Genomic DNA, 485,670 nt, shown 5'->3' on the forward strand with positions numbered 1-485,670 from the left:
CTCCTTCCAAACAACCTTAGCTTTCTGTGGTTCATTCTTGAGCACATGCTCAGAAAAGAAGTAAGAAGGCAAAATCCGGGACCAGGAGCTTGAGGCTGCAGATGAGAGCCCCTGAGTCTGAACGGCGGTGTGGCTCTAAGTGAAGACCCACCAAATAGGAGGCAAACGCTGTGACGGAGAGCTTGCTACATACAGCGTGGCCGTCAGCCACCAGCACTGTGTGTTGGTAGAGGCTCAAAGACTGGCAGAGGAGTGGGAAGGCTTTGTAGTGAACAAAATGGAAATTCTCACGTTTGCCTAGAGTAGATGCTGTTGTCCTGAGGTGACTGGAGGCGGGCCAAGTGAAGGCAGGACATCCTATGTCATTGGTGAGGGGAGCATATTGGGCCTAAATCAGAAGCAGGAGCAAAAGTGAAGGAAGCTGCCAGTTATTAATCAAGTCCTGGCCATTTGGGGCTGATTGTTACAGGGGTTGCTATGTGGCTGCCTGGATTGTTACTAGAGATGGCAGCCTGACTTCCTACGAGTCTGACTTAGTGTAGTCTGGCCTCCTGGGCTGTTCTGTTGTACACGGCAGTCAGTTTCTGGAACATGTCACTGCAGGTCATAGGTCAGAGTTTTCTTTCTTATGCACAGTCTAGCTGTTGCCCACGCATACATGCAGTCTCTCAGCCGTGTTGCAAGGAGCTGAAGGTAGAGGTTGGCTCTAAAGCCAACAGCAGGGAGAGCTGAAAATTCTGAAAGCACAGCAATTCAGTCTGGATTATTTGCCAGTTGACATCGCCTCCCGTGTCAGCAACTGAAGCACCAACAAGGCTTGAGTATTGGAATCCAGCCCTCCCGCTGACTCTCCCAACCCAGTTGCTGCTGATGTTGGGCGGGGGCTGTTGTTTCCGAGCCCCACTGCCATGCTGTGGCCTGGGTCCCTTCTGAGTCACTGTGGCAGCAGCAGAGAGGGGACACTCCCCTCCCTTGGACTGTCATTGTTCTGTAACTTATTCAGGAAGAGGGCACTGTGTACTCACGATGCCAGACAGAAGCATCTGAAAAATCTGTGCAGACGGTGGGCGTGTTCACTGTGGTTCCCAACCGTTCCATCCATCTGCATGAGGTCGGCCTGGCAGTCCAGCTCCCTGAAAATGAGACAGGGAGCTGGAAAGCTCTTTATTTTTCTTCTTTTCTTCATTGATCTGGCCTACATCTTCTCCCTTCCATGTCAAAGTCTGGGAGTCCAAGGTTTTGAATAGTGAAAGCAAAGGTCCTCTTGGTGATGGAGACTGAGGGTCTGATGAGACGTCTCTGTAAGGAGCAGTTGTGATGCAGCTGAGGAGAGACTCATTCAGTAAATGACTGAATGGAGAATGGAGTAAGGAAGTGCTCAAGTTCAAACCCATCTTGAATGTCACTGCCTCTGGGAAGTTTGCCACACACCACTGGTCTGAGTTGTGCTCCATGGTCCCCCTCAGCCCCTGGGTCCTGTACCTCGTGTGAAAGAACTTGCCCAGCTAATGGTGATGATGTCCCTGTCACTCTCCTCCCTTACACTGTAAGCAGCCTGGGGGCAAGGACCGCCTTGTATCTCTGCTCCCCCAGCACCTGGCACTGAGCGAGGGCTTGCGTCACATTCACTGAAGAAATACAGTGTGAATGTGAGTATGCCACAAGGGGAGGCTCGCGGTTTGGGAACACTGGAGAGACTGTTCCAGGTATCATCATTCCTGTACTTTTTTCCTGTGATGATCAGCTAAATGTTTTTAAAAATTTTAGTCTAGTACACATGAGCCATTCATAAAAGGTTATCAAGCGATACATCATCTCATCTCTGTGAGGCATTTGGTTCTGAGCACAGGGTCAGGCTATGTTGATAGAGTCAGGTAAACAGAATTTGTGCCAGTAAAGTTCCCACATCATGATGTGGTTGTCAAGTAGTGAGATGTGTGGGTGACACAGTGTGGGTGACAGTGTGGGTGACAGGGAGAGTTTCTAGAGGAGCCGTCATGGTGACATCTGAGGGAATAGCGAACAAAGGTTATGTTATGGGGTTGGAGAATAAAGACAGCTTTGGACATGATGAACTAGAAGTACCTATCAGACATCTACGTGGGGCTCAGGAGAAAGGTTCATACTGAAAATATTGATTTGGAAGGAGTCAGTAGCACAGAAATGTAATCAAAATCTTGGAGTGAATCCTTCTGTCCAGATGCAGTGAACAGTAGTAGAAAGACTAGGACCATGCTCTGGGAAGCATACATATAAAGCACAAGAAAAGAAAACTTCCATGAATACAGGGAAGTATCTAGAAACGTGAGAGGAGGTAAGAGTAGAAACCAGGACAGAATGTGTAGAGATAGTGAAGGGAAAAGACTTGGAATCAGGATTCTAAAAATGTCGGAGGTTAATCTTGACACTTACGAAGAGTTACTTATACTGATAGTTGTTTTCTGTGGGAAAGAGAAGACATTAATGTCTTCCATTTTTAAGCCAGAGGACTTTTCTGAAAGCCCAGATGACTGAACAACAGAGACGATGGTTTTAAGAAGAGAGATATATACGAGTTTTCTTTGCTTGCAAAATATTAATAAGTAATAATAGTAGCAATCACCTGGTACGTCCAAGGTAACCTATCCGTGAAATCAGCTTCTCTTTCTTTTTAACCCAGAGACTATAGTGTGAAGTAACTGACGCCACTTCTGTAAACATGATTAATCCAGATGTTTCATAAGATCCCAATGGCTCATGACACCCACAGTGGCTATCAAGATGTGTTTCCTCCGTTCAGCTCAGAGACTAAATGATACTTGCATGGAAAAAAGCCTCGTCTAGAATAAAGCCCGACTGATGTTTCCTGTTCCACGGTGAGCTAGCCATCTAGGGGCAAGGTGGCAGACATCCTGGTGGAGACAGAAGTCGTCTTCCGTGTCAGGAGGCAAAGAGCAAAGTATGGAGGAGGGTGCAGCTAAGATTGTAGGGCCATAATAAGAAGTTCAGAGATTCTTTTCCAGAGAGCTTCTGTTTTCTCTGAAGTAGACGGGGAGGTAATTTGCTGAGACTGAGAATGGGGAGGAATGCCTGAAAAGAGTATTTGGTGGAGAACAGAAGAGAAAGTTGACTAGGGAATATAATACAGGTAGTTAGTTTGGAGTGGCACCCCTTTACATGTTCCTTTTCAAAACAAAACTATTCTACTTCCTTTTATCTGAAATATCTGACTTTTAGCTCCCCCCCTTTATTTGTAAATAGTTGTCACCTGTGCTTCCATAGAAGAATAGCTCTTCTGCCAAGGCACCTGTGGTTTCCTTCCGATGGTTCATGATGCTTTTCTCATTTTGAGCACCTGTCCAGACACATGGGCAGTCCATCATGCTACACAGCCTGTGGCCTCTCCTCTTGTAAGACCTCCCAAGAGATCATAATCTCAATGATTGCGCAGATAATCTGTACCCCCAAACAATACACACTTGTGTCTTCCATCTTTGGGGGTCATCACTAACTGCCGTGATTTCCCTTCCATGTACACAATAGTCTGCTACTTGTCTTGTGTGTGGCACCCCAAATGAACTGTGAATCCATCAAGAGAATTCCATCCTTAGCTATCATTTGCTAATCCAAAATCCTTGTCACTTTACCTTGAATCCTTTCTCAAAGATGCTCAATATCCCTGTGGCCTCACGGGCTGCTCTGCTGGCTTCCATCTGGAATCACCCTGCTGACATCTGTTATTGTGTGGTCCTCAGTAGCCCAGGAAACCATTCGAGTCTTGTCAAGGCAAGCCTTGTCCAGGTGGCCACACTTCCCTGTTTATTGTAAGGACTCTCTGTAGAGCTTACTTCCCATGGATTGTTGCTTGAATTAAAATCCATAATTATCACACTTCTTACCTCATTCAGTCCACTAAGCCCAAAAGCAGAGAAAATCTCTGTTATCACCAGAAGACATAATCCAGCTCCCCTCCATACTACCCCTCCTGTCAGCTACTGACCAGACTGACCAGACCCACTATAGATTTTGACCTACTATAGATTTTCCCTCAGTATCTTTGTTTTGCACTTGCTCAGAATAAACAGAGACATTCTTACAAGAAGTAGTATACTCCAGCCTTCAGTGACTGCCAGCAATGTCCCTCCATTGATCTCCAGGTTTCTCCTCCAATTAGAGAATGAGGTGTTTTGAGCAAATTTGGTACACGGGAAATAACAATAGCCACCACTGTCCCTACTATGTAGGTTACATGGGGTTACCTATGCTTAGTGCCTTGAACTTCATGTTAAGGAATTTAGTATTTTGTGTAAATAAATGGGTACTACTTAAGTATGTTTAAAACAGAAAGTGATGATATTTGACTTGTGTTAACAGCATTCTGGTTCTTTTATGTTTTCTTGGTGGTGTTTATGTTCCTAGTGCCGCCTGCATTAATCTTAAATCACTTGGCAGCCTGAGCTGGCTATGTGTGACTTCATTTATACAGGGCTTAGCAGAGCATCAAGCACTGATGTTTGCTTTATTTCAGTATCGTTTGATGATTACTTATGGACCTACATGATCTCTCAGGTTTCTTTCAGCTCTAAAATTCTGTACATCTAAGACATTAACTGTTCATTACTGTATTAGGGTCCTCCAGAACCAAGAAGAGATATATAATAAAGAGATACAGAGACAGAGATAGGTAAAGAGAGCAAGAGAGAGAGAGAGAGATAAAGGATTTATTTTAAAAAATTGGCTCATGGGATTATGAAAGCTAATGTGTCCAAAATCTGCAGTGTGGTCCAGCAGGCTGGAGACCAAAAAAAAAAAAAAAAAAAGAAAGAAAGAAAAAGAAAAATAAGAGAGATGATCCTGCAGCTTAAGTCCAGAGCTGCCAGCTGGCAGAATTGCTTCTTCATGGAGATCAGTCTTTTCTTCTATTTAAACCTTCAACTGATTGGGTGAGGCCCACACACATTATGGAGGGCAGTCTGCTTCACTCAGCCTACCTATCTAAATGTTAATCTCATCCCAAAATATCCTCCCCAAAATATTCAGAATAATGTTTGACCAAACATCTGGGCCCCGTGGCCTACCTAAATTGACATATAAAATCAACTATTATAACTACCTATGTGTTTAAGAACCATGATAGTATGTCAGTTTCATTTTATGTAAAAAATAAAACGTGCATTTTGAGAAATGCATTTTGAGAAATTTAATTGGAAATTTGGGGTAGTATATTGTTCATTTCTATTTAATATTGTAGATGTATGAAATATATAGTGTGACTACATTTCTATTGATGTCTTCCATCATGCTACATGCACTTAGGGAGCACAGAACCCTGAATGATGATAATAACAGTATTGTCCTCGCCATTTTGAAAATCATTCAAATAGTATCAACTGTGAATGTAGAGAACTTTCACTTTAAAAATGGCCCTTTGCAACCTCTCTCATAAGCACACTAGAGTGCTTGTAAAAAGAGAAAAAGAAACTTTTTAAAATAATCATGAAGTTTAACACCTATACTCAAGCTGTTGCCACTATGTTTGATGTAGAAATGAATGTATTCTTAAAAAGTGTGGATTAGCAAAATTGACTCAAAATAAAGCTGGAACTCTACACAGAGAAAACCTTTGAAAGATCTGGAGGAAAAGCTCAACAAATTTTTGTTTCTCTTCTGGTCTTTATAGTATTGAACTTTACCGTGTTTAATATTTTACATATATTATTGAATCACCATTATCACCATGGTTGGTTCAGCACATAGAATTCACAAGGTTAATTTGGTTTCAGGAAGCTGTGTTCATGAAACAATTTGGAAAATTTTGCTGTAGATAAAATTTTACTATGAATATAGATAGGGCAATCATAAGTAAATGCTAGAAAATTAGATTCATTGGTATATTATAAAGTAATTCAGGAGTGGTTTAATCTTAGGCAGTCTATGAAGTCATCACTTCAATGGGTCCAACAAAAAAATCATGTGATAATCTCAATATATTGTCTAAAGGTGAGTAAAGTTTAAAATTTATTCAAGATTTTTAAAAGTCTTTAGAAATTAGGAATGTAATAACATATTCCTCCTGTGATAAAGAGCTTTACCTTGACCCAATAATCCACATCAGACTTAATGAAATATTGGAGTCATTTCCATTACGATCAGAAGTAAGTCAAGAATACTTTCTAGGACCATCATTATTTAATACTGTTTGAGAGGTTCTCGCCAATGAAATTGTGTATGAAATAGAAATGAGTAACTTTGGGTGCACCTGAGTGTCCCCACTGGTTAAGGATCTGACTCCTGATTTCAGCTCAGGTCATGATCTCAGGGTCACGAGATTGAGCCCCACATCAGGCTCTGTGCTCAGTGGGGAGTCTGCTTGTCCCTCTCCCTCTGTTCCTCCCCCTCTTGTGCTTGCACTCTCTCTCTCTCTCAAATAAATAAAATCTTTAAAAAAAAGAGTACCCTTAAAAAAAAAAAAGAAATGAGTGCTCTGAAAAGAAAGAAAAAAATTAATTTTCTTACAGTTTATTTGATAATATATCTGAAAAGCAGAAAGTCCATTGACAATTGCTTATAAGAATTCAGTGAGTTAGCTGAATGGGCAAGACACTAGATAAATATACAAATATCAATAGTTTTTCTTTATATTAATAATAAATTATTAGATGGCATAATAGAAATCTATTTCTTTAATTGAAACAACAATGAAAAAATTCATCATATGTCTAGAAATGTTCTGCAAAAGAATAGTTTTTAAGAAAAAAATGTCTGTCTCACTTATAGGTAGAATCTTGAAGAAAAAAAAATCTCCTAGAACAGAGTGGGGGTTGCTAGAGGAAGGGGGTGGGGGAGTGGGTGAAATAAGCTCACAGGTGGAGGGAAATCGAAGATACAAACTTCCAGGTATAAAATAAGTAAGTCCTGGTGATCTACTGTACAGTATGGTAACCATAGTTAATAACACTGGATTGTATATTTGGAAGCTGACCAGAGAGTAGACTTTAAAAGCGCTCATCACGAGAAAAAGAAATTGTAACTCTGTACAGCGAGTGCCATCTACTAGACCTACTGTGGTGATCATGGCACAATGTATACAAATAGTGAATCATGTTGTACACATGAAACTAATATAATGTTATATATCAATTTAAGAAAAACTCCTGAAAACTTTAATAGACATTTTGAGTAATTACCCCCCTTTACATATAAAAAGTTATGTAAATAAATAAATCATATTTCAGTAGAAAAACTGGGAAAAACTATAAAAAATTTCACCAAAGAAACATGAATATTTAAGAAATGTGATAAAAATGTTCACCCTATTAGAAAAAAATTAAAATGAAAACAAGATGCCTCTCAAATTACTATAAATTTAGATAATTGAAAGAATAATACTTGATATTTGTGAAGATAAAGCAAGCGGAGCATTCTGTTATACTGCCAGTGGAATTACAAGTTGGGACTACTTCTCAGGAAGGAATTTGTCAATGCAGCTTAAGAACCTTGAAAATTTCCTAACCTTTGATCAGTCATAACCACTTCTAGCAATCTATCCTAACGAATAACTACTACTAGCAAAATATCCTAACTCTTTCATCCAAAGAGTTATGTACAAAGTTTTAACTGTAATATATATGATAAGGGAAACTGGAACTTCCTGGATGTACAACAAAGGAGAAATTATACGATAAATTGGGATACATGTAAAAATGTAGTACGGTACAGCCATTATAATTAGGTTCCTAGGGACTCTCAGTGGAAATGGAAATTAATATAATTAGAAATTGCTATATAAAACCACACATAAATAATGTATAAATTGAAACTTTGTTCAAGGGGCATATGTGCAATTAAAATATTATAAATGTTTAAAATATTGATATAGTCATACCTCATTTTATTGAGGTTCGTTTTACTGTGCTTCAGAGATAATTGTTTTTTACAAACTGAAGAAGGCTTGTAGCAACGCTGTGATGAGCAAGTCTACTTGGTACCATTTTTCCAACAGCATTTGCTCATTTTGTGTCTCTGTGTCATTACTAGTAATTCTTGTAATATTTCAAACTTTTTCATTATTATTATTATATTTGTTACAGTGATCTATGATCAGTGATTATGACTTGCTGAAAATAGATGTTAATATTTTTTAGAAATAAAGTATATTTTTTACAATAAAAGTATTTTAAAATTAAGGTATGTATATTATTTTTTAAGACATAATGCTATTACATACCTAATAGACACCATTATAATATAAACATAACTTTTATATGCACTGATAAACCAGAAAGTTCATTTGACTTGTTTCACTGCAAAGTTTACTTTATTGCAGTACCAGAATCAAGCCCACAGTATTTCTGAGGTATGTCTGTAATCTATCTAAAATGAGGTTGGGAATTATAAAGATGACTCTAATCTCTCAAAGAACTGAGAAGTAAATGCATATAAAATAAAAAGGCAGTAAGTTGGGAGAATTAGCTTTAAGTCTGTTAAGTGCTTATTGTGTATAAGAAATTAATGAAGAAATAGCAAACATGTTTCACTATAGTAAGTACAATTTAAAAATCTGATAAAAATGTGTAATAAATTTATTAAAGTCTTATGAAAGAATACCAAAATTATATTACATAAAAACCTTTGAAGTGTTAACATCTCACAGAGAATATAGTCATACTGTACTAAAAGCATGAGAAATTATCCATAATTAAAAATCCTTGTATAATGTAGTTCTGAAAGCTTCTATCTTTACAGATACATTCATGACCATTTTTTTTTAAGATTTTATTTATTTGACAGGGATCACAAGTAGGCAGAGAGGCAGGTGGTGGCAGGGGGGAAGCAGGCTCTCTGCTGAGCAGAGGACCCGATGCAGGATTCCATCCCAGGACCCCGAGATCATGACCTGAGCAAAAGGCAGAGGCTTAACCCACTGAGCAACCCAGGTGCCCCCATTCATGACCATTTCTATTGAGAGACAGAATTTCTCCATGCTACTCATACTGTTTCTCCACCCTATGGGATACAAGTACAGATATGGAAAAAGAAACAAAAAGACAACAAAAAACAGTGGAAAATATTTTATCAAAACATAGTATCGTAAAGATGTATTATTTCTGTATTTTTGCAGGAGGTATGTTGCTATGAGAGGTCTTTTCAGTAAGAGCCCAATTTTAAGTATGGTAACTATCTATTACATTTGTATATTATGTTTAAAGGGTAGGTATGTATAGAAAAGGGATTAGTTAAAGATACAACTTTTCCCTGCTTGTGGCCTCACAGTTTTACCATTTGCTGGTTTAGATCAGAATACAGAATGAATAATTCCACCTATAGGCAGACCAAAATTACTGAAATATTTCTCAATTCTATAAAAAATTTTATTCACATATACAAAATCACTTCAAATATTACAGACATTTAGCTCCACTGAACCTTATTTTAGGTGATGACTATTCTAATACCATTAGAAAGATGAGGCAAATTCAAGTAAATGACTTGCCCTGCCCTTAAACAAAACAGCAATAAGAAAAAAAAAAAAACAACATAAAGAACTTATAAACAGGAGCACCTGGGTAGCTAGTCAGTTATGCATCTGCCTTTGCTCCAGGTCATGATCCCAGAGTCCTGGGATCTAGCCCTGCATTGGGCTGCCTGCTCAGTGGGCAACCTGATTCTCTCTCTCCTCTTGGCTCGTTCTCTCTCTCACTATCTCTGTTCTCTCTCTCTCTCTCAAATAAATAAATAAAATCTTAAAAAAATATTTTCAGATGTCTACAACTATTTATAGTTAATGATAAAATGGCTGCCTACATCAGTATCTTTCCCTTTCTCCTTTTGTAAACCATGCAAAAACAACAAAGAGGGGGAAAAATTCTGCAAATTCGTATTTCCATGACACTGAAACAAGTGGTGTATAGATTCAAAATATGTTCAAGGATACAAATGGCTGACCTTGGGCGAAATCTGCAGACAGAAATAAAGAGAAGAATTATGAAAAGCAGCAGGGGAGTTCAGAGGGAAAACAGCACACTGCATACAAGAGATCAAAGATAAAACTAACAGCCGCATTCTCACCAGAAGCAAAAGAGGAGAGAAATGACTGAATGTTATCTTTAGTGTAAAAGTAAATAGCAGTCAATCTATAATTCTGTGTCCAATGAAAATATTTAATAAAAATGAAGGTGAAACAAAAAATTTTCAGTAAAATTTTCAGTGAGCAAAAAGCTGAGAGAATTCTTTTCCATCAGATCCACATTGAAGCAAATGCTAAAGGAAATACTACTTCAGACTAACAGAAAATGATGTCACATGGACTCTCAGATTTTTTAAAAGGCTCTAAAAACAAATAAAATTGCTGTATGTAGTAAATGCTATGTAGATAAATATGAAAAGCATTTCCCCCCTTTTCTTAATTTCTTCAAAAGACGCTTAATAAAAGCCAAAATAATATTGATGTATTTTAGGATAAATTTATATATAAAAGTAAAATATAACAATTGCATAAAGGACAGAAAGGGTTAAATAGAAACACTTTATATGAGGTTCTTACAATATATGTGAAGTGATTTAATATTCCAGGTTAGACTGTAGTAAGGTATGGGTAAAAATTGTAATCACTAGAGTAATCAATAAAAAAAAAAATACAAAGGGTTAACTAGCAAAAAACTAATAGGCAAGATAAAACTGAATACTAGGAGTGACTCAATTATGTACCCCACCCCAAAAAGGGCCTAACAAAAAAGAGGGGAGGGGAGGGCACGTTTTGCATGGAGCACTGGGTGTTGTGCAAAAAGAATGAATACTGTTACGCTGAAAAAATAAATAAAATGGAAAAAAAAAGAGGGGAAAAACAGAAAAAAAAAAAAAAACAACAGCAAGATGATAGATCTAAACAGCATATCCATAATTGGATTAAATATAAATGGGATAAATATTCCAGGTTAAAAGGAGGACTTGTGAATACAAATCCTTGGATTTGTTGCATAAAAAATGTGTGATGCAACTATATTCTGTCTATAAAGATACATTTTAAATATAAGGACAGAGGCAGATAGAAAGTAAAAGATGGAAAAAATAGACCAGCATCATCCAGAAGAAATCTGAGATGACCATACTCACAATCAAACAAAGTTGTCTTCAAGAAAAGGAGCATTAGCAGAGTAAAAATTTCATAATGGTGAAAGAATCAGTCAGTCAAGAGGATTAACAATTTAAAATTATAAAAAGTCCTAATGAACACAGAAAAACCCATTTGAGCTAATGCATGAATTCAGCAAAATTACAGGATACGAGATCAGTACACAAAAATCATGTATTTCTATGCACCAACACTGAACAATCTGAAAATGAAATGAAGAAATCAGCTCTATTCACAATAGCACCAGAAGAATAAAATAGTTAGGAGTAAATTTAACCAAGACGTGTAAGACTTGTACACTGAAAAGTACAAACTATCTGTGGAAGAAATTAGGAAGACCTAAATAGATGGGAAAAGATCCATGTTCAGGAATTGGAAGACTTCCTATTATTAAGAAAGGCAATACTATCCAAAGTGATCTACAGATTCAGTGTAATCCCAGTCAAAATGCCAGTGGCCTCTTTTGTATAAATATAAAAGCTGTTTCTAAAATTCATATGGGGGGTTCCTGGGTGGCTCAGTGGGTTAAAGCCTCTGCCTTCAGCTCAGGTCATGATCCCAGTGTCCTGGGATCGAGCCCCGCATCGGGCTCTCTGCTCAGTGGGGAGCTGCTTCCTCCTCTCTCTCTCTGCTTACTGTGATCTCTGTCTGTCAAATAAATAAATAAATAGAATCTTAAAAAAAATAAAATTCATATGGAACAGCCAAAACAACCTTGAAAAAGAGAAATAAAGTTAGAGGACTCTTAGATCCCAATATCAAAATCTACAGAGCTACAGTAATTATGATAGCATGACACTCATGTTAGGATAGATATAGATCAATGTAATAGACATGAAAGTCCAAAAATCAACCCATATGTCTGTGGTTAATTGATTTCCCACAAGGATGCCAAGACCATTCAAATTGGAGATAGAATAGTCTCTTCAACAAATAGATTGAGACAACTGAATGCCCACATACAAAAGAATGTTGGACCCCTACTTCACACCATATACAAAAATCACCTCAAAGTAGCTGAAAGACCTAAATATAAGAGGTGAAACCATAGAACTAGTAAAAGAAAACATATATGTAAATCTTCATGACCTTGAATTTGGCTATAGATTTTTAGAAATGATGCCAAAAGCACAAGCACAAAGGAAAAAATATAGATAAATTGGATTTCGTGCAAATTATAAATTTTTGTGTATCAAAGGACATTATTAAGAAAGTAAAAAAGTCTACAGAATGCATGGAAATATTTGTAAATCATATGTCTGATAAGGATCTGTTGTCCAGAATGTTCAAGAGCATAAAGACAAACCGCTTTATGCCCACTAGGATGGCTAAAATAAGTGTTGACAAGGGTGGGGAGGAACTGGAACCCTCGTACACTGCTGTATGATGTAAAATGGTATAGCCACAGATTAGAAGTTTCTTAGAGATCTAACCATAAATTTATCATACGAGCCAACAATCCTTAGGTATCAACTCCAGAGAAATGACAATAGCTATACACAATTTTGCACGCACGTGTTCTTAGCAGCTTCCTCAAAGACTTGGTGGAGAGAGTACATGCAAGACTGTGAGCCAGATGGAGGCTTCTGGAATAGAATGTCATTATGGGAGTGCTGTTCCATTCCCCATTCCATCAGGAGAAGCAAGCCGCAGGTTCCATTCACACTCAGAGGAAGAGGACTATGCAGGTGTGAACACGAGAGCACACGCAGTCTGGTGCAGTCACAGCAGGATCATTAGAGGGGACCTTAGTGTCTGTCTGTTTCCTTCCCAGAAAAGTATTCCCTGGTGATCCGATCATGACCCCTACCTACTCCCATTTATCAGACTCCATCCCCTCATCTGTTTGGTTTATTTATTTATTTTTTCCTGTAGTTCTTGAATCAGTCACTACCTGACATTGCACATGTTTATTTGCTCATTCTCTTTCTCCTCATGCTGGATGGTAAGCTCCGTGGGACAAGGGCCTTTTCAGTGTAATGTTATATTTCCAGCACCGATAAAAGTGCCTGACATGTGATAGGTGCTTCACAGCTGTGAATGAATGAATGAGTGATTGTAGGCAAAGGCAAAATATTTTTTAATTTTCTTTTTATTTATTTGAAGAGAGAAAGTGAGAGAGAGTGGATGCGTGCAAGCCGGGGAGAGGGAGAGAGAGAATCTTAAGCAGGCTCCATTTCCCTGCGAGGAGGCAGTTGTGGGGTTTGACCTCACAACGCTGAGATCATGACCTGAGCTGAATCAAGAGTCTGAGGCTTAACCTACTAAGCCACCCACATGCCCCAAGGCAAGATATTTTTTAAAGAATGGCCTTGTGTCAACTTTATCTGGGAACAGTGAATTTGGCTATGTGGGCAGGAAAGAGAAGAGGCTGAAGGCAGGGAGGTCAGTCGGGTGCTGTCACAGCGGGTCAGGTGCCCAAAGCTGAGTTCTGAAGTAAGCAGGATCCAGGGAAGGGCAGCAGAGCAGAGATGTGGCAGAGGAAACAGAGCGTCATGGGCAAGTTCACGAAGAGAGCTGGACAGACGTACCAGGAGGAGCGAGGTGGGCTCTGATTGCTCGGAGAGGGTCTCAGGATTTCTGTCTCGGCCCTCCACCCTTGGGCCCTCCTCTTCCCCATGTCCCGAGGCACAGCAGCTGGTTGGGCTGCCTGCCACACTGTTACAGTGAGAAGGAGACTGGCCATGGTAGGTGAGGGCCTCATGCCACACTGGAAAGTTCTGGACACATTCTGCCCCTCAGAAGACACTATGGGCCTGTGACGAGTGAAGGAAATGAATCCTTCTACAGGGACAGTGTCTCATACAGACAACCCTGGCTGGATGCCTGCAGCCACCTCGAGAGCACTGCAGCTTAATTAAAACTTAGGCCAGTGGCGGCAGTGAAGTCATGGTTCAGCAGGCCGTGTGCAGCCCCCAGTGAGCATTTGTCACAGTTAGAAGCGAGGGCCAGAAGCACCATCATTTCATTAGCAAGGCTTGATGGACACGTAGTGACTCCATGAGTCGAAACTGGGACGGTCACCAACACTCAGCAGCCTTAAAGCTTCTTGAGACTCCTTCTTCCTGAAGCTTAACCAGACCCGAGAAGTGGGTAAACATGCCCGAGGGTCCCGGCCTGGCAGAGAGAGAAGAGGTGCACGGGAGGGTGTTTCCGGGCCTGCTGTCGCTCCCAGCCTCTGCCATTCAAACGCCTAGGCTGCCCAGGACTCAGACCTCCGAGACCTGCGATCCTGCCACGTGGTGAATGTTGTGTCCCCACAAGATCCACCAATGGGACCACAGAACAAAGCGCACATTGGAATGGTTTTTCCTGTAGAAGATTCAGGGCACTTTGAGGGGGTGGGAGCCCATATCCAATGGTTTATTATACCTGCCTATTTACCTGAAGCTAAAGACGAGTGTATGAATGAGATGAGGGTCCTAGAAGACAATGGGATGCAGTGGTCAAAGACCAGATTTTGGAGTTGGCCCCCATGGATTTGTTTTTTTTTTTTTTTTAAGATTTTATTTATTTGTCAGAGAGAGAGACAGAGAGAGAAAGATCACAAGTAGGCAGAGAGGTAGGCAGAGGCAGAGGGAGAAGCAGGCTCCCTGCCGAGCAAGGAGCCCGATATGGGACTCGATCCCAGGACGCTAGGATCATGACCTGAGCTGAAGGCAGCTGCTTAACCAACTGAGCCACCCAGGCGTCCCGGCCCCCATGGATTTGAATCTCAGCTCTGCTGCTGATCGGTTGCCTGCACTCAGACAAATGCCTTAATTTCCCTCTACCTCAGTGGCTGGTTTTTAACTTTAAAATGGGAATGATTAATAATAACCCCAACTTCATGGAGTTGTCATGAGTACTGAGTGCTTACAAAGACTCTACATACCTTCTTAGGAACAGTTTGTAAGTGCTTTGAATTGGGCCTAGCACATGTAAAAACAACTGTTTAAAATGTTATTTTATGAAGGGTCTCATTTACTGTAAATATCCAGAACTGAAAAGGAGCTAAATTAGGTGCTATGTTAATTTCACAGCAATAACAAGAAATTGTAGGGCGCCTGGGTGGCTCAGTTGGTTGAGCGACTGCCTTCGGCTCAGGTCATGATCCTGGAGTCCCAGGATTGAGTCCCACATTGGGTTCCCAGCTCCATGGGGAGTCTGCTTTTCCCTCTGACCTTCTCCTCTCTCATACCCCCCACCTTTCAAATAAATAAATAAAATTTAAAAAAATAAGAAATTGAAGGGATAAGTCTATATATTGCCCATTCCTCCCTGGACCCTAAAATATAGAGCCAGGGACACCTGGATGGCTCAGTCAGTGAAACGTCTGCCTTTGGCTCAGGTCATGATCTCAGGGTCCTCAGATCGACTCCTGCATCGGGCTCCCTGCTCAGCGGGGAGTCTGCTTCTCTCTCTCTCTGCCCCTCCTCTTCATTCATGCTCTCTCTCTCAAATAAATAAACAAAATCTTAAAAAAATTAGATCCAGATCATAAACACAGAGGATCTAGGGGACCCCAAAACCAAGTTTTGTCTTGTTTCCTGACAAAGCCATCCTCACTGTTCCTTTTCTGTCTGCTGAGACCATCCTACACTTGGCTTTGCAATCTACCTCATGATGCCATCTTTGCTCTCATAATCTCTCTGGACATGTGCCTCTGATTTACTGGCCTTTCCTTCTTGAGAACTGACTTCTTGGCTTCTGCTGCTCAGTACATCATAATGCCAGGTGAGAGGTGCCTGAGCCCCATGGGAGAGAGAATGCAGCCAGTCTCCTTTTGATGTGGGAAGAATTGGACAGATAGAGGCTTGAGATATTTTTCACATTATGAAAAAATTAAAAGCCAACTTCCTAATGCCTTCCATTTTTAAGACATTGAAAGGCAACCAGTATATATCAGTAAAAGGGAGGGTGTATTAAACAGTTTTGTAAAAATTAGAGAAGGCATATACATTGTTTGTAAGCTTAAGTGATTGAAATTATGCATTGTTAATTATTTCAAATTCTCTGTTTTCTCATCTATTTTTTGAAATAGTATTGTCAAAGACTTATTGATGATAAGGCCTGCCTTAGGGTTTTGGAGCTGGGACTATAATGCTAGCTTGGACATGGCTCAAAGGCAAGGTCAGACCAGGACTCAAGACTATTTTATTTTATTTTTTTTTCCATTTTATTTATTTTTTCAGCGTAACAGTATTCATTCTTTTTCAAGACTATTTTAATGTCACAAATCAAGCAACAACTGTCATGTATGTTTTAAGCCTCTGTGTTGACAAATATACCTTTCTAATGACTTGAAAAGCCAAGTAGAACTCACAGAGTTCTGCACTGGAACATCGCCATGTTGAAAGTTCTGTGCCACATCCCTTCCCAGCTCTGTCTCCATCTTGTACCTCACCAGTGAACCTCATCAGAGAACCTCACCAACACATAGACCTTTAGGTGCCCCCTCCACATGCCAGCTCACCAAGGCAACTCCCCTTTGGCTACCTTTCAGTCCTGAGGTGCACATGCTGGCGTAAGGGGCTGTCCTTAGGAGGACAGACTTTGGAAGAGATCTATGCAGGTCTTGGATATATGCATGGGGCCAGTGGAGCAGGGAATTCCTGGGCCCTAAGTCCCAGAGTGTGACCTAGGTCTGAGCTCCAGACAGTCATGACCCCTTTGGTCTGGTCCTCTCTTCATCCCAAGACTGGAGGGGCAAAGGCAGGGAGACTCCAGATAATGGAAGACAAGAATAGAGAACACGAAAAGGAAGGTGCTGGGGCAGAAACCCCTCTAGGCCAGGTCTAAAAGAGTACTCACGTAGTACATTAACAATTCTGAAAGTTTCTCATTTTAATTTGTCCTTGTATTTCTAAAATACAATGGTTTCAAAGCTACAAGGACAAATTATGTTTTATGTATTTCACACTGTGGTTTTAATGCTTAAACAATTAGTACAGTTATGTCATGCTTGTAATCAACATGATAGGATTTTCCACTTCATAAAAAGAAAAACTGTGAGTATACAGATTTGATTTTGAAATCCCAAGTATGGATAGAAAATGCTGGATCTGATGATTGGATGGCCCATGTTGGAGATGATCTCTCAATCTATTCCATTTTTCTAGATGATGAAGATATAAAATTATTTTTCACTTGTCTGTATTAGTATTACTATTGATAAACTGATATTTGTATCTCCTGCACGAAATTAGAAGGCCAGCCTTCCGCCATCACCCACACACAAATTCTACGAGCTGTAGAGTTCAGAAACAACAAACCTCCACATGTGCAAGCAGTAATGAGGTGACACACCTCCTTTTTTAAATGGTTCCAATGAGAGCCACAGGCTCAGCAGAATACAAAGAAGTTGTGGTTTCAATAGAAAATCTCTCATTTTACCGAAAGCCAGTAAGATCTTAAACGAAATGAAAAAAGACACCAATTAGAAGACAGAGACTGATGGAGTGGGTTTAGAAAACACAACCCAATTACATGCTGTCTATAAGAAATTCACTTCAAATATATCAGTGCAGGCCTGTTGAAAGTGAAAGGAAAAAGATATATCACACAAACATGAACCAAGGCAAAGCAGGAATGGCTATATTAATAGGACATCAAGTTGACTTCAGAGCAAAGAAAATTGCTAGAGACAGTGGTACGTTATTTAACGGTAAAAGGGTCAGTCTATGGAACCGTAAAGAACCTAAATGTGTGCACACCACACCACCAAGCTGCAGTGTGTGCACAGTAAAAATTGGTAGAAACGGGTACCTGGGTGGCTTAGTGGGTTAAGCCTCTGCCTTCGGCTCAGGTCATCATCTCAGGGTCCTGGGATGCAGTCCCACATTGGTCTCTCTGCTTGGCAGGGAGCCTGCTTCCTCCTCTTTCTGCCTGCCTCTCTGCCTACTTGTGATCTCTGTCTGTCAAATAAACAAATAAAATATTTTTTAAATATTCGTAGAAACTTCAAGGAAATATAGAATCCATTATTATCTTTGCAGACCTCAACACCTCTCTGTCAGCAATTGACCGAACCACTGCAAGAAGGTCATCAGGGACATCAAAGAACTCAACAACAGCATCAACCAATAGGATCTAACTGACATTTATAGAACATTCCACCCAGATCCAACAGAACACACCCTCTTTCCAAGTGCTCTATTAGTAGATGAAAAGATAGGCTGTGGCCTCAGAGGAGATACTTAAAAACCATATGGTCAACAAAGGACTATGTCTAGAATATATAAAGAACCCTCAAAAAATCAAACAATCCTCAAACAATCCAGTTAGGAAATGGGAAAAATTCTCAAAAAGACATTTCACTGGGGAGATAGAAAATAAGCACATGATTTGTATTTCCCTGATGCCGAGTGACGTGGAGCACTTTTTCAAAAGGTGCTCTGTATCATTAGCCGTTAGGGTTAAAAGTGGTTAAAACCACATGAGAGCTCACTAATCACCTGTTCAAATGGGTAAATTGAAAAAAATAGTAGAAACACCAAATATTGGCAAGTATATGGAGAAACTGGATCCCTCCTAGATTATGGGTGGAAATGAAGTCCAATTCACACAATGGTCTGTACACAGTGTTTCTAGCACTTTTTTATTTGTGGTAACAACAGCAACATCAGAAACAACCTGGAAACAACCTGCATGTCCTTCAGTGAGTGAGTGACTAAATGAACTGTGGCGCATCCTTACCATGGAATTCCATTCAGCCATAAAAAGTAATGAGCCATTAATACGTACAGCGACCTGGATGAATCTCCAGAGAATTATACTGAATCAGAAATAAAAGGCCAATCCCCAAAGATGATGTAGTATGTGATTCCACTGATATAACCTTTAGGAGATGATAAAATTACAGAAATGAAGAACAGATTAGTCGTGCTGAGGTGGGAAGGAATTGCATATGCCCATAAAAGGGACAGCATGAAGAATCTTTTCGTCGATAGAAATGTTCTGTACTCTGACTGGGACGATGTCGGTGTCTTGGTGTGATAACATACTGTATGTCTGCAAGATGTCACCACGAGGGGAAACTGGGTAAGTTTCCAGAGATACATGGGATCCCTGTTTTAACTAATGCTGCGATGAACATGGAGGTGTTTATATCTTTTTGAGTCAGTGTTGTCATCTTTGAATAAATAGTGGAAGTGGAATTCCTGGGCCATTTGATAGTTCTATTTTTAATTTTTTGAGGAATTTCCATGCCATTTTCCACAGAGCCTTACCATTTTGCATTCCCACCAATGGTGCTACTAGTGTTCTCTTTTCTCCATATCCTTTCTAACACTTGTTATTTCTTGAACTTTTTATAATAGGCATCCTAACAGCTGTGAAGTGATATCTCATTGTAGTTTTAATTTGCATTTCCCTGATGATTAATGATGTTGAGCATCTTTTCATGTACCTGTCAGCTGTCTTCTTTGGAAAAATGTCGATTTGGGTCTTCTGCCCATTTTTTAATTGGATTTTTTTTTTTTTTTACTGTTGAGTTGTATGAATTCTGTATATACTTTGGACATTAACCCCTTACCTTATCCGATACTTAATTGCCAAATATTTTCTCCCATTCAGTAGGCTGCCTCTTCATTTGTTCGCTGGTTTCCTATGCTGTATGGGGCTTTTAGTTCGATGTAGTCCCATTTGTTTATTTATTTATTGCTTTTGCTTTGATATCACATTAAGAAGTCATTGCCAAGACCTGTGGCAAGGAGCTTATTCCTATGTTTTCTTCTACACGTTTTAGGGCTTCAGATTTTACACTCAAGTCTTTACTCCATTTTGAGTTGATTTCCGTGTACGGGGTAAGAAAGTGGTCCAGTTTCACTCTTTTGTATTGAGCAGTTTTCCCAGCACCATTTATTGAAGAGACTTTCCTTGTTGATATTATTGGCTCCTTTGTTGTAAATTAATTGACCATATATGTGTGGGTTTATTTCGGGCCTCTCTGTTCTTTTTGTTGTTGTTGTTCTTTTTTTTTTTTTTTTAAGATTTTACTTATTTATTTGTCAGAGAGAGCACAAGCAGGGGGACCAGCAGGCAGAGCAGGCAGAGCAGGCAGAGGGAGAAGCAGGCTCCTGGCTGAGCAAGGAGCCCGATGTGGGACTCGATCCCAGGATACTGGGATCATGACTGGAGCTGAAGGCAGACGCTTAACGAACTGAGCCACCCGGGCATCTCTCTGGCCTCTCGGTTCTGTCCCATTAACTTATGTGTCTGTTTTTATGCCAGTACCATAATACTGTTGTGATTACTATAGCTTTATAATATAATTTGAAATCAGGGCACACAATGCTTCCAGCTACATTCTTTTTTCTCAAGATTGCTTTGGCTCTTCAGGACTTTTTTGTGGTTCCATACAAATTTTAGTAATTCTTTTAAGTGGTTTTAGTGACGTTTTAAGTGATTTTTGCCCCCAGTGGAGCAAAAAAAGCCATTAATGATTTTAAATTAAAAGTCAGAACATCTTTATAAATACAGACACCTCATCCCAAGTCCCATGTTATAAAATCACCCTTGAAATCTTAGCTTTATATCTTAGGTAATATTTTGTATCTCATATGCTTTAGTCATCTAGAAATTTAAATGATGTGCAAATTATGCATGTATTTTTTTAAATCTTTATTTTTTTAATTTCTTTTCAGTGTTCCAGAATTCATTGTTTATGCACCACACCCAGTGCTCCATGCAGTATATGCCCTCCACAATACCCACCATCAGACTCACCCAACCTCTTCCCTCCAAAACCCTCAGTTTGTTCCTCAGAGTCCACAGTCTCTCATGGTTTGTCTCCCCCTCCAATATCCCCCAACTCCCTTCTCCTCTCCATCTCTCCATGTCCTCCATGTTATTCCTTATGCTCCACAAATAAGCAAAACCATAGGATAAATGACTCTCTCTGCTTGACTTATTTCACTCAGCATAATCTCTTCCAGTCCCATCCATGTTGATACAAAAGTTGGGTATTCATCCTTTCTGATGGAGGCATAATACTCCATAGTGTATATGGACCACATCTTCTTTATCCATTCGTCCGCTGAAGGGCATCTTGGTTCTTTCCACAGTTTGGCGACCATGGCCATTGCTGCTATGAACATTGGGGTACAGACAGCCCTTCTTTTCACTGCATCTGTATCTGTGGGGTAAATACCCAGTAGTGCAATTGCAGGGTCATAGGGAAGCTCTATTTTTAATTTCTTAAGGAATCTCCACACTGTTTTCCAAAGTGGCTGCACCAATTTGCATTCCCGCCAACAGTGTGAGAGGTTTCCCCTTTCTCCACATCCTCGCCAACACATATTGTTTACGGTCTTGTTAACTTTGGCCCTTCTAACTCGTGTAAGGTGGTATCTCAGTGTGGTTTTGATTTGAATCTCCCTGATGGCTAGTGATGATGAACATTTTTTCATGTGTCTGTTAGTCATTTGTATGTCTTCATTGGAGAAGTGTCTGTTCATATCTTCTGCCCATTTTTTGACATGATTATCTGTCTTGTGTGTGTTGAGTTTGAGGAGTTCTTTATAGATCTTGGATATCAGCCCTTTGTCTGTACTATTGTTTGTGAATATCTTCTCCCATTCCGTGGGTTGCCTCTTTGTTTTGTTGACTGTTTCCTTTGCTGCGCAGAAGCTTTTGATCTTGATGAAGTCCCAAAAGTTCATTGTCACTTTTGTTTCCTTTGCCTTTAGAGACATACCTTGAAAGAAGTCGCTGTGGCCAGTGTTGAAGAGGTTACTGCCTATGTTCTTCTCTAGGATTCTGATGGATTTCTGCCACAGGTTGAGGTCTTTTATCCATTTTGAGTTTATCTTTGTGTATTGTGTAAGAGAACGGTCAAGTTTCATTCTTCTACACATAGCCGTCCAATTTTCCCAGCACCATTTATTGAAGAGACTGTCTTTTTTCCACTGTATATTTTTTCCTGCTTTGTCAAAGATTAGTTGACCATAAAGTTGAAGGTCCTATCTGGGCTCTCTACTCTGTTCCACTGGTCTATATGTCTGTTTTTGTGCCAGTACCATGCTGTCTTGGTGATCACAGTTTTGTAGTAAAGCTTGAAATCAGGCAACGTGATGCCTCCAGTTTTGTTTTTCTTTTTCAACATTTTCTTAGCAATTCAGGGTCTCTTCTGATTCCATACAAATTTTAGGATCGTTTGCTTCACCTCTTTGAAAAATGCCGGTGGAATTTTGATCAGAATGGTATTGAAAGTATAGATTGCTCTAGGCAGTACAGACATTTTAACAATGTTTATCTTTCTGATCCATGAGCATGGAATGGTCTTCCATCTTTGTGTGTCTTCTTCAGTTTCTTTCATGAGTGTTCTGTAGTTCCTCGAGTACAGATCCTTTATCTCTTTGGTTAGGTTTATTCCCAGGTATCTTATGGTTCTTGGTACTATAGTAAATGGAATCGGTTTTCTAACTTCCCTTTCTGTATTTTCATTGTTAGTATATAAGAAAACAACTGATTTCTCTACATTGATTTTGTATCCTGCTGTATTGCTAAATTGCTGTATGAGTTCTAGTAGTTTGAGGGTGGAGTCTTTTGGGTTTTCCATATAAAGTATGATGTCAGCTGCGAAGAGAGAGAGTTTGACTTCTTCATTGCCAATTTGAATACCTTTTATTTCTCTTTGTTGTCTGATTGCTGTTGCTAGTATTTCTAATACTTTGTTGAACAAGAGTGGTGAGAGTGGAACTTTCTCCAGAGTAGACCACATACTGGGTCACAAATCAGGACTCAACCAATACCAAAAGATTGAGATTATTCCTTGCATTTTCTCAGATCACAATGCTTTGAAACTGGAACTCAACCACAAGAAAAAGTTCAGAAGGAATTCAAACACCTGGAAGCTAAAGACCACCTCACTTAAGAATGTTTGGATGAATACCCAACTTTTTTAGCAACATGGACGGGACTGGAAGAGATTATGCTGAGCGAAATAAGTCAAGCAGAGAGAGTCAAGTATCATATGGTCTCACTTATTTGTGGAGCATAACAAATAACATGGAGGACATGGGGAGATGGAGAGGAGAGGGAGTTGAGGGAAACTGGAAGGGGAGATGAACCATGAGAGACTATGGACTCTGAAAAACAACCAGAGGGTTTTGAAGGGGCGGGGGGGTGGGAGGTTGAGGAACCAGGTGGTGGGTAATAGGGAGGGCACGTACTGCATGGAGCACTGGGTGTGATGCCAAAACAATGAACACTGTTATGCTGTAAATAAACAAATAAACAAATTAAAAAAAAAAAAAGAATGTTTGGATCAACCAGGAAATTGAAGAACTTAAACAATTCATGGAAACCAAAGAGAATGAAGACACTTCAGTCCAAAACCTATGGATTATAGCAAAGGCAGTCCTAAGGGGGAAATACATAGCCGTTCAAGCCTCCCTCAAAAAAACTGAAAAATCCAGGATACACCAGCTGTCTTTACACTTTGAAGAACTGGAGAATCAACAACAAATTAAGCCAACCCCACACACAAGAAAGGAAATAAGATTAGAGCAGAGATCAATGAGATAGAAACTAGAGATACAGTAGAATGCATCAATGAAACTAAAAGCTAGTTTTTTGAAAGAATCAACAAGATCAATAAACCATTCGCCTAACTAATCCAAAAGAAAAGAAAAAAGACCCAAATTAATAAAATTATGAATGAAAAGGGAGAGATCACAACTAACACAAAGGAAATAGAAACAATCATCAGAAATTAGTATCAACAGTTATATGCCAATAAGTTAAGCAACGTAGATGAAATGGATGCATTCCTGGAAAACTATAAACTTCCAAAACAGAATCAGGAAGAAATTGACAACCTGAATAGACCAATATCTAGTAACAAGATTGAAGCAGTAATCAAAAACCTCCCCAAAAACAAGAGCCTGGGACCTGACGGATTCCCTGGGGGAATTCTTCCAAACTTTCAAAGAAGAAATAATACCTATTCTCCTGAAGCTGTTTCAAATAATTGAAGCAGAAGGAAAACTTCCAGACTCTTTTTATGAAGCCAGCGTTACCCTGATCCCCAAACCAGGCAAAGATCCCACCAAAAAGGAGAATTTGAGACCAATATCCCTAATGAATATGGATGCTAAGATTCTCAACAAGATCCTAGCTAATAGGATCCAACAGCACATGAAAAAGATTATCAACCATGACCAGGTGGGATTCATCCCTGGGTTCAACATTCACAAATCAATTAATGTGATAGAACAAATCAATAAGAGAAGAGAGAAGAATCACATGGTCTTCTCAATTGATGCAGAAAAAGCATTTGACAAGATAGAGCATCCGTTCCTGATGAAAATGCTTCAAAGTATAGGGATAGAGGGAACATTTCTCAACTTATAAAATCTATCTATGAAAAACCCACAGTGAATATCATCCTCAATGTGGGAAAGCTGACACCCTTCCCTTTGAGATCAGGAACACGACAAGGATGCCCACTCTCACCACTCTTATTCAAATTATGCATGTATTTTATAAAGAGATTAAAATACTAAAAGCTGGACATCTTTCTTCATCTGACATTAGTACTCTGCACATGAAAATAAACCCAGGTGTTCCTGGCAGATATTAAGTGATTCCTTGGGATATGGATTTTAAAAGTCTTGCTTTTCATCCTTCTACCATATTATGGTCATTTATAAATGAACATCAAAGGCAATATTCTCATTTATTGCTCATTGAACATTTTAATACCTACACTTGACTTTGTGCTGACTCGAATTGAATGATTTAGATTATTTCTTTTCCTCCCAGTTCAAAGTCCTCTGAAAATTGCCTGTAGATAATAAGCCTGTAATGGCAAAGAAATTGTCTCTGAATTCAAACACTGAGTAAAAGTGATCTCACCTTGTCTTGGTTCTTTCATACTTTTGATAACTAGTGCAGTTTTCTGGAATCTATGTCCTCATTTTATTGCCCAGTTTGTATTCATTAAACATGTCATCATATATAGAGAGAATAATGACACTCAGGAAGGAGTGACTCCTGGTCCATATCTCATGGTGACTTTGCAGACAGCTACTGAAAAAAAAAAAAAGACATTAAAATATTGATAAGCCATATATCTGCAGGAAAGAATGTTTGTCCTCTAGGGCTATGAGCTTCTTATAGGTGGTTTTTCAAGTTCTACCTGAAACTCAGAACAGGAAAGGGATATTGAAAAATCATATAGCCTATCACTAACTTAATACAAATTAGATTTTAAAAAAATCTTGTATCCTTTCCATCATCCTCAGAGTTAGAATGTTCCTTATTTCATGATTGATTGATAAGGCTCTGAATCATAAAGCAAAGGCAATTTTTAAGTTAGTATTCTCTTTGTTAAGTAATATAATCCATTATAAATAAGGAAATAGTAAGTGTGATTTCCTTCCCAAATACTTCAAAATTTTCCCCAAATTTATAATTCTTTTTTTTTAATTTAAAAAAGATTTAATTTATTTATTTGACAGAGAGAGATACAGTGAGAGAAGGAACACAAGTAGGGGGAATGGGAGAGGGAGAAGCAGACTTCCTGCTGAGCAGGGAGCCCTATGTGGGGCTTGACCCCAGGACCCTGGGACCATGACCTGAGCCGAAGGCAGACGCTTAATCGACTGAGCCAGCCCCCCCCCCAAATTTATGATTCTTAACATGACTTTGGACAAATGTATGTGTACACACACACACATACACACATGTAAGTGTGTAGTATTAAACAAAGCTCGCCATGTAATTCTGATCTTTGAACTTCCTTATTGACAAACACTATTATGAAATGTGTAACAAAAGAAATTCAGATGCGTTTTCTTGGAAAGTACTTGGAATGTTAAGGATCAGTGACACATGCCCTAAGTCCTTCAATGAATGGTTATTGATTAGGAGCACCTGGGTGGGTCAGTAAGTTAAAAATCGGCCTTTGGCTTAGGTCATGATCCCAGAGTCCAGAGATCGAGCCCCTCAGCGGGGAGCCTGCTTCTCTCTCTGCCACAACCCCTGCGTGTTTTCTCTCTCTCTCCCTCTCTCTGTCAAAATAAATAAATAAAATATTTAAAAAGTGGTTATTGATAAATTGCAGAGTAAAATCTAGCAACTGAAAAATAATTTCAGTGTTCATGAAGACATTCATTGTTTTATATATAGTTCCTCCTACCAGGAGTTCCCATTATGCTTATCACAAGTTTGTGAACTTTATGACAAAGGGACCAATTCTGTTGACAAATGAGTACCCAGACCTAGCCCTGTGTCTGGCATATAATGGACCCTTGGGAAAATTTGTGGAAAATGAATAAGGCAAATGACCAACATGACTCCCCGGTTTCTGGTTTGGAGACCTGATTGAATGTTGATGACATTAACTAATAGAAAATGTAGAGCAGGCACAGAAAGACTTGAGAGAGGAATTTAGCTTTGGGAATTTAGAGGAGGAGGGAGTGTCTGTGTTGAATGCTGCCAAGAGAGCAAATATAAAAGGGCTAAAAAGTCAGGGTAATCACTGGTGAGTAAAGACTGTTGGTTATTATGGCAAAAATAATTTTAGAAGAGAGATGGAACAGAACCAGTTCTACACTCTTCCACTAAATTTTGGCACAGCCTGTACAGCCTACTAGGATGTTCTCTTTTTTACAGCATTGACCACTTCTTATTTATTGTTTTGTCTCTCCCTTTATGGAGTGCACCAGAGCTGACCAGTGAATGGCTCTGTGACGTAGCTCTGAACTGCTTGTTAATAAGCCAGCTGGGACTAGGGCTGTTCCTTCCTCCAGTTAGAGGGGCTACCCATAAATTGAGCTTTCTAGGGAACTAGTAGTCTCAAGGTCTTGATGTACAGAGAAGCCGGTGGTTTCTAGTCCTCACCTAAATAGCTGGCATCTAAGCTCAGGTGATGTGGTGCCTGAACTATAGACGTTTATTCTCCTGTGCAAGGTTACTCTCATTTCTACCCGATAAAAAGGAGACCAATAGTGGTGATCTGTGCTAGAACACCATCCCATAGTGCAGCAGCTGTTATCTGCCCAAACATACTTGTCTGTAGGGCTGTGAAGATGAGGGACAGGTGGCTCCCCTGCCTGTGGGTTCCGGAGGGCACCAAGTGATGATGGCCCAAGTCACTTTATGACAGAGAGGCTGCTAAAGTAGGGAAGAAGCCATTTTTCCCCCAGAGCTTGGAGGAAGGCCACTTTGAGATAGAAGACATCCCACAGACAGCAAGAGGAGGTCACTGGGAAGGCCAGTTAGTGGAGATGGGGTCTCATTATTTATGTTTATAGGCTCTCCTGACTAAGCATGGTGATGCAGTCTCCATGGGCCACTTGAGCCTGGAGTGAAGAGGAGTGATGACTGGATCAAATGATGACCAGGAGTCTATGGTTACCTCGTCTCAAAGGGGATGCTCATGAAGGGAAGTGGCCACTATACAGGGGCCACTGAAGCCCCAGGCTGGGGGAGACCTGGCAGCTGGATTCATGGACCACCAAAGCCCGCAATCAGTTAGGTACTTCCTTCAGAAATGTCAGAGCAGCAGATCCTCCATGGAGAAGGAACCTGCGCTGACGAGTAGCCCGACTGATCAGGAGTGGCAGGTGTACCCAGCCTATTCTGATACTAGGTGCTGAGGAATTTGAGCTCACTGTGAACAAGGAAGGGAGACCTCCACAAAGTCATACTGTAAGGTGAAGTCCCCCACCCCAGAGCCCACACCAGGGGATGCCCCTGCTGTTCACTCTGAACCTGTTGTAAGACACTCAGGACATCAGATCCACGACAACAACAGCGGTCTAGAAGAGCTGCTGGCACAGGCAGCTGCCCAACAAATACTTGTTGAATAGAATGAATGAATGAATGAATGAGTTTCTGAGTTGAGGAACAAATGAGGATTAGGGAAGGGAAACCGAAGAGTGCGGTTTCTACACCAGGAGAGCAGCATAATTCCTTTGGATGGCTGCCTACTCGGGGTTTAGCAATGGGGTTGTGAAGCCATATAGTGTGTGTATCATATATTGTGATACCATCTGAGAACTCACCTTCTCCTTTTTAGCACCGTACCTTACAGAATTGTGTTGACTATGCCCCTTACTCCACACAAGGCCCTCACGTCTTCTTCATTACCTTTCAACTCTCATTCCCTCCCCAGTCAGACCCACTTGACTGCCCCATACACATGTGCTCACCATCCATGTTCTATGTGTTCATTGCTCTGTGCACCTGCACTGATGTGTGCCACAGTATGCGTGGGCATGGTCCCCCAGGGGAAGCCAGATTTGATGGGTTGGTGCCCGTGCCACATGAATTTTATCTGTTTTAAATATTGTCCCTGTAAATAGTCTTGGAAAATACATAATGCTCAGTTAAATATGCTTTTAATTTTTATTAATAATGTTGAAAAATGTGTCTCTTTGATTCCCTTTTCTCTTCTTTCTCCTTTTTTGTTCTTGTTTTTTACAAACGGTGCTTGATACCCTTACTTCTGACTGCTACAATATGTTTCATTGTACTAACATTTGACTTACCCATTTTTCTAAGCCCGGACACAAAGGTTACCCCCTTCTTGCTGCCATGAGCATCACCAGTGTGGTTAGGAATATCCTACTGTGTCTTTCTTTTTGGGGCTGTGTGCTAATTTTTACCAGGTGTATACCAGATTGAATCACTAGGTACAGTAGTATACATGTCTAATTCCATCATGTACTAATAATTACTCTCTTTTGAGGCCATCTTCATTTACATTTTCTCCAGGTATACATGAGGATTCCTGTGTCCTCTGATGATCTCCAGGACTTGGTATTATCTCCCTTTAAAAATATTGATTATAGTGATATTGCATTGTTGTTTTAATCACTGCATTTCTAAATTCTAGTGAATATGAACCTGGTTTTAAATAGCTTTTAGCTATTCAGCTTTTCAGTTCTGCGCTTATTCATATTCTTTGCCAGTATTCTAAAGGGCTTCCTGATTTCCTATTTATTTTCATGAGTTTTAAATGTGCCAGACATGAATCCCTCGTAAGTTTTTGGAGCCTGAAAAAAAAAGTCTTTCCCACCCATTAATATTGCTTTCTCAGTGTTTCTACAAAGTGGGCTCAGCTTTATGTCCTGGTTTTTGCAGAAATGTATGTCCAGGTTGATCCTGTAGATATTTGAAGGTCTACCTCTCTGAGAAGGTAGCATCTTAAAGAAGGGACCCAGAGAGTACTCATTCATTGAGCCTTCATGACATGCCAGACAATAAGGTGCTTTTGGCCAGCTGCTAGTCTAAAGGGAGAGAGACATAACAAAGACTTCATCCAGGCATGAAAATGTATGGAAAATAACCAGTGCAAAGTAATGTGATCACATAACACATCTCCCTCTCCAGAGGGCCCATAGATCTTTGAAATAAACACATCATTGACCAGCAGCATCCCTCCAATAAGTGCCTGCAGGTGCGGTGGTTCAGGATTAAGTGATACAGTGTCATGTTGCTCTAGAATGCAGCTTGGCTTGTGTCGTGTAGGGCCAGGTCCTACAGGCCTTCATACACAAAGGTGGAAATCATTCCTCTGGGCATGCTCTTACTTCCACCACCTAGAGGGTGCATCACTTTCTGGAAACAGTTGTGCTGTTCTTTGGTTTGTCATGCACAGTTCTTAATGGAAGGAACCTAGGAAGAGAGCGCAGAGTCCACCGGGTGCTGCCTAATTCCCAGCTCCTCCCAGCAGGAAGCCAGGTGCCAGGAACCATCGATTTGTTGTTTCTTCCATTAGTCTGGTTCTGAGTAGGTGCTCACAGAGGGTTATCTTGCTTCATCTTCTAACCTGACATGTAGTCAGAGCCCCCCCGGGGCTGAAATGAAGAACTAGAGTACCTTCTTCCTTGCTTATGTTGTAATATTCCGCCATTTCTTCTGTGCATATCAACACTTTCTGTTAAGTATAAATGAGGGCAGCAACTCAGAGAGATTTTCTATTCCTTTCTATAATTTCCTTCTTATACTGCCTTCTATCTTCTTCTCTTGTTGTGCTCCCTAAAGGCATACAGTCAGCTCTAATTTTTAAAGAAATAAACAGGAAAGATGTGAGTTATTAGGCCTCTGGTTTCAACACCCCTTCTCCGTCTTCCCCCCTGCCCACTGTTGGTCATGGGTGCACCCTGGATATACCAGAGGGGAAGGAGCAATAGGGAAACAGTTGAAATGGATCCCCTTTTGACCTTTTTGGATCTTTGGTTTAAAAATAGATGGGGAGGGGCGCCTGGGTGGCTCAGTAGGTTAAGCCTCTGCCTTCAGCTCAGGTCATGATCTCAGGGTCCTGGGATCAAGCCCCGCATGGGGCTCTCTGCTCAGCGGGGAGCCCGCTTCCCCTTCTCTCTCTGCCTGCCTCTCTGCCCACTTGTGATCTCTCTCTCTGTCAAATAAATAAATAAAATCTTAAAAAAAAAAATAGATGGGGAAAAGGGCATATTAAAACTATTGTGAAATAATGTTTAAGGCTGTTCATGGGTTACAAATAGGCATGGCCCCCATTATCTTATAAATAACATGGTTAATTTATCACCACCTCTTTTCTTCTTAGAGGTATGCCTTTCTAGATCCTTTTTATGAGGCTTTCCTGGGAATCCAGGCTGGAGCTAACTCAGAGTGATGCGTGTGTGTAGGTGGGTAAGCTGTGGTACGTGGGGCTGAGTTGGCCGGAGCCAAAATGGGTTGTGGGGTTTTTTTTTGTTTTTTTTTTTTTTCAGTCTTCATAGCTCTTGGCAAAGCTGAACTGAATCTGAATTCTTGATAATACTGTCAAGATTCTAAAGACATTCTGAGTTTCCAAAAGTGCCAAACAAAGGAGATTCACTTTCTCTATTCTGTAGCCTGAAACCTCTCTTTGCTTTCTTCATCTGGCCATTGTCATGGGATGATGGATTAGTAGGATAAAATAAGAATCTCCAACTGCCATTTGATTAACCTGAGGCTGGCAGCAAGTCATCATCTAAGGAAGAATCAGCCTTCAGTCGTGGAGTAAGGAGAGTAGAATGAATCGTATCTTAGCAAAAAATCACAAGTTTTAAAATTTACTTTTCATCCTTGAGAAGGTACATAGGCCTTAGGATTTTAGGGTCAAAAGAATGATATTTTGCTATACCCAAATATAACAGACTCATTCACTATTGGAATTTTTTTTCTTGTTTTATTTGCTCAAATTCCTTAAGGAGCTAGAACCTTGTTTCTTAATCTTGGATACATATTACCTACCATTGTTTGGTAGGTAGTATACAGTTTCTTTGACCAATGCTTGTTTAATTCTCTTTTTAATAACTCCCTTGCTATAGAATACAAAAGGAGTATTGAAAAGATTTTCACTTTCACTCAGTTAATCAGAAAAAGGAAGAATTATCAATGTCTCCTCCACATTAATTCCAGGTAGGGTTGACAGATAAAATATAGGATGCCTAGTTAAATTAGAAGTTCATATAAGCAAAGAATACATTTTTCAAGTATATATATGTCCCAAATACTGCAGGAGACATACCCACACTTAAAAAAAAATATTGTTTATCTTAAACTTGAATTTAACTAGGAATCTAAAATTTAAATTTAACTAAGCATCTTATATTTTCATTTGCTATCTCTGGAAACCTGACTCCAGGCCCATATTTAGTAAGCTGTAGATTAGATCCAAATTAGTTTTCTCTTTGTAGTTTTTGAAATATACTATTCTAGCCCATGAAGTATGAGTGTTTCCATGAAGGAGGAAGGTAGTTTGGGGCTGTGGAAGGCACAGGCACTAGGACCTGGGATTCCTGATGATGTGTTTGTTCTCTGCTTGGTTGTCCTTGGACAAGATATATGACCTATCTCAGTCCCCGTTTCTTCATCGACAAATGAGAGGCTTGTGCTCCAGGTTCTCTCTAGGGCCCTAGGTTTTCACCCTGTGCTTTCTTGAGCCTCAAGAGAGACAGGTGAGCTCAAAGGGCTGGGCTCCAGTATTCGCATTAGGAATTGCTCGGATATCACGTTTGAAGGCTTAAATTACAAAACAAAAGATCACATCAGTACAGGTATTACCAAGGATTCCCCCAGTCCTACATGTTACAGGAGTCCTTAAGGGACACTGCGGAGAAAAGAGGAGTAGGGATCAAGGGTCTGACAAAAACTCAGAGAGTTAAGTGTGTGTTGACTTTTGACCACCACATTCTGCCAAACAAAACCTCACTTGCTCCTGTTTTTCCGTGTGCTTTATTTTCCTCTTCTGGGTAGACTAGGTCCTGTCTCTCACACGGTGAACCACCCCTCCGGCAGAAAAAGCTTTGGCAGTGCTAATGAAGTTTTATGGGTAGCCGATTTGGGGGAGAAGCTGGACGGAGGGGAACACGTACAGGTATCCCAGGATAGATAGAGATTAACTGGAGATGGAGACATTTTTCTAAATAGCATTTCTGCGGCCAGGTTATTGAGTGGTTTCCAAAATAGGAAAATAGGAAAGACTGTGTCCACTTCTGAAATGATCCCTCTTCATTCACTACATTTTTAGGAGCTAAGAATCCTGTTTCTCAACCCTGCGTCAACATTACAATCTCCTGGGAAGCATTCATTCATTCATCTTTTTTTAAAAGCAATCTCTGCGCCCAGTGTGGAGCTCAAACCCATGACCCTGAGATCAAGAGTCCCATGCCTACCGACTGAGCCAGCGAGGCACCCCATTTCCTGGGGAGATTTTATTTTTTTAAAGATTTTTATTTATTTATTTATTTGAGCAAGAGAGAGAGAATGAGCAGGGAGAAGCAGGCTCCCCAATGAGCAGGGAGCCTGGTGCAGGGCTCAATCTCAGAACCCTGAGATCATGACCTGAGCCTAAGGCAGACACTTAACTGACTGAGCCACCCAGGTGCCCCCTGGGAAGCTTTTAAGCCATACTAATGCCAAGGCCTCTCCTAACTATGGTTGTGATTTGATTGGGGTGAAGCGGAGTCCAGGCATGAGGCACTCTAAAAAACTCCCATTTCCCTCTGTTGTGCAGTCACAGCTGAGAACCACTGAGGATGTATGCAGATCTATACTGGGTGCTGAGGGGGGACCCCCCCCACCTGTTCCGTGTGCCTCATCTGTGCTATGGACTCACCCTTCCCTGCTGAGACGAAGGAGGGACAAAGGCCTCTGCTTAGTGCTAACGCCAGTTTGAACAGTGAGCGTGTGTCCCATCCCTCCCTGCTTTGGCTTTGCCCACACCCCTAACTTTCTTCCTATCATACTCTCTCTCTTGACTCTTCCATTGACATGCAAGCTTGCTTTGATAATGGACCAGTCTTTACAATCTTCTCTCTTGACCCCACACCCTCCTGCAACCCTCGCCCAAGTTTCTGTTATCTCTTAGATTCGAGTTCAAGAGTTCTCAGCACTTGAGGTTTACACATCTTTCCCTCTCAGTCTCCTTTCATTTTGATGATATATTTTACACTAATAAAAGAACAGGCGCAACATATGTATAGTGGATGAGGCCTCACACTAAAGTATCTCACAAAAAAACAAGCATTTTTACTTTGTTGAATTATTTTGAAGTGGAATAGGTACAAAAGATGGTCTGTGATATCTGTGCCAGGCGAAAAGGTAGGAAGAGCAATAAGAAAGTGAACGTCCATGTACACATGCTTTTTCGTAATACAACGTTCCCAGAAAAGTCAGCTCTGGGACCCCCACTCTCACCTGCTTCCCCCGTCCCAACTAAATACTTTGCCGAATCTTCCATTCAGCATTCGCTTGCTTTCCCTGGTGATTTTATGAGTGTTGTATCCTTCAGCCATATTTAGTTTGGCCTATTTTTGCGCTTTTTCCGAGGGCCTTCTGGATTTCACTCTCCTCGGAGAAATAGGATGTACGCTCTCCTGGTCTGCCGCCCACCTCCCGTGTGCTCCTTTCTCACTTTGCTTTCTTAAATGCTTCTCTTCTTCCTACATGCCACGTACTGAAGTACCTGGAACTCACTCTTCACACCTCCTTCCTAGCTAAACTCACTCTCCAGGTGACCTCAACCAGTCCATTGCTTACGCGAGCCATATGTGTGCTGATAACCCTGAACCTCCTCTCTCCTGAGCCCCAGTATGTTTATCCAACAGCCTCCTTGACATTTCCACTTGGATGTCTAATTCCACATTCATATGTCAAAGATATGATACTTTGTTTTCCATACCTCACTACTTCTCTGCCAAGTCTTACCCATCTCAGTAAATGGCATTTGCATAGTCTGCCAGTTATTTGGGCCAAAATTCTTGGACTTATTCTCCAAACCTTCTTTTCTCTCAAATATCACATCGAAACTATAGCAAATCCTGTGAGGTCCATGTTTGGAACCCATCGTAAGTGTGCCCACTTCTCACTCCCCCCACCGCGTCCATCTTCGTGGGAGCGCCTGTTACGTCTTGCCTGGGTCCTGCAAGAGCAGCCGGACTGGTCTCTGCTCTTCCGTCTTGCTCGCCCCCTGCCCACTAACATTCTAGTCCATTCTCTACGCCCCAGGCAGAAAGGTCATCTTAAAGCGTTAATCAAACTGTTCTCTTTAAAGCTTCTTTAGTCAAGTTGATATAATAATAAATCATACTTTATTATAAAAACCACATGCATCAGACCATAACTGTCTTTCTCCAACCCCTCCAGAGACTTCCCACCACACGAATACCCACATCCAGCCTTTCCAATCCTGTTCCTACCTAACTTTTCCTTGCTCGGTCCCCCCGCCACCACCCTCTGCCACTCCAGCTTCTCTTCCTCAAATGCCAAACACATTCCCATCTCAGAGCCTTGGCCTTTATTATGGCTTTTGCTGTCTTATTGGTGTTTATTTCCTGATCTCTGTCAAGTTTCTGTTCACTTATCTTCTCCTCAGAGAGGCCTTCCCTGGCCATTCTATCCTAATATAAGTGTTTTCTGTATGTTGTTCACTATTGTCCTCTATGCTTCTGTACCGTTTGGTATCTAAATATTGGTGGAATGAATGAATGAGTGAAAAATGGCATGTTTCCTGCTCTCAAGATCTTAACGGGGAGTTGTACGCGCTCATGCCATGCATTCATTCTACTAATTAGGGGTTTGGTTTCAGAGTACATAAACAGACTGGAGTCAGTTTACACAGGAAAGGAGAATTCATCGTAGATGTAGGAATCTGTCATTGAAGCTAATAGTAAAAATGCAAATGAAGTTCCCAGAGAGAGAGAGAGAGAGAGAGAGAGAGAGAGACTGAGGCTAGAACTGGAGAGCTGTCTACTCTCCATCTCCCACCTCTGCTCCATGCTGTCCTGTCCCTGATGACCCATTCCTTCTGTTGGGTGGCCTCATGATGGGTGAGGGATGTCCAGTCTATAGTTTCCAGCAAGTCCCATCAACTATAGAGAGAATGATTCCTTTCTCAAACTCAAGCCTCTTCAGGAGAATCCCTTGCTCGGCCAGCTGGTGGAGGTGCCCCACTGTAGCCAGGAGAACAGCACCACTTTATACTGGAAAGCTGCCCTGGTCCATCTCAGTTAATGGCGGGAACGTGTAGGAGTTCCAGGGGACCTAGGCAGACATTTTTACAAGGTAACCATGACCTATTTAAACTATAATCCCAAACATCACATAACTTGGGTTGCATTTTCTTCTATCCCCTGAGTTGCATTGTCAAACATCTGTTGTCTTTGTAATTTGAGTCAAGAATTGAACACATAAAGGGGGTTTGCTCACGATTCCCACTGGTAGCTGCCAGTGTGAAGTGATTTCCTTCACTGGGGCTAAAGCAGAAAACCTTGATTCTGAGAATGTTTGATTGACATCAAGATAAGCAACCATTTTTCTTTCCTTTTCTTTTTATAAAAACCTTTGTGACAGCAAATTTTAAACATTATATTTAGAAGTGATGCATTAGAGCAACTATTAAAGTGATCTGTAGTTTAAAAGCCATTTGGGGGCTTTCTCTCTCATCTTTGATCTTATTTTCAGCTCTTCCTTGATCATTATGTTCTTCAAGTAAAATAAAGTGATTTTTCTGACTTTTCTTGGGAGCTAAGCTGATGATGGAATCAAGGGGATTGGCCAAGCAGGGGAGATAAAAGCTGTCCCAGGGCAAAGGGAGGCAGAGCTGCTGGACGAAACTGGGTCAGAGGGAAGGAAATGGGTTTGCTATGGTTGACATGGACCCAACCTGGTGAAGCCTGACCTAGAAGAAATCTTGGGGCTATATTAATAGGGATAATTTCCTCTTGCCTTTTACATTCATCACAAGTATTGCCCTGGTTTGTTGGTTACCTCTTAATTTATTTGTGATGCTTCTTTAATAATTGCCATTTCTTAGGCACTTCCTCTATGTTGTGCACACTGTTAAAAGCACCGTACATACATTATATATTACGTATCATGTTAACCACCCAGTTAAGCCTATGAGGAAAGTATTTTTACTGTTTTCCCATACAAAGGGTTTTAGGACTGTGTCTCTGATCATACCACAGGTAGTGGGAAGAGTGTTAAGACAGAAAGGGTTTGATCCAACTCCTCAGACCACCCTGTGCTCTCCGCTATGATACATCCAAATGGCTACACTCATGCCAGCAACCAAAGAAAATTGTTTATTCTTTATATAAATTAATTGCTGTCGATGCAATGCAGACTTCTGCTCTGTCTTTGCCTTTAATCTGTGCATGTGTATTTATCAAAAGAGGTTTTACATTTTTTAAAAGATTTGTTTATTGATTTGAGGGAGAGAAAGACAGAGAGAGAGCGAGCACGCATGAGCATGAGGGGAGGGGAAGAAAGGAAAGAGCATCTCAAGAAGACTCCCCACAGAGCACGGAGCCCTCTCCATCCCATGACCTTGAGATCAGGACCTGAGCCAAAACCAAGAGTCAGATGCTTAACCAACTGTGCCACCCAGGTGCCCCAAGTGTTTTTAATTTTTATCTGGTCTAATTGGTCATTGTGTTCCTTGGAAGCTTCAGATCCTTGTGCTTTGCTATAGTTACTAGGTTGTAGAATGAGTTAAGGGCTTTCCATCATTCCCATGCTGCCATTTCTATTTCTTTCTTGGCCCCTGCTTTCAGTTGTAGTAACCAAAGCTCTGATCCAAGTCTCAGCTTTCTCACTTCCCAATGAGGATAAAGCTTCTGGAGGTGAACCCTGGTTGTTGTTCTCCCACCCCACTGGGTCCCTTCCACCCTCCCTACCCTTCTGATTACCCTGGTGTGACTCTGTTGTGTGTGAGCTCTGGAATTCTCTAGATGTGCTTTATTTAGGGATAATTATTTGCATATCTTCTTTTTTTTCATTTTGTAATATATAGTCAATTTAGATTTTATACTGCTTCTTAATTCAAATTTTCGTTTGAATATAGTTGACGCACAGTGTTACATTAGCTTTACCTTAGATTCAGGTATACAACATAGTGATTGAACAGATCTGCATGTTATGCTCTGCCCACCCCAACTGTGGCTACCGTCTGTCACCATACAATGCTTTTACAGTAACACTGACTGTATTCCCTGTGCTGTTCCTTTTATTCCCATGACTTCCTCATTCCATAACTGGAAGGCTGTGTTTTGTGCTCCTTCACACCCATTTGCCCATTCCCCCACTCTCCTCCCTCTGGCAACCATCACTTTGTTCTTTGTATTTATAGGTGTGATTCTGCTTTTTTATTTGTTTGTTCTGTGTTTCGGATTCCACATATAGGTTAAATCATACTGTATTTGTCTTTGTCTGTCTGACTTATTTCACTTAGCATAATTCCCAATAGGTCCATCCATGTTGTGGCATATGACAAGATCTCATTCTTTCTTAATGGCTGAGTAATACTCCGTTGTGTATATAGACCACATCTTCTTTATCCATTCATCATCCATCACTGGACTCATAGGCTGCTTCCATATCTTGGCTGTTGTAGATAATGCTGCAGTGAATATAGGAGTGTAAATATCTTTTCAAATTAGTGTTTTCTTTTCTGTGAATAAATACTCAGTAGTAGAATTATTGGATTAAATGGTATTTCTATTTTTAATTTTTTGAGGAACCTCCATACTATTCTCCACATATCCATGATTTTGGTATTGTACCTACAAAGTCATCGTCATACCCAGCATCATGTATGTTTTCTCCTGTGTTATCTTCCAGAAGTTTCACAGTTTGTGTTCTACATGTAAGTCTAATTTCTTAGCCCAGTTTTTCTAATTTATAATCACTGAAAAAAATCACCTATATTGTCTAAATTTTCAAATATATACTTTATTTTACTTTAATGTGTAATTTACTGTCTTTCTAGGTATGCCCCATTTTTTGTACTTAGTAATATTTATTTATACCTTTTCCCTTATTTTTCTTGATTGGCTGTGCCAAAAATTATCTGTTTTATTGATCTTTTAGAGAATCAGTTTTTAGTCTTCCTGAATAATTCTATTTTTTGTTGTTTTTTCTTCAATTAACTTATTTTTAATCTTTAATAATTCTATACTTATACTCTTTTGGTTTATTTTTGTCATTTTTTCTTTATTTATTTATCTTTAAGATTAAAGATTTGATTACTTTATTTTTGATATATTCTTTTTTTTAATGAATGCTTATAAGACCAGAAAATTTCCTCTGTGTATCATTTTGGATTATACATTGTTTTGTCACATAGCGCTCTCATTTTCACTCATATTTGCTATAATTTCAGTTCTGATTTTTATCTTAGAACAAGATAAAAATAGGAAGACTATTTAGAATTTTTCACAGGGGTAGGTTGTTTTTGGTTATCCTTTCATTTTTAATTTATATTAGCGTATTAGGATCAGAGAATGTATCTTGTATTATCCAATTATTGCAATATGTAATTTTTTTCTTTATGTCTATATGTCTGTGCATGGACAGTTTTTGTTAATGACATATGATTATTTGGGAAATTGTATGATTTTTGGTTTTGGGGTAAGTGAAGTCAAATGTATTTGTATGTATGTTCATGTGTGTATGGGTGTGTATGTTTATAAGCCGATGGTTGTGGGAGTGTATTAAAACTTGTTTGAACTTAACAGAATTATGTTCATACTTATTTTTAAGCTCCTTAGTCTAATTTCTAAGACAGATATTTTAAAAAAACCTCAATATGATTGTGAATTTGCCAATTTTGTTTGCATTCCTATCCGTTTTGCTATATATAATGTATCTACTTTGTTGTTAAGTGATCAAGGATCATGACTGTTGAATCTCATTGAATGGAATTTCTTTCAAATGTAATTAATGTTTTGGTCTCATTTATTTTTAAACTCAGTTTTCTTTTATATTATAGATTTTTTTTTTTACAATTTTCATGGCATAGTTTTTTTTCTCATTCCTGTATTTCAACAATTCTGTCTTTATACTTTTAAAAAATATTTGTTTTTAAATATCTCTTATAAATTGGGTATACCTGGACTTTCTTTAATTTTTTTCCATCTTATTTATTTTTTTCAGCGTAACAGTATTCATTGTTTTTGCACAACACCCAGTGCTCCATGCAAAACGTGCCCTCCCTATTACCCACCACCTGTTCCCCCAACCTCCCACCCCTGACCCTTCAAAACCCTCAGGTTGTTTTTCAGAGTCCATAGTCTCTTATGGTTCGCTTCCCCTCCCCAATGTCCATAGCCCCCCCCCAATCCCACCTCCCCCCAGCAACCCCCAGTTTGTTTTGTGAGATTAAGAGTCATTTATGGTTTGTCTCCCTCCCAATCCCATCTTGTTTCATTTATTTTTGACCCAATTTTGAATCTGAAATTTTAACTTCTTCACGTATATTTTCATTACTGCTATGCTTTAACTTATTCCGTTCATTTTCTTTTTTCTTTCTTTTTTTAAATCTATTAACTCTTTTGTTTATTTCCCTTTTTTTGGGGTATGTTTTCATTTAATTTTGGTTTTATTGTTTCATCTCTTCTCCCTCACCCGCCATACTATGGAAGATACGTTTTCTGTTTCTAATCATCTTCCCATTTAAGCACACAGACTCTGATAGCTAAATAAATCATTATTCACATTCAGCCTGTTACTATGAAAAGAAAAGAACTTACCTCATCCCCTCTCCTGTGATGTCATCTGTGGATTTACTACCAGAATGTGATTAATTCGTTTTTACCTAATGACTGATACTTGTATTAACTCAACTTTGGTTGTTCAATACTGTCGTTTGTACGCCACAACTTCACCTTTCTCTAGAACATTCATTTGACTGGACTGTATTTTCCAGTAACTTTACGGGGGAGAATTACGGGTTAGTTCATTCTGTCAACACGCAGTGTAATCTTTACGTCAGCCTTGCATATGACAATAATTTAGACAATAAATTCAGAGTCTTTATCCTTAGACCTCTGACGTGATTTCTCCTGTCACACAGAGTTGCCAGTGAGGTCTGGCAACAGATTTCCTTTTGTGTATCCACCTCTCTCCCTCCTACTCCATGCGCTTTCTTCCCTTACCCTTCTCACCATTGCAGCTTTAGGGTCCTAAGTTGGTGTAAGCACAGGGCATTCCACAGGCCCCTTCACTGGTCCAGTGTGGGCATGTGTCTTACAGAGCTGCAGTACGGCCAATCTCGAGATTTTTGGTTAGCGTTTTGAGACAAGAGCTTGCTCTCTCTTCCTTTTCGGAAACAAAGAAGGATATAGTCTCATGGAGAATGGCAGTCAGTAGATAAGCTAGTCCTAGGAAAAAACCCAATTCTGTGTCCAGCAGAGCAGAGATGGAGAGAGAATGGCTGCTTGGTTTCATCATTGAGCTACCAAATCAACCAGCTCTTGAATGAGCCCTTGACAGTGGTTTCATTTTTTTTTTTAAAGATTTTTATTTATTTATTTGACAGACAAAGATCACAAGTAGGCAAGTAGAGAGAGAGAGGAGGAAGCAGGCTCCCCACCCAGCAGGAAGCCTGATGCGGGGCTTGATCCCAGGACCCTGGGATCATGACCTGAACCAAGGGCAGAGGCTTTAACCCACTCAGCCACCCAGGCGCCCTGGCAATGGTTTCATTATTAGACTTTCCTCGTAGGGCCAATGCATCCCCTTTATTCTGTAAGCCTGTTGGAGCTGTGTTTTCTATTATAGGTCAGTAGCTTCAGTGAACAGCCTATTACAAGAAAGTCACTTGTTTTCCTCTCCCTAGGAGTTTCAGAACGCCCCTATCTTCAGTGTTATGAAATACCTTTGCAAAATGAATAGACCTCTTTCTTGCATCCAGTGAAAACCTCATGAACCTTTTTATTCTCATGTTTCATTCATTCCTTTACCTATCAAACAGGTTTTTATTAAATACTGTGTACCAAGGAGTTTATTATAAAGCCCTAGAGATGCAGCAGTGACTATGACAATGTCCCCATCCTCATGGAAAGACAACACACAAATAAATATGTAGTAAAATCTACGTAACATAATATGATTTCAGATATTCGTGATGTTGTGAATTGAAATAGAGCAAGGTGGAAAAACAGATTGTGGCTTGGGGATGGTACTGCTCTGTGGGTGGTCAGAGAAGGCCACTTCGAGAGGTGACATTGGAGCAGAGACCAGGGTGACATGAGAATGAGTCGTTTCAGGTGCCTGACAAAGCGGTCTGAGGAGAGCAGTGAAGGAGATCCTCAGACTGCAATCAGTTTTATATGTTCAAGGAGGAAAAACAGAACTGCTGTGATCAGAGCAAAGGGGACGAGGAGAAATTGGTAGCAGAGGTCGATCAGGTATCCAGAGGTGAGATCATTAAAAGTTTCTAAGCCACAGTGAGGAGTTCAAACGTTAATAGGATCTTAATAGGAAGCCATGGAGGCAGAAGGGAGCAAGCGAGCAGAGAAAGGACATACTCTAGTTTTAACAAAACGAAACAAAAGAAAACAAAGCATTCTGTCATCTTTTTGGAGAATGGACTGCATTAGGTACCACTGAATGGGAAGAGTGGAAACCTGGAGTGGGTTACTGCAGGTGCGCTGGGATGACGAGGGCTTGGATTTGTGTGTTAGTGGCAGAGGTCACAGCGCACAGAGGCTGCATACATTTGAGGGAGAGCTCACAGGATTTGCTGTGCCTAGTAAACTCTGCAGGAGATGTGAGCATCTCAGTATTTCTGGGTTACCTGTTTTTTAAGAATCATCCCTCTTAAGGGATTTTATTTTCTTTTGATGTATCTGTTTTGTCATTTAAAAAAAATTTTAGGTGGTACAGGTGACATGTACCTTTCTCAGCCTTCCATTTTTTTCTAATAATAAGGTCTGTTTTCTTAAAAAAAAACAACGACAAATTATCTTTTTCTCAAGCGAACACTTAGAATATGATTTAGTAAGATAGCAACTATTTCATCGCAATCAACAAATATTTTAATGAAAAATTCCATCAGATTTCCATAATAGCAGTTCAGCTTTTTGCATACTAATTCCATTTTCTTTGATTTTCAACTCCCTCATTTCATGAATGGCTTTCAAGTCTCTGCTTTTGTCTCAACCCTGGCTTTGCAATGTTAAAATATGTATGTATTCTTCGCACAACGATTGGGGGTTTTATGGTGCAGTGGAAGCATTTTCCTAAGAGACACCAGTGAGCATTAATGCTCTACCCTCAGGAAGATCTCCCTAGTCAGAAAGAAAAGAAGGCATTTCCTCATCCTCACTGAGGAAAGGAATCAAACCCAAATCATCCCGTTATCTTCCTCTCTCAGGAAGTCGGCAGAAGGATGTTGGCTACTTGTTCTCTTACAGTTAACATCATGAACCTTAGCACTGTATCAGATCAACATTGGAACAGTGAGTTTGTCCAGCAAATGTGCTGAAAGCTGGTGAGGAGGTGTGGTGCTGCACGTCTGTGGTAATGCCAGCGGCACGGGAAAGAGATTGTCCTCACCTGATCGTTCACACCGCACTGAAAAGGTGTGCTGACCGGCGCCTGGGGGGCTCAGTCAGTGAAACACCTGCCTTTGGCTCAGGTCATGATCCAGTGTCCTGGAATTGAGTCCCGCGTTGGGGGTGGGGGGTGGCTCCCTGCTCAGTGGGGAGTCTCCTTCTCCCTCTCCCTCTGTTCCTCCCCTGTTCTCTCTCTCTGTCTCTCAAATAAATAAACAAAATCTAAAAGAAAGACGGAAAGGAAGGAAGGAAGGAAAAGTGTGGTGACACGGAAGTGGGGCACAGCGTTGTTCCTCTGTGTATCCTGTGCTCCTAAACCAAGGACAGCATGACGGAGCCTTCAGGTCCCCGATCCCCACCCACACTCTACCCTGTGCCTCTGGCCACATCAGGAGCTTTCTGCTCTCACGTACTTTTTTTCAGTAACCTATAAAATCAAAGAAACCTGTTCCACATCCGTGTACCAAATTGCAATGAGCCCTTCGGGTGAACGGTGCTTTTGTTGTCCTGGTAAACTGCTCTTACGGCAAGTGCTAGGCTAAAGCGCACAAGGATTTTCTCTTCTGCAAGCTGTCTGACAGGATTTGGTCAAATTTCAGTTGGGATCTTCCGTAACACCACATAGTCATCTGGGGTGGTGAGGGTGAGCCGGGGCGAGAAGGTAACCTACACATCATTGGCATCTGGACACCATCTTGGAAAAGAGGCACCCATTTTGATTGATATTATGCCAAGCAGGAGCCAGAGAGCCTAGAGAGCCACAACGAGGCATTTCTTGGGTGCCCGAAGCCAGTATCACTTTGTTTCCAAGCGAATCCCTTCTTAATGATGTTCCATCTAAATGCGTGGGATGCCTGGCGGCATTCATTCACAGCTAAGATCTGACCGGTGCTAAAGCAGACAAGACTGCACAGGTCTGGGTGCAAGGCTCTGGGCATCGGGAGGACTGCCATCCCTGAAGTGCCTTTCATGCATGGACTGAGGTCCCTGCCCCTTCAAAGGGGAGGGTCCTGGGCTGTTGATCAAATTTAATTCTGCAGGTATTTATTAAGTACATCCCTGTCCCAGGCATGGTAGCATGGTGCGGAACACACCATGAACACAACAGTGAACACACACACACAGTGAACACAACAGATAAAATCCCTGTTCTTTGGAGCTTACAATCCAGCGGCTGAACAAAGAGAATAAGAGGCCTTATCTCCAGAGGATGTCAAGAGTTTTCAAAGGGCAGCAAGGAGGCTGGTGTGGCTACAGACCAGTGGACCTCCATAAGGAGGGTAGATAATGAGGTCAGAGAGAACAGAACGCCTTTGCAGCTGCTGGAAAGTCTTTGGTTTTTACTTGACTGAGGCAGAAGCCATTGGAGATTTCCAAGCAGGGGAATAAGATAATTTGACTTGTGTTCTAATAATTACTCCAAATGCCGAGTTGGAAAGAGACTTTAAGGAACAGAGCATAAGGGTAAAATCAGGGAGGGTGATTAGTAACTTCATGCAATAATCCAGAAAAAAAGGCACTAGTGGCTTGGAGCGGGGTTGAGGGGGTGGGTGGTAGTAGATAGAAGTTGTAAGAAAGTAGAGCTAATATGTGCAGGGGTTAGAGAAAGAGGGGATTCAAGAATGACTTCAAGGGGCACCCGGGTGACTCAGTTAAGCATCTGACTCTTGGTTTCTCCTCAGGTGGTGATCTCAGGGTGGTGAGACTGAGCCCTGCTTCAGGCTCCATGCCCAGCAGGGAGTCTGCTTGAGTTTCTCTTTCTCTCTCTCCCTTTGCCCCTCCCCTACTTGGTCTCTCTCTTTTTCTAAAATTAAAAAAAATGTTAAAAACAAAACAAAACAAAAAACAAAGAATGACTTCTAGGATTTTGGCCCGAGCCACTTGGAAGAGCTGGAGTGGCTGTTAATTGAGAGGGAAAGACAATAGAAAGTAGGTTTCATGGTGGAAGGGGAAGATTGGAGTTTGATTGAGGGGGGGCATGCTAAGCTTGAGATGGCCAGCAGAGAGGTCTAGGGTGGAGATACACACATTAGAATGTTAGATAGGTGAGAAAGTTACCTCTACTCTTTGCCAGCTCCTTTCAGAAGGGAAATGATGGTTTTCCAATTCCCAAGTTCTTAAATCTACATACCGCATTCCCTGAATCCCACTGCAGGCTGACCCCATGCAGAAGGCTCAGCTTTGCTCTGATTGATGAGTTAGCAAGTTTTATGTTTAGGTATCATCTCTGCCCGTCCTAACTGTTGGATCTGCTCCATTTCCTGCACACAGGGTGAACATCTAATCGAGATCTTTCCAGGTGTGCACCATGGGATGAATCCATGAAAAGATCTTAGATTTGCATCAGCAAAAGTTTGCATCACAAACTTTTCCTTTGTGGCTTGGGAAGCAGAGGAGGAGGGGTAACAGAGACATATGGCAATATTTAATTTGCAGACTTCTGCTGATAAAAACGTTGACTGTGCAGCATGGGAAACAATACCCACTTTACAGTGAACTTTTAAGAGTTGAATGAGACACTGTATGAGAGCTTGTCTTTGTAGAGGACTGTGAGGGATAATAGATGTCTTAAGGTTCAACTCCTTTCACTAATATTCTGAGAAGTAAAAGCACTGGACCAAGGTCTTAAAGCTGTTTCATTGCAGTGAAATTCTCCAGTCAGCATCTCTTGACTTGCAGTTTAATGCTCCTTTTCCAATGCCAAATGGAAAATTTCAGCATGCACAACAGTACTCATGCTTTTAGTTAGGGCAAGCATGAGTGTATGGTGCTGTGTGTCAGGGTACACGTGAGTAACTGTTAATCAGAAAAAGGAATTCACATCAAATTTTGAATAAAGTTAAATCAATTTGCCAAGTAGACAGCTGGCACATTAAAATAAGCATATGAGTTAAAAAAATGTCAAATGAATATTTTTTGATTGTCACAAGGAGATTTGAAGACATTTGGAGTGATGCTGCTTGAAGTAACCAAGTCTTCATTTTTATACTGTACCAAGTGTCAAAACTGACTGGTTCAAATATCTCATGAACTGTAACAATGATGCCCAAAGCAAAAAAATAGAGACACAGACCCATTGCACAGGAAAATGTTACTGGTATAGAAAGTGTACTAGGATGGAGTTGTGAAAAGAATAGTACCCTGGGAATTCAAATACTTGGTCCCAGAACGTGCCTCTCCTTCTGAACAGCTGAGTGATTTGGGTCTTCTCTAGTACCACCTGCAAAAGAATGAATTGTATCATGTGAGTATTTGAAACTAGAATGTTCTGAAATACTCTAGGAGTGTATACCTGTAAATACTGTGTGCTTCTTTTGGGTAATGGTGAGAAAAATGGGAAGATAGAGCATTGCGATAGTCAATTTTACTTCAACATGACTGGTTGTGGGTTGCCCAGATATTTGGCCAAATGTTATTCTGGATTCTATGAGGGTTCTTTGGGTGAGTTTAACATTTACATTGGTTAGCCTGAGTAAAGCAGATTGCTCTCCATAATGTGGGTGGGTCTCATCCAATCGGTTGAAGGAAGGGAGACTTCTTCAGCCTGCTGGCCTTTGGACCCAAAGCAGGACATCAGCTCTCCAAAAATTGCATGAGTCAATTCCTTATTGTAAGTATCATTCACAGACTCTTGAGGAAATGCCCAGAGATGAAGCCAGAGGATTTTTGGGTTATTTTATTATTTTGAATATGATCTGAAAACAAAAACTAAATTAACAATAGAAAAATTACAATGTCTTAGAGATGCCAGAAAACGTACTTGGAAGAATTGTTAAATGATTTACTGTCCATTTATTTCTTTGACACAGTGCATTTTTTATACAGATTTCACCTTCTTCCATCAAATAGTGTAGGGGAGTTATTCTGTAAAGCTGCAGCCTCTGAGAGATCCTGTACAATGGAAGAAGGCTGCTGTGGCCCACTGATTTGCTTTTGTCTCCTGACAATTCCTCAAATGAGTGACTATCTGGCAAAAAGGGAGGTGGGGGGGAAGCACCAATTGATTTTTACCCAGCTTAATCAACCACATTTTAGCCAGAGTTTGCTCCAAATGACTTTTAACTGTTTTCCAAACCCAAAGCCACCCTCTGTGAATAAAGATTATCTCCACAGAAGCTACTGAAAAGTTTGTGCTATAGATTCTAAAAGTCATTTTAAAAGCAGCCTTCTGAAAACCTTTGAAGCAGTAGCAGTGAGATTGAATTGAGAGACTAACTCCCTCAAGATAGACGTTGGAGAAAGCAGTACTTACTTGGGTATATATGTTATGAATGCATATAGATTTTCATATATATATATACAGATACATAGAGCCTCTCTCTATATATAGCCTTAAGTCCCATATGCTTTCATTGTCGTGGTGGGTCTGTACCAAAATCACTGATACCTGAGGTCCTAGAGCAATGGATAGAAATAATGGAGATAAGATGTTTGTACAACGTTCATCCTTGTGGGCACGAAACTCACTGCCCTTGTGGGCAGTACGTGAAACTCAGTGCCAGTGTCCCATTGCCTGGGATGGCACATTAGCCTTGTAATGAGGATGTAAATGGCCTTTAAGTAATGGAAATATTTTTTTCAGGAGCCACCCAAATTATATGGTCTTCTCTTTCCACGAGAAGCCATGAGACTTCTGGTCAGCTTCCCATGGACAGTGAGAAAGCCTTGTTGCCGAAAACTGGGTCAGCTATAGGAACAGAAATATATGGGGATCTAAAAATGCAGTTAACAACCACAGTACATGGAAGTCTAAACTAAAGTGGCACAAAACTTCCTAGGAATCGCTGTAATTAGCATATCGGCATTGACCCGTGAGTGACCAGATAGAGGTGAACTAGTGTGGATGGATGGGAGCCATGGACTGGACTGGGCTTCAGAAAAGAGTTCTGGGACCAGCTACGGAAGGGAGGATGCTTGGGTAGGATCATCTCCCTGGACCATCTTGGCTGGGGGTTCCATCGTGCCTGGTAACACATGACACAGGGTTATAGCTTGTGATGTTTTCATTTGTGGCTCAGGTATAAATGGATATTGATGTGTATTGATATCCTTAAATTAGCTTGTGTAATCCTCAATCTTTTAAAGTCTGATCTTTATAAAGTCTGGAATAACAAGAACCGCTTTTGTGATTACTAAATGTTTCCGACCTACGGGGCCCCAGGTGGCATTGCCAAGAGGGCAGCGGTGGCTGAGTGAGCAGCGCCCAGTGGCAGAGTGCCCAAGCACCTGTTGAGGGCCACTTGCTCCAGTGTTATGCAGTCTTGTTTCACCTGCTGGGGCCCAGACACGAGGAATAAGTTGCCTTGCTTAACACTCACTTCTCTACTCATTTGTCAGAAGTCAGAGCTACGAATTACAAGACTTCATGGCTTTGAATAGACGATACCCTGCTTGGGTAACACTTCTGCTGGTGAAGCAACTTCACCAAAATTCTCCGGGACTCTCCTAACTGGTCATCTTTCTCAAGGTTTCCTTCCTTCTCAGAACCCGGTCCTTCCCACCTCTGGATAGTTGCACTCCAAGGATAAGATGGGCAGAGTGTTCTCTACACCTGCCCCTTGGATATAAAGACCTAGGTGTCTTTACTGCCCAGTTCTGTGCAGCCCACAGCAACTTAACCAAAGTGGCTCAGCCTTTTATGAAATCTGAAAACAAGACCTGCTTGCAGAGCCAGCTCTGTGGCCAAAAGGCCATGGCATCATTAGTAGAAAGCTGCTCTGAGAGACCATAGAGTGCTAAGCCCATGTTCCTGAGGGGCTGTGTGAGCTGAGTGACATGCGGGCCCATCACTGAGCTCTCCTATGTTCTGTTCTGCCTGATGCCAGTTCACATGATTCGCATCAGCTGATTTCTTACCTTTAGCCTTGCCATCCATCCTTCATGCCATGGGCATGAAGACGCAGTTAGAGTGGGGAGCCTGGGTGGCTCAGCTGGTTGAGCATCTGACTCTTGGTTTCAGCTCATGTCATGATCTCATGGGTGGTGGGATCAAGCCCCTCATCCAGCACCATGTCAGGCTCCAAGCTCAGCGGGGAGTCTGCTTAAAGAGTCTCTCCCTCCGTCCTCCCCCCCCACCACGGCTGAAGCTATTTAATGAGAATAAAGATTGGGTTCAGTGCCTGTGTACTCTACCTCTGGCCCGGCTGTGAAGGTGTGTCTGACCCCAGTCAAGTTTTTTACCCTCCAGAGGTGGGTCTTTGTAAGGATAATATGTTGTTCTGTTTATCAAAAAATCTTAACTATTCAGAGGCTAATTATTTTGCCTCTGCAATGTCTTGGTTATTCTTCCTCTTGGCTGACCATCTCCAGCAGTCTTTCCCCCCAAAGATTAGTAGAGTACGTCACAAATTTTCCACCCTGCCCTCTGTTGTGCAGAGAAAATTGGCTTCGGTAATTAGTTCCCCTCCTCTCCACCTCACTGGGTAGAGGGGAAGCTAAAACCTGCTTTTAACAATCTGTCTTTTCTGGCTTAAACAGTCTCTGTGTTAAAAAGATTGTTTCAGAACTCTATACCTTCTGCTTCTCTAGGCAAGTATCTTAGACAGTGTTGACAGTTAGTCGATAGTGTTCCTGATCGATGCAGGGTTCTCTGGATCCCTCTGGTCTCTGTTGCAGAATACCAGGCTGGGCCTGGACCACCATCTTCTGAGGGGCATTTGGCTCCATCGGGCCTTTTGAAGTGTGGTGGCATCTATTGCCCCTGACCATTGACCATGCCTCTAGTCATTGAGAGTCCCTTCCGCAGAGGGCTCTTCTTGTAGACCTTAGGACTCTGCCAATCCCAGGGGGCTTCAGTACTGAGGTTTGTGGCCAGCATTGGGCAAGAAGGGGCTAATGCTTGTGCTGTCTCTCCCTCTTTCTCAGGCTTCTTTATCTGGCAGTAGTTTGCAAGTCTAGAAGTAGCGCACATAACTTTTTTTTTCTTTTTTTTATGATTAAAGTATTTTATTTTATTTTATTTTTTTGCATTTTTTTATTTATTTATTTACAGCATAACAGTGTTCATTGTTTTGGCATCACACCCAGTGCTCCATGCAGTACGTGCCCTCCCTATTACCCACCACCTGGTTCCTCAACCTCCCACCCCCCTGCCCCTTTAAAACCCTCTGGTTGTTTTTCAGAGTCCATAGTCTCTCATGGTTCATCTCCCCTTCCAGTTTCCCTCAACTCCCTCTCCTCTCCATCTCCCCATTCATTCTTTCTGATGGAGGCATAATACTCCATTGTGTATATGTACCACATCTTCCTTATCCATTCATCCGTTGAAGGGCATCTTGGTTCTTTCCACAGTTTGACGACCGTGGCCATTGCTGCAATAAACATTGGGGTACAGATGGCCCTTCTTTTCACTACATCTGTATCTTTGGGGTAAATACCCAGCAGTGCTATTGCAAGGTCGTAGGGAAGCTCTATTCTTAATTTCTTCAGGAATCTCCACACTGTTCTCCAAAGTGGCTGCACTAACTTGCATTCCCACCAACAGTGTAAGAGGGTTCCCCTTTCTCCACATCCTCTCCAACACACGTTGTTTCCTGTCTTGCTAATTTTGGCCATTCTAACTGGTGTCAGGTGGTATCTCAATGTGGTTTTAATTTGAATCTCCCTGATGGCTAGTGATGATGAACATTTTTTCATGTGTCTGTAGCCATTTGTATGTCTTCATTGGAGAAGTGTCTGTTCAGATCTTCTGCCCATTTTTTGATATGATTATCTGTTTTGTGTGTACATAACTTTTACCTACATTCTCATCAGCTATCAGACGTATCAAAGGCATGTTGTCTTCTGTATTAGGAATTCATGTAGCCTTTCTTTCTCATGCCCAGGCAAACATGCCACAAGGCCAGATGTTCTTGGTGTCCCCTGTTCTTAACCAGGAAGTTTTTATAGCACCTTGAACACATCCTTGGAGATGTAGCCTGAAGTCTGGGGAGATATGGAAATCTTGACCTTCACGTTCTTTGCTCTACTCTTGTCCCTCTCTAGCATCCCACAGTGGAGATGGCAGGCTCCCTTCTTCTTTCTATTTAGACAAGACTTCTGTGATAGAATGCTGTCCTCCTTCCCACCATGACCTCAACCCTTGCCCATGCCCTAGAGCTCTAGCAGAATGACTGCTGGGGAATAGTCATTTACAGAGGAGAGGAACAGAATGCAAAACACGTTGGGTAAAATGATCAAAGGGAAATGTTTGATATTTCCAATCTTTATCAGATGGACAGAGAAGAAGAGCTAAGATCAAAACCATTAATTTGGGGCATCTGAGGGGCTCAGCTAGTTAAGCTCTGTCTTCAGAGCATGATCTCAGGAGTTGTGGGATCGAGCCCCATGTCACGTTCCCTGCTCAGCAAGGAGCCTGCATCTCCCTCTCCCTCTGCCGCTCCCTCTGCTTGTGTGCGTATGCTATTTCTCTGTCAAATAAATAATATCTTTTAAAAATCCCATTACTTTGGCTACTTACCACATTCTGTTGAATGGTTTGATGGGACATTAATTAAAATTGTTGGCTTAAATAACACTTTAAATAATGTGAGAATTCCCCTGTGCATACGCTGTCTCTTTCCTCTCCTCTGGATCAGTTGGTTATACCGGATCTGTACAGATAATGAAAATGGATTTTGAGCACCTTGTACTGGAAGACAACTCATCAATAATGGAAGCAGGGAAGGGAAAACAGCTGTGGACGAAGAGGAACGCTTATGCTGGTCCAGTCCCTGGGCTTTCATTGGATTCAGCTCTCGGAGAAGATGCTGCTGGGACACAGGAACACCCCATCTCCACGGTGCTCCTAATCCCTGTTATTCGCCCAGTTCTCTTCACTGGAAGCTCCACTTTGGCCCTCTTCTCTAACTCTGGCACCCAGAACGTTTTCTCTCTGGGCCGTGACTTTGCTTTCATCCACCTAAAACTCTGTACAAGCATAACAGTGTCCTCCCCGTGCCATGTTAGCTGGACCAGCCTGCCTGGCCTTCCGGTGGCTGCTAGAGTGGGAACAATTGCAGAGTCAGGAGCCCAGCAGCCCCTGCAGTGACAAATGGTCTCCAGTGAAAAAGACTCCAAACATTCTTGCCAGACTTCTGACTACCCAAAAACTCTGAATAAGCAATTTATGGAATTTATGTCCATAATTTGTCCACAATTTATGTCCATCAGTCGATGAATGGATAAAGAAGAAGTGATATTTAAGAAGTGAGATATATATATATATATATATATATATATGAATATTACTCAGCCATAAAAAAGAAAGAAACTCTGCCATTAGCAACATTAGGGATGGAGCTAGAGAGTATAATGCTAAGTGGAATAAAGAGAAAGAAAAATACTGTATGATTTCACTCATATGTGGAACTTAAGAAAAAAAAAGGAAAAATAGACCAAAAAGCCAACTCTAGACTATGAAACTAGAGAACAAACAGATGGTCACCAGAGGAGAGGTGTGTGTGTGGAGAGCTGGGAGAAACAGAAGACAGAGATTGAGGAGAGCACTCATCGTGATGAGCACTGAGTAATGTATAGAATCGTTGAATCACTCTATTCTACAGCTGGAACTAATCTAACACTAGGTTAAGAATACTGGAGTTAAAATAATAATAAAAGAAAAAAGGAGAAAAAAGTAGATAGAAAACATGGAAAATTCAAATATGTTCACGTAGGATCACAGACAGAAAATTGGGATAGATCCTAAATTCCTTTAGTGCAGCGTTCTTTTTTGTGTCAGAGGACACTGAGGCATTTTAGAGATTAGTGGAATCACCACCAGATTACGTAGCAGTTTATCACCAACGTTTCCAAGCCTACCGTGGAGGAATCTCATGAATTTCATGACAGGAAGGGTGGCAAGGGTGGGCCAATGAGAGATGGAATGTAATCGACTTCCTCTTGCAGCCAGTTGTCACACATTCTCCACAGCAGTCACAACTGAGCCTTTGAAGGTGCTACCCATCTTGTCTCACAACTGGCACTTTCCATCAGCGAAACTGTGAGACCCTGCTCTATTAAAACCAAGCATATGTCTATCTCCCCTCTAGGTAGTCTGTGTAGGGACTGTACTTTATTCATGTCTGACAAATGACCAGTGCCATGTTTGGCCAGAGTCAGTGCTCAATAAATTTGTTTGAATTAAAGTCACTCAGTTTTGCTGTGAGGCTTGGATTCTCAGCTTGAGGTTCATAGGGGCCATTCAGAGAGTCTGTGAATTTCTTTAAATGATGCTCCAAATTGTAAGCATGTGTGTTTGTGCACTTACACATGTCTCCTGCCACCCCTGGGGGAGAGACTTCAGTTTTCGGCAGAGGAATCACAAAGAGGTTAAAAGACCAGTGTAATGGGAAAAACCGTGCTGCGTGGAGTGTGTTTATAACCAGTGCCCCCGAAGTTCTGCCCTCCTTGGGGGTCCCGAGGGATGGTAGGGCCTGAGCAGACAAAAATTGGAAAGCCTCCAAACAGAACCCTCGGCATCACTAAGGAGAATGAAATGGTTCTGCGTGATCATGACGGAGTGGGTGGAACTCTCCAGGACCTAGTGGGTAGCAAAACTAATATAAATCACCAGTGAGGCCAAGAACAGGAGGCACTGGGGTCTGATGTCTGTATTTGTGAGCACAGGGGCTGTGGAGAGATATGGGCTACTGTCGTTCCTTTTTCCCTCCCTCTCTCTTTCATTTCTTTTCTTTCTTTGTTTTCTTCCCTTCCTTTCTTCCTTCCTTCCTTCTGAAGATTTATTTATTTATTTGAGAGAGAGAGAGAAAGAGAGCATGCACACACACCTGAAGGGGGAGGGGCAGCGGGAGTGGGAGAGAGAATCTCCAGCAGATTCCCCACTGAGACTGAGCTTGGACGCTGATGTGGGGCCTCCATCTCATGACCCTGAGATCACCACCTGAAGCTGAAATCAAGAGTCAGATGCTCAACTGACTGAGCCACCCAGGCACCCTCCTTTTTTTTTTTTTTCTATGTAGGTATTTATTTCTCTTAACTCTATAACAACACTTCCTCAATGAATCACTAAGGAATTTTTACCCCATAAAGGAAAAGAGTTGAATAGATTTCAAAATAAATGTGATTTATCTGCTGAAATTGATAAAAATGGAGCTAGGTTTTGAGTTTTCCATGATCAGAAAAGGCTTCTTTGGGAAGGCATGAGATTTTGGACACAGGGATATTTAAGAAGAGACTAGATTTCTCCTTTTCAGAGATGCCATGGAAGAAGTTTCTCACTGGAAAGAGAGCAGGAGTAGCTGCCCATTTAGGTCTTTCTAGAAAACCTAAATTTATTTAATTGTGAGGAATCTTACCTTGATTACCTGTGTGTATAGAGGCAAAGTCACAAAGTATGTAATAGTTAAGGAACTTATATTTGTGGGCTTTGTTTTTGAAATCATTTTTCTGCACCTACTATCTGTTTGTTAAAACTGAAACTGGTTTAATTCCCAGAGCCCATAAGTGGATCGGAGTTCACAGTATATGCTGGATGGTAGGCATGAATCAGCCTAGGATTTAAAATCTGAAGTAGATATTTCACAGAGCAGGTAAAGTACATGTCTGGGTGATAAGTGATCTATTAGGAATGGGAGGAGGGGCATATTAAATTTTTAAAAAATTAATTAGAGGCACAGGTTTATTTGTATTTAATTTGCCATGTGGGAAGTAATCACTTCCTCCTCCAGATTCTTACAGAGCTTTGTGCCTAACTTAAGTACCCTGCACTTTTTGTTTTTTATTTTGGTCATTTGTGTATGTATCTTGTGTTCTGCTTTGCAATTGCTTGGGGCATAGCTTTCAACTTTATGTCATGCAGAGTGCCTGAAATATAGAAAAGATACAAGTGGGGGAACCTGGGTGGTTCAGTCAGTTAAGCATCCAACTCTTGATCTTGGCTCAGGTCATGATCTCAGGGTCATGGGATTGAACCCCCTGTTGGGCTCCACACTCACTGGGGGTCTCCTTAAGATTCTCTCCCTCCCCTGCCCCTCCCCTACTTGTGGATACTCTCTCTCTCTCTAGATAAATCAATTTAAAAAAGTTAAAAAATCCAGTGAGTTACGGTTTTCCTGAAACTGACCTTTTTTTTGTTTTTGTTTTTTTAGGTGGTTTTTTTTTTTTTTTTTTTTAGTTTTTTATGATGAAACAAAGATACCAAATGCAGGAAGTATACAGCTAAGAGGAAATACAGAGGCAAGTGAAAGGTGAGAGGAGAATCATTGAAAATTTGTGCTAGTGCACTGTATTAGTCAAGGTAAGCAAGTCAAGACAGTGCTTCTCTGTTGTAGTTACAAAGAAACTTGGAAATGCTAACGGCTTAGTGTACCTAAAGAGTATATTTTTACTTTTTAATACAATTAAAGTTTTTCTTTTTGCTCATAAAATGTCCAAAAGGGATATTCCTGGTTGGGTGGCTCTCCAAGACAGCTGTCCTTCAAGTGAGAATCAGGGACCCATGATCCTTCTACCTAATGACATCATCATTCCCTAGCCCCAAAGCATTGGGAGAACATGTAAAGTATTTCTCAAGAAGTTTTAGGGGGCAAGTCTGGAAGTTGTGCACATAACTTCTACCCACATTCCATGGGCAAGAGTGTAACAGATGGCCTCACTTTTAAGCAGGGCTGAGTTATGAAACCCTTCGATATGCCCAGGTTAGGGCATCTAGAATAGATGAGGTAGGGTTGGCAAACACAAAGCACTGATTGCTGTGCTCCAACCCTGACCCCTTCAAATAAACCCAGGGACCAAGGAAAGCCCAGCTGAAGGAAATGAATCTTAATGTATCAAAGTGTATCTTGGATTGGTATGAGGGCATGGCTGCTTTAAAAAAGAAAAATAAATAGGAGTGCCTGGGTTGTGCAGTTGGTTAAACATCTGAATCTTGGTTTTAGCTCAGGTCGTGACCTGAAGGTCAGGAGATCGAGCCCCACATCAGGCTCCATGCTCAGTGGGGAGTCTGTTTCTGGACTCTCTCCCTCTCCCTCTACTCCTCCCACTTGTGTGTGCACATTCTCTCTTTCAAATAAATATTTTTTTAAAAAAGGAAAATAAATAAACATCTATAAAAACATGTATCAGGAAGACTGACATTTAGGTAGGATGTAGCAAGTCTTGGCAGAGCAACAGTTTCACTGCAGCAATTTACAAAGCCAGGTAAATAATATTTGTAAAGGTATCAGAGAGCTGTGGAAGGAACAATAATTAGGTGAATTTATATTCTTGAAGGGCAAAACTATTTTATGGTAAGCTGATGGTCACCAACTGTGTTCCCCCCAGGCATATTAGCCAGTTCTGGGTACAAGCTGAAGATTGAAAATGGCCTTGGGAAGAGAGTGTTTGCCAAAAATCAGTGAAATCAGCAAAGCTTTTAGTGATTGAAAAGAGCTGAAGGACAAACTGGAAACCTGAAGAACCCAAGTTTTTTTGTGAAATGTTTGCTGAGTTCTGAGTTGCATGGGAAGCTGGGGAGCTAGCTCAACAGCTTCTAAAAGCAGAAGGAGCCCTAACATAGTCTCTTGGAGATTAATCCACAAAGTTTCACCAGGAGAAGGGGCTTGCCTGAAGAACATCAACAATTTCTCTCTTAAGATATTTAGTAGTTTTAAAAACTGGCTGGTGGGAAGCTGGAGACCTGGGTTGAATCTAGGAAAGGAAGAGGTGGATTTCCTCCAGTCTTTTAGAACTCAGGAGATTAATTCTTGCCAAGCTTCCAGTCAAGAGTCTGGGAAGACTTTGTCCAAGGAAAAAGGGCAAAACAGTGGTGAAATCTTACTAATATTGCAACCTAATACCAAATTAGTTTAATTTCTGATTGAGTTATGGTGATTAATTCCTCACTCTCTACTTAAGAAGGAAAACTTTATCTAGTGGGAAATGTGTTCATCTGGAGGCTCTATAATGTTTCAAATAACAATGTCTGGAATACAGTAAAAATTACCAGATGTGCATAAGCAAGAAAATATGACTGACAATCAGGAGGAAAAATAGGCAATAGACACATATTCATAGAGTATTGGTATTAGTATTGGAACTAATCTAATATGTTAAAGAATCACCAGATAAACTGTCTAAAAAAATGTTTGAATGCTGTCCATACATAGGAGTTTCTTACTGAAGGATTTGGAGAGAAGCCTTGAAATTAGTATTCTTTTAAATGCTTCCACATTGTTTTGAGACATACCTGTTTTTAAAAAGTGTAGTTCACTGATCATCTATGTCAGCCTCATCAAGGATGTTCATTAAAATGCAGATTCCCAGGCTTACTGGGAGGAAAATACCTCACTATGAATAAAATATGAGAGTCTGCATTTTTTTTCTTCTAGGTTTATTGAGATGCAGTTGACATAAAACATTATAAAAGGTGCACAGTATAATAACATGATATATGTATATCTTGCAAAATTTAGATCATAATTTCATAGAATTACAAAAGAAAGTATTTCCTTGTGATGACAACCTTTAGGATTTACTCTCTTACCAAATTTCTAATATTCTATACAGCATTGTTACCTGTAGTCACGAGGCTGTAATTATATCCCCAGTTCTTATAACTGTAAGTTTGTGCCTTTTGACCATCTTCACCCAATTGCCACAACCCGTTCTCATCCCGCCACCTATGACAGCCACAGATCTGATCTCTTTTTCTATGAGTTTGTTTTTTTAAGTTTTTACATGTGAGAACATACAGATTTGTTTTTCTCTATTTGACTTATTTCACTTAGCATAATGTCCTCAAGTTTCAACCACATTGCTTAAATGGCAGGATCTCCTTCTTTTTATAGCTAAATAATATTTCTGTGTGTGTGTGTGTGTGTGTGTGTGTGTGTGTGTGTGTGTGTGACATTTTATTTATCCATTCATCTTGACAGACACTTAGGCAATTCTCATGTCTTGGACATTGTAAATATGCGGCAATGAACATGGGGGTACAGATATTTCTTTATCATGGTAATTTAATTTCCTTCAAACACATACCCAGAAGTGGAGTTGCTGGACCATATGGGAATTCTGGTTTTTAAAAAATTTTTGAGGTGGGGGCGCCTGGTGGCTCAATGGGTTAAGCCTCTGCCTTCAGCTCAGGTCATGATTTCAGGGTCCTGGGATTGAGCCCCGCATCAGGCTCTCTGCTCAGCAGGGAGCCTGCTTCCTTCCCCCGCTACTGCCTGCCTCTCTGCCTACTTGTGATCGCTCGCTCTCTGTCAAATAAATAAAATCTTTAAAAGAAATAAAAAAAAACTTTTGAGGAACCTCCATACTGTTTTTGATAGTGGTTACACCAGTTTCCCACTAACAGTGCACAGTTCCCTTTTCTCCACATCCAAGCCAGCATTTGTTATCTCTTGTCTTTTTTAGAATAGTCATTCTGACAGGTGTGAAGTCAGTGTGGTTTTGGTTTACATCTCTCTGATGAGTAGTGATATTGAGCATCTTCTCATGTATGTGTTATCCATTTGAATATCTTCTTCGGAAAAATGTCTACTCAGGTTCTTTGCCCATTTTTAACTGGATTTTTTTTTTTTTTTTTTTTTTTGCTGCTCAGTTGTATGCATTATTTATATATTTTGGATATTAACCCCTTATTGGAGATATGATTTGAAAATACCTTCTTCCATTCCGTAGGTTGTCTTTTTATTTTGTTGATTGTTTCTTTTACAGTGCAGAAGCTTTTTACTTTGATATCATTCCACTTGTTTATTTTTTTATTTTGCTGCTTGTCCTTTAGGTGTTGTATTCAAAAAATCATTGCCAGGATCCACGACAAGAAGCTTTTTCCTCTGTGTTTTCTCCTAAGAGTTTTATGGTTTTAAGTCTTACAGTTAAGTCTTTAAATCCATTAGCACCTGAAGACAATTCTGAAAAATTATACATTTTTGGAAACACCAGTATAGAGATTTTGAGGGGGAGGGGGGAATATTTTCACTGGTGGTTTTTGTGATTCTGGATGTTCTCAAATGTCCCAAACAGAACATTTATCAGGATCTCACTTGCATGCCTGGAGGAGCCAAAATTCCTTTATACACTGCTTTGTAAGTGATGTATGGCAAACTGACCTAAGCCAGTAAATTCACGCACAGTCCTTGGGCTCTTCAGGTGGCTGGTGTCAGCGAATGAATTTTTTACAAAAATAAATGGGAAAGTAGTAACCCATAACTTAACTGTCAGATTATGAAAAAAACAATTTACATCAGATTACAACATGCATGCACACAATTATTAAGCCAGTGACATTTGTTAGCATGTGTGCAGAAAAAAATGACATAGCCTGTTCTCCAAGTTGGACAGAGTTTGAAGCACTGGGCGGCTCAGTCCATTAAGCATCTGCATTCAGCTCAGGTCATGGTCTCAGGGTCCTGGGATTGAGCACCACGTGGGGCTCCTCGCTCAGCAGAAAGTCTGCCTCTCCCTCTTCCTCTCCCACTGCCCTTCCCCCAGCCCATGTGTTCTCTCTCTCTTTCTCTCCTCTCAAATAAATAAAATCTTTAAAAAAATAAGTTAGAGTTTCAGCATTCTCTCTCTCTCTTTTTTTTTTTTAGGTGCTTTGATCACACCTAACACTCCAGGGAGAAGGACAATATTCTAGAGCAGGATTCCATTACCCTTATAGTTACCATTGGGCAGGTCTAAATCCTTATACCCCTTGGCTGGAAGAAGCCTGGCAAACTTTGGATACCATCTCTAAGGATGAATGTTTATTGGTTCACAGCCTTGGGCGTTCCCTGGGTGAAATCTGAAACTGATCCCTGTATACAGAGAGCAATGAGAGACCGGAGAAAGAGGCAGACCGCTCCAGATTCGTAGTTGGCAAGTTTACTGAGCAAAGGAACTTACATAGGAGGCCTGTCTTGGGCGGCCACGAGATGAGTAAATCTCTGTGTCCGCCCCTCAGAATCTTAAAAGTTTATATGGAGGCCTTAACTGGATTCAGTAATACTGTCCACACGGTCTCAACACCCTACTCTCTCAGACTGCCTGGTTGGAACAGCTCCCACGGAAGAGCGCCAGTGGGTAGAACGTGTATTCGAGAACAGGGGAACTGCCTGCCTCAAGCTCACAGGTCCACTGGCGCTCACATCGTCTTAATGACCTCCGCCAGCAAGGTTCCAAATCCTGTGTAACATGGACCTTTGAAATACTCTATCTGATCCACCTGTCTTGAATTCCAAGCTTTCCCCCATGGGAGCCAATTCCTAACCCTTATCATGCCATCCAACAGGCAAGTCATTTCACAGTGATAACCCATTTGTGCTATTTACCATGCCCCAAAGCAGAGCTTCCGGCGTTGGGTGACATGGGCGATAGGAGGGCCTGTGGTAGCTGTCTCTGGCTGTGGCCTTCCCTGGGTAATGCTGGCGCAGCCCCACCCCTGACTGGAAGGGTAGGTTGCTGGCCCCAGCGTGGACAAGGGACTGCACCTGTAGTATCACACGGCCCCTGCAGAAGTCTAAATATCATTATCTTTATAATAACTATTTGAGGGTGATGTGAAAAAAAGGAAGCTTAGAGAAGTTAAGGAAGTTTCCCAAGACTGTCTAACTGATGAGTGGAAAATCAAGCAGTTAAGCCATTTTATCAGACTCCAAACCCCAGGCTCTTTATTTAAAAGTGGGGGGGGGGCGCCTGGGTGGCTCAGTGAGTTAAAGCCTCTGTCTTCAGCTCAGGTCATGGTCTCAGGGTCCTGGGATCGAGCCCGACATCGGGCTCTCTGCTCAGTGAGCAGCCTGCTTTCCTCTCTCTCTGCCTGAATAAACATTTTTTTAAGGGGGGGGAGGGGGCAGTGAGTGGCTTAGCAGCTGCACATGTGAGCATTATGTAGCGATTTTAGGCAGCAGGAACACAGATGTGAGTCAGCAGTTTGATGTGGCTGTCAAAAAAAAAAAAAAAAATTCAACCTGTAGCTCCATCACTAACAATAGCTCGAGTATATTAAGTGTTGGTCCTGGCCATGTGCGAGCCCCTGTTCTAAGTACTTTACATATATTGACTCCTTCTGCCTTCACAACAATCTCACAAGAGTCGTCTTTTTATACAGATACAGGAACGGAAACTCAGGAAGGTCAAAACTCTTGCCTAGAGCAGCCAGAATGTGATGATGACATGGAGGAGCGGCTTCTGTCCTCTCCTGACTCTGCCTAGACCTTCCCTCGGGTTCAGTAAATGTGTCTGGAAAAGCAAGGTGGGGGGATGCCGAGTTCACAAGACTCCAGGCATTGTTTACGTGATTGGTTCTCTGTGTGCAAAGAGTGTCCACCTGGAGATTTCAGTGACATGAGAGCGTTCCATGCCCACACTGAGAACTGATTCAGAATCAGCATTTTTAAACAACCGTCATGAGTGATTTTGACTTCCGGTGGCCCTCTGACGTTGCTCCAGAAACACCAGTTGAAGTGTTTTTCATGGCAGTCCAAGACTGTCTTAAGATATTTCAGGTACTTGGGGATAAAAGATTTGTCCCAGAATCTCCGAAGAAGGGATTAAGCAGAAAACTTACATACACATGCTCATGGAGAGAGGGAGAGGGAAAAGAGAGATATGTTTCTAATGCTCTCACAAAAGAAAGGTTGAAAATTAGGTACAGTTGTGGAGGATATTAATTTTTTATTTATACAACCTGGGTATTTCTTTTTACATTTTTTCTTACAGTGCCTTTATTGCTTTTATGATCTTAACAGCCATAAAAGTAATATGTAGTAAAAGTCATATTTTGGAGGAATATTACGACACTGGAAATCTGCATAATATAATTTTAGAGCAATTTTAGGTTCAGAGAAGCATACAGTTCCCAAATCCCACCCCCCACCAAAACACACAACTTCCCCACCAGCATCCACATCCCGAATGATCATAGTCTGCTCGTTAGGTCATTAACCACCAAAGCCCATAGTTTTTATTAGGGTTCACTCTTGGTGTTGTACAATCTGTGGATTTTGACAAATGTATAATGGCATGTACCCACCATTATCATACAGAATAGTTTCACTGACTTCAAAATGCCCCGTGCTCACTCATTCATCCTTCCCTCTCTACCACCCCTGCCCCCGTATGACCGGGAGCCCCTGAGGGCCACGATCTTTCTATTACCTCCATAGCTTTGCCTCTTCACAGTGTCATATACTTGGAATCGTATAGTATAACACCCTTCAGATTGCCTTCTTTCACTTGACAACATACATTTAAGTTTCCCCCATGTCTTTTCATGACTTCATAGTTGATTCATTTTTTACCACCGAATAAGCACCCTTGTGCAAATGTATCACAGTGTTTGCCTGTGGAAGGCCATCTTGGCTGTTTCCATGTTTGTGCAATTGTTAATAAAGATGTAAATATTTGTGTGCAGGTTTTGTGTGGACATATGTTTTCGACCTAATTTAGAAATACACCAAGGCATGAGATTGCTGGAGCATACTTGGTTTCCTAAGTTTCATAAGAAACCACCCAACTATTGCATTTCCACCCTCAGTGAATGGGAGTTCCCATTGCTCTACATTCTCATCAGTGTTTGCTCCTGTCAGGGTTCTGGATCGTGTCCACTCCAGCAGCTGTGCTGTGGTATCTCATTCATTGTCTTCAATCGTAATTGCATGGTGACGTATGTTGAGCGTCATCTCATAAGCTAATCGGCCATCTATATATCACCTTTAGTGATGTCTATTCAGATATTTTGCCATTTTAAAAGTTGGGTGGTTCTTTTTCTTCTTGTTGAGTTTTAAGTATGCTTATTTTGGACAATAGTCCTTTATCAGATATGGCTTTGCACAGATTCTCTGTCAGTCTGTGACTTGTCATCTCATTCTCTTGACCGTGTCTTTTGGAGAGCAATTTGTAATTTTAATGAAGTCTAAGTTCTCAGCATTTTTGTCATGGATCATGTTTTTGATTTTTTATTGAAAAAGTCATCACCAAACCCAGGGTTGTCTAGGTTTTCACTGAAGTAATCTAAGAATTTTATAATTTTTCAATTTATATTTAAGCTTGTGATCATTGTTTTTCATGTGGATGTCCAGTTGTTTCAGCATCATTTGTTGAAAACACTATCCTTTCTCCATTAAATTGACTTTGCTTTTTTGTCAAAGAGTACTTGACTGTATTTGTGAGTCTGTTTTTGAGTTCTGTATTTTGTTCTCTTTATCCCCTTGTCCATTCTTTCACCAATCCCCACACTATATCCTTTACTGTAGCTTTATAGTAAGTCTTGAAGTTGGGTAGAGTTCGCAGTCCAGCTTTGTTCTTCAGTGTTTTGTTGGCTCGTCTGGGTCTTTTGTCTCTCCATATAAAGTTCAGAATCAGTTTGCTGATAGCCACAAAATAACTTGCTGAGAGACTAGGATTACTTTGAATCTGTACATCAAGTTGGAAAGCATCTTAATATTGAGTATTCTTATCAATGAACATGGGATATTTTGCAGTTAGGTCTTCTTTGATTTCTTTCATCAGAGCTTTGCAATTTTTCCTCAAATAGATCTTGTACACATTGTATTGATACCTAAGTATTTCACTTTTTCTGTGTGCTAAGGTGGGTGGTATTATGTTTTAAATATCAAATTCCGGTTGTTCATTGCTGGTATATAGGAAGTTGATTGACTTTTATACATTAATCTTATATCATGCAAACTTGCTATAGCCCATATTTGTGCCAGGTTAATTTTTGGTGGGTTGCTTGAAGTTTTCTACATAGATGATCATGTCACCTGTGAACAAAGACAGTTTTATCTCCCCCTTCCCCAAAGGTAGACTTTTTCATTTCCTTTTCTTACGAACTGCATTAGCTAGGACTTGCAGTCCATCCTGAAAAGGAATGGTGTGAAGAGATCCTCCTTGCTCTTGATCTTAGCAAGTAAGTTTCTTTCCGTGAAATGCGGTCTTAGCTCTCAGTTTCTGTAGATGTCGTCTAATTTGGGGAAGTTCCCTTCTATTCCTACTTTGCTGAGACATAATTTTAATGTAAAACATTGTACAATTAGCGTGTACAACTGGGTCCTGGTTTTGTGAAAAGTATTTTACACCGGGGGGGAAGAGCGGAAAGGAATACACTTACAATTCAAGGTAGTCATCTTTGGCTGGATAACGAGTATGTTCTTTACACATTTCTGTATTTCCTAAATTTGCCTCAATGGACCTACGCTGTTTGCTGTAACAGGAAAATAAAAAGAGTATGAGAACGGATGAGGCGTCTGGAGAGAATGGCTTGCGGACAGGAGAGCGGAGAGAGGCTAAAACGGAAGCCCAAGGAGACGGACCTGATTTAGTAATTGCGTCATCACCGGGAAGGCAAGCTCTCTGAGGGCCAGGCCTGATGAGCTACCCCGAGGCGTGATAAGTTGTCCCACCTGGGCCTTGGCTTTGCCCAGGAAACGCTGTTTAATTATCCCGGCGCTCCGAGCCCGGTTCTGGTGACCACGGAACCAGGTTTTCGTCTTTCCAAGTACTTTTGCTGTTGTTTTAGTAGAAGGAGCTGGAGAGAGATTGATGGGAGTGAACCGAACCACGGAACCGGGGACGCAGCGACCCGACAAGTCACGGGGGTGGAGGGAGCGCGCCCCAAACCCCCGGCTCGCAGCGCGGGCGCGGGTTCCGAGCCCCAGGCACAGCCGGGCGGCGGGGAGGGGGCAGCAGCGCCCCCGCCTGGCTGCCGCGCTCCCGGCCGGTCTCACCCCGCCGCCCAGGTGCCTCGAGAGCGCACGCAGCTGCTGGCGTCTCTCCCGGGGGCGGCGGCTCCCGCGCCCGCCGTGTGCTGGGGCGACGGCGACAGGCGAGGGGCCCGGGCCCGCCCCCGCCCCACCCCGGCCGCCCGCTGCCTGCAGCGAGCGCCGCGGACCGGCTGGAGCCGGGTGAGCCGCCGCGCCCGTGTCTCTCCGCACGCCGCGGAGACGCTGGGGGACGGCGGGCGCGGGCGCGCACGGGAGGCACAGGGCGGTCGGCGCCGGGCGGACCCTCGGCGGGCAGCGCGCCCACTTCCCCCGGCCGCGGCTGCGGGCGGCTCCGGCCGGCGCGGCCCCTCCGCCTTCAAGTCTGGGAGCTCCCGGCCCCACGCTGCCGGTGCCCATGGGGATCCGAGAGTTTCCCGGCGGCGCACCGAGGAGCAAAAGCATCGCCGTGTGAGTAGCGCCGGGCTCGCGGGGCGCGGGGGCGCCGGGGGCGGCCCTCGGCAGCTGGGACGCCAGGCAGCCTGGAGCTCGGGTAGGGGCGGTGCGCGGCGGAGCTGCTCGGGAAGTTTCGGGCGTCCTCTCCGTCGCCGCTCGCCCGTATCTGCGCTGCCCCGAGGCGCCCGAGACCGGGCGCGGGAGACGGGACCCGACGCCCAGGTTGCCGGGGCCGTTGGTGTGGGGGACGGGCGAGCGGTTGGGGACCAGCGCGGCCCTGCGGCGGCACCTGCCCCTGCTGCGCCCTTGCTCGCCCTCGGACCTGCCCCTCACCTGCATTCCCCCTCCTTCTCTCCTCCCCGCCCACCTGCCCGCGCGCGGCCTCAGTAGCATGAGGAGGTCACCGGACGTCAGCCCCCGGAGACTGTCCGACATCAGCCCCCAGCTCCGGCAGCTCAAGTACCTGGTGGTGGACGAGGCTATTAAGGAGGACCTGAAATGGTCGCGCTCGGTGGAGGACCTCACTAGCGGGCCCGTGGGGCTCACGTCCATCGAGGAGCGGATCCTGCGCATCACAGGCTACTATGGCTACCAGCCCTGGGCAGCGAGCTACAAAAGTAAGACCCCCCCCGCACCCCCCATCCCGCGTCCGCCGGTCCGTCTCCCCTGCCCTTGTCCCTGGCAGCTGGGGAGCAATGGCAGCGACGCGACCAGCCGCCCCCCTGCTCACAGATACAGCCCCGGCTTTGCAACTTTCAGGAGAAACCCAGAGACGGAGCTTTCCAGGACCTTTGGGAATTTCTGATCCGTTCTCTTACACCCCCTCCCTTCCCACACACGCTTCTCTGTTCTCATCCCCTTGCTCTTGAGGTGTCGCAGTGGGGAGACAGATTGGAAACCCGGTGTACCCTGCGCCGTGTGGTTTCCCTGCGGATTCGAAAGTGTTACTCGTCCGGGTTCGGGTGCAGCTGACTCAGGGACCGACTGCAGACCTCGTGGGCCTGGAATTTGAACTCTTCCCTTGGTCTCCTGGGCCCTGGTGGATGGTGGAAGATTCCAGGGCCTTAACTTTAAACTCCTCGGCTCCTTTTGCTCCTTTCTCTATCTGTCCTCTGTGTAGAGGCTAATCTGGATCATTCTAGATACTGGCATTTGGTCCCTGAGAGATAGAGGGTTGGTGCCAGGTGGAGCAGCTGAAACTTTTCTTTGCCAGTGGGCCCCAGCTGATGGCTTTGGCAAAGCTGTGATCAGTTGTACAGATAGTACCTGTGTGAGCAGGACTGATTTGGGCATTTCTTCCTCTGGTTAGGAAGGGAAACGTCAGCCACAACCAGCTCCGGATACCTGTAACTCTAAATCGTAATTAGTGGCCCCATCACTGTCATTTGGCATAGCAAAAATGTTGCCCTTTACCATCCCAGTTAAGAAATGAGTCCTGCTTCATTTCATTTGTGATAAAGACTAACAGCTTAATGATTTTGAGATATGTTTTTCCCCTTCCTTGCTTGAAATTGGAACATACTTTATTGGTCCTTAGGAAAAAAAAATCAGGCTTTTGTAAATTAATCATATTGAGCTCTAAAAATAGGTCTCATTTTCTCCTAAAACCCTTGATTCCAAGCCAGAGGTCAGCAGTGTGCTGGCAGTTAGCTGGTTACTTTTAAGTTATTTGCAGGGAGAAATATGGAGTTTTAATGTTTTGTTTTCATGCCCTTACTTGTTTTTAAGGGACTGCGGTGATTGTTTTTAACTCTGTATAAACCTTTAAAAGGTTATCTGTGTCTCCTCCAGTCTCCAGCTTCTGCTGCTAAAATCCTAGCTGCTAAATTGGCTGTGGATGACACAGAAGGAACACAAGGGACCAAGTTCTCTTTCAAGCAGAATGCTGGGTGTAGAATGAAACAACGCAAAAGGAACGTAAACCCATAGGAAACCCATTTGTCTTATATGTAAAGATAAGACCTGTCCTGTTTCCGCTTGCTGGATTTCTATCGGAAGGTTCCCATGTCTTGGTTCCGTTCTCTGCTTTCTTAATAGCTAAAGACAGTGGTGTAAATCAGAGCCTTCCTGGAGTCCCCTAGTCCCCAAAGCCACGAGAGATCTGTCACTAGTTTTACTGGTGATGTGGCCCCACGTGCTTTGTGGAAATTTTCACGAGGGTTCGTGACTTGGCGGGGAGGCAGGGAGCCACAGCACAGATGACTGTGCTCGGTACAAACACACTTTATAATTAAGGTGCGGGACAGGCCGTGTGGAGATCGCGCTTCTCGTACCACTAGTGGATTCTTAAATGTCCTTTCTCTGAGGCTTCGCTGAAGGGGTAATATTGACACACAGGTCAGCCGCGATCACTGGGATTGACTGACGTCCGCTCACGCCAGTCTTTTTGTTTCCGTGAAGATTCGCCTTAATTCCAAGGGGAGTTCCTTTTTTCTAAAATGCTTTAGGTGACAGCTGACATTTTGATGAATTAATTAGATTTTAAGTTTAAATTTAGAGAAGCTAATGTTTTATTAATATAGACAAAGACATCTTATGGCAGTCCTTTGGCTGTTTGCTATTTCTATCAGAGTGGAAGGAAGAATAAAAAGGGTTATCTAGGGGCGCCTGGGTGGCTCAGTGGGTTAAAGCCTCTGCCTTCAGCTCGGGTCATGGTCCCAGGGTCCTGGGATCGAGCCCCGCATCGGGCTCTCTGCTTGGCGGGGAGCCTGCTTCCTCCTCTCTCTCTGCCAGCCTCTCTGCCTAGTTGTGATTTCTCTCTGTCAAAGAAATAAATTAAAAAAAAAAAGGGTTATCTATATGTTGGTATCAGTTCTTCTGTTTGTCGGGGAATCATCCTACTGAGCAAGCCGGGAGACACGATGATTACAAGATAAATGCGGAGCAGGCCGTGGGCTGCTGCATGCCATGTCCTTGGTATTGGTAGGTCACCTTTCGGCCGTCTTTCACAGTGGCTTGTTTGTGTCCCCACTGAAGGAGTCCCCAGTGAGCATTTCTGACTATTTGAGGGGTGTGGGTGAGCTCCCTTTGTAGCAGCAGACATTACTGAACTAAGCGAGTATTAATGCTTATCCTCTTGATTTTTGGTCTTTATTTTGGGTGGCTAAGCTAAGTGAGGTAACTTTCAATAGTGCAGACATGACCTTTGCTCAGTATTTTCTCCTGTCAATGAAAGGAACAAATTTCCCTCTAGATAAGGAACTTTTTGTAAGGAATTGTTGGGGGGGGGGGGGGGAAACAACAAAACCAAAACCAAAAAAACTCCTGAAGTCCCCTGGGTCTCACAGGATGGCCTGTGTGGAGCAGTCAGCTGAGAATTAAACTAGAAACAAGCAAGTAGGCCGGGTCATGGTTCGGTCCCCAGGGGCTCAAGTCCGCAAGCTCCACATCTGTATTTCTGAACCAAACCTCTTGGGCAGGATTGTCGGGGATTCCTTGGGTTCCTGGCTGTGAGCATATCCAGAGCCCAGAGAGCAGGTGGTCCAGAGCAGTCGCTCAGTAAATGTTTGGTGAGTGAGTGAGTAAGTGCATACGGTCTGAGACACTGGCCTCAGTGGGAGTGAACCTTTGACTGGACCTCTGTAGTGGTTTGGGTCCTTGGATTCCTTCTGGTGCCTTCCTGTCCTTTTGGAATGGCTTCCCTCCTACCGCATTCTCCCATCCTAACTGTATCCTCGGCTTTTCAGACCGTAGGCTTGGGCCAGGATTCCTGATGGCAAGCTGTGGTTTCGCTTAGGGTTTCCCAAGCTCAGCACGCTTGACATTTTGTCCTGAGTAATTCTTTAGTGTGGGGGGGCTGTCCTGTGCATTGTAGAGCATTCAGCAGTATCCCTGGCCTCTGGCACTCCTTTGCCACCCGACAGCAGGGGTCACAGCCAAAAATGTTTCCGGACATGGCCATGTCTCTCCTGGGAGTGTACCTTTGGATAAGAAGCCCTCATAATCTAACACCAAGGGTACGCTCCAGGTGAACTCTTCTGTTGACCCGTCGTGCTAACCTAAAAGGCCTGCCTTCTGGATTCCTGACCTCCTGTCTTCATTCCTCCTGAACCCCTTCTTCGGTTTTCATGACGGGCCTGGCTCGAATCAACAGCCTGCTGAAAGAGCCTCTTGTCATTCCAGCTGACATGACTCGGTACCCAATCACCGTAAATCAGTAGCCTATAGAAAGTGTTTTCGAATTCAAAACAACATGCCTAGAACCTCTCGGTGACTTCCTTTCCCCTCCCACCTTGTATCACAGAGCACCCTCGCTTTCTCGGCTGTCTAGTGTAGACACCACTGAGGGAGGGGTGGGACGGAGATCAGGGATAAGCCATCATTGTGATGGTAGTCGGGCCTGACACGGTGGGGACCGGTGGCGTTCTGGCACAGAGATGATTGAAGCCACAACTTTGCAGATCCCAGATGGAGCCTCTCAGGCAGGATGAAGGAACATTTATAAATGCTTACTTTCATTTACTCCTTATTTTCATTTAGTCATTTAGCAAACTTTTTTGGAGCACTTACTAAATGCCAGAATACAGAGATCAGTGATGAGAGAGGAAGCTCACTGCACAGATGTGCACAGATGTGTCTTTGTCAGGAAGCCCAGTTCAACAAATCCGTGCATCTAGGAGATGGGCGCCCTGTTTACAGTCAGCAGGGAGGCAGCAGCAGGTTTCCCTGATGGGTGGCTTCAAGCAGCAGGCCCTTGAACATTTTTCTAAGTAAAGAAACTTTTCAGGAATAGCTTTTGGGTGTGTGTGTGGGGTGTTTGTGGTTGTGTTTATGGCTTAAAATGAGGTACAGCTGTCTTTTGAGCAGATGTATTAATATTACATGATGTTGACCTGTTCGGATAAAGGTGATTTTTTTTTTTTTAAACAATGCTGATGGGTTTAGTTTTAAGTCATTTGTAGAGAGGAGGGTGGGTTAGTCCCAAATACCCCCCCCCCACACCCCATGTCTAGTCCACTCTAGCCTGTAGTTGGCGAGTTGAGCCTTGGTTGGGAACATAGGAATTCTGGAGCAAAACCGTCCATCTAGCTGGGTGAGGTTTTTTAAGTTCAAGCTGGGAAAGAGGTCACCGGGTAACTCTCCCAGTAACAAAGCAGTCTCATGTTTTTGGGTCTTCCAGGTCAAAAGCATCAGAAAGGGTTTGCGTGAGGTCGGGGGCGGCAGTTGGTAGAGAAAGAGTATCTTTCTTCTGCTCTCTGCCGGTTCAGCCCAGACTGCTGGTGTAGGCTGCTGATGCCGTTTCCAGTGAGAGCCGGAATGGTGGCTCACGGTATAATTCATGGTGAGCAACTTCTGTTCGGTCCTCCCAAAATAGTAAAGGTCAGGTCAGCAATTCAAAAATGACCCACTTGTAAGAGATTTATAATTTGGTTGTAAATGTTTATTCTGGGTTGGGCCTTGGCATATTGAAATACTAGATCAAAAAGATTTTTAAAGGAAAAAAAGTTGGAGGGGGCGGAGGGCCAGAGTGAGCAGAGAGCATAAACAGCACTTTCTAACGTCTCCGAGAGTCCATTTTATTCCTGAACACGAGTACGTGTTAACTAGGTAGTAAACGGTTTTCAGAGAGTCAAAAGAATTAAATGCAGAACTGTTCTCTTGTAGGGAAGCGCAGTGCTCCCCAGTATGCTCAGATCATGGACCGGGTTAGAAATCCTTTGCCTCTGGTCGTGGAGGGCCATGTTCTCCCTTCCAGGGAAGCAGAGCCTGGGCGGGGAGATTTCTCACTGTTCTTCAGAAGTCACCCCTCATTCTGTTTACAAGGCGCCTGATCTAAAACACCAGGAGTGGACATTTGTCCTTTCCTCAAGCAGCTGGAAACATTCAGGTTAGTTGAGTTAATTCATACACCCGTGGATGAGCCGTTGAGCTCTGTGAAGGGTTTTACCAGGTGCCGGTAAGGCTGCTCGTTCGAGTCGGAGCCCTGAGTGCAGGCAGGGCAGCCTCCGCATCTCACGTTGCCAGGAGAAGCAGACGGAGTGGGTCTCGGGCGGCTGGGTTCCTATCCCTTTGTCACCCTGTCACTGCTGGCAAGTCACTCACCATGGGGAGCCTCTGTTTGCTCATCTGTAAAATGGGGGATAATGTCACCATTTTCCAGCATCCGCTACTCCCAGAGGAGACTCAGCTTGACTGGACTGTGGCCACTTGGGAATGCGGAAGGTGAAGGTGGTCTGTGAGCAGAAACTGACTCGAGTGTGTTACGCTCCTGCTATCTGACGTGTGTCATCAACAGGGCCACGGATGCCTGTCCCTTCATCCACCCAGGTCCCAGGCTAAGTGTCACTTCTTCTAAGGAGCCTCCCGGACCATCTAGATCTGGTGAGATGTTCTTGCCAGGGGCTCCACAGCAGTCACTTCACACACGTCTTGTCACAGCTGATTCAAGTGTGTGGCTGAAATGACAGACGGCGAGCCCAGCAAGGGCAGGGCTCCTGGCTGCGTCCCCAGTCCTCAGCTTTGGGCCCATAGGACTGTGGTGGTTCTGTCCCCCAGTCACAGAGCATCCCTGGCCCCGAAAGCAGTAAATGTTTACTACATGTATCAGTGAAACTTCATGTACGCGCGCGCACACACACACACACACACACACACACACAGTGCTGATGTGCATCTACATTTCCGTGGGGTCTTCCAGAATTATCCTGCACAGAGCCCTTCAGACTCCCCTTCTCCGTCAAGAAATGGGCCTCCCATTGCTCAGTGTCCTGCATCTTCACCTTGACTCAGCTACAAACACTGACAAGCAATCTCACTCCTCCAGCTTCCATTTGCCAACAGCGTATCAGAGCGTTTAGGCAGTTTCAATAAGCTCCTGGTAAAAATGCTGTGGAAAAATGAACAGAGCCCAGGGAAGAAGAGAAATGGATCAAGGGGGGATTGGAAATATGATCTACAAGTGAGAATAAAGTATCAGGGGAGGGAGAGGTAAAACGGGCCTTTGACATGACTTTATGAGAAGGATTGGAGCCAATACCTTTGGGGGTGTCCTCCCAGCTCACCGTGATGCCCTTCCCTGCCTGGCACCACATCCTGTGGGTGGGCTCCTAGCAGCCAGACTTGCATCATCTCGTGGCCACCATGAGTTAGATTGGCATGGACTCTCGACACACACTGACTTACCCAGTATCTCCCTCCTGGAATTTGACGTTAAAATCAGGAGGTTACGGTCTCATTTCAAGTGGAGGAGATACTGTGAAGGGGCTCTGCTGGCTTCCGTGGGGATGGGGAGGCAGAGAAAGCTGTTCTGCATAGAAGAACCAGCCAGGTTTACAGAGCGACCAGTAGCGATTTTCAGGACTCCATGCTGGGTGCTGTTTGCCTCCTGGGTCAAGGTCGTGATGGAGCTCATCCTCCGGATTCCAGGATCCGTTACTGGCAATGCCGCAGCCCCTTCCTGCTAAGTGAGCAAAAGCTGGGTTTTGTTCTGTGCACCTGCAGACTCCCATCTGAATAATATTTCTGAGCCACTTCTGCAGGCCCATGTAGGACAAAACAAGGATATACATACCAAAGAATTTTCCATTGGCAATAAGAAATCATGTCCTGACTGCTAAGATAAAAAAGATTATGGAGCCTCCGTCACTGGCAAGCTTCAGAAAGAGGCAGACACTCAGTAACCCCAGCTGGATTAAGTATTTACTTATCCTGTGTGAAGGGGGTGAAGGGGATTTGTCTTCGGTTTATTTTTTTTACATGATGTCTTTTAGTTCAGTGGTGAGTGTGCGTTGATTAGGAGAGTAACAGACCATGTTTGTTACCGCAGAGCCTAGAAAGGAACTTGTACAATTAGGAACTGGGAAATTCTTTCAGCTACCGATGGTGAGGAGACCTTGAACAGTGGCCTCGGACATGGGCACACACTTTTCTCCTATGCAGCTTGAGGCAGCCTTAGTTTATGACAGCATTCGAAATTCTAGGGAAGAAGTCGCTCCTCCGAGGTGACTCGCAGCATGGAAGGGCAGGGACTGTTCCGGGCTCCCGAGACGGAGAGGATGACCAGAACCTCTCAGGACACTCTCCTAGTTTTGACAGACATTTTCTGTGACATTCAAATTGTCCACCTGTCAGTCTTGCTGTGTGTTGTCTGCTGTATGTGCCTGGATAGGAATCTATTAAGAAATTATTTTTATCCTTTTTCATCATCTACTTCCTAACAGTGTTGTATGATAGTAGTCTGGGTATGTCCTCAAGGTTCTATCAAAAAGGGTCAGAAGAAAGAGGCTTCCTGATGAATGTGGACTTTGCTTCCTTACTTTCCTCTTTAGAAACCGAGTCTGCTCATATTTAATGAACATGCATTGAGATGTCCGCTTCTTCAAAAATGAACATGATTATGATGCTCAGTGTGAAACCTGTGGGTTTTCCGCAGTGTTCTCATGCCACGTGAGTGTGGGAGTTTAAGAAACACTGTTCATGGAGCTAGGCATCACGCTGGCGTGCGGTACCTAGGAAGGGCTCGAAATCTCCACCTCTGTTCATTTTGCTTTCAAGAGTCAGGTTGTTTGGAGACTATTTAAATGCTATAATCCAGAGCCCCAGATTTCAGGGGTTCATCTAGACTCTTTCACTTTAAGTCAGCATTTTCTTTTATGAAATATTGAACATACAAAAGCTATTTATGTATTTATCTGATTTTAGGCAGTGCGTATGTTTTCAAAGTTACATGTGAACAAAATGATATAATTAGACTTTGTTCTAGAAAACTCAGAAGCTTTGGTACTGGTGCCTTTGTAACCTGCCTTGTATCTTGTGGTTCTCTGGGGGGGGCTCTGAGGACACTCAGTGTGAGGGACGATCACTTGCAATTTAGACCCCCTGCCGTCTCACTCCCTCTTGAGAAGCCCCAGGGCCAGATAGAGGCTTCACCAAACCACCGCCTAGAAGTCCAAATGCTGCTCGCAAAGGGGTTTATTTGTGAATGCTGTGGAAACAGATCAAACCGTTGAACCCACCATGGATGTGTAACTCTCCCTCCCTCATTCCCCTTCCCCACCCTTTCATTCAGCCAGACACCAAATAGTTCACTTCTTCTAAAGATTTTTATTTATTTATTTGACAGACAGAGATCACAAGTAGGTAGAGAGGCAGGCAGAGAGAGAGGGGGAAGTAGGCTCCCTGCTGAGCAGAGACACCCCCCCCACCCCCCGCCAATGCAGGGCTCAATCCCAGGACCCTGAGATCATGACCTGAGCCGAAGGCAGAGGCTTAACCCACTGAGCCACCCAGGTGCCCCTAGTTCACTGCCTCTAAAGCACAGCAAATATATTCACTTCTAACAGAAATAGAAGTGTATGGTGTGGTTACGGTATTTCTGGAAAATTCCATAGCCGGGGGATGAGACAGACACATGCCGGTTTATAATACTTTCCTTGTCTTGGGGCCATCTCACAGATGCACTAAGTGTGTCTTCTTGGTGTTTCCCTAACTCAATACCTGGAGGTATTTGTGATCCGAGTTGAGCAGCCTTGCACTAAGCTGTACACGTGATGTCGCATATTATCTTATCGTAGGGCACTGTAGACAGTCAGCACCAGGGCAGTGAGTCACAGCAAACTTCTTTTCCTATTCCTTCGGAAGCTCGGGCTCTGCTACTGTCATCAGAGTTCTAATTCATTTATTTGATGTATCCTAGTGGTTCAACACTTTTTCTCCCTCTTTTCGTGAAATTGTGCAACAAACAAAGATTTTTTTTAACTGGGTTGATGAGATTAAGCCACTAACCCAGCACATTTCTCCCCTAATGTTTTATGCCAAAGGCATTGTGGTTCTTTCCAGTGCTAAAGAAAGCCAGCCTGAGACCTTTCTTTTTCTTCTGAAGAAAAAGACATTCTTTTTCTTCTGACTAGTGGCCAAGCAGAAAAACAGTGGCCTGGAATTGAAAAGCATTGGGATTTCTTTCCGGCTCTGCTGTTCTTCATGCCACTGCTCATTCTGTCTGTACGGTTTCTCCGTTGCCCATAGGAGAAAAATCCCCGGGTCCACAGAACAAAGTCCTGTACCCCCTTCCTCCTCTGGCTACCCTGAGAGTCCTAGCACTCTTCAATTCCTGAAGCTCTGAAAACTAAGAGCAGTGATCACGTCAGTTCCTAGTGAAATCTCAAGGAATACGAGGATTACCTTTGAGCCATGAGAGCACCTGTCTTTGGGTGACACCTTTCAGGAAGCAGCAGGAATGATGGGGAGACTTGACACTGGTTGTGTTGTTCCCGTGAGATGGTTGCGGAGCTTGCTCAAGGAAGAAATTGCACCACTGCGTGGCCACTTTCTATCCCTGCTGGTCTTTGCGCAGGCAGCTCCATGCAGGTGGTCTCAGAGAACAGTCTGGCGTGACGCTGTTCTTAGAGGGGAGAGAGGGCATAGAAATGGGGGAATCTTGAAAGGCTGTTGGCAGGACCAGCTTTGGGGAGCTGCCCCTTTGAGAACAGTTGATAAGGGAAGCTTATCAAGGACGTGGAGAACCTTCTTCTCCCGCGGGCAGGCCCTGATGCACAGAGCTGTCCCTGTGAGCATCTTATCAGTGTCCAACTGGGAAGGACTCCGCTGCGCCTCTGTGCTTTTGTAGCAGGACTTATCTCTGCTATCTTGGGGCAAAGCTTGCTATGATGAATCTTTCAATTTTCTCTCTCACTGTACAGAGATGTCATGGCTTCCCACCCAGCAAGCTCTGGGTGTTGGAAGGCCCGCCTGGGGACTACGGAACAGTCCATTCAGCGTACATAGCTCTTTGCTTGTGGTTCTCGGGGTCTGTGCAAGTCAGGGAACTTTGCAGAGAATTATCCCAACATACTCGATGATTCCATCTATATACGGCTCAGAAATGGCCGCAGCTGGTCCTTGGTGATAAAAGTCAGAAGAGTGGTTCCAGATAGGGTTGTGAGGGAGCTTTATTTCTGGCTTTGTGGAAATATGCTGCATGGTAGTCTGGATGGCCAGGTATATGGGTGTAAAAGGATGTGCAGGCGTGAAAAAGTCCCCATATGCTTTGCTGTACCTCATATCCGTCGATCTAAAAATCTTTTCTATAGAAAGTGGTTGTTAGGGAGGGGGACTCCTCCATAGAGGGACATTGGTCCCTGGATAAATTGGGTGGCTCATGGAGGTTGGTGACCATCTAGGATCTGTGGAAATCACAGCCTAAAATTAGCACTGCGGTTCCTTTGTTGTCGTGCTCATTGTTCATTGAAATCCTGAATAGGAGGGTAACTTTTAAACATAGTGTCATCTATTTTGGACATCTAGATGCTTGTAAATAGAAGTGCATCTCATTTCCGCTTTTTATAGGAATGCTCTCTTCTCTCTGCACAGATTCAACTCACCGATTTAGGTTCTTGCTTTAGTGCACTGGGATTTCTGAAGAAGGGTATGCTTAAAGCCCCAGGTTTGGGCTGTTTAAGTAATAACAAGGACACTGAGGCCCTAGTGAGAATAATTGGGACTTTGCGTATGACCCTGTCTCTGTACCGTTCCTTGCCATTATGTTACTACTTACTGGTTTTCTCCCAGAAGATGACAAGGAGGTACAAGAATGCGAAAGCACAGTTGGTTCACTTAGAAGCTCTGTCCATGCTAATTGTGAGTTTTTAGGAAAGAAGTCACCCAAACTAAGGTTGGAGGTTTTCTCTTCGTTTAAATCCCCATGCTTTCAGTAGTTTCCAGTGGTCCAGCCAACCTCTTGGTGCCTAGAATTCTGAATACCATCCTCTCTGACTTTTAGTCTTCAGATATTTGCAGGTGAAAAGTGGAAGTTCATTTGAAAAAAATAAAGTCTATCTGCCTTTAATATTTAAAATAAAAAAATACAAAATGAATTCATCACTTAGAACCATACTTTTAATATAATGGGGTAGAACAAAGGATTTGCTTCCTGAACTGGGGGACTTTGAAGCATTCTGATCTGAGGACTCTAGAACTGGAGACAGAGAGCACTTCCGGGACTCGGTGTGGGAAAGGGGATGAGGAGCTCAGGAGGGCTGGGGCCAGGCTGGAGGGAATGGTGTTTGGGTGGATCCGACCGCATTTCCAACACACATAGAGATCATCTGTGGTTTTCATACTGTTCGTTCCTGTCACTTATCCTACTCCGTTGGAATGTATGGTCTCATGTTCGGCATGAGGTGCTTTAATCCATTAGAGCATGATTGTGTAAGCCGTTCACAGTCTTCACACACTGCTGAGAAGTTTGGTGTAGGGGGTGTCCATTCTGCAGCTAAGTGAGTTCAGATATGTCCAGGCTATATGATGGATGCATATTTTATCTTTCGAATTAAAAGCACTCTGTGCTCATGAGAGCTTCCCCAAGTGAGGTGTCAGAGCAAAGTGAATGGCCAGGGATCCATGTCCCATTCCCCATTTTCTAAGACATTTTTGCTGCATATGTTTCCATTACATCTGCTACGAGTTATTTTGTATGCAGTTGAGTTCCTTATTCCTTTATTTTTATTTATTTATTTTTTAAGAGAGAGAGTGTTGGGGAGTAGAGGCAGAGGGAGAGAGAGAATCTTAAGCAGTCTCCATGGCCAGCATGGAGCCTGACACAGGGCTTGATCTCATGACCCTGAGATCATGACCTGAGCTGATATCAAGAGTCAGATGCCCAGCTGACTGAGCCACTCAGGTGCCCTGAGTTCTTTATTCCTAAAAGAAGTCTTCACAAATCCACTTAGATAATCCAGAACATTTCTCTGGTAATAACTGGCCAGCTAAATGTTGTGCTGGTGAATCGTATAGTCCATACATTTAATTTGCTTTCAAAGAAAACTACCCTTAGGCAAGAAGAGAATAAATACATTTTTACTGGAAATATTTTAATGAGATATTTTTAAAATACATTCTCATTGAAGTAAAATATCCAGAATGAAATGAACATAAGTTGTAATTTTGCAGTTTGATGAATTTTTACAGAATGGATATGCTCATGTTTCCTGCATCCAGATCATGAAATAGAATACTTTGGGCATGTAGGCTATTTATTTTTGCCACTCATATAGGAGCTCTGCCTACTAAATTTTGAAATGATCCAAAAAAGCCATAGGCTTTCACTCTGGTGCAGAAGTAGCTAGCTTCCTACAGAGGCAAGAGCTGTGCCAGTGGACATCTATCTGTGTCCTGTCCTTTGAAGGAAACTGTGTCAGCACAGGTATTTTGTTGCTGTGACGCCTTCTCACGTGGGCATCATCTGACAGAGGGCATCATGTCATGCCTCTTAGAAACTTTAGGTTTCCTTTATAATTTCCATGTCCGTTTGAAAGAACCATCTTCCAGAAAGATCTCTGCTTCATTGCCCATCTATTTAGGCGTGTTTGTCCACCTGTTTTACTTGGTGTCTTAACGTGTGATCATAGCTACGTTAAAGTTCTGTCTTTAAAGAACTAATGTCCGGTCGTCTTTGCGTATGATTCTATTGACTGTTCTGCTCCTTGACAAAGGGTGGTTTTCCCCTTGCCTTTCTGTGTGTCTCATAAGATCCGATTGGCTATTGGGTGTTGCATGTACATGGACAGAACAGGCTGTCCTGTATTATCCATGCCCGTGGACACACATCTTTTTGTGTCAGGCCATTTGTGTGGGAGCTTGAGTCAGTCTAACTGAGTTTGGGTTTTCATGGGTTTTCTGTTTTAAGCAGCAGTGGGTCTTTACCTGTATCCCGGGGCAGGAGGATTTTCTATTTCACCCATGGAGTGAGCTGTCTTTGCTCCTACTCCTACCCCAGAAGCGCTAGCTTTTTTCCCTTAGCCCTGGGGTAAGAGAGGTTGCTGCCTAGTGGCCTCAGGCTTTTGCTTTGTAGGAAATCAGGGTTGGGGAGGTGGACAGGGTGCCATGCCTGTCTCCCAGCAGCCCTGTCACCTTCCCTAAGTCTGTGCTTCCTTGGCTGGCCCTTGGTGTCTCTGGCCATGCCCCCAGTCATTCTAGTGACCTAGTTGGTGGAGGCTCAGGGAAAGAGCTTCTGAGCGGATGCAGACGCCCTTTGTGCCTGAGACCATTAGCTCTTGCAAATTGATATGCTAGTTTGTACCTTGCCTTTAAGAATTCATTAAAAACGTAGCTGATTTCTCTTTGCCCACTGGCATGGAAACCTCCTCTTTCTTCCCTGCTCTGCTGAAGGTGAGACAGATGGTGTGTTTCATCCCCACTTGTCACTCTTTGGAATTCAATTTCCATGTTTGCCCTGTGACCTTGGCTCTCTGATAGGCTCAATAAATATTATAATTTTTAGATTATCCAGCTCTTTCTCATTGTTTGCAGAAAGTTTTCTTGAATCTTCCTACATAGTAAGGCAGACCGGAGCTTGGTTCTAAGTTCTAAATTAATATTAATTATGTATTTGTTTTTGGTGTTGGTCAGTACTACCAACTTCCCAAAAGGTATGAGTTTCTAAGTATTCCTACTGGAAATCCTTCCTCCTTAGTCGCTGTTGCTTCCCTGGGGTCCCAGGTTAGCCTAGTGAAGACAGAGACACCTGCCTCAGGAAACATTATTGATCTTTAGGTAATTGTGAAAGGGAAGCAAAGTGACATTGCTGCATGTCTTACAGTCCACGCCCGTCATTATCAAAACCCACATCTCAGCACAAGAGAGCAGGAGGTGAGTGAGTTCTGTGGTGCTTCTCCGACTGGTCCCATCCCGGGCCACTCTCTTCTTACAGCCTCTGGCATTTTGTGGGATCCATCCCTGCCGCTTAGCATTTCACAGTCCCCCCCCCCCCCCCCCCCCGCCGCCTTCTCCCTTCCATCCCTGTGGATCCAGTGGTCTATGACATTTGGCACCAGATACCTTCCCTGCATCAAAATAAGATACACTTCCCTGCCCCCCACCAAGTTTCATAGAAAGGGGAAGAATAAAGAACCCCACCTTCATATAGTAAGAGGCAGGAAAAAGCTGTAAATGAATTTGAATGCTACTCATAGGAGGACCTTGCCTTAGAAAAGGAGATGAGAGTGTTTTTTACAAAGTGGTGTCTTTGATAAAGGAGTTAGCCATGATACAGAAAGTAACTGAATGCAAACCAAATGATGGAAGAGGGTTCAGGATATGCATTCTGTTTAAAATTCAAGATGTGATACACCTTTTTGATTTAAAAAAAAAAAAAAAGATGAGGAAATTGTTTAAGGCCATCTGTCTGCAGATCTCTGCTCCTGCCAAGTTAGCAGTAAAGACCATCCGGGCCCATCTGATCAGCTCTCTGTCTGTGCTTGCCCACTATGAGGACCATTAAGTCTTTTTTTTTTTCCCATGAATTGGAAGATGTCAGTTATTTTATGGTCACACCAAAGTGCCCTTTGGAGTTGTGTGATGCTTTGCAAGAGCGAACTTAAGACTCTCTCATGTAGGTGAAGAGCTGTTGATGTGTTTGGAGAGGGAAAGTAGTGGGGTCAGATCTTTATTCTGGAACAGCCGCTCTGTTCTGGCCTTGCCTGGCTCGGAAGCTAAGTGCTGTCATTTAGGCAAAAAGAAAACGGGTGCTGACCGAGGTCAGGTGAGTGGGCATGCAGAAGGTGGGATAGAGGGGAGCCCGGTGGGGGAGGGAGGGTTAGAAGTGATGGAGTTAGAGGTTGATGGCGCATAGGGCAAGTGCTCGAGAGGGGTGAGGAGGGGATGATGTTCACGTTTCTGTCGTGGCCACTAGCTGATCTTCGGAGAGCAGTGTTCATTCATTAGTTGGAGATAGTTTCCAGGATTTAGGAGAGAGGTTTGGGTTGACTCTCCTTACCAAAGTCCAGGTGACAGGAATTACATGAAACCATGAATCCATGGAGTGGCTCCCATTGGTTAGTTGGGGTTCTTGTTCACAAGCAGAAGATACCCTGTGTATCAATCACTTGCAAAATGGTAATTTTTAAAGACCACTGCAGACTCATATATGCTGTGAGAGAGTGAATGGCCAGGCCTGAAAAGTGGACACGATGCTGGGGCTCCAGATACTAGGAAGCAGAGACCACCGCAAAGTCCTGAGAAGAAGGCTTGCAACTGATCAATCTGACCTCCACTTGTCCCCCCCCCCCCCGCCCCCATCTTCACTTTGCTTGCTTGAGATTTACAGGGAGATGGTTGGCTCAGTCTGGGTCACAGGCATGTCCTCTGGCCATACCAGGAGGTCGGGGGTTGGAAAATCTTGTGCCCCTGGCTTAGGTTCTGGGAAGGGGCAGTCAGAGGCAGGCTGAGAATATTGCCTTCTGTCAAGATTAAAAGCAGCGGGTAATGGATTTGGGAACACCAGTAATCAGAGTGGATAGATGCTAGGCGACAACAAAAGGGTCATTAGACCTAAGAAAGGTGTGGTCAGTGAAACCAGTCGTCGGCTAAGAAGTAGATGTATGGACAGACACGTGGATGTAAAGGAATTGCTTGGGCAAATGAAGGAGAGTCAGAAAGACAAAAGGAGAACAAGTAAAAGAATAGAAGGTCACAGAAACAGGGAAAGGAAATAGGGATAAGAAAGCAGGACTGGTGAACATCACAGGCAACATAGCATTTAGGGAAGATGAGGTTTGGCTCATTGTGAGTGTTCATTCTCTGAGCACCACTCTCCGTTAGCCACCCCAGAATTTGGGATGACGAGCACATCCCAGCTTCCCATTCTTTATTACGTAGGATGCTTGGGTTTCTTTCGTCTTGCTGGGATCTAAAAGTGGTAGCTAGAACAGCAAGCTAAATAAATAAATGCCACTTCCTGTCTAATTGGCTTAGACACAGATGTAATTAAGTATTGTTGGGAACTCGATGAATTCCCAGTGCAGAGAAGATGTGGAAGTCTCAGCTTGGGTTAGAAACGGCTTCTTCCGATGGAATAAAGCAGAGCCAGTGTCACAGAGATTGGACGAGCGTCCCTGCCACAGCTGGGAGAGGACAGAGTGCTTCATCCGTAGGTGCTCGGCCGGGTTCTCCCGCTAGTGAGCCACTTACAGAAATCAGCGGGAACCGGTTCAGAAGAATGGCTCTCTTAAGTGCCCTCGGGACTGAAAGTTTCATGAGGCAAGGCGGAGCCTGATAAACTCCCAGGAGGAGGGGGGGAGCCGAAAAGCTATGGAAACCGTCAGAAGCTCAGAGATTAAAGGTCATAGTGCCCCCCATTTTTTTAATTTAAAAAAGTTTTAATTGTGAAGATATTTTATGAAATTTGAGGAGAGCACACAGGGGATAACACAAAATAATTACCTCCGCCCCATTCTCTGAAACCACTCCCTAGGGGCGACCATGTCTGTATATTGGTATGAGCCCAGTGAATCTATCTGAGGCAGCCACAAGCAAACACAGACAGTCACACCTGTATTTTTTGCCGAGATGGAATCATAAATTGCACAGTGTCCTGCAGCTCGCTCTTTTCACTTAGTCATACACGCACACGTAATATCATTGCTATCTCTCAGCACCAGTGAAGCAGTGACGGGCAAATGCCGGACTGATTTGTCCATTTGACTGTTCGGGCTTGGAAGACAGAGACACAGAAAAAGGCATCCAAAGACGGAGGTGCATGCAGAGAGGCTGGGAACAAAATACGGTGTCGGGGGTCCTGCCCTACCTGCCCGTCCCTTAGGAGCTCTTGGCCCTCTGCAGACTTGCAAAGGGTGCTTCCTGGGCCCTCTGCAGCGTGAGCCTCCCATTCAGAACTGGATTCCGAAGCCTGAGCCGGCTCCCTCATGTGCTCCTCCCCCAAGGAGACCTTTGTCACAGGCACTTTTCACTGAATCAAACCAAACTCCTACATGGGAGGTATTGCCACCCCCACCCCCCCCATTTGCAGCGTGCTCGTCATTCCTCTGAGCCTCTCCTTGTTGGGGGGCAAGTAGGGTTGGTTTTTTTTTTTTTTTCCGATTTTTCACCTTATTAACATTTTTACAGTAAGTCTCCTTGCACATTTATCTTGTAGATTGGTCTTTGGTTTTTCTGTGGGCAGCTACTGGGAAATGTTGGCCAAAGGGACTGCATATTAATATTGCTGATAAGCTATGCTCTCTGCAGAACGCCTTCCAAACAGCGTGTACTGGCTTTGAGCACTTGTTAGTTCCTCATGTACCGGGTGGGCCACAGGCTTATTTTTCGTTATTTTTCTCCCTTTGCCACCACTAAGAATCCTTTGACTAGCTACCGCATTGTGCTTGCAGTGAGCGTAGGCAGTTGGAACAGTTAGGGAAATGAACTGTTCTCTTCCCTGCACCGTATATGTCTGTAGCTAAGGTGCTGAGTCCCCATGCACCTGCCTTCCTCTCATTTTTGTAACTATGGTATTTCTGCCCCTCTTTGGTTCTCCGGATATTTCACTTATCCTTTGTAGCACATTAGGACCTTTTTTACTAGGAACTCATTTATTCTGAGCTGTTGTGATCTTGCATTGTAACTTTGTTACTAGAATAAATGTATAGATTTAAAATCTTGTCACTCAGTGTTCCGGGAGGAGGTAAAAGACAGGTCTTTAAAGTCACGATGTAACAACTATCCCGGAATATTGAATATGAATCCCTCCCTTGAGGCCAGCCCCAGTAGGGGAACCTCTGCAACATGGAGGGGCATGTACTGTGCATTTTGTACCCTGATATCTGCAACACTGCTTCACATCGTCTCTGCTCACGGCGTATTTGTGGAATCAATGAATCAATCCATCAAGTAAAGCTTTGTGGGTTTGGTAAAACCAGTTATACCGCAAATTAGACACCAAATGATTATTAGTTACACAGTAGGCAAGTTGAGGTCCATCCCTAATTATGCCAGTGCTGCCCTGGCTCTATTTTTAGAACCCCTTTAAGGGGAGTTTCCTTTGTAAATTGCATGAAAAGAATACTAACCTTTTGATTAGCTGCGGGGTGGCAAATCATAATCTTTGAGACTAGATTTTTTTTTTTGACAGCTTTAAGGAGGGTATCATTGATACACACAAGAAAATCCACACACATTTAATGTATACAGTTTCATAAGTTCCAGCATATGCCTATACCCGTGAAAACATCCCCCAGTCAATAGACTTACCTGCCCCCCACCCCCCAAAATTTCCTTATGCCTTTTCCTTATTTTGTTTTGTAGTAAGAACACCTAACAAATTGTTATGTGCACAACTCCATATTGTTAACTACAGGTGCCATTTAGAACTTACTTACCTTTTATAACTGAAACTTTATACACTGTTTCTCTCTCCCCCCACCCAGCTCCTGGCAACCATTCTCTTCTCTGCTTCCGTGAGATAGACCATTTTACATACCTCATGTAAGTGGGATCCCACAATATTCGGGATTCTGTGCAGCCTTATTTCATTTTGCATTATGTCCTCCAGGTTTGTCCAGGTTCTCACAAGTGGCAGGATTTCCTGTCATGCACAATAGCCACGATATGGAAACAACCCGTATTTCCATGGATGGGGGAGTGGAGGCTAGATTTTATTTTAGCAAATATCCAGACATCATTCTGAGGGAAATGCAGGGATCAAAATGGGAGCCCATAAAGGAAATACTCTGTGACATTCAAAACAAACCTTGCCTATAAAGCAGGAGGACTGTTTTATCTCATTTGGCTCATAAACTGGTTCAAAGAATGGTCTGTAGATCTCCATCAGTTATCAGCAGTCCAAAGGCAATTTGGTGGTTTTCAGGATGAAAAGTAGGGAAATAATCTTGTTCACAAACATTTCCCCAACTTGCAAAGATTCCAGATGATTTTGTCACAATCTCATTGAATTCTTAATTGTTTTGTTTTTCAAGTCTCAGCCAGCCAATACACAAATCATGTTTAGTTAACAAAATGCATGTAGATTTGGCCAACATGTTTATGTGTCGTTTTCGGGTTATTACTTCTACTAAGTTTGCATTTTTTACTGTCGGTTGTGTAATATTATGTCCCTAATGTAAGGAAATGGGTGAGTGGTGGTTCATCACAGTAGGGAAGCATGGATAAAAGAGGAACATATTACAGTTTAGAATAACCTCTTGAATTTCAAGAATGCCAGGGACTCTAGTACAGATAATAAATTTGTCTCTGTTAATGTGATAATTTGGCATAAACCAATTAAAAGTCAAAGATGAACCTCAGCAAAGAGCTAGAAGTTGAAATTTATTGGATAATTAGTCGATTTGTAAATAAAAATTTACAAATATTGAATTTTTTAGGGGCGCCTGGGTGGCCCAGCGGGTTAAGCCTCTGCCTTCGGCTCAGATCATGATCTCAGGGTCCTGGGTTCGAGCCCCACATCAGGCTTTCTGCTCTGTGGGAAGTCTGCTTCCCCCTCCCTCTGCCTGCTGGTCTGCCTACTTGTGATCTCTCACTGTCAAATAAATAAAATTTTTTTTTTTAATATTGAATTTTTTAAAATGTGAAGTTTGTGGCGCGCCTGGGTGGGTCATTTGGTTGTGTCTAACTCTTGATTTCGACTCAGGTCATGATCTCAGGGTCATGAGATCGAATCCTGCATTGGGCCTTATGCTGGGTATGGAGCCTGCTTAAGATTCTCTCTCTTCCTTTCCCTCCGCACTCTTCCTCCCAACTCTTTCTCTCTCTTAAAAAATAAGATTTAAGTTCCTTTTATTTTTCTTTGGGGTTTCCTCCATAGCCTCCTTTTTTCCTTTCCTTTTTTTTTTTTTAAGCTTCTTGATGAACACTTTCTTCATCTATATCTAGTCTTTTTTCTCTTTTAATGTATAAATACTCTATGTACCAGTCTAATTCCATTCCATATTTTGGTATATGGTGCTCATACTGGCATTCAGTTCTAAATCTTTCCTCAGGTCCATTGTAGTTTCCAGTTTCCACTTTAGTGTCTGGCTCAGGACTTGCACATCAAGGACAGAGTGTGACTGCCTGAGGCCAGTGCATGCCTCCCCAGCCACGTTCCCCCCCCCCCGCCCCGCCAGGTGCCACTTAGGAGCTCTGGTTCCTCCCCGTGACTGTCTCCCAGGGTCTGGGGCAGGCATCTGAAGTCCTCGTAGGTCAGTTGCAAACAAAGGGCACTGACCTCTTGTAAACCAAGTGTTTTCAGGGAAAAGCAGATAAGGTTATAGTTTTCCAGTAGAAGAGGGTTGCATTTTGTTGCTAATGGCAGAGCAGAGACCAAAGCCAGGGAAGTGTCATTAGTGCCCTCCTCATGGCGGAAACAGGCACAAGTTGTACCATGGCTGAGGAGCCTGGGAAGCCAGCTGCAGAGTTAATGATAAATTATGTCTTTATGAATGCGGAAGGAACAGAAGGAATGACAGCAGAATTCCTTCGTTAAGAACACTGTCGGAACTTGCGTGACTGTCAGTCGCCGGGAGAACACTTGCTTATCCGCATGCGTCCTCCAAAGCATGTGGCCAAGACTGGGACAAAACCACGAATGTTTGAAGTAGTGTTAACTGTGTGTGTACGGGAGGGACGGTGGTTGGCTGGGGTTTCTGCTCTTGTTTGTTTGTAACTGAAACTCCATGCAAGCAAAAGAGGGTTTCCACTTCGTTGATGATTATGTCATGACTGCCGATGGGGACCCGAAGTGGTGACTCAGGGTCAGAACCGATGGAGTGCATGAGATGTGTGGGCAGAAGGGCACGGCACCGCAGTGAAGGGCTTTGCCCTTGACAGCCAGGCTGCGTGTAGGTTTTTTTTTTTTTTTACAGAGCACAGACCAAGGTCCACAGTATGCCTCCCAGATGTGATTCCCCATGAAGGCACTAGTGAAAAATTGTTACATTGTGGGCAGTAAGTGTACCCACTTCCAGAGGACATTTCAAAATAAGTAAGCAGCAGGTATAAAGCTGTTTTTCCGTTATGATTGTTGCTGACTATTGAAGGAAAGATTTTGTTTTCTTTTACTTTTTGACAGGGTACTGCATTCCCCCCCACCCCAGCTTTACTGAGATGTAATTGACATGAAACCTTGTGTAAGCTGAAGGTGCACAGCCCCGATGATTTGATGCACATATGTATTGTGAGCTGATCACAATAAGGTTAATTAGCACATCCATCAGCCCCCATAATTACAACTTTGTGTGTGTGTGGTGACATTTAAGATCTCTCCTCTTCGCAGCTCTCAAGTCTATAATACGGTATTGTTAACTGTTGTCACCAGGCTGAACATTCGATCCCTGCAGGCTTACTCATCTTGTAACTGGAATTTCGGCCCCATTTAACTGACATCCCCCTCCCCCTGGCAACCACCTTCTGCTCTGTTTCTGTGACTTTTTGACCTGGGGATGAGGCACAATGCTTCTTCCTGAAACCCAAGCCTGGGAAAATCATGTTCCTATGACTTCAAGTGGATGGTTCAGACTGCGTATCTCAGGGGTATATGCCACGTTTTGAATAGCCTGTGTCAGCCGCCTTGGGGCCAACATATGCTAGCTTTTAATGTTGAAGATGGATTTTCCAGAATTTCTTAAGGAGCCCGGACTGTGGTGTATACAGTCTGATTGCTGAATGTTTGACGCTTTGCCAGTCATGAGTTTTCTCCAATAGTTAGAGTAAGAAATCTGTGACCATACACATGTGCAGAAGAAGGACTCGGCAGAAGGACTTCACTCCAGCGCAACAGAGGGTAGACGGGAGTCTGTGCGCCACGACTCCCAGCTCTGGCTGTTGAAGGATGCTAGGTATCCGGGTGATGTAGCTATAGATTTCTCTAGTGAGCTACCTCCCTATAAAGTTCGGAATCCACCTTCAGTTTGACTATCCAGGGCTGTCTGACAGAGCCAGCCTGTTCTTGCTGATGTTCAAAATGGCCTATAATTTTTTTTTGTGTTTCTAATGCAATAAGAATAAAAATTAAGAAAAGATACCCAATAAACATGGTTCAAGCTGTCTGTCTTGAAGCCAGATATGTTCATGAACAATTGCAAAGAGTGTTTCTTTCATATGAAACCATCATTACTGTCATTTTATTTTTATTTATTAATTTGAGAGAGAGAGAGCGCGCTTGTGCAACCAAGAGCAGGAGGAGGGACAGATGGAAAGGAAGAAGCAGGCTCCCTGCTGAGCAAGGAGCCCGATGCGGGACTCGATCCCAGGACCCTGGGATCATGACCTGAGCTCCAGGCAGACACTTAACTGACCGAGCCACCCGGGTGCCCCTGGATGAATCTTTTAAAACAGTTTCTCGAAGACTAATGGCCCACATGACAGCACTCTTAGTGGTCATGGATACCGGGAATTTAGAAAGCCCTCCTCTGAGGTGCTTCCTGGAGAGGATTTCTAGGAGTGTGTTGGACAGTGGTAACCACAGAACCGTGCGCCCCAAATGGTGGCTACAGTGGGCGGCACATTTAGCGAATGCAAGTTCATTTATAAACAGTGACGTGACTGATGAAGTCAAGCAGGAGAGCCTGTGTTCAAATCTGATTTCTGCTCTTATCCCACTGTGTGATCTAGAATACGTCCCTTATCTCTCCATGGCTTAATTTCACCATTTGTGAATAGGAGAGTTGGATTAAATGGTGGGCAGAATATTCAGATGTAGTTGAGAATCAGGTAAAATGATGAGAATGAGTCATCGGCAAGGATAATTTTTGCTTCTACTAAAAAAATCACTTTTTCCCCACTTTTATTGAACCTGGAGACTCTCTCTGTACTTAGTGTTCCTGCTTTTGATATACTCATGGATTCAAGAGATATTAAATTTTTTTTCTTAAATCTCTTCTAATAAAAAGAGCAGCAGAAGTACAGTGATAAGTGGAAACTGAAATCCGGCCTCAGTTTTGGTATGGCTGTGGTGGGACCTGGGGTAGCCTGGACAGATGTGGCCTTCTAACTGGGACAGCCTCTGCTCACTCCTGCCATCTGTCACCATGGAGAGATGTTGGGTTTTTTCAAGAGAAGCTTAAAGTTAATATTTCTGGGTAAAAACTCTTGAACTTGAATATTTGCAACTAATTAAAGTCTTTAAAGATGCTTTCCAAAACTTAATGAGCCATAAAGAACACTTCACGAACTGGACGCTGCTTGAAATCTTCTGATTTTTGATAAGTAACCTGAAAAGTCTACTCCAATTCAAAAAGATTTCATTTGTGCAAATTTATCTGATTAGCTCCGCCTCACGTGGGAGACAGGATGATCTGAATTTTAACAAGTATCCTACATGGCAGGTCCATGCTCCTTGAAGCAGTAAGAAAGAAAGAAAGAAAAGAAAGATGAAAAGAAAAAAAAAAAAAGGTAGAAAGATCTGCTGCTTGGAAACACGTGCAAACACATAGCAAGACAGTTGGTTCTCAGGGCCAAGAGCCGAAGGGTCATGTCGGTGGGTCATTAGGTATGTTCTGCCTCCAGAACCATCTTTGGTTCTTTTTGGCCCCATGAGGGGTGGTTTCCATGTTAGCCTCTGGGCAGTGTCTCACGAATTGTAAGGCTCCGAAGGGTATCACAGTCGTTGAAGTGTAGAGGCTGGAAATTGAAGGCAGGTTCCAGGTGAGGCCCAGCAGAAGTGGGAAGTTAGCTGCAGTGCTTCCACGATGGGCTTCCCTGCGTGAACACGAGCACCGCCCCGCTTCAGCACCGGAGGTGGGAAGCTGTGTCTCTCCTCGCAGGCCGACTGCAGGAGGAGCTGAGTCGGTCTGAGGTTGCACCGCCTGGGGTAGAACCCGCACCAGAGCCCCCAGCCTCCTACTCCAGAGCCCCTTCCAGAATGTCCTCCCTCCACCCACTGATTGCCAAGCTCGCCTTCCCATAACCTCACCTTCTGACTTTAGAGGGAACATGCTTCCCTTCCTTCGGATTCCCTGACCTTTCCTCAAGGACCTTGTTTTTTCTCCTTTTGTCTTTGGTGCTGTCCCTCTCTTAGCTTCTCAGCCTCCGGGCTCACCTTATTGTGGGCACAGTAGCTGCAGAAAAGGCTGAGGATATCCTGGTCAGCCTGGTTTTGCCCTGGTCTGCCCAGAGCCCTGGGGCCAGGGACAAATGGGGCAGGTATCTCAAGAATATTGCTGTCCATGGGATAGTATGCTATGGATGAAATGGCCCAGGCTGGAGGGAGACCAGGGGGGCACTTGCTAGAGAGGGGGACAAGTCTGAGGGGGAGAGCCTGTCATGACTTGGGGGTAGAGGGTGCTTAGGGGAAAATGCTTCTGCCTTTGACCCTGCAGTCGCCCGTGGCTAGAAGAATGTTGAAGAATGACTGACTGACTGGGGAGAGCGCCCTCAGGACCGCGCTGTCGCAGAGAGCTCCTGACAGAGTGCTGTGCAGAAAGACTGGCAGAGCCCACAGGCCCCAGAACTTGGCGCCCTACTGCACTCACTGTGGCTTAGCACATGGGGGTCCTCGGGTGGGTTGACTGGTGCCGCTGGCAGCCAGAGGGGGGTGTTGAGAAGGACCGGATTAGATGAGCACAAGCGGCCCAGGGGGCAGAGATGCTGGGCCCTGCAGTCACCAGGGACTGCCGTCTCAAGCGAAGGTGGCCTCCGGTCAGGCCTGGTTGAGAGCCGTCTGCCAGGTCCTGGTTGTCTTTCTCAGATGCCTGCACATGGGAGGTCAGAAAGCCTGTGGGCATCAGCACTGGGGGGCACGGAGGACAGTCATCTGTTTCCATCGGATTAATCTATTCTCAGAGGAAATGGTCCGCAGAGGAAAACAGGAAAATGAGCCAGAAAGTGGCCACCCGTCAAATGTTTCCTGCCCTCCCTCCACTCCTTCTTGTCATAAATGGCACCTCAAGCCAAAAAATGCTACAGAAAACAAACTCTTCTTGGCAAAAAAAAAAAAAAAAAAAAGGTCTAAAACCGCATTCCCTATCATGTTTATCCCTTTACTCCCTTGGTGCCTGGTGTTCTGTATCTTTATTTGCTCGTGTATGTGTTGTCTGTCTGCCTTCCCTGGGGGGGGGAAGCATCGGTTGGTTCCCTGCAGTATTTCTACGGTCCTCGGATGGGACTGACTTTAAGGACAGACCGAACAGTCCTAGCTTTTAGAGTAACAAGCTCTAATGATAGTAACTCAAAATAAGGAAGTAGGAAGGCTTTCCAGGAGGCACATTTCTGCCTGGACAGTTTGAGGTGGGAGGAGGAAGGGGGAGTGGGGACAGATTTCTTGGAGAGAAATGCTTTTCATGTACAAATTCGTCCTCTGCAATGTGGGACGACGTGTCTCTTGGGTCAAGGGCATCTAGCCGTGGTAGATCAGGCTTCTGAGAGACCATGCTAAAGGACACCGCGTGATTAGCTGTTAAGGCATGAGGGACGCGGCCCCCACGCTGCTGTGAGCCCCACATCTCTGAGCAGAGACGTTGGGAGGGCCGCGTTCTCAGGAAGGTTCGCCATGGTAAATGGGAGGGATGCCCTGTTCCCTAGAAACAGTAAACTCTCAACATCTAGGAAAATATGGGTGGTTAAGGTCATCTTCGAAAAGGGAGTTGGTAATCAAGAAGAAACCACTCCATCGCATCGGGAAAATGTGGCCTTGCTTCAGTCTTCCACATGTCCCAGGGTCTGGGGCTGCACACCGGGCCGCTAGAGAGTTTGAGGCGATGAGGCCGAGTCCCAGACAGATGTCTGGGGGATGTGTCTATGCTGCTTCCGTGTCCAGCCTGGAGCAGGCCCCCTGGCCCCGCTCTCCTGGTGGCCCGACGTGCCCCGTACTGTCCCGCAGGTGTATCACACTTCATCCCCAGCTCTGTCACTTTTTGGTCGCAGTTATAAGCTATCGCCACCAGCCCAGTGGCTTAAAGCCACGGGAATTGTTCTCTCTTGGTTCTGGAGGCCAGGAGGTCCACACTGCCTTTCCCTGGGCGGCAGTCAGGATGTGGGCCCATGGCTCATGCTTGGATGCCGACGGAGACGGAACCCAGGCCTTCCTCTTTCAGCTTCCGGTGACAGCTGGTGGTCCCCGCCTGTGGCTTTGTGACACCAGGCTTTCCTCTGTGGTCACCTTGCCTTCTCCTCTGCATGGTGTCTGAGCTCCCTGCCCCCCCTCATGTAAGGATACTTGGGGTGACTCCAGGGCTCACCTAGGTAATCCACGGTAACCTCTTCCTTTTAAGAGTCTCAGCTTGATCACGGCTGCAGAAACCATCCCATGATAGAGAATGTTCACAGGCTCCAGGAATCAGGACAGTGACACGTCTCTGGGAGCCATTATCACTTGTTGATGTTCCGTGACGTGCAAGGCAGCGGGCTCATATGAAAGAGAAACAAAGCGACAGACATATGGTCTTATCCTCAAGGGGGGTTGCCGTCTAGCTGGGGAACAAAGACGTGTCTGAATGAAGGACATGACCGGCAAGAAGGAGAGAGCGCAAAAATCGAGCAGACGGTAGTTCTGCGGGAGTTCAGAAGGAGACAGACCGCCCCAAGACCTGCAGGGGCCCCAGGAGGCGTCAGGAGTCACGGAGGTGAATCTGGAAGAGCGGGTGGACAAGACAAGGGACTTTCAGGTCAGAGAAAGCTACTGAGGAGCCCGATGGTAGGTGCGTGATGGGGCAGAGATTAGACGGCTCTGGTGAGAGCGAGTGCAGTGCGGACGAGCGCAGAGTGGGGAGCCCTGAGCTGGTCACCTGCAGCCAGGGGGCTGGAAGTGCCCGAGTAGGAATGCAGAAAGCCGTTTTCCTATTGGCTGGGCAATATGTGCACATGGCCCCGAATTCTAGAGGACCAGGAGAACATATGCTACTGTTCATTTATACGGTTTTTGTCCTACTGGGGAGCTACTGGGGAGTTGTGTTTCTGTCTCGCACACAAACGGTGGTCCACACAGCTACACGGAATTAATCTCCTTGGCCACTTTGATGGCTGCATGGACTCCCTGTGCCCAGCAAAACCATAGTCTCTCCCCACCAGCTTCTACAATGACCAGTTAGGTTGTCCCGTGTTTGGTCCTCACTCGCTCTGCCACCAAGACTGACCTACACGGACTCTGCTCCCATGCCGATGAGTCCGTTCGGGAGACGCAGGTCTGGAAATGAAATTGCTGCTTAGGGAACACCCTTTGCTAGGACTGTTCTTGCCCTGTTGTCCTTGTTCCAAACAGAAATGAGAGTCCCTCGCCCCCACCACCCCCAAGCCGCCATATCATTGTCAAAATGGTGATGTTTCACTGCGCTCTGCCAATCTGACTGATGAAAAGCAGGACCTTTGGTGGATTTTTAATCTGCATTCTCCTTTTATGAGTGAGTTTTAAGTGTCTTCTAAGAGCTATTTGAATTTCCTTTTCTCTGAGGTTTTTCTTTGTATTCAGTTAATAGCCTTTGTTTTTAGTGATTTACAGGCATTACTTAAAAATACGTATTAAATGCGTGATGGGATTAACAATGCCTCCACAATTCCAATTTTCCCCTCTAGAGGCGGAGTCTGTTTCTTCATGGTTTGAAATGGGCCTGGCTTTGTCACTCACTTTGATCTGTGAACTCTGGAGGGAGTGATGATGTGTGACTTCTGGGCAAGGCGCAAGAGGACTGGCATATCCCTCTTTCATCCCTTGCTACCTTGAGAGGGCCATGGGGGGAAATCTGGCTGCCTTCTTCGGGGATGAGGGAGCATACGGTGTATTACTGACTGTGAGACATGTGAATGAGGTCATCTGGCATCACGGAGCCATTCCCTCTGCCAGAGAACTACCTTTGAAAGAGTGTCCCCAGGCCAGATGAGCAGAACCCCTTAGCTGAGCCCAGCCTGAACTGCCACCTCCGAGAATGTGAGCAAATAAAGGGCTGTTGTCTGACACTGTTGATTTGTGGGCTTCCTCTCCCCCTTCCTAAGATAGATGAAGGAAACAAAGGGGAAATTATTCATTTATAATAAAAACTACAGATAACTTTCTTAGTTGGTCACATGTCTTTTGATTATCTTTCGGTGCTTTGGTCATGGAGAAGTTCTCTTCATCATCAAACTTATGAGTCTTCTTTTGTTTTTGGCTTCTGGGTTTTGTGTGTGAATTAGACCTTTTTTTTTTTTTTTTTTTTTTAATCCATTCAGCATTTCAAAAGGCACACACCTTTGCTACCTATAGGTCTTGGATCCATCTGGAATTTTCCCTGTGTTGAGTATGAGTCATGGATCTAACCTGACATACGTTCTTCGTTGTCCTAGTCTGTGAAATTTGAAGTCTGTTCCATTTCCTGAGGTCCCCACACTTATTTTAGCCATGGTCCCTAGTCAAATAAATCTGAGGCTTACAACCCCCCAATCCCATCATGGTGCCAGCTGTTTGATCCTCAGTTGTCGGAAACCTGTCCTCTGGTGCTTTCCTCAAGAAGGGATGATAGGGCTTCAACCTCACAGTTAGGTGGGCCATGCCTTTTCTCCTTAGGACTGTGTACTCATGGTTCCACTGTGTTCTAGAATTCACTGTTGTTCTGGAGAAGTCTGAGGGCAGCCTGAGTTTTGTTTCTGTTGGAAATGGCTTGATATTTTTTGCCTGCCTGCCTAGAGGTGGTTTTGTTTTGATTTCCAGCTTTTTGAAACATAGTAACTGACTATCTGGTGTCAGTTTCTCCTGGGACATATTGTATCCTTCCGGCATGTCGATTCACATCTTCTTTGTAACAAATCTATCTTTAAGTATTGACTCTGGGTATTGTCTCAGGGTCCGTCCTCAGAGATTTTAATTATTTATATATTTAAAAAATACATATATGTATATATATAGGCTCTCCTTTGCCACCTTTTTACTTATATTGTAATTATGCTTATTATATATTCTTTTTTTTAACGATTTTATTTATTTGACACACAGAGAGAGATCACAAGTAGGTAGAGAGGCAGGCAAAGAGGCAGGGGAAGCAGGCTCCCTGCCAAGCAGAGAGCCTGATGTGGGACTCGATCCCAGGACCCTGGGATCGTGACCTGAGCCGAAGGCAGAGGCTTAATCCACTGAGCCACCCAGGCGCCCCTATATATTCTTTTTTTAAAATTGAACTCTAGCTGATACACAGTGTTACACTGGTTTCAGGTGTACAACATCGGGGTCCGGTGATTCTGTCTGTGGTGCTGGGCTGGCCCAGGTATAGCTCCCGTCTGTCAGCACACAACGCTATGACGAGATCATTGACTGTATTCCCTGGGCTGTGCCTTTCATCCCGTGACTTACTCATTCCAGAACTGGGAGCCTCGTACCTCCTACTCCCCTTCACCCAGTTGGCCCAGCCCTCCCCCCTGGCAACCGACAGTTTGTTCTCTATATTTATGAGTCCATTTCTGCTTTTTTCTTCCTTTCTCATCTCTCATAGCTACCATTTCTCTCAAACACCCATACATCTTCCCGAACTTTCTTCCCTTTGGGTTGGTTTTTTATCTCTAACCTCTGTTACCTGTGCTGCCTGCAGTTCCTTCCTGCATTTCCTGCTGTTGTACACACATTTCTGCTTCTTTCCTGATGTCAGAGATTCTGATTTCTTCAGAGATCTTCTTTCTTTATTACACTCTCTTAAATGCCAGCACAGGGGTCACATTTTCCATCTGCTCCACGGAAAACACTTTCTGGCGACTGTTCTTTATCGGCCATTTGCTTTCACCACGCATTTGCTGTGTTTTGATTCCGTATCAGTTAAGCAGCTGACCCCCTCCTCGGACAGTTGTGTTGTGGGGGAGGTGCAGCGAGGTGGCCCTGGGCCGGGCTCCAGGGTGGCTCAGAATTCCGTAGCACCCAGCACTTTATGGTTAAAGTCGCTGAGATTTTATGTCCCCTATCCAGTAGGACTAAGCTGTGGGGTTTTTCACTGTGAAAGCACTCTCTTCTCCCGCCACTGCCCCAGATGCAGACTGCGTCCCGCCTTTTCTCCTTCAGTCCTGGACCTGGTCCTTCCCGCGCTCACACTTGGCCGGGTGTCCGCTGCTCGCCACGCCTCTGCCGGGCCACTCAGAGCTTTCAGGTTACGCATCTCCCGAAACTCCTCTCAGCTTTGACAAACACGCTTTGTTCTTTTTCATCCCCAGCCTCTGATTGCTCTCTCCTCTTCCTTCCTCATTCCCACATGCACCCCTGTTTTCTTCTGCCCTTGACTTGGGTAGGCTTCCCACCAGTTTTTGGAATTGGGGATTTTTTACTCTTAGTTTTAGCCCAAAACGGCGGTTTCTCCTCATTCTCTTTCATTGCTTTTGGATGATTTCCAAGAAGGTAAGGGAAAGGTATTGACTTTATGCCACTTTAATATAGCGGTCCTCCTGCATGGAGGGCTCTGACCTTTAGCCTGTGCATGAGGGATGGCAGATAGAAGGCTTTGCATAGTGGAACACAGTGAAGAAGCAGCTTGAGGATTAACACTGTGGTTGTACTGGGAAGGGCCGGTTGAAAACCAGTGAACACTAGAGCCAGGAGATAAGCCTAAACATCTGAGGTGACATCCAGGTGTGAGACACTCGTGGCCTGAAATGAGCTAGTGGTGATAAGATTGCATGGTAAGAAAGAAATCTGAAAGATACTAACCAGGAAAGATCAATAATACTTGAAGGTACATTTGATGGGGGGACGAGGAGTTAAGAGTGATTTAAAGCTTGGAGGTAAGTGAGAAGTAGAATAAATGAGACTGAAATGATAGCTGGGATTGCACTGAGGATTCATACTTTTGATAAAAGAGAAATGAGATTATCCTCTGAGAGTGAGCTTAAACGTCAACACAAATGTCATCGCAGTGGCTCTGTACAATTCCCTTAAAATGACAGATTAGGGAGATACAGGGCAAGCTGTCGCAGATGCCCTCAAAATCACATTCCAGAGGAGTGGAGTCCTGGCAGAGCGTCTCTCAGACTCTGCTGGTGTGGCTGTCCCCATGGAGAAGGTGGCTGCCCCGTGCTGTCTTGGCTGATGGCCTGTGAATGGCAGGCAGTTTTCTCAGCAGGAGTGAGATTCAGGAGAGAAGTGGCACCTGCACAAATACAGGTGGTGGGTGATCCCTGCAGTTCCCAGGATGGAATCAGCCAGAACATGAGTGACGAAGGATGCGTCCTTTGAGAGCAGTGATATTTACGGCGCGGAAGCAGGAAGAGGACCTGGATCAGAGTCAAGTCAGCGAGGCAGGAGGAACATGAGAGATGTACAACATCAAAAACGAACAAAAAGGTGCCGATCATGTGAGCCAACAGCAAGACATGGCTGCGGAGAAAAGCTCAGGCCAGGCTGAGCTGCGTTACTGAGACAATAACGCAGACGGTCATGGTAGGTAATAATAAGCCCATCATAATCCCTCAGGATTGGGCTCCGTCTGAACCCAGCTCCAAAACAGAACCTCTCCTAAAGAAAGACACCGAGATTCTGGCAAAATAGGGTGTACTAGAAAGGGACAGGGGCGGCGACCAGATGGTAAGGCGTGTCCTGCATCATGCAGAGGTCAGAGCAGAGAAAGGGGGCACCGAAGAAGAGGCATGGCAGGGTGTCTCAGGAATGGAGCAGCCTTTGGGACTGGCTGCGTGCGTCCACCCATGCTGGGAAGGCTGCGCTGGAGGCAATTCCATCTCTAGGCATCCTTTGTGCTGGAGCTGGACACGTGCCGTGGTTTGGGGCAGCGAGATATACACGGGAAGGCCTGGGAGAGGAGCCCCTTACTACAGATAGAGGAGAGGCCCCCCCTAGGAGGAAGTACTGTGTCCTATGCCCTCCCACCTCCCGCTGGGATGCAGACCCAATGCTGGGGCCCTCTTGCAGCCACGAGGCTACAAGCTCCCTGACGAGAGCGGCAGACCAAGGAAGGGGAGCAGTCTGGATCTTGGCCGATCTCCAGGAACAGCTACACCATCCCAGGACCACGTATTTCCATCGTCTTGTCACATGAGAAGAAGCAACTGTATCTGTTTTAGCCCGTGTTGGCTGGATTTCTCTGATTGGATCCTGAATTCATTTTTAACCAAGATGAGGATCCCGTTCTGAGTTGCAGGAAGGAAGAGGTTCATTCAGTCAAGAAGACCTCTCTGTGGATCGGGGTGGTGCCACTTCAGACTGGACTCCTTTATCCTGGTCTCTGAGACAGCTATTCCCCCTGCCCCCATGCCTGCGCCTCCCTCTGATGGTCACACAGGCTGGACACTACGAGTCAGCCTCCATTCAGCCTCTTTTTTTTTTTTTTCTAAGATTTTATTTATTTATTTGAGAGAGAGTGAGTGAGAGGGAGAGAGACAGAATCTGAAGCAGACTTTGCATGGAGCCTAGAGCCTGACGTGGGGCTTGATCCCATGACCACAAGATCATGACCTGAGCCAAAACCCAAGAGTTGGCCGTGTAACGGACCGAGCCCCCCAGGCGCCCCACCTGTTCAGCCTCCTCTAACCCGCACCTCTAACTGGTGGACAGCTTGGGTGGGTCCTGTCTCTGTAGCACACGTGGGTCATGGTCAGCGGTATACAAATGCGGAGGGCTCGTGTGAAGTGTGGGTGTCACTTTCATGCCACCCCTGCCCCTGCCCTTCTGCCTGCCTTGGCCCAGCTCTCCCCATCCCCCGCGTGTGCTACTAGGGGCATTCCTGGCTGGTCTCACAGCCCCACGCCTTCTCCACCCTGCACATCAGTATCGCGCCTCCTGTACATGAGTACTCGCCACCGCTCAAGCCGTTCCGTTTGTTTGGATGTAGAGTTGTGTGTGGCTTTGCTGTTGCCCTGGAATGGCCGACAGAGTCTGTGTCTTAAAGTCGGCCAACATTGAGGCCAGAACACCCCATGTCCCTCCTTCCTCCCGCTTGGCCCCCATGCGGCCACCACACGTGGCCGGGAGGCCCCCCAGCCGGCTGGCTACATGGGGAGAAGACCCGCATGTGCCTTGCAGAGCAGTTGTCCTCGCTCCAGGGGAAGGGCTCTGTGCCGAGCCTCTCCCTTCCGTCCCTCATGTCCTTCCTCCTTCTCCACATCCAGAGAGGAGGATGGGAGAGTGGGCATTTGCTTCAGTGCTGGGCCCACTGGGGCAGGAGAAAGAGCACTGGAAAGATCTGGCAGGCCAGGGTGGGGGGCGTGGGTGCCTCAGGGGAGCAGCCCTCGTGGTTCTCAGAGTGGTTGATGATGTGGAAGTTTTCTCCTCTTGAGACATCTCGCCGGTGCCCACTACCCCACCTCCACCACCTGGGAGGCGGCCTGCTGTGGGGGCCCCAGCAGCAAGCGGCGGTGGCAGAGGGGCCAGGGGGACGGGGTGGGAAGGAGGTGGAGCAGAAGCCTGAGCTTGCACATCCGGGATCTGTGTGGTGGGGAGACTTGCAGGGCCCCCCAGGGACCCCACGCATGTGCCCCACAGTGCAAGCAGCACACAGAGGATGCCAGCTCGTTCTAGGTCACCACAGTGACCCATCAGGAACAGATTACAGCTCCTCTCGGCAAAGGAAGGAGGCCTTTGCCCATGCCTCTGTCCTGCTGTCCTCTCCTTACCCTGAAGGACCAAGACGCTAAGAGAGGCAGGTGGGAGGACAGTAAAAGAGCCCGCGTCCCCGCCCCAGGACTTCCAATCCACAGTCCAAATACCCAAGTGGGGCGCAGACTGTTTCATATCAGACAAGAAGCCGGAGTTTTAAGCAGGACGAGTTTACTCACGAAAAGCGGCTGGTAAGAGAGGGAGAGCGTGCAGAATGCAGTCAGCGGTGCCAGTGAGAAGCGGGAGCCCTCCTTCATCCCACCAGCCGGATGTGCTCTGTCCCCTCTGGCCTCGTTTGTTTTCCTCCTTGCAGGACACCCTGCACCCAGCCTTACAGAATCGCGTGAAGTTTGCTGAATGTTTCAGTGACCTGTTGCGGAACGAATCACATCCAAACTCAGTGACAGGAAACTGCCACCACTGGGTCACTGGCTACAGCCTGTGGATTGGCCAGGCCCCACTGAGCAGTTCTGCTGCTGCTTGAGTCTCTTGGGGTTGTGGTCAGGTGGCTGGGACTGGAAGCTTCTGGAAGCTCACCTGGATGCTGAGGAGAGAGCATTTCCCTTCCAGTTTCTCAGCCTCTCATTCCCCATGGCCTCTGGGGTGGCCTTTTCTCAGGGTCACTGGGGTCAGTATTGCAAAATGGGGAGGTTTGCTGCCTCTCCCAGGCGAGGCTGGAAATGCCATAAACATTGCCACTGCTGAATTCCTCCTCCCAAGGGATCCGTACCATCATATGTTTCTCATTTTTTGCTTGTAATGATAATTTTTTTAATTTAAATTCAGTTAGCCAAGCTATAGCACATCATTAGTGTTTGATGAGTCATTAGTTGTGTATAATGATTTTTCTGATGGCCGGGGCTTACTGGGTTTCTAAGCCGTCTGTGAGTAGCGCTTACCAATTCGGGTCTGGCGTGACCACTTTGACGCGCCCTGGACGTAGATACTGGGTTAGTTGCCACGTTCTCCTGAGTGAGACTGGGACTCCCGGATGGTTGGGACTCACCCTTGTGTCTTCAGTGCCGTCAGTCAGGTGGGCTCGGACAAATGGGAGGCAGAAGCCGTTCATGCCCAGCAGGCCTGGTCTAGTCGGGACTGCGTGGCCATCGTGAGGATTCTGTAGGGCATACTGCCGCACGTTCAACCAGGTGACGTTTGGGCTCCTTTCCAACTTAAAGATTTTACGAATCTTGGTCAAGAGAGGGGAGAGGGATGCCTGAGTGGCTCAGTGGGTTGGGCCACTGCCTTCGGCTTGGGTCATGATCCTAGGGTCCTGGGATCGAGTCCCGCATTGGGCTCCTTGCAGGGTGGGAGCCTGCTTCTCTTTCTGCCTCTGCCTGCCTCTCTGCCTGCTTGTGCTGTCTCTCTCTTTGACAAATGAATAAATAAGATCTTAAAAAAGAGAGAGGCGTGTTCAAGGTGAGCATGAGAGGACATGCTGCGAGAGATAGTGGCACTAGGAAGTCTTTTTAAAATTACGACACACAAAGGCAGAATGGCGCTAGGCCGTCAGTTTCATCCTACCGTCTGATAGTGATGCACAGCTGAAATCCAGGGTTACCCCAGAACCCCTGGAAGGGAGTGAGTTAAAGATTAGTTCCAGGTTACAGAACATAAAATAAGTATACAAGCAAGCGTCAGCCTCACCGGAGTTTCACTCGACCTTTGAGGACTAAGCAAACACACCAGCTGCTGCCCTAAACCTTACCCTTTTTTCCATGACAGAAAATAGAAAAACATTTCAAACAACTGTTTATGTAATCTTTTTTTTTGAACTGTGGATGTGGATATGATCAGGTACCTCCAAATGAACAAAAATAATGGAGAAAAAACACACACAAAACACCCGCTTCCGGACCAGTTTACTTTCCATTTGCCATTCATCCCCAGGGGCTGTTAGAAAACAATACACGTTTGAGCAGTTAACTGAATCGTTTTGGTTTTTTTTAATGGTGTGTGTGTGTCTGTGTCTGACCCTCCAGTTTATTCTTACTTCCTCACCACTTTATTCCCAGATAGAAAGCAGTATACAGTAGCGGTGCATTAAGGTTAATTCTCACCGACTCAAGTATTTTTTTAGAGAAGGCAGCAGAGCCTTATCTGTAGTTGCAACATGGACTCGTTTGACAGCCAGATAGTTCAAAACGACTTAAAGACTTTTTGCCCTTAACTACAGCTGCAGAAAACGGGGCGGGGTGGGGGGAGCAGTAAGTACACATAAGAAAATCTCTCCCCAGTGGCCTTTTTCATTTCCTCTAGGCCCAGGAGAGAGTATTTCACTGGGGAGGGAGATAGGAGGGTTTTAGCAGCAAATGCTGTTAAAGGGGTAAAAAAGGTGTAAAATGGTTTTTCAGTAGCAGGTCCTACTGGGGGACTGATGGATGCAGCCGGATTCTGTGCTCTTGTCCCTTGGGACTGGGAATATCAGTCACGTTTCAGGACCGCACGGGTCCAAGTGACCACTGGCTTTTAAAACTTCATGGAATCACAGAACTTTTATTGCTGAAGGGGACCGTAGAGATGGATTTTCTCCTGTCCTGCACTTTCACTGGCGCCCAGAGGTTAAGTGACTTGGCCTGGATTGCTCTGTTGGCGTGACAGGGCTGGGACGAGATCCCATGGCTTCCAGCCATGTCTGTACCTTGAAATTGCCCAGGAGTTTCAGAAATACCAGATAATCTGATTTGACTGGTATGGGTGTGCTGGACGTTGAGGGCCTGGATCGCCAAACTTCTGCTGTGGTTTGTTTTCACCAGCATCGCTGTGGGGTGCTGGGTTTTGGGTGGGGGCGGGATATGGATGCCCTTGCCATGAGGTTCCTCTCCAGCACATGCTTGCTTTCATACTCCGCTTCCTGGCCTCAGACAGAACTCATCTCTGGGTCTGGAGCCCAGACAGGGTTGTCAAAATCTAGGTCATCCACCGACTTTCTGGGTGTGGGTCCCCTGTTCACGTAGCAGTGCGTGTCTTGTCTTTCCATGATCTGCTAATGCACAGAGCCTTCCTGTTAATCGGCCTCTGGTTCTCCCTCCTCCACCTTAATCACTGCCTTCCTGCCGGAGCAGGTGCCCTCACTTTCCCTCATCCCTGCCCTTGCCAGGAGAAGACAAAGTAAGAAAGCTCCTCCTTGGCTTTGAGGTAAGGTCACTATTTGTCCCTTTTTTTCTTTTTTCTTTATCCTCCAGTACAGAGAACCACTTTTCTTCCTAGGCCGGTAAACCTGTGTCACTTTAAAATGGAGGTTAGGGTTGGAAAGGCCCTTCAGGTTTACCTGGCTGGTGTCTCTTTGGGCAGGAAGCCTGGCAGTTGGCCCTGCCACTGGGGCTTGGATGCCCAGGCGAAAGGAGTCATTTCTTTCCACCTTGGCCCATTCAGCTGTTGGACAATGCTAATTACTAGCATTCCTTCTCAGGTTAGAGCGCTTCTCACGTTACCCCAGGACACTTCCCTCATTGAAATTCCACCATGAGGCAGGTCCTGGGTCACACTGTGCTTCATCAGGGAGGCAGGTACAGAAGAGGCTGACCAGAGTGGAGACCCACTGCCAGCATCCTTTTAGAGGGACGGGGGTATTATGAAGCTTGCCTAAAATGCTTGACATGGAGATATTCCTTTGACCTTGACCCTGGGTAACTCGTTTTCTCTCTCTGCCTGGGAGCCGCAGCTGCTTCCTGTGCAGGGGCGAGGTTAGGAGGGTGCTGCAGTGAGCCCCACGTCTCTTGGGCCCCACACCCCGGCACCACTTCCCCAAGTCCTGGCCTAGACCAGAGCCACCTCACAGAGGAGCACCTGCTTCCCCACAGGATAGCGTGTCTTGTGGGTGGGACTGTTCGCAGCGCTACCTGATCTTCTCTGAGTTCCCCCAGGAGGCTGTCTGTGGGAGGACATCCCTTTGAATCCTTGTTCAGAAAACAACAACATGCCCCTAGTGGTTTCTGGTTTTTGCCTCAGCAGTGGATGAGGCTCCAGAAAGAAAACCCATATAGCCGGTGGCTATATCCGTTAGAGGCTGAGACAGGTGTGGATCTGAGAAACCCTGCAAGGCCAGTGGAATCTGACCTCTAAAACCCTGTGTCTCCCTTTTCCTGCCGCCACCCCACCGCATTTTGGTTGCTGTCTCTGCCATCAGCGTTCTTCCTTCCCAGTCCATTCCAGGAGCCCATGTCTTCGTGTCACCCTGACTGACGAGCTTTCCTGGGCTCACTCGTTGTGGCTTGTTCCCCAGAGTGGGCTGCGCAGCCCAGCAGCTCAAGCTACCCCTGGGAGCTCCTCAGGGACTGTCCTGGGCCCCAGACCTACTGAATTCGAGTCTGTATCCCAAAAGATTCCTAACTGACACTTTGGGATGCGCTGGTCTGATGGTCTTTCACAACTCTTGCCCCGCCGCTCTCAAATCCTGACTTAGGGTCCCCATCTCTGCTTTCTGACAGGACCTGCTTTCCATCAGGCGACAGCTGTCCAGCTTACTCTGCTCACGTGTCAGTGCCCTCCTGTGAGGGCCGGGTGTGTTTTAACTGGAGCGGAGTCGGTGTCTTAACCCCGAGCAGTAGTGCTAGCGGTGTGACCAGGAAGAAGGTGGTGTGGGGACCTCAGAGCTTTCTGGCACGTTCCAGTTGAAATTTATAGAGAATGCGGCTACAGAATGATGGATCTCGAATTCCTCATGGGGTTGTTCTTCGGTTCCTTTGTTCATTCATTCATTCATTCACTCATTCTAAGAGTAAATAGGATCCTGTAGCAACCCGGTTAAATGCAGCAGTGTATATCTCAGGAGAGTAAAACCATCTATATTTCCACCACTGAGAAAACCATTGTTAACATTTTATTTTGTTGTATATTTTTACAGATCTCTTTCTGTGAAATGCCTACAATTTATATAACGGGTTTCTGTGTCTGTTTAATTTTAACATAATGTTCAGATCAGTTTCCGTTTGTCCTTACTTATTCTTCAAGGGTGTGATTTTTTTTTTTTTTTAAAGATTTTATTTATTTATTTGACAGAGAGAAATCACAAGAGAGGCAGGCAGAGAGAGAGGAAGGGAAGCAGGCTCTCCGCTGAGCAGAGAGCCCGATGCGGGACTCGATCCCAGGACCCTGAGACCATGACCTGAGCTGAAGGCAGTGGCTTAACCCACTGAGCCACCCAGGCGCCCCCAAGGGTGTGATTTTTAAATGGTTACATTGTGTACATACATCAACATGTGCCTATCTGTGTCCTCACTGCTGGAATGTCCATGTTTTTTTCCAGCCCTCCTGCACCAGCCGCACTGCGCTAAACATTCGTGTCCATGAATCTTTGAGCGCACAAGTCACATTTGTTGAGCTCCTACTGTGCTTAATGCGGCTAATTGCTAGTCAGGCAAAATGAAGCCAAATGGGACCTCAGTTTTTGTGGGGGCTTATGTTCAGAGTTCAGAGTAAGAAGAGTTGAGCTCGTTGGTAGTTTCATATCGGAGGTCAGATTGGTATGTGAATGTTTTATCCTGCGCCCCTTTCTTGTATATTTTACGCTTCGGGGACTTGCTTCTTTTGACATCGCAAGGTGAGATGGTGCTCGGTGAGTACTGGTGATGGGTCATCGGTGGGCAAACAGCACTATCATCGCACACGGGACTAAAGGTTATATTTTTGAGATGTTCTTAGACCTCTCCAGCCCATCCCGTCCCTCCATGAGCCTCGTGACTAAGAAGGGACTGGAATAGGAATACGTCATTTTTTGGCAGGGCCGTGATGAGCTAACTGCCACATCCCACACGGCCGCCTAAGAGAACAGCTGCGATGTGCATTGCAAGTGGTCGCGCACTTTGGAAGAGCCGCAGTGACTTTGGTCCTCGCTGCGTCTGCAGTGAATTTTGTGGTGAGGTAGCAATGGGGATGCCGTTCCCGTTCCTCAGCTGTGGACTGCTCCCAGAGCAGAGACGGGCATCAACCAGATGACTCCTTCTAGCTGTCTGGGACGCTCTATGTTTTTGCTCTTGCAAATGTGCACGGGTATCATTGGAACTTCTCTTTCTTGCATCTTGAAGGTGGGCCACTCAGAGCGGTGGCTTTCCCATCGCCGAATCACTTCACCCACTCGGTCTCCCCCTCCCTCCCAGCACAGAGAGCCCTTTGGGAAGGTAGGGGCTTCTGCCCTGCACTGGGGCACCCTGCAGTGTGGGCCAGCCGTTGTAAGGACAGGTTGCCGGAGTCGGGGCAGAGTTGCACAAGCTGACTAATACAGGTGCCTGAAAGCCATATGGCCTCCCAGATTTGTGAAGGTGAAGGTCCTGTTTTGCCTCATACCACTGATGAATCCAGAACTGTGTCGGAGTGTCGCTCAGCATAGCTAAAATCGGTCACTGACTATAACCCAGTTACTACCCCATGTTTGCACGAGAAGTTGGCTCTCCAGGTTAGCAGGAGATGCTCTGGTTTGGAACCTTACTTCTCCTGGCATCAGGTTGTCTTAGACCTGTTGTGGGCCATACCCCAGATCAGTGCTTCCTCACCGGGAGGAGAGCTTTTCCCACTTCAGGCAGATTGTAGAAATTGCCATCATTTCTGAAGAGTTTAAGGCAAAAGAGTGCCACTTTCTGTATGAATGTGGCGGTGGAAACCTTTCAAAGTGTGTCTGGACGCATCTGCTAACAGTCTGAGGAACCACGCTGCCTTTTCATCCTGCAAGGCCGAGGCTCCAGCCCAGTGAGCAAAGTGATTTGCCCTGGCGCTCGCTTGGGCCCCTCTGACCTCTTCCACCATTGTTCAGAGGTGAAAACTGTGTGTGTGGTCTCCTGGAGGAGAAGACCACGGGTCCGGAGACAGACTGGGATGCGGCTTGGAGCAGGGGCACTGGCACATCGGAGCTGCAGCCAGTAGTTCTTGCAGGGGGGGGCCTGGAGCTGGACTGGGGGATGGGTCCCCTCATGTGCTCATCCAGATGTGCTTGCCCGGAGTCCCCTTCGTGCCCGGCACACTGGCAGCTTGGAGGACCCACCCAGGTATGGGACAGATGTGTTGTTCCAGGTGTGAGGCATCCAGCAACAGCCAAATTCGTGAGGAGTGAGACTGCTTCAAGGAGCATGGAAGTCCTTGTGAAGGCCGCAGATCAGAAAGTGGGAGAACCAGAGGTGTGGGAAGGTTGTTTGTCCGTGTGGAGCCAATGCTCCAGCCGAGGCCTGGATGGGGTGAGAAGGCAGCTGTGCAAAGGGTCAGAAGCTGGGGAGCAGACAGAGGGACGGCACAGTGGAATGGCAGTGTGGGTGTGTGGTGTGAGTCCTTCTGTAGCTCCCCATGCCATTAGGGTGAGCCCCTCCCAGGGCTGCTCTATACTGGCTGACATCATGGCCTGTCCTGCCTTTGCAAAGGCCATGATATTTCCCACCTTGGGGAAAGATACTTATCAGAGTATCACCCCAACATCAGAGCAGGCAGAGCCCCACTAATCTGTGGAAGTGAAGGCAAATTGACCTGCCACCAGAATTCTTACTGGGAAAATTGTCCCCAGCCTCCTGCTGTCGCCAGTGTTTTGAGGTTGTCATTGTTGTTGGGCTCTGAACAGTGGGGCCTGGAGAAATGCACTGCTGGGGCTAGAATTTTTTTTTTTTAAAACCTTTATCTATAGCCATTCAGCTGCTATTTCAGGTTCGGGGCATGGGGTCCTTCTTAAAATATATAACTAAGTGAGTTCTTCAAGAGTTGGTATCCTTTGCAGAGAAAGGGGAACCTCCTACACTGTTGGTGGGAATGCAAGCTCGTGCAGCCACTCTGGAAAACAGCATGGAGGTTCCTCAGAAAGTTGGAAATAGAGCTACCCTATGACCCAGCAATTGCACTACTGGGTATTTACCCTAAAGATACAAACGTAGTGATCCAAAGCGGCATGTACACCCCAATATTTATAGCAGCAATGTCCACAATAGCCAAACTATGGAAAGAACCTAGATGTCCATCAACAGATGAATGGATGAAGAAGATGTGGCATATATACACAATGGAATACTATGCAGCCATCAAAAGAAATGAAATCTTGCCATTTGCATTGATGTGGATGGAACTAGAGGGTATTATGCTTAGCGAAATAAGTCAATCAGAGAAAGACAATTGTCATATGATCTCCCCGATATGAGGAATTTGAGTGGCAACATGGGGGGTTTAGAGGGTAGGGAAGGAAAAAATGAAACAAGATGGGATTGGGAGTGAGACAAACCATAAGAGACTCTTAATCTCACAAAACAAACTGAGGGTTGCTGGGGGAAGGGGGGTAGGGAGAGGGTGGTAGGGTTATGGACATTGGGGAGGGTATGCGCTATGGTGAGTGCTGTGAAGTATGTAAGCCTGACAGTTCATAGACCTGTACCCCTGGGGCTAATAATACATTATATGTTAATTAAAAATTAAAAAAAGAGTCGGTATCCTTTGCAAAGGTTAGTAAATGGTGGCTCATCAAAAATTGAACTCAAGACATCAAAGATATACAAATACTCTTTAGTATTGTTTCTTTTACTTAGAATTCAGAGTAAATTGTTTAAGCACCTCTCCAGGCTCAGAGCTGGAAGACTAAACTTTTGATCCCTCCCTTGTGGTACTTACCTCTTCGTCCCATCCCTTCCTCCTTGAGTGTGGGCCAGAGCTGTGACATTTTTCTAACCAACAGAATATGGCAGATGTGATGGGCTGTCACTTTTCTGGTCATGTTACATTATATAAGAGCTCATTTTGCTAGGAGATGCTGGAGAGACTTGCTGGCTTGCTGAAGGCAGTGACCCTGTTGAAGAAGCCCACATGACGAGCCACAAAAGGTGGCTTCCAGGAGCCAAGGGCAGCCTGCAGCCAGGGGCCAGCAGGAAGCTGTGACCCTCATTCTTACAACCTCCAGGGAAATAAATCCTACCAATAACCTGAGTGAGCTTGGGAGTAGATTCTTCCCCAGTCAAGCCTCCCAATGAGAACCTGGCCTGGCCAGCACCTTGGCTACAGCAGAGGATACCTTCCTACTGTGTCCTGAATCCCGACCCACAGAAATTGTGGCAATCAGTGTGTGCTGTTGTCCACCACTAAGTAGTGCTACCCTATTAGCAGAGCAGCCAGAAGAGATAAGAAAGTGTTCAGTAAAGAGATCTGGATCTGGTAGGCCTAATCTGGATGGGGATAGTCACTCACTCCCCCTTCTTGGCCAGAATAGCCTCAGGAATGTCTACTCCACCAAGGGCTAAAGATTCTTTAGGAAAACCATCTCTGATACTCTCAGAGAAAAACCAGAACTCATCCATTCACGGAACAACTTTAGAATTTCCTGTCAGAGAATGCCTTTCTCTCCTTGCAGGCTAATTTTGTTTGGGGTCAAATGCAGATTTATGGGGGGTGGAAGTGGTTCTAGGAATTCTATAGAAAGACTAAGGAAATTCATGATTGGGCTTCAGTTCCTTTCTTTTCTTAGGCGAGAAGGTATCAATGTTGGCCTTGAATGAACAAGTCAGCAACAGATCTCCAGCTCTGTATGACATGGTGCTGGTGTTGCCTCTCCCTGGGTCACAAGCTCCTTTGTAGTGACTCAGCTGTCCATCTAGGCTTGGAGAATGTGGTTGCTGGACATAGCAAATAAAATACATGGCATCCCATTATATTTGAACTCCAGGTCAAAACCAAATAATGTCTTAGTAGAATTATGTCAAATATTGCATGGGACATACTTACTCTCAAAAGTCTGTTGTTGATCTGAAATCCAAATTTTATTGAGCATCCTCTGTTTTATCTGGCAGTCCCACTATAGAGTCATTTCAGTTGAAAATTAGAACCCCTGCCCCAGCCATGTATTTTAAACACTCTTTTAGGAATACTATTCCTTCGTAAGGGTTTTAAAAAAGAAAACAGGGATGCAAGGGTGCTCTGGCTGGGACATCAGTTCGCCCCATTGATTGCCAGGGTGGATGAGGCTGATCTGGTGATGTCCCGTTCCTCCCTCCACTGTACCATGAGCATCTCCTGAACCCGCACACAGAGTCAAAGAGGACGACCTTCCCTGATAGAGGAGGACCATTGTTCTTCAGTCAAGGGTATCCAAGAAGCTGCGTGCCCCTTGTGCTGGAACCTGCAAACAAGCTCTCAAGGCCCATCTGTAGGAGAATGTAGGGTGGTCAAGCTTCCAAGACTCCAGGCACATCCAGATGAGGCACTGTGAATGGCAGTCTGCCTTTCTGGGAAAAGAGAGAGAGAAAGAGAAAAGAAAACAGGATCATTGGTAAGGAATTCTGTGCATTCATAGGTAGTTTTAATTTTAGATTAGAATTATTTTTTAGACAGATTAGCTGACTGATAGAATACCATGAGTGTAAATATATTGAGGGGTCTTGTAGCACCTGTTCGTCCATCTCTGTTTACATACGAAAGAAATGTAAACTTCAGTATGTATACTGCTGCATTCCCTTCAGCGTGGTGACCTTATTTTCATGATTACATTTATGCTGGTCCATTAATACAAAAACATTTTATGAGTTGAGACCAATATGGAACTCAGTCAAAAGAAGTTTTATGCCAGAAACTACACATTGGTGCCTTTTCATTTAAAAAATCTTTTTAAAGCAGATTTTTAAAAAAAAAATTATTTATTTGACAGAGAGAAATCACAACTAGGCAGAGAGGCAGGCAGAGAGAGAGGAGGAAGCAGGCTCCCCGCAGAGCAGAGAGCCCGATGCGGGGCTTGATCCCAGGACCCTGAGATCATGACCTGAGCTGAAGGCAGAGGCTTTAAACCACTGAGCCACCCAGGCACCCCTTTAAAGCAGATTTAATTGAGTCTTAAAGACAATTAAAAATTGAGCCCATGCTGGGGCGCCTGGGTGGCTCAGCGGGTTAAAGCCTCTGCCTTCGGCTCAGGTCATGATCCCAGGGTCCTGGGATCGAGCCCCGCATCGGGCTCTCTGCTTGGCGGGGAGCCTGCTTAATCCTCTCTCTCTCTCTGCCTGCCTCTCTGCCTACTTGTAATCTCTATCTGTCAAAAAAAATAAATCTTAAAAAAAAAAAAAATTGAGCCCATGCTCAGTATTTTTTTTTCCATTTTGGACTATTAAAAGGCATTTATTTGTTCTGAAGCCTGGGATGAGTTTAACTGCTAATGAAAAAAACCAAGTTCTTTAATGTTTCTGCTTTAAGTTGTATCAGTTTTTTTCTTTAAAAGGTTAAAAAGAAAAAAGAAAACCTTGCCGATAAGGTGAAACCATAATTTCACTAGTTAATGGAAAGTTTTAGGAACATCGGGGTATGTTGTTTTCCTAGGGCTACTGTAACCAAGTACAACCAACTAGGTGGCTTAAACTAGCGGAAATTCATTGTTGTCTCCTCCATCTGGAGGCTGGAAGGCCAAACTCACAGTGTTGGCAGGGCTGGTTCCTCAGGGAGGCCCCGAGGGAGAATCTGCCGGGCCTCCATCTTCGCTTCTCCTGGTTGCTGGCAATCCTTGGTGTTCCTTGGCTCGTAGACACATCTCTCTGGTTCTGTGTCCATCTTCCCGCAGCATTCCCCTGGGGTGTCTGTGTCTTCCCCTGGCTGGCATCTCATAAGGCCATAAGGTGTCCTGGATTAGGGGCCACCCTCCTTCAGGAGGTTTTCATCTTAGTTAATTACATCGGCAGCGATCCTGTTTCCATGTGAGATCGAAATCTGAGTTACTGGGGGTTAGGACCTCACAGGTCTTTCTTGGGGACACAAGTCAACCCATCACACAGAGTATGCACACAGCGGCCAGACCAAACTTGCACAGTGTTGTTGAATTATCCCTCCCTTGGGCAGTGCTCCTTCTGGATGGATTTCTCCTGGAATGTTTATCCTTCCATGAAAGATGTTCAATTCAGAGGAGCTATGGGGAGGGCCACTCCTTCCCACAGTGGGCAGAGGTCCTTGTGGTGGCTGTGAGTACAGCCCTAATGGGCACTATTTGCAAAGAGTAGATGTGGTTTCCATCAGGAGGCATGGCCTGAGGATCGGCATAGACGGTGCCTCCCAAGCTTGGTTATGCTCTCTGGCCTGCCCTTCCTCCTTCCTTTCTTCTCCCCGGTGCCCTTCCTGCCTGTCTGTGGCCACCCCCGTCCTCTCCCCTGGTGTCCTTACGCCTCCTCTTTGGCAGTGGGAAGAAGAGGAACCATGTGAAGCTTCTCTGTGCAGCTCTCCTGCTTCTTCAAAGAGAAGCTGTCACATAAAAGCCACAGCTAATTAAGTTACTGAATGTGGAGTACGGCACAGGGCATTGGACCTGGTGTCAGAAGGCATGGCTGTCTTTAACAGTTTTGTTAGTGGAGGCCTGAAATAGTTACTTAGAAAGATCGGTATCTATTTTTCTCTCCCTTAACCTGAGTTCCAGAAATACGCTGTTCAGGGCTAGTAAGTGCCTTGACACCATGAGGCTTGAGCTTGTCTTGTCTTTCTGCCCCACCATCGCTGATGCGGGCTTCTGTTGTCTGGTCATCACAGCTGCACCCCATCACAGCTGCACAGGAGGAATGGCCAGAGAAAGAGGGGGGCACACTCCTCCCTGGGTGGACTCCCTGGCACAGGTCTATTGGGCTGCTGCTTCCATCTCATTGGACCGCCCCCCTCAATGGAGGCTCGCAGATACACTTCTAGTGGGGTAATTTGCTACCTCTCGGCCATACAAGGTTCTTGCTAGTAAGGAAAAGGGGAGAGGAGGTGATGGGCAGACCTTGGTGGCCTCTGCCACAGTTGGACCCAGCCTTGTGGTGACGTGGGGACCATAGAGTGACATGGGGACCATGACACCCAGCTGTTCTCCAGGGGTCCTGGGAAAGGAATTAGCTGTGGGGGTGCTCAGCAAGCTCTCTCAAAGAAGCTACTCATTTCTGGGATCTACACCCCAGAGAGAGATAAGATCTGTGGCCTCGGGATGAATCCTACCTCGGGTTCACCCACACCTGGTTTTGATGAGGTCTTGGACTTTAGGCTGGTGCTAGAAACGCCAGGACTTCCAGGACCTCGGGGATGTGGTTGGGTGTATTTTGCATGTGAAAAAAGACATGAATTCGGGAGCAGAGAGGGAACTGTTATGGCCTGAACTGTGCCCCACCCCCCTACATCCACAGACTGAAGTCCTAACCCCCAGTACTTCGGCATGTGGCTGTATTTGGTCTTCAGAGGTTCGATGAAGGTAAAACAAGATCGTTAGAGTGGGCCCTAATCCAGTCTAATGGCGTCTCTATGAGGAGGGGCAGTTGGGACACAGACACGCAGAGGGACTCCCACGTGAGGGCACAGGGAGAAGGCGGCCATTTGCATGGCAAGGACGGAGGCCTCAGGAGAGGTCTACCCTGCCCACACCTGGATCACAGACTTGCAGCCTCCCGAGTTGAGGGAAAATAAACTCTGTGGTGTAAGCCTCCTAGTCTGTGGTATTATGGGCACCCTAGCAAACTAAGAGAGATTTTGGACTGGGTTAGATCCCTTAAACATGCTTGCTGATCTTCAGCTGGGCTTGTTCAGTTTTTTTTGTTTGTTTGTTTTGTTGTTGTTGTTTTTTTTGAGATTTTATTTATGTGTTTGAGAGAGAGAATGAGAGCACACGAGTGGGGGGAGAGGAAGCCAGCCTTGATGCGGGGCTCGATCCAGGACTCTGAGATCAGGACCTGAGCCGAAGGCAGACGCTCAACTGACCGAGCCACCCAGGCGCCCCTGGGCTCGTTCACTGACACTTAAAAAGCAGTTGTTCTGTTATTACCTTGACGGATGTGGTTGTTCTCTTCGCTCGTGTCTAGCCTCTGGTTCAGGACAGACCGTCTAAATCTGGGGCATGAGGCGTGATGTCCAGGACTTGGCTGCTCAGCGCCTCTGGGTGACCCTGATGTCTGCAGTGCCTTCCGCTCCAAGTGTACACTTGCTGGCCGTGTGAAGGAGGAGTCGGACACCCAGAGACAAGAGCTGTCCTTTCCCCATCCCCGCCGCGTCACAGTGCTCTCTGACTGCAGTGGAACACCAGAACAAAAGAGAAGAAGGTTCGTTTCTGAGCGCTCTTGGCAAACAAAATCCTAGGGTAGCGTCTGGTGACAGCAGTCGGTGGGAGGAGAAGGAAGCTGTCACTCAGGTCAAACCCTCTGATAAGTACAGTTGTCACAGCGCCTTGCAGTGGCTCCCTGTAAAGCAGGAGGCCACACAGTCTCGGACCAGGAGTCATGAGTTTGGGTCCGGGCTGGGTGAGATGAGCCGCTGGGGCATCCTGGAAGGGACCAGTCATCCAAATATACCATGAATGTCCCAGGCCTGTCAGTCCAGTGGGAGGGGACAGCTCCCACTGCCCTGAGGGCTCGGCAGGAGCCCTGGGGCCATATCCAGCCTCCCTCAGTCATATACATGGAGCAGTAACCCTGAGTCTCTGGGGCTCCTGGCAGCCACAGCCGTCAGCCTCCTCCTGGCCATGGCTTCTCGGCTTCCTCCTGGCTTCTCGGCCTCCTCCTGGCCGTGGCTCCCTTGGCAGCGGTGACTGAAGTAGTGTGTTAAAGCTCTTTGGCCATTAAGAGCTAACGTTGCCAGTTTCCCCTTTGTGACCACGTGCTTGCCATAGAGGCCCTGGGGTGGGGTGCTGAAGCCATGAACTTTGGTCTCAGACTACCAGGCCTCAAATCCTGCCTCAGGTTCCCCAGAAGCACACTGGAAAATTATGATATCCACGTCAAGGGACTGGTGAGTATGAAACAGCACAACATGCCAACAAGCATTTTCCGTAGCCCCCAGCACCTCAGCAACACTCAGTGTGAGCTCTTCATTGTTGTTTTCAGTGTGAAAAGTAACAGTCACTATTAAGGGCCCGGTCAGGTTTGACGCCCGGCCCGGCCGCCTTCTTCTCTGGGCCTCAGCTTCCTCATCCTGGAAACGCGGAGGCTGCTGCTGTCTTGTGGTTCTGAGAGGAGCAGGTGTGCTGAACGTGCCCCACGGTGAGCTCCCAGCGCCGGTTGTCCTCATCAGCATGACAGCATGAGGGGAGACCTGGCGGTGCGCACGAAGGACGGCTTACTGGTTTCCCTGTTCAAGCGTGTCACTTAGGTGGGCTGGGTTACTGGATGCGGCATCCTGTGGACTTACATGCACAGTGCAGTTGGTCACCAAGCTCTCACGTGTACTGCCTGTGACCTTATTTTTTTGCCCAAACTAACCACAGAGTGTCCCGACCTCTCCTCTGCCGCGGGATGGCGGGAAGAACTTCGGGCTTAAACCGTCTCCACATCCAAATCTCACTGCCCTTGTCCCCTGTGATGGATGTGTCTGCCTCGTGCCCCAGGACATATTCCCTTTCGGCCACCGCACACCTGCATGGCTCGGGGGCCCCATCTGCAGGCCCATTAGTCATCCAAGAAGTGTGACTCCCATGTCTCCTGTCATGTCTAGAATAATATGTTTTGGTGCTGAAATTGATCGTGCGGAAGATTTTCAGGACAGACACGCAGCCGAAGGAGTTGGCGTCATAGCTGGGTGTCTCGGGCTGAGGGATGCACTGTGCAAAGGGAGCAGATACCAGGACAGGTGGCAGATGCTCTGGGCCACCCAGGGCAGTGGCCTCGGGGGACCATGTCTGTACACGTGAGGTGGACGACCATTAGTCCTGCCATCTTGAACTCAACGGGGCTTGAGTCCAACCCTACAGAAGGGGGCTTGCCAGCACTCACAGCTACTGCAAAGGATCCTGCAGAAATATCCAGACGTTTCTAGTTCTTCGATTACGTCTCAGATTCTTGGGCAGAACTGCGGACTCAAAGTCCTGCGTGGGTGGTCCCTGTTGTCGAGGAGCTTCTGAGATAGATTGAAGGCAAAAGAGACGATTGCAATACAGACAGGAGAGCTGGGAGGGATAGAGCCCCAGTTGCTGTGGCCATAGGGTGACCAAGCCCGGTGGATGCCGCCTTCTCTTGGGATTGAGAAGGGGGAGGTATTCAAATGACGTAGGCAGGCTGGCTTGGTGGCAGACCTAGGACAGTTTTTGGTTTTGTCCTTTTTTTTTTTTTTTTGGAAGCTGGCAGACTGTCCTCTTCTTACATGGCTGATGCAGAAATTTTCCGAAGTCTCATTGCAGACTTGGCTACACAGTCAACTCTGAAGAAACGTTTTAATCCCTCAAACACCTTCATTCTGAGTTTTAATTTTTTTTTCCCCAAGCCTCCGGCTAAACTCAAATCCTGGCTTCTGACTCAGTGTGTTTGCTCACTACAGAAACTGTCTCTGATGGCAGCGTGCTCTTGAAAAGTAAGTTTTTCAGGAAAACTTTTGAACCCATTCAAAGGCCGAACGTACTTCCGTTTGGTTTCTGAGCGGTTGTTCTGTAAGCCAGATGGGTTCTTCCTCCTTGTTTGTATAAGCATCATCGTGGCCCCATTCACACGCCGTCATTCTGCCCTGCTCACTCCGTGACCCGGCGTTCGGGTCTCTCCCATGACAGTAAGCATGTGTGAAGCCAGCCTGTGCCTTTTCTTGCTTCTTGCTCTCATGGACTCTTGGGATGAATTTCTGTATTATTATAGGACTCTATACTCATCACAGACATGCCCATGACTAATCGGTGTCCAGCAAAAGCATCTGTCTCGCCAGCAGCCGTGGTTGAGTTCCTTCTGTGTCTCAGATAAACGCAATAACGTGGATTTGGGCATGTGCTGTGCACAGAGATGTAGACCTCGGTTACTGTGAGATCACAGTATTAGGGGATGCAAGCCACATAAAGACTTGGCGCTGGAGAAGTAAGACATCAGGGGTCTTGATCTGTTTGGTGCGGGTTGCTGATGACGGGCAGTTCTGAGACAAGATGCCAAGACAGGCTGGGGTTGTGCGGGAAGCGCATGGAGGCATGGGCGGCGAGCCGAGGTGCTGAACCTCTCTAAGGACCGTCATCTGGGGGAAGGCTGAGGCCAAGCCCTCCAGGCCCTGTTCCCAAAGCCTGGGAGTCAGGAAAGCAGGGCCAGGGCCTGGGAATCTGCATATTAGCGACTGCCCACCCGCTAGTCATACATATTTTGAGAAATATTGCCATGGGGGTAGCTAGAGGATTTCTCTAAATGCAGAAGGCAAAGGAACGCATTTTGATGTTGCAAACAAAGCTGTCTGCTGAAAAATCATAGATACCTGGCAGGTGCTGATGGCATGTGTCTGTTCTCCTGGAAGGTGCTTACTGTGTGACTTGGGATCCTGTGAAAAGAATTCAGTTATGGACTATCTGAACAATACCTCTAAGAAACTAAGACAACCTTTGCCAGTCCTTGGCCTTTGAGTTTGGAGGATTCTGTGTCGAGGGGGAATGAAGACAGAAGTCTCCCTCCTTTTCTGTCTCTACTTGACAAGCGATGAAATGGCAGTGCCATTAGGGGCCACCGTCGCTGTCCACTGGCGATAGATGTGGTATTGGTCATGGGACTTGGACCTCAATGGCAGGAGAAGGGCCCCAGGTTCCTCCTTCTGAGCTGCCATGGCCAGGGTGATGGCTGGAGGGTCAGTGACCAGCTGTCCATGGAGGAAGTAGTCAGGGGCTGCTGCTCTGGGCCACTGCACAAGCCAGAAACGAGACCCGATGGAACTCTCATGGACTGTGACATCTTCTTCACTCTGGTCTGCCAGCTTCTGCCTGTGTATGGCAGCCCCATCTCATTCCAAAGGGACTGGAAAGGCGTGTGCCAATTACGTCATGCCTATATGTGTGTGCACTGGGTTTCCTCTACATGGGAAATAACAGTTGGAGCAGCTTGAGAAGGAGAAAGAAATAAACGAACCATGAGAGCTGATGTCATTACTATTAATGAGCCAGGACAAAAAAAGAAAATATATTTTTCCTATTAAAAAAAAGGAAGAGGGAAGAAGGGGATGGGGGAGAAGAAGATATAACAATTCTTCAAGAAAGTTTCAATTTTACTAACAGAGATTTTGTAAGTAGCCTGGCTTTTTTATTATAAATATAATAGGGTCTTATAGAAAAAAAAATTGAAACCACATATAAGGATGAACAAGAAAAAATAGAAATCATCACCAGTCCTATCAATATCAAACACAGCTAACATTTCACTGCATTTGACAGTTCTTTTCAAGTTTTTTTTTCTTTTTCTTTTTCTTTTCTTTTTTTTTTTTAAAGTTTCTGTTACGGAAAACTTCAGTCTGAACACAAAAGTAGAGGACGGCTTAGAGATTTCTTGTGTCTCTGATTTGACGCCATTACGGGTATTTGGCTGTGCCCTCACAGCATTTTAAGCTTCAGAGTGTATACGAAGGTGCACTTTATGTTTTTCCAATTAATGTCCTATCCTGAGTTGCATTTTACTCCCATGTTACTGGAAGGCAAAGTGAAACAGAGTGTGTCACCCTGGGCATTATTTCATGGTCTGGTTGGCGTTAAATTTTAAATGGACATTACCTTCCAGATGTGATGCTGGTAACATTTTGGGAATTGATCCGACATTGCATTTACGGCAAATGCAGCAGCCTGCTTCCTGAGACCTTTTCCAGAAGCATGTTTGTTAACGCAAAGGGGGTAACGTGCAAATGTCACTTGGTGGAAGGGATGCGGCACATGCCCCTTGGTTAGCCCAGCTGTGTCCAGTCTACCTGCCTCCCCACGAGTCTGAGAATTGGACCTGCACCCCCCATCCCAGCACCCCCCACCCGTGCACCCTGCTCCTCTCCAGGCTTGTTCTGGAGCCAGGATGTTGGCCTTAAATAGCTGCAAGGATTCGTTTCTCTTCCCATCATTGAGGTGGCATGCAAAACTTTATTGGAAGGTCAAACAAATCATCCACCTCTCGGTCCCTGTGGAAATCAGAGTTGCAATTTTGGGTCTTACTGGAGAAAATTGACAGGGAAGGCAGACTTTGGAGTCCCTGCTCTCAGATCAAAGAACCCCAGGATTTTTTTTTTCCCATTTTATTTATTTTTTCAGCGTAACAGTATTCATTCTTTTTGCACAACACCCAGTGCTCCATGCAAAACGTGCCCTCCCCATTACCCACCACCTGTTCCCCCAACCTCCCACCCCTGACCCTTCAAAACCCTCAGGTTGCCCCAACCTCCCACCCCTGACCCTTCAAAACCCTCAGGTTGTTTTTCAGAGGAACCCCAGGATTTTTAGCTCCCTCTCATCGCAGCCTGCCCAGGCACTGGTTCTGTCCTCACCCGATAGAGGAGGGAGGAAGCTGCATTGCATAGGAGGGTCCCTGCTCTTGGCTGTTCTTTTTCTGCTGCAGTAATGGAGAGCCTGCATTGGTAGTGTTTTTTCGAGATCTGCTCTGTACTGTGTGTTTCAGGTCCTGTTACTATGCACTGATAAATCACGCTGATATCATTCATGAAGCCTTTTTGGCCAGCAGCTTGGATAAATTACGGCCCCAAGCCTGCCCTGGGTCTCCAGCCCTCAGTAGCAGCTCAGTTTCTCAGTTCTTAAGGGCAAGCACAGTTCTAAGCTCTGGATGCAGGTACAAGTCTTAGGAGACCAAGCAAAATAAGCAGTCGTCAAGCCCAGTCATCTGGCTCAGGTCCGTGAATGCTTTTTGTTCGATGTCGAAAATGAGAGGGACGCTGAAGCCCTCAGCCAGCAGGAAGCGGGGAGGGACTACCTATGTGCTTTACACACATTCGGAGATGAGAAGGGATGGCAGCCCTTGGGTTTCCTCCTCCGGCATCCTGCTGGGTGTCCCGCAGATGTCCGTGTGTCCAGTGAGGTGTTTCTGCAGGTAGCTGGGATGTCGCATGTGCTGGACTCTGGGGGAGCCTGATCACGGCATCCGGAGGCTGGCAGGTGTCTGCAGCACACGGAGACAGACCTCTGAGGAAGGAAAGAGGTGGAGAAGGAAGGTGGGGACCAGGACGAAACAGAGAAATTACGTGTGTGGCAGCTGCTTGGGGGTGGGCAATGCACCTTCCTCCTTGCTGGCAGTCATCAGTCCATAGGCCCCACCCTCCCTGGGATCGGGGGTGGGGGAGTGGCTTTTATATTTGGAACCACTGCTTCATTCACCAGTGCAGAAACTGTAGCCTTCTTATTTTGCAAAGAAGCCTCCCTTTTTTAGAAAAAAGATTTTATCTATTTGAGAGCCAGAGCATGCGTGCATGAGTGGGTGGGGGGCAGCGGGAGAGGAACAAGCACACTCCCCACTGAGGAGGGAGCCCGAGCTGGGGCTTGATCCCAGGACCCTGAGATCATGACTGAGCCAAAGGCAGAGGCTTAACCAAAAGAGCCAGGTGCCCCACAGACAAGCCTTCCTAAAGAAACATGTAATGGCGGGGCTTTTGGGGTTCCTCCTGGGCACAGATTATGTGAATAGATTAGTTTTCCAAAGCATCTGGTTATTACTGTCCCTTAGTGCAAAGCAGTGACCCTTAGATGGAACCTGCGGGGCACGGGGACCGCAGCTGCAGGGCCCCTGTCAGGGAGCAGGTGCTCCTGGGTGTGGGTTTCTGACTTGCTTCACATCACTGGAGTCCACTTCTGAGGTCTTGCCTCCTTGTTCTGCCCATGACTCACTTGGCGTCTGTGATGGTTATGGCCCGTCACCTCTGTTTACTTCGTGAGGACATAGGGGACCAGGGCTGATGTGTTTATGTGGTCGTTGAGCAATAAACGAAATGGATGGTGTACTCCAGGGCGCAGGTCTTGGAACATGGTCTCCCAGGACCGACTCCTGACTCAGCCCAGTCCCGTGTGCGCTGCAGGAAGACCCCGACTTCTCAGCTTCGGTTTTCTCGTCTGTAATGAAGGAGGTGATGCCGTGTGTTTCCATGTGATTTCAAGTCTCCCTTCACATTGGATTTCTGGGTCCCCCAAATGATTAGAAAAGCGATTTGAGTGTAAACGCCCACAGGACTAATAAAAACAAGCATATGGTGAATTATTCAGGCCACACAGAACCCAGGCCTGTCGAGCAGTGTGATCTGAAGAGAAAGGACATTTTGTCCTGACGTCTGGCAGCCTCGCCTCATTTCCTGCCTTCTGCACACGACAGTGGCAGGCTCGTTCCTCTCACGGGGACCTTAGCAAGGTGGACAGACGTTAATGGCCCGTGTGCCGCGGTTAGACACATTGTCTTATTCCCAAGGAATCAAGGGCAGGCTGGTGAGACACACAGGAGTGGCCCACCTCAGGGCACCGTGTTGAACATTTGAGAGGTTGGTGGCGGTTTGGGCAAAGACCCTCACTCCTCACTCCTTAATGCACCTGGGCCACCTGCTCCTGGAGGTGGGTGGTCGTGGCTGGCATGCAGTCTGCCTCACCTGACATGAAGGAGAAGGGTGGTCTCTTGTTCTCCAGCTGGATGGATGAGGAAGCTCATGGCTTGTCCCCATCCATGTCTGAGAGACTGAGCTGGGCTCCCTTGCAGATTCTTGCAGATTTTTGCGGATTCTTTTGAGCAGTCCATGGGGATCGTGCTGGAGGACATCACTTTCCTCTCGTGGCTCTCTGTCCTGAGGACCACAGTGGGTACAGGCAGCAGATTCTCAGTGTATTTCATTTCTCACATTTCCAGACGGAGTGAAATGGTGGTGTCATCATCGTACCTATGTGAAACCGGTTTTTTTCAATAGTGACTGACTTTAGGTAAACACTGAAACAAGTTGGACATGTGAGGTCCCGTTCTCAACTGTCCTCATGACGTAGTCATTATAATCAGATGGTAATAGCTGACATTCATTGGGCCCTTAGTTTGTGCCAAGCATCGTCTTACCATCTTTCACGCATTAACGAAGTTGACTTCTTGTGACAAGTCTACTAAGTGATACTACTCTGTCCATTTTGAAAGTAAGGAAAGTCAAGCTTCGATCAGTTTAATGTTTCCCCTTCCTAAACCAACAGAGCTGGGGAGGGGCAGGGATAGGATTTGAGCTCTAGGCAGTTTGCCTGGAGAATACAGATTTTTTTTTTTTTTTTTTTTGTATACGATTCAAATTTTATGAAATTTTAAGACAAAGCAAAACTGTACTGATGGAAACACAGAAGTCACTGCCAGGAGTTTTGGGGGAGGGGAAGTGATTTATTACAGAGGGGCACAAAGAGAATACAGATTTTTAATGGTTTGCTATCTTGTGTCCTTTTAGATCTGGCTAAAGATAAATTTAAGAATATCACGTCGCTCAACTTAGATTGGCAAAAATAAGAAAAATAGTAGTGTGCAAAGTAATAGTCTAAAATCAAAATTTTATTTAGCATGCATTTAAAAATTTTGAAAAATCTGTTCTTTAAAACAGTGTAAAATTGCTATCTTTTTTTGAAAAAGAGCTCTCCTTGATTTGAGATTTTCTCCTTCCTACGTTTTTGGTGTTCAGTTTTTCTCTTTTATTAATATATAGTCACCCGAGATAGTAATGCGTATGTCGAAGGCCTTATCTGGCGGAATGAAGTGATGGGAAACCTAGGTTGGTACCCAATATTTTGGGAAGACTGTGGTCTGGAAAACTCAAGCCATGGGCCTCTATCACCACCTAGGACTAGTGTACCAAAAACCCGGTAAGCAAGATAAATAATACAGTCAATTCTCATTATTCTCAGTAGTTGCGTTCTGTAAAGTCACTGTGAACACTGGATTAGTGGATGGGGAACCACTGCTCCTAGGGGAATTATAGGGTCAGGCTCCCGAGAGCCTCTGGTCACAACAGTTTTGTCAGTCCGTCAACGCATAATTCTGTTTCGTGTATCTCCTGCTTAAAGACTCCTTAATATGTACTATTTATTCGCTAACACCCAAATGAAGCTTATCTACCATGCATATCTTCTCCATAAGGCACACTGCAGCCTGGTGTTTTGAGGAATACTAGGTAGCGTTTCAGCACCACACTTGGGGACCACTTTGAGGAGCAGTATCACCAACAAAAAACAAACCAAAAAAAAAAAGTGAAAAATGTGGCACTAAGTAGATCGTAAAAAGGACACTTGAGAGCTGAAAAGAGAAGGCAGTGTCTCCTGGTGCTCCCTCCGCCAGGAGCGCGTGTCCAGTGATCAGAATTCTTTGCCACTCCCATGAAGCCTTCAGATTTGAGGTTAAAATCAATTTTAGCCAGGACACAAATTCACAAATACATAATCTGCAAATAATGACAATTGGCTAAATTTTAATGTACTCTTTTAAAGAATCAAAATTAATGCCTAAAAATCCATGAGGAATAAAATAGAAAATTTTAAGTAAAGAGAGGTTTGGGATTTCTGCTTCCAGTATGGCTTGTGTGGCCCCTGCTTGCTCTGTCCCTGATCAGCTCCCGAGCCCTTGCCAGACCCCCATTCCTAGGGTCTCACTCATGTCCTCACCCTCATCCTGCTTCCGAGTTTGTGTTTGCTCAGAAAACCATGAGGGGCTCGCCCCTGAGGGTGTCCTTATCTTATCATACAGCCTGGGGCCCTCCTGAATGTGAAATGCTCTGCCAAAAATAATTACTGGGATTAATGGATCTTCCCTGAATGTTAATTGAGGTGCAGTGAGGTGTGAGGTCGTCTTACTCCAACCCGAGCACTTGGGCTCTGACCACCTCTACCCAGAGCTGCCTTCCGGTGCCTGTGCCAGTCGAGCCCAAACTCAGCATGCCCTTGGGAGTGCGTTTACTCAGATGACGATGCCTGTGTCCTCCCCAGCCATGGCCCTGCAGTGATCCCACTTGGCCCAGGTCCCCGTCGGCCCCACTCTGTGGGCCCTTGTTTGTAGGTCAGGTTGCTCACCAAGTTTGCTGCTTTCCCCCCGAATCTGTAGAATCCCTCCCCATGTTCATTCTGCTTGGCTGTTTCTACCTTTTCCTTTCGAAACAGTTAAAGACAGGAAAGGTGCAGAAGCAGCACCTGGAGATCCTGTACTCCCTTCCTGCAGTTTCTATGTTGGTCACATCACGTCTGTCAGACATGTCACACCGAGAAAGTGGACACGGGTACAGTCCACGGACCCTAACTGGATTTTACCAGTTTTACATGCACTCTGTGTGTGTGCCTGTTTGTGCAAGCATGTGTATAGATTTGTGTAACCACCACCATAGTCGAGATACAGACCAGTCCCTCACGCGGGGGGACTCCCTCATGCCACACCTTCATTGTCATCCTGGCTCCTCACCGCCAGCCCTAATCCCCGGCGGTCACTGACCTTCTCTCCATCTCTGCTCTTTTGTCATTTCTAGAGTGCTCTGCAGATAGAATCACAGTACCTCATCTTTTGAGGTCACCACCTTTCCTCATCAGACTGTCCCGGAGATGCAACCAAGTTGTTGTGCGTCTCATGCCCCTGCCTTTATCCCACCACGAGGATTCCATGGTGTGGCTGTGTGCGGTCACGTGTCCATCTGCCCATTCAAGAACATTTGGGTCATTTTCAGTCTGGGGCTGTTAATGATAAGCTGCTGTGCACATTCATGCACAGATTTTTACATGGACACAGCTTTTCTTTTCTCTGGAATAAATGCTCAGAAATGTAACTGCCGGGTGATAGTTGGCTAAGCTGGGTTTAGTTGTTGAAGCCACTGCCCAGCTGTTTTCCAGAACATAGCACTGCTTTACCTTCCACAGCAGTGCACCAGGGATCCCGCTTCTTTGTTTCTTTGTATCTTTGTCAGCATTTAGCCTGGCCACCGTGGTTGGTTTCCCATGTTCTGATGGGTACATAGTAACATATCATCATGGCTTTACTTGGCATTTTCCTAATGACACACCATGTCAGACATCTTTTCATGTGTTTATTTTCCAGTCATGTTTCCTCTTTGATGATGTCTGTGTTTATCTCTTTTGTGTCTCTTTCCTTTCCCTAATGTTAGATTTTATTGGTTAATGTTGACTTAGGAATTTTATATCTTTAAGTAACATGCTGTATTCCTTTTTTTAATTTGAGGTATAATTGACATACAGTTTTATATTAGTTTCAGGTGTACAGCATCGTGATTTCACAATTCAGTATAGTACTCAGTGCTCACCGTGGTGAGTGCTGTCACCATCTGTCACCGTACCATGTTATTAAAATATTGACTATATTCCCTGTGCTGTGCTTTTCCTCTCCGGGACTTTACTTGTTTTATAACTGGTAATTTGTACCTCTTAACACCATTTACCTATTTCGTCTTACCCCATTTACCTGTTTTTTCTCCCTACCCCTCTCCCCTCTGGCAACCACCAGTTTGTACTCTGTATTTATAGGTATTTTTGATTAGGGTGTGTGTGTGTGTGTGTGTGTGTGTGTTGTTTTGTAGATTTGAGATATAAATATGGTATTTGTCTTTCTCTGACTTATTTCACTTGGCATAATAACCTCTTGTCATGGATGGCAAGTTTTCATTCTTTTCTATGGCCAAGTAATACTCCATTATGTATCTATAAACCCCATCTTCTTTGTCCATTCTTCAGTGGACACTTAGGTCACGTATATTTTGGCTATTGTAAATAATGCTGCAATGAATGTAGGGTTGCATATACTTTTTTGGAAACCAGTGTTTTTATTTTCTTTGGGTAGTGGAATTACTGGATTGTATGGTATTGTTAATTTTTTGAGGACTCTCCGTACCATTTTCAAGAGCGGCTGCCCCAGTTTCCAGTCCCACCAACAGTGCACGAGGCTCCTTTTCTCCCCATATCCTTGCCAACACTTGTTATGTCTTGTCTTTTTGATTCTTTGGTCCATTTTCTCTTTGGATTGTTTGATTTTTTTAACTATTTAGTTTGAGTGTTCTTTATATATTCTAGATATGAGTCCCTTGTCAAATAGCCACATTGATTTTTATTGAGATCTGACTATATGCAAGACACCCAGGACCCAGGGATTCAGCACTGACAGTTGTCATTGTCCCTGCCCATACAGAACTTATAGTCTAGTGGGGAGGGAGACCTTAACAGTTCTTCACAGTGTTAGAGATTTCTTGGCTGGCTTTGTGAAGGGCCATAACAGAGATCTACAGTGCTGTGAGGACACATAGGGACCGGAAGGACTTTGTCAGTCCTGGGAGCTGGGGAATCTGAGGGCTGAGCCAGGATCTGGACAAGCCGGAGCTAACAGGAGCAGGGGGTAAGGGGGGGGGGGTTCCTGCAGCCCTCCAGCAGGCTCTGCATCTTCCCAGCTCCTGCTGGGAACTGACCCTTAGTCCCTGTTGAGGAAGTGTGCAAAGAACAATGCAGCAACCACAGCTCTGTGTTCCTCCACCTCTGAGGGCAGATCTCACCTCACTGGTCTGTATCTCTGTTGTTCAGCCACCATGAAGTACATTTCAAATTTTTGCTATCCTGAAACTTGTTATGTTAAGATAAAAAATTTGGCAAGAGCGCGATCAACCCAGAAGAAGTATTGTTCATTCCTTTTATTACCTGATCCTTGATTGAACCTGGGAACAAGTACCCCCGTGACAGGGGTGAGGTGATAAATTCATTTAGAACAGAACTGGATTCATAAATAATACCCGTCATACAAATTTAATGTTTGAAAATTGAGTAATTTCACAAAATATCTACATTCTCTTTGCTTAGTTACCTTCATAGAAATGTAGTAAGCTTCCAGAATATAAATTTGTTAGACTTTGATTTTAATACACCTATTTCTTAACATTTATTCCTTCTTTCATAGAATTGCTCCCAGTGTGTCCGATTTCTTTGCCTCTTAATTTATACACAACAGCCAAGGTTGCTGGCTGCATACTTCCCTTGTTAGCAATCCTCTCCAGCCAGCTCCTTCAGAAACTGCTTCACCAACAGAAATGAAGAGAGTCCGCATGTAATATCCATAGTTTCGATGAAAGCGAAAACCCCCACTGGTTTCTTCATCGTAATAGGCAATAAATAGGGCTCATTTCTCTCAATTGAAATTTTAGGAGCAAATAAAAGAGTCCCCGGGGTGGCCTTTCTAAACATGTGTGGGTTTCCTTTAGATTTGGAAACACTGCTTCGTGAACTGAACCAAGGCCACTCACGGCCTGACACGAGTTCACAGCATAACCATGGCTATGACAGAAAGTTCAGGAAAGAGGGTGACCAGACTCAAGACATTTGACTTGCTCCTCACTGGTTCCTCCTCCATCCCTCCTTGGCCTTTGCTCAGGCTGTTTACCCCTCTGTACTGTCAGCAACAGAAATTAAATCAAGGTCAGGTTCATGGTGCTCGGTGGCAGTGACGTATTGTCGTTTTTCATGAGGACAAGGATTCAGGAAGCTCCGTGACTCACTCTTCTCTCTTGGCCCCTGAGCTCACCACATCACTGCCATCCCTCTGCAGATTCAGGCCAGGACCCAGAAAGAGCAACACATATTTTGAAGAGCGTAAAATGCCACGTGAAAGACTATTAATGATGCCCGTGCTCCTGGCGTGAGGCCAGCTTGATGGCGCTGGAAGGGGAGGAAGCAGTCACTGAATTCATCAAGGCTCCCTTCCTAGGAAATCAGTAAGAACCTCAGTGACATAGGACATCATGTCTTCTGATTCCAGATGAGCCTTGTCTGCCAGAAATGATAGCACTTGACCAAACAGCACACAGTATGGCTTAAGGAGAAAAATCAACTGGCCAGGCAAGACTTGGGTGCTCCATGGGGATTTTTTCTGTAATGTGAGTTAAATAGTGCATACATTATGCGATCACTTTTTCCTTCTGTCTGACGTCCTACAGTGACTGAGTCTGTATTGGAGGACTCTTATCAGCTGCTTCTGGAAGATTGGCTTAAGTCTTAATTTTTGTAATTTTTGCATGGATGTGCAGTCCTTTTGTGATGAGGCACTTTGATTCTTGCACCCTCTCGAGACCCACACAGTCCTTTCTTCTCCACATCTTACTACAGTCATTGCTACATTGTGTAAATGAATGAGGGTCTGTTTTCAGCAGTCTGCCTCTTTTAGGGATTCTTGGGGTGGGAGGGGGGCTTTATTGAGACTTTTTAAATGGCCATGCTAGATAATAATAAATAAATATATAATAATAAATCATGCCTAAAAGTATAAGGCAGAGCATGTTGCAAACACAGCTGCCCAACAGTCTTTGTGTGGGCACAGACCCAGGACTGTTCTCTGAGAAGACTCTCTCTTGGTCCTGCCTGCAGAAACTCACTGCAGAGATGGATGGACTTTTAATCTGACTGAATGTTCTTGGCATGCCTTTTAAACGCATTCCTCCTCGGGATAGCAGGGTCGTGAAAAGCGCAAGTTCCAGAGTCAGGCATGCCGGTGAAAATTCCCTGCTTCCTAACTTCCTAACTGCAGCCTCGGCCAGCTGCTCGAGACCTCTAAGCCTCACTCTCCTGATCGAACAGTGGGCAGTAGAGTAATAGTGCTTATTACCTCATAGGGCTTTGAGGGGCAGAGAAGGAGTTAATACACAAAAAGTGCTTCCAACACGATAAATGTTCAGAATATTAGCTTTTCTTCTCTCATCCTGTCCTGAATATTCTTTTTGTGTTTCTTGAGGTGTAGTTTGTATTTTTACCAAAAGAATAACATGAAGCTTTTAAACCATTCAAATCATTGTTGGAGGCTTATAACATTCTCCCCACATTCCCTCCACTCCCGTTTCCTCCTTTTGAGAGGCTGCCACCCTCCATCCTTTTTTTCTTGTTAATGACTTCCACTCGGAATATTTTTTGCAGTCTTTAAAATGAGTGTTTGATTTCCAAGTACAGAAAATAAGGGTGTAGCTCTCTTCTGCTCTGCACGTTCTCTAGCTATTGCATTAATATGCAGACTCTGTACGAGTTTGGCTCTTACGTGTATGTGGCCGAGTTGTCCTGGGAACTGTGGGTGTGTTTCCTTTACTGCGTAACCTTTTCCCCTTGAATTTTAGAACTGCATAATTTTTAACAGCTGCTTTGTTTTTATTTACATATTACGGACTGAGGCCATACTCTCCACCAGAGGTGGAAAACGCCCCCTTGACAGGTTCCAACATCAAAGTCACCTATTTGTTTAACTGCAGACTTGCCTCCCAGAGTCCTCTGCTGTTCTCCAGTGTGGGTGGATCACTCTCAGGGGCTCTGGGGTTGTCCCCATCGTCATCACCATCCCCGCGGTTCTCTTCTGCCTCCTGATCTCACCTTTCTTTCTTTGTTCCCTCTTCCGCTGAACCACCTCCTTCAGTAGCTTCTTGAGAAGCTGGGTAAGATTGGTACAGTTGTTGTGAGCTTGTAGGTAGGAAAGTGTCTTTTCTGAACCTCTTCTTGATGGAACGATTTGCTAAGTATGGAATCCTAGGTCGGAAGCCGTTTTCTCTGAATTTTGAAGGCACTTCTCTGTTGTATTCTTGGTGGATCGCAGTGTTGCTGGTGAGAAGTCGAAAGCTGTTCTGACCCCCTGCCCCATCTTTCGACATTGAGCTATCTTTTCTTTCTGGAAGCTTTCAGGATATTACTTTTGTCTCCGATATTTTGACACATTACAATAATATAACTTGGTTGTGAGACTTTTAAAATTATTTTTACTGGCCACCTGGTGGAATCTTTTCATCTAAAAACTCCTTTCCTTTCATATTTGGGAAAATATTTTAAACTATTTCTTTGACAACTTCTTTCCCCTCAATTTTCCTCCCCCCCCCCCCCCCACGTCTTTTTGGGACACCTGTCACTCAGATGTTGGATTTCCTGGATTGTTCTTAGAATCCTCTTACATTTTATGTCTTATTTTCCAAATGTCTGTCTTTCAGGGAGAGTTCTTCAAAATTAATATTTACCTCCTCTGTTGATTTCTTTCTTCCTTATATTTTAAAGAGCTCTTTCATACTGTTTTCAGTTTCTTTCCATCTCTTAGTCTTGAAGGTTTACTAATTATAGAAGTCATTCTACGGTTTTCCTTTGTTTCCTGCATTGATTTTTTTTTTCTTCCAGAGTTCTTTCTTTGTTGGCTTGCTTTGTTTGCTGTCTTTAATGTTAGAATTTTTACTCTAATAACAGGTGTTTGCTCTTCATTCATACTTAAGACAGAGGCACAAAACAAGGCCATGTGGAAGGTCTGAGGGCATGGGTAGTATTTCTTAAAAGATGAACTCCACTCCAGGGCTGCTGGCTGGGAATCAGGTGGTTTCATGAAGGACTCCAGAACCATTAGTAACTGGGAATGCTTTCTCTTGTTTGGGTCAGTTTCTCCAGAAAGCAGTCATCCAGTTCACTGCCTGAAAAATACAGCTGTGGCTGCTCCCTTTTTAGGAAACGAGTGGGAAAGGTGGCCGAGCAGGGTCTTCATGGGATATGTAAACTTCTCCTCACCTTCAGTCGAGCAGCCGATCCCAGAAATTCTTGTTTCCCAGAGATCTTGCCTTGGCCACACAAGGGTCCAGGCCTAACTGCATCTTCTACAGACTTTCTGCCCGTTCCCTATATTCTACCCCGCCTACACCCTTGCCTCCAGAAGTACCTGGTGCTAATAATGACTGAGCTCTTGAGGGGTCCTGGCACTCAAAATGACTTGCCTCCTGGCTTATGTCCCCCCCACACACTGTCTCCCGCCTCCATCACAGGCAGATATTCAGCTTTGTTTGGTCTGCTCAGTCCATTGCCATTTGTCATCTGCTTTGTGCTTCTAAAGTTGTATGGACATCTCATTCTCAATGAGTGCATAGAGAAGATGAGGGTATCTGTCTACACACACACACACACACACACACACACTTGTGTGCGCTGGAATATTAGCTGTAAAAAAGAATGAAATCTCATTTGCAATCATATGGATAGCGCTAGAAGGTATTATGCTAAGCAAAATAAATCAGTCAGAGAAAGACAAATACCACATAATGTCACTCATATGTGGAATTTAAGAAACAAAACAAATGAGCACAGGGAGTATAAGAGAGAATCAAACCAAGAAGCAGACTCTTAGCTATAGAGAACAAACTGATGGTGAGCAGAGGGGAGAGGAGTGGGGGATGGGTGAAGTACGTGGTGGGGATTAAGGAGGGCACGTGTGCTGAGCACTAGGTATTGTATGTAAGTGTTGAATCACTAAATCGTATACTTGAATCTAATATTACACTGAATGTTAACTAACTGGAATGTAAATAAAAACTTAAAAAAAATTAAGTAAAATTAAACGGACACTGCCTGACTGTTACAGGGTTTCTCTCCTAATCTCTCTGTCCTTATGGAGTTTCACTTGTTTCCCCTTTACTATTGTAGTGAGATTTGCAGAGAAATTGAGGTGAAAGGTGGGTTTACTCCGCCACGTCTTATCAGAAGGCTCGCCTTGATTTTCAGGAGAGAATTTCAGCTCTGCCCTTTGCTTGATTGTTCAAGGAGGGCAGTAGAGTCAATTAGGAGGCAGTAGGACATGGTGGGCTCAAGCAGTGGTCTCCAAGAATGGAAATCCTGTTCCAGGGGATATACAAGATGTCCTGTTGGGGTCAGGAAAGTAGTAGGAGAATTTCCCATTTATATTTTTAATCTAAAAAATAAAAATAACTTAGCCTTTACTGTTAACATTATAAAATTAACACTTGATACTGGTTCAATACATTTGTCCAGATGGTCATGGGTTAGGCAAGGTGCATGGACTTCCTGATTAGGGAGGAGGACAGGGGAGTCCCAGGACATGGCAGGGCAGACCGTGGGGCCTCCTTCGTTCTCTTTTGGAATGCTGAAGTATGTTGGCCTTTGATAGTGCTATCTGGCTAATTACATTAAAGAAAAAAAAGACAAATAGCATATTTATTGCACTTTATAGTGAAGTAGAAAAGTTGCATGAAAATCGTCTCTTCCATCCTGAGACTCTGTTTTTTTATGACGCAGTGCTTAGCCATGTTACCGCATCTCAGGATGTTAGACATTCATGTTTTCCTTTTACAAAAGGCAAGCAGTGTAAATCGTGGCCCTCTCTGTTACAACAAGGGCTATTGGAATGTGATACTAAGCAAATATTGCAAACAAACACAGTCTAAGGCAAAGGTGATGTTTTAATAATAAGAAAATAGTATACTTTAAAAGAACCACTTATCTATGGACAAGCCTTTTGAGACTGTTTTTGAACGTTACATGGTTCATTGAATACAATGTGACGTATTAAACTATATACTTAAAACTTGAAAAGTCACATATTAAATTCAATGTCACATATTAAACTCATATGTACTTAAAACTTGAAAACAAATCTTCTAACTAGTTTAAAGATATTGGAAATGAAAAGTTGCAGTAGGTTTTGAACCCATGTGTGAAAAATATATAAAAAAAGAAACCTTACCTTTTAATTAATCTGTAACTGAATCCAAGAAAAATGGAAATTTGATACCTGGATTACAACAGACATCTTTTCCTGGCTTGTGGATGAAACTGAAAGATAAATGCCATTATTTAATGGGAACAAAGATACATGCACATTTTTATCACCATATATGTGTATATGTTATAGTCACCAGCATCAAAATATCCAAGTAAACTTAATTTATAGCCAGATCTTGGATAACTGTCATAAAGTAGTGAAACGGGATTTTTAAAAAGTCATGGGGCACCTGGGTGGCTCGGTGGGTTAAGCCTCTGCCTTCGGCTCAGGTCATGATCTCGGGGTCCTGGGATCGAGTCCCGCATCGGGCTCTCTGCTCAGCAGGGAGCCTGCTTCCTCCTCTCTCTCTCTCTGCCTGCCTCTCTGCCTACTTGTGATCTGTCAAATAAATAAATAAATAAATAAATCTTAAAAAAAAAAAAGTCATGATATTTTATTTTGTTCACAATATTAGTGACAGCAAAAGATTGTCCTGGTAATAAATGAAGTAAAAAATTGAATACTGTTTATTTCATCTTTAGCTTGCTCATTCTTTAAAATATATATGTTTAGTAGTTTTATAATGGATATGATAATATTCATTAATATATATCATTTATTTTTACAAGTCTCACATAGATCCTGGGAGGCTGTACTCAAATTTCGGTTTTAGTAGTGGGGGTCTGTAAAAGAAGTAAAAAACTAATATTAAATTTAAAGTTAAGAATTTGGAGGAGACCGACCTCCATTCAAAGCTCAGCTCTGTTACTTACCAGCAATGTGATTGTGGTCACGTTCACACCTGCTTTTTTGCTTCTTCAGCCCAGTGTATACACAGTATATTAAAGTACCTACGATTAAGCGCCTGGAAACTAGTAATTGCTCAGCACCCGACCTGTTGATGGTTAAAAATGGTGATGACGTCCGCACAGCAGGCGGACCCGCCCACGTGTGGTATTTTCCAGGGCCTTGGCAAAGTGAGCATCTCAAGTGCTCAGGCAGCCCACCTTTGTCAGAAGCTCTTAAATGATGGCGGTCCCCTAAAGAGACCGACATCAGACCGAGACCCGCTTTTCCCCTTGCACTTGTGTTGGTAAGCGAGCCAAATCCTTCTCCGAGGAACCACTGTAGTGACCTTAAGAGTTGGAATTTGGCTGCCAGTCTCTGATCCAGAATGTTCAGGTTCTCCCTGTTTTCTGTGTTGCTCTGTCCTGTCGGCCAGCTCTGGGCTTTGCCTCATCATTCAGCCCCCTCGTGTGTGGAATATCAGCAAGGAAAAGTTGTGCTCATTTGTTTTTTACTGATAGACTCTGCAAAATCTTTTTACTAATTACATTTTCTTCCTTGCTCTGGCCACTGGGAAGCTCGGCAGCTACCGTAGTCCATATTTTACACCCCTTCTGAAACCTATAGTCTGTGTCTATAGGCCTAAACTTCGCCTGCACCTACTTAAAAAACGATCGTATTTTCTTTGCCCTAATTCCCTTATCTACTTAATTTAAATTGCTACTATTACATACCTTTATGAAAAATCTCAAATCCTGTTTTTGGAACCAAGTTGGATAAAATAAAAATGTAAATCTGTTATTCACCCTGTATTACGAAGAAAAATGGCTAATTGCTAGAGCTTTCACCATACCAGTGAGGACGGGGAGCATTGCGGACAATAAATGAAACACTGTCAAGTTGGTTGGAGAACAGAAGTGGACACGTGACCCACAAAGCCGATGAGTGACCCAGGAGGCCAGGGTGCATCTTGGGCAGAAATGTGAGAGGACCGGTCCGTGGGCGGGGGCAGGAGGGACCTTCTTTCCCTGGAGATGGTTTGTCCCATCACACTGAGTACAGACAGTCAGTAAATAGTATTTGATGTGGCAGAGGGAGCCCCTGTCTGGCAGGTGAGTTATGCAGCTGTTCTCACAAGAGTTTGGCTGGGTCGACACACCACAGGGCCGGGATTCTAGGAGCATCTAAGAACCCGGGGCACCTAGCAGGGATCTGGGGGCAAGGGATAGCAGGCAGGTGAGGGGAGAAGAGAGGGTGTTGGGGGGCCCCAGGGAAACCCCGAGAGCTAGGACCTTCAGATCCGCGCTGTCTGTGCCACAGAGACACTCGCTAGGCCACTGTTATTGCCACGTACGTGACATGCCTGTGCCCTTCGCTCTTTCCACGGGGAGTTCTGAGCTCAGGAGAGCCTGCAGCTAATTTCAAAGGAAAGAAAAAGTCCAAAGGCTACAACTGATCATATTGCCAAGCTCGGCAAAGCCCAGCTTGATCGGTCTTTCTGGACCAGTGGGTGAGAGCAGCCTCGACCTTGGAAAAGGACTACATGTATTGAATTTGAAGATCATCTGTTTTGACCCTTGTGAGGAACTTGTTTGGAAGCCCGAAGCCACAACTGAAGTTGTAGGTTTCTGTAATAGATTGAACAAAAATCTCTTAAGTCTGAAAGGCACTCTGTAATGGGTTTTTCCCACGTAAGTAGCCCTTCCTCCTTAATCAGACAGATCGAGAGCTAAGAGGCCCTTGGAGACGTTCTCTACAGATGAGCAAACAGAGACCTGGGCCATTAAATGACTTGTGTCAGATTGCACGGCTCGGTGGGGGCACTTGAGACCAGAGCTCGTCAGTCAGCCACACACCACCTCCCTGAAAAAGCTCTGCCGAGTTGGCGTGAGGTTCATCTGCACGGGGCTTCTGCATTTGCTCTCAGCTTCGCCTGATACCTGGGGAACGATGAGTGATTCTGCTAAAAACCAAGGTCCCTAATTGCACCTCTCAGGAAGTACAGATGACTCAGCTTGCCCTACCTGCTGCCTGCTAAAATGAATCATAGTGAAGCATTTGGAGCGTTTTCATTGTGCGAAAAGACTGTCAGTTGCCTGGTTACCAGAGTGACAAATATAAAGTAATTGTGCTTCTGTATGGCTTGGGGGAAGGGTATTTAATTGTCACCGGGAAGTCGGAGAAGCGGAGTTAAGGAGCACATGTCCCCGACGGATACGGAACATTTGTTTCTTTCGTTGGGTTTATTGGGCGGCGGAATGGGCACGTGTCCGCCGTGCTGCGCAGACATAGGCCAGTGGAGAAGTGAGGAGTAATAACAACAGACAAACTTTTATGAGCCCTTCCTGTGGACTGCAGTGGTGCTAAGTGCGTGATCTTTGAAACTGTATAAAAACGCCTTGCAGTGTGCCTTGTCCCCATTTTACAGATGAGAAAACTGAGGATGGAGGAACGTTAGTCAAGGTGGCAGCTCTGAGAGAGTAGGAATTTATATCTAAACTAATGTAAGTCTGGAGTGCAGGCTTTTAACCGCAGGCCCTCGCCCCCTGCTCTGTAAACACAGCAGAATGTGCTCTGTTTGAATTCGTCTTCCCGTGGAAGCATGTGGCCTGTTTGCCGAAACTGCTGGGCACTGTATGCGCTGTGATAAAGAGCCTGGTCTGCCATCAGGCCCCTATAGCTGTCTTCGTCCTCCTCTAACCACGTAGTGAAACACTGTGTCTGCAGAGACTTCGCAACAGAACGTGCTTTCTGGGAATTCAGTGACCGGCTTGGAACCTAGGCTTAGTCACTGGTCCCCAACGTGGCTTTTGGAAAATAGCTCCCTGGACCTCAGTTTCCTCATCGTTACAATGGAGGATTTTCGGGGCTCCTGGGTGGTGAACTCAGGGGAAGCATCCAGTTTTTGGTGTCAGCACAGGTTGTGATCTCAGGGTCCGGAGATCAAGCTCTGTGTCAGGCTCTGTGCTCAGCACCAAGTCTGCTCAAGAGTCTCTTCCTTTGCCCTTTCCTGCTCTCTAAAATAAATACATAAAAATCTTAGAAAAATAAAATGCAAGATCTTCGAAGAGATAATTTCTGTGGTTTGTCTCACTCTTCAAAATAACAGCCACCCCCCACATTTAAAAGTACATCATCACCTGTGGGCAGAGCACAGGCTCCGGAGACAGCTTGCCTTGGTTTGAGTCCTGGACCTTTTGTGTGTTTTGTTTGTGTTTTTATGTGTGCATGTGTCTGTTCTTTTTCTTCAGATTTTATTTATTTGATGGAGCACACAAGCAGGGGGAGCAGTGGGCAGAGAGAGAAGCAGACGTCCCACATGTGGGACTCGATCCCAGGACCCTGGGATCATGACCTGGGCCAAAGGCAGACGCTTAACCCACTGAGCCACCCAGGCGCCCCTCTAGTTGTGTGTTCTTGTGCAGATTTCTTACCGTGTATGAACTCCAAATGTCATGTTTGTAAAAATAGAACGTTCTACCTCATAGAGTCACTGGGAGGGCTAGACAGTGCGTTAGATGCACAGCAGGGCACCAACTACACAGCAAATGTCCAAGAAATAGTAGCCGCCATCATCACCATCCTCATTGTCGTCATCGTCATCCATGGATGAACAACAGTCTAGAACTCAGTACTAAGAATATATCTGAAACGTAGCCACATGTGCATTTTTCCATGGGACGGAGCCAGGTGTGGAGATACAGAAGTTTGCAAGAAAGGCGTTTCTGAGTGAGAGCAGAGGGGGATGTGAGGGGGAGCTGGAGGGAGAGGGAGGGTCAGGCGGTGGGAAGCTGGCAATGGGTACCCATGGGAGGGACTGACCACAGTGTGGATGGGAGGTGGGGCCCTACTGAGAGCGGTGGACCCAGGCGTGGTTGCCGTGTCCCCTACGTGTGCACAGGAGCATCCTGTACTTTAAATGTATTATTTTTTTTTAAGATTTTATTTATTTATTTGACAGAGATAACAAGCAGGCAGAGAGGCAGGCAGAGAGAGGGGGGAAGCAGGCTCCCTGTTGAGCAGAGAGCCGATGTGGGGCTCGATCCCAGGACCCTGGGATCATGACCTGAGCTGAAGGCAGAGGCTTTAACCCACTGAGCCACCCAGGCACCCCGAGCATCCTGTACTTTAAATGAACCCTCAGCTGTGCCCGGAGCCTCCACTGTGTGGGGACTGACCATTGCTTTTTGCAGGAGAAGCTGCCCTGGTCTGTGATAGAGTCAGCTGGGCGGTGACCATCTGAGCTGTTTTCAGATACTTCCCGATGCCTGGAGAAGGGCAGCTTTCCTTTGGCCCGAGTCAGAGTGTTTGCAGCAGAAGGGGCCCATGATGGACCCTGCTTAGCCCCGAACAAGACAGGTGTGCCTGCAAATCCTGTGCCAGGTCCCTGAGTCCTGCAGGGGGCCTGCCCTGTGCAGCGTGTCTGTCCCAGTGGGGAGCAGGGCGGCCCATGCAGCCAGATGGGGCCAGACCTCTGCTGAACCCGGTGTCTGCCATCTCTCGGTACCCCCTTCCTGACCACGCTGCACAGTGTTCTCCCAGGTCTTCCTGGGCTCTTTAGGAACTGCGTACCTGGAAAGAAGCAGGAGGCAAATGATGTCTTCCCTGTCTCAGTGCTGAATGCCTGCTCGGGGTTTGGAGCGTAACAAAATTGATTTGTCCTCACCTGTGGGTATTTTACCGTCGTCTTCGAGCAGATAGCACATTTTATGAGTCATCTGTATACACATACACACACACTATTCCTGTGCTCAGCCAATCTAGTGGGAACTTGGAAGGATGGGCAATTCGGCTGAGGACAGGTGAGTGAGGTGAGCCCCTCGGGAAGATAAGGACATGGGGCAATTCGTGGCCTCCCTGGTACACCGCGCCGATTGCCAGAACGTTCCCTCTCCAGTGTGTGCCAGCACAGTGCGTTTATGTGCTCATGTGGTGAGCAGCTTCGCCTCCTGAATTATTTCCATGTGCACATAGGGTTTTTTCTGAGGACCTTTTACTCTGCGGTGATTAGTAATGGCCAGTCATCCCTGGGGACTTGCAAGAGGCCCTGGCTCTGTGCTGAGTGGCACTCGTTTGTGTTCTCTCATAGGTACAGCAAGCAGGTAATCTCATTGCATTTTAATGAGGCGATGAAACCAGATGAAATTGGTTAAGAAATTTGCCAGGAGTCAAGTGGCTGGTTGGACTGTGTGGGGGAGCCCGCAGGCCCAGCTTGTCTTCTGAGCTCCACGGTCTTCGTGGTTGTGGCTCTGCTCCTCCCGGTCACGAGTATTCCCTAATCTTTGGGGGCTTTAGGGTTTGTTTGTTTTAAAATGAAACTTAAAGACTCTACATTTACCATCTAAACTTATAAAACACTCTAGGAATGCTGGGCACAGTGTTGGCGAGACCAACACCCCTGTTCCCTTAGTGTCCCAGCGACTTCCATTCATTCCGAGTGAGGCCTTGAGGGTTCCTCCAGGGAGCCAGGTACGTTTTCATAATTCTTTGGTTTTTTTAGATTTTATTTATTTGAGAGAGAGAATCCACTAGCCAGGGGGAGGGGGAGAACGGGGCAGAGGGAGGAGCAGGCTCCCCGCTGAGCAGGGACCTTGACAGGGGCTCAATCCCAAGACCCTGAGATCATGACCTGAGCTGAAGGCAGACACTTACCCAACTGAGCCACCCAAGCGCCCCAAGAATTCTCTTTTTTTAACTGCTGGTGAAGGACAAGATTCCACCTGATGTAAAGCAGTCTGTTTGCAGCAAGACTCAGGGCAGGGCAGGATGAGTTGCTTCCGGGGCAAATAAACACGTTGGGATTGTCAGAGGACTGCTGCACAGGGAGAGTTTTGCCTGTAGTCATGCTCTTGCCGTCTGGGACAACCCCCCCACCCCCCCGCACCTTGTTATGTTCCTGGAATAAAAGACTGGGCCCTGCCCTCAAGGAGCTCGCAGTCTAGTGGGCAAATGGCATCAAAGTGGTAGTTGTTATATAAAAGTAGAATTTCCAATCTGTGTTATCAGTGTGGTCTGGCCGGGACGCAGAAAGCACACGGTGATTTATAGAGGGAAGTGACAGGTGGTGGCAGAGTGACTGTGCAACGGTAGAGAGCTCTGCAGGGTACCTTAGGGCGGAGGGAGAGTGTCCAAGGGAGGATAGACTCGGATGGAGGCCCCTCCCCAAGGCGGGGGGCCCATCTCGCCCGCCCGTGAAGTTTGGCCTGCCGCCCTTGGGTGGCAGAGACGCATGCTGGCTCTCCAGGGCTGGGGACGGCGTGCAGTCAGTGGGCGGGCAGAAAGGCACGAGCGTGGCTGTGCAGAGCAAGTGAGGACACTGGGTGGGCAGGAGGCCTGGCACAGCCGCTGTCTGAACTGGGAAGTCTGTGGGGCAGGCCTCCTGGACAGGGACAGCAGGCATAGGGAATCAGGGCGCTGGTGCAGGTGGGTCCACGGGCAGGAGGTCACCAGTCTGGGCCAGGGCCTTGAAGTCACTGTGAGACTGGGCTCTGCGGGATGCCCAGGACAGAGCGCCTTGTGCCCGCCTTGGCCTCACCACCATGTCCCTGACTGCTGGTGTGACCCTGAAGTCAGGGAAACAGGTTCCTTCTTCCTGCAGGGTCTCGGCCCCCAGTGCTGGGAAAGGGGACCCTTATGCTCATGGCAGCAGAGGATGCTTCCCTGAATTCCTCCCGGGCACTGTCACAGAGCGGAGTGAAGGGCGGATTGGGAGCTGAGAGGCAGGTCTGTCTCGAGGTCAATTCCAGGGACAGCTCGGCAGTGACATTGGAGTGGAACCTTGAAGAATCCGCGGGGCACCTTCTCCACTCTCATTCAGCTTTGCTTTCCTTGCCTCATCTGGCACCAGCTCCCTGACTTCCCTGCTGCTGGACTCTGCCTTGTGTGACGGCGGTGGGAAAAGCAGAGGGGCGCGGTCTCCCCCATCTTTCTAGAGCCGCGGCTGACGGTCTCCATGGTCTTTGATGGAACGGACGGCCCTGCTCTCCCGTGGCCTGCGGTGCTTCAGTAGCTCCCTGTTGCCCACGGGGTGAAGGAGCGGAGGTTTAGGGCAGCATGCAAGATCCCGGGACCGGCTGCTGACCCCTCTGCAGGACCTTTCACCACACCTGCCTTTCCGCTTTGCTTCTGGCCAGACTGCAGTGTGTGCCTTTTCCCTCACGCACTCCCCCTCATTGCTGCTGCTCCTTGTTCCCTCCCGACTCTCTTGGCCTGACTTACCTCTGGCAGCCGCTCTGTGTCACGCCCTTCCTCATCCTCATGCCCCACAAGGTCCTTCCCCTCCGTGGCTGCTGCTTCCTCCGTGACTCCTCCACCACCGCCTTTTACTTTGTAAAATACAGGACTCTTAGAACGAATAACTGCTGATGTGTTCGCATTGGCTCTAGTCTGTTTTTAATACGAAACAAACAAACCAACCAAAAAACCTAGGGGCACCTGGGTGACTCAGTTGAATGTCTCCCTCTTGATGTCCACGCAGATCTTGATCTCAGGGTCACAAGTTCAAACCCCACACTGGGTTCCACACTAGGTATGGAGCCTACTTAGAACAAAAATACAGAGATACGTATATCCATAAACAACATAAATCGCTCTTTATCTTTAAATTTTCTTGTATCACAGTCTAAATACTATTCCGCATTTTTATTTATCCCTCAATATTTTGCTTTTATGATGTGTCCATGTTGACATCTCTGGTTCTGGTTTGATCACTTAAACTCCTATGGGAATTCTGTCCAAGGAATACACCATTTGGTCCTTCTCCTACTGAGGCAGTTTCCTGGGCTATGGATATCTTGGGGATCAGTGGTTCTGTGTGCTGCTAATATGACAGCATCTAATTATAACTAAATATTTCCCCTTCCTCTGCTAGGCTGTAAACCCCTTCAGAGCAAGTTTGACTTTGCTTTGTGTCCCGCGCACGTAATGAGTACGATACCCAATATAGAGCAGATGCGGAGCAGTCATTTGCTGAAATGCTGTTGCTGGGGTGGGCGTGGAGGGATCTTCAGGCTCCCAGGAAATCCCCTGGGATTATGGAGGAATGCCGTCCAAAAGAACTCTGCAGTAATGAAAACGTTCCCTCGCCACCCTAACTCAGCAGCCGCTGGTCACATGTGACTCCTGAGCCCTGGAACTGTGGCTGGCTTTATTGAGAAACTCAATTTGATGTTTAATTAAATTTAATTAAGTTTAAATGGACAGTTGTAGAGGCAGAGGTAAAGAAACATCTCATCAGGGGAAGAGAAAGGCCACATAGTATCAGTTGTATATATCAAATAAACTTTTATGAAAAAGCAGAGGGTAGAATGGTGGTTGCCAGGGGGTGGGGGTGGGGCGAAGGTAACGGGGAGACTTTGATCAAAGAGTGCAAAGTTTCAGCTACTTAGCGTGGTGACTCTAGTTAATAATACTCTAGTGTGTGCTTGAAATTTGCAAAGAGTATAGATCTGGAGTGTTCTTGTCACCCATAATAAAGGTAAACTGTTCGAGGTGGTGAAAATGTTAATTGACTTGGTTGGTTGCGGTGGTCATTTCACAATGTATGCATATGACAAAATATCACATTCCACGCCTGAAATGCATACAGCTTTGGTTTGTCAATTGTATCTCAGTAAACCTAGAAAAAGTAAATTAATTTAGAAAATATCTGCTAACATATAAAAAAATACCTAATATCTGCTAATAATGGAAAATAAAATGGTTTTTGTTGATGTGTCCTTAAATGACCATTTTGCTTATGAATGATGAGTTAATTTAACAGATATTTACAAAGTATCAGCCTGCTGGAAGCTAGAAAGTTCTTCATCTATAGAATGAAGCTTCTGATGCCTACTTTGTAGGATTCTGGATAGAGTTAAGTGAGATAATATATGCAAAGGCTTTTAGTCTACTGCTCTTTAAAGATGACAGCTTGTAATATTCTCATTATTCCTTCTTTTTTAATAAGATTTATTTATTTATTTTAGAGAGAGAACGAGCGAGCATGTGAGTGAGGGGAGGGGCTCAGGGGGAGGGAGACAGTCTTCAGATTCTGCCTTGAGCACAGAGCCCGACGTGGTGCTGGATCCCAGGACCCATGAGATCAAGACTTGAGCCAAAGCGAAGAGTTAGGTGCTCAGCCAACTGAGCCACGCGGCCCTTCTCATTATTCCATTCTTACTACAGAGTAGGCATTAGAGGTTTGGGCATGACTTAGAGTTCCTGGCCTCAAGTCTGGGGAGAGAAGACAGGACGGATGCAACGCTAGGTGCCGCCTTTTTTTTTTTTTTTTTAATTATTTATTTGACAGAGATCACAAGTAGGCAGAGAGGCAGGCAGAGAGAGAGGAGGAAGCAGGCTCCCCGCTGAGCAGAGAGCCTGATGCGGGGCTCGATCCCAGGACCCTGGGATCATGACCTGAGCCGAAGGCAGAGGCTTTAACCCACTGAGCCACCTAGGTGCCCCTAGGTGCCGCCTTTTACCTGAGCTGTCTTCCTGGACAAGTCAGGGTAATCCTCCGTTTCCCACTCTGAGTCATGTTGACCTCCGGGCTTCGAGTGTGAACTCCAGGATATCTGAGCACCAGTTCTGAATGATCATTCATGGCGGAGATTCGGGACATCCTTACTGTTCTGGACGCCCCTCTTAGGGTTTTGGGACTTGTCATCTGGTGTCCATCTCTCACCTGCCCGGTCCATCCATTAAGCATAGTGGCAGAGCTCTTTCCCCAGAGCGGCCGTGACCATGCTCCTTCCTTGCGTTGGTGCTCCGTGCCCTTCCAGGCTGGTTTCTGCTCTTCCGTGTGCGGTTTCTGTTCTCTAGCTCAGCTGGGTCATTCCCTGTCATTTCAGCACAGGTCAGCGTCCCAGCCTTGTGCCTTTGCTCATTCTGCTTCTTACATGCAATGGCTGCCCTGCTGGGGCTGCCCTGGGTCCCATCTCAGCTTAGAGGCTGCCTGTCCCGGGCAGGTGGCCAAGCCCTCCCGAGCTTTTCTCCCTCACCTGCTCGAACCTCTGTTTGTGTGCACTGCCTGTGGGTCTCTTTATTTGTATACGTTCTTCCTGGACTCTGAAATGCATGAAGACAGGGATGGGGTCTTGATCTCTCCATGTCCCTCACAGCACCGCTGTTACCAAAACTAGGCAGTTGTTAACAACTAGTTGAAATGAATGCATGCTTCAACAGAAATATTTAAACACTTTGGATATGATTCCCCTTTTAAAAAGCAAGGTCCTCACTCTGGAAAACAGCATGGAGGTTCCTCAAAATGTTGAAAATAGAACTACCCTATGACCCAACAATTGCACTACTGGGTATTTACCCTAAAGATACAAACGCAGTGATCCGAAGGGGCACGTGTACCCGAATGTTCATAGCAGCAATGTCTACAATAGCCAAACTATGGAAAGAACCTAGATGTCCATCAACAGATGAATGGATAAAGAAGATGTGGTATATATACACAATGGAATACTATGCAGCCATCAAAAGAAATGAAATCTTGCCATTTGCGACGACATGGATGGAACTAGAGGGTATCATGCTTAGTGAAATAAGTCAATCGGAGAAAGACAACTATCATATGATCTCCCTGATATGAGGACATGGAGATGCAACGTGGGGGATTAGGGGGATAGGAGAAGAATAAATGAAACAAGATGGGATTGGGAGGGAGACAAACCATAAATGACTCTTAATCTCACAGAACAAACTGGGGGTTGCTGGGGGGAGGTGGGGTTGGGAGAGGGGGAGGGGGTTATGGACATTGGGGAGGGTATGTGCTATGGTGAGTGCTGTGAAGTGTGTAAACCTGGCGATTCACAGACCTGTACCCCTGGGGATAAAAATACATTATATGTTTATAAAAAAAAAAATTGGAAGGGGAGGCGAACCATAAGAGACTGTGGACTCTGAAAAACAACCTGAGGGTTTTGAAGGGTCAGGGGTGGGAGGTTGGGGGAACAGGTGGTGGGTAATAGGGAGGGCACGTATTGCATGGAGCACTGGGTGTTGTGCAAAAACAATACTGTTACGCTGAAAAAAATAAATAAATTTTTTAAAAAAAGCAAGGTCCTTTTATAATGAGAATAACCCCGGTATACTCAGGATGCGATAGGTTTCCTGGCAAAGCCTTTGTGATCTTTGTCTCTAAGATCACAAAATATATCCTCTTAATTACAGAAACTCTAATCCCTACATAACAAGGATATTTAAAGATGTTTAAAGTGAAGGTGAACACCCACAGTTGAACGACAAAGGTTCTAACTCAGCAACTCATTCGTACGTGCAGACAGCTGGAAGTACAGGCTGCTTTTCATTTCATTTCTTTCTTTCTTCTTCTTTTTTTTTTTTAGATTTTATTTATTTATCAGGGAGAGAGCACAAGCAGGGGGAAAAGCAGGCAGAGGGAAAAGCAGGCTCCCTGCTGAGCAAGGAGCCCGATGTGGGACTCGATCCCAGGACTTTGGGACCATGACCTGACCTGAAGGCAGACGCTTAACTGACTGAGCCTCCTAGGCGTCCCTGCTTTTCATTTCTTTGATGAAAAATAGCTCCCTGTTTCTGGTTTAATAAGCCCGCATATAACTAATTAGGATTGCAGTCCACCTGAGAAGCTAAAGATACAGTGTATCTTCCACTTTGATTTTGGTTAGATTTGGTTTGGTGTTGTCATTAATAGGGAAGTAGCCTGCCTTGGTTCCCAGTTTCAGGTGACGGCCGGGGACACGTTGCTGGGTAGCACGGCCGTAGGAAATCCGCCATCTGTGTGTCGACATCCTGATGTGTGAGGCCCGGTACTAGGGGCCATAAAGAATTATTAAGAGAGACATGGGAACACCCATCATGTCAAGAGGAGATGGTTTTCTAAGCCATTGCTGTGTGTAAGGAAGGCTATTGATTTCTGGATTCAAACACAAAAGCAACTGTGGAGTGCCCCTCTGTGACCGAAAATGGTAATGGAGCAGGAGGTACACAGGGTCTGAATTCTCTGCAAATGGAGATTTGGAAATCCAGCTGTTCCTGATTTTCTACAGTGGAAAAGTGAATTAGCACGTTATCGAGCTGACAAATGACGCCTCACAGCTGGACCTTCGTCAGAGCCTGTGGGGGCCAGGCCGGAGTGGGCGAGGAGCTGCTGGGGAAACTAATTTCTTTATTCACGGAGAGCTGGGCTTCCTCCGGCTGTTGTCGCCGTAATTGGCACAAAGGGAGGATGGCTGCGACTGTTTGACAGTGACAGTGATGTTCCCCTCGAGGGCTAGTGCTTTAATTCGTGAAGACACGAAGAGAAAGAACAAGTCTTAAGCCAGGAGGCGGCGCAGAGAACTTGATCCTGGCCGAGGCTGGCTTCTTTTGAGGAGAGCCCGGACTGGGGAGCTGGGCCTTGAAGTCTGGGTGACCCCCACGATGGACAAAACATGGTCTTTCAAGGGTCTTGCCCGCATTAGCCCGCGGGACCAACGTGGGCAGGAAGGCAGAAATCCGCCGACCTAAAAGTGCCTGTGCTTTCAGGGATTCGTGATGCAGCGAGACCTGGCGTTATTTTGTGAGCATGTCTTAGCCTAAGAGGGAAAGCTGGTCGTGCACGGGGTGTCTCTCTCTTCAAATGCCACCTGATAAACAAGCAATACCCCCCCCCCCCGAATCAGCTCTGGAAAAGAGGGACAGGGCAGTAGTACCTGCTGCTCGTGCAGCCAGGCCACACAGCAGGAACTGGATGAATGGCTCCTGTCATAATTGTGACCAGCCGTGCCATGGGAAGTTTCCACACGTACCATGCTTCCTGAGCCCCAAGTGTGTCTTACGTCAGTCGCCCTCTGTTGCCTAGCGATAACCCTGGCGGCAGATAGGTTGGGCGCCGTTCCCATCCTCTACTCAAGGAAATGGAGGCTTGTAGAGCTTATCAGGACTGTCATGGATATAGCAGAGTAGCGCTGGCGGTGGTCAGTTTTCTCTAGGTCCCATAGTTGAAGACGTCTTTGTCCTATTCCCTCGAACAGTTCAGCGAGGAAGATGGTCGAGCAGAAATCCGTGGCACTCTGCAAGCCGTGGTGTGTTATTTGAAGGCTCCTCAGTGACTCCTCTGTCCACCGTCTCAGGGGTGCTGAAGCGAGTGCCGATCCTGAGCTCCCGAAGGCGTGGTCAGGGCAGGGGAAGGGCAAGCCAGTTTCAGTAGATGTGTGCGCTCCAAGTGCTGAAACACACATGTCAACTCACCCTGCAGGAAGGCCGCCAGCCTCTGCTCGGGGTCACTGTGCTCCTGGTGATGTGGTTTCCCGCCCACCAGGGATGTCACTGCATGCAAAGATAGTCTTGTGTCTCCATTTTTTCTTAAATAAACCTTTTATTTTAAAATAGTTTTGGATTGATTGACAGACCCATTATGTAGTCCACAGAGTTCCCAGATACCCAACACCCAGTTCCCTTGTCGTTAACATCACACGTCAGCAGAGCACTCTGGGCACAGTGGATGAACCCGTAGAGCTGCGTTATTTTAAATGTAAGTCCATCCTTTATTCACATGCCCTTAGCTCTTCCCTGTTGTCCTTCTGCTCTGGGCCCCGTCCAGCGTACCACATTGCCCCTAGTTGCCACGTCTCCTTAGGCTGCTCTGGGCGGTGGCTGTTTCTCAGTCTTGAGTCTGCTGAGTTTTGAGGCGTGCTGGGCGGACATGTTGTAAACCGCCCCTCAGTTGGGATCTGATGTTTTCCTCATGGCAAGAGTACAGTTGTGGTGGAGGGACGGACGGCAGAAGTCCTTTACCTTAGCTCACCTTGAGAGTATAAGGCACCAACATGCCTTCTCAGTATCGACAATGGCCTCAGTCCCCGGGTGAGGGGGTGTTGGTCAGGTATCTCCACTGGAGAGCAGTGCGCCCCGCTCTGTGGAAGGACATTCCCTCATGCAGCTGAACTTGAGGAGTGGGGTGTTGCACTCCACCTCCTTGAAGACAGGGCGTCTACGGAAGACATTTGGGTTTCTTCTACATGGGAGAGCTGTCTCTCCTCCTTCCTTCTGGCTGTACGTTCAGTCACTTATTTACACCCATATGGATGTACGACTCAGAGACACTTACTTTGTGCCTTGGGTCACTTTCTGGTGCCATTTACTTGCTCAGATTGTCCTGGCTGTGTCCACTGGGAGCCCTGTCACTTAGCCCCCACGTCACTTTGACTTACTCTGCCATCGTGTGTGGGATTTTTATTGTTATTGTTTGGTTTTGAACACTTGACTTCTTGGCATTACAAGATGCCATGTGCTCATTTTGTGTATTTCCTGTCCCAGTCGTAGAATCAGCCATTTCTCCAGGGAGCCACAGCTATTTATTGGAGAAGAGTGTTAGAAACCATGGTGAGTCTCCGTTCTTAATAACCAAATATTTATGAGGAGTGAAAAATAAAGTATATAAAATATTGTACTTGCTTTTATAATCTAATATGTGAGAGACCTAGAGAATGTTTAATCCAGTCTGATTGTTCACATTGGTACCTGAAGCCGGGAGAGGATATGCATAACTCCCATAGTCAGTGGAAGAGCAGAGGACTTTTTTTTCTTCTTAGTTTTCTTTTTTTGCTTTTGGAGAGAAAGTACAGTGTATGATTGATGGCTTTTCCACCAGTTGGGAAAAAACAGATGATTCAGTAAATGGGATTTTCCAGTGGGTAAGCCTTACAAAATAGAGTGATATCCACAAATGATATACATAGTCCAGTGAATTAAAGACCCAAACGTTGGGGGTGGGGAACCTTTAAATGAATCGGGAAAAAATATGGAAGGACATCGGCACAATGTTGGAGTAGAGACAGCTTCTTCAATAAAACATACACCAAAGGGCAAAATCCAGAAAGGGCAAAGACTGTTAAAGATAACTAGATCAGCATTTAGAACTTCTGTGTCACAAAAGACAACACGAAACCAGATAAAGCCAGAAGAATGTATAAAGGAAGAATATAGAAGGAACAACTACAATTTAATAATAAAGATAAAGCAAGAAATGGCAAAATGAAAACTTTAAGCTCATAGAAGAGGAACATGGGAATGGCCAAGGCATAAAATGGTGCTCAGCTTCACTAATGATGAGGGAATGCGAATTAAAATACATCAGCAGATTGTCAAAGAACTTAGTGGTGTGAGACTATGGAGAGCTGCTGAGGTCCGGAGAAGCAGTGCTCACCATTCTGTTGGGGTATAAGTGGCTTGGCCACTGGAGAGGGCAGTTGGATAGAACCTAGTAACACTGTCACTGCTTTCCCTGTGACTCAGGCCCTTAGCTTCTAATGGTCTGTCCTAGAGAAATGCAAACATAGTGTCGCATAGACAAGATGAAGAAGAATGCTCTATTCTTATAAGAGCAAAAACTTAGAAACAGCTCAATACCCATCCCTGGGAGGATGAATAAAATGTAGAAGATGCACATAATGGGAAAGTAAAGAGCACTGTAGAGGAATGACTGAATTCTCTCTTACCCACTTGCTGTCTGCCTTCCAAAATGGATAGCTCTCAAAAATAATTCCCTTAAAAAAAAAGTTGCAGAAGGAAACACAATAGTAACTATAAATGGAATGAAACACACAGAAGAATGCAATGTATTTTCTGTGTGTATATCCATGTAGATATAAAAGTATTTTTTAAAGGTGTGTAATAGCCTGGGGCACCTAGGTGGCTCTGTTGGTTAAGTGTCCAACCTGAGGTCATGATCTCAGGGTCATGAGATCAAGCCCCGTGTCAGGCTCCATGTTGGACATGGAGATGGCTTGAGATTCTCTCTCTCCGTCTCCTTCTGTTCTCCCCTCTGTTCTCTCTTAGAAAAAATAATAATACATGAAAAAATAAAGGTGGATAATAATATTCAGAATGGCATGGTATTGGTTGTCATTGGGAAGGACGAAGGAGAGTGAGATGGGGAATGTAGATCAGAATGCATTGTGATGGTCTAATTTTGAATAAAGGGAATGGATTTCTGTATTAGTGGCAAAATTAAAAATGAATTTTGAAAAGGAAAAATTACAGAAAGAAATTACAGAAAAGGGATAAAACCCAGAGTTACCTTTTAAATAAATGGAAGTGTATTTTTTCCAACATAATATATTTGCCGAAGTTCCAAAAGCTATCATTTATTGCTGAAGGGAAAATAGCTCTCTTGGTTAGAAATCAGGTAATTTTCGAATAAATACACCTGTTTCATGCCCATAGTACATGAGTCACTATAATTTTGCTTCCTTATTTTGAAGTGGCTGTTCTGTCTTACAGTTCCTGAATTATCCTCTCCTATGCACATTTGCGACTTGTTCAGGGTGCATTAAGATGGGAATTCATTAATCATAGAAGCAATAATCCTTAGATAAAAGGAATTTACTTAAGAAGATTCTATAGAAGGAATATTTAGCAGGAAATTAAAAGAATTTTTTTAGTCTTGATTAAGAGAAGAAAATAGCAAAAGTGGAGAAATCCTTGAGAATTTTCAAAAAACGTTTCACTGCACGTTTGTATTACTCATTACTTCCTCTGAACCTGGGGTGGGGCCCCCAGAGCTCAGCCACGTCAGGCTCCTGAGAAGCCAAGCCCAAACCATCGATGCCATTTTGTAGGTCTCTGGGAATGACCACATGGGTCATCCACATGTTCGAAGACAAAACAGGACTAATAATAAAGAAGCAAGCTTTTCCTGCAAGAATTAACTAATCTAAATCTTACAGCAAAACCATTTCCTTGAGTTTTGCTCATATGGTGTAGTTCATAGGCTTGTAGGAATTTGAGGGACCCTGGGCCGAGCTAAGGCCAACCCCTAGGCACACAGAGGTTGAGTTGACTTGGCGTAGTCAGATGCGCAGTCCTGTTACTACCTAAGTTTCCTTACTCAACAGATCGCCACTTACTTGAAGGATTGGTCCCTGCCTCCTGCAGATCTAATTCTGGTTTGTTCATTTGTTTGTATGTTTGTTTTTTTTAAATCAGATGGAATGAACGTGGATGCTTGTGTCACCGACATGGTCATGATGATCTGATGAGGCCGCTGGCCATGGTGGTAATATTGTAGAACAGATGGGATTTTTGGGAATCCCCCTTTGTGACTTTTTGGTGAAACAAATGTTTGTCTATAGGTGTATGCTGATTGCGATGACCGGCAAAGCTCTTGCCAGATCTTGTTGGTACAAGACCTCCGTGGGCAGGAAAAGGCCTCTTAGCCTGATTCTTGAAGTGGAAATTACAGGATTTGCAGTTCCCATCTCTAAAAGAACCAAGATGGTGGGCCTGGTCATTGAGGATGTCTCTGCGGTTTCTGCGGGAATATGGAGCTGTGTCACAGGCAGAGCACTGCCCCAGAAACTGAAGATGGGGACACTCGGCCTGATTCTGTCACCAGTGTGGTTTGACTTGGGGCAAAATTTTGAACCGCACATTCTGAGGGAGATGAACATGTTGGTTTAGATGGTGTCCGCGGTTATGTTCTTCCTGATGTTATGTTTTAGGGTAATTCCTAGGATTCTAGGATAATTCCTTGATTCTGTAAGACTCAGAGGTGTCCTCAAACCTTCAGAAGAAATAGAACTGAAGGGTTTTCCCGATTCTTCTCTTGGATTCAAGATACCAGAGAGGTTTGGGTGTACGAGTGCCGGCTCCTTCTCTCCTCGTCTGAGCCTGGGAGCAGGGATGTTCCTCTTCTGGAGGCTGTTCCCACCCCCCAAAAAACCTTGTCTATGAACTAGACACTGAGACACAGAACCTTGTAAGTGCAGCTGTCCTTACAGGAACAGGGGGCCAGACAAGAGTTGAGAGTCCTAAGAATCTGGGTGATTCAGTGGTTTGTGTTGCTTCTCAGTTTCACGGTCTCAGGAGCCATATTGGTTGACCTGCTCTCCCAGCCAAACTCCTTATCCCTGTGCTTCTCAAACTTGAGAATGTACGTACCCTTTTTATGGGGAAAAATTCTCATAAACATCTAGTGTCTTCTTACTTAGTCTAAAACTAAAAGCTACTCATTGCTACTGCTCGGAGGTCTTTGCTTTCCATGTGTGATTTAAGGTGTCATGGTGTGGTGACTCCATCTTCTCTATATAAGCCACCCAAACAAGCCAGACATAAAACCAAAATTCATATAAATTCCTTCTACAAATGTCTCTGGAGTGCATATCACGTGACAGGTACTTGGGATATGTGAATGAATGTATCAGTTTCCTATCCTTGTAGAGCCTATATTCTAGACCAGGGATGGGCAAACCTCCTTTGTAAAGAGCCAGAGAGTAAATAGTTTCACCTTTTTGTCCCCTTCAGTCTCTGTCACAGCTTCTCAGGTCTGCCATTGTAGCGTCAAAGCTGGCACAGATACTGTAGCCATTGATGAGTGGATGTGTCTGTGTTCCAATAAAATTTTATTTGCACGAACAAGGAGTGGGCCAGATTTGCTTCCAGGGCTATAGTTTCCTGGCCTATTCTGGACAACAAACAATAAACCTCATAATAATAACGATTTTTTAAAAAGTAAATTCTAGTTAAAAGATAAATGCTGTGGAAAAGAAAACATTGAGCCAGGGTGGGGATGGACGGCAGTGCTGAGGGAGGGGGGCTGAGCTTTAAGTAGACTGAGGAGTTCAGCTGCCTGAACTACCTTTTGAAGAAGTGAGCGAGCCATGTGGCATTCTGAGGGAAGCATGTTGGGGCAGCGGGAACAGCTGGGGCAAAGTCCCTGCTGTAGACTAGTGCTGGCTGTGGCTGAGACCCCTCATGGCTCTTAGCAAACTGTTAGAGCAGGTGCAAGGAGTAGCCTGGCTTGGGACCCACAGGATTGTATACTCAGATGCGGATGCTGCCTTTTGAGCTTCTTGGTTAGGGGGTGATCACAGGCATGCTCTGAATACACGTTCCTTAACGTGTTGACACTGATCATAAAAGGGAAAGCATAAATGTTTCACATCTGTCATAGAGAATTCAGAGTCCCGTGGAATGTATCCATCGGGACATTTGACTGCTTTGTCCTGTTACATACGTGGCTTTTTAAAAAAGTTTTTATTTTAATTCCAGTTAGCTAACACATGGTGTTATATTAGTTTCCGGCATACGATATAGTCACTCAGCACTTCTGTACATCACCCTGTGCTCATCCCAAGTGTGCCCCTTTGTCCCTGGCACCCATTCCCCCAGCCCCCTCCCCTCCCCTCAGGCGACTGTCATTTCCTTCTCTGTAGTTAAGAGTCTGTTCTTGGTTTGTCTCTCGATTTCTTTTTCTGTTTTTTTTTTTTTTTCTGTTTGCTTGTTTGTTTTATTTCTTAAAATCGGCATATGAGTGTAATCATATAGTATTTGTGTTTCTCTGACTGACTTATTTGGCTTAGCATTATCCTCTCTAGATCCATTGTGTCACTGCAGATGGTGAGACACCGCATCTTCTGTGTCCATCCTTCTATTGACGGGCACTTGGGCTGCTTCCATCTCTTGGCTATTGTCAATAAAGCTGCCATAAACATCAGGGTGCACGTAGCCCTTTGAATTAGTGTTCTTGAATTGTTTGGACAAATACCCAGTAGTGCGATTGCTGGATCGTAGGCTGGTTCCATTTTTAACTTTCTGAGGAACCTCTACGCTGTTTTCCACAGTGGCTGCACCAGCTTGCATTCCCACCAACAGTGCACGAGGGCTCCCCTTTCTCCACATCCTCGCCGACATGAGTTGTTTCTTGTGTTGTTGATTTTAGCCATTCAGACAGGCGTGCACCCTCGCCCTATCACACGCTTTCTCCCTTGTGGCTTTATCAAAAATTCAGGTTTTTGGAGACATCTCAGGACCTCCTCAGTTAGGACTAATTAGATGAACATAGTTGGTGAAAGATCAGGCATGATAATTAAAAATTGATAAGCTTTATTTTCTCCGAGTTCTCGATTCCAGAGATCAAGGCAGATGCCCTGGGTGCTCTGTGATTGCTTTTGAGCGGAAAATGGCAACACCCTTTCTTCTCTTCTCTGCATCCGTTCTCTCTCACCCAATGGGTTCCTTCCCAGAGGCGGCTTTCAGCAGCCCAGCATGGCATCCCGGGGGCCCCTCGGGAAATGCCGATAGAGGAGAGCAGGATTCCAGGTGTGCAAGTCGGGGACGGCGAAATGAAGCCCAAATACTGTTTCACGCACTAACTGGTTCATGATTCACCGTCAGTTCTCTTTTCCCTGGAAATGTGCCCCTTTGGAGAACGGTCCACTCTGAGCAAAAGCAAGCCTTTTCCCCAGCCAGAAGCGGACTCCGTCTGGCTGGGGCTGTGCACACTGTTCCCTCTTTCCTCTCTTCTCTCCTATGCATCCTACAGGTTCCAGCCATTTGTTTACGAAGATGCTGTGGAGTCTCCTCTCCTCCAGGCTTTGGAGAGCCGATCTTGCTCGTCTCGCTCAAACTGGGATGGTACTTTTAATGAGACAGAGACCCTTGCTCCGGACCAGCCTCCAGGTGCAGCCTCCCTAGGGAGGGGGAGCTGGCAGTGCCCTCCCTGCTCGCTGCTCTTGGCGTTCCCGGGAATGGCACGTGCCCGCGCAGCCACTGCTGGCTATCACCCGGCACCCCCAGGAGCCTGTCACATCTGCTCTCAGTCTCCCCACACCTCAACTCTACACTCCTGCAGGGCCGAATCCTTTATCTCTCTTCACAGTTTCGGATGGACCAGGAGGAGAGGGAGGGGAGTCAAGCCATCACTGAGTTCTCAGACCCATTCTTGTCTCTCTCCTTCCCTTCTTCTTCTTCTTCTTTTTTTTTTAAATGGAAGTAAAGGGTGAAAGTGTACTTCTCTTTGCATCAAATCACTTGCCTACACAGTGCAGATAAAGTATTCTAAAAGGTATTTTTCCCCTTTGGGTTTTAGCTTCTCCATTGTTTTGCATGATGCCCAAATTCACAGAAATAAGGATCTTTTTCTGCATGATCCCCACATTCCTGTCTACTGAACAAAAGCAGACCAGAACTATTCAGTTCATTTTTTGAAGGAAATAGAGGCAATTAAGTATGAAATGGAGTTGGGCTTTCCCGCCTCCATTTTTTCTGATGGGTTTTTGCAAAACACTCCAGCCTTCCAAGTTGGGTACTACGGACAAGTCTTTGTTCGCAGATGCTCGTGGAAATTAATTTTCTTAGATGCTTGTTATCAATTTATTTCATGTTCAAGCTGATTCAAAGTGCAGTGCTCGTAATTCCATTAAGTTTGTCACTGTTCTCACATCGGCCAGAAGGCTGACATGCAATCATACCAGGTTCCTCTAAGCGAGAATTTTCTTTTAATTTGCTTATCCCAGTCTAAAATTGTTCCCTGCCTTTTTGATCAGGACACATAAATCAGCACTCCCTCCCCAGCCCCTCCAGAAGCCTGGATAGCGTAATCACTACCACCCCCTTCCGCTTTGCTGAGTGACCAAACAGTCAAACACCAGGATTCTGTAGCTCACTGAGTCAGTTTTACTTTTAGGGGCTCAGATACCTGAAAAATCCTTGTTACTCTGTGAGATTCATGTCAGCTCTGCGTTTGTGGCAGTCCCCAGAAACTGCTGCCCTTAAAAAAAAAAAAAGTAAGAAAGAAAAGAAAGAAAGAAGTAAATAAATCAGTTCCATTGTGAGAAATTGCTCAGAACCCAAGGGACACAGTGAGCTGAGACCCGCGGCACGGAGGCTTGTTCGAGTTTGCTTGCACACTCCACCGCCCCGTGTGTGTACAGTCTGAGGTGGTTTCCTCACCTCACAAGCAGGAAAGAGGGACCTTGCCAGCTTTGGCCTCTTTCTCGCTCCGCTTGGGATGTTGCTTGGGAAATCCCTCTCAGATCCTGAAGTTAAATTAGGTAGGCGATCCCTCCCAGCCCACTTACCTCCTACCACCTAGGATGTGAATTCAGGATAGAAAAAGTGATTTCTGAACCAAAAGACTTCAGTGTGCACCCCCCCAACCCTTCATCAGCGTCTTCCGTCAGATCCAATGCTGGCAGGTGCAAGGGCCCTGGGACAGGTCCTCTGTGGAAGGATGCAGGGGAAGAGGGAGCGTGCGCTGGGCAGGGGCCTGGAGGACATGGGCTAGGGTGCCGACTTGTAGTGAAATGAAGCATTGCCTTCGTTTGGGTTGTTTGCAGGCACTAAAGTGGTAATTACTTTTTAGTAATTTGATGACTGTATTTCAGTACACTTGATTTCTTTTCTCATCCTGTGTGCTTTAAGAGATTAAAAACATTATTCTAGAAAGGGGTCCATAGGCTTGCCTTACCAGTCTGCCACAGGAGACTGTGGCACAAAGAGGTTAAGTTTGGAAGTCTTAGCAGTAATAGTCCGTACCTTATAGAGTAACCACTGAAGATGATGTAAGAGACAGGCCGTTCTCATTGTTCACGGGAGTTAGGCTCCAGACACTGCAAACCCTGGAGTGCAAGCACTGGGGCCAGGATTGGGGTGGCCAAAGACTCAGCAATAAATTTGTGTGTGTGTGTGTGTGTGTGTGTGTATCTATGCGGATTATATATTACATATGTAATCATATACACACATAGTCGGTTCTCAGTATTTGTGATGGTTATGTTTTATAAAGTCACCATGAACACTGGATTAGGGAATACTGAAGCATCACTCTTAAGAGTAATACAGAGTTAGATTGGTAACCTTGTTTAAACAAGAGGTAACCTTGTTTTCTGTGAGTTTCTGTTTATTTTTTAAAATTTATTTTGAGGGGCGCCTGGGTGACTCAGTGGGTTAAGCCTCTGCCTTCAGCTCAGGTCGTGATCCCAGGGTCCTGGGATCAAGCCCCGCATAGGGCTCTCTGCTCAGCAGTGAGACTGCTTCCCCCCTCTCTCTCTCTGCCTGCTTGTGATCTCTCTCTGTCAAATAAATAAATCTTAAAAAAAAACATTTATTTTGAGAGAGCATAAGCATGAGCAGAGGGGAAGGGCAGAGGAAGAGAGAGAAGGAGAAGCAGACTCCCCACTGAGCAGAGAGCCCAATGTGGGGCTCGATCCCAGGACCCTGAGATCATGACCCGAGCTGAAGGCAGATGCTTAACTGACTCAGCCACGTAGATACCCACTGTGACTTTCTGTTTAAAGATACTTTATCTAACACGTATTATTGATTCATTAATACTGAGCTCATGGCCAAGAGCCTGATGACACGTGTGTACTCAGACTTTCTGTAACTCAAGTAAGGAACATCACAGCCTTCTTCTATCCACAAGCAGTAAACGGTGTTTCAGTATTATGCTCGAGGGTCATTTTAAACAGTAAAACTACCAACAAAAACACAAAAAATGCAAAACACGTGGCACTGAGTAGAGCACAAAAAGGATGTTTCTTTATTAAATCAGGGCTGAAACAAGGTGACCTTTGTTCGAACTTGGCTGGGAGCATGCGCTGTGGGGGAACACAATATTTCACCTCTCCATGCACGACAGCAAATGATTGCAGAAGCACTTGGAGTGTTAATTTTGGAGTCACGAATAAATGTTAGCAAGTAGGTGAACTTGCAGAAATGGAACCTGTGAACAGTAATTTCTAGAAAATGTTTGCTGTTGTGTTACTCTCATTTCTTTCAGCTCCTAGAGGGAGACAGGAACCAGTACCCTGCCCTGCCCCACCCCCTGCATTTATGTAGCTGGCTGGGCAGGGAGTGTGGCGGGAAATGCAGGAGATGGTAGGAGAAGGGATCGTCCCCAGGTTTCTCTTTGCTGACTGTACCCCATCTCCTCTACCCATATATTCTCCCTCTTTGCCTGCCTTCCTTTATTTCCTTCCATATTTCTTACCGTATGCAAGGACCAGCCGAGTGTAAATACTGAATGCAAAGACTGTAAGACATCACCTCTTCCCTCCAGGAATTAGAAGATCCTGGGAAGAAAGAATGCCAGGAGCTGTGTAGTCAGTCCAAACACATTGCCAGATCTGGTCAGAGATCTCTAGATCCAGCCTGCTAAGCTGCCTTCGCGTGCTTGTGAATGAGATCATTCACAGGAAGCTGTGATTCATGTATCTCCGCCAAAAATTCGCTTTGATTTACATTTCTTTGACTCACCTTATCTTGGCAACCTGGTCTGGGGATCATTTGGGAAATTCTTTATTTTGCCAATAACTTGCTTTGAGCTTCTTCTTTTGTTTTCTTTCTAATGTGATTTCCTCGTTAGTTGCCTGCGCTGATGGCCTGCCGTTATTTGTTTTCTCTCTAATATGATTTCCTCGTTGGTTGCCTGCGCTGATGGCATGCCATCTTTCTGGGAGGAATCCGTTGCATGCGTCAGTTGCATTGATAATTCATATTATGGCAGCTAAATGCTTGAGGATGAAAGAAGACCCGAATCAGCTTCCATCTGGCACTTGTCCCAGCCTGAGCAGGTAGAAGCAGGCTTCCAGGTAGTCCAGCAGAACTGCCTGGCCTGTGTTTGCCAGAACCAAGATGGAGACCAAATAACAGGTGCATTTTGACCAAGTCTAAGGGGAAATTTTTTGGCTGCTCCTATTGCCTTCATGAGATGGTGACCTCTCTGATATGGATGGGTGGATGGATGGGTGGATGGGTGGGGATAGATGGATGGATGGATGGATGGATGGATGGGGCAGAGAGAGAGAGACCAAGAGAGAAATTTATTTTAAGGAACTGGCTCAAGAGATTGTGGGGACACGTAAGTCCAGAATCTGCAGGGTAGGTTGGCAGGCTCGAGGTCCAGGGAAGAGTGTAGTTCAAGTCCAGAGCAGTCTAATGGCAGAATTCCTTCTTGCTCAGAGGAGGTCAGTTCTTTTTTCTATTAAGGGTCTTTAACTGATTGGGTGAGACCCACCCGCATTATGGAAGGTAATCTGCTTTAATCAGAGTCTGCAAATTTAAATGGTAATCGCATCTAAAAAATATGTCACAGCAACATCTACACCGATGTTTGACTAAAGAACTGGACATCAGGGCTTAGTCAAGTGGATACTTACTCATTACAACCCCTTCCTCCTTGGATATCTTCAGACCCAGTACTCATAGCTCACCGTATATGATTAGAATTCATTCCTCAGAAAAAACACACATTTCCATTGTCTTGACCATTTAGGGTCCCCTGAGGGATTGAATGGTTAAAATTACAAAAGTGAAATCTGCAAATGCCAAGAGCCAGGGATTCATCAGTTGGCAGATTCTGGTGGTCCATTCAAGGGCAAGTTGATTTGCAAGGGGGCCTGATAACTGCAACTCCAAGCAGTTTCTGAGCAAGAACTTGAATGTTTTCCCATGATGATAGCAACTTAACACAGCTCAGCACTGAGAATGAGATTCCACGTTGTGGACCATTTCTGTGGCCACATGAGTCCTCTCCGGCTGACCTGCTACTCCATCTCATGTCAGTCCCAGGTGTTTGCTTCATTGTTATCTTGGGGGATTTTATTGTGTTGTAGCTTTAGTCATTCGGACCTAATTTTTAATGTTTTGAGTTCTTATTCATTTCTTGGCTTTTAAAGATTTCAGATTCTGCTGTGTATTCATTTACCCTTAGATAGATTCTCTAGTATGATATATTTCTGTGTGCATCATAACAAAATTCTCTGCTTGTACTTAGAAATTTAGGTAAAACCATGGGTGAAGGCAAGTTACTAAAGTCCTTTGCTCTTCGTGAAGTTCGAAATCAAATATTGAGGCAGCAGTATACCTTTCCCTTTCCTTTCCCCCTTCCTTCCTAACTCCCTCTTCTCTTTTAGAGATTTTGCTTTCCTGCGTTGTAAACTGGCAGCAGGAGATCAGCTTGCCGGAAGTTTGCTTGCATTCAGACTACTCTTTAGAAGCTCATTCTTTCTCTTTCTGTACCTCCTAGGAACCTAAGATTTTAGAAGATTCTAATTAGCAGCAGTTCTTTCAGTGCTACAGAATTTTTTATTGTGAATTATTTTCTTTCTTCTGAATAGAGTAAGAGGCCAGGATTGTGGGCTGGGGATGGCTTCAAAAGCTGCACTCAGGTCTCCAGCAGCCACTCCTCCCCCAGGCCTGACAATTCACAGTGTTTCTAGGCTTGTGCTCCCGGAATAAAGGCATTTTATAGTTCATGCTTTAAAGGTGCCATTTAGCAAATAGCTCCAGAGCATTCAGTGGTACTGCAGGATCCTAGAAATGCAAGACTGATACAGTAAATGCACAGCTGGTTCTCAGAAAGCCTCGTAAAACATAGCTATGAAGATTGTAGATTTTAGAAAGACCCTCTCACCATCCTTTCCTTTTGTGGTGAGGAATTTGAGGTTCAGGGAGCCCCTGGGATGCATCAGGACATTTGGCATCTGCAGGGCAGAACAGATCTTCCATACAGGGCTTCTGATTCTAAGACAGAATTTTCTTGTTGGTTGACTCTACAAGACACACTCCCATCCACAGCACCCTCGGGACTTTGGATGTAAAGGTCACCACTGAGCCTGGCAAATCACCCCAGGCTGGTGCTTTGGGAAGATGAGTTCCTGGGATTAGACAGTAATAGAAGGAAGCAGGCAGCTGGGGTAAAGGAAGGGATTCTGCTCTTGAGTTCTGAAATAGACTCATTATTCTTTGGACATGCTCACCTACCATCATCAATGCAAAGTCCCTAACCTCACATAATATTTCTTCTTTGAAATAAAAAAGTCGAAAATCTTCCCCAAGGAAGATTTTTCCCTTTGCCTTTGCCTTTTGAAATATTTTATCTACCAACTGGATTCATTGACTGGTTAGTCATTGCCTTCTTGTTTGTGCGTCAGTGTAATACATAGCTTCATATTACAACTATTAACTAGCTGAATAACCGGGACTGGCACCCAGAGTGACAGAACTCACACTAGATGCTGTAATTAGGCTATGATGCTCTTCCAGCTCTTGAAACTCTGGAAGAGAGCTTGAGGACTCTTGTCCTGCATTTGGGCATCTGTTGGATGTGGAACCATCCTTTGGTCACTACTGACCTTGCCCTTCCACACATCCTATTCAGGCTTTTATTTTTTGTTCAGTTACTCCCATTGTAGGGCGATTTCTCAAGCTTTTTATCTACCAAAAAGGCTTTTCTGACAGATGTTGCTAGAACATTCAATGTAACCAGCCTCACGTTTGTACTGTCCTAGGAGTGTGTATTGTGCCCAACTTCTCACCTGTGAGGCAGCGCTCTGGTGAATGCAGGTCTTGATCCTGAATTGAACACGGCCTTTGGCAACTAGCTCAGGCATGTCTAAGTGCTTCTGGGAGGATAGTGCTCACTATTCTCAAAAGGTCCATGAAGAGCCTCAAAATATTTTGCATTCAGCATATTTAGTGAGACATCTATTAATGCATTTACCAAAAAGAAACGTTTAGTGTCTTTCTACCTTATATAGGCCCATCTGTGTCTGACTCTTTCTTGGAAGCCGTAAACACTGTCTCTGCACAAAGGTAGCTCAGTCCAGTGGAGAAGTCAAACAAGCGAGCATGTTAGTTCAGTTCAGTGCAGCAAGGGGGCAATGAGACCACAGAGCAGGCAGAACACTCCTGCCTCAGGAGGGAGTTGGGGTTTCCCTGAAAAAGGAGGTACCTGCACTGAGTTTTAAAGAAGGTGAGGAATTATTAGCAAGCGAGGGGGATGGAGGAGGAGAGGAGGGTGTCAAAGAGGTGACCCACGGAGGAAGCACAGAGGTCAATGATCACAGGGCACACCCGGTGCTTGGGTCATGATTTCTAATACCCGCCTCCAACAAAAGGAACCAGAGCTTCTTGGAGACATGCTGATTTCAGGACTGGAGCGGAAATGTGCTGATGAACCTGGAATGTCTTACCGTGCCAGGAAGTGAGGAAGTACTCAAACAAACAGGCAAATACATTGGGTGTGGGGGGGGGGAAGGGGGTGTCCTAGGGGCTTAGGAGCCCACTGAAAGAACTTCCATGTAGACAAAGTTGGAATAATTTGAAGAACAACATAAAAAGTAGTACTTAATTAAACAGAGCATAGAATAAAAATGCATGCGTCCATACTGATACAAAGAAGCAATTGAGTAAGTTAATGAGTGGGGACGTTAATGAGTGGGGACAAACAGACAAGTCTGCTTTACAGAAGAATTCCAAATAATTTATGGAGACACTCTGCTCTCAAGGCTATGGAGCATATTTTCCCGCTCCTTAAGTGAGGGCCGCCTCTAGTGACATCCTTCTAAGGAGCAGAGTATAGAAGCGGGCGGAGGAAAGTTACTGGCCAGTGGAGAAACCTGACAAACACGACCTCAGCCAGGTTGGCAGAGTCATCCTCACAGCGGAGTCACGTTGGTGGCGGGTGCCCTTGATGTGATGTGATGAGAAAGAACTCTCCATCTGGAGTCTTCCTTTCCCAAACTCCTAACCTGAGGAGACCATCAGACAGATCCCTCATGAGGGATGTTCTGACCATACTTCTGGAACCTGTCAAGATCATCAAAATACAGGAAAGGCTGAGCAACTTTCACAGCCACCAAAGAGGGGTCTAAGGATACATGACAGCTAAACAATGTGACATCTTGGGTGGAATCCTGGAACAGAAGGACATGAGGTAAAACTAAGGAAATCTCAGTAATGTCTGGATATTTGTTAATAATGATACAGCAGTATCGATTCATTACTTGTAATATGTATCGAAATAATGTAAGACATTAATGATTGGAGAAACTCCACATAGCATATAGGGGAATCCACTGTACTATCTTTTCAACTTCTCTGTAAATTGAAATTATTTTAAGATAAAAAGTTTGCTTCAAAAAGGCCTGGGGCATCAGGAGGACTGTGGATGGTCTAATGGAGCAGAGGGAGGGAGGTGGGAAGTGGTAAGAGGGGGTACTGAGAAGGAGAGGGAGGCCAGGTCACAGAGCGCTGTATATACCAAATTCGGGGCATCAGGCTACCCAAGATAGATGACAGGGAGCTGTGGAAGGGTCTGGGCAGAGCAGTGCCGTGATTCATCTCGTGTTCCAGCCCATCTGGCCATGATGTAGGGGGTGAAGGGTGGGGTAGTAGATGAACCATAGGTTGACCACAGAGCTCTTCTCTCGGCAGGAGAAAGTGAGGGACTGAGGTACAGCGGTCACAGATGGTGGAGAGAAAGGAGCAGATGTGAGAGGTATTAAATAGAATTGATAAAACAGTGCCTAGTTGTTTGGATGAGGAAATTTTGTTTGTTCATTTATAATTCATTCATTTAATGAACATTCAGTGAGAACCTGCCATCTTTTAGTTCTTCGTATTTAGCAGCAAAGGAGAAAAAAAAAAATAATGTCACTATCCTTACGGCTTGCATTCCATGGAGGGGAGAAAGATAGTGAAAGAATAAGCTGATAGAAAAGCGAGGGAGTTTCACACAGTGATGGCATGCGCATTGAGTAAGCAGCATGGGCCAGAGAGGGGACTCAGAAAGTGAATGAGGTAGATTGTTCAGTCACAGAGGAGGAGAGGGCCAGACTGGGCTAGCAGGAGGCAGGAATTACGTGATTGACGTCAGGGCGAAGTGTCAGCTGAAACAGGTGCGCAAAGACGCAGTAAGACAAGACAACGGGTGAAGCTGTCTGGAGCGCATCCTTCTGATCCTGAACGCGGGGATGAGAAGAACATGAAGGCGACCAGGAGACCCAAGGGGTGAAGGATTGCAGGGCTCACCTCCCCCACTTGCGCTGGCCCTGGCACTCCCTCACCCCCAGCTTCGGAGCCTCGCCGCGTTTTCATCCAATGAGCTCCTGTCAGTGAAGGAAGCAGTCATTAGAGGGAAACCTCTGTGTGTCTGGGGGGTGCGGCAGCTCTGCTGCGAGGTGGCAGTCGGAGGAGGTGGGAAAGGCTCTGTGCATCAGATCACGAATATGAGCCTGGGAGCTTAAGAAACTTCCCCAGCGCTTTGCTTTTCCCCAGCCGATGAGTAAAAGCCCTGACCTGAGTGTCCATATGCCCTCGCCTGTCCGAACAGACCCAAGGGCTGGATGAGGGCCGAAGCTCACTGTCCCGGCGTCCTGCACAGGTGGGGGGTGGGGGTGGGGGGTAAGACTGTGGCCAGTGGAGCTCCCCTGTCTCTACCCGGCCCGGGAGGATTTGAGCTGTTGGGTGTTGAGAACTGAGAGTGTTTCTCCACAGAAGGCGAAAAAGCCAGTACAGAGGACAGAGAGGCCATCCAGAGAAGAGAGGCCACTGGCTATGTCAGAGGAGGTGGGAGTCGGGGCAGGTGAAGTAACTAGCTGTGAACGTGCAAGGCGTCTCCTCCTGGGAGTCTGGAGGACAGCGGTGCCTGTCGGTGTGAGGGCAGGAAGGAACGAGAGCTCGACCTTCCTCACCAGACCACCTCAGTTTTGTCTGGGCAGTGGAGCAGGAGGAGCGTTGCTGAGGGAGGGTGGGCATGCTGGAGTCAGGGGTGTAAGGCCAGAGCCGTGGTTGGGAAGAACTGCTGGAGAGGTTGGGAGAGGGCCTGGCTAGCACCGAGCACAGCTGTGATGGGGCGCCGAAGGCCCAGCCAACACCACCATGGGCCCACGCCCAAGAGGCTCAGATGGAACTACGGGAAGCATCAGACCTTTTATAAGTTGACTCTGAAAACCGACCTATAAATAACAGGTCGACACCTTCTTCCTCTTTGATCCATTCAAAAAGCCTTCATTGTCAGTTTTTGACAGAGGTGCCGAGGAAACACAATGGGGAAAGGACCATCTCTTCAACAAATGGTTGGGAAAACTGGACAGCCACATGCAGAAGAATGAGACTGGACCCTGTCTGACACCATCCACAAAGATTAACTCAAAATGCACTGAAGACTTGACTGTCAGACCTGACAACGTAAAACTCGTTGTAGGGAACATAGGTGGTAAGCTCCCTGATATTCATCTTGGCAGTGATTTTCTGGCTTTGGCTCCAAAAGCAAAGGCAACAAAAGCAAAAACAAGCAAGTAGAACTCCATCAAACTAAAAAGCTTCTGCACAGCAAAGGAAACCATCAACAAAAGAAAAAGGCAGCCTACAAGGTGGGGGGAAACCTTTGCAAATCATATATCTGCTAAGGGGTTACTATCCAAAATATGTAAAGAACTCCTGTAATTCAATAGCAAAAAACAAAACAAAACAACAACAACAAAAAAAAGCAAGTAGTCTGATTAAAAAATTAAAACAGGGTCTGAATAGACATTTTTCCAGAAAAGACATACAGATGGCCAACAGATATATGAAAAGATGCTCAACAACACTAATCTTTAGAGAACTGCAGATCAAAACCACCATGAGATACCACCTCACACATGTCAAAATGGCTAGTGTCAAAAAGACAAGAAATGACAGAAGTTTGGAGGGGGTATGGAGAAAGGGGACCCTCATGCACTGTTGGGAATAGAATTTGGTGCAGCCACTGTGGAAAACAGTATGGACGTTCCTCAATGAAAGTAGCATTACTATATCATCCATCAGTTTCACTTCTGGGTATTTATCCAAAGATAGAGCTACAGACCCAGCAATTGCACTACTGTGTATTTACCCTAACGATACAAATGTGATCCGAAGGGGGCACGTGCACCCAAATGTTTATAACAACAATGTCCACAATAGCCAAACTATGGAAGCCTAGATGCCCATCAGCAGATGAAAGGATAAAGAAAATGTGACACACACACACACACAGGAATACTATGCAGCCATCAAAAAAACCCCATGAAATCTTGCCATTTGCAATGACATGGATGGAACTAGAGAATATTATGCTAAACGATGTAAGTCAATCAGAGAAAGACAATTATCATATGATCTCACTGATACGAAGAATTTGAGAAACAAGACAGAAAATCATAAGGGAAGGGAGGGGAAAATGAAATAAGATGAAACCGGAGAGGGAGACCTATCATAAGAGACTCCTAATCTCAGGAAACAAACAGAGTTGCTGGAGGGGAGGGGAGTGGGAGGGATGGGGTGGCTGGGTGATGGACACTGGGGAGGGTATGTGCTATGGTGAGTGCTGTGAATTGTGTAAGACTGATGACTCACAGACCTGTACCCCTGGAAGAAATAATTCATTATATGTTTAAAAAAAAACCACTAATGCAAAAAGATATCTGCACCTCCATGTTCACAGCAGCATTATCTGTAGTAGTCAAGACATGGAAGCAACAAGTGTCCACTGATGGACGAATGGATAGAGGAGTTGTGGCATGTGCGTGCAATGGAATGTTGCTTAGCCCTAATAAAGAAGGAAATCTGCCATTGTGACAACATGGTTGTATCTTGAGGGTTTTATGCTAGGTGAAATAAGACAGATAGTGTGTAATCTCACTTACATACCCTCACTTAACATGTAGAATCAAACCAAACTCAGAGATACGCAGTGAAGATCTGTGGTTGTCAAAGGCAGGGCTGTGGGACTGGGATGGTGGGCAAAATGGGTGAAAGGCATCAAAAAGCACAGACTTGAAACTGTAAATAAGGAATGTCATGTACAGCATGGTCACTATGATTAATAATGCTGCCGTGTGTATATGCAAGTTGCTAAGGATAACTCAACAGTTCTCATCACAAGAAACAGAAATTGTAACTATGTATGGTGATGGATACTAACTAGACTTATTGTGGTGATCTGTTTTTTCCACAGTATACACAGATACCCAATCAGGTTGTACACCTGAAACTGTTACAGCGTTCTGTGTCAATTACAGCTCAGTTTAAAACCTCATCATTTCTTGTTGCAGTGTGCTTGGGATGGGCAGTAACAGTGATTCCAGCCTTGAGGATAGGCTCTCTGTCTGTAGGGGAAACAGATGGGCAGTAAGCAGACCCAGGCCCGGGGTGGAGCACAGTAAAGTGACGTGGACACGGGGCCTCAGGAGCAAAGTGGGGGAGGTGTGTGACTGCTCTGAGCCCCCAGTACCCAGATCCATGGATCCTGCCTGCCAGAAAACCACATGCGCCATTTGGAGACTCCACTGGCAAGGAGGTAAAACCCTTGTTCCTCTCTTTTATTGGAAAGTATGTAATTGAGATCAATCTGGAAAAAAAAAATCCTTCCCTTCTTCCTATTCCACGAGCCCCTGTGCTGTCCGTAATTTTTAAGTTCTTAGTCTTGCTAAATTTCTCCCTCACTCTCTTTCCCTTTATTTTTGAAGTGTTTGTTTTTCTGCCATGCTCCTTAGCCAAGGAGATTTTGGCCAAATAATTCTAGAGAGCTATTTAAATTATATTAAATAATAGAAATTAAATAGTTGATATTAAAGGTAGCACTCGGCTGTCACTGTCCTTTTCCCTCTGAAATTGGATTCGCCAGACGGAATATGCTATTCTCAAAATGATCTTTTACAACAATTATTACACTTACTGGGTTCTTAAAAAAAAAAAAAAAGATCATACCACTGTCCCCTAGGCCACCACCAAGCCGCAGGCATCCTTTGGACACATCTCCCTCGACAGCACTGCCCTGTGCTCTCCCTGTTAGTTTGGATACAGGAAAATGACGTGCCTGCTTCCTGGGGATTCATCATGACGTCAGGTAGCAGCTGAGAAGGAGAATATGCCTGCAGGTCCACATGGCACTGACCCCCCACGGGGTCTGAGTATAGAGCCGCAGACCGTAGACTCCTAGAGCTCACTGCTTCTGGGACAACTCTGTACTTTAGGGCAGTTGATCGTTTCCATTCCCTTGGGAAAGCTGGTTATGAAGCGCTAACTCCCCCGAGGCTCTTTCTTCTTCTTTATTTACTTATTTTTTAAAGATTTTATGTATTTGTCAGAGACAGAGAGAGAACACAAGCAGGGGCGAGAGGCAATCAAAGGGGGAAGCAGGCTCCCTGCTGAGCAGAGAGCCCAATGCAGGACTTGCTCCCAGGACCCTGGGATTATGCCCTGAGCCAGAGACAAATGCTTAAGGGACTGAGCCAGACAGGCGTCCCACATTCTTTGTCTTTAAATGAGATTAACGCACCTAAATCTAATTCAGAGGACTGGCATGGGAATACAATGAGAGTATCAAGTTCCATAATGAAATTGCCGGTATTTGACTAGTTGTTGACCTTCATGTAATTTATCTGCCACACACACCCGCACTCACCCACGCACACACACGCATACACGTGCTTTGTGGTACTATATAATTCTAACCCCTCCAGCATCATGCATAAAACCATAGAGTTCCTGGAATTTTAATGAGGAACTTGGAGGAGGAGGCCAGGAGAAAGATGGATGGATTAGTTTAACACTTCCTCTCCTGAGGGACATTGCTTTCAAAGTCTGCCATTTTTAGGTCTGACCTCTGATGGGAGAACAAGACAAACTAAATCTTACTTTTCTGCCAGTTTTCTGCCTATGTGGACAGGAACAGATTATCAGTGTGTTGCTTTCCCATCTTGTGACCATCATTTGTGTCAGTGGAGGCAGGACCAGAGAAGAAAGGCCAGAATGTATATGAGAATTTGCTGGGAGTTTACACCACTGGCCCCCAAAGATCCACAGCCATATGGATCCCTCTCTTGTTCCAAATGATCCCCTTCCTGCATGCCCACCCGCTTTCCTGGTGTAGATGGTCTTTCCCGCAGTCAAGTGTATGTGCATCATACCGCGAGGTTCAGTCAAAGCCTGTCATGTTCACAGGACCATGGTTCTCATGCTGTATCGTGTGTTTCATTGTTTCTTTGGAGAAAAGAAGTCACTACCCATGTGTGAACTCAGAAAGGACCCAGGTCTCCTCTGCACCCGTTTGACCTCCTTTTCGATTCCCGCGTACAGTGAAGGAGCACATGACAGCCGGACCCAAAGAATGGTCCCTTGGCAGAGTCACAGGAGAGCAAGTGCCAGAATGACCCTTCTCCCTCTCCAATCTTAAAACTTGTGCTCCATCCAGGATAAGCCACTTGCTTATTTCCTGCTTTTAAAAATTTAAGTTTCATGTATGAATGCACGCTAGTCCATGACTTGCATCAGGTTCGTAGTCAGAAACAGCAGCCACTGAACCTCCCTCATCCGTTTTCCCATTCCTCAAGGTGGTCTGTTTCAGCTCTTTAAGCTGACTCTCTTGGTGTTTAATTCTGTATTTCTAAATAGCATACATGCATTCATCATTCCTGAGTGTCCCGCCTTGGGCATTATCTGTTGACTTGCACTATAAAAACTAAGAATTTAGCTGTCTTTTCTCTCTGTTGTGTTCTGTCCCCAAGCACCCTGCCCAGCCATCCATTCTCCTGAGTCATTCAGATCATAATATGAAGATCATTATTCCTCTCTTATTTAAATCCTATTTACTCTTGAAATTGTAAGTATGATTACCGTTCCTTTCCTGAGCAAGCTTGGAGTTTTCCTGAAGTTAACCATTGTATTTTTTTGTTTGCCTAGGTTTTAAACTTTGCTCAAGCATTTAGGGCACATAAGCACTCCAAAAATTTTATCTTCTTACAGAGACCTCTTAGCATTGGCCCCCTGTGCCTCACACAGCTGTCCTCTCATTCGGTACTCTTGTCCTGCCTCTTGTACTTTCCCCTTTCTTGGGTCCCCCTCCCCTTCTTTTTGGTGGAACACATCCTCCAGAAGCAAACGGCAAAAGGGTGCTTGGGAAGACAATGTTGAGATCTCATAGCTCTGCACATGTCTTTAATCTGGTTTTATACTTACGTGATGGTTTGGCTGGGTTTGGCAATAATGAGCCTTTGGAGAGTAAAGGTCTTGTTCTGCATTTTAGCTGCCAAAGTGGTGTTGGGAAGTCTAAGCCAATGTGATTTCTGAGACATTGAAACATTCAGCTTTTCTTTTCTATTCTTGCTGTTATCCTTTCCCGAAGCTTATAGTATTTCCCGTTTTTCAAAACAGTGTGCCTCTATGTGGGTTTATTTTTGTCTGTTGGACCGAGCACTCAGAAACTCATGTGTTGCCATTCTCCTGAATTTTCTTGAATTGTATCATAGATCATTTCTTCTCGTCTTTTTCTTTTCTAGAACTTCTTTATTTGAGTATCGGATTTCCTAGCCCGGCCTGGGTCCTCTAAGTGTCTTTGCTTTTCTCTTCTATTTTCCACCTCCTGGTACATTGACTCTGCCTTCTGGGATCCTCAGCTTTATGTTATATGATCCTTCCACTGAGTTTTAAATTTCTGTTCTGTACCAAAGTCCTGCAGCAGGAGTGGGCATGGCTTGTTTGAGGAACAGAAGGAAGCCCCTGTGTCTGGCGAGAGCTGCAGGGATGAGGGCGCAGGCGAGCTGGGTCGGGTCCCACAGACGTGTGTGGGCTGAGGTAGGGACTGTGTGTGTTTATTTGAAATATGATGGGAAGGTAGGAATTGTGTGTTCATTTGAAATATGATGGGAAGCCATGGGAGCATTTGAATGGGAAAATGATGGGATTGGTTTCCAGTTTCAAGAGGACTATTCTGCCTCTCTCCTGGAGGTCTGTTGTGAGGCGGTTCTGGTATCTAAACAGAAGGGGATGAGGAGTGCTCAGATTCTGGACGGTGACACCCACAAGTTGTTCTCAGAGGTTAGAAGTGGGGTGTGGAAGACGGCGGTCAAGAAGGACAAAGTCTCAGGACTGGGAAAACAGGAGGAAAGCAATTCCAGTTGTCACATGGGGAAGATTAGGGAAGGAGGTTGTGAGCAAGTCCACTCCTGGTGGACATCGGAGGCTGGCTGTGTTCGGAAACACCCATTAGACATTTAATCAGAGGTGGGTGGATATCTTGAATATGGAACTTAGCGCTCAGGGAAGAGGCCTGCATTAGACATATCAGCTTGGGGGACATCAGCTTCTAGAAGATCTTTGAAGCTCCAGATGGGATGAAATGTTCTGCAGCGTGAGTTAGACTAGAGATGGTCACGAGGAGTGACCCTGGGGACCGTGGAGGAGCCGGTGATGGAAAGAACCCAGAGAGCGGAGTGTTCCAGAAGTTAAGGAAGAAAGTCTCGGGAAGAGGAAATAAGTACATCCCCAGCTCCTGAGGGTTCACAGTTCGGTTGGGAAGATGGGCTTTCTGACAGGTAAGTGGAAGTACAAGTGGACAAATGCTGAAAACAGGGTGTGAACTGAGGGCTGTGGGAGCCCAAGAAGGAAGCTCTCCCAACCCCAGGGAAGCTGCGGAGGCTTCACAAAGGCAACATTGGTGTGTGGTCAGTGTTCGTAGAAATGGCTGCATGAGAAGGCGGGCGGAGGCCACTGCCCCCAGGGGACAGCGAGGCATCCTGAGTCACAGATGTGTGACGGCAGCGCTAATGGGAGGGGCAGTTTAGCCAAACGAAGGGTGGCAGAGACAACACAAGCACGGCGCCAACACAGAAGCATCAACCTTCTTTCAGGCTTTTCTGTGTGGTTTTGGTGGTGGGAGTACTGCCTGCCCTGGGCGGGGTGGAGAGCCTCTGGAGGGTGGCCCTTTCATGCCTGTGGGGGGCCAGACAGGGTTGGCTGTGGTCTGTGGCTAGGAGGACCTAGGGAGACATGATCATTCTCAGGAGATTCTGGGGGATCCATGCTGTCCTGGGATCCACCTGAAAAAGGATCCGAGTATAGCTGAGTGGGGGTCTGCTGCTTAGAAGGCACCAGAAATTAATTCAGCCAGACTCTGCAGCTGGGAGCAGAGAAGACTCTTACCGGTCTTACATAATGCCCGCAGGAGAGCTGGCCAACCAAGACCTTGTAAGGTGTGAATAACCTTCCGTGGGTAGAAACACATGAGCCATCTCTGCGGGGTTTATCCATCTGTAACTTCCATCCAAGCAGCTCTGGAAGGTAGAGGTTTTCTTTTTGGTGATGGCCATCATCAGCGACATTAGCCAGAGCTAACCTTGTAGGGTCAGTCACGGGACACAAGGTAAGCGCCATCGCTGTGGTAATGACAAACCCCAGATCTCAGTGGCTTACTCTGTTAAAGGTTTGTTTCTCACTCCCGTCACTGTGTAATGTGAATCCCAGCCCTGTTGGGTCTTGCTCCTACATGTTCCTCGGGGACCACGCTTCTTCCATGTTGAACTGCATGCCACTGTGATCTCCAGGAAGGGAAACAGTATGGGAGAATATTTTTCCAGACCTCAGAGTGACCGACATCACTGCCACCCGGATGCACTGGTCAGAATTCAGTCTCATGCTTCCAGCCTAACTGCAAAGGGGGCTGGAGAGTGCTACGTAATCTTTTTATCCAGAAAGAGAAAATGGGGATTTGAGGGCATGTGTCCAGCTACCCAACTAGTCAGTCGTCAGGCTGGCTTTCTGTCTTTGTATACACACACGAGTGGTAAATTTCCCGGACGATAGCAAAACTATATAGCACGTTTCACAGTTGCTCTTTCAAATGCCCCTCTGGTCCCTTGCCCATTTTATATTCTGTTTGCAGATGCGAAGTGGCATTACAGCTTATTCAAGGGATTATGAGATGTTATTCCTTTACACTTAGTAATTCCCACAAAGCCTCGGTTTCCATTAAAAGTACTTTGTATCCAGCACCGTGAGAAAACATACAGATGCTAAAGAGTCATAATGATGAGTAGACCCTTGAATGGATGGATGGGTGGATGGATGGATGGATGATGGGTGGACAGAATAAGTCAGAAATCTTAGTTGTTGTTTAGTAAATTAAACAACCTCCTCTGTGGTCTGGGTAGAGTTCCCTTGAATGGCCCATCTTAATCAGTTCTCTGTTACTGGCAGCAAGAATTAGATCCAATGGCATGTGCCTTTAATATTTTGTTCTGGTTGGCCCTGTATGGTAGATTGAATGGCGTACCCCTCAAACTTGGAACCTCAGAATGTGACCCTATATGGAAATATGCTCTTTGCAGACATAGTTAAACAAAGATCTCCAGATGAAATCATCCTGGGTTTGGGGTGGCCCCTATATCCAATGACTGGTGTCCTTATAAGAAGAGGAGAGGACGCAGAGAAGAAGGCTATATGGAGAAGGAGGAAGGAATTAAAGAGATGCAGCTCCAAGCCAAGGAACACCAACGCTTGCCAGCTGCGGCCAAGCCAGGAGAGACTCTACCTCAGAGTCTCTAGATGGAATCATCTAGAAGGAACCAGCCTTGCAGACACCTTGATTTTGGACTTCTTACCTCTTGAACCATGAAAGGATACATTTCTGTTTTAAGCCACTTCGTTTCTGTTAATTTGTTTCAACAGTCCTAGGAAATGAGATACTCCCTGACTACCCACTGAAATGTTCCATTTTTTTCTCATTAAGTTCTTTACTTATGATTCCATGCATGGGAATTTTTTTTAAGCCTAACCTCAGAATGGTATAGGAATGGTCCTTTTAAGTTTTGTCCAAATAAAACTTCTACATCTACCCTTTTTTTTGGGGCAATGGCGGGGAGAGGAGCTCCATGAACCTGTCTTCCCTTAGTTTATATGGTTCCCTAGGAGTCATTCTTTAGATGGTCCGTCTTAAAGACAAAGGAAAACAGAAACCTCTTAGACCCTTTCCTGGTACCTGTGCCTCTCACAATGCTGGGGAAGGGGTGTTGGTCAAGGTCTTCCATCATCCTGACGTGTGCATGTCCACCACACTCATTCAACGCTCATGTTCACCTTGCCTGCCTCGTGAGTCTGAGCACCAGGCCAGGTGCACCATGAACCCCCTCATACAGTGTTCTGCTTTTATCTAGCAAACAACCGTCACTGACACAGAGGAAACAGTACAGAATAAAGGATACAGCAAGTAGTTCACTTGAACCTCCAGTGTGGATCATTATCAGGTTATTTATATCAGAATTCTATTTGATTTAGCACAGTCGTAAGAGAACCCTGAAGGACGTGGTGTCGTGTTTAACGTACTCTGATGACACGGCACCAATTTTGTATTACTCTGTGAAGTTAATTGCATCTCTAAGGAGAGGCTCCTACAGTTACAAGTTAAAAAAAGAATCTATTTGTGATTATAGTCTTTAAGGTATGAAAGGTTGGCAATGATGTAAAAAGAGCCAAAGGAATAAAAGGAACCCAAAGGACAGCCATCATCAATTTCCTCTTCAGGATAAGAGAATACCTCGACGTCTTTTTTGATACAGTGCTGATTTTAAAAATAATCTTATACTGTATAGACAGTACAGCCATGTTACAGAATATATGGTAATGAGAGGAAACTCATCCATAATCCCAATATCCTAACACAATTGTTCCTTGATTCTACTTTATTTCCTTCTGGATTTTACTCTCGTCTGTATGTTTTGCACAGTTCATGTAGTTTTTCCTTTTTCCTTCTTTCCCCCTTTTTTTTTTAAGGTTCCATTTTTGTGAACATGTGGTGGGTGTGCACAATAACAAATGAAACAGCACAAAAGGACCTGCTATGAAGAGCAGTCGCGTCCCACGCTTGCTCGCCCACCTCTAGCCCCACACCCTGCTAGAAACTTCATAACTATTGTGGCTGTTAGTATTTCTGGTAATTACTTCTATCAGTCTAAGTACGCTTATGACTATATTTCTCTTCATTATGAACTAGTTTCAATACACCAAAAGATACGAAAATACAACATTATTGCCACTCAGTGCTATCGAATTCTGTTTTGCTGTTAAGAAAAAATGTTGCTGGTACATTAAGGTCCCTACGCCCAGATCCCATCACTTTGTCCAGCACCCGTCCCCCACTGATCCTGAGTAACCAGAACCTTCAACTTGATGTTTGTCTCCCTATATATAGTCTTACACCAGCAGTTCTCAGTTTGGTCTCAGAATCCTTTTGCATTCTTCAACTTTATTGAGGACTGCAAGTATTTCTGTTTGTATGGATTATAACTATCAAGATTACAGTGTTAGAAACCAAGAAATCTTAGAAATATTTATTAAGTTATTTTAAATTATAATGAACTCATTATATATTAATACAAATAACATTTTTGTGAAAAATAACTGCATTTTCCGAAGTAAAAGAATGACATTGTTTTACGTTTTGTAAATTTCTTTACGTCTGGCTTAGTGAGAGTCAGTGGATTCTCTTACCTGTTTCTGCATTCAGTTATTGTGATGTCACGTGTCACCAGCCCATGGAAAACCATGTTGTACTTTCATGATGGAGGAAGAGTGAAAACAGTGTCTTAGTATTATGAAAATAGATTCGACATTACAGAATCTTTGAAAGGGTCTCAAGGATCCCTTGAGAATGTGCCCTCCTTAATACCCACCACCAGGCTCACACATCCGGCACCCCTCTCCCCTCCAAAACCCTGTTTATTTCTCAGAGTCCACAGTCTTTCATGGTAAAAGAATTCTTCCTGCCTTACAGGCTTTGGACTGAGACATCAGCTCTCTTTGGACTTGACTGGAAACATCAGCTCTTTCTGGGTCTCAACCCTGCCAGCCTTTAGACTAGAATTACACCAATGACTATCCTGGTTCTCAGGCCTTTGATGCAGACTTAGAGCCACATTATTGGCTCTCCTGGGTCTCCAACTTGCTGACCACACATCTTGGAACTTGTTGGCCTCTGTAATTGGATAAGCCAATTCCTTATAATAAATCTATTTATATGTATACAACCTATTAGCTCTTTGACCCTGATTAATGCGGATCTGGCACTGAGCGATGGGCTGCTACTGTCACAAATGCCAAAAATTGTGGGAGTGGCTTTGGAGCTGGGTAATGGGTAGAGGCTGGAGGCATCTTGAGGTACGTGTTGGAGGAAGCCTGGATTTCCATGAAGGGCCTTTTGGTAGAAAGTTGGCTGTTCGAGGTGATTCTGGTGAGATCACAGATTGGAGAGAGGAGAGCTACACGGAAAGTCTCCTTCTTCCTTCTTCCTAGCCAGTGCATAGACAGTAACAGAGAATGTTGGTAGCATTGCAAGAGTTCTGGCAAAGTCTCAGGTAGAAATGAGGAACAGATTATCGCTGATCCTTGTCCTAAAGTAGTAGAACACTTGTCTGAGTTACTCTGTTTTGTGGAGGACAGCTTGCAAGCAGTGAGATCGGTTGGTTGGCTGTCAGTTGGACGTTAGTATTTATTTATTTATTTTTAAATATTTTATTTGACAGAGAGAAATCACACTAGGCAGAGAGGCAGGCAGAGAGAGAGGGGGGGAGGCAGGCTCCCCGCAGAGCAGAGAGCCTGATGCGGGGCTCCATCCCAGGACCCTGGGATCATGACCTGAGCGGAAGGCAGAGGCTTTAACCCACTGAGCCACCCAGGCGCACCTGGACGTTAGTATTTAAAGGAAAGCTCTAAGCAAGGTATTGGGTTCCTTCCCACCTGCAATAAAATGTGAGGAGAGAGATGCACTGAAGGGATCCTGAAGCCCAACGGAACCAGAGCTTGAAGACTGGGAAACTCTTTAACCTAGCCATACTATAAAAAATGAGGAAGCTGGTTCTGGAGGGAAAACCAGGGGTGTGGTTGGACAATCACTATGTAGAGAGGTTCCCCAAGGTGTCAAACAGGGACCAGGAACAGAGAGGGCATTGTTTCAGCAGAGGCATTTCCAGTTTTGACCAAAAGAACAGGATAGAAAGTAGAGCTCTTCAGCTCTGAACATGACTGTAAAGGTGATCCAGATGGGGGCTGACATTCTCACCAGAGGCCTGGGGGCAAGGCTGCCTCTACCACTGTTTCACAGAGGAGGGCTTCCCTGGTGGTTCCAACAGGCCAGGCTGCTACTGCCTGGAGCCTTGGAGATGGAGCCTCAGAGACTCGCCAGCAGGGCCATGAAGCAAAGATACAGGTGTGGGACCCCTGCCCGGCAGAGCTGCCTCAGTAGATCCAGAAAGCAGAACTGCCACCCCAGGGGCTCCAGAAGATGGGACATTGAACCAAAGAGGATTATTCTTGAGCCTTAAGGTTTCATGGAATTTGCTTTGCTAGGTTTTAGATTTCCTTAGGACCTGTCACTCCTTCCTTCCTATTTCTCCCTTTTGGAGTGGAAATGTCCGTCGTCTGCCTGCCCCACCATCATATTTTGGCTGCACGGATTTCCCTGGCCTCACAGCCGCGGGCACAGTCTAATCACATGAATCGTTAAGAGTAGAGAATCTGTCCCAGCTGGATCAGAGAGAGACGGCAACGTGAGAAGGACTTGACATCCTGTTGCTGGTTCTGACATGTCAGGGACTATGTGCAAAGACTGGGGAAAAAAGCTTCTAGAAGCTGGGAAAGGCAGAAGGACCCGATTTCCTCCTTGAGCCCAGAAAGGAACGCAGCTCTCCTCTCTACTGACTGCACCCAGTGAAACCCCTGTAGGCCTTGACCCACAGAACTGAATGGTGGTTTGTGGTAGTTGGGGCAACAATAGAAAACAAGTGTAGCTTTTGGCATCTGGAACTAAGGTGCTGTTGGAACACACTAGAAATGTGGAATGGTTTCAGAATTGAGCGGTGGAAAGCGGGTGGAGGGGTACTGAGGAATCCACCTGGAAAAGCCTAGATTGCCTTAGAACAGACTGTTGGTACAGATAGGGACATTCATGCTAGGGCAGTGTATCATGCGGGCATAGATGAAAGTGAGGACCATGGTGAAAACCTAACTACATTTCTAGAACCTCTCCAGAATGCCTAAATCGTACTGAATAGATTGTTAGCAGCAGTGTGAATGCTAAAGGTGCAGCCGGCAAGGCTCAGGAGGAGATAAGGAACATGTTTTTGGAAGTTCCTAGAAACTGGAGGAAAGGAAATGCTTGTGGCAGAAAGGTTTTTCCTGCTCTTGTGCAGAAAGCAGAATTCATAAGCAGTGACCTTGGATATTTAGCTGAGGAAATTGCCAAGCAAACCTTGGAGGTTGAGATTTGCTAAGAGGAAAGCGTGCTCTAGAGAAAAGCCAAAGGTGTGGCTGTCCAGCCTTTTGCTAAAATCTTAGAATGATCAAGAGATCAGAATAGTCAATACAGGGAAGTCTTAGGGGTGGGACTTGCAAATCCACTCAATCTCAGAAACTCAGTCCAGCAAGTAAGGGAGGAAGCAAGGAGAAAAAAAGAAATGGGAACAGCCAGCTTCAGGTTTGAAGAAAGGGGATAAAATCTGTGAGAGACATTTCTGAAGTGTGTGGGGTTTGACTTGTCAGAAAAAGCACGTCTGGAAGTTTGGGGGGGAATGAAGCTCGCATAAAGGAAGATAACATAAGGGAAAGTGAGGCAGATCAGAAACCTCAGGAAAAACACAAGAAAACTGTGTGTAAGATAGCTGTGGTCCAGAAGAAACAAACTAGACCAGAGCATGACTTTAAGCAGTAGATTAAAGGTATAAGGGGAGGGAAGGAGGAAGGAAATGAGCATTCTTTTGATCTAAAACTGGAAACATTTTCTTCCACATGCCTCAGGATTTATGACATTGAGCCCCACCAAGAAGCAGAGTGTATTGCATGCACTTCTTGGCCATGAACCGAGTACTAATGTTTATACTGCTGCCATCGTGGTTTTTTCCCCTCTTCTTATTCTCAGAATTAGGCAGCCGTGTGTCGTCAGAGCTGGAGAGAGAGGGCTGCAGGTCAGAATGTAAACATCACTAGACCTGACACTGTGCTAGTAAAGGTGTGAGCTGGCAGAGATGGTGTGTGCAAGAGGGAGCAAAGGGTGCAGCTCCGAAGGCCACGTCCTGCACGTCGGGAATCCAGAAATCAAGATGTGCTGGAAACCGATGGGAGAAACTGTAAATTTAAGAATATGATTCAAATTAATAAGGAAATCATTATGTATATATATATAATGTATAGTCTTATGTATATTAAGTATATATATAATTATATATACCTTATGCGTGTGTATGTATATATTATTATTATTTATGACATTGAGAAAAGGGAAGAAAGGGGAGCTATAAATAAGTTACTGATCTTTCAAACTGAGGGAATGATATAATCTAAAGTTGATAAGTCTGGAAACACTGTTTTGGTCAAGATACATCTGTGCCTCTGTGCTTTGAAACACTTTCTCTATTAATTGTGGTTTTATTTTATGTAGTTTATGGTACTTTGACATCTTAAAAAAACCTTTCTGGCTCTGGAGGGGCCGACTCTCCCTGGGCCAGCCAATTCTTAGAGCAACCAGTGGGCTCGACTGTGACATGTGTTTGATTTGCAAGCGAACCACCCCAGAGCGGTTCCTCCTGTCTCTGGTCCCTGCAGAGCACAAGGACAAGGCTGAAAGCCAGAGCCTAGGTAACGAAGATACAGTGGGCTTGTGTGTATGTATACATATACATATATGTGTATGCACATACACACACACACACACACACATAAATATATGCATATGCACAATGGAACATTATTCAGCCAAGAAAGAGAAGGAAATCGTGCCATTTTTGACAGCGTGGCTGGACCTTGAGAGCTAAGTGAGCTAAGTCAGACAGAGAAAGAGAAATACTGTATCATATCACTTCCACGCGGAATCTCAAAAAAGCTGAACTCCTAGAAACAGTAAAATGGTGGTGACCAGTGCGGTGGAGAACATGGGGAGGTGTTGATCAGAGAGGAGTTAGAAGGTGGATAAGTTCTGGGATGGGATCCACATCCTTGTGGCTGTGGTTAAGAACACGCATTAAATCCGTGGGAGTTGCTAAGAGAGTAGATCTTGCAGTGTTCTCACCACGAGAGAGAAGTGAGGTTGTAATTACGTAATGAGATGGAATTATGTAACGCTGCCTTGGGGATCACATCCCAACGTGTAACTGTATCAAATTAACCCATGGTGGACATTCAATTAAACCCCGTTATATGTCAGTCCTAGCAGGGGAGGGCAGAGACTGGGATGGGGGAAGTTCACCCCAACTCTATCGCCCATGAAAGGAAAAACAAGGCAGTGAAGTTCCTGCCAAGAGCTATATCAGAAATCGTGGGGTCAAGCATCTGGGGGGAAAGGGGCAGATGAACACTTGGGCTCCTGACTAGGAGCTGAGTCAAGCCACGCGGTGGCTGGCTGTGGTGCATATCTGACAATGAAGTAGGAACCCTGAAATGCCGTCGTAAGACCTGATGGTGGGTTAGAGGCCAAGAGCAGTCACAGAGCATCTCACTGAAATACAGGAAAGGAGAGAGATGGGAAAAAAATGCAAAAATTTAAAAAAAAAAAAAAAAAGGAAAACTCCTCCCTTCCAAAATTAGTGTGCCCGTCAAAACCGCAAAATAAATGGAGAAATCTGGTGGTAAAACAGACAACAAAGACGGCAATGAGAATATGAATTCACAGCCGGTGATGTTAATTTTTTAAAGCAGAAAGACAAAGACTTTAAAATAAATTTAAGGGTATCTCTGCAGGGATAAATGATGACAGAACTTCCATTTTAAAAGCACAAGAATTTATGGCGGAAATAAAACAAGATTAAGTAGATACCTTATTACAAATCTTACAAAGGAACACTTCTGTCAGTGAAGGAAATGGAACAGATGAGGAAATCTCTAGACTGGATGCATTTGAAAGCCGTGATTAGTCATACAAAGATAGTCCCAAAGAATCCGCAGGACAGCCATGCGGAGCAACTCCTAAGAACTGCAGGTAGTAATAAAAGACAAGGAGAAAAGATTAAGAAAAGAAAATTCACCAATTAACAAGAGTTCCAGAAGAAAAAGGAAGAAAAGGAGAGCAGTGTTTAAAGAGAAGACAGCCAAGAATTACTCAGAATTGAAGGCGGAAGTGCTCTCAGATTGGAAGTGCAGATTCATTCCTGAGCAGATCCCTGCGGAAGCTGCTCACAGCGAACTCACAGATCAGGACAGAGATGCCAGAAAGAGAAGAGATTTTGCATGTGTGAAAAAAATCTTTTTTTTTCGATCTTACCTTTACAGGTATTTGGATATAGGATTTCGGTTAGAAAGTAATTTATCTACAAACTTTGAAGGAATATGTCCATTCCCCCCCCCCCCCATCATTCAATACTAGAATGATCTTTCTCGCTTTGAATTAACTTTTTTTTCCCCCCCTTCTCTTTCTCTGGAAGCTTCTGAGCTTTTTAGGATCCTTAGCTGGACATTTTCTAGGGCTATGTTGATTTATAGATTTTGTCTTTTAGGTTTTGTTCTGTCTGTTTATTTGTTTAAATTGTTTGTGCTAGGAATTCTGTGGGGCTATTAATCTGAGGTTTTGTGGGCTTCAGCTCTGGGGAGAATGTTCCACTTTTCTTTTTTTTTTTTTTTTTCCTTTCTCATCTCATTCTCTGTATTCTTTCACTTTCTGACTCCTATTAAATTGGATCTCCTGGACTGATTCATGTCTCTCTTCTTTTTGTTCATGTTTTCCCACTCCGTGTTTTGCTCAAGATTCTAGAGGTGTTCCTCTGATTTATTTTTCACTTTATTGATTCATTTTATTTTCTGAAACTTCTTTTCTGTTCTTTTTTGAAAATATTTTATTTATTTATCTGACAGACAGAGATCACAAATAGGCAGAGAGGCAGGCAGAGAGAGAGGAAAGGAAGCAGGGCTCCCTCCGGAGCCCGCCACAGGGCTGTATCCCAGGACCCTGGGATCATGACCTGAGCTGAAGGCAGAGGCTTTAACCCACTGAGCCACCTACCCACCCCATATTCTTTTCTGTTCTTTATTTCTTTCTTATAATATAATCTTTATATAATGTATATAAATCTCACATTTTCTTAAATCCTGAGCATATTGATCACAGTTAATTTTTTAACATTTTGTTTCTTGAAACATCTGTTTTTAACAGGTGTTTTAATCTGTTTTTTTGAGATATAATTCACATATTGTACAGATCACCATTCAGTGGGTTTTGGTACATTCACAGGCAAGTGCAGCCATCAGCACAAGTCCACTTTGGAACATCTTCATGGCCTCAGAAGAGAACACCACACACTTGAAGCTTTATCTCACATTCCGCCTAGCTTTAAGGAATCGCGGGAATCTACTTTAAGGAATCTACTTTCTCTATGTATAGATTTGCCTATTCTGGAAGTTTCATTTAAATGGAATCACGGAGCACCCGTGTGGCTCAAAGTGTCTGTCTTCTGCTCAAGTCATGATGCCGGGGTCCTGGGATGGAACCCTGCATCGGGCTCCCTGCTCAGCCAGCAGTCTGCTTCCCCCTCTGCCCCTCCCCACCCCCAACTTGTGTGCTTTCTCGCTGTCTCAAATAAATAAGAGAAAACTTTAAAAAATTTAAAAAAGACTAAATGGAATCACATAATATGTCATATTCTATGATCAGCTTCTTTCTTAGCATAGTGTTTTCAAGTTTCAACCAGTTTATGCTTTGCCTTTTGTTGCTGGCGTCTCCAATGTCATATCTAAGGACCCAGTGCCAGATCCAAAGTCATGAAGATGTATCCCTATGTCTTCTTCTGTATTTCTTATATTTAGGTCTTTGATCCATTTCGAGTTAATTTTTGTACATGGCGGGGTAAGGGTCCAGCCCTTCTTTTTCATGTGGATATCTGGTTGTCCCAGTACTCTTCGTTAAAAAGACTGTTCTTTCTCCTTTGGATGGTTTTGGCACACTAGTTGAAAATCAGTTAACTGTGGTTGTGTGGATTTACACCTGGACACTCAGTTCTGTTTTCCTGATTGATAAGGGTATCTTACACCAGTCCCACAGTGTCTTGATTACTGTTTCTTTGTAGTAACTTCTGAAACAATGAGGTGTGATGGCTCCTGTTCTGTTTCTCTTTGGAGATTATTTTGAGATATGGGTCCCTTGCAGTTCCATGGGAATTTTAAAAATTGTTTGTCTCTATCTATCACAAAGTCTGCAGGGATGATAGAATTGCACTGAATATGTAGATCCATGTGGAGCGTATCGCCGTTCAACAGTATTAACTTTCCTGCTCTAGGAACATGGGCTGTCTTTCCATTTTGATCTTTAATTTCTTTCAACAATGCTTTGTAGTTTTCGTAGTATAACTTTACTATCTATTTTATTCAACTTATTTCTAAGAATTGTATTCTTTTCTATGCTTTTGTAAGTGGAATTGTTTTCTTTTTTTTTTAAAGATTTTATTTATTTATTTGACAGAGATCACAAGTAGGGAGAGAGGCAGGCAGAGAGAGAGAGAGGAGGAAGCAGGCTCCCTGCCAAGCAGAGAGCTCGACGCGGGGCTCGATCCCAGGACCCTGGGATCATGACCTGAGCGAAAGGCAGAGGCTTTAACCCACTGAGCCACCCAGGCGCCCCTAGTGGAATTGTTTTCTTAATTTCGTTTTGGGATTGTGTATTGCACAGTATAAAAATACAATTCACTTTTATTTAGAGAACCTGTTTCCTGCACACTTGCTGAACTCACTTATTAGTTCTAAGAGTTTTTATTTCCAAAAGAATTTTTTTTTTTGGAGAAGTCTTAGGTTCACGGCAAAATTTGAGCAAGAGGCAGAGATTTCCCATTTACCCTTTTCCCTCACACACAGAAAGCCTTTCCCCTTATCACAATCATGCAACAAAATGGTACCTTTGTTACAGTTGATGAGCCTCTTTTTGCAATCCATAATCACCCAAAGTCTGTAATTTACATTAGGGTTCACTCTTGGTGTTGTGCATTCCCCCGGTTCAGACAAATTTATAATGACATATATCCACCATTATAATATTATACAGAATATTTTCCCTGCCCTAAATGAGAGTGGAATTTTTAACTCCCATGAGCAACGAATGAGAATTCCTGTTGCTCTACATCCTCACTAGCCTTTGGTGTTGTCAGCGTTCTGGATTTTGGCCATTCAATTGGTATGTAGTGGTGTCTCATTGTGGCTTTAATTGACATTTCCCTGATGACATAGAATGTGGAGCATCTTCTCATGTGCTTATTTACCATCTATAAATCTTCTTTGGTGAGGTGTCTATGAAGGTCTCCTGCCCATTTTTTAATCCAGTTGCTTGTTTTTTTTATTGTTGAGTTTTTAAGAGTTCTTTGTATGTTTTGAATAACAGGTAACAGGTTATTGTTAGTATTTTCTCCCACTGTGTGGTTTGTCTTCTAATTCTCTTAATACTATTTTTAACAGAGAAGTTTTTAATTTTAATGAGGTCCAGCTGATTATTTTTTTTCATGGATTGTGCCTTTCTTTGCTGTTTGGATTGTGCTGTTGATATCTAGAAAGTCATTGCCGTGTCCAAGTCATGTAGGTTTTCTTTCATGTTATTTCTAAGAGTTTGTTTTTGTTGTTGTTGGTTTTTTTTTTTTTATTTTTGAGAGAGAGAGAGAGAAAGAATGAGAATGCACACATATGAGTGGGGGAGGGGCAGAGAGAGAGAAGGAAGCCCAAATAGGCTCCACACCTGACACAGAGCTCAATCCCATGACCCTGAGATCATGAACTGAGCCGAAATCAAGAGTCAGACTCTCAGCCTACTAAGCCACCCAGGCACCCTGTTATCTTCCAAGAATTCTGTGGTTTTCATTTTAAATTTAGATCTGTGATTCATTTTGCATTAGTTTTGTGAAGAGTATAAAGTCTGTGTCTAGATTCAAGTTTTTTTGCATGTGGACATCCAGCTTTTCCAGCACTGTTTGCTATAAAATCTGTCTTTGTTCCATTATATTGCTTTTGCTCCTTTGTCAAAATTTAGTTGACTATGTCTTTATTCCTGGACTCACTCTTCTGCTCCATTGATCTGTTTGGTTTTTCTTTTGCCAACTCCATCATATCTTCATTGTTGTAGCTTTAAAAGTAAGTCCTGAAGTACAATAGTGTTCTTCTCCTTCATTAGCATGTTGGCTATATTGGGTCTTTTGCCTTTCTGTGTAAACTTTAGAATTTGTTTATATCCGCAATATAACTTGCTGGGATTTTTATTTGGATTACACTGAATGTATAGATCATGTTGGGAGGAACTGACATGTTGACATTATTCAGCCTTCCTATACATGACATCAACTATCTCTCAATTTACTTATATAAATAGCTATCTAGGTTTTTGTAGTTGATTTCTTAAGATTTTCTACATATATAAGCTCATGTCATCTGTGAACAGAGAAATTTTACCTTTCCCTTCACAACCTGGATGCTATTCAATTCTTTTTCTTGCCTCATTGCCTTGGCTAGAGCCTGCAGTATCTCGTTAAATGTAAGTGGTGAGGACAGATAATCCATGTTTTGTTTCTGGTCTTAGCAGGAGAGCATCCAATCTTTCACCAGTAAGTGTGATATTAGCTCTAGGATTTCATAGCTACCCTTATCAGGGTGATGAAGTGTCCTTTTATTTATTGTTTACTGAGTGCTTTTATCATGAAAAGGTGTTGAATTTTGTGAATTTCTTTGCATCTTTGAGATGATAGTGCAGTTTTGTCTTTATTCTATTGATTCGGTGTATTGTTATATTTCTTACTTTTGGGTATTAAACTACCCTTGCATTCCTGTGTTAAATCCCACCTGGCAATGATGTATAATGATTTTTATATATGTAGCTATATTGTTTCCTAGTTTTTTTGTTGAGTCTTTCTGCACTCACTCTTACAAGAAGTATTGGTCTGTAGTTTTCTTCCTTGTGATGTCTTTGTCTGAATTTGCTATCAGGGTAATGCTGGTCTCATAAAAGGAGTTGGCAGGTCTTCCTCCTGTTTTTGAAAGAATTTGTGAATAATTGCATTAATTCTTCTTTAAATGTTTTATAGAATGCAGCGATGAAGATATATGAACCTGCGCTTTTCTCTTTGGGTAGTTTTTCAGTTTCGGTTTGTTTTAACTAATTTGATCTCTTTATTCATTATAGCTCTATTCAGATGGTCAGTTTCTTCTTGACACAGTTCCAGTGGTTTTTGTCTTTCTAGTAATTTTTCCACTTCATCCTCAGTTATCTAATTTATTGGTATACAGATGTTCATAGTATTCCTTTAAAATCCTCTTTTTCCCCCTACAAGGTTAGTCATAATGAGTTTTCTTTCATTTCTAACTTTAGCAATTTGAGTTTCCTCTCCTTTTCTTCTTCTCCAGCTAAAGGTTTGTCAGTGTTGCTGGCCTCTTCAGAGAAACAGCTTTTGGTTTCACTGAATTTTTTTTTTAAGATTTTTATTTATTTATTTATTTGAGGGAGAGAGTGCGAGTAGAGGGAGGCCCAGAGGGAGAAGTGGATTCCCCTCTGAGCAAGGAACCTGACATGGGGTTTGATCCCAGACCCTGAGATCATGACCTGAGTCAAAGGCAGACACTTAACTGCCTGAACCCCGTGCCCCTCATTGACTCTTCTGTATTTTTTTTTATTCTTTATATCATTAAATTCCACCATTCTCTTCCTTATATTCTTCCTTCTGCTTGTTTGGGGTTTAGTTTGTTCTTTTTTCCAGCATCATGGTGAAGATTAGGTTTTGATATGTCTTTTTTCTTAATATAAGCATTGACAGCCATAAAATTTTCTCTAGCAGTTTTAGCTTCATTCCATATGTTTTTCATATGTCGTGTCTTCATTTTTATTCATCTGAAAGTATTTCCTAATTTCCCTTCTGATCACCTTGATTCATTATTTAGGAGAGTTTTGCTTAATTTATACATACTTGTGAGTTTCTCAGATATTTTTCTTGTTACTGATTTCTTGTTTCTAATTTCATCCTGTTGTGGTTAGAGGACATATGTTGTATTATTTCAGTACTTTAAACTGTATCAAGGTTTGTTTTGTGATTTCACATGTGGTCTCTCCTGGAGATGTTCAGGGTGTACTTGAGGATAATGTATATCCTGTTGCCGTTGGATGGAGTAGCCTATAGATGTCAGTTAGGCTCATTCATCATGGTGTTCAAGTCTTCTCTTTGTTGATCTTGTCCTAACGTTTCTATCCATTATGGAAATTGGGGTATTGAGGTCTCCAGTGTTATTGTTGAACTGTCTCATTCTACCGTCATTTCTGTCAGTTTCTATTTTAGTGCTCTGTTAGTAGGTGGGATTTTTGACTGGGAACTTGTTGGGTTTTGGATTACCAAATAAGGGGTTATTTCATGTATAATAGACAAAAAAACAGTATCTTGTTTTAACTTTCATTTATTCAGTGGGTGTTTAGAAAGTTCCTCTAAGCTCTTATACAGTGACTTTATTCCGTGATTCGTGAAGTCATCAAAGTTCTGCTTGAGGATTTTAAGTAAGTCCTAGATGTTTTCCCCCAGCAGGTGGGTCACTTAGCATCCTCCCGCCAGGGACCTAGGGCTTAGCCCAACACAGTAATCACATGCAGTATCTTTCTGTAGCATGGTTGTGCTGTGGCTAATTGTGCTCATTTTATGTAATTAAGTCCATAGGATTTTAATGTGGGCTAGTAAATCAAGTTAAAACATGAAAATCATTTCACTTAACTGCCTTAGAAAACTGTGTCCCAACACATCCCAGGGTAAATCATGTATAGTTTTAGCATTATAGTGTCTGGGGACATGGATTACTTGTTACCAGCGTTTCTCTTCCCCTCACAGAAACCCAGAACGACAAGGGATCGTGTGTGTTTATCCCAGTCAGTTTGGGAAGCAGAAACTCAAAGCCAGAGTAGGATATTAGAAGATCAGTATCAAAGTATGACGCCTTAACTTTACTTTATTGGAGAATAAATTAAAAAGAAGACAGTGAAACACAAGGCTAGTTGCCTCAAGTAACCTGGTGATAACCAAACACGGAGCACGTCTGTGATGAGAAGGAAGGAGCTTTTGGCATCGTCGGTGTGTGTCTTTGAAGGGGTGTATTGTATAGTTACAGAGCTCACAGTCGTGGGTGTGGAAAGGGAGAACATGAGATCTCTGCGATGTGAGAGCTGCCTATACAACATGCATATTTTTTTAAAGAAATTAGCTTCTGGCTTGACATTTACATTTTCAGGTCTGGGAACATTCAGGACTTGAGAGTGGAAAATTGACTATATATATATATATATATATCCTTGCACTGTTGTGCACTGTTGTTTTTAGAAGAAGGCTTATATATCATAATATATGAGTCTGCCGTGAGTGTTATGAAAAAGATATATCATTTTCTTCTTTAGTGGACACGTGGATATTAACCTGAAGATTTAAGAACTGTATGTATGACCGTTGCAAATAAACCATTTCTGGCTTTTGACCTGACCCCATCTTACCAACAGTCATTAATTGAAACTCTGCAAGAACATAATCTTTTCGTTCCAAAATTGACTGTTTAGCTACAAGAATGAGAATTTATATAGGTGTGCTTCAGTTTAAGGAAATCAAATGAATTTGGGCTCCCGGGTGTCTCAGTTGGTTAAGTGTCTGACTCTTGATTTCGGCTCAGGTCGTGACCTCAGGGTTGTGAGATCAAGCCTCACATCAGGCTCCGTGCCCAGCAGGGAGGCTGCTTGAGATTTGCCCCCCTCCCTCCGCCCTCCCACCACTCGTGCTTTCTGTCTCTAAAATAAATAAATTCTTTAAAAAAAATAAGGAAAATCCAATGAACGAACATTAAACTTAAACACTAAGTTAATACAGTAAAACTTGACTGTTCCTGGGGTCCAGAAATTTCAGTGTCATTACTGACACTGTCAGTAATTCAGTCACATTACTGTGACATAGTGAAACCAGGGAGCTGACCCCAGCGCAGCAGTGAACCTGTGGTGGGAGGTCAGGTGTCCTCTGAGGGATGAGCCGCATCCATCCCATCTTGGCTTCACCTTGGCGCCACCTGGTGGCGCTGTTCTACTTTGGCTTAAATATCAGTGGGGGATGGTTTGGGGTCCTTTAGTGGTCTGGGAAAAAATACTTAACTGTATAAGTAATCCCAAGGGGATGGTACTTCCACAGTTTCTTGAAGGACTTAAAAAGAGAAACTCTGCGAGTCGCGGGGGCCAGGGTCTAGTCTGTAACTACTGTTCTGAGTTTCTGTATAGCTGCTGACGTCAGGCGAGATCTGTCCTCTCTGCTGGGGCTCCTGATTCACCCCTGCCCAGCTCCCCCAGCCCTGGGGTCTGCCGCTCACACCCTAGGCTCTCTGACCTCATGTGGAACCCCTTTGTCCTTGTTCACTGCACCCCAGTCCTGCTGGCTTTCTTGCTGTCATCTCTTAGTCCCACTTGGCTCCTGGCTGGGACTCCACATGGTAGCAAGTCCAGGAACCTGTGCTTGTTGGCGTCTGTTCTTTCAGCGACCCCCAGAGCTGAGGATGGGAGGACACTGGGGACACAGAACTCTCTGCCTTCCAGGCCTTTCCACTTCCTGAGCTCATCCTCCATCTTCACTTCCCTCCCACCTCCCCCGTAAGATACAGTTTGTCTTCTGCTTCACTTCTTTCTTAACAGGAGTGCTTGGAGGCAAAGCAGGGAAACCAAATGCTCACTTTCTCTCTGTCTCTGTCTCTGTCTCTGTCTCTCTCTCTCTCTCTCTCTCACACACACACACACACACACACACACAGTATTGAATGTATATTCTCACACGGTTTCATTGTTCCTCATTCATGCGAGTCACTAGGGAATACATAATTCCAGATGAGTTCATTGTTGTATGAATGATGCCGGCCCCTTAAAGCATCAGAAATTTCACTAACTTATAATGAAAATCTTTTAAAAGTGTGCTGTTCTGGGTCCCCTGGGTGGCTCAGTGGGTTAAGCATCTGATGTTGGCTCAGGTCATGCTCTGAAGGTCCAGGAATCGAGCCCTGCCTCTGGCTTCAGTGGGGAGTCTGCTTGTCCCTCTCCCTGCTGCCCCCCCCATACTCATGCTCTCTCTCTCTCTCTCTTAAATAAATAAAATTTTTTTAAAATGTGTTATTCTACTCTGTTCCTTACAATTTTTGATCGTCAAAGCTTATCACTATGATCATCACTTGCTCTAGGCTGTTTTAATAAGAGTATAAGGGTATTACAGGGGCATCATGATTTCCTTACCTGCGTATCCTAAGTGACAATTCTATGTAGGCTTCTTGAAATGTCAGCTTAGGTTCTTAGAACTGCCTCATTTACTTTTCTTGTTCTGAAGCTGTCAACAGGCTATCACGGGCACTCTCAGCATACCCGCCTTTAGCAAACAAGCCTACTGACAGTTCTCATTTGCTGTATTAGAATAATGTACTGTTGGGGCCAAAAAGCCAAGTGAAAACCAAATTAGGATTATTTTTAAAGATTTTATTTATTTATTTATTTGACAGACAGAGATCACAAGTAGGCAGAGGCAGGCAGAGAGAGAGGAGGGAAGCAGGCTCCCTGCTGAGCAGAGAGCCCAAGGCGGGGCTCGATCCCAGGACCCTGGGATCATGACCTTAGCTGAAGGCAGAGACTTTAACCCACTGAGCCACCCAGGTGCCCCCCGTATTAGGATTTTATCTAAACGCTGGTCAGGAGGCTGTGAGTGAGGGTGTCGTATACAGTTTTCTAGGAAGGCCACCACGCATACCCTCTAGGACACTGTGAGTCATCTCCCCCTCAAGACTGACTCTGGCCATGATCAGGGGACACTGTATCTTTCAAGCCTAGACCACAAGGAGTCTTCCAGTTTCTGCTCTCACTCTGCCAGAACCGTGGGACCTGTATGTGAGGAGGCTTGAGCTATCCTCGTGGAGGGTGAGAAATCTCGTGGAGAGAAGCCCGGCCACTCGCCAGAGCCACCTGCCACACGTGTGAGTGGGGACCTCCTAGACCCACCTGCCCCAGCGGAGCTGCCACACAGGCCTCACTCCGGGCAAAGCCAAGTTGCTAACCCACAGAATCATGAGCAAATAAACTGGTTATGGTTTTGCGTTTAGGTAACACAGACGACCTCTGTCCTTTACCTGCAAGGGAAGTACCTGGCCATGAGTGGGAGGCCTTTGAGACCGCAGTGTGGCTGCGAGAGGTGGGCTTTGCTTGTTCCTGAATGGCAGCCTGGCTTCAGGTCACAGAAGCCTCTATAACGGAGTGACATTTGCTCATATTATAAAAAGGTCAAGACCATCCTTGGGATGTTGCAGCATTTTAAAGATAAATAACTCATTATGAGATTGCAAGGGAAACGGATGAGCTTAGAAGTGGCAGAAGCTTTGCCGACTGGAAATCAGAAATGAAACGTCTCTAAATGCGGAAGGCAAGCCGCTGTGAGCACGAGATTCGGGGTGACAAATTCCGCACAGACAGGGAATGTCTTCGTGTCCCTGCCTTCTGCTCTGTGGCTCCCTCTTGAAACTTGTGTATCGACAGAACTTCCCTGGGTCCGAAGCAGCCAGAATCACTGGGAGGGGTGCAAAGGGAGGAAGTCAGCTCTGCTGGCCGCTGCCCGTGTAATTAATTCCCGGGACTGGAACCAGACTTCGCGTCAAGGGAAGCCGCCTCCGGCTATAACAGAGGCCCCATTAGCACTCCCTGAAATAGACCGAGGCGCACACGGGAGCGGGAACAGGAGGAGGAGCGAGTGCTCCAGGACCAGGAAGACCCATAATCAGTTTCCCCAGGAAGGCCGTGAAGGACGCCAGGGCCCCGTCCTCTGCCACTTCCTGCCCCGCAGCCACCCCGCGCAGCCAGGCCCACCGGCTTAGTTCGTGCGGCTTCCTCGCAGCCTGTCCGGCATTTAGGATGGAACCTCGGTCCTCAGGCCTCCAGAGGACTCTGGAGGAAGAGCATCTGGTGGCAAGCTCCAGGCTGCACGGCCCTGCCACACGTGCTGGACCTCCACATTCACCTGATGGAAATCAGCAGGTGAGGACGGAGCAGCCAGAGCCAAAAGCAGAAGCTCACTGCCGGCTCAGCCCAGCGCCCTCAGGACCGGTTCCCCAGGTCTCTGAGGCGTCCCTTCTTGGGTATCACCCAGCCACTTGGAACCTTTTCCAGGGCACTTCTGTCCCTCCTCTCACAGCTCCACTTGGCCTTGATGGCTTTGCCCAGCAGACTTGCACGACGCAGGGAGGGGGCTGTTCTGTGTTCTAGAAGGACACCCTTCTGCCTCAGTTTAGCCGGCTTTGTGATGATTCCGGAATCAGGGCAGGTGGCCTTGTGTTGTGCTCTGGTTCCACACAGACTCACCCGACTCTTCTTCCAAACCCTCGCCCCCACCAAGAGGCTGGCTCCCCTGGCTGGGAGAAGGTGTGGGGCCAGGGAGTGGTCTGAGCCGTACGGAGCCTGCCGTCCTCCTGGATCTGTGTACAGATGTCAGGCTCCTCTTACGGAAAGCGATTCTTGGGCATCCCCTAGAAGTCTCTGTCCGCCCTTCGTGCAGATAGGTCCGTGGCAGACTGTCATGGGTGCGGGCTGGCGAGGCCTGCAGGGTACAGGGGCTGACGATTCCAGCCTGAAGATGCAGTCATGAAAATAGAAAACATCGCCTCTACGTCCTCATTTTCCAGCAGAACTTGACATTGTTTGTTTCTCCCATATACTGAAGAATTTTTCCATGGGCATGCCGATCACAGAATTCAGTCTTTTTAAAACATAAGTCCGTATTCCAAATACTGTGTCCTAGTTTCAGACCATGTCGGCCAGTTTCTGGCTGAGATAATATGGTCACCATGTCCATATTAATTCTCTCCCATAGACAAATATGGGTGTGCCCCCAGCTTCTTTTTCATTAACATTCTAGATAGTTTCCATGTGGATTTCTGCCTCATTGGGTCCCTAGGATTGGTCTAACGATCCACGTTAATTAACATCTTCTTTCCGTTTTACCCTATGTAAAGGATTTGTCTGTTTCTGTAGTGTTTGGGGGAACGTTATAATGGACATCTTTTTATGTTACTGCATGACCCATCAGTTCATTCTAGCTGTTTCTTGCAATGGCCACTTAACAGGGGCCATTAACACTGCTTTGAACCTTCTGGATTTGTGCATAGAGTTAGCACCAGAAATCATATGTGGTGCTGGGAAGGACCCGGGAACTTACACTCACCCTCCATTTTGGGAGGTGAAGGAAAGGCTGCAGAGAAGTTCTCTCCCCCTCCTGAGGCTCTGGCTGCAGCCCGCTGACCTTTCAGGGTTCTCTACAAGAGTGTGGTTACATGCACAACGAATGGGTGTCCCCTTCGGGACTTCCTTTCAGAGGAATTGTTGTACCTCTGCCCTGTGTGGACGGAGACATCGTGGCAGGGCCTGGAAATTCAATGAACTAACAGCAACATGGGAGCATTTGCTGGGTGCCATGTGCTGGTCAGATGCTTTATTCACTCAAAAAATAGTCACTGACAACCTACATGTCAGGCTGTTCAAGGTCCTTGGGACACCTCATAAATCAGAACAATCAAAAATCTCTACCCCCATGGTGTTGACTTTAGAAGCATTTCCAGAAGGTGGCTCCCATCAGGGCTCGGTGAGGGCAGAGATGCGTTCATCCCGCTCTCTGCGGTGTCCTGGCGGCAAGCGCCTGAGCGTTCAGGTGGGTGAATGGTCTTCAAATTACCAAATTCATGGGCTTCCAGATCTTCACCATTTCTCTTGCCTCCATTAAGAGTGGAGCATTAATGGGTCAAATAGAAATGATCAGTGTAAAGATTTGAGCCCATGACTCCCACTACCATGGTTGTAATAAGTAGCATTTTTTTTTCAGAATATTTAGTAAGTTTCATATGTTCTGCAGAGCCACGAGTATGCGGTTTTTCACTAAATAGGTAAAGCCTCAGGAAGGAAAAGCAGGATTCTTTAAAAGATTTATAGCTTCGGAGTCAGATACATTAGCAATAGCAATAGACTTTCTGAGCCTCCCAGACTCGGTACCTCCTACTGGTATTTCTCATTAAGATATAATTAATGGGGGCGCCTGGGTGGCTCAGTGGGTTAAAGCCTCTGCCTTCGGCTCAGGTCATGATCCCAGGGTCCTGGGATGGAGCCCCACATCGGGCTCTCTGCTCCGCAGGGAGCCTGCTTCCTCCTCTTTCTCTGCCTGCCTCTCTGCCTAGTTGTGATTTCTCTCTGTCAAATAAATAAAATTAAAAAAAAAAAGATATAATTAATGGCCATGGACCACCCTTTCTGTTCTTAACATGGTAGACTCGTTGTCTGAGTTATGGGCATTAAAAGACTCTACTGTCTCCAGGCAAGAGAGTTTCATTATATTCAAAGGGCATAGTTTTGGGCTCTGGACAGAAAAATGGATCAGGAAGCCAAAGAGAGTGCAGTGGCTCACACTGGGAACCAGAGAACTTAGGACAATGTATCTGAGTGCAAATAATTGTTTTTAGGTCCAATTTATGTTAGTGATGCCTGAAATTCATTCAACAGCAGTGGATTTTGCAGGCAGCTTGACTGTCCTACATGGTGCTGCTAACTCCAGGGATTTCTTGATGAATAGGACCATCGTAATACTGTGAGTTTATTTTTTATCTCCCCCCCCCCAGCTTTTCTAAATAGCTTTGCCCTGTGTTTGCATTTATGTATCTCTGAAGAAAGTTGCACTTAATGAAGGGAGCTTGCTGTGACCATATGCTTCCTTCTGCCTTTTTTTCAGATACACAGACAGACTTTCTATTAGTGACAGTTGCCTATGTGTGTCACTAGGGCCCTTAATTCATTCAACAAATATATTTTTAAAGATTTTATTTATTTATTTGAGAGAGAGAAAGAGCACGCATGCATGCATGGGGGGATGGGCAGAGGGAGAGGGAGAATCTGACTCCCCACTGAGCAGGGAGCCCAACACGGGGCTTGATCCCAGGACCCCAAGATCATGACCTGAGCCAAAGGCAGACACTTAACCGACTGAGCCACCCAGCCACCCCTCAACAAATATTTTCTGAGTACCTGTCAGACATTGTTGGAATTAATGGAGCAAACAACACGAAGTCCTTACTCTCATTAGTGGAATGAGAGAGAGGCACTAAGCTAATAGTGAAATACGTAATATGTTAGGTGGCATTTAATACAATAGAGGAAAATCAAGCCAGGTGGAGTGGGTTAGGGAGGGTGTGGGATAGGGTAGGAAAACTTGCCATATTTAATGGGGTCATCAAAGAAGTGAAGCTAATAGGGTGATAATTGAGCAGAGACCTGAAGAAAGGACAGAGGGCTTGTGGATATTGAGAAGAAAAGTATCTCGGAGTGGAAAGCCAACACATCCCCCTGAGATGAGGCTGTGCTTGAAGTGTTTGAAGAACCAGGGAACACTAGGGTGGCTGAAACAGATGAATCCAGGAAAAGCAGTCGGACACAGGTGCCAGGAAACAAGAGGCCAGACATCACCTCAGAGGGCATTATAAGGACCGTGGCTCTGGAGGGAGCGATGGGAAGGCCCTGGAAGGCTCTGATCAGAAGTGTGACATGAGCTAACTTAAGGTTTATAAGAACCACTTTGGTGGTTTTATGGAAGAACAGGTGGTGGAAGGAGCAGAGTGAAGACCAGGAGAGTTGGTGGGACTCCTGTAGTAATCCAGAAAGACTGTGGTGGTGCACGGAAGGGGCACAGAGTGATTCCATTTACTTAACTCTGTCTTGTGCATGTGTTTGTACTTTCCCACTAGAGGGCAAATACCAGATGAGCATAGACTAATTATTGTTCCTTCAGCCCTCCATAATCCCCTGGCATGGATGGAGGAATACAACATGTCAGCAGTGATAGAAGCAGGGGGCCAGTGCGGCTTGAACCTGTGGATGATCCTTCCAGCCAGCCCATGCATCCTAATGCCTTCACCTAGCTCCTCCTTCGTTTGAAGACCCTGGAAAATTATTCTGACGTTCTCTGAGCCAGATCAATTTAAATAATTTCATCTTGTCTGATTAACGTATGTCCCATACCCCTTTTTTTTCCAGAACAGTGAAAACCCAGGCAGTAGTGAAAAATCACTGGACTGACAGTGTCTTTCTCACCTCTACCTTTTGCATCAGGCACACCTCAGAAGGAAACCCCACTGGTGACATTACTTGCTTTAGTTTCTTTCTCTTAGTATCATGACTAATTGGGGATAATATGCACATAACATAAAATTGATCATTTTTACCATGGTTGAGTGTGAAGTTAAGTAGTGTTAAATGCTTTAGTTTCTTTTCCTGTTTGAGCCTGGTAGGCTTGGAAGCCATGTCGAGTCCTTGGTTAGCAAAACTTTCCATCTAGCCTTCTACTGTCTTTCTGTGGATGTCCTTGGTGCTGTATTTCAAGAAATTCCCTTCTGGTTCTTTGGTCTGAAAAAATCATCCTCTTCCACAGGTGTTAGTGTCACCCGCTCTCTACAAGTCAACTCCTCTCCACCTTCAGTTTCCTCTCTCTTTTTTCTTTTTTTTTTTTTCTTTTGTAAAGCTTTAATTTATTTGAGAGAGAACACAAGTGGGAGGAGGGGCAGAAGAAGGGGGTACAGGAGCAGGGATAAAGGAGGAAGGGCAGAGGGACAAGCAGACTCCTCACTGAGTGGGGTGCCCCACATGGGGCTCAATCTCAGGGCCCTGAGATCGTGACCTGAGCCAAAGGTAGAGCTTCAACTGACTCAGCCACCGAGGCACCCCTCCCTTCAGCTTCCTCTTGGTCAAGGTCAAGGTGGCTAGTCTGTGGCAGAAACTTAAAACCTGACTGTGAGGGCAGTTTTCTTTTTACTGCCCCTTGTGATCTCTCCTGCACCTACTTCTTTCCCCACGGCCAAGCATTTTCCCTTCTTACTTCAACACCAGTGAATAATGATTGAACTCCTGGCACCCCCAGAAGCAATGGTGGAGGAAGCAGCTGTCCCACAGGAGTTTGTAAGATAAGAGAGGGGACCAGGCCAATCGAGGTACATACTTGAAACACAGTGACAGAATATGTAACCATCACAAGACAGCTCAGCCCATGCAGATGTGCAAATGAGTCCTGAATGTCCGAGTCTGTGGGAAAACGAAAGGTGTTGGGGGCAGGATGGCTTGTGTGGGCCCCAGAGTCGCAGTGGGACTTGTCAGAGCTGGCAGGTGAGGGGCGCGGGGAGCTCAAGGAGAATTTTAGGAACAGTCAAGGCTCTGGATTTCTCAGAGGCAGGAAGCCATCCTTTTTAGAGGAACGGAGAAGGTTCAGAGAAGGCAGAGGAAGCCAAGTGTTTATCTAATGGAAGTGGAAGTCTTGGGAACCAAGTGAGGGAAGGCAAACACATTTCAAGTGCATGATACATTTTGGTGTCGTGGGAAAGGCAATGGGTAGCCACGGAGCAAGTGTCAGAAAGGAAACCACACATGGCACAAGGGAAGAACTTCTCTTCCTACCTCTGGGAAGAATGGCCTTGTTCTAGGAAAGAACACATATTTAGTACACAACTCATTTGCCCAGAAACCTGTCTGTCATGCAAGTGGATGGCACCAGGCCGATAAAGTGGGAGAAGGTTAAGAATGGTTATCTTGAGAAGAGTCCAGAAAGAATGTGCAGGAGCACTTGTAGTCACTCATTCCACACTGAAGGCCTTCAACGTGAGGACCAAGCTATCCGCATTGTATGGCAACAAGGAGCAAGTAAAAAGAGTTCACGGTAGAGGACAGTGGGCGGAATCTGGAGAACACTGAAAAAAAATTGGAAAGGTAATAACTTCGATAATTCACTACTTGATTTTTTTTTTCTTTGATAAGCAAAATGCGAAATAGGGGATTGTTGTATTTATCACGTGTTGTTGTCAGGGGGGCCGATGGCTGGCTGTAATTTGGATGTAGTATCAAAATGGCAGCATCTTTAGCTTTGATGGGAAGGTTTGGGGACCAAAGGATTTTTTTCTCAGAGGACAGGTCATGGCTCAGGGTTTCTCTTCTGTGAACAGAGTGTGCTGCCCGAGGGGAGTGAGTCTGACAGGGGTGAGAGCTGCTGGGAATTAGCCAAGACTCTTGCTAAGGATGGGTGTGAAGAGCTGAACTGACTGGTGGGTTGGCCGCTTCAGAGGTCCCGTCTGCTTCAGCCAGGGCTGCGTGCGTGGGTGCGGCTGCAGGAAGTTGCCCAGCCCAGCACGTTGGGGCCATGATAAACTCATGGTCCTCAGCCCCACGTGGCCCACAGTGCTGCCTTGGCATGCCTCCGGGGTTTCTCGTCAGCTTTTGTGCTTACTTTCCAAGGGAAACTTTCTTCACAAACCTCCTTTCTTCCGTTCTCCCCCTGCCCAGCAGATGACAGGCTGGTTTCTCCTCCTGGAATGGGAAAGCTCTCAGAGAGAAAGTGCTTCAGCTTCCTACCATGAAACCCCAAACCTGCCTACATCCGCCCCTTCGCTCCTGTGGCGGAGAAATACAGTCCTCTGTCCAAACCCCGCCTCCCCTTCCCCTGTGGCCTGAAGACGACACCTTCTGTCTTTTAACACATCTTAGGGTCTTCTCTCCCCTCTGTAGCATTAGCCTCTTCCCTCCTGGCACCTTTCGTTGGCATTTAAAGGGGCCTCAATTCTCTCAAGTTAAAACAGCAGAATCCTCTCCACTCTTCCTCTCCCTCTCCCTCAGCTACCCCTCTTTTTTCTCCAGTTTTTGAAAACAGCTGTTCACCCTCCATGCCTCCATTCCCTCACCTCCCGCTCGTTTCTTAGTCCCATCCACTCTGGCTCTTGACCCTGTTACTCTGCCAAAGCTGCTCCTCCCAAGACCACCAGAGACCTCTGTGTGATATGTGTGACCGTAGACATTTTCCAGGCTTCATTTTACGTCAGTGTCCATGACATCCAGCTCTGTTGACCCTTCCCGCCATTCTGAAGCAGTCTCCTCCCTGGACTTCCCATACCCTAAACCTTCCTGGTTATCCTCCCACCTCTCCAGAAGCTCCAGAGAGGAATCCTCTTTAGATTGCTCCACGGGCTCTCTTTTCTCAATCCGACTATCACATGTTTATATTCCTTGGGACTGAAGCCTAATTTAAGCCTTTTTCTTACTTTGTGCTCTCTCCCTGGCTAACGCTCAAATTTTAAATTTTTTCTGTGGTTAATTTATATATTTTTTAGAATGCTGGAATTTCAGATTTGGAGCTTAGAAATCATCTATTCCAAAATCTTATTTTACACAACAAAAATAGACCCACCGAAGGAAGTCATACCTGACCTCATAGGTCAAAACTGATGTCTCTTCATTTCCATTTAAGTATTCTCCCCCGCCCACCACTGTGTTATGATCTACACAGAGGGCTTAAAAGATCCCTCAAATTCCGACTGTCCTTTTTTCAGGAAAAAAAATCATAAGCTGATCCTAAAATTCCTACAGAAATGCAAGGGACCATGTGTAGCCTAAACCAGTCTTGAAGAAAGAACAAAGTTGGAGTTACCAATTTCACAACTAACTTCAAAGAAATGGTATTCAAGCCAGTGTGGTGCTGACATGTGATAGATTATAGTTCAAGAGAGTAGAATTGAAAATCCAGAAATAAGCCCATTCATCCATGGCTGATTTTCAATAAACTTGCTAAGACCATTTGATAGAGAAAGGATAGTCTATTCTGCAGATGTTGCTGAAACAAATGGAGATCAACATGCGAATGAATGAAGTTGGATCCCTATCTCACATGAGATCCCTGTCTCACACCCCTACACACCACGTAGGGGCTAAAACTAAGACTCTTAGACAGAAACATAGAGGTGAATCTTCGTGATCTTGGATTATGCACATTTTCTTAAATATAACACAAGGAGCATTAGCAATCAAAGAAAAATAGATAAATTGGATTATCCAAAGCAAAAACTTGTGTGTGTCAAAAGACACTATAAGAAAGTAAAAATGCAATCTGGAGAATGGGAAAAAAAAATCTGCAAATCATATATCTGATAAGGGTCAAGCATCCGGTATATATAAAGAACACTTAGAATGCAACAATAAAAAGACAACCCAATTTTCAAAGGGGCAAAGGCTTTGAATAGACAATTCTCCAAAAAAGATATGTAAATTTTCCACAAACATGTGAAAGAGGCACAACATCACTTATCATTAGGGAAATGTAAATCAGAATCACAGGGAGTTACCATTTCACACCCACTTAGGATGGCTAGAGTAAAAGTTTTTAATAAGCAGAAAATAACAGTGTTAGGATGTGGAGGAATTGGAACATTCATATTTTGCCAGTGAGAAGATAAAATGGTTCAGCCGCTATAGAAAATAGGTTGGCAGTTCCTCAAAACCCTCCATGTAGATTCTGTTGGAGACCTATGTTCACACAAAAACCTGCACACAAATGTTCATGGCAGCATAATTCCTGATAGCTAAAGGGACATCCCTAATGTCCACCAACTGATGACAAGAGAGACAAACGTACTTGTCCTCTGTCCCCACAGTGGACTATCACTGAGCCATTAAAAGGAATGACATCTTGATAAATGCTACCGTATGGATGAATTATGCAACATGGAAGAAAAGTCAGGCACAAAAAGCCAGGAATTTTATGATTTCTATGATCCGTTTCTATGAAATGTCTGAATAGGCAAATCCATGCAGAAAGAAAGTGGGTTAGTGCTTGTTAAGGGTGGGGCGAGAGCGAAACCGCGAGAGACTGCGAACAGGTATGGGGGCAGTGGAGATGTTCTCAAAGTAGACCGTGGTGCGGATTTCACAACATTCTGAATAGACCACAGTCCACTGGATTGTGGACTTTCAAGTGATAAATTTTATGTCATGTGGATTTTATTCAATGAAAATATGCAAAAAAAGAAAAGACCTTCAGAGTATTATTTAATTCCTCTACCTCTCCATCTTCCCCGCCCCCTGTCATGATCCACTCCTATAGAGCTAGACTTGACAACATCTTATAAAGTTCCTTTCCTCCCCATTCCCACCACCATACATGTAATGATAATACCTAGTAGGACTAATGGCCTTCTAACTGGGCCCCCTTCCTCGATGTCTTGCCCCTTACTGACAGTCCAGCACTTCACAGCCAAATCATTTGAGTACACTTTCCCCCCAAAGCTCTTAAACCCTACGTGAACCCATGCCTTGGCCAGAATGTTACAGACTGTGACCAGTTTACAAATGGCGTGCGGGCCAAGTGTCCATCTATGACGTGGTTGGTTGCAGTTCAGAACACATTTATACTGTTGGGACCAGAACGCTCTAGAGAGAGGTTTGATCCCCAGGCAACTCGTAGGAGCATCATACGCAGTCGTCAGATAACTGAGTCCCGGTGGCACTAGAGGACAGAATCCCGACAACACGGTGTTTTGTGGGGACTTGTACACCCAGCTCCAAGCTGCCACTGCTGGCTCCCATGACAAGAGCCAAGACTTGGAAGAGGGGGCAAGGGATGGAGTTGCTGCCCTGAGCCCCTGCCGTGGGGTGAGCATCCTTTTGTTAGAACCACAAGACCCTTCACTGTGGCTGGAGTCGCCCATTCATGGCTTTTCTGCAGACCGCCGTTTCTTGATGCTTTTAGCCAGGACCTCTGCCCTTGCTCTGGGCCACTATAAGACCACACACCTTCAACTCTCCTGCACCATCCAGGTCTGGGCCCCTTGGGTAGGCTGGTAACTTGGCACCCCTTCAGAGAAGCACTCTCCTGTTTGTTCCGTGAGGCCAGGGAAGAGTTGCTCTTTATATTAATATACAAAACAGATTCACCTAATACGTAATCCACGCCTCCTAGCGGAAGTGTCCTTATAAGATTTGGTGAACCGTAGCTCACCTCTCTGTAGCTTTCATCCTCTTCTCAGGTTCTTCTGTCATTTTTTGAACAGCTTCTTGAAAAGTGTGCAGACGACTTCATGTGTAAGTAAGAACACCTGTAGGAACCATGACTTCACGCATTCTTGGATTCTGAGGTATCGACTCCCCGCCTGCCCAGAGCTTGAACGAATTGCCTTTGTCACAAAAACTCAACCGAGACAGAGCAGTGGGGTGAAGACTGTTTGGCTTTACGTTCACTTTGTTGGTTTTAATTCCCAGGGGAAGGGGTTGCCCTGTTGTTTACGTAAGCACTGGCTGTGCAAAATCCTTTTGTAATATTTTCCCAGTGATTTTTTAGCCGTCCCCTCTTTATCCTTACCTGTTGCCTGACTCCGAATCAAACAGCTTTGGGAGGCTTGTCTAAGAATTTTATTTTATTTTTTACTCAAATAACCTATTGGGTGGGAAGAAGAAAAGAGATAAGACATTTTCACTCTCTCTTTCTGACTTACCTTTTCTTCCTTAATTCTGCAGAAAACGACGAGGCCATGCTGGTAAGAAAGCTGGCTTGGGCAGAAATCTGTTGTCCTGTGCGGCTCCTAAGCTGACTTCCAGTGGTTATCTGGTTATCCAGCGGTGACTTTTCATAGGTTTTAAAAGAGCAGGAATGCTCATTCCCAGAGCACTCCTCGACAGAGTGTCCTGGCTGTTTTGTTGCTCAGCCTCTTCCATGCTGGTTTCCTATCACTTGTTCTATTCTGCTTGGTGTTTTTTGACATCTTCTGTTGGTTTTTGACCTGCATTGGACTGTTAGTGGCATCCGTCCTGGCTGCTCACTGTTGGAGTTTGCCGTTCTCCTGCGCCCACATACATCCCACAGAGTCTCTGACAGGGAAGTTGCACATGGGGCCTGAGTCATACAGATTCCCTCCTTTCTGTCCAAGTGTCTCCTGCGACCCCGCTGTCTTCATTCCAGAGAGCTTGTGAGGCTGGGCTGCCCATCCGATTTCCAGTCGTTTCTTGGGAAGGTTTGGATAAGCCTTGAACTTCTTCTGAGAAATCTCTCATTCATGTGTCTATTTGATTCCAGAAGCCCTGCATTCTTGCCATCGGGATAGCTCTGTGCTTTGAGCTGTGGTGGATATACATTTTGGGTGGGAGAGGAATTGTGAGGCAGGAGGTGAAGTAGCTTTTTGGTACAAACACAATTTTTTAAAAAAGTGATTATCAACCAAAAAAGAAAAAGAAGAGAAAGTAAGTGATTATTACTCTGATGAACCATTTTTCTTTAATTCTTGGTCACATTATTGCTGAGGAATCACTCCAAAAAACGTGTGAGTGGAGGGGGGAGCAGGTTGGTCACAAATAGTTTTTTGCCTTATAGAGTTTATATGTAACTGTGTGGTTGGGCCTCCCAGTGGATCCCATTCAACTGTGTTTAAGATGCCATTACGAGGCACAGAATTGCCAATTCCAAAAGCCAATTCTACACAGTGAAAAACCACATATTTTCTGAGGCCTAGAACCAACTAACTTTGGCGGCCTAAGGTATGTGGCCTAAAGACATGTATATTTTTAAAGAAACTACTCTAAAGAAATAGTGTCCTGTAAAGGGTTCCACAGAACATTTGGGTTTGTTTATGGTGGGGAAATTAGCAGAGGACAGAGGGAAACCCTTGGTGGCTGAATGGAACTCGCAGCCTCTAGACTCTCCCAGATCTTTCAACAACTTGGCTTCATGGGTTCTGTTGAAATACAAAAGGGGTTGTCAAGTTTCTAAATCTCAAAGACGTTAGGTGGAACAGAGAGTTCAGAAACACCAGGCTGCCCAACCAAGACTGGTTGTTCTTGATGCTGGTTGAATATATTTTGGCATCTTCAGATGGGAGCACCTTTCTGGATCTGTTTTGGGGGATTTTTGCCTTTAGAAGGACCAAAGAGCCATATCAGAAGTAGATGTTCTAGACTCAGCCTGAATCCTGTATGTGTATGGCAAGAACTTTAGGGGGCAGAGCAGAGAACATCAGTGGCATGGATTTCCGATGGTGTCTTGCAGAAACGCACCAGTTCTGTGCTTATGCTGAAGGCTTGCCTAGGTTTCCCCACTCAGTCTTCGACTGAGAAAGGCTTCCATGGCTGTGAGACACAACTGTGCGGCCAAGTGGGAGGGGTTGGAGATTTCCCGTCTGGTGATGATAATTAGAAATTATCCATACCTAGATCTTGATGATCAACTTAGCCCTTCAATAATAATTGGGTTTTGTTTTCCAGGTCTTACTGGAATTTTTGACTAGCCAGATTTGGAGATAAGCATTCTCTCAAGAATTCTTATACTATGCCCCCTGTTTCCTTCCAGTCTTAATTGAAATGGGATATTACTGCTTGACTTGAGTCCTGGACCTGTCTAGCAACCAATTTTGTGGTGTAATATATATCCAGGCCATCTGGCACCCAGACCTTAGTGTCCCCACACTAGAGATTTGCTCTTATTTGAAGGCTATAAAGGTCATAAACCTTATACCTCTGTCAATGATGTTTCCTTGAGTAGAGGCTCTCACTGTAAGCCCATTTTTATTATGACTGCTTTCTGGGGAATTTCAGGTGCTGTCTGATTCTAAGAAGGGACAATTTCTGATTCGTGGTTGAGAAATCACCTGGGAATAAGTGGTGTTCAGCATAACTGTTGGGTTGAACCATATGGAAACACCATTTTTGAGGTCAGAAATAGTCAAATATCGCCAGTTCTGTATATTTTCATGGAAAAGAATATAAGCTCCTTGAGGTCAGAAGGTATCTTGTTCATTTTTGTTTGTACCCTTCCCTCATGGCATCTTAGGCAGTGCCTAGTAAAATTGCTGGAGAAATGAATGGATGGATAGCTGAATGAATTTGGTCCCTGTTGGAATTGCTTTTGTCTAACTCAGGATCTGGATATATCCCCATATGTTGCATCCACCTCCTTAAAATCAGGTGACCCTTCATGGCACCCAAACCGTGTTCTCGAAATGGAAAGCTGTCCTGTAGAGCTCAGGCCTGTGGTGTGTGCTGCCGACAGGGGAAGAAGCAAGTGAGGGGCTGAGATTATGAAGGGCTTTGAGAGCCATGTGCAGGAGTTTAGACCTTATTCCCTAGCCAGATGGGAGTTGTCACTGCGTTTTGAAGCGAAGGAGTTAGCTGAACATATCTGTATTTTAAGAGGAAATGCTTTTCTTAACTTGATGGACAGAATGCTAATATTGAAAAGAGAGATGTATTTACCTCTAAGAAGGGATAATTTGTGTGCATTCAGTCCTGTAGAATCTTTCCCATAACACAGTATAAGCTTGATTACATGTAATTAATCATTGCGGGTTGCCTGGGTGCTGGGTTTCTCGGCTGGGATGTATTTGACAATCATGTAAGGTTTGTCGAGGTTGCAGATCCATGTGTCAGCTAGACAGTGGGTAGCTGGTGTCGTTGAATGTCATGACAATTAAGATAGTTGGTGGCATCTCAGAGACACCACCTGGGGCTGCCGGAAAATGAACAAGCTTGGTAGGTAGCTGAGAGATTCCCTGTGGCCCTCACTCTGCCCCATACACAGCCTTGTCCTGCTTCCCAGGACCGTCTGACCCGTTGTCACAGCATCGTCAGAATGTGAGGGGACTCCTGACAGGACTATGAGTCAGATTTCTTTGGATGTCATAAGTTGCCCCTTTGTCTCATGGTTTTATTTCAGATGCTAAGTCCTTTGAGAACTCATTGAGACTGACCTGTGAGCCTGACATGACCCATTTGCACTCCTGGGTGGGGCAGGTGCTTGACAAAGGCACAAGAGGAAGTTTCTCTCCTTTGCTGCCCCCTTTACTGGCCACCAACCCCCCCATCCCCAGGGTGACCTCTAAGCCTTTGGGTGTGCCTTGCCCCTTGGGGGTACGGAGAAGGATACCTTTGTTAGTCATACCAGATAAGCGTTATCTAATTCACCTGTGGAGCTTCTAGAAGTTTTTCTTGTCTCATGCCAGCCCAGGCTTCTGTGACAATGATTAAACACTCGCTTTAGCTGGTGGTGTACCTGTTAGGTGCTGACTAAGTGCTCGGTGCCCAGATTCTGAATGTGGGAGCTGGAATTACCCAATGGTCAGCGATCCAGGACTGCCCTTTCTCCTTGGAGAGGGGCACAGGGTCCCCCAGAGTGAAGTGTCCGTCCCTGTGTCACCCAGCTCTTCTTACTGAACAAGCCGGGCTGGCCCTGGCAGTCTGGACTTTATTCTACAGCTCTGTTGGGCTGAGCTTTCTTCATTTTGTTCATCAGGCAACAGCTTTCCTGAGCCCTTCAAAGTATAAACCAAACTGGATCATCCGATTGACTTTTCAGCCTACTTAGAAGCAAGTCCATAGTCCTTACCTGTGACCCGGCCTCCTTCTGCCTCCTCTCCCCCTGCCCTTTCCTGCTCTGTCACGGCCATGGGCTCCCTTCGTGACTGGGGACACACCCAAGGCATGGCTGCCTCAAGGCCTTTGCACACTCTTGTCCCACCTGGACTGTGCCTCTCTCCCATAGTTACACAGCCTTTCTTCATTCGTTGTTCAGGGAGCTCACCTCCACTCACACCCCTTCGTCTTGGTATACTCCATATTTATTTCTTTGCATTTTCATTCCTGCCCCCAATCAAATGTCAGCTCTATGAACACAAGGACTTTATGCCTTCCCTGCCATTGTATTTCCAGCACCTACCACAGCGCCGGAGCATACAAGGAACTCACTAAACATTTTTGAGTCAATGAATGATTGAATTTGCTGTAATAATATAGAAGCCATAATATAGAAACCATTCAATGAATGATTGAATTTGCTGTAATAATATAGAAGCCATGGATTAGATTCTTTTTTTTTTTTTTTTAAGTTTAGTTTGTCTCATACTTTTGGAAGAAGCATTTTGGGCTTTGCAGTGTTGTATGTGTCCATGTTCATAGGGAACTTCCAAGTTCCATAGAGAAGGCCAGAGGTCTGTGAGGGTTCCGTGTAATTATTCATGCACCTGGAAAGCTGGTGGACTTCCGTCGGAGAGTTTCAGTGGCATCTTACAAGAATATCTTGCAAAATTTCACACATGGCGTGCTGTTTCCCACTTCTGTGTAACACTCGGCCATTTTGCTCGAGTTCCCGGCTCAGCTTCTGAAGGCACCTGAGTGTCCTTCACCTGGAAGTCAGCGTGGGCTGTGGGGATGGAGAGAAGGCGGAGCTCTTGGTGGAAGGAGGCAATGAGGGAAGGCTTCCTGGGAATAGAGAAGGAGGCAGCGGGCTTCCTGACAGGAGCCAGGCATGGCCAGCCCACCAAGCAGCAATGACCGTCGTATTGGACAATGGGGGCCGTCGGATTGGGGGTGTTGAGTGCAAACAGGAGAGAAGGTGAACCCCTGGACTGGCTCACACCCATCACCCAGTGTTTGGGAAGGGCAGCGGCCTGAGGCATTTCAGAAGGTTCTTCTCCCAGCTGTGGGAAGGCAGGGGGGCTTGGGTGATCAAGTCTTGGGATGGACCAAGCTTGACAGCATTTGTACCTCAAGGAAGACAAGACAAGAGTGTATGCAGCCATGAAGAGGCATCTGCTGTGGGGGACGGCGAGGGCAGTGGCCTGAGCCTCTGACCACCCAGGGACCAGTCACCTGGCACCCTGGTCGCCATGTGGGCAGCGAGGTGTAGGGCACAGAAATAAAGCAGAGAATACATGTTGGTTTCAGTATGAAAGCAAGATAAAAAGGAACGCCAGTGTCAGCTCTGCGTGCTCAGGTCTTGGAAGCCAGGAGAGCTCCTTTTGAAAGAATGTCTTCCTTTGTAGATCATAAATATTTTTAAAGTAGATGGAAAGGTCAAGTGCTTGAAACTCTTGTTTAAAGAGCCGGGATGTAAAGCTAAATTACAAATGGACCTCTGGTCTGAGAGTTCGGCATGGTACTGGCAGTCACAGAGGGCCACCCGAGGTCTGCCTCTGTTGCCCTCAGTCCCCTGGGTGACCAGGTGTCACCTTTGCTTCATGCCATGCATTCATTCAGTCGGCATTACCAGGTTCCAGACACTGTGTGCTCCGTGCTAGAGGGACAGATTTGAATAAGACTGATGTCCAACCCACGAAGCCCCCAGAGTCAAGCCCCGAAACGGGCAGGTGGACAGACTTTCGCTTCCGAATGGGGGAGGGAGATGCACACAGCCGTAGCAGAGCAGGGCAAGGGAGATGTTCTTCCCAGGGTCCTGACACACCTTGGAGTTGTTCAGGCCTGGAACGTTCGTTGTGCAATAATGACTTTGCTTTCGCTGTGGTTTTTTGTTCGCTCATTTGGCTTTTTAATTACACAAGTAACACATGAATATGTTTGCATCGTCAAAGAGTCACTCTGTACCAAAATACATGGAAGACAAAGCAAAAGGTCGCTTCATGCATTCCCACTCACCAAACCATAACTCCTCAGAAAAAAACACGTTATTCATTTGGTCTGTGATCTTTGAGACCTTTCTCCACCCACTTAGAACACGTAATATACATCCAGACATGGGGATTCCTTATGGAGGAGTGGGTGTTTATATTTACGTGGGATCTTTCTTCCTTCCCTGTCATTTGAGAACTTGCTTTTTTCCACTTACTCTGCCTCAGTTTCCAAGCCTCTCCGTACCTGCTGTAAGCTGTTGCGTTACTGTCCTGTGAGATGGCGGGGCCATGTTTAGCTGATGTCCCTGAGCCCCGTTAGTGCCCATCTTGTCCCCTGGGCTGCCTGTAATTATGAGGAGCTGGTTTCCCTCCCGTTAATGCCCAGCATGAACTACTGCTGTTCATGCCCCGTTGCCACACCATGAAGGGCTTAGCCATTTCATGTTTAGAATTCCACTTCTAGGAGCGGGAAGGTCGGCCAGGCTGGTGGAAAGGGAGCTGGGCGCCTCCCAGGGAGCATGAGGCACACCCAAAGAAAAGCTCCTCCTTGAGATTTAAGTTCCAAGGACCGGCTCTTGGGTTCTAGAATTTCCCTACTGCAAGCCTGTCTCCACCTTCCTTTATCTGCAGGCTCCCGCACAGAGGCCACCGTAGGCTTTCATAGAAGCCGTGGAGTAAGGGATTGAGAGAGAGTTGACTGTTACTCTTGGGGTCCTCCCTCCCTTCTCTCTCCCATCTCTCCTGGAGCTCTTAGACCCAGACTGTTGCGCAGTAAGGGAAGCCCCCCAGCTGCCCCCATGTTTCTTGCCATTCTGAACCCCTGAGGGGACCGATTTTAAGAACGTGATCTCCTGACCAGCACGGGTGCTGGGAAGACTTGCCCAGGCTCCCCACCTGTTTTACTGAGGATCAAAGTGCTGCAAGGAAAAGTGAGCATGAGGAGGGGGGGAGCAGGGCACATGACTGGCTGGGTCAGAAGAGCATGTGGCTCTTGATATCGGGGTGGTGAGTTCGAGCCCCACATTGGCTGTACAGATTACTTCAACTAAAAAACCTTTAAAAAAAAAAAAAAAGTGAGTGCCAGTCACTGAGAAAGCATCTGTGCTGTCCGGGTGGCAGAGTCTCCGTGGCTCCCTGTCTCCAGCGAACCTGGCTCCATCCATTTACGCTCCCAGCCTCACCCCTACAAGCACTGAGTTTGCTTCCCTGTGGATGAACTTGGGAGTCTTGGCCTGCCCTTGCCCCCATAGAGTCTCTGGATCGCAAGAAACTTATTTCACATCTCTGAGCCTCAGTTTCCTAATTTTTGAAAAGTTTCTCGGGATTCTCTGTGAAGTTAGCATGAGACCATGTCTGTTTCGGCCGCTGGAAGCTGTCAGGACCAACACGTGAACGTGAGGGACCATTGGAACACGCTCGCGAGTAACTCTTTTCCGGTGTGCCTCCTGCCACCATCCCTTTGCCAGGACACATATTTGAGACCAAGAGGCTTTATCTGACCTGGTGTGGAGCTCATCTACTCCAAGACAGCTTTCCTGACTTATTTCCACCCCGTTCTGAGGAGATAATATACAGGCACAGATGCTCGCGAATGGAAAAGTGCTACAAGATGTCAGCACTGATAACCTGACCTGGCTCATACTTCGTCTCCCACCGGCTCCCAGACCCCATCCCCCTACCCCATGCTTGTCCAGCATTTTTCTGTGCTTATTTTTTAGTCATTTCATGAGCAAAGACCAAGGTTTCCATTGTTTAGTTTCTCCCCTAGGATAGCTTAAGGTCCCCCGGAGAAGTGCAGCTAGATCAGCTCCTTCGTGGGGTGTGTCCCTGAAAGGGGGCCCAGGAGACGGTCTTGGGCTGCTCGCTCTGATCCATCTCCAGCTTGGGTCCCGGCAGTGCCTGCTCTGGGCAGTTCCAAAGGGGGGGAATTGGTCCAGCTGAACAAGAAAGAAAACACCAGCCGCTTCGGTGCACTCTGGACAGAGACGTAGACAAGTGGGCCCACATTTTGCCATTTCCCATGTGTACGTGGTGGCAGGACGATCAGAATGAACTGGGAAGGGCAAGAAAGACCGGAATGCTGTTGGAGGGGGCGTCTGCAGCTGTGAGATGTTTTTGCCAGATGCAAACATGTTGGTCAAGGCCAGGCCTGCTGTTCACCAGGGCTGTCAGGGCCGCAGACCACCCAGGCAGTGGGGCAGCCGAGCTCCCTGCTCACATGGGCCGTGTCAGGTCGGACGTCTGAGGGACGGGTCAAGCCAGGGGTTCCCGCATCTGCTCTCTGCAGTGCAAACTTGCCTTCACCTCTGGGAGCTGAGTGGTTGCCCAGAATTTGGTTCTGTCTGCTTCTGAATTTAGAGAGAAATCACAGAAGCCTGTGATTCTGAGGACAGATGAGGGAGTCTGTGCAGGTTCCTGCTCAGCCTCTATCCTGGAGGGAGGCCAGATAAATGATATTCAACCTCAGAATCCAACTGGAACTGGTAGGAGATTGATTTGCCTTTTAAATCCTCTAACTTCACGCTTCGTGCCGTGAATGATTTGAAGCTGGGCTTCAGAAAGCAGAAGCACGATGTGCTCCTGGCGATTTCTTCCACCAGCCGCGCGTCGGAGGAGTGATGCGCTGCAATCAGAGAGGCTGTTGTGGGCACCGGACGCACTTCCCAGTCGATGCCTGCTTGCATTGGGGACGGTCTCCATAGAAACAGCGAGTGACTGATGGCCGATTTCTGGGGACAGCACTCCCCAACCCTGAGAGCAACTGTGAGGGCCTCCGGTTTTCAAACCTTTCTCCATCTCAGAAGTTCCTGGATGTCATGGCAGCATGAGAATGGGCTGGGAGGTTGGCAATGAAGCACCAGGGAGACCTGGGGGGATCCATGGCAGTTGAGGAGGCAGATTTGTACCTAAAGGGGGCAGGAATGGCAAGTGATGGCTTAAGAGGTAACGGGGAACAATAGCTCTTTTTCATTGTCTCTGCCTACACGCATACGCAAATCCACACACGTGTACACATAGGTATCTCCATATGGACACATAACAGGGAAGAAAATGTGCCTCCTTATCTGCTACAGCCCTCATTTTTGGAGCTGGTCGTTGATAATAGAACTCCGTGTCTCAGTGTCACGCTTGACCTTCACCCTCGGCCTGGGGGTACTTGCTGCTTCATCTGATGGGGTATCTCCAGATTGCGTTCCTGAAAGTTCTGAATTCTCAGCAGTCCTGCCATTTCTAGTTGCCATGGTTTTCCATTAACTTTCACCGTTGGACCTGAAGTCACCCCCGGAGAAGAAGGGCGTGGGTCATCCAGTTCTAAGAAGACACAGGAGGATTATGGGATGGTACCTCGAAGTTAGTGGGCCAGCCAGCTTGGCTGGGCGCGGTGAGTTGGATTTAACCAGATTTGGGTTTTGCGTGGTGAGTATGAAAGAAGGAGGCAGTGGGAGAGCTGGGGACACACACACGTGTATATCATGGCCCGCCACGGGCCCACACGGGCTGAGGAGGGAAGAGCAGGCGTGGCGGGGGAAGGGCATGTGGAGAGCTGGGGAGGCCACTAGACTCCAAGTCAAGGGAAGTGACGTGACGTCACGTGTGACCCCACAAATCCATGCACCCTGCCTGAGTCAGTTCTAATAATTTGGAGCCTACACGAATCTCTAGAGAAGCAGATTTCATTTAAACAAGAGATGATTTGATGCCAAAGAACTTGAGACTCAGTGTCACGAAGGGCAGATTGTTGCATTAGTGGTGGTACCCCAGGAACCCAGCGGCCTGGGGGCCCATTACGATTCTGCCACTTCCTGGAAGAATTCTGCCAGGTTATTAATCTCCCTGGGCTTCAATTTCCTCCTCTGTAAAGTGGGAATAACAGTAGGATCCTTCGTAGAGAGGGGGTAAGGATGAAGGAGGTAATACATGGGAGGCACTTAGAAATGTGCTTATTAGCACGTAAGGACTCCTCAGGTCTGTCTGGTGGGGTGAGTCCACTCCCCGTTCCATCCCGAAATAGGTGGAAGGTTCTTCTTAGATTTTTTCTTTGTATACGTTTGTGTCTGCCTAGGCAAGAAAGCCGTTTCTAGCCCCAACCTCGGCGAGCTATGAAACAACACACAGCTCATATTTACGAACGTGGCCTTTCAGCACCTTTTTCTCCTTCCTTTTGATTGGTGCTCCATGTGTTCTGTAAATATTTCCTTTCCCCCTTCTTCGTGTTCCCTATGAGGTGGGTAGGGTCTGCAGGTTTCTCCCGAACTCATGTGTGTTTTGAGGAATCGAAATGTGAGCCACAAAATGGCCGCCTCTCCTTTCCCACAGCACCCCCTCACCTCACCCTTCCCAGGTGCCCGGGAAAGGCAGCCAGCTCCTCCCTCAGTCTGACCAGAGATGAAGAACCAGCCGTGAAGCTTCCCTGGGAGAGGGATCCCTTCAGAGGGCGACTGGTCATGGCTCTGGTCAGGCTGTAGGGGGGCTTCCCCTCTGCTCACCTCGTGGTTCATCTCCACGCCCCCAGCTCTTTGTCACAGGGAACGACAGAGGGGGTAGCTCCATGTCCGTTTGGGTGGGTATGAATCCCTCCTCAGCCGGGATAGGAAGAGCCGTATTTGCGGGACGTGTGAGAAACTACACAGTGTTGGTTGCGGCTGGAACAAAGGGCCCCGCAGCGGTCGTGGGAAGCAGGACTGGAGAGGCAGGGGGTACTGGATCTGGAGCCAGAACTACAGGCGTCCTCGAAGCATCTTACCTGGAGATGTGAGATGAGCCGATTCTGCCCTTTACAAAGGGGTCCCTGTCACGGGGTGCGGTACATGGAGCTGAGGGTGGGGGGCCAGTGTGGAGGCGGGAGCCCCCTTACAGAGGACTTCTAAGTTTTCAGAAGCTAATCGTGCAGTGAGGGAAAGAGCATTTTCTGTTTGTTGAGCACCTACGTGGTATAGAGCACTTTGTACACAACATGATCTCATGATCCTAGGAACGGCCAGAGCCCCAGCTATCACTGGCTCACGGTACAGAGGAGCTGCTCGTGCTCGGGGAAGTGACCAGATAGCGCAGTGTTTGGGGCTGAGACTTGAGCCAAAGCCCTCCCCACCCCCACCTTCTCGCAGCACCGCATACTTCTGCCACCAGTACTCCCCAGTCTGCAGATAAGTTACGGAAGCTGGACTCAGCCCGTGGCTGTGGGAGTGGAGAGGAGGCGGCAGGACGGACTTGGTGATGGATGTGAGGTGGAAAAGTTGAGGGAGAAGGAGTCCAGGGTGACTCCCAGGGCTTGAGTTCATCTGACGGGTGGATAGTAAAATGACTGACAAATACGGGCTGGTTTGGTGGAAATGAGAGAGAGATGGAGAGACCAGTCGGGGCGGACACACTCAAGGCCCTTGCCACACAGCGCTGGTGCAGTGGTGACGGTGGCGGTGAGGGTCGCATTGTAGAGTGTGATGGAGGAGGTGAGGGGACGTTGGTGATGGTGATGGTGGAAGGGGTGGTGTGGACACCTGTCCAGGCAGGAGGCGCCCTGGGGTTACAGCTGAGGTTCTGTAACCCTCGGATGACGTGGAGGAACCAATGGGAAGATAAAAGGCTGCAGAATGTAAAATGGAAATGTTCTGCCCCTTTGAGTCGGTGTGAGTTTGTTAACATAAGCCTGACTTAGAAATACTGACTCCGTTGATGGCACAGAGCCTCCCAGAATCCTGATAATGGTCCAAGAAAGCAGTGAGAGTGCCAGCGAGCTTTCAATAGTGATTGCTTTCCACAGCGCCACGCACACCATCCCGACATGCTCTGAGCGACGAGGGTGCGAACCTTAGTTCCTAATCACTCAGTTGCAGGTTAGGTCTTTGCTGGTCAAAAACCATGACAGCTAGATAACCCTCAAAAGAAGAGAAAGGAACAGAATAGAAATGAGCAAATACCATCCTCCTCCCCATCACACCCTGGCTTTCCCTCAGCATTCTGAGACCTCTGTGCAGAGACGCAGACCTTCTCAGATACTTGGATTCTTTCTCCAGGATCCCCAGGATCCTGGTTTCAGTTTCTGCTGCAGTATCTCTGGGAGCAGTTATAATGGCTAATGTTACCTGAATCATCCTCTTGACATCTATATGCTGTTCCTCGAGAGACATTTTTGTGTGGGCTCCACGACAACAAGTAGAAGCCGAGGAAGCCGGTGCTGACTTGCAGACGAGAGTCAGAAAGATTGGGTGGATATTCTTCTTTCCAGTGCTTGGGAGTTTTTGATCAATTCCTCTGTGCCTTTTCCAGGGAAATGTGCAGAATCTTCCCGAAGCCTGTGTGTTGTTATAGTGAGTCTAAACAATCCTGGAACAACTTGGCTATCTAACTTAGAAATAAATAGATCGAGAATGTGGACACATACGCCCATTTCTGTTCTGTGGGAGGGAGACGAGAAGCAAGCGGGGGAAGGAGGGACTCCTTCTATCTTGGGTCGAAGCCAATAAACGGAAACCTGGTCTTCCCATGGCACCAGAAATCGGTGCCGTATGCGGGGTTTGGATTCTGTATGTGTTTCTTTCTGTGGGGCCTGTGACTTCTGCCCAGAAGGAGCGGGTCAGGGCGGGGCCGGGTGCCCGCTAAGCCACTTGGTTAATCCTGCTCTTTGCTGCATACCCTCCGGGGGTTTTCTGGAGCCACTCTTTGGTGGGGACCTGCCTCAGGAGCTCCTTCTCTCATCCCTCTTCATTCCACCACCGCCAACCGCCTGGGTCCTCTGCCAGCCTCCAGAGCGCTGGCTCCTTCCCATCAGATGGTCTCCACCCATGCCTCTCCCTCCGCTGGGAATGCTTTTCCACCTCGCCTTTTCATCCCGAATTAGCTAATTCCTTGTCATCCTCAAGGTCTCCGAAAAGGCATCCCTGAGCCACCAAACAGGTCTCAGTCTCTGTGCGTTCCAGGACCCACTGCAGTGGCCATTCATTAAACAGCGGGGTCCACGTTCCTTTTCATCCTGGGAGCTCCACGTGGGCAGAGAGCCTCCCTTTCTTTAAATACTCTTTTTCAATGAATACTTACCACTGATTGCATTTATAAAAGAAACAGTGTCATGTTCTCCGCCTCAGTACCCCTGGGAACTGGATAAAGCAGCGGTGCTTTATCCTCAGCCAGGCTGCCGTCTCGCTGTCCTGCCACTCGCCCACCTATTATGTGTGCGATTGGTGGGTCTCCTGCAGCTTCAAGGGGATTGGGGAAGTGCAACCAACACGTTCTTTTTGTTTGTTTGTTTGTTTGTGTCAGAGAACCAACACATTCTTAGCAAAGTCACTGCAATATATGGGTCGTCGTGAGGCTTGAATAAGAAAATGCATGTTTAGAATGGTTCTGGGCACACAGTAAGTGCTCAGTAAAGTTGCTTGTTTTCCTGAGCCGAGGAGGATCCACAGAGTGCCCCGGCAGATCTTGTGCCCAGGCGTTCTCAGGCAAGGAGGTTGCCAGAATTTAACAAACTCGTTAGGGCACATTCTCTTTCTACATCAGGAGGACAGAAAACGGGTCGGAAGGCCCAGAGGTCCAATAATGGCCCGGAGGTAAGTTCAAACCGAGGTCCTTCTTCAGTGACCCTCAGTTAACTGTGGGCAAAGCATTTAAGTTTTGTGGTTGCCACGGCCAGAAAAACTTTAAAATTGGCCAAGTGTGTCTTCTGCCCCCGATTCGGGAAGCCTAAAGCAGAGGCTGGAGAGCAGCTCCCACCCCATGGAGAGGAGACCCCGCCTCCAGTCCCCACACTGCTTTCGACTGGGGGGCCCAGGGCCACTGTGCCACTTGTAACTGCCGTGCCACCGTCTGGACTCAGCTCCCAGCCCTGCGGAAAAGATCAGTGCCAGCGGCTGCCCGGAAAGAACAGACTCTTCCCCCTCTCCGCGTGCAAGCCAAAGAGGCAGCTCACGTCTCCCAGATCGGCTGCGGCACTCTTGAACAAAACTCGAGGACGAAATCTCAGTCCAGATTCGTATCTGGACCAGATCTGTTCAGGACGTTTTTGTTGTTGCCTTTTGGTTTTTCACTCCTGCCTCCTGGTTTGGGAGGAGACAGAGAAGCCAGATTCGGGAACATGTCCGGCTCTCAGAGCAAGGAAAGGGATAGAAGGCACTTTCCAGAAGAGCCCAGCCCTGTGCAGGGCCCAACCTTTCAGCAGTGGTGTTTTCTCAGCCTGGGATGTCGGGACCCTTGTTTCCTCCCCGTGATGGGTGACAGATGGGTGAGCGAGTGCCTGAGCTCCCTCACATCTCACTGCCCAGCAGGTGAGTTTGAAAACACCAGAAACCTAAGACGTCATCGTGCCGTGGCCACTGCCCATGCTGTGGTCAACACTCGTGTCTCCCTCGGAGTCCTCCTGCAGCCACGGCCCCCCCAGATGAGCACGGAGGCAGGCCGCCCAAGCAGCTGCCGGCTTTCCACGTGGAGACTCCAAACCACAGCAGCTGAAGTCTGAACTTCTGAAAGTTTTTGGCAGGAAACACACACAGATGGCCAAGCAGGCTCATTTATCTGCTTGCAACTGAAATAGAAGCCAAACAAATGGGAGAGAAGGAAAGAGGGACAGGACAGAGCACGGGAAAATTCCCTGACAGTCATGATCATCTGCCATCAGATCGATACTAGGCAGAGTTCTATGTCACACTCTACATAGACATCGAAGTGCTTGTGGGGGGAGAAAAAAAGCCTCCGCAGAATATATATGTAAGATTAGCCTCGCTGTAAATAAGTGGAAGTTGGTGGCGAAGGAAGAGAGATGGGTGTGGCTTTGTGGGCAAAATTTGGAACCAAGTCTTTGGGTCAGTACACCAGAGAGACGGCAGTGAGCTGAGGTCCAGCCTGCCTGTCCCTGCGAAGGCCATCAGCCAATGGATGTGCGTTTGCCTGCCTTGATTCTCCCCCTTTCTCAATGGTTCCCTGATGTTGCCTTGGCAATTCCGTGTTATTATTATTCACAGGAGAAACGCATGCATCTAAGCATCTGCCTCCAATCATAAGCACATCTGCCTTCAGGGCCACCCTCGGAGGCCGGGGGTCCCAGAGCGTGTGGGGAGGGGACAGTGGCTGGGCCTCAGAGTGTGCATAGGCAGACATGCTCGAGGACTCTGCAGCCTTCTGAGTCGTGGGCCTCCATGACAGTAACTCATAAGCGTCCCAGGCTCCGTCACGATCACAATCTAGAGAAGTCCTGTAAGCCTTGATGGGGGTTTTTGTTTGTTTGTTTCCTTTTATGTAACACAAGTGCCTGGCTGCAGTTGTGATCTGCTGAGGCATTCCTTACCAAGAGCTGTCACTTTGGCTGAGGCTCTCTTGCAGGACACACAACTAGATCCAGACCCAGGCTGCCTTCCCCAACTGAAGCTTCTTTGTTTCAGAGACCTCGGTTGACTTCAGCAACCAACCATTTGGACCACTTGAGTTTTCTCTCCATGTGCCTCCATATCCCAATAAAAGCAGAACCCTGGCCTGTGAGCTCTGACTCTGTACCAGCGCCGTGTAGACCCCAGGTGCGTGATGTAATTTCTAGGTCTTACGAGTCATAAACCTTTATTTTTCCAGTTTCCCGATGATTGCTGCTGAAGGGCACCTTGGGATCATATTAAGAACCACAAGATTTGATCGGGCTCTCTGCTCGGCGGGGAGCCTGCTTCTTCCTCTCTCTCTCTCTCTGCCTGCCTCTCTGACTACTTGTGATTTCTGTTTATCAAATAAATAAATCTTAAAAAAAAAAAAAGAACCACAAGATTTGGTCCAGTTGTCATATTGGTTTGGAAAGGGGGAAATGCAGCAAGAGAGTCAAAAAGAAACAGAGGAACTACAGAGTAGCCAGAAGATAGTAAAATGGCGGTGGCAAGTCTTTACATATTAATAATTCTTTTTTAAAAGATTTTTTAATTTATTTGACAGAGAGAGACATAGCGATGAGGGAACACAAGCAGTGGGGTGGGAGAGGGAGAAGGAGGCTTCCTGCTGGGCAGGGAGGCTGATGCGGGGTTTGATCCCAGTGTCCTGGAATCATGACCTGAGCTGACGACAGGTGCTTCACCAACTGAGCCACCCAGGTGCCCCCATATTAATAATTCTAAATACAAGTGGATTGAATTGTCTAATCGAAAGTCAGAGTGGCTGGCTGGATTAAAAAAAAAAAAAAAAGACCAAACTATGTGCTGCCTTCAAGGGACTCTCGTGTACAAAATCTTATATGTACAGAATTCTAAAGCCTCAACTGAAGACTTCTATTGAAATGGATAAGTAAGTTTGGTGAAGTGGCAGGGTACGCATTTCTGTGCTCTAACAGTGAAACATCTGCAAAAGAAATAAAAACAATCCCATCCAAAACACCAAGAACAAAAAACACATAGGAATGAATTTAACTGAGGTGAATGATCTGTACTCTGAAAACTGGGAGACGTTGATGAAAGGAATTGAAGACGTCACAAACAAATGGAAAAACTGTTCCATATTTGTGGATCAGAATAATGAATGTTGTTAAAATATTCATACACCTGAAGCCACTTACAGATTCAGTGCAATCCCTATCAAGATTCCAATGTCATTTTCACAGAAATGGGGAAAAAACCTCACCTGTGTATGGAGCCATGAAAGACTTGGGTAACTAACGCAGTCCTGAGAAACTGGTGGCTTCATCCCTCCTCACTTCAGTCTGTATGATAAAGCTGTATTAATCAAAACTGTCCGATACCTGCCTAAAAACACACAGAGATCCACAAAACAGGATTAGGAGCCCAGAAATAATCCCCCACGTATACGGTGAACTAATGTTTGTCAGGGGAACCAAGAATTCTCATGGGGAAAGGACAACCTCTTTGATGTATGGTACTGGGAAAACTGGACGTGCACATGCAGAAAAAAGAAATCGGATCCCTATCTTCGAGCGCTCGCAAAAATTAACTCAAAATGGATTAAAGACTTAAATGTAGTACCTGAGGCTCTGAAACCCCCTGGAATAAAACATAGGCAAGAAGCTCCTTGACACTGGTTTTGGCAACAACTTTTTGGATGTGACACCGAAAGCACAGGCAATGATGGCAAAACAAAACCACATCACATGGCACAAACCACATCCGAGTAAAGAGCTTCTGCACAGCAAAAGAAACATCAACAAAACGAAAAGGCAGCTTATGGGATGGGAGAAGATTTTTGCAAACCATGTGTCTTACAAGGGCTTCCTTTCCAAAATATGTAAAGAATCCATGCAATTCAATAATAAAAAAGCAAACGACAAGCAATCTGACGAAAAAATGGACAGAGGCATTTGCAACGATGTGGAGGGAGCTGGAGTGTATTATGTTAAGTGAAATAAGTCGATTGCAGAAAGACAAATACCATATGATTTCACTCAAATGTGGCATTTAGGAAACAAAACAGATGAACATATGGGAAGGGGAAAGTGGAGAGAGAGGGAGGGAAGCAAACCATAAGAGACTCTTAGTGATGGAGAGCAAACTGAAGGTTGATAGAGGGAGGTGGAGGGGGGAGGGGCTGAATGGGTGATGGGCATTAAGGAGGGCACTTGTGATGAGCACTGGGGGTTATATGTAAGTGATGAATCCCTAAATTCTACTCCTGAAACCAGTATTACACTGTATGTTAACTAACTAGAATTTAAATAAAAATTTGGGGTAAAAAAGGTAAAGTAAAAACAAAGTTAAAAAAGAAACTACCGGGGCGCCTGGGTGGCTCAGTGGGTTAAAGCCTCTGCCTTCGGCTCAGGTCATGATCCCAGGGTCCTGGGATCGAGCCCCGCATCCAGCTCTCTGCTCCGCAGGGAGCCTGCTTCCTCCTCTCTCTCTGCCTGCCTCTCTGCCTAGTTGTGATTTCTCTCTGTCAAATAAATAAAATATTAAAAAAAAAAAAGAAACTACCAAAAAAACCAAAAATTAGTATGGATCCCAACAAAAATTCTGGCTCTGGAAAAAAAAAAAAAAAAGACAGAGGATCCGAATAGACATTTTGGAGACTGTCCCTTTATCAGGTGGGTCATCTGCAAATCTCTTCTCCCATTCCATAGGCTGCCTTTCACTTTTGTTGATTGTTTGCATTGATGTACAGCTTTTTATTTTGCTGTAGTCCAATAGTTTATTTTTGTTTTTGTTTCCCTTGCCTCAGGGCACATATCTAGGAAAAAATTGCTGGGGCTCCTGGGTGGCTCAGTGGGTTAAGCCTCTGCCCTCGACTCAGGTCATGATCTCAGGGTCCTGGTATTGAGCCCCACATCAAGCTCTGTGCTCAGCGGGGAGCCTGCTTTCCCCCTCCCCTTCTGCCTACCTCTCTTTCTCTGTGTGCTGTTTCTCTCTCTGTCAAATAAATAAATAAAATCATTTTTAAAAATTGCTATGGCTAATGTCAACGGAGTTAGGGTTTTTAGTGTTTCAGGTCTCACATTTAGGTCTCTAATCCATTTTGAATTTATTTTTTGTGTATCATTCTTTGCACGTTGCTGTCCAGTTTTCCCAGCACCATTTGTTGAAGAGACTGTCTTTTTTCCATTGGATATTCTTTCCTGCTTTGCCAAAGATTAATTGACCATAAAATTGTGGGTTTATTTCTGGATTTTCTGTTCTGTTCCATTGATCTATGTGTCTGTTTTTGTGCCAGTACCACACTGTCTTGATGATGACAGCTCTGTAATAGAGCTTGAAGTCCGGAATTGTGATGCCACCAACTTTGCTTTCCTTTTTCACAATTGCTTTGGCTATTTGAGGTGTCTTTTGTGGTTTCATACAAATTTTAGGGTTGTCTGTTCTAGTTCTGTGAGAATGCTATTGGCGTTTTGATAGGGATTGCACTGAATGTGTAGCTTGCTTTGAGTAGTGGAGACATTCCAACAATATTTGTTCTTCTAGTCCAGAAGCATGAAAGTCTTTCCATTGATTTGTGTTGTTTTGAATTTTTTTCATCAGTTTTTGTTATAAAGACCCAGAGTATGGGTCTTTCATCTTTTTGGTGGGTTTATTCATTGGTATCTTATGGGTTTTGGTGCAGCTGTAAATGGAATTGTTTCCTTAATTTCTCTTTCTGCTGCTTCATTGTTAGTGTATAGAAATGGAATAGACTTACGTACGTTGATTTTGTATCGTGTGACTTTACTGAATGTGTTTATCAGTTCTAGCAGTTTTTTGGTGGAGTCTTTTGAGTTTTCTCTATGTAGTATGACATCTGCAAATAGTGAATGTTTTACTTCTTTATTGTCAATTTGGATGCCTTTTGTTTCTTTTTGTTGTCTGATTGCTGTACTACGTTGAGTAAAAGTAGTGAGAGTGGACATCCTTCTCTTGTTCCTGATGTTAGGGGAAAAGCTCTCAGTTTTTCTTCATTAGGGATGATGTTAGCTGGGGGGTTTTTCATAGATGACCTTTATTGTGTTGAAGTATGTTCCCTGTAAACCTATTTTACTGAGGGTTTTTTTTTTTTTCATCATAAAAGGGTGTTGTACTTTGTCAAATGCTTTTTCTGCATCAGTTGAAGTGGTCATATGGTTCTTTGTGATTTATCACATTAATTGATTTACAAATATTAACCCACCCTTGCAACCCAGGAGTAAATCCCAATCGATTGTGGTGAATGATTTTTTTAATCTATTTTTTAATTTCTTTTCAGTGTAGCAGAATTCATTGTTTACACACCATATCCAGTGCTCCATGCAATGTGTGCCCTCCATAATACCTACCACCAGGCTCACCCAACCTCTCACCTCCCGCCCCTTCAGAGCCCTCAGATTGTTTTTCAGAGTCCGTAGTTTCTCATGGTTCATCTCCTCTTCCAATTTCCCCCAACTCCCTTCTCCTCTCCATCTCCCCATATCCTCCATGTTGTTTGTTATGCTCCACAAATAAGTGAAACCATATGATAGTTGACTCTCTCTGCTTGACTTATTTCACTCAGCATAATCTCTTCCAGTCCCGTCCATGTTGATACAAAAGTTGGGTTTTATGTATTTAGGTGCTCATATGTTGGGTGTATAAGTATTTATAATTGTTATATCTTCTTCATGGATTGTCTCCCTTATTATATAGTGTCCTTTGTCTCTTGTTATGGTCTTAGTTTTTTTTAATTTATTAAAAGATATTATTTTATTTTTAATTATTTTTATAAACATATAATGTATTTTTATCCCAAGGGGTACAGGTCTGTGAATCACCAGGTTTACACACTTCACAGCACTCACCATAGCACATACCCTCCCAATGTCCATAACCCCACTCCCCCTCTCTTACCCCCCTCCCCCCAGCAACCCTCAGTTTGTTTTGTGAGATTAAGAGTCACTTATGGTTTGTCTCCCTCCCAGTCCCATCTTGTTTCATTTATTCTTCTCCTATCCCCCTAACTTCCCATGTTGCATCTCCACTTCCTCATATCAGAGAGATCATATGATAGTTGTCTTTCTCCGATTGACATATTTCACTAAGCATGATACCCTAGTTCCATCCACATCATCGCAAATGGCAAGATTTCATTTCCTTTGATGGATGCATAGTATTCCATTGTATATATATACCACAACTTCTTTATCCATTCATCTGTTTTGATGGACGTATAGGTTCTTTCCATAGTTTGGCTATTGTAGACATTGCTGCTGTAAACATTTGGGTGCATGTGCCCCTTCAGATCACTACGTTTGTATCTTTAGGGTAAATACCCAGTAGTGCAATTGCTGGGTCATAGGGTAGTTCTATTTTCAACGTTTTGAGGAACCTCCATGCTGTTTTCCAGAGTGGTTGCTCCAGCTTGCATTCCCACCAACAGTGGAGGAGGGTTCACCTTTCTCCGCATCCTCGCCAGCATCTGTCATTTCCTGACTTGTTAATTTTAGCCATTCTGACTGGTGTGAGGTGGTATCTCATTGTGGTTTTGATTTGTATTTCCCTGATGTCGAGTGACGTGGAGCACATTTTCATGTGTCTCTTGGCCATCTGGATGTCTTCTTTGCAGAAATGTCTGTTCATGTCCTCTGCCCATTTCTTGATTGGATTGTTTGTTCTTTGGGTGTTGAGTTTGCTGAGTTCCTTATAGATTTTGGACACAAGCCCTTTATCTGATATGTCGTTTGCAAATATCTTCTCCCATTCTGTCAGTTGTCTTTTGGTTTTGTTAACTGTTTCCTTTGCTGTGCAAAAGCTTTTGATCTTGATGAAATCCCAATAGTTCACTTTTGCCCTTGCTTCCCTTGCCTTTGGCGATGTTCCTAGGAAGATGTTGCTGCGGCTGAGGTCGAAGAGGTTGCTGCCTGCATTCTCCTCAAGGATTTTGATGGATTCCTTTCTTACATTGAGGTCCTTCATCCATTTTGAGTCCATTTTCATGTGTGGTGTAAGGAAGTGGTCCAATTTCATTTTTCTGCCTGTGGCTGTCCAGTTTTCCCAGCACCATTTATTGAAGAGGCTGTCTTTTTTCCATTGGACATTCTTTCCTGCTTTGTCGAAGATAAGTTGACCATAGAGTTGAGGGTCTGTTTCTGGGCTCTCTATTCTGTTCCATTGATCGATGTGTCTGTTTTTGTGCCAGTACCATGCTGCCTTGATGATGACAGCTTTGTAATAGAGCTTGAAGTCCGGAATTGTGATGCCACCAACTTTGGCTTTCTTTTTCAATATTCCTTTGGCTATTCGAGGTCTTTTCTGGTTCCATATAAATTTTAGGATTATTTGTTCCATTTCTTTAAAAAAAAATGGATGGTATTTTGATAGGGATTGCATTAAATGTGTAGATTGCTTTCGGTAGCATAGACATTTTCACAATATTTATTCTTCCAATCCAGAAGCATGGAACATTTTTCCATTTCTTTGTGTCTTCCTCAATTTCCTTCATGAGTACTTTATAGTTTTCTGCATATAGATTCTTAGCCTCTTTGGTTAGGTTTATTCCTAGGTATCTTATAGTTTTCGGTGCAATTGTAAATGGGATTGACTCCTTAATTTCTCTTTCTTCTGTCTTGTTGTTGGTGTAGAGAAATGCAACTGATTTCTGTGCATTGATTATATATCCTGATACTTTACTGAATTCCTGTACAAGTTCTAGCAGTTTTGGAGTGGAGTCTTTTGGGTTTTCCACGTATAGTATCATATCATCTGCGAAGAGTGATAGTTTGACTTCTTCTTTGCCAATTTAGATGCCTTTATTTCCTTTTGTTATCTGATTGCTGAGGCTAGGACTTCTAGTACTGTGTTGAATAGCAGTGGTGATAATGGACATCCCTGCCGTGTTCCTGACGTTAGCAGAAAAGTTTTTCTCCATGGAGAATGATATTTGCACTGGGTTTTTCATAGATGGCTTTGATAATATTGAGGTATGTGCCCTCTATCCCTACACTTTGAAGAGTTTTGATCAGGAAGGGATGCTGTACTTTGTCAAATGCTTTTTCAGCATCTATTGAGAGTATCATATGGTTCTTGTTCTTTCTTTTATTAATGTGTTCTATCCCATTGATTGATTTGCGGATGTTGAACCAACCCTGCAGCCCTGGAATAAATCCCACTTGGTCGTGGTGAATAATCCTTTTAAAGTACTGTTGAATCCTATTGGCTAGTATTTTGGTGAGAATTTTTGCATCTGTGTTCATCAAGGATATTGGTCTGTAGTTCTCTTTTTTGGTGGGATCCTTGTCTGGTTTGGGGATCAAGGTCATGCTGGCCTCATAAAATGAGTTTGGAAGTTGCCCTTCCATTTCTATTTTTTTAGAACAGTTTCAGGAGACTAGGAATTAGTTCTTCTTGAAATGTTTGGTAGAATTCCCCTGGGAAGCCATCTGGCCCTGGGCTTTTGTTTGTTTGGAGATTTTGGATGACTGTTTCAATCTCCTTACTGGTTAGGGGCCTACAGGTTTTCTATGTCTTCCTGGTTCAGTTGTGGTAGTTTATATGTCTCTAGGAATGCATCCATTTCTTCCAGATTGTCAAATTTGTTGGCGTAGAGTTGCTCATAGTATGTTCTTATAATTGTCTCTATTTCTTTGGTGTTAGTTGTGATCTCTCCTCTTTCATTCATGATTTTATTTATTTGGGTCCTTTCTCTTTTCTTTTTGATGAGTCTGGCCAGGGGTTTATCAATCTTATTAATTCTTTCAAAGAACCAGCTCCTAGTTTCGTTGATTTGTTCTTTTGTTTTTTGGGTTTCTATTTCATTGGTTTCTGCTCTGATCTTTATGATTTCTCTTCTCCTGCTGGGTTTAGGATTTCTTTCTTGTTCTTTCTCCAGCTCCTTTAGGTGTAGGGTTAGGTTGTGTACTTGAGACCTTTCTTGTTTCTTGAGAAAGGCTCGTATTGCTATATATTTTCCTCTCAGGAATGCCTTTGCTGTGTCCCACAGATTTTGAACCGTTGTGTTTTCATTATCATTGTTTCCATGAATTTTTTCAATTCTTCTTTAATTTCCTGGTTGACCCATTCATTCTTTAGAAGGATGCTGTTTAGTCTCCATGTATTTGGGTTCTTTCCAAATTTCCTCTTGTGATTGAGTTCTAGCTTCAGAGCACTGTGGTCTGAAAATATGCAGGGAATGATCCCAATCTTTTGATACCAGTTGAGACCTAATTTAGGACCCAGGATGTGATCTATTCTGGAGAATGTTCCATGTGCACTAGAGAAGAATGTGTATTCTGTTGCTTTGGGATGAAATGTTCTGAATATATCTGTGATGTCCATCTGGTCCAGTGTGTCATTTAAGGCCTTTATTTCCTTGTTGATCTTTTGCTTGAATGATCTGTCCATTTCAGTGAGGGGAGTGTTCAAGTCCCCTACTATTATTGTATTATTATCGATGTGTTTCTTTGATTTTGTTATTAATTGGTTGATATAGTTGGCTGCTCCCACGTTAGGGGCATAGATATTTAAAATTGTTAGATCTTCTTGTTGGACAGACCCTTTGAGTAGGATATAGTGTCCTTCCTCATCTCTTATACTAGTCTTTGGCTTAAAATCTAATTGATCTGATATAAGGATTGCCACCCCAGCTTTCTTCTGATGCCCGTTAGCATGGTACATTGTTTTCCACCCCCTCATTTTAAATCTGGAGGTGTCTTGTGTCTAAAATGAGTTTCTTGTAGGCAACATATAGATGGATTTTGTTTTTTTATCCATTCTGATATTTTGATTGGGGCATTTAGCCCATTAACATTCAGGGTAGCTATTGAGAGATATAAATTTAGTGCCATTGTATTGCCTGTAAGGCTACTGTTACTGTATATTGTCTCTGTACCTTTCTGATCTACTACTTTTAGGCTCTTTCTTTGCTTAGAGGACCCCTTTAATATTTCTTGTAGAGCTGGTTTGGTGTTTGCAAATTCTTTCAATTTTTGTTTGTCCTGGAAGCTTTGTATCTCTGCTTCTATTTTCAATGATAGCCTAGCTGGATATAGTATTCTTGGCTGCATGTTTTTCTCGTTTAGTGCTCTGAATATATCATGCCAGCTCTTTCTGGCCTGCCAGGTCTCTGTGGATAAGTCTGTTGCCAATCTAATATTTTTACCATTGTATGTTACAGACTTCTTTTCTCGGGCTGCTTTCAGGATTTTCTCTTTGTCACTAAGGCTTGTAAATTTTACTACTAGGTGATGAGGTGTGGACCTATTGTTGATTTTGATGGGGGTTCTCTGCACCTCCTGGATTTTGATGCTTGTTCCCTTTGCCATATTAGGGAAATTGTCTCCAATAATTCTCTCCAATATACCTTCTGCTCCCCTCTCTCTTTCCTCTTCTTCTGGAATCCCAATTATTGTAATGTTGTTTCGTCTTATGGTGTCACTTATCTCTCGAAATCTCTCCTTGTGGTCCAGTAGCTGTTTGTCCCTCTTTTGCTCGGCTTCTTTATCCTCTGTCATTCGGTCTTCTATATCACTAATTCTTTCTTCTCCCTCATTTATCCTAGCAGTGAGAGCCTCCATTTTTGATTACACCTCATTAGTAGCTTTTTTGATTTCAACTTGGTTAGAATTTAGTTCTTTTATTTCTTCAGAAAGGGCTTTTATATCTCCAGAGAGGGTTTCTGTAATATCTCCATGCCTTTATCGAGCCCGGCTAGAACCTTGAGAATCGTCATTCTGAACTCTAGATCTGACATATTACCAATGTCTGCATTGATTAGGTCTCTATCCTTCGGTACTGCCTCTTGTTCTTTTTTTGTGGTGAATTTTTCTGCCTTGTCATTTTGTCCAGATAAGAGTATATGAAGGAGCAAGTAAAATACTAAAAGGGTGGCAAAGACCCCAGAAAAATGTGCTTTAACCAAATCAGAAGAGATCCCAAATCGCAGGGGGGGTGCAGAAAAGGGATAAAAATAGGTTCAGAAAAAAAAAAAGAAAAGAAAAGTTAAAAAAAAAAACAAATAAATATAAAAAAGAAAGAAAAAGTATATATATTAGATAAACTAGTTAAGAAACGTTAAGAAAGATGGGCACCTGGGTGGCTCAGTGGTTTAGGCCGCTGCCTTCGGCTCAGGTCATGATCTCAGGGTCCTGGGATCGAGTCCCACATCGGGCTCTCTGCTCAGCAGGGAGCCTGCTTCCCTCTCACTCTCTCTGCCTGCCTCTCTGCCTACTTATGATCTCTCTCTGTCAAATAAATAAATAAAATCTTTTTTAAAAAGTTAAGAAAGAAAAGGGTAAAAGTTTAAAAAAATTTAGCAGAAGAGGAAAAAAAATTGAAAAAAGAAAAAAAAATAAATTAACCGCAAGACTAAAGAATCATGGGGAGAAAGCCATGAGTTCTGTGCTTTGCTTTCTCCTCCTCTGGAATTCCGCTGCTGTCCTTGGTATTGAACCTGCTTTCCTTGGTTGGTGAACTTCATCCTTGCTGGATTTTTTGTTGATCTTCTGGGGGAGGGGCCTGTTGTAGTGACTCTCAAGTGTCTTTGCCTGAGGCGGAATTGCACCGCCCTTACCGGGGGCCAGACTAAGTAATCCGCTCGGGTTCACTTTCGGGAGCTTTTGTTCCCTGAATGCTTTCCGTAGAGTTCCAGAGTATGGGAATGAAAATGGCGGCCTCCCAGTCTCTGGCCCGCAGGAGCCAAGAGCCAGGGCCCCACTCCTCAGCGCACCCCCAGAGAACAACGCCCAGTCACTCCCGCATCCCCTGGCCTCCGGCCATGCTCCGAGCTCACCTAGCCTGTGACCGGTTCAAGGTAACCCCAAGCTGAGAGCTCAATCCTGTCTCTGTAGCTGGTTTCCCCGTTCTAATACCTGCAATTCTGCGACACTCTGCCACCCCCGATCCTTCTGTGACCCTGCAGGACCTGGGGCCACACTGACCCCGCGTGAGCTTCACCCCGGTTTAGCCTCTGGAGCAATGTCCCTCAGTGGAACAGACTTTTTTAAAAGTCCTGATTTTGTGCTCCATTGCTCCGCCGCTTGCCGGGAGCTGACCCCTCCCCCCATGGTCTATCTTCCTGTCGTTTTGGATTCACTTCTCCGCCAGTGAACCACTTCTACCTTTCAGAAAGTGGTTGATTTTCTGTTTCTAGAATTGCTGTTCTTCTTCTCTTCGATCTCCCCTTGGATTTGTAAGTGTTTGCAATGTTTAAATAAGCTATCTAGCTGATCTCCTGCTACTTGATGTAGTCTCAGCCTGCTACTTCTCCGCCATCTTGACTCCTCCTCTGGTCTTAATTTTAATGTCTTTTTTTATTGATATATGTAGTGCTATTCCAGCTTTCTTTTGAAATCCATGTATGTGATAGATGTTTTTCCATCCTCTCACTTTCAATCTGCAGGTGTATTTAAGTTTAAGATGGGTCTCTTGTAGGTAGCTTATAGATAGGTCTTGTTATTTTATCCATTCTGCCCTTTGTCTTTTGATTGGAGCATTTAGTCCATTCACATTCAAAGTAATTATTGATAGATATATATTTATTACCATTTTATTGTTTTGTGGTTGTTTCTGAAGATTTTTCTCTGATCCTTTCCTGTCCTTCTCTCTTTCATGTCTTGTTGATTTTCTTTAGTGATATATTTGGATTTCTTTCTCTTTATTGTTTTCATATTTATTTTAGGTTTTTTGTACTGGTTACCATTAGGTTTGTGTGTAACCTCTTCTGTATATAGCACTCTATTAAGTTGATGATCATTTAAGTTTGAACCCATTCTTCTCTCCTCTCCACCCTGCATTTTAGGGATGTATTATTATAGTTCATGTCCTTTTTTGTGAGTTCCTTGACTGAGTTTTTTTATAGAAATACTGATTTTTACTACTTTGTGTTTCTTACCTCTATACTATCACTTTTGATATTTCCCTTCCATTCAAAGAGTCTGTTTTAATATTTCTTGCAGGGCTCCTTTAGTTTTTGTTTGTCTGGGAAACTCTTTATCTCTCCTTCTATTCTGGAGGATAGCATTGCTGGACAGAGTATTCTTGGCTGTAGATTTTTACTATTCAGCACTTTGAATATACCCTGACACTCCCTTCTGGCTTGCAAAGTTCCTTTTGAAAAATCTCCCGCTGGTCTAATGGGTTTTCTCTTGTATGTTAATGACTTCTTTGGTTGTAGTGCTTTTGGAATTTTTTTCTTTATCACTATAGTTTGCAAATTTAATTACAGTATGTCTTGGCGTTGGTCTGCAACAGAGGTGCATCTTGAGGACATTGTGCTAAGTGGTAGAAGTCAGAGTAAGACCGATACAGCTTGATAGCACCTCTGTGTGGGATTAAAAAAAAAAAAAAAAGTCCAAGCTTGTAGAAACAGAGAGTAGAATGATGATTACTGGGATAGGCAGGATGGGAGATGTTAGTCTAGAATACGAACTTACAGTTAGAAGATGAATAAGTTCTAGGGGTCTAATTGACTATAAATAACAGTGCTGCACTGTATAGTTGAAAGTTGCTAAAAGGGTAGACCTTAAATCTTTTCACCACAAAATAAGAGATAGTTATTATGTGACATTATGGAGGTGTTAGTTAACATGATGGTGGCAATCATATCACAGTAAATGAGTGGTCAGATCAACACATTGGGCACCTTAAAATTATACAGTGTTATATGCCAATTTTATACAGTGTTATATGCCAATTTTATCTCAGTGAAGATAGAAAGAAAAAGGCAGCCCTTGTTCCCCAACCGTTTATGGGTAGGAAGCAGGCCAAGACTGTGCCTCAGTTCCCAAAGAGAGAATATCCTCCAATGTTCTTTTCAGATTAGGCCAACAAAGATAATTTTAAAAAGGACCTTCTAGAGGATAGAGTCATTGGCCAGGAGACCAACATGAAGAAGCTACTCCCACAATGTAAGATCAGGGCCTCATCAAGGGAGACCCTCTGCCCCAAGGCAGTCTTGGTTCTTCAAGATAACTATGGGTCATCAGTTAATCTATGTATGCATTTCTTCCCCTTTCCAAGTGGGAATTTTGGTCAAAGTGATTTTGCTCCTACCATCGGATATTCACCATCATCTATCACATTTGGGGTGGGGGTGAGAAATGGTCTTCCAGTAAAGAAGAGTCATACATGTAACTCTTGGAAGATACTGCGAGGCACCACACAGAGGCTCCTGAATTTTGAGGTGGAAAGTGATATATGGGCTCTGGGGGCTACCTGTGAGGGAGGAGATGAGGGTGTTCTGCAGGTGGGAAGAGATGGGAGTATTTATGACCAGGAAGGCAAACTTGTGGATTGTATTACTATTCACGAAGATCAGTTTCCCCTCCCCAAGGGAAGGTTGTCTTTCCTTGCCTTACTGCCATCAGGATTGATCATGAGATTTTCCCTGGCTAATGAAGTATGAATGGAGATCATACATGGCAGTTCTGGGCAGAAGCCATGGAGCCAGCTTGTGGTTTATCCTGTTCTCTGTTCCATCAACCATGAGATTAGCCATGTTCCAGTCCCAGCCATGTTCTGTGTTCCATCATCCTGCATGTCAGAGCAAAGAAGATAGATTAGAGTTGTAGCCAATCTAGTAGTAGTGACATTGTAGTAGACAATGTCACATGACTCTGAAATAAACCTTTGTGGTAAACCACTGGAAGTTTTAACTATAGAATATCCTGGCTCGCTCTGAAGGATACACACCCTAAATTTGGGTGGCGGTGTTCCCGGTCCTGGGTGATTCATCGTGATTGGTCGGAGGCAGTCATGGCAGTCCCATTCTTGTTTGCTAGTAATTGGTCTGAAGTGGTCATGTGACCAGTTCTAGTCAATGAGGTCTGAAATGGGAATCTGCTGGAGAATTTCTGGGAAAAATTTTCCTCAATGATGAAAGAGCAGTATTAAAGACTCCTGGTTTACCCCACTGCCACAGTCTGCTAAGGCTGCCATAAGAGAATACCACAGGAGGCTAGAAGCCCAAGATCAAGATACCAGCAGATTGGTTTCTGGGGAGAGTCCTGCATGCTTATGATAGCGCTTTCTCTGTGTCCTTGCCCGGCTTTTCCTCTGTGTGTGTGCAAGTGCACAGAGAAAGAGTGAGCTCTGGTGTTTCTTCTTATCAGGACACTAGTCCTACCAGATCAGGGCTTGACCCTTATAGCCTCATTTAACTGTGATTACCTCATTAAAAATCTTCTCTCCAAATGCAGTCACATTGGACTAGGGCTTCAAGAAAGGAATTTGAGGAAGAGGGCACAATTCAGTCTATAAGACCTACCACGTTTCTTTTTCCTTGCAAGTCTGTCATTTGAAGACACAGTGCACAGAACTGTTGCAGCCATCGGGCTCCCAGGAGTGGAAGCATTGCTGAGACCCTCGGGACAGCCGAGTGGTAGAATGAAAAAGAATATTCATTTTTCTTATCACCATGGGTTTACCAAATTAGTCCCGGAACTACCAAACTCATACCTCTTGCCGTGTGAATTTGTTTAAACTGTTTTAATCCATTCTGTTGGTTGATATTAACACAATGATACTCTCTAGCAAGCCATCTCAAAATCTCAGTGTCTTACAACAAAATCGCTATTCTTACGCTCACGGGTCTGAGCCTTAGAGGTATGTGGTGAGCTTGGCGGAGTGCCTCTGCTTTACACTGCAGGTGTCTGGGTTGGACTCTGGGCTGTGGGCTGGGTTCCACTTGAACTGGGACTCACCCTACGTACCTTTTCGTGGTGAAGCAAGTCAGTGGCCAAACCCTGCTGTTTTCATGGGTTGGAAAAGTGCTCTCCATCCACAGTACGGAAGGCCCTGCAAAGGTAGAGGACAGGCTATGGGGAGTGCAGAACTGGGACACAACAATCCCACCTCCCACACCAAGTGTCGCGTTCTGCGTCCAGCGGAGAGTGACTTGTTGATTCAGTAGCACGTGTACGGCTGTGAAACGAAGCCCAGGAGAAGAGAGAGAACACAGGCCTAATTTACGCAGACCTGGGGTCAAACCCCAACTGCATGCATGTCTGACTCTTTGTCCTCAATTTATTTAAATCTCTGAGCCTCAGTTTCCTTGGCTATAAACAAGTTTTACAGATTAAATGAGAAAGCAGAGGAAGGCAGTTTGCAGGGCCCTGGCTTGGCCTTGGTAAACAGTAACACTGTTTCTCTCCCAGCCTTTATTCATGGCAGCAGTCAGAGTACAAATTATAAATCACTAGGACTAGACTGCATGAGGAGCTTCCTTTATGGCCCTTTTTTATCTATTTGGAAAATCCGACTTGCTTATTTGGGCACTTGCCTGGTGAAACGGGGTCTGTAATTCCTTTTCTTTTCTCCCAGGTCTGAATGATGGGTGTCATATGCATCAGCTCCCACAGAAAAAAAGACTGCCCAAATGCCATTATTTCCAGAAATAAGCCACTGAAAATCTATCATTCCTAATCTTTAATTAAAAATATTGTCCGCTTCCAATACAATGTCATGTGTGTGTCCAGAAAAAAAAAATAAACTGTTTGTTGTGTGTTTTTTTTTAAACAAAGGGAAAAAGCACACAGTCCTAGGGAGGTCCCTGATGGTCTTTGTAAGCATGCCTTTCGATTTTTAGATTTCCCCACATCTCCCACAAGTGATTGCTGTAGCAGTTACGAGATGTAGGGACACAGATCGTCTAATTGTTTGCGGACTGGATTTCGGGTAGCAGGTGGCCCGACGGAGCGTCTTGCTGGAGCAGGGTCTGAAATGGCTGTCAGAAATCTCAGGAGGAGGAATATTCTACTGAGAAGGTCATTCCACTCCGACCACCCTGCAGGAGGCAGCCCCTGACACAGGCAGTTGGCACACACCAGACAGGATTTTCTTGGCAGAAGGGCAACTGCGGGGAGCTGTCTTCCTACCGGATCTGCACTTGCAGTGGGAGGGAGTCCAGGCCAGGATCAGGAAATCCTCGCCCTGCCACGGGGTTGGTGCAAGAAAGAACATTCTTGCTAAAGTTTGCACTCTTCAGTGGATCGGGGCAGGAAGGAATTCTAGAGTGTGTAGATGTCCTTTCTGGAATTTTTGCTTCAGAGCCCACAGATTAAACCTCTTCTCTCACCCTTTGGATGTCCTCGGAAGGTACTAGACTTGAAGGACAGTGCATGAAAGAACAGAGACTCGGGTGTGTCCTGAAACTCATCTCCCTGTGGCGGAAGGGTGGCGGCAGCTAGGCCTCGGAGACTCCTGAAACCAGCCTTGAACTTCTCATTACTATTTCTGTCTGCGTTTGCAGACTGACTTCTCTACATGGCTGCTCGCACCTTTAGTTATCCACACGTTTCTTCATTTGTTCTCTGTTCCAGCAAACCTTTGTGGAGAGACAGCTGTATGGCAGGACTGTTCTAGGTGAAAGGATCCAAAAATGAGCATGTCACCTTTGGCCCCTCGGTGGTGGCACCAAGGGAGGGGGGTGAGAAGGAGATGCTGTGCTCTGGGCAGCCTGGGGAGGGTGCAGTGGACACCACCTAGTTCTAAAGTCCGGAATATCTGTGCCATGGGACCAGGGACAGCTTCCTGGTGAAGGAGGGGTTTGAGCTGGCCTTGGGTGGGGGGCTCTGGAGGCAGAGCTGTAGCGAGATTCCATTGCCCAGGGTACCCGAAAACAGCCCTGTTCAGAGGACAGCGGCTGGGTCAGGTTGGCAACCATATGGCATGATGGGGAAGGTGATAGAAATAAGACTGGAAATGTAGGATGGTTCCAGAAGCTTGGAGGCCTTAGAGCACCGTCTAGGGAATTTGAGGAGAGGGTGGAGAAAAGGGGGAGATTTCTGAGTAGAGGGAAGATAGAATATTGCAGCACAGAGCTCATAAGCTGGATACATACTAGGATATCACTTTAGATCCTGCAATCCTTGCAAGAGCTCTTGGGTGCCTAGATAAGAGTTGGTGGCCGTGGGAACAGAGCAAGAGGATGAGTCTCAGAAACATTGAATCCAAGGTGAATTTCATAGAAAGTGGCTCCACACAATGTATGGCTCAAGATCACGCCTTAGGTTTGAGCACGATGTCCTACACATAGTAGGTGCTCAGTAAACATTTGCCGAATGGATGGATGGAAGGATGGATGAGCAGGTGTTTGAATATAAACAATGCATAAAAATAGACAATAAAATCCATTTTTCTGGTAATCAAAAGAATCAGTAACGACATACAAGTTTTTGACACATGACACAGAATAAAAAAGGTTCAGTAGGATGCTGTCAAACAGGCAATTTCATCCACAGCTGATGGTAACATGAGATAGAAGAGCTTTTAGCCAAACAGATCATACACTCTTAGGTACAGTAATTTGCCTCCTGTAATTTGTCTTGAGGAAAGAATCCTAACTCCAGAACAAGTTGTAATTGTAACAAGTTGGCTGTTGTAACAAAAATTTTAAACACTCTAAAAAGGGTATTGATCAAGTTCATTAACTTGATATAATAGAATTGTGTAGCCCCTTAAACCAAAGTTTGAAAAGATGGAAAGACTCTGCTTTTTATAATTCTGTGAAAAATCTAGCATCAACTCAATTGTATGAGCTGTGGTTCTCTCTGGATGGTGTGCTTTTAGGACGTTATTATAGGAAACCCAGGAAACAAGAGTTTAAGTAGGCAGTAAGTTAACCATTTCTTTTTTAATCAGAGGAAAGAAAAGCACCATATTTTAGCTACAAATGAATTTTATTTTGGGACTTTAGCTCCCACTTCGGGGTAATAGGGCTTCTTTGCATGAGTTGAAGGAAAGGCTTCCTGGCTTTCTACAAGCTTCTTTCTGGGGTTCCCCCACCCCACCCGAGCCAGAGCCAGCACACCATAGGGCCCGTGCGCCCTCTGCTGGCTCACAGCACATCTTCCCGGGACCACGGCTTCATTGCTGAGAACCATAGACAGCTCTGAGAATTTACTCCAAGAAAATGTCTTCTTTTAAGTAGCAAGGTAGGGGTGTGAGGACATAGTGAGACCTTCAGGGGGAGAGATGACCGTGTCCCTCCATAGCCCACGGAATCCTCATGCAGATTCTGGGAGAATCCAGTGCATGGGTGGAGCTCTTCTGGCCCTGGAGCAGGGTGGGCTAACTTCCTGCAGCCCCTAAGGCGGCTGGGTAAACCTGTGCTTGGACGCACAGAGGCTTGTTCCTGTCATTAAAACAGTGCACAGAACACCCCACTTCCCCTTTTCTCACGGAAATCCTGTGTTGGAATTTACCTTCTCCCCCTCCTTCCAAGAGAAATCTCAAACAGCCACCCTCTTGCATTCTATTTGGGAGTTTCCCCCAGTCTCGGGGAGTGTCCAACTCACCTTCTTAGTGGCTGCTTCCAGGAACAGCCGTCTCTGCCATTGCTTAAAGTTTCTGAGGGAAGCAGAGAAGCCTTAGGAGCCTCTGGTGATTCCCACATTCATCCCCTCTGTCCCGCGCAGATTAAATTCTTAGGGTCATCAACGTAAGCACGTGGCCTTACACCCAAGACACAGAAGAATCAGAATGGAGCCAGCACGGAGCTGGAGATCCCTCAACCCTGGCCTTTTGCTTTTCTTACTGACAAATTTGGTTTTGGGGGGAGGAAAGCTCCACATATCCTCACTACAGCCAATATTTATAGTCTCTTAGCTTATGAGAAATTTAAGAAGAGACGAGAGATAAGAAAGGCATTGATATTGTAGATGGTGTTGGAAGGTGTAATTGGGATTAGAGGTATTTAGGGGTTTCATGATAGAACACCCTCAAATGAAGTCTTTCTCTTTAGCGTGGGTGATGAGGTACCCCCTCGTCCCCCACGTAGCGCTGTGCAGGGGAACATTTCACAGTGGCTCTCCAGGAGTGGACTCGGTGGCCCGTGTCAGTGAAGTGGCTCCCCGCCCCCCGGCTGATTTCACGTGCCGGTGTGATATCGCTGAGCCTGTGTTCGAGGACACGCGCACTGCGGTCTTCATGAGCGGCATGACGTGGCTTGAACACAGCTTGCATATCATTTATAGATCTCTCCTCTTATTTTGGAGGGTTCGAGCACATGTATTTAGGGCTGATGAAGATGCCTGTATTGTATTTTTGCTCAAGTATAGAGTGAACCAGATCTGAATAATAGACACTTGAATATCTTTAAAAGGCTTATAACAATTTTCTTAAAAAAAAAAAAAAAAAGATTGTGTAGGGGCGCCTGGGTGGCTCAGTCAGTTAAGCACCTGCCTTCAGCTCAGGTCGTGATCCTGGGGTCATGGGATGGAGCCGAGTCTGGCTCCCTGCTCAGCGGGGAGCCTGCTTCTTCCTCTGCCCCTCCCTCCTCAGGCTTACTCTCATGTGCGCTCCCCCGCCCCCCGCAAATAAATAAGTAAATAATCTTTTTTTAAATTGTGTATTTGCTCCTTTAAATATGAAGAAAGGGAAGTGAATAAAACTCTGTATTCTGTAGGACTGATTTATCTTTGCAGATAGACCTCATTTTCTTGTGTTTTGCTTCATTGCCCTTGGCAGATACATTTTTTACTCAGTGGTGCTCCCGGCAGCCCCGTGTGGAGCAGGTCCTTCAGCAATGCCCTTTTTCCTACAGCATTTGTGCATTGGTGTTTCTGGGTCACAGTTTGGCCGTTCTCACACTATCTCTGACTTTGTCACTGTCATTCTGGGGGTTGTGGCGATCTGTGATCAGTGATTACAGCTTACTGAAAGCTCAGATGATCGTTAGCATTTTTTAGCAAGCAAGTATTTTAAAATTAAGATACGTGTGCTGTTTTTGAAGTGTGATGCTATTGCACACTTAGGGATTACAGTGTGGTGTGAACATAAGATGTGTATGACCAGGAAACAAAAAATTCATTTTGCTCACTTTATAGTCCTGGTCTGGAACTGAACCTTCAGTGTCTCTGAGGTAGGTCTGTAACTATACACTGATGTATTTATGAGAGGTTCTGTTATAATGAAGGACTATTAGTTTGAGAAGAGAATTACAAAATACCATATGATGGTTAAAATATCAAGGAGTGGTGACTGATTTGGCTTTGCTCTTTTTACCTTGAGCAGAACCATAAATCTCTTCCTTGGAGTCACGAATGCTTGGCATTGAAAATGATGCCTTTGTTTGCTGATTGATTTCATGTGTTAAAAAAAATTAGCCTCAGAATAAGATTTAAAGACCAGGCAGAATTTTAGGCTGGAATGCGAAGAAATGTCTTGTCTTAGGTGTTCAGGAAGAATTGGCAAGGGGATTTCGTCACATCCATGTGCAGGCACAAGATGGTGCTAAAGGAGTATCTCTTAAACCTGGTTCCTTTGTTTGGAAACAGTCCCTAGAAATGACTGAGTAATGTGCATTTTTGCCACAGGTTGGGTTGTTTTTGTTTTTAAGTATCTGGGCTAGTGGAAGGAAAGTGCTCATAAGGTCTAGAAAACAAATAGATCAATGTGTAGGAGGTCGTCAGGCTCTACCTCGCTTGCCCTGACTTCCTGTCCCTTCACAGAAACACATTTGTCTTGCCTGCTTTTGCTTGGGGCTGCCTAAGTGTGACGTTGGTTTCCCTTCCTGGAGGGAACATAACACACAAGGCTTCTGTCTGCCATCTGGGGAGCTTCAGAGTTTCCTTTCTGACCCCTCATCCCTTTCCTCATCCCTCACTCTGCCCCTTCCCCCCACTGCTGACCGTGTATCTGCTTCTGTAAAATGCCTCAGCATGGGGTGCTTTTGGAATTTGTAGTTTTAATTTATGCCTCTCGTTGGTCCCTGGTCCCTGTGTGTGTGCATTTACACAGCAGAGTCCTCAGAGGACCAAAAATCCTGGGGGCTTTCGATGGCCGAGCCAAAGCATTTCCCTTGGACTCTTCCTCTACTTGCGGTTGTGTTGTTGTTGTTGTGTTGCTTTTGTTTTTGTTTTTGTTTTTTTGGGGGGGCCTTGTATCAGGGCTTAGGACCCCAGTTTGTTGCCCTAAATTACCACCCACATCTGAAGACTGAGTGATGGAGAACAAGGTAAACCTAAGGTCAGATAAGATTGTTTTGAAGTAAGAGTTACAAAGACAGCAAAAGAATTGTTGTATACCATCAAATCCCCTAATAGGGATGAGTCCCCTCATGGCACACGATAGGTTTCCTTTTCTCTCTTTTCTGGCCCATTTGCCATGCTTACCTTATGATTTTCTCTCTCTTCTGAACCATTTGTGAAAAAGTTACGGGTCTAGTGCTTTTTCCCTTTACTTCTAAATACACTAAACGAAGACATTCCTATGTGACCGTGATACTTTTATCAACAGCAAGGAACACCTGTGGTGCCATTTTCTAATGGGCATACAACTAAGATTTCACCAAGTGCCCTACTAGTGTCTTTCATAGGAAGGAAGAATGTGTTGTTGCTGCAGAACCTAATCAAAGGTCACACATGGCTTTCGTCATCATGTCTCTTTAATCTCCCCTAATTTAAAACCATTCCTCTGCCCATCACTGTTGGCCATGGCCTTGACCCTTTTGAAGAGGCCATTTGTTTTGTAGCATGTCGTCATTTGCTTTGATAGTTCCCCGTTATTAGATGCAGGCTATGCCTCTTTGTCAGAAACACAATGGAAGTCCCCCTGCGCTGTACCAGGAGGCACATGACGTCATCACTGCTGATGTCACTGTCCCCTGCTAAAGTGGTGTCTACAGGTCTCTCTGAGACAAAGTTACTTTTTCTTACCTTTGCAATTAATAGATATGCATTGAAAGATCCAGGAGACTAGGTCAGTATCCTGCTTGTCATCGGTCGTCCCTCTAGTTTTGCTCCATTGATGATTCATGTTGGAAACTATTAGTAACGATCAACAAACCACGTTTTTTCAAAATGCCACCATTTCTTCTGTACTTGTTGACTGGCTTTCAATTTTAAGGAGAAATTTTCCTTCCTCCTCCACTTATTTATGTCCTTGCTTTGGTTGATGTGGGTTCAAGCATTCTCATTATTATATGAACTATAGCTTATTACTATTACATTTTTTTCATGCTCACATTGCCCTACATTTGGCCTGTGGAGTCTTCTTGTAAGCTGGCGTTTGTGTCCTTTTGATGCATTCCAATCATTGTTTGATTAGTTAGTTACTTTCTACTGCAACAAGAAGTTACTGCAACAAGGAGTTCTAGGCTCACGTAGAACTTTCTCAGCCCCGGCCTTGAGGTTGTCCTTGAGGGGTCCAGTTCATTTGATGGAAGATGGGGCTTTAGCAAGAGAGATCTGGGAGCTACTGGAATTATCCCAAGGGAGACTGCTTTTTTATGACCTGTCTTTAGTCTCGTCACCAAAACCAGAACGAATTCAGTAAGAGAAAGTTCATTCATATTTTTCCCTGGCTCCATCTGTGTATTCCATGCTTGACAATTTCTGGTGTCCTCTGAAATGCGAGACTGAGGACTCCTTCGTTAGGCTCGCCTTTCCTTGGAGGACACCAGGCATGACTCAGCTCTGAGTGCTAAGAGTGCTAAATGCAGAGGTTGAGCCCATACAACACGACTCTGGCTTGAAGGGCTTCATGCAAGGAGCCCATCAATAGAGTAGACAAGAAACCACAGAAAACTTTGAGCTCTGCAGAAGGAGCCCCATCTACCCCCAAACCCAGAGTTCCCTTCACTGTGCCAGGCTGTGATAAAACATGGGATACTCGAAGTCTGTTGAAATGACTGGTTGACATTTTTGTGGGTTTTGTTTTGTTTCCACTTAAATAGTATCTAGTCTTCCAGAAGATAAAATACTAATAGTGCAATTAGTAAAATACTAATAGTGCAATATAGTGCAATTGCACTAATAGTGCGATGAGTGAGAAAGGCCTAATGCCTTCTTTCTGCGTGTATTCTTCCCGCTACTGAGTGGAAGGGGGTGGGGGTTCCATTTCTTACGGAATGGAAATGATCTCAAGTGTCTTCTCAAAGCACTGGAAATCGGCACTGTCAGCACCAGAACACAGACCACACTGGTTTACGTTGTTCTGGGTATTATAGTAGCAGACCTGCTCACATCTCTGGGGCATCTCCCATCATCTGGGAACTGTGTTCAGCATGTTGGCCCATCAGTTTGAACCCTTCTTGGACCCCGAGCTCCCCTGAGCCTCTAGAACACAGATGCTGTTCCCCTTCGGACTGTCAGGTATAGCCTGACATTCAAGTCCAAGGAGACAACTGCTCTTGCCCCAAGCAGTCAAGGTTCTCTGCACGTCTGGAGCCATGGTTACCTAGAAGAACGCGAGAACACTGGGTGCAGCGAGCGTTACTGGCCTCCTGTCGTAGAGGAAGAATCAGAAACCCAAGGCTGTTGCTGTTCTCCTTCTCCTCGGCCAGAGAGAGGCAGAGGCGGGCTGGACTCGTAGCTTCTGTGGATCACACCCGTGTTCTCTGCAGGCCATCTCATGGCCAGAAACTGTCCATGAAATAGAAACTGTCCATGAAATTTCTACTAAAAATGCTCATCAACTGTGCTCGTCTTCAAGGGTCCTTGAAGCATTTACTAAATTGAGCAATTGCTAAATCTCATGCATTCTGCTAAATGCCTGAAAACATTGGATTTTTTTGTGTGCCTTGCTATAGGTTTCCAGCAAATTCCTAGTATTTGGTCTCTTTGGGTTCCAGTGTGGGAGGGTATATATAAGAAAAACTCAGACGCTAAGCCTTTTGAGACTTACCCATATTTACAGCTCCTTCAGTAGGGGGAAAAAAGCACGCGATAGGTTTCCTTTTCTCTCATTTCTGGCCATGTTATTTTCATCAGTTACAAAAATGAAAGATTATGTTTTTTAAGAGAGAGAGAGAGAAATTGAGTTGGGGGAGGGGCAGAGGCAGAGGGAGAGAGAGAATGCCAAGCAGACTCCACGCCCAGCATGTCCCCCATTGTGAGGCTTGATCTCAGGACCCTGAGATCATGACCTGAGCTGAAATCAAGAGTCGGGCACTTAACCGACTGAGCCATCCAGGTGCCTCAAAAGGTTACTTTCTTGATATAGAGCAAATGTCATGTATTTTTTTTTTTAAGAGAAACCTGGAAATGTCAGGTTAATCCTAATGAGAGATATTAATTAAAATAGTTTCATGTGGACTTTAACATTGTCAGTAATTAAGAGTTCTGCAGTCATGCACTGTAACGATTTACCAGGGAACCTTTGCATAGAACCAGTTATGCTCTTTCTCCTTTTATAAATTGTGTGCCCCCAGCCATGCTCACCGGAGATGAGAGGTACTATTTGCCTATACAGATAGACGACTGTACCAGTATTTCAGTACTGACTTTGGAAAAATCTTACACTTGGGTGTATTTTGGAGTGTTGCAACATTCACATGTGTAGAATCGAATACTGATGCTTAGTCCAGAGCATCTTGCAATGTTCTCTCTGTCCGAAGAGGGGAATTAGGAGAAGGAAAGGAATTTAAAAAGGGCGGCAGGAGTGGGGGGTGGCGGGCAAAGGAGGAACATGAGAGAAGAACAGGAAGGCCTATCTTTGGGCCCCCAGCTCTGGAACATGGCAGGTCAGCCCAGCTGAGGCCTGGTGGGCAGCTTCTAGAGCTGTGATTTAAGAGAGAATTTGGTTTGAAAGAACCAGTGGGCTTATTAGCCATCTGAGCTAGCCAAGCAACCAGCTGAGTCCCGGCAGCCGTCGGTCCTCTTGAGGCTGACCTCTCTGATGCGCTGTCTGCAGGTAGCATCTGGGAGTCTAAGTTCCAGTTTTTGATGACGTCACAGGAGCCAGAGGCGGAGTGTAAGTATGATAGAGGGCGCAGAGTTGTCCCGTGGAGTGTCTTTAGTGCTGGTTTTCGCCAGCAACTTTGAATGCTTACTGGATTCGCAGTGCCGGACCCTGGAAAATAGACACAAAGAAGGCAGTGTCAGTGAGCTAGAAGCCCCCTGGGGGGCAGGCAGCTGCTGGACAGTTCCTGAGTGCTCTCTTGGCAGCTTGGTCCTCTTGGATGGGGTGGCAGAGGAGAGCCCAAACTGGCCAAGACTCAGAATTTAGAATTCTTAATCAGACGCCTCCGCACCAGCGTTCCTGCCGAGCTCTGCCTGCAGCTCCTGTCTGGACACCTTTGAACGTAAATGGGGAAGTCACATTTGGCTTTCTTCTTCCTCTTCCCCACAAACCTAAGATCCTGCATGTAGAGGCTGAAATAAGTTATTACCCTGTCGTACAACGCACGGGGAAAGGTCATGAAAAGAAGTGAGGGAGAATTCTAGAGAAAGGATGCGGTGAAAGAAATTGTGAATCCCATGACTCACTGGTCTGGTGGTAGAGACTGTGTGTGCGTGCATGCACGTGTGTGTGTGTGTGTGTGTGTGTGTGTGTGTGTGTGTTTACATGCAGCTACTGGCTGCACTCATCTTTTCCCAGCTCTGTTTTGGATCATAAGTGAATCCCTGGTGATCTACACAGTGACAGATTCCGGGCATTGTGTGCTGTAGTTTATCGGTTCTACCAAAATTGGGAGAGAATGTCTCAGGAAGTCATCTGCTGTGATGCTGTTATGACTCCGTGCGCACTCTCCCTCACAGTGATGAGACCACCACCACCGTTTCGTATCATCACACCAACCTAGCCCCCACGACCTTTCTCCTCACCTCACATCACCTTTCTTGGATCAGTCAGGATTGGCCACTTTATGCTGAAGTGACGAATGAGCCCTAGATCTCAACAACTCACAACCTAAGTTTGTCTCTCCCTTAGCCTGTGTGTCCATTTTCAGTGGGCTTTGGCTCTCTCCCACATGTAGTTGCAGGGCCCCTTATAACATTTCAGATGACCCTTCTGGGTTTCATGTACTCAAGGGTATACTGTCCCCCCAGAGGGGCATGACTTGTCCTACAGCTGTGTCTGATGTCCATGGGGCAAAGAGATCTAACCCCCCAGGCAGAGGCAGTAAGACAATCTTGAGCAACAAGACACTCTGCTCAAGACTTCTCAGCTCCTGGGGGCGCCTGGGTGGCTCAGTGGATTAAGCCGCTGCCTTCGGCTCAGGTCATGATCTCAGGGTCCTGGGATCGAGCCCTGCATCGGGCTCTCTGCTCCGCAGGGAGCCTGCTTCCTCCTCTCTCTGCCTGCCTCTCTGCCTACTTGTGATCTCTCTCTCTGTCAAATAAATAAAAAAAAAAAAAAAAAGACTTCTCAGCTCCTGACTGACCAGTGACTGAGAGCCACTGTGTCCGTAATCCTGCTCTCTGGTCTTCTCTTATCCCCAGACCACCTTCCACGATGCCAGTGAAGTGGTTTTCGTAGAGAACAGGTCTGAGCATGTCGCTTCTCCTCAGAAAGATTTTTCATCGTGTTCACAACTCACAAATTATAATCAGAATGAGCATCGTGCTGGGAGCCCTGGTGGCTCCGTTGGCTGGGCGTCCAACTCTTGATTTCAACTCAGGTCAGGATCTCAGGGATGCGAGATCGAGACCCGCGTCGGGCTCCACACTCAGCATGGAGTCTGCTTGGTATTCCTTCTCCCTCCCCCTCTGCTCTTTCCCTTGCTTGTGCTCTTTCTCTTTCTCTCAAATAAATAAAACCTTAAAAAAAATTCGCACGGCACTCGCAGCCTCCTGGAGTCTGGAAGCAAGCTGTCTGTCCATTTCCATTTACACCACAACCCACAGCACCTTTACTCTCATGACTCAGAACTCCTCAGCTCCTCTGGGAACATAAAGTATGTGGCTCAGAGCACATGGAGTTCTGCGGCTCTGGGCTCCGGGCCCTGTGCTTCTGCTGGCGGCAGGATCCTGGGCAAGGAGCCCCACCCTCACAGTCAGCTGTTGAATGGGTATGATAATGGTACCCACCTCGTGGGGTTGTGTGGTCCGAAATTACTTAACAGGTGACAAGCTCTCTGCCTGGCCTCTGTGCTCCTCGATAATGCGAAACCATGGTTTCTACTGCTGTGACCGGATTTCTGTGACCATTGCCTGACCACGTCTTTAAGGTTCACGCATCTCAACCCAATCTCTTCCTCCACCTTGAAGGCTTATCCTCCCATATGCCCCCTCACACGTCAGCTCATCTCTACCTGTTAAAGTCCTCCTTGTCTTTTTAACTGCATTTTTTGATGGAAATCATTGTAAATTGATGTGCTGTTGTAAGAAATAACAGAGAGATCCTATGTCCCCATTACCTAGTTCCCCCTTTGGTGACCTCTTGCCAAACTCTGATAGAATATTGCAACCCGGATGGAGATGGACATTGGTGCAATTCGCTGATCTCACTCAGATGTCCCCCGTTGGCCTTGTACTCATTTGTGGGCGTGCACGTGTGTTTAGTTCTGTAGAGTTTTATCATACAGGTTGGCGCATGTGTCCAGCACCACAGTCAACATACAGGAGAGTGGCTCCACCACTGGCTCACTGTTGTTGGCTTTTCAGAAGTACACCTGCCCCGACACCCACCCCCGACCCCTGGCAGCACTCATCAGGTCGCCATTTCGGGAATCTTGTCATTTCCAGAATGTTGCATAAATGGAATCCTACAGCCTGCAGTTCTGGGATCGGCTTTTTCCACTCAGCATAATGCCCTGGAGAATCACCCAGTCGTTGTGTGTGTTAATCATCTGCTCCTTGATATTGCTGCCTGCCTGTCTTACTTTCTAGGTTCCTCCACGGCACCTTTCCTCACGGCCCCGGTTGGAACTACTCACGTCTTCCATGCTGGCTTCCCAATCATCAGCCCTTCTCTGTGATTCAGAGCTGTTTAATAGCCATGTCTTATATTTGCATAACTCTTAAGGGGTTTTCAAGTACTTCCGCATGCATAGCTGCATGCACTTGTATATAAATGTCCCTCGTGCCACTGCATGCATCTTGATGAAATAGAAATGTGCCCTCTCTTCTCGCTTTGTGAACATCAAGTACAGCGCCCGCCGCCATGACCCCCAGTAACTCCCTGCAGGCTGAGGTCCTTTCAGACGTATTTTTGTAGAAAGCCTTCTCCTGGGCATGATTCAAGCAGACTGGATAATGCTGTCATTTCAGTGCAGCTGAAGGGGCAGATGTTCCTGGCCCTGTGTTAAATAAAAATTGTAGAACAAGGTGCTTAAAAAAAAAAAAAAAGTAAGATAGCATCATAAATGGACTGATTTAAAAGCCTCCTTTGTGGGATGATAACTTCGGTGTGTCAATATACAAGTATTACCATAATAGAAACAGAGTATTAAAAATATGATGCCCTAGATTTTCTTTGAAGGGAATAAATTGAACACAAGTTTACAGCAGAAGAGATTTGTAAGCATGGCAGTGTTCCTTTTTAGCATAAATCTGGAAAGATTATATGTTGCCTAAGAATGCACTAGAAGTGTCAAAATAAATATTGCTCAAGTATCACGTACACATACACAAGCACACACATGCATGTTTATGAGCAAAGTTCCTAACATGGCATGAGTCAGCTCTACCTAGTGATTTCCAACGTGTTTTCGAGAACCATCTGTCCATTGCTCCCTCAAAGGACCAGGACACACCCTCAGGGTGGTCCCAGGGTAAGGGTTCAGAGGGGAGAGATGGTTACCAGGAGTTGAAAGAGCCTGGGGCAAGTGTCGACTAGCTGTGTTCTCAAAGTGGCACGGGCATCCAGTCCAGAAAGAAGAGTCCAATCTAGAAAGGCCAGGAATGAGGTCTATTCAGAAAGACAGCAAGAGTTAGGAAGGAAGCGAAAATCCAAGACACTTGCTCTTCAGGGAGCTGGCGGTTCTAGGGTGTTTTGATTGGATTTACAACCATGTGATACACATTTTGCCCTTTGCTATCTCTGATTCATCTGGCCAAGGGCAATAGGAAGGTCTCAGCACTAAGGGCCATGGTTTTTTGAATTGACAAACAGATTATTATAAAGTCTACAGCAAGAAATGTAGGCTAACCAAGAACAAACTTACATAACGCTACTATGAGATTCCAAAAATGATGAGGCTATGCTGATGAAGACGGTGTAGAATTGATGTTAGGATAGACAAACAGACAATGGAAAGGAATACAGAGTTCGTAAATCCAGCAAGTCCTGAAGCCACTAGATTTTTCATGAAGGCACTAATGTCATCTGGATGCTAAAATATGGAAACAGCTGGATATCCACGTGAGGCATAATGAGCCTTGACTGTACCTCCCACCATGAACGAAAGCGGAATCATAGACCTAAATGTAAAAGCAAAAATGGTAAAACCTTACAAGAAGACACAGAAAAATAACTTGATTACCTTGAGGTGATATTTCTTAGAAAGGACACAAAAAGCACTGATAATAAAAGGAGAAAGTGAGAAACTCTCATCACCATATACAAACACTTGAAGACACTATTCAGAAAGACTAGGCACAAGTGCAGAAAAATATTTACAGTGTGTACATCTGACCAAGAATGCAGCCGGCACAGAAATCAGTCTTTCATCTTCGTGATCAGAATTCAAACAGCCAGGGGCGCCCGGGTGGCTCATTCGGTTGAGCATCTGCCTTCTGCTCAGGCCATGATCCTGGAGTCCTGGGATCGAGTCCCAAGGCAGCCTCCCTGCTCAGTGGGGTTCTACTCCCTCTCCCTTCTCTGGCTCACTCAGTCTCTCAAATTAAGTAAATAATCTTTTTTCTTTTTAATTTTTCCCAGTTTTTTTGTTTTTAATTTGAGTGTAGTCAACATACAGTGTACATTACTTTCTAGTGTACAACTTAGTGACTCGACAGGTTTCCACATCATGCCATGTTCTCACAAGTGAAGCTGCCATCAGGCCTACTACATCACTTTTGTAATATCATCAACTATATTCCTTTTGCTGTCCCTTTTACTCTCGTGACCTCTACTATTACTGTAGCAACGTCAATTTCTCTCTTTGTGTCCATTGATATTTGCTTTATGTATTTAGGTGCTTATTGTTGGGTGTATAGGTATTTACAATTGCTATATCCGCTTCTTAGATTGGCGCCCTTACTGTTACATAATGACTTTGTATCTTGTTACAGTCTGTTTTAAAGTCTTTTTTGTCTGGTACAGGTATTCCTATCCCGGCCCTTCACTTTCAGACTATTCCAGTCTGAGCTTTTAAGGTGCAGTGGGAGAGAGTGTCCCCACAGCCCTAGCCCCTCTACCTTTTAAAACCAAAACTTTCCGCCCCTCCCCCAAAATCCCAGTGCTACCTGGGCTGGTGTGGACTTGGGGACCCTGGGCTTGCTGGGGTTACAAGGTCCCTGTGATGACCGGACCTGGCAGTTAAAGCATTGGGACCCGCCTGGTATGGCATCCAGACCTGCCCATTATGGGGTCCAGACTCTGCTCTGGGGTGGGTTTTTAAGGTGAGGTGGGAACAGAAATTGTGTCATTCTCCAGTCCCTCTAAGCTGAGGAGCTGTCTGCCAGCTCCTCGGCTGCCTCGTGAGGTTCTAGTGTTGTCTCCTTTATATACTAGGTGCTCTTTGAAACCTCTGCTTTTTTCCCCGGGGCCCAAGGACAGAGGGATCTGTTCCAGTCTCTCAGCACTACTCCTCCCCCCCCCCCAAGCCATTCACAGCATAGGGGGCAGGGGCTGCCCTTGTTACCGTGGCTCCTTCTCTCTCGCTGTCCTCTTGCCGTTCGCTCTACCTTTGGTTGTTGGGTAGCTGTTGGGTCAGCCCTCAGCTCTTCTTTGGGAGCAAGTGTTCTATTACCAGGTGCAGTTTCGGCGTGTTCCACGGAGGAGGTGAGTTCATACGCCCATGTGCGCACACGCACACTTTCCTGAATTTGTGCATCTTTTTCTCTCCTGCAACCCTTTTAATGTGACCCTTTTTAAAAGAATTTATTATTATTTTTTTTAGTGTTCAGAGATTCATTAGTTGCATATAAAAAGAAAAGAATTCAAACAACCAAATTGGGCAAAAGACTTGAGTAGGCACTCTGGCATTTTACACATTTTACAAAATAAATTCTCCAAATGAACAATAGGCACCTGAGATGTGGTTGGACATTGCTATCCGAGAACTACAGGTTAAAATCACAGTTCATCCCACCTAATGTTTCCGCATCCAATTCCTGTGTAGCTGGTTGTTTTTTTGGTTTTGCTTTTGTTTTTACACCCCACCAAGGAATTCACTCCATTCTGACCCTGTCTACCTAGATATAGCATCACACCCACTAAGTCTGGGGCCCAGTGGTACAAGTCTGCCTCTCTTCCCGCCTGCCGACCACTGCCTGTAGACTGGAGGCTCCAATGAGACCACCCCCCTCGGGTTGGAGTAATTTGCCAGAACGGCTCACAGAACTCTGAGACATATTTACTAACTAGATTACTGGTTCACATCACCACACACCCACTCAATAATTTAATTTTAAAAAGATGCTCAAGACCAAGCGTTGGCAAGGATCTGGAGCAAATGAAACTCTCCTACACCTATGGGTGTGTAAATTCACACGCTCACTTTGTAAAAAACTGTGTGACAGGATCATTAAAGCTGAATATGCTTGTGCCAGACGACCCGGCAATTCTGCTCTGAAATACACAGCATGTGTGGGCCAGAGACAGGTGTAGGAGGCAGTCCCAGGAACATGGAACCAGCTCTCAATGCGCTGGGTAAAGAAATCGTAATATATTGACCGATGGGAATATTACACAGCATGAAAATAAAGAAATACTGTCAAATGGGACACGGGGAAAAAAATCTCACAAATGAAAACACATTGTATAATTTCAGGTTTGTATGATTCAAAAAGAAGCAAAATGAGGTGTTAGAAGTGGTGTTAGAAGTGAGGATATTGGTTAACTTCCGGGTAAAGGAGGGAATGGAAGTAAGGAGGGTCATGGGGGGGGGCAGTTTCTGGGTCCCGGGATCTTCTATTTCTTGATGCATACACTTACCATTGGCTGCTTTTCAGTGTATGTGATATGCCTGAATAAAAGTTGTTGAAGACACAGTATTATCTCCTTGAGAAATGTTGAAGAATTTAGAAAATATGGAAAAGCAAGTGAATTTTTGCACATCTACGTTTAGGTTTTTTCCCTTGGGTGGGTCTATAGGTGAAGGTCACAGACAGGGATTTGCCTCTCTCCCTCCTGCCCTTATCGGGCTCGGGCTCCATGCACACAGGCCATCCTCCCTCCTCCAGCTTCCCTCCTCCCCAACCCTGTTGCCACAGCAGAACTCTCCTGCTCGACATCCTTGGGGTGGGGTGGGGGGTTGTTGATGTACACTGTGTGACTGAGCCACATCAGCCAAGGTCAGAAGGAAACCGGAGATGGAGCTGGGGTTAGAGATGGTGACTGTCACCCTCCACACCGCTCTAAGCTCCCAGTTGCAGAGAGAAGGAGTCCAGCATCCCTCGGTATCGCTGCCGCTAGAATCTGTAACACATCCAACAGTTCTATCCACCCAGTGTCTCTCTCCTGGTTGCGGAGAGGAGTCTGCAAGGGGACAGCTTTTAATAGACCCCGACCTCCGAGCATTTGGCAGGTGGCTGTATTCCCCGGGAGCCAGGCACTTATTAGTTGGCTTAATTTAGAACAGCTCACTTGTCCCTTTTTATAAAAGAACTGTTGACGCTCAGCAAATAGTAAGTAATAATAATAAGGTTCTCTTGTGAAAACAAAGTTTTTGTTTATTCTAGACTATGTATAAACGGCAGGGCGGTGGGGCGGGGGGCGGAGGGAGGCCACGCGGTTTTTTTTTTCCCCCCAGCGGCAGCTGGGATGTGGAACACCAGAAACATTGCCTTAACACAGAGGTGAGAAGGAAAAGCAGAGGAGGGTGGATTTGCTTCATCTCACAAGGTGGGAAGCAGAGAGGATTGCTGAAACCACCAGATTCTTCTGCTGCCTTTTCTTCTCTCTTTTTTTCTGTGTTATAACATTTTGCTTATCATGAAATTAATTCATGCCCAACAGGGAACATGTAAATAAGACAGACAGAAAGAACACACCTACCACCACCTCGTTGCTCACAACCCCCATTTTTCCATTATTTCTTCCTCTTTACATACGCTTTTAAAAAAAAAAAAAAAAAGCTCCTATTGTACATCCTGTCATTTATTGCCTTATGCACTGAAAAATATGTTTTGAACGTTTGTTCATATTACAGGATGCCCTGTTTCAACATCATTTAAATGGCAGTCGAGGAAATTTGCTAATTTAAATTGCATCTTTTTGTATATATTTTATTGGTTAAAATTGCTCATTGGTGTAAGTGAGCCTTGGTAGGTTTCCATAATTATCTTCCTACAGTAGCTTCTGGAAGTGGACTTGCTGAATCTAAGGGGATGAAAAATGTCAAGGTGAGGGGTGGCTCGGTCAGTTAAGCATCTGCCTTTGGCTCAGGTCATGATCCCAGGGTCCTGGGATAGAGCCCCGCATCAGGCTCCCTGCTCGGCGGGAAGCCTACTTCTCCCTCTCCTACTCCGCCTGCTTGTATTCCCTGTCTCGCTGCCTCTCTCTCTCTCTCTCTCTCTGTCAAATAAATAAATAAAATACTTAAAAAAAAAAAAGAAAGAAATGTCAAGGCAAAAAATGTCACATGTGTGGCCAAGTTGGCGTCCACACGTTGCAACTCCTGGCAGCCTTTCCCTGCACTCTTGACAGCGTCTGCATTAGATTTCTTCGACGCTTTGCAGTTTGGTTTGATAGACGAACTGTGGCATACTGCAATTCCAATATGTATGTTTCCTTGAAACTTTTTCATGCTTTTGACCATATTTTTTCCATGTATCAACTAACTCTTCTAATCTTTTGTCCATTTTTGTCCTGCTATTAATTGTTTCTTACTGTCGCTACATTGGAGCTCCTTATGTATTAAGAACTATATCCTGCATTGCAAAATTTTTTCTGCAGTTTGCATTTGTGAATTTTAATTTCAATCTGGAGCACTATACTTAGAAAGGGCATTCCCGTTCCAATATTAGATGAACATATTTCCTTCAGAGCTTTAATGTTTCAATTTTTACACTGAATTTCCAGTGATAGCTAGAAATTTTTAGCAATCACCAACAATTGTTGAGTGCTAACTTCATGCTAAGCACCATTCAAAGTGTGTTACACATACTGAATTATATAATCCTTGTAACTGTCTACAAGGTACACAACTATTATGGTGCCAGATTTATAGGGAGGCAAGTGGAGCACAAGGTGATTAAGTAAATTGTTTAAGAACCCAAAGCCAGTCAGCGACAAAGCTGGAATTTTAGTGTTCTGAGTCTGATTCTGCACATATTATTTTCAGTTTTTATTTCGGAAGGAATGTCTTTTCAGAGAATTACAGCATCTTCCTTTTTCATGTGCATCAAATTCACCCCCAAAATAGTTGAAGTAATTTGGAATATGATCCTATGTGTTCAAAAAATTAAAAACAAAAACCTCGTACCTATTCTGCAATGAGAAAACCAATGTAAGTTTTTAGGAGACCCGAAGCAGTGAAATGTCCCTTAAATTCCCCAGGGAGCTTTCCTTTGGCCTGTGTTTCAAGCAGGTGCAGACGGAGGGAAGAGTTCGCCCCCTGCCCCCTGAGCTGTACTCGATGAAGCACTCTGCACCACGAGGCACCTGCAGGGTCCCCAGTTCTTCCTAAGCAAGTTCCCCGTGGCACACGAACAACAGAGAAAGCTGACCCAGGGTCAGTGCTGGAACTGCCACTTTGTCAGCCTGGAAGACCCGTCACTACCCATTCTTGTCACCAGGGTCCCAACAACTGGCCCAGCTGATCAAGAGTTAAATGTAGGAAAAGCCAGATGCGTGCATCAGAAATGATGGGGGTGGGATGTCCGGCATTGTAACTGCTGGCAGTTTGAATCAAGGTGCCAGGCTAGGCGTAAGATCGTGGCTGTAACCCTCCCTTCCGGGGAGCTGTTCGTCCAGTGGCTTAATTCGGTGGCTTAATTATCCTTGCTCTGAAATGTGGTTGATTTGATGGATCCAGGATGCATTCCATGCAGCTTGCAGGCTGAACACCTGCCTTGAGCAGAGCACCGTGCTATGAGAGCCCGGGAGACACGGGGCCTCCTATCTTGGAGAGGAGGCAGAGGGATACGTGCCCAGATGGCGTCAGTCGAGAGAGACTGATGAATATGAAAAATGAGGCAGAACCGAAATACTCCACAATACGTAGAGTGTATATGAGAGAAGGGAGTGAGAGCAGCAGGAAAAGGTGACTTTTTCAGATCACCAGGAGCTCTGAATGCCATAGAAACGAAAATAATGTGTTCTTTCATTTAACAAATATTTACTGAGCTTCCATTATGTAGCTAAGCACCAAAGACCTCACAATGAACAAAAGAGACCAATTTCCTGCTCGTATCAAATATGTTTTCTAATTGGGAAGACAGGCGACATTTAAAAAAAAAAATAAAACTTCCCACGTAACACGGAGTGCAATGAAGGAAGATAAGAGAGAGTGAAGGACAGATCCGTGGCCCTCAGCTTCAGCACTGCCTGCATGCTGAGGTCACCCAGAAGACGTGGAACACGCTGTGCCCAGACCCTTACCTGAGCACAGGGGGATTCAGACCTCGTGGCTGGGTCCTGACCATGATACCTTCTACTATGCAGTCAGGGGAGAGGAAGGATGGTGCCTTGAAGCTCAGGGAGTGCCTGATGGAGGCGGAAGGATTAGGCCCTGCAGATCCTGGGAAAAGCTATATTGTCAGCACGTAGCCCCACTCCTGGCATTTTGTAGGCATGGAAGTGGTGGATGGATGGGTAGATGGATGGATAGAAGGAAGGGCGGATGGATGAATGGATGAATAAAAGAGAAAGAGATAAAGAAACTGCATTTGTCTCTGGGAAGGTAACAGAGAAGCTTGTTTGTTGAAGATGAAATTAACTGGGCGCCTTATGTGGGAGGTGCCCGCGCCCACCTGGGGACGGCAGGATTTACTAGGAGGACTCCCTGCAGTCAGGTTCATGACTACGGCCTATTGCAGCCAAAGGATACAAAGCAAACTCAGCAAAGGGAAAAGGCACATGTAAAATCTAGAGGAAACCAAGTACAAGCCTCCAAGCGTTTCCCCCTTTGATGGAATCCTATGCTTTAAGACCCAGAGCAGAGTCATGATATGTGTAAAAGGTCATCTACCAGGGAGGCTCTTTAGGAACTCAGTGCTCACATGGTTTTGGGGATACTGGTCCTGTAGGCACCCTCTGCCTCACAGGTACCAAGATTCCAGACCCCAGAAGGAAAGCAAGTGTTCAATGTAAATCACGTTGTTGGGCACCTGGGTGGCCCAGTTGGTTAAACATCCGCCTTGGCTCAGGGCATGATCCCAGGAGATCGAGACCCCCTTTGGACTCCCAGCTCAGTGGGGAGTCTCCTTTTCCCTCTCCCTCTGCCCCTCCCCGTGCTTGTGCTCTCTCTCTTGCTCTCTCAAATAAATCAAATCTTTAAAAAAAAACAAAAGCCACGTTGTGTTTATTTCAAATTTGGAATCTGAGTTCACAGATGCCAGCCAAGGGTCAACCATGTGAACAGGCCTTAATTTTTTTTAAAAAATTTTATTTACTTATTTGACACAGAGAGAGAGAACATGAGTGGGGGAGGAGCAGAAGGAGAGGGAGAAGCAGACTCCCCACTGAGCAGGGAGCCTGGTGCAGGGCTTGATCCCAGGACCCTGAGATCCTGACCTGACCTGAAGGCAGATGCTTAACCGACTGAGCTCCCCAGAGGCCCCTGAACAGCGCCTTCTAAGGACCAGATGGCCTCTTTATATTCCTATAACAACACTATATAATCCCAAAGTGGCCATTTCTTGTAAGTTGTTTAAATGTTGGTGGTCATAAGACTGAAATCTATTACTGTATTGCTATGTGTAGTTCCAGATTTTTCCTAACTGGAGACATTAGGACCATTTTTGAGAAATGTGTAACGAAACCTCTGACAATCTCTTCTAGCTCAGCCTCCAGGTCACATTCTTCTGTAAGATGTACAAGACTCGGGGCGCCTGGGGGTTCAGTCACTGAAGCATCTCTTCAGCTCAGATCATGAGCCCGGGGCCCTGGGGTCGAGCCCTGCATTGGGCTCCCTGCTTAGTGGGGAGTCTGCTTCTCCCTCTGCCTGTCCTCTTGCTCCTGCTCTCTCTCTCTGTCAAATACATGTAAAATCTTAAAAAAAAAAAAAAAAAGATTAGAAGACTCAGATGGGCAGTAGGAACTGTAGCTATTCTTCCTGAAACAACACTGCATCTTCCAAAAAGAGGTATTTTACCCTTGAAAAAAGAAAGGAACCTCCAAATGAAGGCACTCCAGGATTCTGTAGAAATGGCACACGGGACGCACTTGGAAGAAGGACGCACTTACAGTTCTTATATCAGCTTTTTATGTCAATTTTCCTCTGTTCAGTGAATCAAGAAGGGTGAGACAGTGTTTCAGAAGTACAGGTTATAAGGAAATGTGTCTCTGCTCCCACGGGTCTGCTGCCCCCCATCTTTTCTAGATTTGGGGCTTCAGCAAGTCCCACAGAGGTTCGGGAATGACAGAGGAGCACACGGTAAGATGGTCATATTAAAAGATCAGCCAGGGAAGGGGTTTGATGTCTGGGCTCAGTCCTCCCTTGTCTGTGAATCTCTCCTTCGGGTCCAGGAGACTTACTGAGCCTCCCTGCTTGATCTAAAACATAAGAAGAGTAAGTTTGACCCTGTCTGTCGCACAGGCCTTCCCTGACAGTTTTGCCTGCAGGCAGTTGGACTGAAGCCTCGAGTTGCCAAGACGTCACCACTCCCCTGGGTTGACAAAACAATTTACTGCACAGAAACCTTTTTGGAATCCCTGATGGGCAGACTTGGAACCTCCAAGAGAGAAGGATGACAAGGGTCGTTGGCAGCTATTAATTGGATGAAATTAAATGTATTGCTGGGCGTTGGGCACAGGGTGGCAATTCCATTACGAAGCCACCATGCAGTGTAGCAAAGACTGGTTTGTGGAGCGGTCACTGGGGATGGGCCTGGCAGAAGGACAAGTCAGCACTTTCTCGCTGGCCGTGCCGATGGCGTCCTCCCCAGTGTTGCCGCCAGATCATCCGTTATCAGAGGAAGGCCGATAATCGATGAAAGCGTGAAACTGGAGGGGCTGATGAGCAATGTCCCGACTCAAGCCTTGGGGCATTTTGTAGGGCTCTTGCTGCATGCGGCGGAGGGCAGAGGTGGAGACCCAGGCCCCTCGCCGCCCCAGCTGCCCTACATCGTGAGCAGCTCACCTCTCCTTGTCTGTGCCTTAGTGGCTCCATGTTCCTTCTGGATAGAATCCGAAGTAGGTTGCAAGGCTCTTTATCACGTGACACGGCTCGCCACTCCAGCCCATCTTTGGAGAGACCCCTCTCTGCATCCAGGGTCCTCTCGGATCCCCAGGCAGTAAGCCTTTGGCCCAGAACACCCCTTCCCACCTCCCCCCTTATGCCCTCGGCCCCTCTTGCTTTCACAGCACCTGCCGCTCACCCTTTGGCCATAGGCTCAGTGTCCGTTTCCCTCCCCGCCTCGGAGCTCCCCGGGTCCCCTCCATTCCTCTCTGTCCCTCTCTGTCCTATCACTCATTTCACTGTCCTGTGCTAAGCCAAGCCACACCAAAAGCCACTTCTGTCTCTTCCACCAGTCTGTCCCCACCGAGCCTGGCAAATGGCCCTTCGGTAAAATACTCATTGAGCGGAAGAGTGTGGGTTATTGGAAGGAGAAGCTCATGCGAACAGGAGGCAGAGGGAGAAACAGTTTAGTCTCACGTGGTTCTGAGCGCCTCACAGAGGCTCGGGGGGGGGGGGGGGGCAGCACACTGAACGGAGTTCTTACCAGCTCCATGTTTCCAGGCTGTGATTAGAGCCTGACGTGTTAGCTGGAGAGAATGACAAATAGAGTTTTTAAAAAGGAGGATGTGGGGCACCTGCGTGGCTCAGGCCTCTGCCTTTGGCTCAGGTCATGATCCCAGAGTCCTGGGATGGAGCCCTGCGTGGGGCTCCCTGCTCGGCAGGAAGCCTGCTTCTGGCTGCCGCTCTGCCTACATGTGATCTCTCTCTCTCTCTCTCTCTCTCTGTCAAAATAAATAAGTAAAACCTTTAAAAAAAAAAAAAAAAAAGTCGTGTTTGGCAGAGGGAGCTCATCAGTGAAATATTTCATCTGCCCAGAAAGTTGCCTCTCCGTCCCAGAGGCTCTGGTGAGAAGCGGTTCAGGAATCAGGAACAAGGAAGGCGCCACCCCCCGCCCCCCCAGGAATGAACAGCCTTAGGTGCTAGGAAGGGAGCAAGACACTTGTCTGTGTCAGCACTGGGGAAGAGGGCCACCAGGGTGCTGGACCCATCTGAAGGAAGGTTTTGAGGCCCAGGGGCAGCCTGCTGGATCCCCGGGTGGTGCTCCCTCCAAGCAGGGAATCCCTTTTTGGTGGAATGGGAGTGTTTCCTGCCCGAGGGCATCTGGGGAAAAACAGTTTGCTGTTGGGAAGGGAGCCCGGGCTCCTGTGCCTTTGATAACACTTTTATGCCCACCTGGAAAAGAGAGCGTGAGGTCGAACTCAGTACGTGGGACCCTCCTGATATGGTCGGAAGCCTTACAAATACAGTGCAGTCCCGCATCCTAAATGTGGCCGTTTTCCCATCAAACTAGTCACCATAGCACTTAACCTGTCGTGGATCCCGGGTAACTGACCTCATCATGGTTGCTCATGGCCGGATCTGTTACTGTCCTTAAGAGATCCATGTCGTGGATTGGATTCGGGGGGCCTCTTCTTCAGAGGGGTCACGGGATGACACATGGGCAGGGCCCTGGGGGTGGTGGGGATGGTTCAGCAGTGAGGAGACAATGTGCTCACATTCCCCACCACTGGGCCCGAGGAGGGAACCCCCCACCCCGCCGGGGACAGAGATTCTGGAGGAGTGGAGCTGGCCCTGGCAGGGGGGAAAATGCCCAGTGTTGCCTGAAGCATGTGTTCCCACTCTTGAGCAAAGTCTCCAGCTTCCAGAGCACAAAGTACCACTTCTAAGACTCTCAGCGCCCTGCACTTGAAACACAGAGCTGCCTGTGGTTTCACGTTGTGTTGGGATGTGCAGAACTGACTTCAGGTTCCTTCGGTTTCTAAAAGTGGGAGCAGGCTGTCGTGGGGGATGCAGCCCCTCTGAAACACAGAGCTCCTTGGAGGAGAATCCCTTCTGCCTTCCCATGACAGATGGGTGGTTCTGGGCTCTGACTCCTTCCTTGCAGCACGGTATCTGTACCTCTGCCCAGTGGCCTTTGTCCCTGGATCCTCCGTACTTGTGTGTGTTTCTCCACTTGTTGCCTTTGGTCAGGTGTGTTTATGGTCTGTGGACTGTTCCAGGCATCAGCCGAGTATTTACGATCTTGCCGTTCCTCTAGCAGTTAAACACAGAATCTTTCTTTCTTTGATTAGCTTCTGATTCACTTAATAAATATTCAGAAAGAGTCGCTGCTCGAGTCCAGAGGTAGAGGAGTGACCAGATCAGCACCCCTTTCTCCTGGAGCTGAATCTGATGGAAGGGACGCAGATGGAAACAGGAATGCCATACAGCACGACCAGTGCAGTCATGGAGGACTGTCCAGTAACCCGTCGGGGGTTCACAGAGATCAGAGGGATGGTCAGCCAAGTGGATAAAGGATACATGGTGCTGGGACAAGACAGGGCACGCCAGAAGCAGGAAATAGCATTTGGAAAGGAGAGTTACACTTGGTATAATCACCATCCCAGCTGTACTGATCTTTCTATGATTTTCACTGGGTCCTTTCGAATAAGACGTTGGTCTGCTCATCGTGTCCTCCAGGTTGATAAAAGAAATGTTAAAAGTGCCAGACTGGGGACCAGCTTCCAGCACCGCAGCCCTGGGGGTTTCCACTGTATCCTGAGAAAATGCCTGGGAACCTCACGGCGAGACTGGTTTTGAGCCCCTTCCCACGCTGTAGTGCCCTGAGTGATACAGTGTTAGAATCAGGCTCTTCCCAAACTTCCAGGAACAAAATCCACTTGGGATGACATCCTAGATTGTCCCCTATTGAAGGAGTTTTGGACCGCAGTGGATCAGACTTTGGGGAACTCTGGAGCATTGTGAATTTAACAAGGCATCCACACAGTTTCTGGATCTGTACTACGTCTGTTTTTTGTTTTTTTTTTTTCTATTTGCTCAGCTTCTGAAAGGACTGTTGTAATGTCCATCTACAATTACAAATTTTTTTCTCCCTGTGGTTTGGTCTGTTGCTGCTTTTTCTGTTTCCAGGCTGAATTTTTAGAGATAATGTCTTTATGATGGTTATATGATCTTCCTCTCTGTTCCTTTACCAAGTGCATTGTCCTCTTTTGTATCTTATGATAATTGTGGTCTTTAGTTGTATTTAGTAGTAAGATTCTACCCCAGATTTCTTTCTAATTACATTTTCAGGGGGTCTCTTTTTCCAGATTTTAAATGTCAGTTTTTAAATGTCACTTTAGTTTAATGTGAACCTCTTACATACATGTAGTTGTGGGGTTTATTTTTCCTTCTTCTTTAATTGGTCTGTGGCTTCTGTTTTTTATTTTTTATTTTTATTTTTAACCATTTAAATTGATGACAATAACCGCAATTTTACAACAGTTTTCTACAGTTTCATGTCATATTTTTCATTTAATGTATTTTTCTCTGTTCCTGAATTCCATTGCATAAATGAAGTTTTCTTTGGTTTCTTCTGATGAAGTATGGTCCTCTGGTATCAGTCTCTACATTTAGAACCTCCATTAATTCCTTAAATATGTCAATATCCATCTCTTCCCAACTATAGGACAAGTATTTGGTCATGTGTAACAACCCTCCGTCTTTCCCATTCCTCCTCAACCCAAGAGTTTGCTATTGCCTAGATTTTTAGTTCTTAATTCTTATGGGTTATATAGATACACTTTGGATATACTTTGTCTTTTGCTTTTTTTTCTGATCTTGCCTTTTTTTCCCCCCTTAAAGCTAAAATAAAGGTTACCAACTTTTTTTTTCACCTTCCTTCCCATATTTTTTGTAGCATCAGTTTGTTTCTCTTCTCTTATTTAGGGTGTTTTTGGTGTGGGTCATAGTGTAAGAAAACTCTTGATACATTTTATGCCTGAAAGAGTTTTGCTACATATTCAAGTGACAGTTTGGCTGGACATAAAATTCTAGGTTCCAGGACTCATAAAGCTGTTTACTCCACTGTCTTCTTCCAGCCAGTGATGCTAATGTGGCTTCTGGCATCATTTTCTCCCAATGACTTTAGAGATAATCGACTCTTTTTCTAAAGAGACCAAAAATTTCTCCTGTTTTTAATGTTGTTAAGTTTTACTATGTTTAGTGATGGATTTATCCTTATCTCTCCTCTTTGGCAGTCTTTAATTCTGAGAAATTAGTGACTTGTGCCCTTTCTGTGTGTTCGTTTTTTCTGCCCTCCTGGAATTCATAGAATCTAGTGTTGATACTTCTACCTCCCTCCTTCATATCTGTTAGCTTTTATGTAGTCTACATCCAGCTTGCTTTTTATCGCATCTGCTGTGTTTTTACTTCAAGTGTTACGATATTCAGAACTAATGTTACTTAGTTCTTTGTTACGGTTTCATATTCTTGCCTTACATTGATCTTCCTAAGTAGGGTTTTCTTATGTACTTTAAAGGTTTTGTGGATCTTTTTTAATACCTCTGCTTTGCATGGTGTTTATCGCTTAGGTTTTTTGTCTATTTCCAGCTTACACTCCTCAGTGTGGAATTATTTTGATCCGTAAGCTCATGTTTCCTTGGAAGGATCGGTTAGTCTGGTAATGATTTCGATAAAGGGCCCAAAGTCAGCTTAGGCCAAGAGAATTTAAGGATGAGACTGGGGAATAAACTCAAGACCAGCCAGGTCCCAAGGCATCACAAAACCACCTTTGGTCATGCCCAGCCCTACCACTCTCCTGCTCAGGGTTTCACTTATAAACCCTTACGGAGGTAGTTTCAGACTTCTGTTTGCTTCAGGATCCTGTGGAGAGACAGCTTGTTACAGATTTCTGGGTCCCATCCGCAGGATCTCTTGTTGATGTGGCTGGGGTGGACCTGATAAGATGCATTTTCTAGCAAGTTCCCTGGTGACCTGCCCCGAGGACCACTCTTTGAGTGCTGTCTCGAGATGCAACAGTGGGATCAGGCAGGCTAATTCCACTGATTTATTATTATTATTATTACTCACTGATCCTAAGGGCAGGAAGGAGAAAGGAAGAGGGAGTGATTTCCCAGGGCTGGCTGATCAGCACTCACCCGCCCTCATGGAAGGTTTACCCCAGCGGGGTTGGCACCTCCAAGTTAGTACAAACACTCATGGCCCGTGCCCTAGGCTCTTGGTGCTGGCATCTGCAGTAGGGCATCAGCAGTGATGGTCCACCAGAGGTTGTAAGAGAGAAGGGCAAGAGCAGGGAACGCTTTCCTCTGACTGCCCTCGCTGTGGCCTCCAGCTACCCTTCCAGCACCTCACACATGGGTTCAGGATTCCTCAGGCTCTTTGGGGACCTCCCACAGGTTTGTTTCCCCTTTTGTTTTCGGTTATAAATTCTTGATGCTTCTCCTTCAAGAGCTGGTTTGTAGGGAGGCAGCAGCAGTCAGTGGAGCTCACCAACTTGAACTCTAACACTGTCTTCACTAAGAAAGCCTCTTCGACATTTTCCTCTTGAAGTTTAACTAGGGAGAGAAAAGCCACACGTTAGAAGGAGCAGGAGATAGATAGATCACCTCCCTGGACAGCCAGGCTGCATGGGTCCTCCAGGATAAACAGGCTCATATCCAGCGTAGTTAGAAATCTTGACCATGTATGCAGGAAAGAGACATCACCTGATTTACACTTTAAGAAGGTAAACTCTGGCTGTTTTGTAAAGAAAACATGGTGGTTTGGCAAAAATTAAAGCAGGGAGACCGGTCAAGAGGCTAACGTGGTAACCTAAGAGAATAGTGTTTTGGACTGTGGCATCCAAACGAAGGTTGAGAGAAAAGAATGAATTAGAAATATATTTTGGTGAGTGGATAAATGAATGTCAGTGCCTCTAGACAATGGAATAACATTCAGTGCTAAAAAGAAATGCACTTTCTAGTTATGGAAAGACCCTGAGGAACCTTAAATGCCTATTTCTGAGTGAAGGGAGCCAGTCTGAAAAGCCCACATACTTCCTGGCTCCAACTGTAGGACGTTCTGGAAACAGCAAAATTATGGGGACAATGAACAGATCAGTGGTCACTAGAGGTTAGGGGAGAGGGAAGGATGAATGGGTGTAGCACAGTGTATTTTTAGGGCAGTGAAACCGTACTGTATAGTACTGTAGTGGTAGATCGATGTCATTGTACATTTGTCGAAATCCACAGAATCTACAGCGCTAAGAGTAGGCTCTAGTGTAAGCTGGGAACTCTGAGTGGGGACGATGGTGTCAGCATAGCTTCATCAGTTGTAATAAATGTCCCCCTGTGGTCAGGGATGTTGAGAATAGAAAAGCCATACACATGAGTGGGGGCAGGGAAGGTGGTGGGAAATCCCTGTACCTTATGTTCAATTTTGCTGTGGACCTAAGGGCTCCAAAAAAATAAAGTCTGCTTGAAACACCTATATAGTTTGGAGGTCGGTATGATAGGATGTACCAAGGAACTGGATATGGAAGTGAGGGGGGTAAAAAAAGAAACCAAATGAATTCCAGGTTTTTAGCTTGAGCAACAGGGTGGAGATGGGGCCACTTCCTGGGATGGGAAATCTAGGGAAACACGTAGGGACGTAAAGTGGGGTAGGACGTAGGGCAGGAGCAGAGAATCCAGGGTTCTGTTTAGGACATAATTACATTTTAAATGCTTCATCATCCTCATGGGGATGTCAGATGGGCAGCCAGCTGTATTGGAGTGCGAGAGGGAATCCAATTCAGGAGAGCCATATAGGAGTCATGAGCACACAAGTTTTTGACCTCATGTAAGGAATCTGTGTCGGTAGGAAAGGGGGTGAGGACTAGATCTGACTCCCGAGGCTATTTGTGTCTCTGCTGTTGTTCAAGCAAAGCTGGGTCCACACCTGTGCGGACAAGATTCCAACAACAAGTGGGAACTTGGACAGTGACTTTCTGGTCTCAAGTTTCCCAGAGTTTTTCTTTACCCCAGAGTCCAATCTGAATTCTTAATCTTTCTTTATGGCATTGACCTTTTTAGCTATTATGTGTCATTCTAGACATAGGAATGGTTTTAGGGCCTGCTGAGGTGCCTACCGACTAGTTTGAGCAATTCCAAGAGGCTGTGATACTAGAACTGTGACATTTAGATTGGAGAATGGCTTCAACACGGTGACTTGATCCCAGGAACTCACTAACTGCTCTACGCCCAGCCATCAGCTCGTCTGCAAGACACCCCTGACCCTATGAACCCCAGGACATCCATTTCTTGTGCTCTTTTTGTCCTCCCCTTGAAAAACACCCCTGAGCCCGACATTCTCACAACTGATATTTCCAAAGGAATGTGAGCTGCTTCACATCCCTGGCCAAATCCAGTAGAATCAGGAGCGGGTTTGTGTTGTTTTGAGTTTTCCTTAGGAAGTCTAATAGAGACACAGTTAAAATGTATAAATAACTACGTATTTTACCATTCAAAAAGTATCCTATAAAAAATAAAAATTACTTTAAAAATATTTTTAAAACATGTAAAAATATAAAAAAGTTAAACAACAACAACAACAACAACAAAACGTATTATAACTGCCCAGACGAGTCTAATCTCAAACAGAGTGGATGGTACCTGGAAACAAGATCCTATCGGCAGAATGAGTGCTGCACGTGGCATGGTAAGCCTTCCTGCAGAGAGATTCCCAGGGCAGCTGCTCTGCCGTAGGAAGGTTCTAGAACCACCCATCCTGGTCCCATGGGCTTTGGCTCTCGCCCAGACCATGTACGTCACTAGCAGTAAAGCCACGTTCTGATAGTCCTTTGCTTACCTAAACCTCATACTCAAAACAACAAGCTCTGGGCAACTCTGTCTCTCAAATAAATAAAAACTTTTTTTTAATTAATTAATTAATTAATTAATGTCAGCCAGTAAGGAGAGGGTCCCAGGAAAATGGTAGCAGTGGCATTACAGTTTTCACTGTGTCTGTATTCCTGCACTGAAGTAAGAAACTAGATAACAAAGACAAAAGCCCGTGGACATTTATAGTGAAACGAAATGAAAAGATACCCCCGCGATCCCAGAATGCACAGGTGGGATGGACGATGGGTCATGCTGGTATCGTTGTCTGTTGGGGAAAGCAAGAAACAGTGGAGCAGCTGCTGATAGGCATGAGAACAGGAAGACCGCAAACAGCCAACAGGTGTTCTCTGGAAAGAAGAGTCCCTTTTAAGAACCGCACTCAAACTGGATGGGGTTTTGCTCACTCCTGTACCAGGTCAGCTCAAGGGGTCCATGGCAAGAAGGACTGAAGGGTCAGAGCCATTAAGGTATTGGGGCTGCTGGGAATTGACCCCCGGAGTTCCCTCTTAGGACAGCACCTGCACAAGAGGGACTGTGGGGGAGGAGTCAAAATTGAACACGATGGGGAGGAATGGTGGGGGGGAACTAATTCCAGAGGACAGCTGGGGAGGAAGACAGAGCCAGGAATTCCCAGAGAGCAAGTAGCCATGTATGTAAACCACAGAAAACTACAGAAAGAAGCCCTGTGAAGCTAGAGAAACATTCCTGAAACCCATCTCATTCTAGAAGTTCAGAAGAACAACTTTCACATAAAAATGAACAGCAGTCGAATCCCAGGCAAAGTTATTATAAGAAAAAAGAGACCAAAGAGCAAAATAAAAACCCTACACAAGAGAAGTGAGATGGCAAGACACACCCCCAGACCGAACAAAACTGTAACCTGGCATTTCGAAATAGTAGAAAATTATGTCAGATACAAAAGAACGATATAAATCAGAATAAGCGACCCTCACAAATGAAGGGGCATAACTCAGGAAAGAATTAGAAATAAAATTTATTTCAGAAATTAAGACTAATCTAGGGGCACCTATGTGGTTCTTAAGATCTTGGTTTTGTCTCAGGTCATGATCTCAATGTCATGGGATTGAGCCCCCCTCCACCTGCTCCCCACCACTGGGCTCTGGGCTCAGCAGGGAGTCTGCTGGAGATTCTCTCCCTCTCCCTCTGCCCCCCCCATTGATGCACGTGTGTTCTCTCTCTAAAATAAATAAATTAGTCTTTTAAAAAAAACTAAGACTGATCTAGAAGGAACAAACATAACATAATGCCTTAAGAGAAATAGAAGGTAAAAAAGAGGAAAATGGTGTTGGGTTGTAGAAGTTCTTTATATATTTTGAATATTAACCTCTTACTGGATGTATCATATGCAAATATCTTCTCCCATTCAGTAGGTTGCCTTTTGGTTTTGTTGATTGCTTCCTTCCCTGTGCAGAAGTTTGTTTGTTTGTTTGTTTGTTTGTTTTTATTTTGGTGTGGTCCCAACAGTTGAATTTTGCTTTTGTTTCCCTTGTCTGAGGAGACTTATCTAGAAAAATGTTTGCACAGCTGATGTCAGAGAAATTACTGCATAGGTTCTCTTGGAATTTTATGGTTTCATGTCTCACATTTAGGTCTTTAATCCATTTTGCGTTTATTTTTGTGGATGGTGTAAGAAAGTTGGTGGGAATGCAAATTGGTATGGCCACTGTTCAGAAGAATATGGGGGTTCCTCAAAAAATTAAAAATAGAATTATCATATGATCCAGTAATTCCACTACTGGGTATTTATCCAAAGAAAATGAAAACACTATTTTGAAAAGATATCTGCATCCCAAGTTTATTGTAGTGTTATTCATAATAGCCACGGTATAGAACAACATGAATGTCCAAACATAGGTGAATGGATAAAGAATATGTGGTGTACACACACACACACACACACACACACACACACACACACACACACACTGGGATATTACTCAGCCTTAAAAAGAATGAGATATTGCCATTTGGAATAATATGGATGGGCCTAGAGGGTATAATGCCAAGTGAAATTAGAGAAAGACAAATACCATATGATTTCACTCATATGTGGGATTTAACAAACAAAACAAATGACCAAACACAGAAAAAAGAAGCAAACAAGAAAACTCAGACTCTTAAATACAGAGAACAAATTGGTGGTTGCCAGAGGCAAAGTGGGGTGGGGGATGGGTAAAATAGATAAAGGGAATTAAGAGTATCCTTACTGTGATGAGCACTGAGTAATGTATAGAATTGTTGAATCACTATTTGTACACCTGAAATTAATATAAACTGTATGTTAATTATATTTCCATTAAAAAAAGAATGTGGTAAAATCTGGATAAAAAGAATTTGAGAGAAAGTTGCAAAATCCAAATATGGGCAAAGAAAGCTGGATCTTACGGATTACAGGAGCTCCATAAGAAAAAAAAAAGCAATGAAACATAAAACACCAAAAACTGTCATTAAAGAAAACTTTCTTGAAATAAAGAAAAATTGAAGCAACATATGAAAAGTGTACACTGTATATTTGAGAATAACGGCCCCAGAATAGCTAACACCAAGACATTTTCTTGTAGAACAACTGGATTTTAGAGAAAAAGAAAATAAATCCTTCCAGCATGAGCAGAAAAAAAGAGTAGGTAATTTAAAAGGGAAAGAAAAATATATTATTATCAACTTTTCCACGATCTCAGAGGAAAATGGAATAACGTATTCATCTACTCAAGTAATGAAAGTTCACCAAAGATTTTATGCCAGGTATAAAGAGCATAAACTCTTATCAACATGCAAGAACTCAGGGAATGTTGTTCCCCTGAACACTTCCTGAAGAATCTTCCGGAAGAGTAGCTTCAGACAACTAACTGACTGAAGAGACACAGGCATAAGGACTTAGCATTAAACTAAGTCAGGGTAAGCTCAGAGGATGTGACAGGTGCTCTGACAGTGGTACAGCCCAGCTGTAACAACGGAGGGGGAGAATGTGGAGCGCTTACCTCCAGAAATGTGTTGGTGTTTTCAGGAACAGTGTGGGTGGTAACTAGGATTATTATTCAGGGACTCTTACGTGTACAGTATAAGGTAAATGAGCACAATACACTGCATTTTCATTCCATCATCCCCTGGAAGTCTTTGAAAACCCACATTCTTCGTGTGCAAGAAAGATGATCAGATGCAACAGGGGAAGTTAAATTAAAGCCCTGAAGTCTTAGATGTGAGCTGGGATTCTCAGTATGAACTGGCGAGGTACTTTATGTCTGGGTCCACTTATCTGTTGCATACAAGTACTTCTTCATCCAGCGACCAGCGCGATAGCAGTGAGTGAGCCGCCCTTGCTCGTTTTTAGAAACCAGGGCCTTTTGGGAAAAAAATATCTGATTTCTAGGTCTGGGTAGGAAATATGAAAAATGAACCCGGGCTCTCTTATAATACCAGATAGCGAGGAAGCTATCAGAAACCACAGGGGCCATGCGGGGGCACCAAAAGCAAATACACAGAGAACAAATTTGATGTTCGACCATCTTCTTGTCCCCCCCAAATCTAGCCATCATAGTTAAAAATCTAAAAACCAGGTTGTTATCGTCATCAGAGTTCCTTCCACTATCTTACTCTCAACCAGTTTTATTTCAATATGTATCTTAACATGGGACACCCCGGTTATCTTTCGAGGACTTAGTATTCCTAAAGGTTTCAATCCAGCCACTCCAGCCTATCCAGGAGCCCCGCCCCAGGCTTTAGAGGGGCCCCTACCTGATCCTCTAAAAGGCAAAAGAAATCCACCAGGGAGCAAAATAAACAGGTATGGTTAGAACTGGTTTCCCTGTTACCATTTCTTTGTCTTACTCTGTTTAAGACAACTTTATTTCAGGGAGAATTAGTACTTTGGGGCAGATGGTCTAATAAAGGTTTCTCTTGGGACTAGTTCCTTGTCCCGTTGTTTTAAAGAATCTTAAAAAAAAAAATTATTTTATTTATTTATTTGACAGCAGAGATCACAAGTAGGCGGGGCAGGGGGTGGGGGGAGCAGGCTGCTCCCTGCCGAGCACAGAGCCCGATGCGGGGCTCCATCCCAGGACCCTGGGATCATGACCTGAGCCGAAGGCAGAGGCTTTAACCCACGGAGCCACCCAGGCGCCCCTGTTTTAAAGAATCTCGATAAACTTCCCTGTCCTTCTGAATGAACACTGCTCTTCAGATGATAATGACTTCATATGTTGAATGAAATAGTTGGTCAAGCCCTACGCTGTATCAGTCATCAGCACGTACACCCCCAAGGTGTCCAAGGTAGGGTGATCGGAATTTAAATTGGAAGTCGTTGAATTGGAAGTCGTTGAATAGGAAGCTAGTTCTATCCCTGGTAATAACAGCTTCTGAAAATTATTAGTCTGTCCTTCTGAAACTGACCCAGTTCTGGGTTGTAAGAATTTGGAGGATTTCCTTTCTTTGTATTAACAGTTCTACCGGTGCCAAGCAGCTGCTCTCCTCCCTGCCTTCAGAGGTCAGATCCGTATTTCCGGAGTTGATTACCCTTGTCTTAGGGGCCGGTGTACTGTTCTAGTAAAATTTCTTGGATTCGTTTGTAGCCCCTAACAAGTAAATTTACACGCATTTCTGAATTGGGTTGTCCCATGGGTTTTACACTGCATTGCTCTAGCGTCTACAGCACGGGCTCCTTACCTGTGGATCAGTGACCAGTGGGGCCTTTGTCCTGCGAGCTACTCTGTCCTAAGCCACAGGGGGTTGAGAGCACACCTTCACACCCCGTGAGACTCTCTTCTGCTGTTTCTAGAGTAAGGCCTAAGGCCAAGTGTTGTCGGAAGCTCTCCAGGGGATCGGTGTGAGACCCGGCCCGATTTGCAGGGCCCATGCCAGGTACCATGTGTAGATTGGAGGGGCCCAGGAACCTCTTGAATTTTTCTGTTAAGGTGCTTACGTGTGCTTATGCATGTGCACTAATTTGGGGGCAGCAGGGGCTATAGTTTTTATCAGATTCCAAGAAAATCTGTAGCCCACAAAGGGTCATGAACCACAACGGTATCAGGCATGCTTCCTACCTCCCTTCCGCATCCATCCTGGGCGCAGCAGGGGACTGACCACCACAGTGGTGACCCAGCATGTCTCCCTTCCGTGGAATTCTACCAGTTCAAGTTCATAGCATCACTCGGGATCCTAGAGTGGACACAGGCTTCTGGGTAATAAAGTCTGCGGCTGAACAGGCACTTGAGGGCAAAGAACGAGGAGACATGAAGAGGTTTGTGAGCCTCTTAATTATCTGGTCTGCAGGGCTCTTCGTGAGGTTTTCTGAAGATCCTCTGAGAAAATACTAAAAGTTTCGTTTCTGCATTTTAAGTTTTTTTTCACTTGAGCTACTTACATACTTTGGGGAGTTGACAGATTCCTGTTTGGCTATTAACCTGTTAATATAAATGTGGGACCTAGCTTGTGCAGAGTCGCTAATGATTACGATTGAAAGTAACTGTCAGAAAGGTGATGGTAGTATGAATAAGAGGGCTTCCGCTTCAGAGTGCTCAAGGCAGTATAGAAGCTCAGCTTCATCCGAGTCCATCTTTTCTGGGACACTCAGGATCTTGTAACTTTCGGTTCCAAACTATGGCAAACACGGCTAACCACAGCTGAAATGTAGTTAGGTATCCTTTCTCTTGTGCTCCAATTGGTGGGACGGTAGAGCAAGACCTCTCCTCCTGGGAACGGCAGGGTTGGAGTGGAGTGGGAAAGTGGAAAGGGCATAGTTACTGAGAGCCCGCCAAGGCCACCACCACGTGGTCCAAAGCACCCCCCACCCTGGGTTTACCATAAAGCAGATGGCCCTGTGGCCTGTAGGAAGGACACGGGCCACCACCAAATCCTGGCAGGTTAGCCTGAGAGAGGAAACTTAAACCTGTTAGAGAGATAGATGTAGACATTCCAAATCAACGATTCGCAAACCAAACCCAGCAGTAAATGAAAAGGGATAATGTAGCTTGGGTGCCTAGGGATAATCCCCAAATACAAGAACCACCTGATGTTAGAAAATCCCATCGTCATCATTACATGAATATACCAACAGTGCAAACCCATAGGATTCCCTTGTTCGATGTTTAAAAAGTATTCAATGTGGTAGTAACTGGTTGCCGATTTGAACGACACTTCTCAGGAAACTGGAAATTAGCAGGTCCTTCTTCTGTACAATGACCACGGAAGTATCTCAGACCCAGGGCCAGCATTGGACCTCGTGGTCCAATGGTGGAGAGGCATTCCTAAAAATCCCAAAAGCAGCCAAACGGTGTCCACTGTGATTGTCCTTATTAATGTCTGAAAATCGTGACCAATGCAGAAAGACAGAAGAAGGAAGAGGCATATGTTGGGAAAGAAGCGGACAGATTACTATTTGCAGGCGCTATGATTCTCTGCCTGCAAAACCCAAGAGAATCAGCTAAAATCTATTAGCATAATGGGCAGCAATAGCTTTTCTAGCTACCAAAAGTAACCAGTAGGAAAAACATTACTTTTAAAATCTGATTCAGACCATCCACAAAATATAAAAGGTTTAAAATAAACTGAAAAGTATAGGATCTATGACAATAAAATAGCAAAACAGCCAGGAACTGTTTTTAAAAAGCCCAGTGAATAAATAGAAAGTTCTCATGCCCTTCATTGCAAGATTCCATATTATAAAAATGGCTGGGCTTAGACCCAAGTCAGTCTGATTTCAGCTGTGTTACATTTGTAGATTATCAGTGGTTTCTTTTTTTAGGTGGAATCTGAAAAAAAAAAAAATTCCTTTGATAGAAAATCAGAAGAAAATAATCAGGAAACTTTGAAGAGGGGAAAATCCTTAAGGAGATTTTTGGTGTAACAGTTTTTAAAATATCTTTATAACATACAATGATTAAAATATTGTAGTACCATTTGAATACCTGTAGTTTGATGGAAAAGAGTAGAAAGTAAAGAAAGGGATTCAAAAACACAGATTAAATAAATGCTAACAATTGCCTGACAGATTTGTCAGAAAGGATGGATTATTGAAGGATGAAAACCTTAGAGATTTTTCAAAAAAAAAAAAAAGAATTAGGGTGGAGTAATTTTGAAATGTGAAAATCAGAACATAAAATGACTATAGGAAAATTTTTTATATTTATATGATCTTGAGGGCAGTAAGACTTTTTCTAAGCATCATGTCAAATGTAGAAATGAAAAAATTTATGTTGATAAATATATCCATCTAGAATTTTTCACTTCTGCGTGGTGAAGAACTCCATAAGGAAAATCAAAAGGTAAATAACAAATTGGGAAAGGTATCTGTAGCTGACACCAAAAAAGTTTCTGTTCTTAATGCATGAAACGTTCTTAAATATAAAATAGTGAACAGCCCCAATGAGCACATCAAATGAACAGTAAGTCAGAGAAGTACAACAAAAACAGAGGTAGCATTTTTTTTTCTGTATTTTAAAAAAATGGAAAAAATAGTAATGCCCAGTGCTGGTGAGAATGTGGTGAAATCATTAATCATCATACACTATCCGTGCAGTTACAAACTGGGACAACCTCTCTGGATGATAATTTTACAATGTATACCTGAAGCCTTTAAAAAGGACACAGTCTCTACCACAGCAGGGCCATTTCTCACCAGGTACCCTAAAGAGATCATCAGGGGTGTGAGGTGGGAATACAAAAATGTCCAGAATTAAAAGATAACATTGGCAAGAATGTAGAGAGATCATAACCATCAGGCATAGCTGATGGAAATGTAAATGGAAGACAGTCTGGCAGTTTGACAAAAAAGTAGACGTGGAGTTCCCCTATGACAGGGCCATTGGACGCCTAGGTGCATATCCAAGATGAACTGAAGCGCATATCCATAAAACAGTCTGGTACACGAATGTTCATTGCAGCATTATACTCATGAGAAGCCAGAAAGTGGAAACCGCCCAGATCTCTATCAGCTGATGAACGGATAAACAGTTTATGGTTTATCTATACAGCGGGCTATTATTTGGCCATAAAAGGAAGTGAAGTACACCGTGCAACATGGGTGAGCCCTGAAAACATCATGGAAAGTGAAAGATGTCTTTCTCCAAAAAAACCCACATATGGTAAGATGCCATTTATTTGATGTGTCTAGAATCGGCAAATCCGTAGGGACAAAAAGTGAGTTGGTGGTTGCCTAGGGCTGGGGGTTTGTCAGGAAGAGGAGAGACATTGCTAACTGGCGCAAAAATTGGGGGGGGACTACAAAAATGTTCTAAAATCGATTGTGGTGATGGTTGCCTAACAATGAATATGGTAAAAACCGTGGAAGTGTGCTTGCTAAGTTCATAAATTGTATGGGATGTGTCTTATATCTCAGTGCAGCTGTTGAGGGGAAAAGAGGGTTCAAGATGATTCTGCTTACAATAAGGGAAAATCTGCTTATGTTATCTCTTCTTCTGCTACCGCCTCATCCAAGCAGTGGCCTTCAGACTGGTTTCCTGTTCTATATTCTTGTCTCCTGCACAGTCCGTTTTCCACACGGAAGCCAGAATGATCCTTTGAACCATCAGGACGTCCCACAGTTTCTCTGCTCAGAACTCCCCCGAGACTCCCAGCTCGTGCACAGTTAAAGCCCAGGGCTCACGGTTGTCCACTGGGCACTAGTGGTCTGGCTCTTACCTTTTTGACATCATCGATTTTTGTTATATGTTTGACACTTTTTTATAATTTAAGAAAAAGGAGGAGCACCTGGATGGCTCCGTCAATTAAGCATCTGCTTCCAGCTCAGGTTATGATCTCAGGGTCCTGGGATCGAGGCCCACATCAGGCTTCCTGGTCAGCAAGGAGTCTGCTTCTCCCTCTCCTTCTGCCACTCCCCCTCCTTGTGCTGGCTCTCTTGCTCTCAAATAAATAAATGAATAACATCCTAAAAAAAATAATAAAAAAATAAGGAGAAGACAGGAGGAAAGCACCTACTTCCGCGGTATATGTTTAGGTAAGAAGACCCTGATTCTGAAGAAGACCCTGATTCTGAAGACCCAGTGCAACAGCATGATTGCTTTCTCCTGGGGAAGAGTCACTGTTCGTTTGTCACATCGATGGCCTTACACAGCCTCTGAGCAAGGGGGACCGTTTCCTCTGAACATTGTCTTTCCCATGGAGTTTGGGTTTCTGAGTTTGCATTCTTCGCTTCTTCGGTCTTTTGTTTCTCACACTGAGAAGTCATGATCCAGCTTTCAAAAAAGATTCGTGCATTTCGACCAATATAAAGGAATATGGGTGAGGGAATAACTTTATTTTCTCCACTCTTTTGGGTCATTTGAGTCAGATCATATTTTTTCTAACTAGGCTGAGTACTTATTTTCACTGACAGATTACTTAAGAATAGCTTTTATGGTTGGTTTGTTTGTTTTGTTATAAAACTAATACACATTCATTACAAAAGCTTGAGATACCACAGAAAATCAACTCTACTCATAACTCTACACCAGCAATGTAGTATTTGTCTATCCTTTCGGTTTTCCTATGAATTTATATTTTACTTACATTAAACATTGAGATACTATTTTTTAATTTAGTTCTTATTTTTTTGTTTTATTATTTTTTTATTTTAGTTTTTTTTATGTTGTGTTAGTCACCATATAGTACTTCAGTAGTTTTTGATGTGCTGTTTCCACAACCCATTGTTTCCACCCAGCTCATCGCAACACATGCCCTCCTTAATACCCGTCACAGGGATAACCCGTCTCCCCACCCCCCTCCCCTCTGAAATCCTCAGATTGCTTCCTGGAGTTCATCGTCTCTCACGGTTCGTCTCCCCTTCTGGTTTCCCACCCACTTCATTTTTCCCTTCCTTCTCCTAATGTCGTCCATGCTATTCCTTATGCTCCACAAGTAAGTGAAACCATATGATTATTGACTCTCTCTGCTTGACTTATTTCACTCAGCATAATCTCCTCCAATCCTGTCCATGTTGATACAAAAGTTGTGTATTCATCCTTTCTGATGGAGGCATAATACTCCATCGTGTATATGGACCACATCTTCCTTATTCATTTGTCTGTTGAAGCGCATCTTGGCTCTTTCCACAGTTTGGCTATTATGGACATTGCTGCTATGAACACTGGGGTGCATGTATCTCTTCTTTGCGCTACATCTATATCTTTGAGGTAGATACCCAGTAGCAAAATTCCTGAGTCATAGTATTTTTAACTTTTAGAAGACCCTCCATGCTGTTTTCCAGAGTGGCTGCACCAGCTTGCATTCCCACCAACAGTCTAAGAGGGTTCACCTTTCTCCACATCCTCACCAACATGTTTTGTTTCCTGCCTTATTAATTTTAGCCATTCTAACTGGTGTAAGGTGATATCTCAATGTGGTTTCAATTTGAATTTCCCTGATGGCTGGTGATGTTGAACACTTTTTCATGTATCTCTTAGTCATTTATATGCCTTCTTTGGAGAATTGTCTGTCCGTGTCTTCTGCCCATTTTTTGACTTATTTTGGGGGGAATGTTGAGTTTGAGAAGTTCTTTACAGACGTTGGATACCAGCTCTTTGTCTGTACTGTCATTTGCAAATATCTTCTCTCATTCAGTGGGTTGCCTCTTTGTTTTTTTGTGGGGTTTTTTTTTTTTTTTTTTACTATTTCCCTTGCTGTGCAGAAACTTTTTATCTTAATGAAGTTCCAAAAGTTCATTTTTGCTTTTGTTTTCCTTGCCTTTGGAGACATGTCCTGAAAGAAGTTGCCATGGCCGATGTCGAAGAGGTTACTGCCCTGTGTTCTCCTCTCGGATTCTGATGGATTCCTGCCTCACGTTGAGGTCTTTCACCCATTTTGAATTTATCTTTGTGTACGGTGTAAGAGAATGGTCGAGTTTCATTCTTCTACAGATAGCTGTCCAATTTTCCCAGCACCATACCATTTATTGAAGAGACTGTCTTTTTCCCATTGGCTGTTTTCTCCTGCTTTGCTGAAGATTAGTTGACCATAGCGTTGTGAGTTCATATCTGGGCCCTCTACTCTGTTCCACTGGTCTGTGTGTCTGTTTTTGTTTCAGTACCATGCTGTCTTGGTGATCACAGCTTTATAGTAAAGCTTGAAATCAGGCAACATGATGCCCCCAGTTTTGTTTTTCTTTTTCAACATTTCCTTAGCAACTCAGGGTCTCTTCTGATTCCATACAAATTTTAGGATTGTTTGCTCCAGCTCTTTGAAAAATGCTCGTAGAATTTTAATTGGAATGGTATTGAAAGTATAGATTGCTCTAGGCAGTATAGACATTTTAACAACGTTTATTTTTCCGACCCATGAGCATGGAATAGTCTTCCATCTTTCCGTGTCCTCTTTGATTTCTTTCATGAATGTTCTGTAGTTCCTCAAGTACAGATCCTTTACCTCTTTGGTTAGGTTTATTCCCTGGTATCCTATGGTTCTTGGTGCTATAGTAAATGGAATTGATTCTCTGATTTCCCTTTCTGTATTTTCAATGTTAGTGTATAGAAAGCAACTGATTTCTGTGCATTGATTTTGTATCCTGCCACATTACTGAATTGCTGTATGAGTTCTAGTAGTTTGGGGTGGAGTCTTTTGGGTTTTCCATATAAAGTATCATGTCATCTGCGAAGAGAGAGAGTTTGACTTCTTCATGGCCAATTTGAATACCTTTTATTTCTCTGTTGTCTGATTGCTGTTGTTAGGACTTCTAATACTATGCTGAACAAGAGGTGCTTGGAGGTGTGTGGTGGTATGATCCCAGGTTTGCAAATGGAGAAACAGCACGGAGGTGTTCACTGCTGGCCCAGGGTCAAACCGACAGTCAGCATGGGGGTTGGGATTCAAATCCAGATGTGTCTTTCTCCAGTGGTGGAGTTCTTAGCACTGCACCACCTGCTTCCCATCGTTTTGACAAACTATGCCTCTTTCTGGGATCCAGCAGTGAACCATCAACGGCTCTGCCCTCAAACCAGAACACCTTGGTTTGTAGTCAGTTCCTGGCCTCCGTGCCCTATGTATCCTTTCTGGACCCGCTGCGGAATCTGGGCTCTGATGCGTGCCTTCCTTACCCACCATGTCCCCCTCATGGCCTGGAGCAGCTGCAGCCTGAGCCATCTGCTGGCTTGGTACCCGCACACAGGTCCCCACGCCCAGCACAGGTGTGCGTGGTGCCTTCACTCTGCCCTTGCCACTATCCTTGTCGTATTGTCCCTGGCTCTCTGGGGCCTACAGCTGCCTCTTGACATAAATTGCCCTGTGAGCACAGCTTGTGGTTCCTGGGAGGCAAGCTTCAAAAGCCTCCCGTGCTTGCTCTCAGGCCTGGTGCTCCCTGGCTGGCAGTGTAGACGCAGGTGAATACAGCACTGAGGGGCCCTCCAGCATGACGTGAGCTTGGGAATGCTGGCTGCACATTCTCCCTCTCTGGGGGCTCATGTTTTCTCCTACGTACCCCTCTCCCACCCACTCCCAACTCACCGAGCCCCCAGCAGAGAAGACGGCTTCAGGGATGCCAGAAACAAGGCTAGGTCTCTGGCCTAAGAGCAGGAGTCTTCAACTAGGATGGGAAAGGGTCCTAAGTAGAACAGGGCCAACAGCCTGTGCAGGCAGGCTGTCCCCACCTTGTGCAGGACAGGCTAGATCTGGACTGACTCCTTGCATCGCCGTCTTGGTCCATTTCTGCTTTCCCCTTGCGTCCTGGCCCCACAGGCCAGCAGAGCTGACATGGATCTGGGCTCAAGCGAGCTCAGGGTGGGCGGCAGAGGCCACTTCTGGCCTAGACCTTAGCAGAAAAGACCATTTCACTTGGGGTTTCTCTTCGCTTGCTCTTTCTGCCCCCGAAGCCTTCATTCCTTGAGGCTTTAGAGAAGGGGATGAGGGATGCTGGTGCAAGAAAGTCACTGAGGAATGATCAAGTCCCAGCGCAGTGGGCTGAGACAACGCAGAGGACAAGGGGTCAAGCCCTCTGTAGTTGATAAGCCCTGTCTGTTCGCCTGAGGTCCCCCCCGCCGGTTTTCCCCGGGAAGCCCAGCCATGAGGACAGCCTCTTCTGGCCTGAGGAGCAGGAAGGTGTTCTGCACGCTGCTTCTTTCAGGTTCTGTCTAGTGCCGAGTGTAGTCACAATCCGCCCAGAGCACACTCCCGAAGCGTGTTAAGTTGGTCACAAGAGCCGGACTCCGGGCTGTCCACCTCGGTGGGCGTGACCCTTTGCACCCACAGCTCTGCTCCCTGGGGAACATGCCCTGCCTTGCAGTTTGCTCCGTGCCTGTGCCCAAAAAGACTGTCCTCTTCCTAAGGCCTCAAGACATGTTGAACTCCCACCTGTTTCTTTCCCCTTGCGGTATTCCGTATTTCTGGCACGACTTGCCCCATCTGTTGGGATGTGGATGTCAGCACCTTCTCCCCTCCACACCAGATGGGGTACGCCTCTTCCCTGTGAGCCTCTGGGATTTAGCGGGACGTGGGAGAAAGCCGTGGGGTGGGTGGCACTGGGGGGTGATGCAGACAGGCCGGGGAAAAGGAAGACAGAGGTGAGGCCGGGGGAGATGCCCTGTACGGTAAGGCCGGCCATGCAGGGTCAGAGGGGGTAAGGGAGAGCGTGGTTGTTGATTGCAGGGGGGAGGAGGGCAGAGTAGGGGGTCCTCTCCTGCAGCGCCTGAAGTCACGATGGCCTGCAGTGACGACCACCCGTGTGCAGCGGACATGACCTGCGTACGTACGTCGTCATAGATTTCCAAGAGCAAAGTCCTCCTGTTAGAGGGGGAAGCCATGAACTGAACAGATTTTCCTGGTGCCCCAGCGAGCAGATGGCCTTATTTTTAAATCCATCAGCCAGGTTTGGCAAGGCTCTCTCCCTCCCGAGCCGCCTGTGGGCAGAACTGGTTCTGTTGCCGCCCAGCCGCGCTAGCTCCCGGGAGGGCTCCCCTCTTGCTCGGACAAGCTCGGCCGCACCTCAGCTGCTCGTGTCTTCCCGTTGCTCGGCCCCGGAGAGACAGGGCGCATTCAGACTCAGTCTGCTTTCTCCCCTCAGCTTCCAAAATAAAAGTAATAGGCCTTCTCAGAAAGAAAGAGAAAAAAAAAATCCCCTTGCTAATGAAAAAAAAAAAAACAACCCCAACAGCAACAAAACCCCAATTAGAATGCAGGGGAGACTGTAGGGGAGGAATCCGGATTATAGAAATCCCCCCTCCCCTTCCTTCCCCTCCCCTCCCCACCCCAAGCTCATGGTCACATCTGAGCTCCTGCCCTCTGCCACCTCCGCTCATGCCAGGCATGACAATGAGGTGGAGAGATTGCTTCTCTCTCCGGGGGTTAGACCCATGGCAGCGGCCGGGATGGGAGCCACAGACCCCTCGTTCTTCGTTCCCCCTCCTTCCTCTCACTGTCCCAGTCCTCCCACCCCCGCCCCAGCAGATCATTCACACCCTTCCAGAGGTTCAGTCCAGCCCTACCTGGAATCACAAGGAAAACAACCACTTGCACTTGAGGGCTTCCTGCACAAAGCTGTCTCTGCGTCATTACCGCTCCTTGTGCCCCCGCTCTGAGAAAGTGTGAGTGGCATCTCTGTCTTTCAAGCTAGAAACTGAGGCCCAGAGAGGCAGAGGGAATGCCTGTGGCCCCGCGGCTCCTGTGGGCTGGAACCCTGAGGGGGAGGCAGGCTGCCCACAGAGGACGCTGGGGAAGGGCGCTGCGTCCCAGTCTGTGGCCGGGCAGGCTGCCCCATGACCAGCAACCTGTACAGAACCATCTTGACTCACCCCAGGGGTGGGGGGGCTCCACGCAGCTCGAGAATGATACTTGTTGTAGATGTACAACCGCAAAACACCTTACCTTTGTAGTACAAACCGTCTTTACCTTTTCGGGCACTTTCCTATCTACGGTCAGATCATAACCTCTTTCAATACAGGACAGCCGTCACAAGCCCCATTTCGTACTGAGCAGAAGGGAAAATTAGTATTGAGTACATCCCTTTTGCAAGGAACTCCCGTCACGTCGACCCCTGCTCCGCACACACACGTGGGTGTCACCGGGCTCGTTGCACAGGGAGAACGCTAGAGCACAGTGAAGCCGGTTTGCTTATTGTTCCTGGGGACGCTGTCCTGTGGCCCAGCCCCGGTTCTGTCCCCAAGTCCAGGGGTGGCCAGTTCTTTCTGGAAGCGACCTGACAGAACAACTTAAGGCTTCGTGGGCCATGGGGTCCCAGGCACAACCAGATGTAGCCGTGCTGCCGACGACAGGCCTGAGTCGGCGGGCCCCACGGTGTCCCACGGACATGGCGGGCCACACTGGGCACTAGCCCCTGCCGCGGTCAGCGCGCTTGTTTGGAGTCGAGAACCTCTGGTGTAGCTCACTATCCTTCATTCAAGCAAGATGCAAGTCCCAGGGCTAGGGCTCTGCACCCCAGGCCCAGAGCGTGACTTCCAGGTGCTGTCTGAGGGTCACTAAAGATTGATTGCAGCTTCATGTCATGGAGCTTCTCAGGGCACTGTGACAGGCAGGAGGCTCCCTCGGGGGTCTGAGTAGCCGGTGGCCCTCTAGTCCCTGATGGCCCCCACGTCACCCCACCCAACGCAGCCAGCCTGCAGCTGCCTCCCCGGGAACCCCCACCTCTTCTCCCCTCTTCCCGAAATGAATGGAGCGGAAGTGTGGAGCCATGCCTCCGACCATCCCGTTCGTGTCACCGCCGTTCTAGCCCACAGGCCTGTCTGATTAGTGCTCCAAGTGGACAGGACAGGACAGCCTGCCAGAGGGTCACTGTTATTTAGAGCAGCAGCTGTTAACGTCTCCTGGCAAGGGGAACACAACGTCTGTGACTGCGCCGCCGCCCGCCTGCCTGGAAGCGCGGGCTGAGAGTTCAAGGCTATACAGTCCCGGCTGTACACGGGACCTCTGGGCCTGAAAGGCGGCTTCAGGGTCGCAGGGACCTAAGCATGTAGAGGAAAACCACCCCCTGAGGACTGCCCCCAGCCAGCTCCCTCGAGGCTGGTGCAGTCACGTGGCTGGACACCCTGCACCCCCGCCTGCCAGAGCTTGGGGCTTGGCATGTGCAGAGGACACACAGCTGCCCTGCTGCCTCCAGCGGCTTGGCACCCGCACACACGGCTTTGGGACCTGGGGTTGGGGGCTGGCTTGCCTTAGGCATCAAGGATCGTCTCTTGAGAGGACCCAGAGATTTCAGGCAGTCCATGGGATCACGGGACAGCCAGTCTAGGGAGAGGTCAGGACCTCTGGGAGGTATACCCTGCAGCGTGACGTCATGGCGTGGTTGGCCTCTCAAAGCTTGGCCCCCAGGAGTCCCAGTCTCTGGGATCTGTCCCTGTGATCCAGTTCCCAAGAGAGGGAGTTAGACTGGGCTGGCTTTGGTCGGGCATCCGAGCTGGGACAGATGCCGTGGCTGCCAGGGGCGGGAGGGGGGCGGGGGTGGGGGGCGGTCCTTGATGTGTCTACAGCTTGATGTACGAGCTACAGTCAGAAGGCCTGGGCCTTCACCCGACCTCTGCAGCCTGTTAGCCATGTGACCTTGGGCAGGCCATTCTCCTCCCTGGGCCTTGGTTTTCCCATCAGGTCCTGTGGGCTCTGACATTCCGTGCTTCTGTAGTGATGGGCAGCCTGAACAACAGTAGGCTCTACCTGGAAGCTTCACTGGATCCCCAGTGTGCTTGGCTGGGGGACGCTGTCAGGGGACACCACCTGAGAATAGTGCTCACTGATGCCTCTTAACCATGGGGTCCCCTGGGGGCCCAACTCGGAGGCCGCCAGCCTCCGTGGAGTCCAGTGGACGGATACCAACCCCCAGGTGCCCGCTAATGAAGGTCAAGCACATCTCAGGGTGGACGTCACAGACCTCCACGTGTCTTCTCCAGCCCCGCTCCCTCTCGGCCTCTGTGATGATTAATTTTATGTGTCTGCTCGGCCAGTCACGGTCCCCAGATAGTGGTCAAATGCCAATCTGGATGTTGCCCTGAGGCCCCTTTTCAGATGAGCTTGACATTTAAATCAATAAACTGGGGATAAAGCAAATTCCCTCCGTGATGTCAGTGGGCCTCATCTCATCATATTGAAGGTCTCAACAGAAAAAAGCTGAGCTCCCTCAAGAAAGTGGGAATTATGCCTTTAGGGGGTTTTAGACTCAAGCCACAGCACCTAGCTGACACCCAACACCAAAGCTGTTTCTTCCTCATTGCGCCACCTTCCAAGAAGACACTGAAGCCGAGTGGCCAGCAGACTCCAGGGCATGGAGTGCCCACTCGAACCCAAGACCAGTCCCAAGTGGCCGATAGACTGCCACTCAGGTGTCTGTCCCTTTCCTGGGCAGAGAAGCAAAACCTCTGACTCCCTCTGACATCCCCCAACCCCCCACCCTCTCCCTGCAGCCCTGCGAGTCCTGGCTCCTAGGGGCCCCCGGGCTCCAGAATTCAGCCCTCTAGGGCCAGGGTCCACAGCACGTGCTGACCGGAAGCACTGAGCCCAGAGTTACAAACAGCATGATAGGGAGTGTCCAAAGTGCATTTACACCAAGGACTTCCAGTTCTAATAAAGCATCGTTTCCTTTCCTCCCAAGTCACTTTGACGTGGCCCTGCCGTGGGGACAGTTGCCCTCTCAGGCTCTTGGCAGCCCAGACCGGTCCTTGTTGGGTGAAGCCAAGAGTTCAATTAAGAAATTTCATTTGCAAACTCATGCTTAGCTCACTGAGGAGAAATTTCCATACATCCTGTTATAATAAAAATAGGCTACGGGTCTCTTCATTCTGCTCACTCTTCCCTCATCTCCAGGTGTGGTCCTCGGCCTGGCAGCCCAGCAGCATCCTGGGGCCTGCTCGAAGCACACACTCCCAGGCCTCACTTTAGACCTCCTGAGTCCAAAACCCTGGGGTGGGGGGGCCAGGACTCGGGGTTGGGGCGAGCCTGCCAGGGGACCCCGATGCGTGCGTCCCAGACTGACTTGTTCGGTGTCATTCCTGAGGAGCTCTGATAAGTACTGGTGCACCAGCCCAGCCTCAGAAGCCTCGGTTTTCTTAGTCTGGGAGCAACCTAGACATGAGTACTCTAGAACGTGGCCTCGCACTATGTTCACACCAAGTGCATGGTTGAGGAGAGAGCACATTAGTGCATCGATTTATGACCAGACTACCTAACACACCGTGTCCCCAAGTGATGGGTAGGTTCAGTGTCTAGGCTGACTTAGGAGTCGGGCACCTGCGTGCTTACCCATCAGGACCGGTGGGCGGGAGCAGGGGAAGCAATCCATCAGAGTCTGGGCAGCCCAAGGATCCAGGTAGCTGCTGAACGCGCCGTGGTGAGATACCCAGGGTGGCCGTGGGAGCCCTCACCTGGTAGCTGGAAGGCTCTGGGTTTGATCCAGGGCCATCAACTTTCTAGCTTTGCAGTCTTGGGAAACTCGGTTAGCTTCATCTGTCTTTTCATCAAAAGCATGAGGCTTCTAGTCTCTGCCTTGCCGTAACATGTCGTGATGAGTGAATGCTTCATGCCTACGAAGACCCTAGAGAGCATCCAGCAGGGCTGGCATTCTACGCGTCAGCAACGTGCAGTCATAAATCCAAACCTCTGTTTGCTCTTGCCCTTAGAACCCAATCCATCGTGGGCTTGGGCAGCTCAAACAAATGGACCCTGCTCATGCTACCACCCCAGGGAAATTAACACGCCTGAATTTCGGGATTCCAGAAGTTGAGAAGTTGAGGTCCAAAACCTGTGGCAACTCTTCCCAGACTACGGTGTATGTAAAAATTATCTGGAAAGCCGGTTCCAGATCCGGACCCTCCCAGAGATCCCCATTCTCTGCACCGGGCTTGGTCTTTAGAATCTGCATTCGGAATACGTTCTGCAGATGATTTTGAGGTAGATGGTCTGCCAGACTCCATATGAGAAGTGTAGGCTCCAAACAGGCAGCTGCTCTTATGCCCACTTTCATTCACAGGATGCAGAACATGGATATATTTATTTCTTAGGGCTGCTGTTAACAAATCCTGCTGAGTTCTGGAGGCCACAAGTCAGAAATCAGGGCATTGGCAGGGCCGAGCTCCCTGCAAAGCCCTCAGGGAAGAATCCTCCCTTGCCTCTTCCAGCTTCTGGTGGCTCCAGGAGCTGTTTGTTGATGTGTGACAATGGCTTCACTGTCCGGTCACTGACCCAGTCTTCCCTTGGCTGTCTCTCTGTGTCTGTCACTGTGTCTGTTCTCCTCATCTTGTGACGACGCCAGTCATATTGAATTAGGGCCTTTCCTACTCCAGCACGCCATATCTTCATTAATTACATCTGCAATGATCCTATTTCCAAACCAAGTCACTTCTGAGGTACCAAGTGTTAAGACTCCAGCATATTTGGGGGGGGAACATGGTTCAACCCCAACCATGGGCCAAGTTTGAGGGAACTCTAAATGTTCAGATCGGGGAGGGCATAAGAGCTGTGGGAGCAGATGGGCTGGGAAGCCTGACATCCCCAGAGTAGAAGTAATTCTTCCTGCCCCCTTCCCAGAGCTAGGGCAGGGACGTGGGAGTGGGTACTGGCCTGGTGGGCCCTGGGCCCTTGCTTCCTGGGCTCCTCCTCCTTCTCTCCAAGCCCCTGTTCTGTCTGTGAAATCTCTTGGCATTTATCTCTTGTCTGCGGGGCAGACAGACAGCAAGAGAACAAATGACACAGACCTCTTGTCTGGTCTGGTTTTTATTGAACAAACCCCAGCCACTCGTGGTCCTCACTGCATTCCACTGGAACAAGAGGACACCAGAAGCCATTCCTGGCAGAGCTGGGCACAGCTGGAACCATGCCACCAGCTCTGGCCCGTGAGGAGGGCCTCTGCACCCCCCCCTCCTTGTGTTATTCTGTGGCAAAACATTGCATGGCCTGTGCGAGGGCTGCCCCAGCCTACGAGTGCCGGGAGAAGTGGCAGTGGGACGGGGGCTCTGCCTCATTCTGCACAGGGTTGTCATCTCTCCATTCTTAACCTTTCTTCTTCCTGAAGAGTGTCTGAGTTAACTAGAAGCTTCTGAGCCCAAGTGGGTATGGTGTCCGGGGGATTAAAGGTCCAGTCCTGACTGCGGGGCTCAGTTCTCTGCAAGCACTGGGGTCAGACAGTGCCTCCCAGGGTAGCAGGCACTCAGCAGCTGGTGCCTACCGTCCCCTCCTCAGCTGGCCTTGACAAGTGCCAGTTGTCCCAGGAGGCTCCGGGCAAGTGTCTGTGCTCTCGGGGCTGGTCACTCCTCTGCCGCCCCTACTTCCCCCAACCCCAGCCTCTACTCGAGTCAAAACCAGCATAGTAATCACCAAAAGGCAACCCGGGCCCTTTTTTTCACTCAGCAAGTATCTACTGAATGTGAATTTTGTGCCAGGCACTTAATGATATTTGTTCCTTCGGCTCTTCGAGCTGCCGTGTGAAAGCTCTAGATGTCCTGAGTCCAGAACCTTGTACTTGGCCCTCTCCTTGGAAAGACAGGGGACATTTGGGAATGTCCAGGTGCAGTTTTGGTTCTCACAGCTGGAGGCAAGGACGTGGCTGCTGGCATCTAACCCTAGAGGTCAGGGTGCTGCTGACCATCCTGCGGGCACAGGACAGCCCCCAGAGCAAAGAATGATTGGCCCAAATGTCAAGAGTGCTGAGGCTGAGGAAGCCTGGTTTGGGAAATGCTTTTTCAGAAGCTCTTCATCCACACTCCTTCTCTGCCCCAGCTTCCTTGCCTTGTCCACTGTACCCTGGCCTGTTGGCCTTTGCTCCAGTCCTCGAGGCCAAGTTGTGCCCTCCTTGGGACCCTGGCACCTGCTGCACCCTCTTCCCGGAAGCTCACACCCTCGGAGATCTCCCCAGAGTTGTGTCTTCTTGTTACTTGGGTCTCAGTTTACGTGCCCTCTCCTCAGTGAAGCCTTCCCTGACCTCCCAGACCGAAGTGCCCCACGTGCTCTATATCACATCGCGTGCTTTTCTCCGGTCCTGGCACTACCATCACTGACCTTCTGTTCTTTATGTGTGTGTTATGGAGCTCCCCCTGTCGGATGGAAGCTTCATGAATGCAGACCCCTTGTTCGTCCCCTGTCCTGCCTGGCTCTGGGTAAGTGTTGAAAGACAAAGCAATTAGTAATTCAAACAGTCGTGTGGCTTTTCTGCTTAGTGACAGGCTCAGCATGGACTACTAAAGGGCATAGAGGGGGGCACAGTCGGTTGAGCATCTGACTCTTGGTTTTGGCTCAATTCATGATCTTGTGGGTGGTGGGATCGAGCCCCATGTCAGGTTGCACACTCAGTGGGGAGTGTGCTTGGGTATTAGTTCCCTCTGCCCCTCCCCCTGCTAGCACTCTCTCTCTCTCAAATAAAGAAATCAGTCTTAAAAAAAGAATCCGTGGGGCGCCTGGGTGGCTCAGTGGGTTAAAGCCTCTGCCTTCGGCTCAGGTCATGATCTCAGGGTCCTGGGATCGAGCCCCGCATCGGGTTCTCTGCTCCACAGGGAGCCTGCTTCCTTTCCTCTCTCTCTGCCTGCCTCTCTGCCTAGTTGTGATTTCTCTCTGTCAAATAAATAAAATATTAAAAAAAAAAAAGAATCCGTTATTAATCATGTCTGAAGCGAAGATGTGGCATCCTATCTACCACACGGGGCCATGCCACCTACAGTACCGGCTGACCGCCTGTGCTCAAGCTCCCCGCAGGCTCCCAAGTCTCACTCCCCAGTAAGCTTCTGTCATCCTCCACCTTGCGTCTACGAACTTGGTCCTCCTCCCACCCCAGGTCACATGACTGAAGGAACCCGTGACGGCCCCTCTCCAGCATAGAGTGATAAGGAACATCCAGTCATGTCTCCCGCAGCACACGGGTTTGCCTCTGATGGTTGCCTGTGTGGACTTCTGTATCCCCTCCTTTCCTGACCTCTAACCTCCATGATAGTCACGAACATCCACCTTTTTCTTGATGTCCAGACTCCCACCTGCCCTCCTTGAGCTCACCCCGGTGCTTCTAGCTGGTTCCTGAGCTCAGATCTCAGATGGCTTGCATTGTGCTCAGTGTCACAGCCCCCAGAAACATGGCAATCACGTTTCTTCACTATTTTGTAATCATTTTAGACTCACAGGATATTGCAAAAACAACATGAAAGGTCCAATGTGCCCTTCATCCAGTGTCCCCCAATGGTAGTGTCTTACTTGACCATAGCAGGAAATTGTCATTGGTCCAGCAGTGTTGACTAGACTAGAGACCTTATTCCAACTTTTCAGGCTTCTCTAATGCCCATATTCATTCACAAAGGGCTCTGATATCTAGCTTACCAGGGAATGGAGGTCCTCATCCAGAGCTAGCGGAGAAGCTGGAATAAAAACCATGCCTTGCCTTTCAGCTCCCACTTGAAAGCTCACAAATGAGAATCATAAAAATATAAAAAAAACTTATGGTATGATTACATGCAGGGCACTATTCTTAGCACCTGATGTATATTAATTCTTTTAGTCCTTACAGAAGCCTCTTAGTGTAGATACTCTTATTATCATGCCAAGATTACAGATGAGGAAAGAGAGGCACAGAAAGATTAAATGACTTGTGCCAAGTCACACAGCAGTAAAGAAGGGAGCCAGAATCTGAGCCAGGCAGCTTGGCTGTGCCCCCTTTAATTCTCTTAAACCCACGTTTCCCAACCAAGGGCACACACCATCTGGGGTCATAGGGTAGAAAGCCAGGGGGAGGGAGAACCAAGGCACAGGCTAAGTGTAGTGCCAGATTTGAGGAAGGTAGCATACCTGTTAGGGTAACAGGAGCAACCGTAATAAGGATGAGAATGCAAAATCCTTGGAAAGTTTTAGGATATAAGGTGGGATTTTGTTTTATTTATTTATTCGTTTATGTGTATTTATTTATTTATTTATTTGACTGGGGGAAGGGGCAGAGGGGAGGGAGGGGGACAAGCAGACTCTGTGCTGAGCACAGAGCCTGATACACGACTCCATTGCACGACCCTGAGATCATGACCCGAGACGAAAGCAAGATGTTCCCTGTCCCATCTGCTCCAGCCTTCTGGAAGTTTATTCCAACCTGACTTGGCAGTAGTGGATGAAAAACTAGTAGTTTTCCCCACTTTGGCTACATAATGATTATGGTAGCTGCCATTTATTGAGCACCTAGTATGTGCCAGTCTTTTTGTGTTTGTGAGTTAAGGACACCATCTCATTTCATCGTACCTGGGTCTCTCTGAGAGGTGGTTATCATCCCCATTTTGCACAGGAGGAACCTGAGATTCAGAGCAGTTAGTGACCTGCCTGAGGGCACACGGTGAGCAGGTCCTGAAACAGATTCTACACCACTGCCTTGTATGTGTGTGAGCATCTGTGCCTAGAGACTCTCACGCCTCCAGCTGGTCCTGAGGAAACCACGCCATGGAGCAGAGCCAGAGTATTTACGACTCAGAAACCTGGGAAGGCGTTTGTATGAACGGTCGCCGGTTGGATGCCTGTAAACCTGATTGAGAAACAGCCCCAGTGTTCACCCCTCAAGAACAGTTGTGGGAGGGCTTTTTGGTTTTTTTATTGTTGTTTGTTTTTGTTTTTACTTAAACCACACAGGAAAAGCTTTCACAGTAGGGAATGAGGGAGAGAAAGCTGTGGCCCTGATCTGACGGGGCCAGTCCTAAGCGAGGCTACAAGGGAGATGGGAGGCTGCTTCCCATCTGAGATGGCAGCTGACCTGGAGGAGGATTTTATTGCTGCTTACCACCCTAAATTCTTTAGAGATCTGTGAATTTCAGAATTTTCTTAGACTCAGAAACAGGCATGCAGTTTCTGTATCTTGAGTGGGGATGTCACCATAGTTACCCTGCCCCATAAACTTTTTCATTAAATGCCTCTCACTTCATTGGTTTCTTTTATTCACCTCTCTTTGCAATCAAAGTAGCTCTGCAGTGTCTTCCCTGGGAAAATCCTTTTTCATTTTGATCAAAAAGAACCATCTCTATTAACTGTTCTTTTCTTCTTACCGTGTCCAGAAGCAGTAGGACAATTAATTATTTTTCATTCTTAAACACTATCTTAATTTCCTCATGTGCCCAGCCAGCAAGAAGAACCATTTCTGCATCTTTTGGCAAAGCAAAGGGGACTGGAGCAAGAGGAAGTGGTGGGTTAGAACTGGCCTGCAAAGCCATCTGAGTCACCCTGTGTCCTTTAAGAAACAGTGACTCCGCACCAGCTGACTAGAATAGAGGTCCGGATAAGCCAGTGGGTCCAGAAGTATGTCCATGGTTTCTGGACGGCAGGGATCCACTACCGGAGCCCAGCTGTAAGCAGAGGACAGTTGCAGGACTGGGTGGCTGGGTGGGCAGCCCGTCTCAGAGTCCAGAGATACCAGCATGAAGGAAGGACAGCTCAGGCCCAGGTCAGGAGTCCAGGAATACAGGGATCACACCCAGACACACCACACCCTGTTTTCACTCCCAGTGCACAGCCAACACTCAGTATTTCTTGCTTCCTCTCTGCTTCATGTCTCTCCCTCCTCCACACCTTGGTGAACCCCACTATGAGCCCATCCCTCCCCTCAAAGGTCCCCCAGCCTCAAAAGCACTTCCCAACAGCAAGCACCCCATCCATATCCACCCCAGCCCTACGGCCCGAGGTTGAAGGGTACCAGAAGGCGGACCCTGGTCCCTTTTCTGGGATGTGATGGATCTCCTTCCTGAGCCATATGCTGACTTGTGTGTTAACCACGCTGGGCCAAGAGGATCTGAAGACATCACACACACTCCTGTTTTGCAACAAGGGCAAAGGGCGGTTTTGCAGCCTTTACCAAGAGGGAACCATGTCACAGGCTTAGAGGTCAGGTGTTTTAAGTAGTTCATATTTGAGAACTGAAAACTGGTCCAGCTCTTCTTAGAGTGTCTGGACTCTACTGTGCACTGTGGAGAAAGCAATTTCCAAGTAGGGACAAAGAGAAAAATATTTACCATTTGTAGTGTGATCTTATGAAGTGAGTTAGTCAAGGGAAATCTAGGTTCCACTTGTGAAACTCTGAGGACCGTCCACCCCATTGGCCGTGATCGGTCCCTGGGCCCTCCTGATTGCCGGCTTCTGTGAAGGAGCAGGATCCCCTTCAGAACCCACTGGAAAGGCCTTCAGACGGTCACTCTTCATAACCACCCCACACACTCTGATACCTCACCGGAAGAGAACCCAGCCCCAGGGGACTGACAGGTAGTCCAGGGGCCGCTTTCTCTGTCATGAACCATTTACTTCAGACCCACTTAGTCTCCCCATGGGCCATTGTGGAAATGCAGATTCCTGGGCCCCATCCCACGAATACTGAATTAGAACCAGTGACCTGCCTTAAAAAATCATCTCCCAGGGGCGCATTAACTGGCTCAGTCAGTTAAGTGTCTGACTCTCGCTTTCAACTTGGGTCATGATCTGGGCCGTGGGATCGAGCCCTGTCTCAGGCGCCATGCTCAGCGTGGAGTCTGCTTGAGATTCTCTCTCTCTCACACTCTCTCTAAGATAGGTAAGTCTTTAAAAACAATAATCATAATCTCCAGGTTCTTGTTACATTCCCCAAACTCTGAAGACTACGGTCCCAGAGGTTCCAAGTCAGATCTGCCCCACTCCAAAATGGCTCCGTCGCTGGAAGTTGGTCTTTGCAGAATTATTCTAGGGGGTCTTGGAATGTTAGCTGGAGTTGTACCATAAAGACTAAGGGAAAGACACTGTCAGGCCAGGTCCTAATAACAGATGAGCTCAAATAGTTGAGGTAACATGTTAAGGTTTAGTAGTTTTTTCATTGAGCAAGTCGGAGTTCCGTTTCGCGGATCTGGTTTCTCTTTCGTTTCTCACAACCAGACAAGGAAGCCAGCTCATGGTTGCTTTCCAGTCCCAACTTATTTGGGACATACTCTAGCTTCAAACTCTCAACTCTTTGCAGAAACGAAAACCATAGCCTGGGAATACTAAAGTAGGATTCCGGAAGGAAGCTTTCTTCCACAAGAGGAATTCCAAAAATGTTCGAGCAGTTGATAACATTTCAGTAAAAAGAGCATCATCCCCCAGTGCAAGACGACTGTCACCTGGTTATGCGTGTTCTGCTGGGGTCGTGGTCCCACCGTGCCCTGGGATTGCCGCAGGGACGGCAGGGCCCACACCCAGCCCACAGTACTGCACTGCGCTCCTGCCCCCTACACCTGCTGCAGCCAACCAGAATAGGACTTCTTATTAAGACTTTTTTCAAGAATAACTACACTCTACGTGTTTATCTGTTTTCAGCCATTTGTATGGTTTTTCTCAGAGTTCAGTGAGAGGGAAGTTCATCTCAGTAATCCTATTAGGTAGACTGCTTCTACCATCTCCTTTAACAAAAATAAATGAAAAACAGACTTCAGGGGCATTTGGGTGGCGCAGTCCATTAAGCTCCCAACTCTCGTTTTCAACTCAGGTCATGATCTCAGGGTCGTGAGATCAAGCCCCACGTCAGGCTCTGCACTGAGCATGGAGTCCGCTTGAGATTCTCTCCCTCCCCCAACTTGCTCGCTCTCTCTAAAATAAATAAATAAATCTTTTAAAAAAAAATTAAAAGTAGACCATATTTTTTAGGGCAGTTTTGGGTTCACAGCAAAAGTGAGCAGAAAGTACAGAGTTCCCATATACCCCCTGCCCCTACACACAGGTGCAGCCTCCCCCACTGTCCACATCCCCCGCCAGAGTGGGACATTTCTTACAATCAGGGAATCTGCGTGGACACATCGCAGTCACCCCAGATCCATAGTTTACATTAGGTTCTGCTCCTGGTATTGTACATTCTGTGGGTTTGGACAAATGTGTAATGACGTCTGTCTACCAACGGATAGAGGAGTTTCACTGCCCTACAAATCCTCTGTGAGCTCCTGTTTATTCCTTCCTCCTGCTAACTCATGGCAACCGCTGAACCTTTTCCTCTCCCTACAACTGTGCCTTTTCCAGAATGTCGTACAGTTGGACCGTCATATCCTAACGGACATAAAGAGATGCAGAGAGGTGTGTGGCGGCAGAGTGCGACATGGCCAGAACCTGGATCTTCTGACCCTGAGCCCACACTCGCTCTGCGGGAATGCTGCCTGTGAACCCCCTCTGAGAGGATTTCAGACCTGGGTGGGACAGAAGTAAGGTGAGGGTTTCCGTGAGTGAAAGAATTTTAGAGGATGTTCAGTTAGGTGGAAGGTCCATGGGCTTGATTCCCAGCTCAAGGAAGCTGACAGATGGTAGCTTAAAAGCATTTTAAAACTAAGGCCAAAAAAAAAAAAAAAAAAAAAAAGACACTGCTTTAAAAAAATCACACCTAAGTTCTTGGGACAGCAGGCTTAAGGCAAGTGTTCAGAAATTCCTTTACTAATACCTGGCTTTCTTATCAGCACCCAGTTGAAGCACACCCAAGGGAAATATGCTTTTGACGAGCCCAAGAGCATGGCCTTCAGCCTCTTGCATTTTTGCCAGTTATGTTAAAAATAACTCACAGTTCCAGTTCAATTAAAGAAGAAAATACAGGGAGTGGAAGGGCAGATAGGGGAAGGAATCGTGCCAGTTCTCTGAGACTGATGGCCAAAGCCTCTTTGACTTCAGCGATGGAAGTCAGGATGCTTTATTAGCATGAAGCAAAAAAGAACATGAAGCAGAAGGACATTTCGGCAACAGTACACATAGAGTTCTGTTCTGGAATCGTGTGGACTTGATTTCTGGATAAGTTGTTTTCATCCCCGTCAACCTCAAGAAAGTGAGGGTGAGTAAAGGGAGCCCTGGTCTCGAAGTCACAGTCTGTAGCTCTAGATTGGTTCATCTGTTGCTTCTGCACGTGACCTCTGATGGTCACTTCACTGCTTTGATCCTTTCTCTGATTTGCCTCCTTTTTGAAAGGAGGTGGCTAATTCTTCACACTAGATCTTCTCAAAGATGCCTGCATGGTCTAGGGGTCAGTGCCTCTGTGGCCTTTCCTTGGGCACGAGTTTAGAGCTAGTGAGATGGGGATGGAGGGGTGGCTGTCTTGACCTTCAGATTTTCCTAACTCCTTCCCTAAAGAAGGAAGGAACCAGGAGGAGGAAAGGCATTTCTTCTGCATGACTCCTTGGAGGGAAGGCCTCTTCAGTGGCTCAAGGAGGATACCTGTGCCCCACCAGGGCTTCAAAACACACACACACTCTCTCTTCACATGCCTGCTTAGGGACTGAATTTAGAATCATCAGGTCACTGTGTATTTCAAGTCCTGGTCCTGGGGATTTCATTTCCCTCTCCTCTGTAGTTCCTCCATCTGCCACCTGAGAGTTGATCTACATTCCATGAAGTTCACAGAGCTCTTGGAGTAAAGAGTTCCAGAAATAGAAATCATCACACTCCCAGGCAAGGAAGGAGGGCAAACGTAGGAGACTACTATTCTTTTTTGTAAAAATTTTCATTACTTATTTATCTTTTTATTATGGAAAATGCCACGTCTACCAAGTGGAAAGAACAGTTCAAGGAACCACATGTAGCCATTATCCAGCTGTAGCAATTGGCAGCTCAGGACTAGTCTCGTCTCAGCTGTCCTCCCGTCCATTCTCGTCCCATCACATTGCTTTGAAGGCAATTCCAGATGTCGTATCATTTCTTGTGAAGTATGTCTAAATGTATGTGTTTCTAAAATTAAAAAAATAAGTACCCCCTTTTTTTAAAAAAAAACCTTACGGCATCATATAAATTACTAGTATTCAGATTCCCTGAATTATCTCATAAATCCTTTTTTTTTTTTTTTTGCAGTTTGTTTGAATCAGGATTTTTTTCTTAAGTTTTTATTTAAATTCCAGTTAGTTAACATACAGCATAATACTAGTTTCACATGTACAATTTAGTGATTCAGCACTTACATCCAACCCCCTGTGCTCATCACAACAGGTGCCCTGCTTCCTCCCCTTCACCTGTTTCCCCCCATCCTCCCACGCACCTCCCCTCTGGTGACCATCAGTTTGCTCTCTGTAGCGAAGAGTCTGTTTCTTGGTTTGTCTCTCTCATTTTTTTCCTTTTGCTCATTTGTTTTGTTTCTTAAATTCCACACATGAGTGAAAGCATATGGTATTTGTCTTTGACTGACTTATTTCACGTAGCATAATACACTCTAGCTCCATCCGTGTTGTTGCAAATGGCAAGATTTCATTCTTTGTTATGGCTGAGTAATATTTCATTGTATGTAGATACCACATCTTCTTTATCCATCCGTCAGTGGGTGGACATTTGGGCCATTTCCATAATTTGCCTACTGTAGCTAATTCTGCTATAAGCATTGGGGTGCATGTCCCTTTGAATGAGTATTTTTTTATTCTCTGGGTAAATAGTAGTGCAGTTGGGAGATTATAGCATAGTTCTATTTCTAGATTTTTTGAGGACCCTCCATACGGTTTTCCAGAGTGGCTGCACCAGCTTCCGTTCCCACCAGTTCCCCTTTCTCCACATCCTTGCCAACACCTGCTTTTTCCTGTGGGGATGGTTTTAGCCATTCTGGCCGGTGGGACGTGGCATCTCGTTGTGGTTTTGATTTGTATTTCCCTGATGCCGAGTGATGTGGAGCACTTTTCACGTGTCTGTTGGCCATCCGAATCAGGATTTTTTTTTCTCTTTCTTTTTTCTTTATTTTTTTCCCCATACAATTTATTTGTTGAAGAGAGAAGTTTATGGGTCTTAAGAGTGTTCCACAATCTGAGGTTTTCGGATGACGTCTCTGTGGTGTCATCTGAATATACTAAAATACATATGCCTTTGTCCTCTGTATTTCTATTAGATGTAATAGATAAAAGCTGGGTTGGATTCTGGTCTCCTTCTCTGTATGCTTTTTGTTTTGTTTTGTTTTTGTTTCTGTTTTGCCAGAAAAATTTGTATGTGGTTCTGTGTATTTTCACCACCAGTTACATATTTTCAGGTTATCTGTTTACATATTAGCAACCATTAATGAATTATCTAAATCCAGCAATTAATCGGAGACTGCAAAATAGTGATATTCTATCATTTTCTTTTCATTTTACTCACTGGGAAACTTCTGTAATGAGTAATTTCCCTTCATCAAGTATTTCAGTTTCCTGGAGTATAGTTCATGGTGAGATACATTAATTCTTTCCTGTTTTTTTCCACATCATTTTTTTAAAAATAATAAGTTGGCTTCATTCTCCAAAGGTAGCCGAGAAGTTCTTCCTAATGGGTTTTTTTTTAAAATAAACTAATGGGTTCAGACTATTTGGTATTCTGACATACAAATACGTTTGAGTCTCTTCCAGTTTTAGCTGTGTTGATATTCTATTGTCCCATCTTTGCCCAGAGGAATCGTGTGTCCTTTTGACCTGACTCTTAGATAGCTTCCTTGCCTTCTGCTATGACAGTGTGTTCCAGAATCATCTTGCACATTTATTGCTCCAGACTCAGAATCAGCCTTTTTTTTTTTTTTTTTTCTAAGAAGCCCTGTGTCCTTTTAGTGGGAAACGGTATTCTGAGGTCCCAGTCAGGGTTCAGGGAGTGCTGTTTGCTCTCTTCAGCTGCTGGAGACTCTGGCCTGTGATCATGCCCTGGTTTACTCTCCATCCCCTAATGGTGAACGTTTGTCTTCTTTGCAGTCTTCTGCTGTTACAAGTAGTGCTGGAGCACATACCCTATGCAAATGTCTTTTGGTATCTCTTGGGACTGCTTGTCAGAAGTGGGATTATTAGAGCAGAAGGTAAATGCATACATCATTTTGCTGGATGATACCCACTGCCCCTTCGTAGGAGCTGTACCATGTTACGTCTGCACATGCAATGATTCATAGTGTCTGTTTCCCTGCAGCCTTGGCAGCTGCAGTTTATTGTCAAACTTCTGGACTTTTGCCAGTTTGGTAAGTGACAAATAGTGCTACATTTCTCCCATGAGGTTGATAGTTAAGTGCCACTTGCCTTTCTTTGTTTCCCCAGTTTTATTGAGATATAATTGGCATAACGTTGTACAATTTGAGAGTGTATGATGTAAGGATCTATGTATATATTGCAAAATGATCAGCTGTCAATAAGAATAGTTAATATCCATTGCTTCACACATAGTTTGAACTTTTTTCTTGTGTTGAGAACTTTCAAGGTCTACTGTATTAGACACTTCCAAATATGCAACATGGTATTATTAACTATAATGGCCAAGCTGTACACGACATTCCCAGGTCATATTTATCTTATATACGTTACTTTATCTGTGAACTGTCTGATCATATCTGCAGCCTATTTTTTGTAAGATTGTTTTGGTCTTTGTTTATCTAGTTTCAAAACCTCTTTTAAGGACACAAACTCTTTTGAGGTATAACTTACATGATTTCCCCAAAGTATTTATCTTTCTACTTTGCTTAGGGTGTCTTTTTTTAAAGGAGTGCAAACATTTTTATTTTCATGGGATCAAATTTATCAGTCTTTCCCCGATCAGTGTTTGTCTGATTTTCAGACATATCGTCTCTGGAGAAAATACATATTTTTATATACTAAATATTTCAGAAAGATGTATTTTAATTTAAAAAAGGGAGTTTTCTCATTTTATTGTCATTGTGAAAATCTAAGACACACACACACCCCCCCCCCCCCCCGGGCCTGATATGCCATTGACAGATCCCTGTCTGAGTTAGCAATGCCTATAACCAGAGTCAGGTCGGGTAGGGACTCGCCATACAAGATAGGGTCCATTATTTAATGGTGACTGTGGCCATCTGAGTGGGTTTGTCTCATATTTATAAAACTTCTAATTTAAGTGCAAAACAACGTTGTGGGCCCACCTGCAAGGCTGTGAGATGGCCCTGCTCATGCTCTCGTCCGTCCGTCCATCCATCCATCCATCCATCCATCTGTGGTTAAAAGCATTGGTTTGTTGACTATCTGCTATGCCCTGGGCACAGACCAGAGCAGTTCACAACTTGTTATTTTTATTTATCTGTTAACTTGCTTTCACTGGTATATGAGGTATGAGCTACAACAAAGGACACTCCGTTCAAATCTATATTGATTAATGATTGTCTATGTGCTAGATGCTATGAAAATATATCTAGATGTTTCTAAGGGCATCGCTTTTCTAGTTCACTCTGTGCTGTCACACAACACAGTTTTATGTGTCATCGATCACCTTAAGTGGGTCATTCATGAGCCGTGTGATGGCCGTCCTTTGTTGCTGTCATTTAGCTTTTTGGTATTTTCTGCTTTTCACAGAAAATAGATCTTCCTAAGTAAATATCCAGTCTCAGAGCACAATAGTCTTCCCCTGAGTAAGCCCGATTGTTGTGAGTATCCAAACTATTTTGCGTGCTCTGGGACGCCTACAGAGCATCATGGCTTCCGCGATACACCATCTACTGAGTCTATGCAAGCTCTCAGACCTATGTCTTTAATTTTTAGTCCTGATGAAGAAAAACTGAAAAATTAATCTCTAATGGATGGGAGATTGTAATATTCTGGGTTTTAAGACCCAGTGTTTTTTCTCTTCTCTCATCTGCACATCACATAACGCCCATTGCCTATGGTTTGACACATGGAGGGAACCCCTCCATGCAGCCCAAAGGCTAGAGCAGACAGACTCAGAGGATGCTCGTGCCCATCCTGGCTGCCGGAAAGCCCACAGGCTGATACTCCCATTTCTGGGGCCTGGGCTCATTTGTTCCTCAAAGGGGACTGAGGTTGCAGCTCCATGGGCCAGGGGAAGAATACAAACAACAGCGCATAACCAGTAGCTATCTATTCAAAGTCTACCAGGATCCAGGCTCTGCCCCAAAATAAAAGTCCCATGCTACTTAGAGCACGGTCCCCAGACAAATGGCTTTGGTATCACCTGAGAGCTTGTTAGAAATGCAGAATCTCAGGGGTCTGTCCCAGGTGACCGATCGACTCGGGATCTGTAATTTCACAAGATCCCTGGGTGTTGGTTTTACATGGGAAGCCTGAGGAGCATTCTCCGGAGAATCAAGATGGACATGATCCTGTCCCTGCCTCAGAGAACCAGGACAGCGGTCCCGCTGTAGGAGGCGAGCTGTGTCGTCCTCCCATCTCTAAGGAATAGATGGTGTACCATAGATATGGGTTTGACAGATCATCTCACAGGAAGGGGGGCTCTTCAGGCTGGAGTGGTCAAGATTGACCTTTGGAGGGGATTCCAAGTGGTCCCAGAGTGCTGGGTAGGATTATGAGCTGATAGGAGGCAGAGGGCATTTCTAGAGGGAAGACCGTGGCCAGGGCTGGAAAGGAAGCCACAGACGTGCCCCAGGCTCAGTGAATGACCAGACATGCCTGAAGCCAAGTGTGTTGCCGAGCAGTTTGCAGGACTGCTTCCTTCGCAGAGTAGAGAGAGGTAGCCCTGAAAAAACACAAGTATTTGGGGGACTCGCAAATGTATTTCGTTGTGTAACTTTAAGGTAGCTTATGTTGCACCCGAGGCATTAGTTCCTGCCCTGAGGAAGAACTTGTGGTTCAAGCCTGCCCCCAAGCCTGGCAGAGTGTGGGTCCACTCAGGGAGCCCAGCCCTCCGGGCCACCACCCGGGGAGCCACAGGAGGGACTTCCGTCCTGGAGGCAGAGTGCTACTCACAGGGCCACTCTAGAAAACCCATCCTGCTCTGGAGAAGAGCCAGGGGTTCTGGTAGGGACTTTGGAGGGGACGCTTAGAGCATCCTCGCATGTGCACCTAGGGCGTTGATTCTGAAGATGGTGAATGCTTTGGTTCCTCGGATCGCGCCAGCATCTGGGTACCTGCTAGAGTTCAGGCCCCTGCTCGTGGTGGTTCTGCTCCGTGTTTATGCTGTCACGACTGTATTAAGATGACATTGTCTCTTGCGGACTCTAGCACTGATTCCTTTAGCCCTCTCCTGGCCAGACAGCTGGTGGGTCCTGCTGGCTTTAATTCCCACAGCCTGCCTAAAGGAGACTTTTAGCAAAGGCTTCTGCTCCGCACTCTTACTAACGTGGACACCGTGTGCAGGCAGCATTTTACCAGCGGGCCCCACTGACAGACAAAAAGAGGCAGCAGGGAGAGGCCACTGCGGTCCACTCAGCAGCAGGGAAGCTGCCAGCCAAGCCTTTCCCATGTAAGCACAGGGCTGTCAGGATGCAACTCAATTGGAGAAGAAGAGAGGATTCCAGACCAAGAAAGGAAAATGAATGCGCAGCTCCTGAGTACACGGAAGGTCAGCAAGACCCCTTCGGGGCTTAGGAATGGAGCTGGGCACCAATGTGGGGGACTGTCTGGTCATCTCCAGACCCTGTGATAGAAGGCGATTCACCTGTTTCCTCCAGCACATCCTGGGCTCAGAGTGTTCCACTTGTGACGATTTTTTTTTTAAAGATTTTATTTATTTATTTGTCAGAGAGAGAGAGAAAGATCATAAGTAGGCAGAGAGGTAGGCAGAGGCAGAGGGAGAAGCAGGCTCCCTGCCGAGCAAGGAGCCCGATATGGGACTCGATCCCAGGATGCTAGGATCATGACCTGAGCCGAAGGCAGCCGCTTAACCAACTGAGCCACCCAGGCGTCCCCACTTGTGACGATTTTTAACCCATGTCCCTGTTCCTGTCATGGTAGTGCGCCCCATGCCCCGTTCTGCAGGGCTTGTTAGGAAGACACAGAGCAGCCTTCTGCAGCCACTCTCAGCCCCAGACACCTCTTTCCGAGCAGGAGTACAGCAATGGCTCGGGATCCCTGCCTTTGAAAACGGCACACAGCCCTGAGAAGGACAAGGAAGACCAGCCACACCTTGGAAGCAAGTGAACAAGTGGGAAGGAGCGCCCAGAGGACACATGTGGCCAGAGTCCTTCCCCTGTCCATGCCACCCTTCGCCCCACCATGCTCCAGGCCAAGCCCCCCGTGAGCAGTTGCCAAGACAGTCCTTGTCCGAGAAGTCCCAAACCAGCTCGACCTCCGTTTCCTCCAGCCACGGAATGATGCTGACCACCACGTTACAAATTCACCTCTTGCCTTATTTCCACCAGATTTCCATGGCACAGTTTTTCGATTGAAACTTGACTTTATTCCACCTGATTTCCCCATCTCTCGGCTTCCAAGCATGAGCCTGGCAAGGAGCAGAACAAAATAAGGGAACGTTTTTTAAATCCAGATTTATGAGGGTGTCCAGTCCATGGGGCGTGGGTTCCTACCTGCTTTTCCAACCTCATCTCTCAATGTACCTCTTGCTCACTTCATTCCTGTGACACTGTCCTCCTCTCCTTGTCCTCCTCTCTCTAGCTGAAATGCTCTTCGGCGAGCGCCTTAAAGCCTGGCTTATTTTCCTCTCAACTTTCCACTTAGTTTTCATATCCTTTAGGGGACCATCCCGGACACCCACAGACCTAGCACATCACCCCATCTCCTCCTTTCACTTGCTCGTTGTCTGGCTCTCCTGCTGAAATGTAAGCCCCACGAGGGCAGATGCTTTAGCCTGTCAAAGATGAACAACCAGACATTGGTTAAAACAGATTTTATACAGTGACTGCTGACAGTAGGAGAAAGTATTGAGTTCCATTCCAATTTGTGCAGAGGCTGACCGAGTGATTTAAAAGGAGAACGAGGAGGCGCACTTGGGTGGCTCAGTTGCTTAAGCAACTGCCTTCAGCTCAGGTCATAATCCCAGGGTCCTGGGATCGATTCCCATGTTGGGCTCCTTGCTCAGCGAGGAGCCTGCTTCTCCCTCTCCCTCTGCCTGATACTCTGCCAGCTTGTGATATCTCTCTGTGTCTGTCAAGTAACTAAATAAAATAAAATTTAAAAAAAGATTTGAAAGGAGAATGAGGAGTTGGGAGGGGGGATAGTAGAGGGAGTCAGGGAAAAGGAAAATTGCAAAAAGCAGGAAGAGAGGGTATTGATGTGAAACCCACCAGAGTTTGCCAACTGGCACTTATCAAGTTAGGCTTCTACCCTCCCACAGAGGCTGGAAGATTGAAGCCATAGTTTCAAGTGTTGGCTAGAACCAACAGTAGATTCTTTGAGCATCCTTGACTCTCCTCCGACAGGCACTTGGAGGGGGGCTAGGGTCATCCCAGAGATGGGATTGAGCTCTTAGAAATTATGTCAGTGTCTATTCAGGGCTTCCTAGGCCAAGATTGAGGCTCAGTTGAGGGCTCAGAGGAGCCTGGCTAGAGTTTAGGTAAGAAGAGAATCTTTGTCAATGTCGACCCACCAGTACAGTACCAGGCACATAGAAAGTGCTCAATTAGTATTTATTGAATCGGTGGACAAATGAATGAATGAATAACAGGAGGGGCGTGGGTAGAGGGGCGGGTGCAGAAGGGAGGGAGAAGCTCTCCCACCCACGGAGGACCCCAGAATGGAGGGCGACAGCTCAGCAGACCCTCAGGCCATAGAATGGGGTCCTATGCCTACTGTGGCTCTCCCCCAGAGCCTTGCAATCTCTGTACAATGTGTGTTCACAGAGATGCCTCAGAATCTTCATTGACCTTGACTCAATATCATTGATTTGAAGGAAAAGAAATTTCAAAAGAACCAGCATCAGGTTTTAATGCGAGCGTGTTTGCAGCAATAACACATCTGTTGTGTTGAAAGGCCAACCAGAAAAACAGAGGCAGCTGAACGACACCCACATTTTTATCCTTAACAAGATCAAATAGATCTATCCCTCTGATAAGCTGTACAAACTGAGGTAGGAATTAACACTGAGCTGCTAAGAAAACCCTGCCAGCTCTCGTCCTCACCTGTGATGTACAGTAAATATAAGTAGGGGAAGAATGTGTTGGCGTGTGGAAATCCACTGGGACTCCAGGGACACTGGAGAGATTTTTAGTGGGCGGTTAAACTGGCGAGTATCAACTCTGACGGCTGAGTGATTTCAGAGGAGAAAGAAAGGAAACATCTAGGACAGCTGCAGTCATCATGTTGACCGGTACATCTGTGGTACTTATGGATCTTACAACTGGAATTTTGTGCCTTTTGACTACATTTGTCCAGTCCCACCCACCCACCACCACCCCTGCTCAGGCTCTGCTAACCACAGACCTGATCTCTTTCCCTATGAATTTGTTTTGGTTTGGTTATTTTTTTTTAGATTTCACATGTAAGTGAGATCATAACAGTATTTACTTTTCTCTGTCTGATTTATTTCACTTAGCATAATGCCTTCAGGGTCCAACCATGTTACCATAGATGGGAGGATTTCTTTGCTTTTTCTTTGGCTAAATAATATTCCAGCATGCGTGTATGTATGTGTGTGTGTGAGTGAGTGAACAGTGAGGGTTACATAAAATATTTTGAACTTATAATACCCTATTTTATTTTATTTTTTAAAAGATTTTATTTGAGAAAGAGAGAGAGACGCCACACATGCATACACGTGGGGGAAGAGGCAGAGGGAGAGGGAAAGAGAATCTCAAGCAGACTCCCCGCTGAGGGCAGAGCCAGATGCACGGTTCGATCCCAGGACCCTGAGATCATGACCTGAGCCAAATCAAGAGTGGGATGCTTGACTGACAGAGCCACCCAGGCACCCTTATAACACCCTATTTAAAACTGATAAATTAAATTCAACAGAATTTGTAAACGTTACAATTTTCCTTCTTCTCCCCCTCACATTTTAAGTTATTGCTGTTATGATTTACTTTTTTTTTTTTTACTAGTATATAACTTATAACAGATTATTATAGTTAGGGGGGTTTTACTTCTTTTTTTTAACTTTGAAACTAGAGTTGTAAGTGAATTATGTACCACTATTACCATATTGCTGAATCTAACTTATGACTGTATATTTACCATTACCAGAGAGATGTACATGCCTTTTATGTTGTTAATTAGCACTCTTTGACTTCCACACAAAGAACTCCCTTTTGTGTCCCTGGAAAGGCAAGTCTGGTAGTAATGAATTCCTTCAGCTTTTGTTTATTTGTGAGTCTTTATGTTTCCTTTGTTTCCGAAGGACAACTTCACCAGGTACAGGATTCCTGGTTGACTTATTTTCCTTCAGTGTGCTGAGTATGTCATTCCTTTCTCTCCGGACCTCAAAGTTTCAGCTGAGAAATCCACTGTTAGCCTTGGGGAGATTCCCTTGAATGTAACTGCTCTCTCTTCTCTTGCTACTCTTAAAATTCTTTGTCTTTGACTTTTGACAATTTAAATATAATGTATCTCTGTGTAACCCTATTTAGGTTTAGTCTGTTTGGGATGCTTTGGACCTCATGGACCTGGGTGTCCATTTCTCTCCCAGGGTTAGGAAGTGTCTAACTATTATTATTGCTTTAAATATACTTTCTGACCCTTTCTCCTTCTCTTTTCTGGAATTCCCATAATGAGAATATTGTTTGTTTTCAGTGTGTTCCATAATTCCTGTAGGCTTTCTTTTTCATTCTTTTCTCTTTTTGTTCTTCTGACTGGGTGATTTCCAGTGTCCTATGCTCCAGGTCAATGACAATTTCTTCTGCACAGTCCAGTCTTTTTGAAACTCAGTGGAATTCTTCAGTTCCTATATTTTTCAGCTCTCAGAATTGTTTGTTGATGGCTGCTGTTACCTTTTTGGACTTCTCATTTTGTTCATGCCTTGTTTTTCTAATATCATTTTGTCATCTGTGTATGTCTTCTTGCAGTTCACTAAGCTTCCTTAAAAGGATTATTCTGAATTATTTGACAGTTGTCCATTCTCTAGGGCCCATTATTGGAGCTTTATTAGTTTCCTTTGGTGGTGTCCTATTATAAAATCCTATCAGATTTTTGTGATCCTTGATTCCATACATTGGTAAATGTGCATTTGAGTAATGGGGGTCCTCTTTCAGACTCTACAGATATGCTTTGGCAGAGACAGATCTTCACTAGTCAGCTCAATTTGGGTTTCTGAGTGTTTCTGCTGGTAATGTCCTTGGGCAGGTGGGGCCTGCCATAGGGTCAGTTTTTCAGTGAGGCAAGTATTTGAGCTCAGAAGACAAGGATCAGAAGGTGGGCAGCGCCACTGGCTGAGAACAGTTGGCTAGGTCTGCTGGTTTGATTCCCTGCCCAAGTGAGGCTGTGGGGTGGGCTCCACGTTTGCCTGGATTCTCTGGTCGATCTGAGTAAGTGGTAGGAACTGGATGTAATATTCAGTAGAGGGGGTCTATGAGTTAGCCTGCCAGACCTGGAAGGGTTAATGGGCCAGGACCCAGAGTCTGTCATCTCACTGTATGGGAACCAGAGTATGCACTGAGCTCCCTGGTCAGGTGAGGCCACTGGCTTTGCTCTGTAGACGGTGGCAGCCGGGGACTGTGCTCTGTGTTCGGTGCCCCTGTATGTCTGTTAAATGGGCTTCAGAGCTTCCCATGTGCTGGTTAGCTTCCCTGGTCAGACATGCTGAAGGCTGTACTCAGCAATGAGCGGAGCTATGAATTAGATTCCCTGCCCCAAACACAGCAGGATAAGCAGCTCTAAAGCTGGTAAAGCTTTGTGTTGTCTTAAATCAAGCTGACCCACACCCCAAGTTCTCTGGCCAAACAGGGTAACTGGTGTTACTCTGCACACTATCAGCCCACCTGCCTCTCAGCTGGAGTGTCACGGGACCATATAGCTTCTACAATTTGTCTCCAGCCCTTCTGGGCAGACAGACCAGAAAACACGCTGCACAGTGGTCGGGGTCCTGGCTCAGCCCCCTTCTCTCCCTGGGAAGGGGTGGGGACATTCCAGGCTATTCTTAATTTCCCAAACAGGCTTTCCAGTTGGGAGGGGCCAGGAGATGCCCGCTGCTTTGGCTGTGAATAATCCCTCTCTGGGTACAAAGCCCAGGAATGCTCCCTGCTAAGTACTGGCTTTGTGCTCCGAGGTGGGGGGGTCAGTTCTGCCTGCCGGCTTCTTGGCTTGAGTGCCTTTGAGCAGCATTGCTTCCAGGCTGGGAAAATCTGGCCTGGGAGGCCCTCCCCACAGCAGGTAGGCCTGTGACTCAGCACTCTGCCTGGGCGTGGGCAAGCTGGGCTCTAGGGCTGACAGAGCTCCTGGTTTGAGGCTTCGAATCAGGCAGATCTGTGCGGTGCCAAGTTCCCTGGTCAGACTGTATCCTCCACCTGATTCTACAGATGAACAAAACCGCTGGTTGGCATCACTGTTTGGGCACTGAGGTCTGAACTTGGCCTGCCAAGATCGGGGTGCGGTTGTTGCAAGCCCCTCTGCCCTCCTCCATCACCGTCAGATTCCCAGGGGTTGAGACCCACAGATTCGCCTGCAGGCCCGGTGGTATGAGATCAGAGTATCGTCTCCTGCGAAGTGACCCACAGGGCTGGTGGGGGCTGATTTTTCCTCTGATTCCTCTGATTTTTCCCGCTGGAGGAACCAGAGACTCAGGGTGTCTGCATGGTGTTGTGCTGGCCTGGGGCAAAAGCAACACGGCCAGTGCGTAGCAGCTTCTCTTCCCCTCGGACACATCGATTCCAGTCTCTGTGGTGTAGGGGGTCGGGGTTCTTCAGTCTCACCTCCATGTCGCTGATTCTCTCGGTGGTATCTTGCTCTTGAACAACCGTTAGCCGTGCTTGTGAGGGGAGGGCGTGAGTCACGAACGTCCTATGTCGCTGTCTTGGTGACGTCACAAGTCCTTTTCTCCTTTAATGCCTTCCGTCGGTCCTTGCAGCAATGTCTGAGCTGCCTCTTATGTGCCCTGAGTCCTGCAAGCACCAGAGATGGGGCCAGAGACCAGACTCCTGTCCCCCTGGGCTCATTCAGAGCAGCAAGACGGGAAACCAAAGAAATAGGCGCACAGCAGCCAGTCTAGGGTAAGAGCGAGTACTACGGACAGGTGACTGCCCCTGAGTGACCGCCAGCACACTGACCTCATTTGGGATGGGGAGGCCCAGAGGAGGCATCCTCCAAGAAGTGACACCTAAGGTGAGGGTCAGAGAAGGAGTAGAAGAGAACACACAGGTCGGAAAGAAAGCATGTTCCAGCAGAGACGAAGGTGCCGAAGGAAGAGGGGCATGTCTGCAGGGAGGAGGAGGGTGGGCGATGGGCAGGGACCGGATCAGAGAGGCCTGGAGGGCTTTCATTTTAGTGAGACCCCTCTGGTGGCATCAAACGGGGGAGAGAGGGTAGGACTTAATGCCAAGAGGCCAGTTAAGGCACTCTAATAACGGTGCTTGCCGGTGCACGTTGGAAGAGGAACTGGAGTTGAATTGGAATCGACGTAGAGGAGAGATGAGAGTGTTTTAAAACACATGGATAAGAGAGCATCAACAGCATTTAGTGAAAAACTGCACTGGAAGAAAGAACGTTTGAGCTACATTGGACTAGATCACCAGTCTGCCCCTTTGCACACTGCAAGGCCCAGGCTGCCTGATGGACAACAGGTTGGCCGGGCATCAGAGTGTGAGGGCCGTGGTAGGCAGCTGGGATTAACGAAGTCTATTATCAGTCCCCTTACTGATACGTACTCAGTCTCTGGTGCTGCAGTTGCTGAACTGGGTGGTCCAAATTTTTATCATTAATGCCTCACTGAACACACCTTATGGCATACCGAAGCTGGCTCATACCATCCCCTTCCAGTTACACATCTCCTCCCAATTTCAAGTTCAGTGACATCACACTGATAGCTTGAAATCATCATCTTTACACCAAAGAAATGAAATAAATGCCACAAATCAGGGCTTTTATTTCCAGAGCTGGCAGACCACTGTCCGGGATATATAGTAAGTCATCTGGGCTGTACCATGTGAGGCCTTCAAGGATTTTGAAAAAAGGGGCACATACAAGACTCTTTTTGAAGACATTTATTTGTATGTTTGGTCATTAAAACCTCATCCTCTGTGGCTCTGATACACCAGTTCGCCTGGGAAGCCTCCCAGTTGGTGACCGAGGAGAAGTTGATGGAAGGTACGAGTCCTAATGAATTTGACTTCAGGCTCTAGGTATCTTTGTGAAGGGGTAGATGGTCTAGTTCCAAGAAAAAGGCGTAATTATACTGTAGAAAATCGTGCATCATAGAAGGGGGAATGGGTCCTTATTTTTCTAATTATCGTCCCCATTTTGGCACTTGGGAAAAATACACCGAAGGGGGAAAAATATATAAAGTCTTGGGTAGGTATTGGCAGAACACTTGGGAATCTATAGCAACCTTGATTAACTCTCCTATTTTGGCTGCGCGTACCATCCTTGATAATCAGTGAGGTAAGCAGCTTGTACCGCGCTGAGGGGCGGAGCTGGCAGAATCATGTGGGCGGCCAGGCCAGCCCCAGCTGCCTCATCCAACCAACAGGTGAGCCAAGCATTTGGCCCCGCCCCGTTCCAGGTCCTTGCCACGCTAAGGAGTTCTGATTAAGTCAGGGTCCCGCTTAATCTTCCTTCCACCACCCGGCGAGGAGGTCAGGGCCGTGCCCATTTCACAGAGGCAGGAGCTGAAATATCTAAATAGAGAGTGTAATCCTCATCTCTAGTGATTTAAGGGGCTCCAAGGGCAAATATTGTAAGAATGTAAAAAGCCCAAGGGCATGCGTGATAGGGGTAGGTGCGCTATCTGGCTGGAAAGGCTGAAAGCAGTCATTTGTAAAACCTGGCCAGTTTCTTTTTATAACATTTTGAGCACATATTTACTTAGGAAAAGTCAATCCAAGAAAAAAAAAAGAACAAGAGAAATAATTTTAAAAGTCACTTGCTGAGGGGTGCCTGGGTGGCTCAGTTGGGCATCAGACTCTTGATTTCAGCTCAGGTCCTGATCTCTGGTGGGATCAAGCCTGGAACTGGGCTTGCAGTCAGTAGGAAGTCTGCTTGTGCCCCTCCCCTTGCTCCTGTCCTGCTCACTCATTCACACACGTGCTCGCTCTCTCTCTCAAATAAATAAAATCTTAAAAAAAAAAAAAAAGTCATCTGCTGTGCCACCAAACACAATAGCTACTAATATTTTTGTGAAAAGCCTTGTTATGTAATAATAGATACCAATACATATATATGACCATAGTTCAGAACAAAGTTTTAACTTAGGTTTTAAGAAGCATATGAGTTATTTATTTATTCTATTTTACTTTAATTTTTAAAGATTTTATTTATTTATTTTAGAGAGAGAGAGAGCGCACAGTGGAGGCAGGGGTAGAGGAAGAGACAGGCTCCCTGATGCAGGGCTCGATCCCAGGACCCTGGGATGATGAGAAGGCAGATGCTTAACCAACTGAGTGACCCAGGCGCCCCAAATTGTATCCTTTTGGACTGACGGATCTGGCACTTTTTATTTAGCATAATGTTTTCAAGGCTCACTAATGTCTTAGCATATCTCAGTACTCATTTGGTTATGGCTGAATAATACTGCATTCAGTGGATATAACATGTTGTCTGTATTCGTGTATAGTCATTGGACACTCGGGATATTTTTGTTTGGGACTAGTATGAATAATGCTGCTATGAACATTCATGCACAAGGGCTTGTATGGATGTACATTTTTATTTGTCTTGGCTATGTACCAAGATGGAGAATTGCTGGGTCATAGAGCAAAGTCTATATTTAACCTTTTCCAAAGTGGCTGTTTTCCAAAGTGGCTGCACATTTTACAATTCCAGCAGCAGTGTACAAATTCTTCTCACGTTAGTCCACATCCTTCCCAACACTTGTTACTATTGGCCGACATCTTGGTTCTAGCCATCCTCGTGGGTATAAGGTGGCTTCTCATTGTGGCTTTTTGATTTGCATTTCCCTGTTGTCTGTTGATATTGTGTATCTTTTTTCTTTTGAAAGATTTTATTTACTTAATTGACAGACAGAGAGATCACAAGTAGGCAGAGAGAGAAGGAAGCAGGCTCCCTGCTGTGCAGAGAGCCTGATGTGGGGCTCGATCCCAGGACCCTGAGATCATGACCTGAGCCAAAAGCAGAGGCTTTAACCCACTGAGCGTCCCAGGCACCCCTGACGTGTTAAACCATTTGTGTATCTTCTTTGGAGAAATACCTATTCAGGTCCTTTGCTCATTTTTTTCTACTTTTTTAAAGACTATTAGTTTAGAGAAGCTTTGGTTTACAACAAAATTGGGAGGAAGGTACAGATTTCCTGTATACTCCCTGGCTCTAAATATGCTTAGCCTTCACCGTTATCAACATCACTCACCAAAATGGTACATATATTTTTTTTTTTTTTTTTTTGCCAAGGATTAACCTACATGGACAGAGCATAATCACCCGAAGTCCATAGTTTACCTTAGGGTTCAGTCTTGGTGCTGTACATCCTGTGGTTTGGACAAATGTATCCTGACTTACGTCCATCATTATAACATTATATAGAGTATTTTTGCTATCCTGAAAATGCTCTGTGCTCTGCTCATTCATCTCTCCCCTCTTTCCCTCACCCCGCCCCCGGTAACTGCTGATCCTTTTATGAAAGGATCATTAGTTTTGCCTTTTCCAGAATGTCATATATTTAGAATCATATGCTATGTAGCCTTTTCCGATCAGCTTCTCTCACTTGGTAATAGGCATTTAAAATTCCTCGAGGCTGTTTTTGGCTTGAGAGCTGCTTTTTAGCATGAAGTAATACTCCATGGTATGGATGTACCAGTAGATCTTTATCTGTCTGCCTACTGAGAGACATGGTGATGGTTCTAAGTTTTGGTAGCTATGAATCAAGCTGCTGTCAACATCCATGTGCAGGATTTAGTGTGGACATAACTTCTCACTTCCTCTGGGGAAGTACCAAAGAGCATGATTGCTGGGTCGTATGGTAAGAGTATGTTGAATTTTGAAAGAAACTGCCAAACTGTTCCAAAATGGCTGGACCATTTTTGCATTCCCACAGTAGTGACTGGACGTTCCTGTTGCTCCCTATCCTCACCAGCATTTGATGCTATCGGTTTTCTGGATTTGGCCATGCTCATGGGTGTGCAGTGGTATTTCAGTGTTGTTTTAATTTCCATTTCCCTGGTGATAGGTGCTATGGGGCATCATTTCTTGTGTGGATTTGCCATCTACGTATCTTCTCTGATGAGGTGTTTGTGTGGTCTTTGGCCCATTTTAAAATCCCCTTTGCACGTTCTTTACATGAGGCTTTGTCGTCATCTTATTGAGTTGTCAGAGTGCTTTATATATTTTAAGTAGAAGTCCCAATCATTTATAGAACCTACAAATATTTTCTCCCATTCTCTTTGTTGTCTTCTCACATCCCTGTGGGGCGAAACCTACGACTTTGCTATTTTGCCTGTGCCCGCTATGTTTGTGACAGAGCCAGAGCCCTCGTGCAGCTTTACCCGATGCCCTGATTCCCCTCCCGTCTCCTAGAAGACTCTGCTTGGAGTTAGGAAGCACTCGCATTGCCTTTTATTTCTTAAGATTGGGGGAGGGGGGGTTGGTTTGTTTTCCTAGAGACACAACAACTTCCTTTCCTAAAAACAAGGAGTCACTTTGAAGACACTGTAATTTTCCTGCATCTGGTCCAAAGTTTACAACTGAAATCCAAGAAAGAGGGACCTGTCTCTTTCACCTCCTGAAGAGTCTCTGAAATGCAGGCAGGTCTTATCGATCTGAAATGTTCCCGGCTTCATAGCAGCAGCAGCTGTGGGACGGACCTTGTCATGTGGTCCCTCTGCATTCCTGGGGGTATATTTAGGTATATATTTAGGGAAATAGATAGATAGATAGATAGATAGAATGTTTGTATTTAGGAGTTCATTTATTTATTTCAGAGACAGAGGGAAAGAGCATGAGCAGGGGGAGGAGCACAGGGAGAGGGAGAAGCAGGCTCCCAGCTAAGCAGGGCATGGGGCTTGATCCCAGGACCCCAGGATCATGACTTGAGCGAAAGGCAGATGCTCACCTGACTGAGTGACCCAGGTGCCTCTAAGATACTTCTTTTTAGCATTCCCAGAATAGCCACAGCTTTTTGTTTCTCATGGTCCTCTTAGTTTTATTCTTTCCTGGCCCAAAGGAAGGGTGATATACTAGGTCATTCACAAAACTCTTTCCACCTTGCAGAGTTCTGTGCTCTTAAACAGTGTCCAGGCCCTCCTTTGCATGGGCACAGAGTGTCACCTGTAAGACAATACCCAAAGCCTACTAGCACGCAGGGGAGGCCTGTCACCAAAATCCAAACAAGACCCCATGGCTCTGAGTTGGATTGGGCCCATGGACTCTGAATCCCAGTGTGATTTTGTCACCACTAACCAAATTCATAGAGAAGATTCCTGCAAATGAGTACATCTGGGTGAAGACAGTGATGCTTACCTATATCACTTCTGGGCAGGGTTATAGTTAACATTATATTATGTTATATATATAACATTATATCATTATGCAGTGAAAGTGGTTTTTTTCTTTTTATTCTAGTTTATCCTGACACCTTAAGTTTACCTATTTGTTGTCTTCACTTAGCTCCAAGGACAGTTGAGTTGAACCCTTTGTGGTTTATTTCCCCCATGTCATTAAGGAATCAAATGATGCTTCAAGGGCCGTGGGTGAAGGGTGCCTTAAATTCTGCAAATGTCACTGCTGGAGACAGAATTTCAAGCTCCAGTCATTCTTTGTGTCTTAGATATTTTAGGTTGTTACTGATCCCAAATTAGACTTCTGCTATCAATAGAGCATCTGATGCCAGCTCCCTTTAAATAAGCAGTCAAGGTTAAAACAGAGATCGATGAGCTTGTCTTGTGAGTATCTCCCGTAAGCTGGCCTCCTCACAGAGCTGCCACCACGATGGGTCCTCCCCCCAGTGAGCAGAAAGCTCAAGACTTGAATGGATTGTATGTGCGCGATGAATTGCTTTTGTGTTTTGTGTGTTCATTTTTGTACTTTTTCAGCAAGAGTGGGCTCTGAGTAGGGGGTAAGGTGTAGCCAGAGGGGGCGTGTTTCAGGCAGTAGGTTGAATTGTGGCACGTTTGGCTCCTTTGAGCTTGCAGGAAGTGGAGAGAACATATAAGACCAAATAGATCCTTACTGAGGAGTACTTACACTAATACAAAATACAGAAAGGGTGTACAAAAATCCACTAATAAAAACTGTGCCTAATCATTTCTAACCTGCGGCTCATTGTGATTGTGCTGAAAGGCATGGAAGTGGAGCATTGTGGGGCCATTCAGCTGTTCTCCTGCATCCCGTCAGAATCCCCGCCTCTCTCATGGGGCGGAGCCCTCTGGGTTTCAAGCACCTGCCACTGCAGGGTGCCTGGGGCACCACAGAGCTAACCAGGACACAAGGAGATGGCTGTCCTCTCATCTGATATGATACTCAATTCAATAGCCTTTTCGCTCATGCATAACTCAAGGCAGGATCTAAAACTCTGTAGAAGCAGGAGTGAAGAGACGAGGGAAGAGATTGGACAATATTTCACTGAGGTTGGAGCAAAGACAGAAGCATCCCAAGGAAGCAGTCCAACGGGGAGGCACCTGGTCCTTGCCAGGCCAGCAGGGCACTTCCCACCGCCCCCACACCCCTGGGGGTGGGAGTGGGGCTCCACCAACTCAAAGCTTTGGGGGGGCATCCCTTTGGCTCCCACAGGAAGAAGCCAACACTCGTACTCCTCTGCCCTCTCTTTGTTTCATTCCTAGCATCTTCTGAAAACTTACCCAGCAAGGATATAAAAAGGATGGGAAGAAACAGGATATTCAAAATACGAAAAACAAAATTGTATGTTCCTTTCACTGTTGGAACAGACACTTCCATGAAGACAGAGGAACAATGGCTTTGAAAGCGTGGATCTGAAAGGGTTTTGATATAAGAAGAACAGAAATTGGGCGCCTGGGTGGCTCAGTGGGTTAAGCCGCTGTCTTCGGCTCAGGTCATGATCTCAGGGTCCTGGGATCGAGTCCCGCATCGGGCTCCCTGCTCAGCGGGGAGCCTGCTTCCCTCTCTCTCTCTCTGCCTGCCTCTCTATCTACTTGTGATCTCTCTGTCAAATAAATAAATAAAATCTTTAAAAAAAAAAAAAAAGAACAGAAATTGTCTAAATATTTTAAGAGGAAAAAATATTCTAAGAGAAAAAAGCAGTTGCAGCCTTATTTTACACACTCCTGTACATGAAGGCTTTTCCTATTTTATTAGTATTTGTATCTGCTTACAAGAGACACCTTTTAGACCCTTTAAACTATTCTCAGGCATCATTACTGGTCTCAACCCCATCTACTACTGAACTTCTGGAAGCAGATAAATGTCCCCTTTAAAGACGTGTCAAAGTCCACAGTCTCTCGTGGTTCATCTCCCCCTCCGACTTCCCCCAACTCACTTCTCCTCTCCATGTCCTCCATGTTATTCTTTATGCTCCACAAGTAAATGAAACCGTAGGATACTTGACTCTAAAATAAAATAAATTGGAGAAAAAAAAAAAAGACGTGCCAAGGAGAAAGTAAATGAATCCATATTTTTGACAAAAAAGGGTAGCCTGTTTAGGTTTTTTTAAGAATATATATTATATATGCATACATATGTGTGTATATATGTGAATGATATGGCCTACATATAAAACAAACATATAATATATGTAAAAATCATATTGGACATAAAATGCATGCCTCGTCTTTCTCTCCTTAGTGTTTTCCCTGTGTTACTGGAAGCTCTTTTTATCAGCTGCCTTACGCTCTTTTGTGTAAATACACCAAACTTTATTTTCCATTGTCCTGTTGTTGAACCTTTCTGTTGTTTCTCATTTTTTACTTATAGTAAAATTTGGATAGACATCTTTGTCCCTATTTTCACATCAGATTATTTCTTGGAGAAATTCCTAAAACGGGAAAGAGTGGGTAATAGGCCATAAACATTTGTACTTTTGGAATTTTGATGTATATTTCCCACCTTCAGAAGGGCGTATCCATTTCACCTCCATCAGCAGTAGGTGAAATTTCCAAGGATTATCGTCTTAAAATCAAAATGGGGATTGACCGAAGAATCCCCAAAACTGTTTGACTAGATAATTTCAAAAGGTTCCCATCAAGCTGGGAAATAATCATGGGGTTAATGTGCTACATCAAACCCAGCCAAGCCTGGTTATCTCGCCAGCAAGTGCTCGGGCTGGTCACCTGGCGTCACATGGCCTCGGATCCCACCGCCACCCCCGGCCCCAGAGGGCTGGCAAGCCCACCTTTGTCCAAATGACAAGGAGCTGGTGTCAGAAGGCAGTTTGGAATCCATGAGACAGAAGTGTTGTGACAACAGCAAGATAACTTGGGGAACAAATCATGCATGCGTTTACTCCTCCAAACCCCACCAAGCACTTCAGAGAATTCTTGCCCTACACTAGCCGGTCGGTTTTGGGGAAGGGCTTGACTGGCTGCCTCAGTCGGGAGCAGGGTGGGCCTCCAGACCTCTGGCTTCTTCTTACATTTGCCCACAGTTGGTGGGACCTTCTCTTTGAACCCACAGCAAAAAGCAACCCTTGGCTTAAGCAGGATTTTTGTTTGGTTGCTTTTAGAAAAAAGGAAAAATAAAAGAGGTGTGTTCTTCATACCCAGTTAAATTGTGGAGCCTCTCTCTCCCTTTGTCCTGCCCCTCTTTCCTCTCATGAGTACTGCAGTTCATATGAACACTCGTGCCCACACATGTCCAGCGTAGGTCAACTAGTATCTTGTGCAAAATGAGGGAGAAAAGCGGCAATTCTCAGGGCTGGTTTTGGGAAGATCCAATTACGTCTGGGAGCATTTTCTATTTTTTTGGCCAGTGGAGTCATCTGGTAAGCCCTCACGTGCAAAATGTTGGTTCTTGCCCAGTGAGTTCACAGAGAGTTACAGGCGCTTGGCCAGCTGTGCTCTGAGGCAATGGTCTCTGCTTCTCGTGACAGTAGTTTGGCCAAGAACCAAACCCACTTGGGTGGGCAAGTTGGTCTGTTCTTTGGGATAGGGGGGCAGAGTGCACCAGAACACAGAGGACAGTTCCCCCTCAGGAGCAAAGTGAGCCTGGACCAAGACTTCAGGGAAGCAAGTCTAGCAGGGAGGAGGCTTTCATCACTGGAATGCCAGGGGGGCTTCCCCTTTCTAGTCAGGTCAACAGAAGACACTTCCCAGGAGGTTCTGCTTGGCCGGGAGGACCGTGAGCCTGGAGTCTGGCTTGAGGGAGCCATACTGGGTAGAGGAAGAAGGTCAGGGTGCCGTGTGGATGCGGAGCCCCTGGGACTGGGAAAATGCGGGAGGTAGTTTACAGGCACCTGCGTGACGCTCCGTGGCCCCCTTACAAAGAAACGTGTCACACAGTCTCTGTGGTCCTAGGAGGCTTCTGGTGACTTTCGATCATAGGGAGGCACAGAGCTAGGCCAGGCATCCGGAGGGCCTACCTAAGTTCTAGATCCATCTAGATCCAGCCTCACTGGGGAAAGAAGGACAAAAGCCAGGTTCTTGGGGGAGGAAAGAAGCCATGGGGACTCAGGGTCGGTGTAAAGAGTGGGGTACCCAGAGGTTGCCCACACAGAGCGAGTTGGGCTGCCTGGAGCTCCTTTGACAAATGGGTGGGATTTCCTGACTCCTGAGGGGCTGTGTCCAGGGCTAGTTCAGGAAGCTGATCCTGACAGTACCAGCCCCTGCAAACCTGCTGAATCTGGTTCTCCTTCCCTGGATTCAGCATCTTTTCCACTATACCATGGGCAGGTTCCTGCTTCCTTCTGCCGTGGCGATGTTTCATCCATCCATCCATCCATCAGTGCTTATGGAGGCACTATTCATGGGCAAGTCCCTAATTCTCAGTGCTCACAGCCCAGCAGGAAGCGGAAGCAACTATTACAGATAACTCTAGGGCAGGACTGACAGGGTCACTGCCTCCAGAGAAGTGCAGAAGGCACCTCAACTCCAGAGGAGGCCCTGCTCCCAGAGATCAGGACTTCGGAAGCTCTATCCACCCAACCCAGAGCCTCCTCCGTCCTCAGTGAACATGCCCTTTGCCTGCTGATCCTGCCCTGCCTGGCTCTCGGGAACTAGAGTGGAGCAGGTGCCTTCCCAAACCTGTGCATCTTTCTCATTTTCAAGCCAGTCTGATGGCCAGTCCCCTTGAGTCACCCTTGGAAACGAATACCAGCCAGGGGAGTCTGCTGCTGGAATTGACCAGGATCCGACGTAGGTCAGTATTCTAGTTCCCGCGGCACAGAGGAGGAAGAGCAGAGGCACCAGTCCGGAGTCCAGCTGTGGTCGATGAATCACCCGGAACACAGCAAGCAGCTATTTCTGAACTAAATGGCATCAGATCTCTCTCCTCACCTTGAGTCCAGTGTCCTGGTCTCCAAAGCGCTTCCTCTGAGATGAAGCCAGCGAGGGGCAGAGAGCCTTGAGCAGAAAGGAGTTGGCAAGCGTTTTTGTCACTGCTGTTCCCATGCCGGCACAGAGGGATAGTCTGGGAAGCGGCTGAAGCAGGCAGTTCTAGAAAACTCCAGAATTCTGGGTCCTGTGAATATGCCCCTGGCTGGCTTCCTTCCTCCCTCCTTCCCTCCCTTTTTTTCCTTCCAAGCTTCCGGTTTTGAGCACCTACAACATACTCCATGTACGGTGCTTGGCACCAGCGATATGACAAACTGGAGATGGCCCCTCCCCATTAAAGAACCTAGTGGGAGAGCCTGGAGATAACGACTCCTTTCTGAGTGCCGCCTCTCGGCCAGGTGGCCTGCCATGGAGCTGGCATGTATTCCTTTCTCTGATCTTCACAACAGCGCAGGAGGGTTCCCGCTGCTATAATCTCCGTTGTGAGGATGAACGTTGAGCACGGGGAGATTAAACAGCTTGCCCGGATGATAGCGGGGATGCGCGGTGCCCCCTTTGCCCACTGATCCACAGCGTTGGAAGGGATCTGTGGAAGCTGGCCTCTTCATTTCCTAAAGTGGGAGAGAATGATCATTTCTTGAGTATTCTGGGGACCAGACATCGTGTGGTTTCTCTATACTGAGGATCTGTGTTGGCATCGGGGTAGGTCTCTGAAGGTCCCAGGAGAGGGAGCCCCAGCTCTACCCCTAGTGTCCCCCCGACCCTACTGCTCTATCAAGACAGCTGCCCCCTTGTCAGTTCCCATCATTCCACTCCCTTCCACCACGCCGAGGCCAGGTCCTGCAGAGGGCCACCCCGTGGTGTCATGGATCCATAAAGGAAGTGACCAGACATCCCATTCCCATCTCCATGCCTCTCTTTTTGTTCATCGTGATTCTGACTCTGGGCTCACAATGGCCACAGAGCTAGCTGTTGTCTGCTCCCCTTGGAGCAGTCATGAGGGTGCCCCAAGGGCTACGTCTACAAGAACAATCTTGACATTACCTCTAGCAAAAGAGGAAGAATCCTAGTGGGGGCCCTAATGAGTCTGAGCTTGTCCTAGTGATGCGCATTGCTGGAGAAGGAAGGTGTGCACATGGGAAAGGCCACTGAGTGATCTGTCTGGTGGTTCTCGTTTCCCTGAACTTACACATGGAGTTGTTGAAAAAGGTTATCAGTTATTCCTGCCAGATCAGGGGAACGAGCTGCCCAGTGCACGGAGTCAATTTCTTCCAATCAGTAGATCTTCTCTCCTGTTGGAAATAGCAACGCACGCTCCACTTTGAAAGCTTCTAATGCTACAGACTGATTTATTTGGGTAAAACTCCATTTCTGGTTCCTGGAACTACTTTAAGCGATTATTTTTAAATATTGGTAACCACAAAAATAATTTGTTATTCTTACTATTTAATACTGTGAAGGACTGTGAAGTAGTGTTAATATTTCAGGGTAAATTAATCGAAGTGGTCTGCTTTCTGACTATTGAAAACCTTAGCTGCATTTTAAATTTTTTATTATTTATTTTGAAGAGATTAGGTAAAACTGTCCTCATAACTTAAAAAGAATATAATTTTAATAGTATTTTTCAAACCATATGTGTTATGACCAAGAGTGGATCATACTGAAACCAACCAATTTTTTGCAATGAAAGAGCAGAACAAGATAAATTGGAAGGAAATAAAATGGAATAAAATAGAATAGAAGAGAAGTGTTCATGCATGGTAAGGGTACTATTTCATTAAGTATTCAAGGCACTAATTTTTTTAAAAGATTTTATTTTTTTATTTGACAGACAGAGATCACAAGTAGGCAGAGAGGCAGGCAGAGAGGGAGAGAGGAGGAAACAGGCTCCCTGCTGAGCAGAGAGCCTGATGCGGGACTCAATCCCAGGACCCTGGGATCATGACCTGAGCTGAAGGCAGAGGCTTTAACCCACTGAGCCACTCAGGCGCCCCTCAAGTCACTTATTTCTGTGTTTGTATATATAAAATATATTTTTACCAACTTGTAAATTGATACATAATCTACTAGCAATAAAATTCATCCTTTTTAGTGTGAGACACTGTGAATTTTAACAAATTTCTGACTGTCAAAAAAGTGAGACAAACCACTTAAAGCAAGAGTCCATTTGAGTAACCAGAGATATTCATGAAGGATATGGTTCTCTTAAGATCTTTGGAGGCAGTGACACCTGTCTTATCTTGGAAGATAATTTCATACACCCCAAATTTCAAAGCCAAATGAGACCTTGGAGGTTGTTCAGTCAATGGTTTTCTAAGCTTTTTTTGTACAGTGCCTATTTTTTAATGAACGAATTCTAACATGCCCCCCCGCCCAACCTAGAAAAGTAGTTGGCTTTCACAGAGACCAGGAAAAATGGTTTAAAAACTACTAATGGGGGTCTAACTGTCTTGTGCCCATGTTGGAAAACTGAGGCTAGAAAAGGCTGAGTGACCCCTCAAGGTTAGCCACTCTTTGGCAGGGCTGGAGTGCAAACTCAAGCTGTCATTGGCTGTTATTCAGGGCATTTTTCGTGTCTCTTGGGCTCAAGAGAATCATGAGTATTACTTAACCCCACCAAGGGGATCGGGTGGGTACCTTTTTGGAATAGTGTGGGGTGTCTGTAGATCCTCACATACCATTACAGAAGAAAGGATAGGCCAGTGATCACCCCGGACAGCAGAAGTATGAGTCAGTCCAAGAAGACCAGAACAGGTTGTTTGGGCAACACTAATTATTTAGGGAAGCTAGAGCCTCAATACAGAGGCAGACCTGGGAGCCCAGTACCAGAAACAAAAGTAGCAAGCAAGCCTCCAGAATGTCAGGAATCAGCCAGGTCCTGAGAGCCACCCCCTTCCCGATGACTCTTCCCTGGGTTGTCTGCCTCTCTCTTGCTAGAGGCCCGTGGCTAGGCCCCCACCTGGAGTTGCAACTGAAACATAGCCTGTCGGTCATACCAGAAATTGGCTGATTTCTTATCTGGGACTCCTCTTTCACTTCCTTACTCTTTGGTTTGTGAGTGGGAAGTGGGCAGGTCAGGGAATATAAAACACTCATGGTTGGTAAGTTCTGCATCATGGGCTTGTTACTCTCTGTATCTGGTCGGTGAACTTGCTTCAGTGTTTGGACCATAATGCTGAGAACACAAAACCCACCAACTCTTTATGAGCGCCTGCCATACCGGAATGCCATAGATTTCCACTAAATATCCCACCACCGCCACCTCCTTGATGAAAAGAGAGAAACCGGAGAGTGAGGTTTGTGACAAAGAACATTCTTCTATCAGAGCAGACATCATGTCATGTAAAGCTGAGGAAATACTGCGTTTGAAGAGCAAACCACTGTCCCATACATTTTTAGAAGATGATATTAATGAGTATGACCTTGAAAAAGTCACCCCAGTTCCTCTTTCAGATAAATTCCTATAATCCTAAATTGAGGACAGGTAGATACCCATTGAGTTACTGGCTCACACTGACATTCCCCAAAGAGTTAATAGGGACAAATGAACTATCCTCTTGCCTAAACATTATATATACAGGGTTGTTTCCATTGATAATTCAGGGATCATGTCTCTGTCTTTATTGAAAGAATTATTAACACCTCTTTTTTTTTTTTTTTTGTAATTTGAGATTTGAGTTTTTAAGTGGGAGAACTTGTGTGATTTTTCTAGGTGTCCCTGAGTCAGGTCATGGTAGCCTCACTCTAGCATAGGGTTTTAAATTGTCGGAATCCTCAAGATACTAGTGCGTGCTCATATACCAGCACACAGTTAACATGCTAGAATAATTAGATAATTTTCTGCACGTGAGTTTTTAACTAAGCAGCCTCACCACACCCACTGCCTGCAAAGGTGTGCACTGAGGGGTATCACATTTCGTACGGTTAAGCAGCAGGAACTCTTATTTCTAGAAGGAGTATAGGGAATATTTGGGGAGGTAAGATTTTTTTTGGTTGAAACAACACAAGTTGTGAGTGGATGAAGTTGAGTGTAGAAAACAAGAAGCAAGAGCGCCTGGGTGGCTCAGTTAGTTAAGCGTCTGCCTTCAGCTCATGTCAGGATCGCAGGGTACTGGGATCGAGCCCCACATCAGGCTCTCTGCTCAGCGGGAAGCCTGTTCTCCCTCTCCCATTCCCCTTGCTTGTGTTCCCTCTTTTGCTGTCTGTCTCTCTGTCAAATAAATAAGTAAAATCTAAAAAATAAATAAATAAAAATAAATAAAAAACAAGAAAAGCACTCAGTTCTTGAAATTAAGGGAGGACATTGGAGGACAATGAGATAACAATTGGTACCTCCTCTTTGATAAGCAGAAGTTGACAGACACAAGGAGGTGATGACCACTCACGTGTCAGAAGGTCCTGGGGGTATCCTGCAGGGGAAAAAGTTGTAGGTATAATTACTAAGTGAGAGAAGTCAATGATGGGAGTGTCTAATCATAATATTTAATCATTTTTTAACCTACACATGATGTTGCAATAAATAGAAAGCAGATCTGTAAACATAAATATTTATTGGGCGCTTTTGTTGTGAGCTTCCCGGTAGAATGTGGACAGGCTAATTCGAAGTGCGGGGGGTGCTTGCTTGGGCAGCACATAAGCTCAAGATTGAGGTCCTGGGGGAGACCCAGACTCCAGGAGGTTCAAGAACATGATGAAATCAATCAAAACCACCTTCAAGTGACAGGAAATGGGTTATGGATTACTTGCCTAGCATCTCCCACCTGAACTGGAATCGCTAAGTGGAATGTCTGCATTTTGCATCCACAGCGTAAGAGAAGAGCGTGGCAGGTTTTTGTAAATGCAGACGTGAGTGCAGGTGTTTGTTCAGACTGGGGTTTGAATCCCTGCTTGACCAGTTACTCACTCTTTGATCTGGGACATTTATGTGACCTCTCTCAGCCTCAGGTTCCCCATCTATTAAAAACAACAACAAAAACGATCTCACAGAGCTTTTGTAAGTAATGAAGTGCCTTCTGTAAAACAAATTGACTTGGTACTTGATACACAGTAAGTACTCAGCAAAGAGGTACTGCTATTCTATTGTATCTGTTTTAGTTACTGTGTATATAATAAAGGTTGATGAACTTGGTGAAACAACACATAATATTGTTTATTAAAAAGATCCTCTTTAGGGGCGCCTGGGTGGCTCAGTGGGTTAAAGCCTCTGCCTTCGGCTCCGGTGGTGATCAGAGGGTCTTGGGATCAAGCCAGAGTCCTGGGATCCAGCCCCACATCGGACTCTCTGCTCAGCAGGGAGCCTGCTCCCCCCGCCCACCTCTGCGTGCCTCTCTGCCTACTTGTGATCTCTGTCTGTCAAATAAATAAAAATCTTTTTTTAAAAAAAGATCGTCTTTAAATAAGATGAAATTCTTTTGCCTTAGGCTTCTTTGTGCTGAATTGTTACAAATCTATTTCACGAAATTGACTTCAGAGTGTCATCTCTAGGGATCTTGGGACAAGTTCCTTTTAGAGGCTTGTAATGTAGAGGCTACCACTAGAGGGCTCTACAGAGACCCTAAAATCCTTTCCTTGGCTTTAGTGATGAGGAAGCAACCTTGAGAAGCCGGAGACGCAGGGGCCATCCTGTCCATCATGGCTCTTCAAGAGGGCCAGTAATAACAGGACAACTTGTAGGAGCCACTTCCGCCAGAGACCTGGGGGTATGCGGGTGAATGTCACCGGAACCCATTGCTCTGAGGTCGTTCTCTGCCTCTGCCACTCCACTGAGTCACCCTTCGGGGACGAGAATTACATCGTACAGTAGGACACCAACTTTAAGACAGGAAACCAGGTAGAGCAGGAACTTCTCAAACTCTGGGTAAGGACTTCACATTAAAGACAAAACCCACCTTGAAGGACCTCCGAATTTTCAGTTTGCCGAGGAGGCTGGGACCCAAACTGATGCCTGGGCATGGGTGAGTGAGATGCCAGTAAAGCTTTGTGGACTTCTGGGGCTGCCCAAGCCCGGTGCATCCTACCCGCAGGGTGGTGGTAGGACCCGTTTGCTAATGATGCACTATCGTTGGGCAAATCGTGGTCACTTAAAGATCAGCCAGCCGGCGATGAGACAGCGATGTCAAGGCATGCTTGGCCAGGACCTTACAACTGGGGCTGAGTGGGAGCAGTGAGACCATTGCCTGTAGAGGCTAGTGCCACACCGGGCCACTGAGGCAGGAACCTGGGAGCTGGGCAGAAATGAAATTTTCTCCCCCTCCCAGGGAGTTGGGCCTTCCTGGACCCGGGCACTGGGGACAAGAACAGAAATCTCAAGCCTTGGTTTTCTTCTTGCCACCTTGGTCTGTGGATTCTGCATCTTCTTCCCCCGCAAAAAAAAAAAAAAAAGAAGAAGAAAAAAAATGTAGTCCACTGAGGCCAGACAAAATAATGGGGCTCCTAAACTCTTTCAAAGCGCGGGAGGCTTTGCTCCCCCCCCCCCCCCCCCCCGACTTCTTCCTGTAAACCCCAGTTCAGGACTTGGTGCAGGGAGGGGTCCGCTCTCAGTCCAAAGTCAGACGCCTGGCTTTTTAAACTCCAGAAACACTGAGGCTAAGTTCTCGGGTCCCCCCTCCCACGAGCTGGTGGCGGCAGAGGGCTGACAGGGGAGCCGCTGGCCAGCCCTGCCGCCCTGACCCGAGTCTCAGCCGGGACAGGGCCTGGAGGGAGGGCCCGGGCTGCAGGGCTGGGCGTCCCAGGGCGGGGGGCGGAGCAGGTGAGCCCGTGGGGTGGGCGTGGGGAGTGCACTTGTACGTGACGTTGGAGTTTGCAGCAACCTCCAGGCAGGAGGCTGTGGGCGCGTGTGTGGAGTGGCTGCGCGGCCGGGGAAGATGTGCTCGGAGGGGCGGCCGCCGCAGTGAGCCGCGCGGCGACAGGAGCCCGGCCGGCAGCCCCGGGGGCAGGGCCTGAGCGGCCAGCCGCTCGCGCTCCTCCGCGCCGGAGGCCACCCGGAGCGGACCGAGAGGCGCGCCCCGGCCGGCCGCAGGATGTAGGCGATCGGCGGAGGCGCTCCTGCAGGCGGACGGCTCATCATGAAGAAGCACTCGGCCCGGGTGGCCCCGCTCAGCGCCTGCAACAGTCCGGTCCTTACCCTCACCAAAGTGGAAGGTAACGGCCTGGGGCGGCGGGGGCTGGCGCGAGGTCGCTGCACCCCGGCGGGGGGCCGCCACCCTGCCAGGGCTGCCTGGTGGCCGTGGGTGCTGCCGCGCTCCCCAGCAAGCACCGCCCGCAGTGCAGCGCTCCGATGCCTGCTGCCTGCGGGGGGGTGGCAGCTCGCTAGCTCCTGGGCCGGGCTGAGACGCTGCAGGGTCTGCGGGGGACAGCCAGAACACAGCGCTGGCTCCTTGCGTGGCCCCCAGCGCGTCTGGCAGCACCAGGGGACGCGGTGGCCTGAGTTCCTGCCGGTCCTGTCCCGAGGCACCTGCCAGCTGGGGCCAGGGGGAAGGGGATCTCGCAGACACTAACCAGTGCTCTCCTTCGCCCCGCGCCACACACACCGGCACACACACCCCACTTGAGTCCCCCAGGTCTGGAGCATCCCCCTTCACTCCCACCCCCACCCGGAGACAGACCAGGGTATTGTTGAGTGGGTAGAGGCAGGAGATGCCGCAGGCCCAGTCCTCTCTCCTGCCCCTGAAGCCTACTAGCCCACCGGTGTGACCGCCCAGCTCCCGGGAAGGGGCGGGCGAGCAGGTGAGAGAGAAGCCACCAGCAGCCTATAAACGGGACCTTTCCCCACTCAGGGGAGAGATACAGAAACATACTCAGACACAGCTGTCATCTGCTGGTCTGGGACCTTCTCCTCTGAAGGGTGGTGGGCAGGGGGCTGCGGGGAATGGAGAGAGAGATGGGTCTCAGTCCTTAAGTGCTCCTAACAGGAGGCGGAATAACCAGTCTCCATAGAGCTGGCCAGTTTAGCCAAGTGAGGGCTGGCAAGGGGCCACCAGCCAGTGGGGAGAGGAAAGCAGACCCCCTCCGGTCCAGGCCCTCACTTATCCTGAACTAACAGAGCCCGGTGCAGCCAGTGCACAAGGGAAAGCCCAGCTTCTGCCATGCCCTGGGACTACAACCTGGAGCCTGGACCTCTGTGTGATGGCTTCCAAGGACCTGCATCCCCTCACGAGTTCTTGTTTGTTACAGACAGAAACAGTAGGAACAAGACAGAAGCTAGTAGGGCACTGGTGTACCCCACACGTAGCCCACCCACGGAGGTCTCCCAGGAGCCATCCCGGTACCGTTACCCCCATCCTATAGATGAGGACTGTGGGACCCAGAAAGGTCTGATTGACTGTCCAAGACCTACAGCCAGCTAATAGTTGGTCGAACAGGGCTGGGCCCTCCGATCCCCAGCCCATGTTTTTCAGAACATTGTTCTGCACTAACCTGCAACTACTTAACTTGCTCATCATTTTCTGTCTATAGGAGGTTGATGATTCCCCGCTTCGTATAGCTGCCTCTTCCCATCCCCCATCCCCCTCTTGGGAGAGACTTGGGATCTGTCATCTACACCTCCACTGAGGGCAGGTGCCGACTTTCCTATGGGGGTTTGCATTTCCAAGCCTTCTTGGAGACACTGCCCAGATGTACGTGCCAGTTGGGGGGGGGGGGGTAGGCTATATATTTCTCTGAGGGAACATGGAAGTCACTACTCACTCCTACGGTCCTTGTGGGAAGTCACCCCGTGCCCACCTTTTCGGTAAGGCAGGTCAGTGCTGTTCCCAACAGCAGCATCACCGCTGGCAGTCCCCAACCCATCATGCAGGACAGGTCTGAGCTGCACTGGGGGTCGAGCTGGGCACGGATGGTGAGGGCACCCGGGCTCGGTGCCGTGACCCAGAGGTGCCACAGGAGGCAGCAAGTGACATGGCAGAGCCAGGTTCACCTCAAGGAATAAAAATGGGGCTCCCTTCCCCGGTTCCCTTAGGGCTACTCTCGGGCGAGCTTTGCGCTTCCTGTCCACGCTGACGACCCTGGCAAGCCTTGGTAACCAATGTTTGCACGTACCTGGGTGTGAGTCGCAGACAGTGTGCCTAAGAATCAGAGAGAGCAGGGTTCGAGACTGTGCTCTTCCCATGTGCCCCTGGATTTTATAAACCATAAATTCTGGGCCTCGGTTACCTCGTTTGAGCCCTGGTGAAACTTCAGCTGAGTTCTGGAAATGCAGTGAGGTCGGCTAGGTCAAAATACCTAGCACCTGTCTGGCACACAGTAGGTACTTAATAAATGTCTGGCAGTCGTCCTGTCACAGATTGTCTTGCACCTTCGGCAAACCTTCTTGCTGTTCTCAAGGAGTACGTGTGTAGGGACGGTATCTAGAAGCATCTGCACAGTTCCCGTGATACTAGAAAGCCCCCAGTTCCCCTTTTGCATGGGATCCCGAAGTGTTATGTCAGCAGAAGTCTTCAGGGCATGCCTGGGCATACATGTAGCACTTTTTTCTCTGCCTGGTGTTTTTGGTTTTTTTTTTTTCTTGGTGTTTTGTTCAGTTTGGCTTTTGGTCTATTTTTTGAAACATTTGCATCTCGGGTGCTTGCTGTGGAAGTGCTGAATCATTTTGTTTTTTCTTGGATGCACAGGGCAAGGTGGTCCTCATACTGTGGCTCTTTCTGTGGGGATGGCAGGCAGGCTACAGTGTTGGACCCCGGCCAGCAAGGAATATTTATTAGGGTTTGGAGTGTGTCTTCTATGGGGAGGCATGCGGTACATATAAAACCAAAATAGAAAATGCAATGTCTGGTTGAACTTCAACACGGAAAAATGGACAAGATGACTTCATTTACTCGACAAATACCTCATCCAGCCCTACTCCATGTCCCTTGGTCATTTAGTGAGGCCCTAGAAGTACAAAAACAAACAACATTAGCTTCATTCCCTTAAAGAAGTTTTAGTCTGGAGGAAAAGAGACATGCAGACAAATATATTTTCTAGTATAAGATAGTAAGTTCTGGTTCAAAGCTAAGAATAGAGCATCACAGAGACACTGATGGTTAAGTAATGTGAGGAGGCCCTCCTGAGGAGGAGGCCTTCTTGAGGAAAAGACCTTCCTGAGCAGGAGGAGGCCTGTCTGAAGAGGAGGTCTGTCCAAGGAGGAGGTCTTTCCGAGGAGGAGGTTTGTCTGAGGAGGAGGCATTCTCGAGGAGAAGACTTTCCTGAGGAGGAGGAGGCCTGTCCGAGGAGGAGGCCTGTCTGAGGAGGAGACATTCTCGAGGAGAAGACTTTCCTGGGGAGGAGGAGGAGGCCTCCCTGAGGAAGAAGCTTTCTGAGGTAGAGGTGTTGCAACCAAAGTGAGAAAACTTGTCAAGCACAGAAGGGAGGGAAGGCTGTTTCAGGCAGAAGGAATGGTGTGTGCACAGGCTTAGCCAGGAAGCCTGAGAAGGAGAGAGCAGCTGGGCCCCAGTTAGGGCTCAAGGCTTGGAAAGCGGTTTCCAGCCGGGTTGATGGCATCTGTCCCGTCTGACGGCATATCTCGTTCTCATATGCTCTTCCTCTCTTTCCCGTCGGACTCAGACGCTATCAATCAGTAACACATTTCTAGTCAAGGAGTAGTTGCTGGGATCATCTGTGTTCACAACCAGCTAATTCACATTCAGTACAGTTTCGTTCAGCAGGGATTAGTAGTTGAGCATAAGAGCTCTCGCCAAGAGGCCCCAGAGGCCCGCAACGTGGTTAGGTGGGAAGAGGGAGGACTTTGAAAGGAGAGGGAAGGGGTTCGTGCCCACCACTCAGCTCCTGCTGAGCCAAGTAACTTTGGCAAATGGCAGAAGCTCAGTGGGAATCTGTTCTCTCATACGGAAATGATTGCGACGGTACAGTCCCTCCTACTAATGAGAGTATGTGCGCTTGGTTTTTTTAAGATTTTATTTATTTGACAGAGAGAGATCACAAGTAGGCAGAGAGGCAGGCAGAGAGAGAGAGGGGGAAGCAGGCTCCCCACTGAGCAGAGAGCCCGATGCGGGCTCGATCCCAGGACCCTGAGATCATGACCTGAGCAGAAGGGAGAGGCTTAACCCACTGAGCCACCCAGGCGCCCCAATCCGGGATTTTTTTTTTTTTTTTTTTTTTTGGCCCTACCAGGTTTTTTTTGAAGCTACCACGGTGCAGGCAGTGGTTTGGGGAGATCGCCGCCTTACTGCTATTTCGCCCAAAGGAAGGATAGCCATTGTCACCCCAGTTTACAAACAAGGAAGCTGAATTTCAAAGAAATTCACGCGAGGTCATGCGGTTGGAAAGCAAGGGTGCTGGGCCCCATGTCCGTTTCTGCCTCCTCCGAAAGGTGGCAACACCCGGTACAAGTGCATGTCATTGGAGAAGCAGTGAGAATCGCATCCGCTCATGGCAGTCGTAAGCGCTCAGCAAAGGTTTGCTCACGGGAGCTCCCACTGCATTGGGAGGTAGAGGTCTGGACGCCCCTGGGGCTCCCTGTGGTTGATATTCTCCTCCTCCTGGGGCAGTTGGCCTGTCTCAGCCACCCCCACTGTGGGTGTGGCTGCTTTGTTTCTGTTCATGGGGTGCAGCTGTCATCCTGGAGTGCTCCGTGATCATGTCCGTGGAGTCCCAGCCCTGCTGGTCCGATGTGAGAGGAGTCTTGAAAATATACCGCCAAAGTGTTCCTGTACCCAAAACTGTTTCCCAGGTTGAATTGTCCAAGACCTGAAACCTCAGTGGCAAAAGTCATCGTATATTGTGTATTGAACAAATCGGATATCGGTAAGGGTGAACCAGGTATCACTGAGGAGGCCAGGGGGTCAATTCTAAATCCTTGACTCAACAGAGCTTCCAAACAAATGAGAAATGTCACAAAAGCGTATAAGTAACAATTACATGTTGGAATCTCTCTTTTTTTTTTTTTTTTAATTCCATGAAAGGATTGTGAAATAAATGGCGTGTTTCAGCAAAGGGCGAGCTCAGTTCTGGCTGGGTCACAGATGGCCACTACGCGACTCTCTTGTCCCCATCGCCCCCTGCTTTGCCAAAATGCTCTCATCTAATGACAGTCTTTCCCGCTGAGCCTGGATGTGGCCTCAGAACCCTCCTCCTCACCCAAATCCCGGTGATGACGATCCGTTCTTCGGACTTGGACTTCGGCATGAGCAGGGCAGCGTGGAAGAGGCTGTTCTGTGCCCTCCGCTGTCATGGGCGGGAGGTGTGAACGCTTCGTTCCTGGCAGAGGCGGCCACAGACAGAGGTGCAGAGCCGGGAGGGGCTGGCACCTGCGAGCCATCTGCTGGGGCCAGAGCTCGCGTTAGCTGCAGAAGTTGGGGGGGAGGGAAAGGGCCAGGGTTCGGGGGCCTCCTGAGTGCTGGGCTCCCGAGGAAGGGGAAGGGCACCATCAAAGTCTGAGAACACCGGACAGTCTTCTGTAGCTGCGTGTTTGAAATGGGTCACGAAGTCTATTTCAACAGTCACAATAAATATTTTTTTAATAAAGGATATTTTGGATAGAATCAAAAATACCAAAGCGTCTCACAGATGCAGTTTTAGCCAGAGGGCTGGAAAGGGAGCCATCAAAGACAGCTCTGAAGGTTAAGCCTGAGCAGCTCAGGGAACAGAGGGGCCGTTAACAGCAAAAGAAACAGCCAGGGTAGGAGGGAGAGACCAGGAGTCAGATTGAGCGGGGCTGAGCTGCGAGCTCTGGCGGTGGCTTCAGTGTGGAGCGGCCGGGAGGGAGAGGGAGAGGTGCTGAAGGCCGAGTGAATGATGGGGTGAGAGCAGTGGGCAGGCACGGGTTCCTGAGAGCCACAGGGAGGGCAGGAGAGAAGTCTGATGGGCTGCACAGAGGACCCACAACCTATGGCATTGTTGAAGCCGTGGGAAGGGAGCGTGATGTGGCATCACATCAGCCGAGGAGGGCGGTTTTGCAGGAACAGTTTGAAGCGGGTGCTGGTCTGGAAGCCAGATGGCAAGGGACGCATGGTGCGTGCGGGAGGGGAGCAGCGGTTGTGGGATCGCTGGTGAATGTGTTTGGCAGCGAGAGCGGTTCTACCTTCGGAGGCAAGGGGCGGAGGGTTTTGAGGAAGCTGGGCGTTGCTCTTAACCCCAGGAAGAAGATTCCAGCACAGGTGTGAGGTTGCCCTAAGAGAAAGGAGCTTGGTGCAGCAGCAGGCTGGGGTGGGGGGCGAGGGGCTTGGGGCGGTGGGGAGGGAGAGCAAGACAAGAGAAGGAGGCAGTCGGCTTTGAGAAGGGGAAAGAGGAGATATGATGGGCGAAGACACAGAGAAATGTGGAAACGTCGGGGACCTGAGCTGTCAGTGTTCGTCTCCTTTGTGACGTCGGAAGTGGGATCAACTGCCTAAAATCATGGATGGGAGTTAAAGGCCTGCAGAAGTCGGAGCAGGTTCAGGACAGCTGCGTTGGAAGAGCTAAGAAGAGATGTAATTCTTAAAAGCCTTTTTGGCAAGTGATACATTTTCAGTGGTTAAGACATCGTGTGACTCGGGAGATGTGCGGGGAAGAACGCTGGGTGAGAATCAGGACCCTGACCTCTCCTTTCCTGCTCCCCCCGCCCCCGCTTGCTCATTAATACACCAGACATGCCGCCTCACCTCTGCCAGCCCGGCCTTCTCCCCTCTGAAAAGATCAGGGCTTCGAATAGATCTTCTATGGGCTCTTTCTCAGGAAACACTGTGAGTCTGCTCCGTAGCTCACTCATTAGCAGGGATGGGTTTATCTGATTAAAACCCTTCACTGGCTGTCCTCAGAGTGCAGAGCTCCGAGGAAATGACACTGGGACAAGTAAGAGATTGGGGCTGTGCGCGCGTGTGTCCGTGCTTGTGCATCCGCGGGCACGGCAGGCGTGTTCGGGCAGGCGCACCTAGTTTCAGGGGTGACTTTGGTATTTGCGCGTGGGGAGGAAAGCCAGCTGCGTGGGTACAACTTGCCCCATGATCGGGCGGGAGGAAACTGCTGGGCCCTGCAGTGATAGGGTGGTGCAAACAGAGGTTTGAGACGAGCCGCGAACTTCCAAGCTTTGCTCGGGGCAGGCGGGGTGTTTTCCTGGAAAAGCCTCATGGCTCAGGATTAGCTGAGCTGCGTCAGCCCCAGTTGGTGCAGAAGGTGGGAGATAAAGCCTAGAAAGAGGAGTTTCTCAAAGTGCACCCCACGTCAGAGCGTGTTCATCTGCCTGCGCAGGGAAGGAGAGGTCAGGGTCCTTCTCCGCCAGTGCTGGGAAGCTGGAGCTGCTTCAGAAAACCGTGCTTCATGCTTCGAGATAAATTGAGTAAGCAAGCTCCCATGCTGCCGTTAAAATACGGCCCTGTTGTCCCAGGAGAAGGCCTCAGGGGTCACCCCTTCCTTCCTGCAGAGCTGCGTTCTGCCCGGAGGGGCCATGCCCTGCCTACAGTCTGCCCCCTTGAAACATGGCTCTCCTGTGAGCCCCCCAGCCTCAGCTCCAGTCCAAGGGTAAACATCAGCGGCGGGGGCTGTGTGCGTGTCCTCCTATGTCTGTGTGCCTCCCCCCAGATATCACTGGTCTGCGTGTGATGACTCCTGCCGTGTGGACAGGCACGCAGATGGCGAGGTTCCCGGGGGCCGCACGGACCAAACCGGGCCGGACATGTGGATTCAAATGGGATGCCAGCAAGCTGGCTCAGACCCAGCAGCCCTCGCTCCCCTCCCAAGACAGACATCGACCTTTCCTTCCCCGGGCAGCACACACGGCTTTATTTAAAGCTTACCTGCCAGACATTTTCCCACATGTCCTGTTCGCCAGAAGCTATGTCCGCGCCAGGACGGTCCTAAATCCGCCGCACAAGGTGGCGTTGTTTGGACACTAGGGAGTCAACGTGGGGACCTCCAAGGAAATGGGGAGTGCGGTGCAAATGCCCGTGCAGACGTCTGAGATGTCTTTACTGACATGGAGGAGATGGCAGGGGCAGCCGGCCCGATGTAGGCGCGATTCAGTCCAGCTTGCGAACTGCCACAGGGTAGGGTTTCGGGGTATCGGGGAGACGCCTCTCACCCTCCCACTCCACCCTGCCAAAAGCAGCCTCCATGCACCTCCCAGTTCTGCATCCACACCCGGGAAAGCGTTCGGGTTTTTAAAAACAACTTCGCAGCTGCCATGTGTCCCATCCTCTGCAGACTGCCTCCAGACTGGCTCTCCAGTGAAGGCGTAAGCGACACGCGGGAGGCAGGCACATGGGAGACGGTATCTAACATTGAAAATCTAGTGAGCAGGGCGGTTCTTTCTCCTCCTCAAAGCTTTTCCAGATACGTACTCTGTCATCCCAGCTTGTCCCCACGTCCTGCACGGTGGCGCTCATGGTCTGTGCGTCACAGGCCCACAAGCACAGTGGCACCGCGGGGACCTCCCCAGGCTTGTGGGCTGCGGCTGCCGTAAGTGAGTACCGCAGCCGGCGTGACTTCTACGGCAGACACTGATTTTCTCGGTTCTGGAGGCTGGAGTCCAAGATCAGGGTGTTAGCTGACGTGGTTCCTGCCTGGGGGATAGCCACCCCCTCGCTCTGTCCTCACGGGGCCTTCGTTCCACGTGCACCCAGGGAGAGCGTGAGCAGGAACCTCTGCCAGCTGTCCTTAGAAGGCCACACCCTGTCAGATCAGCGTCCCACCCACATTTGCAGCTTCCCTGGACCTTACCTTCTTAGAGGCTCCATCTGCAAACGCAGGCACACTGGGGCGGGAGGTGGGGGGTGTCAGGCTGCAGTGGATGAATTTGGCAGGGAGGACACAAATGGCCAGTTGGTCACAACCTCCGTTCCTGAGCGTCGCGTCCTGGCCCAGAGTCCCACACTCGGAAGAGTTGGAAAACAGGGTCAGTGGTCTGGAAACACGAAGTCCACTCTTAATGCTCTGTGCTTCTGACAGTGGCGTTTGGCACCGCGGGCCTGTATCAGCGCTCCCCCTGCTTGTGCTCTTTATGTCAAATAAATAAATTCTTTAGGGAAAAAAAAGATTTTATTTATTTGAGAGAGAGAACGCGAGAGAGCATGAGCTGGGGGAGAGGCAGAGGGAGAGGAAGAAGCAGACCTCCCCCCAAGCATGGAGCCCGATGCGGGGCTCGATCCCTGGACCCTGGGATCATGACCTGAGCTGAAGACAGAGGCTTTAACCCACTGAGCCTCCCAGGTGTCCCAGCCTCCAACTCTAATTACCTGTGGATTCTGTACTTTCCCTCTGCCCAGTGCTAGTCAGGAGCATGATGGGGCCTCAGCCATGTCCAAATAATGGGAGTATTTTCTGACCCCAAATCCAGAAGCCCAAACAGATGGTCCGGCAAGTTCAGGTGGCCATAGTGGGTCAGGATATGTGAAATGGGGATGGATTGCTTTGAGACATCCTGTGCCTGTAGTGACCTTCTACGTGTGACAGCCTCTTCTTCCCTCTCCTCCAAACCACTACTTAAACAAAACAAAAAAACAGTCACATGTAAACCCACTGAGCAAGTATTTAAAGAGGATATGAGGTAAAACCAGGAGTGCATTTTTAGGAGATGAATTACACTTGCAAACGGCCATGAACAAAAGTCTTCTAAGCTCTTCGTTTCACAAGAGCTATTTAGTTGGGTGGCCTGGACCCTGAACGGGTGTATGCATCCGTGATCAATAAACGGGGATTGTAGGCCCCCTTCCCCTGGGAAGTCCAGGAAAAACGGAGGCTCTAGGTCTCAGAGCAGCTCTCCACTGCGTTCTGTTTAGAGGTAGCTAGAGGCACCGACCCCTCTAAAACATGGGTGCATAGCCACCGGGCCCCTTTGTGCTTCACAGCAGGTGTCAATAAATATTAGTGGGATAAGCAACCCCAAAACGTAGCTAGTCCACCCAAGAGAAATGGAAACCTATAAGTCACACAGAGAATTTTATGTCAGCGTTCACAGCAGCGTTATTCGTAGTAGCCAAACATGGGGAATGATGTGTGTGTCTGTCAGCGGACAAATGGAGAAACCCAGTGTAAGCATATCCGTGGAACGGAATGTTGCCCCCAGCCATGGAAGAGAATGAACTGTGGCCACGTGTACAACATGGATGGCCCCCAGAGACATGATGGTAAATGAAAGAAGCCAGAGGCAGAAGTCACGTCGGAAATATCCAGAAGAGGTGAATCATGGAGATAGCAGCTTTGTGGCTGCCGGTGGGGGGGGGGGGGGGGCAGTGGCAGAAGGTGGGCGTCGGGACTCATGTAGATGTGATAGAAATGCTCTAAAACTGGATAGTGGGGATCAGTTCACAGTTCTGTAAATTGAATGAAAATCATAAACTGTGCTCCTCAAACAAGTGAATTTTATGGTTACGAAATATGTGCCTCAAAACTCTATAAAAAAATAGCTGTACAGGTCTCGTTAATGGAGGTGTCACTGGGGGCTGGCCGTCCTGGTCTCTGTACAAGGGAATGGCCTTGCCCCCGGGAGGCTGGGACCATGCCAGCCAATGGGCCTTTGATCCCAGCTTTGGATCTCTTACCCCTAACACATGACTTGGGCGCTTTCTAAGCACAAACTTCCCAGATGCTTTTTCATAGAAAGCTTAGTCACCAAGGGTCCACTTATTTTCAGAGGACCTAAAAAAAAAAAGTTACCCTTCTCCTGGACGTTTGGAAGAGCCATTTCATGAGAAATGAGTTAAGAGTGAATGCTTTCCCAGTTTTCTCATTCTAGAAATGGGCTTTACCTGAATAAACGCAAAAAGCCCCAGTTTACCATTTCTCGGGCACAAGCAGTGGACAACTCAGGAGGCAGAGGACTTGCCGTGGTCGAGGAGTGGGTTGGTTGCCAAACCAGACCTCCGACGCACCCATCAGGACCTAGAGTTTCCTCATCCTGAGCAGACCTTGTCTCTAGGAGTGGCGTGTACTTGACCCAAGAGGGTGAATTCTTTTTTTTTTTTTTTAAGATTTTATTTATTTATTTATTTATTTATTTATTTATTTGACACAGAGAGAGAGATCACAAGCAAGCAGGCAGGCGGTGGGGTGGGGGGAGGGGAAGCAGGCTCCCTACCGAGCAGAGAGCTCAACTCGGGGCTCCATCCCAGGACCCTGACATCATGACCTGAGCTGAAGGCAGACGCTTATCCCACTGAGCCACGCAGGCGCCCCAAGATGGTGCGTTCTTTTAGCGCAGGGGCAAGGTTAGGGTGGAAGGCACAAGCTCATCAGGAGAGGGGTAGTGAGCGGGAGCGGGTTTCGGAGAGGGAGAGGGACATAAATAGCATCCCTAGTCGTATAATAATGGTGAGAGGAGCTGGAACAGGAAACAGAGTGAGGCTAATTCAGCACTGGTTTCTTGGAGGCAATTGGCACTGGCTCTTTCAGCCATTATATATACCAAAGGACTGAAATCAAATGCAGAGGAATCGCTTGACTTGCAATTTAGAAGGGGAAGGAAAGTCAGCGAGTGTTTCCCGCACCTGAAGATTTGAGGGGCTCTTGAGAAGGGATACTGCTCACCCCCCTCGTTGTCATTCCTCCTCTCTGGAACCTGAGCATAAATTGAACAGTGCATTGAGATGACCCCGAGAATGGTGCATGACAGGACACATTTGCCGCCTTTCAATAGTGGAGAAGGAGTGTGCCTGCAAACCGAATATATCATATCACTGTATACTTACTCCTTAACTCATTTTAGCTGCTTGTTAGAGACGCTGGGGTATGTACTTCCTAATAAGTAGGACTAACATCTGAATCTTCTCTGGTCCTCTTGGCCTGAGTGTCTGACCAAGGCAAGGTTGGGTGTCCCGGTGGGGCAAGGCGGCAGTGGCGCTCTGATCCCACTGCCCCTCGGCAGACCATGTGCATTCCTGACCCAGAACTCTGCTCCCCTTTTTAATCAAGGCTTTCTGTCTTTCAAGAGCCCGGCCAGGTTTCTGCGTCATCTGGTTCTTTCCACTGTTATCACAGCCCACGCTGGCCATGCTCTGTTCAGGATTTCCGTTACAGCCAAATCTGCTTTGCACATAATTGTTCCGTAATGCTTTCTTAGGTCTGTTTGTCACTCCCTGACAGACTGTAAGTTCCTGAAGAGTAATCATGCTTTGTATTTATTTTACTGACTGTCCAGAGCCCTTGGCACAGGGCAAATGCGCATGGCTATTCCCTAGCCAACTGAGACGTTCCTATGATACGTCACACTGTGTGTAGCCCTTTGAGACTTAGAAAGTCTGTGCTTTTGTGCATTCAGTTAAATGAATGCTGGATGAAATATAATATCCCAGTTTTACTGTGTGTGTGTGTGTGTGTGTGTGTGTGTGTGTGTGTGTGGTACAAAGACACAAAAGACTAGGGAAAATGCCATAAAATCTCAACAGTATTATCTGAGTACTCAGATTAGTATGTATTCTTTATTAGTTATGCTCTTCGGTACTTTTATAAACGACATCCAAAAATATTTTTTAATTTATGGGAAGTAGGCCTACTCTAACAGAAGTATTAGGAATGAGTGAGGTAATGAAATTGATAAGTAATTATTATCATCATAAGAGGATCAGTATAATGAAATGGTTTGTGTTGAGTTCAGTTTAGATACCTAGGATTCTTTGTGGCTCTATTCCAGTGTTTCCCAAAGTGTGTTCCAAGGGGTACCATTCCTACTGCAGGTGTTACATTTAAATAATATGGGAAACAAAGGCACCTGGGTGGCTCAGTTGGTTGGACGGCCAACTCTTGATTTCAGCTCAGGTCATGATCTCAGGGTCATGAGATCGAGCCCCGTGTCCGGCTTTGTGCTCAGCACGGAGTCTGCTTAAGAGTCTCTCCCTCTCTTTCTGCCCCTCACCAGCTCAGGCACGCACGTGTGTGCACTCTCTCTCTCTCTCTCAAATAATCTTTAAAAATAATAATAATAATAATAATAATAATGGAAACACACATTCTATAGCTGTGGGATTCACAATGTCCATTAGCCCTGAATATTCCTAAAGCAAAGGAACCTGGCTCTGATCCACCTAGTATTTTCCAAACTTTTCTGATCATGGAATCCTTTTTTCTTATAATGCCTGTTAACATGTTGGGAAGCATGGTTCTATCTGATTTTTAAAGAATAGCATAGATTTTAGCTTTGGATGTCTTTGTATTGCTTGTATATTATTAAGGATTACTTTGGTTAAATGATCTGAAATGGTGACAGAGTTAGGAGTATGACTTCTTTAGTCCACATCTATGGGAGCATTTTAACACAATGTCATATGATCTGGTGACTTTCTCTGTCATCATCTCAGGACACGGCATCTGTCATCACTTAATTCTTTGAGCTTTAAAACTGAATTTGCCACAATGAAGAACTAAATGAAAAAAACAAGCCATAGCCTGAATTTACTCACCCTCCTCCAGAGTCCATCTTCAGTAGGAAGTTAGTTGTGTGAAGCTGTCTTTTCTTTTTCCACGGATTTTTTTTCATCTCCATAACTGTCTTTTCCATATGAGTTTTTGACAGTGTGGTAATGATAGTTGAGAGATCACCCCCAGCACTGCCTGGAAATTATCCCAGTAATGAAAGGTTGCGGGCTCACCTACGGTGTCAGGCAATCAATGTAGAAATCGAATCGTGCGCGCTTCTATCTGAATTTGCCGTAAGTTGTGGGGATTTACTGAGAACAACGTCCAGACATCCTGGTGGGAGGGCATAACACAGAAGGATGGGACCCTGCCTTGCTTTCGCCCTTCTGTGCCTCTCGCTGTCCTCTCTTCCATGACAGAAACACACACCTTGCTGGAAACTGAGAGAATGGTTATGCATTTGATTTTCCAGAGGCTTTCTGGCTATCCTACATACTCACATGAGAAGTAAGAGGAAGACGGATATTAAACATTAATAAAGCAGTTCAGGAAGCACAGTTAAGAGAGGGCCAAGTAGGATTGGGGCTAATAAATGATGTGATCTTCCCTCACTAGCCGCATAAGGCTTGGGATTACCCTTGGCTAAAACAGGTACGGTGGGCGCTGGCCGTTCATTCATCACAGGATTAGCTAACACCTGAATTAGAGACTGTTCTCAGGATTTGCCTCGTGGAATTACTGTGTTTTAGGAATTACGAGCTTGGTTTAATGTCATTAAACAAAATATACAGAGTAGGTGTGACCCCGGTATATTTTGCATGATCTCCTGTACCCCTGTGGTAGAGACTGCCTTTTAGCACTGGGCACCCCCCCCCATTCAGCCAAGGGCCAGGCTGAGCGGATAGCAGGCAAGTACGCTATCTCCCGGATACTTGCGTCTGTCCGCGGTGACACCCTATGCACGTTACAGCTCTGTTTAAATTTCCAGCTGACTAGCTTTGCGCAGTGGCAGTATCGTAGCCAATGAGGTTTATCCGAGGCGCGATTATTGCTAATTAAATTTCCAGCTGACTGACAGGCACACAATCATGAATGAAAACCCAACAGTGGGAAATAAGGTCTCTTCACCCCCTTGCGGGCTGTGGGAACAGCACTGCCCCAGAGCCATGCTGTGGGCTGCAGCCTGGTTTCCAGAAGTCACATGGCTTGGGATGGCGTGTCGGAGGACTTCCACAGCAGCTGCTGCCAGAGGCTGTGGTTTTTAAGTAACACTTCGAAGTGGAACCTAAGGCCATCAGCAGGAAGACGAGGCAGATAAGAGACCAGAGAGCAAGGTCTATTTTTGCCAGGCACGCAAAAATAAGATGAGCGTCTCGGCATTTGTGCCTGTAAGTAACAGGCGGGAAGAGCTTCTCATAGTGTCCCAGGAGCCTTTAGAGGTCAGGGGCTAGGACCTTCTCATGCAGGCATCCCCGGCCCCTGGCATGCCCGGTGCCCCTGTTGCATGGCAGGACAGGTGAGCTGACATGGACTGGAGTGGAAAGACTTCAGCCCGAGTGAGCTGGAGATGTGCGCCCAGATCACCTGTTGAAGTGCAGCTTCAGCTTCTGGGCTGCCGGAGCGGGGCCTGAGATGCTCTGTTTCCAGCAAGCTGGGGGTGGGTGCTGACGCTCCTAGCCCACGGACCACACTGTGAAGGTCAGGATCCTGGAGGGTAACGAGACCCATGAAAAATGTCTTCTGTTTAAGTTCTGGTTCAGAAAGCTGCTGCCACAACCCCTCATTCGCACCCCCCCACCCCCGCACCCGGTGGCAGGCCATGTCTGCGGCAGTGGGGTCAAGTGCCTCCTTGCTCCCGCTCACGCCTTGGTCTGGGGCAGCGAGGGGAAGGTATGGAGGCCCCCCAGTTAACCAACCCCTTCTCTTCCCCCAGGGGAGGAGCGCCCCCGGGACTCCCCGGGCCCGGCGGAGGCCCAGGCGCCGGCTGGGGCGGATGCCAGCGGCCGAACGAGCCACCCCTGCTGGAGATGCTCCCGGGCACAGCTCAAGAAGATTTTCTGGGGCGTGGCGGTGGTGCTGTGCGTGTGTTCCTCCTGGGCGGGTTCCACGCAGCTCGCCAAGCTGACCTTCAGGAAGTTCGATGCTCCCTTCACCTTGACGTGGTTTGCCACCAACTGGAACTTTCTGTTTTTCCCGTTGTATTACGTGGGGCACGTCTGCAAGTCGGAGGAGAAGCAGTCTGTGAGGCAGAGATACAGGTAGGCAGCTCGCGGACAGCGGGCCCTGAGCTCTGGGCTGCTCTCCTGAGGGCTGATGCCGCTAGGCTGTCCTTGCAGCCGGCGCTGTGTTGGGCTGGTGGGAGCAGTGGGGAGAGGTCACCTGCTGTCTGAGTGGAGCCAGGATCGGGATTCTCTCCCCCCTGGGGATGGTAAACACCAGCTTCCAGTGTCTTCCGCCCTAAGAACTCCTTTATATGAAACAAAAGGCAGCATCTTCTAGAGAGAGCCCGTGGTGGGTCCTCCTCAGGCTGGGGTCAGCACGGGGAGTCCATGGGGCCAGGGGACATGGCTGCTTCCTGCGGCTTACCTCCCCTCGGGGAGATGTTCGCTGCAAAGAATTGATTACTCATTCCCCTTCCAACCCGAGACATTCCCTCCTTTGGTGATGGGATTGCCTAGGTCCGGTTACCGCACAGCGTGGCTCTCAAAATCAAAGCAGCATCTGAATTTTGTTGACTCTTCTTTCTCATATGGAGCCCACCAGTGTGGCTTTCCTTGCACAAAGAAGCCAGGAAGCCTGACAAACCTTCCTCCTCAACAGACGGCAGGGTTCCCCCAGCCCCCCGCGGAAGTCAGATCGTTGGTGTTGACCTTGAGTCCTCATCCCAGGCCAGTTGTGGGATCTCATGGTTGTCCTAGTTGGAGGACCTCTGTGGGCTGTGGCAGGGGCTTCCTGCTGGCCCAAGTCAGACCTACTCAGAAAAGAAATGGGAAAGAATGCTGGCCAAGGTGACCAAGTGGGCCCTTGGAGCTTAGCTGGGGTCAGCCCCGGAGGGGGAAAATTTTCAAAGTTGAAGGTTCTTCACTCCTTCACCACCGCCGCCTTCCCCGCTTCACCCCACGTCACCAGACACATGCCCCGTAAACCAGCGGGTCTCCTGTACTATCTGCTTCAAGCTTCAGCCCTCTTCTGACGTTGCCATCAGAAGTCATAAGATAACTAAAAACACCACGGGTCCAGGGAGCCAAGGGTTCTGGGAACGGAGGTCTAGCCTCAGATCAGGATCTTTCTCCAGGAACCAACCATTAGATGTCCCTGTAAAGTTACAGGTGGAGGCGTGAGGTCCCCAACTTTTGTACAGCTTGGAGGGAATTTGGACTGGCTCCTCTGGGAAGCCAAGTTGTAAATCAGACCACCGCATGTAGAGGAAGGGGCTCCGTGAGCGCGGACTGAGTCACGAGGCAGCTCGCACGTCCCCTCAGGGGAAAGGATTCAGAGCAAAATCTGAGGATGGGGTCTGGTGCAGGAGTGAGGCGCCTGGAGCGCAGAACCAGGGCCCAGGCCTGCGGTGTTCTCAATATTAAATTAAACCAGTGGCACATGGACCAGCCAGAAATTACCAAAGAGGCACTTAATGTACTTTTCTTGAAGAGAGCCAAAAGCCGACTGAAACAGGTTTAGCCACTTTGGTAAGGCCCATGATGGTCCCCAGGGCAAGAGGGAAATAACGGTCCACTTTTGGTCACAGACAAGAACAGGTATTCAGTAAACGATGTATTTGACAGTCGTGTGGCTCTCAGCATAGTTGGTCATGAGAAGTTCGCCTTCCCTTAAACCGAGTAGAATATCGAGCTCCTTCTTCTGAACAAAGAGCTGAAAATGAGCGTATGCGGCCTTTCTTGAGAGAAGGTCACTGGCAGAGAAGCCGACACGTGCTTCCCTGCTCTCTTTACCCCTCACGCTGAAACGAGGCCTCCCCTGAGGGCAGGACGGGGCGGCCGCCTTACAACATGTCCCACGCGTGACCACTGCTCACCTCGGGACAAAGACAGGCACTGCTGGCCACTCAGGGCAGGCCCCGCAGCCCTTAACTGACTGCCAAGAACAACACAGAAGGACCCACGCTCGGTGGTGATTTAAGAGTCCAGGAGGGAAAAAGGAGAGGTCACTGATGTGGATTAGTTCAACACAGACCTCAGCCAGCATGACCTCTGCTCCTTGTGTCCCTGTAGAGTCTGGGAAGGACCATGGAGGTGGAGTCAGCTGGAGAGTGGTGGTGGGCAGGGCCGATAATCACAACAGGATCAGAGAAGCCGGCTAACACCCTGCCCAGTTTCTACAATAAATCTTAGCTCCACCTCTTAAAAAAAAAATTTCATAAAATCTTCCTCGAAAATCCACTCTGAGCAGAGCTGCCCATTCACCAACCGTTATGGGTAGTCAGTCAAGCCACGCACACCACCGGAGGGGCAAGGAAAGATTCTTCCGCAGGAAAGGGAGAGAAACACTTAAACATCACTGACTTGCCTTAAGAGATGGTGACTCTATCACAACTCACGTCAGGAGTTCTCGAAACTGGCTTTGGGATTCCTGGAAGCCAAGGAAAACAGAAATCACACCTTCCATTTGTCGGAATGAGTGCCGGTGAGGGAAAGATCTAGAGCAGCTGAGGACACGCGTCTCTGGCTAGAAGTGTTTCAGCAAGAGACCGGGCAGAAAAGAGCAAAGATAGAAACCTTATTCACAGAGAGGGAAGCAGCGAAGACAGCTTTTCTTGGGGCTGTCAGGAAGCCATCAGATGGAAGTTTCTTTTCCCCAAGCCTTCCCCCCGCTAGGCTAGGTTTCCCCAACGTGAAGCTAGAAACAGCAGCCAAAGCAGAGAGGAAAGCGTCCACTGCCCGGCACAGAGCCCGGGAAACCCAGCAAGGGCACCTGGGATCTTGCCGAAGGGCGGACACTGATTAATTTGGTAGGTCTGGGTGGATCGGAGATTATGCTTTTCTAACGAGCTTCCCAGGGATGCTGCTGGTGCTGCTGCTGGCCCAGGGGCCGCTGTGGGACTCTAACAGCCCTGGAGGCGGGAGACTTAGCTGCAGGTTTTTAAACGCTGCCAACATGACCGAGCGAGGAGTCGGGATTCACCATACCACGTAGCACTGATGAGTGACTCACTTCGGGCCCTGGGAAAGTTTGAGCTCCGGTCCCGCTACTTTCGAGGGAGGAGAGGCTCCACGGGCGATCCTGGAAGCTCCGCGAGCTTCGGATGCTCACTTGTAAGCGGAGCATGACACACGCACTGTCTCGCACACGAGATTGTTGGGTGATCAGATGAGACACTGTACACGCAAGTGCCCTAGCAGCGGTAAAACGCCATTAAAAGGCGGGGCACCCTCACTGCCTTGTGCTGTCCTTGGTGGGTTACATCCAAGGACGTAGCCCAGGCCTCATTTATCGGGTGCCTTGCGATGATCTATTTACATGGCAGGAGGGGTCTTAGAGCAAGCGCTGACCCTGCGGGGTCCTGCAGGGGCGATTCCCTGGAGAAATCCACTCCGGATGCACCGGGCATCCTAGGTTTGACCCAGGCTTCTCATGATGGGGCACCGTTGTCAGGAATTAGGAGTGTGAATGTGAAAACCCCCCAGCCCAACCGTCCTGGGTTTCCAGTCTCAAGCCTGTAGTCCCGTTCCTTGCTGACATGAGCGAAGGAAGCAGCAGTGCCCGGGACCCAGGACAGGCTCTGGCCATGGAGATGCGTGTGGGCACTGTAGAAACTGCAGACACAACCAGGGGGACGGTTCCCCAGAGTCTTCTCCACACCTGGGCACCTAGAGAAGAGGCTACAGCAGGTCTGTGTCCTGGAGAGGTATGACTTTCCGGGACAGGAGGACAGCGTCTCAGATCCCAGGGGCCACCATAGGCAGCAGAGATCAGCCAGAGCAGGTCCAGCGCTCCTGCACGCTTGTCAGAAGGCCTTCCAGGAATTTCTAGTGACCTCTTTTCATAAGCAAATGCTGGGACCTTCTGCTGTGGCGCAGCTGCCAAAAAAACTGAACGATAGGGTGGTGACAGTTTTCTTCTGCCTTTTGTAGTTCCGGGCTTCTGTAAGCCGGCCGGCTGGTTCCATGTCAGAAACACGAAACGGTCAGAGCCCAGGAAGGGGAAAGGGCCGTTTTGATGCCTTTCATATTAAAGCCTTCCGGGACCCAGTGTGTACGTAGTTGTGCGGACTTAACGTAGGACCCGTGTGTGGTCTTGTAGCTCTGACATTCGGGTCTGCGGAGCAGAGTGGAGCAGTTGCGATCCAAAGGTTTGTTCCTTCTGCAAGAGGCATCGCACATCTCCTGTGGGCAAGGCACTAGGGACATAGTAATAAATGAGCACCTGTTATGGGAGTCAGACAGGCAAGCAAGGTGGGTGGGGTGCACAGGGGAGCCTGGGGAAGAGGCCAGGTGCCTGGGTCCTGGGGCAGGTTGGGAAGGTTTCTTCGAGATGACCAAGGGACAGCCTCTTTGAAAGCAAACACACAGAGCTTGGATGCTGGTCCCCGGCAGGAGGAGTGGTGCAGTTGGACAAACACTTATTGACGTCTGCATATGAGGCATGCGGGCACACGTGGGGAACGCAGGTGATATTCCTCACCATAGGAGCTCACAGCTGAGTGGGATACAGACCCACGTGAAAATCAGAATGAGCTGTAAGGAGGAGGCAGGCAGGAGGGTGGGCAGCAGCTGGAGTGCGTGGACAGGGCAGGGCAGACGTCAGACCTGTAGTCAGACTCAGGCCCAGAGCGGAAGGGCTTTGGGTGCTGCTGGATCAAGGGCTTTATTCTGAAAGCAATGGGATCCTTGGGGACATTTGGAGCTGAGGACAGAGATCATCAGAGCTGTTTGCAGAAGGAAGGCTCCAAGCGCTAATTCCATAATAGCTTATAGAACATGCCCCATTTCACATCAACAGTACAGTGACTCACATGTTTTCATTTTTTGTTTCTTTGGGTTTTTTTTCTTTTTTGGGGGGTGGGGAGTGAGAACCCAGTTTCTGAGAAATGCCAAGATTATAAGTGTACACCTTGAAGTATTACAAAGTCCAATCTCTTGCTCTGAATGGTCACTTTTTCTTCACCCTAAAGCAGACTTCTGGTGAAAGCATTTTGGTGGTCATTTCCTCGGCAAACTCGGCATTCTGAAAATAGGGGGAGAATCTTCTTTCTAGGAAACTTTGGCACATGTTAGTGGGGCCCAATGTGAATGCTAAGGCACCACCAAAGCAGCCCTAAATAGCAACGCCCCAGCATGGGACCTTCTGTCTGATGCAAGCTGGTGGTCTCCTTTGGTTGACTTTTCTTACTCTGAGCCCCGGACATGCTCAGGCCTGTTCTCAGCTCTTTATAGGCTGAAGGCACTGTGCAGTCAAGGCACAGCGGCCTTCCACTCTAGGAGGATGGAGATAGGCCTACATTCATTCTACAAAATCTGCCAGGGTTCTAAGTGTTACGGATAACAACAGTGACCAAACAGGTGAAAATCCCTGCCTTTGTGGATCTTACACTTTAGCGGGGAAGCAAACAATAAACAAATAAAATATGATATGTCCCATGAAGCGAGGCTGGAGGGTTGGGGTGCTGAGGGGGGAGGCGATGATGTCAGGCTGGGGACCCGTCTGTTGATGAGGGCTGTGGTTACCCCAGCGTCTCCCTACCCCACCCAGACCCAAATGCCTGGGGTTAGCCCTGCTTACCCACTGGCTCATTCATTCTTGATTTCCATAGGCATCATTTCTGCAGTAAGCCCTCACCGGCTGTCTACTCTGACCCTGCACCACAGGGCACAGGGGAACGGAAGCTCCAAGCACATTCTTGCCCTCAAGTTGCTCATAACCTTTGCAGCCCTGGATACAGGGGTCAGGTGGCAAGGAGGCCTGATCCCTTGGGCCTCCAGTGGGACCCGAGAGCCCTGGTCGAGCCACCAGCTCAGAGGGTCCAACTGGTGGGGGAGGGGCAAACTGTGCGGTGCTCAGGGCCTCCTTCTGCCCTCCCCCTTCCTCCTGACTCAGAGCAGTCTTATTTCCTGTGTTCTTTTCCAGAATCGTCAGCTCCCGAAGCAGCGACATGTCCAGAGCCCTTTCAGTTGATGGTTGATGTTTCATTGTTTGTTTTTATAACTGGTTTAGAGAAAAAATGAGCAAAAATTGGGGAACTTTAGGTCGGAATCAGCCTGTGTCTTCTGCTGGGTGGTAAATAATGGCAGTGGTCTGTCACCATCTTTGTGCCAGGAGATTTGGGTCAGGCTCGCTGCCGAGACAGAGCACCTCCTCCCTGCCCGCCCCAGACACCACACACACAGTCGCGCGTGCACACACACGCACAGGCGCACGCACATGGAGCCATCGGCGCGCACAAGCCGCATGCTCCGGGTCTGAGTGGGAAGTCGTAACAGGTTCCAGTGTTAGCCAAAGAAGAAACGAGGCAGGCGTGGCTGACACAGGTTTAGATCATCTCTGCCTACTTTAAGGTATCATTTGAAGGATTCAAGGATGCGTTAGTGGAGAAAGGAGACACAGAGCATTGTCATCGTGACCCAGTGGTGACAAGCGCCCTCCATGCTCCACAGGGTCCGCCCCTGTGTCCTCTCCTCATGGTGCTGGTAGTTTAGCTCATTTGTTTCTCCCCGTGTATCCTCTCCACCTCACCCCTGCATCTCAGCTAGACAGCTGCTGGCTCCATCCCAGGGAGATTCAGTGGCAGCCAGACCGTCCAGAATATTCCACAAGTGGCTGATCAGCTGTCCCTAAGGCAGGTAGGAAATACCGTGTTAGCTCCTAATCTCTGCTCTCACTGTACTTCAGCCTCCGTCCATCCCCAGTTATCTGAGGTCTTTGGTAATCCCTGAGAGGATGTCAGGTTTGTCTTTGAAGTTCAGCAGTTTATGGAGGTGACGTAATTTAACCTTGTACTTTCAGACCACGTCAAGTTCGGCTACAACAAGGTTATGCTTTCCCATGTGAGTTCATGGAAGTTTTGCCAAAGGTCAGATCCAATGCTCATGCTTGTGGGTTTGAATACTAGTAGCCATTAAAGTAATTGCCGTATCAACGGGATTAGGGCCCTTTGGGGGTCCAGATGTCTTAGGCTACGCTTGTCAGCAAGAAATATGGTAAAAATTTTTAGCACAAAGTGCCAAGGCCCTTGTGAACCTTTGCAAGATCAGTGTTGCAGTGGCACAGAAGGTGTAGAGCAAGGAGGGGTCGCTTTCCAGAGCGGGGATCCTGGAGGAGCAGAATTAACATTCGTACGAATCGGACGATGGAGAAGGGCCCCGTGCATAGATGCGGGAAGGTTCGGAGAGGCGTGCACCGGTGTGTATGGGCTGCTGGAAGATGCCTGCAGCGGGAGACACAGACCCCAGCCCAGCCCACCTAGCTACTTTCCATGTGATTCTTAGAGTCAAGGCTAGTAAGCCAGCTCACAGGCATATTGAAATTTAAAAATTTCACCACGTTTAGGGGAAAAAATCACCTGCACAGAGATCTTAAAAGATCAGGAAGGGACTTTGAGGATTCTCTGATCCAGCTCATCCATGTTATCAAAGAGGCACCAGATGCTCAGAGAAGGGGCATGAGACCTTTGTTCTCTTCAGTTCCAGATCTCTTTAGATACACCACCAGGAAGGAAATAGGTCAACACTCTTTTCTTATAGGGAAGAACAAGGAGGCAGTTCCTGGGCAGGACGGAGAAACAGTGGATAAGAAAGCCACCCACTGACACTAGGGGCACAGTATTAAAATGGTAAGAATGTAGGCTTGTCCTTGGACAGCTCAGGTTCAAAGCCCAGCTTTGCCTTTATTTCGCTAGATGGCCATAGATTGGTCACCAAAAGCTCCAAGCTTCACGCCTTCTCTGTAAAACAGAGCCCCCAGTACCAACCTCTGGGGGTTGTAGTTGGGATTGCCCTTCCTCTGGGCTCTGAAGAGTTCTTGTCTAGATCTTGTGTTCCAGTTGCACAGGCTTAGATATGATGGTTTGTATAAAGCCCCGAACTACACTTGGTCCAGAGGTCTTGTATCCATCTTCAGTTGACTTCATATGTGAATCCCCGGACTCGCACAAACCATGGCTCCCGTTCTCTGCAGATTGTAAGATGGTGATGGTGGTGGTGAAGATGATAGCGATGATGGTGATCATGGTGATCGTGATGATGGTGATCGCGATGATAGTGAAGATGGTGATTGATGGTGGTGATGTAGGTGACGGTGATGGTGGTAATAATGATGGAGAAAATCCGAACACACATAACTGAATCTTTCTTCCGGTGACTATTCAGCTAAGCCACATGGCTGGTGTGGAGCCCACAGCAGAGAGAACGGTATCCTGCCCTGTCATTATTTTGGGCTGTCTGGATGGGGGCATTTCTTGGCAGAGGTGAGCTTTGAGACAGTTTGACAGGAAAAGGGCAGGGAACTCATGTTGTACATGAGCTGAAAGCCAGACAGAAATTCAAGGTGATTCATTTGTCTAAAAAGCAGTGTCCTGTCAAGCTCTTGATGTTCTTTTTGAGTTTTTGGAAGCTAAAAAAGGCAAAGGGGGAAATGCTGGTGCTGAGCAGAATGCTAAAGCAGAGGCACGTCAGTTTTCTTCCACTGGACCTACCTAAGGCTTTATTGTACACGACTCTTAGCTAAACTGGAATGGCCACCCATGTCCGTAGGAACAGGTGTTACAATGGCTTCCAAAGCCTTCACCACTCATCCTGCCCCACACTAGTGTGCACCTACTCGTGTCATCCCACGCCAGGCCCCAGGGATACAGGGAGGAAGGAGGCCACATGGCCGAGGGAAGAGGGACCCTATGCACTGGGGTCAGGCTGGTTCACATTCTCAGATCCATCACTTACAAACTGTGAAATTTTGGATAAATTGTTTCTTTTTTTTTTTTAAGATTTTATTTATTTATTTGCCAGACAGAGATGACAAGCAGGCAGAAAGGCAGGCAGAGAGAGAGGGAGAGAGAGGAGGAAGCAGGCTCCCTGCTGAGCAGAGAGCCCGATGCGGGGCTCAATCCCAGGACCCTGGGATCATGACCTGAGCCGAAGGCAGAAGCTTTAACCCACTAAGCTACTCAGGCACCTCTGGATAAGTTGTTTCTAAGCTCTCCTTTTCGCTTTAGTGTTCTCATAATTAAGAATGGGGGATGGGATGCCTGGGTGGCTCAGTTGATTAAGCATCTGACTCTTGGTTTTGGCTCAGGTCATGATCTCAGGGTCATGGGATCAATCCCCTTGTCGGACTGTGTGCTCAGTGGAGAGGCTGCTGGAGGTTCTCTCTCTCCCTCTCCCTTTGCCCCTTCTGCTTATGTGTGCTCCCTCTCTCACTCACTCTCTCTCTAAAATAAATAAATATTTGAAAGAAAGAGAAGGAAAGAGAGAAAGAAAAAAAAGAAAAGAGGGAGGGAGGGAACGGGAAGGAAGGAAGGAAAGAAGGAGGAAAGAAAGAAAGGGGCCCCACAGGCTGACTGCAAGGTTAGGGGCACCACACACAAATCAGCTTGCCTGCCAGAAACTTGGCCATTGGTCGGTGTTGAATTGGCCGTGGTCAGTGCTCCCCGGACTGCTGGAGTCGTGGTTCTGGTGGTGGTTATGGTGGTGGAGGCAGTGGTGGTTAATTTGCATTCTCTGCCTCAACAGCCTTACCACATCTACCATATTTCTTTTAGCTGTTTTCTTTCCAGTGGGGCCACAGAGCAAAGGGACTTTCAGCACTTGCATTTTCTCCTGTGTTATTTCTTTGTATTACATTCCACATGGACTTTCCTCAGCTGAGGATTCGGGAGCCCATGGGCAAAGCAGTCCCCAGAAATTGTTAGGCCCGATTCTCAACAGAGAATCAAACCAAACCCTCTCCTACAGCCAGCCCTCCATCCACCCGTCCCCCCCCAACCAAACTCCTCCAGGTCTGGGACTGAGAGGGTGGGGGCTTTCCAGCGGACTCCGTGGAAAACTTCAGACGCATTTTCCAGCCTAGGTCATCAGTGGTGAGTGGCTTCCCTTTGCCTTGGAGCGGATGAGCCTGGTATTGAGAGTGCATATTGGTTTGGTGGCCACACCCCAGACGATCTAGTTGACTTTGTCACAGAAGACGACGGATCTGGCCAGAATTGGCCACCTTTTTCAATGTTTGCACAAATTCTATTCTCGTGCTTCTTGGACCTTTTAAAATAGAATTATAGTAATTACATTTACCTCCTGAGCTGTTCTCTCCTTTAAGTAGAGGGAAAACAAAATGATTTATATACTTAATGTAACATTTAGGAGCCCATCAGGATCATTTCACACTTTTCTTATCTGAGTGCCTTACTTTATGACACTTACATTTAATGAGTTACTCTCCATCACAAATACATTATTAATTTGTAACATAAAATAAATTAAAAGCAATGGAAACTAAAGCTCCCTTGTTGCAGGAACACATTGTTAGAGCCATTGTATGGTATTATTCCGCTACAGGTTTCTCTGGAAGGGAAATGGAAGAGAATTTTTTTTCAGAGAAAGCCTTTCACTTCTCCACCAGCAGAATGGGGACAGGCTTCTTAATATTTTGTTATGAATTCATGTGGAGGGGATTTGGGTATTTTAAATGCTTATTTGTTTTTTATTCATTTGCTCTTATGAAAGTCAGTGAGTTGAAACCCCGAGGTCCTCGTTCCTTAGTAAAGATGTTTTCTCTCATGTAGGTAGCGGGGGGGGGGGGGGGGGGGTTGACGAGGCAGACAGGGACATACGCGCATATGCTTTTTACAGAGTCTTTTCTGGGGACTTGTGGGGCTTTGTAAGGGATCTTTCCTATAGAGGTGGGATGAGACCCCCCCCCACACCTAGGTTTCCTGACCAAGCCCCCAGCTCTTAGGAGTCCCGAGCAAGCCACTGTCATCCCCTCATGTCCTGGCACCAAGGTAGACTAGAATCATCCAACAGCAGGGATGGAGACTGCATGACATGACAAAGATCCCCGGTTCTCACTGTGGTACAGGCTTGTTGCAAGGAGGGGCTCCCTGGCCAAGGACTCTATCTCCCTGCCTCCCTTGGCATCTAAATTGGGCCCAATGACTTCTCTCCAGAGTGTTCTGTATCAGCCAAGGCAGATAAAAAGCAAGTGGGCATTTTCCCCAGCCCTTCCTCTTCCCTGTTCCACTGGCTACCCACACAGGAATCCCAGGCTCCAGGGGACCACAGAGCCACTAACAGAAGGAAAATCACTGAGCAAGGAAATGCCACCTGTCTTCCAACACCATGAATCAGAACTGAACTTCTGTGCCAGGCCTCCGACTTCGGGGGGTTGACCCTGCAGCCAGCATTAGGATAATGAACACAGGCCCCGTGCTCCCAGCCCAGCCCACAGAGTCAGAGTTGATCTGAAAATCTATACCCTTGATGGGGTGTGCATGGACAGCCTCACTACCCAGGAGCTCCCATGTGGTTTATGTGTATTCTGAGTATACAAAAATTTTTAAGAATTTCCAGACATAAAATGGCAGTTTTATTTATTATTTTATTAACATATAATGTATTGTGTGTTCTTGTATCAAGAGGAGGGCAGAGTTGCTCCTTGCTCTGCGGGTGAGTCGGTGAACAGGCCGCTAGGAAGCAGTGGTCGTGGGTGAGGAAGTCGAAATTCCTCAACAGCTACAGGGAGGTGCTGTGTGGCATGGTCCCCTGCGTCTCCTCCTGGGATGTCTTACCGCATCCCACTCACTGGGGCCCATGAGGTCTCCCAGATGCGCCAGCTGGATGGGCGCGATTCCCGAGAAAGCAGGCCTGTGGGCACGTGGGTGTCCCAGATGCGCCAGCGGTGGTGGGCGCGGAGAGCTTCGTCCTCTCCAGCTGCAGGCGTGGAGACTCTGTTCCACTTCCCTCGTCCTCGTGTGTTTCCCGCTTCTTCCCTCGTTGTTCCCTCTCTCACATGGAAGCCTCCACGCCGTCATGAGAAAGAGGAAATCTCTCACTCCCCTTTCCTCCTGCTCTGGCAGCGAGGCCTGCACGCAGGCGTGCCTCACATCACTGCGTCCTCAGCCTGGAGAGACGCCTCGTGGGTCTGAGAAGAGTCCTTTTGGTTTTCCCTTCTGGTGGTACAGTTGGTGGGTGTCGCGCTTGGTAGGGGCCTCTGGCCCTTCCCAGTCCAGGACTCGGTGCCTGCTGGCCTGGAGCTTGCAGTCCCTTGGGGCCGCCCATCTGGTGTGGGTTGGGGCAGCAGGCCCGTAGGAAGGGGAGGCCGACCGCCCTGCCGCTGCCATCCCCCCGTGTTTGCAGTCCACTGAAAATAAAAGTGGACTCGGCAGATGATGTGGTTGTCCTGAATGAGCACATTTGAATTTTAGTGTTCTGACCCAGTTCACAGTTCATAGGTGAACTTGGTCCTTGAGCCCAGGTAGTAACTGATATCACAGGCGTCCCCAGCAGAGAGTGACTCAGGCGGACCGGGGAGCTGATTGTCTCAGAGGCACCCTGAACTGTGCGCCGCAGAACGCGAGTCGTGCAGGTGCTAATTAACTAGACTTCTGTGGCCACATCACCCTGGGAAAGGTGGAGGTTCCTTTTTACTGCAGAACTTCTCTGTCTTTAAAGTGTTAACATGCACTGGGACCTCACAAACGGCATATAGCCCAGGACACCTCCCAGTGTCCCCATAGAGCCCTCTCTGTGCCACATAGGATATGTGTGCTCTCCAGCGTTCCAGGAAGCAAGTTTTGAAGATGATATGTAAATAATGACTCCAAGCAGACAAAGAAGTTGTTGGGATCCTACAGTGAAAAAAGACGCACCGGGGGGCAGAAGGTAAGCCTAGTGGTGGATGAAGGTCAAGCAAAGGCTAAGAGGAGGGCAGGGGGAGCTGGCCCTACCCCCCCAGCAGAGGGAGGCTGCAGATGGAGCCTGCTTAGGACAGATGACGGCACCGGCAGGCCACCGAGAACAGGCAAGAGCAGTGGGATGTTTCAGCCTCTTGATCTTTGGATGCCTTGTTAAGCTGAACGGAGGTCCTCTGATCAATCTGATGTTCTTGAGGATCATTTCACCACTCAAGAGGGAAAGAAGTGCCTAGAAGTGGTGCTGTTGACTAGTAAGGAAAGACAAGCTTACAGCAGGTGCAGGTGGTGGAAACAACAGGGAAGGCAGCCCCGGTGCTCCTGAAACTGTGAGCGACAAGCACATGGTCTGTGGGCAGCTCACCCTTTGGCCCAATGGGCTCGTCATGGCAGTAGCAACCAGACAGAAACTATGTAAAAGAAAAGAGCCTATGTACAAGCTCAGCCAAAACCATTCCAAGGCCCTGGTAATAAACACAATCGCAACTTACAGGACCTGGATGAAGGAAAATGTTAAAACTCACCCGAGACGCAACAGCATAAAAATGTCAGTCCTCCCAACGTTCATTTATGGGTGCCGTGCTCTCCCAGCTCAAATAAGGTTTGTTTTACTCTGAGAAAGAAGAGCAGGAAGGAGAACCGGCTGTCCATTAGCTGTTCTGGAGGTGAAATGTGCAGTGACATCTCAGGAATACCGATGGAATGTTCTAGAACATCCACAAGTAGACCTCAACGCGGGAACTCGAGTCTACAGTCAATGTGACGTCTTGTCTAAGTGAAGGAAAGAGGAGCTATTTAGTAAGTGACATCGGGACAAGGGAGGAGCCATCTAGGGAAAAAATGACTCAGCCTCCTGCGGTAAGCCTAGATAAATTCCAAACACACTGTAGGTGTAAAATCTGAATTTTTACGAGTACTAGATAAAAATGTTAGGTAATCCTTTTATTACTCTTCTCACTGTGCTACAAAGCCAGGGAGTCATCAATGGAAAGATTATTAAGTTATAAATTAAACAACATTTTTTTTAAGCTCTAAAGTCTAGTCCTTGGCAAAAAAAAAAAAAGTGGAAAATAAAAATAAAAATCGCTATAGACAAAGTGGAAAAAAAAAAAACAACTGACAAACTGAGGAAACTATTTGCAATTCATGTAAGGGGCAAAGAATTAAACTCTCAAAGAGCTCTTATATATCACTGATGAATATGGATGCAAAGATTCTCAACAAGATCCTAGCAAACAGGATCCAGCAGCACATTAAAAAGATTATCCACCATGACCAGGTGGGATTCATCCCTGGGTTGCAAGGTTGGTTCAACATTCGCAAATCAATCAGTGTGATAGAACACATCAATAAGAGAAGAGAGAAGAACCACATGGTCCTCTCAATTGATGCAGAAAAAGCATTTGACAAAATCCAGCATCCGTTCCTGATGAAAACGCTTCAGAGTATAGGGATAGAGGGAACATTCCTGAACTTCATAAAATCTATCTATGAAAGACCCACAGCAAATATCATCTTCAATGGGAAAAAGCTTGCAGCCTTCCCGTTGAGATCAGGAACACGACAAGGATGCCCACTCTTACCACTCTTGTTCAACATAGTATTAGAAGTTCTAGCAACGGCAATCAGACAACAAAGAGAAATAAAAGGTATCCAAATTGGCAAGGAAGAAGTCAAACTCTCTCTCTTCGCAGATGACATGATTCTTTATATGGAAAACCCCAAAGACTCCACCCCCAAACTACTAGAACTCATACAGCAATTCAGTAACGTGGCAGGATACAAAGTCAATGTACAGAAATCAGTGGCTTTCTTATACACCAACAATGAAAATACAGAAAGGGAAATTAGAGAATCGATTCCATTTACTATAGCACCAAGAACCATAAGATACCTGGGCATAAACCTAACCAAAGAAGTAAAGGACCTGTACTCGAGGAACTACAGAACACTCATGAAAGAAATTGAAGAAGACACAAAAAGATGGAAGACTGTTCCATGCTCTTGGATTGGAAGAATAAACATTGTTAAAATGTCTATACTGCCTAGAGCAATCTATACTTTTAATGCCATTCCGATCAAAATTCCACCGATATTTTTCAAAGAGCTGGAGCAAATAATCCTAAAATTTGTATGGAGCCAGAAGAGACCCCGAATTGCTAAGGAAATGTTGAAAAACAAAAACAAAACTGGCGGCATCACGTTACCCGATTTCAAGCTTTACTACAAAGCTGTGATCACCAAGACAGCGTGGTACTGGCATAAAAACAGACACATAGACCAGTGGAACAGAGTGGAGAGCCCAGATATGGACCCTCAACTCTATGGTCAAATAATCTTCGACAAAACAGGAAAAAATATTCAATGGAAAAAAGACAGTCTCTTCAATAAATGGTGCTGGGAAAACTGGACAGCGATATGTAGAAGAATGAAACTCGACCATTCTCTTACACCGTACACAAAGATAAACTCGAAATGGATAAAAGACCTCAACGTAAGACAGGAATCTATCAGAATCCTAGAGGAGAACATAGGCAGTAACCTCTTCGATATCAGCCACAGCAACTTCTTTCAAGATATGTCTCCAAAGGCCAAGGAAACAAAAGCAAAAATGAACTTTTGGGACTTCATCAAGATCAAAAGCTTCTGCACAGCAAAGGAAACAGTCAACAAAACAAAGAGGCAACCCACGGAATGGGAGAAGATATTTGCAAATGACAGTACAGACAAAAGGTTGATATCCAGGATCTATAAAGAACTTCTCAAACTCAACACACACAAAACAGATAATCATATCAAAAAATGGGCAGAAGATATGAACAGACACTTCTCCAATGAAGACATACAAATGGCTATCAGACACATGAAAAAATGTTCATCATCACTAGCCATCAGGGAGATTCAAATTAAAACAACATTGAGATACCACCTAACACCAGTTAGAATGGCCAAAATTAGCAAGACAGGAAACAACGTGTGTTGGAGAGGATGTGGAGAAAGGGGAACCCTCTTACACTGTTGGTGGGAATGCAAGTTAGTGCAGCCACTTTGGAGAACAGTGTGGAGATTCCTGAAGAAATTAAGAATAGAGCTTCCCTATGACCCTGCAATTGCACTGCTGGGTATTTACCCCAAAGATACAGATGTAGTGAAAAGAAGGGCCATTTGTACCCCAATGTTTATTGCAGCAATGGCTACGGTCGCCAAACTGTGGAAAGAACCAAGATGCCCTTCAACGGATGAATGGATAAGGAAGATGTGGTCCATATACACAATGGAGTATTATGCCTCCATCAGAAAGGACGAATACCCAACTTTTGTAGCAACATGGACGGGACTGGAAGAAATTATGCTGAGCGAAATAAGTCAAGCAGAGAGAGTCAAGTATCATATGGTCTCACTTATTTGTGGAGCATAACAAATAACATGGAGGACATGGGGAGATGGAGAGGAGAGGGAGTTGAGGGAAACTGGAAGGGGAGATGAACCATGAGAGACTGGACTCTGAAAAACAACCAGAGGGTTATGAAGGGGTGGCAGGGGGGTGGGGGGGGGTGGGAGGTTGAGGAACCAGGTGGTGGGTAATAGGGAGGGCACGTACTGCATGGAGCACTGGGTGTGATGCCAAAACAATGAACACTGTTATGCTGTAAATAAACAAATAAAAATAAATATTAAAAAAAAAGAGCTCTTATAAATCGATATAACCAACAACTCACCAGAAAGATGTGTGAAGTGTGTGATGGGTAGTTCATAGGAAAGGAAATGGGAATGACCTATGAATGTATGGAAAAAATGCTTAATCTCTCTCATTGTGAGAGAACTGTAAATTAAAACTGACTTTCTTGGTTTTTCCCTGTCCAATTGACAAATAAAAATAAATGAATAAAAAGAAGATCTGATAATATGCTGTGTTGGCAAGACTTTGAGGAAACAGTACATTGCCAGGAGAGTGTAAATTAGTAACCCTTGTGGAAGGCAGTTTGTATGGGAGTATTATCAAAATCACACAGTCAACCCCGCTTTGACCTAGTACTTCCCTTCTAGGAATTCACGTTACCAGTAAGCATGGGTTGTGAAGTATGAGCAGGATATGCATTGCAAACAATCACAGCATTATTTGTAATCAGCTAAAGATTAGAAATAACCTGAAATGTTCTTCAGTGGGGGACTCGCTAAAGAGGTACAAGCTTACACTGGAATGCTATTCACCACTCGACTATAGATAAAGAGCAGGTGTTTCCTGACCGTGTCAGTCAGCTAAAGCCATTTCCCATTCCCTTTTGGCCTACCTGACTGCCTGCCTTCCTTCCTTCAAGTTATGTGAGTGAGGGGAAGGACGGGGGGAGGAAGAGGGAGAATCTTCAAGCAGACACCCTACTGAGTATGGAGCCCAATGCAAGCCTTGATCTCAGGACCCATGAGGTCATGACCTGAGCCAAGACCAAGAGTCAGGTGCTTAACCGACTGAGCCACCCAGGTGCCCCTCGACCCATCTTTCTGACCTCAGTTCTCCATCTTCTACTCAGACACGTTAAGTCAAATACCATTACAGATGCTGAATGAACTTGATGCTAATTTCAAAACTTTTCACAAATAGTAGTCCTGCTTCTGTTTGCCAGCATGGGGAGAATGGCTAGGCCTCTTACATGGCAAAGACCAGTTTGGTGATACCCCAGAGCAGAATTTGGCAGTCTCATACACTCTGGTGAGGGGGTAAATTGGTACAATAATTTTGGAAGACAATTTGACAATAGCTATTGAAATTTTTTTAATTTAAATCCAGTTTAATTAACATATAGTCTTTTGTTAGTTTCAGAGGTAGATTTTAGTGATTCATCAGTTACATACAACACCCAGTACTCATTCCATCCAGTGTCCTCCTTAATGCCCATCACCCAGCCACCCCATACCCCTACCAGCCTCCCCTCCAGCAACCCTCAATTTGTTCTCTATAGTTAAGAGTCTCTTATGGTTTGTCTCCCTCTCTATTTTCATCTTATTTTTCCGTCCCCTCCCTTGTGTTCATCTGTTTTGTTTCTTAAATTCCACATATGAGTGATATCATAGGATAATTGTTTTTCTCTGACTGACTTATTTTACTGAGCATAATGCCCTCTAGTTCCATCCACATCAATGCAGACGGCAAGATTTCATTCTTTTTGATGGCTATGTATCATTCCATTGTGTCTGTATGTGTGTACACTTCTTTATCTGTTGAAATTTTAAATTTCCATTAACCAATTGATTCTGCTTCTACAAATTTATCCTAGTGACTCCTAAATTTATAAGATGCTCAGTGTGTGTTACTTAGCTTGGCTCTAGAGATTTTGGGTCAGTGTTGAATGGCAGTAAGAAAGAAGTCCTAATGCCTTTATCTGTCCATGGCTCTTCTCTACCCGCAACACAAGCTAGTCTGTTTAGCTAATATTGCCATCAGGTTACCGATTTTACAGCAAGAGAAGAAACATCGACTACTGGTCAGTCAGTAAAGAAGGATCCTCCTGATAGAAACCAAAGCCCTTTACCTAAATTCAGTCCTATCTTCTGTCTTTCAGGATATAATCTAGAACACTAGTTCCCCAGTGATGATACTGTGGTATCCAGGTGTTCCAACTCTTAACTGTAGCCAAGAAATTCATTGAGGGTTTATTATTTGACCTAATTAACTGAAGATACTTATTCAAGAAAAAGTAACTGAAGAAAAAAAAGAAATCTGTTATTTTACTATAAAAAACTGAAGAAGTTAAAGGCTCTAGAGACAAGGAAAACTGGAGTGCATGGTTGTTTTACAAGGTAGCCTAAAATTCTTTGATATTCTTCCCTTCAAGAGATGGAGCTTGACTATCCTACCCTTATGTATGGGTTGGACTTAGTGGCTCTTCCAGTGAGTAGAATATGGCGGAACTGATGGTGGGTGACCTGGTCCTCAGAGACGATGTGGCGTCCTCATTGCTTTGTCTTGGATCATTTGCTCTGGGGGAAGACTGCTGCCCTGTTGTGAAGACACTCGGGTGGCCTGTGGAGAACAAAGCAAGTGGCTGAGGCTCCTTCCAACCCCCACTGATATCTTGACAGCACATACCTGAGAAACTGAACCAGAGCCACCCACCTCCTCCCAAGTTCCTGACTCTCAAGAATTGTAAAATGGTAACTGCATTTCCCTTTCAGCTGCTAAGTTTGGGAGTGATTTTGTTATGCATCAAGAGCTATCTAATACAAATATCTTCTTCAAAGAGGAAAAAAGCAATTGCAGGTTAATAAAGAAGGTGCTTCACTGATGAATGTTCCACCCACCCTATGCTCAGGGAATGACTTTGCTAAGCCCCATTTTCTAAGATGTGTTGCCAAGGCTCCCCCGTGGCAAGTATTATTACTGTGGTCAGCGTTGGATATTAGGTTATGGTGTATAATTTGGTATGACAGAATAATCTGAAGAAATTTAAGTTACAGGAATCTTCTGATGCTTTTCAGATAGTATTTGATCACCCTGTATTTTGTCTTAAATTTTCATCTCCCATATCCTTAATCACCAAAGAATTGTGATGATTGACATTTTACATTACAATTTCCTAATAAAACCTCATCAATTTAAATAACCCAAACCTTTAACAAATGAATGAATGGATAAACAAACATTGGATGCACATGCAATGATACAAAAACATCTCCAAGAAATATTGTTCAGGAGAAAAGCAAGGTATACTACTAATTGTACTTAAAAACATGAAAAGAACAAGAGCAAAAAGAATAGACACATATATTACTTGAATATGCTTTAAAAATTTCTGGAAGGATAAACAAGAAACTAAAAACACTGGTTACCAGGGCACCTGACTGGCTCAGTCAGAAGATTGTGTGACTCTTAATCTCAGGGTTGTGAGTTTGAGCCCCCTATTGGATATAGAGTTTAGGTAAATAAAAAATGAAAACAAAAACACTGGTTATCTATTAGTGAGATTGAAGGTATTATGTAGTCAAATAGAAATACACTTTTTTTAAAAATTAAACAAATGAAATGAATAGGATCACCAAGCACATGAGTATGGAAATCCAGGATGATGTCTGATAGAGCTCAGAGTCTTTTAGAAGCAGGTACAGAAAGTAAGAAAGGCTCACAGCCAAGGCTTGATGCCAAATAAGGGCAAGTAAAAACCCCCAGGATGAGCTAAGCCTCATGAAAAATTTCAGGCACAGAACTATTTTTGGTTTTTCCAAGTGAGAACGTAACAAGAAAGGCTCATGCCATCACTGCTGGGGAAAGATGGCAGGATGCTAATTGGTGACAGACAGAAAGTAGAATTGCTTTCTTGTTGTGACCCCACTGATTGTTACATGTGGATTTTTTAAGCTCTGCTTGTACTTGGGCCTCTTACCTTCTCCCAGTTCCAAAACCAGACAAAGGCTACTCATGTGTTGGAGCGATACTGCCAAGATCAGAAGGTGCCCAGGTGGTTCTCCCTCATGTGGCTATCAGGGTTCATTGACTTATGCAAAGACTGGCCTTGGTTATTTCATTTTATTTTATTTTATTTTATTTTATTTTATTTTATTTTATTTTATTTTATTTGGCTTAATGTCCTTAATGCCTTAATGGGAATACTATATTTGACTTTCCCATGTTCCTACGGGCTGGTTGTCCCCTCTATGCTTTTGGCTCCTTCAAAACCAAAATGTTTGCCTTCTGTATCCTTGAGTACTGTTCACACTCTCCTCTGGTCTCAACCTCCCGCAACTCATTTCAGCCTCTGAGCGGCTTCAGCAGACCAGCTGTGTCAAGTGTGAGTGCCTCCCCTGACCTTGCCTCTTCTTTCCAGAGACCACTAGTAGTGCAGGTGTGGGTTTCACCCTGCGGGTACCAAACCATTGGAGAGAAGTGTGTCACCATCTTCTCCAATCCCAGAAGGATAGTCTTCAGGTGGAGTAAGAAAAGTGAAACACAAACTGTATGAAGAAGGAGTTAAAATTTAAGAAAGGAGACAAGATTGAAGAAGTAGGTTTAGCCATTCTCAACACCTTCAAGTCTTGAGGCCCAAGTTAGTTCTACCCCAGGATAGTGAAAAGGCTTGCAGACACAACTGTGGAAGATATTATGAGATAAGAAAAAGACAGATCATTCCTCGGTTTTCCAAATGATGAGAAAGAAGATTCTTTGCCAAGGAGGCATAACGTTGACTCAAGATAAAACTCAGGAATGAGTTATTAAATGCTCTGTGAGTATTTTAACAAGAAGAGCATAACTAGAAGCCACCATGATTCATTTATAGAATAAGCCAGATGAGTTGTGGAATCCTGGTCAACAGGATTGTTGCTTTTATTTATTTATTTTTGTTGTTGTTTGAGCATAGTTGACATACAATGTTACATTAGTTTCAGGTGTACAACATCGTGATTCAACAACTCTATACATTATGCTATGCTCACTGCAAATGTAACTACCACTTGTCACCGTACAGTGCTATTACAATACTGTTCACTGTATTCCCAATGCTGTGCCTTTATTCCCATGACTGACTCATTCTGAAACTGAAAGCCTGGGTCTCCCACTCCTCTTCCCCCTTTCTGCCATTCCCCCACTGTCCTTCCTTCTGGCAACCTTGAGTTTGTTCCCTATATCTGTAGGTCTGATTCTGCCTTTTGTTTGTTTGTTCATTCATTCATTTTAGATTTTAGATTGTTTTAGATTCCACATAGGCTTGAAATCACACGATGATTGTCTTTCTCAGTCTGAATTATTTCACTTAGCATAATACCCTCTAGGTCCATCCATGTTGCCATAAATGGCACAATCTCATCCTTTTTATGGCTGAGTAATATTCCTCTGTGTGTGTGTGTGTGTGTGTGTGTGTAGCACATCTTTATCCACTTTATTGATGAACACTTAGGTTGCTTCCATATCTTGGCTACTACAAATAATGCTGCAATAAACATGGGGGATACCTATATCTTTTTGAATTAGTGTTTTCATTTTCTTTGGATAAATACCCAATGGTGGAATTTTTTGAAGTATATGGTAATACTATTTTTAATATTTTGAGGGCCCTCCATACCATTTTCCACAGTGGCTACACTAATTTGTATTCCTGCCAACAGTTCATAAGCATTCCCTTTTGTCTACATCCTTGCCAATATTTGTTACTTCCTGTCTTTTTTAGGCATTATAACAGGTATAAGGTGATGCCTCATTCTGGGTTTGATTTCTATTTCTCTCATGATTATTGATATTGAGCATCTTTTCATGTGTCTTTTGGCCATCTGTACATCTTCTTTGGAAAAATGTCCATTTATGTTTAAGTTGATCATTGTCGACCTGGAGGGAAATATCCAATACTCAGCACCTCTGAACCATCTTATTCAATACTTTTGTAGCAACTAAGAGGTACAGATGTGGTAGAAGTCTTTGTTAACTCACGGTAATTTGTTTTATATTATGTACTTTATATCATAATTAATTAAAAATTTCCGCTTTGTGAAAGACACAGTTCAAACAATAAAATGACAAGCCACCAACTGGGAGAAAATATTTGCAAAATAACTGATAAAGAACTGGCATCCAAATGTAAAAAGAAGTTGTAAAACTCAACAATAGGATCATCTCACATCCATGAAGAGTGACCCTTCTTTTTTTTTAAATTAATTAATTTATTTTTTCAGCAGAACAGTATTCATTGTTATTGCACAACACCCAGTGCTCCATGCAAATACGTGCCCTCCCTATTACCCACCACCTGGTTCCCCCAACCTCCCACCCCCGCCCGTTCAAAACCCTCAGGTGGTTTTTCAGAGTCCACAGTCGAAGAGTGACCCTTCTTAAAACAAAAAGCAAAAATGAAACAGAAAAATTACAGGTGTTGACTGGGATGTGGAGAAAGTGGAACACTTGTGCACTGTTGGCGAGAATGTGAAATGGCGCATCCTGTATGGAAAACGATGTGATGGCTCCTTAAAACTAGAATTACCAAGTGATCCAGCAGTTCTGCTTCTGGGCATATACCCAGAAGAAATGACAGCAGGGTCTTTCAAAGAGATATTTGTACACCCATGTTCATGGCAGTATTATTTGCAATAGCCGAGGGGTGGAAGCAACCCAAAGGTCCATTGATGGAAGAGTGAATAAGCAAAATGTGGTCTATCCATACAATGGAATATTATTCAGCCTTAAAAAGGGAAGGAAATTCTGACCACTGCTACAACCTACATCAACTTTGAGGACAGTATGCTGAGTAAAATAAGCCAGCCATGAAGAGACAACTACTGTATGATTCCACCGCATTAGACCCTCAGGGTCGTCAACTTCAAAGAGAGAGAAAGTAGAGTGGTGGTTTCCAGGGGCTAGGAAAGGGAGCAATGGGGAGGTACGAGTCAATGGATATAGAGTTTCAGTTTCACGAGATGAAAGATCTACAGAGATAGATGGTGGTGATAGTTGCACAATATTATGAATATATTTAATACCACTGAGTCATAGACTTAATGGTGGGGAAGATGGTAAATTTTGTATATCTTTTACCACAATAAAAAACAGATTTAAAAAAAAAGAGGAGGAAAAGAAAGCAATGGAAAAATCCAATTTAAAAATGGGCAAAAGATATGAACAGACAGCTCACCAAAGAAGGTATCCAGGTGGTCCATAAGGATAGGAAAAGATATCAACATGATATGACATCATGGAGTTGCAAATTAGAACAACAGTCAGCTACCACTACATACCTATGAGAGTGGCTGAAATTCAAAACCCTGACCACACCAAATGCTGACAAGGATGTGGAGGAACAGGAACTCTCCTTCACTGCTAATGAATATGCATCATAGTACAGGCGTTAAAAAGCCAGCCGAAACAGTACTCTGGAAGGCAGTCTGGCAGTGCCTTACAAAACCAAACTTACTCTGACCGTATGATCCAGCGGGTGTGCTCGTTGGTATTTACTCATGAGATGAATACCGGTGCCCAACAGTCTTCAGAGGAATCTTTATAGCATCTCGATTCATCATTGCCAAAACTTGGAAGCAACCAAAAAGCCCTTTGCAGACAGCAAGGAACCTTAAATGTGGATTGTTGAGTGTAGAAGCCCATTTGGAAGAGCCGTATACCGTGATTCCAACTGTACGACATTCTGGAAGAGGCAAAACTGTACATAGAATGAAAATACAGACCAGTGATTGGGGCTGAGGGAGGTGAGTGGAGGGACAAATAGGGGAAGTACCAGGGGTGTTTTAGGGCAGAAAAACAATTCTGTATGATAATGCAGTGGGGGATAACATGACATTGTGCATCTATAAAAAGCAAATAAAAGAAACCTTGTATGATACAGAGTGAACCCTCCTTTAAAATACAGACTTTAGTCGGGGCATGTGGGTGGCATAGTTGGTTGAGCATCAGACTCATGGTTTTGGCTGAGGTCATGATCTTGAGGTGGTGAGATCAAGGCCCCCAAAGGGCTCTGTGCTCAACGGGGAGTCTGCTTGAGACTCTCTCCCTTCCCCTACCCGCCCCCGCCTGCATGCATGTGCGTGAATGTCACTTGCTCTGTCTCTATCTCAGAAATAAATTAATCTTTAAAATATATATAGACTTTAGTTAATAACAATGTATTAATACTGGTTCTTCAGTTGTAACAAATGTACCACCAGCGCAAGATGATGATAATAACGGAGGAGGGGGAATATGCGGGAACACTGTACTTTCTTCTCAACTTTTCTGCAAACCTAAAACTGCTCTGAAAATTAAGCCTCCCCACTTTTTAATCTCAAAATTGAAAGTAGAAACAATATTTGATTGAGAACTTTTCTGAAAATGAAACTAAAAGTTATGAAAATGAGGTTTTTTAAGTGAATATTATTTGTTTGTAATTGTTTATTAAATTCTTTTTTTAATTTAATTTTTTTCACTGTTCCAAAATTCATTGTTTTATGCACCACACCCTGTGCTCCATGCAATAGGTGCCCTCCTTAATACTCACCACCAGGCTCACCCAACACCTCAACCCCTCCCCGCCAAAACCCTTTTAAAATGAGTTTATAGGGGCTCCTGGGTGGTACAGTCAGTTAAGCATCCAAATCCTGGTTTCAGTTCGGGTCGTGATCTCAGGGTCGTGATATCGAGCCCCGTGTCAGGCTCTGGGCTCAGTGGGGAGTGTGCTTGAGATTTTCTCCCTCTCCCTCCGCTGCTCCCACTGCCCCCCAAAAAAATTAAAAAATAACATCTTAAAATAATATAAAATGTAGCTTATAAATGCAGCAGTGAATTAGAATGAACTGAAAGTGAATCAAGTAACTTTCCAGGGTGATGAAAGTTCTTTATCTCGAGAGTGACAATACTGTCACGGTTGCATAAACTCATCAAAAATCATGGATATTTATAACTTAAAATGCTGTGTTGTATGTAAATTATATCTGATGAAGTTAATTTTTTTTTTTTAGTTAGGTGAGTGATTTGGGATGTAATTGTTATGCCAAAACTGTACGAAAGCTGTGTGTATCATTCTTCATGTTTGACTTTGCTGAACAATTCTAACGAGAATTATTTTCATAAGAGCCTAATCAGGTTTTCCCAAGTCTTCTCTAACTAAATTCCTGATATTCAGCCCATTCCCTTTCAAACCCTCTTTGAAGTCGCTGTCCTCGTTAGCCATTATCTACTTCAGTTGCTAACTCCTCAGTTCCTCTGACCCTCATTGACCCGCAGCGTACTGTGTGACCTTATCTGTTTTCCAATACCACTCCCACGGAGGGAGCATTGGTTTGTTTTGATTTGGGGATTTATTTTTTTGACAAGACTTGCCATTTACTTTGTAACTAATTGCCCTGTGTTTGCACTCCACAGAAGAAGATAGACAGGGATGTTGAATCAACGCATGGGCACAGATGCTAGTGTTGACTGGGGAAAGACACTTGAGTAGGAAATATTTTTCTGTTGTTCTGGAGTTGGTTCATTAGGGAATAGCGTCATGTTAGGATGATTTTTGCTTTCCCCTACAACTTTGTAACTGCAGAGACTGAAGTAATAAAGGTGTGAGAATGCCTTAGTAAAACAAGATGTCTTTTTTTTTGAGAGAGAGAGACAGGGAGACAGAGAGACAGAGAGCACAAGCAGTGGGGTAGGGGCAGAGGGAGAGAGAGGGAGACTCACAAGCAGGCTCCACACCCAGTGCGGAGCCTGATGCAGGGCTAGAGCTCATGACCTGAGCCAAAATCAAAAGGGAGACACTCAACCGACTGAGCCACCAGGTCCCCCCAACCAGGATGCATTTTTTAAATCAAATAGGTGGATGAAATCAACCTGAACTTAAGTGGATGGCCCCATCGGGATTTGGAAAGATATTGACAAGATGGAAATGATCCATGTAAACCAGCAAACGGAGATTTAACACGCATTACCTGTAATACATAATCTATGTAAGTTGAAAATGCTCATTCCAAGTGCTCAGGGAAGATTACACCTGTGGTTTTTTGCAGCTGTGCTGATAGGGTAAGTCTTGCTGTTAGTGTCCAGGCGAAGGCAAGCCGACAGCATCAGACAGCTCCATGAGAGGGTGATGTCCTTCTTGTCTGGGCTAATTAAAATACCCCGTCCTGACTGGTGGAGACAGGCGTCATGCTGCATTCTGCACTGATGGGAGCACGTGGAATAATGCATCCTATTCTGCACTCCACCGATTCAGGGGGCTTTTTATAAATTACTGTGTGTCCAGAGGAAGCTGATTGGGATAGTTGAGGAGGGGCGTGGCGCTCAAAGCTACTTCACGATGAAGAACGGTTGACAGACAGAACTGAGAATATTTATCCTGGGCAAAGCAAGACCCTAGAGAGTTTGATGGTTGCCTTCAGACATTCAAACCGGAAAAGAATTCTGGCATTCTGATGTAGGACAAGATGACCTCTAAGTGTCCTTCCCCTGGAAGATCCTGATTCTCACTGCTGTGTTAAATCTTCACTTTAAAAGATCTTGTCTGGTACAGTCTAATTCTCCCCACAGTGTTCTGTGTACACCTTAAACACAAGCATATCTGTGCAGTTTGGTATCAGGCTAATCACTTCCCACCTCCCATTAGCTAATTGAAACCGACAATAAAAGGAGGGAACGAAAGAGGGTTTTTATTCAATGCAAACTGCTGTGCACGGAACTGAGCCCTTCTAAGTACGGTTTCCAAGTGCTTTTTCCAGATGCAGGGTGGGGACATTTGGGCTCCTCTGGGGCTCAGTTGTTTCAACATAAAGAAGCCGTCTCCTGATTTATGTTGACACCCTTGTCTAGGCAGAGTCGGGCTATTTTTATTCTCTGGCGGTTGTGTTTCTATTAGTCAGACTGTTATAATCAGTGATATCTTTGTTTGGATGCTGATGCCCTCACCCAGTGAAATCACAGCCTTAGTACAGCTAAATCTTATTAATTCAGGCACCTTTAGTTCAGGATTAATGTCGGCAGAGAGAGAACTGCAGTATTTTGAGCTACTCCTAAAGAGAAAGTTTGCTGAAGTCATGGATAGTGTACGTAAGTGGGGGAGGGAGGACAGTGTCAAAGTGGAGGGGAAAATTAGCCTTTTTTTTGCATCTGTTTGAAAGAACCAGCGACTTGGGCACTTCGGCAGCTCAGTCGGTTAAAGCATCTGACTCTTGATTTTGGTTCAGGTCATGATCTCAGGGTCGTGGGATTGAGCCCTGTGACAGGCTCAGCGCTGGGTGTGGAGCCTGCTTGGGACTCTCTGTCTCCCCCTCCTTTTACCCCTTCCCTGCTCATACGCACTCTTCTTCTTGCTCTCTCTCTCTCCAAAATAATAATAATAATAATAATAATAATAATAATAATAATAATAATAAATTTTTAAAAGCCATCTATTTGAAATTAGCTGGTATGATAACTGAGTATTCTTTCTTCTTGTGTATCGCCTCTGTAGTACTTTAGTACTCTATAGTACTTTAGTACTCTGTGGTACTGGTTACTGTGTCTCACACCAGGTCTCAGAGTTTGGTGTGTCAAAGAGTCACCCGGGCAGCTGGTTCAGATGGGATTGCAAGGCTCCGTGTCTCGACATTCTGAATCCTACCTCGTGTGGACCTGGGGCTGTGGATTCATAACAAATGTCCCAGATGATTCCACATTTCATAAAAAGGTGCTATATGGGATATTATATGGGATAAAATTCCAATGTCAGGGCTTGACATGCGGAATTCAGATATCTGAGTACTATGGGCATGGGAGCCTGGGCTTTTCCACCTATGGAGATGGGGAAACAAATCATCTGAACAAAGTAAGGCTAATATGAGGCTTGGGTGAGTTTATGAATGAGTATGTGGTCCATGGGAGAAGCCTACCACATTAGCTCATCTTCCCTTCACTTCCCCTGTGCTGTGATCTTCCAAGAACAGAACAAGTGGCTTGACCAGGCTTCTCCATGCTTGCTTCCCTCAATGGTAGCCTCACGTATCCACAAAAGGCTGCCCAGTAGAGGGAAGAGGTACAAATCAAAACATCAATATGGGAAACTTTTCTTTCTTTGCTTTGCTTTGCTTTGCTTTTAAGTAGGAGGGTAAACCAACGAAAGTGGAGAGGTTTAAGGACCAAAATTCTTTTTCTCCTAACAATGAAAATAATAAGGGGTGCTTGGATGGTTCTTTTGGTTAAGTGTCTGCCTTTGGATTAGGTCAACATCCCAGATTCCTAGGATCAAGCCCCACGTTGGGCTCCCTACTCAGCCGGGAGTCTGCTTTCTCCCTCTGTCTCTGCCTGCCATTCCCTCTACTTGTGCTCTCTTGCTCCCTCTCTCTGTCAAGTAAAATCTTTAAAAAGATGAAAATAATTGTACTAAGTACAGTTTTGGTTAACACAGTGCCAGACAGGGCTTGCTGCTGGCGGACCACTCAGGCTGCCTCCAGCACACTTGGAATCCCCATGGTGATCCCGTGGGTCAGGCCCGGGTGTTACTGTGTGGGGACACTACTACGCCCACCCTCAACAAGGATATGCGTGGGTGAGCAAACAGAAAGACTAAAGAATCTACCTAGTGTCCTCAAGCTGGCAGGTGTGAGACTCAAATCTGGGTGGGCAGGTGAGAAATCGTAGATGCCCTTATATCCTCATGAAATTGACATCCCGCTGGCTTCTCTGGCTCCCCCCGGGACTGTTTGCTGGCTTGGTACAGATGAGGCTCTTGGGGCTCAACTACAGCTCAACTGTCAAGGCATTCCGTGAAGCCCCGAGATACACCCGCTGTGGCACTGACTCGATGTATGTCTGGCATGGGACTTCCCTTCGGAGCAGTGGTGTTCCTACCTGTGAGATGGGGTTCATAGGACTGGCATGACAGGGTTGTTTGTTGTGACTGCGGGAAATACTGTGAGAACAAGGGCATTTGTAAAGAGCGTATATAGAAGCCATAGCCGGTGGCTGGCATGGACTTGGCGCTCAAGAATTGCTGGAGGTGGGGGTTGTGATGGCTGGGGTGGCAGCTTGCAGAAGTGACAGGTGGCAGCTCTTCTTGCAGGGGAAGGAAACAGCTCCCTTTCCTTCCAGGTGAGCTGTCCTCATTATTCCCCTCATGGCCCTCCGGAGGTCCTCTGGCGTGCATTTTGGCAGAATCAGGACCTGGGTGTGCCAAATGAAACCTCTCTTGTGCACGTCCCATCAGCTCATTTCCTGCGGGTAAGCTCTGATGTACGACAGCTTCAGCTGCTGCTTCCAGAACAAGCTTCTGCTTGTGGCTTCGACGCTGATGGTAGGACCCTCAGCAGTGCCCAGGCATGGGCTCTGTTCCCCACCTTCTCCTTCCCACCCTCCTCCCAGCCCCCAAGTGGGGGCCAAACTCAGCCTGCTTTAGGGAAACAGAACTGTTTGTGTTCTAACATGTTAGAAGTTAAGTCAAGTAGAGTCCAGTTTTTATGAGGCAAATAGCTATTTGACTAATGGGTTTGGCCTTGGAGCAGGAGCGGGTTGCTTACATTTCCAGGTTGCTGCAGTTCTGGGTTACAGTTTGTATCTGGAGCAGGTATGCCCCTGGTCATGGGGCTCTGCATTTGGTTACCTTGCTGATGGGATCACACACACACACACACACACACACACACACACACACACACACACACACATGATGGCTGGTGAAAGAAAAGATCTGCTGTGTACAATAACTCAGATGATTGATCCTCTCAGCCCTGCTCCCTGGGCCGAGCGCTGCTTGCAGGGCAAGACGAGGCGAGCTCCATCTGAGACAGGGGAGAGTCATAAAGAGGCACAGAAAGGAAATTCCAGAGTCGGGGACTAGAAGTCAGGGAAGATTTCATTGAGAGTAACGTGTGCTTAAAAGAGAGCAGGGAAGGGGTTCCTGGGTGGTGCAGTCGGTTAAGCATCCAGACTCCTGATTTCGGCTCGGGTCATGATCTCAGGGTCCTGGGATCATAGGGTTCCATGCTCAGTGAGGAGTCTGCTTGAGAGTCTCTCTTTCTGCCTCTGTCCCTCCCCAGGTTCGCACATGCACATGCATGCTATGCTCACTCTCTCTCTTGCAAATAAATAATCTTTAAAAAGAGAGAGAGGAAAGGAAAATTGTAAAAGAAGAATGTGAACAAGAGGTAGAAGAATTTGAAAGGGGAACAGAAATTTTATATCATTAAAATGTCCATGCTACCCAAAGCAATCTGTGGGTTCACTGCAACCCTTATCAAAATTCCAACCGCGTTTTTCACAAAACTAGAACAAATAATCCTGAAATTTGTATGGAACCACATGAGAATTTTAATTCTTTAGATTATTGGCCAGTATGCAACAAAAACCCCTCATTCCACTTCCCATGTGAAACCTTGAGTGAAATTTTTCTTGCTTGCTTCTGTGCTGTTTTTTAAATAACCACAATACCACCTCCATACCTAAAATAATTAATAATTCCTTAACAGTCTCAAATATCTAGGCAGTGTTCACATTTCCAACTGTCTCCTAAATTCACTTGTCAAGGGGCACCTGGGTGGCTCAGTCAGTTAGACATCTGCCTTCAGCTTGGGTCATGATCCCAGGGTCCTGGGATCAAGCCCCACATCAGCCTCTCTGCTCAGTGCAGAGTCTACTTCTCCATCTGCCGCTCCCCCCACTCATGCTTGCTCGCTCTCTCTCTCCCTCTCTCTTGGATAAATAAATGAAATCTTTAAAAAAAAAATTCACTGGGGATGCCTGGGTGGCTCAGTAGGTTAAGTGTCTGCCTTCAGCTCAGGTCATGATCTCAGGGTACTTGGACTGAGTCCCATTTTGAACTTCCTGCTCAGTGGGGAGCCTGCTTCTCTCTCTCCCCCTGCTTATGCGAGCTCTCTCTCTCTCTCTTTCTCTCAAATAAGTAAATAAAATCTTTTTTAAAAATTGGAAGAAAGAGACAAGGAGTGAGTCATAAATGAGAAGACAGAAGAAAAGACAGGAGATATTTGAAGTGTGAAAGGGATTTGACCTACTTTTGATGGCTTTGAAGATGGAAGAAGGGGACACACCAAGCATGGGGTAGCTTGTGGACAGGCTTAGCTGATGGGCAGCAGGGAAATGGGGACCTCAGTCCTGCAAACACAAGGCACTGAATTCAGCCAATATCCCAAATGATCAAGGAAATGGATTCTTCCCCAGAGCTTGCAGCGAGCACACACATTGATTTCAGTTCAGTAAGACTTTGTGTTGGACTTCAGAGCTACAGAACTGTAGGAGAATTTGTGGTGCTTAAGCCTTTTTTTAAAAAATGGTAATACATTACAGCAGCAATAGGAAACTAATACAGCATATTTTTTAAAGACAGGCTTGGAAAAGCACCAAGCAAAATCTATAAATAAAATGTGTGATAATTGAAAACTTACACTCAATAAACAGATTAAAAAGTAGATTATACTTGGCTAAAGAAAAAACTCATAAATTCAAGGGAAGTCTGAAGAATTTACTGAGAATGCAGCACAGGGAGGATGGGATGAGAAACCATAGATGTACAAAGACATTGGTAATAATTACTGACTACAAAGAAAATTCATGGAGGATAAAATGAGGTGGAACTAAAGTCTGAATTATAATAACATATAAAATAAAAATGGGAATTTCAGAGGGAAGTTAGACATTCTATAGTCCTTTTCTTATTCAGGAAAAAGCTAGAGATATTGATAAACATTTTAGACTTAAGAAATACGTGAGGTTATATTTTCATGCTAAAAATGTAAAGGTAACTACTGTTAAAAATAATATAGTTGAAATGTGTAGAGGAAATCAGTCCAACAAAACATAGGAAAAGAGAAAGAGAAATAATTTTCTTATTTGCAAAGCATGATACGTACACACAGTAAGATGGTAGAAGTCAATCCAGACATACCACTAATTACATTAAATCATAACATAAACAGATTTAATTGGTCTATTAGGCGAAGAGACTCAAGTTAGATTTTTAAAACTCAGCTAATTGCTATTTTCAAAGGAGGTGAAGTGAAGTCCTTGGGGTTTATGTAGAACATTATAGGGAGAGAGGTCGCCAGGACTGGCACTGTTCGCCTGGGAGAGTGGATTTCAAGCCCAGAGAGAAAGAGCTTTCAGGAAGTGTCTCTGTGGGCCATGCAGCTGTCCAACCCGAGGGTCACCTACCCAGCTCTACAGTGGAGAATTCCAGCGGGCCAGGTATCCTTCCAAAGACAAGTCGATGGTCCAGCTCACACAGGGCGGATGGGAGCTGGGATCTGCACCAAGATCCCTCTGATGATACCTTGGAGTGAAGAAACCGTTCACAAATCAGAGTTTCAGAGTCTTTCTTTCTCCAGTTTCTTTTTTAGAAACATCAGTCATGACTTCTGTTTCTGGCAAGTATAGTGTTGATATCCTGAAAAAACTTCCAAATGAAAATGATGCTGGTTAAAACTTTAATTTTTTTTTTTTTTATGAAGAAGCCAAAACTGCAATGACAGCAAGAATCCAGAGCTCTAGATGAGCCTTGGATGCACCACTAGCCTGGAAGACATGCGCCCAACTCCATGACCGTGAGCTTCCGTCCCATCAGCCCTGTGGGGCTCGGGGATAGGCCAACCGATCCAAGGGTGTGCATGGCCAGGAAGAACATCATAGTAGTTCATAAAGTGAAGATTAGTCGATTTGACTACATTAAAATTAAGAATATCTTTCATTCAGAATAGGTTGGGAGAAAATAATTAGTGACACAAATGATTGATGAAGGACAAATATCCTGAATTCCATTCACCATGCTCCTCTCCAGTGGCTGCCCTCCAGGTGTATGCTGGGGATCTTCACTTTCTCTCTCCTCAAGGACATCAGCCCCACAGTTGTCCTCACTGTCTCCTGCTAATCAACTTCTCCCTCTTGGTGGAACATTTCTCTCAGCCAGTTATAACATGACAGCTCTGAGAATTTAAAAAATACCCTTGACCAAGTGCCACTTTGTTAGTCTCTCTGAATAACAAACTCGCCGGAAGAGGGGTGGTGTCCTCCCTGCCTCCTTTTTTCTCTTAAACACTCATTACCAACACTAAGCTCTTTTCAAAGGCATATGTTGCCAAATCTAGTGGTCATGCTCAGTGCTGGTCTTACTTAACCTATTGCTTGATCATTCCTCCCTTCCAGAGACACTTTCTTCCCGGCTCCTGGGACACCACACTCAGTGTCAGCCCCTTTCCATCCTGGCTGTTCCTTCTCAGGCTGCTCTACTGGTTCTTCCTGCCCCCCCCATCCCCCGAGCGGTCCAGGGCCTGGTGCTCATCCTCTGTCCTCAAGTCTACAATATCTACATTTGCTCACTTGTGGTGGGAAGGGGTCTCCCAGTCTCATGCCTGCAAAATGAAGACTCCCAAATGTATGTCCTCAGCTGGGACCTCTTTTGTGAATTTCAGCACATACAACCAACAGCCCACCCAACATCTCTCCCTTGAAGACCTAAAAAGACATCTCCAACATAACACATCAAAAATCAGACTCCATAATCACCTCCCCCACTGTTCTTTTCACAGTCTCCCTCCATCTCAAGTTATGACAACTCCATCCTTGCACCTACTCAGGCCAAACATCTCAGCATTCTCCTTGATGCCTGCCTTTCCCTCATGCCCCCGTCCGATCCACCGGGGATCCAGATGACTGGGCTTCCATGATAGACCTAAAACTGACCACTTCTCACCACGCCCACCATATCCAGCTTGGACCAACCCTCCATTCTCTCTCCTAACTGAGTGAGCCTCTAGATGGTCCCCCGTTCTCCCTTCCGTGCCTGCCTGCAGGCTGTTTTCAACACAGCACGATGTGAGCCACTACAAACACGAGTCCTCTTGCCACTCCTGGACTCAGACCCCTGCAGTGACCTCCCGCATTGCTCAGAATAAAAGCCAAAGTCTGCCCCCCTGTGATCAAGGCCCTGATCCTTCTCCCCGCTCATCCCGACTCTCCCTCCAGGGAATTCAGCTCCGTACCTACTCCAGCCTCTTCGTGTCTTTAACCTGTCATGAATACTCCTGCCTCTGTGTCCCTGCTCTGTCTTCCCTCTTCCTAGGAGTCTCTCAGTGAGGCTTTTCCTGACCCTACAGCCCAGCATCCCCTATCTCTCTCTTCCTGCTGTTTTCTCTGCAGCATTCAGAAGCCTCTGAGACGCGCTGTATTTACTCATGTGTCTGCTTGTTTATTCTCTCTACCAGGAAGTCCGAGGAGAAGGACTTTGTCTTGTACACTGCTGTATCCCAGAACCTGGCATAGAGCCTGGCAGAGAACAGGCATTTCCATTTTTTTTTTATTTATGATAGAATACACATTACATAAACTTCACCATCTTCAACATTTTTCATTGTACAGATCAATGGCCTTAAGTGCCTCACAGTGTTTTTTTTTAATTTTTTATAAACATAAAATATATTATTAGCCCCAGGGGTACAGGTCTGTGAATCGCCAGGTTTACACACTTCACAGCACTCACCATAGCACATACCCTCCCCAGTGTCCATAACTCAATCACCCTCTCCCTACTCCCCTCCCCCTGGCCACCCTCAGTTTGTTTTGCGACATTAAGAGTCTCTTGTGGTTTGTTTCCCTCCGGATCCCATCTTGTTTCATTTATTCTTTTCCTACTCCCCCAAACCCCCCACATTGCATCTCCACTTCCTCATATCAGGGAGAGCATATGATCGTTGTCTTTCTCTGATTGACTTATTTCGCTCAGCATGATACGCTCTAGTTCTATCCACGTCATTGTAAAGGCAAGATTTCATTTTTTGATGGCTGCATAGTATTCCATTGTGTATATATACCACATCTTTATCCATTCATCTGTTGACGGACATCTAGGTTCTTCCCATAGTTCGGCTGTACCTCACAGTGTTTTATAACCGTCACCTCCATCCATCTCAAGAACTTTCTCGTCTTCCCAAACCAAAACGCCGTTCCCATTAAACTCTAACTCCCGTTTCCCCTCCCTCAGCCCCTGGTCACCGTTCGACCTTCTGTTTCTGTGTATATAACCACCTTGGTTTGGGTACCTGGGTACCAGTAGAATCACACAGCATTTGTCTTTTTGTGACTGGCTTGTTTCCCTTACATTATGTCCCTCATGTCACTTGTTTTCCCACTTAGCACTGCGCATAATTAATGTTGCAGCCTCAGGGTTCACCCGTGCTGGACCGTATGTCTGAACGTCTTCCTTTTTTAAGGCTGAATATTCCATTGTGTGTATGGCCCACATTTTGTTTACCTGTTCTTCTGTCGAAGGTCACTAGGTTCCTTCTGCCTTTTGACTATCGTGAACAATGCTGTCATGTGCAAATCCCTCTGCGAGATGCTGTTTCAATTCTTCTGGGTTTATATATGGATAGAGGCACCTGGCTGGTTCAGTGGGATACATATGTGAACTTGCTGAACCATAGGGTAATTCCATTTTTAACTTTTTAAGGAACTGCCATACGGTTTTCCGTAGTGGCTGCATCGTCATACATTCCTACCAGGAAAATTTCCTCCCATTCTTTAAATTGTCTCTTCTCTCTCTTGGTTGTGTCTTTGACGCATGTGATTGTTGTCTTTTGATGTTAGTCCAGTTTATCTATTTTTTTTCTCCGGTTGCCTGTGCTTTAGGTGTCACAGCCAAGAAATTGTTATCAAATCCAATTGAGATGAGACTTTACATCTTCTGTGTTTTCTTCCAAAACTTTAAGGTCTTATGTTTAGATCTTTGAATTGTTCTGAATTAATTTTTGTGTGTCACCAAATTCATTCATTGGCAAGTAGGTTCCCAGTACCATTTGTTGAAGAGACTGTCCCCTCCCCCACTGAATGGACCTCTGTCAAAAATCATTTGACCATATATGCTAGGATTTTTTTTCTGGGATTTCTGTTTTATTTTATTTTTTTGTTGTTGTTGTTGTTGTTCTATATTCCTGTCTTTATGTCAGTACCACACTATTTTGGTTACTGTAGCTTTACAATAGATTTTGAAATTGGAAGAACATTTATTTTGTTCTTTTTTAGGACTGTTTTGGCTATTTGGCATATTTTGAGAGTCTATATGAATTTTAAGATGACTTTTTTTTATTTCCTAGAATGTTCTATTTCTATTTTTTCTATTTTTATTTTTTCTATTTCCTTGTTTTTAAGTCAAACTTAAAAATATTTAAATATATTACATATTATAAAAAAAAATAGAAGATGAGCAAAACGGTTAACCTGCATATTATGGAAGGGAAAACACATTGGCCAACCGATAAACATAGGAAATGCTAAACCTCATATAGTAATCTAAGAACTTCACATGAAAATCAGGGGGAGATGCCTTTTGTGCCCAAAATTAACAAATCAGTTGGTATCAGGTGAAGAGAGGATGTGTAACATCTAGAGCTCACATTCATTGTCGGAAGAAGGATAAAAACCTTCGACTTTACATACATGTACAGACCTATGGCCTAGCGATTCCATTCCTAGACTTACACCCTAGAGAAATGTTCCCACTTGAGTCCAAATAAACTGTACGAAAAAGGGTTTCAAAGCAGCAGAAATGTAATAACAAAACACCAGAAAATAACCTATGTACCCCTAAATACCCCAACAGGAGTGTGAATGTAATCTGTGGTGCACACACATGGTGGGAAACTACAGAGTAGTGAAAAGTGAATGAAAATCAGACCTTAGCATCTCCAGGGTGATTCTATGGAATGTGGTGTTAAACCAAAAAAAAAAAAAAAGAAAAGAAAGAAAGAAAGAAAGAAAGAAAAGGCAAATCACAGAAGAATACAGTCAGTGTTATTCCACTGATGTGTGAAGTTTAAAGCATGTAAAACTGAGCTCCGTATTTACTAGGGATGTGTATGTGTATGTAGGTACTGTATGTTGTTTATCTATGTACTACAAAGATATTCACTATAAAGAAAGACATAGGACAAACCCAGGATATCAGCAACCTGCTGGGAGGAAGGAAAGACACATGACATGGAAGGATAGAGGGGTTTGGAGTTGCTGGAAGTATTTTGATTCTTTCTGTAGAGAAATACACTCTTATGGGGGTCCTCTTGTCTGTAACTTCTTTCTTTTCTCTTTCTGATCTTCAAGTTCTTTCTTGTCTGTGACTTTGGACAATTTAGTAATAATACATTTTCATTAGCCCTGTGGGTCTTCAACATATTTTATTGTGATCCTTTGGGCCTTATGGATCTGGGTGTCCATCTTTCTCCCCAGATTTGGGAGATTTTTAGCCACTATTGCTCATAATATGGTGTCTGTCTCTTCCCTTTTTCTCTTCCTTCTGGAATTCCCATAGTGTGAATATTGTTTCTTTTTAATGTGGCCCATAAACTCCTCTAGGCCTTCTGTACTCTTTTTCATTCTTCTTTCTTGTTTGCTCCCTAGACTGGGTAATTTCCAGTGTTCTGTCTTCTAGGTCACTGATTGTTTCTTTTGTGTGGTCAAGTTTACTTTTGAAATTCTCTATTGAGTTCTTCAGTTCAATTTTTGTATTTTTCAACTCTAGAATTTTGGGGTTTGTTTTTGATGGTTGCTATTTCCTTGCCAAATTCACATTTTTTTCATGAATTATTTTCCTAATTTTATTTAGTTTCTGTGTTTTCTTAAGATTATTCTGAATTCATCTTCTGACTGTTCACAGGTCTTCATTTCGTTCAGGTCAGTTATTGGAGCTTTATCGGTTTCCAGTGGTGGTGTTGTGTCTACCTTACTTTTCACGACCCTCGGTGCCTTACATTGCTGCCTGCACATTGGAGTGATGAGGTCCCTCTTCCAGACTTCACTGATGTCCTTTGGCAGGGACAGTTCTTCACCAGTCAGCTCAGTTTGAGTTTCTGAGTGTTTCTGCTAGTAATGTGCTTGGCAGGTGGGGCCTGCTGTTATGGTCTCTTGGAGCAAGGCAAGTGTTTGAGCTCAGGGGACGAGGATAGAGAGGTTGTACCACTGGTTGAGAACTGTTGGGTAGGACTGCTGGGTTGGTCCCCTGCCCATGTGAGGCTATAGGATGGACTCCACAGTTGCCTGGATTCTCTGGTCAGTCTTACCAGATGGTTGGAACTGGGTGTATATTCAGTAATAAAGAGGGCCATGAATGAGCCTCCTTGCCCTGGTGGGGCAACAGAATGGGTCCCAGGGCCTGTAGTTCTCATCGTTTGGTGACCTGAATCAGGCCTGAGTGTGCACAAATTCCCTGGTCAGATGAGGCCCTGGGCTTTGCTCTGTAGACTCGGCTCTGCCCTGCCTTGTCTCAACCAGGGTGCTGCTGGGCTGCACAGCTCCCAGCCATTTTTGCCAGCCCTACCACAGAGGTAGGGCTGTGTCTCAGCTCCCTGGCCTGGGTGGGAGGGGGAGAGGCTACTCCAGGCTCCCCTCAATTTCCCAAACAGGTGCGAAGGACTGGGAGCTACCTTTAGCCTTGGACATTAATGACTCCCCTGCCCTGTGTAGAGCACAGAATCACTCCATGCCTGCTCCTGGCTTTGCTCTGGGGGCAGTCAGCCCTACCGCCTCTCAGCTCAAGGCCTACGGGATGCAACTGGACTTGGGGGCCAGCAGAACTCTTCATCTAAGGCTCTAAATCAGACACATCTGTACCCTGCCAAGTTCCTGGTCAGAGTGCACCCCCCGGCTTGGCTCTGCATTTGATCAGAGCTGCTCTTTGGGGTTACAGCTTGGACACTGCAGATGTGAACTCGGTCTGCTAAGACCCACATGGTGGTTGTTGCAAGCCCCCCCCCCCCCCACATTTCTGTGTCAGTCAGACTCCTGGTGACTGAGACTCACAGGCTCCCGTGCAGTCCCCACAGTGCAAGATCAGACTTGGGGCTTCTACAAAGCAGCCCACAATTCTGCGGAGGGCCTCGCCGTCTCCCCTGGGTTTTCCTTTTCCACTGGAAGAACCCTGGGCTCAGGGAGACCTCTCTGCAGGGTACTGTGCTGTTCTGGGGGAGAGGCATTGTGGGTGATGCATACGTAGCCATTCTTCTTACCCTTGTAATGCAGTCTGCCTTGGTCTCTGAGGCATGGGGGGCGGGGGTGCTTCAGCCTCACCTCCATGTTCTAGGATTCTTTCTGAGATGTAATTGTTAGTTCCTCTTGTGATGGAGAGTGAAGGACCTATGTTGCCATCTCAGTTATGTTGGAAATGTTCTAGTTCTTTTTTTTTTCAAGAGTTTTATTTATTTTTTCACTTGAGAGAGAGCATGCTCAGGAGAACACAAGCAGGGGGAGAGGCTGAGGGGGAGGGAGAAGCAGTTTCCCTACTGAGTAAGGGGTCTGACACGGGACTCGATCCCAGGACCCTGAGATCATGACCTGAGCCGAAGGCAGATGCTTCACTGACTGAGCCACCCAGGAGCCCAGGAAGTGTTCCGGTTCTCAACCTCATTGTTGAGCATTCTCTTATTTGCCCTCTACATATTATAGATATTTGCTTCCACAGATCTAATAATTTAACACTTTAAGGAATGAGAATCCCACTACGAACAATTGGATAGAAGTATTTGACAGAAGGAGAACCATCTCCTGTATAGAACTACTAACAGGGGTAGTGACAGGCCCTCACCCTTCCCTCAATGAGAAGAGGTTAGAGCAGACCCTCAAAGCCATGACTGCTGAGAGCCAGTGTCTGGAGAGGCTCCTCCAGGCAAAGGAGGAGGAAACCAGAGCAGAATAGAATTGTCAAGTGCAGGGCAAGCACATGCTGAGAACACAGACTGACCTATTTTGGCCACTTTCCACGCTTCCTTGAGGCCCATCTGTCCCAAATGCCAGCCATCTCTCCAGGGCCGCCACACTCTCCTGCATTCCGCAAACTGGCGCCACCTGCTGAGATCAGAACATCCTACATCCCTAACCCTCACTTCATTTGAGCGCACAAACCTATACTCCAAATTTTCACTTACTATCTTGGGGATCATGACCTGAGCCGAAGGCAGTCGTCCAACCAACTGAGCCACCCAGGTGTCCCTGTGTTCTGATTTTTTAAAACCCCATTACTGTGCAAGATCTCCCAAATAATACCTTTGCTCTCATGTGTGGATCTGTTTCGGTTAATTCTGGTCATACAGACTTTTTGGCACCCCTCAGCTCATTCCGTTCCGAGAAACCAACCCCCAGCCCTTGTGGTCCTGCCAGGGAATCAGAAAACCACTCTGGCTTCAGAGGAGGCATCAGCCAGCCTTGAGGAAAAGGTTTTGTCCCACAAATCTTGCCAATGAGTTCTTGGGCCATCTCAGCTTCTCAGAGATAAAAATAAATCTATCACATTGTTTACCTACTGATCGCTGTGTCAGAGTTTGTGGGTTGGGGGCATGGTTAGCGATACTAATAGAATATTTTAGGATTACTTAACCATTTCTCTGGGGGGTGATCTGTGGCAGCGTGAAGCTTTCAGGCCATAATGACTGCTGTTTGGATGACAGTCCCTTCACCCTGGCCCTCCAGGGTCTCCCGTGGGAAGTCTGGTAATTCCCCCACAAAGCTCAGTGCACGTTCCGGAGGTCTGTGCTGGCCCAGACTTGCAAATTGTGATGGATGGCCTTTCCAGGCTGACGCCAGAGTCAAGCCTCTCTGGGAGAGATCGTTTCAGCACACCCCACCCCCCGAAAGTGTTCTGTGTAACAACTCTCAAGGCCACACAGAGATGGTGCCTGCCTGACACAAGGTCACTCGAAGGTGGGAGGCAGATGTCATGGAAGCCCAGGAGAGGGGGACTTGCTCAATGGCTCAGAAGCAGTACTCATCATGTGGGGTATTTAGTGTGAAGCAAGGCCAATTCCATACAGGGTTTAAGATTGAAAAGTGTGGCCTCTTCTCCCATGGAAGCTGGGACCATCTTCCCTCCAGCAATACAGTTCCAACAACAGATCATTTACCATAAGCAGTAGCCTGAGTGCGCCCTTCTTGGGTTCTTTATACCTTTGCCTTTGGAATTTTATTGCAGTTAAAAATTAGGTAGAATTCAAATCAGAAGCTTCCTAAAATAACAGGAGAGTAGCTATACATTTGAAGATGGGCAGGGGGCAGGAGAGGGGCATGGTTGATGTAATCCACTAAGCGACCCTGGTGTAATAGATTTTCCCATCGAGGCTCACCTCTACTTTCGTGAAGGGGTCCTGAGCGGGAGCAAGGACTGAGACAAAGAACTGTTATTCTGTACCATGTACCGAACACCAACAGTGTGATGAGTCATTCTTTATTTTTTTCAGATAGTTAAAAAAAAAATGTCTTAAAATACTTGTCATTGGAATCTTAGCCCAGTCAATATAGAAACTGAGGCATCTACATTTCGGTTTTGTTGACTAATGGACTCATTCCTGGGATTATTAGTAAATGTCTTGTTCAGAGCTTCTTCCTTTTGAAAAATAGAGATTATGCTTTTTCTTTTATCTCTTGCTTTATAGCTGTTTGTGAGGCCCTTTGAGACCCATAAGGGAAAAATGGAAAAGATGCTATAAAATTCCAAGTGTAATTTGTTATGGGTATTATTTAAAATAAATCTGGCCTAAAGCAAAAATCTCATTCACCAGAGATTTGAGTCTCGAGCTTTGTCATAGTATTAATAGACTCTGCTTGCACAGAAAAACCAAAGTAGTGCCAGGGAATCTGATGTCATCGTCCCCGTGAATAATGCAGGTCCCTTAATTTTCAACTCAGTGACTGAGCTCTGCTAAAATAAATATGTGAGGACCACCGGCAGAGAGTGATAGAACCCATTAGCATTTAAGAATCATTGGCTGGCCATCCTAATGGAATATTCTAGAACTAAGTATGCTTGCCAGAGTATGGACATTAAGATGATAAGAGAGTGGTGGATCGCCCTCAGTGAGACTCTTCAGAGAAGGTGAGTAATAGAACAGTAAGATGTTCTAGGAGCAGAAGAGCTTACTTCAGCCATAGATGACAGGCTCATAAAAGTCAAGAAGTGCACCAAGAACCTCTCCTACGCTACCTTCGCACCGTCCTCTCGGAACACTCTTACACCCGTGACCTCTTTGCCGTCCTTTCTTGCATTTGAAGCTGTCCTGGGACAGAGTGGGCCAGAGGATGGGCTGAGGGTCGGGTGCAGACGTAGGCCAGGGCAGCCACTGTCAGATGAGTCGTGAAGGAAATCAAGAGGTGGATGTGGGGTGGCCCCCGTGACCTTAAGATCTCTTGCCCCTGAGAGTCTGCACCCTGTGACCCCATCAGAGAAGCTTTATTGCTCTTTCTGAAGATGCGTGAAAATGGTGTCAGATCTTCCTTAAGCCCCACGTGTTTCCCAGCCTCCTTTCCTGTCTGCGATGGCGACGCTCCTATATAGATTTGCTTTCCAAATGAAACGTTGCGTGGTTCTATGTGCTGTCTTGGTAAGGCCTGGTTAACTGCCCCCTTCATTGTTTCCCTCACCGGATGGCCGCTTCTCTCCGCCATCTTGGGCCACAGGGGGAGCCAGGTCTGTGGAAGGGACTTTGAACTCCTCGTCGCATGACCACAGCACCTGGGATTTATTAACTGGGTGGGGCTGAACCTAGACGGTGGGACAAGAGGTGACTGTGTGGTCAGCGCTCACCGGTGCCTCTCTTGGTTTTCCCTCGGCATCTTCCTTCCGCTTTGCTCTCCATTATGTCATTTCACACTGCCTGCCTTCCAGAGGTGTACCAGCACTGACTCACTGGCTGCCCCTGCCTGTTTTTCTGTAGATGAACCTCCCTCCTCCGATGCACTGGTGCTCTCTTTCTCTCTCTCTCTCTCTTTTTTTAATTTAAATTCTAGTTAGCCGATGTACAGTTCAACATTGGTTTCCGGAGTCGAGTTCAGTGGTTCATCATTTACAGAGAACACCCAGTGCTCATCCCAACAGCTGCGCTCCTCAGTCCCCATCACCCACCTAGCCCATCCCCACCCACTTCCCTCCATCAACTGTATCTTTAGAGTCTTTCATGATTTGCGCCCCGCCCCCGCTGTTGGCCCCACCCATAGAGTTTGTTTCTTAAATTTTGTTTTGTTTTTTCTTTTGTTTCTTAAATTCTACAGGAGTGAAATCATATGGTGTTTGACTTCGACTTTGACTTATTTCCCTTAGCATGATGCCCTCTCGTTCCATCCATGTCACTGCAAGTGGCTGTATTTCATTCTGCCGGATGCTGAGTTGCGTTCCATTGTATATATAGACCACATCTTCTCTCTCTGTTCATCAGTTGGGCCATGTCCCCAAGGGCATTTGGGGTCTCTCCATAGTTTGGCTGTTGTGGATAATGCTGCTCTAAACATCAGGTGCCTTTGCTCCTTCGAATGTCCATTTTTGTGTCCTTTGGGTAAATACCTAGCAGTGCAGTTGTAGATCATAGAGTAGTTCTATTTTTTTTGCTTTTTTGAGGAACTGCCTTATTGTTCTCCAGAGCGGCTGCTCCAGTTTGCCTTCGCAGCAACAACAATGAGCTGGTTTTCACTGGACTTGTTTCCGAAGCCAGATGTCTGAATTCCACCGGTGTCTTTACTCGTTTTTCCTACCCTTCACGTAGGCTGTGGCTTAGGTGACTTCAGAGTCTCAGTGATGGACCGTGACCCGCATAAGGGCTGGCACAAGTGTTAGTCATGTTATGCGCTACAGATTATAAAAGGTGTAGGCTTGGGGGCGGGTCACAGTGCAGGCTGGAATGGCTGGGAGTGGGGGAAGGGTGGCTGCGGCCATCCACGCACAACCTTGTGAGGGCCTGAAGGAAGGTCGGAGTGGGTGGGGGAGACACTTGAAGGAACGTGGAGCCTTGCGGAATGATAGCGCATTTGGGAAATGAGAGCTAGAGCAGCTGGAGATGTGGAGAGAGGGGACGAGCAGTCTGGGAAGTCACCTAGCCCAAGGGAGCCAATAATCAGCTCCTGGGGACACCTGAGTCCAGGAGAAGTGAAGACTGACCGAGAGTGGTTTCGCGCCCCTCTTACTCTCACATACCATTCAGTAACATTTGTGTACAAAACAGGCTACACTCGAAGACGTAGAATTCTTAAAAACTTGTTTGTATACATTGAAGTCTGCTTTAAAAAAAGAAAACACAGGGGCACCTGGGTGGCTCAGTGGGTTAAGCCTCTGCCTTCAGCTCAGGTCATGATCTCAGGGTCCTGGGATCGAGCCCCACATTGGGCTCTCTGCTCAGCGGGGAGCCTGCTTCCTCCTCTCTCTCTGCCTGCCTCTCTGCTTACTCGTGATCTCTCTCTGTCAAATAAATAAATCTTAAAAAAAAAAAAAAAAGAAAAGAAAAAAGAAAACACAGAGGGGTGCCTGGGTCCCTTGGTTGGTTAAGCATCCAATTTTTGATTTCAGCTCCAGTCATGGTGTCAGGGTCATGGAATCGAGCCCCAGGTTGGGCTCCACGCTCAATTCAAGTCTGCTTGAGATTCTCTCTCTCCCTCTCCTTGTGCCCTGTTCCTGTTCATGCATGCGCATGCTCTCTCTTTCTCTCTCTCTCTCGAATGAATAAGTGAATCTTGAAAAAATAAACATAATTGGAAAAGAAGAAAAGAAAACACAGAGATGAAATAAGCAGCCTGTGATATGGCTGAACTCTTAAAATTGTTGGTGGCAACATTTTGATAGTTTTCAAGGGAATTTTTTGATATAATTAAAAATATCGCATTGGGAGTTTCGGGGCTACTAGGAAACAAATGCAGTCTTTTTTTTTTTTTAAGATTTTATCTATTTATTTGGCAGACAGAGATCACAAATAGACAGAGAGGCAGGCAGAGAGAGGAGGAAGCGGGCTCCCTGTGGAGCAGACAGCCCGATGCAGAGCTCGATCCCAGGACCCTGGGATCATGACCTGAGCCAATGGCAGAGGCTTTAACCCACTGAGCCACACAGGCGCCCCAAATGCAGTCTTAATAATGACTTGCTATGAGCTATGATGCATGCGTGTAGGCATCAGGAAAGATGGAAACACATACACACAAAACAAATGGTCTGGTGACCCCGAGCAGAGTATGATCCCTTGAGGAAACAACACAGAGTGAGATGAGTAAGACAGTAATCTCGGGGGTTAGGGGGTGTCTCTGTGAACCAGCACGCCCCGTCAGGGCCACGCGACCTTGGCACTCCCTGCCATCAGTAGGATGGCGCACTGCTCTGCCCGTCCCCAGACCCCCAGCAGACCAAGCCATCGGAGCCAAGGCGAGTGAGATGGTGCAGACTGCATTTGCAGAGGAAGAGCACCCAGTCGTGGGCTGTGCCCCTCACCACAGTCTGTCTTACCCTCCCGAGCGTTCGTCTTCCCTGCTGCACACCGAAGACAGAAGCTGCCTTTCAGGGCCTTCACATCTCATTAATTGAGTAGAATTCCTTTAGCTACCAATTTCGTTCCCCCAAATTCCTCACCGTAGGCCATTCCTAGTTAAGGGCACACAGGTTCTCTTTCAATATTGCAGACACGAAGGAGCACCCAGAGCTCCTACAGCAGCTTGCCAGGTGGGTGCATACGTACGTACATACATACGTGCAGGCCATGGGTGCATCAGTGCACGGATAGACAGGGGTGGTGGGTGGATGCATGGATAGATGGACAGACGGACAGGTGGACAGACTGATACCTATATGTGTGTGTGTGCACATCCACACACATGCATATACATATGTGGAACACACACACACACACACACACACACACACACGTGAGGTGGGAGAGCGGAGCCCAGCCCAGGTGCTCCAGGCCCCGAGCCCCCACGCTTACTCCTTCCTACACAAGATAACACTGTGGCAGAGATCGTGCCAAGCCTGGTGACAGTCCCTGCGCTGGCTTACGGTCAAGTAAGTGGAATGTTTTTATACGACAGAAATCAGAAAAAGGAATCTCTAGTTCAGAAACGCCCATAGTGGCCTAGGTTCCAGGTCCTCTGGTGCAACGTGGCCTTGGACCCGAGATGAGCCCGCAGCACCCATCTGTTCTCATGCCCGTGAGACTGACCCGCCAGAAACCGTGGGCCCTCAGAGCCGAGGGGCGGAGGGGCTGGAGGCGGTACCGGGCTGCCGCGCTTGGAGGGCCGGTGCCCGGAGCTCCTCCCAGCATCTCGGCGGCTCTTTGTCTCTGTCTTGCACGAGGCACGTTGCCACTCTCCCTGACAGCGCGTCAGTGCTTGCACATGCTTTCCAAGCAACTCAGCAGAAAGCTCCACGAAGCCAGAATCCATGTTGATCTCTCCACGTCCTCGGGGCCTGGCCCAGTGCCTGAGACAGAGTAGATCCTGCAAACGAACTCCAGTGGGCGAAGCACAGGAGAATGGGCAGAAGGAGCCTCCTGCCGTCTCATTCCAGCGGCCTCGAGCAGACACATCCCCGGGCAGGCCACTCCGTGTGCCTCCATTGCTCTTTTTTACACGGCTTCCGGGGCTGGAGGAAGCCAAGGGAGAGAGAAGAGTATCGGGCAGAAGAAAAGACGGAGATTTTATTTGAATTAAATGAAAATGAGCTTTGGCTGTTCATGGAATCCAGCGAGTGCCTTGTTGTAAATAACATTTGGTGCCTATAAAGGCCAGCGTCTGGCCCCTTGCCACTGGCATCAAGACTGAAGGCAGGTGGGATGCACAAAGGGGCCCTGTGCAGAATTTCTCTGGGCAGTTTCAGGCTGTTTCTTTCCCTCCCCACCCCCCGCACCCCACCCCCGCCCAGTGCTGGGCTCTGAACACTGGTAACTTAAAATAACCACGTCTCCATTGTTTAAGAGGAAAGGGAGAGAGACCAGAGCCATTCATGCAGAGATGATGCCACCTTCTCCGACATCACCAGGGACAGGAGACAGGCCTGAGGGAAGGGACGAAGGTCTTCACAAAATTGGTCAGCACACACAGTCCAGTGATGGAAAAGCAAAGCCACCAGGACTCTGTGTCACCCAGAGGGTCAACGCTAGGGGACGCATCTGACACTTGGAGTGAATAAATGAGTCATGAGTGTCCTAAGTGAATGTTGGCTGCGGGCAGGTATCTGCCAGGGAGAGGGGGCGATTACTTCGCGTGACTTTGAAGGTGATCCCTCTCCATCAGACACCATGTTCAGAGTAGCGATGAATTTCACACAGAGTGCCGTATAATTCCTGTTGACCCGCAAGCTTGGGTGGCGCTCCCACCGCACCCCGCCGTGGGTCAGGGGGCAGGAGTGACAGAGGGGCCTGGATTGGGGATTCTGTGACCTGGTGCCCATCCGCAAAATGGGAGGAGATTCTGAACACCTCCCTGATTTTTCTCCTGCTTTATTTCTGATCCATTGGTTTATTCAACCACTTACTGGGGCTTGGGGGCCAGTTTTACTGAGATATAATTGGCCAATTAGACACTCGGTAAATGTTAGCTGAAAGAACGAGTGTCTAGAATGGACAAAGCACCGTTTCAGACTCTCATGATTGCACAGCAAGCAGGACCAAGTGCCTGCCCCGCCTCCGTGTCCGTGCTCATCACTGCGAACCCACACACACAGGCACACGCATGCAGGCATACACTTACCCACATGGGCACACCTGTACACACCTATGTACACACACCTATACACGCAGATGGATATACAAAACATGCACATGTATCTTACATATAGAAAGATATGCAAATGCATTTCTAATAAAGCTGACCATTGAACAAGGCGGGTGGTTAGAGGCGCCAACCCCTGACCCCTCAAAAGTCTGCATATAATGATAGGCTCATCAGAGCTTAACTACTCACACCCTACTACTGACTGGAAGCCTTACCGACAACATATAGTTGATGAACACGTATTTTGTATATTGTATGTTGGACTCTAGCCATAAAGCGAGAGAAAAGAAAATGTTAGGAAGAAACTCATGAGGACAGATGCCGACGACCGCGCCCTGCTGTGAGAGGGGAGCACGGACCGGAGCTGAGAGGTCAGACCCTGGGCATTCAGGACTCCACTGTCTACATGTTCAGGGGACTTCATACCATGTGGTCCCCTGAAGCAGATCATTAAGTTGGACTCCAGGGCCATGACAGGCTTGACGGTCGGAAGGACAAAGGCAGGGCGGCGTGGCGGGGCGCGGGGAGTGGGGACACAGGTAGCGCAGGGCCTGGGAGGTCTGTGGGAAGGGGCTGCTTTTATCCCAGCTGCAGTGGGAGGTCACCGAAAGGCTATGGGAAAGGGGAGGACTCCCGGAGCTCATGTCCACGATTTGTCAGACTTGCACAGCGTGTTATTTGGGAGAGCATGTATCTAACCCAGTTCCCTGGTTTTAGTGACACAGGAAAATCCCCAAGTAGGTTAAGCAGTCACCCCGGGGCCAGACAGTCAGAACTGGGACCCAGTCGCCAAACCCCTCACGGGGCTTCTACGGACTCCTGCTTATGCCGTCCCACTGGGAACCGCTGGCTCTTCCCACTCCCATCCCCCACCCAATCCCTATCCCCAGCCATCAAAAAATATTCCTTCCAGCTTGCCCATGGCTGTTCACCCAGCCTGGGTCCGGTCCATCACTCTGCTGGGGATCAAACAAAGGCGTCCCAGCAAAGGCGTGTTCCCAAGGCAGGTGGTAAGTTGCAGACAGTTCTCTGGCAATGCCCTTCCCCAGGAGCTCCTGCGGCTTCCTCCCCCACATGCCAAGGCCGTAGGTCCAGAAATCCCAACCCAGCAGAATCTGGAGGTGCTCATGAAGTCACTGGGCTCTAGAGGCAACCCAGGTACAGAGGGAACAGAAGAAGGGATGGAAGCCTGCTTTCATTTGCAAGACGAAGCATGCCTATGCAGGCACCTACGTTTCTGGAAAGTCTGTAAGAGTCTCTGCTTTTCCGAGGGAACACCACAAAGGAGCCTGTCCTTCAAAGCAGTGGCTGGTTCTGAAAATACAAGTGGGCCACCTGCATCCAAATCTCTTGGGGAGCTCGTTCAAGTGCAGAGCCCTAGGTCCCAGCCCAGGCTTGCTAAATCAGGATTTCTGGGGGCCATTTCATTTCCAAATTAGGCTCTTTGGTTTCAGCTGTTGAAATTCAAATTACCATAATTAGCCCAACTACATATATTGGAATTATTACCCCAAAAGTGCTGGGTTTTAAGGATTCCGGTAAGAATTAGAGGCCCTAGTGGTGGGAGACATGCATCTTTGGCAGAAGTGGAGCCTCAGTTCTTGTAAAGATAGATGCTGTCTCCCCACATCTCCCCCATAGTGTATTGGTTGGTCTAACAAGGCAGCCAGAGCTCTCTGGACCTAAGGCAGCGTTAGCAGACTTTTCCTGAAAAGAGCCAGGTAGTGAATACTTTCAGTTTCTGCTGCACCTACTAAGCTGTAGAGACAGCCACCAGAAATACACAAACGAATGAGTGTGGCTGTGTGTTGGGCAAACTTTCTTTACAAAGCATCCATTGGGCTGGATTTGGCCATGAGACATCACTTACAAAAAGCCTCTGTCTAAGGTATTACACCCTGAAGCTCAGTTCAGTATTTAAAAACAAAATACACAATTCCCAGTAAACCCCTGGACCGAGAAGGGTATGTGCATTGTATTCAGCTTGGCCACAAGCGCTGACGATTGCTCAGAATTCTGCACTAGAGTGACCAAATTTAGAGTATGGCTGGTGTCTGTTCACCGTTCCTTGAGAGCATGTACAGAGGAGGAGGATCGTGATGGTGATCCATCTAGAATATGTGTCAGCTGGACCCTGGGTGACCCCTAGAGTGGCCCAACCAACAGAACTTCCTGCCACGGTGGACATGTTTTGTCTGCACTGTCCAGCAAAGCCCCCACTGGGCACATGTTACTTCCACATGCAAAATAGGGCTAGTTCCACTGAGAAGCTGAATTTTTAGGTTTTATTTTTCATTTTACTTCACTTAGACATAAAAAACCACATGTGGCTAGTAGCTACCATATTATACAGCAGACTTTAGGGAGAATTTAACTTGAAGAGAAGAATCTGGGAGAAAGGTATCTGTCTTCAGTGTTTTCAAATATTTGGGGGCATTAAACTTATACTACTTTTTAAGTTGCTTCAGAAGTCAAAATTCCTGCTCTCCAAGAAGACTGGATATTGCTTGTGGTGCTTGTGAACACAGACAGTGGAGTCCAGTGTCTTGAGTTCAAATCCGGCTTCACCACTGTGTAGACTTGTAGCCTCCATAATTATCATCCTTAATTATTCGTACCATGATGTCACTACGCAAAGACTCAGTGACTTTAGGGAGCAGGTCCCAGCAAGTGAGAGATTGGAGTTCTGGAGGGCCTTTGAGGGGAGGAGCTGGAAAGGAGGACCAACTCGGGATTGCTGGCAAGGATGTTGGTACGTCCAACAGAAGAGCTTCTGGGACCCTGTTCAGCACATCTGCAGACAGCACGAAGGGCATAAAGCCAGAAAGTAACTTGGACCTGTATTCCCAAGACCAAGGACCCCAAAGGAAAGCTATTCACTTTCTTGAGGACAGAGAGATGGAAGAGGAGTGCCTCCTCGGCGGTACTGAGGAGATGATGGCGAAGCAGAACCAGCAGGAAGGAGGGACCTTCCCAGGATCTGGTCCCAGGAGGAGCCTGGACATAAAACCAGGGATGCTTGGAAGAGATTTTCAGCCACATTAAGTTGACCCAAGTTGCAGGACACGTGCCACGTGACTCAAATCTATCCATTTTGTAGCCAGCTGGTGCCCTCCAAGTCAGAGTTGTTTCAACAGCATGTTAATTGCTGATAGCACGTCCCCGTGCAGCAGGCCAGGGCTGGGGTAGGGGTGGTGTAAAAGGAAACAGGAAGAAAGACCCTCCATCCCAGGAGCCCGGCCTCTGGAGGAGTCCTGCCTACCTCCTGTGGGTAGTGTCGTAGGGACGGAGCGGCGGGCAGTGAAATCATGGAGGTGGAGACAGGACTCCGGCGTGGTTCAGAGGCCACGTGAACCATGTTTGTCCCATGCTGTTCCTTTCTAATTAGGGACCTTTGGAGTGAAGGCAGCTTATCAGCCAGCCACAATTTGTTTTGTTGTGATTTTCCAAGGGGGACGAGGAGGAGAAAAGGTCGTGTGAGATATGAGTGTGGTGGCAAACACTTTGTATAGTACAGACGCTTTGTACTGTAACCAGAATCTCAAGGTGAAGAGAGTGTTCCTCACACCCAGACACACGGGCGACTCAGCTTTCACTCAAAGCCCTATTTACATCGGTCCCGTGTAGGTGGCGAAGAGTTTCCATGCTTTGGGCCCTTTGCTCTAATACTCCTCTAAATGACCAGCTTTGGGCTCTAGCCTCAAGTCTTATTAGATGCTCATCCCACTCTTCTGAAGGGGAAACAACAATTGATCCGACCCTATAAAACCTTCCGTATAAATTTCTCTCATTCTTGCATTATAATCAAGTGAGTAGGATCTGCCCGAAAGAGATGGGACAAAGGATTGTGGCTAGAAATTAGGACCCACGGGAGTCCTGGTTTTATACTGGTTTTCTGGAAGGCAAAAGACAGTGCAAAATGAGAGAGGGAATGGCTGAGGCCAACGTCACTCACTCTCTAGAGGGGACCCGGCATCATTTGGAAGAGGAAAAGTAGCGATGTTACAATGTTGTCATTCGGGTGTCCTTCTCCTAAGGTAAAATTTTATGCAGTTAGGTTGGCTCCGTGTGTTTTTCAAAAGCAGATGGAAAGACAGAGGGGAGATGACCACGTGGCTTCCAACTCCGGACCCCCGGCTGGGCTGAGGGCCCCTGGGAGCACCGTGCCAGCGAGCAAGAGTCCCCGAGCGCTAGTGGGCGTGGTTGGTCACAGATCAGAGAGGAGCATTCACGCAGATCGCCTACCAGAGACCTGCCCGGAGGCCAGGAGGTAGAGACCAGCATGGGGGGGAGCGAGGCCAGGGCCTGCACAGAGCAGACATGCGCAGGACATTGGGGAAATGTCCAGCTGCCTTGTGGAGGTGAGGTCTAGGACAGGAAGACAAAATAAGGACGGTCTCTCTGTTGAGAACAGCAGAGACTGGACACGCTCACCGTGAATCGGTCCCTTGTGCAGCTGTGGGATCAGAGCTCGGCTTGGCTCCGCTGTGTGAACAAGTAATGTGTTTTTATTTCACAGCACATTAGTTAGACTTTCCTGGATTCACTGGCATGTCAGGCACCGTTACCCAGTTCGTCCTCGCCCGGGGAGCAGATGCTCGCGCTTGGCCGTGGCTGTGGAAAAGGCATCTGGCTCGTTAACTGGCCCACCATTGTTCCCGTGGCCAGAGAGTCCTTGATCCCTCATCCCCCACAAGCCACTGGCCGTCAGGATAGAACACAATAGCATTTCAGTGGCCGAGAGTCCTTTGCTTCTCTCCGGGGCTCTGGGGATGGAGGTGTCTCTTGCCCGTTCTCAGCTCATGGCTTCACCCCACCGAGGACACTCCCTAGATCACTCTGGGGGACAGATGGGCGTCCTCCTACTCAGCCCCCGTGTGGTATTGTCCTTGTTCTTATTCGCCGTCCCCTTCCACATGCCCGGGCACATTCACAGTGTGGAGAGGAGCCGTGATAAGTGGAGCGAACAGCTGCCTTAGGCTTTCTAGTGGGATTCACCACTAGATGAACTCACCCCGTAGCAGGGGCTGGCTTTGTTCGTCACAAGCCAGTGGAGGAAGTGACGGGGGATGCCCTTGCCCCCAGAAAGGCCCAGAGTGCTATTAATGGAGCCGCAGGCTTTCCGAGAGCAGAGTGTGACTGGAAAAGGGTTGGGTAGCCCTGAATTAAAGGAAGATGGGTGCAGCGTGACTAGGCCCTTGGACATCCTGGGATGACCCTCTCACGGTGGGACGTTCTCTTTACTCTGTACATTATCATGAATAGCCCCATCCCTGAGCGCTGTCCAGGTGCCAGCCCGATGCTAAGCATGCATACGTACTTCGTCCCGTCTCCACCACCTGGTCAGCCGAAGAGGGAAGTATTGTTGGCATCTCCTTAAAGATGGAGAAACTGGGGCTTGGGCAGGTTGAAGATTTGCCAGTTACCATCGGCAGGATTTGAACCCAAGTGTGACTCCAGATGCCCCCTTGCTTCCCCACGACATCCTTCTCGTCCCCCCTGGAATGCTTCAGGTCTGTCTGCAGTGGCCGGGCCGCTGGGATGCCCATAAGAAGTCCCTGAAAGTTCCGCATGGCAACTTGGCTTCTTTGTAGGTGTCCTCCTGGGGGCAAACATCAACACCGGGCACAGTGGGAACAGCAGAGTGCCTTCCTGGGGTCACATGAGGGTTACAGGCTGAGCAGAGTGCCCCGCCATTCAGATGTTGGCGTTCCAGCACCCAGTGCCTCAGAACATGACTGTCTTTGGAACTCGGGCCTTTAAAGAGGCAACTGAGTTCAAACGAGCGGGCCCGGATCCACAGTGAGTGGTGTCCTTATACAAAAGGGAGACTAGGACACAGACAAGTGGGGGGACAACCACGTGTGGACAAAGGGAGAACATGGCCGTCTACAAGCCCAGGAGGAAGGCCCCAGGAGACCCAAATCTTCCAGCATCTTCCTCCAGGACTTCCAGCCTCCAGAACCGTGAGGAAGTGCATTTCTGTTTCCAGACCACCCAGCCTGTGGAGACCTGTCACAGTGGCCTGAGCCCACTCATCCACAGGGTCCGAGGCTCCCGTGTCTTCTTTGTCCCCAGTCGGCAGAGAGAGGAGTGGACATAAAGTCAACCTACATCAACTATGATACTGCGTTGGAAAAACAGAGATTTAATGAAGTGTTAAAATTGACTTTTTTAAAAGTCTCAGAACAAAAAAAAAAAAAGTAGCTGGTGGTTTAAAACAGAATCTTTAGACACACTTATCATGGAATAAGTGTATGGAAACAAAGTAGGCAGCTCAGGGTTCTTGAACCGGAAAGGGGTCCATGGTTGGTGGTAGAACAACCCTCACCGCCAGGGTGACCTTGAAAGTGGCTTAGCCTTTCCCTGGGAAAGAGACACTCTTCCTCCGTCAGCTCCTGTGAGGCAGCGAAGGATCATATCAAGTTTATGTGAAGACTTCTGTGTACTTTGTCTGAGGATTATGGGGCATTGTGAAGGCCCAGCCAAGCACTCGCTCATCTATTATACATCATGTCAAATTACTGTCAGAGCTGCAGGCCTGGCCAGGGAGCAACGAACATGCTTTGGCTGCTGGGCCGAAGCTGAGCTTAAGCCTTTGGTTCTTTTCCGATGCAAACATTTCCGGGTACATAGCGTAGAGGAACATCCTGGCCTCCCAGCCCTGTGGCGTGAGCTGCCAGACAGAATCAAGCCTCCTCCCAGCATTTGACTTTGTTGCACACAAATGCATACAAGTCCCAGTTGGTCACTCTCTACAGGAAGGAAGGAACCCTAAATCCTTCACCAGACCCCGCTGTGCTTGATTCTGGAGGAATAAATAAAAATTCGGAGGAACCACGGAATGGATACGTCAGTCCCTGTTGCTAGCCAAGCATAGAGCCTCAAATGCTCATTTGGTCCACAGGCCTCACAATGGACTTGTGGGAGCCTATATGCCTCTTCCTGGGTTTTTAGCTGTTGATCCAGATGAGGTTAGAACTGGTAGTTTCCTACCCATGCTCTTGACCTGAGTCTGTCCCTGATGGAAGAGCCCTTCTCCTTGGTCTAGAACAGAGCCTTTCCACAGGCCTGATAATAGACGGCGTCCCTAGTCATCCTTCACCGGGCTGGCCCAAGCTGGAGTGTACATGGCCATATGCCAAGCCTTGATTTTGCAGGAACTATCTCGAACAATCTACGTTACCTCATATGACTTAACCAATAGATATTCTTAAAACACAAAGGACAGGTGTTTTGTGCCAATGACTGCCATTCTCTCCGCAAATGTCTAGGAACAAACAAGGACACAACTCACTGCTACTTCGTCGCTGTGAGTTTACGTCTACTTGAGGCTTTGCTGAAAGTATTGGGGAATGCAGAATAGTGCTGGAGACCAACAGACAATTGGGTTGATCCATTTGTCTCTAAGGCAGATCCTAATAACAGTGGGACTGAGTGGATTCCATAATGTGGGCCACCGCTGAGAGGCGGCTGAATTCCAGAATGCTTGAAAGGGGAAAAAAAAACCTTTGAAGGCAGAAGAAGCCAGCCTTCCAGAGAGTATGGGCCAGGAAGATCAGTCCTCCCAATTCTGTTCACTGGCTACAACGTGCAGGCACACTCCATGGAGAAGCTGATTGTGGTGAAAGTATGGTGCCTGGCAGTTACAGTGTGGGAACGGTCACCCTCAGTGCCGAGAATGTTTAAGCCACGATAATTGCCTCGATGATGGTGATTATCATTGACAGAACCAGCAGCACATACCACTTGGGAAGCACTTATTACTAACTGAATAGTGATCAGAACTTTGAAGATACGAGTGAAACCGTGTGATAATTGTCTTTCTCTGCTTGACTTATTTCACTCAGCATAATCCCCTCCGGTTGCATTCATGTCAATGCAGATGGTGGGTATTGATCCTTTCTGGTGGCTGAGTAATATTCTGTTGTATATATGGACCTCATCTTCTTTATCCATTCATCTGTTGAAGGGCATCTCCGCTCCTTCTACAGTTTGGCATTGTGGACATGGCTGCTATGAGCATTGGGGTGTGTGTGCCCCTTTTTTTCACTACATCTGTATTTTTCAGGTAAATACCTACAGTGTGATTGCTGGGTTGTAGGGTAGCTCTATTTTTAACATCTTGAGGAACCTCCACACTGTTTTCCAGAGTGGCTGCACCAGCTTGCATTCCCACCAACAGAGTAGAAGGGTTCCCCTTTCTCCACATCCTCGCCAACACTTGTTGTTTCCTGTTTTGTTAGTTTTTGCCATTCTGACTAGTGTAAGATGGGATCTCATCGTGGCTTTGATTTGAATTTCCCTGATGCCGAGTGGTGTTGAGCACTTTTTCATGTGTGTGTTAGCCATTTGTGTGTCTTCTTTGGAGAAGTGTCTGTTCATGTCTTCTGCCCATTTTTTGACTGGGTTATTTCTTTTTTGAGTGTTGAGTTTGAGGAGTTCTTTATAGATCTTGGATACCAGGCTTTGTCTGCATTGTCATTTGCAAATATCTTCTCCGATTCTGTGGGTTGCCTCTTGGTTTTGTTGACTGTTTCCCACATAAGCAATAGCACAGAGGATCATGGGGAAGGGAGGGAAATCTGGAGGGGGAGAAATCAGAGAAGGAGACAAACTGTGAGAGGCTATGGACCCTGGGAAACAAACTGAGGGTTTCAGAGGGGAGGTGGGTAGAGGGATGGGGTAACAGTGATGGGTATTAAGTAGAGCGTGTGTTGTGATGAGCACTGGGTGTTACATGCAACTGATGAATCATTGAACACTACATCAAAAACTCATGATGTATTATAAATGATGAAATTTCATAAATCTTATAAATGACAAAATTGATGCTCAGAGAAGGAAATTAACTTTCCCAAGATCACACAGGTAGAAAGTGATAAGGGCTGAATTCATGCCCAGGTGTGTCTGATGTCTAAGTCCAGGCACAAAGCACCTGTTTGATGTAGGCATACATCAGCTCCGCTCCGGCTCTACCTAAATGCTGACCCTGGACTCTTCACCTCTCCATGTGAGTTGTTCCTGGAACTGCTAGTTTGGTTTCAAATAAAACTCATACAGCAAATGTTAATTAAAGTCCTTCCTTCTACATGCCTGACCCTTCTCCTGGCTTGGGCAATGTGGGATAACCTGGAAGAGAAGGCGGAAAATCTCTAATTATGTGATAAAGAATTCAAAAGAGGGACACCTGGTTGGCTTAGTTGGTCAAGCCACCAGCTCTTTTTTTTTTTTTTTTTTAAGGGGACAGTGCACTTCTCCATTTTATTTATTTTTTCAGCGTAACAGTATTCATTCTTTTTGCACAACACCCAGTGCTCCATGCAAAACGTGCCCTCCCCATTACCCACCACCTGTTCCCCCAACCTCCCACCCCTGACCCTTCAAAACCCTCAGGTTGTTTTTCAGAGTCCATAGTCTCTTATGGTTCGCCTCCCCTCCCCAATGTCCATAGCCCGCTCCCCCTCTCCCAATCCCACCTCCCCCCAGCAACCCCCAGTTTGTTTTGTGAGATTAAGAGTCATTTATGGTTTGTCTCCCTCCCAATCCCATCTTGTTTCATTTATTCTTCTCCTATCCCCCTACCCCCCCATGTTGCTTCTCCATGTCCTCACATCAGGGAGATCATATGATAGTTGTCTTTCTCCGATTGACTTATTTCACTAAGCATGATACGCTCTAGTTCCATCCACGTCGTCGCAAATGGCAAGATTTCATTTCTTTTGATGGCTGCATAGTATTCCATTGTGTATATATACCACATCTTCTTTATCCATTCATCTGTTGATGGACATCTAGGTTCTTTCCATAGTCTGGCTATTGTAGACATTGCTGCTATAAACATTTGGGTACACGTGCCCCTTCGGATCACTATGTTTGTATCTTTAGGGTAAATACCCAGTAGTGCAATTGCTGGGTCATAGGGTAGTTCTATTTTCAACATTTTGAGGAACCTCCATGCTGTTTTCCAGAGTGGTTGCACCAGCTTGCATTCCCACCAACAGTGGAGGAGGGTTCCCCTTTCTCCACATCCTCTCCAGCATCTGTCATTTCCTGACTTGTTAATTTTAGCCATTCTGACTGGTGTGAGGTGATATCTCATTGTGGTTTTGATTTGTATTTCCCTGATGCCGAGTGACGAAGCCACCAGCTCTTAATTTTAGCTCAGGTCATGATCTCAGGGTCCTGAGATCAGCCCCGGGTTGGGCTCTGCACTCAGCGCAGAGGCTGCTTGATGATTCTCTCTCTCCCTCTTCCTCTGCCCCTCCCTCTGCTCTCTCCCTCTTTCTGTCTCTAAAATAAATAAATGAATATTTTTAAAAATGCAAAAGAATAGGAGGAAAGCATCCAAGGCCAGCAAAAGCCCAGAGTAGGAGATGAGATAGTGCCTGGCTTCTCTGAATGCAGGTGTCCAGGTTACTTAGACCAAAGGATGATGTTCCAGGGTATCAGTTAGGGGGTCTCAGATGAGCTCTGGGAAAGAGGGTGAGGGGCAAGAGAGTAAGGACAGGCAAGGGAAGAAGAAAGGCTCTGCAAGTTCCAACCTGTATGCAAGATGTGGCCACATGTGAGGCCAGATTAGTAAGGGAATAGTTGTGAGCCTTTAAATGACCACGAGTGGTGATGGCTAGGAAGCAGCTCACATTTTCCAAGCATCTGCCTTGTCAAATGGGTGCTTTTTTTTTTTCCTGGTACTCTTCTTCAACATTTTTATCAATGACTTTGGTAAAAACATAAAAGTTGTATTTGTCAGATTTGTAAATGACAGAAAATCTAGGGGGATACTGGTATTTTTTTCGCATGATAAAATTGAGATCCAGAAAGATCTGGCCGGCTAGAAAGCAGGATCAACTATAACAAGAAAGTTAATAGGAATGAATGTCACATCTCCACATATCCACAAGGAACAGAGCTGGATACAGGGAATGGGACAGCCCAACAGCCACACGTGGGAGAAGACTTCAGTTGATTCTAACTGTAACAGGAGTTACTTGTATGACGAAGTCATCAACACTGTTTATTTAATCCAGTTTACATAACAAAGTCTAATACTTTGAACCAGGGAGCTGACACTTTTGTCTGCTTTTCTAGTGACCAGATTTTACTGGTAGTGTCCTATGGGGTCACATTTTAAGAGAGACACAAATGAGTGGTATGGGTGGCAAGAGACCCCAAAATCACGTCTGACAAGATGTGACAGGAACCAGGAATAATTAATCCAGAGAGGAGAAACCTCCAAATACTTGATTTTCTAATTAAAAAGAAAAGGTATGAGATTGGGTTTAACAGGTAGAATTAGGACCCGTAGTTACTAGTCATATGAAGTTAGATCATAAATCAAGATTAAAAAGAGAACATTTCCTCAGAGCTCCCTGGATGTCCCCGGAAGTAGTGGGCTTCTCATTAGTAGGAAAAGTAATATTTAGGACGCCCCAGTCAGATACTGCACTTTCCCACATACTTTCTTATTTTACCTTCACGGTAATCCCACAGATCATGCCTTATGCCCATATTGGATATAAGGAAACAGATTCGTAGAAGTTGAATACATTAGAGGAGTCATGGAGCTAATGAACAGAAGCATCTAGATCTGCCCGACACCCAAATCCATGCTCTACCAGGACATGCTGCCTAGTGAGCCTTCCTGAGCAGGTCAGGGCTTTATATGCGAAAAACGACTAATCACAATCATAATGATTCATGTTTACTGAATGCTTACTATGCACCAGGCACTAATCCAAGCACCCTAATACAAGCAATTCATTTAACAACCATGTAAAGTGGATACTATTATTCCCATTTTCCAGATGATGAAACTGAGATGCAGACAGGTTATGTAACTAACCGGAGTCACGATCCTACCCAGCATTCAGACCCAGATGCTCCGGCTCCAGCCTATGCCTTTAACCAGCTGTTTTTGCCCCCTGTCTGCATGATAGGCACCAATGAAGGGCTGCTGGGCTGTAGTGAAAACTGAGAGAAGGAGACATCAGTATCTGGATAGGAGCGCTCACTTTGAGTTTATGCTTAAATTCCAGTTCCTGGATTTACATGGCTTTGGGTTGAAAGACACTCGCCTCCCTGTTGAGATTGGTGTGGGGCAAATCTCTCTGTTGCCCAAGGGTTCCAGAGCAGGGCTCCGTGCCACGGTGTGGACGGCCCTTCCCCCAGCCGGAGCGCTGTACCGGTGAAAACAAAGAAGGTGATACCACTCGCCGCGTTGGGAAGTTCTACTGAATACAGTATAGAACCTGGTAGAACTTTGATTAAGTGCTCGGGATGTAAGTCATTATACATTTAGTACTTTGAAAAAAATCCTTGTGAATTCTGTGGTTTAGTGACTATTAATAAAACTCTCCGACGTGCAGTCAGACTAATCACTGTGTCTGCTGTGATTTGGTACGAAATGCTAAGGACATTTTTAGTCCGTGACTCTTGGCAGCATGAGAGATTAGACTCAAGCCTCAAAGTCATTTCCTTAAATTGAAGTCTGTCCTCTTTGAAGGGACGCATGTGGGGGAGGATGGTATATAAGGAGTTTCTGCCATATCAGCCACTTTGGTGATTGCTCAACTCATATAATTTTGTTTAACCACCACCGTAGTCCTCTAAGGTGACTATTAAAATACCCATTTTTCTGATGATGAACTTAAGACTCCTCAAATTCTGTAAGACGCTTACGGCCCCCTCGTGATAGGTAGTGAAGCAGGGTTTAATCTTTGTTTTTCCACCTTGAAAAATTGTGTTTTACACACCAGCTCACTCCCCATCCATGAGCAGAGACTGGAAACGCCGCCTACAAAACCATGGGTGTGGCTCCCAGGCGGGATGAGAGCAACAGGGGGACACGAGGAGAAGGGCGGCAGAGGGCGATGCTGGCAGTCTTGGCTCCAGGGACACCCGGAGCTCACAGTCTCAGCCACGCCAGCCTGGCTGGGCTGCGGGTCTGGTGGCTGGTGCGTGTGGGTCTTGGGATGAGGTGGGCGGGAAATTGTGAGACCTCGATTCATCTGTCCCTGTAGACGTGCTCCCGGCACCCGTCTGCTGCCTTGTGTTTGGGGTTTTGACCTCTCAGCGTGTTCAGGGCCTTGGCAGGCCTGCAGTGGTGGAGGCTGATCCCTGCCAAGGGGCTGAGGACAACAGGGACACCACCTGCTCCTGAGCTGTGGCTCTCTGCAGACCAGTGGGGGGGTCTCGATTCCAGGCTGCCCAGAACGTGGGCAGAGAAGATTTTGGCTTGCTGTGTCATCTGCTTCCTGAGCTGTTACCCAAAACTGGCAGAAATGGTTGTAGGGCTTGTGGGGCATCCTGGAAGACCGGGATGGACATGAGAGTCTGGTACATGGTACGTCCCAAAGGCAGCCCCGTGAGAGGGGAAGGGCCCTGCCCATTTGCAGTGCAGGGCCTGGGGTCCACACTGGGCTGGGATCAATATTCCCAGGTACAGTGTCATCGCTGGTTGGGGCAGCCCCTGGGATCGGAGAGGAAGGGGCTGTGCAGGCTTGACCCATCCTCCTGCTGCCTCGCTGACCAGAGCCTTCCTGCAGCAGAGCCCGGGCCTCTGCTCTAGGGAGGTACTCCAGCTCTAGACCTTGAATCCACTGGGATGTGAATCCCACATTTGTAGATGATTGACTGTAAAAGCATCATCTGAACTGGTCCTGCATTTCACAGATGAAAAAAAAAGAAGACCTAGAGACATACAGCTTATTCATTTTTCAATTAAGATTCCTAACGCCTAGGTTAAAGGTAGTTGGGTTTCCTTATAAATCATAATATGCTTGTAGAAATTTCTTATTTTCTCAGTTCTGTGATTGTATTTTTCACAATGGATTTATGATGATCTGTGACCAATAATGTTGCTACGAAAAAATAATGAATGCTTCCACATAAGGGAAGAGTTTTTTTCCTGTTCTTTGCTTTTTTCTTTTTTTTTTAAGACCAGAAAGGTAAAATTTAAAGTTATTTTTCTTCTCATAGAGTGTAGGTTAACGACAATTTTTGCTTTTCCTTGAAAAGTGTCATAAATCATGCTGACAGGTTTTAAATCTCTAAAACCTGCATCTGATTATTTTTAATTCTCACTGTATTTTGTCGTCAGTCACACAATCATTTAAAAAGGTCTTGATTAGCTTCAAATACTGAAACGTTGATTAGATAGGTAATATGCACTTCACTGAGATGTTTCCGTATAAACAGAATACTTATTTTACAAGGTGAATAAAGTAACATTTTTTTAATAGGCTGCCCACAACAGAGATTAACATCAAGTGTGTTCCAGAAGAAAAAAAAGAGAGAGAGAGTGAGAGAGAGAGAAAAGAAAAAGACTCCTACGTCTACGTTTTATTATCGTCAGGTTTCCAGAAAGGGCACTCAAGCAAGATTCTGACTTGAGACACCTCTGCCACCCACAGAAGATGGGGTTATTTTCCTTTGAAAACCTTTGAGAAACTTCACTTTCCTGGAAAATGTAGGCTGTTGGTCTCGCGCAACCAGAGCCATCTGGAACTGGGTGTGTGTGGACTCTGGGTGAGCAGAAAGGATCCGTAACTAGGAATTGCAGTGAGACGGAAATAGGAAGGCCCATCAAGAAGACTCTGGAGTCAACAGGACCCCTGAGAACACCAGTTCCTTGGGAGCAGGTCTGAGTCTAGTATGGGAGGAAACAGAGCAGGGACTCAGTTGTCCCCACAGTCTTCTCTAAGCTAGAGAAATGCCCCAAAGCAAGGACAGCTTTCCCTCAGTCTTTTTTTTATCCTTGAATCTCAGGGAGCCACCAGGGACTTCCTCAAGGGTAAACAATGTGTGTCTTCAGTCAGTAACACAGGACCAACCAGTATGCTTTTAGACAGCTCCTAAGGTCCAATCTAATTTATTTTTCAAAGGAGCTGTTGGAGTATGCCATGGAAATTCATCCAATTCTAAAGCAATCTCTGCTGTTCATTTGGATCGGGCAGTTATGGCTGTGTGTGTAAGGGAAAGACACACACACACACACACACACACACACACACACACACACAGGAAAACAACCTTCAGAATCAGTGGACACCCATCCACACATCAGGCTCCTAATGCCAGCCTTGAAAAGCTACACAGTTAATACAAATCAGTTCTTTCCACAATGGCCCATTATGGAATTACCCCTAGCGGGGAGCATTTCTGTCCTTGAGAGACAACAGGATTTCATCTCAGCTTTTGTGAAATTCTTCTCCTTCGTAACAACACTGATTTTTTTCAGTCCCTCTTGAGTTTGTGTCGTCTTTGCTTTACTCTGGGTTCAAGATGGAGAAAACACCGCCTGTTCCTCTGACACTGCATTACACAAATCTTTACATCTGTTCAGTCTGAAGAAAGCTGCTTTTTAAAAGCAGAAATCTGTGGGTAAAGCCAGAGGGGTAGCCTTGAGGCTAACTTCGCTGAATTTTTCTTTATAAAGATAAATTTATGTCCATGGTTTTAAATAGCTTTGACACATCTCCTGAAAATAGCAAAGAGCATTGCCCACACATCTGCGTGATTAGTTGCAGGGAATATACCCTAATCCACATGCCCACTCGTGCAAAGCCCAGAGAAGCAGGTTCTTTGCAGTCAGCACTACACACACACACACACACACACACACACACACACACACACACACACACACCTTTGCTGGTCACAGAGCCTCAAGCAGCAAGGGGATCATTGCAGAAGGGCTCTGGTTTGTTTTCTCATTCTGTCCTGGCCAGTGGGGTCGGGGAAGAGCTACTCATTCCATGATAAAGAGAGTCCCCTTTACCTGGCACGTCGGCCACCACTAAGGTTTCACTCAAATAAATGCAGAGCGTGGGGCAATGAATCAGAATCCCTTGGTTCTAGACTCAGCTCGGCTACTAAGCACCTCCCCAGTCCGGGGCAGAGCTTGTCACCTCTGTGCCTGAGCTTGCCTACATCTGAAATAAGGAAGCTGCATCTCTCACGTCCCTGCCGGCGCTGATAGTCTTCAGTTCTGTCATAGTCACTTGCTAAACTTTCTGGCGGTATAAATGCACTGGCGTTGGCAAAATATGCCTAAATATATCGGGAGCTAAGTTGTGTGATGTGTTCACTGGTGTCTATGGAGTACAGTGTTGAGTTCGGCGCTGTCCTAGGTCCTGGAGGGTGTCCAGGTGACTGAGACACAGGCTCCTTCTTCCGGGAAGAAACCAGTGGCCCTCGTGGAAGAGGCACTGATGCAAACGGTGTTATAAAAGTCTGTGGAGGGAGGGAGACCCAGAGGATTAAGGGACAGATCAGCAGGGCGCCTCCAGGGAGCTAGAGGTTGAAGAGGAAGTCCTGGAGGAGGAGATACCTGGAGCTCCGTGAAGGGGACAGCAATAGAGGGGTGACTCCGAACTTCTGAAGCCCACGGGAGTGTGGCTGTAAGCAAAACTGAGTCCAGCCCAGGAGAGAGAAAGGCCTTGGTTCCTAACAAGGCAGGGTCCCCTCTCTGTGCTTTGCTTTCCAAGCTGGGCTCTGTGACAGGAGCTCTGCCGTCCTGCAGCCAGCTTTAGCGGACAGATGATAGGACAAGACATTGCTCGTGTTTCTCTGCAAAAGGCCTAAGGAGAGCAGATGCATGATAAAGGGACTAAGTCAGGCTAAAGGCCTTTTAGAATCCCCACAGTGTAACTTAACTATTGTACTACTCTTAAACATGTGTGGGGTGGCTCTGGGAGACAGCTGTATGACACATGTCACTGTACACTGTGTTACTCCTTTGCAAAGCCTGGGCTCTGAAGATTGCCATTCTGGCCACTGACCTTTCCAAAATGCCATTGCCTTTCAGAGGACAGATGCAGATCTGTCTGGTCATTGGCCCAGGCCTCGGTCTCAAGCCTTGGACTTTCTACGGCCACAATGGGAGACAGCCTGAAACAGAGGGAGGGCTGCTCACCCAAGGTCTTCAGGAAATTCAGTCAGATTTTTGGAGTTTCTACCGGTCGTCTCTCCACACTGATAGAATCCCAGATACCTGAAGGATGGTACGGGAGACCCAAAGCAGACCCAGTGTTGGAGCCCCAGTTCTTCTCTTATTGAGCTATTATTGGAAGTTATCTTCCTTATCGTGGCTACTAGGCTTCTTTCTACCACTCCAGAGCCCTAAGCAAATAAGCACCCATGGGGGAGAACGTGAAGCTGGCCAGCAGGTAAGTGCAGGCATCTGCTAAGGCTGTGGGATTCAGTTCTGGGACTTTGAAGTTCTGGGACTTCAGCATCGGATCCCGGATCATCCACCCTCCCAAAGTCTGAGTTCCGGCTTGTTTTAGAAAGCCAGGGAGAGGCCTGCCGGATCTGCCCTGCCTTCTCCACTCTGTGATGAAAATGCTGTTGGGTCATGTGTTATAAAACTGCACTCCTGGTTTAACTCTTGACTGCTCTGCAAAACTCAGAACAGGTCATTGCTGAAGTAGAGGTAGCAAAAAGGAAGTAAAAAACCCAGCAGCTGTTGTTTTCTGGGCCTGGTGAGCCAGTGCTTCTCGGGGGGATGTGTGTCATTAAAGCAGGTTGACTTTTTCCTGAGCCAGTGGTTCTGTTTCAGGACTAAACGACTCTCATAAGAACCCACCTCCAGCCCGCTGATCTCCTACCTGCGCAGGAGAGAAGTCGTGTCCTGCCACAGATGGTCCTATGTGTCTCTTTGCTCCAGAAAACCTTGTCCAGTCTCCTGGGCTAAATGGACTATCACAAACAAGAATTCTCAGAGGAGCTTTATTCCATGTAGCAGGTATTTGAGTGAACTGCCTACAGCGGGCAGAATAGTTTCTAGTATCGAGAGCCTGTTTCAGATCAGGAGAGAATGCACAGACATTCTGAGAGCTCCCGTTCCCTGAGTGACCAGGCTACTTCAGTCAGCACTAGTCTGTGCACACGGATGGAAGCGGTGGGTCATCCTGTCTTTGTTGCTTTGATCTTCACCTTTGGCGCGGAATGCAGAATGTCTTCATTCTAACTAGCGGATTAGCCAGGAGCCATAGGGACAAGGTGATGTTCACTGTCTGCAGTTTTCAGATACTTCTGTCATTGATCGTGCCTGCAAAAGAACCAGCTAAGCCCCAAACAAAGAACAGATTCCTGTGGAGGAGGCTGTGAAGTTCCTAGCTAATGGGACACGTATGCAGCCTCTGCTTTTTGAACATTCCCTCTCCAAGACATGCTTAAAGCTGGACCGTCCCTAGAGGGAAGTCTCAGGGATCGAAATTCTTTGTGTGCTGTTAATGCCCTCGATTTATCTTGGATTCCTTTCCAAAAAGGACATTGCCACTAATTTTTTTCTGCCTCTAAATGTCTCAGGCATGCATTTTCAGAACTGACCAATAATTAGATAGCTATACAGATAGATAAATAAAGTAGCTAGATAGCTGCACGCATACAAAGTTCTGGACTCACTGGTAACAAAATTAGTTGCTTAGAAAACCTACATGTAATGTAAGAAATAAAGCTTAATAAAATGATTCAGTATTTTGTTTCTAGTTGTGCTGTAAAAGTTCATCTTTTTGGCTGTTCGGGCAAGTCTTTACAACTTGATTCGAATATACAATGATACTTCGGCCAAGCCTGGATCTGCTACAGAGGGGAGATCTGTAGCATTGACACATACTCATGGGAGATGCAAACACACTTTCCCTTACTTATGAGCAGTAGTGGCTTATATAGGAAAATGATTCTCCTTAAGATTCCCCCAAAAGATATCTTAACATTTTCAAAAGAAACAAAAGCCTAATTCGTGACTTTGGTAACTGGCCTCTGCTGCTTCTGTCTGCTTAAGCTCTAAATAAATGGGTGGGGTGTGTGTGGAGAGGAAATAAACATTTACCCAACAGTTCACTACGTCTAGCTGGAAGGCACTCTTAGCTTTTGCCTGTTAGAGAGATTTTATTTTCTAATCTCAGAATCTCAAGGTTAAAACACGTTCAATTTCATAGAGCCCAACTTTCCTGCTAATGCTGGAGTGAATATCTTTCATAACCACCTTTCAGTCTGCTTCTTGATACTGGATGAAGATATCAACTGATCCAGGCCATATAAATATGCTATACTGCTAGGCCATCCTGCCATGTCTTTCAATAAAATCCTGCAGTAGATGCTGAAGTCTGGGGAACTACCCCTTGAATGCAAAGTGATCATCCAGACACCCCATAGGGGTCTGGGACCTCATTCTCTCCATGGCATGTGTTTTCTTTATACTACAGAGGTGCCCTAATCGTGTACGTTGGTGGGGGACTTTTATAAACATTTGAGTCATCTGTAATTCCCCCCAGTATGCTATTATGAATACAATTATTCTTCAGGAAAAATTCTAAAATTTATAGAAAATTATGCACAAGAAGATATTTGTCACCTTTTTTATTGTAATAAAGAAAAGTGGGGAGCAACATAAGCATCCAGCTGCATAGTGAGACTGTCACACTATATGCACCGGCCCTAATTTGATGCAGAATATCCCCAGGATATCTATGCAGGTAGCAGTCAGAAGATCGCAAGCCCCAGCTCTACACAAAAACAAACTCAGTAAGCAGAAAGCCGTGTGATCCCAAAGGAACACTCTTAGGAGACATTGCCGGTTAAGAAACAAGATATGGCCTTGCACGTGCACAGTGATCACATGTGGGTAGACACATCTGTACGGGGGGAAAAGAATGTGTCGAAATCACAATTGAGTTGAAATGATTTCATCATGAGTAACACTACTTTTCTCCTTTCATATTTTTCTTTTGCACTGTTCTATGTTTTTAAAAATTCCTTTAAGAAAACAATCAAAATGTTCCACAAAGTTAGCCTTTTCAAAAGCCCATTATAGAGAAGAGGAATCTAGCTGCATCATTTCTTGAAATTAAAGGGCAGCCTCCTGTGGGCCCTGAACTTAAGTTTTCTTTTATTTGATTATTTACTTTTATTTCTCCTTCCTCTTCACCCGATTGGGCAGGCGCAGGCCATAGAGCACAGGCCACCCCCAATGCCTGTAGCCATTCATCGTGATTCTTTAATTAGGGCCCTTGAAAGGTGAAGGAATTATTTTACATCCTTAATCACACTGTGGATAGGTTTATTACTTTACTGTATAATTTGAATTATATATAAATATCTGTGTGGTTAAAAAAAAAAAAAGTATCCACTTATGTTTGACTCTGAATAGGCTCTTCTCAGAAGACAGAAAACTGTCGTGGTGGTTGACCCCGAGGAGATCTGGGGATTGGGGGTTAGGAGCAGAAGACAGTTAATTTTCAGGACCCTTCTGTAATCCAGGTTGGGTTTGTTGTTGTTGTTGTTGTTGTTGTTGTTGTTGTTGTTTTACCATATGAAAGAAGTTTAAGAATGGTAACTCCAACAAAATAATCCTGACAATTAGATTCTGTATCTACCTGAGCTCTGACCACAACCCACATGACTAGGCTGCTCATTGCCTTTTCCAGTCCCCGGGGTGAAGTCAGTGTTTCAATCCAGTTTTTCTGTCCTATGATTGTATCTTCTCCCTTTTCTGGCTTTCGTATGAGGTTCCAGCCTCGGTCGGTAAATGTCTCCATGAGAAGCTCTTCCTTTTGGGGGCTTGACTACCCTTGCTGCAAATCTAATTGGCTCTTTTTTGTGAAATGCTTTTCTTTTTTATAATGATGAATGAGCTTTTTCCTCTCATACACCTCATTTGGCTAAAAGAAGTAACTTCCAGACAAAAAGTGCTACCTGAGGAAAACAAGATGTATCTTTGAGTTAGGACTTTCCTAACCTCCCTCGTCAGTTTTCTCCTTCCACAAAATGGTGGTACACCCAAGCTCTGGAAGATGGGCAGGAGCTTCCTCCTGGCTTCACTCTCTTGCTTTCCTGTCTCCTGTGTGATTATTGCAAAATTATGGCTGACATCACCTTTAAATGCATTCCTAGTGCCGATGCTTCAGCATCTGTTTTGGATTAATCTTCTTGTTGAAAGTGAATGCTGGTAATGGGCTAGAAAGTGAGATCCAGTCCCTGTTTTCCTAGGGATGTCCTGATCTGATGGTTTGCATTTTTGAATGAATGACCATGGCTCAGCTCAAGGACTGCACTTCGAGTGCTTATAGGGTGAGGTAACTTTTTGGAATTCCAGATAAAATTCCAGATAAAAAAAAAAGATAAAACTTTTTTATTTCCTAAAATCTTGATCAATCCGTTATGTAAATCAGGCACAAACAGCAAACACATTGCCTTTCAGACCAGTCACAAAATGAGTAGGTGTCAAATTTCGTCTGAGTTCTTCCAAGCTTGCCCAACCCACTTGGCTTTTCCTTGATGCCTCTGTTGACATGTGGATCAAGTAGGTGTTCTCTTGTTCATCTGCTGAAGGCAGGCTATGCTACAGGTCTTCCATTGTAACAGGAAAGCTAGCCTGTCCACAGGGCTGTGTGCCCATCCCATCTACCACATGCCAAGGGATTCTGGCATTTCCCAGAGTCTTCTTGGTAGGCTGTGGTCGAAATGCAGTTCTTTTCCAAGGGACAAGTTTCCTTTCCCTTTGGTTCCCAGAGATCATCTGAGCCTGTTGCTGAGTAATATTTGGGGAATTTATCCGTATCTCTACATCCCCACCTACCCCTGCCTATCCCAACTACTGCTTGGTTGATTTACTGTCTTGATTTTTCAGAAACTATTTTCATTTCTTCCTCATCACAGTTTTCTAGTTTTTCTATTCTTTGATTGGTTGCCTTCTTTTAATTCTTCCATGTCTTCTTTTAATGCCTTCTGAGCCAGAACCCACACAATGAACTGTCTTTGCATTTCGAATATATTGAAATGACATTTTACCTCAACTGACTGTATTCCTTAAGACCTTGCCAAGGAGGGAGTAGAAAGGTATAACTGGGAAAATGGTTCCAATTCTGCTCTAATTTTTCCAAGCATTATTTTTATTTTCAATAAATATGGTTTGTATTTGGGACCCAAGGGAAGCCCAAATTAGTCACTTAATTTTTTTATTTTTTTACACGACTCCATCAGTCTCTTTTTCTATCTTTCTACATAAATATATAGATTTTTGATCTCCTACTATGTTTGTGTGTATCCCTAAAATTGGATAATACATTGTATCACCACCAATATATACTAACAGTAGTGTAAGCTTATTTCAGTACAAGCTATGGACAGAGATGATGGGGGTCAAAAGCACTGGCTGAGGGAATCATTCTCAATGAGCCTACAGAAAGAGCCTCGTACAGAGATTGAGCCTATCATAAGTACAAAAGAAGCCCAGAGTTGCTCAGCACAGAGAGATCCAGGAGAAAATGAGTAGTCTTCCTGTCTAATGCTCAAGACTGGCTTTGTTCTCTAAGGATCTTCCTGCCCTGGCATGGAATCATATCTCCCTGGCACCATGCCATGTGTGCGGATCTCTGCCTGGTGTCCGCAGGCCTGTCCCAGACAGACTGACATGATTTTCACAGTGGGCCCTTTGGAAACCAGCATTTCGGTGTTTCTGAACAAAATGTACGAGTCTATGTGCCTCAGGGACTTTCCACATCTCCCAGAGCCGTCTTCGCTGCACCGAACTTCTTGGGTTACTCCACGCCCTGCCAGCATGAAAGTAGCCCATCTGTTTGCCTCACATTTTTGTTGTTGTTGTTATTTTTCTAGAACGTGAGATCTTGCTCATGTTTTCTTTCAGCAAGTGCTATCCTAATGGTTTGTGTTTCTTGTAGTGTAGTTCACGCGTAGTTCTTGTACAAGAACAAAACTTAAGAGTCTGGTTTCTCACCTGGGCGCTGAGCCGTCTGGGGTGCCTTCGTGTCTGCAGGAGTGATATTCCTTCTGTCTTAACCCCCACCCCACCTGCTTTCTCCAGAGACTGCATTTGACATAATCAGTGAGAATATGTATTTCCATTTCCATCTTCACGAATGGTAGTGGGAATCCGCTACTTCAGAAATCAGTCACTCTAGATTTTTTTCCCTTAATATGACAAGAAAATAAAACACTAATTTGAACAACATCATTAGGTAGATCAATAACCAAGTTCTGGAAATGACAGATATTGAATAACCTATACTCCAATTTGAAGAGTCCTATCTTTAGGGCACAAGGGTGGCTCAGTAGGTTAGGTGCCCAACTCTTGATTTCGGCTCCGGTCACGATCTCAGGTCATGAGATCAAGCCCCACATCGGACTCCACACTGGGTGGGAAGCCCGCTCAGGATTCTCTCTCCCCCTCTGCCCCTCCCCCACCTCCCTCTCTTGCTCTCTGTCTCCCTGTTTAAAAATAATAAAAAATAAAAATAGAGAATCCCATCTTTGATAATCTGTCAAAGTGGCATTAGTTATGTCACATTTAAGCCACAGCTGTTTCTATAAACTTCTCCTTCAGGAAATTATCTTTTTTTCTTCATTTCATTTTAAACATTTTAATACAATGAGCAAGACAAACACACATACATCAAAAAAGTAACACACACATAAATATACACACACAGAGCTTAGAACCCCTTTCACATTTCTTTGCATTAATTCTCGGAGAATACCAGTGTTCCTGGCATAGCCAGGAATAGGATGACACACACTTGAAACTAAAGATGGAGGATATCTGTAGGTTTCATTGGTTTACATTTGAATTTTTTTTTTTTTTTACCATTTAAAACTAATTTTGGATATGAATTGCGTTGGAGAATTTGGAGTACAGACATTCGAGATAATGGGCAAAAATGCCTATTTCTGGCCTTACACCCGCAAATTCTAATTCAGCCATCTGGTATGGAAACAGAAATTCACTTTGTCCACAAGTATTTATAGAATACTTACGATGCACTGGGCATTATTCTAGGCTCTGGGGATTCAGCAGTAAATAAAGTTGCTGCCTTCATGATGTTCATATTTCGCTGGAAGAACAAAGACAATTGAAACAACGTGAACGTAAAATATGTCACAGAGTGTGAGTCCGAGTGATGCAGAAATGAGGGGGTGGTTGAGGTAGCGATGTCACTGTTTTATAGGAGGGTCTGGGAAGACCTTTCTGACGTTTGAGCAGAGACCTGAGGGGGTGAGGGAGAGAACCATGTGCCAATCTTCCCTCAGATTTACATTTTTTCCTCTGGTATCTTATTGAGTAAAAGAAACCAGACATAAAAAAGCAAATAATGGGGGTGCCTGGGTGGCTCATTGGTTAAAGCCTCTGCCTTCGGCTCAGATCGTGATCTCAGGGTCCTGGGATCGAGCCCTGCATCAGGCTCTCTGCTCAGCGGGGAGTCTGCTTCCCTTCCTCTCTCTCTGCCTGCCTCTCTGCCTCCTTGTGATCTCTGTCAAATAAATAAATAAAATCTTTTTTTCTAAATTCTTTTTTTTTAAAGATTTTATTTATTTATTTGACACACAGAGATCACAAGTAGGCAGAGAGGCAGGCAGAGAGAGAGGAAGGGAAGCAGGCTCTCCGCTGAGCAGAGAGCCTGATGCGGGACTCGATCCCAGGACCCTGAGATCATGACCTGAGCTGAAGGCAGCAGCTTAACCCACTGAGCTACCCAGGCGCCCCAAATCTTTTTTTTTTTAGTATATGTGCTGCCGAAGCGAGCACCCCAAATCTTTTTTTAAAAGAAGCAAATAACGTATGGTTCCATCTTCATAAAGGAAGAGTAAACTATTGAAATAGAACTTTCTATAATGATTATATTTAGAGGGGCTGGTAATGACTAAGAGAGGGCACAGGGCAAGTTTCTGGAGTGCTGGCAGGTTCTGTATCATGGTGGAGACAGTGCTACATGTATGATTTTTCTTTATAAAAATTAATCAAACCTTAATCTTTGTGCACTAAAAGAAATACATTTTATATTTATGTCTAAAAAAGAAAAACAAGAAAACAATTACATCAAAAAGGATAAAATACTCAAAAGCAAACTTAACCCAGGAAGTGAAAGACGTGTATATGGAAACTACACAATGTTCCTAAAAGAAATTAAAGGAGACAAAAAACAAAGGGAAGGACATTCAGTGTTCATCGATTGGAAGACTTAATATTGATAAGATATCAGGAGTGACCAAAGTGATCTACAGATTTAACACAATCCCTATCAAAATTCCAATAACATTTTTTTCCAGAAATAGAATAATCCATCCCAGAATTCATATCAAATGTCAAGGAACTCCAAATAGCCAAAATAATGTTGAAAAAGAAGAACAAAGGCAGAGGTTTCTCATTCCTTGATTTCCAAACTTATTGTAAAGCTACAGTTATCAGAATGGACATGAAGTGTGATACTGGCCTAAAGACAGACTTAGAGGCCAGTGGAATTGAATGGAGAACCTGGAAACAAATGCTGACATTCATGGTCAAACGGTTTTTAACAAGGATGCTAAGATTATTCAATGGGGAAAGGACACTGTTTTCAACAAATAGTGCTAGGAAATGTTATGTAGATTTTACCACAATTTAAAAAAAAAAAATTGTAAAGAAAGAAATCAGGGAGACACAGGCAGCAGGAACTTTTGGACCCAAACTTGGGTGCACATGAAAATCCTTTGGAATTTTTAAAAACACAGTGCAGTCACATTTTAATGCAAATTCACAATAACAAAATATAACGATGACTAATGTTTCATTTATGTGTAAAAATTTCATTTATGCGTAAAATAATGTGGCTCCCTCAAGATTTTAAAAGTTAAACAAGAATCACCGTATCAACTCTGGGGAGTCCAAGGGAACTAGAAATGCCAGGTGGCAGGGTTAATATTAGCTGGAAGACAGAAATACAGTATGCCGTGAGAAAACCAATCAAGATTTGTAAATGTTGAACTATGAAATGTTGCCAAGAATGTACCCCTTCTAGAAACTGCACCTTTCTCTACAGAATTCTAGGCCCCTTACTGGCCAATTTGATCAACTATATCTAGGTTTGAATCCAAGCAATTCATATTTTTAAAAGATCCCTGGAATGTCTAAGAGTAATGGTCTACGCATCGTTGTTTAAAAACTACCTGTCCTCCATAAGAGAATAAGCACATTCATTCTGTGTAAAAAGGAGGAAAAAAAAGTTATTGACATATATTATGTCTTAGGCTATGAGGTTATAAGATGAAGCAAAAGTGCCCTGACCACATGGAGCTTAAGCTTTAGTGAAGAAGGCAGATGAAGCAGGTATCGTGCAGTGTAGTTCTAATAGACATGACTGTGTGTATAATAAGGAGTTCGGTCACGTGGGGAGCACATATCAGGGGCACTTCACTGAAGGGGGCATATGAACTGGTTCCCAATGGATGGAAAGAAATCAGCCAACCAAAAAGGGAAAAAGTGAGAGCGTTTCCAGAAAAAGAAGTAGAGAATCTGTTGGGACCTAGAGCAGAGTTGAAGAAAGAGCACTGAATTCACAGAACTAAAATGAGTTCAAGAGGAGGGAAATTCAGAGTAAGGATGGAGAAGTGGTGACGCATAAAGCCAAGGATAAGGCCAGGTCAGGAAGGGCCTGGCAAGCCTGGTGGGGAGCTTGGCCATTCTCCTAAGGGAGAGTGAGTGGAGAGGAAGATCTCCCCAGCGGTAGCATGGAGAATGTGAAGGGCTGGGTTGGAGAAGAGAGACAGTGGAGAGAAATCTCAAGTAGGTTTTAGCAGCAGGGGTCCAAGTGAGAGACGAAGAGGCATGGGCTGGGGTAGTGGTCACAGGAATGAGATATTTAGGCGACATAATCTATAGGCCTTGGTGATGAATTAGATGTGAAAAGCGAAAAGAAGTTAAGAATGATTCCCAAAGATATAGCTTGGGTAGAAATACGAGTCATGGTACCATGTTGTGACTGAGGGTTGAGGGGGGAGATGGCACATCTGTTTGGGAAGGCTGAATCTGAGGGGTCTGGGATGTCCAGGATGCAGGACGGTGTCCAGTGGAAGGTGGTGTCTTAACTAGGGACCCATCAGTTGAGCTTTGAAAGCAGAACAGTGACTGTCTGCAGGATAAAGAGAGGAAGAAGTAGAAGAGAAATCTAGAAAATACCAGAGAAGTCATTCGAAGAAGACTTGGAAGTGTGTGGAGAGGTTGGAGGACACCAAGAGGGGTGTGCTGAATGGGAAGCCCAGAAGGCTGTTTCAAGGAGGAACAGTCAACAATATCAGAGGCTTCCAAGAGGAAGATGAACCCGGCAGGTTCCTATTGGATATACAGTACAGAGCTCATTAGTAATCAGCCCAAGGGTTTGGGTGAGTGCTGGGAGCCGGCACTGGGTTAGCAAGCTGAAGAGTGAGAGAGGCCGTCATGGCGGGCGTGAGTGCCCACCACCATTCTGAAAAAGCTTGGCTCTGAGAGAGGGGCTGAGGGAGGACAGGGGGCTGACCAGACGCTTGCTTTCACTTTGGGGGTGTACTTTAAGGTTGGTGAGGCTTAGACCTATCTAAATGGTGATAGAAAGGATCCAAAAGAGAGGAGGGAGAAAGAAAGGAAAGAAAGAAGGAAGGGAAGGAAGAAAGGAATGAAGGAAGGAAGGGAGGGAGGGGAAGAGAAGGGAAGGGACGGGAAGGGAAGGGAGGAAGGAAGGAAGGAAGGAAGGAAGGAAGGAAGGAAGGAAGGAAAAGACAAGACGGGATCATTGAGTGCTCAGTGGGGAGTGAGCACAGGCTGCAGGTCTGGCTCCAGCACGTCTGGCCTTGAGGGCATCGTTTGATCTGTCGGGGCTCTGGCATCTTTATCTGTAACTTGTGGGGTTGCTCTTTGTCTGTGGTTTCCAAACGGCAGTCCTCAGAACTGTCTCAGAGCACTCATGTTTCAGCTTTTGCCACAGTGACTTGACCTCTCTCTTACGTGTTTTTAAATAATTTTTTATTTCTAGCAATTTAGTACATGTACATACTTCGGACAAGCAAAATAGCAGTAAAAGAATCCTAAAAAACAGCAACCCCTGTCCATACCTGCTCACTCTCAGCCACTCCCAATTCTTGTAGTATTTACCAGTTTATGTAAATTAAAGTCTTATCTCCGTATTTCTTAAATATAGACATCTGCTGATGTCCGTCCCATCCTGTGCCCACTTGCCCTGATTCTGATCCTTCCAACGTAATGCCATCCCATCGTTTGGTTAACGGTGTTCTCATTATTGTAAGCGTGGAAATATTGCTCACCAACTCGTTTCCTTTTGTGAACAACCGATCATTTCCCCTGCCGATAATATTTGCCTCTTTTGTCTCATTTACCCTGATTTCCATTCATGGTTGCTATTTTTTCCCTAAATGTTCTGCCTTCTCAAAAACCTATCCGTATACTCCCTGTGCTGGTGTAATCACAAGACTTCTCCGGAGACTCCACTCCCGGAGACGTATGTGGTCTGCCACGGAGCCTCCTCTCGGCACTAGCTTACCTTCCTCTTCCTTGGTTTACACCCTTGTGTTGGTGCAGCATGGGAGTCGATGTTTTCAAGTCCCGCAGAGCTGAAAATATCCTATTCTACCATGCCATTTGATTGAGGGTTGGCTGCTAATAGAATTCTGGCTTGCAAAAAAAAACTTTCCCTTAAAAAATGTCAAGGCCATTGCTGTTTTGCTTCTGTTTTGGTTGTTGAGATGGCAGAAACCATCACAGTTTCCTCCCCTCAGACCTGTTGGGGTTTTTTCCTCCTGGGAGATTTTTATTTTTATTTTTATCTCCTCATGTCCCAAGTATGTGCCTTGTTTTGGTGCTTTCTTCATTCATTTTTCTTGGTACCTGGTAGGCCCTTTTGTTATGGAGAGTCATACCCCACATTTCTAAGGAACTTTCTCGATTTCTCTCTTTTATAATTCTCTCCATTTTATTTTTCCCATTCTCTCTTTCTGGAGTTTCTTTTAGTTTAATATTGGACCTTCTGGATTGACCTTCTAATTTTCTCTTTCTCTCTCTCTCTCAGGAGATTATCTTGGCTTTATATCCCAACTCTTCTACCTAATTTCTTTAACTTGTCTATCTTTTATTTTAACTTCCAAGATTATTGCCTTTTTTATTTCCATTTACTCTTGTTTCATTGATACAATTTCTTCTCTTCTCTCTCCAAGGACATTCTCTCTCCCCCAACCCTAACTAAAATCCTGCCTATCCTTGAAGGTTCGACTCAAAATCCATATCTTGTCTGAGGCCTTCTCCAATCAGTTCAAATCTCTCCACTAAACATGAATTCTATAGCATTATTATATTCCATACCATCTAATATGTGATTATATTTAAACTTGCATTGTTTCTGTTGAGGAAATCAGTAGTATCTCCCCGATTACACTATAATCTTCTCAAGAGCAGGAACTGTTTGCTTGTTCTGTATCAGCCAGAGTGCCTTATCTAGAACTGTGAATATAATGAGTTGTGAACAAGTGCTTACTGATTTGAAAAAAAAAAAAAAAATGATTGGCCATCTTAATGCCACCAAACCAGGCTATCCTCGTCAGGGTTCTTTAAGGAGTACCAAGAGCATAGGTATTTGCCAAATAATAGAGGAGTGTAGAACTTACAGATGTTTACAGTTCTTCCTGTCTTACACAGTGTTTCGTTCATACCTAATTCAAGAGCAGTATTTTAGTGACTTGCTTTATTGACGCTTCCCTGAAATGCTCAACTTAGATTTCATAGGAAAAACACTTCCTTTTCTCACTCACATTTCCTTGGTGTAGGAAATATTTAATAAATTATGCAGTCGAAATAACCAAGAACAATTAGCTCAAGCAAGATTGGAAAAAACAACATCTAAATCTTGGCCAACACATGACTCAGTTGGTAGGAACCAAAGAGCTTGGGCATGCTGGAGCGTAATCTACCAGCCTTGGGCACTTAGTCTGCCAAGGAAAGAAGGACATGCAGCTGTCATGTCACTTAAGTGGAAACCAGTCAAGATCTACTATACTCTAGTCTTTGTATACCAAGAAGAGGTATCTGGAAGAAATTAACTTGTGCCCAGCATCTCTCTTGGGTCTTCTTGCAATCAAGGGTACATGTGGCCAACCCAGCTGACATAGATTAGTGACAGCCTTTGGTCTGAAAACAGCACGAGACTCATTGGCTCAGGGGCCAGTCATCTTTGTCTGCTTAGGACCAAGATCTCCCCACCTGAGCTGTACTTCTCCGCCACAAGTCTACGAAGGGCCAACAGAGCGCTGCTGGACCCAGAAATCTTGCCTTTTCCACCTCCAGGATGGATCCCTCTTCCCCACCACTTCTACAATCATCACACTTTGGAAGAATCACACATAGATTCTCAGAGAGGACATAGGTTATCCAATGGACTTTGGATGGCCCCTGCCATGATATGAATCATTTTTTATAATAGTTCAGGGAACTTGGAAATCCTACTTACATTGTGGTCCCTTAAGAAGGTTAACCTCTAAATAGAGTTAAAATAGGTTGACATTAGGGGTACCTGGGCTAGGCATCCAACTCTGGATCTCAGCTTAGGTCTCCATCTCAGGGCCATGAGTTCAAGCCCCTGCATTGGGCTCTATGCTGGGCGTAGAGCCTACTTTTAAAAAATGTAAAATAGGTTGATATTAATGGCAGGAAAGAAGATTTGTATTTCCTGTTGATCGTGCTAGAAGGACTGGCACCACTTTATAGCTACTGAAAATCCCAAATGTGAAGGAAGCCACCCCTGGTCATTGTCCCCAAGGGAGAGAAGACTGTTCTCTGAACAGGGGCTTGAGAAAACTCCATAGAAAACAGAAAATGCTGTATGAAAATCACGCAGCAACAGAAATATCAGTCTGTCAGGTGAGAGTTTTGTCTCTATAAAGCCAGACTGGAACCAATTCAGTTGAATTGGTTTCAGGGCAAATTTAATGATGCAAACATTTTCCCCAATGCTGGTTTAGAGCCACGTAGGACTGAGTTCAGTGAAAGGTAATGCGTTTCCTGTTTCTTCTGTGGCTATCCTACAGTCGGGTAATGAACAAAGGCGGATTTCATTTTGGATTGGTGATAAGAACAAATTGAATTATATTAAAAGTCACACCAAATCCCCTTTGACTCTTGCTTTTAATTTTCCTCTTTTCCGGCTGCATTTAAATCTTAAGTGGCAGAGGCCGCAGCTGTTATGCTGGGGTATTTGGCTTATTCTAGTTTTATCTTTCCTGCGCTGGACCCTGCCTGTGAGCCTGGGTGTCTGCGGCCATAAGAGGCACGCACCTCACTCATCTGGCTTGTTTGGCTCTCAGGGCAGCAGAGCAATGACCTTGGCTCCCCAGCAGTCCAGGTCCCAAACCAAGCCCTTCTCAGGGCTCTCTCCACTCTGTCTGCCAGCCGGCCTCCTCTGCTGCCTTCTTCCAGGTGTTGGAAGGGGGGCTTTGTTTTTCGGAAATGTGTTTTCCTACACTGATGATCCTTGCCCTGGAATCGAGAATGACTTGAAAACCTTCCTTCTACAGCTGTTTCTTCATCTCACACTCTGTTCAGAGGCTGAACTCTTGGACCTGTGCTAGTTTCTCAGGGGGCATGGACACATGGATGTCCACGCAGTGGAGTAACGGATTCTAAAAACGGCCTCACAGAGAAAATGCGTAGATCGTTAGCACTAGTGGTATGACAGCCAAAACGTATTATATGCTCCCAAGGATGGACGGCCCCTGCCTGGCCACAGAGACAATTCCAACCGGAGGCAAACTTTTAAACAACATGTGTCTCAGGGAGTTCTCTTCAAGTATCCTTCCCCCACAATAGAGGTCTAGTGACTTCCTTCTCTTACCACGCATGTGACAGAATTCCTCAGTGAGTCGCCATGAAACTGGGCCCTCTTCCTATCAGATAATCCCAACACTCCACTGCCTTCTGTCTAGAACTATTGGTCCCAAACATAGCGTGAGCAGGAGGAATAAAGATCTATGATGTTAGATCATCGTGGGACATTTTCTTCAATGGACTAAAGCAGAAGGTTGAAGAGCTACTTAATAGATGTTCATAAAAAATAAGAATAAATACAGAATTTTAAAAAATCGGAATAAACGTCTCCCACCCTCCCCCTTCCTCATTTGCTTTAAAAATGTGTATAGGGGGATAAAATGGTCTGTCTCAGCCCAAGAATATAATAACACTGCCTCTCTTTCCTTGTTTTAGGGAATGCTGTCGATTTTTTGGAGACAATGGCTTGACTTTGAAGGTGTTTTTTACCAAGGCAGCACCCTTTGGTGTTCTTTGGACACTCACAAACTACTTGTACTTACATGCAATAAAGCAAGTAAACACTACGGATGTCTCCGTGTTGTTCTGCTGCAACAAAGCTTTTGTGTTCTTGCTCTCATGGATCGTTCTCAGGGACAGGTTCATGGGAGTGAGGGTAAGTTCCTTATTATCTGTCTTCCTCCCTCACTTGGTCATGTCAACCAAAACCTGCCCATTGGCTTGCTTAGCTCCATGTGCTGCGTCCTGAGCATACACTGCTGACCACTGTCCTGCCGATTTGCGGCAGAAAAGGAGCCCGGGGTCTCAGTGTGCCTTCCCAACTTTCTCGCTTGCAAACCATACTCGACAAGCATTCATTAAAGCACCTTTCATTTCAAGCATTTCAACAAGCATTCCCTAAAGTGTGTGCCCGTCGGGGACCCCACCTGGGGACAGCGATGTTCTCCCCTCTCTGCGTGCTCTCCCCCTCTCTCCCAAGGGCAGCCGCGCCCTGCCGCCCGGAGCTCTCCGCTAACCCTGTCCCTCTTTGCTTAGGATGCATCTGAAAGCCGGGGGATCCCTCCGCATCCACATGAATGGGCGGTCTCAGTGGGTCCACTGTCTGGACCGTGTGTACAGAGCTGAAGTGGGCCAGAGACGCTTTTGCTAAGTCCAGATGGCAGACGGACAGTTTCCTTCCCTTCACACCCCAGGCGAAGGGAGACTGAGATTCTTGTGTCCTCAAAGTACCTCTTGTTGTCAGAACCAAGACTTGGCAAATCCCATTAAAATCCAGTCAAACTCAGCTAGCCAGATGTCTGACAGTGGTGTGAAATATGATTGTGGGACATATACAGGGACTCACCCCAGTAGAAAGAGCGAGGTGACGGTTCTTGTTGATGGAATCCTGGTGGCTTCTGCTTGTCTCCCTCTGGTGGCCAAGGGCTGCTACTGCCCCATCACCACCTTTGCAGGGACGCAAGGACAAAGGATTTGGATTTGGCCTTGAAGCTAATTCTCTTGGCTGGGGGGCGGGGTTGGGGGGAGGGACGCAGGTCACTAACTCCTTCCTGCACTTTCAGGCCATGTTTCAGGCCCGGTGGGCCAGCCAGGCACCTGAGAGCCCTTTCGATGGGCAGTCCCATTCCCTTGAACCGCGCTGGCACCTGTCAGGGGACAGACTCACGGCCCTCTGTTACTGGTGTCCTTTGCTCATTGTCCTGGGAACAATGACATCACCCCAGCGGAGGATTCACACCCACCTAGTTACTCAAACAGCAGTGGGGACATGAGTCAACGGCTGAGGAGTATTTTTAGCTTGCAGTAGGGGGAAAATTTGTTTTGAGACTTCGTGTTAATTCTGGAATAAAAACTCACTCCCTGTGCTAACCACCCAGAAAAGCTTTCAGCAAATAAATGATCTAATGCGCCTCCCCAAGAAATGCGGGTACGTCCAGCAGTGTAGTCTGTCCATCCGCCCGCCTGGCTGGACGCTGAAGACTCAGAGGTCCCGGGGCCCATCGTGACTTTATTTGCATGCAGCATCCCAAGGGAATCCATAAAACTTTTTGGCAAGATTCTGATGTCCAAAGCAAATTCCAAACGGGATCCCGTTCATTGGGAAGGGAAACTTCAAGGGGAATTCTGTCTCTAAGCAGGACTTTTTTTTCTTTTTCTTTTTCTTTTTTCTTTTTTTTTTTTTGAGGTTAAGAGAAGGAGTTGGAAAACACTTGAAACCCTCCTAGACTCAGAGTAACCAGCATGGCACACCCAGATCTTTGTCGCTGTTCATGGATGAGAGGGGTGTCTTCCCGATAGTGATCCAGTCCAGCCGTCCTGGGCACTCGGCCAGTTTGGTCTGTGCTGACCGCTGTGTGCGGAACAAAACCCTGCGCGGAAGCCATCGCTAGGCCGGTCCTGACATGAAGGTCTAAGAGGCCGGTGTTGGCGATGGGGTTGTGTGTGGTTGTGGGTCTCTAACGACCTCACTCCTCTGAGAAGCGTGTGACTTGCCATCTGAGGGCTTCCCGCTCCAAGTCACGGCGGATTCCCCTCTTCTCCCCTTTAAGAGTTCAGAGAGCTAGAAAAGTTTGGAAGACCCCCTCAGTGGCCGGTGGGATGGGAAATTTCCCCTTGAGAACAGATGGAAACTCAGATCCCAGATAGTATCTAACCGGTGCGAGGGTTCTGTTAAGGTTTCTCTCAGATTGTTGGGGTAGCTGGCGCAGAATTTCCAAAGACTGAGGGGGACTGACGCCGCTCCCCTTCCCGGAGGGCCAAGCATATGAGCCTGAGAGACAAAAAGCAGCTGAAGGAGGCTCAGCATTACGCTGGTGGGAACAGACTGCATGGCCCACCTATGTTTATTAAGACGATGACTCAGAGCATGATGGCTGTGGTTCCTGCAAAACATGCAACTGGTCCAGGTCCCATGGACTGACCAAGCAGAAGCAAACATCTTCTCACGCCCGAGAGATCCAGATCCCGGCCACTTAGGGCATCAGAGGTGACCGTCGAAAGGAGCCCAGGTTGGCCACTGTGTCACCCTTCGACTCTGTGCTTTCTGTGTGTTCCCTGGCCCTCCAGACTTGGGCTTTCTGACCCCGCAGGGAGGTGCTCTCATCTACAGTCCAGGGACCAGGGTTTGGATCTTGATTCCACTCTTATAAGCTGTTGGGCCTTTAGCAAGTCACTGAACATCTCTGAGCCTCTGTTAACTCATTTTAAGATAGACGAGCGCTCGTTTCAGAGAACAGCAGTGAGAATCAAATAAGATGGTGTAGCCCGACGTAAAATCTGGTAACGGTTCTCTTTCTTGGTGTTATTTCTGTCGTTCTTTCTCAGTTGGAGGGGTTCGTTGGATCAGCCCAGTGTTTTTGGTGACCGTGTCAGAGCTGATGAAAGTTGAAGGAGGCAGTTTTATGTAGGAAAAGCAGCAATAGAATGAGAGCAAGTAGAAGTTGGGGTGCATGAAGCCGAAGCCCACCCAGCTGTGGTCAGCAGCTGGAGAGAGAGAGGGCCGTCGGGGTGAGACCGTTCCCTTCCCCACCCAGCTCAGGGGACACGGAAGATGGGATTCTCTACGGGCTGAGTTGCTAATCGCGACCACCCACCATAGTCAGGGCTCTCCAACCAGGAGGGACTGACGCAGGAGCAAGAGAAATCTGAGAGATCATTCTGGTGGGCCCTCAAACCCCCGTAGCCCATTCCTGGGGGTCCTGTGTCTTTTCCAAGACCAGTTCCCATCTCGAGTTCTAGGTGATGTTTTTGGTATTGACAGCATCCTCAGCGTCTCACGAGGGTCCATCCCTGAACGGTAGCTACCACATCTGGTCCCAACTGCCTTGCCTCTGGGAGGCTGTCCCCTGCCACCTGGGGAGGACCCAGAGCACCCACAGAGCCTGGGGGAGCCCTGGAGGGCTCACCGCTAGCCCCTTCCCATGCCCTGAAATCAAAAGGGTCCACTAGACGATCCCCACTGAAATTTAATAGTTTGAGTGGGTAAGAGCAGCCAGGAGCTGGGAGAGGGTGTATATTCCCAATTTGTCCTTTCCATGGCTCAGAATTGCCCCAGGCTGTACACATCCACAGCACAGCACACGGGGCTCGGTGTGGCAGAGGATGCGCAGCCCGTCCCAGGCTGGGCAGAGCGGAGAGCTTGTCTGAGAGGCGGCCGGATTCTGTGCTGCTCCCGCGTCTCTCAGTCCTCCTCGATGCTCAAGCAGTTTGCCTCCTGCCCCTCAGCCTGACATTGGAGAGGGAGCAGGGGACCATGGGGGAGGCAGGGAAGAACCCCGGGGGCCTGGCAGGCTGCCGTGGGGTCACCGGGTAAGGTCACCAGCAAGAGGGTGATGGACAATGCGCTGACCTTGGCGTCTCCTGCGCCTACGTTTCCTCCCCATCCAGCTGACCACCCCCCACCCCCGGCCCCCGGCCCCCTCGGCCAACATAGAGATGGTGGCGCTCACCCTTCCCAGGGCTAGGGCCACTGATACCCATGAGTCTGAAGCCCCGAGTCCCTGTTTTCGGACAGGTCCACGGGATACGTGGAGGGTGGTGGAAGGTGGGAAAAAAGAGAGGCAGGACAAGTTCACTTGTCTACTTTCCTTTATTTTCTCCCCACTCAGCGTTCTCCCCCAGGGACACCCTGATCTAGGAGATGGGGGGCATGTGAAACCACAGGACAGGCCCCCCTGGCCTTCCTGGAAAGTACATCCTAGTGCAAACCAAGAACCCCGGTATGTTATGATATAAATGTGAAGTATACATGTAAGTCGTTTTTAAGGACAGAACTGGGATCTTGAAGGGAATGTCAGGCTTGAAGAACATCTAGGCTCTGCCCCCCAAACCCATAGGGTGTTTCGGCTCTGCTCTGCTGTCCAGGGTGTGAAGAGTGAGTTTGGCTCCGGCACTTTGGGTGAGCCCCAGGCTCAGGGCCAGGGGGTCCCAGCAGGGCTGCTGGCTCCAGGAGACGCGGTGCCCCACAATATAGAGCAGGCCGGTCCTGTGGCCTGGAATGGGGACTCCTAAGAGGAGAGCTAGAGGTGGGAGCTGAGGGACCACCGTCCCCAGATGCCACCTGTCACAATGACCTCTGGGGGCCTGGACTCCTCAAGGATGGCCTGGAGGGCTCTACCTGTCTCCCGCCAGCCCCTAGGCTCAGCTCTGCAGCACAGCACAGCCCTGGGTAGGGGCGGGGGGAGGAGGGACCTCGCAGCCCTTTATTACTGAATCCACAGAGACGACAAAGGAAGAGGCCCGAGTCAGCCTTGTCAGTCCTCAGAGAAAATCAATCCCGGGCTCCTTCATATCCTTGAAACTAGAGCCCCACGTTCGGAAAAACTCAGGCACCTTTGGAAATGCACCAAATCATTGTAATTCAGCTCTCTTCTTCCCTTCCTCTTTTTTTTCTAGTTATTTCTCTCCCTGTGGACCTCGGGTGCCTAGCGAGGTCAACCCATTCCAAGCAGCATCTTTGCATTATCTGTGTCGCCTGGGCCAGAAGCCCACCTCTTTCCCCGCCTGCCTTGTCACGTGCCCCTTTCTTCTCCTGGAGGGAAGAAAAAGTCGCTTGTCTTCCTGATCTCTGTTTCCTTCTCTCGGCGAGCAGTTGTACACAGTGCGGGTAGAATTTGCATAAGAAACATAGTCAGCGTGTGATGCAGAATGACATGAGGGTTGACAGTGAGCTACGAAACAGAAAGGACAAGTGGGCAGTCAGTTCCCTGGCACGCCCCTCCAGAGCCTCAGTGTTGCTGTTGCATGGGCAGAGTTCGCATCACAGGAAGTTAGTGCACAAGGAATGTTCTAGAAGGATGCAACCTACAGTGCGTGAGACTCTGCCACGTTACCTTTCGCTAACCTGAGAACATCACGCTGAAGCCAGAAAGGAACCCTCAGTTCAAACCTCAAGTTGGCCATGGCCAACAGGTCTGTGAATCCTGATTTTCCTGTTTCTGTAGATCAACACGGGCTTTGCAATCAGACCAGAAATTTTACGTCCCCGCTCAGCCACACACCAGCGCTGTGACTTTGGGCACGTTGCGTGACCTCTCTGAGCCAAAGTTTTCATGTTTACAAAATGAAATGGATGATACGATCACATAGAAAACACTTCTCCCGTGACCACTTAGTAAACGGGGGCTACTTGAGGTTGTTATCGGTGACCGAGGTCAATTTTGAATGAGCCGTTAAGAGGGATAGCGCTGTCAGAGTCCAGTCGAGGCAACATCTCTGTTCTGCCCACAGCACCCCCAGCCCCATTTCGCACCAGTGACGTTTACGTAGCTCCGTGACCACCCCGAGTTAGAATTTGAACTTACTCTCTGCGCGGATGCATTTCTCCTTTTCAAAATTCATCCCAAGTAGTCAGTCTCCTGTGTAATCGACAACCTCACCTTGCGCAGCAGCAGAAACGTGTACATCTCCCTGGGGCGTCCGTTCAGCTCGAGAAGTCTGGGTGGGGACAGTCCCAGAATTGAGGGGGTGGTGGGGGGAGTGCCCCATGGCAGCTCAGGAAAGGCCCAGCGCCTTCAGGGGAAGGACACTGTGGCCCTTTGGCACATGACACTGGCTCTTTCGGAAGACCCTACCGCCGGCGTGCTAAGTGGGCCCCACGTCCATCCCCTCTCTGTTAAAATACAACGTATCTAAGAGCCAGATGTCATGTGCTCTCAGAAGGTTCGGCAGGAACTGGGTCATTTCCAGGGCGGTCTACCAAACCTCGTCAGGGCCAGGGCCCCTGCTGTTGGCACCATGACCGCCTTCTCTGCAGTCTCCCAGCACCATGGGGACGGGCCACCACGTGACGCTGGGCCACAGCACGGCTCCTTGCCACCAGCTGTTCCAGGGGGTTCCATCGCACTAACCTTTCCTAAGCAAGAACAGAAATCCCATTTGTTTTCCAGAGAACTGGAAAGGAGACCCCGCTCTCTTCCCTCGCATGAGACTCTCCTGAGCGTTTCCACCTCGGTGGCCCCTCGGTGGCCCATCACACGGCCCCCCCCCCTCACCGCCGCTTTCTCCCTTCTGTGCAGATCGTGGCCGCCATCCTCGCCATTGCTGGGATCGTGATGATGACCTACGCCGATGGCTTCCACAGCCACTCTGTCATCGGCATAGCGCTGGTGGTGGGCTCTGCGTCCATGTCTGCCCTCTACAAGGTAAGCGCGGGGAGCGAACCCTCAGAGAGAGCAGCGGGTCTCAGCCGGCTGGCCCGGCTCACGTGGGGCATCTTTGATGGCATCTGTGCCTTAAGCCGAGCAGCTGTGCTCAGTGTGCAGACAGGCGCAGAGATGAGGTGCACCTGCTCTTGGCTTTGGCTCTGGCTCTCTAGACCTTTCCATCAAGGGCCATCTCGTTGCAGCATTGGGCATAGAACAGGCAGAACAGTGGACGGGCAGCGACTGATTTTCGTGGCTTCGTTGGATGGTGAGGACTGGAGAAGGACGGGGGTCCCCGGGGGGCTGACTCGGTATTTGGGGAGATGATGCAAATACATGGGGCAGCCTTGTCACTGAAATCTTTCATGGCACGGTTTGGGCAGCCCCCGGGACTCAGCGTGAATCCATGTGCCTTTTAAGCATTGCCCGTAGGCTGAATAAATAAAAACCCAACTCCTGTGATATGGGTATCATAACGTATTTTTGACAAAATGTGGGGAAGCCCTAGAAAGCATGTCCCAACTGCAAGGCTGGATGAAGCCGTGTTTGGTCCCCACCCCTCCCCTCCCCTGTCACGGCTCTGGCTGCTGCTCTCCCTCCTCCTTCCCTTGCTTCCTCTCTCATCCTTTCACCTCCAGAGGGAAGACTCCAGATTTTCTCGGGCCTCCAAGTTGGGACCCCGACCTGGAGGATGCAACAAGGAATGAGGTTTTTAGCTTGGAGACTCACAGCCCTTCGTGGATTCAGGCAGTAAGACAGGAAAATTAAGTACGGGAGAGAGAAAAGGCACTTTGTTTTTTTCCAGCTCTGTGTGTAACACATTTTGTGGTTTGGGACTGAGAAGGGACTGTACCTTCCCGTCCTCATCAGCTCCCCGACCTCACTGCTCACAGCCAGAGGCACACACACCATCTCCCTGCTCCGGGACCCATCTCCCCAGGAAGACACAAGAGCCCCACTCCACTGTGAGGCTTCAAAGCCACTATTCGAATGCAGAAAATGGGACCAGGCCACACTCCACGGGCCTCACTCAGCTGCCTGCTAATGGGAAGCAGGGCGCATACAGAAATGCAATCCGTGATGAACGCAGATAATTCTGATTTCGACTCCCCTTTCCCATCTCCCCCGCGGCCTGATCTTTATCCAGAGGGGCCAATGGGTCCAGAGGGGCCAGTGGGTGGAAGGCTGAAAGCAATTTATTTCTCTTTTCATGCTTTGTGCACAAATGCCCAGAAATACCTGAAAAGGTTGGTGAAGTGGCTGCAAAAGGAGGAGCCAGGCGAAGTGGGAGGCACGACTGTGCAGAGGCTCGAGCTGGACCCAGATCCGCTCCCTGGTTGTGGCGGGGTCCCTGGAACACGGGGGCGACTGCCTCTGTCATCCCAGCCTCCCGGCCCTCCAGGCACGTCTGTCCCTCTCCTGGGCCTCACACAGCTGAAATATGTACAGACAAGAACAGGTGCAAGAAATCAAAGCGGGGTGCACTCTGCTCAACCCCACGCTGTTTCTGGAACGGGGCGGGTGGGATGGAGCAGAGATGAGCTGTGAGCGTTACAGTCTCTCTGCCTCCGATTTATAGAAAATGTCTTCGCAGCCAAAGCCCTTTGCCCTGGGGGTCTGGCTGGGTCGTACAAAACCGAGGTCCCCAGAGGAATGCATCCTCGTGGCAGCTCTAAGTTCTGCGGCGTCCCGGTCCTCGGACGCTCTGAAGCTGGGACGTGGTGTCATGACTGCAACACAGACAAAGGGAGCCTAGTGTGCAGAGCTGTGACTCCCGGAGATGCCCTCCATGAGGCCAGAGATGTGTCACCGTCCCCTGGGGCGCTGCTGAGATCCGGGTGCTTGTACAGCGCACCTAGCCCTGACCCCACCACCCTCTCCCTGAAGGCCGAGTGAGGCCGGATTTGCCCGTCCCCCGGCTGCGGCCCTGCACCCCCGGTCCAGCCTCGTCGGACGCACCCCCCTGCCCCTGTGGCACGATGGCAGCGGCGGGGGGGGGGGGGGCGAGCCGTCACCCACCCTCCTCTGCTTTCTCCGGCAGGTTCTATTCAAGCTCCTCCTGGGCAGTGCTAAATTCGGAGAAGCCGCCGTATTTTTGTCCATTTTGGGCGTGTTTAACATCCTCTTCATCACCTGTGTCCCCGTCATCCTCTACCTCAGCAAAGTGGAATACTGGAGCTCTTTCCATGACATTCCATGGGGAAACCTTTGTGGATTTTCAGTCCTCTTATTGAGTAAGTGCTGATGCCCCCCGGGCCCAAGCAACACGGACAGGCAGGCCCCGGGCAGCTCCAGGGCCATCTGGAAACCGTGCCCTAAAGAAGAGCAGCGTTCTATCGTTAGGTTCCCAGTGCTTTTCAAGACGCTTGTGTCCACTGGGTTCTAATTCCAGAACCACAGGCGTGGCAGGAGTAGCCAGGGGCACCGTCACTCCAGACAGTGCTGCGTGTGACCTCCTGACAACAGAACAGTCCTTACAGGCCCGGGGGGGAGCTGGCCGATGAACGCACGCAGAGTTCTTAGAACATTGTCTGATGGGAGTCAGAGCCCAGCGCATTTTCTCAGTTAGCATCACAATGAATATCGTCACCACCATTACTTGGTAGGAGGCTGGTCCTAGGCAGGAAAGTAGCCAAGGGTGGGTCTCACCCAGTTTCCATCTCAAAATGCATAACCCAAGGTACCTGGCCGTCCTCATCCCAGAGTCACCACCGGCAACGAGAAAAGCCAAGTTAGTGGCATGAGTCAATGGTCCCAGTCCTCTCTTCCAGGGTCTTTCACTGATGACCTTTTCCGAATTTCTTTGCTCTTCTTCAGAGCTCGGGAAGAGAGGAGGAACGCAGCTTCATTGGGATATTTGTCCCCGATCCCCACCCAGGCTCCCTGAGTCAGAGCAAAGGGCAGTAGTAAGTCCCGTGACTGCAGCCTCGCCAGAGAAGCTGGGGGCTGGGGATGCAGACCAGGGAGGGCAGCAAGTCCAGGGCAGGCATGAATAATTCTTCTTTTCTTCCTCTGTTCTTTATTTCAGCATTCAATATTGTATTAAATTTTGGAATCGCTGTTACGTATCCCACTCTGATGTCTGTTGGAATCGTCCTCAGTGTACCTGTGAATGCAGGTAAGCCTGGTTGGCTTCCTCTCTCTGCTTGAAAACACACTCACTCACTCACACACACTCACTCACACACACTCTCACACACTCCCACTCCCAAACCTCTGCTTGAAAACACACTCACTCACACACACTCACACACACACTCACACACATACCCCCACTCCCAAACACACACACTCGCATGCAGTCTTGCTGTGCCTGTATGGAAAGCACGGTTGCCCTTCAGTGTAGAAAGAAGGCACTTGGGTAGAATGCTGGCGTGTGTTGCGTACACGGTGTCTCTCCAGATGGCCTGGGCTTTCACTCACCACCCCGACCTATGACGGTCTCGAGCCATGTCGGTTCTAACTGGTGTGGGAACCAGAGATGAATCTCATTAATTTTAGTAATAAGCTTGGAAAATGATGTAGCAGGAAAAAAATTCAGTTTTGTAAGTGACTTTCTGGGGTGGGAAGAGTGCTCGGGGTGTGACAGGGACGGCGTGCTGTTTGTAAACTGAGGAAACACATTGTTCTCCGCCTCCCAGAAGTGCGAGGGCACTGGCCAGTTCCTCCAGATCCTGCTCTGCTTTCTGCCTGGGGCCTCCCCAGAACACTCACCTGGCAGCTCGGCTCTTCCAAAAACTTGTCCTTCCTTTTGCTGGTTCATTCTGGTGTCCGTTTTGGATTTTCTTCCCGGAGCCCCCTCCTCACCCCTGACGGCCCTGTCCGGCCTGTTCTTAGCCAGAGAAGGGTTCGTAAGTCTGTAAGTCAGATCTCTCCATCACACTCACCCCCTTGGCCCTGGCACAGGCCCCTCCCCCAAAGCCACGTCCATCCGGAGCCTCCTGCCCCCAGGCCACTAGAGGATTCACCCCAGGGAATGGCAAGCCCTTATCCTGTCTGATGTGGCATCAGTGAGCAAAACAGCGCAGTTTCCTAAGCCTTTTCTTGTGATGCGGTTCTTCACTCCTCCTGTCCCGCGTGTTCTGCACATGCCTCTCCCTGGCCCCAGACTCTCTTCGGGGTACCTCGGGGCAGTGTGTGGAAGAAGGCCTGGCCGGGGCATCCAGGCACTGGCCCTGCCTACCTGGAGGATGGTAGTCCCAACTCATCACCCCTCCGGGCCTTAGCTTGTCTCCCCTAAAAGTGAAGGCAGTACCTACCCTCACCCGACATTTCAAAATGCCGAACGTCCCCAGAGCTGCTGGAGAGCTGGTGCGAAGCGGTCCAACCTGTCGGGCTCCAGACGCTTCCACCTTTGGAAAAACAACTCATCAGCTTACCCCCTACACCTCACTGCATCGTTAGAGTCACAGCAGTCACACTGCAAGGAAGCATGTAAGGACTTTCACTGAGGGACATTCCACGAGCTCCCAGGTGGAGGCCCACCTGGCCTGTCTCATACAGCCAGATGTCGGGGAGGTCAGTGAGAATCCCTTCTTATTACTCACCTGCACGGTTTGATCGTGTGTCTGAGGAAGGAATCACATTCAGTTGGCAACTGGAGAAGAGAAGCAAAGGGGTCCACCGTTGCCCTATGTATGAGAGCGGGGTCGGGTGGCTTTCCCGCATGCCGCGATGTTTACTGCTGGAGCTGCCCGTGTGCCCCGCTCATTGACGGTCCCCGCGGGCCGGATGTACCGAATGTTCTGTCATTATTGAAAAGTCAAGTATTTCCTTTTTTTTTAAAAGAATTTATTTATTTATTTATTTATTTGACAGAAACACAGCGAGAGAGGGAGCACAAGCAGGGGGAGTGGGAGAGGCAGCAGCAAGCTTCCCACCAAGCGGGAGCCCGATGCGGGGCTCGATCCCAGGACCCCGAGATCACGGCCTGAGCTGAAGGCAGACGCTTAATGACTGAGCTACCCAGGCGCCCTGAAAATTCAAGTATTTCTGAATTACAGTGAGATAAAAGAGGCACTTCATTTTTTTATATCTCAAATGATATTCTTTCTTATTTTATTTTAATTTTACTTAAATTCATGTTAGTTAACATATAGTATATTATTAGTTGCAGAGGTAGAATTCAGTGATTCTCCAGTTGCATAGAACACCCAGTGCTCGTGCCATCGAGTGCCCTCCCTCATGCCCGCCACCCAGCTACCCTGTCACCCCACCAACGCTCCCCTTCTCCTCCGGCAACCCTCAGTGTGTTCCCTAGAGTTGAGAGTCTCTTAAGGTTTGCCTCCCTCTCTGTTTTTATTACTTTATTTTTCCTTCCCTTCCTCTATGTTCATCTGTTTTGTTTCTTAAATTCCACATATGAGTAAAATCATATATTTATCTTTCTCTGCCTGACTTATTTAAAAGAGGCACTTTAATTCCACAAAAGGGCTACTAACATGTTTTTTTTCCGGGTTTAACTTTCATCCCTTTCTCTTTCTCCCACCGCCCTGTAGACAAGGTGAGAGTCAGGCAGGAAGGGGGAGGGGGAAGGTGGGGGAGGCGGAGGACCCTGAGGGGAGAAGGGGGAAGCCAGGCTACCTCCTGGCAGCTGGAGGAGGCCCACAGGTGGTAGCTGGCGATTTTCAAAGGCCTCCTGCTCTAACTCAGCAAATCCTCTTTCACCAAATGATAGAAAAGAAACGCAGTGGGTGCCTCTTGTGCAAAGGGCGGGCCCCAAATCTGCTTTTTCTGGCTTAATTAAGAAAACAGGGAATTACCCCCCAAAAAAGGAAAAACGAAAACCCCAATATCCCCAGTGTTTTTGACCATTTAGCTATGAAGAGAATGATGAGGTAGAGTCTCATTAAGGGACCTTCAGCCTGTTTCTCGTTTGTTCCCTCACCTGAGGTGAGTCAGGTGGGAGCCATGTGCTCTACAGACCTTTAATAAGCCTTAATAGTGATGCTCCAGGGGGCTTTGGAGCCTGGGCTAATGGTGCCCTGGGGCAGAACAAGAATTTACGTCTTCTAAAAACCAGCGTGAGTCTGGTCTTCAGACTGTATTTATGCATATACTGGGCACTAATCTTTTAAATGATCAATATAAAGTGTCCTTGTAGGAGTGCTCCCCGGTGGGGGCTCAGTTGGCTAAGCGTCCACCGTCAGCTCAGGTCATGGTCTGAGGGTCCTGGGATCGAGCCCCACGTTGTGTGTGGGGGGGGGGGGCGCTCCCTGCTCAGCGGGGAGTCTGCTTCTCCCTCTCCCTCTGCCCCTCCCCGCTGCTGGTTCTTGCTCTGTCTCCCTCACTCTGTCTCAAATAAAAACTTAAAAAAAAAAACTGTAGAAGACCCAAAAAGTACCAAAAATACGAAGACAGCAGTCACGTTTTCAGTGTCCTGCCACCCAGGGGTGGCCACAGTTAAACTCTGGGGTGCTGTATGTCTGTGTACCTCCAACTGCCCACTTGTTTCATCGCTCACACAAATCAGTGTCTGCACTGCGGCGCCAGGTCAGTCTGGAGGAGTTTCACATCGGAGCGCTGTTATAAAATTAGGAGGCCGCCCGCGGCCGCCAGAGCAAAGCCACGCGGAGGAAGATTCCGCGGTCAAGCAAGACCGCAGCTCCGCGCCGGCGCACGAGGGGACCCCCGGGCCCCGCCCTGCATCCCGGCCTGGCCCGGTCTAGGAGTAACCAGGCTTCTCTCTGTCTCGCGCAGTGGTGGATCACTACACCAGTAAGATAGTCTTCAACGGGGTGCGGGTCATCGCCATCATCATCATCGGCCTGGGCTTCCTCCTCCTGCTCCTGCCGGAGGAGTGGGACGTCTGGCTCATCAAGCTTCTCACCCGCCTCAAAGTGAGGAAGAAGGAGGAGACGGCGGAGGGCGGTGCCGACCCGGGCTCGGGACCTCAGAGCAAGAGCCGAAGGGCCAGGCCCTCCTTCGCGCGCTGACCGGGGCCCTGCAGGACTCTACGGCGATCGCTCACGTTCGGGTTAGGGCCTCGGAGGTCTGCTCCGGACAGGGGACCCTCGGTTGGGTAAGGTGTGTACATACCTGTACAGTTCCGGTAACCTGCGGTAAGTTATACGGTATTTATTGGCATGTCCAATTTGCTTGCACTTTTCCCACATCAGACCTTTCACCTAAGGGTACCAGTTCCAAGTGGAAGAGAAGAGACGAGCCTCCGGGCCCTTTCGAAATGAATGTCAATGTCAGTGCTCGGGGGGGACAAGAGGCAGGGCGCGTGTTTTGAATCTTAGCAACTGCAAATTACATTGCACACTGTGATTATTTTCCAGCTATGGTAGGGTCACATTTTGTTTTATACCAGAGCTGTACTCTTAATTTTAAGGGATTTCGATGAACCAAAAGACAACTGTAAGTCACTTTGAGTGGTTGGAGGATGGATGGGGGGATGGATGCGAAGAGAGGAAGCAGAAAGGCAAAAATGGACTTCGGGACCCACCGGCGGTGGCTGACCTGGGGGTGGCAGGTGGAGGAGGACAGGCCCCGGCCAGCTTACAGAGAGGGAAGGAGTCGGAGCCCCAGCTGGCCTGCTCTCACATGAGTGTGTAAGATCGTGCAAGAGAAATTACAGTGCCTTCTACAGAATTTTTGTCCTTACCTACGTGAAGCGAGGTGACATTGTAAGTCACTGGCGCCGTCTTATAATTTAGATGTACAAAATCTTTAGAAACAAAACTATCTATGTGTGTGTACGTGTACGAAAACAACAGGCTGACGACCAGTGTAAGGGAACATGGCTAGGGGTGTGCATTGCCCATGTCAGATGGACGCGGCGAGACGTGAACTGCTGGTTGCTTTTACTCCATGACCAAGATCGAAAAATTATCTACTGAACCTGTAAACCTTTTTATGAAACTTTTAAAGCACCAGGCTGTTTACTTACACAGTTGAGGTCTGCCAGAAAATTCTATCTGTGATAGATCTGTCAAGAGGGACGCGGGGGTTAGAGTTTACTATTTTTGAAGTTTACATTGTTACATACGAAATGGAAACCTTATTTTGAAATGTTGTCATAACCCAGTGGTGCATTCTGTGACCATAGAGTCTTTCGTTTCATAGGGGAAAGGGGCATTCATGACCTGAACTTTGTAGCAAATTATTATTCTCAGTTTCCATTACCTGTTTGGCCAAACAGATTAATAAACTATTTAAAAAAGAAGCGTTCCGCACCGCGTTGGTGGCCACTTTGTCACAGCCCCACTGTGCCCTTCCCTCCTTGCCTTACCCTTGGCTCCCAGCAGGTCTCACCCTCCTGAACCATCGAGGCACGCAAACCCACCCAAACACCTCAGAGGAAGAAAATTCTTACTGGAAAGACAGAGTTGACCGTCTCCAAAGCAAAACAAGGGCGGGGGCTCCTAAACTCACCTCCATCTCTCCTTTGTCCCCGCCCCCCCCCCTTTCCCTCCAGGTGCCTGCCTGCCCCATCCCTCCCCACTCAGCCCTGGGTGTCACTGCTCTCTCTCATTTTTCCGCATGGACTCGTTCATCTGAGCAGCTCCCACCGGCCCCTCCTAGCTGCCGCCAAGCGGCAGCTGCAGTCCCCATGTGGATATGGCCTTTCCAGCTCCCCTCCCACGCCTCCCTTCTGCCTGCGCATCCTAACCCAGTTCTAGCTCTGGAGAGTTTGTTGTACCGGCTTTGGTAGCACGCACACATTTCTGTTCCAGGCAGTTCCAGCCAGGGCCTGTGAAGTCCAATGTCTCTCATTCTGCAGCTGCAAACACAGGTGCTCTAAGGGGGGGAGGGGGGCGTGAGCAGAGAGGGGAGATGGCGAGGACACCTCATCCTTCCAGCCACACCTAGAGAGACTCCATGCCATGGGGTGTTTGCTTGCTACGTGGGGTCAGAACCGGGAGCAGAACTGTCCAAGGCAGAGAGCTCCCTGCCTGATGTGTCCAGTGTGTGCTGTGAGGGGGATCCCCTCCACCCCCTCAGCGGAGCCGGGATGAGTCCCTCCACGATTCTGTCTGTGCTCCAGACCCCTCCGGTTTCCTCAGGGGGCCAAGCAGACATTTTGGAGATAAGCCATAACGTGAAAACTCTGGGAAACCCAGCCCTGGAGTAGAGTCACTTCATTCACCCACTGGCGTAAAAGGCCATGAAGACCCCAAATCATTGCAAGCAGGGGCTCGAAGGGATATTTGTACACTCTGGTCACCGCAGCCTTATTCTCAGCAGCTGAGGGTTGGAGACCACCCAAGCGTCCACCAGTGGCTGAATAGACAAAGAAAATGTAACAAACAGGATAGTATTCTGCCTTAAAAAATAAAAAAGTAAAAAAAGAAGGGAATTCTGACCGATGCTGCCACATGGATGAATCTTGAAGACATAATGCTAAATGAAGTAAGTCATTTAATATGAATATGAATATATGAATAAATGAAGTAGGTCATTTAATCACAAAATCCACAAATACAGGATTCTCTTTATGTGAGGTACCCAGAGTCATCAAATTCATAGATCCAGAAAGTAGAATGGCGGTTACTAGGGCCTGGAGATGAAGAGTTATCGTTCAGCGAGGACAGAGTTTTAATTTTGTAAAATAAAGATGTTCCAGAAGGTGGGTGGTAGTGATGGTCGCCCAATAATGTGAATGTACTTAATGCCCCTGAACCGTACCCCTAAAAATCCTTACATAGTAAATTTTATGTGTATTTTATCATAATAATAATAATAAAACTTTGAAGGGTAAGCTGTGTGAGATTAAAAAAAAAGGTTAGAACTCTAGGAGTGGCTAATGGCTCTTTCAGGAATAAGGTAGGGAAGATTTGAGACATTTCTTTCCAGAAAGAAGACAAACCACAACCTCTCATCCCCAGCCCAAGCAGGTTTCAAGGACTGGGATGAGCTGTGGCCAACCCAGAAGGAATCTAGAAGAGAAAATTCCAGAAAAGACTCCCTCCCAGGGGAACCATCCGGGTGACTCTGGGAAAACAAGCCTCCATCTCCACTCTGTCTGGGGAAATCGTCTGCCCCCGAGAGGCCAGTCTGGATAGCAACGCAGGGATTCTTGTATTTCCACTCGTTTTGAGGATTAAGGAGCGAAGAGGGAAGGTACAAAGGAGATTAAGGGGCCTCCGCTGCCCATCAAGGTGCCAGACACTCAGAGCCTCCAGCCCTACCTCCTGCTCCGTCAGAATACGGTCCTGTGCAGCCAGAGGGTGCGAAGTGACCAGCCGCCTTGCTACAACCCGTCAGAGCGGTCTCTAGGAGCTCCTACCTGCTCACATCGGCTGTGCAGATGCCCAGGATAAAGAGAACCAGGAGAGAAGACATTGTTGCCAGAGACCTCCCGCCCTGGAGAACAGGTGTGTTTCCAAATCTAGCCAAGGATGCATAATAGGGAGTTCTGCATATTCAATATTGAAAATAAATGATTTGTTCTAAAATTGGAATGTGGTGGTGGTTACACCGTTCTGTGAATATTTTAAAATTCAATGAATTGTACACTTTAAATGGAGAATTTCATGGCATGTGGATTATAGCTCAATAAAGTGGTTTGAAAAAAAATGAAAAAAAAATAAAGTGGTTTGAAAAATAAAAGATAAAAAACAGATGATAGGTAGATGATGGATGGATAGATAGATAGATGATAGGTAGAGAGGTAATAGATAAATGATTGCCCCACACAAAATGAGTTAAAATTCCTTTGCCAAAATCTTACAAGCAGAGAGGACATTTCCTGGGTCATTGGCTTGTTTTTGGCTGCCCAGCATGTGATCCCTATTTGAAACAGCATGTTCCATTGTTTCAGAAGCTGAAGGGAACAGATGCTCCCTCTTGGACCCCGCCATCCAGGGGAGGGAGGGAGGGTTGGACTGCTCTTGGCCGGCAGGCTGCGATCTCCCGGGACTGTGGCTCTGGAGCCAGGCATGCCAGACCCTAGAGGACCACGCCAACCAGCTGTCCCTGGGCTCCCTGCCTGTGGCCCCAGGCTCCTCCTGGTGTGGAGATCGGTGGTTGCTGCCCCTTTCCAAAGGGATCTTTCCCACGCAGCTGGGCTTGCAATGGCCCAGCAGGCTCCTCGGTCAAACTGCTTTAAAGAATTGATAGGAATGATTTAGAAGAAATGCACCAATGATATATAAAGAGGATATTCCTCACAGTGCTTAAAACGTGTTTGTAAAGAAATTTTGGACAATGGTATTTTGCCTTACCTAATTTTTCATGTATTCGGCCTTGTCAAATTCTCAAGAAAACCATTTCCGGTTGTTGGTTGTTGTTTTTTTTTAAGCAGATCCCTTTACCCAACATGAGTCTCAAATGTATGACCCCAAGATCAAGAGTCGCATGCTTCACTGACTGAACCAGCCAGGCACCCAAAAAACCCTTCTCTTGAGTTAAAATGCTGGTAAACGCCAGCCGAGGTCCATCTTCTCTAAATTATCAATTTTATCCTAAAATCATAGGAATGAGATTTCATGTAGTTACAATATAATGAGTTGTGAATTTTAGCTCAGAACAAAAAATGGTAATTTTTTTTCTCTTCTTGAAAAAAGAATATGTTTCCCCGGGATATTTGGGAATACCCATAAAGCCACAAGCTAGCAATAATGACATGCTGCAAGAATGCAGTCATATAAGGAGCCTCAGTAAGTCATAGCTGGAGTCCCATGATAGAGGAGAGTGGCCCCAGAGGGATCCCCACCACTGAGGATCTCCCTGAGAAGGGCTGAGGGAATTCCCAGACGTTTCTTTCTGAGAGTGACAGGAAGACATAAGAAGCTAAGTGTACCTCCTTAGTTTTTGACTTGTCTTTGTATCTCCGCAGAAAGGCATCCTAAAGAAGAGGTTCTTCACCATAAGGAAAAAACCAGAGGAACTTAAAAATTTCCAGAAGGACATTCCAGGAATCCCCAGTGTTTCCTCCTCATTAGAAATAGAAGAGCAGCTGGTCACTTGATCTCTTCAGTTTCTTAGGTGCTAGTGATGTGGGGGATATCAGAGGCTGGGGGGGGAACTAGTTAACCCATAGCTCTGGAAACCCTGTTTATGCCTACTAGCAGCGGCGTGCCTGAGGGGAGAGGGGGCATTTTGTGACACCAGGTGCCATCAGACACATGCCTGGTGAGTAGCCCAACCTCATTCATGTCCAAAACATACTCCTGGTCACCAGAGAGCTCTCGCCTGAGCAGCAGCTCTGGGACTCAGACCCCTTCCATGTGTCTCTTCATCTTCAACATGCAATTTCAAAATGGTGGTGCTCCTTGACAGGCCAGAGAGGAGAGTTCTGGAAGTAGCTCATCTCACTTCTGCTAGAAGTTCAGGAAATCGGTCAGTTTGATGGACCTCCTGGCTGATCTATGGCCACCAAGAAGGGGGCAATTTGGGTATAAAGAAAGAAAAGATAGTGGTATATCACTATGGTGTTCTCTTTTTTTTTTTTTTTTTTCCAAGATTTTTTATTAATTGAAGAGAGAGAGCGTGAGTTGGGGGACAGAAGGCAGAAGGAGAGGGGGCAGATTTCCTGCTGAGCCGGGAGACCAACTCAGGATTCCATCCCAGGACCCCGAGATCATGACCTGAGCAGAAGGCAGACGCATAACCCACTGAGTCACCCAGGTACACCCATGGTCTTCTTTTCTCAATTTACACCTCTGTGTCAGGAATTAGAGTTTGGTTTTCTTAATCCCCTGACCACTGGTCTCTTGCACCTCCATTTATGAGAACTATAAGCTCAGTTATGCTAACTGGATGTACCTACTCAGCGTTCCCTCATTCTCCGTGCTCTCTGATTTATTGAATTTGCAGAGGACCTTGTATAATCTGGAGGGTGTCGAGCAGACAGCCCCGTGGCGATGCTGGTAGTTCAGCCATTGTCAAGGATTTTGCAACTATCTGTGCCTTGGAGGTAACCCTGCTGAATGGCATTCCGCCAGATGGTCTCTGTGTGTGGGAGGGGTGCGCGCCCATGTGCCTTTGCTGCATTTACTATGGGCTCTTGGTTACTACTTCTTTCCAGCCATTAGGCTGCTTCCATTTGTTAACAAATTTTGTTTAAATAAGTCATCCACAAAAAGCTAATCACTGCATAAACATCACAAATTTTGTATAAATGATACCATTTAGGGCTGGATATTGACTCATCCAGGAGCTGCTGCCCAGTGACCATCTCTGGAAATCCAAAGCTTAATTTTTAAAAACCAGATCTTACCACTAGCCCCTATTTAAAGTCCAAAGCACATTTAGACATTTAACCATCCCCAGATCCAACTCACTGAAGGACATTATTGAATCAAAAGCTTTTACAGGTTAATTTTTGGATTTGTAGACTTCTAGACTTCCCCGAAATTCTAGGTTTTATCTGTTACAGAGCATTTATCTTAGTGTTTCTAAGAATTTAGCAAATAACCCATGTTCTGCTATGTTTTATCCTACAGGAAAATGCTATTTGAATTTTAGATGCCAAAAGGTAACTTAAAAAAAAAATTTTGGACCTGCACCCTGGGGCTAATAATACATTATATGTTTATTAAAAAAATTTTGATCAAGACTTCCGAGCACAAGATGAATAGAAAGATTTTGAAGGCAGAGACAGTAAGAAGGACATCTGCTTCTTAAATGTCAACTGCTACAATTAATCAAATACATAATATGCTATGAAACTCTGGTCCCCAGGGTTCTCAGGGATAGGTTTGTGAAAGCAGCTTACAATCTGCAGAATGTTCTTTGGCTCTAATAAGTCATTATCAAGGGACTTGCCCAAGGCCATGTGGCTGGGAGAGGCAGAGCAGGCTGCCTTCATCCACCCGCCCCCAACCTTTGGTCTGTGGGGAGACCACACAGAGGGAAAGGCTCTAAGGGCATGCTTCTCTGCTGAGTGATTTTTGTCTAGGGCTTTCCTGGAAGCTTGGCAAATAGAAAGGTCTCCTGCGACTTCGAAAGCGCTCATTTAGTATGAAAGCTCTGTAAAGGCTGGGCATTTTCTACAAATGCCATCGTGCCCACAAAGTTCCTTTCTGGTATTGATTTCTAACTGAAGCTAATGGCAGGTTTTTTGCCACCCCAGCAAAATTACAAGGCTACCCTGCCCCGGCTTCTCCTGTCAGCCTCTCTGCCATCATGGACTTGGTTTCTTCTCTTTCCCTTCCACTCCCAGTTCTCTCCTGCTTCTGCCCCACTGACTACTTCCCTTTGCATGCACCTGACAACACCACCACGGCCACCCCCAACACAGCAGCAACAAGAATCAGTATTTGTATGTGTTTGCAGCTCACCAAGCACTCCTCATGAGTGTGATCACACACCCAGGTGTGGTCCCCACAGCTCTTCCTGGACCTTACTGACCGACATCTTGCCCTCTGCAGCTCTGACTATGGGACATGCCCACTTGTTTATATTTCTTTTTTTTTTTTTTATCTCATTTTATTTTTTTTTAAAGATTTTTATTTATGTGAGCGTGAGAACATGAGCAGGGAGGGGCGGAGGGAGAGAGGGAAAGAGTCTGAAGCAGACTCCACATTGAGCACAGAGCCCAATGCAAGGCTGGATCCCGTGACTGTAAGACCATGACCTGAGCCAAAAGCAAGAGTTGGACACGTGACCGACTGAGCCACCAGGTGCCCTTGTTTATATTTCTGAATACACTGGTGAGTAATACACTCAGTCCACCTTGCTTGAAACCCTCAGAAGTGGAGGTTTGATGATCCATTCATAATCCCCACGTTGCCCTGAATGACGAGAACATTTGTTTGGAAGACTGAATTTGCAGCACAAAGAAATGGATCATTTAGTCTTATACCTGGATGAATTCAGCACACGTTGATGCCACTTTACCATCTCTATGTCTCTAGCCCTTCTTTTCTTTCCCTTCGTTCATAGTCTTTGTCTTCAAATTCTAGAAATAGAATCTCACCAGGTTCAGGGCAGAGCTACAGCAGAAGAATGCTGTGGTTGATAACATGGAATTTGGGGGCAGAGGAAACTGGATTCAGAGCCCAGCTCTACAATTTAGAGTTTCGTGACCATGGGCAAGTCACCTGACATGACTGAGTCTCAGTTTTCTCACCAGTCAAATAAGAATAAAAACAGCCTAACTTAGAAGATCGTCAAGGTAAAACAAAAGAATATGTATGAAAATTTAGCACTGTCTCTCGATGTAAGTAGGTACCCAGTAAATGAAGGCATCATCTTCATCATCATCCTTACTGCCATCACTGTAGCACATCTTCCAGGCTCGAGCAGTTATCTCCTTTGAAGAACATTCTAGCCCATCCTTTTCCATCCAAGGCTACCTTGTCTCCATTTTCATCCAATTTTGTGACTCTAATTTTCACGCCCTTGAAAATCACTTCCAAATCTCAGCCAGTCCTTCAAATCTGAGTTTTTAACCATCTCCCAGACATTTCTCTCCATGTGTCCCTCCATGTTAACCTGTCCCAAGCTATACAATTTATTTTCTAACCCAGAGAACTACTCCTCCTTCTTACCCTATTGGTGTTATTTGGCATCAATATGATCTTATGATAATGCATAAAATCTTAATACCACCCTTAACTCCTTCCTTACTCTTATACCAGCAACCACTATGCTATTCACATCCAAATCAGTAGTATTATAACTCCACATCATGCGTAAGCCCTCCCCAGCACTCCATCCCCAGCACCACTATCCTCCTTCATTTCCTAGTACATATCACCCAGGCTCTTATGAGTCTTCTGATCTGTCCTCCACATCCTGTAGAGCTGGGGTTGTGTCACTGTCTTAACCCAAAGATCTTCAGTGTCTTCCCATGCTTTATTAAATGAACCTGTAATCTCTAGCCTGGATTCAAGGCCCACCATAATTTAGCAGTAATTAATCCTTCCAAACTCACCTGTCATTACAGCGTCCCATATCTCCTGCCCTTCAACCCCATGGGACTGCTGATTATTTCCCAAAGATACTCTATTTTCTTTTGTCTTGGTAGTGCTGTTAATTCTCCATGGAATTCCTCCTTCTGTCCCTCTTTCTGCCTGACCAAATCTTACATGTTCTTACATATGTACTTCAGATGTTTCCTCCTTAATGAAACCTTCCTCATTCACCCCCATGACTATTAACATGCCTGCTTTGTAACCCACAATTTCTCTTTCTCTTGTACCGTACATTGTAGTTGAGACTTCTCCCACCTTCTATTATTAATACCCTTAAGAACAAAACAAAACAAAACTGTGTTTCTTAACATTGTTGCCTTTGCACCCAGCAGAGTCCCACATAAAAAATAGAACATAAATATGTATTGAATTGGCTCTTGTTCTCATAAACTTTTAAATAATTGAACATAGTTTATAACAATTATGTTATTTCTCCTTGGACAGTACAGGGTAAACATCTCAGGAATCTTAAATATCCCAATAATCAGCATCAGAGAATTCTCCTAGGGCCGTGTCAAATAATGATTAAGTTTACCTATTTCATCCAAAATGATCCCAGTGTTTCCCCTATAATCCTAAGATTCATGAAAATGTTGGTACATAGTGGGTAAAGATAAGATACGTCCTATTCAATGTGAACTGTGTATCCCCTGGGTTTCCAGTAACTAGAGCACATAGGGTCTAGCGTCCCCATTTTCTATGGGAATCCTTGACATGCTAGTTGTTAATGTCTATAGTGAATACTGGAAAGGGGGCTCATTGGTGCAAGTTGATACTAACAACACTTAATGCAGAGCTGACACAGGAAAGACTGAATCTAAAATGATCGTTTCTAAATTGGGGGATGGCTTGGCTATTGATGTGACCCAAACTTCAGTTGCTGGGAATGGCCTGCATGTTGTTAAATGTCCTTCAGTGGTGTCTGAGTCATTTCAGTTGTTTCCCCCAATAAAGACACTGAGGCTCTGTCAGGAAATTCCTGCTTAATGGAAAACTCTGACTTCCAAACTGTGTCCAAGCCTCTAAGCCAAACTCCTAGTGAAAGCCCAGAGTTCTCCACGTTGAACTCAATACTGAGTCTTGGCAAAATCTCCACTTACTATCGGAAGCCCACACAGTTTTAATCCCTCCTCCCCTGAGTGTCTTTGAATTCTTCTCCCTCCACCCTGGTCCTTATCCTAAAATGAATTAAATAACATTGAATGTCAATCATGTGCAGATGTGAGAGAGCCCCTTGAATAAGAAATGCAAAACTCAGAAGAGACATGGACAAAAAAATATGAAAATGTGGAATAAGAGTTAAACAAACTCAAGAAAGGAAGGGAAAAAACCATCTCAGAAATGAAGACTTTATAAAATACCTAGAGAGAATAGATTTGAAAATGTAGAGACCAAGTAAAAGAATTAGAAAAATCAATACTAAAAATAAATCAATGAATAGGTACAAAAGGATATGGCCAAAGCTATAGGTATATAAAGTCAACAAAGAAAACCCAAAGTTTGCAACTTATGAACAATTGAAGTCCCCTGAAAAGAAAACAAAACAATGGGCCATTATATTTAAATTAGCAATTCAAGAAAATTTTATGGAATTAAAAGATCTGTACATAGAAAAGAACAAATGTATACCTGAGACAGTTGACCCTGAATGGTCAATCCCAAAATATATTTCTAGTAAAATCATTGGACTTTAAGGAGAAAAAAATTGCTGGAACTCCAGCAAAGATGAGTCCACTCACAAAGCTTAAAAAAATATAATCAGATTGGCATTAGATGTCTCAATAATGACATAAAAATACAAGACAGCAATGGAGAAATATTTCCTAAAAATGAAGAGAAAAGTGAGAACCAAGGATGTTATATCCTGCCAAAATGTCCTTTAAATACCAGGCTGCAGAACAACAGTTAGCCGGTTTCACTCTAAAGGAACAGGTAGTAAAATTTTAGGCTTTGCACACTGTATGGTCTTTGTCATAACTATTCAGCTCTATGTCATAGCACAAAAGACGCCAAAGATGATATATAGATGGTAGAGTAGCAGTGTTCCAATGAAACGTGTTTTACAGAAACTTACATCAGACCAGATTTAGCCCATGGGATGCAATTTCCTGACTCCTTGTGTAGTCTGTTGGGCTTGGCGATATTATGGCTTCTTTAAACAAGGAATAAAAATTGAAGTATTCTGTCAAAGTACTTCTACCACTTGCAGTGATAATTAAACCGTCCTAAGATACTGATACACATTAGGGTTAACGAACTTTCCCACATACGCATATCATCCTGAAGCATTTGAAGAAGAATCATCATAAATATATTTTAGCAAACCATGTTTACACTCAAATTTCTGGATTTGGACATTTGTGACTCCTGGTGATCTCAGTTTCCTGCAGTTTCTGGTCTGTGCCAGTCCCCAGATTCTTCGTTCCTCAGTGGTCCTTCCGGAGCCTTGAAGTTCCCAGAAAGCTTTAGGCTCTCATCCATGCACTGTGTCAGCCTAGATGCTCACGAAGATTGCCATGCGTATTCAGTATTTATTTAGCTCTTCTCTTGTTCCAACCATTGTATTGTCTTCTAGGCATAACGGGATTACAAAAGCTCAGCTTTCAAGAAACATGGACTAGACTGATATCAGCAAATTGGTGGGAAAGGCGGCTCCAAGTTCTTGATACCCTCCCCCCAGAAACATGGAAAACCAATCAAGAACTGTCAGAACCAACTTTATCAGAACTCTGGAAAATAGTCAAAAGTTTATGGCAACCAAATGAGCACAAACTCCAGAAATGGGAATTTCAAAATGGTGGGAAATTTCATGGTGAATTTTTTACTTGTCTTTCCCCCATGTCCTCCCCAGTATAGCAGCAGTTTTGGTCTTAAAGCCTCAGCAGTCCACATTTCTGGTCGCTGGCTCTGGAGGGAGTTGTGAAGACCTTGCCCACAAGTCATTATGTGTTATGGACAGAATCGCACCCACCTCAAAATTCATATGTTGAAGCCCTAACCCCCAATGTGACGGTATTGGAGAAAGGGCTTTAAGGGAAAGAACTTAGGTTAATTGAGGTCCCAAGGGTGGGAACCCTAATCCAGTAGGATGGGTGTCCTTTTAAGAAGAGCCTGTGGGAGGACACAGCAAGACAACAGCCATCTGTAAGCCAGGAAGAGTGGCTTTACCTGAAACCAACCCTGATGGCACCTGGACCTTGGACTTCTAGCTTCTAGAACTGTGAAGAAATAAAATCTGCTGTTTATTCTACCCAGTCTGTGGTATTTTGTTACAGCAGCCTTTGAAGACCAATACACAGTGTATATCTGTTCTAACCTGTCCAGTGGGTACATGGAGGACTGATGCAAGGCACTCATCTCTGTTTTGCCTAATGCAGAACTCAGGCAAAAAAGTGATGAGCATTGCTGAAAACACTGCAGGTTGAACTAATGATCGGTAGCTGCACGAGGCAAAAGATTTATAGCTTAAACCTGTATTAGACTCTCTAAAGCAAAAGTTGACATGAGTATCTTTGGGAAATTAGAATATTCAAATCCACCCATTATATACTGGGGAATTGAGAAAGCCATATGCATGTCAAGGACAAAACTCATGCTCAGAAAAAAAAACCCTGAGCTTACACTTTGGGTCTTTTCAGAGAGACCCTAAATGTTCAGCCTTGGCTTGATCTCCAAGCTCAGTGCAAACCTCTTTAAATGCTGAAGGAGGCCACTGACACAGATCCAATCTACAAAGATTGTGAGAGGTGATTTTTTTCTGTCTCTCTTATTGTATGTTTGTTTGATTGCAGTGAGTGTGTTTGGTGGTATCCAAAGAAATCTCTGTCAAAATACTAGCCCAACAAAAGAGAAGGCACAGACTTTAGTGACCACACATGGCAAGAAATACATTCTTTGCGATAATAGTTTGGGTCAGTCACTAAACAAATGGATGACTACGACTTTCAACAACCAAAAACACAAGACAAACACAGAACAAAACAGAAAAAGTAAGGGAGAGAGTATTACTTCCGAAGTTGCACATTAGAATATAAAAATGTCCAGTTTTCAACCAAAAATTACAAGAAACGTGAAAGTATGGCCAATTCAAAGGAATAAAATAAATGGACAGAAACTGTCCTGAGGCTCCAGTCATTAGACTTATCAGATAAAACCTTAAAAACAATTGTCTTAAATATGCTGAAAGAGATAAAGGGAAACAGGGAACAGAAAGAAATTGTGTGAACTATGTATCACAAAATGAAAGCATCAATGCAGAGATATAAATTATAAAAAGGAACCAACAGATCTTCTGGAGTCGAAAAGTACAATAGCTGAAATGAAAAATATACTAGTGGGGTTCAGCAGCAGATTTAAGCAGGCAGAAAGTGAAAAATCAGCACAGTTGATGATAGGACAATTGATTTACCAAGTTTGAGGAGCAGAAAGAAAAAAAAGAATGTAGAAAAGTGAACAGAGTCTAAGGGACCTGTGGGACACCATCAGGTGAACCAACACATGCATTATGTGAATCCCAGAAGAAAGAGAAGAGAAAGGGACAAGAAGATTATTTGAAGAAACCCTTCAAATTTGAAGAAAACCAAGAACTAAAATGCAAAAAGCTCAATGTACTCTAAGTATAATAAACTCAAAAAGACCCGCACACAAAAAGACACATCATAATCAAACTGTTGAAAGACAAAGGACCTTGAAAGAGAGAAGAGAAATATAAAAGCAAGAACTTTAAAACCCTTAAAAGAAAAGGTAGGGGAAGGGGCACCTGGGTGGCTCAGTGGGTTAAGCCGCTGCCTTTGGCTCAGGTCATGATCCCAGGTGCTGGAATGAAACTCTGCATCAGGCTCCCTGCTCAGTGGAGAGCCTGCTTCTCCCTTTCCCTCTGCCATTCCCCCTGCTTGTGCTCTGTCTCTGTCTGTCAAATAAATTAAAAAATTCTTTAAAAAAATGCCATACAATCCAGTAATTCAACTGCGGAGTATCCAAAGAAGATGAAAATGCTAATTCAAAAGGTATATGGAGTCCTATGTTTATTGTAACATTATTTACATAGCTGAGATATGGAAGCAAGCTATCCATAGATGAATACATAGAGAAGGTGTGTGTGTGTGTGTGTGTGTGTGTGTGTGTAATGGAATATTACTCAGTCATAAAAATAATGTGGTTTTGCCATTTGCAAAACATAGGCGGACCTAGAGGGTATTATACTAGATGAAATAAGTCAGATAGAAAAAGGCAAATACCATAAGATTTCACTTGTATGCAGAATCTAAAAAAGAAAACAAATGAACAAACAAACCAGAAACAGACCTATAAATACAGAGGACAGTTGGGAGTTGCCAGAGGTGAAGGGGGTCAAGCGATAGGTGGACTAAGCCAAGGGGATTAACAGATACAAGCTTCCAGCTATAAAAGAAATAAGTCACGGGGATGAAAAGTACAGCTGAAGGAAAATAGTTGATAATGTAATTAACCTGTATGATGACTGATGGTAACTACATTATTGTGGTGAGCGTTGTGTCGTGTATAGAATTACTGAATCACTATGTTGTACACCTAAAACTAGTACAACATTATGTGCCAACTGTACGCCAATAATAAATGTTTTTAAATGGGAGCAAATGTTTGAAAATCCTATATCAGATAAGGGTTTAATATCCAGAATGTATAAAGAACTAACACTCAACGACAAGACAAACTACCCAATTAAAAAATGGGCCAAGGATTTGAGTAAGTATTTCTCCAGTAAAGATACACCAGTCACCAAAAGGACATGATAAAATGCTCAACATCTTTAGTCAACATCAAGATCTTTAGTCTTCGGGGAAATGCAAATTAAAACCACAATGAAATACGACTTCATACCTACTAGGATGGCTAGAATAATTATGTGGGGGATTTTTTTAAGCAGAAGATAAGAAATGTGGGAGAGGATGTGTAGAAACCAGAACCCTTATTCATTGCTGGAGGGAATGTAACATGTTAAAGCTGCTGGGGAAAATCTTTCCAGTTCCTCAAAAAAACTAAACATAAAATTACCATATTACTAGGAATTCTGCTCCCGGGAATATACACCAAAAAATTGAAAACTGGAATTAGAACAGTCACTTGTCACACCAGTGTTCCCTGAAACATTATTCACAATAACCAAGAGGTGGAAACTACCTGCGTCCATTGAAAGATGAATTAATAAACAAAATACGGTATGTACGTGAAATGGAATCTTATTCAGCCACAAAAATGGATGAAGTTTTATAGGCATAAATCTTAAACACATTAAGCTGAGTGATACAAACCTGTCCTAGAGCCCAATTACTCTATGATTGCACTTACAAAAGGTACTTAGAAAAGGACGTACACCGTAGACTTCCTGTCATAGAGAAGGTAGCTTTAAGGTTACCAGGGCCTGGGGGAAGGCGGAAATGGGAGTTATTGCTTAGCGGGCATGGGGTTTCTGTTTGGATTGGAAAGTGTTGGAAACAGGTAGTAGTGGGTGGTTACCTTAACAGTCTGGATGTGATTAATGCCACTGAATTGTATGCTTAAAAATGGCTAAGATCTATTTTATTACAATTTTTCTTTAAAATCTCAGGGTTGTGAGATCAAGCCCTGCATCAGGCTCTGCACTGGGCATGTAGCCTGCTTGAGATTCTCTCTCTCCCTCTCCCTTTGCCCCTCCCCCTCCTCATTCCCATGCATGTGCACAAATTTGCATTCTCTCTCTCTAAAATAAAAACAACAAAAAATAGTAAGCCAAAAGTTGAGAATTGATGACATCCCAAGTTGTGTTTTATATACATTGGTGACATACACAGTTGTTTTATTTGCACCTTTTTCCACGTAGAATTTATTTTCTTTTTTCTGGTTTTATTGAGCTATAGTTGGCATATAACATCTTGACAAAGAACATTGTATTTTTATCTTAAGTCATACCACGTAATGATTTGATATATTTGTATATTGTGAAATGATTTCCACAATAAATTTAGTCAACATCCATCACCTCACACATAGTTACATTTTTGGTTGTGGTAACAACTTTTGAAAACTCCTGTCTTAGCAACGTTCAAATATGCAGTATTGTTAACTGTAGTCACCATACCGTACGAGACAGTGATTTCCTTTCCTTTGGCTATATCCCCAAAGGTAGAATCCAGTGATCGATACTGCCCCAATAATGCTGATCGAGTGAGAGCTGGATTGTACGGTTCTATTTTTTTTAATTTTTTGAGGACCAACCCCCCCCCCCGCCCCCCCACATACTGTTTCCCACAATGGCTGTACCAGTTTGCATTCCCTGAATCAAAGGAAGTCATATGAGCCAACATTTTACACTGGGAGATTTCACATATACAAGGTGGGTTTCTGACTTCCCTTGAATGACTTCTCTTGAAAGAAACTTCCAGCCACATCAGGCCTGCATGTCACTGCAAAGAGCAGCCAGCTCTACCTTCAGCCTTCAGCCGGACCACTCAGCAGTATTTGCATGCGTGTTTGCACTGGCCTTTGCTTCTTTGCGTTACTTACCTGGGCTCTGTGGGCCTTTAAGATGACTGCTGATGCTGGATAGAGTTTGGGGAGGTAAGTACCTAGGACAGAGAGCTATGTAAATATAGATGAGCCATCTATAGACACAGCCATCAACAGGGTGTAAAGTGTGTGTTAATATCTGTGGCAAGAGATAAGGCTGCAGAGAAAGGTAGAGGCCAAATCATGAATAATTCCTTCAAAGACCGACAGTTTTCTGGCTAATACAGACGGAGTTCTGGCTAAAAGGAACTTAGGCCAAACATCCAAGGCACCGTGATGGAACCCCAGGAGGGAGCAGGCAACAGACAGCTGTCTGCACGGTTTACAAGGAGCAGGAAGAAGCAGGGGCGACTTCAGGAAGAAGCAGGGGCGACTTCACGCCGTCAGAACAGGGGACGCAGGCTGGTCCTAGCATCCCATCTGGGACTGCACGTGGGCGCCAACGCTCATCAAATTAGCTAATGGACCTGAGAGTGGGCTGCTCTCAACACAGCCATGCGACCCGATCGATCCAGCAAGCAACAACACAAACAGCCAAGAATCAATGCAGAGGGCACTTCGGCGTCCTGGCCAAGGTCTCACGGAGAGGGCTCAGTGTGGATTTCTGATGAAAAGCAATCAAGCAGGAGAGTCGAAACTAAAAATAGAAACTCTTTCAACTTTTATGGGAACTCAGACGTGTATGCTATACGGATGATTTTATTCACATTAGAATTAATAATAGATGTTTGCAGGAAACACTATATTTCCAAACAGCTCAACCATACGGGATCCCAAGACTCTTAGGCTGTTGCCAGGTCATTTCATACCTCACTTAGGAGAAATCCATCCTCGAAATTCTGTCTATACGAGTGAGTGTGTTGGGGACTCCGTATACAGGCATTCTTTCATCTGTCCTCGTCTTTTACTCCTGTAGGAATTCCTACTCATGTAGGAATCTGGGAAGCGCTTTAAGCATTTGAAACTTAAGAACTAGAAATTAAATTTCTTCATCACCTATGATGTTTTGCTCCAGTGGATTTCTTTTGAGCTTCTACTCATTAGATTTAGTAGGCAATAGAGTTCCAGTTTACAGCCCCCATAAGAAATAGTTACAATTTCCACTCTCCAGCCTCTGAGCAGTTCCCCCACTCAGGGATCTAGATCTAGAAAACCCTGATGGAATGTAACTCTCTTGAGGCATAGCTCACCAGCTGCAGAAAAGCCTTTTTGAAATTCACCATCAGTATCTGGAAGGAGGTCCCCATTGAGCTCACGGAGCCCATTTGTTTAACCAGAATACCTATTCTGGTTATATACCTGTTCAGTGACCAGCCATGAAGTCACTAAGTAAGCTCCTGAGAGAATGGGACATAGGGCAGCTAGGCTTTTCTCCTTAATCAGATACTGCCCCAGTAATGCTGCATTAAATACCCACTCGGCACGCAGTGGCCTCTAACAAGCGAGTGTCTGCTCGTGCTCCCAGATCTGCAGGTGGTTGCCCTTTGGCCGACTTAGCTTGGCGACAGGTTGACGGCAGGGCTCAGCTCTCCGGGATGCTCAGGTCTTTTCCATGTATGTAGTGGCCCCCGTTCTTTGTGGTTTTGGTTTTATGGTTTTAATCATTGTATATGATTCCACTTTCTCTCCTTTATTAGTATATCAGTTATCCTTATTTTAAAACCTTTTTTAGTGATTGCCGTGGAGTTTACGGTATCTATTTGCAACTCACCCAGCTACTTCCAAATAACACTACTCTATGTTGTGTGTGACGTGAGTACATTATAATCATAAAATACTCCTAATTCTTGGATTGGGTCATTCATGTCCTTTCCATACAAGCAGACATACGCACGTAGACACATGTATAAACATGCACATGAGCGTACATAATCAAATACATCGTTGCTGTTATTATTTTGAGCAAACTGTTATCTGCCAGATCAATTAGGAATAAGACAAATTTTTATTTTATCTTCATTTATTCCTTTTTCCATGGTCTTCCTTTCTTTATGTAGCTCTAAGTTTCTGACCTCTTTTATTTTCATTCTGTCAATTTTTATTTATTTCTCAATTTTTGAGGGATAAGTCTGTGGGGTACAGATTTCCAGATTGGTGGAGGCTTTTTTCCCCTCCACACTTCAGACGTTTCCCTCCCTCCCTTGTTTGCATGGTTTTGAGAAGTTGGTTGTAATTCTTATCTTTGTTTCTCTAAAGGTAAGGTGATTTTCCTCTGGTTTCCTTCAGGATTTTTTTTTCTTCATCTTTGATTTTCTACAGTTTAGAAATAACACTCCCAGGAATAGTTTTTGTTTGTTTTGTTCTGTTTCTGCTTTCTTGGCACTTACCCTGCTTCATGTTCTCGGAGTTTCCCGGATCTATGGTTTGACGTCTGCCATTAATGTGGGGGAAATTCCTGTTGTTCCAAATATTTCTTCTGTTCTTCTCTTGGTGTTCCTATTATGGATATGTTACCCCTTTTGTAGCTGTCCCACAGTCCTTGGATAGTCTCTTTTGGTTTTTATTCCTTTTGCTTTCCAGTTTGAGAGGTTTCTTCTGACAAATCCTCCAACTCCGAGAATCTTACATGGGCTGCGTCCAGTCTGCTCAGAAGCCCATCGAAGGCTCCCTTCATTCTATTACAGCTCGGCTGTTTGTTTGTTTGATCTCTAGCATTTCTTTTATGTTCTCTCTGGGGATTTCCATCTCTGCTTACACTGCCCATCTGCTCTACCCGCTGTCGGCTTTATCCATCCTAATCTTGGTTGTTATAAATTCCTGGTCTCATAATTCCAACATCCCTGCTATGTCCAGTTCTGGTGCTTACCCTGTCTCCTTGAGTTTTGTTGTATTTTGTGTGTTTTTGGCTTGTAGGGAGGCCTGGTAAATTTTTTTTCTTGACAGCCAGACATGATGTACCAGATGAAAGGAACCACTGTAAATAGATCTCCCTTCACAGGACTAAAGGACGTGATGGTGAGGTGTGAGGGGAGGCAGACAGTCCTGTAGTCCTGTAATCAGGTCTCTGTGTTTTGGTGAGTCTGTGCTTCTGGGATCTAGACTTCTCAAACGGGGCATAGAATTCTTCTCCTCTCTTAGGTGGGAGAGGATGGCTAGCGGGGCTGGAGTCGAGTATTTGCATGTGGGGAAACTGGCTGCAGCTGGCCTCTGCTGCCGGCCTCCATTCCCCTTCCTCCTGGTCAGTTAGGCTCTGAAATAGCCTGCTGGCTGGGCTCCGGTTAACTAGTTTCCCCTGAGGGCCAGCCTGATTAAGAAGAACAGAGCGCCCTGAGACACTTTTAAAATGGTTCCTCCTCCCCTCCTGCCGCCAGAAGCGTATGAGGAGAATTTTCTCTAATACCTACTATGGGACCCTGGTCAGACCCTGGAGGTAAGTTTCACAGTGTTGTGGGGCCCACCCATGACTGGGTCCCTGGGAGGTTGTAGCCTTCGGAGTTCTCGGCCCTGAGTCTCTAGCAATTTGTCGATTCAGTTCTGGTTTTCCTGCCCCAGCCCTGGTTCAAGTGGCTGCTTGTTGGTCGCGGCTCTGGTAGGCTTTCTCTGTATTTGACTGTCGCCCCAGTCTTGGGGGCAATGGTTTGCCCTCGGTCCTTCCCTGTCTCACAGGTCCTAGGAGAGTTGTTGTTTTTTTGAGTCTGTTTAGCTTTTTACTTGTTGTGAGGAGGGGGTAGTGACTCCCAAGCTCCTTACAGGCAGACCTGGAAACCAGAGGGCTTCCCTTCCTTTCCCAAAAAAAACTTTAAGACCATGGTGAGGGAAAACAGAAATGACTGCAGAAGACACAAACTGCACCGAGAGAGACGCTTCTCCCATGGACCCTCCGATCCCTCGGTGACAGGACTCCTAGGCTCCACCGGCTCTGGGCTTCCCCTTCCCCTCCTCCAGTGGCCGTCCCTCATGGCTCTTGTTTGACCCATGGAAATTCAGCCTAACGCCCATGGAAGTCACCCCTCTTGCGCTCCCATCCCAATTCAGGGTGCTCAGACTGTCCCTCCCAGCCAGCAATATGTTCATTTCCCAACATAAGGTGAGCCCAGTCCTTTGTTGGCCAGCGTGTCCCCTTGCTAGCCATAACCAGGGACATAAGACTCGAGCTCCTTGGTCCAAGGATGTGTCGAGATTTAATCAGATTCCAGAGTAAGGAATGTGTTCTTGTCCTCAAGGTTCATGAGCGCTCACCACCCTACAGGTGAAACCCTTTCCCTCTGACCCTAAGCTTATTTTCTAGTGATCCTTTAAGCTATTCAGTAATCTCCGAGGCTGTGTAGAGTAATTGCCTCACATCTGGTAACGCAAGAGTTGTTCTCGCCTCTGGACAGTGTAGTCTGTGTTTACGTGAGCTTTCAGTACCGGCTGTATTTATGACTTCTTCTACTTAGAGTCAACCAAGACCCCTAAGATTTGGTTAGAAGTGTGTTCCATCCTATTCAACTAACATTGTTTTGTTTTGAACACAAACAGGATTTCATACTTACCATGTATTTATTTGTTCCATACACACTTTTATTTTATTTTTTATTATGTTAGTCACCATATGGTACATCATCAGTTTTTATGTAGTGTTCCATGATTCATTGTTTGTGTGTAACACCCAGTGCTCCATGCAATACGTGCCCTCCTTAATACCCATCACCGGCCTCACCCATCCCTCTACCCTCCTCCCTTCTAAAACCCTCAGTTTGGGGTTTCCCAGAATCCATAGTCTCTCATGGTTCATCTCTCCCTCTGATTCCTCCCACCTTCATTTTTCCCTTCCTTCTCCCGATGTCTGCAGCGCTATTCCTTATGCTCCATATATAAGGAAATCATATGATAATTGACTTTCTCCACTTGACTTATTTCACTCAGCATAATCTCCTCCAGTCCCGTCCATGTTGATGTAAATGTGGGTACTCATCCTTTCTGATGCCTGAGTAATATTCCATTGTATACATGAACCACATCTTCTTTATCCATTCTTCTCTTGAAGGGCATCTCTGCTCTTTCCACAGTTTGGCTATTGTGGGCCAAAGAGTGTTTTCCACACTCTTTCCACAGGTTGGCTATTGTGATCATTGCTACTGTGAATATTGGGGTGCATGTGGCCCTTTGTCATTATATCTGTCTCTTTGGAGTTAATACCCAGTAGTGCAATTGCTGGGTCATAAGGTAGCTCTTTTTTTAACTTTTTGAGGAAACTGCACACTGTTTCCCAGAGTAGCTATACCAACTTGCATTCCCACCAACAGCATAAGAGGGTTCCCCTTTCTCCACACCCTCCCCAACATTTGTTGTTTTCTGCCTTGTTAATTTTGGCCATTCTAACTGGTGTAAGGTGGTATCTCAATGTGGTTTTGACTTGCATTTCCTTGATGGCTAATGATGTTGAACATTTTTTCATGTGTCTGTTAGCCATTTGTATGTCTTCATTGGAGAAGCATCTGTTCATGTCTTCTGCCCATTTTTTGACTTAATTATTTGGTTTTTGGGTGTTGAATTTCAGAAGTTCTTCATACATGTTTTTAAAAATGGAATCTATATAACTGAAACAGCTCCTGTCTTTAAGAAACGTAGAAATAATAAGCAGACTGGTCAAGGTCACCAAGACCTCTAATACAAAGAGTGTGACAAAATGGACTCTTAGTGTCTGACTTTGTGCTGCTCTGACCTAGAGGGATTGAGAACCACTTCATGAAGGATGTAACTTTTTGAGTTAAGCCTAACAGGATGAATAGGATTTTCAGAAACAGATGGGTGGCAAGGCCATTTGGATGAACACAAAACAGCAAGAGAGGCAGAGTGTTAGGGATGAGATCTGGCAAAAGCAAATAGCACAGAAAAAAAAAAAAGCTAGGCATCTGTACAAGGGTGGTAGGTGATAAAATCAGAAAACAGCGTAGGTCCCAATGAGCGGGTCTTTGGTGCCACGCTGAGACATCGGAAGAGTCACTGGAAGTGATTAAGTCAAACCATCGCATGATTACATACTATCTTATTGATTCTAGCCCATCACCCGGGTCCCTTGGAGTCCTTTGATCTTGAGCTTGTCTTGAAAACTATGAACTCTCTCCTCCACCTCCAGATCCCCTGAAAGTTTGATATGCTTCTCTAATTTAACTATGAAATGTACAAAAGGTATATAGCCCTGGTCATAGCCCTAAAAGTATGACCTCCCTCTAGGCCGATGATTACTCAAATTCTTTGAGCTATGCCTATTCAAACACATACATGATACCCATGTATAAAAGCACCCGGGGTGCCTGGGTGTCTCAGTGGGTTAAAGCCTCTACCTTCGGCTCAGGTCATGATCCCAGGGTTCTGGGATTGAGCCCCGCGTGGGGCTCTCTGCTCAGCAGGGAGCCTGCTTCCTCCTCTCTCTGCCTGCCTCTCTGCCTAGTTGTGATCTCTGTCAAATAAATAAAATCTTTAAAAAAGAAAAAGCATCCAGTCCACAGTTCTCAATAATAGCAGATATTATTTTATATCAAGACACGATTTATATTTATTACCTCATTTAAGCCTTTCAATAACCCTGTGTGATGAGGCTACTGACAACCTGCATTTCTGTAAACTACAGTGTCTTTCTTTCCCAGACTCTTAAATCTCCATTCTGTTACTTGCTTTTCAATCAATCTCCAAAGAAAATACAGATTTTATCAAATAGATTCATCAAGAAACCTTCAGGCAACTGTAACTCCTTTAATGTCTATCTAGTCAATATAAAGTTGGAGCACTCACAATATCAATTAGAAACTTCATTTTTGAGTGTACTGGGCTAAATCAAAAGTTTTAAATCTGGCACAGGGGAGTAGTCAAATAGAGTTTTAACTTAGCCAAGAAGGATGATTTTTATCTAAGTAGACCTGAATTTTCTAAAAATTTAAAAGAATCTAACACTGCCAGCATGAGCCTTTGGTTGCCTAGGTAAGAAAGCAGATTTCCATGGAAACCCCGTGGGTCTGTATCAAAGAAATGTCTTGAATTTTAATGGTATAAAAGAGTATCATCTGAGAAATACCACATCTTGATTGCTGACTGTGAATTTCTTGGTAGCGGTGGTGAGCTTTTTATGCTCGTGTCTGTTAACAGTGGTGATTGTTTTCACCAGAAAACAATCTGTAGATGTGCCAAGAATTGTAACAGCTAATAGTTAGTTTCCCTATCTCTGTGCCCCCACAGAGTTTCTCTCTTCACGTATTTTGACCTTTACTGTAGAGAAAGAAATTGGGTTGTTTTCCTGATTATTTTATACTTTTGAGTTAAGTGTGATAAATTATAAGACCGTTCTTACCAATTCTCACCACGAGATTATTAAATGGGTCCATAGCCAGACTATGATCCTGTGATGTATCTTCTAAGTACTTGAGACTTAAGAACGTGATGAAGGACCCGGGCGGGGGTGGGTTCGGTTTCAGCATACATTTTCTGTTTACAGGTGGGTTCTCAGCATGCCCTGCTCCCTGTTTCTTGGATGTTCGGGGGGACACCTAATAACTGAAAGCTTGTCTAACGCTACATTGATGACTATTCTGTAAAAGCCAATCCACCAGGCCATAGAGCATCAACTATTTCCTTGCTACGACTCCTAGCCAATAAGCACAAAGATCTATAATGTGGTAAAAGTCATGTTGCTACTAAATAGCAGATCTAGGAGTTGAACCTCTGAAGTCTATTATGGAAAATAATAACAAGTACACAGCTTAAAAATTCTTTACATGTGATCATCACCCAGATCATGATATAAAATGTATCCACCCCCCCCACCCCACCCCCAGAAAGCTGCCTTAGGTTCTTTGCCCATCAGTACCCTCCTCCCACAAGAAGGAATCAGTATTCTGACTCCTACCAACATAGGTTAGCTTGGGTTGTTCAATTGTTCTATCAATGGAAATATACAACACGTACTAGTTTGTGTCTGCCATCTTTGTTCATCACGATTTTTAGGAAATTCATCTATGCTATTGCATGTGTCAATAGCTATTTTTTTTTGTTTAGTAGGACTGCATCGTATGAATATACCATATCTTTCTGTGTTATTTGTAATGGACAGGTAGGTTGTTTCCAGGATTTAGCCATTATGAGCTAAGATTCAACAAACACTGTTTTATAAGCCTTTTTGCAAATGTTTGCATTCATTTCTCCTTGCTGTCTACCTAGAAGTGAAATGCCAGTCATAAATTGGTATATATTTATTAGAAATTGCCAAACAGTTTTCTGAGATAGCACTTTCTGAGAAAGTGCTCATTTTATCATGAGCACATCAAAAGCTCAACCTCCTTATCAAAACTTGATACTGTCAGTATTTTTAAATTTTAGCCATTCTGGTAGGATAATTGTATCTCGTTTAGTTTTAGTTTCATTTTTCCTAAAGACTACTGATGGTAAGCTTGTTTTATATGCTTTTTGGACCTTTCTGTATATTGACTTGTAAAGAATCTATTTGAGTCTTTTACCAATTAAAAAAATTCAGTTCTTTTTATTTTTCTTGTCGATTTGTACTAGAGCCTTTTTATGTTTTGTATTAGTCTTTTGTTAGATTTAGTTCCTACTCATGTTTTTTTCTAAGTCTTTGGCTTGCCTTTTCATTTCTTAGCAAGTCCTTAATGAGTATCAGTTTTTAATTTTTGTGGAGAGTCTGTTAGCATTTTTTTTTCTTTTCAGTTAATACAATTTGTGTCATGTGGATAGACTCTGTTGATTTGAAAAAGATGTTTATCCTGCTCTCAGTTTTGGAAGTTTTTCTTAGTCCCTGATTGTCATCTATATATAAGTAACATTCTATTTTGCTTTTTTGGATGCACATTTTCTTTTTAATCTCTGAGAAGACAAATTATCTTTTTTGTAATTTTCTTCTCTCTGTTTACTTCTAGCTCTTTACACACTTTGTTCTAGTCTCTTTCTTCATTCTGGAAGTCTTTTTGGTTCTTGGCTGGGTGCAAAGTCAGGCACTGAATAGTGAACTTCTCGCTCTGTTGGGTGGCTGGGCTCAGTGACTAGTGAGTGGGCTGCCATATGCAATGGTCAAGGAGCAAACTAGGCTTTCTGAGGATCCTTCATAAATCAGTACCTCAAACACTCTTCTCTGGAGCCCCCTGAATTCTCTACAATGGGATTTTTCACTATCTTGCCTAGCGCATAGTAGAGGGGTGGGAAATCTCTACCTGACACTGGCCTTATGGAATCAGGGCTAGAGAACGGAGCTGGAGGTCACACGATTGAGCAGACACTTTCACTGAATTCTCTTGTACCTGCCTTCTCTTGTATCCTCCATGTCACTGTTTCTCACGATCAATTTCTTCTGTGAATTCATTAATTCATCCTAAAATGAATGGCTTCTATATGCCAAGTGCTGTCCACAGTGCTGAGAATAGGCAGTAAACAAAATAAGGTCCCCAATCACATGGGCTTAGATTTTCCTTGGTGCAGATAGAAGGAAATGAAATCAACAAATATAGATCATGTTAAGATGAATACAATAAGATAAGGGGGATAGTGACCGAGAGTGCTATTTTTGTGGGAGCCTCTCTCCTGGGAGACCTAATAGAAGAAAGGAAATAAGTCATGTGACTACTTAGTGGGAGTGTGTTCTAGAGAGAGGGAATGGTTGTGCAAGACTCCAGAGTGAGTGTGAGCCTGTGGAGAGTAGGGGTTGTGTGTATCAGGGAAGGGAGTTGAGCCTCCAAGTCCTTGTCTTGAGAATTTCATCCATTCCCCTGACCACATTTCAAGGCTTGTGCCTTACCCAGAGCACTCTAATGGATCCATACCCAGACTTGATCATATCTTTAAAATTATTTAAGTAAGGGGCGCCTGGGTGGCTCAGTGGGTTAAGCCTCTGCCTTTGCTCAGGTCATGATCTCAGGGTCCTGGGATCGAGCCCCGTATCGGGCTCTCTGCTTGGCAGGGAGCCTGCTTCCTCCCCTCTCTGGCTGCTGCTCTGCCTACTTGTAATCTCTCTCTCTCTTTCTGTTAAATAAATAAATTAAATATTTAAAAAAATGATTTAAGTAATAATACACTGATCGTGGGGCTCGAACTCACGACTCTGAGATCAAGAGCCACATGCTTTTCTGACTGAGCCAGACAGATGCCTCTGGCTGTGATCTTATTTTAACTACTCCTCTTCTCTGCAATAAAATTATTTTCAGTCATAATCGTAAAATGAAATAATGATAATGACTAGAAAAGAAACATAGTAAGCATTTTCTTTTATTGGGCTTTTAGATATAATCAGTAAAGTCAAAGTAATATATAAATACCACAGTACAAAAAAGGAAGAATGTAAATGGATAATGCTATTGCTTCATGAGTATATTTTTTGAAAATCAAGGGTATTCCTATATATGGACCTGTCACAGTAATGAATATGCAATGTAAGCATTTATGTTTTCAAGACTTAACTTGGGCAAAATTTTCAGTGACTTTGTCAAAATGAATCTTCTTTATATATTTATGCTTCTAAGATATTTATAGCCAATTAGGTCAATCTATCTTCAATTGTAGCTGATCAAAACCACATATTATTAAATTTATTTCAATTTTCCTCCTGCAAAGAGAAGATATATAAATGTTTAGAAAAAGTCTTAAGTGTAAGTTTGGTGGATGTTCATAAAAACCCAATTTAACAGTGAGTTCCAGAAATTGCAATATCGTCCGTATTTTTGTTTTTGGAGGGCTCCATTCCAGCAGCTTCCAAACTGTCTCTGCAGTCGAAAGAATTCCACTAAGATTATCTCCATCTGAAAACCCATCGAAATTTCTATTATGTTTGTTAAAACTTCTAGTTTTTCTTCTGCAAAAATTAGAGAAAAGCGCTGAACTATAATGAACATCGACATTATTTTAGTGCTTTAGGATGGGTACCCAGCGCTTGGTGGAAGTACTTGAGGTTTTCAAACATTACCCTTGTGATTTTCTCTGGCAGTGTATGCCCAGCCGCTTCCTTAATTCCTCTTTGCATTCATCTCGGAAATGTGATTCTCCCAGAAGCATCTCAGTTTTCCTTACGTTATGTTATTGCACAGATACTGACCTTCACCACACATTTGGTGCACACGTTTTTAAGGAACAGTGTTAAATCATGGTGTTTTATTCCCCATTGTTTAAGCCTGAATCTGGCTGTTGGCAAATATTTGGGGGCCTGATTAATCTTTTCTTAAAGTTCATACCAAAAGACTACTGTTGGGTGGGTGGCTCCGGTAGTGCAGGAGGAACAATAGAAATGACCGCCAGGGCTTCCATCTTCCAGCCTCCCAGCTCCCTTTCCTTAAGCCTTGACTCTCCTGTCAAAAGGATGTAGGCCCAGATCACGTCTCCAAAGGTAACCCGATACCTATGCAGGAAACAGAAGTATCAGGACCCCCCCATACCCTCGGATCACCAAATACCCTACCATATATGAATGTGAGCCCATGCCCTGCCTTAGCCAGATAAAAGACCCCCTCAACTCCCTCCCAGAACGACTTCCCCAACTCTGCTTTCCAGAGTCGTGGAACCTCGCTGAGGGTGCCCACCTCCTCTCCTGCGACTTTCCTGGCTCCCCTTCTGAGCCCTGAAACTTCGCAGGAGATGCCTTTAATAAATCTTGCCTTACGCCTACCTTGCCTGGTGTTGTGTTTACCTCGCCTGCGAAACTTTACAACTACTCGGTTTTACCTCTGAAATGATGTTTCCTTTTCTTTTTTTTAACATACAGTGTTTTGTTAGTTTCAGGCATATAATGTAATGACTCAGCTTTTCCCGACATCAGGAGGCTGCTCACACCCGCATACCTTAATCACACCCGCATACCTTCATCACACCCGCATACCTTCATCACACCCGCATACCTTCATCCCCATCACCTGTTTCGCCGGCATGTTTTATTTTCTTGACTCCTTCTTTAGGCTTAAGGCAATTAACAATGAAAAAGATACATTTTAATATGAAACGTCTTCAAACAGCAGTACAACGTTTCGCGCGGAAACCAAAGTGTGCGCTTCCCAAACAACAACATCGCCCCTTGCGGTGTTCCCTCTGCTTCATCATAAACACAGAAGAGCAAATTGTCGCGCAGAATTGACAGGACCAAAGTTACTTTTTCTTCACAGGCCCTGGGCTGTCCTTTAGGTCAAGCCTATTGTTTAAATTAAAACTATGTAGCAGCCCAGGGGTTGGGGTCAGGAACTCTGCGGAGAGCTGGAGATTCTGATACACATTTAGGCTTGAAAAGAAAGGGCACTGCAGAGTCCGTGTATGTCCGGGGCTGACTGTTAACTGGGAGGCACCTGAATTCACTTCCAGGTGGAATATAATGTTCATTAAGGAATAAGTAATAGGGGCGCCTGGGTGGCTCAGTTGGTGAAGTGACTGCTTTCTGCTCAGGTCCTGATCTCCAGGTCCTCCGACTGATGGAGGCCTGCACTGGGCTCCCTGCTCAGTGGGGAGCTGGCTTCTCCCTCCCCTTCTCCCTCCCCCTCTCCCTCTGCCCCTCCTCCCGCTATTCATGTTCCCTCTTGCTCTCTCTCAAAAAAATAAAATCTTAAAAGGAATAAAAGTGCCAGTGTGAAGCATATATGAGCATATACATAGGTTGTTATGCATATATTATCATATAATATGTATGTTATTATGTTAACCTTAAAAATAAAAAAACTACGTTATTTCACCAGCAAAAGATGGGTTATTCGGGAGTAGCTGCGAACTGCAATCCGGGACAAACAAGCTGTAGCAAGACCCCCAGACAAGTCCAGGGAACACAAGACCGCATGCTTTTTAAGGAGAAAAGGAGTGAGTTGGGAAAGCTGTTATAAACTAAAAATCCATTGGAGTAAACCGGGAGTTCCAAGTATGGGGGCTTCTCATGGGCTGAGCTGTTGTGGGGGGGGGTAGTCTAAGGAAGGGGTCTCTTCCTCCAGCTGGAAGAGTAGTAAACACAAGCAAGTCCACATAAGGTCAAGTCAGGCTCTTCCCATTGGGTCTGCCATTGACTCTAACCGGTAAGGCATGAGATCTCCCTTGTTGAAACTGCCTGACTGCATTTTAGTGAGTTATCCCTTACTAATTTTCACAGGACCTAAAGATGCTGAAAACTCTAAGACCATGCTCTCCCTTTGGCTACACTGCCCCCTACCACCACCACTGCTCAGGCCCATCTGTCCTGAACCCTGGCACTGCCCAGCCACAGCCTCAGGACCCCTGCAGAGCCAGGGACCAGCAGTCCCCTGGAGCCCCTCTCTGCAGGCACTTTCCCTCCACTCTGCTCTTTATAGTTACTGGACAAGAGGAAAACCAGAGAATGTTCTTGAACACCTAATGTTGCTTTGCTCTCTTTCTGGTAAAGAGGACGACCTTAGGGCCTTTTTTTAAGGAAAGCTGCCCAGCCAGGGGTCTACCCTCATTGCGGTGTGGAGGGGCAGGGGTTGGGGAAGGAAGTTGACAGACGGTGTACAGTGGGGAAAGTAGAATCCAAAAGACCCGTGTTCACAACTTGACTCTGCCGGGTACCCGCTTTGTAACCATGAGCAAGCTATTTCATCTCTCTGGGACCTCTTCTTTAACTGCAGAACAAAATTCTCACCTCACAGGCCAGTGCAGATTAAATGAGCTAATACCCACGGAATGCGCTCTTTAAACAGTGAAACACTAAAAACCATTCACAGGTTCATGAAACCTGAGCTTTTCTTTTGCTGACTTACATCTTCTAACTAAATTCATTAGAATAGAAAAACGGTCAATTAACATGCATCTCACCATGGTATAAAAACTTTCCACCAACTGGCTCCTTCTGAAAAATAACGTCCTTTATGCTAGGGCCTGGAAACGAAATTAGCACCAAGGCTAGGTCTTCTTTTCATTTATAAAATGCCATTGGAAGCAAGCAGTTAGGTCTCCTACCTGGAGGTATGCGGTGAATTGGCTATTTAATTAACACTGCTTTCTAGAACATGGAATTTCATTCTCAGAAGCATCGGAAGGTCTATTATTTTCAGTGTGTTTAATGGAAAAGAAGCTATTTCCTGTTTTTTCTTCACAGACAGGGGCCTCTTGTAGGAGAAAATCAAAGAGTAGCCTATTAAGACTCCGAGTGTTCACATGGACTGTGTCCAAGTAGAGCAGTTGCTTTGCAAAGAAACGTTTCATATTCTCCCCTCAAAGGCTGTCATAGGCTCGGGGGGGGGGGGGGGGGGGGGGGGGGATCTGGTGGGACCATCTAGGGGCTTTTTCCTTCCAAGCTTCCGTCTACCACGGGTGAGATACGTTCTGTTTTCTCTCCCCAGCCGGTCTCTCCCTCTCTCCTATTTCCAAAGAAATTTCCATTAGCAACCATCTTCAGAAACCCCTTGGTATGTTTATTGCCTTAATTTCCAGAAAACTCTAAATTTTTCTGACAACCTGTTTGCTGCTGTAAGATTTTCGGGCGGAGCAATCAATGAGCAGAGTTGCATTTTCTACGATGGGGACAGTCTGGGAAGAATGGATTTGCGGGGAAGTCGAGAGTATAGGTCTGCACATGTCAGTGTGAAATAAGCTGTCCTGTGGGGATGATGAAGTTCTAGAACCTAGGTGACGTTCGGTGGGGTGAGGTCCGGAGCCGATGACCAAGAAAGAATTCTTGAGACATCTTTGGTGCAAAATGGTGGTTTACTAAAGCACGGGGACAGGACCCGTGGGCAGAAGGAGCTGCTGCCCCGGGTTGTGAAGGATGGCAGGTTATGTACCCTGCGGTTGGAGGAAGGTGAGGGGAAGGGAGGTTTCAATGGAGCTTTCATATGCTAAAGAGGGCCTACTAGGTGTGGGGGGGGGGGTGACCTGAGGCCTTGCGACTATTGGCCAGCCATTAAGATCAAGATAGTTGGGAGATTCCTGGCGGCTGTCACAATCCTGCTATCAAGCGTCTTTGTTAGTGAGATTTCAGTTCAGAAGAGATTTAACTATATTTACATTTCCTTCTCTCTCAGCATCCTTCAGTTTTGTTTATGGAGGGGAGGGCGACCTTAGGGCTTGAGGAACTGAGTTATTTGCTTCTGGAAATTGTACTATTGATAAGGTTAACTTCTTTGTTTGTAGATCTCCAGGATATTTGTAAACCGAGGGAGACTCCTGGCTTGGAGGATTGTGATCTCTGCAAGTTAACTATTTGTTTCTCCTTTAGGGCGGTCAGGGGTGCCTGAGGAATGTCACACATATTACCGAGGGGAGCAGGTGGAGAGGGGGTGCACGGTGCCGGCTGTTGCTTTGTCCTCAGCCGGCCTCCTGCTCCCTCATGGGGGATGTTAGTAAGCCCTTAGATACACGACTTGGGAACTGAGGAGAGAAGTCAAGGATAGGGCTGTCAGTCTGGGAATTGTGACTCTCTATCTGTGGTCTTGAAAGCCAAGTTTGTGACTAGAGCAATTTCTGCTACAAAAACAGAGCTTGGTTTTTGCAGTAGTTTTCTCTCAATTCCATAGTGAATATTGGATGATTTTATTTCCCTGTGGCATTCTAAGGCAATCCGAGGGCATCCCCAGTGTGCGTAGGCCTGTGGACCTTAAGTGCATTTCTGCGGCCACCTCACCTGTCCAGAGCTATCCTTCCAGATAGATATCACTGTCCACCCTCCCTGAGGGAAGGAGTCATGCTTTAGTACCTTTCTTTCCCACCTTTAATACGGAAATGTTGACATATTATTCAGGAAGTGTTCACTCACCACCCCAGTGTACTTGGGACCAATATATTTTCCCTGTGCCACTGACTTTGGGCTTGGTCACAAGTCTTCTTTGGCCAAAAGCATGACCTGAGTGGCTGTGATGGGCAGGCAGATGTCAAGTGTGCTGGTATAGTTTGGAGTGACCTTTTTTAACATAATGATGTGATGTTTGTATATGCGGCAAAATGATCACCATAATAAGTCTAGTTAACATTCATCACCCCATACAGTTACAGAATTTGTTTCTTGTCATGACCTTTTTTTTTTTTTTTTTAGAGATCTTATTTTTATTTTAGAGACAGAGAAAGAATGAGTGAGCTGGAGCATGGGAGGAGCAGAGGGAGATTATTTCCAGCAGACTCCACACTGGGCCCTCTTGTCATGACAACATTTGAAATTTACTCTTAGGGGTGCCTGGGTGTCTCAGCTGGTTAAGCCTCCATTCTTGATTTTTGGCTCAGGTCGTGATCTCAGGGTCATGCGATGGAGCCCTGGATTGGGCTCTGTGCTTAACACAGAGTCTGCTTGTCCCTCTCCTCTCTCTCTCAAATACGTAAATGAGCTTTACTCTCTTAGCAATTTTCAAATACACAATTACAGTGTTATTTGCTCTAGTCACCATGCTGTATGGTACATTGCCATGAATTATTTATCCTACTTGGAAGTTTGTACCTTTTGACCCATTTCACCCATATTGCCCACCTCCCGCCCTTCACCTCTGACAACCACCGATCTATTCTCTGCAGCTATGAGATTTTGCTTTTCTGATTCCATGTATAAGTGAGGTCATACACTATTTGTCTCTCTGACTTTCACTTAGCATAACGCCCTCAAAATTCAGCCATGTGGTTGCAATGGCAAGAACTCATTCTTGTTGGCTGAACAATACTCCACTGTGTACACACACACACACACACATTTTCTTTATCCATTTATCTATCAATGGACATTTACATTGTTTCCATATCTTGGCTATTGTAATTAATGCTGTGAAGAACATGGGGGTACATATATCTTTTTGAGTTAGTGTTTTTGCGTTCTTCGGATAAATACCGAGAAGTGGAATGGCTGGATGATGTGGTAGTTCTATTTTTAATTTTTTGAAAAACTTCCATACTATTTTGCGTAGCGGCTGCACCAATTTACATTTCCACCAAGAGTGCACAAGGAATCCCTTTCCTCTACATCACACCAACAGTTATTGTGTGTGTATGTGTGTGTGTGTGTGTAATATAGCCATGCTAAAAGGTGTCAGGTGATACCTCATTGTGGTTGTGATTTGCATTTCCCTGAGGATGAGTGACGTTGAGTATCTTAGCACGATAACGAGTGATTCTTGGCCATCTGGATGTCTTCTCCGGGAAACATCTGTTCAATTCCTCCACCCATTTTTTTTTTTTAAGATTTTATTTATTTATTTGACAGACAGAGATCACAAGTAGGGAGTGAGGCAGGCAGAGAGAGAGAAAGGAGGAAGCAGGCTCCCTGCCAAGCAGAGAGCCCGATGCGGGGCTCGATCCCAGGACCCTGGGATCATGACCTGAGCAAAAGGCAGAGGCTTTAACCCACTGAGCCACCCAGGCGCCCCAACCTCCACCCATTTTTTAATGTTTGGTTTTTGCTATGGAGTGGTAGGAGTTTTTTATGTATTTTGTTGTTAACCCCCATCAGATATATGATTTACAGATGTTTTCTCCTATTCAGTATGTTGCCTTTTCATTTTGTTGTTGATTTGCTTTGCTGTGCAGAAGCTTCTTAGTCTGATGTAGTCCCACTTGTTTATTTTCCTTTTTTTCGCCTTTGCTTCTGGTGTCCAATCTAAGAAGTCATTACCAAGACCTACGTCAAGGAGCTTACTTCCTGTTTTCTTCTAGGAGTTTTATGGTGTTTGATCTTACGTTCAAGTCTTTAATCCATTTGGAGTTAAATTTTGTGTATGGTGTAAGAAAGTGGTCCAGTTTCCTTCTTTTATATGTAGCTGTCCAGTTTTCCCAATGCCATTTCTTGAAGAAATTGTCCTTTCCCCCGTTCTATATTCTTGGCTCCTCTGCTATAGATTAATTGACCAACCTATACATGGGTTTATTTCTGGGCTCTTTATTCTGTTTCATTGACCTTTGTCTGTTTTAATGCCAATACCATAATTTTCCAATTACCGTAGCTTTGTAATATAGTTTGAAGTCAGGGCATGTGACGTGTCCAGTTTTGTTCTTTCTTAAGATTGCTTTGTCTATTCAGATATTTTTGTGGTTTCATACAAATTTTAGAATTCCTTGTTCTATTTCTCTGAAAATGCCATTGGAATTTTGATAGAAATTGCCTTGAATATGTAGATTGCTTTGAGTGGTGTGGACATTTTAACAGTATTAATTGTTCCAATCCATGGGCCTGGAGTATCTCTTTATTTATTTGTGTCATCTTTCACCGACATCTTATAATTTTCAGTGTACAGGTCTCTTACCTCCTTGGTTTGATGTATTCCCAAGTATTTTATTCTTTTTATGCAAATGTAAATGGGATTGTTTTCTTTTTTCTCTTTCTGATAGTTTGTTATTAGTGATCAGAAGACAACAGATCTCTGTATATTGATTTTATATATAGATTTTATATAGATCAGAAACAACAGATCTCTGTATATTGATTTTATATCCTGCTAATTTACTGAATTCATTTATTCTGGGGTTTTTTGGTGGTGTCTGTAGGGTTTTCTATGTTTACTCTCATGTCATCTGCAAATAGTGACAGTTTTACATCTTCCTTTCCAGTTGGGATGCCTTTTATTTCTTTTCCCAACTTAATTTCTCAGGCTAGGACTTCTGATACTGTGTTGAGAGTGGGTGTCCTTGTCTGTTTCCTGATCTTAGGAGGAAAAGCTTTCAGCTGTCACAGTTGTATATGTTAGCTGTGGGTTTGTCATCTATGACCTTTGCTATGTCTCAACATAGTACAGTCCCCTTACAGACTTTTTTTTTTTTTTGAGAGAGAGTTTTGGTAATAGACTGTGTTGATTTTAGCCAAGTGCTTTTTCTGCATCTTTTGAGATGATCACAAATTTATTTTGTTGATTATGTTGGTTGTTTTGCAGATTGAGCCACTTTTGTACCCCTAAATGACACTTGATCATGGTGTGTGGTCCTTTTAACGTATTGTTGAGATTAGTTTACTAATATTTTGTTAATTTCTGCATATGTTCCCCAGGGATATTGGCCTGTGTTTTCTTTTCTCATGGTGGCCTTGTCTGTTTTTGGTATCAGGATTATGCTGGCCTAATAAAACGAGTTTGGAAGTATTCCCTTCTCTTTGATTTTTTTGTTTTGTTTTGTTTTGTTGTTGTTTTGGAAGAGAGAGGAGGATTGGTATTAATTTTCTTTGAATGTTTGGTAGAATTCACCAGTGAAGCCATCTGGTCCTGGACTTTTGTTTGTTGGGAGATTTTTGATGACTCATTCAATCTCTCCCTGCCGTACACCAAATGGGATTTATGCCAAGGATCCAAGGCTAATCCAGTATTTTAAAGTCAATCAATGCAACCTCATTCAATCTCCTTACTAGTAATTGGTCTATTAAGACTTCTATTTCTTCATAATTCAACCTTGGTAAGTTGTATGTTTCTAGGAATTCATTCATTTCTTCTACATTGTTCAATTTGTTGATGTTTAACTGGTCTTAGAACTCTCTTATGATCCTTTGTGTTTCCGTGGTACTGTCAACATCTGCTTCTTCACTTCTGACTTTATTTATTTGAGTCCTGGTGAGTCTAGCTAAAGGTTCTTCAATTTTGTTTATAAAGAACCAGCTCTTGGTTTCTACTATTTTCCTTCTAGCCACTATTTTATTTATTTCTGCTCTGATCTCTATTATTTCCTTCCTTTTGCTTACTTTGAGCTTCACTTGTTCTTCTTTCTCTAGTTTCTTGAGATGTGAAATTAGGTTGTATGAAATTTTTCTTGTTTTTTATCTTAATTCCAGAGTAGCTAACCCAGTGTTATATTTGTCCCGGCATACAATACAGTGATTCATCAATTCCACGCGCTACCCTGTGCTCTCCTGAATCCCCATCACCTATTTCCCCTACCCACCTCCCTCTGGTAACCATCAGTCTGAGCTCTATAATTAAGAGTCTGTTTCTTGGTTTCTCTCTCTCATTTTTTTTTCCTTTTGCTCATGTGTTTTATTTCCAAAATTCCACATATGAGTGAAATTATATGGTATTTGTCTTGCTCTGACTAACTCATTTCACTCAGCATATTTTCTTTCTTTCTTCTTTCTTTTTCCTTTTTATCTTCTTTCTTGTAGCTCCATCCATATCATTGAAAATGGTGAGATTTCATTCTTTTTTATGGCTGAGCATAGATATAGACATATGTATGCATATAGATATAGAACAGATCAGTGAAACCAGGACCTGGTTCTTTGAATAGATCAACAAAATTGATAAACCTCTAGCCAGACTCACCAGAGAGAGAGAGAGAAAGGACTCAAACAAAATCATGAGGGAAAGAGGACAAATAACAACCAACAGCACAGAAATACAAACCATTGTGGGGTTTTTAAAAAGATTTTATTTGTTTATTTGAGAGAGAGAGAGAGCATGAGAGGGGAGAGGATCAGAGGGAGAAGCAGATTCCCTGTTGAGCAGGGAGCCTGATGCATGACTCGTTCCTGGGATTCCAGGATCCTGACCTGAGCTGAGGCAGTCGCTTAACCAACTGAGCCACCCAGGTGCCCAAAATACAGGCACTTGTAAGAGAATATTAGGAAAAACTATATGCCAGCAAACTGGGCAACCTAGAAGAAATGGATAAATTCCTAGAAACCTGTAACCAACCAAAACTGAATCAGGAAGAAATAGAAAATTTGAACAGGCCAATTTCCAGCAAAGAGATTGAAAAAAAAAAAAAATATATATATATATATACACACACAACATATATCTATATACCGTATGTATGTATATGTGTGTATATATACATCTCACATACACAAGTAGATCTCACATATATGTATCTGAGTATGAGACAGAGATATATATATCATTGTACAATATATCACATCTTCTTTATCCATTCATCAATCCATGGACACTTGGGCTGCTTCCCCAAACTGGCTTTTATAAATAATGCTACAGCATACATAAGAGTGCATGCATCCTTTTGAATTCATGCTTTTGTATTTTTAGGGCAAATGCCCAGTAGTGTAATTAATAGATCTTACGGTAGTTCCATTTTTAACTTTGGAGGAACCTCAATACTCTTTTCCCCAGTGGCTGCCCCAGTGTGCATTCCCACCAACAGTGCACAAGGGTTCCTTTTGCTCTAGATCCTCTCCAATACGTTCTGTGTCTTGTTTTTGGTTTTAGCCATTCTGACAGGTATGAGGTGATATCTTATTGTGGTTTTGATTTGCATTTCCCTGATGGTGAGTGATGTTGAGCATCTTTTCATGTGTCTGTTGGCCATCCAGATGTCTTCTTTGGAGAAATGTCTGTTCATGTCTTCTGCCCATTTTTTAATTGGATTATTTGGTTTCTTGGGGTGTTAAATTATATAAGTTCTTTGTATATTTTGTATACTAACCTCTTATGCAATAAGTCATTTGCAAATATCTTTTCCCATTCCATAGGTTGCCTTTTAGTTTTGTTGATAGTTTTCTTCACTGTGCAGAGCTTTGTATTTTGGTGGAGTCCTAATACTTGATGTTGCTTTTGTTTCCTTTCCTTTCAGAGACCTATCTAGAAAATAATGTTGCTTTGACCAATGTCTGAGACATTACTACCTCTGCTCTCTTCTCAGGTCTCACATCTAGGTCTTTTTTTTTTTTTTAAGATTTTATTTATTTATTTGTCAGAGAGAGAGATAAAAAGAAAGAGAGAGAGCACAGGCAGGCAGAGGCTGAGAAAGAAGCAGGCTCCCTGCCGAGCAAGGAGCCCGATGTGGGACTCGATCCCAGGACACTGGGATCATGAACTGAGCCAAAGGCAGCCACTTAACCAACCGAGCCACCCAGGCACCCCACACATTTAGGTTTTTAATCAATTTTGAGCTTATTTTTTGTATGGTGTAAGGGTCCAGTTTCATTCTTTTACATGTAGCTAACAGGTTTTTGCAACACCATTTGTTGAAGAGACTATCTTTTTCCCATTGTATATTCTTTCCTCCTCTGTCAAAGATTCACCATATAATTGTAGGTTTATTTCTAGGCTCTCTATTCTGTTCCATTGATCTGTCTGTTTTTGTGCCAGTACCGTACTGTTTTGATTCCTACAGCTTTGTAAAATAGCTTGAATTCTGGAGTTGTGGTATACCCAGCTTTGCTTTTCTTTTTCAATACTACTTTCACTATTCAGATTCTTTTGTCATTCCATATAAATGTTAGGATGGTTTGTTCTAGTTCTGCGAAAAAAAAAGTTGGCATTTTGATAGGGATTGCATTAGATATGTGGATTGTTCTGGGTAGTATAGACATTTTAACAATATTTGTTCTTTGAATCTATGAGCATGGAATGTCTCTCCATTTCTTTCTGTCATCTTCAATTACTTTCATCAATGTTTTATGGTTTTCAGAGTACAGGTCTTTTACCTCTTTGGTTAGGTTTATTCCTAGGTATCTTATTATTTTTGGTGCAATTGTAAATGGGATCGATTCCTTGATTTCCATTCCTGCTGCTTTATTATTAGTGTAGAGAAATGCAACAGACTTCTGTACATTGATTTCATATCCTATAACTTTACTGAATTTATTTACCAGTTCTAGCAGGTTTTTTGTGTGTGTGTGTGAAGTCTTCCAGGTTTTCTAAATAGAGTATCGTGTCTTCTGCAAATAGTGAAAGTTTTACTTCTTCCTTACCAATCTGAATGTTGTTTTTTTCTTTTTGTTGTCTGATTGCTGGGGCTAGGAGTGCCAGTATTGTGTTGGATAAGAGTAGACATCCTTGTCTTATTCCCGACCTTGGGGGGAAGCTCTCAGTTTTTTTCCCACTGAGTGTGATGGTCACTGTGTGTTTTACATATATGGACTTTATTATGTTGAGGTATGTTTTAAACCTAATTTGTGTAGGACTTTTATCATGAAGGGATATTGTACTTTGTCAAATGCTTTTTCTGTGTCTTGTGTACTTTTGTCTTTTTGTCCTTTGTACATTGTCAGATGCTTTTTCTGTGTTTATTGAAATGATCATATGTTCTTTATCCTTTCTCTTATTGATGTGATGTATCACTTTTGCATTGATCGATTTGCAAATATTGAATCACACTTGTATCCTGGGAATAAATCCACTTATCATGGTGAATTATTTTTTTAATGCATTGTTGGATTCTGTTTGCTAGTGTTTTGTTGAGGAATTTTGCATCTATGTTCATCAGAGGTATTGGCCTGTAGCTCTTTTTATTTGTTGTGTCTTTATCTGGTTTTGGTGTCAGGGTGATATTGTCCTCATAAATTAATTTGAAAATTTTCTTTTTTCTTCTACTTTTTGGAATAGTTTGAGAAGAATAGGTATTAATTCTTCTTTAAAATATTTGGTAGAATTTGCCTGTGAAGCCATCTGGTCCTGGACAATTATTTGTTAGGAAACTGCTTTGTTGAATGAGAGAGAGAGAGAGAGAGAACACAAGGAGAGGAGGAGCAGAGGGAGAGCGAGAATCTTAAACAGGCTCCAAGCCCAGTGTGGAGCCCATCACAGGGCTCTATCTCACAACCCTGAGATCATGACCTGAGCCAAAACCAAGAGTTGGATGCTTACCCGACTGAACCACCTAGACACCCCTGTTGGGAGATTTTTGATTATCAATTCAGTCTCCTTGCTGGTAATTTGTCTGTTTAAATGTTCTATTTCTTTGTGGTTCAGTTTTGGTTACATGTTTCTAGAAATTTATTCATTTCTTCTAGGTTGTCCAATTTGTTGACATATAGTTTTTCCTAATATTCTCATACAATTGTTTGTATTTCTGTGGTGTTGGTTGTTATTTGTCCTCTTGATTTTGAGTCCTCTCTCCATCTCTCTCTCTCTGATGAGTCTCACTAGAGGTTTATCAATTTTGTTGATCTTTTAAAAGAACCAGTTTCTGGTTTCATTGATATGTCTATTTTTTTTTTTAATTTCTATATTACTTTTTTTGTTCAAATCTTTATGATTTCTTTCTGTCTAATGGATTAAGATTTTGTTTGTCATTCTTTTTTTAGTTCCTTTGTGTTAAGATTAAATTGTTTGATATTTTTCTTGCTTCTTGAGGTAGGCTCATATGGCTATAAACTTCACTCTTTGTACGATTTTTCTGCATGACCAAAGTTTTGGATGGTTGTGCTTTCATTTTCATTTGGTTTTATTTCTCCTTTGATTTCTTGGTTCACCCATTCTTTATTAGTAGCATGTTGTTTTAACCTCCTGTATTTGTGCTCCTTCCAGATTTTTTTTCTTATGATCGACTTCTAGTTTCATAGCATTGTGGTTGGAAAAGATGCATGCTATGACCTTGATCTTTTTGCATTCATTGAGGCCTGTTTCGTGGCCCAATAATGTATCTATCCTGGAGTATGCTCTGTGTGCCCTTGAAAGGTATGAGTATTCTGTTGTTTTGGGATGGACTATTCAGAATATATCTATTAAATCCATCTGGTCCACTGTGTTATTCCAAGCCATTGTTTACCTGTTGATTTTCTGTTTGGATGATCTGTCCATCAACATACAGGGTGGTAAAGTCCCTACTGTTTGTGTGGTACTACCAGTTAGTTCCTTTATATTTATTATTAACTGTGTTATGTATTTATGTGCTCCCATATTGGGTGCATAAATATTTATAATGATATATCCTCTTATTATATCCCTTTATTATATAGTATACTTCTTTGTCTTTTTTTTACAAACTTTTTTTTTAAGATTATTTATTTTAGGGGCACGGGGTGGTTCAGTCGTTGAGTGTCTGCTTTTGTCTTGGGTCATGATCCCAGGGTCCTGGGGTTGAGCCCCACATCGGGCTCCCTGCTTGGCAGGGAGCCTACTTCTCCCTCTCCCACTCCCCCTGCTTGTGTTCCCTCTCTCGCTGTGTCTCTCCCTGTCAAATAAATAAATAAAATCTTTTAAAAAAAGATTATTTATTTTAGAGAGAGGTAGAGAACACATCAGTGGGGTGGGGGAGAGGAAGAGAGAAACTGAAGTTGACTCTGCACTGAGAACCGAGCCCGACACGGGGCTCAATCTCATGACCCTGAGATCACAACCTGAGCTGAAACCAAGATGTGGGTGCTCAACTGCCTGCACCACCCAGTGCCTCTACAGACTTTGTTTTAAAGTTTATTTTGTCCTATAGGAGTGTTGCTCCCCCAACTTTGCTTTGACATCCATGTGCATAATAGATGTTCTCTGTCCTCTCGCTTACAATCTATAGGTGACGTTAGGTCTGAAATGAACGTCTTTAGGAGGCATATAGACGGATCTTGTTTTCTTTATCCACTCTGTCACCCTATGTCTTCTGATTGGAGCATTTAGTCCATTACATTCAAAGTAATAGATAGATATGCACTTATTGCCATTTTGTTACTGGTTTTGTGCTTGTTTTCTCTGGTCTTTTCTTCTCTTCCTCTCATTCATGGCTTGCTGGTTTCCTTTAGAGATATACTTGAGTTCTTTATTCTTTATTTTTTGCATATCTATTACTATTTTTTTGATTTGTAGTTACCATTTGTTTTCTATAGAACATCATTTGCATATAGCAGCCTATATTAAACTGATGGTCACTTCATTTTGAGTTCATGCTTCACTCCTCTCCCTGACATGTTTCAGATGTTTGATATCCTACTTTACAGTCTATAATTTTGTGCTTCTCTTGACTGGTTTTTATCGGTATACTTTTTCTTCTGTGTTCCTTCCTGAAGGCAGCTCCCAGCCACTATTTCTGCCCTTGCTAACCTGTCAGGTTAACCTGTGGCTTCCTCTCCACACCTAGCTGTGGAGATTGTCCCGGCAGCTTCAGAACGCCCTCTGGTTTATTTCCACAAATGAGTGATATCTAGTCATGGACATGTGACACGGTGAGCTTAGGGTCTTCCTGCTCCACCATTTTCCTAAGCTCCCCACTTTGGATTCTTGACATAGGTATTTATCACCATAAATTCCTCTTAGAATCCCCATAGGTTTAATGTTGTATTTCCATTTTCATGTATCTCAAAGTACTTTTTGATTTCTCTTTTATTTGTTGGCCCATTGGTTATTCAGTAGCCTGTTGCTCAACTTCCACATATCTGTGGAGTTTTCCAGTCTCACTGTAATTGATTTCCAGTTTCATACCATTGTGCTTAGAAAAGATGTGTGGTGTGATTTTAGTCTTCTTATATTTATGAAGATTTATTTGGTAGTCTATCATGTAATCTAGTCTGGAAAATGTCAGATGTACTTGAGAAGATGTGTATTCTGTTGCTCTTGGATGGAATGTTCTGTGTATATCTGTTAAGTCCATCTGTTTTAAGGTGTCATTTATAGCTGATGTTTCCATACCGATTTTCTGTTGGATGAACTACCTCCAATGTAAGAGAAATTAAAGTCCCCTACTATTATTGTATTGCTGTGTATTTCTCCCTTTATGTCTGTTAATATTTGTATTATATACTTAGGTGCTCCTATGTTGGGTACATAAACTACTCCATAGGTTAAATCCTCCTGTCTGATCTCTATATCATTATGTAATGCCTTTCTTTGTCTGTTATTAAGTCTTTGTTTTCAAGTCAACTTTGTGAGGATGTGAAGACAGGGGAACCCTCCTACACTGTTGGTGGGAATGCAAGCTGGTGCACCCATTCTGGAAAACAGTATAGAGGTTCCTCAAAAAGTAGAAAATAGAGCTACCCTACAACCTAGCAATTGCACTACTGGATATTTACTCCAAAGATACAAATGTAGTGACCCGAAGGGGCAACTGCATTCCAATGTTTATAGAAACAATGTCCACAATAGACAAACTATGGAAAGAGCCCAGATGTCCAGATGTCTCCTGACAGATGAATGGATAAAGCAGCTGTAATGTATATACACACACAGACACCCAGAGACACACAGACAGAGAGACAGACAGACAGACAGACAGACACACACACACACACACACACACACACACACACACAGTGGAATACTACACAGTCATCAAAAATGAAATTTTGGCCATTTGCAATGACATGAATAGAACTAGAGGGCATTACCTAAGTTAAATAAGTCAATCAGAGAAAGACAATTATATGATTTCACTGATATGTGGAATTTGAGAAACAAAACAGAAGATCATAGGGGAAAAGAGGGAAAAAAATGAAACGAGATGAAACCAGAGAGGGAGATAAACCATAAGAGACTCTTAATCACAGAAAACAAACTGAGAGTTGCTGGAGGGGCAGGGAATGGAGGGATGGGGTAAATGGGTGATGGACATTGGGGAGGGTATGTGTTCTAAGGAGCATTGGGTATTACATAAGACTGATGAATCACAGATCTGTCTCCCTGAAACAAATAATACATTACATGTTAATTAATTGAATTTAAACTTGAAAAAATAAAAAAATCAAAGTCAACTTTGATATAAATGTACCTATTTCATCTTTCTTTTGGTTTCTATTTTCATGAAGTATCTTTTTCCATAACTTTCAGTTTGCATATGTCTCTTATAGGCAGGATGTACATGTGTCTTGCTTTTTTAACCCATTCAGTTACTCATGTCTTTTGATTAAAGAATTTAATCCATTTACATTTAAGGTAATTATTGATAGGTATGTATTTTTGCCATTTTGTTAATTTCTTTCTGGCTGCTTTATAGTTACTGTTTCTTTGTACTTCTCTTGCTCTCTTCCTTTGTGGTTTGATGCCTTTCTTTACTGTTATGTTTAGATTCCATTTTCCTTCATGTATCTACTATAGGTTTTTGGTTTGTGGTTATCATGAGGCTTACATATAATAACTTATGTTTATAACAGTCTGCATTCAATTGATAGCAACCTAAGTTTAATGCATTCTAAAGCTCTAATTTTTATTCTCTCTTTCCCTACATTTTATATTTTTGATGTCACATTTTGTATTTTTTATTTTGTGTATCCCTTAACTTATTGTAGTTAGCTGTTTTTATTACTTTTGTCTTTTAATCTTTATACTAGCTTTATAAATGACCAGTCCACTACTTCTACATATTTACCTTTGCCAGTGACATTTATACTTTCAATGTTTTCTTACTACTAATTAGCTCCCTTTCTTTTCAGCTTAAACAAGTTCTCTTGGCATTTCTCATAAGACTGGTTTTGTGATGATAAGCTCCTTTCACTTTTCCTTGTCTGGAAAGCTCCCTCTCCTTCATTTCTAAATAATTTTTCCTGGTCGAGTATTCTTAGTTGGAAGTTATTTTTCTTTCAGCATTTTGAATATCTAGCGCCACTCTCTTCTGCCTGCAAAGTTTCTGCTGAAAAATCTGCTCATAGCCTTCTAGGGTTTCCCTTTTATGTAGCAAGTTATTGTTCTCTTGCTGCTTTTAAGTAAGTTGAGTGATTCTTGTGCTGAGGTGACCCACCATAAGAAGTGGTCAGATCCAGCAGGCAGAAAATCAGTAAGGGCAGAGTTGAACTCAACAATACCATCAATCAACTGGCTAATTGACATTATAGGCTACTTCATCCAGCAGTAGCAAAATACATATTCTCCACAAGTTCATACAAAACATTTGCTAAGGTGGGCCACATTCTGGGCCATAAAACATACCCTAATAAATTTAAAATACAATGTTATTATACAATGTCTGTACTTGGACCATAATAGAATTAAACTAGAAATCAGTAACAGAAAGAAAATGGGGGGGGGGGGGAGGAGAAAATAGGAAAATCTCTAAATACATAGAAATTAAACAATACAGTTTTAAATAACATGTGGACCAAAGAAGACATCTCAAAAGAAATTTTATTTTAAAACACATCATCTTGTCAATTAAAGTGGTTTTTAAAAAATTTTTTAAAGATTTTACTTATTTTCTGAGAGAGAGTGAGAGACCATGAGATGGGAGAGGGTCAGGGGGAGAAGCAGACTCCCTACTGAGCAGGGAACCCTATGTGGGACTCAATCCTGGGACTCCAGGATCATGACCTGAGCTGAAAGCAGTGTTTAACTGACTGAGCTTAACCAAAACTGAGCCATTTTTCTCAAAAGAAATGTTAGAATATTTTTGAACTAAATGAAAATGAAAACAGAACTAATCGAAGTGCATGGGATGTAGCAAAAGCAGGGCTTAAAGAAAAAATATTGTATTGAATGCATATATTGAAAAGAAGAAAGATCTAAAGTCATCAATCTAAGTTTTCACTCAGGAAACTAGAAAAAGAAGAGCAAATTAAATCTAAAAATAAGCAGAAGGAAACAATTAGAGCAGAAATCAATAACATTGCAAACAAAATCAATAAAACCAAAAGTTGGTTCTTAAAAAAGATAAATAAATCAATAAGATCTTAGCCAGGCTAACTAAAAAGGGGGGGGGACCACAAATTACTAATTTCAGAAATAAAAGAGGATATATTACTACAGATCCCATGGAAATTTTAAAAATAAAAATGGAATATTATGAACAATTCTTTGCACATAAATTTGATAACCTAGATAAAATGGGCTAATTCCTTGAAAGACACAATATGCCAAAACTCACATGAGAAGAAATAGAGAATTTGGATATACTTGTACACGTAGGGGTGGGCCAGGACAGCTAGAGGAGATGGCCAATCAGTGGCGCATGCATAAATTTACTGAGGTGAGTTGCAATCCCATTGGCCACCTGTGTGTGGGCCGGGCTCAACCACCTCTATAAAGCCTGGTCTGTGAGGCTGGGGGTGGGGGAAAGCAGGAGGAGTTAGAGTAGCAGGTAGCAGGAGCCTGTTAGAGTAGCCTTTAGAGGAGCCATTTGTATGATTATCTGTTTTGTGTGTGTTGAGTTTGAGGAGTTCTTTATAGATCCTGGATATCAACCTTTTGTCTGTACTGTCATTTGCAAATATCTTCTCCCATTCCGTGGGTTGCCTCTTTGTTTTAGGGGAGCCATTGGGAGCCCGTTAGGGTAGTGGTAGGAGTGGTAGTGTTGGGTGGAGAGTGACAGGGCCCTTTTCGTTGTCGGGAGTGGCATTGCTGGGAGCCTCGCCGCCCCGAGCAGTGGCACCACCGTGAGCGGCCTTCGCCGCCGGAGCAGCGGCGCTGTCACTAGACAGTCGGGGAGTGGCCTGTGGTACAGTGAGGGTGAGGGAGGGAGCCTCCAGGAGGGACCCCAGGCAAGGAGGCGGTGGCCTCCAGCAAGACTCAGGCACCTACCGGTCAGTTTGATTTCTAATGCATGGGGCTCGGGCCCCTACTGGTCATTTTCGTTTCTGATGCATGGTGCGAAATAAAGCTTTGCTTGATTTTCACTTTGTGTCAGTCTCATTCCTTTGATCACGGACCCTAATAGTACATATTAAAGAAATTGAATTAATTAATAACCATCCAAAACAAAACACCAGGCCCAGATGGATTCACTAGTGAATTCTACCAAATGTTTAAGAAAGAAATTATACCAATTCTCTACAGTCTCTTTCAGAGGATAAAGGTAGAGGAAATGCTTCCTAACTCATTCCATGTGGTCAGTATTATTACCCTAATACCCAAATCAAATGAAGATATAAGAAAAGGCTACAGACCGAAATCTCTCATGAACATCGATTCAAACATCCTTAACAAAGTATTTGCAAATTTAATCCAACAGTGTATAAAAAGACCTAAACACTACGACCAAGAAAGATTTATCTGAGGTATGCAAATGGATTCAATATTTAAAAATCAATTAAGGTAATCATCACATCAACTGCTTAAAAAATCATATGATCATATCAATAGATGCAGAAAATTATTCAACAAAATCAACAACCATTCATGATATAGTCTTACCATATGATCCAGCAACTGGGCCCTTTGGTACATACCCAAACAAGTTGAAAATGCATGTCCACACACAAAACTGCCCATGGAAGTTTATATTGGCTTTATTTGTAATGTCAAAAGTCAGAAGCAAACAAGATACAATTCAGTAGGTGAACGGATAAGTAAACTGTGGTCCTTCCAGATAGCTCATTTCTTTTTGCTGCTGAATAATAAATACTATCAAGCCATGAGAAGACATGGGGGACCCTTAAAGGGATATTACTAAGTGAGAGAAGCAATCTGAAACGGCTACGTGCTGTATGATTTCATCCTTGTGACATTCTAGAGAAGGCAAACCCAAGGAGGCAGTAAAGGGGTCACCGGTTGCCAGGGGTTGAGGGAAGGGAAGGGATGAACAGGCAGAGCACAGAGGATTGTTAGAGTAGGGAAAATAATTCTGCATGATATTATAATGATTGATACATGTCATTTTATCTTTTAATCTTTATACTAGATTTATAAGCGATCAATCCACTACTACTACATACTTACCTTTACCAGTGACATTTATCCTTTCATATGTTTTCTTACTACTAATTAGCTCCCTTTCTTTTCAGCTTAAGGAAGTTCTTTAGGCATTTCTTGTAAGATATATTTAACCACACCCATAGAATATATAAGCCCAGGAGTGAACCCCAAGGTAAACTGGACCCTGAGTGGTCATTATGTGTCATCAGTTGTAACCAAGGCACCACTCGGGTTAGTGACATTGATATGGGGAGGGGCTGTGCGTGAGTGGAGGCAAGGTGCATATAGGAAATCCCTGTGCTTGCCTCTCCATTTTGCTGAAACCTGAGACTGCTCTTAAAAAATGATTTTTTTTTTTTTTAATGGGGAGGAAAAAGGCAAGGAAAGAGATCAGATTGGAATGAGGGCGGGAGTGCGTACTTCCATTCCAAGGACTGAAAATGGAGGGTCAGGAGTATTGAAGAGTTCTCAAGAATAAAACAAGATGGGATTTTACTGATGGGAAGAAAACTACACAAATCCAACTGCAATCGAAAACACATTCCAGAGAAAGTACAGTCAAGAGTGGAAGCTTCTGCCCTACACACCTCCGGAGAAATGCCACACTGAGGTCAGTATCACATAAGGGGGCGGCGCTGGGCCATGGCTCCTGATGCAAATAGCAAAGCCGAGGAAGGCAGGCAGTCGTGGTGTGTGTCCCTAAGGGGAAGTCCCAGAATGCTTGCTCACCTGAGGACTCACCTGTCAGGGAAGAGCTCTGTTTGCTTGAGATGGTCAAGGGAGCGGAGCTAAGCAGAGCTGACTGGACGCCCTCGACCCAGAAAAGTTGAAGCGGGAAAAGCAATGTTGTCGCTGATCCTGCCACATGGGTTACTCCCTGCAGACGTTCTGACACGGGAGACCTACCCATGGGCCTGAGAGAGCTCCAGCATGCAAAATCCCACTCAGCTATGATTCCCATCCTTTCCCCTCAATCTAAAGGGGGTTCCGACTAAGACACAATCCGGCAGTGATGAACATGAACGGACCAGCTACCAAGATTCACCAAGCATGGAAGCAAACCCAACACTGAATGAAGCGAGCTGACCCAGAGGTCAAAAATACATCTGCAGCAAAAGAATGTATTGAATGAACATAAGACATCTTTAAAATAAAGTCTGATTAATATTTCCAGAGGATTATCTAAAATAAGAAAGTGTTGCCCAGTCCCTGGATCCAGTCGTCAGCTTGGGGTCTCGATCCTAGATATCAGCACTTGGGACTGGATGTAGGTCCTTGAAACAGACCCGAATATGATCTGAGACTGTATCCAAATGCTGTGAAAGTTTGTGTCACTGTGCAGAGAAGATCTGCGGGCAGACGTGCTGTTAAAGATGAATTCAGTTAACTGATCAGATCCTTCCTCTCGGGTACTGTGAATGCAACCAATTCTTGTATCACAAAATATTTTTTCCCAGGAATGCAAGCCCCCGTTTGTGTTCCAATTCATGGTTTTGAAGATACTCACAGTTCAGTGTTATATTCCTAACAATTGCATTTGGAGACTAAAGAACATCGTCAGTGTCAAGCAATTGACAAGCAAGATGCATGCATAGTGGTCAAGATTTAACATGAATGAAACGTGATGCCAATTTGTTACCCTGGCAATGGGATGACATTTGTACACTAAACTTGCAAATAGCTATAGTTTTATAAAAACATTTGGTAAATATTTAATTCAATTTTCAGAAAATTACATACAATTTAACTTTTAATGATATTTTTTGTTTGGTACTTTGATTATTATTTGTTTTGCCTCTTAAATGTTAATAGATAAGTTTGAATATTTTAGAAGAAGCATACTATGTACATAAAAATCTTAATTTTCAATTCTTTACATGGACTTCAATCTACATGGTTGTGAAAATATATTCAAATTTGTGTACTTTGAATAAATTACATCTACTTTTTCAAATTGAAGTATATTTGTTTCAGATGTACAAGTGACTGGACGATTCTGTATTTACACAGTGATCACCATCTGTCACCATACAAACTTGCCATCTATAATGTAGTTACCATCTGTCACCATACAACCTTATTAGAACATGACTATGATTCCTGTGTTGTACTTTTCATCCCTGTGACTTACATGTTTTACAACTAGAAGTTTATCCCTCTTAAGCCCCTTCACCTATTTCACCCACCCTCCCTCCCCATCCTCTCCAGCAATCACTAGTTTGTTCCTTGTATGTATGAGTCTGTTTCTGGTTTTGTTTGTTCATTCAGTCGTTTTTTAAATTCCACGTATGAGTGAAATCATATGGTCTTTCTCTTTCACTGTCCGACTTATTTCATGTAGCATATACTCTCTAGGTATTTTCATATTGTCACAAATAGCAAGATTTCATTTTTTTTTTATGGCTGAGTAATACTTGCCTGTGTGTGTGTGTGCGTGCGTGTGTTCACGTGCATGCACGCGTGCCCACATCTTCCTTATCCATTCATCTATCAATGGACCTTAGGTTGCTCCACATCTTGGCTTTTGTAAATAATGCTGTGATAAATATGAGGGTGCATATATCTTTTCAAATCATTATTTTTGTTTTCTTTGGTAAATACCCAGCAGTGGAATCACTGAATCATAGGGTAGTTCTGTTTTTCAACTTTTTGAGGAACCTCCATCCTGTTTTCTGTAGTGGTTACTCTGATTTCCATCCCAGTGCATAAGCGTTCTGCTTTCCATCCATCCTTGCCAACACTTGTTATTTTCTGTCTTTTTGAGACTAGTCATTCTGATTGATGATATCTCACTGTGGTTTTGATTTTTTTCCCTGGTGGTTTCCCTTGTAATGTTGAGCATCTTTTCATGTACCGGTTGGCCATCTATAGAAAAATGCCTACTGAGGTATTCTGCCCATTTTTAATTGGATTATTTAGGGATTTTTTTGGTGTTGAGTTGTATGAGTTCTTTATATATTTTGGATCTTAATCCCTTATCAAATAGATGGTTTGAAAATATTTGTCAAATGCTTCTTCTACTCAGTAGGTTGCCTTTTTGTTTTGTTGATGGTCTCCTTTGCCATTTTCAAAACTTTTCAGTCTAATTTAATCCCAAAATTTTATTTTAGCTTTTGTTTCTTTTGCCTAAAGTGACCTATCCAGAATAATGTTGCTAAGGCTGGTGTCTAAAAGATTATTGCCTATGTTTTCTTTTAGGAAGTCTATGGTTTCAGGTCTCATATTTCGGTCTTTAATTCATTTTGAATTTGTTTTTGTGTCTGGGATAAGAGAGTGGTCCTGCTGCATTCTTTTGTATGTGGCTGTCCGGGTTTTTCCAGCACTATTTATTGAAGGGACTGTCTTTTCCTCATTGTATTCTTGTCTCTTTTGTTGTGGATTAATTAATGTGGGTTAGTTTTTAATTTTTAACAAATGTGGATTTATTTTTAGGTTCTCTATTCTTTTCCTTTGACTTATGTCCATTTGGGGTTGGTACAATACTGTTTACTATACAATTATTATAGCTACGCAGTATTTCTTGAAATCTGGGATCATGATACCCCCAACTTTGTTGTTCCTTCTCCAGATCGCTTTGACTATGCTGGGTCTTTTGTGCTTCCAAATCAATTTTAAGATTTGTTTCAGTTCTGTGAAAAATACTATTGGGACTCTGATGGGAATTACATTGAATCTGTAGATTGCTTTGGACAGTCTGGACATTTTAACAATATTGTTATAATCCATGAACATGGGCTACCTTTTCATTCGTGTTGCCTTAAATTTCTTTATTCAAGGTCTTAGAGTTTTCAGACTATAGGTCTTTCACTTCCTTGATTAAATTTATTCCTAGGTACTTTATGCTTTTTGATGCCACTGTAGATAGGATTATTTTCTTAATTTCTCTCTCTCTGCTACTTCATTAGAAGTACACAAGAAACACAAGAGATTTTTATATTTTATTTTGTATCCTGCAACTTTATGGAATTCACTTATCATTTCTAACAGTTTTTTAGTGGGAGTCTTCAGGATTTTCTCTATATAGTATCATGTCATCTGCAAATAATAGCAATTTTCCTTCTTCCTTACCAGTCTGGATGTCTATTGTTTTTTTTTCTTATCTGCTATGGTTAAGCCTTCAGTACTATGTTGAATAAAAGCGATGAGAGTGGTATCCTTGTCTTGGCTCAGATCTTAGAGGAAAAACTTTCCACTTTTCACAGTGGAGTATGATGTCAGCTGTGGGTTGTCATGTATTACGTTAAGGTGTGTTAGCTCTAAATTCACTTTATTGGGAATTTTTATCACGAACAGATGCTGAATTTTGTCAAATGCTTTTTCTGCGTTTCTTGAGAAGACCCACCCCACAACTGGGCTCTCTCCTGCGTGACCCAATAAAAAGCTCAGCTGCTGGAACCGCAGATCCCCTGGTATGGGGTTATCCCTGCCTCTCCCTCCAGCTTTGGAGTAGCACTGGTCCCTCCAGGGAGTGGCAGGGCAGCGCTGTTCTGGAGGGTTTTGGGGCTGGGTAGGATGGGTGGGTGGGTCCATGGGGAAATCCGGCCAAGTCACATGGTGCTAGCAAGCCTGGTGGGGAGTGTTAGAGCTGGTGTCAACCAGTGTCTTGCTGGGGGAGGGGAAGAGAAAAGGCACCAACCAGCATTTTTGTTCTTGGAGGAGGCTCCTGATGATCCCTGTCCCTCCAGCACATGCCCTGAGATGAGTAGGTCAGTCTCCCTTAGGAATACTCAGGTGCTTATCAAATTGCTGCTTCTGTTCTCTGTGTGAGGCCGGTTTATTTATTATGTCGGCTCTTAAGAGCATGGACACCAAGAGGGTGCCTGGGTGGCTCAGTGGGTTAAAGCCTCTGCCTTCGGCTCAGGTCATGATCTCAGGGTCCTGGAATCGAGCCCCGCGTGGGGCTCTCTGCTCAGCAGGGAGTCTGCTTCTCTCCCCCTCTCTCTCTGCCTGCCTCTCTGCCCACTTGTGGTCTCTCTCAAAGAGCATGGACCCTGATTCCTATCTCACTCTGGCTCCCTTGGAGTTAAGCCTACTGATTTTTTTAAAATACCCGGAGGTAAGCCCTGCCAATTTTAAAAGCTGCTGAAGTTAAACCCCACTGGCTCCCAAAGCCAGAGGTTATGGGGACCCAGTTCCCTAGTGAGGCCCTCCGGGGCCGGGGATGTCCAGGGCGGGATCTGTTCCTCTTGCTTCTCTGCTTCTCGGCGCCTGTGGTGTCTCACCTGGGGGTTGGTTTCTAGTGGCATCTTCACCCCTACGACGCTTTTCAATGTGGCCTCATCTCGATGACCAACCGTGGAAGGTCTGTTCTGCCAGAGCCTTCGGATCAATTTCCAGTTTGTCACACAAACGTGGCTGTTTACTCAGTGTGTCTGTGGGATGAGTTGAGCTCAGGATTCCCTTCCTCCGTCCTCTTCCACCCATCTCTTGGGGAAATACTTATTTAGCAACATAATTTTGACAAAATGATGGCAAGGAAAATGCATTTTGTGAAAATCAGTATATACTTCTGGGGGCACCTGGATGGCTCAGTGGGTTAAAGCCCCTGCCTTCGGCCCCGAGTGGGGCTCTCTGCTCAGCCAGGAGCCTGCTTCCCCCTCTCTCTCTCTGCCTGCCTCTCTGCCTACTTGTGATCTCTGTCAAATGAAAAATAAAATAAAATTAAATTAAAATAAAAAGAAGCTTGAAGTCTTCTCTTTAAAAAACAACAACAATAACAATATATACTTCCGTATAAATTAAAGATCACTGAAAGGTTTGCGTCCCCCCGCCCCACAAATTCATATGTTGAAATCTTAACCCCTCAGAAGTTGAGGCTTTTGGGAGGTGATTAGGTCACAAGGGTGGAGCCCTCATGAATATAAGTGTTACCCTTATAAAAGATCCCACAGAGCTCCCACCCCCTTCCGCCCCATGGGGACACAGAAGAAGTCTGTGACCCAGAAGAGGACCCTTACCTGTCCTTGCTTCCACCCTGACCTCAGACTTCCAGGCCCCACAATCATGAGAATACATTCCTGTAGTTTATTAGCCATCCAGCCTGTGGTATTTTGTTATCGCGACCCAAACAGACACCCATCCACACGCCCTCCAGATACGTAATAATTTAATTCAGCCATCTTTGACATTTTTGTGCCTTTCGTCATATAAAAATGACAACTTTTAAATATATTTTGTAATGTTGCCCCTGCAAAGCTACATCTGTCAAGGTAAAGAATAGAGCATATTTTGTTTTGAGCTTAATTCATAGCTTTTATGAGCCATATGGAACATGGGCTCCCATTTGTCCTGAATTACTAGAAACAGGCCAGGATAGGCTGGAATAATTTGAAACATACTCATAATCCTTGTGAAAAATATATTACAGTCACCTGTTTAGAAAGAGATGCTCAGAGCTTTTAAAATGTCAGTGTCTGCTGCGCATGGTAGCCAAAATGAGAACCAATGACACGAAAAAGAAAGGTTTAAAGTAAAGGATTGAAAAACATATATGCAGAGGAAATGCCACAAGAAAAGGAAGTAGTTAATATCAGATAACGTAACATAATTTGAGGCCAGAAATAATTGAATGAATAAATAGAGACTTTATGTTGGCAGGATATATAATTTTCTACACCTAACAAGACAGCTGTGAGCTATTATAATGGTTTTGAAGCCTAAAAAGAGAAATAGGCAAATACATAATTATAGTGACATATTTTAATATGCCTTTCTGAGTAATCAAATAATTCAAAAACAACAGGCCCTTCACATGTGGGTTCCTCTGCTTGAAACACGCCCTTCCCCCTTCATAGCTGGAAAATGTCCATGCACCCTTCAAGGTGAGCTCAAAGTTCACAGTCAGTGAAGGTCCCCAGTTCTCCCAGGAAAAATGTGTTCCTCTGTCCTTCATACTTAGAGCACTTGGCCCATGGCTCAGTATTGGTGTTTATCACGTTGTGGCTTTTGGTTTTCATGCCTGACTCTTGCTACCCAGCTATGAACAAATGAAAGGCAAGGACTTAGCTCTGCTCCCCACTGGGCCAGGCTCAGTACCTAACACACCCAGTAAGCATTTGTGGATCCAAGGAGTGATGTCCTGTATTAAACAGTGCGATTCCTCTTTTCACTACTTGTTTCATGTCTTTCATGCAAATGTCCAGTGGGTTCCTAAGCGTCTTCCATGTCTCTGTACTATGGGGAATAATCGGGAAATTATCAACCCCTGCTCTGGGTAGATCTGGGAGGATCAATACCGATGTGAAATGAGTGGAGAGGGTTAATTAAAGCTCTGTTAGGAAAGCACAAAATGGATGTGGTCTCCAATCCCTAAGGCTTCTAGAAGGATCTTGGTCAGCTAAGTCTGGCAGAAGGTACGGGATTTGCGGCTGAGAGAGGAGGAGGAGGGCATCAGGGTGAGGCAGAGGTGAGTAGTAAAGCCAGGGCAATGAGGGGGTGGGTGCAGGGCCACGAGGGGCCTGACCGAAGGAGCGGAGAGGAGTCAGCCTGGCCAGGGCTGCTGGGAGTCGGATGGCAGAGGACCTCCCCCTCAAAGGGAGGCCCAGAGACCGCGTAGCTGTTTGCTGTTGGCTGCACTCAGGCAGCTTCATCAGCGGGTGCAGGGCTGCAAGGGTGGGAGAGAAAACGTGGAGCTCAAACCACACAGGATCCATTACCCAAGGCCTGGGGTGGCGCGGGGCTTGACAGCAACCCCAGACTGGTGGCAGGGGCCACATAGATGTCTGTCCCTAGGTGAGTAAGCTGAACAAAAGAGTCAGAATTTAGAGGGGGAAAAGAAGAGTTGAGATTGTTTCCAACCACAGGGCAGTAGGCTCCAGTGGTAGAGGGAACCAATCCCACATCCGAGTTCTCAACCAAGGTCAGCCATTTCTGGCTTTAAGACCTGCTCTGCCCCAACTCTGGACTTTGCTATCACCTCTGCTCTGCCTGGAAGGTCCTTCCCTCATGCAGGGTACAGCCTAGGAGCACAAGCTTCTGGCAGGGTCTGAGCTGGAGTCTCCACGATGCCCCTCCACGCCCGGGGTCTTGGGGTTTCCGTCTGTTGTAGTACCTGCGCGGCCCTGTAGGGGAGCTGCTCGCCGCGGGTGACTATGGAGCACTCAGAATGTGACCAGTCCAAGTTAAAAAAAGAAAAAAAGTGGGTTTTCTTTCTTTTCTTTTTTTCTTTTTTTTAAAGTTTTTTAAATTTTAAAAGATTGTATTTATTTGTCAGAGAGAGCACACAAGCAGGGGAAGTGCCAGGCAGAGGGAGAAGCAGGCTCCCCATTGAGCAGGGAGCCCCAGCCGCGTCTCTATCAGAGGACCCAGGGATTACCACCCCAGCGGAAGGCAGACCTGCAACCGACTGAGCCACCCAGGTGCCCCAATGATAATATTTTAAATATATTGGGTTAAAGGAAATATATTACTACAGTTAGCTTCACCCAAGTTGTGCTTTGTTAATGTGGCTACTAGAAACTGCAAAATTACATGTGTACCTCGTCTAATACTTCCGTTGGATAGCACAGCTGTATACAGTGGGGATGACAGAGTGCCAGCTCCATGGGTCATTATAAAGACTAAATGTTTAGCCCCGTGCCTGACAAAGCGCAAATGGTCAGAACAAAGAAGACCACCAGGTTATGACCGCAGTATTGCATTGACTCTAACACTCCCATCTTTGTTCCCACACTTCCGCATCTTGGACCCTAGGACGCGTCCTACAGTTGACAGTGCAATCACCAGATCCCAGTTATAGAACACAGCTGTCACCGCCCGTGTGCACGGACACACCCAGACTTGCAGGGTCTTAGGTGAAAATCCAGGCCATCAGAAGGGGGTGCTCTTCATCTCTAGGAAGCAAAGTACATTTCAGGGAGCGGTGGGCAGAGGGCAACTGGAAAATGTTCAGCAACATCCCCAACACAGGAGTGAAAAGTCCACTCCTTGTAGCTGTTTACAAAGTTGGCTGCATTGCTCAACACCAATCCCTTTGGTGGATCCAAAAAGTTTTGAAAGCCAAGAGTAGGGAAGGGGAAAAGAGGAAGACTTGGTTCAAAATGCTCAATGAGGTAGATGATAAGACTGGTAGAGAAACTGGTGATTGGATCAGAAAGGGATTCCGAGGACTAGAACTCTATAAAGAAGCTTTTGGTACACCTTAATCAACTCCTGCTTTCATTTTTTTTTCTTCTGTGTGTGTGTGCATGCGTGTGTGTGTATAAGTATATATACACACATAAACTATTTTTTAAAAAAATTCATACTCAAATATGTCTAAGTAAGTTTTACATTTCAGATCAGAATCCTAGGTAAGAAACAAGAATTGCATTACAGTTTAATTGGGAGTGCTTCTTTTCTTAGTGGAACATAAAATAATAGTGTAGATTGTTTATAATGTTTGATTTGATAAAACCGTATTCTCTTTAGTGGACTTCTCTTCCTTTAAGTCCAAGATCAAAGGACCTCTAAGATATAATAATATTAATAACTAGCACTTATCCTTTTCTTTGTCCTGTAACTCTTCTCTGTCATACTACCTATAGAATTTCTTTGTTTGTTGCTTGTTGTCTGTTAGAAGGTACATTCCATGAAGGCAAGAGTGTTCATCTGGATAGTTCTCTGTGGTCTCTTGAGGCCCTAGAACAGTGCTTGACACACGTTGAATAATGAGCAAATGAATGAAATCCTTGCATGTGCTAGGTACTGTTCTAAGTGCTTTGCAGGGATTATTTCATTTAACTTTTTATAAGCAGCCTAAGGTAGACACTATCACCCACATTCTCCACTGAGGAAACCAGTATGTGCAAAGTTCCAGTAACCTGCCCAAGGTCACACAGCTTGTCATTGGGGGAGGTCGGAGTCAAGCCATTAGGCTCCAGAGCCCATGCTTTTATCCACTCCACTTTGTTGCCTCTCCTTAAGTCTACATTTCCCTTCTGGATTTCTTTGGGCAACCGCCTGTTCAAGCTCTCACTATACTTGGCGCACGGACCTATCATAGCTCTGAACTCCCGTTCGTTAAAGGACAACATGGCCTACGTCCTCCACCAGACTGAGCTTCTTAAGGGCTGAGACCTATCCTCATTCATTGTTTTCCTCCATGGCCCAGCACTGTGCCTGGCAGACAAAGGACTGTGCTCCATGAAAGGAGCACAGAATGGGAAGCTGTTCTGGAGAGAGGATGCTGTGTGTTCAGTTTTGAGCTTACTGGAGTAATGGAAGGACAGACAAGTGGAGATGTCCAAGAGGGACGTGGAAAGAGAAAAGTGGGACAAAGTTTCCTTTAGGACAAGAACGTAGATTTGTAGGTCTTTTCTGATAGAAGTGGCAGCTGAAGCTGGGAGAGCGAATCAGCTTGGCCACAGAAAACAGAGCAAAGAAAATGCAAGAGAAGAAAAAAATAAAGAAGGGAGAAGGACAGCTCCTTGGAACAGATCTGTAGTTCATGGGAAGAAAAAAGACCAGGAGCCGGCACCGAAATCTAAGGAAATTCAGAAGGATCTCTGTAGCAATGCTGAAGTTAGGGGATCTTTCTCCTGTTTTTGTACCCGCGTAGGTGTCTGTGCCACTGTTTTGTAAAACAGTACAGATTATAAATAAAAGTCTGTGGGCAGCAACAGAAAAACAACACCTACGTTTTTTGGTGCTCCTGGGTCTGTCTGGCCCTACCCAGCAGTGGTTTGGGGATCTTCTCAGTTCAGACTGGAGATACACCCACAGGAAGTTTCCTCCGGGTGGAGAGAGCCAGCATGGCACTCTTCCCACTTGTTCACACTTACTTCTCCCCGCCTCCTCGCTCCTCCAGACAGGCTGGGAGACTACACTCCCTTTGTGTCAAGACAACACGTTGGAAATC

General features: G+C 45.6%; 1 protein-coding gene and 1 pseudogene across 2 annotated transcripts; both read left to right on the top strand.

Annotated features, from left to right (window-relative positions):
* Positions 1 to 64,823: 64,823 nt before the first annotated feature.
* SLC35F3 (solute carrier family 35 member F3) lies at positions 64,824 to 428,507 on the top strand. Of its 2 annotated transcripts, XM_046026285.1 has the most exons (8): positions 64,824 to 64,970; positions 65,343 to 65,572; positions 333,817 to 334,141; positions 413,667 to 413,886; positions 420,248 to 420,373; positions 422,415 to 422,607; positions 423,402 to 423,491; positions 427,073 to 428,507. In XM_046026285.1, the coding sequence occupies exons 1-8, from the start codon at positions 64,918 to 64,920 to the stop codon at positions 427,306 to 427,308; spliced, it is 1,473 nt and encodes a 490-aa protein (XP_045882241.1). In that variant the 5' UTR covers positions 64,824 to 64,917; the 3' UTR covers positions 427,309 to 428,507. The 2 variants fall into 2 exon arrangements, with proteins under 2 accessions (XP_045882241.1, XP_045882242.1); XM_046026286.1 differs by lacking the exons at positions 64,824 to 64,970; positions 65,343 to 65,572 and adding an exon at positions 318,464 to 318,767.
* On the top strand, positions 332,878 to 332,994 carry LOC123955820 (annotated as a pseudogene).
* Positions 428,508 to 485,670: the final 57,163 nt, after the last annotated feature.

This window comes from Meles meles, chromosome 13 (assembly GCF_922984935.1).
Source record: "Meles meles chromosome 13, mMelMel3.1 paternal haplotype, whole genome shotgun sequence".
Lineage (NCBI taxonomy): Eukaryota > Metazoa > Chordata > Mammalia > Carnivora > Mustelidae > Meles > Meles meles.

What these genes read in the sequence shown, in the direction of transcription:
- SLC35F3 (XM_046026285.1), top strand. Translation starts at nt 64,918, where the DNA reads ATGGGGATCCGAGAGTTTCCCGGCGGCGCACCGAGGAGCAAAAGCATC. An exon ending in CTGGGCAGCGAGCTACAAAA is followed by an intron (nt 65,573 to 333,816) that starts GTAAGACCCCCC and finishes CTCTTCCCCCAG; the next exon opens with GGGAGGAGCGCCCCCGGGAC. An exon ending in TCTGTGAGGCAGAGATACAG is followed by an intron (nt 334,142 to 413,666) that starts GTAGGCAGCTCG and finishes TCCTTGTTTTAG; the next exon opens with GGAATGCTGTCGATTTTTTG.